The following is a 474391-nucleotide window of genomic DNA, read 5'->3' on the forward strand; positions in this document are numbered from 1 at the left end:
AAAGATGTGGCACCTTTTGTTGAACTGATACACTGCGTTCCATTTCACCCCATATGCCGCTCTCATGGTATATTAATTTATAGCCCATTTGCTGGCTCTATAGCATGGCCTATCAGTGGAGATGACTTGGATTCAGTGGGACATCTGTGAATTGCCACGCACAGGTTATTGAACTTTGAACAGCAGCCATTCGTTTGCCTTGATTCAGAGGCACTGCTTGATATCAAGAAGGATCGCCTGCTGTGCGGCGCTCAAGCACAGTTTCCCCTCTTGTTTCGACTCTGTCGTTCCTTGTTTTTCCCGCAACATCTGCCTTTACTGTTAATATACTCGCACTAACTGGATAAAGGTGAAGTAGACCACAGACTGGAATGGCTATTTTAGTGCTGCGGGTAATTTCTTTTCCTCAAAGTAAGTTTGTTCTTTGAACTAGTTACAGAAGTTAAATTCACATGGAAAATACCTCGAGCGGATCCCGGTTCTTTAACAAATGTTAATATGCTTCAGCGAGATGATGATGATGTCATTTGTCATTTCTGACCATTAGCAGAGGCCCCACTCCAGGCCAGAAATTATATTAAGAAAATTCAGGTCTGAACGTCTTGTGCATTAATAGAAACATTTGTACTGAAATGCGAATCAGTCATTGAATTTTAAAGTATAGGGTGGACGAATATTTCAGTTGGAGCCTTGAATTACAGACAGATGACAAATTAAAGGAAAAAAAAACACTGGGTCACTAGCTCAGCCGCAGTGATTCCTCAAGTCTTTTGAACTATCTGTAGCTCTTCTTAAGGGACGTTTAGTTATTTTAGTGTTTTCACAAAGAAAATCACAAACACTGTTGGTCCAGAATCCCCCTGTAAGCCAGTCACCCATCTGACTGGTAACCTCTCCATCCTGCCCTGTAGATGTGTACATGACCATCATGGAAGTGTGTCCCCTCCAATCTAGGAAGAAATTCTTAAAAGTAATCATGAAAAACACAAACTTGGATTGAATTTCAGATCCTCCTCCTTCCAAAGAGACAGGTGGGCCCAGATCACTTTAGGGAAATACTCCTGCAATTTGTAAGTCAAACCTGTTGTAATCTTGTAGAATTACACAAAAAAGATTAATTTTAAACATGTAAAACTCACATAACAAATATCATATCAAATAAAATAAACACTATGCAATCAAACATAGTAGGAGGAAGTATTGATAAAGTGATATGCAAGAATTACATAGCCTACCCAAGACTGCAGTGGACAAACTAGTGGAAATCAGCGCACCCTAAGCCTGTCACTATATCAGGTTATCATAGTCAGCAAATTTAAAGAAAATCAAAAATAATCATATCTGTATCATTTTTTGTCAAATTGATTAAAAACCAAATACAGATACACAGAAGATATGAGACAATCCATACCCATAACTATACAAAACCACACAAAAAGAATAATTTACAAATTTATCACATGGGTATTATTGATACAATATCAATATTGATTGATATTGATACAATCTTTCATATTCAGCGTAACACTTACTGCTTATCCTCACACCCATACCGCAGCCCTATAAAACACAGCTTTCATTTCGAATGTATTAACCTCTATGAACGTCGTATAGCTGTAATAAAGATCTGTAACAAGCTAATACAGAATGTAATGCAAATGTGAAATTGTCAGGTGGTGGAATAAGATAATTTTCCCCAACATAATGGAGAACTAAAAAAAAGGGGAATTGCATGTTAAGGGATTGCTGAAAAGAGTTTCATTAGATGTAATAACATTATTCAAAAGTAGAAAGTGGCAGTTCACCTCTGTCTGTCAATGGTCCACACCCATTTATTCTTCACATCATAGCAGGCTGGCATCCTGCCACTGAGAAACTCATTAGCATTCAGTCGTACACCGGAGATGGGAGAGAGGGAGACGAGGTTCCCCATTTCTTTGCACCAGAGCAGAAAAGAAAGACAGGACACACATGCACACATTAAAAAAAACAAAAAAAACAAACAGATGCCAGTGTGGAGCATCTTGGGTGCTATCTGAGGAAGATCTCTCCACACAAAGGGACATTCATTGGTCTGCCAAGTATCTGTGGAGTGCAGGAACAGACCCTAGAGTCTAGCGACAGATGATGATCTTATCGAGGGTGGGGTGGTGGTTGGGTGGGGGTGGTTGTGGATAAAGGTTGTGGTGAGGTTTTGGTTGGGGATTCGGGGGGGGGGGGGGGGGGGGGCTCTCGAGCCACATCACGAGCTCATGTTTTGCCAAGTGTGTGGCATTTGAGAATTGGATGATGAGGAAAACACTGAAGAGAGAGAACACAGGCGCTGGGTTTGTTAAATCTCCTAATAGCCCATTATGAGCTTTCCTCTTAGTTCAGACTCGCAGTTTGACGGGTTAAACAGTGTGACTTCTGTATTTGTTCTAAATTTATTTGTAATGAGTATAGGTAATAGAGTTGGGATTTGGGGGCTCGTAAGAAATTGAATTATCACTGTGACATAAAGAGTTTATGCAACCGTAATTACAAAAGTTGTCAGCAGCTAGTAGTTGATGACAGAACACATCTATCAATATAACTTATTTATTGATTTAGTTTAGTTTATTTTCTTTTTTTTTTGCCTTGCAACATCCACAAACCTGTAAATGCCCATAGAGACACAGACAGCCCATGAAGGGGACTCATTATTCATCCATGGGTGTTTTTGTGGAGATCTTCCACTAGTATCTGCAACAGATGTGACAAGCCATCTGTGAGCCAAGGTCCTCAGGCAACATTTGGTGTGAGATGCACACAACTGGCACCTAAACATGGTGGACCACAAACCGCACAAATTGAATCGTACCCTCTTTACCCCCTCCTCTTTCTCACACCTAACGCTACCCGTTACCCCCTTTTTTTTCTTCTTTTTACTCCAATCACCCCCCCATCCATCCACCCAGAGAAGAGAAAGAGAAAGGAATCAGAGTTGTTGGCTGGGGATGGCTTGAGCTGTGTGTCAAGCGGGGCTAAACAGGAACTTGCATCCAAGCGGTTAAAGGCCGTGGGTCTTATCTGAGGACAAACAGAATGCATCAAGCGGTGGCTGTTGCTCTCAGTGATGACGACCAGCTGTGCACCAATGTTTAATTATTTCTCTGTAATGAGCTTACCCACCTTCCACTGCAGCACCAGGAGGACAGCATGCAACAGCAGGAACAAGGGAGGAGGAGGGGGGGGGCAGAGGATACAGAGGGAGGGTGAGAATGAGATAATGTAGTCCCGATTATCTTGTTTTTATACGGTCAATTTCATAAGTATAAGTAAATGTCCAGGGCATCTGTTTCAAACGTATAACAGAGGTTTGGTCTGGGGAGTGATTTTTTTTTTTTTATCAGAGGTGACGTTTAGCTTTTTAATGCCACAGCTGCGACTGTTCTTGATGAATATATGATCGCCAAGGCATGATTTTCTAGTAGGCAGTAACACGAGCCCGATGTTTCAGTCATGTTTATGCATGCAAAGCTTCACATAAGCACACATTTCCATAGAGCCCTAACGATGGAGCACAATAGCCGGCCACTGATACATGGTTGATATTTACAGAGTAGAACAGGGCTGAATAGGTCATTATACCACATACACATCGTAAAGTTCACTGATCATTTCAACCCATTCATCGTGAACCAAATGCCCCGAATACCTTTTAGCCTCATGTGTTAACAAACAGGTTATGAGACACAGTGTTAACAACACATGTAGAGTTCTGTTTGTATATTAATAACACGCATTATAATCACTCGTCCGGACACACTGGGGTATATTTACCAGGTTTGCTTCATGCTGATGGCCTGACGCTGACCCGAATTTGCACTTCCCAAAGGTCACCTCAGTCTTATTTAAAGAAGTTCTGAAACATGACTCACGCCTGATAAGAACATTATTTGAACTTCTCGTGTCCATGGAGACTATAAAGCGAGACCAAATGTTGCTACAGATGTTTGAATCCAGCAGCACTTCTCAGAATTTTTAAGGCAACTAGTTAAGAGCTGCATACTTTCTCTTTGCAACACACACACACTCAGAGAAACATCCTCCTCTGTAAACTATGTCACAGCCTGCCATGAGTTTTATCATAACTGTTTGATTAATCACCACGTCAAAAAGAGTACACTGAATCTAAGAGATAAGATAGCTGGGTAGTTGGGGGGATGAGTGCTGGTAGTACTAACAGTGCTATCCGTTTCCACTGTTAATTAACTGAAGATCTGCACAGCACTAACAAGGGTCCTGCCTTCCCGGAACAACAGGAATAGGGCTGCCACTCGCTGCTCTCACCAGCCAGTAAGCCTGCACTGTCTCACAGAGATTATCTCTACACAAGACACCTTTCAAGGAGGGTTAGCACACCATGTGTCTGAGGAACACCATCAGATGGATGCTCGCTTGATTTGCTTATCCACTTTGAAGCTGCTTGGATTTTAACCTCCACTTTTTTTTTGGTTTTTTTTTGAGGGAGTAAAAGGATTGCACATGTAGGTTTAAACCAAAATAAGAATGAATGAACATAGCTGTGACTTGATGTAGAACTTGTGCGCCATATAGAGCATTATGGCTGACTGCTTTGGCGTCTGGTGTGTTTTTTCAGGAGAGCTGGACGCATTCCTTAAAGATGGTGAGCGTCGTATCCACAGCCGGCAGCAGCTTCCTTTGGGGACAACATGGGGACCCTTTGAGGGGAAGATTGAAATGAGCACTGACAACTCTACACTGGTAAGTTCTCGTTTGGCCAACTACTGTAAAACGTTAAACATTTAGCTGTAAAGCATCCTTAAAATATGAGCAGAACTCACTAAAATGATAGTACAGTCTATATTTTAAAATAAAAGTATGATTTAAGAAGTGAAATGAAGATAAAGTGTCAAATAAATTTTAATTAAATGGGATCAGGCTCACTGTTCCAGAGTCCTAAAAAAACAGTGAGTCAGCTCTGCTCTCTATTCAAAATGTCAGTGTCTCAACACTTCAGGGATCTTTGTGTGCTTTTGTTTAGAAGGGAAAAGGAACATTTCAATCATCAAAAAGTGATGCAACGAAGGCATTCTGGTGAAATATAAACAAAACAGTCGTTGAAAGCGATAAAAACAAGACTGAGCTTCAGTACCACATTAAAGCTGGGCCAGTTGTCATCTGACAATCAAGATTTTTAGCTACCTACTAGATTTTGCTGTACATTATAAAATAAGTTAAGGTCCAAGATTGAAGAGAGCATTTATTTAGTCAGGACGCAAAGTCAAGCTTAGCTGAAGTGGAGGCAGATTAGGTGATCTGCAAGCCGCTTTGCAACCACAGACAGTATAAAAGCTGGATGTAGCCGCCCATTGGTTTCTCTCTTTTTGAAGCTTTGATTTATGATTGACATGTCATTAGCCAACGAGTGAGCAGTGGCTTTTTCTCCTTTTTGGAACATGGTTTATCCAAGATTTGCAGAATAGATGTAATTTTACCAAGAATGAGTGACTACAACCAACTATTTTCATGCTGACTTAAATAATAATTGTATTTCATATCCAGATTTGGCTAAACAAAACTGTATGATATATTTTATAGGCTTACTGAGCCATTTAAAATGATGCATACTTCACAATGCATTGTTGTTATTTTTGTAAAAATCCATTGAGGGCTCTATAGTGAACTAAAGCGACCAACCCCTAACCCAAATGCTACTTGTTTGCAGTAAAAGCCTGTTTTCTTATTGTTGAGTCATGTCATGATTAAACTTAGGTCACTAAATTTAGTCAAACTTTGCCCTTAGCAGCCATGGGGACTTGATCACTAGAAAGTTTTACAGCTAAGCCCGTATTAATGGCATCTCCCCTGACATTCGAACCTACCGAGGTGACTCTTTTGGGATCCAAATGGCCCCCAACATAAGCCTTTGAAGTGCATCTGTTTTACCCCTTTAATCTGCATATTTTATGACAAAACATTTTAATTGGTGGATTTGGAGCTCAGTCCAGGCTTCAGTTGAGTGAAGTCACAGCCCATTATGTTTGATGTTACTCTGCGCACAGCAGCTTTATATCTCTTGTTTCGGAGATCCCAGCAGAGACTCGTGTTGACCTGCTGCTCTGGTGGAGGGACAAGCCCTCCGTGGGTTTGATATTCCATTCTGCATTTGGATTAATTAAGAAATTCCTATTAAAGTCAAAACCAGCCTTACATTCATCTTGTTTAAAAGGAGAAAAAAAACACAAGAATAAGTCCAGGAGGATTTCAGACTCAGAGGCCATGCCATCCATTCTCCCAGATTCCTTAAACGCATAACTTTATTAAATCATTTTCGGAACACTTTTGACTGCTTTCTAAGCTCCCCTCATGGTTTTGAAGTCATCAGTGGCTTTAAATAACTCAGGCCGTTTTATAGCCATGAAATATGGCTTCTCTCAGGGTAAAGCCAGTTATCCTTGGGCGGAAAAGTGATTTGACAGAGTAACACCTCAAGTTGCCTTCCAAAGTAACACACTCCATATATTTCTCGATGAGCTGCTGCATGAATTTCACTGAAAGGCATCCAAAATCAACCTTCAACTGTCCCTCAAATGACCCGCCTCCAGACTCATCGAGTGACGCCATATAAAGCATCTTCTTGAATTGTTTGCTAGTTGAGCTTTTCCAGCAGATAAAAACTTTACACATTCATCAGACTCGCTGCTGAACAAGATGCATAAACTGATTGTTGCTCTTGGCTAGAATGAGAAGTTCTTAACGAACTACCCTCTGAGGAATTCATCACTGCTGTACAGACGCTCCCTAGGTTGTTGTTTTTTTTTTAAGCGAGCAGGTGCTGGTCATCACCTGTAATAGGCTGTGGAGGGGTTACAGAATATGCCAAACCTCTATCGCAATTAAAAGCAGAGGAAGAAGCTCTTGCACGTTGCCTTTAAGGATCTCATGTGTGTCTATTCTCATGGGAGCCCTTTCAATGCTTTCGCTACTTGCCCTCCTCCTCTGCTAAGTTTCATCTCTCAAATGGGGTACTGGCTGTTAGCAGCTTCTCACTATCTCTCATTAAAGGCTAGGTCAACCCAGCTGGCATGTTTTGTTTTACCAAGCCTCCTTTTAGGGTTCAGTGTAACTTTTTACTTTAGTTTTTCCTTTTTTTCTCTTTTTTCTTGGTGCAGAATGAGCCAGAAACTCAAAAATTGTAGTATTTTGCACTTCACAAGGGATTGGTCTCATTTACAGTACCCTAAGTTTATTTCTTTACTTCCAATTCAAGCTTCTACTTATCGAGCCGCTGCATTGTTAAACGAGCAGCCTTTGGAAACGTCCCTGCATGCAGGGCTGCATTTATCTCAGTTATTTCAGTAGGAGGCACGAGAGCTGTGCAAATCTTAAAACATCTAGACAGGATCAAATCTCTGATGCCTCACCTGGAGCGAGAAAAGTTGAAATAACAAATGTAAGTGTGAGGGGAGGGAGAAGAGAAAGGGGAGGGAGGGGGTAAAAGAGGCTGGCTAGTTTTGATGCATGTCAGGGTGGCCAGTGCTGCAACGCAGGGTCAGAAGGTGGTAGAATGCGTTTGAGGTAGAAATAAAGCCTTATTGCTTCGTGGATCTCTACCGCAGCTAGAAGCCGCACTCAGTCATTCTCATGAAGTGTGACCTCCATACACTATTAAATCTCCTTTTACTCTCTTAGATTTTTCTGAAACCATAGAGGTGAATGAATTACCCGAAGGCAGTCAGGTATGTGGCAGGAGTGACATCTCTCTGATGCTTGAAACACATGACCTGCTAGTGAGATATTGATAGAGCCGCTCTAAAATCAAACATATTTTATTCCATCGTCCACACGCGTCACTTAAGGTATGACTTTTTAGAGGTCAAGCTATTTTTGTCGAGCCGCAGCGTACGGTGGGCTCGTAGGTCCGTTTCTCAATCCTTGGCACGACGCCCAGAGCGGGACTAAAGTGCAATGACTCCTTAAAGTGGCTTACAGTAAATAATGAAAATGCAGTGAATATAAGATGTGTTTGCATTAATCTGAACAGAAAGATGAGCACTTTGGGCACATGAAGAGCCATTTAAGTGGGGCGTGGGGGGGTGTAATGGTCCCTCGTGGACGCACATGGGAACTGGCGCTGGAGCTGGCCGAGCTGCCTGTGCCTATGGCGTGGGAGTCTATGTGCGTTTGGCGGCTCGTGCACGACAGGCCTCAATAGCTGAGCAGAGTGATGGATGATGCTGAGGAAGAACAGCGAGTGGAGCATTTCATGCAGTTGTCCAGGCACGCCAGGAAAGAGAGGTAGAAAGAAAGAATGAAAGGGGGAAGCGAGAGAGAGAAAGAGAGCGAGTCAGAGGGAGAAATAGCAGGAAAAAACAGAAGGGAAAAAGCGTGACAGGAAATCTGGGCATCTGCAGGACAGAGATAGGGTCACATCTCGACCGTTTATCAAAGAGGAAAGCAGATTTCACAGCTGATGGGTCGGCCGTGGCAGGTTTGTAGACCCCAGGGGCTCAGCTTGGCATGAGGGACTGGAGTTGTAGTTATTGCTGTTGCAGACCTGTTAACACAATCACACTGCACTATGTTAAACACTGTTAAATGTTCTCTTGTATCACTCTTAGATCACTTGCAGGCTGTATAAAGTTGAACCCAAATATAGAACCAGTTATTATTTTATTTGATATATTTTTTTAAATGTCATATGGTTTTATTATGATGGTTAAACTGCACTGCAAGACAGATGATAGTCTGGCCTGTAAACTAAGCATCAGACAGGGCACTCTGCAAAGTAGAGGTGGACGGATTGATCCAAATATCGATAGTACCGATACCAATGTTGGTATTGATATTGGATCGATGCGCGATACGATCAATACTTTGTGTCTCTCCACTAAGTTCAGTATGCAGCTCACTGAATTGTGTTAAATGCATTATGTATTTGGAATAAAAAATATAAAGATATACCTCAAAAATCAGGTATGAAGAATGTCTGAATTGCATCTATTTCATTTCCATTTCAGAATGCATGAAAAGCTGAAAGGTGTGTTTTGTGAACATTGTGGAAATTCACAGTGATTGAGTGGTGATTGAAATGTGTTCAATATTTGCAAATTGATGATGATTCATCTTATAAATCATGACACGCCGCTCTCCTCTACAAGCTGTCTTTTAGGTTAAAAGTATCCGTATTGGTATTGGTCTCGGAAATACTGGCCCTGTATTTGCTTGGTATCAGATCGATACCAAAATTTGCACCATTGCAAAACAAGTGAAGGCAGAAGCGCAAGGGGTCAAACTGAGTAATGGACAAAAAGTAAAACAGGAGAAATAATCTAAAAAAGAATAAAGCACCCGAGAGTTGGCTCAGAGCTCCTGTTGTTAGCTGCTTTGCCCGCTCTGTTCCTCTTCCTCCTCCTCTCCTCCTCTCTCCTCTCTCTCTGACTGATGAAGCTGCCAGAGCGTCGTCTCATCCCTCACTTCTCTCACTGATCAATCAGACCATTAGACTCCAATTACAGCCGCAGCCCTGGTGCAGGTGAGCGACGAGCACATTCAGCCGCCTGCCGACAATGCCTCCACCCGGCTTTCTCACACTCTCCAAATTAACGCAAATTAATAGTGACACTCAGACATAAATGTCTGCAATCGGGGGGCTAAATTAACAGTCTGGGTCGAAGCTATTGAGTAGCAGGTGTCTTTAAAAGCGGTAATTACCTATGCTGGACAGAACCGGGAGGAGAAGGTGGCCCACGGTTTGCCTGGAGTAAGAGGCCTGGCCCCGGTGAGCCTGGCTTCCATTGTAGGTGTTAATAATTGATTGGGAGGCAGGCTATTAATGAGCAGCAGATTTAGAGCTCTGTTGTAAATGTGTGTTGATGAGGGTGTTGCCTCTTGTACAATGCCATACCAATGCTAATTACTGGGGCTTAGTCAAGGTGCAACTGTAATGAGTCTGGATTCAATAGAATTCTGCTCTTTATGTGTTTTGAGGGCCTTTTAGTACAAATTACACAGTAATTAAAATGCATAAGACTCGCCTAATTAAAGTTTAAGATCTGTCGGGGAGTTGTGTTTTTTTTTTCTTTTTAATCTTGCTTTCTATCTTAATATTGTCGTATGCTGTGAGCTTAGGTTTATGATACAAACATATCTGCTACTGTAATCTCTGTTTCATACAAGGTCCTTAATACAAAGAGAACGATTTCAAAGACTGCAGGCAACAAGGACATTATAAAAGTCAATAAGCGCTACAGGCTAATTAAGCACAACAAGAATAGAGCCCGATGTTATAACATTACCCTTGAAACATACATCATTGGAATCATTCTGATACAGTGTTTCGTATGTATATCTACAACATCTGAGCCTCGGTGGAATTGTTCTTTTTAACCTCTAGATTAAAAGCACCTCAAGGAAACAGCTAGCATTGGAGAACTATTAAGTGCGAGCAAGACAACTTCTATTACTCTTTCTTTTGCCTTATTCTGTCATTTAGAGCTGTTAGAGGCACAAAATGAAGTCTTAATTAATTCTTTTATGTCCGCTGGTGTCAAGTCTCACACTGAATCCGGGTCAAAAATCATATTTCAGTTTTAAAAAGATTGTATGAGAACATAGCGTTGAATGCCTGTGCGCTTACACATGGCGCCATGTTTGAGTACACTTGAGTGTGTGTGTGTGTGTGTGCGTTTAGGTCATAGCGTTTGCGCGTTTGTGAATGTGCTGGTGTGTGGGAGGGCGCGTGCATGCGCCGGAGACTGCGCGCCACTTTTGGCTGTGAACAGAGAGCTTTAGCTTGTAACTACAGAAGAGCAAAAATGTCAAGATACTGTCCTAATTTTCACCTGGGACAGAGAGAGGCAGAGGCTGTCAACCGATGGAGTGTGATTATTGTGTAATTTAGTACAAGGGTAGGAATATGTGGCTGTGCAACCAAACAAAAAAAAAAAAGAAGAAGCAAAAAAAAAATGCTCCTGAAATTATTCAGCCCATCACTCAAGCCATTTATCTCACCCCTTTTGCCCACCCTCTCCCTCCAATATGTTTATTGTTAGCTACCCCTAAACTTTAACAAGTGGTGGTGGATTTTTCTGTTTCAGAAATTATATTTTTCTTCTTGTCATTGCTTCATTAATCAAGAGGAGGCATTCTGAAAAATGTTTTGTTTTGGAGGCTGCAATCTATTTTGTGTGTGTGTGTGTGTTGTAGTTAATCTGCGCCCGTGGCAGGTTTCCCCTCCGAAACGCAGTGCTAAGCAGCGGTATCGCAGGCCTATTGTTGTAGCCTCTGTCATAGCAAGGAGAGCCTGATGCAGGCCTGGGCTCGCCTGATAAGGAAAAGAGGATTCAACATGGCTGGAAAGGAGAATCAGTGGGACTTGAGAGTGGAGTACGGATGGGGCAGATGCGCTCGCACACACACGCATGCAGACGCACACACACACACACACACACACACACACACACACACATACGTGCAAAGTCCCACAAACATACAGAATGATGCACGCGTGTTCTGCACACATACAGTCACACATGAGCCGACACACGTACACAAACACACACATACAAATCATCACCATCATCACACTGGCACATGCCCAGGCAATTATTTACAGTAACATCCAATTACATATGCAAGAAGGCACCCCAGGATAGGACCTCTCTGTAGCTTAGCTGCTAAATCACATACACACATTCACACGCAGCCTCAGATATGCATGCACACAAACAAACAAACTATTAAAAAAAAAAATAAGAAAAAGAATCAGAAGTCATTTATGTTTGCATTTAAAGGTGGCCGGCACTTTCTATCTGAAAGTCACACTGTCTTGGATATGGTTTGTGAAACGGCCGACATTATCGGGACTAACAGGATTTGAATTTCTGTGTTGGACACACAAATAATTTTGGCACGGAGAATGTGGCTTCATCTAATGAAATAATGGGCCCAAATTTTAGGCGGAGAACCAATTTGTGATTGCATGCATCAATTATTTCTTGGGTTTAAACCAATATCAGGGCTGGGGTCTCTTCAGATGGGTAGAATGGTAATTATCTGGCCTGTTTTCCCTTGCTCAATGTCATCCATATATTTATCGATGGCATTATCAATGGTTTTCATGTTCTTACATGAAAAGGACCAAACATCCAAGCTCGTTCCATTGAAGTAGCTTTTTAAATCGGGGCTTTTTAACACAGATCAACATGACATTGATGTCTGCTTGTGAGTCAAATGCAGAATGCAGAATTGGTTGCAGGCAGTGGCAGAAAAAACACACAACCATTGTTTTTTGGTGTGGGTTTTTTTTCCCTATTATTTATATGTTTCCAAGGCTCTACTTTCAAACTTTCTTTGTGCTTTGCTGGAACTCATTGCCGCCCACAGCTCCATGCATTAGCCGTGAAGCACTCAGTCAGTCACCTAGTCAGAGCTATTATGGCCACAGCTGAGCTCCTCTGTTTGCGAGATAATACATGGTTGACTTGATCTACAAGTGAACCTGACATTTTGCTGTCTTTACATCACAACACAACTACCCAAACTGATATGGCAGGTCCCCTGATAAGCAGAGCAGGACTCAGTGATTTGCTTTGTGCTCGCTTTAATGGCTGCATGGCTCCCTCAAACATGCCAAGGATACTGCGACTTCCTCAAAACACAGATCCATTTGCAGCATAATTTATTCCACTTTTGGTGGAGGTGCATTTCGACAAATATAGCACATCTGGTTTTGAAATGGTAAAAAGTCTTTCTTTCTTTTTTTTATGTCTGAATAGATTATTGCTTTGTTGGAGTTACCGCAGAAGCTGCTGGAATATGTTTTTCTCATATTCTTTAACTTCAATATCAGCTACCACCTCAGTTTGCAAATTAGGAGTGCCTTTATGTTACTACCACTGTTCCAGAGGGAAAAGTCATACTTTTTATTACACCACACAGTGGAGGCATCTGTTTTTAATAGTCTTACAAGTGGTATTACAGTACAGAAGTATTATTAGCATGTAATCTAATTTAGAAAATTAAGAAAAAAGGTTTCATTGGAAGAAATGCAGTTATATATGCTAGCAAAAACCTACTGTGTGGGCAGTTTTTGCCAGGCCCAGTGTGCTTTGCTTATGAATTAAAACACAGGCAAGTGTGTTGATTGATCATTGTATTCTTTTTAATCTTCATTATATCACTGTAAAAAGTCAGGTGGCAAAAAAGGCGGAACGACATACAAATGGCTAATAAACACATAGTTTTAGGGTTACTATTTGTGGAACACTCATTTACACATTAAAAGTGACCCCAAAGTGCAATAACAGTGTACATAACACGCACATAATGTTGCTATTTGTTTTGAGATCAGTCTCTACACATAATACTCATCGTTCAAAAAAGCATTATTGATTTTGATAGTTCTGGTACCATTGACAGTTTTTACAGTTTTATCCAAGTTTTATACAGATCGATTGATTGGATCTAAGAGGGAACAGACATACATTGGCGCGATAAAGTGTTTAGGCAAAGACAACACAATTAAACACAAAATGCAGTTTCTAAATGAAGGTGTTTATTATTAAGCGGGGGAAAAATCCAAGCCTACATGGCCCCGTGTGAAAAAGTGATTTCACACCCCTGTACAGGCATACGCTACGCAGTCTTAATCTTTCAAATTCAGGTCTTCTACCAGAGGCCTGGGAGCTTGAGGGTCCTGCACAGTATATTTGCTGGTCCTAGAACTGCGCTCTTCTGGGCAGAGATCTCAGATGTCGCTCCTGGGATGTGCTGGAGCCACTTGCCCAGTTTCGGGGGTCACTGCCCTGAGTGCTTCGATTACCTTGGGGTTAAAGTTTAAACTGTTTCAAGCTCATTATAATTGTTATTTGCAAAGTAGAAAACCAGGGGCACATTTTGCACACACACAAAGGTAGAAACAATCTCTGCTGTCCATGCTGATAAAACTTATTTTACAACGCAGGAAAAGTGCAGGATTTCCTTCTGAAAGGCACTTTTTACTGTTTACTGTTCTGCTAGTAACAATATGTAATGTTAAGTGATTCATCACTCAGAAGACCATGTGCTAATATTGACTGAGTGATATTATTTAAGAAGGATGTTGCATGATGAACTGAAGTGGTGCTTTATTTCAAGCAAAGGACTAAGATACCGTCTCCTCTGTCTCGTGCTGCAGCAGCATGGTGGCTGTCACATTAATAAATGTTTCTTTGAAACTATTAACCTGTAGATGTATATGTGTGGGTTCAAGAACATCCATGTTTTGGGACTTTAATTCCCGACAGATCATTGCACAAAACAAATTCCTCATTCTGTCCTGTCCTTTCTTGGCATTTGGTTTAAAGTTAAAACACAGCAGAAATTGATTTAGACTGTTCTCCAGGTCTCACGCTTAAAAACATTACATTCTACGTAACTTCATCCTCGCAGACAATCCAGATGTGATTGCTCTTCTATAACTGCATACTACAGCTGTAATGCATAGACAGGTAGCTGTCATCCTCGAAGAGCCTGCTCAGTCACCGTTCTGTGCAGCAGAGCAGGCATCAGTGATACTCAAAGGACCAGTGAAGCTCCAGGTCCTGGGGGGGCACTTTTCACACCCGCAGGGCTCAGGGGTGAGCTGGGTATCCATGTCCTTCCTCGCAGCTCTCTGGGTGTTTGCTGTCTTCCAGTGGCCCATCAGGGAGGCACTGTCTGGATATCAAACTGTCACACTGTGGAGTTGTAGTATCTGCATGCTTGTGGTGTCTGTATGTCGTAACCACACACAAACAGCTTGATATGAACATTAACATTCATGAACAACTGTTCCATTTGGGATAGCATAAGTCATTCACTATCATTTACACACTTATCTCGAGAGTTTTCTGAATTTGAACGACTGCTTGTAGCAGATTTAGGGAGATGATTCTTTACCTGAGATGTACCCTGCTTTAAAGCAAGTACCCAGCAAGTAAACAAGACTGATTTCCAGTCTTTACAGAATAGTCGGCCAGGCATCGACAGTGAAGCTCACAAGTCCCTGGCTTCACACATATCGCCTTGTTTTACAGTGCGCAATATGTCTTCCCAAATGAATGATTATCCAACACTTCAATACACAACAGACCTCCATTGCAGCAAAGGCGCAAGACAAAGAACAAGAAGGAAGGAGGAAAAAGAAAGAATCATGGAACAAAGTTGAGTGGTGCCAGCTGCTTTGCCATCTGTCACTGTCATGGCTGTAACTTGTGATATGTTGAAACAACTTTCCTGTGAAGTGCTGGAGATAATCCTCGATTGTTTCCATTTGCAAGCCCCCGATAGTCCTCTTGGTATTCCAGTACTAAGTGAGTTCAAATTGAGGTTTGATGGCAGTTGCTGATGGCTGGCCAGTCCCTCCAACAGTTGTAGAAATTATATCCTTGTTGTCCCTTTTTAAGGAGGTTTTAGTTTGAGCTCCTTGTTAGAAGGCAAGGATAACGAGACCCTGAAATCATACATTATTCAAAACAAACTGCTTCCTTTCTCTTCTCTTTCCTCTTGGTCAAATTGGCAGGGGAAGTGGAGGAAACACAGCGGCTCAGCTGCTTCACCTCCTTTAGAGAAAGGACGGACACCCTACAGGGAGGCAAACCCCTGCTGGTAGACCTTGATAAGTCCTCGCCGTCCCCTGTCCTGGCCTTAGCCCTCTGATCTTCAGCCTGGTTGGCTCGGGGCCTACCAAAGACGAAGCCCTGTCAAAATGACTGGGCGGATGAGTAACCAAGCAGAAAAATCCAACTCTTCTGACAAAAAAATGAAAAGAAGAGGAAAAAAAAACCCAACAATGAAAGGTTAGATAGGAAAACTGATAGGTAGTAGAGGAAATAAAGGTCTGGCTAGTGTCCATTCTCTCCCTGTTGGTCCAGCAGCTCCTCATTAGATGGACGCGTATGAGGCTGTCAAAGCAGAAATATTATACCGCGGGGTCGTCAGCAAACTAATTGGGTAACAAAGACCATTTCCAGCTTGAGAAACCCCTCTTTTAACAGTCCGTGTGCTGAGACTCTGATAAGAGAGTTCACGTCTAATGCATTTAGTGAAGGGCAAGTTCATCATCTTTATCTTATGTACTCAACTTGGTGTAAATATTGTTGTTTTTTTACTCGTTTCTCTCGAGTGCATGTAAGGATCAAACGATTGAACACTGCGGCAGCGTGCAGGTGATCAGGTTGTATGCAAATCTCAGATACCTTTGTTCTTTGTGTTCACTGTTAGAACAAAGTTAGTGAGGCTTGTGTTTCTTCACTTGATTCTTAATCTCCGCTCATTTTTTATGTATTGCATTTTCCCTTCTGCTTATTATAGTTATTATTTGGTACACTTGGATATAGAGAAACCTCACTTTACCAATCAGGAGGCGATTCGGCCGCACAGAATGAAAGAGACTTCTGAAATATAAAATCACATACAGTAGATGCTAAGCTAATGCATCATGAAATTTATAACTCCACCAGAGAAGAGAGGGGAGTTCAAAAGAATATTAAAATCCAGTACCTAAAGGGGGGCACGAGGGTTTATCTAAAGTCAGGGGCTTCGTTCAAGCCTACTATTTTATTGTTTGTCTTTATTTGCTGCCTCTGACTGATCCTAGTCTTCCATGTGTGGTTATGAGAGCAGGGATTTGTTGTGACCCCATTGACAGATTGACTCCCGAGTTCCCCTTTTCTTCCTCTTTGAAGAAATCCCCCCATCCGCATGTTTATTCCCAACAGAGAAAGAGGTGGATCTGTCCAGAGAATATGCCACCTGCCACCTTGACCCCCAGGGGCCTTGGTAATATCCATACAGGTGAACATTACTGGCTCCAGGTTCTCTATTATGTTCCCTCACACAGCTTCTTGCTGCTCGGGGAGTCAGACCTAACTCACATGCAAAAGATCAAACAAGTCCTTGCCAATTGAATTCAAATGGGAAATTTTTGAGTAATTCAAACAGTGAGTAGTGAAGCGACAGGGCTGTTCTGTCCCCTGACCAAAGCCAAACACAAGGAGTACACGTGTGTGTGTGTGTGTGAGCCCTACCTCCAAGACATGATTAAGTCCCAGAGCACATGCATTACAAATTCCACTTTTCCTTGTTTACATCTTCAAATATTTCTCGAGACATATGCATAATACAGAGTTACGGCAGCACACGCGCATTTACTCGTGAAGTTGAATTACACGTTCGCCACTACAAAGAAAGTTGGAGACATTGTAGTTTTGATGCTGAAGGGCTGGGGAAGTGAAGACGTTTTATATACAGTATGTGATGAGGGCGGGCGACATGCTGATGTTAAAGGAAAGTGGGGTAGGAAAGGAAAGGAAAGGAAAGGAAAGGAAAGGAAAGGAAAGGAAAGGAAAGGAAAGGAAAGGAAGCCAGTGACATGAAAGAAAAGAAAAGTAATGAAAGAAATGAAGGATGAGAAGGGAGGGCTGGAGAAAGGGGGTTGCTTGTCTTCAGGGCAGGTACAGCTTACACTAAACTGTTTGGCTTTAGAGTTGAAGCACCTCAACATGCCTGAAGGTCTTGAAGAATAGAGAATTGATGTGTCCCCTCTACCCCACCCACCCACCCTTCTGAATCTCTATTCTTCACTCCTATCCCCTCTGATTGAGCAAGAAGCAGATTCGTTTAAAAATAAACAGAATAGGGTGTAGATGTGCTATTTGTAATTTAGCATTGCTTCCCAATCAACATCCAGAGCAGCCAGTCATCAGTCTCTTCATATTGTGGCTTAATAAAAGCAACTGAACATACAGTAATCATGCAATGCCACCCATAGTCAGTATAAATACAGACCCCATGTGCATTTCAATGGAGCGAAGTAAGTAATAGCTAATGCAGCACATGAACTTTGATGCTTACAGTCCAGTCAGCAGGATAAAAGGTGATTTAAATGAGAAAATATTTATTTCCCATAGCGGCGCCATGATAGCGGCCAGCCAAATAAAGGCACATGCGCACAGTGATGGGTGTCCCTTTAAAGATTCCGGGAACAGCAGTGACTCTCTCAGTTTAATCGATTTTAAAATGAAAAGTCAATTTAACAAAGTTGAAAAGAGAAAGATGGGCGAAGGGAAGAAAAAAGCATTCTCTTGCACTCAAGCAGTAAACTAACTGCCGCACAGAGCAGGCAGAGATTTCAGCTGAATTATCTCCCACCTCACATTTGCTCTTAGGCAAGCAGTTTAAAAGCCAGGCGATTGAGCCAGTGATCCAATTTGAAATGCAGAAATGATTAGAGCAGCTTGCCTCATTTCATATCGAAATTCTCTGATTTATGACAGGGCACCAGCCAAGATCTATCTCTAAGGGGAATTAGTGTGCAATTCCTGCATATTTCTGTTATTTAGCCTCCCAATAGAAGATGCTATAGCCTGAGAGGGAGGGGTGGGGGGGTGGGGGGGGATGAAAGCTGTATGTAGGTATCTTTTCATTTCAGCAGATGTAACCATAGCCATTTAGAAGAGGGGGAGAATGACACAAAAGCAGACTTGAGAAATGGAGGTATTTCCCACTTTATTGTGGATGTCGACAGAGAATCTTATTTCAGGGCGCAATGAAAAAAAATGCAGCTCCTAACTAAGCATGTACACAGCTTTTTTGCCAGCATGGATAGCGGCGGGCGAACACAGGCTGTGAGGTTAGCTCCGGACGTTTTTTTTTGTTGTTTTTTTTTAATTCAAACAAAAAAAAAAAGACCCTTGCAACCCATCCATCCTTGAGGCTAAGAAATATTAATACGCAGAGCGATAACGAGGGCTAGAGGAAAATCTCCCTTAATGAAATTTCCAGTTGACCACATGCAATTTGTTTCATCGCAGTGAACAACTAATTGCAATGGACGTTATCAAGGTGTGAGTGTGCTGTCTGCTGTAAACTGACTGGTAAAACAGGTACAAATCCTTTATCCTCACTCCCATGTTAGAAACAGAGAACATATAAACTCGACATAACCCATACGTAAGCTTGTATCTTTATATATATATTTATATATTTAGGCTGCAAATATAGTACCGCAAAGGGCACTTTTAAAATTATTTGGGCACGCGTTGCCAGGTCAACAGTGGTCAGATGTAATGTGGGGATGAGAAAATGCCGTCATCAGTTATTCAGGAGCAAAAGAGGGAAAAAAAGATGGAAATAAAAAACAATTGTTGAAACAAGGCTTTTACTGTGAAAAAGAGGGCAAGGTTCAAAAATACTCAGAGTGATTTGACTGGAATATTTCCACTAGTGTTTTCATTTGGAAATGGCACTACTTTGGCACCGAGTGGGCGTTGAAAGATGAATGCATAAAGCCGGTATATGTCTTGAGATATTCAGACGGAGCGGTTTTGATCTCTCAGTTGTCTAAATCCTGCAGCTGTGGGATCAAGACGGATACAGTGCCAGTCGGTGACCTTGGTGGAGGGAGGGAGGTGGTGGTGGTGGAGGGGGTGGGCGTGCGAGTGCGATGAGGAAAATAATCATTCCCACCGCGGTTTGTATCGATTTCACCTGCCCTGACCATGAAACGGGTTAAGAGTAGCCAGTGGTGGTGAAATGGTCAGCGGCGATATCATTAGCTTGTTGTTTACACAGGGAAGCAGGGAGTTAGGAGAAGGCTGAGTGTCACAAGACACTTTCTTCTTCACCTCCTTCAGCTGATCAGAGGATCATGGTATCAAGGAGGGATTAGTAGCGACTTGGGATTTGTGTGATTGGTTAATTTATTGCGGTGATGGCAGGTCTTTCATCTATGGCAACATTTAATCAGCGCAGCCACAGAGGCTATTACAGGTTAGCTCCTTTCTGGAGTCAGTCCGGCTGTGCCATCAGCTCTATCACAATTCCCCTGAAATTTCCAAATTATCTGGAACAGGCTTTAGCTTCTCAGTAATAAAAATTAGAACAGATTCCCGATAGAAGCTTTTGCTCACACAGGGCCAATTATAAATAGTACAGCCCTGCCTTGGAAGAAGGAAAAAGGGGAAGGAGGGGAGGAAAAAAAATCCAAGTCTGAGAGATGTGCGCGGAACTTATCGTTCAGCCCCTGCGCCGCTCTGATCCAAATCCGTGTGGCTGAAAATTTATATTAGATTTTATCACAGGGGCCTAAGTCTAGAAAAATCAATGAAGGTTATCTTTTATGTTGCAGCAACTTGTGGAAATATTGATTTTCATTTTATAGCGAATTTGGAGCATCAGTTTGTAATCACTTCCTCGCTGACTACACTGTTTTGGTCACTGTATCTCTTACACGAGGAACGGTAACAGAGCTCAGAGGAAGGAAGAAAAAAAATAAAAATACCGGGAGAGTATTGAAACCACTGGAGTGAAAGCAGACGGTGGATAAACCATAACACACTACACAGAGAGGAAGGCCGGGGAGGGGGGGGTGGGTTACAGGCTCTGACAGGGATGATAGTCAGTAAACTGATATTGTATCTGTATAAACACAACACATCGAACGTTAACCTGTTAATAATATTTAGTCTTAATTTTTAATAAATACGTGTAGTCCAGGCATGAAAAATACCCAAAAATAACAAAAATGCTTTAGAGGAATTGGGGAAAAAGTAAGATCAGCAACTTTTCTTTCTTTTTTTACTAGCCAACAGGGGTCAGCATATTTTCCAGTTCCCCCTCAGTGTGCTGTTTTGGGCAGGAAAAAGCCTCCCTACGTCACATCCCCCCTTTTTTCTCTTTTTTTATGGCTGGCATCTCTGTGAGGAGTTTGTTTCTGTACAGCCAGTCCATCTCTGAGTCCCTAGCTCGAGGGAAAATCGCAATTTTCTGCCTGTCAATCTGCGTGTTTTTTTCCCTCTTCTGGCCTCGGCCACTTAGGCCAACTGATCCAGTTGTACCAATGTTTTCATTTGCATTTGCAGAGACGCTCCTCGCTGCGGTGACACCGCTGTGTCTTAATCCTAAATTTGTTGTGCGTGCGGTCGTTCTTGTGCGCTTCTTTGTCTTTGCGGGGGCTGCTACACGCAGGCTGCTTACAAAGCGCATATTGTCACTATAGATGCTTTATGTAAATCTGAACTGAGACTGGCTGTCAGGGGCTTGTTGCTGCTCACTTTGCAAGAAAAGGGGGAACCAAAGCGAATAGTTGACAGTGACAATTAAATCAAAGCTAATGCATCGCAAGTTTCTATTACAGCGGGAACCAGAGGAACAATTGCGACTACTGCCACAAGTCTTAACAAATTGTGATGGTATTTCTAACGTAACATGGGAAGATGTGTCGTTAATATGGCCGCTTTGTCTCTGCTGGCTACATTAAGAGCAGCTGGAATATCATGAATTCCCAGAGGTGCAGGAGGATGGCAGAGAGGCCTCTCGCTGCTGAATAAGAGATGGCTCCAGTCTGGAGATCTGAGAAAGGGTTAATCTGATTTCCATTTCAGATAGTCGTCCTAGCAACAATCGGCCTGGTCTGCTCTGCTCCTTTGACAGGGGTGTGAGATTTTCAGGTTAGCCAGATAGAAGACTTTATTGTGAGGCTAATTTGAAATGTGAAATTGCGGACGACTTAAATTACAGAGGTCCTCTCTCTCGCTCCCTCTCTCTCTGTCTCTCTCTCTCATCTGCTGCCAGGACGGGATAAAGAGATGCCAGGAGAAGGAATAAGAATATCAACAGACACAATTTGCTGTCTGTGTTTGATCAGTTTTGCCGGTGTAGTTTGCCAATGTGTGAAGCTATATATATATAAAGAGAGAGGGACTATTTCGAAATCTGTCTCTATTGAGTGTCTGCGTTTGTCTTCGTCATTTTGCAGACAAGATCCAAACAGATTCCTATCAGCTCTCTCTGAGATGTATTTGCCATTTGTAAATAATGCTCTGTCTCTCTAAAAAAACATAAAAAATAAATAAATAGAAATCCATGTCCTCCAGCCTCTGACTAGATGAGTTCATGGAAAGAGAAATGGGCGGGTGGACGAGTAGGAGGAGGAGGAGGGGGCATGCAGACACACTGCCGGAGCACAGTGCTCATCTCTTGTGCATATCTGTGCCAATTCAGACCTTTAACATGCTCAAGTGACATTTGCATTTATCCTTGAAGGTTGCTGCCTCTTGCGGGGGAGAAATAAGTGAAAAGTGCGCGAGAGGGCTGGTATTTTGCTTTTGCATTAGGCAGATGGACAGTGTCCTGTCACCGGCCGCCTCAGATGGGGAAAAAGAAATGAAGTGTCGAGATTGCAGCCCAACCTATTTTCTCTTAGCTAAACTGTTTTCTGTAGGCTCCTAATGAAGGGGAGGCCCCGGGGTTCAAAAGAAATGGCCTTAAAATAGTGACATTCTGCCTTTGAGTAATAGGCTACTGTACCCAGCTGCCTGAGATGTTGCAACAGCCCCTCCACCACCTCCATACACACACAACATATGCACGACACCACCAACGCATCGCTTTACAAGAAGCAAAAGAAAAGGAGAACCAGCATAAAATAAAACAGACTAGAAAATCATGTGAGGATGAACAGCGCAGGCGAATGTGGTGACAGCGCAGCATGTGAATCTATTATAGAAGGTGTAGCTCTCTATCTCACTCTGTTTTATTTATTTATTTCTGATTCTTTCAGCGGAATGAAACCCCACGTTTGACCTCTGACCAAGAAGAAAAATGACCTTACACATTTGGAATAATTTCCCGGTATATTATAAAAACTCTGACCTCAATCGGCCTTTGAAATGGATACTGATTCTTTAAATTCTTCCCTGCTTGTTTCAAGAAATAGTGAGATCCTGGTGATAGCGAGGCACAATGCGCCCAAAGTTCACCGCCGAACACTTGCTTCCTTCTCTCTGAAAGTCACCGTCCTTATTTTTCCTTTCTTCCTTTCATTTTTTTTATGATTCCCAGACACGTGAGATGTTTTATTTAATCTAGTGGATCTGATTCTGGATCTCCGGGTTGAATCCTGGATGAAACAGATACGGTGCGGGCTCTTGCACCCATTTGCCATCACACCAAGCACTGCATTTGTCTGTTGGCCAACTCGCACACACACATACACTCATAAAAACTGCCCTGATTTCACATTTTCTCAGCAGTGTAGGAAAAAAAAGAGAAAAAAAAGGATTGTGCTGGACTTGAGTTGCACGCTGTATAGTTTCTGAAATTGCCTCTTTATGGTCATTCAGTGCAGCGGAAGAGCGTAACTCAGAGGTTATTAATGTTTCTTTAATCACCAAAATAAGCAAATGATTAGTGTTTGTTATCTGTCCTCGACCAGAAGACGAAGAGCACGGTCCCGGTGGTGTTGAGCGCCGGCCCCAGGTGGCTGCTGGATGTGACTTGGCAGGGAGCGGAAGACAACAAAAACAACTGTGTGGTGTACAGCAAAGGTAAGCAAGCCGCGCCGGCATCCTGTTATCTCTCTGCAGCGCAGCACACCACGCCACAATCCTCCATCCACTCCTCCTCTGCCTGTCTCTCTCCCTCTGTCATTCTTTTACTTTTTCCTCCTCTCGTTCCTTCTCTTCTTCTTCTCAAAGTCACAAACAAGCACAAATAATTGCATCTACACAGCCCACGAGGACACACAGAAAGGCGCGCTCTCGCTCCATATCTGTTTTCCTCATCCAAAGAGTCGTTTATATCTCTAAAACTCTGATTGGGAACTGAGAAACATCACTTGACACACAAAGTTAATGGTCTTTAGATTTCACAAGGTAATTAATGCCCCCCCCCCCTTTCCTCCCCACAGTCTTTTATACTAAGTGAATCCCTATCTCGGGGTAGATAGCGAGGAAAAGCACGAGTGGAGATGTGTTTGCCACTTTGCTTCATTTGTTCTTCTCGGCTAATTTGGCGAAGCTTTAGTCGTACATCTTTTAATAAATCAGCTGCATTCATACAACTTCCCAATGAGAAGTGGATTTCTGTAAACATGTGTTGAGGAAAAGAAAAAGGAAAAGCACCACTATCTGTCAGAAAATCCATGTTAGTTATACAAAAGTAATCCAAAGCATGCAACCCCCCCCCCCCCCCCCCCCCCCCCCCCCCCCCACCAAAAACCCACGGCCCACTGTCACGACGATAAACTCCTCAATCCCCTGCATTGTGTCCAGCAGGGCCTCATTAAAGGAGCCCCGCAAACTGATCTGTGGAGAGCTGGGTTTGTTGCAGATTGCATGAGAAGATACTGTACACAGCACTGACACTAAAGTGTGGAGCTTCACTCCTCATGAAAGCGCATGGCTTCTGCAGCTATAATTGGGTCTTGACGGGTGTTAACCAAAGAGACACGGCGAAATAAATACGTAAATAAAGATGTGTTTGGGCTTCTGAAGGGGTGGGTAGGGGGGGCCTCTATTTATCACTTTTCAAAAATGATTACCCCGTGACAATACCCCCAAAGCTGAAATGGAGCTTCTTCTCCTTCAAAGTGAATAAGTGGCAGGAGTGGGATTTGCAACCCGGATTTTCGGTCTCCCAATTCTCATCTACTAATCACTAGACTGCACTGGGGAGTTATCCTCTTAACCGGCTACTTAACTTTGTGCTCTTTATCACCAAATCATTAAAGTTTTGATAAGCTGTTAAAGAAGATTATGCACTTCTTTAAAATCTTCTAATCTTTTTGCTCACAGAGTGACTATATGAAACAAAAAGAAGGGCAATAACAGGATTTCTCACTTCTTCTTTTTTTTTTCTTGAGAATTTCCTCTGCCACTCTTCATACATGTATCCTGGCGATAGCATCACACACGGCATCATCACCACCTCAGCTGGGAGCGCCTTTGTTTGTCGCTTCCAACTTGACCTTATTAAATTAAAACACAATAACATCTCCAGACGACCCCTTGTGCGAGTCGCTCTTGTGCTCTGCTTGTATAAGTTCATTACTCTAAATCCTCCACAAGCATCAGCACATGCTTGCCACTGATAATAAGCGATAATAGGGGGAATGTTGAATACAAAGAATTAATTCAATTCTCAGAGTTAAATATCTCTTGTCACCTCAGAGAATCAGTAAGTCGATTACTCGGCTCAAAACAAATTTCGTCACCTCTTGTGGAGGAACGCGATCAACGTGTTGGACTTGGAAACAAACTTTTAGTGCACTTCAAAGATTCAAACCTAAATCCAGCCTGCGCTATTCCACACTTGACTCGAACTGGTCTGCAGCAACTTTACCAAAAGTGAGTTGCATAAATTGGGTCGGGTGTCCGTTTCTCTCGCTTTTTCTCTTCCAAAGAAAGAAAAAAAATTGTTCCACATTTTTGCTCCTGGCAACTTTTTTTTTCTCCACCTGGACTTGGGAGGAAGTTGAGAAAGTGATGAAGCGTTTGATGCCGCGCGGCCGTTTGACTCTTACGTCCAGACTGTGACTCGATTTATGCTGCTCATTCTTCTTCATCGCTTTCCTTTAAATATTCCAATCTGCACGCGTGCGCACCCTCTGGAGGTGACATTGAAATGGAGTGCCGGCGTGCCGGAATGTCAAATCTTTGTCAAATTTAATATTGAATTTGGTCTTTTTTTCCTTTCTTTTTTTTCGCCTGTCGTTTCTTTTTTGAAGCCGTGCTGGAATTGTGTTTATCGCATTGACGCGGACCGACTAAAGGGAAAAAAAGGCTTCCAGGAGTCCGGCAAGAACTTTCTTCCCACCTTGAAAAGCTGAGGCCCAGATTGTTTATATCTTCACCCCTGTGCTGTGTTTCCCGTCTGTTGGCTGTTTCGTTGCTCCCTGAGATGCGTTATTTATGGAAAACAGTGAATATCTCAATACACAGCATGCTTGCAGAATATGCTTTGGCTCACGTTTCAGTGGTCTCGGCTTTCTTTATGGCTGCATGCAAAGATAGTAGCAGTTCACTTTGGATGCTTGCCAGTGTGAATCTATGGGGGAGTATCTCTAAGTAAGGGATGGTGATTGGTTTGAGTGGCTGTAGCTTAGTGCTGGACGCTCTGTCCTATGATTTCTGCATTGCTTTTTTTATTTTATTTTTTTTCGTACAAATGCTCATCCTCTATCCCCGAAACTTGTCAGGAAGTGTGTGTGGGGGGGCGTGGGGGATATGTGCAGAGCGAGGGAGGACTGGATTCAGCAAAAATGATTCCTCTGAGAGTTGTAGCCCTGCAATGTGTTATGTATAATACATGCACTGGAGTGTGTAACAAGCAGCAGGATGGCATAGTCAGGTCCCCCCCACAGGGTGCCCCTGGTCATCAGCACCAAGAAACACTTACCTTATAATGTCACATATTCGACCCAGTTTTTGAGATGCTGCAATTCCTGTTGCTATAGCAAAATGATGTTTTCCCTGTCCTCTGTTTGCACGTCTGTATCACTTAATCGAGACGAGCAGAAAAGCATGAATATTTAAAAAATGCGGGGAAAAAAACAAGTGGAAGACCATGAGTAATATTTGAGTCATTTAAAATGTCTCCAATTAAGATTCGCATTCGTTTCATGAATATAAATTCTTCTTCGAATTCCCCTTCCTCAAAATGAGAGAACAGCACGAGCCCTGAAGTGGAAGCGGGAAAAAGTGCAATATCTGTTTTTCCCAGGCTGTCAGCATGGCCCTGTTTGTTTTACATTAAACTCCCAGGAAGAGCCTTAGCAGCCAGCCATTACTAAAACTCTCAATTCCTACTACTGCGCTAACTCATTATCGAGAAATCCACCTGGAACTCCCACAATGCTCTCCTCCACACTCCGACAGTTTCTTTGAACCGCCGAAGTTATAGAAACAGGCAGCAAGTCTGCAGAGTAATTATATGTTACAGTAACGCCGGAGAATGAGGAGACGGAGCGAATGACAGACAGGAGGGAGGGAGGGGAGACAGGGGAGAATTTTCTGTACAGATAAACAACAGATTGATAAACAATGCAGCTGGAAAGTGGGAGAGATTTAACAGAGAAAACAAATTCAGACACATTGTGATTTCTTTTCATCGTCCAACGTCTCTCGGCTGAAGGTGTTAGCGATGGGGTTCAGATGTCGCAAACCTGCCTGATTGTGGATTTCAGCAGCTGCTCAGAGAGCCAGCGTGACCACCGATGTGCTTATGCTGTCAAACAGCTTTCTTAATGATAAGGTGTTGTGCTGTATTTCCTCACTTTAGTCACCTCTCGGAACTTTTTGACCTCTCTGCCCTGAGGTTAAGGAAGTCATGAATACATTCAATTTTTTATTTTTATTTTTAAAGTGTAGTTTTTCCACAAATGTTGCCCAAACAGGAATAAATGCTCCTCTTGTAGGGGGACTTTTTGATCACATTTAACCCTTGCAGCAGCAGATAGGTATACTTCAGTGCCCATGCTTATGGTAAATAATTCAGGCATATTTTAATCATACTATGTTCCCATTATGTGAGGCCTTTCCTCTGCTGCAGGGCATCCAAGTTCAATCAGACACAGTCACATCTGAACTTACAAATAACAATAAATCAATTTGAATAAAAACATGACATTTTTTAGGAGTGAGATGCCACGCACGATGATTCGGTTCATCCTTGCTTTGAACCTCAATTGCGCTTATACCTGATATCTACGGTAAGCCAGGTGAAAGTATACACAGTCAACGTGACCACATTACGTGGCATTATTCAGAGGTCACCGAAACTTTTGGAATGTAAGCCTCTTAAGCCAGACCACATTCAGATACAGCATGTCCAATAAGTCTCCAGAGCAACTTGGCCACATTGTTCGTGTCGAAATTGACCAGTGTAACTAGGCCGTTTTACATAAGCTCGGACGGTGCGGAATTAGCTAAATCTCTGCGTCTTTGTGTCATTTCAGATTCTCTAAGTCCTCACAATCAGATCCTTTTTTATGCCTTCATTTGCTCTTTCCACTGATCCAGAGCAGCAGACCGCTGAGGCAATATGGTGAACTTGCGTGACCTGACAGAACAGATGTAGTATCTATCAGACTCTCTAAAAAAAAATAAAGAAAGAAAAATGCAAAGACATTTTGAGTTTTTCCCCCCTGTGAAATGAAGGCGTCAAACTTGCAGCGTTTCGCGCACTGCACCCTGGCAGCGTGCGCCATGAAACGGTGAGAGGAGAGGACTCTTACAGTTCAAAATTTAATTGTTCATTTCGACCCTCCTATTTCAAAATGACTGCGGCGAATAGAAGGTGCGAGGGTTATTATCTGTTATCTAGGAACATAGCGAAATAGTGTGACTGAATAATAACTAAACAACTGACACAATGTAAAAATTCCATTATCAGTGTATTAAAACAAAATTGTACCCTAAAGGAGTCCCCACCACAGCTCCGAGCAGCCGACTAATTATGTTTAATTAAAAGACAACAGAGATCAACAGAATCGTTTTCATTAGGAAATTATTAATGATTCCACTGCAGCAATAATTGATTGCACTGAGCCACGCGATAACTCGGTACGGTCAGGCTGGAGTGAGCCGTGTGGAGAGGAGCTGCTGGTTTTAGGCACGCGGCAGCTCCTGAGTGGCGTCTACACTGTGGTTTTTTTTTCCTTCTTCTTTTAGGAGAAGTTATGTAGCGGGTTTTACGAACAGGATAGGAAGAGGAGAGGAGGAGTGGAAAATTCAAATCATACACCAATCTGAGAGGACTTAACATCCCACACCTGCTTTTAGGAGGCATTCATGCACATGTCAGCGCACATGACTGAGACAGGAACGCATACTCTTTATTATTTTCTCTTGTCTCATTTTTTACAAACATAGTCAGGAGACATATTCAAGAGGGCGTTTTTTCTGTGATTTTTTTCTTCTGTCTCAGTCGTAAGCATATAAAGTACACGCACACACGGCCACTTCCCACCGCTGCTCCATTCAGAGCCACGTGAAAGACGTCAGCTCCAGACGCTTCCTCCGACAGCCTTTTATGTGCATTGTTCTCCCACCGAGCAGGCAGTTTTGCCCATGCTAGACAGTATAGCACAAGCACCAGACAACACACTCTGCTACAGCATGCACATTCGCTACAAACACACAGACACACACACACACAAAGGCAGACCAAACGCCATTACCGAAAATTCACATAATGGCTGCTGACACATATATGTCCATCTGCATTCAGTGCAGACTAAGCCTTGAGACAAAAACAACAATGCAAGGGGGGAAATGTAAAAGAAGTGATGGGCACTGATGAGGGACAAGATTGTTCTAGTCATATCTCGCTGTTTAACATTTTGTCACTGTAGTCGCTGCACATTTTGTGTTTGTGTATGTGTGCTTGTGATTTCTTGTTTTGTGTGTGTGTGCGCACGCGTGCGCCTGCCTGAGAGTTTAGCCAGTCGTCCTTGTATCAATGCCACGGAGGGTGTCAGGCTAATGAGCGTGGGCTGTCCTTAGAGCAGGAGGGTTTGGGTTGTGCCATTCACTCTGCATATTTAAATGCCTTGTAGAGCTTAAGTAGGCCCACTTTTCCATGTCAGGGCAGCGTTCAATCCTGCTGCGACCATTAATTATGATACCATTGTGCTCCAGTGTGGCTAATAAGAGTGATGTATTGCACCCTCGTGGCATTATAATCATCTGAGTGAAGTACCTGGACTACACCGAGCTCGCTTTAAGCACCGTGCTTTTAAAAAAAAGGGAAAAAAATAGTAAGTAGAGAGAAAGCCTCTTCTTCCCTCCTCTCAGTCTCATCTGCTGGCTATATTAGCTAGTGGTGCTACACGAGAGCGCGTCACAGATTTAATTTCTGTATAATTATATAATCAATGAACAGAAATGCTTTGGTATTGATCACATAGGAAGGATTGTGTCCCTGGGATGGAAGGCACACACACACACACACACACACACACACACAATCGTTTGTGCTCCAAGTAATGCAAGTATGAGCGTCAAAAGAACACATGAGTCATTATTTAGGATTTTGCTCCCCCCTCGTCATTCCTCTTCCTATCAGGCCAAGTACGTTCCTTGAGTTATCTGCGGTGCTTTCGCAGATGTCTTTGCACACAGAGCTAGTTAAGTGGATATTAAGGAAGCTGCTTCTTAGTATTTGCAGCATGTCTCCTCAGTATTGGATGTGTTCAATACAGATGGGGAAAAAAAGATCACATTTTATTACATTAATCACCGCAAGCTAATGTGATTATATGTACTTTATATTTCCCTGCTTAACGTCCCTCCCTTAACGGCATAATCAATGACCGTTTTTATATTCATTGAAAAATTCTGCAGATATGAAAATAAGCCTCTGTGAGGGTTTTTCTTTTTCTTTTTTTTAATCTACTGCGGGATCTTGAGTCAGTAATTAAAGAGTCTATTCTGTGTGTCTTCTAAAAGCCCTTAGCCTGCTTTTAGGCCTGGGCATGATCCAGCCCGCCGCCTCCATCTCTGCTGTGGTAAGTAGGTGTGAAAAGCATTGTCAGTGTGCTTCAGGATAAAGCCCTGCTGTTGGATGCCATTGGTCAGAGTCAAACCCCCCCCCCCCCCCCCCCACCTTAAACACACATACACACACAAGATCCAGGAGCAGGATGAGAGGTGGCGTGTGTGTGTGTGTGTGTGTGTGTGTGCAGGGATAATCAGAGACAAAAGCTGAGAGCTGGAGTGAGGGGCCTTTCTGCTCCTCCACACAGTTTCTTCTCTTTTTTTGGAGATGGGCAGAGAGGGTTGTTTCATCAGACTTAAGGGGGGTCACATTGTATGTGTGTGTGTGAGAGAGAGAGAGAAAGTGAGATGGAGGGACAGAGATAGAGGAATCACTTGGGTGGAAGGGTGTTCAGATCGTCAGTCAGCGTGATGGAAAGCCACCTGGTTAAAGTCTGTGTGAGGGTTGACACAGGACCGCAGCGAGTGGAACTAAACAAGTGAAAATGAGTCAGGGTGAAACTCTGAAGTGCCAAGGGAGCGAGGAGATGATCATGCTATGAACAAAAAAAGCACACGGAGAAGGAAAGAGGGACATGACGGGGAAAGAAAAGTTATTATTGAGAAAGAAAAGGAAGTGTGCAACGTTGACTGTGTTACAGTGATACAGTCGGCGTATAAAACAGCGTTAGAAATAACAATTCAGTCAAGCCATAAGGCCCGGTGCTGCAGGAGCCATTTTTCCTTTGATAATCTATACTCCCCTGCAAATCAATTTTTAGCTTGGGCAAAACATAATCAGATTTCCTCTGAAGAAATAGCATGAGACATTACAAAATTGTTTTATGGGGTCGCCACTGTGTTCATGCAGGAGAGCTCGGTGATAACCTTTGTACATACCTTTGCAGCTAATCCATTTTATTGATTGCACATCCACCTGGCTGAGAAAAAAAAGGCAAAACATGGTCCCATAGTCTTTAGAGCAGCGTATCAGTGGGATATCACAGTATTTTTTTTCTTGTTGCAGCAACACAGAGGAATACAACTGCAAGGCTCCTGCAGTATTAGCCTCTTATCTGTGGGTTATTTTATCAAGCGATCAAGTGTCTGAGCTAAAAGTTTAATGCCATGGGTGAGGACATAGGGATGTGTAAGGTGGGTTCGACATTGACATCAACAGTCTATCAATGCCATACTTGATCATATTGTCAGCGTTTTATTTTTATTTGGCAATCAAAGTTGTGTTTGGTCATCGAGTACAGTTCACATGGAGAGTTTCTGAGGTCAGAGAAGAATTGAGATTGTCTTTACCAACAGAGACTGAACTCCTGTGGCACAAATCGTTCCCTTTCCAACCCTTAATCATGCAGTTTTAGCTGTCAGACTTTAACCAGATAACAAGTTTCTCTTGCTCTATAACATCATGTCCAGTGCATACATGCTGAAAAAAAATCCCCTTTCTAGTAGCGTTAGTGCAAATTTAGAGATATTGAGCTGATATTAAATCTGCTGAGTGTCTCAAGCAAGCGCTGTTTCTTCAGTATTTTTCTCTTTAGTAAAAGTGGACGCCAGTGAAGTTACAGTCTCTGGTTAAGGATAGTCAGGGTTAGGTGAGGGTAGGGTTAAGGTTACCTCAAAAGGCAAATATTAATTGAATGCTAGCGATGGGCATAAACTCTGATCTTCTTCATGAAACCACCCACACATGACACTATGATTTGCCACTCACTTTGTATAGGCCGTAATCCAGAATCGTCCAAGATGAAAATAATTCCCAGCTTCTGATTTGGCGCTAGGTCCTTCAAAAGTCATTTAGCATCGTTCTCTATTTCTTTTTTCTTACAATTATAGTTCCAATTTTTACATTTTTAAGGCTGTTGTACTTGTTGTTTCTTCAGCGTGACAGCGATACTGGCCACTTATGAGCAAATCCCTACCTCCTCCAGGCTGCTTTAGTACCTGAGCTCTACTGACCTCTGCCTGTCGGCGCCGTGTGACAGAGATGGGTGCCCCTGTTCACCGTGTATGTGTGTAAAAGCGAGAAAGAGTGGACAGAGAGGCGAGCGGGGAGACAGCCGTGCTGTAGGTACAGTAGTGTAGAGGACTAGACATCAGTGTCATCCAGGTCAGACAGGGCCATCCATTCTCTAAGCCCCAGGGAAGAGAGAGAGGGAGAAAGAGAAGGAAGAAATGCAGAGAGAGTGAAAGAGAGAGGTGTGTGTGAGTGTCAGTGTGTGTGTGTGTGCGCGTGTGAGGAAAAAGAGAGATTGTTGGGGGGGTGGGGGGGGGTGCTGATGCACTGTTTCTCTTAACTCTGTCAAAGCCACTCCATTGTGCTCCCCCATGCAGTGAGTGGAAACCAATCTGTCATCGCTCCACTAGCCAGCATACTAGAAGAGGGCTAGACTGCTGGAAACACAAGTCTATTCAATGTGAAATGTAACTGGAATCTGAGTCCTTGGATAGCTGGATTGAGGAGAAAAAAATGAGCGATGTAAGATTTTTTTTTTTTTTTTTTGAACCCCCGCTCTCCCACACACTGTGAAATGGAAGACGTGAGTACAGTATTTGGGTCTGTGCGAGATAGGTTTCAGTCTCGTATCTCTCCCTTTTTCACGGAGGGGTGATTGACATGTTTTGTTGATGGAACTCTATCCAAACCATGTGCGGTTTGCATAGGCATGAAAGGCTCAGTTAAAACTCTCCTCGTGCAATATCACCCCGCAGAGCTGGCCTCCTTTGTTTAAAGATTTAATTTTTCTTTTTTTCTCTTTTTTTTCTGCCATTGACAATGTTTAGACAGTCACAGTCACAGAGGGGGTGACTGAGCAGTATGAGAGAAAGTCTTCAAGTGGAGCTGTGAAGATGACTTCCTCGCACCTGTCACCTACAGAAACTCGCCATCAACACGACCACCTCTCTCCCGATGCCCTGAGCCCGCTAAGCCTGCATACTGTTGAATAGCGGCCGCTAATGCTGTGTTCCAATGCCATTTGGAGTCACTGCTTCCTGTCTCCTTGCAGGAATCCCCCTTGCGCCATTTTCCCTGTAATCTCCCCACTCCTCTCTGTTATGGGGTGGCTCGCCCGCTGCTCCCGCCACTATTTCGCAGCCCCTCTTCTTCATACAGCCAGCACCTCCACCATTTTAATCCCTTTGACCCAAACCTTGTGTGTTTCCCTGTATCAACAGCTCCTGGAGATTACATCCTGCCTGCCTCCTCACCACTGTGTGCTTCAGTCACCGGGGCTGTAGCTGGCTAGTGCATGCTAGGGTCTTAGTCAGACACTGGTGGGTGTGATAGCCACTGTGGCTAGTTAGCTTGGTCAGGGTCGTAGCCAGAGCACAAGCAACAGAGGCTTAGAGAATTAGGGGGTAGCTTCTGGCTTCAGAAGAAAGTTTGTTTCAGATCTTGAGCAGTTTGAGTAAATGAATGAGAACATTGTTTTGTTAATTCTTTTAGTTACTTCTCCAGAGTGTCCTCGAGCAAGGCGAAATATAACTTCTTCAGCTGCTTGGAATAAATTGGAAGTGACCTGCAGCAACCCCATCACCAGACATGAATAGTGATAATGTGTGATTCTCCCACACCACAGAACACATGCAGAGACATCTGGATTTACTTATTTTATTTATTTATTTTCACAGTAATTAAGTGTTAATGATTGCATTACATTTGATATGAAAAAATGTTAATCTATTTTTTGCTTTTTAACAAGCACAAGAAACCTACTGATGATAAACCCTTAACGAGGGTTTTTTTTTTTAATCAGTCTGAAACGCAGTGGTACTCAAACTTTTTTTGGGGGGCCTCCCCCGCTTCAAAAGCAGATATTACCAATAAAAAAGGATACTAGTTGAATTTTTGTGAAATAGACCCAAGCATTAGCAAACTATTTGTTTATTCCTCACTAAAAAGTCATATTGATTCAACATAGTTCCAACCAGATTGGTGGCATACTTGAGACCCCTTTAGTGTTTGAGAACAACTGCTATAAACAGGGTTGTTCACAAGATTTCTGCTTTCGTGTTGACTTGCGTGTTTATCATATAAAAATGCAAACCTAAAAAAGATGATAACCAGCACATACATAATGGAAGGCGTTGTTAATAATTATTGTCCCAAGGATGATGCCGATCTCACATTTGAAGATTTATAGGTAAAGAAATGCCTTAACGTTTCGTTCGTTTGCCAACACCTGCCAGGGAATAATTCAAATAAAACGAACATCATGTGGCTTTAAATAGTTGTTGGAACAAACATGCACAAATGCATGTTACGGCAGAATGTGCCCTCTTCTAATTTAGGGCAAAATTTAACAGGGAAATGAGGGTTCAGGAGGCTAAAGGAGTTATATCTCAACACAGCCTGTTGAGATCCTGCCCCCGATTCTTCTGCATAGCTCATCAGAAAAGTGAAGCAGCTGTCAGGAGAGTTGGAGCCAGTTCTGTCGTTACAGTACGTGACGAGTAGCCAGTGCCCACCGTGGGCCCCTCCTCTTTCATGTAGTGTTTCTGGTAATGGGTTGGGGCTTTATTGATGTGAACTTATGTGATCATTGCACAAAGAGCTACCATTCCTGTCTCTCTCTCCCTCCTGCTCAGTTTTCCTGTGGGTCGCATTAAATCAAGCCTCCGACCTAGACTCCAGTTAAATTAAACCCTATCAGCATGTTGCCCTCTCATATCGGAGAACAGGCCTTTATATAGACGGCCTGTAAATGGTGATTAGTGAGTGTTTTGATTAAAATTCAACCACACGTGTGATACTCTGGTGGAGCCGGTCGCCTCCTTCTCTCCCTCCCACCTTCTTTGCGTGTGCGTAAACATACGTTAAAACCCGTACGCGTGCACAAAAATCCGCTTCACCCGCCTCCCTCCCCGTCTCTGCCAGGCCCTTTCTCATGGCTCAGCAGAGTGCAAGGCTGATTTAAGGGCCCTTACAAATGGGAAGGTTGCAAGTGAAGACAAAAAACAGAGACGAATCACATCACAGCAGCCTCAAGGTTTCTACTAAAGCTATTCAACTGGAGGGGGAGCGGGCAGAACAGTGAAAAATATACACACACTCCATCCTGTCAGAACGCTTTTGGCTTATCTTGAGTGACTGTCAAGGCTGGGAATATCAGGGAATGGACAGAAATATATAAAATTAATAAGCCGCTGGATGTTGTCGGGAGTTATGATGCTTCATAAATCCTAGTTTGATCATGGCGGACAAGGCTTAAACCCACAGCTTCCTAATGCGCACAGCAGTGTTTTGGGACTGGATTTTATTCTGTTTCTGAGATAGAAGCCCTTAGCTGGCAAAAGTAAGATTTATCATCTCCCAATCCCCCCCCCCCCCCTTTCTTTCATGAGTGACAAATATTAAAAAGAAGGCCTGAGGGAAGTTGGCAGCCATTACCACCTTTAATAGAAGGGCACAGGCGTAGCAAGGTGAAACTGGGGCCAAAGGCAGAGAAATGCTATTCAAAGAAAAGCGAGAGGAGCAGGAGAAGAGGGAGAAATTGCTACTAACTTATCAGTTGTACTTCCTTTGTCGGGTCAGAGGTCTTGGAGCTTTTGTTTGTTTGTTTGTTTCTTATACTGAAAGGATGGATGCTATCTCTCCCGCCATCCAAGCGGGTCCGCTCTGTCGAACGCTGCAGGTAATATTTCATGTCACGAATTAAGCAAGCCTGCCCACCGACTCCTTTCTACAGTTACATGGCTGCTGCATCCATCATCGTCCCCTCTTCCTCTTCAGCGTTGGCAGCTGCTGGATTTACTCAAGTGCTGTACTAACATACAGATTTAAGGTACTCGCGCTTATATTCCAATCCAATATTTCTGTTTCATTCCAGTAATCATTCAAGCAATGGTTTTGATTTGTTGTCGATACGGCAAACATTTGAAAATATTACATTTTTGGAAGTTTTGCTACATTTTTTACTTTAGAAAGGAATCCAAATTGATATGTTCTTGAAATGCCTAAAACATCTAACGATGTGTGTTTCTGCTTGGGTTGTGAAACTTTGGAAGGCAGCTACCATAACTGGTTTCCCACCAGAGGAACCAGGTTTCAATTAAAAACAAGTCTCCAAGTGTTATTGGTTGGATTGCAGGGTTGTCAAGTATTGCTGTCAAGTATTATCTAAGCTGGCTTCTCCCCAACGCTGTTAAATACCCGGGAGTTCATTTCAAATTCTACCTTGTTGTACAGCACCAGCAAAAATCAAGATTCACAGGCGCTGAACTGACGATGAAGTTCAAGTATTGTTATGTATTTTTTGCACGGGCTGAGTTTGAAAAGATCCACGGTTTGATTCCAGGAGGAGATACAAAATCCTTTTGAGGTTGTGTCAGGAAGGGCATCTGCCAAATCAAAACATGTGGAGCTACCTGCTGTCCCGTGGTGACCCCTTGCGAATAAGGGAGCAACCCAAAGTAGCTTTTGCAGCGCAGCAGTGGTACTTTTAGTCAGATAAAAGATCTGAATACTACTTTGACCACTGGTTGGCTGGTTTTTGTCTGATCAACCTTCCTCTCTAGGGGGCTTCAGCTGTGTAAATACAGGAGCGGAGGGAGAGACTAATTAGACCGGCATGTCTAATCTCTGGGGCTTTACCTGTCAATAAACATGTTGTCAGTGAAGATGAAGCCTCTTTAAATGAAAGGCTTGGCAGTTTTGATATGTAAAACACATGTCACATCGTCTCAGTCGCTAACATCACGAAGAGACGAGTTGTCAACAGAAGTAAAATGACAACAAAAACATCTTTGCTGGACCAAGTCGGAATAATGACACTTTAAATTAAGACTTGTTGTTCTTCGCCCCCCTCTCTTGTTCTATTTGGGAGAGGTCATGCTTTTTGAACACAAGCTGTAGTAAGTAAATTTATTCCACTTATTTCTTGTAACTGCACGAAAAAGTAATGAGGTGCTGGAGATAAATATATGAAGACAATAAGGCATGCAGTCCTTTTCCTGTAGCTGCTTTTTGAGTCAATTAGCACTTTTCAGAGGCTCTGAAGAATATCACTGCCTTATGTAGCTTCTCAATATGCAGCATCTGACTTTTATCCAATTACATTATGTGAGGTCTGTGGGCACGCCGGGCACAGTGCACATAATGGAGGATGCCATCTTTGGTGTGATATTCTCTAACACTTTTCCACCGCATATGCCTATGGCTCTCACCATGAATTATTCAAAGGCTTCACAGAAGAGAGTGAGCAACTCGGCTCCATAGTAAACAGATTTTCTGCTCGCCATCCTCACAAATCTGAAGTGTAGGACATTGTAAGTACCAAATAATTACACGGTGGCCCCTTTTCCCTTCCTGTCTGAGTTAACCTGGCCTCAGAAATGCATTTTGGACTGAATAATATTTTGTCACTGGTGTAGCTTGGAGTTAATTGAAGTTTTGTCGCTCAAGACCTGCGAGTGCAGATTCACAAAACTGATGCATGAAAATGCAAGATCTGTGGACGTCCCCACTCGTGTAATTCCATGGAAAATGCTTCTTTATTTCAGTCTTTCTTATCCCATTTTTCATCTCATCAGACACATTTGGTTGAGGAGAAGGCACCAAAATGTTTCCAGGATATTTGTCCACCCTGCTCTGTCCCTGTTGATTTATTAAACCATAATAGATAACGGCTCCAGAGTTTGACTCTGGCTATGTATAATCACTTTAGTTCCTTGCCGGCTATTGTGCTCTGAAATAGAAAATATGAATATTACATGGGTTTTAAATCCCTACAAAACTTCCTTTTTTTTTCCAGAACAAGAAAATTGACATATCCATTGCATTACTGCAGCGCCCATCTTTGGCTAATGGAGATTTCACATTATAGTGCTCACATTATAGCACCATGAAATATGCTAAGCATTTAGGAGAAATGAACTTTTTAAATAGTTCATCACTGGGAATAAAAAAAAGGGGGTGGGTTCTATGAGATCCTCCCCAACCCCCAACCCCTCTCTTTTCTCTGCTTTGGGGATTTGCCCTGACCTTGAACTGCTCGTATCGTCCAGTGCAGATCTGTGGCGGTGACACATGTCATGTGTTGGAGAGGATTGAGGAGGAAGCGGAGGAGACAAGGGAGCGTGATCTTGGTCTGTAGCCCAGTCGAAGTCAGAGTCCGCCTTTGTGTCAAAGGACGGGCATGTTTGGCCCAAAACACAGACTGCACCTCATCCACTAATCTCAGCACGAAAACACCTTTTGGGTTGCTGACGAGTGGGGGAGGGGTGAAGACGAGCACTCGCGCATGTTGCGACGTTGAAGAACAGCGCGATGGGTTCAAAGCCGCCCTTAAATTCTTGGGCTGCAGGGAGGGACGTCTACATGGGGGAAGAACAAGAGAACGAGTGAAGTGGAATCTGTCTCCAGATTCCCCTCTTGTAAAGCCGACCTGGCTGAAGCAAAGCCAAGCTCCTTCTCGTTCTGCCTTGTAGGAAACCACGTCGCTCCCATGCTACACTCAGTAGGAGGACACAAACTGTAAAAGAATAGATGCTATTCATAAAGGAACACCATCTCAGGTATCCGCCTCCCCCTGTGTTTCAATCTCTGGTTTGCAGTCATGTAGTTGAAAGCGCATATAATCACACGTGAGTGAAGTTAACTCGCATATCGACCTGCGATGTTTCTTTCTGTCAGTGCGACGCTCGGCTGAACACTCCCTTTTCACCCAGGCAGATCGCACGAAGGTGGCGGAATAATTTGTTATTGAATTGCAGCGTCTCTGAAATCCAGATCAAAAATCTACACCAAAGATTAACATCTGTATTTAGGAAAGATGGCTAACGTCACACGGCTGACAACCGTCATTACACCCTGCTTACTTGTGAGCGCAGCTACCTTTAATCATCAAAAGGCTGCAGTTTGCCTTTTGTCGGGAGTTAAATTGGCAGACTCAGACCTCGTTTGTATGCAGCGTCTCAAGCAGAGGCTGCGACTTTCAGGGTGTCTGCAAATAAATAAATCATAAAGTTTGTTTTTCACTCAAGTCAAAAGAGACCTTCTCTTTGTCTTTGTGCTTTTGGCGCCTTTTCCACCGACATGAGGCTAAAACCCCGAAGACTAGAGCGTTTAGGAAAGCTCCTAAATAGCGGCTCTGAAGCTAGGTTTGAGCTTTGTCATCACGCTTGAAGAATTTCCTTTTAATGTACTGTAATGTGAAATTCAGTGGGGACAAGTTTAATTGAGTTTTACACAAACCAGTTGGGAGTAGCGCTGGAAGGTAGGTGATGTTGAGGTTTTTAATCTCTGGCTCCGGAGAGGCTTGTTGACGGAGTGGTTCTTTCTCTTTGTGGAGAAAAAAAGAGGAAGCCTAAGAAATGATACATCCATGGATAAAACCAATTGGCAACCCTCAAAGGGACGGGGGGTGATAAGGCAAATCCAGCACTTGTAGAGAAATAAAAGAATCCAACTGTTCATTAAAACGGGAAACAAAACAGGCGATTGAGAAGGAAGGCAGACTGCTCAGTGGAGGAGTGAGTGAAACAGACAAACAGTGCCAGAGATATCAGAGGAAAGGATTGGAAAATAATCAAGGATTTGTGAAGAGAATTAATAAGAAAGATAGGCACAAATAAGCATTTTTCTGACTCTCTGCAAAATTAGGAGGGATGGACTACAATTATCAAACAGGGGAAATGGCATAAGCTACATAGACACCTAATTATAAAGGATAACCTAGATATGAAGGTTGCTGTCTTTTTATTTTACACACTTTGACTGTGAGGCAGTAGGGTCCTTTGTGTTCAGTAAACCAGATATTCGCTGGATAGAAAATATTGAGACACTATTCAGTATAGAAGTATTCTCTTATTCTATGCCAACAGTCTCCATCCTGTAACTAGTATATAATCCATTGAGAAAAGGGGGGATTTTAACCTCGCATAAAAAGCTTTTTCTACCACTGGAACTGTATTTAAACACAGATGCTTTGGAGCTGAAAGATAAAGCCAACAAGCAATCAAATAAGAAGAATAAATATTGTTACTGTTGCTATTCTTATTTTTTATTTTCGCACACGATTCAGGAAGTGTTACAACACTGGCGTGTGCAGTCAGTGGGTCTAAAAGTCACTGAGGGACCTTTTATGAGAATTTTTTATTATACAAATTAAATCAGCCAAAACTTTATAGTGGTCTGGCCTCTCGACTGAAAACCGCAGAATGAAACCATTACTGACACAGAATTTAATATTCAACATCTTTTGAAATATCTCTGGCTGCTTCAGACTCCTTTAGACACAGGTCTCTTTTCAAACAATGTGCCAGGTATTTCTTTGAAAAGCAGGCGGACATCTGTGTGATGTTGCCGCTGGACTGTTTATTTCTGACAGTAATTCACCTCCTTGAGGTTAGTCGACTCTATCACCTGACCCAGCTCTCTGTAATGAGGTTTGGAGTCAGGGACTTAAGGTGATACACACAAAGGGCTAATGAAAGCCTGAAGAGGAGAGGTTGAAGGAAAGGCGAGGCGGGAGGTGAGCAGGGGTGAAGGAAATTGGCAGTGAAATAATCAGCACTTGTATGATCGGCCACTGAAACATTCCATTGGTGTTTTGTGTGAAAGAGAGCCATTCATCAACATATCAATAAAAATATGAAGCAGATTATTATTGTGTTTGCTTACCATGGGCCCCCATCGTAAATAATGGGTCTGCCGCTGCTGCCTGTATTAATTATAATTAGAATGCTGATAATGTGTGTGCTCTTTTATTACGGGAGCTGAATCAATTTACAGTCTTATTCAGTCCCACAAGGTCACACAAAGTTGCCAGGGCGAGAGATGGCTCCTTGTAAAAGCCATTCTGCAATCAGGGCCAGGAGAAGCAGGAGAGAGAGCGACCCAGACTGGGCAGATAAACGTCTTCGTGGCTTCACCTAGCAGCTAACTTGAACTTTTTTTACTCGTGGGATGGAGCGTGTGGGAAAAACAAAACTCTTTCATCACATTCACCAGTGCCTAATAAAGCTGAGTTTTCTTTCAGAAGCTGCGTTATTTAGTTTTTGATTACTCAAAAGTAGAAAAACACCTAAACCAGCTGAATAAGCCATGTAAAATTGCAAATGGCTAACCTGTTAGCACTGGTAGCACATAGTGGAAACACAGAAATTAAATGGAATAAAAACATGTATTCCTTTTTGGCTCTGTCCTTTCATTGCATGGCTCTTATGTTAGCTAGTCACAAAGCATTTTGGCATGCATTTTAGTTTTGGGGTCTTGTACTGAACAAGGATTTTAATCAGGCTAAATGCTCATGCCTCAATTTTTTATTATTCTGACCAACAGAGTTGATGACAGATGTTAAAAGAGTGAGCTAAAAGAAAATTAAAAATAAGTTTTAATCACTATGAGTGACCTTTTTTACACTCATCTTTGAACAACATTTAAATTTTGAATCACACATCTGTAAGCTCATCCGGTCTTTCTTCCTTGATTTAAGAAATATTGCAAAAATCAAAGCTTTTGCTGTCATTTAATTATTTGGAGCTTTTAGTTCATTCATTTTCTCCTCCCTTGATTATAGTAATTAATTTTATACTTGTGTCTCTTAGTCCTCCTTAGGCTGTTGTTTAGTCAGTGTACTACTGAGCAGTGAGACTGACAAAAACTAGCCGGCACTCACATATCACACCTATTCTTGCTTCCCTTCACTTGCTCCAGTGAAATTCAGAATCCTCCTTAATAATGCTATTATTAACATATAAAGCTCTACATGGACAGCCCCCTGCTTATAAATCAGTACGACTGAGACCTTATCGCTGCAGCCGACTTCTCAGATAATCTGATCACGGTCTCCCAATTGTTCCTTTTTCTTTAAAACTAGAGGTGATCGTGCTTTTGAGGCTGTCGCTTTGGATCAGATTGATTGTTTTAAATGACTGACTATCTTTTTTTACAGTCTATCTTTTCTTTAATCTTTCCCCCATTATTTGGCCCATAGTTTACATCTATATTTGCGTGTATTGAAGTGAGTATGTTGGAATGATTATCTGACCATGTGGATAATTATGTGTCTGTGTGTTTGAAGTCTGTATTCATACTGTGAAGCACCTTTCTATCACTGGTGTTTTGAAAAGTGTCATACTGTCATGAAAATTATGATTCTTATGCTGTGATATGTTTTATAGTTAATGTAAAATAGCGATAACTGGATTTCTGTGTTTTGCTGTTATGCTACAGTACCAGTGTTACTGTTACTTATTTCTCCGCCTATTGTTACTTTCATTAACCCCAAGCAGTTCTGTTGCATCTTGGCAAAGTGTAAAACCACACGAGAGATTACAAAAAACTGCTTTTCACCAGGGTGGTTCTTGTTGGGTTTGGTTTGCATTTGTTGACAGTTCACAGGAGAAAATGTGGTTGTTTTTTTTGGGGGGGGGGGGGGGGGGGGGGGGGGGGGGGGGGGGGGGGGGGGGGGGGGGGGGCAAATGTTGAATCTCAACTTAGTCTAAATTCATAAGGCATCCCGCTGGCCTGTTCCTCTGTTTCCCTCTTCCTCACGAGTTTGACTGTCAGATGGCCCAACAACAGTGGATCTCACCAGCCTATCAGCCAGCTCCTACCTTTATAGCTCACTGCGTGGCTTTAAAGGCTGGATTTAGCATGGGCTTGGCAAGGTTCAAACCAACAAACCATGCCACAGATTTGGAAAAAAAAAATCTACATATCTGTTCGCCCCATTTTCCCATTTGAAATACATTGCGTTCAAGTTGCCACACACTAAATTTGTCCCCTCCCCACTACGAGCCTAAGACCACAGTGGTTTGTTCCTAATGTGTCTTCTCTGTGAGTCACCTGTTAGAACAAATAAGCCCATAATCTTTACAACAAACATGATCATCCTAATTAATGTTATGCATACACGGGGATTTGACCAATTAGAGATGCATATTTCTCTCTATATAATGATGTTTTTCAAAATAGCTACATTGATTTGTTTCTATTAAAAACATCCCATATTCATATATATATATATATATAGAGAGAGAGAGAGAGAGAGTGCAACATTTGCATTTTATGAATACTCTGCTATCGGTGAGCAAATATTTTTACATATTTCATTTGCTTGTGCCTCCTTTTGCACATTAATAATTGGGTGTGTATTTCCTTTCTGGGGTAAGTTGTTATTTTTTTTGCCTGTGAATGTTAAAATGACCCTGTGTTCCCCCGTGAATGCGTGCATCTGTCATGAAATTATACATTCCATCAGCCCTCATTGAACTGGGCATTGACTCTGTGCCGCAGACTCGGGCTCTGGCAGTGAATCTTGATTATGGATTCTGTGATATTGTAAATGACTTGAGATTCCTCTGAATGTTTCGGATTAATCGGTTTGTGCAGATGTGGCTCCCCTTTTCTTTTTTTCTTTTTTTTTTGGTGGGCGCCATCTTGAACAGTTGCTCATTTCCATTCCGCCATCACATTCTGCATACAAAGCAGATTTGCAGATAGGTAATCCTTGTAAGGTTTTTAAAAGACAGGTTATTAGAGGATTGAGGGCTGAGTGTGTCTGTCTCCCTGTGTGTGTGTGTCTGCCAGGAGAAAAATTATGTACATTTTTTAAGTTGGTGACAATGAGCTGTGTCTCAAGGCAGGAGACATAGTAACTGTCTCCTTTCACTTCTCACCTAACAACATCCCACCCCCTTAAAAATGAGCACACACCAGGTACCCCCCGTGCACACAATCCCCACCTGCTCCCCCTTTTCCCTCTCCACAACCACCACCCAGAATTCTTTGAAATGCCTGGGGCTAAAAAGCTGGTTACTCTCCCCTGGCTTGCAGCTCACAGCTCCAGATTATTTCTGAATGCCAGAGCTGGTTTGCCCCCATCATCCTGCAAACCTGACACCCCCCCCCCCTCACCGAGCCCGACACTGTCTTCAGCGTGGCTCTACCTGTCACCTGTCAGACTCACCCCACCTTTAAGTGGGCAGTTATTTTCCATTGGTTTTAGATGTCTTTCATATCATGGCTCATTAAAGCGCAGCGCAGTAGGCAGCATATTTACATAGGCTACCGGGGAGGTTTTAATTTGCGTCGGTACAGAGCATGACCGGAACTGAAGAGTGCAGCTCCAAAATGACTTTTTCACACAACGCCTCCCGCACCCCCCGATCCGATGCCACCCTCCCCTCCGTCGTCCATTTCCCATATGAAAACATGTAGTCGAGCGTAATTGCTTGAGCAGGGCACAAAGACAGTGACAGAGCCGTCACCGAGGGGACCGGGGTTTCTCCCAAGCGACAGACCGGGAGGCCAATCAAAGCTGGCAATGAGCAGCCTGTGGTTGTGATCATTCTCCTGAATATATACCATTAGTCTCTTTGGAAAGTCCCAACTGTTTCAGCCACTGTGCAACTTCCTAGTGTTTACTCACTTTGTCTGGCTACTATTGTCATGAGTCAGTCCAGAATCTGACTGTCCTGCCATCTGCAGCTCCACATTCAGCCCAGTAACGACTGTGTTTATGTTTATTTAGTTAATTAGAGGATATTTTTCACATTCAAATTGCTGCTTGGTTGGGTATTGAGCTTTACAGGCTTTATTCGTGCTTTTATTTTTTTAAGTTGTGGGGGCAGTGTGATTCTACTTCTCCACATGGTGTCAAAATAAAGAAAATACATATAAATAACGAAACAGGCTGTGTTTTTTTCATGACAGATAGAAGGGAGGCCTCTGTGCTAAATTATTTACATGACAAGATAGTCAGGCTGCCAACTTTTACAATTCTATCTCAGAATGTGTATAGCAGAGGAATAACGTAATTTCCCTGAGACAAGATTTCCGGCAGAGATTCCCCCTTTTCCCAGTTCACAGCAGAGACTCCCATATCAGTTGGAGATACTATTATCAGCCTGCGGTTCAAGATTCTTTTCAAAAAGACAAGGAGGGATAGAGGCTGAGGCTAATATTGTCATAAGATGCTCTGTGTCACTCCCAAAATACATGGAGCACTGGGAGATTCGGTAGTTGCAGAGTCCGCTCCTCAAACATTTGCTCTCCTCCCACATCTCTCAAAGGAGTCGGCAGTACGCGAGCTCCTGCAGATGCACTCCAAATAGCAGGCTGTTCATCATGCATTGTCATAGAGCAGGCTCATTCCCCAGCTACCCCTCCCTCAACAATCCCCTTGCCCATGTAACCCCCCCCCTCCCCCCCCCAATCTCGTCCGCCGATGCTCCTGCTGGCCCTACATCCCATTGCAGCGCTCCGATATCAATCAACAGCAATGAGGCTGGCTCCAGCTTCCTCACCGTCCCAAACAGCGCCGCCTCGCCCCCTGCCCAGGCGCCACACCCAAGCAAAAGATGGCCGGGATGCCATCCGGGACGGACGGATGGGTGGAAGAATGGACCGACAGACAGGCGAGCAGACACACACGCGGCCATGTGATTTCAGTGTAATTTTGGAAAGCATATTGTCTAATTTTGCCATCTGTCCGGGAGGGAGCGATGGCAGCGTGGAGCTCATTTGCCGTCTGCTTGCTTTATTGCGGCTATACAGAACAAGTTTTTGGAGCAGGATGCAGGCCTGGGTGTGCAGCCCACTGGAGCTGAGAGGCGTGTCGATGCAGGCACCAGGTTCCCACCACTCCATCATGGGCTACTGTGTGTCTGACATCCAGAGAGACATGCGGAACACCTCAGAATGAAAGCTCCAATTCAGTCGCTGCTGGAATGCATTAGAAATGTGACAGTAAGGAAATTTTCAAAAGCAATCTGAGAGCAAACTCTTGAGCGTTTGCTGTCCTCAAGTTTCTAAGGACAAGTTGGAAAAATGTTTCACACTCTATGACAGTTTTAGAGCTGTCGCTCATACCACCAGGCCGTTATGAATTTGGTCCAGTTTGCGAATGGCGAACGGTCATATAGACACACACGAGCGCGCACACACATACATTGCTGTCACACATTGTGGATCACGTCTGGTTCAGCTGCTCCTTGGCTCTGACATTAATACAGAGCAGATTGGTGGAGATCTGCAGCCCTTGTTGTTTGATCTTTCCTCCTCTTGCCACATTTCCTGGCACTGCCCCCCTGCCACACCGCGTGGCGCAGGCAGGACTGGCATGGCCTCAACGTGCCTGCCAGGTTTGTTCTCTGTCTTCTTCCCCTTCCAACTTATTCCCTTATGCCCGCTCCATGGATTCAGTTCTGCAAATTACAAGAGCTCCCCTACCCCCAGCGACAGCCTGGATTCAAGAGACCTTCAATCTACCAGTTTGTCTTCTTCAGAAAGGAGCGATGCTACCTCGGCCTGCGATGTGTCGCTCAGTTTGCTTTTTTCCATGATAATTGTCCTCTGCAGTAAATTAGGTTATCTTCCTCATTCTCCTTTCCAAGTTTGGCTGAAAGAGTCTCCTCTGAAAATTTCATTTTGGCACAAATTACGTATGCTACCGAATATTAGAAGTATTAAGCTGTAAGGCCATGACTAAACATAAGATACAGGCCAAGCTACACCTCAGAACAAAAGACACTCTTTAGCCAGCGGTAGCCTCAACTTGAACAAACACTGTATTCTCTTATCAAGACCCCATCCCCTTTCATTCCCTGTTTATTTAAGACTGTCATTTGGCCTTTAATGCCTTGAGTCTCAATAGAGAAATTGTTTAAAATGTCACAATCGAATGTATAAATTAAAAGCAAATACACCTTGGAGGTAAAGGCAGCATCAGCATTATACTGCCTGTATAATCTGAACTATTTGTTCAAAGGAATTACGTCTGTGAGCCCCACACTCTGTGTCCCTTTCCCTGGCGTTCCTCCTGAGGTAATAATCAGGATGGGCAAGAAAAAAACAGAAAGCACACAAGCTAATTTGGTAATAACGTTGCCACGCAATGTCGGCACCCAATTTGCACGGTCTATCTGCCATTTTACAACAATCTGCCTTCCCTTTTATGAATCGGCATCAGATCTCAGCCCTATCTGCACCCCCCCCCCCCCCCTCTTTCTACGTTAACCACTTCATTTGTGACTAATGGCACACGCGCGATCGTTATCGTTCTAATTTATTCCAAGTTTAAGATGAAGGGCCGGATAAGGTGCAAGAGACAATAAGTTGAAAAAGCCAGTGTGATGCCTCAGTTAATGAGGCACATCGTCTTTTTTTATGTGTGTGTGCGCACCGCTGGGGTCAAAAGCACAACGCAGGCTGATTGAGAGTGAAGGGAAGAAAACTGAGATGGCAATTCAGAAAAGAGAGAGTAGGGAGGGAGGCGAACCGTCCTCTTCGCTGAAAATCATCTTTTGAAGGAGATATAAGATCATCAGAGCCTTGTAATGGAAGCGGAGTGGGTACCTGGAGATGAAGATTGGCTAAAGTTTATGAGATACTGATTTTAAATGGATATACTCTAACTGCACCTTTAAATGGGCACATCCAGAGTGAGCTGTTAGCATAAAATAGATCTCTAAGGTTTGCCAAATGGAGAGTTTTCATACTTTTTATTCGTAAGGGGAAAAAAATATTACCTTTGTTGCACAAAGGTGAACCTCATAATAACGCCTCTAAATTAATCACTTGATTAATTATATCAGTGTGTCTCAAAGAAAAATTCACATAATATACAGTAAAATCTACAGTAGTTTGCTGTTAATTATTTACAGTAATCACCTATAATCACATATGCATAAATAAGAAGGCAACATAAATAAAATAGGTTAAAATGTATCAGATCACTGATGTTGTCCATCATTTTAAGAGCTTGCAATGCAATACTGCTGTAACTGCAACATCTAAAGCTGGCATGTCAAACTCATTTTACCCATTAATCTTAAGAGGGGCCGGACCAGTCTGTCTGTGCGAAGAAGTTTAACTCCACATTTAATCCCTGAAATGTCTTAATATAAGAAAAAGAAGTGCGATTTCAACAGAATATATCAGTTTTTTTGTGTGATAAAGAAAGTAAATCAAAGAAATGTGTCAGCGTCACTCTTTGAATTTAACTTGTATGAAACAAATGCCTAAAATTACAGAGAAAGTTCTGGTAGCTCATTGTGCAGACTGTAGATACAAAACTATGAATTAACAAAAAAAATTTGTTAATTCACAGATTTTTTTTTTTTTTTTACTGTGGAACTGCTGTAAAAAAACAGTTTCTATAGTATACATTTAATTGTCTATTAAAAGTTAAAAAAAAAAAAAAGTATGCCCTCCTTCACACTCACCACCCAGTGGGCCAGAGGGAGTCTTTGCCAGGCTGACTTTGGTCTCTGGGCCTTATGTTTCTCACCCCTGATCTAAAGTGCGATGATTTCATGGTCATTTTATGCACCATTGTGTTTGCTTAATATTAAAAAGGTTTGTCCCAGCTCCTTCCTCGTGACCGGCAGGTAATACGTACAATGCACACAGTGACTTCTTCATTCATGTGTATACAGGGGTTCGGTTCTGAATGAAAGCCTTTATACAACCACCATTAGAGAGCTTTTCTAAAAATCACGTTTCCATGCATGTGTTTGGCGTCTCCTGCTATCATTGTTTGAATTGATTCCCTGTGTGTTAAGGGCATCATATTTGAAGCGATTCATTTTAAATGATAACAGCCCAAAGACATGCAGCTAATGATGAATGCATTGGTTTGGCAACTTTTCCATCTCTATGTACAGGAGAGAGAAAAGCTCTGTTCTGGAACGTAGTGGCTCCCTGACGTGAGAAACACAGAATCAGTCTGTCTCTCAGGCCTCCTGGGCAACATATGGAGCCCTCCAAGTTAGTGTTCAACTTCCCAACGGCTGTTGTGGAAAGTGTGGCTCTAACTGCGGCCCTCAGAGAGCTAATTAGAAACCCTTGTGCATAAACCTTGCTTGGAAGTTGCTGTGGGCTGCACCAGCCCCAACCAAGGCAGGATCTGTGCTGCCTGTGAGATAATAAACAAAATTTGCATATAATGTCAACGTTTGGCATCCTTCAGCGATGGCCGAGGCCGCTCTCATGGCAAGCTTATAAAACATATCGATTAAAAAAAAAAAAAAGTTCAGGCAAAACGTCTGATTATTTCCAGTGTTTTGTATGTCAGAGAGATGTTTGGATTCATTCGAGCATTTTTCTATTAGAATTCTAGGTGCTTAAACCCTCACTAATTATCTCTCCCACCCTCCAGTGGTTTAAACTTGTGATTTGTAACAGATAAAAAGCCCCACATAAGGGATCCCCACAAATACATATTTAGCTGCAGAGTAATTAAGCTGTATTAGACTTCATTCATACCTGCCAGAGTGTAATACTGCACTGTTACACAGTGACGCTTTCAATTAATGAAAACGTCTAAACCAGCACACATGTGGGATCACTATGCCGGGTCTAGCTCCACTGTATTTGTCATGCGCTGTAAGCCAACACAATTACACAGACCTAACATAGTAATTGCTATGTAGCAGCTCTTACAATGGTAGAAATGGAATTACCTCAACAGAAAGTGCTAGCAGGTCTAATGGGAAATGGAGGACGAGAGGGGGGGGGGGGGGGCAACCTTTTACTGAACTGTAAATCATGCCTCACTTTTAAGAGGCGGGAAAATAAATAATGTCTGAAAGTGCAATGATTTCAGTGATTTAGGGGAGCTTTTGAGAAGCGTATTACTAGAGCTGACAGCTTGTGGGAGATAGACAGGTTGTGTTAAGAGGAAAGGATAAGAGGCTATGACATTATGTCTGCAGGGTTAAGGTGTCAGAGTCAAAGCGTGAACCACTATTACTGGATCAATACTTCTCAGTTTTGCACTTATCTCTGGCCCAGTGGTTAGCTGCAGCAGCTTTTCTGGATATACACAGGGACTAAAATGCCACTACTGAGCGACCTGCTTCATTTTTGTAACGCTGCAGAGGAGCATTGTAACAAAACAAAAAAAAGTTAAACATCTGAGCTTTTTTCACAGGGCGTGTTCAATTCTCCACTGAAGAAAAATAAAACGGGTCTGAGGGCCATTATTCCTCTTGACACTCACCAGAACTGTAGCGCATTTTATTAAAATGCTCTTTTAATTCTGGACGGATGTCACAAAATACAGGTTCGGCTTTTTATATTGCCATGCAGCGGGGTTTTCTCAAGTCCCCTGCTGAAATGTGTCCTCAAGGAGAGCGATGTCCACCCTTTTTATGCTTTTAGGTATAAAAACAAAACCAAAAAATGCACTAATGTCATGTCCGCTCTTGCACAGGAAAAAGAACCGCTGTCGCAGTCAAGAAACAAGAAAAAGCGTGCACTTTCAAGTCTTTCATTAAACTTCTGAAGCCTCCGAGTTAATCCGTGCTGTACATAGAACAAAAACTCAGCATTCAACAATTTAAAAAGCTAAGAAAGAGAGTGGGGGGAGAGAGACACAGGAAAAGAGAGAGAGAGAGAGAGAGAAATGAGGAGGTGGGGGGGGGGGGGGGGGGGGGGGGGGGGGGGGGGGGGGGGGGGGGGGGGGGGGGGGGGGGGGGGGGGGGGGGGGGGGGGGGTGGGGGGGGGGGGGGGGGGGGGGGGGGGGGGGGGGGGGGGGGGGGGTGGGGGGGGGGGGGGGGGGGGGGGGGGGGGGGGTGGGGGGGGGGGGGGGGGGGGGGGGGGGGGGGGGGGGGGGGGGGGGGGGGGGGGGGGGGGGGGGGGGAGGGGGGGGGGGGACTGGCCTGATCGCTACATATTCATATTCCTATGCAGGCGTTATCACTTAAAAGGCTTTCTAATTACAACAACAAGACAAAAACTCCTTGGATTCCTTCCAGACCCGCTAAATGATAAAATAAGCTTGCACTCTCTCTCCTTCTTAATCTCTGCAAAGCACCTTGGAGCCTCATCTCCCAAATACAGGCGAATGAATGTGAAAATGCCATTTAGAGATGCAGGTGTGACATTTGATAAGAAACTTCTGGATTAAATATTTCTGCTAATGAGGAACCCAGCTACCCCATCAGGGCAGACTATTGGTGGGATTGTGTGCACGCTGATAACATTCCGCACGCAAAACATCCAAATTCATTATTAATAAACAGCCTCAGTCTCTCTATCACACGGAAAGTCTGCATCCTTCAGTGGAGAGACGGGGATGTTGCGTCTCATTAGGAGAGGCTGAGGAAAAGAAGGGGAGGTACGGGAGGTGTATGTGGCGGGGTAGGGGTATCGACTGTTTTCATATTTAGCTGTTTGGGGCCTTTTTGGGGGGGAGGAGGCGGGTGGTAAGAGACAATTTCAAAGGGTATGTTAATGGTGCATTGAATGTTGGAACAAAGAGTTGAAAGTTTCAGGGGATCTGGCAGTGAACGTAATACTCTGGCTTAGCTAATAGGAAAAGAAGGGATAGCAGCTAAGCCATTGGTGCAGTAGACTGGGAAGTCCCTGGCCCCAACTTGACATTTATAACGATTTGGAGAAGATTAAAGGCGTATTACTGCTGTAGTCCATAATGTGGCTCTGTAATGAGGTGTGAGTGCATTACCGTCCTGCTTCAAACCTTTGAAGGGAAGACACAGGAGAGCGGTTTCAAAGAACACGGATACTTGACTGTATTGTGGCCATCGCCAGCGAAAGACTCTGAGGCTGGGAGCCGGAGTGAGGAGGGACTCCAGAGGCCTGCCAGTGGAAGCTGAGGCTGCCACCGTTGAAGCCTTGTCAGTCTAAACCAGCTTAGTTCAGCCAGCCAGCAAAGTGTCTCAGACTGACAGGCAGCACTTTGTTATTCGGACCAGTACTGGAGTCCATGTCTGCTGCCTGGAAATATTTTATATTCAAATAGAAATTAGAAATGGAATGTGTTATTTCAGGCACAGAATATGGCAGCTTTTTTTAAGGTGCACACAAACTCATAGAGGGAAGAATAAAAACAGCTTTAGTAATTCTGCCAGCACTCTGTTTTGACAATTATTATTTTTGGCCCAGTGGCTTTTTTTTCCTTTTTTTTTACAGTACATAGCAAAAAAGGGATGCCAGTGCCAACTCTAAAACCAGCCGCACACAAAAAAAATGAATATTCGAAAAGGTAGTTTTTTAAAAAAACGCTCGCGTTATCTGCAAAAAATAAAACACAGGTAATTCGGCGTCAGCGTGTGCAAATGAAGGTTGCAGGTGTCGTCCGTCCATTTAAACGCTCTTTATGATGTTAATTAGTTGTTAGCGTAATTTTCCAGCCTCCGCCATCAACCGTGAGAAGTTCAGAGACCTGCTGTTTAAACTGAGAGTCAATGCCATGGCACCGTTTCAAGAGCTCCCGAACAGGACGCCCAGTGATAACGAACAGGTGATGGGGCCTGATGCCTATGGCAGCAGGATATTGCAAAGACAATTGAATTTGTCGGGAGAAATGAATCTTCTGGACAGCGTATCACATGTTAAAACAACACACATTGCATGCAATTTGCTTATGCAGGAGGGTGATAAAGTGTGCTTATTTAAAAGATAAACAAAGGTGGGGAGGTGTGGGGGGGGGGGGGGGTCTTGTGCAGTAAATTGTGCATGTGTGGTTTACTCCCTATGAGTAACGCCAGAGGTTTATAGTCCCAGACACGGGCAGCCGTGCTTTATGGCACCTCTGTTTGTGTGATAGGAGTATTTATGATATTGGAATTTATGTTGCGCTGTGTTCACACTGTCTTGAGTGCTGCTGGTGGTCTGTATTTAAATGCACTTAAGGAGATTTGGTGTTTGTCTTCGCGTTTGACTGAAAGCCTTCGGATGATATCACTCTTAAGCGAGAGGTCAGATTCATTATCCTCGCCGTGCTTCTCGCAGACACCCCGGCCCTTCCAAGGTTAAATTCAAAACATTCCGAGCTTTTCGCGAGAAGTGTGAAAGCCGTCCGAATGGAGAGAGGAGTTTCATCTCCTCGGCCCCTTGCTAAGGCTAATCTTAACCCCACCCCACCCAACCCCCCGCAATAACATTTCCACTCCGCTTCCTCCAACTCCAGACATATTTGCTCTCCCTTGCTGCTCGTGTCCCCGTTAAGATTTAAACAGCAAACATAAAATGCGTAAGATAACCTGCGAGAGGCGGGGAAGGGGGGGTTTTGGAGAGACTTGACTCCGAACATTATTTTAAAGACCAGATCTGAGAGCTCCGGCGCAGCAGTCGGGAGCGATTATCTGCTGTGATCCCTCTCCGATGCACCAGTCATTCATCTGCCGATCCTCCAACCACCACCACCCCCCGCGCGCACACACACGTACAAACGCAGCCCTACGCAAAGGCAGACCCCTAATCATGTCGACACCGTGTGTCAGTGCCATGGATGAGCAAGGCCTAGAGATGAGTACGGCTCTGTAAACACGGGCAGGCAGCAGGGAGCTTCCCTGAACCACCCGCCCACCCCCCACGCCGCTTGGAATAAGCAAAAGAGAAGATTTAGGGATTTTGCGGGGCCCAACTTTGTAGCATCAGCTCAGGGTGTTTTTCCGGGGTGCTGCCGCTGGGATATTGTTCTTAGCTTATAAAGTGCCGCCCGCCCATTATAAGCCCGTGTTTTTTGTCAGTAGTATTACAATCTTCTTTCTCTATTGCCTTGGATTTGACTCTTTGGTATCTACTGCGTCCCACATATTGTCTACATATTCTGTCGTTGACCTTTGCTGTTGACCTCTCACATTCAGATAAACCAGCAGGATCTTTACGAGGAAGTCTCGTCAAACTGCTGACACAGTTTCTTTCTTAAAGTGACCTCTGTATTCACAGACCCCCCCACCCCCACTGCTGTCAATTATGAACTATCATGATAGAGTAGTAAATCTACTGCGCATCAACTGTGTGTATTCCATAAACAGACTAATACAATTGGCTGTATCAAATGGGATGTATATTAACAACAGTCGACCGTGCTCTCTCTCCCCCTGTCAGGATTCTATTATGGAGCATGCTCCCGCCCCTTGTTTTGATACAGCGGTAATTTAAAGACCGATCTTAATTGACTTATTTTTTCCGCATGTCTGTCGGAGCTTGTGCATGCACTGCAATAAGAGTCTTGTTTCTTTATTGGGCCACACACAATGTACTGAGTTCAATTTTACCATTCATAATGAATGCAGCCTCGCCATTCAAATGCAGCCATAAGCACACAGCAGATAAGAATTTAATTAAATGTAGATTAAAACCAAACAGGAAAACACACTGGCTGATAATTTTTTATCACGTCCCCTGGTCATATTTTTTTTCTACCCCCCCCCACCCCCCCCCCCCCCACCCCTTCATACTTTCGACTTGTTCTTCCTTGGGCTACGTCTTTTTTCAGCTTGCCAAAAAAAGTGGCGAAACCACCTCGCACATCTCACCGTGGCGCCGTGAGATTGTGTAAAAAATGCAAAACGAGGGGCGGTCACACGATTAATCAGAATCCTCGTGTCTGGGGGAGGAATGGAGGCTGGCGGAGGATTGAGTTGAGGTGGGGGTTGGCTGGAGGGGGTTGAGTGCACAGGGGTGCAAGGAAGGAATTAGTTGCTTCATCCCGAATTTGCATCCTATTCCAAAAGGACAATCCCAGCACTGTAGGCAAGGGGAAACATATCTCGCTCTCTGCAGGAAACAATTAAATATTTCCTACAATGCTGAATAAATGTCACCTTCAGTATCAATTGTCCATACTTGCTAAACATGTTGTTACAGTGAGTGCCTCGAAAGCATGCCCGAAAAGAGAGGAGCCACAATATTTTATTAATTTAATTTTTTTTAGATGTGGACCACAGCCTCAGCTAACTGTGCACCTCCAGGCACTAATAGTGTGTTGAACTCCACCGGGGATACCAGCGAGCAAGAGACAACTCCAGTCCTTGTCAGGGATTTCCCTCTGTTGGAGCCTTCCACCGGGGGTGCTTGGTTACATGCTAAACACACAGTGTTTGAACATTTGCACCCTGCTCGTCGTCCGTTTTAATTCCGATGAAAACTGACAGCCCTGGTGTTAATGACAAAGTAAACAGAGTTAGTTTCTGTTTTGCTTTTTTTCCTCCTCGGGAAATAAATGCATTAATTTCTCACCATCTGGCGCACTTATCACATAGCATGTTTCAGCTTTTCCAACACTTTCAGACAGCTGTTGGGTTACCTGAGTGATTCCGCTCACAGTACGGCGGCTTCTTTTAATCGGAGGTGATGGTGTCATCACCTGCGTGCACGTGTTCTGTTCTCTTCTATTTCTTTTGCTCTCCTAATGCTGCTGTTGCATTAGCAGAGAGGTTAGAAACGTGGCGCTGGTAAGCGTGGCAGTGGACTTTAGTGTCCGTGCCATCCCCTGCCACCTCCACAGCGGCCGACACCGCCGTGCCGCTGCCTGCCCGGCTGCGCCTGTGCCTGCCTGCCCACCGCGCCGGTGCTGCATCTCAGTTCCACTCTATTACCCTCACGCAGGCGATTGGCCTTTTCTGTGGGGAAAAGAGCAATTTCCTGTCGCAGTCTGTTTGATCAAGTGCTAAACCCTTGTGATCAATAGAGAGACAGATGTCGGCTCCAGATGGCCGCGTGGTGATACCTGGGGCAGAGAGGGGGCTTGCCAGGACGACAGAATGGCAATGAGCAAGGGCAGCGGCTGTGCTCCCGATGCACTAGCCACCGAGACACAATGTGACAAACGCAATTAGGCCTTTTAGCCGCAGATTATTTATTTCTCTCGCAAAAACCGTCAGAAAATTTAATTAGCACATACTTTAAGCAATATGTAGAATTACCGGGGTGCAGAGATGGAGGCATGCTGGATGCTGCACGAGTGACTGGTGTGCGTGTCAGAGCGTGTGCGCGCGTGCATCTCTTGTCCTGTGAATACCAAATGAGCGTGCTTGTAAATAAGGCTGGCTTGCAAATAAAACAAGCACATTTTTAAGGCAGAAATCGGTAGGTGTTCGTAAAGGAAGGAAAAAAACAAAACACATAACTCTATAAATTCCGTTCCTCGTGACCAGATCAATAAATGTTGAATTCCAAAAAGGATGACAGGTGCATCTTTCTGGCTCTCTGTCCTTCTGGAGAGGAAAAAAATAACTGCCAGCACCAGAAGGCCAAAATAGACCTTTCCAAATAGGAGAGACAGAGGAGGAGAGAGGCTCCCATTTTTTAAACGCAAGCATTTGCATTAGGGCTGGCATCCACCATACACCCACAAATACACACACACAATCACGCGCGCACACACATACACCCACACAAATGCAGACTGGCCAGGCAGCCCATGTGGCGTAGGGCCGGAGCCATGTTGGAGGAACCACTGAGGCGCATGGCGATGGCGCGTTGCTCTCCCAGGAAAACCAAACGCGTCGCCGTTGGCCCCGCGCCGTTCACCTGCTCCCGCCGAGGCATGATGGGTAGGGGGACACGGGCCACGGGGCCGCAGCTGGAGGGAAGGGAGGGGTAGAGTCTGCCGCGGTGTCCTGTCACAAGGGGTCTTCTGGTCCCATTAGCAGGGCTTGGTCAGGACGGGCCCCCAACCAGCCTGCCGCCGCAGCGGGGGCCGCAGTAAACACATGTCGACTGGCCACAACCAGGACACAGGCAGCACTACCCGCAGAGAAGGAGAGCTAATAGAGTGCTCAATGGGACAAACCTGTCCAAATAAAGAATAAAGCAGAGCGGAGAGAGGAGCCAGTCAGAGCTTTTCCTTTAATAGTCTACTCCACTTTACTGCGGACGAGGAGAAAGCTGACTGTGTGTGTGTGTGTGGCAGCTAATGAGGGAGAGAGCGAGCTTTGTACTGCAGGAATGTGGCTGTGTATTGTTTCAGACTGACAGCACAGAGATCCGGAAGCTTAAAACGTCCTCAGTAGAAATTTCGTGCTCGTGGGAGAAGGTTTAATTTGTTTGGAAAAACAGAAACGCATCCAAATGTTTTTGTGCATCTTTCTTTTTAAAATAAAAAACAACAAAAAAGGAGAGAGCGAACAGCAAAGCGGTTGACGTGCGGGTAATTCCTCCTATAATTTAATACATTTCATTAGAAAATAAATAAATCTGAAATTGAAATAGTCAGGCTCCGTCATAGCACCCTAATGGAGCAAAAATAGCTGTTAATTCACATTTCTATTTTCTTCTCCCTCAAAAATGATTACAACACCATTACCAGGCAAACATCCCCCTGCCAGCCAGTATCGTTCTCACTGTGCTTAACAAAAAAAAAGGAAAAAACTACACAAATCTCCGGAGACCAGCCACGGAAATGTCTTTTAATTTCAAAGTGAAACATTTAATTCTTGCTCTGTGAACATTTGCTGAATCACATCGTTGCATCATTTTTTATATATTTTTTTTCAAAGACTTGATAAACGTGTGTGTTGAAAAGACGTTGTTCGAGGGTGCTCCTTCTTCTTCAGCTTTTATGTCTTTTGTTGCCTGTGAATGTATACAGTAGAGAGCGCGTGTGTGAGGCTCCCCTGGGAGGACTTTTTAATTTGTGGATTCTGACCCTCGTGCCATTCGCTCAAGGCCATCCATGAGCTCTCGGTACCGGCTATATCTGAAAAAAAAAAAAACACTTGATACTAAAATTAGTCCAGACACTGTAGTAGTGCAGAACGAGACGAAAAATCTTGAGGAAGAGAGAGAGACAGACAGAAAGGTGTGTGTGTGTTTGGGGGTGGGGGGTCAGGCTCAAGTCAGGGCTCTGTAAACACATATTTACTGAACAACATTTATTATTACCCTGGAAAAAAGGACACTGTCTTCCTGCCAGACTTCTGAATTCTAATATATATTTTAATATAAAACATGTTGAAAAGTGACTAAACCACTCATGCAATTACAGAAATGTGGCAACAACACACACACGCACACATTTAAATAAAGAAAAGAGTGAGAAACATGAAACATAGCCCTGCGCACACCTAATATCCAGTCACAGATCGAATAGAAATGAGGTCGGGCAGATTCCTTTTGAGCCAAACGCCTTTTTTTCTTCGTGAGAGTAAAATCTTTAGCACCTACCTGCAAGGATGTATAGGCAGACTGGCATCTGTGCTTGCCCTGCCATGTCTGAGGCATCTCTGCATCATCGTGGCAAAAAAAAAAATCATCCAAGGACTGCAAGCTTGAGCAGGAGAAGAGTGCCTCCTAGTGGCAGAGAGCAAGCATGAACAGGATTGGAGGAAGCAGAGAGTGAAAGGGAGGGAGAGTCAATCTGTGTCAGAGCCTCGTGAAATAATAGTAGAGTCAGCTAATTCTAGTTTAGTGTACCGTCAATAATAGTAAGCTTGTTTGACCCCGCGAATGATGTTCCAGCTCGGGTCCAAGCTCAGCGCTTTCCTTTCTTGCCGCCGGCTCGCTCTGGCTCGGGGGACTGTGACGGCTGGTTTGACAGCCGTGAGTCATCCTAATGTGCTCGACTCTGGTGATCCAGAAACAGTCCAAATATTTACCAGTATTCACGAGGAGGATGTGTTTAGCGTTTGTCACGGCACCATCGGGTCCGCTCGTCAGGTGCAGATACAGATATTATTCATCCACGATTAGTATTTCCACCGGATCCGTTGGGTTGGCGGGTAGGGAGGAAGTTGTTTATTGTGTCAGGTTGTAATTCACTCCTTCTCTGATTGGAGCTTTGTGAAAGCTAAAAAGAAGAAGAAGAAGCGGGTGACTAACGGTGCACAGCTACTTGATATTCGTAGGTGCAAGCAGCTTGTTCCCATTTGACCAGGAGGAGTCGGAGCTGATTTAAAGACAAGAAGAGTAGAGGTCTTTAATTACAACCCTCTCTGTGGCTTCAGGCACCACTGGCCTCACTTCACAATTAAGACCAGCAGTTAGCGCAGAGCCAACAGACGGAGACGAGCACTTTAAGAAGCCAAGGGAAAAAAAGAAAAAAGAAGTCTCCACAACATCATTCTTGACAAAAGAGCATCTTTTTTCTTGTCTTTTTTTGCTATCTAGAATTAGATATTTTAACCTTTTGCTCTTTTCTACAACATAATGGGATCAGCAAGCACTTCGGCACAAGTATACCTCACAGATCTCCCTCTCAAGCTCGGCCATTTCTTCACCTGCAGAGTGTTTCTTTCTAACACATGACCCCACGATGCATTCAGATAATGCCGACGGGCCGGCGTTAGTGTTCCCAGAAGCACCGTTCAACCCCTCCCATAACGCACGGGCTGGTGTGCAGCGGGACTGTACTCCAGTGCCGTAATGGCCTCTGCAACGGTAATGTGTTTGGACAGATGGGAGAGGCAAGTGCTGATGTGCTTAACTACGCATTTTACAGCTAAACTATTAAAGAGTTGTGCTGTTTACACACCAACATTTGAATACCTGTCTTCAGGCCAGTTTAATTATCCGGGCCCTTCTGTTATTTCTGCTGCTTTGTTGTCTCTCAGCTTTTCGCACGAGGCATGAGAGATTTGTTTGCAGCTTCATTAAGATATGGCGGTGGTGGTGGTGGTGGTGGTAGCGGTTTGCAGGGTGCACAGAAAAAAAAAAGAAAAATAAAGGGGGGGGAAGAAAAATATTTGAAAAAATTCCTGCTCAAGTATCTCATATTGTCTTCTACCAACACCACCCCCCCGAAAACACACACCCACCCATCCACACAGATACTGTACACATCCGTTTTTCTTATAAAGTCATTTAAAGTGGGAAAATTAAAAAATGCCCCTGTGATGCGTGCACTTTGAAATCTCTCAGGGCTTTAGGCAAAGGGGAGGGGACAGACGCCCCCAGTGCCTGCGATTCATCCTGAGACGTTTGATTAGTTTATGAGTGCTTATAGAGGGGTGGGGGGGAGAGAAGGGTTTGCATTATAATTTTTGTTTCATGAATTCCTTCATATGTTCATCTTCAGCTGCGCGTTCAAATAAACCATTAATCAAACAGAGGAGAAGAGAAGGGAGAGGGCATTTAGCCAGCAGAGCCACAGTCTCGGGGCCTCAGTGAGCTGGTGGATATGGTATTGAGAGACTGTAGGAAGCAGTGGTTTTTAATTATCTGGACTACGTACAGGATGCCGTTTTTGATTGTTTTAATGAGGCAGCTGGCCTATTGTCTCCCCTTAATTCCTCCATTGTTTTTAGAATATGTCATAGTTCTTTATTCTTTTATCAGGTGCTCTGCAGGAGGATTTAGACAATAGCCTTCATTCCAACTGCATTGGCCACTGCACAAAGGCAGCTCACACTGCAGACAGCAGGCAAACAAGTGCAAATCACAAGCTGCACTTTTCCCAGCCTTTTCCCCCAGTTTCACAACTTAACGCTTTTGGTCTTTCACTCTTAACTCTTGACCCTCACTCCCACCGCCCCTCAAACACATACCCCCACCCCTGCTTTCCTTTCCTTTCTTTCATTCCCATTGCACCATGGGCATAGGTGGCCCGCCCCGTGTTTCTGTGATTTAAATCACCTGTCACGGAAAAGGGCCATCAGAGGCAAACAGGCATGACGGATTTTTCGAGAGCGCTCCTTCATGGGGTATTTGTTTTTTGTCTGTTGCCCACCTGACGCCTCCACGCAGTCGCTTTTCAGAGCCTTGTATCTCCATATGCGCATGAAACGGACATGTTTCTGCACACTAGTTCTGTGAATGCACACGTCTCTGCGCGCCTGCACCGTGGGCACGCACACGCATGCATGTTTGTTTATGTGAGGATGCTATGGCTGCACACTTAATCATATCAATTTCAGTTTTGTGACACAAAGCTACGCAACGGATGCATGTCAAGTCTGAATGTAGATGCGTAACGTGTAGAGCCGTAATAATCAAACATCGGAGGGGAAGCAGCTGCTCGTTTCCAGTTCTCATTCTGATGACAATATAAGTGTAGTTTAAAGCATAATCCTGCAGCCTGAGCTCATGTACCTTACTAGCCTGTCTTGGTTGAGTGAGTGAGTGGAACGAGCAGAGTGCTGCCTCTGTGTTTTGTGCGGCTCACTAAAACTGGGACATGCAGTCCTAAAAAACTCACTCCCAGCATTCTCACACACAACAGATGGATCTGTAGCATTCTTGGCTGAAGGGATGCAATCTGAGCGCATATTCCTCCATGAAAATGCAGTTTTTTAAAAAAAAGGCGAAAGATTTCCATCAGACTCCACATAATCTGCTTCATTTTCAGCTGAGGGAGCATACAGCATCTTTGATTTGGATTGATCTTCCCCACCCCACCCAAGAAAACACTGATTTGTATCTGAGCGCCGAGGCCTTGTTGGTAATTCCCTTTGTAAGCTCGTTTTTGAACTAAGGGATCCTCGCGGAGGAGAGAAACTTTTTTTTGTGGCTATGGCTGCGATATATTCCACCGCCATTGTCAGTGGCAGTTTGTATCTACCTTGATGGTAACTTGGGCAGACAGTGGAGAGGAGTTTTGTTATTTTAATTAGGAGATAAAATTCAAAGGGCCTCTCCAGGCAGTGTGTGGTATGACAGAATCAAAACGATGAAGTGGAGCGGCCTGAAGTGTGTGTCTCGTCACAGCAGATTGGACGACAGATAGGCACTGCTCTTTAAAGTGGCGCAGGGATGCACGCGCCCATGCACGCACACACTCAAGGGGAAGGGGAAGTGTGCACACAAATGGGACTTTGAGAGATAGCATATTTTAATACCATTTCAGTCCTTTGACACATTTGTGCTGGTCTAATTTCCAGTGCTTCACCAGCAGATAGGAGAGGGCTAGAGAGGTTTTAATCAGGACAGTGATGCGAAATCTTAAATATTCAATTTCCTGTTGAAATAACGGGGCACCTCATTCTGCAGACTTAACAGCGATTTGGACGTAACGCGTGCCGTGGCGGCGTAAAGACTTGGCGGCTCCGTCTCTGTGGCCGTGCCTCTAATAAACAGACAGAAAAGTGGATCGCTCCTTCTTGCACCTTCGCCGTGTCTGCAGGGCGGTTTTAAACCTGGTGATTCACAGGTTTTGTGTAAACATGAGTAATCAGTGTTGCACATGTGCCGGGGCTTTCTATAGCAGTGTCCCCCTGCCTTCACACCTCTCCTCAGGACTCTCTTTATTCCGCATCAGCCGGGGCTCAAATCACATGTCTCCCGTCGCCGCCTCCCCCCCTTCTCAGCCTGACACTCCGTCGGTATGTTTGCACATCTTTGAAAGCTAACAGCACGCTTTAATTAATTGTCCAGCTTTCCTCAGAAACAATGTCCTAATTCTGCCATTTAGCGGCGGCGTATCATAGTTTGTTGTTATCTCCCCAGCCAGATTTCTGTAAATAGTCATATTAAAAACTTTAATCTCTTCAATGGAAAATGAAGTGCAGCTGAAAAGCCTGTCATGTGCTGAGATAAATATTATCTAAGCTAAAACCTTCACTCTCTCCCTCTGCCACCCTCCCTCCCTGCTTCCTCCTGCACACCGCCCCACCCCACCCTTTCTCCGACTTAATGAATATGTTCAGAAGATTTCAGAGGAATGCTTAATCCCAAAACACAACAATCTAATATTATGGAGGACCTGTCTCAGTGTTCTAGCTGACTACAGCACTCTAGACTACAGTTTAGCCCAGCTGAGGTGCACTTTGCTTCTGGATATGAGTGCCAGTAGCCTTGAAAGAAATTTGAGTGGCAGTAAAAAAAAAAAAGATGAAAGATATTCACCAAAATTATTGGGAAAATAAAAGTACGCGAGATTTGTGCCCTCATGCCAAAAGTGTGACGTAAAGGGTGACGTAAACAGTCACCCTTGCTGAAAAATGACATTTAAAAAAAGCGAGTGTCTTTCAGGAGAGTGCGAAAAATCTACACATCTCAGTGTTTTCATTGATACAGCAGAAAGAAAGAAAAACTGTCGCACTAAAAACTGCTGCCAGCTTGCTGACAGTTATCAAGAGTAATATTGGCGCTGATTTTAGAAAACACATGTTCCTGCTAAGAATTTTCCGTTCTGGTTTATTTTTTTTTGTCATTTTGATGACCTGACCCTTTGTATTTCTGACGATTTGTTATTTAAGAATACTATCAAGACTTCAGGATGATTCATTCAAGCTCCGCAGTTACGCAACACCCATTCAAGTGTTTGACTTGTGCGCGAGCCATTACCATTTCTCCTTCTGCGTAATGCTCTGACATTTAAGACCAGAATTAGTCGCGCGCGCACGAAACGGCGCTCTCTCCTCCCTCGCAGCAGGCGTTTAAACGTCTCCTCTATCTCCTGTTTTGTCCAGGTGGCCAACTGTGGTGCACTACCACCAAGAACATGATGGAGGGCGAGGAGCTGGTGGCGTTTGCGGTGGACTTTGACTCCCGTCTGCAGCCGGTGAACCACATGTCTCTGAGTGAGGGCATGTACCCAGCCAGGCTGCTGGACAGCATCCAGCTCCTGCCGCAGCAGGCCGCCATGGCTTCCATCCTGCCCACTGCCATCGTCAACAGTGAGTGTCTGCACATGCACCGGCACCGGAGCTGGAACGAGATGTGCTTTTGTTTAGACATGCACAATCGCACTCCTGTTCTGTCTCTCTCTCTCACACACACACACACACACACACACACACACACACACACACACACACACACACACACACACACACACACACACACACACAAGTCCACAGTCTGCACTCAGTCACCTGCTTAACAAGGAGCGTCGTCTCCGCCCGGGCGTAGATTAACCCAGATGAGTCTCTGCGCTGGAGATAAGAGCCATCGACCTTCAAGTTTGGGGGGGTTCACATAAACACACTGAGGCTCGAACTAACGTGTTAATTGCAAAATACACGCCTCATGCAAATAGTGTGTTTGTTTACTTAGCGAGGGCTATCTGGGTTCAGCTTGACAGGGAGGCTTCTGTAAGCAGATGGTCCAGTGTTCTTGTTTGCCCTTGAGAAAGGGCACCAACCCACTAGTAGCAACACAGCGATATGCTGCAGCCGAGGATTTGGTGGAAAAGCCTTTAACGCAGGCTTTGAGAGGCAGGACTGTAGACGTATGAGAGGAGCTTGCGCAGGCCCTTTATCTTTAAATATAAAAGTGCTGTTTGTATCCTGATGTCACATCCCCTCTGTCCCTTTCTGTCTCCCCACCCCTCTCCAGAGGACATCTTCCCCTGCAAAGCATGTGGAATCTGGTTTAGGAGCGAGAGGAACCTGCAGGCTCATCTCATGTACTACTGCAGCGGGCGGCAGAGGGAGCCAGAGACGGTGGTGGAGGAGAATGACAGTGGCCCACACCAGACCCCCAGTATCTGTCCCTTTCCACAGTGCAATAAGAGCTTCTCCGGACCCAGGGCCCTAGAAATGCACTTGAGCACCTCGCACAGTGGTGAGTATTAAGGTCATGGGTCAGAGAGGCAACAGATATCTTTTTTTTTTAATGTATGGATCCCCCAAAAGCCAAAGTTCACTAAATATTAAATGAAAGCCTGCATTTATTCACATGGTCTTTAGGCTGGCTTGAAAAACCCCCCAACTGTCATATATTTTGAGGAATATACATATCATACTGTCAGCTGGTATAGTTGACAGTTTATCCTTGAGCCATAAAAAAAATAGAGTGGATGGGAATAAGCTTGGCATAATGCATGAGTGTTTGATGGTTTCTACAGTTAACTCTAAAGGAGAAGTGGGAGGCGAGATTCTGAGCATTTTTTTCCCTTTTATCTCCTTCACAGGTGTCAAAATGGAAGAGAGCCTCCCTCCTGGCACCAGCTTGAAATGCACAATCTGTAACTACACGGCAGATTCTCTTATTACATTCCAGCATCACATCATGTCTCACCTGTCACAGGCGGCCTTCAGATGCAATCACTGCCATATCAGCTTCCAGAGCCACAGGGAACTCTTACAGCATCAGGACTTACATGGGCACGGCAGCAAACTTCACAGGGAAGGTAACGGCACAGAGCACTCCCCCAGGGGGCCGGAGGAAAGCCTCCAGCAGCAGCAGCAGCAGCAGCAGGCCCGCACTGAGCTGGCCAACAGGAAGGACGCTCTGCTCGGAAGTCCCAAAGGGACCCTCAACAAGGAGACCAGCACAGACGGGGAAGCTGACAAGGCTGAGAAGAAGCCCATGCTGTCTGTTCAGAAGGGAGAGGCCCACCCAGGCAGCAAAGCCAGTTTTTCTTACACTAGGATCAAGTCTGAGCCCTCCAGCCCCCGACTGGCCTCCTCCCCTGTGCAGCATAACATGCCTACATTTCCCATGGGCCCCTTCTTGTCTCAGTTTGCGTTCTCCCAAGACATTTCAGTAGTCCCGCAGGCTTCTGAGATTCTGGCTAAAATGTCAGAGCTAGTTCACCGGAGGCTGCGCCACGGAGGGAACAGCTACCCCCCTGTCATCTACAGTCCTCTTATGCCCAAAGGGGCCACCTGTTTTGAATGCAATATCACCTTCAGCAACCTGGACAACTATTTGGTCCACAAAAAGCACTACTGTAACAGCCGCTGGCAGCACATGGCCAAGTCCCCCGACTTCTCTGCCCTCTCGGATAAGGTCCCCGAGGCGGTCAGCCCCAACAGCGGTCACAGTTCTGTTAGCATGTTGGCCAGCTGCCACCCGTCGGAGGCTGACAGCCACCTCATGCAGTCAGCTTGCCTGAACTCCAGCGTGTTGGACATGATCAACGCTGGGGCTAAAGGCCCCGATAAGGATCTAGCAGGACAAGTGAAGAAGGTCTCCACGCCAACTGGGGCTGAGGAGAGGCTGAATGACAAGCAGATGGAGGGCAAGAGCCCCAGCACAGGTTTGGTGGAAAGTGACAACGATCCGAACAAGACGACTTGCGACGCCTGTAATATCACGTTCAGTCGTCACGAGACCTACATGGTCCACAAGCAGTACTACTGCGCCACTCGTCATGATCCCCCCATGAAACGCATGCCCACCAACAAGGTGCCCTCCATGCAGAGAACCATGAGGAGCCGTAAGCGCAGGAAGATGTATGAGATGTGTCTCCCTGATCAGGACCACCAGAGGCCCCCTATGGGTCAGCCAGGTTTCCTTGGGGTTCCTTCCATGAACCCTTGCACATCCCAGGAAGCTGTAGAGAGCCTTTCAGACCGCTTCCATCCCCGCTGTGATATGTTCCCAGGTATGGTACCTAAACACCTGGAGGCCTCTCTGACTGTCACCAAACCCGTTCTGGCTCCCAAATGCAACATCGTGGAGCCACAGGAGCTGGACGCTCCCATTGACCTTAGCAAAAAATGCTCGCCGGTATCCGACAAGTCATGTAGCTCTCCCAAAAGACTTTTGGACTATCACGAATGCGCAGTGTGCAAGATAAGTTTTAACAAAGTGGAGAACTACCTGGCGCACAAACAGAACTTTTGCCCCGCAACGGCCGCCGCAACGGCCGCCGCCACTGCCGCACAGCAGCAGCAGCCACAACAGCAACAACAGCACAATGAGAGCGGCGGCCTGGAGACGACCATGTTCCCAGATGTGAAGAGTGAAAGCAGCGGTAACCCGGATGAAGTCTACGATAAGAACCCAGGCAAATGTGAGAAGAATGGCAACGGGAAGGTGATGGTGCAGAATGGAGGCATGTTTCCTCCACACCTGGGGCCCGTGCCAGGTCTCAAGTCTTTCGCTGAACCCCAGCTCATCCCATCAAAAGAGGACAGCAAGAATATGTTTCTGCCCCACTGCCTCTATCCTGGAGCAATAAAGAAGGTCAAAGGTCCTGAGCAAATATCGCCGTATTTTGGGATAAAACCAACTGACTACGGGGGGCCAGCGGTGCAGGGAGAGACCGGTGAACAGGAGCAAAGTGTTAATGGGGGAGGAGGTGCTGGAGGAGGAGAGACGGGAACAACCAGAGAGCAGGCCACACAGCCTGCTGCTAACGGCTGCCCTCACCCTGGCAAGGAACCCCTTCCCCTCCTGCCTAAAAACCGAGGCATGGTCATTGTCAACGGGGGGCACAAGTCCGAGGAGCGTTCAGGCACAGCACCGCCGCAGCAAGAGAACCAGCCCCAGCCAGACAGCCAGGCCCCCAATCCCTCACCGACGTGGGCCACCGAAAATCAGACCGACTCCAACGAGAACATGTCGCCTTCCTCCAAGTCCCCAAACGAGGAGGCGGCGCCCACAGCCAATAAGGGCGTGAACGGCTCCGGAAGCGGCAAGTACTGCCGTCTCTGTGACATCCAGTTCAACAACCTGTCAAACTTTATTACCCATAAGAAGTTTTACTGTTCGTCACATGCTGCCGAGCATGTAAAATAAGAGAAGACACGTTCTTCATCTTCCTCCTCGCTCCTTCCCCCGACACCTTCCCCCCCTTACTGACTTTTCCTCCTTTCTTTTTTTTTTTGGTACACTGTTGTGTCTGGAATAGTGCATCATGCAGTGCTAACCGCTGCTTGTGGACAATCAAGAGAAGCTTCTTCTTTCATCGTTTTAAGACTTACAAATGCAAAACCATTGGTTTAAAAAAAAAGAAAAGAAAAGAAAAAGAAAAAGAAAAATGGATCAAGAATAATATTGGTGCCACTTTCACATTAATTTATTTTACAATCAGTATTAATAGGAGTAGTGGTCTTAATTTAAATTCAAAATGAAATTTATATCAGAGTTGTTTGTAATGTTATTGTATAGTCATTCTTGTGTAGCACACATATTGTTTACACTGTAATGTAGGCTCAATGAAACAATAGACAATACAAAAATGAGATGCATTTTAGACACAAAAATAGCTACTGAGGCACTTGTGTATTCTTATTTGCTGTACCAGTTTCTGTATATGGCCAAAATGTCACTTGCAGTTTGCTACTAATGACTTGTTAGCCTTAAAAAGCCGCCGTTTTGGGGGGGTGGGTGGGGGTGATCACCAGGCACAACCCTGCATCTCACATTTTGGCATATACACATGGCTTTGCATACATATGTGGCTGTTTGTCCCTGTCTCTTTTCTTCAACTCAGATGTGGATGTTTTCATGAGGATGGCAGCATTCTTGTATAGTACTCGTATTTCTGTTTGATGATACACTTTGGTCTCCCTTTTTCAAATTTTGCTCTCAATGCAATACTTTGTAAATGAGGGAACATTACTGAAAGCAGTATTACGAAATGGGGACTGTGCATATAATTATTTGTAACCCCATTGGGAATTTAAAAACAAAAAGAGAAAAAAAAAAAAGCAAGTTGTACAAGAATTAAGTTTATTGCTGACGAACAAGATGGGTTGGGAGGTCAGTGGGGGATACTGATGTAAAATGATCATTCCAATGTCCTGATTATGGGAGAAAATGTTTCTTAAAACGTTGTTGCTATGCATGTATATGGATGGAATTAAATTCCAGATCTGTTGGAAATTTTTATTTTGATGTGGTGTCATAATTAAACTTAAATCCTCAGGATAAACCAGTGCTTTCTGGTGTTTCTTTCACATGAATCTATACCAGAAAATAAGATCACTGCAGTGTTATACAAACAAACAAACACTTATATATATATATATATATAAAGATTTATTTTTGAAAAAGATATGCAGTTTTTAAAAAAAGTCCAAAAAACAGGAGGTCAGCTATATGCGAGTAACAAAATGAAGTGACGCAGCAGCGCAAGAGGACTCCATGTATCTTCCCTTGTGGCTATAACATGGCAGAATATTAAGACAGAACCAAGTGAGATAAAAAAAAGGTATCCGGTTGAGCGGTGACGTGTGTGGCCTTTGCATTGATAAGGAATAATGTATTAATTTTTTTGGTACTGGCCAATCAGGTGAAGAGCCTGAAATAACAACTTGAAAGATAAGATGAATCTAAGACAGGAAATACTTCATCACATTGAATACCCTCCAGTTATCTTCAATTAAAAAGCTTCCAATGAAGCAGAGCTCTGCAAAAAAGTGTGTTCTGAAATTGACTGCTTGATGAACCTTAGCAGACGTGTAGACAATCGTTCCAGATTGCTGCAAAGAAATGTTTAAAAAAAAAAAAAAAAAAAAAAAAAGTAACTTGATTGTCTTATTACTCCATTCATGTCTGGGGTGTAGTTACATTTTGGACACGGGTCACTCGCTCTGCTGCTTGGCTTGTCGTTGGTTGACTAGCTTCCTCAGGTGCTGGCTGATGGCAGATGGCTTCTTGTAGATCATTCGCCGGTCTGCTCCTTTTATGTGAATGTGATTGGCCGACGGGTAGGATTCCTCCAGAAACCTCTTTTGAAGCTTCACTACCATCTGGTGCATGGGGAATATGATTTACCATGTTATTAGAGCATTGTTCAGTCACTGTACCAGACCTAATGATGCAGCATGAAGTTGTGCAGTTACAGTAAAGGTACTCACTCGGTTTAGGTGTTCTGGCATTTGCATGTCAAAGGAGTCCCCCGTGAGCACGCTCACTGATGTCCTGCTGGAGAGGGGCTTAAACTTTGTTATGTCCCTTTGAAAGAAAAAAAGAAAAAAAAACAGAATAATCATTTTGTTTAATATTTTTTAAGTTCACTTTGAATTCCACATGCAAATGTGCAAAACCATCCAGAAAAATATGGGGGGGGGAAAAAGCGTCTACATATCTTTGCCATACCTTACTTGAGCTGCACTTTCATTCAGAAAGTAATGCTCATCGACAGCAGCACTTTGGTGCGCAGGGTTACTTTGTAGGTATTTCTGTAGGAACAGAAAAAAAAACCCATGAAAGATCAATACAGGCTAACAAAAACAAAGAATTTCCACAGTTATCAGAAATGTACGGCAGCCCTGAGAGGTCAAATGGACTCTAACTTAAGAAAACACCAACAAATAGAAAAACGCTGCCAAAGCACATAAAACACACACACACACACAAACACAGTGGAAATGGGAAAAAAAACGGAGAAGGAATAAATCGAAGGATTGCACTGAGGCACGCTTAAAAGTTCAGAGAGGTCATCGATGTTGTGAGGGAGAAAAGGGCAATGCGAGTTTCCTAACATATTGTAGATACATCTTCGCTGTTTACTGTTAACTTTTCGGTTCTGCACTTTCATCACGTTATCGTCTCCCCAAAAACTTCAGTTGTGTTTTGTGAGCTTTTGCAGCATTTTTCTCTTTGCTGGTGTTTTCTTAAGTTGGAGCGTTTGACCTCTCAGGGCCACCGTACAAAAGAGAACACAAACAAAAAACACGGTCGCTGATGGTCACTATTTAACAAAAACTAAACTAACCATTCAGGTAGATGCGTGCAAACATCCACCGTATCCTTGTTAACCTCATCAAAACTGCACAGGTGAAACATTCTCTCCCCGTTTGAGACTGAAAGCATTTAGTTACTCCAGCCAAACACAGATCTGAACAGACCGTTGATTTCTTCTCAGGCACGCAATAAAAATGGGCAGCACAAGTATCTGATCAACTCTGACGTTGGCCAACTTGTGATGGCAAAGAAACTGGGTGATAACGTCTGCAATTGTCGCCATGTTGTTCCAGTTTACCTGCCAAAAGTTGCCCAAAGAAGGACAACCTGTGAAACTGGCAGCACGGTCTCAATCAACCAAGGCTCACTGATGTGCAGCAATGTGTGGCTTGTGTGGTTAAATACCACTGCTGAAAGCTCCTATAGAGGGTGCATCTATGAATCGGACAGAACTTAAATGAAGAAACGTGAGATTAACAGAAGACCTAGTTTGTTGTGATGAATCGCATTAAAAAAATGATTTATACATAAAAAGTTCTGTGCAAATTATTAGACACTAAAAGTAAATATCCTTTCGAGAACTCATGTCACTAATGTGCGAAAGTTAATGTTTGTAAAAATACTGTACACTTCATACAAAGTGCAAACTAAACCAAACTTCCTGCCTGTGTTTTGCCTTTCACATAATTTTTCACATCAGTTGCAGGACTCCCTCTTCTTCCTGTGTTCTTTCTGAATCAATGTTTGGGGTCTTTGTGGTGCTAGTTGATGAATATGATGGGATTGATTGGAGTTGCATGATGGAAAAAAAATTTCTAAAGTGTCTTTAGAATAACTTTTGCACAGTAAAAGTAAAAAAAAAAAAACTAACTGTGCAGGTACCCATACCCGCTAATGGGTAATTGAGCAATCCCAATTAAAGAATTAACAAGTCAATTTTGGGGTCATGTGAATAACCTTATTCCACAGTCACCTTTTTTTACCTGTATTCACACTCTAATCCCATATCAACTCATACAAACCTTTTATGTTTGTCTAAAAACCCAAGATCCCTGGACAAACAGCTCCATGCACAATGCAATGTCTTTCAGTGAGAACAAAAACGCCCCCAACTTCTTTCTTTCTGCCACAGAAAAATTATATTAGCAGAATAATTTGTAAAAGATGGGAAAAGTAGTGATAACGTTTTCTATAGTAAGCCGATCTGAATGCAGTGAAGGCAGTGTCCATCTCATTCAGCAGAGCAGCTCAGAGCAGGAACAAACTGATAACACTTCTGAAATCGGTCTCTTGTTCTCGGGCTGAAAAAAGTTCACCGCGCTTCAGAATTCACGGGAATTTGCAAAATTGAGCAGAACTCGCCTTTAACTTCATCCGTCACCTGCACGCAATGAAACCAGTGCTTTCATCACTGCGGCAAACAATTCGGGTCCAGTTCAATTAAGCAGCGGTTACATGTACATGCCCTTGAGAAATGGAATGCATGCTATATTGAGTCCGGTGTGTATGTGTGTGTGAGTCTCTGTGTGTACATTATAACCTTCACTAGCCTGTCTAAAAAACCTTTTTCTGTCCTTGGAGAATTCAAGCACAATGATGTCCTTATCTCCTTGGCAACAACCGTAACACTTGAAAAGCTGAAATAGGTCCCTCATCACTGCTGCCATCAAATCGTGGGTGGCTGGCAGCAGAGAACAAGGCGTCTTAACGAACTGTTCTCATTCATCCCCTAGCATACGTCACTGCATCGCACAGACAACTGCAGGAGACGAGTGAGCAGATGTGAGCAGATATTAGAAAAATGTCACTCAAAGTTCATTAAAGGGTTAAAAAAAAGGAAGCAGGAATTAACTTCTCTCTAATAGTCTGTCTCTAATGTCCCTGACATGACTGTCACGGCCTTTGTTTTTCTGCTAATACAGGCATCAGTGTGTAGAGAGCATTTCTCGGTGCTTTTAAAGATACTGGCTTGTTGTTGTTCATCATCGAAATCCATTACTACCCCCGAGCCTCTGATGTTTTTCAATAGGACGTGGAAATGACTACAGGACTTCATGACAGGCAGAAGTGCCACAGCTGTATGTGTGATTCACAGACAAATCTGAGTATGGACAAATGCAAAATAACCCCTCCTCTATAGGGGAAAAAAACTCATCTGCAATACACAGCAAAAGACGCTTGTAGCTTTTATTAACAGCCTCTTCCTCACACACAGTATGACCTGTCAAAAGGCCAGGTTTTACAATATAGCAGGCATCACGAGATGCAGGGCGTCACGCATCGTGTCAGCTCCAGGAGACGGGTTCAATTTTGGTTTATTTAAAATGTCTCGTGTCATATCATGCCCAACTCACAGTCTCTGACATTATGAAGACAAACGCTCCTGCTATCATCACCCACTCGCATCTCTGCTGAGGAGGAGACGCGATTGTTCTCGCATTAGCGCCATCCTGTGGCTGCACGGGAAAAGGTGAGAGGGAAAAGATTTGAATGCCTGAAAGATATCAATTCTTACTGCTGATTTTAATTCAGTTAAAAGAACACGCGCTATAGTTGAAAAAGGAGGGGGGGGGGGGCTGTATTCAGCCTACAAAGATGGCATGTTATGATAGTACCTCTGTACCCTGACCATTAGTTACATACTCCCAAATCCCTTTAAAGTCACACCGGACTCGCTGTGTCACAGTCACACAACATTAAAGCAACATTTCAGTGTTTTAATGTTGAGGACGTGCTTCACTGTAGACGCATGTATAGTGTGTCAGCCTGACCTGTCGCTGAATGACCTCTTCTGAGACATTCTCGCCTTTCACAGTCGGTTCAATGGCCCCCAGTATGAGCAGCATGCGGCTCAGCCCCGTGGCTGCTGAAAACTGCTTGGCTTGGAATGAAGGCACCACCTTACCATACCTGAAAAAAATGACAAGACATACAAGACCTTGAGCAGGAGAACAGCTACGCCTTTTTAAAGTTCTGTGGTAACAGCGTGACGGTAACCGTTATAGCAGTGTCATGTTTCTGTCCTCATGAACCCAGATTTAATATCCAATTAGGAATATTTAGCTCGCGTGTTTGCTAAATGCTACATGACATTAGTTAGCTAGCTTGTTGCAGTAATGTCAGTTCATCGCAGATTATCACATAAAGCAACCGCTTTCTCATGTTAGAAACAATGTTAACGAGATATGTACGATTTGAAATTCTGTGTTCTGTTTAAGTTGGCTTTTTTCTTTGTTCTGTGTTTTTTCTTCCGGGAAAAGGACAAAAGAGAAAAACGAAAAATGATTCAAAAGTTCTTACAGTTGCAGTTAAGGCACTCTGTCAACAAAACAAACTATAAGCTACATGCTCTGAACTATAACACAGGTAAGATGAGAAGAAAACTGAATCATGTTTGTGAATAAATGTAATTAACAATTTAAATCTGACGGAGCAATCTTTGCTTAAAAACCTGTTTAGCTCACAGATCGAACTGAAATGAGGACATTTTACATCCCTGATCATCTGATCACGACCCGTTTCATATTACAACAGTCACCCTTTAAATGAGCGGTCATCCTCAGAGACCTAATGTTCACAGCTGTAAATGACTGAGATGGTCTTAAACCGCAAAACAGCACGCTAAGGCTCTGAATGGTGCCATGATTGAGAAAGGCCACACGTAACAACTCCAGCGATGTCACACATACTATTTGCTTTTCCTCAAGTCTTTTTCAACCATAAATCTTAAAATTTGTCTTTGAAAACATTTGCCTGGGGAATGAGAAATACTGGGTTTTTTTTTCTTTTTTAGCAGGTGAGAGAAGTAGAGCTGCAGGATTTTGTAACTCAGGAGCCCCAATCGGTTTCGGCTCACTGGTGCTCTGAATTGACTGGTTTCAGCCTGCAGAGCCCAATCAATAGTGCCACTCGCCACTGCTGCCGCTATTGCCGTGCCCCGCACCCTGCCTCTGCCGTGCCCCGCACCCTGCCTCTACATAGAGCACGCACACTGCAGATCTGTACTAGGGCTGGGTATCGTCACTGATTTCTAGACTCGATTCAATTCCGATTCACAGGGTCCCGAATCGATTCGATCCACGATTCGATTTAATTCGATTCGATTCGATTCAATTCGATTTAATTGATTCGATTCACTTTGATTTGAATCTGGGAAATTTTGACAGTCAGAAATATTATAATTCAGATCAGTACATTTACATATTTTTGTATCTATAAAAAGGAAGCTGACACACCAAGACTTTATCAAAGGTGTGAGCATCACAGCAGAGGCCTTTGTGTCAAAGTAGCTGAGGATCAAACACAGAAAAACATGAAGGTGATTTTCCTGTTCTGGGATTTTATAAAAATTTTCTGCAGTAGATCAAAAACGAAAGAAAACCATTAATCAACACATGAACGTTACCTCTGAAGTTACAGCGGTTTTATTAGAGACAAGGCTGAGCGTTTTGCATTTTGCATAATTTTAAAAAGTTTAAATTTGTTCGGTATTGAACGGCAGAAATTAGGTTTTATTTTCGGAAGTATATAAAACGAGCGCTGTAAACAACGGTAGACTTGTGCGTAACAAGCAAGCGAATAATGCAGAAAACAGTACAGAGAGAGAGAGGGAGAGAGAGGGAGAGACAGAGAAAGAGAGAGCGCGCAAGAGAGCGAGCATGAGAGAGAGCTGTGCATCGTGGTCGAAGCAAAACAATAAAAGTCAGAACTGTCATGAATTCATGACGTTGTTTATGTGAAGCCTAGTTTGGATCTTCTTTTGCTGCTGGTTCGGTCAATATTGTTTGGAGAGACATAAAACTAACAGCTTTAGAATCAGCGCATAAAGGAGGTGAACACAAAGCGCGGACCGCCGACAGATCAGAATCAGCGCGCTGTCGGCTTTCAGCCCCGACTGTGAGAAAGGCAACATCTCACTGATTCTGATCCACGGTTGGGCTGTGTGTTTAAGTCTTTGTGCAGAATCCATGTTCCTGCTCTCATTTACTGTCTTAGCTGTTTGGTGGTTGTTGAAATTTTGTGAGATTTCACCAGAGATTCTGGCATTTCGGGCAAAATAAATTTATATAAAAAAATCGATTCAGGATTTTAATGAATCGATTTTACGTTATCCAAGCCAGAATTGATTTTAATCGATAAATCGATTATAAAAACCCACCCCTAATCTGTACCCCTGCACGGAGAGACACTCCTACCTGTTTCAGTCTGATCTGGATCAGATTTCAGCACTGTTATAGCCCTGTCTGTTCCAACATCTGAAACAACTGTGAACAGGTTCTATACATTTTCAGTCCCTGCGTTACACCCAACTAAGGAACGGTTAAACACTTAAGTATTGATCATTTTACAAATGGAATAATTGGTTTGGGGATTTAAAAAAAATAACAGAAATTGTTAATTTTTCAGCTGCAGAATATAAAATTATTAAAACAAAGAATAAAACAAACAAACAAAAGGGCAAATCCAGGTATTCAAGAATGTATGACTATCATATATTTCATGTGTTTTCTGGTTTCTGTGGGTCATCCTCAAAATAGGCTGGAGCAAAGTAGACCAATCACTGAAATAAAGGCATTCTTAGATTGGCAGAAAATGCATAAATCTCATTCATTAGGTCAAATGCGTGTGAATTTAGCTCCCTATGGCTACAAAAGAACTACAATTTGAATTTCATCTGAAGTTCTAATTTGGCCAGCACTTAATGTGTGGTTATATGCTTCCCAGCCACTGCAGGGTGACCAGTTGGATTCTTTGAGTCCTTTGGCTATTGCAATTTTGGCTTGTAAACCAGGATCAGATATGAAAAAAAAAAACAACAACAACAAGTCACTACAATACAGCAACAACTTGTAAATCACAAAATAGCAGGGCTGTAAAGTATAACCCTGCTTTACCTGTATAAAATTAACATCATCTTGTATTTAGTAAGAGTTTAAACTAGCAAGAGAGACCATAATCTGATCAGGAAAATGTCTACTGAGTATTATTATACAAATATTTAAGGAGAAGGGTCGTTTTATGCTGTAGTACACTGAAGGCTGAAGCAAGAAAATTACTGTAATCACATCCAATGAATTTGCTGTCTTCCTGCATCTGAAACAGTTGCTTCAAAGTTGAGGGTCTGTGACCACTCACGGTCCGATTCTGCACTTAGAAAGACTTTGGAGCATCAAGGTGATGAAGTCATCATTTCAGTTTGCATGTAAAGCAAGAAGGTTCTAATCCACCAGCTGGGTGGAGCCATTCTGTGTCTCCTTGTGTTTGCATGGGTTCTCTCCACGTGCTCTAGCTTCCTCCCACAGTCCAAAGACAAGCAGTTAGTGGCTTAATTGGTGGCCACAGGTGTGAATGTGAGTGTGAATGGTTGACTGTCTCTTTGTGTTAGCCCTGTGACAGACGGGTTACCTGCCCAGGGTGTACATTGCCTCTTGGCCTGTGACAGCTGGAAGTCGAACCCCTGACCTAAAGGTCCAAACATCGTGTAGTGTTACCCCCCTACATACACACACACTCTTACACAACCTAACAAAGCCACTAGAATGGCTTTAGACTCTTTTCATTTAATACATACCTCAGATAAATCAAAAATATCATCAGCTCTTTTCCACAAACTTACCAATACTTGAATTATAACAACAGCACAAGGCAGCATTGCTTCAAAGAAACTGCACTTCACAACATGTAGGTTTCCCTTCCATTATCCTGCTCACATCATATCACCAACACAAACATGCACCTTTCATGTGTAAACGAACCCATCTGACCTGTTGTTGATATGCGGTACCCAAAGAACTGTAGCTTGGCATATCGAGCTCTGCTCCAGCAAAGCACATCACCGCTGATTGGTCGGACAAAGCTGATAAATAACAGCAGAGAAAGCACGATCAGCTGCCAGCAGCAGCTGTGTAAAGATAACACATCTGCCATATTCATAGTGGAAGAAACGCGCCCTTCGGGTCAATAATGGATACAGACAGAGGGAGAAAAGAAACTACTGCTCTAATTCTCAGTCTTCAGTAGACAGAGAAAACTTTTCAAATCAGACCTCCGGAGAGTGACATTTTGACATTTTCATCTCCCTTTCCACAGTTTTCCCCTGAAGTCATTCTGGCACCACAATTTAGAACTGACTCTTCGACCTGGCTCTTAAGGGACTTCTCATTCTCTGCACATTTTCCACCTGTCACCCTTTTCTTGCCCCTTGGTTCCAAAAATAAAGGAGAAGGGGGGGTGAAAAAAAAATCTCCCTATCAGCCTTCCAATTCGAATCTGGTCAAATCATTGCTGGGTCTGGCATTGAACATTATTTCAAGGATTCTCCAGCCACCTGTCCTATTCCCTCCTCTTTTTTCCATTTTTAATTCTGCCCCCGAGTGAGGATTATGCGAAGCAAGGCATGCGTGTCAAAGGGAAATTTAGTGGGTAAAGACAGCCAAGATTGGCGGGATGAATTAAACAGATAACGGGAGGAGACGAAGTGGGGGAACCATGTAGAGCAAAACGCCTCACCGATGTTGGTCATTTCAGAGGGGCTCTTTTTTTTTTTTTTTTCCCTTCTCCCCACAGGAGCGAGGAGGCAATATCTAAATTAATAAAGTGATGAAATGAGTTTGTGCCGTGGACTTTCTGCTGTTTGACTTTCCCATCTGGATTAGTGCAGGCTGAATGGACGCTCTGTTACTTTTGTTACAACTGCGCAATTCACTGTCGGAATTTGGCCCAATAGTGATAAGGCTCCCCTCCTCCTCCTCATTACCATCTCATTTCATATGCAGGGCCTCTGTTACCTGAGAGCCTGCTCACACACAAAACACGAACTATTACACGAGCTTCTGCCAACTATTACAATGAGCACAGAACATTTAAACACGGACTATTACAGAGGGCTCAACTAACTATTACGCCGAAGGAAGATTTCTTAAGAAAAAAAAAAATGGTAGAGACCATTAGAAAAAGGCAGGCGTATAAATGTGGACGTGATGGGGCCTTTATCTCTGACTCTTTCCGTGTAGATTAATCAGCCCAGCCTGAATAAACTGTCCTTTTGTATATATTTTGTATGCATCCAAAAAATTTACTAAAACATGGAAATAATACAGAAAATCTAACATTTGATGAAAAACGAGCCAGTACAGGAAGTGCTATTCCTTCAAGGACAGAAAAAAAGTAAGACCTCAGCACAGTGACATTTTGCCACTTCTTACGTTGTATTTGCGACACATTAAAAAATAAGTAAGGTAACCTTTACATTTTAACCCGACCTTTATGAAACAGACATGCTCCTTGTGTTGTGCAGCACTACTCACATTTAAACTGTTTCCAACATACTTCAATACATAGAAATGAATCACACCTGGACATTTCTACCTTTAACATTCAACATTCGGGTTTTATGTTTGATTCTTATAATGTTTTATCATCTTTTACAGCAAACCTGGACAGTACTTACACCGCTTCACTACTTCAACCTTTTTCCATAATAGATTTACATAATTTTTCACTGGAAAATTCGACACACAATGCCCCATAATGAGAAAAAAGTTTGCTTGAAATGTATTAACAATTTAAAATAGAAATATGACATGCACATAAATGCCATGACAAAATTCTCTGGTCTGATTAAACACAAATTGAACACTTTGACCTGAATGACGAGCGTCATGTCATGTGGAAACCAGGCGCTGCTTATCATCTGGCCAACATCATCCTTACAGTAAAGTGTGATGGTGGCAGCATCATGGAGCTAGTCACGGTTGAGGGAAAGATGATGTACAAAGACAACCTTGATGATAACCTGCTCCAGAGTGCTCTGGATCTCAGACTGGGGCAAAGGTTCTAACAGGACACCAACCCGAAACATGCAGCCAACGTAACAAAGAAGTGACCTCTCTGTGAATGGACTGAATGTCCTTCAGTGGCCCAGCCAGAGCCCACACTTGAACCTGATTGAAGATCTCTGGAGAGATCTCAAAATGGTTGTGCACTGACACTCTCCCATCCAGGCTGATGAGAGAGTCTGCAAAGAAGAATGAGAGAAACTGCCAAAAAAAATTAAAAATAGGTGAGCAGAGCTCGTAGCATCATATTTAGAAAGACCTGAGGCTGTAATTGCTGCAACAAAGTACTGAACAAAGGTTATTGATACTAATGTACTGTTTTATATTTTGAAAACATTTGCAAGAACTTCAACCAAACCTTTCCAGTTTGTGTTACGAGGTCTCGTGTGCAGAATTTTAAAGTGAAAAGAAAATAAGATCCATGTTGGAATAAGGCTGTAACATGACTAAATGTTAAACAAGTGAAGTGCTGTGAATACTCTCTGGACATACTACACGTTAAAAGAGAGTACACTAGCTTTAGGAAAGTAGAAAATACAACATAAGGATCGGCAGACGTTCACTGACATAGTAAAGGAATTCCAGCTAGATTTTATGTTGCTAACCAATTTCATATTAAAGTCCCTTAACTCCACTTAAATGTGTGTTTTTCCAGAGACAGAGTGGGAGAGACAGCACTCAGCGAGCACTAATGTATGGGAGAGCTTTTTGAGCCCAAAGAGACAATTAACAACAGCGCAGGGAAAACTCTGAGCATGCAGGCAAACAGCAGAGATTCACGACACTTTCAACGATGTGCTGGCAGATATTTTTACTCATTATTGGAGAGGTTTTTTTTAATATTTTTAAATCTTGATTTTTTTCCCCCCCAAATCAGATTTGATTAGTGATTCTATACATGCAGCCTTGTTGTTATTGTTGTTTATTTCCAGTGCCATTAAGCTCTAAAATTCAAAACGTTCATTTAAATACTGGATTCAATAACTATACAAATAAGTGCCAGGGGCATTACCAAGATGGTTGCCAGGTTCTGTGACATCCTACTTTTCATTTTGAACGTTTCACCTTTTCTAATGAATAACATATAACAATAATAAAAACACTGTCTTCCATCAGTCCTCAATATCCATGATTTCCTTCCAGCTCTGGAAGCCAGTTCATCTCACTTGATTACCAACCCATCATTTGTACGAGACGCACTTTGAAACCTCGCAAGCAAAATATTTTCTTAAGTGTTAAGAATCCTTCCGAACAGGAAATAAGAGCATAATAACTTGGAATAATTGTCTAAATTAAGAGGAAAAGTTAAACACCGACATGTAATACTGAGCACAACCACAAGGTGCCAGTGTTGCACCACGGTCAGTTCCCTGCCTGCTCCTCCCTGCATCAATACTATAGGTTACACTGGGGTAAATACACAGGGGCCGGGACAGCCCTGTTTCATTAGTGCAGCATAACAGCAATAGTTACGCTTACAGTGGTTCTAATTACAATTAACTGGCATTCCTGACTCATCGGGGATTCAGTGAACAGCTGAGTCGGGGAAAGACAGCAGGAAGCTCTTGCCACAGTGGGAGCCATTTCAGAACCACAGTGTGATTCATAATGAATGACACACTTATGAAGCAATGGATGAGAACCCATGCTGTATATGTGAAGAAACTGTGTTGTGTAACTTGACTAGCCTTATTATCATGTCACAAAACATACCACAAGACATATTTCCTCATATTAAATATAGTCTCTACTCCCTTCCCTTGCTCCCACCATACAGCAGCCCGGGGCTGGGTGGTTGCTGCCAATCTCAGCAGAGGATCCCCGAGGAGGTTTTAGAGCAGGGCTGTTCTCCAGTGAGTTATTGAACGCAAACTGACGCTGAAAGCGAATGGGTTCTGAGGGGGCAAGTGGGTATGTCGTCACTGCTGCTGCTGTTTACCAACGAAGGATAAAAGAGACAGGGAGCAAGAGAGCTCAGAGATTACATAACGCCACTTAAAGTATTAAATTACTGCTGTAGCAATCTGAGTATAATTGGAAGGTTTAAATATCACAATAAGGGAAGGGACCATACAGAAGTAGGGGGGAGGAGAAAAAATTCTGTTACGCCTGTAAATTTATCCACTAACGAAGTGCAGGGTGGATGGATGGAAACACTTGGACTGAACCTGTCTGGCTTATAAATCACGCCAGCAGCAGCTGTGAGTGGCCGAAGGGTCGTCAATCAAAACGACAGTCATACGCTGCCCGTCATACAGAGCAGGCTCCAGGTGAGCCGCGAAACGTGTCTAACTGCTGCACAACGCGGCACGCTGTGTGGCCAGCAGTGTGTGATGTGCAAATATAGAGTACGTGCATGCATAAATGTTTGTGTTATCATGACTCGGAGTCTGTCTGTGTCCATGCTTTGTGGAGAATATTAATGAGCAGCGGGATGATGAACGGTGCACAAAGTGTCATTTTCACTTTGGGACTCCAAACTCACTCAGGGTTAGATCCAGGCCCGCTGCCACAGCTGTCAGGCCCACACTGAGACACTCTACAGAACAACCTCCTTCATCTTCCTCTTTACATGCATCATGTATTCTAATTTACAGCAACAGAATGCACTGAAAATATGCTGGATTTATACAGCACGCGCACATAAACTTGTTGGGACGGTCTCAGATGGAATTCTTCTGTTATAAACATGATAATAGATTCAAACACCAAAAACTAAAAACACACCTAATAATTAGAAACACTTAAAAGACCTGAGATTGAGAGGAAAGGGATAAAGAGATGTTCAAGCAGTGCTCCTCTGAGGACTGAGTTACACTAAACACAGTAATAGTACATTAAAACGGAGCGTCTGTCAGTCAATCAGCATTCATTAAAAGGACCATCCCATTAGACAAGACCACTCCCCTCTGTCTCTGCTCTCTGAGCAAATATATTCCCAATGGCTTAAATTAGTTTTATATCACACGTGTGCACGCCTGGCTGCAGAAAGACAGGAGTGTGTAAAACCACAGCAAAACTCTTGCTTTAAATGCAGCATTGTTAGTGTAATTGTTTTGGTACTTAACACCAACCAATCTGTCTCATTCCAGCTGGAATCTCTGATCATTAAATGGCCATCTAGAGAGTCAGGGCAGTCTGACTGTCAACGCAGTTTTCATCCATCATTACAGAGTGAGAGAAAGAGAGGAAATGAGAAAAAACATGGACGAACGAGAGGACTGTAACCGAGTTTGTACATTCGGTCTTTCTCAAAGAAATGCTTGCTCAGCAAAAAAATATATGAGGAGTTAAAAAAGAGAAGAATCACCATTTAGATTATTTACAGATATAATACTTGATTCATGAAACAAAAGAACCAATTTCCTAGTCGAGTGTTTGGATTAAGCTGAAAAAACCTAAGCAAAAGGAATGACATGATTGATCGAATAACCTGAGATTGCTCAGAGGATTCAAGGGTGCGTGAACTACTAATCACCAGGCTAAAAATGGACGCCAATCAAGTTGAACTGAACAAAGTCCTAGACAGGGGAAAGTTAAGAGACTTAGATAAGAGCTCGAAGCATCATAGTGAATTCCTGTAGATCAAGGATCAGGAAGTCATCATGAAAAAAATGGGAACACACTACTGTTTATGAATGACTGAGAAAGAAAAGATTTGAACTTTTACCTGCCTTGTTGTGTTTTGTTGGATGTGTCTTGTGGTGTGTGTGAGCACACGAAGGACAAATTCTTATAAACCGTGTTGCTGAAACGGCAACAGGAAGTTTGAGCTTGAACTTGACGCTGGAGCAAAGGGCAGTTGTGCTGTAAGCAGCTACGATTGGCTCTTTGCAAGAGAAACCTTGGTGGTTCATCTTAATGTGATAATATTAAAATCAGGATGCCAGTGGAATTAAACTATAAGCTATTAGACATGATTAAAGGGAAAGTTAAAAAATTGCTCATCTGAATATTTGTCGCCTTCAAAATAAGCTGCAAGAATTAAGTGCTGTGCTATCTGAAAATGCTTAATGTATTATTTACCTATAAATACACCAGTAGTTGATATCGAGGTAGGATTGCAGGGATTTGGTATATACAGAGAGGATTGGAATAAATATAGAGAAGGCATATTGAAAAAATACTGACTCATTTGGAATTAGATGGCAGTAACGCATCTGAAAAAAATTAGGACGGCAGCAACAAATGGCTGGAAAAGTAAGTTGTACTAAAAGAAAACATCTCGCAACTAATTACTTTAATTGGCAACATGTCAGTCACATGACTGGGTACCAAAAGAACATCTTAGAGAGGTCAGTTTCATTAACTGCAAAAAAGCATATCTCTAAAATTGTGAAACAATTTCAGAACGGTTTTCTTTGAATATCGCTTCATTGACAGGATATAATATCATCAAAAGATTCAGAAAATCTGGAGAAATCTCAAGGCTGAAAAATGAATACTAAGTGCTCATGATCTTAATGGCCTGAGACAGCACTGTATTAAAAATGGACATGATTATGAAGATCACTACATGGGATCACATCACTGTCAGTAAACGTTCAGTATTCAGACCAATCAGTCATGTAATGCTGCTGTTATGGATTAAATAGAAAATAAAAGATTATCTGATTTTTTTCAGGCTAAAACAGGCTTTATATTCAAAGTCTAGATAAAGCAAGACCAAAGCCTCTGAAATGCATTTTATACTCATTTCTATTAACATGCTCACACAAACAGATACTGAGAGTTTGGTTTAAATTAAAGAAATAAGGCTCCTTTTTCAAGTGGAAAGATGAAAATGATTCTCTGCTCACACTGGTGAAACAAAAACGGACGGTGCCGAGTGACCCCGACCCGTGGAGGGCTTTTGTGCCGAATGCAATTTGTCCAGACGTACGCCGAAGCTTCTCCTAATCTCAATGATAGACCCTCTGCTTGATTTTTCATCAGGCGGTATTATCTATGCTCGCGAGCAAATGCGACACATGCTGCGATGTCTGCAGCCCAAAATCCCAAGTAAGAAAGCTGACCCTTTACAACAAGTGTGCAAAAGCAAACGCCTACACGCGCACGAACACACACGGCATTCTCAGGAGATGGTGCTGATTCATTTTGTAGGATGTAACAGAACTAATTTTGGGAGAGAGCCTCTGTTAATGAGCTGGTCTTTGATGTGTAAATCCTCCGGTCCCAGAGCAAAGCTGATACGGTCTCCCCACAATCCTGCTCAGGTGCAGTCCTGCTCCCTCCTGCATTACTTATCTTGTCCACCAAATAATATAAGACCTCATACAGCTAATAAATCTACATCGAAGACGGAGAAGACATGCAAGTTTGTGAAACAAACAAGGTAAAACAAGGAAAATGATGAAGTAACGCAAGAATGTCAGTGGTGTGGTGACGCTGGCGTGAGCGGACTGGTGCTGAACATGCTTTGGGTCTTTGTGCAGTTTCCCTCATTCCTACTTAGTCATCCATGGAAATCAAAGCACAGATGATGGAGCTGTTTTTTTAAACTGACTAAATGTAAGTCTTTGCAGAAGCAATATATAAATGAAATCAGCCATAGAGTAATTGGATCGTTGCTGCCGTGTCATGTACCCAGTGAAATGAATGCCTATTAATCAGAGGATAATTGAACACATACCCCTGATAAATGGTGCTGCTCCACTTTGAGTCCCGTACAAATTAGGCCATTTTCAGGGATCCATTTCTTATCTGCCTTCACTCATCCTTATACAGGCTGTGGCCTAATACTGGCAGACAGAGCTGTGGTTGCAACATTTCTAAATAACCTTCCTTTCACCACTGATTTTACCATCCTGTTATTTACATTCTTATGCCATATGCAGTCCTTTACGTCTGCATCTGTTCTAACTGATTTGCCTCTCTTTGCATCCTTTATTAATTATATCTGTACAAAGATATACGAGCAGAATTTTTACACAGGAAACAAAGATGTGATAAACATGTTTATTTGCCAATTTAAAACCTTTAATGGTAACTTGTGGTTCTCCAAAGCTCAGTATCAGGCTAGTTTATTTTATGCTAAACCAATGTAGTCCCTCAAAATTATAATTTTTGTACGATACAAATTAATTTTATTGGGGCATAAATCTAGAATTACTTTTGGATAACTGTGGAAAAATTACAAGCGAGTTGGATTTTTAATAAGGCCGGAATTTAATTAAGATTTAACTAATCAACTCTGGTGAAAAAAATAAATAAATAAAAAAATGTTATTTTTATAAAGCTCATTTATATTCAGTTATGTTAATGAAAGCATGTCTAAAGTAAAAAATTATGGTGGAAACAATTTATACCAAAGCAAATCTACCACAGTACTCGTATAAAATCATGGGCTTCTGTAATCAAGCTTCAGTGTACACCAATCATCCACATCTAAACCAGGTGAAGTGAATAACACTGATCACCTCACACAGCTCAACGCTCTGCTGGGAACTTTTTACACTCATAATTCAATTTTGGCAACTGTCAAATCTTTTCATTGCTCCATCAGACTTTTTCTGACTTTCAGTCCAGTTCTTTAGTAATGAGGCCTTTTTTTCCTTGTTTCACTTCCTTAAGAATGCAACCTAGGTCTCGAATGAAGTCGAGAGGAGACCGGGCCTTTGCAACCGTGGCACCCAGACTCTGGAATAACCTCCCTGTACATATTCGTACTGCCAAGTCTATCCAGTCTTTTAAATCACGTCTTAAAACGTATCTTTTTACTTTGGCCTTTGATTCTAACTAGTTGGCTGTTTTAGCTTATTGTGTTGTTACCTATTGTTTGTTGTCCTGTTTTATTGTTTGTTTTAATTGTCTCGTGTTTTTACTGACTGTGAAGCACTATGGTCAACACTGTTGTTTTAATATGTGCTATATAAGTAAATTTTGATTTGATGATTTGATTTGAAGAATAGCTTCCTGACAGCCACTGAGACCATTTCTGATGAAGCTTCAGTAAACAATAGAATGATCAACTGAAGATCCAGATGAATATCTCAAGGTCTGTGTCATGTCTTTTCTGGATTTTCTTCTATTTCTTAAGTACACAACTTTTAGGTTCTGCAGAAAGGTTTTCAGGCCTGACATTTCTTTTGTCCTCCACTTGTCCAGTTTCCTCATTATTTTAAGGACACACTGCACACCATGGCAAGATAAGCTGAGTTTTCAGCGAATAGTTCTTTGGGAATCACTGATTGCAAACAGACAATCTTAATGTTGTTCAAAAATGTTCGAAATGCAAAAAAATGATGCGTTTTACAACAAGCTGCTAGTATATAGGCTGTTGGGTTCTGTGTTGTCTATTACGTGGACACACCACGCTGGTTCATTCAATTATGCTTGAATGACCCATTGGTCCATCTGAAGTAGCTTAACAAACAAAAAAATATTTTTTAAATATATTTAATATTTGACTCTGACTGAAATGGTCGGATTTAAGGGTTGGACTGTGAGTGAGTGAAAAAGCAGCCAACGTCTAAAGAAAATCTCAGAGACCTTCAGAAAGTCTGAAGAACTATTGTTCAAGACCACGTAAAGAAAAAAAAGGCATATATATATATATATATATATATATATATATATATAGACATTTCAAATCATTTACCAATGAAACAACAGTGTTGGGACTAACGCGTTATTAAGTAATGCGTTACAGTAACTACGTTATTATGCACGGTAACTAGTTATTATGCCAAAATCAGGAACGCGTTAGTCGTTACTGGGATTTAGATAGGGTCGTTACTCGTTACTTCGTGTGGTGGCTATCGCGGAGCTTCCACAGATTCTGTAACATTAGCAAGTGGTGGAGGCAGCAGGTGGAGGAGGGAAAGGGGACGCAGAAGGAAAAAGAGACCCGAGGCGGCCGCCGGTCCAAGTGTGAACTGAACTTCAGGTAAGAAGTTATGACCTGCAGTCTATCTGGGTCAGATATAAACCAAGTTTAGGTGGAGTTTATTTTCGTTATTCTGACTTTTTCCGTACTGCGTACTAGTTAGCATGACGGAGTTTCTATAGAGCTGGGTGGGTGCTATGATGTTAACGATGTTAAACTTTATTTTGTTCATAAGTTATTAGAGTTGCCAACCGTCCCGTCTGGTATTCAGAGAAAATATTACGCGTTTCTTATTGAGGTGAAAAGGAACAGTTTGTCCCGTAATTCAGCTACAATGAAAAAGACACAAAGCTGGAGTTATTCTGTGTCTTTGCTGCACAGCTGCCTCTTCTTCTTTCATTCTCTCCCCTCTCTCTCCTGTTTCTACTTCAATCATGAAAACTGATCAATGATCAGCTGATCGGCTCTCTTGTTTGTTTATCGCCCACTTTGCGCCAGAAAGAGGAAACCAGCCAATGTCACGTTAAACAACAGCAGCACGTTTAAGCTTGATCAGCAGTTGTTAGAATTTATTTAATATTAATTTCTAGTATCAGCTGATGTTTGCTGGAGCCACAGCTGCAAAAAAGCTGCTGGTCATGATGTCGGTTTGGTTATCTGGTGAGAGGGAAACATGAAGATGAAACCAGGAGATGTCCTTACTGAATCATCAGAGCTGAACAGGTGATGGAGAAACAGGTTTACCTTTTAGGTGACATGAATGAGTTGAAGGGGAGTTATGAACTGTTTCTAAGAGACAGATAACACCAGGATCCTTTTTAGGTAGTTGACAGCTGGTAACTGTGCAGGAGCGGATCTAGCAAAGTTTTGCCAGGGGGGCCAGGTAGGGCATTAACAGGGAGAGGTGGGCACAAAGAAATACTTTTCTTTCTTATTCTCATTTAAAATGTCTAGCTTTTAAAAAATAATTATCTGAATCTTACAACAAACGATTGATAGATTGATGCATATATACCATCAAAACAGTGAACATCACTGTCACAACAGCGTTTGTTTTCATTCAAAGGCTTTATGATTTTTCCCTGTATGCAGCTCATTTGCAGTGTGGTGTTACCTACATCTTCCTATTTAGAAGGCAGAATTTCCGAGTTCTCAGTACAATCAAAGCACCACGACTGCAGTTTTTGTGTTGGATGTAACAGGTGCACATGACGCTGTGACGTAGGCTAGAATCATGGCAGCGGTCAATGATGGTCCAGGCGTGGGATTTCTCTCGTGGAAATATGCACATTATCTTTTCCTTTCTATTGGTAGGTGGCACAGTGCACTTGTGGCAAGTAAGCAAGCTAGAAGACTGGCAAAGTTATGGAAGCAACACATTAACAAGAGAATTCTGAGTAAAACCAAAGTTACTTTCCCTAGTAACTAGTTACTTTGAAAGTAACGAGTAACTTGAAGTAACTGAGTTACTTTTGATAGAAGTAACTAGTAATGTAACTAAGTTACTATTTTAAAGTAACTTACCCAACACTGTGAAACAATAATGTCTCTCAGGTTTTGAGCATGAAATTCTGTTTTGTACCTGGTGACAACAAATGCACTAAAACTGCACTCTAGAGATTTGTTTATCATGTAGCCATCCCAGCGTAATGTGGCAAAACTGTACATCTGATTAATTATAATCTCTTCAGCAGAGAAATACCTTTTAATGCCCACACTCCATGCTCCGTACTTGTAAACAAACACAGTTAGCACTGCATACCTGGTACCAACAGTCCTGCTCTGAACTCTTGCTTATCATTAATAACAACCAACCCCCCACTTAACACCTCGCGTATGATAATTAATGCATAATGAGATATATGCTGTGACACTGACTTGACATATATCTCGCTCGGAGGATTAAAGCAGAGCTATTCCACTGTCTGTCACTCAGTTCCGACCACCACCACAACCCCGGCTTCCCCCTCATCTGTTCCCTGCTCAAGTGAGTGCAATCAGCTAATGAGTTTCTTTGGCCTCCAATTAATCACGCTAATGAGCTCCACCCATTAAAAATAATCAACTGTTCTTGCCATAAATGCCAGTAAGGGAAGAGTTTGACTGGCTAGCACCTCTGCCTCCCTTCCCCTCATGCTAATCCTCTTTTTTCTTGATACAGTTCCCTTTTTTTCACCTCTTCCCTGCCTCTCGCTTTTTTATCTGCCTCCTCTCTGCCCCTCAGAGCTGTTATCATCCTTCTCACTCCCTTTTCCACGCTCTTCTTTTCTCAATCTTCTTTCCCACTCTACATCCCTTCCCAGTTTTTGCTTCTTCGACATGTTTCCATCTTCTCTCACTCTCCTTTGCATCTTTACTTTTTTTTCTTCTTCCAACTCAGTCCTCTGAAGCCTTCCACTACAAACTCACCAGTGCTCCTTCCACTTGTCCTCTTCAAAAATGTCCTCTGGGATGGGATCAATCAGCACCAGGTCTGACACTTGCCTGAGGACAACAAGAGGACACACACACACACACAGTCGGATGAAGAACGACTCATTGACTACTCTTGTCCATTTTACCCTCCTGGCCTGGGAAGTAATAAGCGTGAGATGGATGGCGCCGTCTCATTTGTCTTCCTGGAGATTTGTCCCCACAGACAGATGACCACACGCATACACCAGATCCCGAGGTAATATTTCCATTTGGAAAGGTGTCATCCACTCACCACTTCTTAATTTTCTCCCTTAACAGCAGCAACATTGTGCCTGATTGAATCCTAAATCTTTCATCCCTGGTACGGGCTACTTGTCACGTTAATCACCTCGTTGTCTCTGAAAAGGGTGAGTCATGTGAGATGATGGGAGCATATACTGGGATATATTTTAACATGTGAGGTCAAGAACTCCTAAATCTCTATCAACCAATTTTAAAATGAGCTTTCTTTAAATTTTGCTGGGGACATGAAGGACTCTTAAATAGTAACACACATTTTATTTTTGTCTTATCTTTAGCATAACATTCATTACCACCAGCGCTGTACTTTAAGTCAGTTACTCACACAGTAGGCTGGTAGTGTAGTATGTCTTAATCCACAGTATACAGTTGTCTCTAACATATAGCATGGACATACACATTATCTTATTCTTTTCCCTCTGTGGTGGCTTCACTTTTTTTAGACTAAGGCAAGTTTTTATTTTGTGTCCCAGGACAAAAAGCTACAGAAGGTGTGATTTAATCAGCCGCTAAAAGTCCCCAAAATAAGTCATTTAAATTTGGCCGATATCCCCCTCAAGGACATCTTCTGCCACGCGTCCAGGCACTTTCCAAAGGAGCTGCTCCCTAGAAGCCCCTTTCTAACCATTTTCACTTTGAGGCCTACCCTGCAATTTCACCACAGACCTTAAACGTGGGCTTAAAGCAAACATCCAGCTTCCTTTAGAACTGCAAATTTAATTTAAATGTGTTCGATATCTCCAAATGTCATGCAAAAAGTGATAATGGCTGATGATGAGAGCTGGTTTTCCACAACCCTGAAATTTTTAGGCATGCAGTCTTACTTAAAAGATTTGACTGTATATATTCCACTCTGAAATTGCTGTTAGAAGAGATTTTATCCTAAAATGATAGAGGCAATTTTGTGGATCAAACTAACAGCTGATGACAGAAAGCAGAGGCTTTTACAACATACCAATTTGTACCCTCCTCTCCCCTCACCCACCTCTGCTATCATCTACATTCATCATGGTCAATCATCTTCACAGATTGGGACCAAAACCATTCCAACCATCAGTAAACAACCATGGCAGAAAGTGTTTTACATCACATTTAAACTACTGATGCTAATGTTAAGAAAGTTACCTACACATGTCCATAATCAGGTTTCCTTTAAAGCTTTTTAAGAGCACAGTTCAATGAAATTCGTGTACCAATATACACAACTGACAGCTCTGGCTTTCTGAGGGTTTTAAAGTTTTTAGTTATCACGCTTCTTCCTCTAAAACAGCAGCTGTGGTGAAAGTGGCCTGGAGATGCACACGAAGATGATTTTGAACCGCAGACTGTTGAAATTTGCTATTAATGCTGCTTTCTTATGCTATGAAGCAAGTTCAACATAGCCAGGATTTCTTCATGTTAGCTGTGCACACTCATATAAAGGAGTGCTGCTGTCACTATAGCCTGTTCAATGCATTCAGGTCTACTCTCTCCCACTGATGGAGGAGATGTGGAAATCACTTCAGTTTGTGGCCAAATCAAAGTGAAATAAAGTCTGAATATTCCTTTCGACAAATAGCTTCCAAACAGACCGATCAATAGTCCAATGTGATTTTGGTTCCCAGATCAATTCATTTTGCAAAGTAAACTCTGTAGAAAATTAGTACCAAACACAATCAGGTAATTTCTTCTGCACCAATTGCATGACTGCATGTATAAAATGCATTCCTTCAGCAGAGAATTCATGTTGTACTTACAGATGATTTAATCCAAAAAACAACAAACTAAATCTAAAGTTTTTAAACAGACCATCCCGCTTCTCCATAATGTAATACCGGCATCACTGTGTTAATCTGACCAAACTGATGTAACTCTGAGAAAACACTGAGTGGTGTGGGCGGAGGATTAGATGCCAATCCTCAGCCAAAATCCTCAGTTTTGGTTCTGCAGTACTTACACATCATGAATGTGGGTGTAGAATCTGCTGTTGAGTGCGCCAAGCTCAGAGCCCACCATGATAAAGGGCCCGACTATCCCAGCAGCCCCCAGAAGCCGGTGCAGATCATCCACCATCCTGGAAGACAGCGACACTCGTGAGCTTCTCCACACAACCAGGATGCACCGCAAACTGGGCCACCATATCTGTTTAGCTAGGTGGCACTGCAGTAATGTCATTAATTTCTAATCTGCTTCCATTATTATTATATTAGGAGGCAAAAATAATCTAAATAAGAGAAAAGGCAAAAGGGTATCGGTTCTATCTTACAATAAAGAATGTAAACAGTTTTAAAAAACATCAGATCAGCAGTATCTTTAGTTTTCTGATGTCTAATTTTCCAGATCTGGCACCAAAATAAACAGCACTGCTGAAAAACCCAAATGACAGCATAACGGAGGGGGACTGCTGGCTCGCTTCCACTGCAAAACACCGCAGGAAAAACAATCACCAGCAAACTTAAATCATCAGGGGGAGCATCATCATTACATGAGGCGCAGCAACTCCTGTGCGAGAGCCATCTGCTCGTCCCGGGTTTGTTGTGCTAATAAATCAAACCCAAGGTGTCACACTGAAACGAAGAGATTTCACAAGACTCACAGGGTTAAGGTTAGGGAGTCATCACACCTCTTGAGATATTGAATCCCGGGAAATTGATTGCTTGCACCTCAAACAGGCAGCCGACCACTTCCCCCGGGCAGGACGCCAAACTAAACTAGACTGCTGACCGTCGGCAAATCACGGCTGCTCATTCCTTAGGCAGATTTAAGGCTCGACAAACGCATTACGATGTCAGAGAGAGGATGATTAGAGCCCAATCCTGTGGCTGCGTGACGCAGGGGAGGCCTGGAGTGTGTTCAGCAGGATGTGCACACATCAGTCTCTGGCTAGAACATTAATGAGAAGTCCCAAACAGCTACTTTATCAAAGTAATACTGATTCCCTGTGAATATTTACTCTGCTATGGCAAACGAGTGAAATCTGCGATGTTATTGTACTGGGGTCTTTGCTTTGTGTCACATCAAGGAAGCAAGGTGTTTCTTTTTGGAAACAAAGAGTTAAATGTTCTGGAGAGTGGTTGCATAAATTGTTGTCTAAAAAGGTCTCTTTTTCCAGCAGGTAAAACCATACCAAACAAACCAAATGCTTTATAAGGATTATTCTCCTTCACTGCAAGAGACCAAAAAAGGCCCGTTTTTGCTCAGTGGTTAAAAGTAATGCCTGACATCGCCTGTTGCCAAGAAACCTTTAAAGGGTTTTCTCTCAGTTTTTAATAGATAGAAAAGTAGAATATTCCCCATTTTCTGTCTTTCTGTTTTCTTTGATTTACTCAGTAGATAATCACGTGAAAAAGAAAGTATACACAGGACAACTGTGCAGTCCTCTGAAAAAGTAAACCCCATGATTCAATATCTTGTAGAGCACAGTCCCAAAGAAGTCGGATGAATGGTTATTATTACAGATGAAGAAGATTATTAAAATTTAAGTTCAAATTGAGATTCATAATAGAGAAGAAAGGTGATTTTCAGCATGGCATGGTTGTTGTTGATGACAGGTTTTTTCGTCATAAAATGTTGACTGAGGGAGGAAGCTGCAGTGCCCACACAGACATGAGAAGAGAACATGACAACGCCACACAGAAAAGCCCCGGGGAAGATTTAAAACCAGGACTGAGGCGACAGTGCTAACCGGTCCGCTGGTCAACAAAGTCAGCAGTGCCTGCTTATTCAAACCTAAAAAATAGACATAAATAAAAACATACCAAAGTGAAAGCAATCGCTCTCCTTTCATCTCAGACAGTGTTGTGTCATAACGCTCCTTGCCACAGTCTGCTATTGTTGCTGGAAGCACGCTTGCCTCGCTTGTCTCTCTCCCATAGCTCCCAGTAGCTGGAGCTTGTCAAGCTGAGTGGCCAGCAGCTTCTTCTGTTTGTTTACCCATTGTGGATAACACTCTTGTATAATGGGAAACTGATGGGAGGTTAGCGTGCTAGAAAAGCTGCCGCTGTCTCTGCTTTCATCATAACAGGTACGTTTTCTCCTACTGACCACCTCGTCCAACGCGTGTGATGTAGAGCAGAGTAGTGCGAAAAGGTTTTAAATAACTCCTTTAGCATTTTAGCAAGAAGAGAAGATATCAACTGTGGGTTTATAATAAAACGGGCATTCAAAATCCCATATCACTTTCCCTCGTGCGCCGCTGAGAAACAGTGACCTGACACCAATACAAACATTACATGAGGTCGCCATAGAAACTGAAAAGGTGCCATTAAACCAGGTATGTTCCACACAGATGCTGGCCTCCTAAAATCAATATTACAGAAAATTCATCTTTTAAAGTTATACAAATTGAGTTTACAAATACAACAACAGCCTATAAATGAGACAAGAGGCCCGCAAGGGAAAAACAGCAAACTCATTAATTTAGAAAGAAAATTACAACAATTTAAAAAAGACAAATCCTAACTGTGACACAGTTTTAAAGTGTAAAATTATTGCAAAGCAGCAGGCATTAACACACATTTTAAATGTCACAAATATAGACTGCATATACAAGGATCTTGCAGCTACGATGAGGTCACCCACTGATTTGTATACTAGTGTTTTAAAGGCTTAAATATGGCATTTTGGCTATTTTATCTTTTTTATTTATTTATTTATTATTAAACAGATTGCTGGCCCTAACTGAAAAACGTGGGGAAACAAGCCACTAGGTAAGCAATAAAGCAAGCCAAGCTTTATCATGTATTTTACTCTAAATGGGATAATAATCAACAAAATTAGCATCATGCTATATTAAATATGACTTGAGACTAGAGGTTGAGACCTCAAACTGATCAGGAAAATGTTTCGTGATGTAATAATTGAAGTGAGAGGTGGAGCACATTCTCATAAACTTCTATATTACCCGATGTGTTTCACAACCAGAGTTGTCTCTCCCATCGCCTACTACAAATAGTGCAGGTTTAGCGCATTTCCGTATTGCGTGTCTGTCTTCTACATGCCGTCTATAGTTACAACCGCTCAGAGTGACGGTCTCATAAAACAGCACGCTCACCGTCCAGTCGTTGACATGTCCCAAACCTTCTCTGTTCCCGTGGTTTCATTCTGCATCAGCCGCTTGCTGAAGCCCAGTCCCATTCTGTCGTATGTACACACCTGAGCAGCGTGACAAACAAGGACAGCAAGATTTTTTTTTTTCAGTCACAACAAGCTCACCTTACAGAACAGTCCAGACCTGCCTTATTGCATTTAATTGCTTTAAAAATGCATGATGGCTGAGTGGCCCTAAAAAGATCCAGATACAAGCGTAAACATTGCTCTGTATGTTTGTTTTTCTTGTTGTTGCTTATGCAGTCTTTTTTTCACTTTATGTGTCAGGCCCTTCCGCAACATGGCTATGACTTCATCTGGGTCACATTTCAGACAAACAACATGGGGCAGGCTGTCAGCCTGGTCTTTCTGCCGGCAGAAAGACCAGGCTGACAGAGGCTGGCAGAGATACTGCAAGGGCTGTCCCAGCACGACCCAAACAACAAAAACACAGCCACATTTGTAGTCGCAGATTCTAGGGGAAGTTCACTATGGTGGTCAGAGGGAAAGCCAGTGTGACTGCTGATTGACTGACTCTCAATGTACAGCATGTGGCAAAAATGACTAATCTAGATCTATTTAATTCAGATATTTAGAGATATTAAATTCAGTCATATTAATAAAATGCTATAACATTTCACAGTATCATTCAGAACAACACCCATTTAATTCTGTAATGTGAGTGAGTCAAACCCCCACCTTTGTCAGCGATGCAACATTCTCTTGAACGTGAAACCAAACATCTGAGGACATTCCAGTTGGTGCATCCAGTATAACTACAGGAAAACAGACTGATCAGGCGGAGCTTAGCTAAAAAACATAAGCGAGCCAGATACAGAACCATGTGCCAGAAAAAACTAATTGAAAACAAAATACAGGCAGCTTATTACCAACTGGTTTTCCTCGTCCTTTACACAAAAGATGCATCTTTTGACCCAAACCAACATCAACAATCTGGCCATCTGGATGTAAGACATGGGGAAAAAAAACAGAATCAAAGATTAGGCTTCGCTGAGTGCTTCTCATTCAGCTTTGAGAACTTCATAACTGTTTAAATTACGCAATTAATAAGTAATGACATTAGATTTTGCAGATAAACATAAAATTGATGTTGGCAACAACGACTTTAAGATAAGTGAACCTTTAGGCAAGAGCATCTGTGCTTCTCTCTGAAGGGAGGCGTAGTTGAGGAACGGAGGGACAAGGATGATCACAAGCAAACACTTCCCAATGTTGACGAGCACGGAGCTGTAAGACAAACTGCCTTTGACTTCAGCTTCAGCCCGTTTTTGATCCGGAACCTCATTTATGCAAAGAAGAAAAATGTAACGTTGACTGCACACTCACTTCTACATTTCGATTTATAATTAAACACTGAAATGTTTCAAAAGTGTGGAGTTTGGATTTTATTAACCTCAGTCGTAGAGTCAGGCCTAAAAGTGTTACTGCTTCGATCGTTTATTCATTCTTTTTATTTTCCTTTTTTTTTTTTTTTTTTGAGGATCGCTTGCCAATGATTCGTTTGAAAGTAAAATATTCATTAGATAACCCGTAAGTAAGCCGTAAACAAACAAAGAGCTGTAAATAGTGCAGTTTTGTTTAAGGGGTTTAGCTCCTCTTCTCTTTGGACAAAATAATGGAAAGCTGACAGAAACTGGTTCATGCTCCAAACCACTGTAAGAGCAAATAAATATAAATATCACCAGCAGACATCTACCTAACCGAAAACAAAGTGACACGTTAGCTTGTGGACTCAGTCAGCTAATACTCGCCAGCAGAACTGTCACCTGTAGCCACAAACAGCTATCGTTACGTTACCTTATTATTAGCAACGGCAGGTTCATTGCCTGATGACGGAGCTTCAGCTCTCCTACGCATTCTGAATGAATAAACTTATTACCAAATGTTGTAATATTCACACTGCATGCACAAATGTATTGAATGAATGAAATCAATACAGCAACAGCCTGACTTCCTGGACGACTTACAGCAGCCGACGAGGGACAAACCGTGCAATGCTCTAAAACGCTAAACTTCGTCTCTCTGCTCTCTTTGATGTGCACTGCGATTTGTCAATGTTTGCCTTGCAGTTATTTATGCAAACTCGGTAAACTTATCATTAATAAATTCTATATTATTGTTGTTGTTGTTGTTGTTGTTGTTGTTGTTGTTGTTGCAGTTTTTATTAATTCTTTCGGGGTGTATGGCTAAGTGTGTACTGTTTTATGTTGTTATCTGTAGAGACCAATGACAGAGACACTTAAAATCTCTCCTTTTCAACAGGATTGAATCAATACAACTACGGACCTGCGGGGGTCGCTGTTTCCCACAAACCCTCCCTGTATTGGCTCACACACTCCAGTTAAGACAGGAGAGTTAACATTAATAGGCCCATAATCACCATGTAATAAGACTTAAAAACAAAATCTTCATCTTGCAATGAAAAATGGCCCCAACGCAAACTGAAGGTCAATGACTGAACATATGGAAAACTTGGACTGTGTCTTGATATATCCCAAATAGATGAAGATAATTAGAAACTAGGGGCTTTGATTGCGATCCCCTCGCTGCTCTTAGAACAGCTAATCAAGCCCTCATTATGCATAATAACGCGCTGATGGTTTGCAGGACAGCTGCTTCCATGACAAGTGATTCATGCAAATAGACGCTTTTAATGCAGGCTCTACATGTGTGCCAGTTTGCATCATTCTGGGACTGTCACATCCATACTGATGATATTCAGTACTATAATGCACTATAGCACACACCGTGAACTGGGCCTGCAGTCTGGCTGTGCTCCATGTGAGTGATCGCCTTGCACAGACACCAGAGAGAAAAATAATAAAGCTTTATGGTTTCAGGAAAGGATTCAAGCGTTAGGCAGTCCGTGACATCACAGAATCGTCCACAGAGAGGGAACATTAAGTTCTGAGTGGTGAGTGTTTCCCTTTTATTCCCCACAAATAGAATACAGTCAGACACCCCACCCCCAACCCCCCACTCCCAAACCAGTTTTGTCATTAAACAGTACCTAGACAAAGGCAATCCTCAACAACAAACCCTGTTTAGATAGCAGGTGACTAGAGCCATGTAGGGAATTCATTGTGGTAATTAAAAAGTCTGGCTGGACTGAAATGATGAATGTCAGGTATTGACACACTGTCAGGCAGGCTGCGCGTGTGTTTGTGTGCTGATTTTGTTCCGGTGTAGCCGTGGCTGATTAAAGCTAATGACGCAGGGCCTTCTCAGCATCTTGATTCTGTTCCAGCCTCGCATAATTAGGAGTGAGAGAATAATGGTCTAATCACACAACTCTAGCTTCTCAACTACAGCTTTCCTCTGCAGCTTGTACAGCAGTCACCTGGCCCTTGGCTTCATCTGTGGTCCATCAAAACACCCGAGCCTGCATCCGCTGGGAAATCAAAGATAGCTCCTTCCATCGAAGATTTAGACTTAATAACCGGATTCATCCAGTAATATAAAAAAAATTCTGATGATGTATGATGGCCTTGACTGCCAGACTGACTAAAGGCCAGTATTTGTTGTTTGTTTCTTCGGATTACTGTTGGAGGGCTCAGGACTTTACACATGACCGATTGCTGACAAAGCTCAGATTTTAGAAGTGATTGAACTCTGACATCATCAGATATGACCCAGAAGTCTTTCAAATTTTGAGATGCATACTCTATCGTGTCTCTTTTTGTTGTAACATTCATGATTAAAATAAAAAAAAATGAAAAATCATCCAAGAATATCCTTCGAGATCCTAACATAACAAACTTTATTATTAAAATAATTTTTGCTGTCACTCTTATCCCTAACGTACATAATATTCATATAGTTGTTATGATCTATCCATCCATACAAACACTTCTGAACTGCTTTGGAGCCAACACCTGACATTGGGGTGAAAAGGTACAATTAGTACGAGCCAAATAAGCAAAATTTATGGCTTATTAAAACCTATTATAGTTTTTTTGGATTAACATGTAGTGTTTGTGTCCTTTAGCACAAACACAGTAAAAGAAGACTTTTGTGTACAATGTGTCCATTTTTTTGTACAATTTGTTATTCTAATTTAACATTGCTCACAAACTAAATCTGCCCTCGAGCTAAATATAACATCTTCATGCTCCCAGTGAGCACAGATGAAAGGCCAGTCCTTCACTGCCAGGTCACCTCAACACCATCTTTTGCATCTGTGGCATTTCTGGAGGCAAGGCCCATTTTTAAGGTGTTGCTGCTTTCCCCAACCCATCTCTGACATTCAGCACAGTCTCACACAATCCCTTTCATCTGTAGTTAGAGGGTACCTTTCCAGCAACACAAAATGTATAAGGTGGGACAGCCACGGAAAACAGAGAACAGACCATCTGAGTGCAAATAATAACCTATTATTTTGACATTTCTGGCATTTTTCTGCTCCCATTCCTGCTGCCCGCTTTCAGCATATGTTTTCAGGCAATACTATCTACTTTTGCTCTGTGCTACAGAGTTTCTACATGTATATGCAATGGAAGTGTAATTGAGATAGCATGGCAGGGGCACCAAAATCTATTTCCTGTTTGTCCTATCTGTTTTGTCACATAGCACAGGTTAACTGAATAAAGTTCCTCACTGGCTATTGGTATCACCAAAGGTCATCAACAAATTCTGAAGAGGCATACACATCAAACACTATGTTAGCTTTCCACTGTTAAAGGGACCTGACCGTATGGTGTGATGCTCCACTACAGCCAGAACCTCATACAGGAAACAGCTTGCTTGTATGTCATGTGAAATGGCAGCATTGCTCAGTACCTCTGTCTGTGAGTGTATGTACTGTGAAAAACAAAAAATGTGCTTTTTGTGGAGACGAAACATCAGAGGTTCTTTAGGGGGTGGGGGTAGTTATGGTTCCCTTTAGGTGTTCACTGTGACTGAGCAAAGTGTCTTTAGTAAGTGTTTCAGCTGATCACGTGTTCACAAGCCAAATCTCACTCTGCTAGCAGCTAGCAACTGTAGCTGTCCAATGTAATAGAGTATAAAGGCTAATAATCTTTCTCTCTGAAATATCCATCCATCCATCCATTGGCTTCCGCTTATCCTTTTCAGGGTCGCGGGGGGCGCTGGAGCCTATCCCAGCTGTCATAGGGTGAGAGGCAGGGTACACCCTGGACAGGTCGCCAGTCTGTCGCAGGGCCAACACACAGGGACAGACAACCATTCGCACTCACATTCATTCCCACATTCACAGCTAGTGACAATTTGGATTATCCAATTAACCTGTCCCCACAAGCTGCATGTCTTTGGACGGTGGGAGGAAGCCGGAGTACCCGGAGGGAACCCACGCAAACTCCACACAGAAAGACCTGATGGTGGAATTGAACTCAGGACCTTCTTGCTGTGCGGCAACAGTGCTAACCACCGTGCCACCGTGCTGCCTCTCTCTGAAATATGATAAGAAAAAAAGTAGCATAAAGTGAAAACACTTAAAGTAAATACTTTGCTGAAATATGTTAATGATAGCGTTTCACTTGTCAATGATTAGTACGCTGGTGTTAGCATTTACCTTAAGCAGCCTCAAGAGTTGAAAGCATGATTGAAAGTCTTTTAGACTTGTTGAATTAGGTAATGAGTGAAATGCAAATCCCTGTATAGCCAAGGAGAATACATTATACAGGATGGTACAACATAGTAAATGTTTCAGTAGTGCCAAGAAAAACTACTAATTTTTCAGGTTTCTCCAGCAAATAAAAACTAATTTGCTAAATGTAAATTGCAATGCAGCTTCACTACAAAATCAATACCAAAGTAGCAGCACTTGATATGATTTCAAAATATGATGTTGCATATTATTGCCTCTAGTAATGCTTATGTGAATGTGTATTCAGATACTTTCCACTTTTTATTAACTATATCAGTATATAATATATATAACTAGTATATATAACTATAGGTTCCACCCATGGAACATGAGATCATGTTGAATTTTTTTCTTAACTATTTTACATTTTATCTAAGATTGTATGCAATATCTCCTAGGCAATTTACTCAGACTTACACGGATGAGAAATTCATGTTTACTGCTACCCAGTAAGTCTCAAAGCAAATTAATTTGTGCGCCACCATTTACATTTTTATGATTGGTGTGAGAAAAGACACGCACACACAACCCTAAATGTTATTGCTGCAATAAAGTGCCTCTTTAACTAATTTCTGATTAATGGATTGTTGTTCCATGTGATGCCCATTGTGTAAGCTCATGTAATTTCTAATTTTTTAGTGCGTCCCTTTTGTGTTCTGTAAATGATCCAGAGTGAAAAGCAGCCTATACACAAGCCTTTCCTTCAACGAAACAAGCTGTTTCTCAGGAAATATACTGTCTCCTTTATTTATTTATGAGTGAGCTCTGGGGTGTTCAGGAGGGTAGGCATCACAGGCATCTGTCATCAGCGCTCAGTCTTCAAACTCCACGTGGTGCTCATCGATTTTAGGCTCTTACTGCTGAAGAGCCCTATCAATCAATACAGTAACAAGTCTTCATTTATACTTGAGAAATGCTGTTTCCAGCTCAGCGGGCATGAACTCCTGGTGTTGTCAATGTAGCCATAAATTTTCAATTCTGAATTTAAAATTTTGGCTTTGGGCCTTATCTCTCTAACATGGCTGTACCTCATCTGGTCATGGCACAATGAAACATAAGTGTGTGAAGGCTCATCTGCCTTCACACACACATGAACTTCAGTGACATCCCAATGTGTTTAATATGTCGGCCCACCCTTTGCAGCCATAACAGTTTCCAGTCTCCCGGGAAGGCTTTCCACAAGGTTTAGGAGTGTGTCAAATTGAATTTTTGACCATTGTGAGGCCAGACACTGATGTCGGATGAGAACGCCTGGCTCGTCTCTGCTGTAATTCATCCCAAAGGTATTCTTTTGGGGTTGAGGTCAGGACTCTGTGCAGGCCAATCAAGTTCTTCCACACCAAACTTGATCATCTATGTCTTTATGTACCTTGATTTGTGCCTGGTGTGCAATCATGTTGGAACAAGAGGGGCCAACCCCAAATTATTCCCACAAAGTTAGTAGTATGAAATTGTCCAGAAATGGTCCACGCACCTCACCATCTGCTGACTCTACTCTGTGATTTGTGGCTAAGTTGCTGTCGTTCCTCGTCGCTTCCACTTTGTTATAATACAGTTAACAGTTGACTGTCGAATACCTAGTAGCTAGGAAATCTCACGACTATACTTCTTTCACAAAGTTTGTAGAATTCAATGATTTAGATGCGTGACTGAATACTTTTGGCAATATAGTGTATAATAATTTTTTAAGTTGTTTACGTGGATTCCTTCCTGCACCATAGGGTTGCATCCCTGAAACCACTTTGTTGTCTACAATTGCTATATTGTATTTTGCCTCTTCTAATACAATCAATCAATCAAGCCTTTTATTTGTCACATGCAAAGTTTACGCCTGTAGTGAAATTTGTGTATCGAAGGAGCTCCTTTTGGTGTGCAGTACTTTTCTCTTGAGACTGATATTGTTTAAGCATTTAGGAATAAATTAGGTAAGTCATCACCTCTTGTGCATTCAATAATAACCTAATATATACACTACTATACACAGCAGTTAACTTTAACCTATCTGTGGACTGTAAAACAAATGTTATTTATTTTGATGAAATTTGTAAATGTACTTAATTGTTAGTCTGTTCACACAGCTAAAAATAATTAAGAACACTCTAAAACACTGCTCTGCCTATATTATAGAAGTTCTAGTACTTTCAAGCATTTCTTTCCACCCCTTTGTTTTTCCTTTTTTTGTACCCTTTGTCTCACTTTTTACCGTTCCACCAGTGTACCTCTTGCTTCAAGCTTATCTGACAGCTTTAGTTAATAGTTTCTTTACAAGTTAAGATATTGAAACACCTGCTCAGTTTATGCATGTTCATAAATTTCAACAAAAATTACTACTAGTGGTTATGCCACACTTTTTATGGTATACTGCCGTACCTTATGACATTTTGCTTTTTTATTTTTGCTCAAATACATAAAGTTTTATTTATATCTCTAATGTTTATTTTGTATTTAAAAGTAAATGTGATAAATTACTTCTTTTTTTGACAGCCTGTTAATATTATTATTAGTAGTAATATTAGTATGGATATCATGTGATCATTAGCTGGAGCCAGAACAAACCCTAATAGTTCCACAGTCTTAAACCCGTTTAAGCTTAGTGGGTCTGTTTTTGCTCACTAGAATCGTGTATTTTTTCCTTATCTGCAGCCACTGTGTCATTTTTATTCCTGCAGTGTATCTGAGAATGACAGCTCTCCTCCTTCCCCTCCCCTCTCCGCTTTCTCCGCTCTGCCGGGACGCCTGCCCGGTTTGGTTTGGTCCGCTCCTCCCCTCTCCTACGTCTCACCGATGGTAGTTTCTATTGGGAGAAGGTCAAATGACTCCGCATGTCTGCCTCTGTGTACATTCCTGCCGTGGCGCACGCCTGAAGAAGAAATACTTGTAACAGCATCGCGAGTGTGTTTGCGAGCATCCGAAAGGCGTCATCGCGCAATGTTCCTCTGAAAGTAAGTACCGATGCGCAGCGACATGTTTGTTCTCTGTCAAACGGATAGCCCGGCTTCTTCTTTCTTTTCTTTTTTCTTTTTCACGTGTGGTCGGATAAGTCGTTTCCTTATAAAGCTTTAATGTTTGCAAAGTGTAGTGTTTCTGTGCGGATGCTACAGCTCAGGAACCCGGATGGTTTAAAAATAGTTCCTTGGGGATGCTTGGAGTCTTGTGATGCTTTCAGCGGTGCAGGTGAAATTCAGGTGAAGGGAGGCTCTTATTCCCACTAAACAAATAACCTGAGCTGCTTGTTCTTCATGCGCCTCAGCAGTACTTACATTAAGATCCGTTTTACCTTTGGCGCTCCTGCTGCATTTTCGCTATCCTGAAGTACATTATAGGAGCTTAATGAACGAATACAGCTCTGAGCAGCAGTAATAAGCCACATTTAGTTCTAAATAATGCAGAGGTAAAGGGAAGGTTAACAGTAATCAAAAGAAAATGGGAATTCAGACTATTCATCAGCACAAAAGTGTATTTGAACCATGTTTACATTATTTACTCAACAGTACATGTTATCTGAGGTCTGTGCTAATGTGGGAGCATGGAAAGTTCACTCCTCAGCAACTAGAAAGCTCTTAGGAAGGTAGACTTAATGAAGTGAGTCATCTGAGTGTGGCCACAACTCCCCTCCCCTCCTCATCTTCCCCTGCAGAGTAGTATGTAGCTAACTAAGCCTATTACACCATTGCATAATGCAATAAGGTATTCCCATAAGGTGCAGAATGAGCTGCCTCTGGGAGTCAAGTGGTGGAAGCCTGTGTATTGTCCTTTTAATCACTTATTATACATGCTGGTAAAACATATAAGGGAGAAGGTAGTCACGAACACAGAGCTAACTAAAGGGAGCTGGATCACTGTCCACAGACACGGTGGCTTCACTGATGCGAAAGGTAGCTTGGTCAAGGCCAGCGAGACGTTCAAGGTCAAATCAGAGTGAAAACGGGGAGAAGAGTTGTCAAGTAAAGTGTCTGAATTTTGTGATGACTGCTCATCTTGTTTCACTTGCTCAGATGATCCTTCATGCTGCTCAGGCAAACTGTTTTCTAACAATGCTGCCATCAATCAATGTAAAAAAGAATGCCTTAAAAAGAGCTACAAAAAGCATTTTCTAAAGAATCATCTTTCAAAGGTTGGGAGAAGTTAAACAAGAATACCAGTGTATTTCCCGTACGCTAATGCAAAAATCTCTTAATTGCATGTTTTGTTAATATCCAGTAAAATATAAGAAAACACAGTTTGGTAATGTGGCATTTTGCTTAAAAAGTAACTTGGATTATGTAATTTTTCATTACTATGGACATTTATAAATAAAAAATAGTTTAGGCATAATTCAAACCTTATATATACTCGTAAACTACAACGCTATATTTAGACTGTGTGTTAACTTTCCTGTATATATAATATGCTCAAAGACAATGTTATTTGAAAAGCCATAATGTTTTTTTTTTTAATATACAGTTGTTTTTTTTCCATGTCATAGACTAAATAATGAATTGTTTAGAAAAAATATTTGTCAGTTGAGCATTGTGTTGTAGTAACTGAGTGTTTAGCTCTGCTACCAACATTTTAGAAATGTCAAGTCTAGGGCTTGGTACTGAGATCGGCCAACAATCAACAGTAAAAACAACTATCGGATTAGGTACTACTTTGCAACATTTTCAGTGCCAGCAGTGCTGTCTTTGCCTCATCCAGCTGACACACAGCTTCACACAGCACTGCTGCAGACAGGCAGACACACCGCCCTCCCTTTAGTGGCATCATGAACTGTAGTCTGTGTTCACAACCACTGAACAACATTTTATGAGGGTTTTCAAGGAGTCAGTAAAGCTCCCCTTTCAACAACATTGCAGTATTAAACAATTAACATACATATTAACCTGTTCAACTATTAGAATCTGCCATGTTCTTTACCATAGAACTGTTACTACAGTAGAAAAAATGGTAGTGACACACACACAGACACATGCGCACACACCTTCAGTCATGACTCTTATGATGAAATCATGCACGGTCCTGCTGGCTTTGATTAATCCTTCACCCTGCAAACATCAGTGAGTTCTTGCCGTTACCAATTGATTACTGCATCGAGATTCACGTTGATGAAACTGAACTGTATTCACTTAGTGGAAATGATTTCATACATGCTGTTTTAAAAAGAAACAAATTCAATTAGTTGGCTCCTAATAAAAATATATCCTTATCTGTATTTCAAGTGCATCAAACTGCGCTTTTATGCTTTCTGATCTTTTATTTATTTTTTTCTCCACGCTGATAAGCTGAAGCTGTGAGGGACGAGGCTTGATGTCTATCAAGATAGCCACGAAAAAATTCGGTATCTCTCGACTGTGTGAGGCTCAACAACAACTGCAGCCTCCTCTATCTCTTCTATCTCTGCACGCTCATCAATGCACACAGCTCTCAGGTAGACTGAGAACTTCTGCACTACCCTGAGAATACAGGCAAAAAGTAAATTGCTAACATGAGATCAGACAGTGTTTCTTGAAAGCACTCTTTGGGAAGACTTATTTAAAGTGCTGCTAGTAGACTTTTAAATAAGCCCTTATATGTAGCACAGACTGCTTTTACCCTGAGGGCATGCTGTGATGTAAAGGTCAAGGTGTAGGCGATAACCCCGTGAGGCTTCGTGCACATATAAGTGGTTCCACTGGGATTCTGTGGTTTCTAAGCACCGCAGTTCAATGTAAAGTTCATCATCATCATATAGACCCTTTTGCTGCCTACGTCATCAAAAGCATGCGTGTGCATTTTGGCAGCGGAGGTAAAGTGTCATCCCATTAATTCAGATAAGGATGACGAGACAACACAGTTGTAAAGCTTGATTTAAAAGTGTTATCATCATAAAAATGTTGGGTTGTTGCGTGTTTGGCTGTCAAAATCACTCCTCTACAAACAGCGGGTTGAAGTTGTACAGAATTACGACAGGATCCCAGCCGTTTCTAAGAAATCTGAGGCGTCTGTGGTAGCAAGCCATTAAATGTGTTGACGAAAGCTGGACTGAGGACGCAATCAGAAATGCTCATATTTGTAGCGCCAATTTACATCAGGTAAGTTATTTATCTACTCTGGTTACACTATAACTCCTGCTTTATATGAATAATAATATCTAAAGTAAGCTGCATTAGCAGGTTTGCTATTTGGCTATTAATCAGTGTAGTGTGACTGTCTGGATCAATGTTCTGGTAAGGATATATATATTTTAGAATCAACCAATTTGTTGTGAGCTTGTGCCTGCATATCCTAACTTTTCATATTTCTGTATTAAAGCTGAAGAGGATATCCCAGTCCCAAGGAGAGAATATGATGATCTAAACCTGAGATACACTCAGCTTCAGAATGACTGTGTGAACCTGCAGCAGGAGAAAAACCTCAGGCTGAAAATACAAAGCTTAGAGAGGAGCTGAAAAACTCTGCATCTTCCTATGCCACTATTAAATGCAAAATGGGGCAAATGCTTTCTTACCTCCTTTATCTTTGAATATAACAGACAAAATCACAGACAGTGCAGAAATAATTTGCCAAAATCTCAGTCTGCAGGATCATCTTATTGGTTTTTGCTAATGAAATTAACAGCGGGCTTAAATAACACTGATTTAGCCTACAGATTTAAGGTATTAAAACCCACCATATCACATGTATTGTTGCATTCACTATAATGTTGCCTTGCTGTTTCCTCCATGGTTTCACCCCAAAGAACAGATGGGACATTTAACTTGGTTTTGTTGTACTGCATTATATCCATAATTAATTTTGCTGTTTTTATCCGTTGTGGTCACATGGTGAAATTTAGTACGTGTGATCCGATGGGTGTGCCAGTGGTGTTATCTTGACGCATTCTAGTGTTTCAAATTGATGATGCTGCATTTAAGTTTGTGAAATGTTTCTTCACTTTTCACCTTTATTTCCTGTGGTGAGAGTTCCCTGAGTGAGTGTTAAATAAAGCAGTCAAGGGCTCCGGCAAGCCTGGTTGTTCCTCCATATCAGTGTCCAGTGACGTTGTTTCTGTGTCACTGTTCCCTAGACTTGTCAGCACTGCAGCATCTAGGTCCACAACTTTTATTTCCCGGATGTCATCATCGGTCAACTCTGATGACTGGTCAATAAGAATACATAATTATTATTATGCCGAGTATTTAAAGAAATATATAAAATATATTTTATGAAGCTTGATCATTTTTGTTCAAACCTCATGAAGCAGAGCATTAAAACATAAACGGTACACAACACTGAGTAGCCAATCTAAGGAATCCAAGTTACGAAATAAATAATGTGAAGGCAAAGCTCAAACAAAGAAAAAAAATACTGAAATGACCGAGTGTCTATAGGTCTTTATGTTTTTTTTTAAAAAAATCATAAAATAAATTGCCATTGGGGAAAGTCTTTATTCTTCAAGCTCGGGTCCTCTACCAGAGGCCTGGGAACTTGAGGGTCCTGCGCAGTATCTTAGCTGTTCCTAGGACTGCGCTCTTCTGGACAGACATCTCGGATGTTGTTTCTGGAATCTGCTGGAGCCACTCACCTAGCTTGGGGGTCGCTGCACTTAGTGCTCCGATTACCACTGGGACCACTGTTACCTTCACCCTCCACATCTTCCCGAGTTCTTCTCTCAGCTCTTGGCATTTCTTGAGCTTCTCATGTTCCTTCTTCCAGATGTTGCTGTCACTCGGTATAGCTACATCTATTGCTCTATCACTGTCTGTATCTGGAAGTCCCACAGGATCTTAGCTTGGTCATTCTCCACCACCCTAGGGGGCGTCTCCCATTTTGACCTCGGGACTTCCAGGCCTTGTCGGCTTGTTCCTGTACACTATGCCGACCACTTGGTTATGCCGTTCCATGTATGCCCTGCCTGCTAGCATCTTGCACCCTGCTGTTATGTGCTGGATTGTCTCAGAGGCATCTTTACACAGTCTGCACCTGAGGTCTTTCCTGGTGTGATAGACCCCAGAACTATTGCTCTTGTGCTGAGAGCTTGTTCCTGAGCTGCCACAAGGAAGTCAGTTGCCGGTCATCAAAGTTAATCTGTTTAGATAGTTTGCATGATCTTTTGTGGATAATCCCTTTGTCTAGATTGACAGACTCTTACATCTCCTTTCCCAAAATGTGTGCACATCCTTACCTGTGTTATTACTGTTTACAAATTGTTAAAGGATCTATGGCGTTTATGAGGATACATGCAGCTGCATACAGCCATATAAGCCACTTAACCAAAAATAATTTAGTTTGACAGGCATAATATAGTATCTTTTGCAGCGACAGCAACAAGTATAACAATGAGTGACAAGACAGTGATCCCATACTGCTAATGTCCAAAAAGCGTGCCTGGATAGAAAAACACACAGTGGAAAACGATGTGTCATGGATTGGTCTCTCAGATTCAGGACCTCAGCATTATTGAAGGAGTACATGATCACCTTGATACCATATGGAAGAAAGAAGAGTTTTGAATGTCCTTCAAGAAGCCTGGACAATTATTCCTATTTGAGGTATACCAAAATACACAAGAAGTGGACTGAAAACCAGTGGCAACAGATCTACTACAGTGAGTGTCTACAGCCATCTGTAAACACAGTGGAGGCTTTGTTAAGGAACAAAAATCATTCAAGAAGCCTGTAGAACAATTCATGTAGACTACTTCATGAAGAAATTACAGAAGGCTGTCTAAAAAAGTTCAGGCTGTGTTGAAGAAACAGGTGGCCATACCAAGTATTGACTTTCAAGCCCAAAACTCTGTTTTTGCCTTATTTACTGTATTTCTGTGCATATTTCAATAAATAGCTGCACTTATTTCCCATTTTCCCAGCAAAATATAAAGAATTAAGAAGTAGCTAAAGACTTCTGCTCAGTACTTTGCAGTGTTCTTTACTTTATTAAGCTTTTCCTTATTCTCTGACAGAGCATGCAATCTAACAATGCAAATATGGCGGTGGACGTACAATAACAGCATCATAGATTATAATAGGCCCCTTTTGTAACTCAAACAAGCAGAACGTTAGCTATGAAGCACTAATTATGATGCATGATTATTTATTCAATTTTTTGTGTGTTATCTGTTTTTTGGAAAGTATTGGATTGGTTGTCACAGGAATAAAGCAGGTTTATTTAATATGGGCAGGATTAAATGACCAATGATGTTGCATCAATGTGGGTAGAACCAGTTCTGATCATTGCAAGTGAATGTCTTTCTTAACCCTTCAAAATCAGCCAGTTCATATTTTAGTGCATATAACATCAGTTATCACAGTCACCCCCCCCCCCCCCCCCCCCCAGATTTATCTTCGTCCCATCAACTTTAAAAGGCTTAAGAACATTAATTGCTTTGTGTTCCATTGCTAACAATGTTCATGGATAATTCCTACTTACCCCTTTAACCCTCTGGAGTCAGTGAACCAATGTGCTGAGTCTTTACTCCAACTTCATCTTGTGTTGAAAGTGCAAACTTCAAACTAGATACCAGTTTTTAATCCTTACGATTCAGTTCTTTAGATTTTATTGACAGTTTGATGTGCATAAGTCCTACAAAACAAAAATAGATTGAAGCCAACAAAATAACCAAGCTTATGTTTTCTATGTTACATCTCACTGTAAATAACACAGAAGTTTTTTCTATATTTTATGACATGGCATCATACATACAAAAACAAAAATGTTCTGAATCACGTTAGTTTTATATTAGTGTTATATTTTTGAACATGTCAATAGGTGTTTGATATTCAGGTATTTGTTTTAATGAGATGTTGCAAAGCACCAGGGTTAAATAATATTTTACACGTGCTTCCCGGGTCTATGGTGATCTGCTGTTTGCTTGAAATATTAAAGAATCTATCATTAATACAGTTGACCTTTATGGACAGTTTTCCTTTGTCAAAGACCACAGGAGCACACACTTATTCATGATGAAACAACAAATCTGACTGGTTGCTTTGAAGATCTGAACAAATACAATTATCCTAACTAAGATCACCCAATCCTGGATCACCAAGTGATTCTTGGATCAGAAGTTTTATGACAGACATATTAGCTAAATGTGGATATATTTAACAAGGAATTACATTTTTGCCTGCTTACTTTTTTTGGCTGCTTTTTTACATTTATTTTGCAAGCGCTCACATTGTATACTGTGTTTTCAGTTTTTTGGGTGTACCGTACCAGCAGTCTGCATTGGAAGAATAGGGAAGTGTGGTTTTGGAGAGCATAAACAGAGGGATACAGACAGGGTAAGGAAGGAGATGGTCCTGAGTCCACAACGAGACAATTAGATAATGACAATGTAGTGACACAGATGATTTGTTGCCCTGTGTTGTAATGTGATTCCAGGAGTCTAGCTGAAAATTCATTTTAAGCTTTCACAAAATACATTCTTCCATTATGGAGCTTGGTGGGTTTAAATAATTTAAAACATTGTTTTTCAAAACAAACAGGAATCTCCTGAACAGGACGGCGCTTTCATGGCACTTTGATGCTTTATATGCACTTTGCTAGAAATAACTTCTCTTTACATCTAGACGTGGTTTATGTTATCTGTAATGATTTTACTGTGTATCTAAAAGAAAACTGTGATTAGTCAGCCACACTGCAGGCCATAAAGTGGCCCCCCTCTAGTCCTCCCTCATTTTGGTATAAATACCCCGAAGGCTGATTTGTTTTTCTTACCACTCTCTGTGCGATTCTTATGTCTGGCTCACTATCTAATGATGATAATCTTAAAATAAAAAACATAAGAAGAAAAAACATCAAACAAAAAAACAAAACAAAAAAAAGACAGGTGAACATTTGGGAGGGCATGAAGAGGAAGCAAAGGGTGTAGCGTACACAAGGGGGGTGTTTGGTTGGGTTCCATAATAGCGTTACGTACATACAGTAAACAGCTCCATGGGACTGGTTGGAGGATTAAAGAGGATTTTCCACGCTAAGCTACAGGAACTCAGCCCTGTGACCCCCCTCATGTTTCCTCCTCCCTTTAGAAGAGCAGCAAACCAGCCTCCTCTCTCCTTTCAGGCTGCTTGGCCCGTGTTGCATCCACCCTGTGACCCACATTGGCGATTATATGGATAGGATAAAGAAGAGGGTGGCACCACCCTTTAGGATATTTTATAGTGCGTTTCCATTAAAGTGATTTGACAGCTATGAATCTTTGCTCTGTCATTTTTTTTTACCCAGTTTGACATTTTCTGATAAATCTGCAAATCTTACTTTAATGACAACGCTGATGACAGTAATAGCTGTCCAGGTAAATTAAGGGCACGTTCTGAGCGCCTTTCCCGTACCCGTGAATGGAGTGATAATGTGACAGCCAGATGACATACATCACCAAACGGGCCCCACATAACTGGATGGGAGGAAGACAATGTTGTCAGCAAACTAAAATCTGATTAAGTTGAGTGAACATTGCCTTTGGTTCCACTTTGGGACACTGCTGGAAAACTAATTGAATCAAAGCAAAGGGGATGGGGGTCACTTTTGACTGACACTCTATGGGCATTTGTCTCCGTCAGCCTAACATCATGCAGGGAAGTGACTCAGCAGGGAGCCGTCCCCGACCCAAATGCATGCACGCCCTTAACTCGAACTGACAGTGTTCTAGGCTCCTGTACATACCTTGCCACAAGCAAGACTGCTGGAAAGCTGAGGTTTTCTCTTTTTATTTATACTTTTTATTTTAATTGTCGTCATCATGTGAAGCCCCTCCCCCCACCCACACACAAAAAGTGGAACTAGATCAACCCAGGAAAGCAGAGGTTCATTTTGTGTAAATGACGAACTCAGAAGAGATTCTGAGTTGTTTTCTCAGGGGCCTGTGGAGTGCCTAAATTCAAGGATGTTATGACGAACGTCCTTGACTTGAGGAATGACTTTGCTGCTTGGTTCGAATGACAATATTTGTTACTATTTCTGTAAATGAAACTTTTCAGTGACCATTTAAGTCTTTATGAGAGGTAAAAATGGTTAGGTTGATTCAAGCATATGATTGGGGGGCTACAACCAACCAATGAGGCCAACTATATTACAGTCTTGACCAATTTGTCAGTTCCAATTTGCTGCAAAGATTTTGTCTTTTTTCTGTTTCTTTGCAGCTCCTGTGCAAGTTTTTTCTTTTTAGCAGAATATAATGCCAAAACAAATAAAATGAAGAAAGACTATTTGGTGAAGAGCTCCAACACTGTTTGCAGTACTTGCCACTTAGCCGACTATGATTCAACTGAGCAAACTAGTACGAGGTCAAGCAGTGTTTTCACAGTAAATTGCAAAGTAGTTTGTGAAATTTACTGGTCAAAAGTAAATGAACCATAACCCTATCAGCTTCTTGATATAACTCAACCGTATATTTTATCTCTCTATATATGTGGGCATGTGTATATTAGCCCCACACGAGTATGGCCAAAATGATTCTCTCGATTATTGTCGTGATTATTTATTGATTTAAGTGACATAAATGTAATGTAAATATAACACTGCTTTCACATCCTTTCGATCCATTTATTGTACTTCAGTGATGCATGTGAGAGATGTGAGATTCCTCTCTGTTTTCTCTGTGATATTTTGTATACACTGCAGGTTTTGCCACATTGGAAAAATAATTTTATATCATGTATTTTGCTCAGTAAGTTGACCATTTCCCTTTTTATCTCACATCTTTTGACATCTTTGGCCGAAAGGAATGCAACTCTAATTGTGATCATTGGGCTGGATGGATATGTGGACGCATTGAGCTGATGTTCGATGATTGATGTAGCAGCCATTATTCTTCTTGGCCTTCATGCTTGAATTGTGCTGCAATGTGATGTTTCCAGGTGGTTGTATAAGTTAGTTGTGTTGCTTTGGATATGATTTGCTCTTGGTTAACATCATCATCATCATCAAATCTCAAGTATTTCTAAATAGTGCATGATGATGTGAGGACGGATGAAGGACAGTTATTGGATCAGGCAGTGCAGAGGATTAATACGGAGGAAGTGAGAGCACTGTGAAGAGGGTGGAAAGGAGGTTGGTTCAGATGACATACTTATGGAGGTAAGGAGATATATAGGAGGAAGGGCAGTGGAATTTATGATCTGTAGTGAGAGTAGATAGCAGGTGGAAGAGAGCTTGGAAAGGTGAAGGTATGCCCTGGAGAGAAGAGGAGTGAAAGTAAGTAGAAGCAAGACTAAATACATTTTTTTGTGAATGAGAGGGAGACTGATGGGAAGGTAACTATGCAAGGAGCAAAGGTAGTGAAGGTAAAATGAGTTTAAAATACCGGGGATCAACTATCAAAAGTAATGGATGGTGCACAAGAGATGAATGGAAGATGGTGGAGTGGCCGAAGAAAAGTGCCAAGAGGGGAAGGTTTACAAGATGGTAGTGAGACCTGGTGTGATGTATGGTTTGGAGACAGTAGCACTGACAAGAAGACGGAAGGCCAAGCTGGAGGTGTAGATCTGAAGATGTGAAGACTTTCATTGGGAGTGACCAGAATGACCAAGATTAGAAATGAGTACCTTCAGAGGGGCAGCTCAGGTTGAGTGTTTTGGAGATGAAGTTAGGGTGACATGATTTGGATATGTGCTGGAGGAGGAATGGTAGATATACTGGACAAAAGATGTTGAGGATAGAGCTGAGGCAGGAGGAAAAGAGGAAGACCAAAGACGAGGTTCGCGGATGTAGTGAAGGGGGACATGCAGAAGGAGAGCTGTGCCAGACATTTGAATGTTGCTGTACATCTGTCTTTATCGTGGTGTTACTGGTCCGGGAAACTTCAAGCTATGTGGTGCAGGGAACATTTGTGATTGGTGCATGATCAGGGGGTGATTTAGGGAGAGCTTGATTTGCTTTTGCTTTGAGTTGTATTGGTGGAGCACACACTTTCGGTATTGCTCGAGTCAAGTCAAAATCTTAATCAAGATTAAAATTTGATTACTTGTGCAGCTCAAGTGTGTATATAGAAAAAAAAATATGATCAATATATCAGTATTTGGGGTTTTTACTCAATATTACTCACTCAAAAATCTCAATATTGGCAATATCTGCTATTTTAAATGAACAACTTTTACTGTGCCCCGCCTCTGAAATCTCGCTTCATGCGTAACACAGTTCTGATACTGGTATGAATCTAATCTGCTGTCCTTTGGCTATGAAACAAATTTCCCAAATTATCACTTTTTCCTTCTCTGAGTCTTCTTCTTCTGGCATAGCATACATGTACTAGCCAAATAAGCTTTTGCTTTTGAGCCCAGTGGCAATTCAGAACTATCTTACTGTAATAAAACGTTAGTTTGCTCCTCCATGCAGTTTTTGTGACATCTCATGACAGACAAAAGTCTAACAAAAAAAAAAAAAGAGCTTGCCCAGTGTGAACTTGTGTGTGAGAGAAGCAGTAATTTAGGAAACCTGCTATATTTCCCTGTAGCTGAATTTTCATAAGCATAGTTTAGCTTACAGCCAGAGCATTGAAATACGTATCTGTTATAATTCAGGCTACAATGAGACTCCCAGTGCTGTATTATAGGGTAGAATAAGTTAAATTAAACTAAAGAGCTCAAACGTATTAGCTGCAGGGAGCTTTTAAACATGTCAAAGCTATTAGCTTAATAATTATTTCTCTATAATATTTTCATCTTTTCAGTGTAAATCAATATGATTAATTAAGTGAAAGGCACTCAGAATGCGATACAATCAGTTGTCACTTTTAGCATCAATAATGGAGCGCTATTACATGAACATGAAACATAATGACTCCATTATCCCTCACGGCTGGCGAGTGGCTGGAAAAATTCTCGTGGAGATGTTTGGTTTGAAGGGGAAAAGCTCTCATGCAGGCAGATCCGGTGTAGCTCCAGCAATGACGCAGTCCTCAAACGTATGCCTGTGTTCCTCCAGGAGATGCAGATAAGACGCTATCGAGAAGATAACAGCCGTGCATTGCTACCATTAACCCAACACAAATATGAAAGTCAGAAATGACAGAGAGGGTGTTTATTCCTTGCCCAGTAATTGACTGAGCATTTCCATAATAGGATTGTGTTTCCTGCCAGGCTAATGTGACCCCTATTAGTTCAGGAAACGTACTGCAATCAGGCTCTGCGTGCGCTGCCAGACAGCCAAGAAAATGAACTGGGGAAAAAGGAGAAATGAGGGACCAGAGGGTGAGAGAGATTTAAACAATGGAGAGATGGAGACAATGGGACAGCCAGAGGGACCAGAGAGGGGAGCAGAAGGGAAGATGAGTCATATCACTGCACCAAATCGGGCCTTGATTGAAATGCCACTGCAGCTACTGTACTTAGATTTTAATTTTGGTTGGCCTAAATTGGATTTTAACTCACCATATCATTAAGCTTACATTAGACATGCTGTTCATACACTTATGCCTTGTGTTTAAGTCAAATGTCCAAATCAGGAGTTGAAAAAGGACCAAAAACAAAATGAGCACATTATCTCCGATATGAATGGAGCAGAAGTGTTTGTTTCTGAGGTACTAGAAAAAGAACAGGGACGTGCAGTGCTTAAAATACCCGCTGTATTTATGTGGCAAGTGCTTGAGTTGTTTTCTTTCCTCTGTGCATCTTTGTGGCTGTTACTGATTTAGCTGCATGCTGGCCCAGCTAATCCTGCCCCCGATCGATCCTCTACTACTCTTGCTCGCACTCTGGATTTTATCCAGGAACCATGTTGGCTCGTGTCTTTATCTTTTCATCTCATCAGTCATTCGCAGAGCGAGTGTCATGGAGAGTTTGCATTAACAATAGAATGGATTTGATACAGTGAGGCTGTGGCCTTGCTGGGAACCATTTGGCATGATGGCTGTCTAAACAATGTGCTGAAAAACGTGCTTAGCTCATCTTTGTTTTCTGTAAAGCGGCTGTGTCAGCCCCCAAGCTTAAAGCTTCCTGTGTTATGTCGAACACATCGCCACCGTGTCATTGATGGTTTACGGTCGGCGGCTTTCAGCAGAAGTGGAAGCGGAAGTGACAGTCAAGGTAAGCGACTAATGTTGTAACTGACGTCAGACGCCGGAGATTTTGGCGGAAAATTAAAGCAAATGGTAGTTTAGATTTGAACAAATTTCTTTAAGCTTCAGTATTACCAAATACACTTTTCAATTGTCTCATAACTAACAATATTTGCCTAAATTATCTCCAACACCCTGGAGAACAACGGGGAGAGTTTAGACGCTCTCCAAGATTATATTGATCAGTGCTTTCAGGATCTCGTGATGAAGAAGGCCCAGAGTGCAGCTTCCCCGGCCAAATCTGAGACGCCGTCGTCGAAAAGACAACGCCCGGCAGATTCCCCCGGCACAACATCGCCAGCTGGCAAAGATATTGCCGACATACTGGAGTCAATCGACAAGCGATTGTCTAGTTTCGACGCAAGGCTGTCCCTGGTGGAGATTCTTCACCGGGAATTTAAATGCTTGCGAGAATCCCTGGAGTTCAGCCAGCAGCAAGTGGAAACGCTCGCTGCTGAAAATGCCACGCTAAGGGAGTCGGTGAAATCTCTCACAGAAAATGTTACCCAGCTCAATAGAGAAAATAAAAAAATAAAAGAAACGGTTATTGATCTACAAGCTCGTAGCATGCGTGATAATCTAGTATTTTCTGGTATTCCAGAAGCCGCTGGAGAGGACGCGGAGACCACGGTAAAAAGCTTCATCAAAACCCACCTGAAGCTGCCGGAGGACACGGTGAAGAACATCGTCTTCGATAGGGTGCATCGCCTCGGCCCCATTCGGGCTACGGCCGGGAGACCACGTCCTATCGTGGCCAAATTCGGCCACTTCAAACAAAAGCAACATGTGAAAAGCCGCGGCAGGGAATTAAAAGGAACGGACTTCAGCGTGAACGATCAGTTCCCCAAAGAGATCCTGGAACGACGCAGGGTCCTTTTCCCAATCCGACGCGGCTTCATCCAGAAGGGCTCCCGCGCTGTCATCGCTGTGGACCGGCTGTACGTGGACGGACAGCTCCACCGCGACCCCAACATCACTCCGTGGCTGTATTAACTTCAGACCAGATAAGAATCCGCTACACCCTTTCCCTATCCACTCACACTAACTTGGATTAACATTTGTTTAACTTACCGGTATCAAATCGCATCTTAAGTGTGATTTCATAGCAGTAGTAACACCGTCACTCTCCGTCAGTGATTTAATTGGAATGTTTACGTTTTCTTTTCTCTCTTCTCGTTTTTTTTTTTTTTTTTTTTTTTTTTTTTCTCTCTTTTCCCCCTCTTGTTTTTATGCTGCTCACCCTCGTCCTTGGTTTCTTTCTTTATTTCTTTCACTGCTTCGATCACCTGCTTCCACACTCATCCACAAACAACATCATTTATTTCGACACTTACTCACTGCACGATCACGCACAGTCATGCGCTCAACGGCAGCACATTTACATCAGTCAGACAGCGCACACAGACCTATGGGATACACACACTTAAGCCAAGCATACTCATATTAGTAAATATGCAAACACATAGTCAGACTCGGGGAGCATCTCGCCACACATTTTTTCTCTCTCTCCCTCTCCTTATTTATGAACAAGTGAGGTATTCTCTCCACCTGTCTAAGCGACACACACAGAGTACACCCCTAGTTATGCACAGACATCTATGGGTGCACTAAGATTCGTTACATGGAATGTAAATGGAGCTGGCTCCAGAGAAAAGAGGTTAAAAATATTTAACCAACTCAAAAAACTACAGGCAGATGTTGTCCTTTTACAAGAGACCCACAGACCTCTTAGAGGTTCGAATGAACTTAAAACACCTGAGTTTCCTAATGTGTTCTCAGCCTGTTATAATTCTAGACAAAGGGGAGTAGCAATTTTAATTCATAAAAAAATTAATTTCACAGTACTCGATACAGTTATAGATCCAGAGGGCAGATTCTTAATCATTAAACTATCTATACTTGATAAAAAGCTATGTATTGTAAGTGTATATGGTCCAAATGTTGATGATCCCTCATTCTTTCACGGTTTTTTCAGTGCACTCTCTGAACACTTAGATGGCACACTTGTGCTTGGAGGCGACCTCAACCTTGGACTGAATGAAGAAATGGATAGGCTCAATACAGCAGGAACTCAGCGTAATTGGCAGTCCACAAATATAATCAAACAGTATATGAGCGACTTTGGTCTTTGCGATGCATGGCGCTCCCTTCACCCCACCAGTAAGGAATATACTTTTTTTTCACATGTTTATCACTCCTACTCTCGTCTAGATTATTTTTTGGTCAGCAGCTCACTGCTGAGTGACGTTTCAGACACTGAGATTCACCCTATAGTTGTCAGCGATCATGCTCCTGTATCTTTAACACTAATGCACAAGAATAATACTATGCCAAGTAAAAACTGGAGATTTAATACATCACTGCTTAAAGATGAAGACTTTATTAAATATTTTAAAAAAGAGTGGACTTCATATTTAGACTTTAATGACACTCCCGGAACATCAGCTTCTGTTTTATGGGAAGCAGGGAAAGCTGTGATGAGAGGTAAAATAATTTCTTTCTTATCACATAAAAAGAAAAAAGAAAACAAAAATATTCAGGAATTAGAAAAAAACATCAAATCACTAGAAGAAGCCTACACGTCCCACCAAGATCAGGAAACATTGAACAAAATACGCAAAACAAAACTAGAATTAAATGAGATAATTGATAGAAAAACAAAATTCTTAGTACAAAGACTACGCTTACAAAATTATGAACATAGTAATAAATCCGGTAAATTTCTAGCAAACCAGTTAAAAATAAATAAAGAAAAAACAACTATATGTGCTGTTCAAGATTCATCTGGGAACACAATATATGAACCGAAACAAATAAACAACATTTTCAGGGATTTCTATAAAACGTTGTATTCACCACAAATAAACCCATCTAAAAAGGAAATTGATCAATTTTTAGACAACATAACTCTCCCAAAATTATTAGACTCTCAAGCAATGGCACTGGATTCGCCACTGACATCAGGTGAACTCCAGGAAGCCCTGATAAATATGTCCAATAATAAGGCTCCAGGTCCAGACGGCTTTCCTGCAGAATTCTACAAAGAATTCTGGACGATTCTAGCACCAGTTTTTTACAGAACGTTGTTAGAAATCAAAGAAAAGGGCAGACTTCCATCAAATATGAATTCTGCAAACATTAATCTCCTGCTAAAACCAGGCAAAGACCCTGTATATCCCTCAAGCTATCGTCCAATATCCCTTATTAATGTAGACCTCAAAATAATCTGCAAAGCTCTCTCGAAGAGACTAGAGAAAATAACCCCCCTCTTAATTCATCCTGACCAAACTGGTTTCATAAAAGGTAGGCACTCATCAACAAATACACGTAGATTACTTAATTTGATAGACTACTCATACAGTAAAAACCTTGAAACTACAATATTTTCCTTAGATGCAGAAAAAAGCGTTTGACAGAGTTAACTGGAAATTTCTATTTGCAACTTTACACAAATTTGGTTTTGGATCTTCTTTCATCAACTGGTTAAAAATATTATATAATTCCCCAACAGCTTGTGTCAGAACAAATGACCAGACATCCTCCAGCTTATGTCTCCTGAGGGGCACCAGGCAGGGATGCCCACTCTCCCCTTCACTGTTTGCAATTTTTATCGAACCACTAGCAGCAGCAATTAGACAGAATTCAGCAATTAAGGGCATAAAATGCAAGAACGTAGAACATAAAATCAGCCTTTATGCTGATGATGTGTTACTCTTTCTCCAAAATTCACAAACCAATATCTCTGGGGTGATTGAATTGATAAACTCTTTTGCAAGAATATCAGATTACTCAATTAACTGGTCAAAATCTACAGTCCTTCCTATTAATTGCTGCTTCCATTATTCCTCTTCTACTCCACTGCAATCGGGAAATATAAAATATTTAGGTATTAATGTTTCTCCCAAGCTTGCAGATCTAACTAAATTAAACCATACCCCACTTTTAAAGAAAGTAGAAGGTGATCTGGCTAGATGGAAATGTCTACCCATATCACTCATGGGAAGGGTTGCTGCTATAAAAATGATGGTATTACCAAAAATAAATTATTTATTCTCAATGATCCCAACTAAACCGCCGCAAGATTGGTTCAGATCTCTAGATTCATATATGTCCAAATTCCTTTGGAAAAATAAGCCCCCACGTATAAGCTTAAAAACACTACAAAAAACCAAGGATAAAGGAGGATTAGAACTACCGAACTTTCAGCACTACTTCTTAGCCAACAGGCTTCAGTTTATCTCAGGATGGCTAAAACATACCCTCTTAGATGAACCTTGGCTAGATGTAGAACAAGCACTTTGCAATAATCTAGAGATTTCAGATCTACCATTTATCAGCTCAAACATCCAACGACATGAATGCTTCAAAAGCATCAACATCAGCTCTTCTCTGACAGCATGGTGGGAGTTTCTAAAATTGACGGAGTCTTCATTAATCCCATGCAAACGTACACCTATCTGGAACAACCCTGACATATTACAAAACAATAATATGATAAACTTTTCAGATTGGAATGGTAAAGGAATCAAATATGTAGAACATATACTAGAAGGAACAGAATTTATTTCATTTGACAGACTAGTTACACAATATGGGATCAACAAGAAAAGATTTTTAGAATATCAACAAATTAAATCCATAATAAAAAAGAAATTTAAACTGGGTCAAGTTGAACTACAAACACCACCAAGTGTGGTTCAATTTTTTACTCTTAAAACCCCCAAATTACTATCCAAAATGTACAGAATGCTTTCTAAAACAGATGAATCAATATCACTTCCTATTGCAAAATGGGAAGCGGATTTATCAGTTAACTTAGACCAAAACTTCTGGTCTCAGATTTGCTTAAAAACCTTTCATCTAATCAGAAATCCCAGTCTTCAATTAATTCAATACAAAATACTACATAGAGTGCACTATACAGGTCATCGGATGTTCAAGATGGGCTTTGCATCTACCAACAACTGCTCACACTGCCAAACCAATTCACCGGACAATTATATCCACGCTCTTTGGTTCTGTCCACCAGTTCAGAAGTTTTGGCGCGAGATATGTGAAGACTTATCAAAGTGTCTGAAATGTAACATTCCAACTTCCCCCTTAGTGTGTTTGTTGGGCAGCTTAGATAATGTCACTTCAGAAAAGAATATAGCCCATATGGTTTTCACTGCCCTATGCATAGCCAAGAAAACAGTCCTCATGAACTGGAAAAATAAAAACAATCTTAATTCTAACCAATATAGAAATTATCTATTAGATTACATTAGTCTTGATACAGCCTCTGCCACCACATCAGATCAATTGCTCTGGACTCCTTTGATCACCTCCATCACCTAGTGGGGGTGGGGGGTCATATTTTGGTCTCGCCTTCACTGTTGTGATTGGTGTGGGGGTAGGGTCGGGCTTAGGGCGTCAGGCGGTTCCCCGGGAGCATCTTCCTTGGGGGGCTCAACCCGGGGTAGCGGTCATGGCCAATTAGGGGCTCTGTTGGCTCTTAGGTGACGGCTTCCTCGTGGCTACGTGCAGCGGGGCTAGGGGAGGGTCTGTGCTGACGGACGGGGGTTACTGACCTGGTAGCCTGGCTGCCCCTGGGTGGGTCCGGGACGGGCGTGAGGTTCTGGGGGCGCTCCGGCTCTGGCCTGGGGCCCTGGCCGGGCCTCGGGGGCCTGGGTCCTGGTTGGTGTGTTGCCGGGGTTGTGGGCCGGTGGGTATATGGGGGCCCGCCACTGGCGCAGGGTGCCGCCGGTGCGCCGAGCCACCTGGGGGGCTCTTCAACTGGTGGGGGGGGGGGGGTTGTCACATCTTGCAGGAGCTTTCCTCTCTCAGGAACTCTCTCTGCAAGAGGGGGAGATACAGGAGAGGTGGAGGAAGATCTCAGCCTGGGTGTCTATTGTCTTATGTAGTCTGGAAGATGAGTGGATGATGGGGTGGGTGTAGTTTTCTCTGTTGTGGGGTTGGGTGGACTGCCCCGGGCTCTGTGGGGCCGGGCGGCGCCGCTGCACTGGTCCCCGGTTCGGATGGGCCTGGGCCCCCCTTCCCTGGCGGGTCGCGGAGTATGGGGGTGCCTACTGGGGTCAGCGGGGGAGCTGGCCCCAGGGAGGGGTCACTTGCCCCTCCCTTCCTTCCCTCCCCATCTCCAGCTGCCTCCCTCTTCCCGCTCCACCACAACCACCCACACATGCAGGGCCTTGGAGTAGGGGTGTGTCACCAGGGTGCAGAGGAGGTAACCCCCCCCCCCCCCCCCCCCTCTGTCCCCTTCTGGCTGCCTCTGCCTCAATTTTATCCCGCAACTTAGACATTCACATTACTCACACTCTCATTACACATACATATAGGATCTTGGGGGTGGGCACGCTACACGGAATCCCAATTACCATCAGGGTGTACACCTCACCCCCGGCGTCGTTGCCCACCTCTCAATTTTAAATACACGTAGACATTGAGGGCTAGCAGGAGGGACTATGCGCTTACCTGCTGCTCTCTGGCAGGTAGCTCCATGCCCTCCTGGGTTTTAAATGCACCTTAGAACACACATACATCAACACTACAATGAGCGGGTGGAGGGAGGTTAGGAGTCTTCTCTCACCCTCGTTCTCTGCTTCCTGCTGGAGCAGGGGGGCTAGGAGGAGGAGTTGGCCGTCCGACTGGGATCCGGAATGTGGGGCCTCCCTGCTGCTGCGGAGTCGGGGCGGTCTGCTTCTCCCCACCGCAGGGAAAAGGGTAACACAACCTGGGTCTGGGTGCAGTTCCCCCCTCCAGGGGCAAGGGTACCTAGACCCGGTTCGTAGAGTACGCTTGGGGAGTGTGATTGTGTGTACAGCGTCTCTTTATGTCTGTCTCCACGTTGGTTGAGTGTGGAGTAAGTGCATATGAGAGCATGAGGGTGGGAATGGATGTTTGTATCTGTGTGTGCCTGTATGTCTGTGTCTATATGTCAGGTTGGGTATCAGATGCCACCTCTCTGAGGACAGCTCAGGCCCTCCAAGGTTTGGAGGCCTATCTCCCCCCACCACTTCCCCTGCCGGGGGCGGACTCCCTCAGACATCGGTGCGTTGGTGGTTCTTTGTGTCCGGGGGTGGGCGTCCGGCCTGGGGCTCGGTCACTCAGGCACAGCTGGCTGCCGGCGGAGCTCACGGGCACGTCACTGCAGCCCCCCCTGGCTTCTGCTCCGTGGCTGCTGGGTGACCCCTCATCTGGGACTCTCCTCAGCTCTTTCTGGGACAGTGGCGCGGCTGCCCCTCTGTTGGTCTTCCTTGGTCTCTTGTGTTCTGGGGGCCTCTGGATGTCTGGAGTTTTGATCTCCTCCATACCTGCTTCATGCCCTGGAGGACGGGGCAGTGGCCCCCCACACCCTCTAGCAGATCATTACATGAGGGAACCTTTTAAGAAAACAAGCGCGTCCATGCTCACAGGTGTACACACGGGTGATCACACACACAAACTACACCCTTTTTGGCTCCTACCTCAATGCACACTGTGCTGTCGATCTTACGTGCTGCACAATAATGTTTAATATTTAGTAGTTACTGTCATATTCCCATATATCATTGTGATGTGGTTTATTGTATTACTCTCGTTTTCTTCTGCTTGTTTTCTTTTTTCTTTCTCAACAGGTGATCCAGGTGATCGATATATGTATTTATTTTTTTATTTATTTATTTATTTTCTTCTGCTTATTCTGTTGGTTTTTGTTTTTTGCCCTTCTCCCCCGTCCCTCTTCTCAACTGTCTTTCTTTCCCTCTTTCTTTCTCCCTTTTCTTTCCCCCAGTCAAATCTGTCCCGTATTCAGCAAGTGAAAATAAAATAAAGAATAAAAGGTGAATCAAATGGACCATTACGGCAAAGCTGGGATGGTCAATTTGGTAAAGAAAAACCGTTGGGCATCTTTCTTCGCCTTTAGACAATAATTCTGATGGCAAAAGAGCCAAACGGGACAGGCAAAAAAAAAAAAAAAAAAAAAAAAAAAAAAAAAAAAAAGAACACATCGCCACCGTGTCATTGATGGTTTACGGTCGGCGGCTTTCAGCAGAAGTGCAGGTCTGAGCAGTAGGGATACCTGCTCTCCTGCTGTCAGTCCGAGGGATTCGCCTCAATCCATTACATGCTTGGATGCTGATAGTGTTTGTCAGGATGCTCTGCATGGCCAGACAATTAAGCTGAAACACAAGGCTGACTTAATGAAGCTCGGCAGGAAAACATTTTCAAACACAGTTCTGGCCATAGAGATAGAAGGAGATGAGGTCCACTCATGCCAGGAGAAACCACATGGCTCCATTCTTGCATTGTTGTGGTGTCTGTTCATGCACTGGTGGCAGTGCAGAAAGAAAATATCCACAGTAATAATCTTTAGTGAATTTAGCTTAATGTGGCTACAGGTTCTTATGGTGGCATTATCAACTTGAAGAAAAGCTAACCTAAGAGCATATATGTTCGTAACGATAGACTAAATATTATAATTAGCTAACGTGAGTAAAAGGTCTACGCCATGATCATCACTTACAGTGTATTAGCTGAACATCTCTGTCTTCCTTGTTGACTCATATTAGCCTATTAGGAAAGACAGTGTCAATGGTTTTGCTGTCTCATTCAATTTTGTGGCTTATGGCTTCACATTGGTATTATGTATCATGTTACTTATCAGTTTTCTTCTCTCATGCCTAAACTGACTTTTCTTCCCATTAAAGGGAGTTTTTCCTTTACACTATTGCCAAGTGTTTGCTAACAAGGGTTCCTCTGATTATTGGGGTTTTCTCTGTATTATTGTAGGGCCGATACCTTACAACAGCGGTCCCCAACCCCGGGGCCTCGGACTGGTACCGGTCCGTGAGTTGTTTGGTACCGGGCCGCGAGAGTTGAGGCTCAGGTGTGAAGTGTATAGTTTTCAGGGTTTTTATCGGTTTTCAGCGTTATTTTGTTATCGTTTTTATCGTTTACTCGGTTTTCCTTGGACTTTTCACGTGTGTTATGAATAAATGTCCTTTTTTTTCGGTACCGGTACTAGTTTTATTTTGTTGTATTTATCCGCGACACCTTAAAGGCCGATCCATGAAAATATTGTCAGGCATAAACCGGTCCGTGGCGCAAAAGAGGTTGGAGACTGCTGCCTTACAATATCACGTGCCTTGAAGTGATTGTTATTGTGATCTGACACTATAAAAATTGGAATTGAATTGAATGACGTCAAAGTGGCTACCTCCATCGTTTATGTACTGTTTATGGGTGTGTCTGTACTTAATATTTCACAGGTCTTTACAAAAGAAAATTATAATTTCTATTATTATTAGTTTGCCTAATAAACTATTTTAAACTTACGTCTCATTTCGATGACTGGTGATTTCCTTACATACATACCCCAAGACTAAGTAATGTTTATCTGCATTTCTTAATAAATCAACAGCACATATTAAATTAATTTATTACAGTTGTCTTTAAAGCTGTACTGAAACTGATTTGAAATTTGATGCTGTTGACTGATACAAAATCAAATCTGCTAATGATAACAGTAAGTCTTTGCATGGTTCAGTAAAAAGAACTCCTCCTAGCGTACATTTGGTACTCTTACTGCTGGGACATAATTGTTAGCTCCCCTGGTGAAGAACAATTGTTGCCAGCCACCAGTTTGTGCCGGCCTTAGCTTGTGACAACAACAGGGTCTACATCATCAGCAATGTGCACATCACTAAAGAAAGCTTGTGGTCTGTACAGGCTTTAGAAAATGTAAATACAAATAAAGAGCTTCATTTAAATATTCAATATGTTAAGATAAGATAAGATAACTCTTTATTGTCATTGCACAGTCATACATAGTACAATAGTACAATGAAAGTGGAAAACTGTCCTACGTCGGCACTACATATAACACGACACGATATGACACATCACAACGCAACACAAACAACACAACACAGTATAATAACTTAGTAATAAAAAAAGAAGAATAAGTGTATTTGTATTGCACACTGTTATTATTGCACATTAATTATTATTGCACCTTGTTATAAATATAAATATTATTATTGTTATTGTTGTTTTAAACATTGTTACCTCCCCCCTAAAAAAGTCCAGGGAGGTAGCCAATCAGGTCAGCTATTTGCATTGATCAGGGCTATTGCCCTGTTGTAAAAGCTGTCCTTGAGTCTATTTGTCCAGGACCTTGGAGGTCTGTGTCTATGTGCACTCCCAGAAACTTGAAACTGGAGACCCTTTCCATGCACTCCCCATTGATGCTGACAGGCTGCAGCTCGGACTTCCTCCTTCTGAAGTCAACTACCAGTTCTTTTGTCTTGGTGGTATTAAGGTCCAGGTTGTTATCTACACACCAATCTGACAGCCTCTGAACTTCAGCTCTGTACGCCGTCTCATCTCCCCCAGAGATGAGCCCCATCACGGTGGTATCATCTGCAAACTTGATGACTGTGTTGTCTGGGTGGGAACTAACACAGTAATGTTCACAGCTCACAAAAAAGAAATGCTGGGTCCATTTTAATTCATCCTTATCTGAATTTCATACTGGCATCCTTTTTCTTTTCTTGTTATATAATATGTTGCTTTAAATAAAAGGACACTTATTAGTCTGGCTTTGAAGCTGGCCACACACTAACATTTTCAGTTTTTGTCTTTTTACTGTCGACCCTTGAAAGCTCGGCGGAGGGCAGCGCAGGGTTTGGTGAGGTGCTCTGTAATCATTTTAAGGCCCTGCGACACTGTGACGAATGCGAGGATGAGTCACATTTTAACAGCAACGGGAAAGGCAATTGTGGGACTCTTTGAAATTATCTGCCTGTATTCCCTGGGCTCTGAATTTTTCTCTCAAATTAGATAAACAGTTCGCTTTAATGAAATGAAATATTTTAAAATAATTGCCTTTCACTGTGCATGTACCTGCAACCCTTTGTGGTAAGGTTTTTTTTTTTTTTTCTTCAAAATCTCATTAGTGTCCACCTGCTGTGTTTATGGTATGAAATGTTTTGGAAGTACAGCTGGTAGAAAAAACACTGATGCATTGTCGTAGCATTAGTCACCACACAGTTTTGGCTTGAGCTATCTCAACCTTTTTACTCGTACCAATGTGAGACTGACATTTTGTCAGTTTAAAAGCATGCAGTCCAAAGTCGGGTTCTTTAAAATAAACTATATGAAAGAAAGGAAGGGGGGAAAAAAAGACACTAGCTTTTTATTAGAAACTTTCTCTTTGTGTCTCCACAGCTGGGTAGGTGTGTCTGCCTCTGTTTGATTGGCAGCAGCAAGCAGCCTGAGTCCCAGCAGGGGAACAGAAGACGAAGTAAACAAAGTTGTTCTGCGAGTCATTGGTAGACGATGGGATTGAAGAGTAAGGACCACACCAGCATCTAAACAGGCTGAAGTGACATTTTCTGGTGTGTTTATATGCTGTTCAGTGAGCTGTAGCTGACAGACTAATTGGCTAGTTTGCCTGCAAACTGACATTAGCCGTGCTGTTTTCCCCAGCAGATTTTCTTTTCTTTTTGGTGGCTTATTCAGGAGGCCGTGGGCAGGACGAAATGTGTTCACGTTTACAAGTGAGCGTGTAATTTTAATATTCGGCTCTAATTGCAAACTCGTTTTCTCCTATTGCAGCGACACCGCGCAGAATGAGTAACAAAGTTAAATGTCCTAGTTTTCAAGTCCCAGTAGGTTGTCAAAGGATGATTTCAGCTTTTTTCACACTGGCATATTTCCCATTAACCTACACTATACTGCCAAAAGTATTCACTTACCCATACAAATCCTTGAATCCAGGTTTTCCAATCAGTTCCAAGGTCACAGGTGTCTAAAATCAAGGACCTAGGCATGCAGACTGTTTCTATAAACATGTGAAAGAATGTTTCAATGTTGTTCTCAGGAGCTCAGTGACTTCCAGCATGATACTGTGATAGGATGCCACCTGTGCAACAAGTCCAGTTGTGAAATTTCCTCACTACTAAATATTCCACTGCCAGTTGTTAGTGGTATTATAACAAAGTGAAAGTGACTGGGAACAACGGCGTAAAGAGCTTCTTGGAATACGTTTTCACGGCTTAGCAGTTGCATTCAAGGCTGTTATAGCTGTAAAGGCTGGGCCGACATCACATTAAACCCAATACAGGAAAAGTGGGGTAACTCAGAGTTACTCTTTTCTTGTAACTCTGCTTTCACTGGGTAGCTTCAGCTGTGGCAAGTTGCCATCTTACATAGACCTCAGCCTAACCCAAATTTGTTTATGTGCTTTAGGCAGTGTGTAGGTTTCGTGTGTATCCCTATTATAGCCAACACGGTTCCATTACCTGACATAATGTTCTCAGCATCATTTGCTGTTGTACTGGACGTGCCCTTCACTTGCTCCAGTGGTCTAAACAATGGTTGTTGCTTGTTGCTGCTCAGAAAAAAATCACAGGTTTAATAGTGTAGTAGAAATCCGAACAAGATGAAACAGGAAGCAAAGCAGTCGTGGAGATTTTTCCAAAGCTTTGTCAAATATGTCTCATCTTTTTCAACTTAGCAGTGAACTCTGTCCATACTGTAATTCGTACCTTTATGTATCACATCATGGAGAACTTGCAGCGTGCACCATATTACAAGTGGGATGTGCACAACCAGTAAAAACGACACTCAAGCGCTTTTTTCAGTAGCTGTGACGCTGTCATGTTTGGGACATGCAAAAAGTGATAACTCCGTTTATACTGTGGTTCCAGCAGCAGGTTGGGGAACTGAGTTCAGCAGGCTTTAACATATCCACTTGGAATCTTTGGGATGGTTACAGATCCTTAGCCTTTTTCATTTGAAGCTCTTGAGCCACCTTCTGATGCTGTGGAAGCCCGGTGACAGAATTTACCCTTATCTGAATTATTGTCTGTTTTGTTTGGCTTCTAACAGTGACACTAGTCTAATCCTTCATTTTCTTAATTGCATTATAGAAGTTTACATCGTTTGAAAATATTACACTGTCAGAGCAATTAACAGGACGCTGTCTCAAATAATGTTGTTGCAAGCTCGGTCTGCCAGACATGATAATAATCATTTTTACTCGTGGCTTCGTGCCCATGCTTACAGCGTCTACGAATCCTGGAAGGAACAAAGTTGGCTGCGGCGCAGCCTTAGATTAGTCACAGACCCAGGTACTTCCACTGTCTCCATGTCACCTGAATGAATTATCAGATGTTTCCAGTGTCACACTACTTTGTTAACCTTTCTGCCTGTTCGCTCAACACCCCGCTGCTCTTCGCCAACGTGTACGAGGGAGGAAACACCCTTCAGCTGTTATAAATGAATCGATGTGCATGTTCGCACATGCCCGCGTGTCTGAGTGATGGAGGGGCGAGAGAGGCCAGATAGGGTGGCCCCTTTAATCGCTTCCCTGCTCCTCCCTCCTTTTTTTGCTCATCTCCACTCGTCTCATTACAGACTGCAGAGGGTGAGAACTGAGGCCTGTATAGACCTTGGCATTAATTATTGAACCCTATCTTCATTTACATCCTCCACAGTTTCTGATAACCTTTACATAAAAGAGCAGAGGCTAACCTGTCAGATATTACCAGTGTGGTGGGTAGTAATAGAACGGTATATGAGAGACACAGAGAAACTCAGTTTGGAGATGCAATTACAAAATCTCTTACTTAATCACATGTAAAATGTTTGTCTATATAATCACACACACGCCCACATTTACTGTATATATGTGTATGTCAAGAAAGATATACAGAGATAGATAATTATACCCCCCTCCCCTTTTTAATTATACTTTAGTTGTTCCTTGTTGTTCCAGTTGAGCTTCAGTGCAAATTAATGCCGTTCTGCTTTAAATGGGTTTTGTTGTGGCGGGGTAAGGCAAATAATTATTAAAGCTGCCATTTGACTCCATGCATTGTCTTTGTCATGTTGGCCCAGTTCTGCTCTGCTTGTTCCCTCCTGCCATGCCCAGTCAATTTGAATTGCTCAGTCGGAGGCCAGCTGATGGAGGCCGCTGAGGTCAGCGTGGCCAAGGCTTTCAGACAACTTGGTGGGGGGGCTCGACTGTGATGCTGAAAATCTCATCGTTATCTCCTTCTCTTCCCTGCCTCTGTCTTTTTGCTTTGTACTCATGTGTGTGTTTGTGTGCTTCCTGCAGGTTTCAAAGGACAGCATCAAACCCTGACCTCCCAAAGCCTCTGAGCAGGAGAAAGAAGACTCTGCCAAGATGTTCAGCACCAAAAGGTCGGCACAATGTCACTTTTGATCAATTCTTATTTGGTCATAAAAAACCACACACACGCACACAGACACATGCACACACACAGGGAAATCTCGGCATTTTAAAATGGTTTCTGCTGATAGTGGCTGACATTTCTGTTCCGCTATGATCCACACATGACTTTGACGTGAAGAAAGGTAATGGTTGATTTCAGGTCAAAAATCACCAAAAAAAAATTTTTTTTTTCTGTTGCAGTCTCTCATCTTGGATACATCTGAGCTCATATTCATATAGTTTGTATTTCCACTTAACAAATCTATGCTAATAGTGTAAACAGCTTCAGCGGGAAATTTAGAAAGCCCAGTTTACAGTAGCCCTCGGTTGTGTGTACATTTTGTATTTTTAATGTGGCGTGTGGTAGTGTACGGTCTGCATAAATCATTTATCGCTCTGGCTTTTTCTTGATGTTGAATGGGAGGTAGAAGTGGTCACCTTGCTAAGCTATTATGTAAAATGGTTTAGGTGTCATGAAGCGGAATGCTTTTGGTTCTTTCTCTTAATGTTTCAATCCCGTGTGTTACGCCTCACAGCTCCGGTTTGGTTTACGTTTCTCTCGTGTTGGGTTGATTACTCACAGCAGCTCATTCAGTCTCCCTCTGAAAATGCTAATTAATTCCCTTTGAATAATTAATCCCAGGATTTCTAATAGTGCATTTTCAATCGATAAGGTTATAATGTGCAGGCTTGTTTTCAGAGCTTGCAGCTCAATAACCAAGGGAGGTCTTGTGGAGAAATAGCTGCCCCCATGAATGTATTTTTTCAACAGGAAGTGTATCAGTGTACGGCGAAATATCCATGTGGAAAGCCTTTTTCTAGAACAAAAGTCTAAGAATTTAATGAGTGAGATGTTTTAAACACAGGACTATTTCATATCTGTCAAAGGATGTGGGGTCCTTTTGTTCCTAACACATTACACACTCCATATCAGTATAGATATCCAGCAGGATTTTTTTTTTATCCCATTAAGCTCTGATTTGTTTACAGTTTCCCTCCAAGTGTTCCTTTAATTTTTTTTGAGCAGTGTATATAACAAGAGTCTTTTTTATCCCATCCATAGTAAAAAAAATATATCACGTAAAATTAAATAAACTGATACTGAATAAAAATAATCTGAAAAGAAAAAAAGGAAAACTGTTTAATAAATTTTTATCTAAGAGTGCTTCAGTTCAGAGAGGTTCATAAAGGTTTAGTTCAGCAGTTCCCAACCACCGGGCCGTTTGGTACCGGCTCTCGAGAGTTGAGGCTCGGGTGTGAAATTTATGGTTTTCAAGGTTTTTATCGTTAACTCAGTTCCCTGGGTCTTTTCCCATTTTTTGATACCGCTACTGGTTTGATTTTGTTGTATTTCCGCGACACCTTAAAGGCCGGTCCGCGAAAATATTGTCGGGCATAAACCGGTCAGTGGCGCAAAAAAGGTTGGGGACCGCTGGTTTAGTTCAATAAACTGGTCAGGATTGATCAGCTATAACAGCTCTGAAAAAGGTTTTCATCTGAGAACTTTTTGACTTGCATACTACACACAGACCCACTGGTCCCATATGGAAATTAATACTAGTGGCAACAAACCCTGTGATTAGAGATTTGGTCATCGTTTTCTTCTGAAGTCTCGACAAAAGTTGCCAGTGGCCTGGTAAAATATTGATCACTGCAACATTTTGATTGTCACACTTTGAAATGTAAATTACCAACATTTTTTTTGGACAATGTGTCAGCACGAACGAATGTATTTACAGTGTGAACTTTTTGTTGAGAAGTAAGAAGGCTGTTAGGGATAGGATAAAGTGTTGGGCGCTGTCACGTCCACGTGTCTCCTTACACTGTGTCTGATCATCACGCTGTCATTGAGAGGATGATTAAACCAAACCGGCCCTCCGTCTTTTGGGAGCTGTGTCAGCACAGTAGATGACACGGATATGCTCGGAATAGCTGTAAAAAAAAAAGATGCCATCTTTAAATTCAAACACTAGAAAATCTCATTCACTTTTTTGCTGAATACGAAACAAAGCATTTTTCCTCGGCTAAACTGCTGAACAAGATGTAAAGTGGCTCCTGTGTGCCTGTCAGAGATCCCTAAACGCTTTTGTGGCTTTACTCGTGTGTGTTTTAATAATGGTTTTCTCCTTTTTTTTTTTCTTTCACTGAGTCATTTCCAACAGCTGTAATTAAAAAGTTGGCATGCCTGTAAAATGCTTTTATTAAACTCTAATCGCATAGTCATGTTAAAATAGCCGATTACCTTCGATTTTGATGGAGTTAAGAGTGTGCACCAGAGGCAGAGCTGTAAATCCTGAGCACTTGTGATGGTGTCCTTGCTCAGTGCTCCCTTCTCTGTTTCATTGTTGTAGATAAGCTGAGAGTGCAAAATCTCCACAGCTTGATTGTTTGTGTTTACATATGCTCATTAAAATGCAACTGGAGCGCCGTTAATCTGAGTCTTTCATTCTGGATGGGAACGTTTATGAAGCGACGCACCACAGTTATGAATTTGGGTTACTTATTTAAAATCTGCCATGGTACACATGCTTCATGGAGCTCCATAAAGAGAAGAGCTGCACCTCGTTTGACTTTTCATTACATTTTCTTGGTGGAGACGCATGGATATGGCACTCAAACCTCATTTCCTTTTTGGGCAAACTGAACTGGCAGCGAAATCTGTAGCTGTTAGGAACATGTAGCTTACAACAACAACAAAAAAAATCTTAATCAAAGTATTGTTGTCCGTGTGTCATTCAGCATATTTCTGTATCTAAGTTTAATGAATCCAGCTAGCTAGTTAACTTATATGGAAATTGCCTTATCGGTTTCCTGCTTGCAGCTTTGATCCACTGATTGCTGATTGGTTTATCATCAATATCTGGGACACCACATCTGTGTGGATATCTGAACAAATCAGAGAGATGCATGGCTAGAGCTTGCATTACGTCTAACAAACAGCCAGTCTGCTTCCTGATTTAGTTCAGCAGGGCAAGTGAGGGATCGCCAAACTGAAACAAATCCAGTTGGATTTGTTTCAGTTTACACACATCCAAAGAATGTGTATATAAGTCAGCTGTACATCACTTTGCCAATTGGTAGTTGACTGATTGTCCAATTGGTGCTTAAAAGCAGTGTCAGTAAATATGTTTTATGGGCGGAAGGCACAATGGCCATGTACTAGTAGTGTATTTGTAATTGTTTAACGCAAACAGAAGCGTCCTTTGCCGGGTTTTGTCCGGTTTGAAACAAAATAATGCAATTCTGTATTATTAATCCGCAGCATCCCTCACATGATTACTTTCGTCGGAAATGGTGTGTGCAGCCTCGGGGCATAGCTGCATGCACTGCGCATACAATATATTGGCATTCATCAGTTGTTGTACAGACTATGGCCAGTTGGAAAGTTTTGCATATCAATGAATCCTGTTTAAAAAAAGAAAAAGAAAAAAAAGTGAATACACATCAGTTTTCTGTTATGATCATTTCAGAGCTTCAGAATAAGTACAACCTTTTTTGTAGCAACCTTTGCACAGAAGTCTTACGTTTCGTACTTTGTCTATTTTTGTCTTTTCTCCAAGCAAAAAAGGTTTCATGCATGACTCCTGCCTGCAGTTAGTAGAACCAGTGTAGGTGGAAAAGGGCTTTTGCTACCATGTTTCTGGCTTTTTTTGAATTATTTATTTTAAGCTGCCTCATCTTTGTAACTTTTCACATCTAAATGTCATCAGTAGGGATGCACACACTCGAAAGGTAACAATAAAATTAGGCTTCTGCTCTCACACTTGCCTGCATATTAATAACAAACATTTATTTATGTGAATCATGTGAATCTGTTTGCAGTACATTCTCTTAAAAACAGCAGAGCCTTAACTTGATCCCAGGATTTCCAGTCGGAGTCACTTAGTATTATTATCCCGGGCTGTGGAGGTGTTGACTGTCACAAAGTCCGCCCTTGGTTGTCAGTCATGTCAGGTCATCATTTCAAGCTGCCTTCCAGTTTTTTTGTTTTGCTTTTTTTTTTCAGAAACTGCCGGGATGGGAACAGGAAGTAAGTGTCAGTGCTGGCGGTAGCTCACACAGAGATCTCGGAGAGACAACATGACACAACCGGACCTCTAATTGCTTTCAGTGGGAGCTGCAATGAAATTACCCCAGTATGAGTTGGACTGGTTAAAGGCAAAATGGCTAACCTGAAGAGATATTTGCCAAATCTGTCCACACATTTCCCAGAAGTTAAAGAATGAATACAGCGCTGTGGTTTGGTCGGGAAGTGTGCCAAATATACTGTGTGGGACGTCACGTTACGGTGACACATTGTGGAAAGATGCTTGCCTGGGTGGCACTGTCACTCGGTGACTCATGACAAACAATTCCAAACAATAAAGAAAGTAAACACCTTTATTATTACCTGCCACACCACACACTCTCTCATTGTATGCACAGTTTGCCCTTGACAAACTTTTGTACAGTGATGACAGGACTGAACCTCTATCCTCATTCAAGTATATATATAAAGCATGCCTCATTCATGCCTCGTCATGTTAGTTAAGCTTGTAATGACTTGCTGGCAATGATATACTTAACCAGATGTCTCAGCTGACATTGACCCCCTGATGAATCTTGACCTTTATAAGGAGAAATTGTCGGCTGACTGTAGGTAGCTCCGAACTTTTGATCGACATAAAAGGAGCTTGCACTCGATTACTTAAGTATGCAGGGGAAGAGAATGGCGAGGGAAGTAGAGCGCATGCAGGGATGTGTTAACCCCCCATAAAGGCCTGCTGATCCAATCATGATTTACAGGCTGCCATCCTGATGCTGCACACTGACTCTCCTTGGACTGACCTTGAAAAATGTTGCAACAGTGTGTCTGTGAGTCACTCATTCAGAGGCATCATCCATGTTTTGCTTTGAGGACTCGGTAATGTAATTTACATCAGGTTGGACTGTACGTGATTGATTGACTTGAATACTAAGTGAGTTTGTGTATTTAATTATACTGTAACCTGGCCAGTGGAAAATAGTGTTTTATAAATGGCTTGAAGCTGTCCATTATAATCAAATCACAGGACGCCACAGTGGCTCCAGTCAGCATTTTAACTTTCTTTGTACAGCTGTGCAGTAAGCAAAACATTGTTTCTACTTTGTTCTATAGTCTTTTGCTTTTTAACACAAATTTTAATTTGTTAATCTTATCTTAGTAGTTGTAATCATGATTCTTTCGTAAACAGTTTATTTTGCGACACCACGAAATAAACGATATATGTTTTTATATCGTCATCCGATATATATCGTTATATCAAACAGCCCTAGCATGAAATACCGTTCATTCCACATCCGCTTAAAACCTTTCTTTTTGATAAAGCTTATAGTTAAGGCTGGATCAGGTGACATTGAACCCACTTCGTTATGCTGCAATAGGCCAAGGCCGCATGAGTGCTTCCTTTTTCACTCACTATGTGTTTATACACCACTCTGCATTTAACCATCAGTTATTATTCACCTCTGGCTCCACAGTGTATCTTTGTCCTGTCTGAGCCTGATTCTGCTGGAGGTTTCTTTCTTCCCACTGTCGGCATGTGCTTGCTTATAGCAGGTCGTCTATATATATTATGTGCTATATAACTAAAATTGAATAGCAGTTGATTGGAATAGATGTACAACACTGCTTCCCTTTGCAATGAGAGATTATTGCCAAAGCTACATCCAGAATTACTCCTTATATCTACAGTGTAGCACACTATAGTTACTGTCTACCACACTTTTTTTTGCCTGTGAAATGGAAATTTATGTTCCTCCAAAGAGCCTTTAAAAATTTCTCTCACAAAGTGAAAAAGTCAAACCCATTAATTTGCCTTTGGTAACTAAATGTCACTTTTTGTAGATGTGGAAAATTACAGTCTTGCGACAGTGCACCTGTCAGCGATGGTGATTAGTGTTAGAGAGAAGCAGAGAGTGATCAATCATGTGACCACTGTAGTTTATAGCGCACAACTGATTTCCTGAGCACAGCATTACACTGTGTCATGGTGATAGATACATTTAGCTGGTGATATGAGATTCACTCGCAAACAAAGTTTAATTACTACAGTGGGCATAACGAGGTTTTTTTTTTTCAGTATTGTGACCCATATAACCAGGTATATAGTCACAATGCAACACACAGATTCTGTGATGTAAATAAAGATTCTTCGCTGGTGCAGCTGTGTTGGCGGTTAATGGCAAAAAATTTCATCTGTTGAGGAATCAAATCAAAGGTAGCTGTCAGGTTTTTGATGTCAGCCTCTAATTGATAAAAGACAAGCGTTTCTCTCCAGACTTGCCATTTAGCTCTGATGTCGAGCCATCAAACAGGGCGTAATCCATCTTAGAAAATGCTCAGACAGATGTAAAGCTCAGAAGATCAGAATGCAGTGCAGAAGTGTTGCCTTCAGTCAATAAACCTCAAACTTGGTATGAACTCTCACGGTAATGAAGTGCACTCTAGTGACACTAAAAACACTGCATCTGCTATGCAAGTCTGTGAGAACACTGTGGATACAATCAGCGTTTTGTCTGGAGACGCCCCAGTTAGCCTTTACCTGCACTGCTTAGTCGGAGAGTGCCGATGGCAGCAGCATTTTGATCAGGGAGCTCCCGATGCAGCAGATCGTGGACATAGGAAGTGACAGCATCAGTAATAGAGACTGAGGACTACTAAACTCTGCAGCAAAGTGATGAGGAGTTGGATTTCTGCTGACACAGGGAAGAGGGTTGGATCAAATGTCAAGGAACGCATTAATTCTCCTGTTTTTTGTTTTTCCCCCGTGGGCCTGCACAAAGTAAGACTGCATGAATATGAAGGAAAAAGGTCTTGTCTGTGTGTGTGGGTGTGTGTGTGTGTGTGTTAGTGTGCCACTGAATGTGCCCCACAAACTATCTACATGTTCTCAGATATGCTAAATGTCACAGACAGCGCGTCTGTACATTATCAGGAGTTAAACTGTATTATCATCTTTTCATTAACTGATGATATTAAATGTCCCTCAGTGTTATCTTCCACATCGCCTTGTCTGCACAACTCACTTTCTCTGTATAATGAGAGCTTTGTTCAGCCCAACTTCTCTTATTGACTGAAGCCAGCGCTCGATTTAACCATCGATTTTACATGCAATTTGAAGAGAGTTTGTTGCATTCTGTCTGCAGACGAATTTGGTCAAGTGATGGTCGATAATCAGTGGCCAGAGATCAAGTCACATCCCTTCTTACGTGCCGAGCATTACGGCCGCCGGACTGGATCACAGTCTGTCAGGCTTGACGACAACATGGCGCTTTCTGTCGTGCTTGAAGGTTAGAGCTTACTGAGCGTCGTGTGCTGCACCACACAGCTGCCATGACGAGGGCAGATGTACATTGTGGTTGTCTAAAACACATGGCCTTGGTCCCTTTTGGAGTGCACTCTATTAGTCTGAAAACTGATTGTGTCCTCCTGCTTTAGACACTATTAGGCTTAGATTGGTGTTCTTTGAGTTCAAATAGCTAAAGTGGCTGTGGCCTTTTCTAGACTATTATTTGGAGGAATGGTGACCTTATTAAAGAGTACAGCTAAGCATAATTTGGTTTTTAATCAGATGTGTGCTTTAGTGTTGTGTGGAGAAAGGCTGTAAAGTTGTTGTAGTACATGTGCATGCAGAAAAAAAACAAAAACAAAACAAGACAAAATATGATTTATTCGGCAGCTCAATTGCAGTTACTCAAACATCAACCTTAAAGTTGATGTAAATCATTTTTGAGAGGAATTAAATTGAAGCAAATAATGTTGTCCCCATAAATATACATTTAATATTGTGTAATTATGTCTACCAACAAATTTATGTATGCTAATGAACTTAATGAATTAAAAATACATGTGAGCGGTTTCCAGTTTGTCATCTTGCTCCACCATCTTTAATGCAGTGGCTGAGATGAACATCGCTGTTCCACCTAATTGAATTTTATGTATATGGTCCTATACATAGCACACCAAAAGTGCAGGAAAATAGAACTTAGAGACGTTTGTTTGCCAAGGAGGCAAATTTAATTTGTGTCTGCAACTTTTAACTCAAGATAAGAAGGATCATACCTATGTTTCATCATCTGCAAAGGGGTCCCCTTCACCGAGGAAGGGAAAACACAAAGACGACAATGCAATTAATGCTTTAACTCTTACTCCTCACCTCAAGCTGTATCTCCTTAACTGAAGCCAAGGTTCCAATACACAAAAATGTGCATAAATTCTGATATTGTCTAGAAATGCCAACTTCCTGTCTCTGGACAGCTGGTTGAACCACAACAACAGCTGGTCATAAGCTAACATTATGCCAATTTTAGGCTCGCGTGTCCTAAAGATCACATTTCCCTCTGATAACCAGTGTGATTACGTTAAGAGGTTTTTCTAAGTGTCCGAGTCCAGAAATGTTACATGGATTTCAAAGAAAGTTCCAGTAATTCTGCCTAACAGTGGCTAACAGCTGCTAACAGCAGCAAAAACAGCAGTGCTTCCATACAGAAAAGTTCAGGATATTCTCAACTACTCACCTCTGTCTTGCTGTCATTGAACCGTTTCACTGACTCATGGATTTGTATCATACTGGTTCCATAAAGTTTTACAGAGTAAACAGATCTGGTCACATATTGACAGCTGAGGTAAACAGTACTGACAGCCCACCCTCACTACAGATGAATGACAGCCAAAGTAGTCTGTCATACAGCAGCCACTGTAACTACGATTAAGAGAGGTAATCGTAGTTACAGTGGTAATCAAGTAAAACAGATTTTACTTGCTTGCGTCTAGTGGTGAGATTTTACACACTGTACCTTTAATTTCCACCCACCATAAATTACGACCAAATTTAGATAAAGCAGAGATATTGCTTTTAAAAAAATTCATACTACATAAGCCACCATGTGACTATGGCTACCACCGACTAAAAGACCACCCTTCTGGCAACACAACTAATGGTTAGGCTCGTTATGCGACTAAGCATAACATGCTCATAGAGCTGGAGTTGTATCAAGTCACTTGAGTTGTTTTTGTAGCTGATATCTGTACCTAATGTTACCAAAGAACATTTCAAACACCCTTTTAAGATAATGTACTTATAAGTAGGGCAGGGCGATATGGCCAAAAATATTTATCACGATATATATTTGAAAATTTGCGATAACGATATAACTGACGATATAATTGATGCGAGACAAAATACAACTCCACAACAAAACCCCCTTCCATTTATTTTCACTTAAACACAAAGCTGTTTATGTGCATTAAAGCTATATAAAAAAAACAGTGCAAATGCAAATTCCTTGCTGAAGGTTTAACCAAAAGGCATTTCCAGTAGAAAAGGGCTGACATATCCTGAGCATAACCATGTATAATATCCACTGAAGTTAAAAAGAGGTGCTTTGCAACATTAAACTGCAGTGTGCCAAAAAAAAAAGTCAAATACGTATTTTTCGGACCATAGGGTGCACGGGATTATAACACACATTAAGCGAAACAAAGCAGTCAGATAAATCAAACTTTATTCAACTCATTCTTCTTGCTTCCTCCACTTCTGTACCATTGATTCATTAATGCTGTATTCTATCACAGCTGCTCTAGTCCCATGTTGTTGCAGTATATTAATGACTAACCTCGTATTGTAGATGGATTATCTCAGTTGTTCTCCTGACTGAAGTTGGGTCCGTTTACAGCATCCTGCCATGCGATTGCATTTGTCTCTAACCATCAGGAACCTTCACGTTAACTTTTATCGAGTGGAAAAGTGTTAGCGTTCATCCTCCAGCTTCACTGTTTATGTTATGCTAACATAGCTGTGTCGCTAGCGATCACGTAGCACATCATTGGCTTTTTTCTTGTTTTCAGTAGATTGTTGACTTGATTGTTTTCTAACAAAAAACAACTGTGAAACTTAAGTTAGACTTGTGTTTGTAAATGAACCACCCCGTGTTGTGTAGCTTTCTGAATTTTATACTTATTGGGCTACATGTTTATTTATTATACAGGCTATACAGTACATAACATCAAAACTCACATGTTTTATGTAACTAAAGTGTGTAATTAAGTGGGCTACAGACAATAATTAAGTTATAGACTATATTTATATGAAAAACGTGTATGCTTACTGCATTTGAATCATTTTAACCATATGTAACCACCTGCATGTGTGTTTGGGGGGGAAAAAAGGCTTTGATTTTGCCACCCCATTTGATTTCTTTGCCACCCTCATGCCACTCCAAGAAAATTTCCCTAGATCCGCCCCTGGTTGGAAGTGATAACAGAGCTGTACGTTTAAATTTTTTCAGAAATCTCTCAGTCAGAACATGCTATATCATGCTTAGGTAACTAGCGAAACTAGCGAGCTAACTTCCTGCTAACTTCTAACTCCGTTGAATGTAATAAATTCTGTTTTCATAGATGCCTGGATGTTAAACTTCATAGTTGCACCCGGTAAAGCAGCAATGCTGATCGTTTTATTAAAGATGAAAGAATTTAGATAGTTTTTAACTCTCAGTGATGCTGCAGTGTTTGTTTGACTTTGACCTGACATGGACGGAGTTTAGGATTTACAGATTTACCAGCACCAAATACGGCAAGAACTACTGCCCGCATGCATGTTCTACAAAAAAAATGTGCTTTGTTGTGTATCTGATGGACAAACACCAGTTTACAGTAACAAACAGTTACTGCGACATATTAGTGTGAGTAATTGTCTCAGCCTGGCCATGCCTTTATAAACTGTGGCTGCATGAGGAACCCATGAAGGAAGCTCTTGGTGCATGTGCATTAGAGAGAATGTAAGACCTGCTGGTTGAACTGGCGTACTTCCTGTTTTCTTTACACACATGAGCAGAATCATAAAGAAAAGTCATAACGCAGCTTTAGACGCTCCAAATGCTACTGAACTCGTAAAAGGGTCACTGAATCACAGAGGGATGCCTTTTCCATTACATTTAGTCATCTGAGCCTTTGTCAATATGAAGATATTAAGTGCAGCTTTTAACGTTAATTATAGTTTTTAAGTCTGAAAATGTGGAAAGTGCATTCCATTGAGCCCAGAAATGTCAAGTCCAAACCCCTGAGATATTAGACAAGTCGCTGCTCTCTTTGGTGCCTTTTTGTCTCACTGTCAGCTGTGTAAACCGGGCTAACGTGTCAGAGATTCAGGGCTTTTATTGATGTTTTTTCAGGATGAATTCAGTCTATACATCACTGGAGGCTAGCGGTGCATCTATTCATAACATGTCTGTTACCCAGCGTTCTCGGGCAATAATCAACATGAGTGTTAGAGAAATGAGAAATTAGATGTAGCACCATCCAAAACGATTGTCCTGACTTCATAAAGCTTCACATCAACACTCAGAAACATCCTAAAGGTCATTGTTTTTAGGATCTGACGTGTTTTGTTGTGTTTTTTCTCTCTCGGAGGCACACAGTGTGGTATTTGTTCCATTCTCCTCCTCCACCTCGCCTCAGTTTTCCACCCCAACACTTGTCAGTCATTTTGATGTACTGTCTGCTGTCTACCTCTAGCTCGGGGCTATTAATCGACAAAAAAAGAAAACAGAGATGTTCAGTGTATTTTTTGTTGTTGTTTTTAACATGTGCACTCAGTCACGTGTTCCTCCTTGCTGCTTTATCTTGTTGTTGTTGTGACCTTTCTGTGCTTGACAGCTGGAACAACAGCAAACACGCATATAGACACGTGACTTATGATATAAAACACGACTTGATATTTAAATACGGGAGTCGGTGCATTTTTTAGCTTTGTGAGAAGGAAGAAAGAAACTGCTTCATCCACAGGACTCCTAATCAGTCAAAATGTATTGCTTCACATATCAGATCAATGTACGGAGGTCGAATGTCACCTAGTGAAATTGGTGAAAGTGAGCCTCCGGGCCATGGGCACCAGCTAATGAAATTTTGATGCAGCTTTATTTAGAACTATTTTAGAGGATTACATTCCAGGCTCCATTTCCAACTTCAAAGATGAGCTTTCACCACCGCTGGGGGTAGCGAGCCTAACGTCACCGCTACTTGCGATAGGAAAGTTCCACACAGTTTTGTGCTCGAGTCCCCCACCCATCTTCTGTCATTCAGAAGGCTTTCAAGTGATCGCTTCTAATCTGACTCATTTTAGTTTTCACTCATTTCCCGCTTTGCTTTGTTAATCCATGAAGTGGGATGCGCAGCGGACTTGTGTGTGGCTCTCTCGATTAGATTAGATTAGATTAGTGCTTTCATCACTCAGGGCCAGATGAGCGATAGACAGACAGAGACAGAGAGGGATGGAGTGACTGGAGTGGTGTTGGGTTTTAAAGAACTGCCAGCTATGCCACAGAATAAACACTTCACTATGTACAATGTGTATATTTGATGCTGATGATTCTGCTAATATGCAGTAATGTCCCAGAACTAATGTAACTGGTTGTATTTTTTGGTTGTCTTAGTGTGCTGGGTGTGTATAGATAGAAGCTCTGTTAACTCAAGTCTGCCACATCTGATCTTTCTGTTGGTTTACAAGTCACCCCAGGTGGCACATTTTCTGGAAGAGGAAGGCAGGGCATTGATATAAATAAATATGATAGCAATCATTTGGAGACCACACGGTCACCAACTTGTTTTCTTCAAATGAGAAGTGGAGTTATCAGCTAATGCTAGCTAGCTTGATTAACAAGGTGTATTAATGATACCTGCAAATTGGAGCTTTTTCCTTCCTTCAACTGGTCCCTTTTGGGGTCACCACAGCCAATCATCTGCCTCCACCTCACCCTATTCCTTACAGCATTCTCTGCCACACCCACCCTCTGCATGTCCTCCATCATTACATCCATGAACTTTCTCTTCGATCTTCCTTTTTTCTTTCTGCCTGGCAGCTTCTTTTTCAGCAACCTGTGTCATAACGTACGGGACTGTTGTTAACATCTTGGTGTAGAAATCCCAGCACACCTCCGGGGACAGCTAAAGGGGGACCGACACAATATTACGCAGATGGTCATAATGTTATGTCGGATCAGTGTATGTTGTAGTGCAGTGTAAGTAAACTACACCAACAATGGCTTTTGTAGTACCGTTACACTAAAGTTGAAGTAACAAGATAAAAACTATACAGAGTACTTAATATTTTCTCATTTTAAACAAGTCATGGGAAAGCACCTGCCATATAGTCTCTCTTAGTTGAATATACTTGAACACAAGTCTCATTTACTTGTTAAAATCAAGCAAACTTAAAAAAAAAAAAAAGGTGCTTAGATGCTGTATTAGTTTGGGCCCAGTGTTGTGTCCTTTTGCTTATAATTGTAATACTTGATAAAAAAAAAAACTCATGGTGGCTGAAAGTGCTGAGGAGGAGCGATATCTCTGCTACAGCGATACTTTAAAATGAGTGACGGCAGCGAACGTCATACACCTTCCTTACTTCTCTTGACGATTTCTTCCTTTTCCCCCCTTCTTTTTCTCTTTACCTCCTTGGTGGATGGATAGCTTGCAGCTTAGCTGGGTGCAGCAACTGGCGCCCGAGGAGATTGCTGACCTGGGGTGAATGCCTAAGAAGAGTCAAATTAAGGTTTTATTCCATTACTCACATGGAAACACCAGCAGCGACAGCAGTTCTCAATGTCATCCAGAGGGTAAATGCTACTTAATTGGGGTGGGGGGGACAAAAATGTGCACAGCCACATCCCTGTGCAGCACAGCCGTACAAATTTACATATGGAGGGGTTGGTTTTTTTTCCGTTACTATTAGAATTTTTTGTGATGTGTGCAGCAGCTCTCTATTATGTCATGCAGACAGGCCGGGCCAGCGGTAGCCAGCGAGCAGTAGAGAGAGCACCTCTGGGTGGTTGGATGTGTTTTGTTGAGCACGGTAATTCAGTCTCCCTCGGCTTCAAAGAGACAATGCTTCTGTAACCGTGCAGCCTTTTTCTGTCTAGGCTTTTATCCTTGTGGCCCATATTACTCCATATCTTATATAAGGACAGATTATAGGAAATAAATAAATAACTAAGACAAAACACTCGTCCAGACAAAAGGGCTTCAAACAGCCAGCAGTTTGGAGCCAGATATGCAGCTTGTACGCCTATCTTCCTCTGAAGTTGCATCTAACTCAATTTGCTGACTGCTGTGACATTTTTGTGACCATGGAAAAGTGCAGCGGCTGAATTTATTGTCGCCGGGCCTCTGCTTTTTATTTTATTTTATTTTATTTTGATGAATGCGCATCGAGCGCATCCTTTTCCGGCAGCAGGCATTAAAACTTGAATGATCTCATTTATTTTTTTTCCGCTCTCTGAAGCTGACAGACCAAAAATGGCATCTGCACTGAGGACGGCATCGAGGACCCAAAGCTGTTAAAACAGAGGGCTTTGCTTTATGACTGTAGAATGGAGCAAGGTGTGTCGTAAATGTAGGGATCATTTGCTCGTAAAAATAGCATAACCGTCGCATGTACATAAGTGGAAATTTCACACGAGAACAGATGTTATTCATCCAAACTAGAACATTTTCATATATGGCATGGCAATAAAACAGTCCATTATGTTATGTTAAGCTGATCTTCATAACAGAGGACTTCATTTAGAGGCCACTCATACTCATGCACTGTGTCCCCTTTGCAGTCATCCACTCGTAGAGCAAAATGTGTGAGTCACACACAACAAGCTTACCAACTTTAGGTACTGTAGAGCACTAACATGACTGCATGACACTGACCTCCATCATCTTCATCGAGACTTGATTGTGTAATATCTTTATACTTTCCACAACAACATACATATATGAGCATAGGAACCAAAAATTGGCCTTACCTAATGGTCACATGTCTGATCACCACTTTGATGAGATAGGATATGCAGCCTGTGTGGTTGCTGGCAGACTTTCATACGAGCTTGAATTTACAGGTCTCTGCAATGTGTGAGGAGCAGGTTTAGTGGTCTCAGAGCGCTCTAACTAAACGCTATGAGCTTTAGTTGACTGGGAGGTAACCCCAGTGTGACATTAACTACAATTTATGGCTTATAACAGATGGCACAGTAAATTCTTCCATGTCGCTATTCAAGCATATATCAGAAAAAGATTAAAACACTACAATATCTCTAGTGTCGAGCGGCATGGCTCTTCAACCTGCACATGCAAAGCAAGCAAATGGATCACTTGAATATGACTGAATTAAAATTATCATAACGCGTCCACGTTGTTTTCGTTGAAGCCTTATGTGCCGCTTTACATGACTGCATTTGTGAAAGAAGTCATGATCACACAGAAAGCTGTCAGTGGCATCACAAAGAGATTTACAGGTGGAATCCTTTTGACTTAAAAAAGCACTCCAGCCTCCCACCTCTGCACCCAGTTATGACTAGAAAAGAAAAGTTTGACATGCATTAGAAAAGGTGTGGACAAATCATAGCTTTTAGACATGTTCAGGGAACGCGTGGGTATTGTGACAAAGGGAAGAAGGTCCCAGTTGTGCTCATTTTACAAAGGGTTCACAGGAAGGTAGAAACGACACGCTCATCAGTGTCCTACACGGCTCCAGCTCCTTGCTCTACTTACTCCACTGTCTAGTCTGGGGTTTTTTTCTTCCTCTTTCAGGCTTGAAGTAGTGCAGCTGAAGTATCCTGGAAGGAAGGCAGGGAGGACTGAATGAGTTTTCCTAGTTTGCCAAATTTGTCCCTAAATATTGTCAGCCGGTGATCAGCTGATCGCCAGCTGCTCGCCAGCTGATCACGGGGCCGGGTTTAAAAGAGAGACGCCACCCACCTGTTCGCCGCTCAGACATCGTTCTCCTCATGTCAGAAGCTCCAGCTCTTTGCCGACGTCAGTGTCCTTCCGATTCAGCAACCGTGAGTGTTTTTCCTCTCGATTCTTTTTCTGTAACGCCAGTCCGAAGCCCCGCTTCGTGCACTGGCCGTTACTAGATTAACTGCGTGTCTGTTCCTACCCATCGCTAGCCTTCCCCGCGTTTGGGTCTAACCAGCACGCCACACGGGCACGCCGAATTACCGTGCGTAGTCCGCCCGTTCGTGACAGGATGTCTGAGCCCCGAATAGACCCAGCGGAATTCGAACGGCTGAAAGCCGAAGTGATATATCTTCGCGGTGTGGTAGATCGGATGAGCACGAAAATGGAGTCCCTCACTGAGAACCTCCTCCAGCTTTCCACTTCCGTCACCAAGCTGCAACGTCAGCCAGCGCCGGTGAGCGCGGAGCCCCGGATCGGACTGCCAGATAAGTGGAATGGAGTTGATGGCCGGCCTGATGGGTTGCTTGCCACTTTAGACATGATGTTTGAATGTCAGCCCACTAAATATGCCACCGCCCGTGCAAAAGTGGCAATGCTAACTTCTCTCTTGTCTGGTCAGGCTCAGGAATGGGCCGCGGCCCTCTACAACAATAAATCTGCAGCTTGCAATGATTATGCCCTGTTCGTGGAAGAATTAAAAAAGACATTTGTCCCCCCGAGCAGTGAAGTGGAAGTGGAGTCACAGCTGCTTCATCTACGCCAAGGCAGTCGACCTGTCTGTCACTTCGCTTCCCAGTTCCGTACCCTGGCCGCTAAGCTGAAGTGGGGTGACGCCTCTCTACGCTCCATTTTTCTGGAGGGACTGGCTGGTTACATCCGAGACGAGATGACCGGCCGTGAGGCCCCCAAAACTCTGGATGAGGCCGTGGACCTCGCCCTGAAGATCGACCAACGAGTGATGTCGCGGCCTCGCCACACCCCCCGGGCCTTCAACCCCTTCCAGCCTCAGAGGGCCACGTCTTCGCAGTCTCCTCCCCCCTCTGAAGGAGCTGCTGCTAGCTCACGCAGCGCATCCAGCGAGGAGCCCATGCAGCTGGGTGGACTCCCTAAGGGAGAGAGAGAGAGACGCTGGCGAGAGGGCCTCTGCGCCTACTGTGGATCAGCTCGACACCGCCGTCCCCAGTGCCCGCTACGTCCGGGAAACGACGACGCCAGGTAGGCTGCAGGGGAGTCCCACCTGGCCCTTCACACACCTCTGGCCCCTCTCGTTTTCTGTTACCAGTGACATTCCACCTGAAACACCGCCAGTTCTCCTCCGAAGCCCTCCTGGACACCGGAGCCGCTGAGAACTTCATCGACCAAACTCTTGCCTCCCGACTACGCATTCCGTTAACTCCTGTCGATCGATTTCTCCCGGTGACCTCAGTCGATGGACGACCCCTCCAACCCTACCCGATCCAGTTCCAGACCCAGCCGGTTCACATGTCTATTGGGGATCATCAGGAGGAGATCCGGTTCCTTGTAGTCTCGGCCACTACCTCTCCTCTCATCCTTGGATACCCCTGGTTCCGTCAACACGACCCCCACATCTCCTGGTCTTCCTGCCAGGTCCTGGATTGGGGTCCCCAGTGTCCGCGCCGCTGCCTTCTCTCTCGGACCAAAAAGGACCCGGAGTCAGAAGAGGCCTCACCCCCGGAGCCCACTGATCTGGATAAGATCCCTCCGGCTTACCATGACCTGTCTGAGGTCTTCAGTAAGAAGCGAGCCTCTACTCTACCGCCTCATCGCTCCTACGACATGACCCTTGAGCTCCTCCCGGGAGCGGTCCCTCCTCGTGGTCGCCTGTTCTCTCTGTCTCCCGCAGAGAATAAGGCCATGGAGGAGTACGTTGCTGAGGCTCTCCAACAAGGATTTATTCGCCCTTCTACTTCTCCTGCTGCTGCTGGATTCTTCTTCGTCAAGAAGAAAGATGGCGAGCTCCGCCCCTGTATAGACTATCGGGGCTTGAATAAAGTCACCGTCAAGAACCGCCATCCCCTTCCTCTGCTATCCACCGCCCTCGATTCCCTCTCCCAGGCCTGCGTCTTCACCAAACTGGACCTACGCAGCGCCTACAATTTGGTGCGCATCAGGGAAGGGGATGAATGGAAGACGGCCTTCATCACCCCTCACGGGCACTGGGAGTACCTGGTGATGCCCTTCGGCCTCTGCAATAGCCCTGCTGTCTTCCAACATCTAATCAACGACGTCTTGCGGGATATGCTAGGCCGATGGGTGTTTGCCTATCTGGACGACATCTTGATCTACTCCCGCACCGAAGTGGACCATGTTCGCCATGTGAGGGCCGTGCTGAGCAGGCTGCTCGAGTACCAGCTGTTCTGCAAACTGGAGAAGTGTGCTTTCCATCAGCGGTCCACCTCCTTCCTAGGCTTCACCATCTCCTCTGATGGCCTGACCATGGACCCGCAAAAACTCCAAGCCGTGACCCAGTGGCCTCAGCCCTCCAGCCTTAAGCAGCTACAGAGCTTCCTGGGCTTTGCCAATTTCTATCGGCGTTTTATTCGGAATTTCAGCACCGTTGTCGCCCCACTGACATCCCTCACCAAACCAGCTAACCTGCCTAAGCCCTTCTGCCTCCCCCCAGGCGCAGAACGGGCATTCCGCGACCTCATCCACCGGTTCACCACGGCCCCCGTCCTGCTCCACCCTGATCCTGCCAGAGATTTTGTGGTGGAGGTGGACGCCTCCGATGTCGGCGCTGGCGCCGTCCTCTCTCAACATGGTCCGGATGGAAAACTACACCCATGCTGCTATTTCTCGAGGAAGTTTTCGCCCACGCAGCAACGGTACGGAGTCGGGGACCGAGAACTCCTGGCCATCAAGTGGGCCTTAGAAGAGTGGCGGCATTGGCTCCTGGGGACGAAAGACCCTTTTCTGATCTGGACTGATCACCAGAACCTAATCCACATTCGGTCTGCCAAGCAGCTCAACCCAAGGCAGGCCCGTTGGGCCCTGTTCTTTGAGCCTTACAACTTCCACCTCGCCTACCGCCCTGGTTCCAAGAACGCCAAGGCAGACGCTCTCTCCAGACAGTTCGCCCAGGATGGCCTCACGTCAGACCCCGGACCTATCCTACCATCTCAGTGCTTCGCCGCCCCCCTTCGGTGGCCCCTGGAGGACTCTATCCGGGATGCCCTGACTGCCGAACCGCCTCCGCCTGACACCCCTGCTGGGAGGCTCTATGTACCTTCCCGCTGCCGTCAGGAGGCCTTGCTCTGGGCTCACTCCTCCCCGCTCTCTGGTCACCCGGGGCCGGACAGGACCCTGCAACTCCTCCGTCGCGCCTTCTGGTGGTCCTCCATGGCCCGGGACGTCCGTGAATTCGTTTCTGCCTGTGACACCTGTGCTCGGGCCAAGTCCTCCACTCAGCCTCCCACAGGCGACCTTCACCCTCTCCCTGTGCCGAGACGTCCCTGGTCCCATGTCGGCCTTGACTTTGTTACCGGCCTCCCATCCGTGGGCGGTCTTGACACCATCCTCACCTTTGTGGACCGGTTTTCGAAGGCAGTGCACCTGGTCGCCCTGGCTGGCCTCCCTTCTGCCAAACGGACGGCCGAGCTCTTCCTGGACCATGTCGTCCGGCTTCACGGGTTCCCCAAGGACATCGTCTCCGACCGGGGGCCCCAGTTCACCGCGAGGTTCTGGAAAGCCTTTTGCCGCCTGATTGGGGCCTCTCCCAGCCTCTCGTCCGGCTATCACCCGCAGACCAATGGGCAGGTTGAACGGACCAACCAACAGTTGGGGCGCTTCTTGAGGTGCTTCGTCTCCGCCCAACCGTCGCTTTGGCCTCGTTACCTGCTGTGGGCTGAGCTGTCACATAACCTTCACGTCTCTTCTGCCACCGGTCTCTCGCCCTTTGAAACCTGTTATGGTTTCCATCCTCCTATCTTCGGCCATCAGGAGGTGGAGGTCGACGTTCCTGCTGCTGAACAGATGGTCCGCCGCTGTCGTCAGGCCTGGATCAAGGCGCGGGCGGCCATCACCCGAGCCAACGCTCTGTACGCCAGACAGCATCGTCGCCGCCATCGCCCGGGTCTTCCCTTTCAGCCTGGGGATCGCGTCTGGCTCTCCACGAAGCACCTGCGGCTCCACACCGAGTCCAGGAAGCTCACTCCCAGGTTCGTTGGTCCATACGAGATCGCTGCCCGGCTCAACCCCGTGACTTACCGTCTCCGGCTTCCGCCCGCCATGAAGGTCCATCCGGTGTTCCACGTCTCGCAGCTTAAGCGGCGCGTTACTTCCTCGCTGGCGCCCCCCTCCCCGGCCCCGCCCCCGCCCAGGTTCGTCGATGGGGGCCCTGTCTACGCTGTCCGGCGGATCTTGGATTCCCGTCCCCGGGGTCGGGGGGTCCAGTATCTGGTGGACTGGGCTGGCTACGGTCCTGAGGAGCGCTCCTGGGTGCCGTCCCGCTTCATCTTGGATCCCTCCCTCATCTCGGATTTCCGTCGCCGCCGTCCTGGCCCGTCGGGTGCCGGTCGTCGGGGGGGGGGTCCTGTCAGCCGGTGATCAGCTGATCGCCAGCTGCTCGCCAGCTGATCACGGGGCCGGGTTTAAAAGAGAGACGCCACCCACCTGTTCGCCGCTCAGACATCGTTCTCCTCATGTCAGAAGCTCCAGCTCTTTGCCGACGTCAGTGTCCTTCCGATTCAGCAACCGTGAGTGTTTTTCCTCTCGATTCTTTTTCTGTAACGCCAGTCCGAAGCCCCGCTTCGTGCACTGGCCGTTACTAGATTAACTGCGTGTCTGTTCCTACCCATCGCTAGCCTTCCCCGCGTTTGGGTCTAACCAGCACGCCACACGGGCACGCCGAATTACCGTGCGTAGTCCGCCCGTTCGTGACAAATATTCACAATTCACACTCACAAATCTGTAGCCAAACGTTCTTTAGTTTGTCGTATATATATCAAACATGTTTGGGCACACTCAGGAATAAAATTTGCGCTAATGCTATAGTCACAGTGCGGAAAGTGGTTGGACGTGGTTGCATGACCAAAATTAAATGATAAATTAGATGATGTTTGCAATGTACTTGTGAACTTGCTGCCTTTGATATGGTTTCTTCAAAGAAGTGGAGCAGGTCGACAACTACTCAGAATCCGTTGGGTGCGATTGCAACCGAAAATTGCAAATCTGTTGCAAACTACATACACAATTATGTGTATTAACTCTAATTAAATTAACTCTAACTACTCACATTCACAGAACCGCGGAGATTTGAAACAGAAATTCAAAAAACCTTCCCCAAATAGTGAGATAGACCAGCTACATCTCGTGTCCTCTATCGCAAAGAGAGACAGCAGACACATCTGTGCAAACTGACACAGACTCAATATTATAAATTCTGTCTGAGAGTGTTGTTGTCACTCTCACTCAGACCATGACTGATTGGAGGTAGGTTACTTTGCACCAGGTGACTGGTGCTTGTGATTGAAAGTGACAAAACGTCAACCTCTGGATGACCAGAAGTTGGTTGAACTATTTGCTGCTGGTCTCTGACAGCAAAAACCCCCCCAAACAAACAAAAACACACACAAAAAGGTCACTGGGTGACTACAGATTTTTCCTAGAAGCATTCAAGTTACCGTCCTGTTTTTACTATAGTGTGACTGAGCCATAAATAAAGACATAGCTAGTAGCTTTTTATTTTAGCTTACCTAATCTTTATTAAGGTAAGGTGTTTAGCTTAACACAAAGATTTAGAGAAACATCAGCCTCCTAGCCATTTGTGTTCAGTGCAGTTTAAATGTGGATTTAAGGATTTTTCTGCAGGGCCAGGCTAAGAAACTAAGCTAACTAGCAACTGTTGTTAAATTTATATAGGAAACACAATTAAGCCAGCAGTCATGAGAGTGATATCAGCCTTTGTCATATTCCCTGAAAGGTTAAATTGTAACTTAAAATGTTGTAACATTTCAAAACATAGACAATGTTTTTTTTTCATTAAATAGCCGACAGATACAAAGTAACTAGACTAACCCGAGACGAGCAGTAAAACGAGAGACAAGCAGTTGTTGCCAACTGTTGTAGGCGCTACCAAGAGAGTAAGGCCTGATGCTTTCCCCTGGTGTTTTGTGATGTATGCACTTTAGAAAAATTGCATGGTTATGAAATCCTTTTGCCCCCCAAACATGTGCATCTTCACTCACAGACATACATGCCCACATATATATGCATCGAGATATCGCCTAGTTTCACATTCCACTGGTGCATCTCTAAATGATTTCTGACAAATCTAGCCAGTGGTACAGAGGCATCTTAAAATAAACTGCCCTTTTTCCTCCATCTCCTCCTGACTGCTGCTGAATTCCAATCACATCTCCCTCCCCTTTTTTTTCCTGAGCTCTGTTGCCTGAGGTTGGGCCTGTGACTCATCATAAAGGAAGGAGAGAATTAGATAATGTGGTGGCACACCGAAGACAATGCACACAGCACGCATGGAAAGGAATACTATATGAGAGCAAAGGAATAAGGTCAAGTTCAATCACTGAATGCACATGAGGTGAGCCTGCTGTGAGCACAACCGTATTAAGGAGGGAATAATAGTAGTTGTGTACAAAGACGGCCAGAGTGCAGGTAGGCTTATTCAGTTAGTCAGAAATTAATTAGCTGTTGCATTTTAATATGTGATTTCCTTTTCACCTCCTATAAAGGTTAATAATCCAAGTGTCAAGTAAATAAATTATAGCTATAATTTATTAATATTGTAATAAATTATGAATTCCTTTGCTCGTAATTGCAAGCTAATGATTGTTTGCATGACACAATTAAAAATAAAGTGCAAGGGAAAATATAGGGAAACGTAGGGAGCATCCTCATTGCATCCTAGTCTTTATAAAGACATATCGTTCTCCCAATAGATCATAATGCAAGATGAGCTCATTTCCTATTTCCTCCAGTAATGCTACACTGTCTCTTCCTGCATCTCCTTCATTATTTGATTGCTGTAAATTGCACAAATTAAATCAGTCAAGGTGGAAAATACTGGATCCATCTCATTTGATTTTGATGGCATGCAGGGTGCAGTGCATATTATTCTGGAGTACACTGTAAATAAACATGGAATACCTTTAATAAGACATGTTACAAGAGAGGTAGGTCAGCATTTCCCAGCTGTCAAAGCAAATCTTCAGCTCGGCGAGCTCTGTTGCTGAAAAATAGAAGCTATTTGCAAGCAGCGCCACGACTGTATCGGAGCGACGAACGTTTGACATTCATCAAACATGAGCTGGATATAAATGAATTCCCAGCTCTGCTCAATGTAAACTTTCTGAACTGCACATTATAGTCCTGTGCATTCTTTTAAAGAGCTTCATACCTTTTTTTTTTTTTACCCAGTTCCAAAGATTTTAGCTTGACCTTACCCAGGAATATCTATGCATCTGATCCACAACCCAGCAACTGCAAACACTTAAATCTAATTCTAATCAAATGTAATTCACAGCCCGGACCTGTTAGCTATGAGCTGTCTGCAGTCTGATTGCAGCTGGTGATGTGTTTACAGTCTTACCGTGGTGATTAAGTGCTGGAACGGCTGTTCTCCTCCAGCCGCTGCTAAATTAAAATGGGGACGAGAGATGGGGCCTGTCATCACCAGCTTTAGCACCTCGCACGCAAGAGAGGGAATGTGCCACAGAGTCAGCAGAAACTCACCTGTTATGTTTACAGTAAATTAGTACCATTGCTTTGAAGTTGCTGAAATCAGGAAAATGCACATGATTTCCACAGTAAATTGCCAAACCACCTTCTCCCCATAGCAATTGTCCCATTATATCATATAACAATTACTACTGGAGGCCTGGCAGGTCTGTCAGGCTAACTTAGAGCTGCAATGACAACGGAAAGAAGTTGTCAACATTAAAAAAAACTGCGGCTTTGCCTTGTTTATTTACACTAATATATTAAGAACAGTTTAGATAAAGATGGCAAGCTAAATTATTTTCTCAAAGTTTTCCTCATGGATGAAAAACTACATATTCCAGCAGATTATACTGATTTTTACTGTGCTTGCCTTCTGAAATTGATGCTCTGCCAATCTGTTTTTGATGTGGTCCCTGAGTGGGCCCTGACAATGTTACTGAGAAATGCATGAATCCTATTTAAAGTACACGAAAAACAACGATTGGACACTTCCACAGAACCCAAGCTGTAATGATCTTTATTCAACTTGATGTACAGCAAGCAACTGTATCCACAGAGAGAGGAAAGCTGCCCTAGAATTTATGATGCTAAGAATTTGGAAAGGTCAGACCAGGCTGTCTGCTCATTTTACTAATCAGCGGTCCCAAACAGCGGTTAGTCTTGAGGAAGCAAAAATGACTCATGGCATTCAGTGTCCTCGTTTTCTTGCAGCTTTCACCATGACAGAAAATGTGTTAAGCAGATATCTTCATTCATTCCATTTATGTGTTTCTTGTTCCCTTGTTCACAGTGAAAACAGTATTGTTCACCATGTGATGAAATAAACTGAAATAAGATAGAAAGGATTCAACAAAAACAGCAGCTTCCGCTACAGACCAGTTTCCTAACGAATGTTTTGCACTCATTCTTTTTGCATCTCTTACACTTTAAGACACAAAAACAACTCAGAAACTTCAGCTCATTATTTGCCTCTATTTTTTGACCCCTGTGTGTGGCTGTGTTACTGATGTCACTTGAAAAGCTGTGTACGTGTAAAAATAAATTTTGGATATCTGAACATTGAACCCACACCTTTCTGAAACCGCTTTCGTCATCGCCTCCACTCTTCTGTGAAGACGAAATGTTGGTTTAGGGATTTGTTCCCACTTTGACTCTCGTTAGTGATGTCCTACACTAATGTGTGGTAATAGTACCTGGCTCACGTTGAATGATCCACTTTGTCCCAGAGGTGTTCATGGAGTTGGCACTATTTCCAATGCTTCATAGTGGTTCACTAATTCAGATAGGTGTGGCCTTACGCCCATTGTTGGCTGTTTAGGCCATCTCAGAAATATCAACCAGTCCGAGAAGTGTTAACAGGACTAAGAACAGGGGCACAACAACAATGAGATTTCCCAAATGGAAAAAATGCTGAACAGACATCTGATTTTCTCCAGCTTGAAGGTACTTGGAAAGCTGTTTCCTTACTATGAAGATGTTTTCGTTTTGAAGCCAGAAATGCTTCTTTTCCCATTAAAACAAAAATAAGAACCAAAGCTGTCTAAAAGGCTGTTTCCTGTGAGTGGAAATAAGAAGCTCCACCAATAACTGTCAGTAAAAAGTGTCCCAGAGCTGAAATGCACAAATACAGTGTGTGTCCACATAGTTCTTACCGTGTAGAGTGGACGCATTCATTAAGAGCATGTCACATAATAAAGGGGGAATCAAAGAATGCACTGCAGCTGTCTACAGTTGCAGTTATATAACTGAAAAGTGACCATACCACCCCACAACATAAATGGGTATATACACACACACACAGGCAATGTGTCACTGATGGTTGCTCTAACAAGCTGTGATAAATGATGTCTTCTCTGACCCCACAGAGAGGTGCGAGAACCAGAAGCTAAAAGCAGGGAAGTGAAAACCAACACGCCTTTTATGACCGCTGCTGGAGCATTGTTACCTTAAAGTTCATGTGTTATATAACAGCTTTGAAAGACTTTGACAGTTGTCCTCAGAGCGATGCCATCCAGAGGACACAGAGGTCCGCTTCTGTTTTTTAAGCTCACTAATAAAATAATTTGCACTAAGCAGCAGCGTTTCTACTGTATTAACTAGCAGGGCTAGCTTAAACTAGCTATCTAATTGGGTTTGCAGTGCTAGCTATTAGGATTGCTCTGTGAGATCCACCCTATCTGGCTCCCAGTGCATCCAACCAATGTGAAACACGCAACTATGGAGCTGTGAGTGCGACATCGCAGTTTTAGATCTTTCCAAGTTTATCCGATCGTCGTTCATCACTTCCCAACAGCTTTGCTTCTTTTCTAAAACTACTACCAGTTCTGTGAATCTGCCTGCTAGTACCTATGGTAGAAAATGGTCTCTATACAGATCACACCATGAAAGTGGCCTAAAGTTTGTCATCCAGAGGTTGTCTTCTGTTGCCATATGTGTGTGTAACGTGACTGGAGGAAATAATTGGCTTTAGAGGACCCACCTGTAAGGAAGAGCTCCTATTTTCAGCAAAAGAACCTATTCTGCTCCTCGTCATTTGATATGCTTACCTGACTTTATGTGTGAAGAGGTGTTTTCTTTTTTTTTTCTTCCTTATAGCTGTAATATTTCAGTGTTTTTTTAATAATAGATTCCTAATTAGCCTGCTTGAACTGGAAGTGGGGGCGTCTGTTGGTGCTGAAAACAAGGTAACATAGTATGTTTGTTTTTGATTGGCGCCGTTGGGAGTTTCTGTGTTAATGAGACACACGCATCTGCACGTTCCTACTTTGTTTGCAAGTGAGTGAAGGGAATAAGACTACTCAACATCTGCTGTAGAAAACTTCTGCAGCTGCTTCGCAACAAAACGTTTCCCTCGGAAGCCAGATTTTGATTTGGCTGCAGGAGGCATCCGCTGGATATAACCAGGTTTAGAATTTGGTGCTAATCTATGTTTTGACGTTTTTCCCTAATCAGTGTATTTGAACCCACCTCAGACATGCTCAGACAGGATGAACCCTAACTGATATGATATGGAAAATAATTTGGGTTTGCTTGTGAGTATGACCTATGGAGTTTCATTAGATCAAGTTATAGCTGCGGCTGTCAGGGCAGATAGCGCTGTTGTCCTTGGAGACAGCTTATAAACGCAGGTCCTGGTCTCACTGAATGATAGTAATGTGGTCCCTGCCATCTGTCTCAGGGTCAGTGTTGTTCACAGGAGATGGAAACATGCAAGAGCCAAGCAGTCATGACCCATACACATCACCCTTTTACACAGATACTATCAAATCTAATACTGTCAGAGCTTTGGCTTACGTAAACTCTTTGTCAAAGGATCAACACAGCATCAAGAGTTTTGGTGGTGAGAGGTTCTGGTGCTTTTAATCATTTGATGTGTTCTCTTTAATTGTATAAGTGGAAACTGTCTTTCAGATGACCTTTTTCAGATATTGAGGTGGTTGGACTGATCCAAATACCAATAGATGCCATACCAACGCTGGTATATGTATCGGATCAATCCTAGCACAATAGGATTGATAATTTGTTTCTATCCTCTAATTTCAGTATGTATCCCACTGAACTGTGTTAAATAAGTAACTGTTTTGGAAATGAAAACACAGTGCTCTCCCCTCCATAATGTGCCTCTATAGGTTGAAAGTATCGATATCAACAATACTGGCTCCTAAACATGGAACATTTTACCTTGCATTTCCTTTTTAATAGGATTTCCATTGCACAAAGCTAAATAGATTGAAAATTCCATATAGAGGAGTAGTCCAGTAGCTACGCGTAAACAGGCCACAGTCGGTGAACCTTAACTGTGAACCTTCATCTTACAAGCACTCAGTAAAACAGTGCTGAAACCATATAGAAGAGTAATTTGGACCACGCTGAAGAATAATGCTGTGAGTCACTCTAAAGATTTAAATTTCATATTAGAAACTTTTAGTGATAGAAAGAAAGCAATGCCAAAAATAGTCACAAGTTGTGTAATAGTCTGTTTCATAGTTAGACACTGTTTACACAACCAAACCACCTTCGTCATCTAGTACTGTAATTACAGTATGTGGCTGTGAGGTGAGTCACATCAGATTACGTTTCAGCTGATAAATGAAAACATTGTATTGTTGCCAGTGCACTGATTAATCAGAGGAGGAAATAAAGCAAGCATTCTGTCTTTTTACAAGTTGGGAAGAGTTCAGGTCGTCCATTCAGTCATAGCCGTTTGTGAGAAAACAGCACATTAAGCTCTATCTGAATAAATGGATATAGAGCAGGTAGTTTGATATATGGCAGATAGACTCTGCCACGCTCTATATTTCAAAGATAATTAAAGCTAAAACTGATAGGAGACACAAAGGAAAATATAGGCAGTCTTCTCAGGAGTTTAGTCATGTTGGAAATTAATTTAGTGAGCCGGAGATTTCTTACCATCCATAAAAGGTGCAGAAAAAAGAGTGGCGCCTCCTTCGTCTGGCCCTCTTATCCTTGACATGTGTGACTTTCAAAACTAACACAGAGTCCAATGTTGTCATCCCACTTGCATAATATCCACTCGCAGGCTGAAAGCCCAAGGACACTGGACCACAGTTATCATGAAAGGTCATTTAGTGTAGAGGAGCCCAATGCACCCACTCTGCTGCATACATAATTCACAGGAATGAGCTCAGGGGTAAATATATTCTCTTTGTTTGCAGGCTAGCTGTTGTATAACTCATTCAAGACTTTTTTTTTAAATGCATGAAAATTATTATTATTTTTTTTTTACTGTTGTTATAAAAATCAGAATCAAATGAGCAAATAGGTAAACATTGGAGCCATACAGCCTTACTCACAGCGTGAAAGGCTTTTAAAGCTCTCAGTTTCCTCCTCGTGGTGTTCCCACTGACAAAGATTATATGACTGAACCCTGCCTTTGGATCATGTTTGATGACTCATATTTGAGGGAAACATATATTTAGCCATTAAATAACCACAGTAAGCATACTTGAAACAGTTCTAATGTTCTAGAAGTTGGAAACAATGTACTCAAAGTGGCGCGCCTAAGAAGTGAATAAATGCAATTATGCCTTGAAGAAACCGTCATTAAAATCAGAAGCCCGGTATATTGTATCAAGGCTGTGACGCTCATTAGGAAACAACGCAAATGCTAATTTAATGTGTCCGTGTGTTTCATATTGATTAGTCACAAATTATTCAGTGATTCTCGTTGCTAACGAAGACTCATCTCTTGGCTGTGTACCTGTGAGCAGTCACCCGGAGTGAGCGTGCAAACGCAGAATGACACCAAGGGTTCCTCGCAGCTTCGACTTGAGGTGTGAGTGAGAGGAAAGCCGAACATAACACGAGCGACAGTGGGGAAATGTCTCGAGAAGACAAGAGTGTTCGACCCCTGAGGTTTTTATGTCCACATTCTATTGGGTGTCTAATTTAAATGTCAGAAGATTTGAGTTTTTCTCCCGGTTAGCTGAGGGACACACACACAACACTTTCTGATATTTGTGCGTGATGAACAAAGCTGTGTTGTCACTGAGCGTCTTCATTCCAGGCTGTCAAACAGCTGCATTGCACAGTGACATTGCATCATTTGTCCTCACTATTTGTGTGTGTGCGTCGTTCTCACTCCTGCGACTCTCGCTTGAAAGGTGCCATTAGTCATGAGAGTGTTTGGGTGACTGGCTTTCACGGACCTTGTATTCACAGACAGGAAAATGGCTACATATTACACTTGGAAAGGATTAGTGCATCAGTGGCAGAGCTGTTGTGGCATTTTCTTGTTTGGATACTGCAATTCAGAGCAATTACTTGTCTTTGAACATGACAAAGTAATTTAAGGTTCCCATAGGCTGCGAATGTTGTTGCACTTCTTCTGGTCACCAGTAGAGGCCACTAACAGGAGGATAAATACTACAAATGTTGAGGGTTTTTGCAGTTGTTAGCTTCAGCTATTGTTTTCAGTTTGTGAACTATTAATCTGCTTTGCCATCATGATGTAAGCCCTTTCTAAAAATAAATCTGACAAGATGAATGTCTGATCTCATGATGAATTTTGATGCAGCCTAAAACTATTTATGTAATGCTCCCCTCTGCATCCACCTACCCCCCAGCCTTGCGCAGGACTCGGCCTTTCTGATTAAAAGCCTATTCTCCGCTGCTCCCTTGTCACAGGCTTTACTCAATACATCACAGAGAGAGAGACAGAGAGAGACGGGGATAAAGCTCTTTGCATTCCTATTTGCCAACACAGGATTTATTTTAGTGTTTACACTGGATGTTCTCTTAACAAATGCTGCCCACGATGTCATTAAAAAAAACCTGTTAATCAACAAGAGGCAGTAATTCACGTATCACATTTTAAACGTGTGCAACTAGCGCAGGTCACATAAAAAGTGAAAACAACGCAAAATTACAACTATAGTGTAAATGTATTGGTTTAGCAGTCACTTGCCACAGGGTTCGTTTTTGTGCACTTTTTCATGTGATGTAAAACATGTGGGACTCATGAACAGCAGGAGTCCCTCCAACGGGTCCGGTGGCCTAAGTTGACCCTGCTTGCTGGGTCTAAGCACTCTTTTAAAATAAAAGCTATATCCATGAAGTTTGCATTGTAATAGCTTAGTTTTAAGCTTACTTAGAAGTTTAAGAAGTTTATACAAAAAAAGCCTAAGATTTAACTTAATACTGTTTTAGCATTTCAGCCCAGCTTGATCATTCTTTGCCATCTGTGCTTGATGTTACAGTCCATATATCCATATGTCCATGTTACAGTCCATAAGGTCCATATGAAGTATTAACTGGAATTAACTGGGAATTTCTGGCATTTTTATACATAGTTCCACATGCTCAGAGGCTCATAAGAAACTTGAAAAACAAAACATTTTAAAGGATTTTTTTTCATAACTGAAGGAAAATCCTTTGCAGTCTAAATTGCCTGAAGTCTAAAACTCAGAGACATCAAGAAATGCTGTGCTTCCCCTCTTGAGATGCTCTGTCAGGCCCTGCCTGCATGTGTCTGCTGCTTGTTTGTGGGTCTCTTTGTCTTCAGGTTGGTCTTGAGACACTGAAAATACTTTTCTCTTCCCATTATTCTGGTGCATTCTGCGCCTAACAAAACACAGCTCTGCTGCAGTTGTGACTCTCAATTAGCATAATATCGGATTGATTACGCAACATCAATTGAGTGCAACGTTAAGTTGGTCAGTGTTGCTAATCTTGGAAATAAGTCTGTACCTGTATTACCCAGTATATCTGACATAAAGTTTGCGTATGTGGTTGTCTGATCATTGCTCTGGTTTAGTGATGACTCAACTATAGACCCAGTTTTCAGAAAGGGAGCTGACTTAGTGAAACAGCAGCAAAAGCCTGGTTTATCTTGAACATGTGCATCAGTCCTTCTTTCATTTTAAACTCACTGTTTGCAACCTGTACATGATGAACAAAGCATGGAGTGCAGAGGACAGCACCAAGAAAGTGTCATGCAGTTAGTCATGCTGAAATGTAGTGCTAGCATGCAGCTTAAAATAAATTACAAACAGAATCAAAACTGCTCTTAGGGTGCAGATGCTTTTTATTATATTAGAAGGTGGCAAAGGTACACAGATTCAACTTCTTTACTTTTTCTTTTCTAAAAAGTACACGCTCTGAAAAGTACTCTAAGTATAAAAGTAAAAACTTGCTGGAGAACTTTTCTACCAGCTAATTTTGTGCAAAATGAACTGAACCTCATTATTAAAATAATAATAAACATCATGTACAGATCCAAAAAATGTCCAGTCTATCAAATGCCACTGAGCAGTCCTTGCGTTTATATAGAACCTCTCTTCTTCCTCTCCTGTCTTTGTAATTTTTCTCCATCTCAGTGAAGTTAGCTACGACCACCAATTATGGACATCTGCACCAAATACTTAATTTCCCACCTCTGATTATATTTACCATGACATATAGCGTAGATTTTACAATACCGTCTGCCTCTAAAATGTGACACTGTTAAAACGCAAAGTACCTATGCTTCAACCATAAATCCAGCCATCTGTTCCTTTGATTAGTGCATGCTTGCATCACTTTTTGATTGTTTGTAATGTTTGCCTATTATGCACTAAGAGAGGCTGAAACATCCTGCAGCTTTCACATATAATCATAGATAGATGGATAAAATAGAGTGAAAATGTGGGGAGGAAAGCGATGGCATGAGTCAGTTTGTTCCAAGAGGAACTTTTGTTTTGGTATGAAGCCCTTTTTATCCACTATTTCGTGCACTTGGCATCTTATTTGTTACCAGTTATCAACTGTTTCATCAAACTAAGACATAAACAAACCACACTTGGAACTAAAAGAAATTCTTTCTGCTATTTTGTGGGGTAAGATTAGTCCGATATTATCCCCTTTTTCCATTATCTTTCTTTACAGCTCACTCTACTGAGGTATTCACAGGTAGGTGTGCAGATTAAGTATTATTCTGCTGTAGTCTGTCAGGAAGGCATTACAGATCTCAGCCATTCTTCACCCTCTGTTCAGAAACATCATCATGCACTGCCCAACTCAAATCGGTCTAGGATACAGATGGGCCGGGTGGACTTTCATTACCCAAAATATTTCAGGGGAAAAGCATTTCTTGCAAAGATGGAAACCAGCACTGGCCCCAGCGTATTCATTCTGTTCTCTGGCAGGACTTTCGCAGTGACAGACAGCCCTGTGGTTGAGTCAGCCATAAAAACTGCTGAGCCATGTGGCTCTTAACAACTCAGTGACAGCCCATATAAAGACAGTTGACGTGATTTGTAAGAAAGTGTGATTTTAATGTCTATATAAAACTTCACTGAGTGTCTCGAACTGATGGGAAAAGGGTTGATATATAACAATATTACAACAGTAAAATTCACATTTGAATTCAAGGTAGTCAAATAAAGCTTAGTGATCAGTTTTCACAAAAAAACATGGCTGGATGCAACTCCTGATGGGCCTGGGCCCCTACAACAACCCTTTGTTTAGCCACTAGGCTTCAGCTTTGCAAAGTCCAGTCACTGAATTTGAATGCTCAATTTATTTTGGTGTTGGTACCTTTTAAAGTTCGTGTTGTAGTTTTGGGGGTAAATTTGAGTGTTTCTTTAGCCTTTAAGCACTAATTAGCAGGTCTATACTTCTGTGCTGTGCACCTGTATGCTTTGTGGATGCAGCTTGCTAACCAGATGTGCTAGCCATAGCTAACAGCGCCTCCCTCTGGGTTCCAAAAATCAATTTTGTGGTGTCCAGGCCACTAACACAGAGGCTTTAAAATAAGAAATCCACAATTTAGTGGATTACAATGATGTTACAATGGCTCCTTCATCGTTTTATATACATTATATATGTATCCTGACCATACGTCTATGGTCAGGATAGATTATAATGTATAGAATCTGCAACTTGAGGGGTTTGGAGAGGCACACAACTAATACATGCTACTTTTAAAGATATAAGATGTTAAGTATTAAGTTAATTTGTTGTTGTTGTGGTAAATTTGTATTTTTTTCTACCTTTATACCAAATTAAGCTTTTTCCATCAGGATTTTTGCTGGCTCCACCTTTATACTTGTATTTAACAAACATAGCAGGTTTATTAGGTCATTAGATTTTCACAGAGGCCTAACACAATTTTTAATTTGTTAAATATGAAACATATTTTTGCAAAAATGATTCAGGGGGTCTTGCCAAAACGTTATGTTTAGTTTCTATGATAATAGTGAATGTGGAGCTGAAACGTTTCTTTCTTCAGTACATTTTGTGACTGGTGTGTCATACCGTTGTTTTTTTGAAAAGCTGTGGGTTTTAAGTCCCGGGACCATAACATGCTATGTGTGTTGTTTCTTGTTACAGTTATAATGTAACAGGACAGCGCGCTCAAGGCCAGCCTTCTGTTTGGCACCAATAGTTATAAATAGTGTCACAATAGGAGCGCCGATCTAGGATCACCAATCAGGTCACATTAATGTGATTTCTTTTTTTTTCTTTTTTTTTTTACACATCAGACGCAGTAACTAGTAAATGTTCCCTATTTGTTAGACAAGAATTTACTCTACACAGTACTTCTATAGGTAGAAAAATGATAATTCACAGTTATATAGTTTTAGTTCGTCTTCTGTGTTTTTAAGAGTTTTTTAAGTTAGTTTTATTTTATTTTATTTACATTATATTAGTACAGTGATACTTGTCTGTGGGAAGATAAAAGAAGCTTAGAATAGGTATTAGTAAGTGCAAAGACTCTGAATATCTCATCATCCACAGTACATAATATCACCAAAACATTCTGAGAATCTGGAGAAAGCTCGGAGGACGTGGCTAAAGGTCAATACTGGATGCCCGTGTTTTTCAGTCCCTCTGGCAGCACTGCGTTAAAAACAGGAGTGTTTCTGTCATGGAAATCAGTGCATGGGCTCAGGAACACTTCCACAAATCATTGTCTGTGAACACAGTTCGTGCCATCCACAAACACACATGTTAAAGCTCTATCACACAAAGAAGAAGCCATATATGAACACATATAATGCTGCCTTCATTTAAAACAGACTGAGGCAAAGGTAAAAACTGTTCTGTGGTTGGATTAAGTAAAATTGGGTCCTCCGGATTAAAGATGAGAGGGACCATCTTGTTTCTTTATTTGAAAGGCCTTCATCTCTGATGGTATGGGGGTACTTTAGTACCTGTGATACTGGCAACTTGCACATTGGGAAAGGGAGCATCACCACTGAAAGGCATATATATGTACACGTTTTAGAGCAGCATGTGCTACTTCATCCATTACAACAGCATGGCTTTAATAGATGAGTCCAGGTGCTGAACTGACCTGCCTGCAGTCCAAACTTTGACCAACTGAAAACATTTTGGAGCATCTTTAAACAGAAATATGTCCAGAAGAGGTGTTTCTTCAGAACATTATCTCAGAGTAATGACATACTTGAATATAAAATGTCATCACTTTGTCCTGTTAGAAATCCTTAGCATGTTTCTAGTGTATGAATTATTATTATTGGGTTTTTTGTTTTTTTTTTGAGGTTATAATGACCATGACTGCCAAATTCTAATGCGTTCACATCTGAGCACTAGTAAATTTGAAGACATCCCCTCAGAGCGTTTGAGAGATATTGCATTCATAAGAATGGGAAAGTGTATTTCCTGCTGCCATTGCTATCTCCTTCATTCACTGAAGCATAAAAACAGATAGCTTGGTTCGGACAATTGTCATGCATAAAAATATTTTCTGGGTGCTGGTAATTCAGCCCCCTTTATTCATTCTTATACAGACACACATTTACTAGAAAATCTATCTTGTGAGATTTTTCCAGTGGGGAAAAAAATCCTGCTTGCTTTTTTTCCCAATCTGTGCTACAGTTTTCTGTACAGTGAAGTAAGGCTGCATGTTGGGAGATAGGGGGCAGTAAAAGTAAGGGTGCCACACCAGTCTCTCCAGCATGATAATTGTGTGAGAAATGATACTGGGATTTGAGGAGAGAGCGGAGCGCCAGAGTGTCAGAGTAAAAAAAAAAACTCATAGATTTGGGTCAGCTGTGGCCCGGAGGAGGGGAGCTGTCACACAAGAACAGAGCTGTTAGTTGGCTCCATCTATCTAGGAGGCAGCATGTATGCTGCCATCAGGCATGCACAATACTGAGGAGATTACTGTGTGCATTGCCTCCAGGGCATCTCCATTACTTTTTGCATTTCATTTGCAGTGCACAGATGCATTTTAAGTTACATTGCTAGTGTCATTTCATTTGTCCCCAGTGGGTTTTTTTTTTTGTTATTATTATTAATTAATTAATTAATTATTTTTACTAAATGACAGTCTTGCTTACTATATTTTTACACTCACTGATGTCTTCTGTCTTCATTTCTCAGTGACCTCACTTATATTGCAGATGACATCCAGATACTTTCAGCTTTTACTGATTATGTCTTCTCTGAGTTGACATCATATAATAAAACAGGGTGCTAATTTGCTAAAGGGACAAGCGTGCACACACACACACACACACACACACACACACACACACACACACACACACACACACACATTGATGGCATACAATCTTATGCCCAGTCAGAGCAAACAAGCACAGAGACAGAGTGACTCATCACCAGATGGCTGAGTGTGAGTGTGGCACATCTCCGCCACCAGGAGCCCTTATGCTTTTACCACCTGGAACAGAACCAAGTGACGTGCCCCTGGAGTCTGGCCACGAGGGATATGCAGCGAGGACCAGGCAAAACAGGGCACATAACAATCCCCATGCCCCACAGTACCTCTAGCCAGCTTCCTCTTCCTCCTCTTCTTCTGCATTACTAGCCTTCTGTCTCTGTTTGTCTTGCTAGCCTTGACAGCTTCCCCATCCTTTTCCCCTTTGTCCTGTCAATCTCAATCTTTTCCTCTGTCATTGTAGCCCCTCCACCCACCCCCCACACACAAACATACACGCACACCTCCTTCCTCAGGTCTTAACTCGGGCTACAGTAACAGGCTCAAATTGGCTTGGCCAGCTCAGGCCTCTTCTTCCTCATTTCTGTCTGTGCATCCCTGCTTGTCGAGGTTATATTAAGTAAATAAATTAGCACAGTGCCCCACTCTGCTAATGAGGACAAGGTCACATGACAAGCAGACGCTTAAGTTAAGCAGTTTGAGGGATCGATTCCATTATCTCTTCCGCGCAAGAGTCAATGGAACTCATTGCAGAACGTGCTGGGTATGTACCAACTATTCTCACTAGATTCTCCTTTTTTATCCAAAGGCAATTTCTCTCTCTAATAGTGTCTAAAACAACAAAAACGTAGGTTTGCTCTAAACCGAGGTTTGTTTTGAAGGTAGAAAAAGAAATAATGAGAGAAAGCCACAATGGTAATCATTTATTTTGCTCTGCAAATGGATGCAATGTTGAGAAGGAAAAGTGGAGAAGCCACTTTGTTGTATTCAGACCTTTAATCAAGTAAGTCAAAGAAAGAAGAATGGTGGGGCTTTTTTCTTGTAAGCTTTTTAGTAATTTAATTGCAAATTTCTTAAGTACAAAGGTGAAAACTTAATTTTGCAAGAGTTACGGGTCCTTAAACTAGACCTTTTGCATGATTTGGGAATCAATTCTTCTTTGGCTCTCGGAGGAGGCGGACGCACTTTTTCTCCTCTCCCTTATCTTCCCTGCTTATGTCCTTGTCTAGTCTTGTGTTTTGTTTGTTTTTTTGTATTTTCCCTGGAACACTCTCTCACAGTCTGTTCTCTAAAACCTAAAAGAGGAATTATGGATTGGATCAACTGGTCCCTAAATGCAATTGACACCCCTTTCTCAACGAGAAGTTTGGGCTTGGGTGAGCCTGAGTGCTGAAGATATCTACCTATTCGGAACCATGGTAACAGGGTTCTGGCTGATCGGAGCTGGCTTGGCCCTGACTTATCGAAGAATTAAGAAAGTGGAACCGGCTGTTCAAACCCCCACAAGGCTGCCCGCTGGGATTGAAACGATGGGAGAGGCGTGAGTTTCTCAAAATGGGCTCATTGAGTCAGCAGGGATAAGATCTTGGAGAGGCTGCGGCTACTGTGAATACTTAGAATAAGATCTCTGACTGCAGACTGGATACATCTCGGAAGGGCTAGCTCGGAATAACATCTCTGGGCGCAAAATTGGATGACATCTCGGGGAGGCACACTGCCGTGAGTTCTCAGAAATTGGCTCCTTGAGCACAAGAAATGACAACATCACAGAACGCAAGTATGGCGAAGCTCGCGGGTCTCCAACAGGAGATTGAGAGACCAGTGTTGGACTGTAGAACTGCTTTGAAATGCATATGAGCTGTTCGCACTAAAGTAAAAAAAATAACATCACTTATGCGGATACCCTCTCGGCGCCAGCTGCAAGGCCGGAGCTGAACAAAACACCCTGATAACGACTGTGTTGAGTCTGTTCCTTCCCATTCCATGCAAGGCCACCTGGGTTGGCTGGAAGACTGTTTACTTAGCCTGGCAGGGCGAAGGACACTGTCTCAGCTGAACTATGGACACACATACATATACTGATACTGATAAGCACTCACTGACGCATCACCCTCCCTACCCCGGATCCAACCCCACCTCCAACGCTTACCTTCCCTCTGATGTGGACATCGGGTCAGTTGGAGGCGCAGTCGAAGATTGCAGCGGTCCCAGATCAGATGTACACACTGGAACTCTTTTCCATGTTGCTTGTCTGTGTTTATTGTGCTATGGTGTGTTGATATCTGTGCATTCCTGTATTCCTGTACACATTTCAATGTTTTTTTTCCTTGCTACCTAGCCTGACCTGTCTCCCCAATGTGATGTTTGTGTATTTTATGTACGGTCGGCAAGGTCTGTCATCTCGGTTGTGGGCAAAAGACCTGCAACTGACAAATAAAGGCTATCTCATCTCTCATCATCTCATTTTCAGTTGGTTTTGCCGGGTTGTCTGGAAAGAAGTGTGGTTTGTGTATTTGTTTGAATAGAAAGCTTCGATTTCATATCCATATTGCAGACTGGAGGTATTTTTTTTTTTCGAAATGGTCACAGTGTCTTTATAGGCCCTCCTGATTTTTTGACACCAGATGGTAGAGTCGTCATTAGGCTGTAGTGACAGGCTTTCTGAAGCCGTGTGTCACTTTACACTCCAGTTTTTCGCAGAGGCATCATCCATTTGCAAGTTCATTTCTCTGCTATTGTACGATCGCACAAAATCAGGGCCGTCTGGCTGAATAATTGTAAAGCTTCTGTGCAGCCTCGCCAGCAGATGAGAGCAATATAATGGACATATTGGAGTAAAGGCCTTTTTAATATCATAGTGGTTATAAAATTGAGAAACAGATGATTGTTGCAGGGGTTTTTTTTCCTCACAGTAGTTATAAAGGAAGAATCGGGTCCATACTTTCCACTGCAGTGAATTCTTTATTCAAAATTTTTTGATTAGACAGACTTTTTTTAAGCAAAAGGAAACTAAGGAAACTTAAAACTACCCCAGAGACTGATTTAAAAACCTATGCAGAGTTAAACTGAACAACAACTCGGGCCTGAATGTGTCAGAACATCACGTCCCAGTATGCTTTGAACAGAGAGTGAGTCTGGAACATCTATTCTTTCATAAAGGAAGCAAAGTGATACGGAAAGAGTGCGTAAACCACATACACAGCACATATATGAAATCAGACGTGAAACTAATCCTTAGAGAAACAGTAAAAACAAATTACTGTCAAAAAACATGAAGCAATAATTTTGACAGTATTTTTTTTTGAGTGTATACACAGTAACTGTAGCAAGTCCTTTATATGCATTGTATGTCTAATCAGGTTCGCATTTTGTAAGGATTTAAGCATAAAAGTGGCTCCTTTTGAATTTTTTATCCCAGTGAAATATAATGTTCCCTCTCTTTGTATTACTTTCTATTCATACACTATCAGTCATAGATAGTGTTTTATTTTTTATTTTTTTCTATGCAGGTATGGTATGCTTTTACTGCACCAGCAGTGTGTTTGGGATCATTGTCATGTTGAAAAATGAATCTGTTGCCAATCTGACAGATCAAAGTCAGATTCTACTTTTCTGTGTTTATAATTCCATAAATTTGGTCAAGACCTCCAACACCACTGGCTGAAAAGCAGTCCTGAACCGTGACAGCGCCTCCACTGTGCTTTACTCAGTAGGCGCTTCCCGACACTGTTACTGTTGTTAATCTCTCCTGAACTCTTCCATATACTGACAATGATTTGAACCAAAACATTTTTAACGTTGATTCATAACTCCATAAGACCTGTTTGGTCCAGTTTTTATGTCTTGATGAATGTCTTGATGGACACCTTTCGACTGAGACCATTTCTGATGAGGCTTCAGCAAACATTAGAGGGATGGTCCTGAATCAGGTCTCTCTTTCATTCAAAGGCTGAGGCTGCATCTGTGTGTAACTCTCCTTTAATATTCCACTTCAGAGAACAATTAACCAGGAGTGAGGAGGAAATGAAGAAGCATACTTCATATATCAGAAACATATTTATTCAGGAATCGCTTACCTCGAACATTTTTGATGCGCACAGCTGGCACCTCTTTGGATGTCTTTGAAAAGACACTTTTTACAAAAATGTAACTTTTAATTAATCAGACTGAGATTCATTGAGACAGATTTAAGAGGCAGGTACAATAGAGGAAAGATGTTCACCTTACCTTCACATGTAGCATTTGGAATAGTTAAAACAAGCCTGTGCCTAATTTGCCATTAGTCTTTTTCATGCTGCCACAGCAGTTCAGACTTACCAGGGTGTGAACTCTATAAGACCTGTTGCTCCCCTGTGGTATATGGCATCACACCTTGCATGTTGGAGCCACTGTGACTCAAACCTTCCTGTAAATCCCCTAAACCCTGCCCTACTGTTTCTGAGATGCTCTGAATGAATCATTGTTGCCTTTGCCAAAGTCACAGTTGAAGACTTGTTCACAAGCAGACTGATATATGCCAGACTCTGACATGTGACAAGACAATCCGTATTTATCTATAACCATATTTATCTGGAGCCATGTTTACATGGACATGAGCAACTAGATTAAAAGACGATTGGAATAAAAATGGTTCAAGCAAACACGTCAATCGAAAAATTCTAAATTTTGCTTGCAGTCGGATCATACCGAGCGTGCATGTAAACACTTCTACTGATGTTCAGGGTGAAATGATCCATCAACCCCCTTTACAGCAGTTAGTTGTAGATGTGGCAGGAGTGAAACAAAGCTGCTCTGTATCCAACACAAACTTTTACTTGAAGTCATAAATATAAGAGAAGGGAGAGACCTGTAATCTGTGGCGTGTTGCACAGTGATGACAAAAGGAGAAATCCAGCAGCATTTGTTAGATTAGAAATCAACTTCTTCCAGTATTTCCGGGAAGTTAGACGATTCTGCGCCTGTCAGAATGATTTCTGTTCAAATGCTCAATGCATGTAAACGTACGTCATGATCGCATCACTTGTGGACTTGGGTCCATGTAAACAGTGACGTTCTAATCCGAATTTTAATCAGATTGGAGAAATCTTGTGAGCGGTCCTAAAGGGTCACTGGTGTATAAATACCTGCCTTTCGACATGGCTAAAGACACGTGGTACAGCCTAGATGTTTGAAGTGCACTGAACCACACATACTGTGGAGCTGGCTTCTACTGTGGAGAAGCCAGCGGTCATGTTTCCCAGAAATGCATTGTGTAAATCCAAACCTAACTCAGGACAAATTCTCCATCTACCTTCAATCCAGTAAGTTAAAATCTGCACATACACACAGATACCTTGGTTAACACCGATCTTGGCAGAGCAAGTGAAATGATCACTCCAGGCCATGCTTCTAATCTTCACCACTGAAACTTTAATCCACTTTGGTCAGAAAAAGTGGATTTGTAAGCCGGGACCTGGTGGCCCACATAGGCTGTCTATACACAGCTCTGAGAGGAAAAGGGCACGTGGCCATCAGTGTTGTGGAAATTCTGCAGCAATCTGCTAATGCTAATCAAAACTGTAGACCTTTTCTTTTTCGTGCACTCACTTTCTTTGGACTGGAAAATATGAAATACAATGTACAAGTATAAATTATGCTTTTTAGCTGAGAGCAACATAAATTCGTATACTCTGGCAGGCTTTAAATGTATCGGATTTAGATTAAGATGCGGGAAACATGGTGTACACTGCCACATCCAAGAGAAAAACTGCAGAGTTCAACGCACTGTCCAGCAGGGTGAACATGGATTGTGAGAGGAACTGAGAAAGACTCGACTCCTGTGGTTGAATATATAGCTACATGCAGATGCACTCAACATTAGCCCACTCATTACTTCTGTGACATTTGACCGAAAGTTTGCTTCTGTTCCAGAAGAGTGTTGTTGATGAGGATGAGGCTTCACCTGATAGTATTTTTTGGGGTCATGTACCATGTAAATTAATAAACTTTATTTATTCAGATAGATTAACATTAGAGAACTTTATGTTGATATGCAGCATAAAAACAAGAAATCGTTCAGTGACTCAAACAAAGGATCAAGTAATAAAAATGACCAAAACAGATGAAGAAATACACACAGCAGAATCACCACCTGACACAACGAGCATGTATTTGGAGACATGCAAACTCTGCATGGAAAGTCTCCTGCCAGAGGCGACAGTGCTAACCACTGCACTACCGTACCACCCACATAGTATATGTTAAATATATATATCAGTATTTGTATGCAGTGGTGTTTGGATATATTGCTGCTTTTACAGATTGGAAGCTAAAAAATACAGACTTTCTCAGCTGAATTTTTGGATGCGGATTATTATACACTCAAAAAAATAATTCATTGGATGAACGTAATTTTATCTTGCCACTTATATTCCATCTAAACAAATCATGTTATATTAATCCATCTTGGTTGTGTTGTGTCAACATGATATATGTGTGTAGGGTTAACATAATATTAACATTAACATTCAATTCATTTGACTTTTGTTCAATCAACATGTTTGTACCACATTAGTCTAATTAGATTTATTTAAATTCATCTTATATTGTTTAAACACTTTGGCACATCAAAAGTCAGTCTTGTTACATGAACTAGTAAAATATTTGTTTGTTACACCAATGATAATCTTGTTGAATGAATGAAATGTAACTTATGTCTGTAGTACATGTTGTATTCATATTACATAATGTTCAACAAAAAAATTCAAGAGATTTACAGCAACTTCCAATCCACCCATCTTCTTATCTTTATCTGGGCTGCAGAAGTGATAGAGTAACAGGAGCAGGGTACAGACTGGACAGGTCGCTAGTCTATCATACAGAGACAAACACCCATTTGCACTTCAGTAAGAGTGGCTGGATCCACGCAACTAACCACTCTTACTAGATTGTATGATGTCATCTCAACAAGAACAAATTAAGTTGCTGAATTTCATGCAGATGCTACATGATTTAATTACGTTCACCATAGAAACATGGAATTATTTAGTTCAAATTACAAGTTTGGATCTTGTGCATGTAACAACCACCCAATTTAATTTTTTTGAGTGTACATGAATTAGCCAGAACTGAGTCACATGTTTTCTGTGTACGTGTACAAAGGAGTCACACCTTGAAAGTCATGCATGTTACAGCTGCATTGTTCTCTGTCAGCTGCGATTAACATTGACCTCTTGTGGAACAGCATGCTCCGTGTGTTTGTATTTGTGTGTGTGTGTTGGTGTGTAGTCAGCTCTGTGTCTGAAAACATTAAGCTGTGATAAATATCCAGCTGTTATGGTTATGTAAGCCACAAAAACTGAAGTTTTAAGCACTAAATGATAAAAATAATAAAAATCTTATGTGTTTGTACATCTGTTCCACACTCTACAAATGTTGTATACCTTTTTGGTTTGGCCTTTGTGCCTTGTAACCAGATCATCACCAGATCAGTGCTGCTGTAGCTCAAGCTTCAAGGTTCAGTGTGTTCCTCATACTTTGGTTGTCATTATTTTTATTGCTCCTTTCCTGTTAGCTCGAAGCGGTTTGGCCATTTCACTCTGATCTCTGACATCAGGAAGACATTTTCACTAAGAGAATTGCTCGCTGACCAGCACGTGTGGTACTAACAGCTATTCCACGTTCAGAGACGATTAAATCGCCTTTCTTCCCCATACTGGTGCTCGGTTTGAACTTTCGCAGGTCCTCTTGACCAGTCCTACTTGCCTAAATATATAAAGTTTCTGTTATTTGATTGGCTCGTTTTATATTTGTGTTAACGAGCAGTTTAACAGGTGCATCTAGTAAACTGAACAGTGAGTGTTTGTCATCTGAGAAGCGAGATGAAATGTCAGCGGTTGGAGGTCACATGCTACACCAGCATGTCCAGTCCTTTACGACAGGTGTGATGAATGTAAACCTGCGTGGTCTGCATAACTTGTTTGTTTTGGTCCACAGACCTAACTCAGGTAAAAATCTTGTGAAGTCCACAATACTTCATGTCCTCTGGGTATATATTTATTTTTTTTGTAATATACAAATAAACAGTAGTGGCTTCTCCATTTACAAGCTAGTGATGTAAATGAACTGAGTACATCAGAGGCTGAGATTTGTTTACCTTGTTCTTTCTGATAGAGCTTTGGTGTTAACTGGCACTTTCCCTCAGGGGCCTCACCGACTCTGAGCGAAACAAAACAGATGTGAACAGCAGAGTGGAAAAACATATTAGTAACTTATCATTAAGCTGGTGCACATCTGCAGTTCCATTTTTGGAAGGTGTCGAATTAAGCAACAAGCGCTCGCGTCAACAGCCATTAGGTCAAACACAAACAGACACCCTGTCTGTTTCTATACAGATCATGGAGCAGATGTCAATACAGCAGCGTCTAGCGTGTTGGACAGCGACTCGGGGAGGGTATGTGTTGTTTCTGGGGAGGTCTGCGCTTGTGTGACCTTTGTGGGAAGCTGAAGCCAAAGACGCACTTGTTTGTATAGGAAGTTTGCAGGAGATTTGCGCTGATGAATTAGTGGTGGCAGAGCAGTGGTGCAGAAGATGCTCTGGGGGTGGAGGAGTGAGGAAAAAAATTGAGAGAGCGGAGAAAAGTTGTTGCTCCATCGCATCGTGCTCGGCTCCCCGCATCTTAAAACACCCTGCTGGGGCAGAGTGGCGCTGCCTTGGCGATGATTGTGGCATGGGGTACGGGGGAGAGGGAAGGGAAGGAAACAGGGAGACTGGACGTGACAAGGACAAAGCAAAGACGGGCCGCAGGCTTACTCCTTTCTTTATGTTTGTGGGGGTTTTAAAAAGGCAGAAGTCATGCTGCAGATGCAGCATTTCACATTTACTTAGTCCTGCTGCGACCAGTGAATGAGAAAGACTCGAGTCACGGGGGACTCAGAGTTGTGCATCACCGTGCCTTTTGACAGTGTTTGCGGGGCAATAAGCTCTGAAATGGTGGCTCAGCAGCTAGAGGGCCCCTGTTGCACATACACATTTAAATGCAAACCTCCAACTGGTGACGTAATCCATAAACTGCATGGGTAACCTTGACCCATTCTCCAAAATAGACCTAATCCGTATTCTAATCCTGGTACTGTATGAGAAACAAGTAGTAGATGGATGAAATAACAAAATAACAAATACATTATCAAATGAAGTCTGATATTTATTTCAGTTTTGTTGTCGTGTTAGAAGACAAAGCAATGACCCAGATCCACTTGTGCTGCTGACTGTTTCATGATTCCTTCCACCTTGAGGGGAGGGTAATTATATTGTCCTCATCTCTATATCTCTTGACCCTGCTGTAGAATGTGCTGTATGTTTTCACTTTATTTACCTTTAAACGGTTTTATGACCACTGAACACAGTTTCACTGCTAATGAAGATTAACGAAGGTTGTGTAGTTCCAGACCGAGGGATAAGTTAAGGTTGTTCTGTCAACTGTGAATATTGAGCTGATGTTTGTTCATCTTTAATCACAGTTACTTGTACCTTTTCTCCTTATCCAGTTACTCTAAAATACCCTCTTTTCTTTTAATTAAAGGCTTTGTGTGACATTTACATTGTTTGTTTTTTTTAATGACACATTAAAAATGGATAAAAACACGCAGTAGTTATGGATACTCGGTTGATGGATCGGTGTTAGTGAGGGTAGTCGAGTAGATAATGAATCCCTACAGCTGAATTTTGTGAGGCACTAGGGATGATAAATCCTAGTTTTTAGGTGTTTCTGATGGAATTTAATAAGTGAGAACAGTTTTGAATTTTCCTTCGGTACATTCATCTGTGCTCCATTTCATTTTACTACCAAAGTGGTTGCGCATCTGTGCTCGTCGATATGTTCAGATGCATTTTTGTCGCCAGTACTTTGTTTTTGAAGAGTCTCATAAATGGATAGATGTCGCAGCGATGTTTGTTCGCAGTAAAGGTAAATTTCTGTTATTTTCACTCTGGCTTGAGATTTCAGTTAAGCGATGTGGAAAGCCGTTAGCGGACAAAGGAGAGAGAGCGGTTGCTTCAGCGAGACCTTTTTCTTTCTGCCATTCCATCAAATACTGTCATTTTGAGCAATCGTGCCTTTTTAAAATAGCAACGTTTTCATGTGAATGATTTGTCTGTCTTCTCAAGAGGCCTGTCCACCGTGGCGACAGTGGTCTTTGATGGAATGACGTCTTCAGTTTAAAGTTCACCCATCAATTGCAAACCTTTTGCCTTTTACCGACAGGAGAGACAGCAAGGTCGCTGGAGGATAGTGGGAGCAATTGTGGGAGCAATTTCATCATTTCTCAGAAGGAATAGATTAAAGGGTGTTTAACTGGATATACCTGTCAGTATTATCTACTCGCAAACTTCTTGAGCACCAGATGTAGTCTACAGCCTCGACGCTGCTGAATTCAAATAGTGGCTCTGTATAGGAGGTAGATTTATAGCTTTATAATCTTCCTGTATCTGCATATGTTTATTTTTCTCACTAGATAAATAATTTACCCAGAATGAGCACACTGTCTGCTCTTAACTGTATTAGCTGTGTTGCAAAATTTGCTTTCTCGCAGCATATTAACTTTATATTGAGTTTCACCAGTTTGCACTGCTAATTAATACCGAAGCAGCTGGGCAGTTCTTCGATGATACCTATAAATGAAGGAGGTATTTCATGGACGCCTTGCTGCATGAAGCTAACAGATGTCCCGTTTGAGCTGTGCTGGGAATGTCAAGTATAGCTGCCTGCGTGGCGCTAGTTGGCTGCTGTAGCAGTAAGGCAGGCTGTTCACTAAGTGATGCCTGATGGGAGAATTAAGCCTCTTCTCTCACTTGTCCTACCCTAGCACAATACTGTAAGTTACTATTGGTCACTCAGATTTAGTCATGTGCTCTAGTAATTTTATTTTTTTAGCAATCAAACATAAACATACATTTTTTTGGTTTAAATTCTTGATTATAGTAAATATAAAGTCCTCACATAAAACCAAGACTAATTGTTTTTACAATAGGTATTGTTGTTTATATGTACATGAACAGGATGTATTATATTGTAAGCTTTATTGCATGGGATTGTTGTAAAAATAGCACAGACATAGTGCATTGAAACACGCTATGTAAAGTGTTGCCCTGCCTGCTGATGGCAACCACTGCCACATACTGGACAGCTTGCAACATCCTAGCAAAAAGGTTCTCATTTGTTTTACCTTCTCCCCCCCCCCCCCCCCCCCCCCCCCCCCCCCCCAAGATGTATCTATTTCCGACAATCAATGTGACAGTGATGCTGACAAAGAGGAGCATAGACAGCCATTATTTTCTATTTCTTTTTGGGGGGATTTTTGTGAAGATCATCAGGATCCTGGTAGGGACAGTGCCCAGCAAACTATCATTGGTTGATGATTGAGATGTAGTCTGTACTGTGTCTAAAACCAAGTTGGTGGCAGTTATGACTCTAATAGTCTAAGTTAACAAACTTGTTAGACATTGTAAGAACAGTGCAGTCTTAAACCAGAATTAGAGGTATCTTAGTTTAGAAAGAATCAGGACAGTTGTTTGTCTTTTGTTATTTTCTAAGCTAAGCTAGTCAGTGTTTCCATAGTCTAGTGGTTTATGCATTTGTGAAAAGAGCCCCGGTTTCATCCCACTGGGAGACAAAAATACCTTTGGAGTTGTGCCAGAAAGGGTATATGATGTAAAATCTCCCAGATCAAACATGTGGTGCTACATGCTGTGGTGACCCATATTGAAAAAGGGTGTAGCAGAAAGTAGCCTTCTAGCTAAGCTAGCTTGGGGCACGCTTTTCTTTGTGTTTTCGTCCACATGTAAATGTAGTTTTAGATCATCGAGAACAAAGCTTTAGGAAAACACCTTCCCAGGTGAAGGTTTTTTAAAAACAAAACTCTGTTTTAGCTTTTACACGTAGACAAGGAACAGAGATTTTGTCTCACAATGTCAACGGTGTTCTTTTTTTTAAAATCTTGCCTTTATTTCTTTTTCTTTTTTTGACATAAGACTGTGCACCATGTTATTTTTTGGCTTTTGACTTGCCAATACTTCCAACGAGAATAAAAAACACTACTGTGGTGTAGATGCAGTTTGAATTTGTAATAGCAAGGACACTAGTGTGTTTTGCTAGCTTGCTAGCACGCACACAAAAATTTAATTATTATAAAATGAGCTGCAATATTTTTAACATTTGTTTTGTTTTGTTTTGTTTTGTTTTGTTTTTGCTTTGTGAAGTTAATCTTTTATCCTGATTAATTTCTAGGACATGTCTGAATAATTATTAGCCTATTTGTCCTTGTGTAACATTTACTACTATTAACTAACATTTGCTATTATTGCCACAGTAATGCCAGAAGTCCTTGGCACCACTCTAGGGAAAAAACAGTTGCATAAAGCCCTTCGTTTTACTGCAGATTGTAATGCAGTCATTAACAGTGTCTTTTCAGTGGTAAAGTCATTGTAGTATACCTCCATTGTGTTTAGGCTAGTTGCCATGTAGATTAGAGTGAGAAACCTATTTTTAGCACCACCTTACATGTGCTTTGATTGACTTTGAAATTTTAAACCTGATTTGCTGGTTCACCCACATTCAAGCTATCTGTTCACACAAATGTGAGGTTTATTGCTAAATTGCCTGGAAGAGCTTTTTTATGTTTGGATGAGATGTGACCACAATTTACTGCTGCAAAGATAAGTGATAACATTTTTCACACCAAATGAACTGTTTATCTGTCCTTGTGTAACTCCACATCGTGTTGAAGAAAACAAGAAGCGGGTCTGTTGGATGTGTGTGCTTTACTACCGATTAAAGGAGATTTCACATAAGACAGCAATTAAATGCAATCGTGGCAAATTAGATAATTAGGTGCAGAAGATTTATATAAATGTGAAGACTCTCATTACTGAAAGTTGTTTTACTTTGACTGGAAGGTATTTTTTGTACTTACATCTCACGTCAGAGCACCAGTTTATAGCTTCTGTGTAATAATGATTTGGTGTGAGAGTCTGATGTGATTGACAGCTGCACATAGACATCCTTGAGGCTCTGTCTTCATTTGCTATGTCCATCTCAACTGTCACTCTCCATTTAGGAGCTGTTCGTTCTCTGAGCGATACGGCACACACTCTTATCTTCTAGATTCGGTCTGATCTGACACTTCTTATCCTCCCTATATCTGCACTTATTGAAAGGTTAACCACTTGCCAAGCCGCTGATGTTTTCCTAACTTGTCGACCGGATTTGTCCTATCCAACAGTATTTTATGTCAAGTGTGCTGGTGGATTTGTGTGCACTTGTGAGTATGAGAGGCCCTTCCCATTTCCACTTATGTGAGTGTGCTCGGTGAATTTCAGCAGACCGCACAATGTGCCAAGCTCTGCCAATGGCGCCTGCTACAGAACGACATCAGGTTGACCAGCTTGAGCTGACCAGACTGCCAACTGTATAGAGGGCAGAAAGAGGGAGGATAATGACTGACAAGATGAGCGTGGGAAAAGATGAAAAGGAACAGTTGATTCAAGAAATAAAACTGTAGACTGGAAGGAGGAGATTTATCCTTCCAGGTATACACATTTGCAGTTCTTTGCAAGTCAGGCTTGACCAGAGTGACCTCAAACCAAAATATGCCTCCAGCTTCGGACTATCTAGGACATGTAACCTGATCAGCTGGTGCCAGTGACACCAGTGCTAACAGATGACGGTGCCTCCAGTCAGCGCTTGCCATTAAACAATGAACAGATGTGCAAGTGAGAAAATACAATGAAGTTGATTTTTCTTGCAACTCATAGAATTTAGCACAGATACACAGAGGAGACGATTGTACTGAGATACAAAAACAAGAATAAAAAATATAACCTTTATGTAGCCTGTCACTCCTCCAGGAGCATGGTTTATTAGAACTGCACCGTGAAGGACTGCCAATCTTTTCAATGTTACTGAACACAGAAGCCTGTGTTTTGTGTTGTGGTCACCAGTTTTAATTCAGAGAAATCATATTTCGTTCTGTATGCTGTTGCTATGGAGATGAAGGCAATCACAGGTGTGAACTGTAGGGAATTCAGAACACGTTGTCTTTACAGTTGCTATCAAAATGTGGCAGCACAGCTGCTGACGCCTGTCAGACCTGACAGAATTTTAATTTGAACCAATTTTAAAGCTTGTGTTTTCAGTTTTCTCAACACTGTAATCTTTAGTTGCTCAGTTAGTGGATGTTCAAATTCTGTGTCTGAAAATGTTAGCTTGTAACTTTGAACAGGGACAATTTTAATGCGGATCCAATCAGCTCAGCAAAGATGGATAGTTCTGGAAACTGTAGAAAGGAATAAACCTGTATAAACTGTATTTTCATAAGTTCCACAGCTTTTCCTGCTAAAGACAACCTCTGCCATGGCCATTTACGCCATACCTAAGTAAATAAGTAATAAATATTTCAATGACAGAAAAGTTCCTGTTCTTTCTCGATGTACTTTAGAAATGTTGTTTGAGGTTGTTTTTGTTTTTTACAGCATGTCCATAAAAAAGGACATTTTCTGTAAATTAAAGGGAACTTTTTGTTTTATAATGATAGCACAGTGTGGGCAATGAGCAACACAGTTTTTTTTCTGTCATTTTACGCATTTCTTTCTTTTCAGTTTAATACAAAGAGCCATGTTGACAAATGTTGTTCATTTACTCTAGCAGGATTTCTATATCATGTAGAAACACCAAGATGTACTGTTAAAATTGCACTTCTTTATCTTATATTACATATGTTGGAGATTGAATGTGTAGTTAAACATCTTTACACTGACAGGAGGGGAAATTTCCACCATGTAAAATGAGTTTGACATCCCGGTTCTATAAGCCCACAGTGGAACAAGCTCGTATTCGATCTTATGTATGTGCATCATGTTTGTCTGACATGTGAAAGAGAAGGCCAGCTTTGGGGGTCGCAAGCAAATGTACTTCTAGTGCCATTCCCAAGCTTGGCAGGGAAGTAACTGGGCGAAAATCAAATATGTGGATCCACTCACCCACTGTGGTGACCCCTTGGGGGGGAAAAGGGAGCAGCCAAAAGTACCTATAATATTCTCTCTAACTAAAGGTCTTCCTAAAACCCCGCTCAAACGCTTCACACAAGCATCTCAAATGCAATTAAGCAAGGATAAGCACTAATATTTGCTCATATGAAAACCCAAGTCCAAATAATTTTGGGCCAGCATGTGACGGTAGTGCCACAGAAGTGGGCATCCTCATGCTCACCATAGGAAAAGAAAGGCTTAGGCCTTTCAAGGCCACTTATACCAGTTATAACATGTAGCGCCCTTCATGCGTAGAGCTCGAATCTGTCCACAGTCAGACAGCAGGGCCGCTCGGTGTTGTTTCAAGGACATGGTGTTAATGAGACGGTCGGAGTCTAGCATATGTTTTTTGTTCTAATTAGAGCAGGCAGCCAATCAAAGGGTTGCGCTTCAACAAATGAGCATGGTTTCACAGCAGCCTCTGCTCTGTGTCAGATGGGATGTTTGTATCACCGGCAGCTTTGTTTATCTCTCTCTCAGACCCAAACAAAGGAGAAAAGAAAGAAGGAAAAAATATTTTGTCTTATTTTTTTTTACTTTTGAACTACTCCCCTCCCACTAGACCACCTTATATCACCAAACCCTCTGCCCACTCCGCTCCTGAAGCTTTTCTGATAGCAACCAGACTAATTAGTAACAACAAATAAGAGCAGATTCGACACTAAAGAGAAAATTCTGAACTGATGAATAAAACTAAAAGCTCTCCAGGCTTTTGCTAGCATTAGAAAAATTACACGTTGCAGTTTTTACTTTAAAGCTATTTAATGCTCAGTTAGGTGTAGCTAGGTAAAGATGTCCTGACTCCATGCATCAAACTTCTTGTGGACAATTAAAATCTAACAGTTGTGTTAAATCATTTAAATTAATAACAAGGACAGAAGAGTGTCATGTTCTTGTACCAAGAGTGACAACTTTTTCACATACAATAAAGCAGGAAGGAAAACAAGCTCATGTGACACCCTGAAAATAGCAGCTTAGTCCACACCCATGTGATCCGTTCAGCTACAAACGCCTGTAATCTAGAGCTTTCAGCAAAACTACAGCAGAGAAAAGCCAGGACTGTTTAACAACTTGAATCCCCTTTTGAAAGTCCAGCAGCCAGTCTGTTAAAATAAGAGGGGATGCTACACAGTGGTAAACATAGCTCTGTCCCACCTTTTTTTTCTCCTGAAATTCAAAATGACCTCACTTTTTTCTTTGCAGATTCTTAGAATGTCAGGTGGAAACTTTATTTTAGGTTTGGTTGACTTTTTATGGAATGACTTTTCGATGATAACTTGATCTAACAAGGACCGAGTTTGAATTTATTTTGGATTTTCTTTAATTGACAGGATAAAAATGAAACAAAGAGGCTCAAAGTTACAATACAATATATGTAAAAATACATATTCTCCATTAGTTTTTGGTAAAATATCAGTTAGCAAGTAGCATCTTTATCACGTGCTTTTGATAGCCATCAACAGCCTTCTGGTTTAATTCTGGTTGGATATTTGACAACTCTTTTTGGCAGAATTTGTGGAGTTCATTTAAATTGGGTTTCCTGGTACAGACCCAGCTTTTAAGCATAGCCCAAAATTCTACAATAGAGTTGAGGTCCGTTCCAGGTCCAACACTATCAGTTCAAATAGCTGTACGTAATTGCAAGTTATTTGGATGTGTCACCCCTTTGCCTAAATGTTGCAGATGACCCAAAATGTCACCCTCAGATGACAGGAAATTAGTTTGGATGTTAAGGAATGAGGCAGGAACCACCCCCGCCTCAGCTTGCCATGAACTGGAAACTGTTGAAACACCAGCATCACTGTAGACAGTATGCCAATTTTGCATCGCCTTACACCAGCGGTCCCCAACCTTTTTTGCGCCGCAGACTGGTTTAATGTTAGACAATATTTTCGCAGACTGGCCTTTAAGGTGTCGCAGATAAATACACCAAAATAAAATGATACGACCAAGACAAAAACTGTGGTATTTTGTAAATATAATAATAAACACGAATTCACTGTGTAATTGTGTAACTTTATTACCAGCGTCCTCCTGAAATGCGCCAACAATATTGAGAGTAACATCCTCCTCTCTGCCCCTTTAATGCTCTCTGATCGCTATGGTAACGTGTAAATATTTCTTTCAAAATAAGACACACAACTACAACACGGGAAAAGACCCAGGGAAACAGAGTTAACGATAAAAACCCTGAAAACGATACATTTCACACGCGAACCTCAACTCTCGCGGCCCGGTACCAAACAAGTCGGTCCGTGGCCCGGGGGTTGGGGACCTCTGCCTTACACCAACTTCAAGATTGACTTAAATTTGAGAGTTCTTGTTTTTTAAAGTCAGTAAACATGTATGCTGTAAAAATAATTCACCGTGTCTCTCTACTGACTTAAATCCTATTCAATCTAAAATTTACACTCAGTCTGAATGCATTTAAAAAGAGCTTATACAAAATTAGGTCTTTACTTGGAAAGTCTCATCCAATTTGATCTTTCAACTCTCAAAATGAGGTGTATTTTCTAAAATCTTACACAGCACGAGTGCATCTCTCTTACATTGTCTCCATTCCTGTTCAGTGTATTGTGGTCACCAAACTCAGGAACCCAACACATAGCATGCCACAAAGTTGCTATGGTTTAAAGAATGCCGAATAATGCAACAATTATGAGAAAACTGTGCACAAATATAGGTGATGGGATCCACAATAAGCAAAAAGCAATTAGGTTTGAAAAATTAGGTTCAGGCTCCTCCTAACCTTACACCAAGAAAGTAAACTAGTGAATTCAGCTAATAACTAAACAATAAAACTAAAGACAACAGCCCGAGTCAACGGTCTGGTGGAGGAGATCTCTCCACTTGGCCCCCCTCTGGCTTTAAATGCATGGAGGTGGGCCACCAAACAATCAGCACTAAGGAAGAGGACAGAGATAGAAAACACAGGCTAATCCAAAGAAATCAAAAATCATAGGAGGAACATTCTGCCTGTGCTACATCAAAACTATAGTAACAAACCAGCCAGTATAGTCATATTTTCCATTATTTGTAGCAGTTGGTGCTTCTGCTCCATGTTACTTTTTTGCACAAATGCATTATTGTTGCTCTGGGATATATTTGCACATTATTCTTTCAAACAAATTAGATGCTATGTGGGAAGCCAATAACGGTGATAATTAAAACGTTCCTTTTCATCTCCGCTGTCTGTCCTGCCCCTCCAGCTTCTCCCAGACGTAATGATCTAATATGATACTCCACACACTGCTGAAAAACTGCCAATAACTCAGAACACGTCTCTGATTTCTGCACCACCACAAGCCACAGTGGCATGACGTTGTATCCAGTACCGTCGCTGACCAATTGTGTTGCTGCCTGTCACCGGCGCTCAGCAAATGAGAGTGCAGGAGCGAGGCTGAGGCTAGCAACGAGGAGGAGGCGGCGGAGGAGGTGAAAGAGGAGGACAGTGGAAGACTGCAGTGGCAGCAGTAACGGTCCCTGGGCCCCACGGATACACACCGAGTCAAACACCGAAAGCTGTGTGTGATCGAGCGGCAGAGTCTGAAGGGTTGTGTTTGTCTCCAAGATGGGGATAAAGAGCACGTGTGCACTCTCTCTTTTTTCCCTGTATGTGTCTGTGTTTGCTGTCTGAGTGATACGGAGGTAGAAAAGAAAAGTATGAGAGAAAAACATGCCCCCGAGTCAGAGACAGACACATAATAAAGCAGCGATTTTTGCTTTTCCATCTTCCTCTTTTCCCTCCCTGCCTTGTGTCAGCTAAGATAATTCTTCTGTTAGTCAAGTGAAAGGCTGTGGCTGAGGGGCGTTTCTGTGGGATATTGATACATTTTAGAGAGTGAATAGCTGCATGCCCCCCAGCTGTGTGTTCACCAGCCGAACTGTTGATTTATGGACTGTTTTTGATCAGAATGGAGCTGTTCAACATTGCTGGCAGATGCAGCTGCTAAGTGATGGAAAAATCATTAGACACATCTCCAGGGATGGTTGGTTAGTGAAGCATTATGTATGCTAGTGTCTTTGTCCGGTATTATTTTAGAGTGTAATGCTGCGCAATCAGTTAAGGCTTGATTAAGGAGGGCAAACTGGTGTCTGGAGGATTTTTTTTTTAACCCACAGCCATGGGTGCTGAATTTTAAACTGAAAACACAGGTGCAGGTAGACTTTCTGTACTGTGCAGCTGGAGGCCTTTTCCTGTGGGGTTTGCTCGTTCTCCATTTGCCTGTGTGGGTTTTCTCCGGGTACTCCAGCTTCCTCCCACACTTTAAAGACATGTTGGTTAGGTTAATTGGCGATTCTAAATTGGTTGTAGTGTGAGTTGAGTGTGTGTGAGTTTTTGTCTGTCTGTAAGTTAGCTGTGTGAAAGACTGGCCACCTTGAATGAGATAAGGATAGATGGATGGATTAAGCAAAAGAAAAGTAAAAGTACTGATTCTGCCAAAACATTTATATATAACTAGAATATTTTTTCAAGTTGAGCAAAGGCTACCAATGTTTAAGCTTTTTTATAAAGCAGTTTAAAACAGGGTATGATACCAGAAGTTTCCCAGATAATACTAATATGAGTAGAGTTACATGATTCACAATACCCAATTTGGTAGCTCGGTTCAAAAAAAATCCCATGCACTGTAAACTCCTTCCTAACAAACTGAGATATTTGTGGCAGGCTTTTCATTTAAAATGTGAACATTTTGTAGATAGGACACAGAATAAAAAGTAGCTTTACTTACATTTTGTTAGCTTAAGGATTTATATCATATAAGAACTTTAACTTTTAGAACGTAGTTGATTTCACAGCAGCAATGGCAGCTGCCTTAAAAAAGTTGTAAAGTGTATTTCAAGATAACAGTGCAAAGTACTTCTATACCCGACTTTCACTGCCTTTATTATCAATGAGTCTGGGCAGAGCTATCACCGTCTGTGTAGTTTTTCTTGTGGTTGTGGGCGTTATCTCTATCTTGGTTTTTTTCTTATAGCACATCTCATTTCCTTATTATAGCGAAACACTTGAGAAAGAAAGTCACACACCGAGGCACTTTTTCTTTCTTCCATCCACCTGCTCATGCTGATGTTGGCCTGTTTTCCTTTGCCAGTGACAAACCGCAAAGCGAGACATAAGAAGGCCAAAAGAATGTCAGGGGTCTTAAAGAATTAAATAATGGGAGGGGGGAGGGGGGGGGACAAGGAATTGCTGAGCATCAGATGTGTCAGGAACAACGAATCATGTGTTGGAAAGCTCTTTAATGTCTTCCATAACTAATAAAAGAGATTGAATTGTAGCTTCACTTCTTGATTGCATTGTTCATGTCTGGCTGAAAAGTGGCATTTTATAGATGCTTCCCGGCTCCAGATGACAAATGCTCTGTAGCAAACACCGTCACAGCCGACCTGACACAGGATTTAATAATGTTGCTGACTTTTCTGTTGTTTAACTTTTTGCCTGCGTCACGGCTGGCCTTTAGCTTTTGTTCTCGCCGCTTAGTTACAGAGGGAGAGTTTAAAGCCTCATTGGTCAAAATCGTCACATGAACCTTTGACACGGAATTGGTGCTTTGGCATTTAGGAAGGGAAGATGAGCGTAATGTGGCGTAGAGCTCCATAGATCATTATGTGGAGGTGTCTAACCGCAGAGCAGAGGACGGCGGGGTCTGAGCCATATTTCATTTTGCTTCGAGATGTAAAAAAGAGGCTCATTTAACATGCATGGCCACAGGTTGTTGTTGCTCTTTCTCTCTCTCTTTCTTTCTGTGTGTGTCGAAGCACAGCATCGATGCCAACTGACTCGTTCTTGTTAGGCTTTAGCTAACCCTTCAGTTGTCAAGTTGTTTTTGTCACAACTGCTATCCATTTCAAATCAAACAATCTGATGTGAGTGCTGCATGGTATGAAGATGAGAGGATGTTGATAAAGAGATACTTAAGAAGTAGAAGATATTCCCTTGCCTGGCCGTATGTTAATGAAGTTGTTCATGTGATCAAAATAACTCAGTGCCTTATTAGTTTTTAGGATTCATCAGATGTCACACCTACTTGTGGTTTGGCCTGAAATGTTTCAATTAAAACTGCAACAAGTCCTCCAACCTGATTTCTAGTGCTTACCCTCTAAAAGCAAGACCCTTTTGTTGTTCCTCCATCGAGCCCGAGCTCCTCCCTGCACAGACGTTGTGGCTCTGTAACTACATGAGCTCAAGAGAGCAACGTCACAATGAAACATAATATGGGAAGAACATGAAAGCAGTCCTGTACGAGCAGGGCCCTAAAACAACGTGTATAATATATAGTTATAAAAAAGCATTAAAACCTCCACTACGCTAGCGGCCTTTGTGCTATTTGTCGCATTGCGTGGGTTTATCAAAGCTTTTCACTAAAAACAGCCTAGCGCAACCTGGAAAATGCTGTTCACTTAGTTGTGAAGGAAGGTGGAGAGATAATCCAATCTCCTTACCTTGAGTGCCTTTTAACAGCTTATTAAGGACACACTATAGTTAACCATTTGCAGTATTAGTATTACTATCAGTTCTGCTATAAATAAAAAAATATGAAACATTTTTTAACTCCTTTTTTGTTCATGACAGGGAACTGGAAGCAAAGCAAAGAGGAGCACTGGAAGGCACTGCAAACGCATCCCCCTTTTTTCAAGGTCTAATCCTTCTTAGTAGGGGAGCGATAAGCGTGTTTTGACTTAGCCCCAAATTTCCTGTTGTTTATGCTTCCTTTTGCCAAGTCACGTGGATCCCTGTGGAGTTGGATAATCTTACTGATGCCAGTTCGGCAGCGCTGCGAATGTACCACTGCCTCCTGGTCCAGGTCAGATCACGAAAGTGAGGAAGAAATCAAAATGCCCGTGCGTCTGTTTTCTTTCATTTTTTTTACCCTCCCTCTGTTCATCATCGAGTGAGCATTTGCTCGCAGATAGGAATCAGTCCGAGCCGCTGGCTTTGTCGACATGTGTCTCCCATTCCTCTGTGGTGCTCTATAGTTCCTCACTGGTGTGAGAGGAAAAGCCTCTTATACTTGCTGCAAGCTCCCACTAGGGCTTCTTTATGGGTTTCACAGTTGTGGTGTTATCAGTTGTGAAAGTTCCAAACATGAAGCAGCCATGTGGTTGGGAAACAGTAGCTACTGGTGACGCAAGGGTGTCCATTACATCATTAACTGCTACTCCATCTGGCAGGCTGGCTGTTGACCTTCGGCATGCTTCTTGTCTCGTTCTAACAGCACACACTTTCAGCCTGAGACAAAGCAAACCAGTCCACTACATCCACCACACATTAAATCTGGTGTTGTAAATTTGTTGTGTTGGGAGTGCTTTGAATCATCCACGACAGCCACACTCCAAATAGCTCAGAATGACTATGCAAGTGTGAACAGTTTAGCTTGTGCAGTCCCCTCTTGTTTGATTCAGATTTTTTTCTCTCTTCTGTGCTATAGATTTGAATGTGCATATTTTAGATAAGTTACCATTACTTTTGACTTAAAATCTGCGGTTTAAGTTCCATTCTTAGGCTGTATAAGGGATTACAGCCATTTGCTCCTCCGTTAGTCACAGTGGGAAACAGAAGCTGCTGAAGAGTGCAGCTGATGATGGTACACAGCATCTCACTTCTCAGGCTACTACCCACCTGGGTCCTGAACCTGTAAGCTGAGCTAGGATGCTCATTAGAAAAGACTCTGTGGACCTCAGATTAGCTCTCAGCACAACTTTATAATAAGGCTTTGGGGCCGAAATGAAAAGGACAAACGTGGCAAACTTTCTTTTTCCATATATATATATATATCGTTGAGAAATTCATGTGTGAATGCAACGCAGGTGATCCTTGCCAGACATTGTTACCTGACTACATAGCCTGTGGCAGTGGGAAATGTCAACAGTCTGAATGCAGTAGAAAATGCTGACACTATAGTAAAACTACTGCAGCAAGAAAACAAAATTAAACAAGCATTATTGGACACAAAGTAAAAAAAGAAAGAAAGAAAATCTTAAAAGCATAGAGATTAAGGTGGAATGTTTCAGACATGTCGGGGTTGTTAAATCTGATGTCAGGTTGCAGGGATGGTTGCCAGTTTAATTGCGCTACCACTGTAAAGCATTGCCATTGAGAGAGACACAGAGGTTTATATTGTATGGTTTGAGACTTGCAGTATGGAAACTGGTCCGGTCTATTCCAGGAATAACAAAAACTATATTAAAAAAAATCATAAAGAAGCTAGGCCTAAGTCACACAGGCCTAAGGACCAGTTAGCAACCATCTGGAAACCACTGGTTGTGCAGGAAAAATATTTACTCCGTGGAAGATTGTTAGTGATTGCTGGAGGTTGCAGCTGCGGTGAAATCGATTGCTCAAGTCCCATTCATGCAGGCCGAGAGACTGATTAGCAAATACCAATCACTAGGGAAAAGTGTATTCCACAACCACTCAGTGAATGGTTTTAAGAGGTTGTTGACATTTGCTAGCATGTAATTGGTCATAGGCTACGTTCACACTGCAGGCGGAAGCGCATCAAATCAGATTTTTTTGACCCTATGCGACCCATATCCGATCATGGTATGACAGTGTGAACGGCACAAATCCGATATTTTCAAATCCGATCTGGGTCACTTTTGTATGTGGTACTGAATCCGATACATATCCGATGTTTCAGAAAGCGACTGCTGTGTGAATGGTCATGTCGTATTAAATCCGTCTTTTACGTCACCGACACAAGACAGAAGCCAATTATCAGTGCCAGAGAAGCCCCCGAGAATGGCCATCCGGGAAACTGTTGGGAAGACAACGTTGGAGAAACGTGAACATTTTATTTGTACTGTATAATCGGCAGATTCTGACAGGAATCTGCAACTATCCTTTGAAGCACCGCTCCTCTCTAAAACAGCAATAAAGATCATTATTAGGTTATTTACATTATTATGTAAATAACAAAATAACTTAAAGCAAAAATAGGGAAAATAGGGAAAAATACTGTTTGCTCTGGGTCTAAACAGAGCGCGTTGTGTGTGAAGTCTTCTTTTGCGCATGCGGGCCGCTTTGAGCGTTCACACTAGAGCGCGTTTGCTGTCACATTTAATTTGTAGTGTGAACACGCAGACAAAAAAATCGAATTTGATCAAAAAATCAGAATTGAGCATTAGGACCTGCAGTGTGAACGTAGCCATAAAGAGTTGTAAACAGTGCTGCACTGAGGCCTTAAATAGAATATTATTTATACATTTTATGGTTATTATTATTATTATTATTATTATTATTTTAGTACATCATTATGCCTGTACAACTTCCATTTATCCTTCTTTCTTTTTAAAACCTGCATTACCCAAAAACATACCTTTGTCTTTGACAGTGCAGTCAGAGACTTGAGTGCTAAGCTAATAATGGCTAATGCTGAGTTGAAGTACATGTTATGATTTTTTCCCCACATTTTTCAGTATTCATCCTAATTAAAGGGTTTAACTTAACAGCACATATTTAAAGGGCAGTTGATGGGTACTCTCTAGTTCCTTAGCTATTTGCCTTGACTTGGCTTTACAACACAGACTTGAAACTGCTTAGACTGAAAAACAGTCAAACATGTGCAGTACGGGAACAGTTAATGTAATTAGCCCTGGCAAAGTACATTTTAAACTCTTTAAAGGGGACCTGTTGTGCTCGTTTCCAGTTCCATATTTTATTGTGTGGATTATTACACTAGGGTTGAATAAATGAAAGAACAAAATAATAATTCTTACTTATGCTGTACTCTGCCTTGATAAATCTCCTTGGTTCATTCAATGTCCAAAAAACAAGCCTTTGAGGTCCCTTCATTTTCTGTGGCAGCTTCCATTTGATTGCCTGCCTCTGGTAAAGAAAATATGAAAAAGAGGTCCCCTTTGAGACGTGCATATTTGTTTTGCCATGCTAGCTGGAGGTGACAGGTGATGGGTGTGCCTTTCCACATTAATATTTTGTCTTTACAAATGTTAATTTGTTTCTTTGTTGTGCTTTGTGTGTTTTACTGTCTCATTCTTCTTTTAAACTTACTGTTGATGATTTTTCTTTTAAAAAGACTTGAAAATGAAGAATAAGTTCATAAAAATATTGCCACTGAGTTGACTTTTGCCTCCATATTATAAAAAGAATGAAAATGTAAACACACACAAAGGCACGAATACGTTATTTTTCACATCTCTTTACCTCTTTGCTTCTGTTTCCATCTTGCTTTCTTAGACACATCGATTCTGTTCTTGAACTCTGACACACACGCGTTTTGATACCGTTTGGCCTTGTAGCTTAGTGAAACAGAGCTAGAAGAAGGGCTTCTGTTCTACTGACGAGACAGTAATTAGTACTAACTCCTAAGGGAAAGCAGATAGACTTCACATAGCTTGACACTCTCACTCTCTTTCTCCGTCTGTCTGTCTGTGTCTTTTCTCTCTCTAGTCCTGCCATTAACAGCAGCAGCATGTCTGTGTCCTCAAAACAAGTACAATCTAGCACATTCAGCTAACTTTGTGTCAGCCTTTGTCAGCTCTGTCAAAACCTCCACTGCATGCATTAATGGAAAGACAAGACAGAATGTGATGGAGAATATATGTACATGCAAATATAAAAGGTACAGAGATGGGGTCAATTTTTAGTTGCTATATTTGTAGAAATATACCGACTGTGTGTTTTCACTGAATTGACTGAAGGAAAACCTCTATATAATTTTTGCAGCTCAACCTGCTTCGTTTGGCACCTTCTCTTGACTGCTTCAGTTTGTTTGATTTTAAAAAGAGCACACAGTGAAGGACATTTCCATAGAGATTATGCATTTTCATTAGCGATTTAGACACTATGGTCATGTGTGTTGCTTTGGTCCATGTGGGGATGGGCACTTGGGTGAAATGGCCAGAAAGATTCTGTTCGCTTCAGCAGTTTTGCTGGAATGATTGAAAGTGCGAAGTGTGTGCGAGGGAGCGCAGCACTGGGAATCTTGTATTGCTGTTTCAGGACTTTTTCAGTGTATAGGAGAAAGTGTTTTAGGAGCCATTTTTTGATTGACAAAGTTTTTGCTGGAACACCCAAGAATTTAATTTTTATTATTTGTATTTTTTTTACTACCACTTTAGATGCATTTGTATGAGTGTGTCAGTGTGATTTATTCTGTGTGTTTACACGTGTGGCTTTGCGACCATATGTAAGTGGATAAACCTACTGCTGAGTGTTGTGGGATTACCTGTTCAGATTAGCCCAGTTAACTCATTTATAAATGTAAAACCCAAACCTGGGATCTCATCAGCCTTTTAATAGGCTTTGACTTGTTGTTGTTGTAGGCAGATTATATTTGACCTACCTCAGCCAGTGCATGCCTTTTGATGCCCTTTACATAAGCATTCAACTTTTGTAAGCTTTTTACTGGAAAAGAGAGTTTTACATGTACTTACGTGCACTGTAGCTTCTGTTTAATTGTTTAGCCATTTGAATTCAGTGTGGTAATGGAGGAAAAACTACTTTACAAAATGCAAATGCGCTACATGACTTGAATTGATGTGACAGACAACAGTGTAAATATGGAGGTGTCGAGTATAAAAAATAACCAGTCACATACATCCATTTATTCATGTAGGTGCCAGTGAGGATGGACACAGTAAGTGGTTCATCAAAAAGAACAACTTCAGGGTGATGATGAAGATTTGTGCCCAAGCAGGCCCAGTTAGTCAAAGCTATAAGTAAACTGGGATTACAGGCAGTGGTTTCTTACAGATTTGTTTTGCCCAGTTAAACAGATTCACTAAATTGATTTGGTGTTTAATTCTGCTGAATCATGATCCCAACCACAAGTCAAAAGCGAAAGCACATCTGAGTTTGTGAACCGTGGCTTCCAAGACACATGTGCTAGAGCTTTAAGCCCTCGTTACAGGGCTTTTAAGAACTAGTTAAATGTAAGATGTCATGTATGCCACCAGACTAAGCAGCTCTCTAAAAATTAATTATGAAATCTAAAGTTGATGATGGGCCAGTGAAATGGAGCTACATTAGAGCTGTTTAATGTTAAATCTTTGCAGCAGAATTCTGGGCCACTTGTGAATGGTCCAGGGGTGTTTTGGTTAAACAGATGCAAAAGGATTTAGTATATGAAAAAGGATGAAAAAGGATTTAGTATATTCTAGATGAAATAAAAGCATTTCCACCTCCGTAAATTCTTATACCCTCTACTTGATTTTTTTCTTTTGCAGCTTGTTACTCGCTGTTTCCTGAGCTCAGGACTCCCACTGTTCTCCTCCAATATCCCACCATTTAATCCCTTTTTACAGTAGAGACAGCTCTACACTGGGCAAGCAGAGCAATGCTAATAAATTCACCCTTAACAAGATTGCAATTAGCCTATTGATTCTTTCAACCAACTTCCTTGCTGCTGCAAAATTGCCTTGCACAATTACATTTCTGTGACACAGCGCAGTGACAGCTAACCGCCTTAGATTTAAATGTGCTTTGATCCCCTCGCCCTTGGAACGATGAAGGTCACTCATCTTTTCTCTGTCCACTCCCTGCCTTTTCATCCATACACCATGTGAATATAGCAATAACACGTTCCTCTCCTTGTTTGCCCTTCTGCAGACTGAAGAAGAAGTCTCAGTCGGTGGATATTGCCAGTCAAGGTTTCTCCCCGACACTGGTGCCCGCCTCGCCCCTCAACAAGGCTGCGCCATCTGTTGCCAAGACAACCACCGTCCTCGCGGTGCAGGAAAACAACACCACCAATTCCCAGCGCCGCAGCCCCCGGTGTGGCGAGCTGAAGAGAGGCTACACCATAGGTAAATGACACAGGGGCTGGGGCTGTGATCCTGTCTCTCTGTATGCCAGTGGAGAACATTTCGCCTGAATTTGATGTCCAGTTATTACTTGAGTCAGCATTAAAATGCACCGTCTGAGCTGCTGACATGCATTTCTCACTCAGCTTAGCTTCCCCTTGTCACCTCTTCAGATGCTCTCCCCATTACACAACTCCTGATTCATTTCCTTCACATAATTTTTAATCATGTGGCTCTGATGAGAGTTGTTCCTGTGATGAATTCTATTTCTGGTGGTGGTGCTGGTGGTGGCTCTGCCTGCTGTGGCTCTCTTTCTGTGTCAACCAGTGGGTTGGTACTAGTGCCCTTTAGGGAGCTGACTTTTTGGAGATAATGAAATGAGTGTGAGCTAAACTAATTTCCAAACTGATGAATGCGGTGCATCCTCTGTTCACTTCATTGATGAGATTTACTTCACAAGCTGCTTGGGTTGAGGTTAGAAGGTGGAAGTGTGATCTGCGAGGTATTTCTTGCTGTAGGCCTGTTCTACTTTTATTTCACGGTCCCTTTCACACTCCCTTATTCTGGCTTTATTTGATTTTTTCAAATGTGTGCTTTAAAGCAAGTCATACCAAATCCAAATACATTGTTATTGTTGCTTTTGGACTCGATCTTCAATGTAGCAAGCTGATGAAGTTATCTGTAGCTGTGGAATCAGATTTGAAGGAGCAGGGGAAAAAAGTGATGTAAAGCTTATAAATACCGCAATTAAAATGACACAATCCTTGGGTATGTAAATTTTAGTGATATGATGCTATTAAGGGCATGTATATGTGAGGGAAAAAAAGCATGGAAACAAGAGTAGGATTGATGGAAATTGAAGGCGATGTAGAGGAGAAATTAAAACCGAAAGACAAAGTGAGCGTTGACTTTTTAAATAGCTCCTTGCTTGGCACTTAAAATCACCTGGCAGAGCAGAGAGCACTGAGGACTCTGCCAGATTCTTATGTTTATTGATCAGCTCAGAATAATAATTGAAATGATGATATTTACTTATTTTACTCCCCCGACTTTGTTTACCTGAATGGATTAAATGGCTTTCATAAAATACACGAATAAGAAAACAGGAAGTAGCAATAAGATGGCTACTGCTACCTTTAACAGCAAGTAGCCTTCTGGACAACAACTATTATACAATACAACAGAGAATTTCTTCAGAATATCACTTTTTATATAATGGACTGTATGGTGTGGTCAGTATTATTAGCCCCCTGAAAAACTGAGCTTTTTATTGAGCCATAGCACAAACCACTGATGTGCAAAGATAACATACTGTAAAATTAAGATAAAACTGAGGATTATCTTCCAATTAGCATACAGTATAAAAACTTCAGCAAAGGTTCGAGCTGTCACTCTAGAAGACATCAAGGCAAAAACTAAAGAAATCAGTTTAGATTTGAGAAAACAAATTGTTGATACTCACAAAGCAGGAGATGGATATACAGAGTTATCACAGTGCTTCTAAGTGTCAAGAACTGGAGTGAGACATATCATCAAGAGAGCCACATAGTGCAGAACAAGCCTGGCAGAGGTAGGACGCCAAAGATTTCAAAAACTGATGAGAGATGTGTCTAAACAACTGCCAACACAAGAATGAATTACTTAGCCAAGTCGGGAATTATAGTCTCAAAGAAGACAATAAAATGCTGCACAGGAAGGGTCTCTGAGGTAGGAGACCAGGAAAACCTCAATTTCTGCAGAAGAGACACCTACCTCCTCCTCCTCCTTCGGGATTAATAAAGTATTCTGATTCTGATTCTGATTCTACAAGCCAGAGTGAAGTACGCAAAGGACAACCTGGAGAAAGATTATGCTTACTGGAACGCGTCCTCTGGACAGATGACACGAAACTAGATCTCTTTGGTCACAGAAACCAAGCAGTCAGCACCAAAATTGGGTCGTTGCTGTGAGCGACTTATGTTGTGTGCTTGACAACAACCAACAAAAAATATGTCGCTCCTGGACAGGAGCTACCTCTAGAAGACCAAAGTGAACATTACTGGCTGGCCTGCACAAAGCCCTGACTTGAATCCAAATGAAAATCTGTGGGGTGAATTGAAGACCAAGGTTCATGCCAGTAGACGCTTTAGAAATTCTCAAAAGTAGAATGTGCTGGGATTGCTCAGGAGGCAAGCGTGAGACTACATACAAAAAAGGATACACAGCTGAGGCTAATAATTCTGTTCTCATCTGTAGGAGTAGGGAGTAGTGAAGGAGTGAATGATTTGGGATAAGGTAAAAGGTCACTGTGACCTCACACAGTTTTGCACATTCATTAGCTGGTTGTCACAAACTTTCACAGAAACATTTATGCAGCTACAACATTTTATAGCCAAAACAGCAAAGATCAAATCTAGACAAACGTGGATGTAAATTGCACCAAGCAAAGGCATACAACTGTACGATGGCAATTCTAGTCTGATGCCCTTGCAGCTCTATTATTAGAGTTCTTGGTACATTTGAATTTCACTTCATGGCTGAGCATACAGTCTGATTAATCATGTAAATCAGTGCAGCAGCCGTGGCTGTTCTGCAGGGAGAGGACAGCTTTAGAGTTGAGTTGCTGCAGAACCGTGCCACTTTAGGGTCGCAGTGCACCACTGAGCAGGCACGATTTGGCTCAAGGTGTGCCGCTCTACTGGTGCCACACCAGTGAACTTTCTATAGTGATCACACATCGACGCCGCTGCTTTAAGCAGGGCATTGAGCGAAGAACGGACTGATCCATCAGCTCAGTCGGCAATAATCAATAGAGGAAATTGTGGGATAAAAGCTTGGCCACACAGGTGGACTGGCTGTTGACAGTTCGGCCCGCTCTTGTCATCCATTACCAATTCAATGGCAGCTGCTGGCTCTTTGTAAAAGCACAGGGTCGGAAGTCACAGTCATTCAACCATTAAATGAAATGCGACCGTGACTTATTGTGCTTTTACGGCTTTTAACTACAAAGTAACAAATTGTACAAGGTTCCAAAGCATGAGTCATAGCAGTTAATCATTTGCTCTGGCTAGCGTTGGCCTAGATAAACCACAATTAGATCAAGGCCCGACTTTTCACATGACTACAGAAATACTGCATCTGCCAGTCATTTACACGGCTGGATCACATAATGAGACATTGATGAGCGACTGTCCCATCTCTCTATTTCTTATCGCGATTGGATGTGGAGCCCTGTGGCATTTTTAAACCCAGGCCAGGCTTCTCCTGCAGGGATGATCATGCTAATTTATTCTAATGGGATAGCAATAATGTGGCAGGCCACTCGCTGCGCTTGTCTGCCAAGCTTCAGACAGACCCGTCATTAGAGGCACATAGCAGATTCACAACAGACGTTTTAATAACCCAGCCAATGAACCTCCTACCAAGGCGACGCCACCTCCGAGGGTAAGTGTTGATGGTGTTCTTCAATTAAAAGTGCTACAGTTACTGCTGCATCCTGTAACTCAGAACGAGAAGAGAGCGAGCAGCATCCAGACATGACGTTGATGAGGATCAGCCATTGCTCAGACTGCTCATTTCAGTACATGATTTGCTCAAGAAGAATTGATGGATAGCTGTATATTCTACATACATGCTGAAGGAGAAAAAAGGGTGTAACCAGAACAAAAAGAGAACAAAGAAGTAAAGAAATAAGAAGAAAAAAGGGAAAATGAGAGGGGAATACACAGAGAAAAGAGAGGCTGTGGAAGAGAGAAGTGGCAAAAGTAGGAAAGGAGTGTGAGGGGAAAAGAAGAGAAGTGAGGAAAAAGAAAGGGATGGGATGCAGAAAGCGGGTAGAGGCAAATGGGAGTAAAGGAAAGGAAAACACTGAAAGGGAGGAAGAAGTTAAAGGAGAGAAACTATGGGTAAACAATAGAAAAGAAAAATGAAAAGAAAGGCAATGAACAGGTTTTACAGGAGAATAAATAGGGAAGGAGAGAAGAGTGATGGAAGAGAAGGCTAAGGAAATTTGACACGAACAAAGAATGAATGGGGAAATGAAAAATGAAAGGAAAGAGAGAAGGTAGGAGAAAGCAAAGAAACGGCTAATGAAGGAAGGGGGAAGTGGAAGGGAGGAAAATATAAGATGTGAAAGGGGTAAGCTAAGCAAAGAGACGACTGAGGAGGAAATTTAAAGAAGGGAAAAGGGGGGAAAAGAAGGCAAAGGAAACAAGATAAAAGGAAGTGAAAGGAGGAGAAATGATTGGCGCTATAACGAAGGAAAGTAAAACTAAAGAGAGGGAACAAGTGGAAAGATTGGCAATAGAGAGGAAATGAAAGGAGGAAAAAAAGGAGAGGCAAAGGAAAGATTCTTGAGGGAACGACACTTGACACCAGCTCTCCCCAGAGTCCCGGCTTCTCCGTCTGACAGCCTCCTAGTCCTACTGCCACGTCTGACCTTTACATCATTATAGCCAGCCTCAAGCCTGCACTCCAGAGCTTGGCGGGAGAAAGCCAAACAGGAGATGAACCTTGTGTCCCCGCAACTGTAGACTCATTAAGGATGACTTACCGTGTTCCTGCCTACAACAAGCGCATGTGAAAACTGCTTCATCACACTGTGCTCTCATTGCCGTACAAGTGCTCTTCAATCTCTTTATTCTCCGGGGCTGACTCATGCGCTCCGTGCCTATATGGAAGCACATGTGGGTCTGACTCTGCCTATGTTTGTGTACCATCTCAAGTTAAATATGGAGACGGATTATGGCTATAAGGCATCTTTGTATGGACGCAAAGGCAGAGCCCTGCACAGCATGTCACCGCACCTAATGGCTTCTAAGAGGAGAGCTGGATCCTCCCATTCCTGTTATTTCTGCTCTTTCTACCATTTTATTCCCCAGTGTCTCCTCTGCTTTCCTGCCTTTTCCAACCACCCCCCATGTCTCACTCTCTCTGTCTTCACAGTCTCTACCTTGTTATGCTCTAATGTATTTCCTATGTTTCTGACCGGGGGGTACCGGCAGAAGGGTAATCTGTCTCAAAGACAGACGGACAGCTCCACAACAGATTGCTACAAACTGTGGCACCAACCGCCGCTGAAGTGCTGCAGAGGGGCATTTTATCACGTTACGATCTAGTCTGGCTTAATTTCTCAACTGAGACAGCTAAACTTGTGCTCATGCACATATAAGCACATATGAGCAGACCTTTGCCTACAATAGTTAAAACAGGACCTGTTCATAGAGGGTTTGGTATGCAACTTGATTATTGATGGGGAACAATCAGACTATCACAGCAGTCAGTCAGAACCTGTTTCTGAATTCCCATCAAGATCCATCATGAATAATTTCCTTTTAAACAAGGTAAACTGTGTGAAATTATTCGAATGCTGCTGTGCACACCTCGGTGAGCACTAGCGGCTTGCAGGCAGATGCAGAGGCCCGACTTTGCCGGCATAGCATTGTATCGAGGGGAGCTGACAGAGGAAATGCTAATAAACAAGGCGGGTGTGCACGTGGCGGCGTAACCTAACACCCCGAGAGCGGCGGACCCTGCCACCGCCACCTTCTGACTGATTATTCCCCTGTTAGTTATTCATTGGATTCTCACTGGAGGGTCGAAGAGGGGGAGGAGTTGGTGTAGCGGTCAGAATCCCATTAGCAGCTATTCACAAGATCGAAGGAAGTGTCGGGTTGAGCGTTGGAGCTGGTGTCCTGTTGCTCCTTTACTACTTGTGCTTGTGCTTGTGTGTAAAGCCATCGCTACAGCAGTTGTCCTTGAAAATAGTACAGTTTTTCCCCAGTCCCCAGCAGCAGCAGCATAGTCACAGCATGATGTAGCAGGAGCAGCTAATCACTACAGCGGCTGACAGTTACAGCCAGCGCCGCGAGTGCTATACTTGTGTCACTCTTGGTTTCTGTGTTTGATGTAATTGTCTCAGGTGGCACATCTCTTGTGTTTACACATCCGGACTGTAGCCAGGGGTGGCAATTACACACAAGGCTCTTTAAGACATCCCCTCTGCTCTTTTTCTAGTAAAATGGGACAAACTTGGATTTCTGAAACTAGAAAAGAGAGATAAAAGAGATGAAAGCAGTGTAGTGGAGCATTCAGTTTCATTTGCAAATTGAGTAATGGGGAACTCCCAAGATTGTGCAGTCCAAAATTCAAACTTGGAGTCTCAGACATGCAGTGGTAGAGAGGAAAGTTGCCAGTGAGGCAAAGAGTCGGTAGAGGTAGAGTGGTTGCCCCATGATCGGTGGTCGGGGGTTCGAATCCACTGAAAGGCTACCGTAAGGTACTGTCTCTACACACTGCTCCCCGGGCGCTGCATTTGGTGTATGGCGATTGCTTCACTGGGTGAATGGGTTAAATGCAAAGAAATAATTTCCCTACAGGGACTAACACATTATTATTATGTGGAATGTTGGAAAGCTTGACTGACAAGAACAATGACAGAGAACAATGGGAACAAGGGACTATATGTGTTACTGGTGGGTGATTAACTGATTAAAACTGCGTAAAAAGTCAGCCGTTTTCCTTTGTCTTTTTGTCTTTGCTCTTACCAGTTACAGCCACTGCTGAGTCCACGAGGAACTCAAAATTCCATAGTCCCCACTTGCCCCTGGGATGCATTGATACATGTTTTGTTGCTCCTATTATGCTCCATAGTAGTGAAACATCTGGATCTAAAGGGTTTTTTTTGACCAGTTCAATTTTCATTCCTGTTTTATTTATATAGTACAATCACAACAACAGTCCCCTGAAGTTGCTCTATATGTATGGGAAATACCCAACAATAATACAGATTAAAACCCCAACAATCAAATCAATGTGAGCAAGCACTTGGCAACAGTGGGAAAGAAAAACTCCCTTTTAACAGGAAGAAACCTCTGGCAGAGCCAGGCTCAGGGAGGGACAGCAATCTGCCACGGCCTGTTGGGGATGAGGGGGAGGGAGACAGGATGAAAAAAAGCATCCATTACAACCAGAGAAGATGCTAAGACTTGGTATCAGGGGTGATCCAGAAACATTTTTATGGATCATTAGCCACGAATGAAGGCAATAAGAGTCTTATCCTTCCCACAATGCAGTGTGCTGTGTTACAAACCTTTGCCTTCTGGTGTTGCTGCTCGCTGCCTTAATGACAGACATGAGAGTGCTTGAGAGTGAAAATGACTTTGAGAAAATCTGCAGAATTAGATTATCTGAGCTACTTATGATACCAAAAACTAATATTTCTCCTCTGTTTTTGTCATCAGGAAAGATCAGAGTAAATATATTTTCAGGACGCTGCTTCTTATCACCATGTAAAACCCAGCGTTTCTATGGTCACATCGTTTTCAACAGTCAAGAGGTGAACATCTCAAATGCAGGAGGATAATTTTTATTGCGTCAAATGATATGCCAGTATAGTTACTCCTTTTATTTACCTGCTTTAATATGTTCACCGCCAGGGGGTAGCGTGTTTCCAGAAAGTTTTTAGTGCAGTCAGAAGTAAGTTTGCAGTTTATAGTCCATTTTTCTAAATACCTGGACTTCTACATTAGCATCAGTGCTTTCTCTGCATCCAGCGATTTTTCTTCATCTTCACATGTTGTACTCAGATTGTCCCCTCTAAGCTTCCTCCTGGATCTCGGTACTTCCAGGAGTAGCTGGTCAGCTGACCTAAAAGACCGACAGGGTGTGTAGGGATGAAGAAGCCCTACACACCAGAAGAGAGGTAAAGCAGGGCAAGCTTGGGACAGTATTAAAAAGACAAACATAAGAATTTTAAAATAAACTCTAAAAGACACAGGCAGCCAGTGCAGTGAGGCCAGCACAGGGGTTATATGTTGTCTTGTACGAGTTCCTGTTAGCAGTCGTGCAGCAACATCTTGAAACAGCTGCAGATGTGAGATCAACGACTGACTGACTCCCACTGACTCCTGCGTTTCTTCCACTGGGTCTCACCTTTTTTTTTTAATCCACACAGCTTTTATATTTGTGAAAAAAAAAAGATAAAAAGTGAGCATAGTTAGTGAGTACAGTGTGGTTCATGTGTCAGACATGTAATTTTCACCCAAAAGGTGCAATTTTGAGTCCCTGCTTTCAAATAATTGCTAATGGCCACTTATTCCGTTTTAGGTGAGTAAGAGGTGACTTCAGACTCACTGTTTTTGACATGAATGTGTTCAGTGCAAATGGACATTAGGTGTGATGTAAACTTCAGCTGTTAGTCATATATCTGTCTGATATACATTTCTGTAAAGATTAGGTTGATATAACCTATCTATTAGTTTGCTGTAGAACTCCAGACGTAGTATTTGTGGTCTGGAAAGACAGTTTGGCAACATTTGTTCTATTAGAATTGCATTTCATAAAGATGAGTCAAACTTTAAACCAGACAAATGGAAATATCCTGCTTACTCACTGCTGAGCTGTTATTACAGACCATGTATGATGCAGACTATAAGGACAAAGGAGGACACTCTTCTGCTATGAAATCCACCTTAACTGTGAGTTGCCACTATGCTTTGCATCAGTATCGAACCTTTATGTTCTCCCCTGAGTGAATAAGAATGACAGAGGGATTGGATGAACGTTTGTCAGAGAGAATAACCGTTAAAATGAGAAGGGAGAGAGGGAGAGTAAGAGCCATCGGTCACGCTCTGGCAGCAGCACCCACAGCCATGCCAGGGTGCTTTTGCCAGCGGTGCTGCTTGTGTGCACTGAGATAAGCTCAAGCCTTCCTGCCTTGGCGGTATAGGCCGGTCACGTAGAACCAGAAGGCAGCTTAGCCCCACTGCAAATCCAGTGAAGTGTCTTACTTTCACTTCCTCCCACACAGCCTCGTTCTCTGCCTTTTTCAGGGTTTCAAGCTTTCTCTCTCTTCAGCATCTCCCAAGTCTTGTTTGACACTGCATGTTCACTATAGAGATCGGTGTTTATCCTTCCTAGGAACCACCGAGTTAGCAGAAACATGGAAGAGGTGGATAGATGTTAGTCATGCAGATGTTTGGTGTGGAACTACAGCTGGCATATTCAGAGTTTTCAGGTTTGAGACTGTTGGCTGGGTAAAAGAAGTCATTTAAATAAACAGGAGATGAATTCTTATTTTTTTTTAAGCCATGTTCAATTTGAAGATCGCTTAAAAGGCTAGCCATTTCACACCAAGTAGTGTAAAGCTAGATATACAGGTGAAGACAAAATTCTTAGCCCACCTATGAAACTGAAAGTTTCTCTCAAAGTTTTGTGCGCAGTCAGGGGTTAAAATGGGATTCAGCAGGTGGGGGAATCCTAAAATCAGTTGTAGTGGCTCAGCATGGTAGAGCTGGCTGTGATCAGCTGACCTGCGGCTCTTTGTGGATGTACACAACTGCAAACTACCCTGTTTATCCTGCACTAACCTGCAGAGTATTTTCATGCAACCTTTAAATAACACAGTTGGTCTACCTCAGTTTGTTTCACAATATGAAAAAGCATAATGTCACATGTACAGACCCAATATCTGATTTACAAACACGAGGACTTACATGTAAGCTTTACATATCCAGTTTATGGAATACCACTGAGAGAGTCCTTACCTTTAAATCGAACCTCTCTTCTTCCTCTCCTGTCCTGTCTTCCTTATTTTTCTCCATCTCTGAGTGAAGTTGGCTCTATGTCTTTTCTCCTCCTGTGAAATACAGCAATTGGACTTTAAGCTAGCAACACACTGTGTGACAAACTGCACACAAACAGTTTGTGTGTTTGCTGAGGTTTGTTAAGCTGATAGAAATGTTGCATTTGAAATTACCTGCCACATAAAAAGTATTGCTCCCTTTATGCTCACTCGTCTTGTTCTAGCTGAAGTATGCGACCGCAGCTTATGGACACTTTCAATCATTCCTGTGCTCTGCTATAAAGTAAAAACATCAGCCTATTTTAACATCTGACTTTGGCACACGGTTTTGCATCTTTCATATCTTTTTGTGCGACGCAAACAGGATTGCCTCTTATGCCTTAATGCTCAGGCTCGAATTGGTTCGATGTTTGATGGCCTGCAGTGAAACCTAAAGTAACAACCCCGTTTTGAAAATGTAAGAAGTAGAAAGTACCGATATTTATTTAAAAATGTCAGGACTTAATGTAAAAAGTTGTCAGACAATAAATACTCAAGTAAAGTCCAGATACCTGAAATTTCTATTTAAGTACAGTAACAAGGTATTTGTACTTAGTTATTTACCACCTCTGACAATAATAGAATTATTAAACAAACAAAAACAAAAATGACCAAGATCAGTATTATTAGCTTGAAAAAAACGGAAAATTTCTTAACCATAGCACAAACCACTGCTGTGCAATGATGTGCTTTAACTCTGTAACACTCAAAGCTTGTAAAATCAAGTTAAAACTTAGGATTTTCTTCCAATTTTACACCCAGTATTAAAACCTCAAGAGTTTGACCTGTCAGAAGCTACTAAAAACTAAGTTAGCTTAGAAATGAGAAAAAAGACTTGTGGATGCTTACAAAGTAGAAGGTGGATATATAATATATAAGTTGTCACAGCTTTTCCAAATGTCAAGAACTGGAGTGAGATGTATCATCAAAAAAATTCAAAGAGAGCCACACAGTACAGAACAAGCCTGGCAGAAGTAGGAAGCCTTCAAAGACTGTAAAGCAAACTAGTGAGAGATGTGTCTGAAGACCCCAGAACAACTGCCAAGATGTAAATACAAGTCAAGAGTCAATGAGTGTCGACAGTCGTGACTTGGCTAACTGTGAGCCTGCAGACTGAAGTATGCTAAGGACAACCTGGAGAAAGACTATCCATACTAGAATCGCGTCCTTTGGTCAGATGAGACAAAACTAGAACTTTGGCCAGAGAGAGCTAATGTTAGAAGAAAGAAGGGAGAGGCATACCACCCAAAGAACACCCTCCCAACAGTGAAACAAGGAGGTGGCAGTATCTTGCTGTGGGTATGCTTCAGTGCATCTGGAACTGAGAATTTCAATTTCAATTCCTTTCGGCCCCTGAAAGAAAACCTCAAGTAGTCAACAGCAAAACTGGATCCCTAAAACATGCGTTGCTCCTTGAGAAGAACTACCTCTAACTCTGACTTTAATACCACTGAAAATCTGTGGAATGAACTGAAGACTAAGAACAAGCCAGAAGACCGTCGAATCTGGAAGAGACTGAGAGATTTGCCAAAGAAGAATCGGCTGGGATTGCTCAGGAAACTACAATAAATGACTGCAGGCACAACTGACTATTAGCATCAGGTGGGGTAATAATTCTGTCCTCATCTGCATTGTCTTCAGAGATTGGTTATGTGCAGTGTAATCTAGGGATGCAACGATACCAATTTTTTCAAACCGATACGATACCGATACTTGGATCTGAGTACTTGCCGATACAGAGTACAAAAACCGATACTTCTACCACACACACACACACACACACACACACACACACACACACACACACACACACACAAATACAATGAATTGGAAAACAGGTTTTATTATATTCCCTGTTGATAATAAATAAAATCTTAATAAAAATGACCACAAAAAAATTTCAAGTGAAAAATAAGCTCTTCTGTTAAATTATTGCAGAGTCTCCACATTGTAATTTTACAAAATATCACTGAACTATTGGCACTGTCTCGAGCTTTCAGAATAATAAATAAACACTTCTGTTTGGAATAAAATAAATACAAATTAGGTTTGAGAATAAAATAAACTTTTAAATTATTGCAGAGTGTCCATATTGTAAACAAACAAAATAACGAAAGTATTTGGCATTGACGAACAAACTCTTCATCAGTCCACTGTGCCGTTAAACCGAGGACTGACATCGGGCACACACTGCTTGTCTTTACCTCTTCAGAAAGTTTTGGCACCATTATCTCCCTGATGTATGGGTGGTTGGGAATTTCATATCGCAGCTCGAGTATGCTGAGAAGACGGTGCAATCCTATGTTTTCCATGACCAGCATTGGCTGGTCATCCAGAGCGATAAAATGAGTCAGAGGCTCTGTTATTTTAACTGCCCGTGGATTTTCTCTTGACATTTTTCATCGCTTTTCCAAAACCTGAGTTAAAGTTCGCTGTTCCGGTCCACACTGCTCACATTTTGCTTAGCTTAGCTACAGCAGCCTCCAGTTTCTCTTTTTTATCTGGAGTCGCCAGTCTCACTCGCCTAACCCTGTGCCTGTTTAGCGCGGGATGTCCTCCTAATGGCCAATCTAAAAAACTACAACAGAAATGACAAGCCACCCTCTGATTAATGAAATAAGTTGGTATCGGTTAACTTTTACGAGTATGAGTACACACACATTTTACAGTATCGGCCCGATACCCGATACCAGTATCGGTATCGGTATCGGTGCATCCCTAGTGTAATCCAAAGGTTATAACAAGATTTAAAGAGATTTGCAACTTTATGTGATGCAGAGTTGACGATTGGTCGTGTTTTAACCCAGTTTTAAACTACAAACTCAAAAACTACAAACCTTGCTTAGTTAGCTTAACACACACACACACACACACACACACACACACACACACACACAGCAGTCTTTGCACACACACTAGGGGTTAAGGCAGTTTGGGTAATATTGCACAAGAACTTTGACAGTTAATCCTGTGAAAGCAGCTGTGCCTACAGGGTAGCACAGTCTACACTGCATGTTGATAAGAAAAGCCTCACAACAGCATGCCCAAAGGGCTGCATTTATACTGAGCAGCACCAGAAGCAGTCAAATCACACTGTTCTTGCAAACCTTAATTGGGATATCTGATACTCGTGGATGGGCTTGTTTTCTGTCTGTAAACAACAAAGCAGTGATTAGTTTTATTCAGGTACTGCTTGTGATAGCACCTGCAGTGTTTTTAGTTTGATGTAGACGTATCACGATGTGCGTCCATGCACTTTGAGGCCGTGCACAAGAAGTGTTTACATGCATGTAGATACCTGATTTGATATATCCGCACTGCAATATGAGAGAGGTGGACAGACACATGCACCTCAGACCCGCACAGACACCCAGGAGGCCTCAGGAACCATTTTCACAAAGGTTAATAGTATGCTTTAGTCATCCCCAGACAGCAATGGAGCCGCTTTGATGTTAACTTGGTTACAGGGAGGGAATGTCACCTCTGTTTTACCAGGTTTTGACTTTTTACTTGTGCTTATTATTCTTGGAGCGCTCTCCACGTTCTTATCCAGACCAGACTAGCTGCTCTGCGGAATTAATCACATCCCATTGGTGCCCTCTAAACTTCCTCTTTGTATCATGATTGCAAACAATAGGAGTTAAAAGGTGACCTGAATGCAAATGATATTTTCTGTATTGAAACGGTTGGTCGTATTGCAAAGCCAGACGAAGCGGCTCACAACCAAATTTATGCAGGCATTGAACATCTCTGGTTCCATCAATATTACACTAATTAGGCTGCATCCAGAGTGAATTAAGGTGAACATCCATTTAGCCAAACGCCATGTTTATAGTTACAGTTACACCTGTAGTTTAAAGAGGAGTTGCAGCTGCTGCTGCATGCAAATGCTATGAAACCTGTTTGCTGTGGACAGACTTGTGTATGCAGGACAGACATGCAACTAAGAGGATAAGAGGTTCACTTATCCTTAGACTGTCTCAATGTTACACGGATCACAATGATGTTAGCCCTGTCCCAAATGGCCTTTAATATATTTGTCTGACATTTGTCATTCCTGAATGTCCCCAGAGATGACGCATGCACTCCCTAAATCAGTTCTATGGACCTTTTGTGCCCTTAGTTTTTCATAAAGAAATGATATGAGATTAACTTCAAACAGACCTTCACATTCCCCTGTTTCAAGGACACTTAATGTAGATTTGTATCCACAGCATAGTATGCTGTCATATGTATGACTCAACACTGTGTGGATCTAAATCGCTGCACTGAATCACATCTTGGCCAGCAGCAAAAGCCACAGAGATTTGTAGCCACCAAGGCCGCTGTTAGGTTTGGTTTTTTTTTCCCCTTCTCCTTTTTTTCCCACTTTGACAGAAACAAAAACATTAATGTTTTCTTCTGGAGTGAAAGAAAGCAGTGCAAGGAAAAGAGGCTGAATTTACTGCAGCACCACTGTAAAAGATCTATGGGTCGGATTTATTGGCCTGCCGGTGTAATTACGTTGACCGGGGAGTCTCTCGGTGGCCCTCTTCTCGTTGGGCTCAATTTATAAATGCCACAGAGGCAGTAATCCCACTGTTTCCCCACTTAGTTTGGAAAGGGCTGTAGCCATCCTCTGGCTAGGATTGATTACATATAGCTCAAATGAAGAGTAAGCAGTTTTCCACTGTCGAACGCCAAGACCGGCCCCAGCTATTGATTCATTTTACAGCGGAGGGAAAATAAGATCTGCCACTTCGTATAACGGTTGATATTTGTTTCTCTTTGCTTGTGAATTTATGGGCTCCCGTTGTTTAAGAATGGCTCTATTTCCCCAGTATCTAATGTACATACTAAAAACAGAAGAAACCCTACTTATGCGACGGCAGGCGCTGTAAAGCATTATTACTCAGTGCCTTTAAGGAGTCGATAAATCTCACAGTTATGGATGATATTTATGGAAAAAGTAACCGAATTTACAGCAGCACTGGAATCGGATTGCTCGTACGAAACACTACAAGTTGTGTTAATTTGGATCCTTAATGATATACAACTGTTTGATCTGTGTCTTGCATTGTTCATTGCTAATCTTTTTCAGAGCTGAAAATGGTTATTATTATCATCATCAGTGATAATAATAATAATAATAATGATACAACTTTGCTGTCATCCCAATGTTTTGTTTTTAGACATTATTCATGCAATAAGCACTCAGCAGAATAATGTTCATTGTTACTGCCAGACTCCACCTTTCCTACACTGAAATCAGATGTTATGCTAACTTATTAGGGGATTTACGTGAAGTACAGTGGTAGTAAATCTGGTTGTATTCATTTTAAATTGGTATTGTTAAATTCTACTGCACAGTTTATGCTTTACTATCCAGTTTCACATATTGTCATAACTTTCCAATCAGCTCGAATGTCGTGTTTGATTGGAGGAATTCCAGGGTTACAGTGTTATTATGGCAAAAACATATCAAATGGATAATGAATATTTGCTAATGTTTGGTGAAGTACAAGACAAGAAGTTTTTTTTTTTTTTTCCATATTTTTATGGCTGTGTTACTTCAGAGTGAGCAATCACTTTAATTTTTGTAGCATCCATTGTACTTGTGGCTTTTATCCCATTAGTGGATATAATGACAAGAGATGGGAAAATTTGGCTGAGCAATCAACGGCTAGAATCACGACTCATCCACATCCACCTTGAGCTCTTCTTCCTGGCCTGATTAGAATGTGGAATACTTTATATTATAAATGCTTCTGGGGCCATGTTTGCCATGTACTGGTTTATTCAAGAGGAAGAATAGCTGGGGGACAGGATTTAGTCGGCCAGCACAGTGCGCTGCCTTTTCGCCACACGGGTCATTGCTCTGGACATTTGCTGGATGGCAGGGTTCTGGAAAACTGCCACAACGACGTGAAGCAGCAGAAGTTACATACATACAAGTTTGAGCTCTACAAGTATTGGTACAGCAGGGGAAAACACACAGCCATCAAAGGACAAAGCTGTTATGAAAATGGGCTTTAAAATTGCTCTTCATGGTTTTGATTCAGTTGAATTCCTATCAGTTATTTAGGAGAAGTGAGTTGTCTTTGGTTTCGCTACTGACTTATCTGAAATCTATTTTTGCCTTTGCAATTTATTTTGCTTTGTAATGCATTTTGTAACTACCCCAAAATATGATTGTATGATGAAGACAAAACAATAAAACCACAGTGGATGCTGAATGCCTCAGTGCTTAGGTGCAATATCGGTCTTTAGACATAAAGCAGTGTAAAATAAAATAAAGTAAAATTTACCCAGAGCTATGTGTTGCAAAGTTGTGATATTATATGTCCAAGCAAACAAATGGAGCATAGACACAGCTGGTCAGCTCAGGTCTCACATAAAGAAATGACCTTTTCTCACAGTGTTGCCCTACAGAGGTCCGACTCCAGCTCACGCATCTTTAGCCACGGTTCACCAACAGCATTCTTTATGTTGGTGTTTGTCACAGCTAGACTTTTACAAAAAAAAGTCAATGGTCTCTTCAAAAAAGGGAAATAGTTACCCATCTTGTTTAAAGGTTCCTCTCTTGGTGGTCACCGTGCTACTTTCTAAGGGATTTTTTTACTTTACAGCTGTAGCTGTTTACAGCCCCACGCACTACACATTTTGTAGGAAGCATGAAGTTTGTGCCACTGGGCTACATCCATTTATCAGAGAAATGTGCATCAAACAATATGCATCAAATTCTAGATCCACAGTCTGGTTGTTGTAAGCTAAAGTTGCTACCTTTGTCTTTATAAGGAGGGAAAAAACTAGCATAGCTTTGTTCAAAGAAATCAACCAACGTTTTCTAAAGCTAAGTAAAATGGTTAATTCTGCTCATTTAAGCAGGACATCAATTAAAAAGATCTTTAAGGAGAGTAATAACTTACCTTTTAAATGATCTCAGCAGTCTTTAGACTAAGCTAAGCTAACACATCCCAGCTTTAGCGCCATCTAGGTCAACCTTTTAGCTCTGAGCGAGAAATCGAATTAATTTATTTTCCAAAACGTTCCAAAACATTTTCAACTCAATTTATTTCTCATTTCATTTTTACCCCTGCAGTTTTTATTCTCACACTCAACCTCTTTGTGTCTCTTTAAAAGGCTATTCAACTTTACTCTTTAAATGAAAGAAAATCTCTGAATGAAAAAAAGACGTCTTGAAAAAGGCACAATCTTATCAAAGTCAGATTATCATCAGCTTTCCCCTTTTCAGTGAGAGACAGTAAGAAAAGCCTTTCAGACGATTTTTGATTCGTTCTGTAGGATATTTATTTTTAAAAGATTAACCGATTTATATCTACGTGAAATTAACATTCACTTAGCTACATCATAAGCTACACATATCGATAGACTGACACCATATTTAACTTAAATGTGTTTCATTAACCGAGCCGGAGTGATTCATTAACGAGTTCCTCCCTGCGCAGTTAATTACGTCGTCACTGGGTCCTAATTCACTCATGTAACTACTGTGGACTCATCCAAAAGGTTGCATCCATTTAACCACGCTAACATCTCGCACCTCGAGTGATGCAATATGCCCCCGGCTTGTAACTTCCCCAACAAATTATCCATGTACTGCATCTCCTGGGGGGCAGAGATTCATTATCCAATTTAGCGTACTCGTGGAACAAGTGATATCAGGTGATAGATGAAAAGAGCCTGGGATGACGACAGTTTTACAGCGGACGGAGAGAGCGCGCAGAGGCTCTTAGCATCTTTGTCGGATTTAAGATGTCCATTTGGCTCTTAATTCCCCCCACACCGCCCCCCATCCCACAGCACTTGGCTGTATCTCGTCACAGAGTCTAATGCCCGTCCAGGGTGAAGAGGTTTATGTAGAGGATTCTTTGTGCTTTTGTGCTTTTGTGCTTTGGCTGAAAGCTGAATGATTCATGTTAGGCTAATGATGAAATTTATGACTGTGTCTGCGTTTAAAAGAAAGCAATTAACTCCTGAAGAGTTCAGCTTGGATAATAAAGTGGACGCAGACATAACAGAGCATTTGTTTTGTTTATGTGCCTCGGTGTTGTAGCACCGCTTTTCTGCCTCCCTGTCAGGTTTATTGTGGACTCAACCTTCAGTGCAAGGCTGGGCTTTATTATTTTAATAAATTGCCTTGTATGAAGAGAGCAGTGGTGCATGTCTGATGCATGTCCCTTCCCTTCCTTCCTCGCCCCCTCCTTCTTTCTCATCCACTATCATCCTGCTTCTCCCTTTCGTCTTCCCTCGCTCTCTCTTCCTCTGCGCCTGTAATTAAGCATCTTCTGGTGGCTGTCAGGTAATTATAAACAGAATTTTGCCACGCAGTAAAATGAAAAGCATCCACACAGATGGAAGAGAGAGGCAAGCAGTTGGTGCTTTGCACCGAGCCAGCAGTCATCATTCGCCGGGGGCCCACCCAGCCTCTCGTGGCGGCTTCAGACAGGGCGAACGCCCACAGAGGATAGATGACCAAGAGTAGAGGGGGTGGAAGTGGCGGAGAAAGATAGCCCGCTCTGACGGCACCGCCCATCGATCACCACTAGCCACCTTGTAGAACTGTCCGAAGAGAGAAAAAAGGCAATAACAGGGGGGTGAATTGATGTGGCGGCAGGTCAGTGTCAGGCTGGGTGCTACAACAACAACCTTAGCCATCACCTTCTTGTTTCCTGTCTTTGCTAAAGGCATTAAGCTAAAACACAGAGGCTTATTTCAGCACTCTGACATCATGTATCAACCTGACTGTGGAGCCTTTATTCATCCAGTCTCATTTATTCCTGTATCTGTTTCTCTCTGTGTACATAAGACTCTTAGAGGCAACTAAAGATCCACTTTTTGGATGATATATTTGGATCCCGTGGTCACAAATCCGCATTATAGTGAGGAGAAACTGTTAGCTAAGGTCTTCTGAATGAGTTCAATATAAAACCAAATGTATAAAAGAGCACAACTGACTGTGACAAGCAGCTTATCTTCTAAAATAGAACACCTCTTTTAAAGGTTCAGTTTTCCCTCATGGCAGCAGTGTTGTAGTTTATGTGTTGTATCAAAGTTTAGCTCTAACCTTGAAGCATGACATTGACCTTGCCTTTTTGATATAAGCTGGCATGAGATTTGAGATTGGTTATCTCTACTCCAACTCGCAAGGCTGTAGCCCAGCGGAGAGCTTGATGATTTGCATTTTGATGGCCAGTTTAAAAAAAAAAAAAAAAAACTCCAAACACTGACTGAAAGTACTCATTGAACTACTTACATGTGATCCCTTCTCATTTCTGTCATTGTCTTTGCTAATAAGAAGGCACACATCTAATCTTTACACTAAGCTGGGCTATTGGTCTCTTGGCTTCAGCTCGACAAACTTGAATGTGGTGTCGATCCGCTCAGTTTGGTCAGAGAAGAATTTACATATTCTAATAAAAACATGTACAGACTCAGAGCTGAACAAGCTTCTTGGATGAAAGGTGTCACCCTGCACGACATGTGTTAAAGTTTCCTACGATAACCTAGATGACTGAGAACCTTTACGGACATGTACAGACACGGTGTTTACAGCTCTGTTACACTCTGCAGTGTCGCACTCCAGCATCCAAACCACACCCCAGCACCACAAACACAATCCTTCTATTTCTGCACTTAAAAACAGTGCTGCTGGACATTCATGGAAAGAACCTGATCAGTGGTCTGCTTGTGGCTTATTTAGCAAGTCACAAATACACAACAGTAATACAAGAGGATAAAGCAGCATTCGCTTAAGTGAGGTCCTGGCTTGTGTCCAGTCCTCAATGCATGAGCTTGAAGTGTGCTTTCTCTATGCTATCCACCCCACAATCATCATGTCTGGTTTCAAAACACCATGATGCCAATGCACAAAATCCTCAGCTCGGGACTTCAAAGCAGGTCTTCACAAATCAGTGAATGACGTCACTCAGGCTGTGTGCATCTCTCCTATGCAGTCTATGGTTAAATGCATGGTTACTCACTGCTGCTTGCATCCCACTGATAAGAGTTTCACACATGATTTAAATATCAATGCTAGATTATGACTCATGGGCCAAATAGCCTCACACAAATGTTTGTATAGTCCCATGTAAGCAGCAAGATGGAAGGTGCTCCGCAGCGTTCGTGCAAAATCAAGGCAAACATTTGAGTGACAGCAGTCAGACTTATATAATCACTGCTCTGAGTAATTAAAAGGCGCATTTCTCCAGATGATCCGGTGACTCAGCCTGGCATTGTTCTGGCTTTAACAGGCACCACACAACATTCGATTCATGTTTCCCTCTCATGAATATTTGGCTCCTGCTGTCAATGTGAAAAACATGTTCATCTGTTGTAGTACTGACAAGCTTTTGAGAGGCAAAGCTTTACTTCCCTAGTGAAACAGCCCGAGAGAAAGCGGCATTTTCTGACAAGAGCTGTTAAACACCTGTGATTGCTGCCATTGTCTGTATGCCTCCGCTTGATTCCTCCTGGCAGCAAACCGTCTTTATTGGTCGTCATCTTGTAAGAGCTGCGGGATAATAGACCATAACGCTCATGAAACACGGGACAATGTGTGCTGTACATTCTGTGCGTACACTCCAGCTCTGTTAGATGCTTCTAGAAATGCCACGTGAGATGCGTTCACTACAAGCAACCAGTGCCGTACACGGAAAGGCTCGTTTGTGTTTGCCAGCAGGTGCATTTGTGTCACTCTGCGCTGTGTTTTTCTAGTGATTTCCACTGCAAACGAAAAAAACAAAAGTCTGGAAGAAAGGGCAGACTGTGCGAGAAATGGGTGTACAGTAAGCGTGTGCACATGCTAACACAGGCTTTACAGTGCATGTACATGCTCAGCGTGTTGCTTCAGCTCAGACTGCTTATGCAACATTACTTGTGACTTCTGTTCATTGATAACAGGGAAAGTGGCAGCAGCTCCCCGGTGGCCTGCGTGTTTCTTCGTAATGAAAGCGTCCCTGTTCTCAGGATTAGGTGCCAACCAACATGGCTCTGAATGGGAAACTGCTGAGATTAACACCCAGATGATGACAAAGGCTCACGCACAGCACCCTCTCAGGGCCTTTGCTGACAGCAGCTGACATCAACTGGGTTTTTTTTTTTTAATCCAGGTACTTGAACAGCAAGATTTCTCCATTAAACAAAATGGTTCTCAAATGCTGCTCTGATCCAGATAGAAATTAATAAGAAAGGTTATGATATAGCTTTTGCGTGCCTTGTAAACACGCAACCAAATTAGAACGTGTCCCTTTAGGATATTGTAAATATACCCAATATAATGGTCTGTATGTCACACAGAAACGGGATAATTTGCAAAAATTCAGAAGGACATAACAGCGTAATAAATGTCAGTTAGCTAATTTGCTCCAGGGTCTCTTTAATCACCTCTAAAATACACAAAATACACACATCAAACATGCAGGCTTAAGGAGAACGTAACTCATATAATTTCCATGCAATGATGCTCATGTAGTCGGATGAGCACAGAGGGAATTCTTTCATTTTTCCCTCTTTGGTCACATTTACGGCTTAATTAGAGAGTGGAGGAGTTCTCTGAGAAAATAGGTCTTTAAAACTAGATTGGGTGTTATTGTTTGGCGTGCACGACTGCTCGGTATATCTCTAATCCTATGGGGTTACAGCGCAGAGAGGATGGCTCCCTCTGAGAATGTTATGGATGATTTGATGACCGCTCTGGGCAGCTGTACAGCAACACAGTACATCACGCAGCTACGAGGCCCTGCAGTGGGGTGGGGTTTGTTGGGGTGGCGCTGGGCCAGTGTAAACACATTGCTCAAGTGCCAAGTGTACCAGCAGGGCGCTACACAAGGTCAGAGAGGAAAGAAGTGGGACAGGTGCTCATAATTCCAAGTCAAGTATTCAAATATCTGCTGTCGAAGTTGTTTGTGTGCTATATTCTTTTCATTTTTGAAGTAAAAAAACACTAGTTTGAACAGTCCCCCTGCTTCAGGCTCACATATGTTTAGACTGGATCTGTCACAGAACACCTCTTCTCCCGCGTGACTGCAAGGCAGCTGAAACGCAGCGTGATAAGGTGCCAATCATTTGTAATAGCTGATTAAGTTGTTGATTAAAGAAAAGTTCGAGCATTCGGGCTTTCCGGCTTATACGCGTGTCTCTGATTTATTTTTCTTGTAAATTAAACATCCTAGGAACAGGAATTGGGGGTATTTAGGGGACATTTTCCAGCTTTATTACAGACTAAATGAGTAATTGGCCAGTCATTAAATCAAATGACATATTAATAGACAGTGAAAACAGGCATTTAGTTGCAGCCCTGCTTGTTTGAACAGAACCACAAAGGCAGATGATGTCAAAGATGATGAGAAAAAAGTCATTTTTTTCTCAAAATAAAAAAAAAGAAGTAAAATCTCACATATTCAAAACTGCATTCTTTCTGATGCACTATTGTAATACCCACGCTACTTAAGGCAACCAGCAGATGGAGCACTTTCAGTATTGAAAATGGCTCGCACTCTCAAACCTCACTGCTTCAATGCACTCAGATATAACAGATGCTTTAACCTCAGCTGGCCTTTCACACATACTGGGAATGAGACACGGGTGCTTTTCCTGTCTGATTATCCTCGCAAAGAAAAATTCTCCCCCCTCCCCATCTTTAACGTTTCTCATGTGAATGTGTTGCTGGATCATTACAGGGCCTGTCTTTACACTCTTTACTTACCAGAGCAGCTCTGCCCCCCTGGGATAAATAATGAATCACAGGCTCTCCAGCTCACAACCTGAGGCTGCTTCCCAATCATCACACCCTGTTCTGGTCTGCCGGCTTTTCACTTTTCCATGTTCATTTGCGCACAGCAAATGTCATCTCTGCCTATCCATCAGTGGACGAGCAGACGCGTATATGTCGCAGCTCTCAGAGTTCTCACTTTGGACCCTTGAGTCACTTACAGTATGGGCACGGAGTTGTACTTTGCCTCCGGATGTGAGAGTCTCAATTTATTAGAATGTTATTAAGGTGGGAGTCAGATGGATGTCAGTCTCCAGGGTGCCATAAAGCCCCACACTTGATGGCAATCAAATCTCCTAGTAACGATGTGGAAATCGGTGTGGGCTGTGCTGAGCTTCATTTTTTTTCCCTTTTTATATTTTTATTTGTAAAGATTTTTTTCAAGTTCAGGTTTCATGAATGACTTTTTAAAAGTCTGCGTTCAATCAGCACTGAATCTGTAACTTGTGATTCATTGCAAATGAACTTCAGCATTAAAAAAATATTTGCAAACCTAAAGAATGTGACCTGAAGTAACAAGATGTGAACCCTGCCTGTAAAGTAAAAGCTGCATTCAAATGCTTATCTGTGGATAAAATTGTATTTTAAGCTTTGTTTGACTGAAATCCCTAGCCATACACTCATCTATGAGCATGTAATATGTGGTTTATAACACAGTGTAGCTGTAAACACATTTAAATACTTATGTGTTTATCTTCTTGCATCTTATAGCTTACAAATCTATTAATCATTATTCTGGATAAAAAAAAAACCTTGAAGTGCTACACAGTTAGTAAGCAATAGGAACACAATACTACAACTAATTCAGACTTTACTAAAGCAAAGTAAAGCGGTTAGCTATGTTATTGAGGAGGCTACATCAAATATAGGAACTTCTGTGGAATGCAGTTAGTGTAAATGTAGGCCAATAGGGCAGTAGGCTGCACTGGAAGACGGCCTGTTGCGTTCGAGTCCACTAGGGGCAAAAACAGTGCGCACCCGTTGACGTGTTTCAAATAGTTCCTGTTTTGGAATGTGTGGAGTAGTTGAGGTTCGTTCACACTACGAGTTTGAGTGTAGCTGCTTTGTCAGCTTTGTTTTTTCTTTTTGCGCGATGAGAGCGGCTATTTAAACACTTTTGAAAACTCTTTTTGTTAGCTAAGCTAGCTAGGTTCTGCAGCCGTACAATAATGGACTACATATTTTCTATCACGGGCAGCGGCGCGAGAGTTGTCAGGGATGCAATCTCTCAGAGACTGTGGCCCGGACCCGTGCAGGACTCGGTCCACCTAGAGCAGCACAACGCTGGGACGATACATGACAGAAGTACCGTCTACTCGAGGACAGGTCAGTCTCACATCAGCTGTGCTCGCTGAGAGTTTTGCTGTGTACGCTCTCAACTTTACAGAGCGAAACAAGCCTGCAGCGCACGCCTCGGAGAGTGCTTTCAAACTTCCTTTGAAAGTCATCGAGTTTAACGTATACTGGTGGATTTTCTCCTTCTCTTACCCAACACTACACGTGTTAAGGTTTTGCAATAAAGAGGAACTCCGACATTTAGCTTCCGCAACGTTTAACTAGTAAAATCTGACGCGTTGCTATATATTTTCAACTTTTATTTTTCGAGTTTTGCCAGCCATTTCCGCAGCGATCTATCGCAGCTTTCACTGCAGTCAAAAGTTACGCGTATTAAATGAAACTGAGCGTTTCCACAAAGATTCAAACACGGATTGACACGTTGCGTAACGACTGCACTTTTTAAGTTCCCAACTGTCAAGCACTTGTTGCTCCCAGCACAGCCCCGTCAGCTGACCCAGTCACTTTTAATGGGCCCATTAAACTCGCAACATTGGTCGTGTTGTCCTTGGCAGGGCCTCAAAAACATTACACAAAACAGTACACTTTAACCCAGCTAATGTTGTGTGGTCAGCTGGGTTAAAGAGCCATACTGCAGATTTATAAAGAACAGTTTAAGGCAGTGAGTAAAAAAGTGTGACCCTTAAACATTTTTCCACTGATCTATAGCTCAAAGCTAAGATTAATTTCTTCTGTGCCAATCACTGTACATCAGATTTTTTGCAGTACTTTACATTGTGCAATATGCTAAAAGAAAGAAGAAAGAAAGAAAGAAAAGGGAAACCAAGCTTAAGCTTCATGAGCTTTCACTGTGCAATGCACACATGATTTATGAAAAAAAGAAAACCTCCCAGAGTGTCCAGTCACAGGGCTGTATGCTTCCAGTTGCATCCCTACAGCTGAGCTCATGTTAATTAATAAGGGATCGGCTAGGTTCATGTCCTCTGTGGTTGCATTCTGCCTGTCCACATTGTTATGAGGACGCAGTGCATGTAACAAGTGAAGCATTTCAAATATTTCAGATCAGCAGGCAGTGCATGCTTTAAAGTATCCAGCCAGTGAGTGAACAAGTATGTCCTCAAGGCGTTTCACATCGGGGGAGTATCTCCATGTTAATGAAGATTGGATTTTTTTTCCCCTTCTCCCCTCCTCTTTCTGCTTCGCATCTCACACTTAATTTGTGATGAGACCCATCAGTGCCTCCTCTGACTTTGAATCAAAAGCGCAGAAATGTAGTGCCATTGAAGTGAAAAGCAGAAACGGCTCGGAGCTCTTGTCCCTCCTTTCGCCCAGATATCACACGGAAGGCTGTGCGCTGTTACTTAGAATTAATTGGTCGCTGTGAAAACAAGGAAAGTTGCAGTGTGAGGGCACGCTTCGGTTTTAAATGTACAGGAGGTTTGACGCTCGTGCAGAGTCATCAGGCTCCAGAGCTCGGTGGTGGGCAGGTTAATTGTTCGATCTAATTAGGACAAAGATTAATCAGATGCATGCTCTGCTGCTCTTGAAACGCCACGGATGGCATTCGGGTTCATTAGTAGTCCCCGTGCCTCTCTCCCTGTCTCTCTTGACAGCAGGGGTTGTTTGGGAGAGCAGGCTGCTGCCGCCCCACAAAGACTGAGACTAACTTGACGTGGAGTCAGGTTGTGGAAGCGTGCAGACGATGTTAGAGACGGGTAACTCTACTGTAGAACTTCTACAGGAACTGTGGGTGGGCAGTGTGCTACATTACAGCTCAATAATGGCGCAGTTGGTGCACAACTGGGCCAGTTTACCCTAACCCCTGAGTAACAGACAGCAACCTCAGCTATCTGTGCTCCAGCTGCTGTGTGAGGAATGAAACAGCCCTCTGTGAACTCCTATTTCTGGAGCAGAGGCCTCTCTGTGTTAAGTTACACGCGGCTACTCATATTTCATATTTAGTTTAATGATCAAACCTGGTTTGCCAAAGAAAGTCAAAGGCCTTTCCACATTCTCAACCATAATAGCCAAGTCAAACAAGTCAAAGTCAGATCTGTGAATAAAGTCACACTTGAGTTGGCGGTGTTCCTGTACTTCCAGTTCCAGGTGCCAAGAGGGGTAATTTCCTCAGGTAGAGTCTGCAGAAATGCACGCTTACTGAAAGCATTCATAAAGGGCTCGAAATGTCAGATTGTCTAGGAGAGTCCTCATGCACTTTACGATGTGTCAGTGGGACAGCCCTGAGACCTTAGTGGGTATTTGTCTCTAAGAGCTGATCCAAAGAGGCTAGAATAAGCCTTGAACTGAGACAAGCGTTGTAAGCTGCTTCTGTATACAACCAGGGGCATGTGTGATTAGTTAATGACATGATAAAGCAATGCCACCCTATCTCATAAACACTAGAAAGTCTAATCAGTTAACCTAATTATTCATATTTTATTGATATACAGTACAGCAAACCGTCGCCATCAGGAGCATCTCTCTGTCTCTCTGTAACAAAGTTGTAAAGAAGCAAGCTGGTAAGTGAAGCTTAAGCTAAGATGACAGAGTCAGAGTAAACTTTCACATATTTACTCGGCTGGGGCAATGTGTAACCACTTTCTGCACAGGCATGTGGACTTTAACCTTTAAGGAACAAAGCAAACTTCTACACACCATGTTTAAATTTGTTTGTTGAATTGCGCTCAATGTTGACTGTGTTTTCTGACTGCCATCAATACTAGAAACCGTTTATATATAACATATCTTGCATTTTTGAAGAAAATACTATGGGATGGTATAGTATGTGTAATATTAGTGTCATCCCAGGTACTTTTTGTGGTGTATGCTTTGTACTTTTACTGCCTTTATATAACAAATTAAAACAGGTTCTTGCCAGTACACTGCGCTAGAGGGAATTTAAAAGTAAACTACTTTCAGAGTTCTCACGCTAGGAAGCTTTCACACGCCCTCCCACTTCACAGTGCAACAGCCTCAAAACCTTGAACTGTGTGTTGGAGCCTGAGATGACGAGGGAGGTCGGCGGAACTGGGAGGTTTTCCGTCATGAGGATCAAAGAATAAACAATCAGAAGTGTAGCTTTGGTTGCTACACTTGAATCTTCTCAAGACATGTCCCTTTCTGACATAATAAGATGCACTGAGATGAAAAAGACATGCAAAAGCATTGTAAACACAAAGAAGTGCCACACCTGCAGACGTTGGGTCACATGCTACAGCTCAGCATGCTGTTTCAGATCGAGTCCACCAGCGATCCTGTTCAGCTGTAATCGGCGGCATGTGACACTTTCTGGATGTTTTGAGAGTTTGCACTAAGATAATTATGGCTGAAGACTAATTTGGATCAGATCCCTGAAACTGAGAGCTTTTCTGCAATATATAGTTCCAGATTTCTATTTTAAATAAAGTCTCAATTTAATAGGTGCCTGTGAACCGATAAAACAAAAACTGATGCATCATGATGATGCATGTAAAAAGGCCACAATTTAGCCCATAAAATCATAGTTTGTTTATGTTCTTGCAAGCCCTTAAACTATAAGGTAGCTTCTGCTGCAGAGTGCATTGTTTGTTGGGAACTGGAACACGTACATACAGCACTACTGGTAATTCAAACTTGAGCTCGTCTCTGGCTCTGCTGTCACACCGAAGTGGCCACATAAACAGATTGTGCGCCCAGACTGTATATTAATAGCAGATGATTCATCTGTGCCACGGTCCAAGAGCAGGTTTGTCCTCACGACTTTGAACTCTTCAAAGCACCTCCAGGTTGTTTCACTCCCCCCTGGGGTTTTCACTTATTTGTCAGTGTTCACGTTCACCCTTAGGCTGACACCGACTCCACTGCAGTTATCAGGATGATTCAGAAAGTGCAATCTGCTCTCAGTGCTGTAATGACTGATTTTAATCACCTTCATTTCCAAAAACAGTCCTTGAGCAGTTTGTATTAGCAGGTCACTCGCCCTGCATGCTATTATGAGGCACTCCTGGGAATTTTGATGGCTCTGTCAGGGGAACCTTAGTGGCAGGAGTCCCCGAGGGATCGGCCGACCGTGGCACTGAACACCTGCTCTGCACTTGTGTCTAGGGTTTAAACTAATGACCTGTTTCCTGACCCTTAAAGAGTTCTTCGCCCATGCACGTTGCACTGCATTTCAGAGTGTAATGACCACTGTCTTTCACCAAAAGAATGACAGAATAATGTCAAATAAAAACCTGCAAAATGAGATCAGTTTACGAATAAATACATATCCAGATGAAAGGTAGAGACACTGGTGAGCACTGATGAGAGAGGAGAGCTGACTGGGCCAGATGATCTTTTTAACAATGTGCTGAAAGGCCTGAAAGGTTTGAAATGAGATGTCAGCGTGCTGAATAACATTATGTGCTGTATTCCTCGGATGGCGGTCTTGAGGTTTCAAGACAGCAGATGTTTGAAAGAGGCCAGATGAAGAGCACAAATGCAGAGTACACTGAGGCTTAAGGGGAGGTAATTACAACCTGTTCTGCGTGACTCAACTGCTTCTTCTGCATCTTCATCACTCCGGCTGAAAAGAGCACCCAGCCTGAGTAAACATGCAAGGAAGTAATTTCTCTACTTACTGAAAACATCACAAAAACAAAACCGGAGGCTGTTAAAGAGCAGTGATGAGCAGAGTGATGTCGGCTGGAGTTTTCATCTTTTCAAAGTCTCATTTCACTTTAGCATTTGCAGACTTTCTATGTGTAGTTTGTCTGAAGCTGCCGGGCTTTGTTTTTTGGTGCCTGTTCGTGGTTTCTCGCAGTCTTCCCAACACTTTCCCCATCTGTAATAAGCCAAGCAGTGGGGAGTCTGTGCAAAGAGCTGTTTGATCTACTGTACAGATGATGCTGTCATTCCCCCTGCTGGATAGTGGGGAACACCTGGTGATGTCACTCCTCATGGTGGAAAAAATAACTCACAGCAAAGTAATCTTTACCGAGCTTTAAATTGTATTTACTTTAGAGTGGCATTTATACATGCTGGTTAGTAAAGCATGTGTGTACCAGCCCCCAGATCAGGGTTCTACTTTAAATAATTGAGTAATCATGTTGCTGCTAATGCACACAGATAATTCCTTTTGAAGCTTCATTAAGATTGCTTGGCTTTTTCAAGAACCTGGTAAAACTGGTCTAAATGTAGTCTGACATGCTTGTTGTGAGAACAGTTAGTGCCTTTCTCTATTGTCCCAGTCAGCTGATCTTCCTCTGTCCTCTGGGCTCAGAGCAGAAGCAGGATTTTATTAATGCCCGCTGTACCTAAACTGTTAAAGTCAAGCATTAGGCTAAATTCTGTTTATGCAGATATTTGGTTTCGATCCAGATAGAACTGGAATACAGGGAAAAAGCTGGAGAGCTAAATAATACAGACCAGGCATTAAAGTTGAAATGTTTCACTCATTAATTAAAGAAAATAACTGCCAGATTAAAAGGGCTTTGAAACACATTGTTAGCTGCAGCTGTGCTGTTTTTTTACCAAACAGTCCAATGGAAATATTTGCCGTTTCAGTAAGTGCACTGATCAGTGTGCTCTTTATGGCTTCAATCACTATCTGTAAATGTTTAACAAAGCACTCTGACTGTTTGGTTTTTTACCCATGGTTTGAAATGATCACATACAGTTTGAGGAAAAGAGAAACTAAGGAAAAAAACCATAGCTATACTCCTTCTTTACCTCCTCTTCCATCGAGGGTTTCAACATTATAAAAGATAATCATTTGTGCATGAAATAGTTTGTGCTTTGTCTCATCCCTCCTGTGTGATAGTTAGTCATGCAGACAGATTTAAAGAGACGGTGTCTTAATTTTTCCCCAGTGATCTCAGCAGACTTGTCTGGTTTAATGGAAAGTGAGCTGCCTGTGTTGGTGGTGCTGTCTCTGTTACTGGTTGGCTATTACAGACTGTGGTTAAATAGGAGGAGCACTTTACATTACTCACTTAGCTGACTACCTTTATTTAACCGAGTGAGGATGTTAGATTATTAACTGAGATATAGCTAACATTACTTCAACCTAAAACTTCTCATCCAGGATTCAAACACTCCTGTGTCACACTTTATATTGTAAGCTAAAGAATGCAGAGAAACCCCAACAATCAGACGACCTCCTGTGAGCAAGCATCTGGCAGCAGTGGGAAGAAAAAACTCCCTTTCAACAGGAATAAACTTCCAGCAGAACCTGGCTCAGGGAGAGGCGGCCATCTGCAGCGACTGACTGGGAGTGAGACAAAACAAAAAGACACACTGTGGAAGAGAGCCAGAGATTAATAATAACTAATAATTAAATGCAAAGTGGTGTATAAACACACAGTGAGTGAAAAGAGGTGAGTGGAGAAGAAACGCTGTGCATCATAAGAAGCCCCCAGGACCCTGTGCCTATTGCAGTGTCTCACTGTACGCGTTAGCTAAAAGAAAAGCTTTAAGCATAATCTTAAAAGTAGAGAGGATGTCTGTCTCCTGAATCCAAACTGGAAGCTGGTTCCACAGAAGAGGGGCTTGAAAGCTGAAGGCTTTACCTCCCAATTTGCTTTTAAATACTCAGGAACCACCAAGCAAGCCCGCAGTCTGAGAGCAAAGTGCTCTATTGGAGTGATACGGTATTATAAGCACTTTAAAATAAGATGGGCCCAATTATTCAAGACCTCGAATGTGAGGGGAAGGATTTTAAATTTGATTCTGGATTTAACAGAGAGCCAATGAAGAGAAGCCAGTGTGCTCTCTCTTTCTTGTCCCTGTCATTACTCTCACTGCAGCATTTTGGATCAACTGATTTTTAAGGAGCTTTTAGGACAACTAGTGCCCATTTCAGTGGACGATACCATTAATTTTCTCAGTCAAAAACACTTCTATATAAATATTCCAATACCACAATACCAAATGCACAGTAAATATCCCTAAAAAACAAGCAGTCGACGTATGAAGTAATCTCTTTCAGAGAGGTATATGTTGGTAACCATTAGATTACAGGCAGTGATACTTTAAGCTGGGCATACACTGTGTGATCTTTTCAGTCGCGTTATTCAGCTCCTGCTCAAACTGTACGATTGACTCGCAGGGGTTAGAAGTTTGTAGGTCACGATGCAGGGTCTCACACTATATGGCCCGATGCTCTGATGCGACCTGAGTGCTCACACTGTGCCTCCATAAAATGAAGGTTATAACAGAAAATCTGTCGCTCACTCTCCCTCTCTGTCTTTCACTCACACAGACAAACCACCACCATCAACTTTGCTAAATTGCTACTGAAAAACATTGAGCAGGCAGCTGTGATTGAGCAGCAATGTAGATCCAACTATTTTCACGGTTGTTGTGGTCGTGATAATTTTGTGAGGCCACATCAAAAAGGCTGAGATGAGCTTGCCAAAGTTCTACAAGTTGTGCCTCCATCGCTTGTGTCCAGATCACACGCTGCACTGCTGTGCTTCTCCGTCTTTTCACTTTCATTTCTGTGTTTGCGCGTGCGCAGTGTGAGAGGCTGCGGTGACACCATCACGACAGCTGACGGGACTTCAAACAGGTTTGATTTTCTTACGACCAAACGATTGATGATCAGGAGATGGTCGTGAGGTGTTAATCGCTTCTCGTTACCCCACGTATACTACGCGATGCACGACACACGATGAAGGCGAAACTCAGACCGATCAACAAAACGGTCGCACGAAAATGAGCCAAAAATCACACAGTGTATGCCCAGCATTAGAGGAGCCATTCCCAAACCAGACTATTCCTGTTTAAATGTACTTATTGTAAATAATTGCTTGTGGTTCATGTGCAGGTTTGTAAATCCGAACCATAGTGAAATATTTTTTCCACTTTTGTTTTTATAATGAGAATAATTTGTTGCACTCTAGATACGTTCTTGTTTATGTTGAACACAAAATGAATAAATTGGGGAATAAGCTGGTTTCATGACTTCTTGTCCACCTATTAAAACTTTTAGAAAGAATTGTATAGGGTTGCTGGATGTATGATACTGTTATACAGCAGTCCAACACTGAGTGTGCAAGTGTTGCTGTAGTTTCCCTTACAACTCCTATTTTGTACTCTTTGCATTTGGCCTGATTTAAACCTAGAACAAGTCTGTTTGCTTTTAAGAACAAGTCCGTTTGCTTTTGGTTCAATAAGGAGATCTGATAATGCACAGTTTGTGTTTCTCATCGCTGAGCTCATCACTTCTCCTGCTATTGATCGGTGCTGTAACCTCTGAGGTTAGTGTTGCTGCTGTGGTGCAGGGTGCCAGGGCTCCAAAAGGTGACATAAACCAATAAAGACGTGCTTCTATACTGCAAAGTTAGACTACACAAGTGTATGTGCCAACCTCACTGTCTTTTCTGTCATTTGCTTCTCTGTTAAGGCAATCCAAGTGTCTCTTATACTAATAACTAAGTCTAAATACACTTTATAATAACTGCACTTTTTTTTAAAGATCATAACAGATAAGTGGCAGCATTGCCTTACACTAAAAGATAAGTTACAGAGTTGTTGTGCAAGCTATGCTGAGTGAACATTATGTATGTATATATGTGTCCTATCCATCGATCTGGCTGATGCACCCGGCACACACACACACACACACACACACACACACACACACACACACACACACACACACAGAAACCGTCCACCCCTAACTTTGACTTGGAAAGATATATTGCTCAAAGTGCAATAACCTTAGCAGCAACGGGTGGGGGGATCTGAGAGTGATTAGTGAGCTGAGAGGCTGAATGTATGTGACAGCAGGACCTCCTGGTTTCAGCTGCGTGAACTGTGGATCAAAGTGCTTTCACTACACGTTAGCAAGAAACTAACAGCTGCAGAATTGTTTGCCAATGCCTACTTGCAAATATGCTAGATGCCTGTGTTGGGCTTACCCCTCTACTTGTGAACAGTGGAATTTATCCTGTTAAAAGATGACTAGTTTGGTCTCTAAACACTCAAAAATGTTAATATTCGAAGGTTTTTGAGGTTAACATTAAGGCTGTTAATGTTTTCTATAAAAATCAGTTGTGTTGATAACCGTGCTGGAGGCATAGCTGTCTGGATGACAAGAGTAGTTGCTCCATAGCTTTGGTCTAGATCAGCCATTCCCAGAGTCCAACGTGCTGTGGCCCAGTTACAAACCAGAAAATCCCACGGGGATCACCCAATCCTAAATCATCACTGTGATCAAAGCACAAGAAAAAGTGAAGTATTTCTTAAATTGTATTAAAAATCACTTTGGGAATCACTGGTCTAGACTGAAATGTGCTATAAACCTGGTGGACTCCTAATAAACTTTGTGATGACCCTCATGGACCAGGAGGTGATGACTGCAGCTGAACTCAGACATTGGACCGTCAGGAAGAAGTCCTCACAGAAAAACATATGTTAGCAGCTTATTATTTGGCAGGTAAGACAGCACTGCCGTAATAACTAGCAATTAAGGTGTTTATTAAACATTTTTAATCAGGAAAGTGTTTACTGAGGTCATACTGTAGAGAAAAGGAGGCGAAGGCTTGTTTCTCTATAGACTGAGTTACAGCCAAACTTGTTTTTGGAAGCAGCCATCTTTTTTATATATATCTATATATATATCTATATATCTATCTATATATATCTATATATCTATATATATCTATATATCTATCTATCTATCTATATATATATATATATATATATATATATATATATATATATATCTTGTTTGTTAACAGAATTAGATCTTTTTTTTTTTTCAAATTCTACATTTAATGAATGTTTGTATACATTTAGGGTTAACTTTTAGTTTGAATACTTGTTGTTACTGAGGACACATTTCAGCCAGCGCCAAAAAAGCGCACCAAGGCCAGAGACCCAATTATAAAGCTCATTATGATCACAGTGAGTCAGTCATTTCGTTCTGAGCGATATCATTTTCCCACCAGTTGAATCTGCTGGTGTGTAATGCAGACGGTTTTGCCACTGAGTCCTTTCAATAACACCTTTTCTCTTTAAGTCTGCATCAGGTTCGTCACTATGGAAACAGTCATGTCCACGCTGTCAGAATATTAATTGAACCGAGTGTGTGTGGTTTAGCACTGACACACCTCGGTGTCTGGGTTATAGCGTGCAGAGTGTGGAAAGGGAGGAATTTAGGACCATATTACCGTACCAGCAGCTCAGCGGGGGTGTGATTAGTTGACACTGGGAGAGTGTTAATGAGAGGACAGGGCAGATCCGCTGCCTCCTGTTCTGGGGTGGACATAGCCACACATAAACACACCACACACACACAGAGAGACACAAAACTGCAGTTCAGCAAAGTTTCAAATAAAGGCTGAGTGGTGTATAGGCTGGCCCATGGAGGCTGGTGGTTTAATATACTTTGGAGCTGAGCGGTACAGAGAGCGCTGGCAAAAGGGTGTTGCCTGTCACACTGTTTTCTGTGTGTTTAAGTCAACAGTCTCACGGCACTCATCCACTGTATATTCATTACAGTGTAAAACCTGCAGCCTATCACTGTCACACAACAATAATAGCCTCCGCTATACACTACTGGTCGCACTTAGATTCTTCTCAGCGGTATTCATTGGAGACAGGGGGAGTGTTGATTACAAAAGATGAAATTTGCTATTGTTGTTGTGATTTTATGTTACCGCAACTTGCACGGTGAGAACAAATTATAGTTTAAATAAGTGTAATTACTTCCCCCCAGGTTGGAGACGTTTAAAGTATTAAAAAGTGTGCAGAAGAATTGCTTTGCTTTATCAAATATGATGTGGCCATCCAGGGGCCTTCTAACCCCCATCAGAACTACTTTAGCATGTGAATAATATCAGTTTGCATGTTGTGCTGTCAATAATGGTTCAGTGAGGACTTTGTGTGTCCGACCTTGTTTGTGATGGAGCCAAGAATGAATTGAGATGTTGCTCTCTCTCTCTCTCTTACTGTGTGGATGGAGCTTTCTGGGCTCTCTGCACAGGCCTCTCAGCTCTCTCAGTGGAACTACATCAATACTTTGCTCATAGTGGGACAATACACTTCAATGTACAGCTCTGTAGCTTCAATGTATAATAGATGACTTCCCGTTCCACATGAGACAGAGGCCCACAGCGCTTGCCACTGCGTTTCACCATTATTAAGTTGCCATGTCCAGCTAAAAGCTTGGTGCCAAGATAACAGCAGCGCCATCCACCTCTAAAATGGGATTTTGTCGGCATGTGTGATAATCAGCACTTTCTCGCCCCTGTTTTGTTTTAATGCATATTTCAGTAACTTGATGGACAGTTCAGAATCTCAGCGTGCCTGAATAAGAGTTTGTCATTGCATGATGGATTCATAAGTGATTTTGATGGATCATTTGCCCACTGTCAAATACCAGGTGCACTCATGGCAAAGTGCAACCTCCTCCCCTTCTCTACATCTGAACATATATCTGTATATATATGCGCTCACCTCTGCAGGGTGTTGATCTGTTTGAGCCTGCCGTGTCACCACTTGTTTAGTAACACAAGGCAGAAAATCAAAACGGCAAAGAAACACTGTTTTGTGTTGTGAAACAGGCCTGTAATCTTTTTAACCTGACCCTAACATTGGTTTTTGGATTTTGCTGTTGCTACTGAGCTGTTTGGACTTTGTATTTATAGGCTATGACAAGCTGTGCTAGAGGGCTGTCGATATCATTCATTCCCTTTAATACAAACAGATGTGTCAAACCTTATTTAATGCCTATTGAAGTCTCAGATTTCCCCAGCTCTGCCCACTGTTTCTATCAGAGTGAATGCAACAGCCACAGCATTGGATGCAGGTATAGTTTTGAGTTGTTGCAATGAAACTTCAGCAAATTGGACTAGCATGCCACATTGTTTTATTCGCTTTGATTTTCACGGTGTCTTTGAATTTAACTGTCAGCTCTGTAGGTTGATAATTTTTATTTCCATCAAACCATGTGGCAACCTTTCATTCCTAACACAGTACCCATTATACTCGATATCCAACCTCGTATCTAACCGAAACATTCTGTTTATTATAATCACTGCATTGTGATTTTAAATGTAACAATTGATTGAAATCCAAAACCAAAACAGTGATTTACAACAATACAATAGTGTAAAGAGACACCATTGGTAATTGGCTGTCAGTCATTTACTGTTATTTTTGATCAATTTTCTTTGTAAGGGTAGCTGTAGCTAGGGATATATATATCGTTTCTTTCATGGTGTCGCAAAATAAACTGTTTACGACAATATTTTTTCATAGTTTTGATGGTCTCTGTAGTGGCTATATTAATTTCTTAAAGTTCTCTCTTATATTTAAAATGACCACACTACGGACGGACAAGCGACTGTTTTTACACGTTGTCGTTAGCAACAATGACGGTAAACCCAGCGTGTGGCTCTGCTGTCTGCTTGTTTATTTTCCACATAAACCTTTCACAATAAAGCTCAAGATCCTGTTGAGATTTTTCAAAATAAACCAGACCAGTCAAAACAAATCGACGACCTTATTTCTAAACGAGGATCTACCTCTGTAGCATGGATATGGTTTGGTTATGAAAAGGCTGACACGGACCAGAAAACTGTACTGTGCAAATTATGCAGGGAACCGGTCCCCACCTCAGACTTAAACACAGCAAACCTCTTCTACCACCTACACAAGAGTCACGTGAAAGAGTGTGAAGAGAGTTTACAGATGAGAAGCAAAAAAAGGGCCGTCAGATGCTAAATATAAACCTTAGACTCAAATGTTAGAACAGGCTTCTCCCAGCAGCACGCCGTGTAATAAATACTGGCAAAAAAATGGCGGCCATTACAACTTATGTCTAAAAATGTATAGCTTCATGCATCAGTCAAAATGCTCGACTTCAGCCCAGCTAAAAACACTTAACGCAAGTTGAGTTGCCCAAGATTCACAGAATTTACAGAAAATGTAAAGTTTTAGTGATATATATTGTTGTCTGGATGATAAATGTCTTATATCGGGATATGAGATATTGGTCATATTGCACAGCCTTAGCTGTAGCATTAGCCAATGCCACACACTGTAGTATTTATAGCTGTCTTATTAGATGACCATTTTGAAATACATAAAACTAAACAAATACATGAGTGATAGTACAAAACACAAATGCAATAAAGCCACACAGTTATCTTTAATGCTGGTTACTAACATTAAACAACATTAAACAAGTCTTGATGACTGCCTTGATGGTGCAGTGTGTTACAAGCCAGTGTAAGCTAGTGTTTCCATGCTTCCTCCGTCACAAACTTTGTAATGAAAGTCTACACCTTTGTTAATCGGTCCTGTGCAGCACCTGTGTAGTGTGGTTGTATCGCAGAGCTCTGTCCTCCCTTACTGATTAGGAGGTTGTCTAAAAATAACATCTGGGGAGAGCAGTATATAGCCAGCAGGCAGGGAAAACAAGGGAGCAAGGGGAAATTAGCTGCTTGTGTATTCTACAGACCATGAGGGAATGTTAGTCAGAGAATTGTTGACTCTCCTATTCCCTGCCTGCTTCAGTTTGTCATGGCTCTGTACTAAAATGAAGGGGACCATATATTTAGCTGCCGTGATTCATGCTCAGCAGATTGCGCGGGTGCAGAGCGCCGTTTGTTTTTAGAGTCAAATACAGTAGCATTTGCATTTAGCTCGTCTCCAGAATCATTCAGATTGCCTTGCCAATGCATGGCTGCATTCGGGTTTGTTAAGCGCACAAGATTCTCAGCGATGTACTTCACAGGGAAACCTTTCATTCTTTCCCTTTTTTCTCCCTTGGTTATAACTCAGTCACCAAGATGACACATTCATGACCATTATAAAAACATATCTGTGTGTTTCACTACCTCTTACAAGGATGTCCTTGTAAGAGATATTAAGTGCTCAGCTGTGTATGTGTTGTGGACTAAAACCTTTGCAGTCTTTTAATATTATTTTTAATTGACTGCAATTAAGAAGAGACATGTAACTTCAAAAGATATAGGTTAAAATGTTCATCTATTTTCTTAATCTCTTATCCAATTACACTGTAATCCTATTTATCTCAAATACCTAAAGGAAGGTACACTACAATAACAACAAGTAAGGTTTTTAGAGGAAATAATTACAGTATAATCACTTCTTTAAATGTAAGTAATACATACATAATTTTAAGTAGTGTGCAATTTACTGGTAATTTTACAGAAAACTAACAATATTTTCCCTGTATTATTGTAAATATGCTGCACTTTTCAGGGAGCAGGCTGTATTATGGAGTGGATTAATCCTACCTTTTTACATCTTTATTTAATATTCATCACGTTGATGTGCATGATGGATTACTTAATAATCCTTATGCTTTACCAAAAAATAAAACATGTAAATCCTTCTCCCTTACCAACTTGCAAGAAAAAAATAAATACCATGAAAATTTGCAGGCCTATAATCTTACAATGATTGGGCCAAGCTGAGCTAAATTATTTTTTCTTTATCAATTACTGTTTAAACACAATTTTAAAAAGCAGTGTGCAGAAAAGAGTGTCTCCTTCCCTGCAAAATACCTAGACGTTAGGCAAGGTTAAGCCACCTCCTACACCCACACCCTGAAAAGTACAGTGTGCTTACGACGTAAGATAGGGAAACGTTGTTTGTTTTTGCGTATACTGCAGTAAGATTTGTGTCTCATTTCCCTGTAAAATACGAGTTACTTACAATTTCATTGTTTCTTCTTTTCTTTAAAATACAATGCAGTAGTTAAAATTACTTACATATTACTTTAATTATTTACAGATGCCTAAATTAATTAATAATATGGTTATTTCTTTATTTCCTGTAAAAGCCTGACTTGGTTACGCTTTTATTGTAGTGTACCATTTCATTAGTGAATTGTAATGACTTTATTAGTTGATGTTTCTTCTTAGTGATACTTGCTTTGCTGCGCCTTGCAGTGTTGTGTAGCCACGAGGCAGCGTCCACGATGTGGTCGCTTTTTTGTTTTTCTTGGGCTGAGTTGCTCAGAAAGGCGTAAGCTCTTGTGACCGTTTCCATTAGTGAGAGACGGCCTTTGTTTTTCCCGACACATGGCAGCTCCTTTCAGTGTCTGAACCGGTCTCGCAGCCTCTCTTGCACAGCTGACCCAGTGTTATTATAATTCAGCCAATTAATGAGCCAAGTAAAATGTTCCTTATGGGGAAACGACAGCAGTAAAGAAAGCTGACATTGTGGTAACAGTTGTTTTACTTGGTTGAACCACAAATTGGATAAAAGGTGACCTCGGTTTACATCCCCTCGAATGTTTTCTCAAACCGTGTCCGTGTTTGATCTATAATTGCGGCAATCGTTTCTTCACACCGTTCCATTATGGCCTCATGCACCCAGTGCTCCTACTTGTGCACATTATCCCACTATTCCAGTACATGTTGGGCAGTGCTTTACAGTTTTTGGTATTGACAGCAGAAACTTTATTTATTTATTTCTTTTTATTGAAGAGCAACATTCCAACACATCTCGAGATTCTGTTGGATCACATGGCATAAACTATGCTGTGATTTGTAGACTTGAGGAGATTCCTTGTATTGAAGCAGCGCTTATACTGAAACAGCAGATGCTGCCGGTTTCCTGCGGAGTGGAATGAAACCAGAGCCTTTGTTATTGAAGCTGCCCTGGCGCTGTGCTCTGCTGCGTGTCTGGAGTGTGAATAAAATGCCCATTTCTTGTGCCATGATCCAGGGTGAAGTTTAATTTTAGAGCAATCACCGGCTCCCCATGTGCGAACACCCCTGCAGCTGCTAATGTATGGCTGCTTTTTTCTTTCACCGCGTGTCTGTTTTGGTCCTCATTGCTAGTTCATGTTCTCCCACTCCTGGCATTTTCCAAAATTTGGAAGTCTGAGGCATCGTCACTGCTTTCTTGTGTTGTTAGCCCACTCAGCTTGGACCAGCTAACAAAGCAGATCAACACCTCTGCTGTCTACTTACTGAGTCGCATATTGGGTTTCAGTCTGCCATGCTGCCATGACCAGCAATTAAACAGCGACACAGTGGAGTATTCATTCATAACAGGGAGAGGTTGAAATCACAGTTATGACAGGTCGCTTCTAAAAAGCACCACAAACCCCATCATCCACAATCAGCAGCTCCAGATTGTGTTTTCCTACTGAAAGCAATCATCCGTCAAAGGTTTTCATTTAGATGGAAGATAATTGATTTGGCGCACGTTCGCAGTTTGGCAGGTCAGTATGTTTTTGATCAAAACAACTTGCTTTCCAAGAATTTCAAAGTGCTACACAGGTTGTCATGTGTTGCAATTTTGCAGGACAGAGTTGATTAAATCAAACCTCATAGTGTTTCAGAGAGAGTGGCTTTTATATTGAATGAATTGGTTTCATTGCAGATATCTTGGATGGACCTGTCTGAAAATTCCTCTAGTAATTTAAGTGTGATGTGTGAGCCAGCAGAGACATAGTCTACCACAGTGATTCCCAGCTTGAAGTCCTTTTAACTAATGAACTTATAATGAGGGGTGACATGATGGTCACTAGGGTAGGAATTGATAAAATGCTAAATTGTTCTATGCTTTTTGGGTGGTTTCCTTAGGAAAGGCTATATAGGCTTCAGGCCTTTAAATTCATTTATTGAATTTCATAAGAGCTGCTTATGGTCTTTAGTGATTCAACAGACCATTGGACCACTGACCCAAACCCAACATGAATGAATTTATTTGTCACAAGAAACATAAGTTACAGCAGCACGATGATCCATTCATTAGCAAGCTAATAATGAAAATACTGTGGAGCCGCCAGTGCTACACTTCGCCCTCCTAGTATGGTATTAATTCAAAGGTTCTAGGTTACCTAATTTGACCTTGACTTTGAGATCAAGGTCACTGACAACTAATCCAAGATTTTTAGTGTCATATTATGAATTATGAATCCTAGATGGCTTCTTTTTTGAGTTATCACATTCACAATCATGTCCACACTGTCCGCCCACACAGCAGGGTGATAACAATACCCCATCAGTCTTTCATTGCTGAGGGGTAATAATAATAGTGGTGTATAAGGACAAATGTAAATTTACAGCAGGTAATTCCACAGATATTGGTCTGAAAATGAAAACCAGTATTTTATTTTCCTACTTCGACAATAAAATACTCATGATGGTGCCGCAAAATTAATGTAACATTACCAGCAATCAGTGCACTTAGTGATAATAAAAAAAAGTTTGCAGAGCTTGTTTTAGAACAGTACTATTCTCTTCTTTATTATGCAAAGAATTCAGTGATAGTTCTCTCTACGCCTTGTATAGATTGCAGACAGGAACTGCTTATAGCTTATAGTTTCAATAGTAGACCTGCTATGATGTGCGGTTTGGAGACGGTTGTATGGAAAGACAGAGGGTGGGATGGACAGGATTAGAAGTGAGTATATATGAGGGATGGCTTTGGTTAGGCAACGTTAGCTGCCTGTCTGACATCTCTGATTATGACTGTATTGTATATTTTTTCAGAAACGTAAGCCACATCATCGTTGCTGTACACCTGAAGCAGCTCTGTTTCCCCCCTCCCCTCTCACTCACTGCCAGGCACTCCTAAGCCCCAGAAATAGCAACACTGGTGTATGACTCATGTTTTGAGCTATCTCAGATGCCTGATGATAAGGGAACGAATAACGATGCTGATTAGCCATGTGCGGCATCTACAAAACAAAGATTTACGAGAGAGGTGTCTGAGGGTATCGGGTCAACATATGTGCATCATAAATATTTTATATAAATCCAATAGCCTCCTCCAATTATCTCTTCTTTTGTCCCACACCCTACCCCTGAATAAATAAATGCTTGTATAGTATTCCTGAAGCTCAGTGGCCGACTTGCTCAAGTCAAAGAGCAAGGTTGGCCTCTTTTCAACATCATCTTCATTCCCAAGAGCATCCTTCTTTCATCTCCATCCTATCTTTTGTCTTTCATCTACTGATTTTCAGTATTCCATCCACCCTTCTTGCCTTTATCCTTCTGTCTTATCCCATCCCCACCCCGACCCTTCTCCAACTGTCTAACTCCACCTTCTCCTGTCCCTATTAACCCTTTGTCCCTTTATCTTCTGCACCACCCTAGCCTACCCATCTTTTCCCATATCATGCATTTTTCATGTTCTCTGACTAAAACCTCAGTAGCCGCAATTGCCCTCCTGTTATCCTCTGCCATCCACCATAAATTTGCTCTGCCTTCTACTTCCTTTACATACCTGCCAGGTCCTTCCAGGAAGAGTAGAGACGTTGTAAATGTCATTTTTAACCCCCACCCCCCAAACACTACACTTCTTCCTCTTTAGCTGTCACTGTTCCATGGAACATCCTTCCATTACCCAACCAACATGTAGCATCGAGCCCTTCCTTCCCCTCCATCCACACTCCAGTTCAGCCCCCCTTTTCCTTTTTTTTCCTTCTGTCTCCAGCTTAGCACGCCCCGCTTCCCATCTGAATCCACCTCCTTCTCCTCTTCTTGGGCTCGCAATCAGATCAGCGGTGCCCTGATGGAGGTCAGTCTGGTCTCCGTCTGCTGTGAGAGGCAACGGGGGGAGTTTTCAGCCCCTGCCATTGCGCTGCACGGCGGGCCAGGAGGAGAAGGGAGCGAGAAAGGGAGGGGAGGCAGATGAAGGAGAGGACAGTGCGATAGAGAGAGAGAAAGAGAGGAAAAGCAGGAGGGTAGCAGCAGAGCGAGAACAGGAGAGATAGAGAGAGCGAAAGTGGTCCGGGCGCTCACAGCTCACATTGCTGGCTGGCTGGCTCGCTCACTGTTGACGAATGAGCTGTCTACCCACGGGGCTGGGAAACGGCAGCTTGTGACAAGCTGGGGAGAGAGGAACATGAATGTAATGCGCACCTTGCCTCGTTTGCTTTCAGATACTGGCCAGAAGAAGACTCCAGAAAAGAAGGATGGGAGGCGCATGTCGTTCCAGAGACCCAAAGGGACCATCGAATATTCTGTGAGTAACACACAAGCAACTCTCCGCTCCTCCTGTATTAATGCCGTTGTGTGTTTTTGATGCCTTTCTGCTCTGCTCCTTTGCTGCTGCTGCTGCTGGTGCTGCTTCAGTGTGTGTCTCCTGCTGGTGGATTATGTAGCTCTGACTATCTCCAACAATATTCAAGCTATAGTGGTTGTGCTTGTGTATGGTGAAGGCACAGTGTCCGACCATGCTTCGTAGCTCATTAGTGAGGGCGATAAGCATTTTGTGTATTTTGCCAGCCTAGCACGTGTATCTCATATTCAAACTGTTTACATAAAGAGGGCAGTGTGTGTGTGTGTGTGTGTGTGTGTGTGTGTGTGTGTGTGTGTGTGTGTGTGTGTGTGTGTGTGTGTAGTATACATAGTGTGTGTAAACAGACGAGTGGGGTTACTGATAGAAATCTTATGGAAACAATATATTCTCTGTTAAAGACTCCCTATACAGTCTCAGCTCCATTTTGCACGTAGATGTATAGAAAGCAGAGCTCTGTTCTTTCCTCCAGCTGAACTGGACAGGCAGGCAGGAGCGCTGGCAGGATGTGCATTTGTTTTTCCACTTGTTCTGTCCGCCGCGAATCGGCGAGCATTCCACCACAGTGCTCGCTGTGCTCACGAATGACCTTCCGACTGCCTTGTCATTTCTATTGATTTAGCTGTTGTGTAGGAGAAAGGAGGGGGTAGGGGGGTTGGTGAGGTAATACGGGGAGAGGGAGAGAGGACTCTGGTTCCCTGGCATGAACTGAAAATGGAACTGTGTATGCTTTGCCTTGTTGTGTTCTTCAAATGACCCTCAAATCCAGCTGCAGTCAGACTGCCTTTCCTCGCCTTTTTCTCTGTGGAAGTGGGATTGCTGTGGATCCGTCTGCCTCTCTGCTGAGGACTGAGGAGGAGATGAAGAGAGGAAGGAAAGGGAAAAGGGAGCTAGGGAGGGACTCCTTACTGTCATTCCTCTACCCTAACCCCACTGTTATTGTTCCCATCAGTGCTGTAGGCTCCAGTGTGATTTCCCAGCACCAACACCGCCTCCACCTCTACCGGCTGGCCTAACCTGTCAGTCATCTGAGACCTGCTGATTGACAAGGGCCTTGTTTACCTCACCGGGGCTTGAACAGGCTTAACGGTTACGACAGGATATTTGTCAGAGCTAGGGCACTGTGTCATGGCCCCTTCATATAAACAGAGGGGCAACAAAGAGTCAGCAAGATGGACAGAAATGCTGACATTCAAGAAAAACAGGGAGATATTTGAAGGATTTATATCTTAATCAAATGCTGCCCACCCACTAAATTATTGCTAAAGTGATGGATGCAGTGAGCAGTCTTCCTCTATCACTGGGTCCTGTAGTTTCATAGCGAGCGGTAACCTACAGTGTTCTTGAGGACCAAATCTCGCCGACGCTGTGAGAGACACATGATTTCCAGTCCCAGTGATTGAGAAGCGGCTTTATCTTAAACCTATCTCCCATACTGAGGATGGGAGGAACGGCAATGTTTCCGTATTTCGCTGTCCATCAGATAAGTTTATAATCTATTGCACGGCACTGACAGGAAAAAGGAGTTTCCGTTTGTGCCACTTTATCAATATAGTTGCCCTCCCTCTTCCTCCTTCCTTCTTCTCCTTCTTCCTTCCTTTACGTCTCACACAGGCTTCTTTCTGCCCCCCTCTTTTTTTCTTTTTTTTTAGTTTTGAGAAATCACCTGTGCAGCTCCCATCTGCCTAGACACTGATAACACCAATTCATTCAGCCAAGTTCAGCTATTGGCTGACCTGCATCCAATTAAAAAAGTGTTTGAAGTCTCTGGAAACAACAGAGATGGATGAGGAGACAGAAAGATACAGACAGAGAGAGACAAAGAGTAGCACACAAGTGAGTCGCTATCGACAGGGTGGGGACTGTCTTTCCACAGACTGCCCGTGAGGACGGTCACTCAAAGTCAAATGAAACGAAGAACAGAAAAAGTGCTGGCCACAAGTGTTTTTCTCCAGACACACTAGCTTTATCACACCATGGAGATGGATGCTCCAGTTGGATTGCTATTTTGGATCTTGCCTGAGTTTCTCATAGACCCATTAGGTGTCCTGACTAGCTCCTGGCCCCTTTCATTGCATACTCGGGTTTTACATTTGCTCCCTTAACCATCATTTCTGTTTGATATGATAGCTTTGTAAAGTAAACTCTCGTTTATTCTGGGACCTAGAGGCATATGTAAAAAAAATTTGCACAATGCTTAGCCTCAGTTTATGCCTCTCGTGTTTTACTTACTATTAAGTAAAACATATATATACTATTGTATCATACTGTGCTCGCAGTAGGTTTGAAACTGAATATAATAATGTCTTTATTAATATATTGAAAGTAAAATGAAACTAAAATTAAAAACAGGTTGTGGTTTATGACCACAGTAATTTTCATGCACCACATCAGATTGTTTGATGTTTACATGGTTACAAGTTGGGGTCCACCCCTTTGGACCACTTCTAACAACTACCGACCTCACCATGATATACTTCCTTTGGTAAAGTTGATTTGTTTATGTGCTGTTTAATTATTGTACAATAATGGGTGGGTTTTCTAATAAATTGTTGGATTTTTGAGATCCGGTCACCAATCTGTACAGCAAACATTAGCCAACTGATAGCAGTCTTCCTTTACCACCACAACCAGCTGGAATACAGGTCCTGATACACACCTGTATGCTTTTTCCACATCTGACACATACAGTTTGGATATGGGAGGATATCGCTGTAGAAAAAATTACCTTTTCTTCAACAGAATCAAAAGGGGATATACATTGTTTATTTGTTTCTGACACGTGATCAGTTTACTATATGCAAAAACGTAAACAGTTGGACTTTGTGTTTAGAAGCAGCATTTTAAGCTGCTTAGCTCCATTTATACCTGATTTTGATTTTGGACATAAGCATCAAGAGGAAGTGAACAGATTCTGACAGCTTTAGCAATCAGCTAATTAGGCAGTGGTGCAAAAAAAAAAAATCTGCATACAAATTCATATCTGTTAAAACTGGTTGCTTAACTTGAACGTTGGTAAGGACGTGACAAGCATAACCTGGGCTCCACCTACAGTAACTATTGTCAGCTCCAGTAGATGGAACCAGGAAGCAGGAAACTGGTCTGCAAACTAAGGCAAATATACTGTATAAAACTCCCTTCCAGTTGTCTTCCTTAGACCTCTTCCAATATGTCAGGATATAACGGATTAATTTAGTCAAATCGTAACTAGTGTCCCAAACAGGAAGGCTTGCGTGTACAACAGGAATTGGAATCATTTTTTCATGTTGAGTCATGTTTAGGTCATTTTTTTGGCCTGAACATCCCTCTCCCTCTTTCAGTCTATTGAAGTGCTCTCAGCTGAACTGGCATAGCAGAGCTTTCATTATATTTTGTATAGTGACACTAGAGAGTGGTGAGGGGAAGGACTGTCTGGATACCAGATTTGTGGGGGGAAAAGGAAGTTGTCAGAATTGGTTATCTAGTTATTCTGGCAACAACACGAGCAGTCAGATAGATTTGAAACTGTTTCGGATCTAGATGATTAAAGAAAACAAACAATAAAACAAACTGAGATCTATTCAGGTATTAACCGTGGATTTACTTTTACAACATGATTTGCTGGGTAGTGCATTGAATCTTTAGGGCCTTGTGAATGGCATAGTCAGTTGGTGATTTGATGAGTCTGTTATTCAATTAATTTGGTCCCAATAAATGGATTGCAATTAGTTTATTTACAGTATGTCAGAATGGGCAGAGAATGAAGCCAAATTTTTGTGCATGGTGCCCGGAAGAGCAATATCAGTAATTTTAGTGTTGTCAAAATGATTGCTCAGCACGCTGACAACAATTGTGGTTTCCTGTGAAATATCTCAACTGTTGGATGGTCATTATACACCTAATTGTCCCTCAGGATGAGTTATAATAACATTGGCATTCTGTCATGTAGACCAGACTCGTGGTCTTAACTCTGGGAATGTTTTTAATTTGGCAGAAGAGAGCAAGCTCTTGGATGTAAAGTGTCGTTTAAACACAGGCAGCCATAAATGACTTTCCTTAGTAAAATGCTGTCTAAAAATACCTACAGAAAATCTTGTGTTTTACATACTTTGTAAGTCCTATATTCTGCTTAGAATAATCATAGTGTGATGCAGGCATGGCATGACTCAGATGTGAGGAAGGTGTAGGCTTGTAATGATGGAGACCGTGGTCACTCCGTATCAGCAGTCTGCAGGTTTAATGGGTCTCTGCTGGGCTCAGAGGAAGCACTGTGGGCATTGGAGAACTTCAGGGACATTAGATGAGTCATACACAGAGTCTCAGGTGTGTGTTTGTGCCATGCATGCCCACACAGAGACTTGCACACACACACACATTAGTGGTAATCTTAACTTCACAACCTCCTGACAATTAGTCACTTTGATTTCATTATTCACTGCTGGGTGAGAGAGGGGGAGCCCACTGTTTGAGCTCGTTCAACAACTTCCTGTCTGAGAGCAGCAGTCAATAGATGATGGAGAAATGATGAAACTGAAGGGGCATGTGGACGGGGGCTTTAAAGGGATGGAGGAGGGGATAGTGGGGAATAGATGTGGAGTAGATGGGGACCCATGGATAAGTAGTTGGATGGATAAAAGGGGGAGATTGATTCATGGCCTAGATCAAAGCATTGTTATTGAATGTGCTCAACCTACATGTTGGACTCTCTGATTTTTGATTAAAGTGAAATTGGACTCATTTCCAGCTCTGTATTTTTATTGTTGGACTCCACTACAGTACCAGTTCCTTATTTTTCATATGCTGGGTCTTATTGCAACTCTTGACTTAGAGTGAGGGTGGCCTTAGAGAACTTGAAGTCCACCCTCCCGCTAAACCAAATTTCTTTGCATTGGCTGACCCTCGCAAACAGAAGGTTTGAATAGCAGGTGGGCGGGGCTTCTGTTCACACAGCCAGAATTGTGTGCCTGAGATAACCATGTTGCCTCTCTTTAACATCTTACAGATTCAAGAGTATAAAACTGAAAAGTATCTGAATATTTGACAAGAGCATCCAACCTTATAGCATTAAATGGTAAACGGACTGGTGCTTATAAAGCACTGTCAACTTCACATCCTCCAACTAAATGTACTGGGCACTTGAAATGCTTTTATACTTAGAGCCACAATCACCCACTTTTTACCTTTCATGTACACATTCACAGATGCAATTTAGGGTTCAGTATCTTACCCGAGGTTGACGTACAGAATGAGGGAGCTAGGGATAAAACAAGTGACCTCCTGGGCGTAGTGCTTCAGTAAACGTATGACAGGAAAATAAGGAAAAGCATTATTGGTCCACTTTCAGTAAATGGGAAAGGTAGGGAGATTCGACACAGAACAAGAGTGTGTCATTGTTAAAATTACTCTTTTTATATAGAGTTGCAGTCCACTGCCTGCCTGCAACCAGCTCTTCCCATAAAACCAGTGGCTGGGTCACTACTTTCAGCAGGGTTGGCATTATTTTTATTTTTTTTAATTTTATGAGCTGTGAGGACATTTATGGTGGTCAAACTATAGGAGCCAGAGCCACAGGTCACCAGATGAAGCTCACACTGTACATGTCCTCATATAATCAGTCTTAAGAAAAGCTCAGCAGTGAGCGTTGTTGCCTCACAGCAAGAGGGTCCTGAGTTTGAACACAGTTTGCTTTTTCTCCTTGTATCTCCCAGTTTTCTCTGGGAGCTCTTGTAGCTCCTGCCACCAGAAAAACAGCCTTTGTTTTTACTTCCTGGTTAAATAAATGTTAAATTAAAGAAAAGTTGCACTTCAGTTATGACTGGTTATTTAAGAGGTTTTTTATTTGACTTATTTTATATTTAAGAGCACTTCTTCTTATGAGTGCCTTATTGATCAGTTGAACACCACAGATTTTTTCATTTTTGAATAAAAACAGAAATGAATAAGATATGAATATTTCTTTTATTTCTTCATGGGAGCTTTTACTTCTTCACAAGAATCACTGCTCCTTCTATAGGTCAGATTTTCGTGAAAGTTGCGCATAACGGTCACCTGATGGTCCTTCAGCTAAATTGCTCTCAAGGTCACATTTGTTCTACTATCGACAGCCTGAGAGTTATGATAGATTGTAACAAACTGTGTCACTGTTTTGTTTTCTGCTGTACTGAAAGCTGAAATGTAACCATAAGTAAAAAAAAATGTGGCACACACAAAACCAACTTCTGTCTGTTACATGTTTAAGTCTATGTGACCTTCATAAGTATTTGTATTTGTTTCAGGCCTACAGACATTCAAAACCTGTAATTTCACATTGATGAGTTAAACATGTTTTTTTATATTTTTGGATTTTTTTGTGTAATTAAAACACAGATATAAGATACCTCTAGGTTAATCAAAGTGTTTAGGTTGTTTTGTCCATAAAGAGCTCTCACAGCTTTACTGTCCCTACCACAGAAGAATTACTGATGGGCCCATTTGACCTCCTTTTAGACAATCCTGACTCAAGCACTCCCTCCACTTTGGTTGTTCTGTGTCATGGTGAGCGTCTCTCTGCTTGGCTGCCTCATGTGTGTCATATGTGTTGGTGAGTCAGTGAAAAGACCATCAAAGCCTGAAGCAGCGGGAAGAATCAACGAGACGGCAAACCTACTGTGGGTCACCCCAAAACGAACAGAATAATGTCACTTTCTCACATGTGACTTACTGTGGCTCCTTATTAAGGTCTGCAAACAATCAGCACACAGTACACATACCATTAGGGTAGTAACGACAAAGTCACCATGGCAACTGTCATGCTAAAGCTGAGCTTCATTCTTCATTATAAAATGAGGAGCAGCTCCTCCGATGTTGTATTGTGGGTGATTCAACCGTACGCCGGAGTTTTATTTTCAGTTTGATGGCGTCGCGGTCGATTCTTTTTTACCCTTGTTCTGCCACTTTAATTTCTTCTGTTCATTCAAAATTTAAAGAGCACAAACACACATCCTGCATACAAGTGTGCATCAACCAGCACCTGTGTATGCCTATAATTAAACAGCTTGTGCTTATAGCGCTGTGATTACATCTTATTTCCCTTGTTGACCTTTAGCAGTAGCACTTGTAGATTTGTTCTCATGTGCCGTACTTAACATTACATGCCAGCAGACTCCTTAACGGAGCCATTTGTCTTAGTCCAGCCGAGTAACTGCGCTTGTTGAATCGTTCTGTCCCGTTCGACGAGGTGACCATTCACTGATGTCACTTTCAAGATGGCTTTTGTGACCTTCCTCTACCCTTCTCCTCAAGGAGAGACTGTCACCGTAACAGTAGGAAGCTTAATTATTCATCTGCAGTTTGAGATGAATAATGGGTAATATTGATCCAGAGGATAAGAAGATGGGATCCACCTTTCTTAAGTGGCCATGAACCTGATGGCATTTGCTCTCTCTTTCTGTTTTCCTCCCTCTCTCATCCTGCTGTCAATGTGTCAGTAACAGGTCTATATCAGTGGGTCACATTTGACTGTCCTCTGTCGTATTCCACTTAATTGAGTTACAGATGGCTTCTCTTACAGTACGATCGATGGCTGAAGTCTCTGAGGCGAGGAGCTGTATGCATTTCATTTTACTGATGTATGATGCTAACTGTGCTGCTAATATTACTGGCTTCCAGGAATAAAGTGATTAATTAGGTGTAAAAGGCAAACTTGAATCATACTATTATAACATCACACTCAGCGCCAAGACCGTCCCACCATCTGGCTTTGTCGATGTTTACGTCAACATCAGATATTTATAATCGTATTGATTGGCAGCAATGTGATACAAGAGCCAATAGCTGTCATAGGTTTGGACAGGCTTTAAAATATCTATTTGTGGAGAAACAAACAGAGGTTTCTTCACTCTAAGCCAAAGATTTGACCGTATGCTGCAGAATTGTAAAGAAAAGCTTTGAAAAAAGGGAGCTTTATGAAGCTGTAGATGTCCTATAGGTTGGCTTTGTGCTGGGCAACAGGAACTATAAAGCTAAAAATAAACATTTCATGGAATAGACGGCAAATAGCACCAAGGGAGAATCAATGCTCTCCGCTTTGACTCTGCAGGAGCCCTGCTGATTATTAACTGTTCACCTTCCAAACTAAAACACAGAGAAGCTCTACTGATGTTGGCCAAATACCAAGGACACACCACACATGATGGAAGCACTAAATGGAGGGTTGTAAATATTTCTAGGATGATTGATGATCAGTTATAACATATCAGTAGTCATTTCTAATATCTGGGGCATACTGAAGTGACCGGATTATCCTTCTTTTTATGGCCACGTTATAAATACACGACCAGTGCATGTCTGTGGATGTCACTGTCTTGTCACAGAGACTTTTCCGCCTTCTTGATCCAGATCTCCTGTCCTCCTTGAGACAGCATATTCATCAAACTGATGTTCTGCTGTTGTTTGAATGAACAGTAAGACTCTCTGTACAGAGGCAATGAGATGACAAATCATGCGGATCCTCACTGGTGTCATAAGGAGTCCAAGAGCAGTTCCAGCTTTAATCCCAGAGCTGTGTGGAGGACTTTTAAGATGGGAGACCTACCTGTCACCACAGCCTCTCTTTGTCTTCCTTGTGGTTCCCCTTCAGTGAGTTCCCTTCTGTACTGAGAAGAGAAAAGCAAGGAGTTGCTTCATAGTGCTTACATTGAGGTTGCTTTACTAAAACTACCAACAAATGTTGGCTATGACAACACCTGCCTCTGGTGGTGTAACGGCAGATGCAGTTTAACTAAGGTTCCCAAAGTTCTGAGGGCAGCGAAATAACTTCTTTGTCATTTTAACAAGCAGCAGTGCTGCAGCAGTAGTAAGATATGTGTGGTTCGCATTAATTAGAGATAACTAATCTGAAGTTTAGGAATGAGCTCAAACCCCTAACAGTCTTCTCCAGTCCAGATTTGTAAATGCCTATTTGCTCCACAGATCCACTTCTTCTAGTTTCTGCACCACACCCTCCTTCCCCTTATTTTCTCTCTAACTCAGTCTGGCCAAGCTTGTTGATTCATCGATTTGCATTTGTGGTTGTTGCTAGTGAACAGTGACCTTAAGGATAACCTCCATAAACAAATGTTGCATGAATATATAAAATGTATGGGCAAGGGTATAGTATATAAGTATAAATAACACTTATATACTATAATAACTATAAATGAATTTGAAGGGTCGGTATTTTTGGTATTGAAAGGTTTCTATTTCTGGTAAAATTGGGCAATAGGATGTGAACAACAATCGTGTTTGAACTGCCTTTGTTTGTATGTAGGTAAGCAGTCCAAAAGAGGGTTGGATGCTAACTACTGCATCACTGTGCCACGCAGTGCACAGGACAACTTAATACGCTTTTTTACCCCATTTGACCGGTGGGTAGAAATGGAATTGTTAACCTGGATATCGACTGGCTCTGCTGGTAGCTAGCTGCTAGTAAATAATCTGTTACCCCAGAATGTTACCACATCCATCCTGTTCATAATACTGCAAATATGCAAGTATTTCAGTGGTTTCATCAGTGAGCCTCAATCAGTGATAGTGTGATAGTGACATAACATACATTTCTTAAAATGAAGGGGCCAGTTTGTCGTGTTTTTTGATCAGCAGTACAAACCCAACGATAACCACTAATCGTAATCACTGTGCTGTCCAGTCTTGCTAAAACTGAGCATCGAAGTCTTACATCAAATTTAGCATTTTTGCTTAAAAAATGATTGTAAAGTTATCAAGCTGTTACTCAGCGAATCATCAACCATGATCACATTGTTTTTAACCAGAATTTTGTTTTTAAGGCAGTTCTTGAAAGGCCTAGGAAGGTTGTTTACATGCAGTTTGAGACAGTTTCTATAAGTGGTACAGAAAATAGATTAAAACTGTGATCACATAAATGGTCGTGTTTCAGTAATTACCAGCTAAAAGCTGAAATTATACTTCTTTTCTGTGTTTGTAAGCATGAAAATATTCATATTTATTTAATGTTTATCTTCACGTTGTGCCTGCTTATCAGCTAATCACTTTGTCTTTGGTTGGTACCTTGTAGAAGTCCTGCTGTCTGTGAGTTCGATGCTGTTTGTTCCTGTATTTACTGCCTGTTTGCTGTACAGCTTTCGTTTATCTTAATCTCAATTTTGATTGAATTAAATCTGACGTGATGAGCAGGGACTGAAAATCTAAAGGTATCCAATAGCATTTTGAAATATGAAGGATACTTTTCTAATTTGATTTGTTTCTGAGAAAATGAACAAATCAACATTTAATAAAGCTGGATGATTGAATCAGCTCGGCAGACTGCTGTATCATTATGTATCTCCCTTTTTGACCCGTCAAGGGAGATGTTTTTGTGGAACAGGGCAGATCTGGATACACAGTTACATACAAAAATACACTTTTGGATACATATTTCACATGTATAACATATAATTGTCTGCATACTTCCTCACTGAAGCTGGTGAAAGATATTATTGTTTTGAATTTAGAATATTATGTTCAGAGTAGTGTATAAACACATGGAGAGTGAAAAGAGGTGAGCGAGGAAGAAAGACACAATGAAATTATGGGAAGCCAGCAGCCTAGGCCTTTTGCAGCAAAGCCTTGGGAGGGTTCAGGGTCACCTGAGCGAGTGCTAACAATAAGCTTTATAGAAGGCTAAAGGAGGGCTGCCGATACAGGTTTGCATCATCTGTGGTATATTTCCGCTTACAGTGAAACCTGTGACTGTCACCGAGCCAATCCATACTGCACAATGCATTGTGCAGTACTGTTTTGTTGGGTTCCACACATTGGTGATTCAGGAGGACTGCTTCCCAGCAGCGTGACTGACCTGGTTGAGCTGATTAGTTTGTTCCCTTCCAGGTAGGACAATAAAATCCCAAAGTCTGGGTTAGCACTCAGCATACACTCTCTCAACCCAGATTAGTGTAACCCTGGCTAATTCAGGCTCCACTCCAGCTCTCGTAAGGACAGGACAGACAATAACAGCGATTCAGTAGTTAATTTGTCAGTTTCTGAGATTTCTGACAATTTTTGCGCAGGTTTCGTTTTGACGCCTCTCCGGGGTATATTGTTGAGCTTCCAGATATGCTCTCTCACACTCTTTTAATTGCTCAGTAGCGGAGGATGTTCCCACCAGTAAGTGACCAGTATCACAAGGTACATCAGCTCCAAAAGCTAATGAGCTGTGCTATGGACCCCAAACAAGTGACCCAGCAGTGTTACTGTCACTATACGTCTATGATAATTAGCCTTTTGCTAGTCAGCTCTGCAGGATTTCTGCCATCGTTATCTACTTTTCTCAGATGACTTTATTGTCACTTACTCTAATAGGGTCTTTCCGGAGATAGTGGGAGTCCGATATATCAATGGCTTCTTCTTAAGTGGGTGATTCATTGCATCATCAATGAAGTGTCTTTACTGAAACATTTCAATATTTTTAACCAATTAAAAAAATCTGAGTAGTAGTAGTCAAGCATGGTGCTGACACTGATGAAAGTTGATTAGTGTTTGATCGACATGCAGCACAAAGAAAACATGTCCAGGATGTTTCTGGGCTCAAAACAGGACAGGGTAACTGAGAGTGAACATGATTTATGTACATGTCATTAGGTAAAGAATGTGTGTAACCTTAATTAGCAAAAGTCAAAGCATTTTCTGTGTTCTTTGAGCATTTGATAAGCAAAAGTAAAGGTGGGAAAATAAATCCTGATAATAAAAAAAACTTGTTAGGTGTATCCAACTAAAATTCGATGGATACAAACATGTTCTATATGATGTAAAACCCATGATGTCCCAGAGCCTTTTACCCAAGATTGCAGTCTGTTTATTATATTTCATGTTGTCCTGCACACTTAGACAAATTTATTTCCGTCAGCTGAGGAGCTGCACATGAGTGTATCATACTGATGTCCTATTGCAGTGCAGCAGAATATCCACTTTGCAGTATATTGTATCGCTTCATCTTGTGATATTATTATGCAATACAGTGGCACCTATTTGTGAATGTGCTAAAGAGGGCAGTGTTAGTGTTTCATGAAACAGTTTTTTTTAGTGGTTTCTAAGTTTGAGTATTTTCTGCTTGTGACGAGCTTCTTCAGATATAACGTGCAACTGCCTCACTCGCAGTGGTTCCGTGTTACTAATGTTCCAGCTTGTGACTGTCCTCTGTGTGTGTCTCTGCTTGCACATCTGTCTGTCTGTGGAGGAACATCTTCCTGAAAATAGTCTGTCATGTCAGGAATTTGAAGAAGCCTGTCATTCCTCTGTGCTTTTCTAGGAGTGTTTCCATAGATAAGAAGAAGAACAACCGAGTCGGTCCCATGACTGCTGCACTAAAACACACAGTGTCATTATCCTGTCCTAATTATGCACATTTCAGAGTCAGCCTTGCCTATCTGGTTTTTAAGGGTTCTCTCCCCCGAGTTCACTTTTTTCTTCCACATGCTCTTTCTGCCATGGTTGTCATCCTTATTTGGGAGCTAGAAACTCCCACTGGACATGTTAGATGCTTAACTAGTTCTGACTCTTGGTGCACATCTTTCTTGTGTGGATTTTAACTGGTAGAGACATGCAAACGCACCTGTGTCACACTGCAGCTGATGCTGCAGCTGAGCACAGAGTGCCGCCACAGCAGCACAACAACCTGCATGATGTTGAACATCAAATAACATGAAGCACTACAGCTTCTTCTGCTTGTTTTTTTTTCCTGCTTGATATGGTTTAGGATGATTTGTTTAGAAAATAAATAAAAGTTGTTCATATAAAGCAGCTCTTTGAGTCCAGCTCCTCAATTATGAGCACTGGCTGGTAATATTTGATTTACATTCAGTGTGAATATTGTTGAATTTTGAGCTATTGATAACACAAAATATTGTTTTTGGATAACGGCAGAACCATACTTTCTTATATAGCAATTGCACTTTTGACACATTTAGCTACCTTGCATCTGTAACAGCCCGAGTCTGCACAGTGCGCACCTGTGCGTCCGTCTGTGACAGTGTTGATGGGATATTAGTTTTGATATGTAACCAATCAGAGACAATAAAACAGTGAATACAGGCTAAAGTAAATCTTTTTTATTTTGGACCTACTTTTTTTAAAAAAAAAAACAACAACAAAACAAATCTGAGAAAAAATGCAGCCAAATAACATCTTGACTGCTGTTAACTGCCCCGCAAAATAATGTCAGTAATGCTTGTTCTTTCTTGGTGATATTCAGTCGCTGTTGAAAACTAACTCGGGTGCATAATAGCTGATGGCCCGATAGCCTGGAGCCACTAAAAAACAACTATGTTGGGCAAGTTCATTGGCCAGCCACCATCTCATTCAGCTCAGTGAGGGTGTAATGAATCGCAGTAAACTGTCATTAATGTTTTTTTTCCTAGTTCCATCCATCCATTCGCTTCCACTTATCCTTGTCAGGGTCACGGGGGGTGCTGGAGCCTATCCCAGCTGTGTTAGGGCAAGAGGCAGGGTACACTCTAGACAGGTCGCCAGTCTGTCACAGGGCTAACACACAGACAGGAGACAACCAATCGCACTCACATTCACTCCCACATTCACACCTATGAGCAATTTACTGTTTCCAATTAGCCTAACCCCACTGACTGCATGTCTTTGGACTGTGGGAGGAAGCCGGAGTATCACATTAAAAAAAAAAAATTTAAAGGCTTGTCAGTTTGTTTTGCACACCTGGTTTAAGAGGAAGCTAAAATGAAAGTTGTATGCAGAGGAGCTGCTTGTTAAGTTTGCCACCACCTTTAAATTTGGCAGATTTCTTGTAAAGTTTGCGTCAGGCTGACATTAACCACCCCGTCTCTCTCTCGAGTAGCAATTCCTGTGGCATGTAGCAGCACAGCAGTTTCGCTACTATATTTATTTTAAAGCTTTAGGTAGTAATTGTTTCTCTGATACAGATTTATGAATATATAAATCTATTAATAAATTATGCTATGTATCTTTGAAATTAAGCTAGCAGTTTTGAAGTAAGGAATTGACTTTCTTGTCGACTACTGACACAGTAATGCTGCAGTCACACTAAGGAAGACAGTGGTTGGAGACCGTGGCACTACCAACATTAATGCAACCATGTGCAATAAACTTCAAAAAGGTTGCTTTAAAGATGGGGGCCAGGTCTGCACCCACTCGCAGTCAGGGGGTATCTCCAGAGTGATTTTGGTAACCAAACGCCAGTAAGACTGCTGTATTTGTGTGATAATGCAACGATTAACTTTCTTACTTTTAGCTTAGTTGAGTAGTCTACATATTTTTTCCAGTATAGTGGACTAGGGACAAACACAGTCTTGAGCCTGTTTATCGTGTTAATTATGCTTTAGCTGTTTTATTTTTTAATTCTTGGGAGAAAAAAAAAGGCAGCATCTTTTAACAGTAGGTTACCACTCTTAACCTTGTGGGGACATTTGAATGAGCAGATCTTAGATGATAAGCTGTGATTAGTGTTTTCAGGAAGGGGTTTAGTGAACATTAGATTAGAAAACCTACCTTTGGCATCGAGTTTTCGAGTATCTATTAAGTTAAGTAATGGAGAAAATGGGAAAAAAGGTACAATAATTGTTTTTATTCATTGTTGTAGTCTTTGTCTGTGCTAACAAATAAAACTGCTTCTTGTTTTTAAATGAAGAAAACTTGCTACACGAGTGGTTCACAGGGTAACAGAAGACTGCTGCTGACATTCGTGTCAGTTCACATTTCTGCTTGCAACACTACATCCCATGGGAATTCTATTTTCTGGTCAACAGCTGACAGCTTTAATCTGCATAACATCCCAAATCTAACATGCAAAACACAAGCCACATTAAGCCCTTTAAAGAAATCATTTCACAGCTCTTCTCTTCAGATATTCTTTATCCGTCTGTCATCATGTATTGTGCTCCATGTATCAGTGTGTACGTATGTGAACGGGTGAATGAGATATGTATAAAAAGCAAGTAGTGCTGTATGAGAGCCCATTATGCCTTTCATGTCTGACGTGCACAGCTATAAAGAAATGCCCTGAGCCGGAGCAGCAGCGTGATTTTTCTGTCCTCTCTCTTGTTTTGTGGTCCAGGTGGAATCGCGGGACACGTTTGAACAGCATTGCGCTCAAGGTTTGACACCACACCCAACGAGCTGGTTCAGCTGAACAAGCTGTTCTCCAGAGCAGTGGTGCCTGGCCAGGTGTGACCCGCCGTGCACGCTTTCACTGATATATTCAGCTGCATCACTTCATCACTGTCCTACAGCAGCCTCACATCCATCCACAGCCACCCACTGACTGCCTGATCTCATAATGACTGTTTTTTGACAGTTCATAATGCATTCGCAGAGCTCTAAACATTTTCTGAATGTAGCTGGAAAAACTGGAGATTTTAGGGAGCATTACATGCTGCATGTGTTTTAGCCCTCTACTTTCTCAAAGCCCCTCCCTGACACACTAAACCACATCCCTATTCTCTGTATCCCTCCTTAATTGCCTGCTAATTACAGCATCACTTGTCCCATTAGGATGTAGTTCATTGCAAAAGACCTATTTTGTTTCTATAAAGGAATAATGATACGTCTCCCAGTGACGCTGTAGTTCCGACAACATGACACAAACTACCCATGTTATAGGCCTGCTAAACCACGCTGCCAGTTTCCACGTCTTTGATGTTTCCTTCCACAGCAATAGAGCCAAATTTGAAATCTGTTTTTTTTTAAACGGGGAAAGTGACAAACATCCAAAATGATATTTTGTCTCTGTATTTCCTGGCTTGAAAATCAAATCCGGTCGAATGGAGATGAGCCACATACGCCAATCCCGCTGGCATCCCACCCTTTCTCTGTCTCTGTCTCTCTGCTCTCGGCAAACAATGCAGAGTTGATCTGCGTCCAAACAGTAGGATGCTGACAGCGCTTACTGAACCTTCGCTGTCTCTCTGCTCTCGGCAAACAATGCAGAGTTGATCTGCGTCCAAACAGTAGGATGCTGACAGCGCTTACTGAACCTTCGTCTCTACGTCTACTGCTGAGACAGACGCTATACCACAGCAAAAGCAGCTCCATGGTTTTTACCCTGAAGCTTTATCTAGATATCAGCTCAAAATCCCCCCCTTGTTGAGACCAAACATCGGAAGAACCTTATATAGACTTACGACTAAATAAAAACCTTAGTGCAAAATGTCTAACACAAAAAACTAACCGTTTTTATTGCAGTGCATAGTGCAGATGTCACTGCAGAGGTAGCACTTCATTAGAAGAAAGTCTGCCTGATTGATTTTTCCTAAAAAAATAGTTTGCATGATGATAGAAATCTGCACCTAAATATGGAGCTAAAGCTAAGACACAATTCGCTTGCCTTAACATGACTGGCTGGCCTTAATCCAAAAGTTGCAAAATTTCCCTGTGAACACCTGCAAACGATACTATGTGTCCAACCTCACCAAGTAACTCCAGGTAGCATCTCATCACTAGTAGCTGCTTATTATTATTATCAGTCTCCTGTCTGTATTCTCTAATACGACATACACAAATTTAAATTAACTGGGCTGAATAGAATAAATACAATCTATCAGCATGGACTTCATTTACAATATGTATCTTTTAAACATGAAACTAAACACACATTACATCTGTCTCTGACTGCGAAACACTGACTTACCTTCATGACTGTCACTTTCCCTCCATGTATTAATTGTGTTATTATCATGAAACTGTTCACTTGATTTCATGTTATTTGCCATGTCACATTTGTTGAGCTGTGTGAGAGATTCTCTACCTGTTGTCTGTGTGTGAGTGCGTGCATGTAAATACAGACGTGGATTGTGTTTGCAGGTTCTGTACGTTCCTGACCCCGAGTACGTCTCCAGTGTCGGAAGCTCCCCTTCCCTCAGTCCCATCAGCCCCTTGTCTCCCACCTCCTCAGAAGCTGATTTAGAGAAGGTGACGGTATGTAGACCACACCTATGACGCACAATCTCACATGCTAGGAACATTTTCCTGTACGGGTAACTAGTCTTGTCACGTGTCACTCTGATCGCCTCCCAAAGTGAAGAGTTTACTCTTTCTGAGCTGCCAAACACAGTAAAACAGTGTTAGCCTCTGTGCCTCTGCTGCATATGTGTGGTATTTCATCATTCTAAGCACTGAAGTTGACAGGTGTTACATATTTCCGCATTAGCCTGTAATGCAAACTGAAAAAAAAAGCCTAAAATTCTCTTATATTTGGCTCTTAAACAGTCCTCATTATCTCAAAAAGTGTTTGTAGAGGGCTAGTAAGGGAATTATGTTGATGGGGTTTTTGCAAAACTATTAACTGCAGGAGTTTTTCAAAAGGAGATAGAGCTTTTGAATTGAAACCCCTGGAAAGCCAAATTTTAAATCTAGCGCCTGCACTTCCTGTGGTCACCACATATTGGGCTATATTGTAAAGGTCTTTTTTATTCTTACATCACACCAAATTTTTTGTCAGAATTTTAATTTAAAGATGACCAGTTTGCTTTTGCAGCTTTTTCATTGTATCTGAGAGTAAGTACACTGGAAGCGCTAGTTTTAGACCATAAGGTTCCACGTGTGCCCAGTGAGGAATATCATCTGTTGATAAATAAAACATAATGGACCTCAGCTGTGCTGCATAATGATACAACAGTAAGCTTGGACATTTCTGCCCCCTTACAATCACAAGGCAAGTATAACAGAGGCAAACAAATTTCTGTTTTTTAATTAATATATGAATCTCACAGCTAGTTGGGTTTTTTTGGAGGTGACAGAAGAATGTTTTGGCTAAAGATAACATTAGGAGCACATTCATCTTTAAAATAGTAATTCTACCAGTTACTGAACAGGCTGAATCATTCATCCATCAACTGAGTCACTGATTTCTTCTATCACAGGTGCATAATTAGCCATCACAACATGTTCCTGAAAGTATGTCAGCTGTAGTTTTATTACTAATGGGGAGTCTGAGATGATTTGAGTTTTTGAGATGGTATGCAATCCTGCTGGAAGCAATTGTCAGAAGATGGGTACACTGTGGTCATAAAGGGATGGACAAAGTCTGAGACAATACAGCAACTGCTAAATGATGCTTAGTCGGACCTAAGGGGCCCAGGGTGTGTCAAGAAAATATCCCAAACTCTATTACTCTATTACACCTCCCTTATCAGCTGGACCGGTTGTTACAAGGTAGGAAGGCGGGTCTATGCTTTTGTTTTGTTTAAGCAAAGTTTCTGGCCCCTACCATTCAAATGACTCATCAGACCAGGAAACATTTTTCCAACTGTTTTAATCCATAATTTTGTTAGTTCTCTCAGCTCTTTTGTACAGCTTGGTTGTAACAAGTGGGTATTTCTGTTGCCTTCCTATCACCTCGAAGTAGTCTGGCCATTATCTACGGTATCAACAAGACATTTTCACCAAGTGCGCTAGTCTAGATCAGCAGTCTCTGAAATACCAACACCCACATCACGTTCAGAGTCATTTGAATCACTTTTCTTACTCATTCTGATGCTCAGTTTGAACCTCAGCAGGTTGTCTTGACCATGTCTGCATGCCTAAATGCTTTGAGTTGGTGCCATGTGATTGGCTGATTAGTATCAAAGTGGCCTGTGTGTGTATATTCAGATTCCTTTCAAGAACATCAGAATGGTGCGTGTGTGCCGTATGAATATGGTTCTATTTCTATTCATGTTTGACCACCATCTTTTTTTAAGCGTGAGGCAAAAATGTGAAATGGGCCAAGCATTTACACAGGAAAGTGTATGCATGAAAGAGGCTATTAGAAAAATGGTCTCTGAGCTGGTAATTAGTATCCAAGCTGACAGCACTTTTGGTTTGCTTCTCTACTGTAATTGCGTCGCACGGGGATCAAGATACGTGACATTAATGTGGCTAACTAAGCTAGTTACTAGAGCAAAAAATATCTCTGCAATACCCCTTTAATTCCAGCAGTAGGGATTATTTCTAACATAAAACCATATCTGCATGCTATCGTCTCTCTTGCTACTTCCTTCTTGTTCCTCATCTTCACTAGCTGAGCATAAAGCATGTAGAAAAGCTGGAGGTGGGTTTACGTCTGATGTGACTTCAGGTCTGGTCCAGTCAGCCGTACACATGCTGGCCTCGTAGCTCTCAAGGCCAGCAGTGTGAGCCATCTCCCTCGGGTACTGTGTCTGCAGCATCTGAATGAGCCAATCGTTAAGCACCACTGAATGCTCAGCGGTCCCTTAAGAAATATTACTGTTTGCCGGTCTCCATGGAAACGTCGGTCTTGTTTTGCCGTTTTTGTAAGAGCGTGGATACTGCAGGTCTCTGTCACCAACGCGTTCACTGGCACTCCACTTGAGTTTTGATGCCCTCCCACCACAAACGCTCTCCCTTTGGTCTGCTCTTTTCTCCTGTTGTCCGTTAATTTCTCCATAGTTGCCAAAAGAACACCACCACCCCCCTACCAACCATTTACCACTTATCTATTTAGGTCATTGCCAGTGAGAACGGGAGCGTATTCTGCGGTTCTCGATGGGGGAAGGATCAGAGACATGGGCTGTGACTGCAGAGAAATTAAGCCTTTAAAAGTGATGGCGTGATATTTAGAGTAACTAATGAACGGAGCAGCTCGCTCTCTCCCAGACAAGTGCTACGCAGCAATTACTCCAGGCAGAGGAAGTGTGCTTGGAAGGCAGAAGGGAGGAAACGTTACCTCACTCAAAGTGTCAACTCAGTGCGTGTGTTTGTCTGTCTGTGAGCAAAAGTACGTGTCTGTATCTGTCAGCTCTGTATCTGCTTGTCTGGATCCTCCAATGCCTTCCACTTCCTCTGTGTGTGTGTGTGTGTATATGTTACTGTGTGTCTGTGGGTGGGTTAGTTGGTAGTTATATAGAAGGATGTGGCATCCAGGTGCCGTTTGGAAGGAAGGACCTTAATAACCCCCCACCCCTCCCTCCGCTTCTAAATCCCCAGCATCTTTTAATTACGAGCCTATTTTGGTGCTCGGCACGCTTGTCTCAATGAGGATATTATCTAAATTAATGGTTGTGGGAGGTTTATAGCAATGGCAGTGCGAGCAGCAAATAGCTGGTATAACCCTGATGAAGATGAGTGCCCTGAAGAGAAACTACTTTCCGATTTTTCTCTTCGAGATCATGATATGAAAAGGAGTCAGATATGGCACGAGATGTTTAAAAAGCCAATTAGATGTTCAAAATAGCCTCAAAATATTAAGGCCCTGTTAAAGTTCTTTGCCTGCAGAGTGTTATGCATTCATATTGAAGTTATGTATATTTTGGGAATGCTGAGTTTACATAAGCCCTCAAAATCATCACACGCAGCAATAAGCCAGAACATGTAGATGTTGGGAAAAGATCTACATGTATGTAGATCTTTTCCCAATAAGCTGTTGGTGCTTAACGTGATATCAAACTAGCTTCTGCGTGCTAAGTCTCAAACTCTATGAGGCTTTTGAGCTTCACCGGTGCTGTCTGACATCGTGGCTGTGACGTTATCATCTTTAAGGTTGTTAAAATTGCTAGGTGGAACCCCAACACGTTGTTAGTTTAAGTTAGCTGGTGGTGTGCTGTTTAATGATGGTGCTCGTCTGTGCTCTAAATTCCCCCACAGAGGGTGAGGTAAAAGTACAGTACTCGGATATCTAGACTGCTTAGTGTTCCTAGTTTTGTCCTGTCTGATACTGAAGCGAATACTCTTCATTTTCCATTATAGGAAAGCAGAGGAGAAAAGAGTGGCTATTTATGGCAGGTGTCACATCAAAAGTCTATAGAGTATCTGCAGCAAAATGTGAATCAGTCATACGCTTTAATGGACTTGTTTAACAACAGCGCCCATGCTTCAGTGAGCGAGCTAAAAGTTTTTACCATGCAGTTAGATTGTTTAGTGTTTCTCTGACGGAGCTAAAGGCCAGATCAGTCAGCACTGAAGAGTCTTCATGCTCTTGGTTTGCCTGCTGGCCTGCTGGTACTGGCAAGAGAAAGTAACACATCTTGCAGGCATGGATCGTTGGCTGGCTGTCTGACTGGGTGTGTTCGTGTGCATGCATGTGTATGCGAGCTTGCATGTGTGCACGGTTAGCTGGCTGACTTTCTGACTGGCGGTCTTACTGTCGATGGATTATTTGGCAGCCAACGGTTCATTGGCATAGTTGCTCTCTGGTCATCTGTGTGGGCAGGCGTGCTTTCTTTATCCTTTCCAGACCTTCCTCGTGCTCATACTGACACACGCACACACTTATTCACCCTGGTGGTGGAGCTACTACTGTGACCTTCTCTGTGTCTTCCTCTTTTGGCAACAGTTTTACCTCCCGCCTTCCTTCCTTCCTCTCTTGTACTTGGATGTGATCTAAAATTAGTCTTTCAATCTCTGAAAACCCAGCACCGTCTACACCTGCTGTATTTTAGCACCAATCTTAAGATTAACTTTTTAAAAAAAGGATCTTATGCTGGTAGATTCATTATATCAGCTCAGCAAGGACTGTAGTACTAGATAGTACAAACAACAGTACACATTGTACTTGAGGATTTCTGGTTTCAGGCAACTATTGTGTGCTCTCTCTTGTAGAGCCCACCCATGCCCACACGGTGGAGCTGTGGAATGATTTTCTTTTGCTTGCACCATGTGTCACTGTCAAGGTCATAGCCGTGTGGCACCTGCAGGCTTCCTTCCTCTGCATGTGGATGAGTGTTCATCAATACAGCCTCTGTCTTTATTGTCTCACAGTGGCCTGTGTTGAGACCATTTCTATGACAGCCACAGCCTCTTGTTGTTGTTTTTTCTATTTGTGGGCGAAAAGAGAAATACTGGTTTGAGACTAAAATGTTATTGATTTGTGAACCCACCACACCTGTCATCTAACACAGCTACATTCATCTCCTGTCCCCAGCATCGCTGTCACCTTCCTGCAGAGGAGATTTACCACCCTCCGTCCACCTCCCTGAAACCCTCAGATGAGCTCTTGGTGGCAACATCAGGCCTTCTTTAGCAACACTTTCTCCTTTTCTTTCCTGTATATTCAGTTCAACACTCCTCCCTGTTCTGCCTTTCCGCTCCCCTCAGATGTTACTCACAGTCTAAGAATCTGGTCACTTCAGGACATCAGCACACCAAATACAGTCAAATAAAGTCTGTTTGTCTTCTTAATAGGCTTCCTCGCTGAGGTTGTCTGAGTTCTCCCTTTTTCTCCCTTGCTGTCTGTTGCCTTGCCGTACTGTTCTGGTAAAAAGCCGACGGTTAATATGGGCTGCAATAAGGAGGCAGGTGAGGTTAGTGTCCCCTCACCTGCTAAAAAATATTGGATGCCTTAGAGGCCAGTGAAAAATATATTCTGGTCGTATATTAGAGAATAAAAAGCAGAAAAGCAATACTGACTCACAGTTATGTGAGGTAAAAGTGTACTGATCTGTCAGCTGCACTTCTTAGCAAGTTCAATCAGCTTCTATGTCAGTTGTTTATTTGAAATGAGTAACCTGAAAATGCAACTTGAACTTGCCTAAAAGAAAAAAGTGATGGATCGTTTTAAAATATATATCCACATATTAAACTGTAACATCTGAACATTTACTAGGAACAGAATAGTAGTCTGTTTAAATGAAATGATACCCATATTTAGCCTGAAGTAGTGCTTGAAAGTGCTTGAAACAGCCATATATCTGTAAACAGTTGAAATAGTTAGCTATAAATATGAGGCAAATTGTTTAAAAGCTAAATTGAATTGATAAATGGATACAATTGTTTGCTAATTTTCTCAGCACAACATTTCATTTATATTGAGATCTGAATTTTGACTGGACGATTTCAACACCTTAATACTTTCAGTGTCTCTGTGTCCTGGTGTGCTTGGTATCCTGTTGCATGATCTAATTTTTGCCAATCGTTATTTGTCAGACAGATGGCCTCATATTTGACTCTAAAATTTGGTATACAGAGAAGTTAATGGTCATTTCACTGACTGCAAGGTGCCCAGGTCCTGTGGATGCAAAACGCCCAAGTCTTCACCCCTCCTGGTGTGAGCTGTTTGCACTGATATGCTGTGTTTGGTTTATGCCAAATGTTGTGCTGTGCATTTGGACCAAGCACCAACAAAGCATCAACTTTGTCCTTAAATCTTGTGGATTGTTCAGATCTAACTTTGTAAGTCGTGCTGCCATGTTCTTTTTGTAAAGAAAAGAAACGTTCTCGAAACCCTGCGTTACTTATTCAGTCATTTTCTAATTGTACTGTCATGAGTTTTAACATTTAACGCTAACTGAGGCTTGTAGAGTCTGACATGTAGCTCACATGTAGCTCCCTGCACGGTCTGACAATGAGGTGAATTTCACTGGGAACACTCCTGCAAAGATCGGCAGCTGTCTTGAATTTTTTTCCACTTGTGAAAATCTTTTTTTCCTGTAGAATGATGAACTTTAAATTTCTTTGGAAATGGGCATTGCTCTCTTGCTCTCTTTCCACTTTGGTATTGTGTTAGCACATACCTAAATGCTCCTGACCAGCAAACTGCTAAAACATCTGCTTTTATAGAGGTGTATGCGCTTCCTGATGATCAGTTAAGTAGATTTAATAAGCAGCACCCGGATGGTATCCTCTTTATTTCCTGTGTAAGTGTTTATTTATTTTTTAATACACTGTTTTTTCCCCAATAACTGCAAATAATATTATATGAATAGTTGTCGGGTAGAATTTCACTGTAAAGACAGTATCTTTGGTGGTTACAATTATGTCATGTCGTGCATTTTACAAATTAAGAGGTGCTATCACAAGTTTTGTTTATAAGGAAGCAGACAGCTGGAGGTGGGGTGCTGGAGCGAGAAGGCGGAAGAAGCAGCCAGTAGCAGCATGCTGCAGGAAGGAATGAGCAGTGCAGGTAGTCGAGGAGGAACCACAGGGAAGAAAGGAGAAGTTGGCAGTTTGGTTAGATGTGATCAAACACGATTGGATGCTTGGATCACATGATCGTTTCCCGATGTTTAATCACTGTACAGACTTGTAGGAAAGGAGAGAAAAAAAGTCCTGCTTACTTTTAAGGACACATCCTCTCATCAGCAACAGCAAGCAACTATTTACTGTTTTATTTATTATGATATTTCTATGTATTTATTGGCTTGCTTGTTGTTCACCTCAAATGAGTAAACATTTCTCAAATTAGCACAAAAGCTTAATTATCTGTCCTCATATTGCCTGGTGAGCAACTGGTCTCAGCTGACGGACAGCAAGCATGCCTTCTCATTCCTCAGTCTCATGTGGACTGTGTGGGATGTGCGATGGGTGTTAATTTTGTTACCGACACATAACACCCCTTTTTGAGACGTGCCAGAGTAATGACGGCCTATGCGAGACTGTTTGTTTTACGCATTTCTGTGCAGGAGGACATGTTTTGACATCTGCATCTGCTCATTTTAGCCCAGGTGTGTACCACATGTACACTCAGGTGTGTTCCAGTCGGTCTATTTTAAATGCCTCCTACTCTTTTCATATTTAACCTTGAAACAGGAAGGCCAGATTGAATGAGTCACTAGGAAGTGACTTGCCTGGAAAGTGGAGCGATGAAGTGCAGTTGTGTAGGTGTAGGTGTGTTGAGTTGAAGTGGATGACAAGCTGGTTAAATTCCCACACGTTTCCTTCATTTCAACAGCTGCGCTTCAGATCTTAAATTCCACAACAGAAGCTCCCGCAGATCGGAGAATCCGATTTATTTGCTGTTTTGATGTCGTTTTTTTTATTTTCAGCTCCGACCTCTACTGTTTATGTCTCTTTTAAAAATTTTCAGTCCCTCTAATCCTCTCCTCTTTCAGAGATGCTTGTTTTGGCTGTAACAGATTGGCCGGCCCCTTCAGCCGTCCCCTGGCTGCCAGTGTCTGGGCTGCTTGTGTTGGTGTGGGTCAGTAGCTGCAGGCTGTTTGTCGACTGCACTGGGAGACGGAGAGGGAGAGGTGTGGGGGTGGATGTCAGGAGGACAGCAGACAGTTGTTCCAGGCCCGGGTTCTCTCTTCTTCTAAGCTCTTCACTTCGCTGCTACTGTAGCTCTTCATCGCTCTTCACTTCGCCACCGGCTCTAAACGCCCTCCCCTCGTGGTCAAAATCCGCCCTTGATGATAACGCCCACACACTCCTCTTACGTCCAGCTCTTCTTTTTTTGTTCGTCCTCACTCCAATCGCGCCCATCATTGCCTTCAGCTTTCTTTACCTCCTCGCCTTTTTATTTCTCTACAGCAGCTACTGTATCCACTGCTTCTGCTGCTGTTTTCTGCCCAACTCAGACAGTCCTTCCTGCAGACAATAATATGAGGTTAATCAGACTAACAGTTGTCCCTGTGGACTCACGCCGGTTACTCTCTCCCCATGGCTCGGTCATTGCATGGCAACAGGCAGCTGGTAGACTCACCAATCCCACCTCACCTCGCGTTTCCGGCCGAACACACACGCCATCTGTGGTGGTTTGCATTAACCATGGTGTAAATAAAGAACACTAATAAAATTGCCTTAGAATGTATATGTCGTTGTACTACATAAAGGACCAATGTAGCTGAGACATAACTGAAATTCCTTCTTGGTTGCGTGCCATCTGGCAGGCTCCAGAATAATGTGCGGTTATGAGGAAAATATATTTACTTAATTACGTCCGCACGTCTGCAAATGCTTCATTAATGCATTGCTCCGCGTGTCTGCTGGTTAGCATTAAAGCCCTGTCTTTACCTTTATACATTTTATGCCTTTTTATTACAGTTGGGGCAGGATGCAGGAGGCGGGTATATGTTGAAATACATGCTTGATGTCTTGTTTTTCGGAAACTTCAGTTTACTTTCCACTCCACAGACAACCACTTTCTACTTCTCATGCACGGTACACATGCTCAGCCAAACTCGTAGACTCTTTTACACATGAACTGCCTCGGCTTAATTGCACGAGTAAAGAAGCTGCTGTGGAGAAGGTGATGGGTATTGGAATCATTTATGGATTACTAAACAAGACTACTGTGCACAGCCTGCACACAGCCCTGGACTAAACTTCTGTATTGGCTGACATTTAGCTTTTTACATTTTACTTTAATGAAATGAATGAATCAAAGGATGCTGAGATACATAGAATCACTCTGAATGGACACAAAACTACTTATGAGAGATAAAGATATACAAAAGTACTGCACACAGGAATGAGAAAGATGACAGAGCGCTCAAAGATCACTGCAAACGGGCACAAAGAGACAGCCTAGAAATGCTAAATTGTCAAGAAGCTCAAAACACAGCTGCTCCTTTACTTTACTTCTAGTAAAGGTGAAAGGCCTACTGTCTGATAATCAGTTCATGACTGTACAATATTAAGAGCTGAATGCTGATTTTATTACATGTGAAGGGTATTTTTAAGTTTTTGCCATCCATTTATAAATAAAATAAGAGCCTCTCTTTGCTCTCTTTAAAACTGCGCCCACTGTGCAAAAGTAACCATCACTCTTAACTCAAGGGCATGTTAGTCTTTAATAAAATTACACTAACTAAACATCGGGTTGTGTGTAATTAAAACTCTAGTCTCGTATTGACTTTTTTTAAATAATTACCCCGTGTGACGTGAAGGCACACAGGAGGTGCATTCATTTGACTCATCGCTGGGTTTCTTTTAACCTGATTGTCCCGCTGTGCAGAAAATATCTGTTTATATATAGATAATACATTTAGGGACTCAAACACATTAGTTTGATGAAACAAAGCACAGATTAGTTACACCATGTATTTCCAAGTGAAGCGAGCTATGCCTGTTCTTCATTTATGGTCTCCTTGGTTGAAATCTATTTAGAGATTTGGACAACATAATTACAGTCCTGATGAAAGAGACTGAATTCATGTAGACCAGTCCAAGCTTTATATAAAAGATTGGCGAAGCCACCATGATGTCAACTACAAATATCTGGATTTTTAAGCCTCAGCGTTGTCATTTTGGCCCTCACCAGGTTTTGGTTTGTTTGTTTTTTTAGGCTGGAGTCAAAGGTGACCGTATATGGACAAGAGAGGGGAGCGTTAAGTTATTCACTAACTTGTGCCACACAGGGGCATGCATATCTGCTATTTAGTGCTTAGTAACTCATAAAAACCACCAATTTCGTAGTCTGTACCACACAGCAGATCATTTTACTAATATTCTTCAAAAGCCAGCAAAGAGTCAAGAGGTCCAGTTAAGCGGATTAGCTGAGGTGAAGGCTAGCAGACAGCAGTCAGCTACAGCACCTTGTATTGGCACATCTACCAATTGAAGAGGCCACACCCCTATTTTTAAGTCTTAGCACATTTTAAACAGATACAACTCTGCTTATAAAGTGGAAAACAATCAATAGAGGACAACACTTTTTTTGCTAGGCTGTAGACATGGTATTATTGTGTAAACTTGGGTATTTTCACATAAGCGTCTATAGAGATTGACTAGCTTTTGTAGCCAGCATCAAGTGGACACTCCAGGCTTTATTTTTCAGCCCCAGGTCTTTGCGCTAAGTCCGAAGAGTTCTGCTTTAAGGTCACATTATAATCAGAGAAGCAGTCTAACGCATGCTATTTCCTCTCTGTGCCACCACCCATCTTTCCTCTAGGACTCTGATGGCCCTCCCAAACCAGAAGCCATTCACCCTCCAGTGTTTTCAGCCCTGCGCCAGTCCAGAGTGGTGTCATCCACGTCCGAGGAGGAAGAAGCCCTCACAGAGAAGTTCCTCAAGATCAACTGCAAGTACATCACTGATGGCAAGGTGAGCTATGAATATAAAGAGCAGCGCATCCATTTAAAAGTGTTCACAACTTCACAATTGCTGACAGCAAAAGTATAAGTAGGAAGCGAGAGGTCTGAAGTGGGTGTGCTGGTGAGAAGTTAAATTTGCAAGCTGCCAGATGCAGGAGGTCAGTACTTCAGAAAAAAAAAAAGCAGAAAATGTCAAAAGTATCAGACGAGTTTAAAGAAAAATTATGTTCAGTGAAGCTGTTGTTAATCACCGCCATTGTATAGTTACTCAGTGCAGGGGTCAAGTGGGTTTTTTTAAGAGTTCAAGCCAACAATTGAGAATTATACAAGAACTAAGCAAAGAAAATATCAAATCCTTCACTTGAACATACCAGAATCAAATAAATGCGCAATTCTGTCTGTGAGTCATTGTGTCCATTTTAATATTCTTCTGCTCTTCTAGTTGCTTTTGCTGTGCCCTTCTTAATAACCTCAGCAACATCAGAGTCATTACACCAAAATGTGTTTGCGTTTACTTACATTTTCCCTGGTTGTTTCCATTATGATTATTATTGTTATTGTTATTATTTCCAACATAAAAAAACAGATGAATTGTAATAAAAGCACATAAAAAAGTATAGAAAATACTGATGATGTGGGCACATGTGTGGGCAGATATGAATAACCCTGTGGAGCAGCACATTAGGCCAAGTGTCTCTCCTGCTCACTGTAGTTTAATTCAGCTGATAATGGCTAATGTTGCTCAGAAGGTCTATAAGCAGGGAGTTTGCGGCTCCTTGAAGGGCTATAAACTGTGTTCTCTAAATTCAAGCTCTTAAAAGGTCTCCAGTACGGCTAAATAGTGTGTTTATGTCTTCTTTGTCTTCTGGGGCCGGGATTACGAAGCAAGTTCCACATACCCAGAATATCTTTTCATTATCTGTGCTCACTTACCCCTAACATCAGCAATCAGGCTAAACAGCCACATGCAAGGTTGTTATCAAGAGAGAAAACTGCAACATTAGAAAAATATAAAGAGGTTAAACACACGACACAGGCTAAATGCTTAAGAGACATTTGAGTGGAAAAGTGCAAGCCACTATTTAAGGCTATTTAAAGCTAGGAAGAAAAACTGACAACACTGAAGATCTGACTATGATTACAACTGACTATTCTGTCAATTATTGTGTTTTTATACTGTGTAAGACAGCCTTTCGGTATTCACCTGCAGCTCTGGTGGTTTTAAAATGTGTAAAAAAAAAAGTGCAGTCAACATGATCAAAGTTTAGCTGTTCTCTTTTAGGTTTATATCACTGTATGAAGGCTTATAGGGCAAAAACGCTTTAACATTGCATCAGGGAAAAGCACAAAACTTGTTGACAGTCTCTAGAAACTATAGAGGGGTCTTCCAGGTCAGGTGATGATTGGTCAGTAGGTGGTATCTTTGTAAAACGTAATTGGGTATGCAGGTATGCAGCACCGTGGCTCATCTAGAAGTAACGTTACTAAAGCCCAAATCCTGCCTCACACTCCAGGCCCCTGCTCTAAATGTGATGGAGGCAAATTTAATTAGTGTTTGCAGTTCTTCTGACTAAATTGAGCTGTGACATTAGTGTGAATAAAAACAACTGAACAGAAGGGAAGAAAATTTTCACCTTTAAGAACACCCACACCCCCTGGTCAGTAGTATGAAATACACACAGCCTGTCACACACACACAGATCCATTGTATCGAACTGCAGCTGATTCACTCCCAGGTACCAAATGAAAGCACTGAAGTGGTCAGCGCTGGCAGTCAATAATTCTACTTGATTTAGGACATTTGTGGTCTAAAATGGATTCGGCCTCTGGTTGTTTGTATTGCAGAGTGCTTTTTGATTATCTTTCATGCTGGATAACATGCTAAGTGCTTCCTTTGATGTATTAAAAAAAAGGGTGTGATGGATATCCTCACCCACCCCTCTTTTTTCCCTTTATTTTCTGTGTTGCTTTCAGGGCGCAGTTAGTGGGGTGTTGCTGGTGACGCCCAACAACATCATGTTCGACCCTCACCGCATGGACCCCCTGGTACAGGCCCACGGGTGCGAGGAGTACGGCATCATGTGTCCTCTGGAGGAGGTGCAGTCTGCCGCCATCTGCAAGGAGATCACTGACCCCAAGATCAGAGAGACCGTCCCTGAGTAAGAGAAAACAAAGACGTACAGTATGCGCAGGCTGTGCTGTACTAGAAGCTGACTTGTGGACTACAGATGTCATTATTTAAAGCATATGCAGCCATAAATGCCTCTAACTCTGATTTCCTCCTACATAAATCCCTGTTCATTTACTCTGAGTTAATATCTTCCACGCGTCCGTCTCTTACATTCACCCTGACAGAAATGCAGCAGCCCCGCTGTAATCAATGTTTTTTCCTCTGCTGCACCCATAGTCAGATTGCATCAGCAGCCAACCGACAGTTTAATTCCTTTCCCCTACACGCCAAAATAAAAAGGAAACGGCAATTACAGCGGGGTTAATGAAGTGTGCCTTTGCCCTCCTACATTGTGATTGCTCACCTCTCAATGCAGGGAGGAAGCAGCCACTTCAAACGATTCACTTGTGTTTCCTCCCACAGATTAATCTGTTTTGGGTTTTTTTCTTTACTTTGGTTGTTTAGTGTTGCTGAAGTTAAGTGATAAATATTTTGCAGCGTTATGAGCCCTGTTGAGCTATTCTCCCACCCTGAACACCACGCTTCTTCTGGTGGTAGCAGGGTCCGGGCAGAGCTGTATTTAGTTGGTTGATTGTTGCCTGTGGAGCAGTTATAATGCTGGCAAATGGCTGGTTTTTCTGCCAGACCCAGCTGTTTCTCAGCTGTGGCCTGTCGCCTCTGTCTCCTCTCCCTCTGCCCCTCTCTACTACACAGCTGAGCAACAAGTGCCTGCAGGATGGGTTTCTGCACACTGTGCTGGTTTCGCTGCACACAAGTGTTTCTTGTTTGTGCTTGACCTCTCCAAAAAGGAGACATAGAACATTTTTTTTATTTGGACCAATTTATTTATTCAGGATATGGCTAATGATTAACCACGGGTCTCTTTGAGAATTTTCATGACACAAATATGGTGAACAAAATCAGTTTAATGATGGGAGATCGTATCATAATTTACTATCCAGTTGAGTTAAATCTCATTCATTAGTACATTACAACCTATAACTACAAGAGCAGTTATAGGAAACCTGTTGCTGAATTTACTAATATGGTGTGTGAATATTAGATTTCAGTCAGATTTTATTTGGGAAACACATCAAATTATAGATTCACTTTAAGTAATCGTTGATCAAGAAGTGGCTAAAGGACACAAACTTTAGAAACACTGACCAAAAAGGATGCAGCAGAAGTTGACATTCCTTAGCCTGGGTCTCCAAAACCTTTTGGTTAACCCTTACACTTGAAATGCCACCCGTCTTTCAAACTTAATGGCCCCAGTCTGTCAAACAGGATTTGTGTAAAGATTTGATCCCTCTGTGGAATGCATGCTGAACTTTGTGATGTTCTGCTTAATGTTTCTAGTGACCTGGAGCCCCTGCCCGCAGAGAGACATCCGTCACAGCAGAAGGAACCAGACCAGCGCCTGAAGGAGCCCGGGACCAATGACAGCGGCAGCACAGCCCCACGCAGCACAGAGGGCTCGTTCTCCGAAGACGTCTTCACCGAGACAGAGCTGTCCCCCATTCGGGAGGAGGAGCAGGCATCCAGTGAGGATCTGCGCTTAGATAAATCGTCTGGCGCTTCCACAGAGTCTGTGCAAACCATCACCCAGGTGGAGGCTGCCAGCTCCCAGACTGCAGGCAGTGCCCGTGGCTCGGCCAGCCAGCCTGAAGAACCTACTGTGGCGAAAGCAGAGGACAATCCACCAGAAACTGCCACAGAGAACGATAACCAGTCCCCAATGGGATCCAAGCAACACAGCGTAGAGAAGCCACCAAGCACACCCACTACCACCAATAACACCACCACCAGCAGCACCACTAGCCAGGCCCAGGGTCCCAGCAGCAGCAACTCTCGCCCAGGGTCCCAAAGCTCAGCCACCACTGGTGCCACAGAAACCACCTCTGTCTCAGCCAGTCCACAGGTGGATGCCAACCAGGGTGCAGATGCCTCCCAAACAGACACTATGCAACAAGGCAAGGAGGAGAAGGAGGATGCAGAGCAGACGCAAAGGGACGGTGTGCAGAACTCTGCAGAGGGTAAACACACATGCTGACTTACAGTTAGGAAACGAATCATTTCTACCTGAGGCTGCAGCTGCAAGACATTTCAGACCATGAATCTGGCCTCATGTTGTCTTTTAGCTGCACCTCTGCATCCACGTTTTTTGAACACTATCAAAGTGAGTTTCTCTGCTCTATACCTGCCTCTGAATCGCTTCTCTTGTGTTAGTTCCTGATAACCTTTCCGTTTCTGCTCTGCCTCGCTGCTAGTAATTGGAATATAAAGACGAAGGGAAATGGCATCGTCTGCTGGTATCAGCTTGGCGGAGCTTTCCAGGCTTTATGGGGCTTTATTCAGCTCTTTGATCTTTGGCTTTGGTGGTCCGGGCCACTCCTCCTTGGCGATAAGCTAAAGCCTATCAAACGGCACAATGCCACAAACACACCTGCCCCCTCCCCCCCCTCAAAGGGGAAACACAGTGACGATTAAACCCCAACATCAAAACACCTTCTGAGATGGCATTCACAGAGGTGTTATTCATTTTCACCTCCTTCTCTAGTTTTTCTTTCACATTCATTTAGACAAGCTTCACAAGGAGGAATCAATATGATTGTGTTCAGTGGCATGATAAAAGCATAATACAACAGGTTACTAATGTTCTGACAATGTCAAACATCAAAAATACCTTTTGGTAACTTATAAAAAGCATCTGTCAAAAAGAAAAAAAACAAAAGCTTTAATGATACTTGCAATTTTATACATTTTCTTAAGTTTAGGTTTTCATTTTTTGTAAGTAGCTAGTGCCATAACTGAGCTAAAATTCCAGGGCCATTGTTCCCTACATTCAAGTCTCCCCACACCAAACAAAATATCTCTTTCTGTGGCCACAAATGCCAGAGAAATAATAAAGTGCAACACAAAACAGCCTTGAAGAAGTGAAATACGTAACATTCCTACCCACTTAGTTTTTCCAATGCTGCATGACCTTCCAGGCAGCCGCTGCTTTCCATTTGTTTCATTATGGTATCCTCGCCTTCAAAAGCAAACAAAATGTTGCTTTTATTTAACGTTATTGTCTAGAGTGTGGGCAGCTCAACAGGAGCCACTGTAATGCAACAACTCACAACTACACATTGTTTTTAAAGCATCTGCGCTGGCTTATGATTTCTCTTTCGAGTTCAATTTTGAGACAGCTTGCAAATGTAGTGCTCAACTTTCTGTAACTTTATAAAGGAAGCTGTGGGTTCACTGTGATGGATTACCTGGCTGTAGCAATATGTCAGTCGGGAACTACATTAAGCGCTCAAGAGATCCTCGGAAAAAATCATCTGTGATTTGGAAAATGGATTGTAAAATGTAGACAATTATCAGTTGAAAAACTGCAGCAGCAGTCTCGTTATCCGACAGTGGCCTCGAGTCTGTCTCTATCACTGACTCACATGTGTCCACATAACCCACTCTGGCTGAATACGTACTTGTGATTCCGAGCAGATTTCTCTCCCCGAGAGGAAGGCGGACGAGACAGTGGGAGAAAGATTTACCATTTTCTCCCTGGCAATTATTGTCGCACAGAGAGCTGAGCAGCAGAAGCAGTTCTAATTCCCGGGCATCTCAGCAGGGCTGCCCTTTTATTCTGTGTGCATTAGCACAGCCCACACAAGTGACGGCAGCGGCTACCAAAACAAGCAGATTCAAATCAAATTAATGCATTTGAAAAATGTAACTTTTTTTTCTGTCATCATTTCCCAGTTACATACTGTCCGATCGGGAGCGCGTGCCATATGACTGCCGCGGTGATATTACACTGGCCCTTTTCATTGGGCTAGCAGAGCTGTGGCCTCATAATAGGCCAATGATAATGCACCATGGGCAGAAACCCAGTGCCACTATCAATTATAGTGTGCCACTCTATTTATTTCTGTCATCTGCTATGTTTCTGCCACAAAATCACTAATGCCAGCTGAAGTAACCAGTAAATAAAAGACAGAAAACTAGGTCACATAAATAAGGCCATTAATAAGAAGAGTGTCCGACTTTGTTAGGCAGCTGTATTTTGTTGTAAGATGTCATTGGATACAGAATATTTAACTAAGCCTAACTGGCCTGACTCTAACTCTTGCTAACACATTTCTTTTCAGCTTGATCCATTTAAAACTCAAGTAAAGAATGAGAGCTAGGGTAGAATAAACAGTCATTTAGCCACGCTAAGATATTTATGCTGTGACCATGTGATCAATCCCTTGTCCAGGTACAGGGTCGGCTGAGAGGCGGAAGCATCGTTCTCACAAGTTCTTGTGTCTGCGAGTGGGGAAGCCTATGAAGAAGACATTTGTTTCCAATGCCAGCGCCTCCATGCAGCAGTACGCCCAGCTGGGCAAGAAGCATGAGTACTGGTTCGCTGTGCCGCAGGAAAGGTCAGTATCTCTGCTACACGTCCTTCTACTGCTTAGCACAGTGTGTTTGAGTGCAAGTTTATGAGGTTTATAGTAATCAAAATAACAGGCTTTAAAACTGTACAGCTGATACTGAAGTATCTGAGATAGAAACAATGTAAAGTGAGCCTGTATGATCCTTTTATATCCCTAACAAACCACAATAGCTCAGCCACCTAACCTCCACTGCCTTTAATATTTGAAACCAATCAAACATGCTTTCAGTGTCAGATCCAACTCCCACTGTGGCTTGTGCCCGTTTCCCTTTGCCGCCTGTGCTAGACAGCAAGATGATTTATTATTTATTCACTCTGCAGGGAAACGCAGGGGCACACACGCGACTGATTGTCTTATTTCTTTCCAAAAGCCCATGATTTGTGTTCTCAGAATACCCACGAATGTGTTCATGAACTTTTCCTGACCTGAAATCTGTAATGTTTCACGTCAGCTGAAAATAGCCTCGGCTTGTTGATGAGTTTTTCCAAGATCAGTGTGGATGTACAGTTCCTGCCAAGTCAGCAGTAGTCGTAATTACATTAGAGCGGTTCACACTGAAAGGCGACATATCACAAGAAACTGTGTGCTTCCAGTCCAGTTCCTTGTAATCCGTTTATTTGGCGTGTTAATCCCAATTGAACTAATAGTTTAATTTAATAAGTCAATTTTCTTTAATATGTAAAAAAAAGGGTCATTTTTTGACAGACTTGACTGCAGAGTCGCTGGTTTGTGGATACTTTAGGACTCCTTTTAAAAGTAAGGAGACAAAAATACTGCACAGAGCTACTTCTGCTCTTAGTATTTTTCTATAGTTTTACTGCAGCATCGTGGCACTCATCCAGGCTGCTAATCACATTTGAGTCAGATAAACAGGCCTGTCTCTTTTATTTAGTCATGGTACCATAATCATGGCCTCATCATGCAATGTGTTGAGTGTCTTGAGTGCAGAAACTTCCCTGCCATCATTGTTCGTTCTGAACTTGTAAAATCTTGCCCGTTAAAGCCCTGTTTTGTTTTGTTTTTTTAATGCTTAGCTACACTATTCCCCACCTGATAGCAACAAGTTTGCTGTGATGCTCGTTACTTTCATGATTAATTGCCCAGGGATATGGCAGATTCAAAGCTAGTATTAAAATACATGCCACTTACTAATTTTTGAAACCAGGCTAAGATGTAGCTGTGTTCTTCATTAACAACAATAGCTGCCAACTGTGCTTTTCATTATACACTGCTAGTCTCTTTGTAGTTTGACCCAGATGGGCTGCGACCTGGATGATGTGTCTTTAAGTGTCCTTGCATAGCTGTTGGTAGAAAAGGAGGGTACTGAATGAACCATACACAACTGAATAGAGCCCAACAGCATGTCTCTGTCACGGCTCTTTCTCTATACCAACCCGAGCAGTGCACAACACAGGCTGTGTCCTGTTTTTGTTTGCAACTTCTTCATGTGTTATTTCATATTTTCAGTTGTTTGCATGGTTGACATCAAGTGATTTCCTCTTCTGTCTCCAACATGAGAGGGGAGGGGGCACAATGGTTGCCACATTGTTGAGAGACTGACCACTGATGTCTCTACTTAAAGCTGCTCTGTCTTTGTAGAGTGGACGAGTGTAACTGCATGTAAAGTGAAAGATGAAAAACTTTGCAACTTCTGCAGGTTCTCTTATCTTTTTGATTTGTTTTGCTTTCCTTTATTTTGGCACGTGTAACTTTAGTTAGCTAAGAATCCAGTTGTCTTCTCCAAGAGACGGTGGGCACTTAAAAAAAAAAAAAGGACTTCTGATAAGTTCTGAAGTCCTGAACTTAGCACGGTTCCCATAATATGAAAATAAGTAGCTGTTAGCAAACACATTTGCCAAATAGGATAATAATACGTGAATGTTGTGTTGACTGTCTCTTGCAGGTCAGACCACCTGTATGTATTCTTCATGCAGTGGAGCCCAGACATGTACGGTGAAGGGGTTGGAGGGATTGGACAGGAGCCCGGCTTTAGGGTTGTCAAGAAGAATGAGGTGAAGGAAACAAATGAGCACGAGCCCATCACCGATCTCAACGTCAAGGAGTGGGAGGTAAGGTCAACACAGCTAAAACAGTTTCTTCACTTTACTAAAAGTGCACATGTTGTGTTGTCATGAGTCAAGTGGACATGGATTAAGTGAGTTCTCCACTGTGCTTTAATCCATATCCTGTGAAGCAAACAATCGTATGTGTTAAAATTGCTCTTTATTGTTATATATGTTAAATTAAATGTTAAATAACATTAATTTGCTTTCATTATGCAATGCATAGTGTAAACGTAATGTGTGCTACCATTTGAGATGTGTACTTGTTGAGCCTCAGTTTTGTATTCTGCTTCTATATTTTGCACCTCTGGGTACCACTGCACATTTCTTGGTTTAACCGTAAATTTTTTTGTGTCTGTTTTCTATCACGTGTAAATTCTTCAAGACGTGTGAACACTTGCTTTGCTTGGAATTGCGCTTCTCTGAACTTCCAACCAAAGTGTTTTGCATGTTTGTGTAATTGTTGATTCTTCTCAGTCGCTGTATTGTAGCTTCACCACATGTTGTGTGACTGTCACTCCTGTTCGTCAGCCTTTAACAATGTCTTTTGCTGAATGGCAAAAACACCATTATGAGTTGCTCTTGCTGTTTGAGTTGTTAAAAGTCCCCCCAATCAAAAAAAAAAAAAGTGGCACAGATGTTAGTCCTTCCTTCTTTGCAAAACTTGCTATTCATAGTGTCTTTAGTCTAGATTTACAGAAGTGATAGTAGAAAGTGCAGAGGAGAGGGCTGTTAGCCTCTGTAGGGTGAATGAGATTTGGTCAAATGAGACTTCAGACAGCCCTGTGGATAATGAAAGGATGAATTCATTGTGTGAAGAATTTGATACATGGGGGTACATTTAACTTTGAATGTAAATAAATGATGTAGGAAACAAAGTGGACTGATTTGTTTCTCCCTGGGCTTCTGGCAAACAGAGGCTACACGATCCATTACAGAATCAGTAAATAGGAACCTGAGCCATGAGTTTAAAGCAATGTCTTTTTCACAGCTCGTTGTTATGGATATTGAACTAGTAGTTTTGTGTTTGTTTTTAATGCAAGACTGACAAAACAGACTTTTAAAGAAGCTTTACATTTAATTGTATTTGTTTTAGTTAAATATATATATTTTAAACTTTATAATATATGTAATAAACTTTAATGTTTTCTTTTTGTTATCACTCAGAAATCTTTAAAATATACAAGTGTATACCTCCTGAAATATTGCTGTACTGTGTCTTTAAATTTTGTCAGTTAGGGGATGGCATCATCGTTTTTTTATCCAATAGGAAACCGGGTCTCCTCCCAACCCGTGTTGTTATTGGATGTTAGCAGTGTCACACAACTCACACGGAGTACAGACCCCTTTGGGGGGGAAAAAGTGTTTCTATTTTAGTCAAGCGGGCTGTCAGGCTCAATACCAACTCGGGGCTACACTGGGAGAACTTAAAGGATCACTAATATGACTTTCCAGCTTTAACCTCGCCCAGTTCGACAGGAAATGTTTTCTAGGAGGGTGAAGGAGCAAGAGAAACAGCTGACCCCTAAGTACACCTGTGTATGTCGCTTACTTCATGTTTTCTATCTACACCAGTGTATATCCTGCTTTCTGTTATTGTTGTTATTATTATTAGCATGCCGCTAAGTCGCTAGCAAGGCTAACTAGCCTGCTAGCCCTTTAGCTTGACCCGGTGCAGTTTAGTGACTGGTGTTTAACAAAGTGGCTACTATGTGACCACTGTTTGGCAGTCAGGACAGAGCTCATATCCGTTGTCTGTCTCTTTTGGCCAGCGAGGATGTGCGCTGCTCTGTACGGGGTGTGAAAGTTTCCAGACCCAGGTGACACATGGAGGATCCAGCTCTGTAGTCATACCCCTGTTTATTTAAAGTTACGCTTTTTGACTTTTTTCCTTCAGTTTCATAAACCGTACTTCTGCCTTTCATTTAGCCCCTTGTTTTATCACACTGGTAAAATTCAATCACTGACCTGTCTTTTTTTAATTATTGTTTCCTCTGACATTGATCGCTCCAGGTCATCATTTCAGTCACCATCTGAGTCTGCCGCAGCCCCTCCAAGCTAACGTGCTACTAGCTTGCCCGTTTTCAGGTTCAGTCTTACCAAAGTGCCCTTAGCTGCAGGTGAAGGTTAGCAGAGATGCATTTTTGATGAGGGCTGTCTTTTACCACTCCTGCTGCATTATTGAGACTTGTATAAAGGTAGCCTCTTACTAAAAATTTATTTACACTTGTAGCAACAAGGTGACTAGAAGATTATCTAAGCTGTGTGAAAAATTAATGAAAAGAGGCTCTCACAGTGTTCATGATTGTAAGAGAGATCTCTGAGAGTGTTTAGATGACTGTTTGTCTGTGATCTCACACACGAGTCTCTTCCCTCTGCTGAGACACAGTGGATTATTGGAGGCTGCAGCTGTCTGTGGGGTGGAACTTTGTTGGAATGAAGCCATGCTTAGTAGGTCACTGTGTTGTGTTGGTCTGTCTGAGTTGTAGTTTGGTGGATTGTGATTTCCAGCAAACCATGTTGCAGCAGTCAGACCACAGCTGTTTCTGTTGTTATCGCTGTATGTTCACACATCCAAAATCTAGTGTAACTTCTAAGGAGCCCTCTCACTCCTGCTCTGTCTCCGTCTCTCTCTTGCTCGTGCTTTCCTTTCCAGTGTAGCGATGTTTGGTTCAAGTTAATATTTTATATAACCAAATCAATCTAGTAGGAAAATTTTATTGATTACGTTACACAAACATGCAAAACGACTGAGTGCTCTGAAAGACTCCAACCCCTTCTCTTTTACCCAAAGTAAACATTTTGTTAAGTTTGTTTATTCAAAGCTCAAACACGAACCTTCTTGGAATAGAGGAGTGTACATTGAGCACACACTGACTTCCAAAACTCAACTTTTTTTCTCTCCATGGTCGGCATTAGAAGTGGCAGAGTTTTATGTTCCACCTGTTCCTGTTTTTGTACTACCAGGTAGTGTCTTTGACGGAGTACCACCGTCGGATCGATGCGCTAAACAGCGAAGATCTGCGCTCGCTCTGCAAACGACTCCAGGTGCCCTGACCAAACCCCGTCTGCCCCCTCTTTCTCCACTCTTCCCAAATCTGCAGCACCAACACGGTCTACGTTAGACTCCCCACTGAAGCTTTACTTGCTGCTGCTGCTATTCCTGTTCCTGATGCCCCTGTTGCTTTAAATAAACATAAGTGTAGTACTTTCAGCTCACAGATTCTCTTCAAAGCTTGTTAGATGCCAAACATTGGCAATAACTTGTTGAGCAGTCGACTGAAAATAGTTTTTATCATTCCATTACAGACAGGTTGTTCGTAGCGATGAGGTTTTCACGTCACAGCAGCCTTATCTTCATGCGTCAGGCTTCTTTTTAGACTCGGTGAACATTTTTAGTCTTCATTCCACTAGATCAGTCTGGTAGATCAGTGTCGCTAGCTCTATATGGATATGTAGATTGTATACAGGAAACACACAGATGGGGTTTTATTGTAGAACTTTTTTCGAAAATGCAAATTGCTTGTACTACTCAAATGAGCTGAATGTAAAGAGCGCGGCCTGCCTTAGGACTGATCGAGAGACATCGAAGGACTGCAGAACAAAGAGATGGCGTATTGGAAAGAGGGTTGAAGTAAGACTCCCCTGACAGGATGAATGATGTTCTCTGAGGACAATGCAGGCAGGCCTCATTTGAATGAGGACCGAAACATGATAGCATCCCAGTCATCAGTGGTGAAGTGCTCCACAATCAGCCTCTGTTATTGAGAAAGATAAATAACCCAAACAGTCGGCTGGTCAGAGAAAATGTCAAACATAGGAGTGCAAATTATTCATTGGGTCGATTTCCTATTCACTTAGCATTCTCTTCTCCCAGACAATGTCTCTGCAATGCTTCTCCCACTTGTGCCAAACTGATCCTAGTCATCTGGCATCAGAGAGTGGCAGGAAGATATTCAGCTGTCATCATCACATTGTTGGATTATCAGTGTGTTGCTAGCAAACACTGCATTTGTAATTTTGGCAGGACAACAGCTACATTGAAAAGCTCCCAAATGGAGGAAAAATGTACATTTTGTTAGCGAGATTGAGCTATGGTTAAAAAGCTATTTTTCCCCATCTTTCCTCTATCACCCACCCTGTTTAGCTGAACTTGTTATGCTTTGTGGAGTTGGTTATCTAGTTCTGGGTTGTTGTCTTTTTTTTTTTTTTTTAATACTTTCCTGTCCAATTTTTTTGTAGCCTCAGCAGATCACAGATTACAGTCTGTTGGAAGTTAGTAGACAGCCTGACTAGTAAAGCCGGTCATGTCATTGCCCTTTTATGAAAAGTAGCAACTGGAAGACTGTAGCTATTTTGAACGCATCCAGTATCAGAGCTCTTTGGAAGTGCAGCTCGTCTTGTCAGTGCATCTCTAACAAGTATTTGTGCTTGTAGATTACCACCAAGGAAGAGGTGAACTCTAAACATGGCACGGTCAAAACTGAGCTGGAGCCCGACACCTTCAAACCCAACCTCAGAGAACCCAGCGAACTCCTGGAGGCCGACCAGATAGAGAAAGTAAGTGCTGCTGCAGAAAATCTCATCTCATGCAACTTGACGGTATTCCAAACTTAATATTTTTCCAACAACAATCCAAAACTAAGAGCACATGCCTGTTCCTCTTTTGTTATCCGGGTTGCCTGTTTCTTTGTTATAATGAACATTGACGCTGTATTTTATTCCATGTTAGTGTTACGTGCGCAATTGTTACTGTAAATACACAGGCGTGTCAACTGATGAAAATAATCCCACTGTCTAGTGTATGATGAAAATGAAAGTGAATATAATATAATAGATAGATAGATAGATAGATGTATTTTTTAAAAAATAGATTCCCTGTTTTCATTATAACCCAGTAGGCTTGGCAGTAAGCTTTTTTGTTTTTACAGATACAAAATGAATATTTAGAAATTTCTTATGATTTGATAATGTTTAGCATTAAATGTGGGGTTTTTTCTTTTTTTTTTTTCTTTTTTTTCTTGTTTTTTTTCCTGTGTGTTGTGTCAGGCTGGAAATCTGACATGTAAAAAACTGATGATTTGTTTTACTTTCAAAATGTCGTAGCACCCAAACAAATTAAGTCATCAGTTCATAGAGCTGCCTTGCAGTCTTGATTTCCAACTGTGTGTTTGGGGAAAAGGATTCATTCACTGCTTGAATAAGTTTAGTAGCATTTCTTAGGTGGGTAGGTGGATACACTGAGCAGAAGCAACAACACCGACAAACAAATCGCCTGATTTTTGTCAAGTGCTTGTTTTCACTGACCAACATTTGTATGATAGCCCTGTTACAATGTTTATGATGTCATCACAGAGAGTACTGCTGTCCATTCAAAGCTTTGTCAGTTAGTGGAAAACTAAACACTAACATGAAAGCTTTAAAATATACCTTTGGGTGTCAGCTACTGCTGCTTTGGCTTCTTTTGTAGATTAGCTTTCCTTCCACCCTGGACATTAGTAACATAAACTTGCAATTGTTGTTTCTCTAAATATCATATAGAGATGAGAATCTAAAAAATAATTGTTGGATCCACAGTAGATGATATTTTCTTAACTCTAGCTAAAATGCTAAAGCTAAAATTTAACCAGTAAAAATGAGCAGGTGACCAGCTGGTGACTGGCTTTAATATATATTGTCAGTACAGGTCCAGACTCCTAGTGCAGGTGATAAGAAGTTTAACATAAAAGTTATTGTGAGGATTTAGCAGTGAAATCTCATTAGTTTTGACTGGTTATAATCTGGCCATTCCTCAGGTTAATGTTACTTTCCTTCCATGAAAAACACTGATTTAATAAATGTTATCAGTATCATAGTATTGATTAAGCTGTAAAGTACGTGTGTAAAGTTTCATGGCAGTCTAACTTACAAATTGTGATCTCAGGACAACAGCTACTTGAAAATCAGGACGCCTTACATTAGGTGCTGAAACATGAACTGGATAGTTTGCTCATTTAAAGCAGGAATCAACATGTTCTCTTTTATTTATTGTGTTCCGGATGATTTCAGATAGATTTGGTTTGTTAATCCTGCCAACGCAAAGAGTTAGAAATAAGCGGTGACAAAGATGAAAGAGAAATGCATGAAACAGACATCCAAGTCACCAACCTTTCATGTTGTTGTTAGGTGTACTGTGTGCCTCGCAGGTACTGCAAGTTAACACACACCCAGAGCTCCAAATTAGTCCCACTTGGCTTATTAACCAATAGAGTGCCAATATGCAAGCTTTCTTTAATCACCCTGCGGACAGAGCTTGGGGCTCAGGCCTGGCTCAAAGCAGTGCAGAGGTGAGCTGAGTCAGGCCTCGCCTAATCGTGGCTTCATTCCCAGCCTGCTGATTATATGACTGCTGCAGCTCCACCACTGGAGCAAGTGCTGACCCACAAGAAAAATGCCAAAGGGGACCGATGAATTGTTTGAGCGTGAACAGAACATTTAAAGGTCCTTGTTCTGTATAGCAGTAAAAAGTTGTCACTTTAATTCCATGTTTTAGTCAGTGTCTGTTTTATCTGTCCATTAAAATGAGACATAAGTTGTACCGCTCCTCCGGCGCCTTGTCGGCATTATCTCCCCATACACCACAGCCGCCGTTAATCCTCGAGTCAGTCAGCAGCAGGGCAGCGTGCTCTCTCAGGGTCTGCTGGGCCTCTCTTTCTCTTGAGACTGCTCTCACTGTTTTCAGCCCTGTTACTCCTCCTTAAACGCCAGAGAGTGTTAAAAGGTCACCGCAGATGTAATTGAGCGTTGGTGGCTGTGGCCTTTCTGTGTTTCATTTTCTTTCTTTCATTTTTTTCCCTTCCTTTTTTCAACTCTGTATTTTTAAATTTATTTTCTCCGCACACAGCTTGCCAGGAATCTCCCTCCGCGGACCATCGGGTACCCATGGACGCTGGTCTTTGGCACCGCAAAGCACGGCATGAGCATTAAGACGCTGTACAGATCCATGCAGGCCCAGGACACCCCGGTGCTCCTGGTCATTAAAGACAGCGACGGCCAGGTACGCGCCCAAATTTAAGAAGCTAACCACAGTGGCACATTGTTATGGTACTGATCACCTTTTTTTGTTGTTTTTGTTTTTTTGTTTTTTTTAATAACTTCAGGTGTTTGGTGCGCTGGCATCCGAGCCCTTTAAGGTCAGCGATGGCTTTTATGGCACTGGAGAGACCTTCCTCTTCACCTTTAATCCAGAGTTTGAGGTATAACATTTTGTCACTGTTAGATTTTGTAACTTTTTTCCACTTCTGAATGAATATGTTTCTCCAATAATGGAGGAGTGAGGAGAACTAATGTTTGCATTTGCTCATAGCGACACACCCTGCAGTTCTCCCCACCTCTGCAGAGCTTTCAGCAGCTTGTTTTAGCTCTCCGGCCACCAGCTTTACCGCTTTGGTTCTCTGTAACTTCACTCCCAGTTTTAGCAGGCAGCTGTTTTTGGTGCAAAAGCCCTGTTAAAACCCAGTGTACACTCGCTGTTCAGCACCAGTCAGTCAGCAGATTGGCACAGTTAGCAAGTAGTTGGTGAACAGAAAGAAGCATTTAGCAGCTAAGGAGCCAAATATTTCCCTCATGAGTTGGCAAAGACCTAGAAGGAGAATGGTTGTGTTATATATGGGAAGTGGCTGTAAAAACCACTCCGAAGGACCGCTCAGGCATGTTTGCCTGCTGTGTATATAGGAGACTTAACACAGTGGGTATTTAACCTTTATATGCTTTTGTGTTGTGTTTAAAGCTTTGAGAGACAAATTATTTCATACATCAGCAGCAGATGCAGAATTAAATATGATGTATGTGATTTATGGTATATGCTAATGATGCCTGTGAACATCAAACATGCACACTGTCAATGACTATATCCTCTTTTATATGTGACATCTGCTGTATTCTTTTAAAATGTTTCAGAGACGCTTTCTTTGCAGCGGTCTTAAAGTATATTTTAGTTTGCATTTTCTCTTTTTCTCTTATATCATCACTGAATATGTCTTGCAGTATCTTCTAATATGTGCTCTGTTGTATCATGGGCAGGTGTACAAGTGGACCGGTGACAACATGTTCTTTATCAAAGGGGATATGGACTCCTTAGCTTTTGGTGGAGGAAGGTGAGCCAGAAATCTACAGACCACTAGTGCAACATATTTGTCATAATTAAATATGACAGCATGTCAAATTTAAATTCAGATTGACATAAAGTAGACACAAGCCTGCTATGATGTCCAGAAGTGTGGACTGCATTAGAAGAATGGTGTTATTAAGATATTTGCACTTTTGCGGAGCTCATAAGATCACATGCAGATATAAAACATCCTTTTGTTTTGATTAAAATAATTGATGTCATGGTGACGATCAGTAATATAAGTTGTATTTGTATATGTATGTGCCATTTGTTAGCTATTACACTGAGTAGTTGGTACTTTGCCCAGTACACTTACACCTGCAAGTTAAAAGCATTAATTGAGATAAAATGCAGGCTTTTTACTGCTGATCCTGAAATAGCTTGAAGTTGTCTAATGTATTTTCTTCTTTCTTCTGTAGTGGGGAGTTTGGCCTGTGGCTGGACGGAGACCTTTACCATGGCAGGAGCCACTCCTGTAAAACATTTGGGAACCCTATGCTCTCAAAAAAAGAGGATTTTTATGTACAGGACATAGAGATTTGGGCTTTTGAATAACCAAACAGTGCAACACAGGGGGGGAAAAACAAGTCCTGGAACGGGGCAAAAAAAAAAGTGAGTAGGAGTCCTGTAGAACAATGGCAACGTCCCAAACCTAACTGCACATCACCAGGGCTCCCCAGGCTGGAAGCCAGCTATTGGATGCTTGTTGTGCGTTACTACTGCAGTTATTACAGAGCTTTTTCTTTTCTTTCTTTTTCTTTTTTGTTTTTTCTTTGTGAAAAATGACCTTTGTGTGTATCTTGTTACAGCCTTGTGCAGCATCTTTGCAGAGTAGGGGGAAGTGAATAAAGTGTCGCTAATATGAGGCTGTATGTGAGGAATGACGGGAGGGAATCGGGGCGGGGATGACTGAAGATGACCGTCGGAGCTCCTCTCCATTCAGAGGTGGTGAAGATGATGGTGGATAAGGTTTGGGACTGCTGCAAGAAGAGAGAGGTGCCCCACATTGTGCATTAGACCTTTACGGAACCTCAAGGAGTCCCCCACCTGCCTGCACCCTATCAGACCCCCGAAAATCTCCTTGGTTCGGTAGGACGTTACTCACTGTGCTGTCAGTTTTGACGGAGGGAGACAAAGTTAGGAGAAATGCAACCTGAACACATTCCATTCCTCTTGGCGATGGTGGACTGTCAACAGTACAAGTGGTGATTTGTGGTAAACACGCGCATACAAAACACATCAGCAGCAGGATACGATGACACTCGACTCAGAGAAGGGAGAATATTTGCTGTGTGTGTGTAGTTTTTTGGGGCGGGGTAGTGTTTTCACAGTACAGTACAGTTTTTGGTTGTCCTCTGAGGCTAAACTTATAGAGTATCGTGTATTGTAGTCCTCCTGTTGTTCACTGTCATAGCACACCATCTGAAAGCACATAGCTATAATCAGATCACCCATCGTCGTAATGTTCTGTTCAGTGGGTGTACGTGTGAGTCCAGCTAACACCAGCTCCTCTCGCAGGATGCTGGCTGTACTGTTTGTAGACAGTAACGTGTTGCAATAGATTTGTGGAATATGCAAAATAACTGTCCTGTGACCTCAAATAACCCGCAGGTCGTGGCAATTTCGTCGCCGCCTGTCGCTCTTTCAAGAGAGAAGACTTGTAAAGCTTTTACGTCTTGATACACACTTGCTTTTTCTGGGTATCGTTTGAAGAGCCTGAGACGTGTTTAACTGTTTTACATGCATATATGACAATTATATATTGGTATATATGATTATATATGTTTATATAATCATATATATATTTTGCTGTTGAGTGTGACAGTGATTATATTTGTGCTGATATTTCAGCTGTTACTATATAATGTATATTACCCTGTAAATTAATGTTAAAATAGTAGATTTGTTCCTAATATATATATATAGATAGATATCTATAAATACATACTGCTATAAATATATATATATATAAAATAAAGTGTGGATTGATGGGTTGCTTCTAGCACTTTAATCTGGTGTAAAAGCGTTAAGGCCAGGTTCTTAGGTTTTCTTAGCAGTAGTTGTACAGTACCTTTTTGTTTTTTTTATTACTATTAAATAGATCATTAAGATGTTAACTGTTAATAGAAAGCTTGCTGCTACCTACATCAACAGGGGTAACCCCTTTTACTGTGTCTAAAAGGAAAAATGACACAATGGAAGAAGGAAGAAGGGTTGAATGTGGTTAAATGTGTTAGCAGGCTTCGGTTTTGCTCCTCACGTTTGGCCGCCAGGTGAGTCCCAGTAGGTACAGGTAGGTATGCAGACAGATGATGGCGGGTGAAGGAACATGTGTACATTACATGACCCTCCCCTTGCTGTGACGCTTTCTCCCGCCCCCCCCCCCCCCCCCCCTTTCTGGTCTTCCACGCCAGTATTCGTGTCCTCGTGGAAAGTCACAAAGAATAATATGGATAATTCTTCCAATTCTTTCACCAGACTATGATGTACCAGTGATGTATAAATACCAATAAAGCTGAAGTAATTGTTCTAACCTTGTTTTCTGTTTTAATTTTTTGTCTTTTGTGTGGTTAAGGCTGCACTGATTGATAAGGATAAGGTTGCAGGTGTTTGCTGTCTGGAGTGTGCCACTGTGGTAATTACACTCATGCAGTTTCAGATTATTAGTTGCTACGTGTTGAATGCAAAATCATAAACTTTGTCTTGTCATGATCGTGTTTCAGTGTTACCTGGTGCAGCTACTCGGGGGAGAAATACAATTTTAAAGCTAAATTATGCAACTAGACTGACCAATTCAGTCAGTCCAATATTCATTTCTGTGTTTTTGAGTTTTTAATTTTACATATCAAGTATTTTTAAATCACAGGGGACTCCCCTCTGATCTGGTTTAATAAACAAAACTTGGTTTGGTCTCCCTACAGTTGTATATTTATACATAGTTTATATATAAAATAAAATGTGACACCATTTTAATTTTGAAAACCTCATCATATTCTAATGGATATTAAATGCTGTGCCGCTACACATGACGATGGATCCTGCAGCTGTGAGTGAGCCCCACCTACTGATCACAGTTAATAGTGTCCATTTGTGTCCTTGGTATAGTCACTCTTTTTGTTCTTAGACATCTTAGTATTAAAAAAATGACAGACAAACAAATTAAGATGCAGTAAATTGATACACTGACAAAATTGTGTCCTGATTTATTTCAACAAAACAGGCAAACACACGGGTAAACAGCAGTGCTGAATCTTCTCGAGTTCCTTGTCTGTCAGCTCAGAGGAAACAAATACCTGAGCTTCATGCTTCATACTTGTTCCTGATGTTTCAGGTCCCACACAATCCAAATGTCCCCCGAGGCATTTATTTGTGCTTTGTCAGGTCTTTATGGACACCCAGCATGAGTAAGACAGTTTGGGGATCATTATTGGGTTCTGAAATTATAATCTTCTGGCAAATAGCTGCACAGCCAGAGTAAAGAAACAAATGTCTTACAAAACGTCCCGCATTACAACAATAAGGTTAAAGCAACAGTCTTGTTTAAAGGGGAAACAGTAGAAGACAAAGTTTGACAGTCTTTAGACTTTTTCCTCTGTGAAAACAGGCACAACACTAGATTCACTTAAAGTGCAATTTACAGGCAATTTCCACAACATCCTCTGTAGGACACTGTCATCATCAGTGCAGTAGATCTCAAGTGAAGCAGAATGATTCTCACGTTAAATACTGTCCAAATTACCCAAACACCGCATCATCAAAAAAAGAGGCAATGTATTTTCATCAAATTCAGGTTTGGCAGAAATAACTGTCACTAATGTAGTCCCCGGTCCTCTTGGGAGACAGGGCAGACTGTGGGTGAGCACAAAACGAAGCTACCGCAGAGCTGAAAAAGGCATTATGTAGAACCATCTTCAGTAAGGCAGAAGAATATTGTAGAAAATCATCAAGAGAACAATTCTGGCTAAAAGTGCCATTTTCAGCAGGAAGTCAATTTTTTTTCTTCCAATTGAGCCCATTAAGTGTTCCCACAGTTTATTGCTAGTACACCAGGTACTTGACTTCAGAGTAGATGAGAGGAAACATGACTGTGCAAGCTCGGTACAGGATGGCTGTGCTCTTAAATAAAGCTCGGGGTTTGGTGCTCCAGGATTCAGACTTGAAGTTGAAGTAGATTGCATACAGCGCCACAGCAAAGAAGTGTCCAATAAGGGTCAGGGGTTTGGGCGACAACCTGTCCAAAAAAAAAGAAAAAAGTCAGACTTACAACCCCCTAAATCGTATATCTAAAAGTGCTTTTAGATTTTGAAAATTATCAAAGACAAACAAAATTGAAGCAGTGAGGAAAAAGCCAGCATGGCTCTCTGAACACAGATTCCTCTAAAGCTCACTGATAAATGTGTAGTATATGTAAACACTTGCTGGGTGTTACATGAGAAACTAACTACCTCCCAGCAGCAGTTGAAAGAGATGCAGTGTGAGCTTTGGAGGATCTGACAAAATCTGAGCAGAAACAAGCTTTTATGCTAGGCTAAGCTAACAGTGTACCTGTTGTAATGTCACAAGTCTCACTATTCCTATATTGAATAGGGATAATGAAGGCAACCAGGTAAACTTCCACAAATGTCAAACTCTTCTGTTCAGTTTGGTTTGCTGTGGAGGAAAGCATTTAGCACTTACACTGAGAGGAGTCCAATAGGCCCAGCAACGCACTCTCCACCGAGCTTAAAGTACTGGAAGCAGGCCTTTCTCAGCTCATGAAGAGAATCTGAATAACAGAAAAACATGGATGAGAATCCAAAGTAAAATTAATGCAGATTTTGGATTTAGTACTAAAAGCCAACATTTATTATCTTCCATCAGTGCTTTTCATGTGCCATTAGACGGAGGCAGGCAGACACTCACTGTCAGTGGCTGCAAACAACTCATACAGCGCCTGGGCCAACACATTCACCACAAAAGAATGTGATGACTTGCGTTCCCAGTGGAATTTTTTCTTTGCCTGTTGAGAAGAGGAGGAAAAAAAAAAAGTGTGATATTGCACACATTGGGCTGCAGCTTCTTACCAACAGCAGAGGAAATAAAAGGACACAGAAAATCTGACAGCATAAATATAGCTGCGGCTTGCAGTCACACAAAATGTGACTTAGAAAAAACAAATCAATGAATGTGCTTTCTGTTATTTTTACACTATACACTACATGGTTTTGTTTTGTTTTTAATAATTCTTTGAATTTGGGGAAAGGTGTTCTAGTTACAGCAAGCAAATGTGTGCTCACCTGCAGCACGGCCCTGTCGTCATATAGATCGGTAATGCTCTTCAGCAGACTCCTCCAGATGCGAACGTCATTAAGAGCAACACTCATCCCTCCTCCCGTCAGAGGGTGCCTCATGTTGTAAGCGTCACCCAGGAGGAGCACGCCTGCGAACAACAGACAGCTGTTTGTCTCGAATCTTATCTCCAGATGGTCTTTTTCATTTTCGGCACTTTAGCAAACATCTCAGCTGGAAGCAAAGCACATCTTTAAGAGTTATACTTGTCTCTCTTTGACGCATTGCAAGAACATGGTTTCTCCAAGTTAAGCCTTTCTTACCCCGGATTCTACTTGTTTCCTAAAAGGTCAATAAAATCCTTATTTACCTCAAATACAAATGAACTGTTAATTAGTCCAAAGAGCTCTTTTCTTTTGTTTCTTTCACCTTACATGGAAACATACATAATCACGGAAACATACATAATCACAAAATCACAAACAGACCTCGGCCCACCTCCAGCAGAAATCATTCAGTCAATAAGACTTCAGTACCTGGCTTGTTGACAGGGGAGGGCGGTAGGAAGCTGGCAGGCATGGACCTGAGTCGATCGTTCTGTAGCGCCATCATGAAAGGCTCCTTTAGATGCTCTGAAGGAAGGAGAGAAAGGGAGAATGCAGGAGGTCGGTCAGTGAGCCAGCTCTGTGGATGAAAGCCCAAAGGTGCACGCTGCGCACATGCACAGGGGAAAAAAAGAAAAAGCTTTTTTTTGGTTTCTGAATGTACATTTATCAATTCATCAGTGATCCTGACTCCAGCATTCCAGCTGGACCTGTGTCAAGGTTACTGGGGTGGCTGCTTTAATACTGTGGCTTTGATATTTCAGCTGAATAGCAGAGCACACCGTGAATGTCAGTTCTGTCGACTGCAGCTTCCCGGGAGGTGCGCACCTTCTCCTCACCAGCAGCACTCTGAATGGTTTCCTGCTTCTGGCACCACGGTCTGACTGTTCTGATCTTCACATAACCTTCATTTGTCACTCAGCAGAGTGTTTTTTTTCCCTCTTCTCTCTCTGCTTATCAGGGATTGTCACACAAAAACACAACCCTTCAAGAATAAATAAATTCTTTATCATTCACCTGGCAGCTGTGGGTAGATTTTCTCAGCCATGTACTCTGGCAGGTTACGAGGCATCTCCCCCCTGATATCCACGAGAACTCTGGTTTGAGAGGAGGAGATCTGGTAGATGAGCACTGGGCTGGGATTGGCCAGGACCAGCTCAGCGTGGTTTGCCTTGAACTGCGGACAGTCCTGCAGAGAAAAGCGGTGGATTCAATATTATTATTGTTTATCATATATTATTATTATTATACTACATATTAATGCTAACTAACTAGGTATTTCTCTTTACTATACAGTCTTTAAAAATATAACATATTTTGTGGTGAACTTGAAAGAAAGGCAGGTATGAAATGTAAAAGTTTTGAAGTAATAAGGCTTTGCATTGATTTTCAACCAATAAATCATTGGGCTGACCTTGAAGACCTTGGGAGGATGTATGTCAGATTTTCATGGATTGCCAACATGACCCCATCCTACACCCCTAAAAGTTTTGGTTATGAGTTTTACAGTTCTGGGACGTTGTTTTCAGTTTTCTGTGGGAGCTCTAATGGAAAGGCAGTCACAACAGTTTCTTACAGCTGGTTGCAGACTGCTTTTCATCTTCTTCTAGTTTCGTGCACCTTTATGTGATTTGTAATTCTTGTTTTAAAATTGAAAAATATACTCTTGGAAAAAAATGAATAGGATTCATCAGTAACAGAACACAGTTCAGCGGGTCACTCTTTCAGCCTGAGCTCCATGTACCTTCATCAGGCATCCAACAAAGTGAGAGGAGATGCGAGCCTTCCCGGACACCAAGCTCTTTCTGAATTTGGAGAAGCAGCCGTCGGCCACCACTGTCAAAGCAGCGTGGACCTCCTGCGGGACACACAGTCGTCACACACCCTCTGATGTAGATACGGTATTTCTTTCAGTGAGGCGAGAGGGAAACACAAGGCGGTGTCTAACAGTTTTGCTGGTACCACTGAGCTCCCTCTTCTCACCTTGATGTCTCCAGTTTCTTTATCCTTGTACTGGACTCCAGTTACACAGCTGTCCTCTTCCTGCAAACTGGTCACGGTGCCTTCTATGAATGTGACACTAGGGGGCGCAATCAGACAGTTAGAAACGTCTGGACTATCTGTCCACAGAGCAGAGAGATTATAGAAAAGTAAAGACTGACTCCTTAAGCGCAATGTGTCTCTGATTTAGCTGAATGTTAAATCTCTCTAACTGAAAGTCTGTCATTGTGTATAAAGACACAGTGAGTAAACCAAGATTCTTATTACTCAGAGCAATCATGTAGGACAGAAGAGCAGGTTCTATATTCTTCTGTTCATATCAGCCACTTGGCACCTACAATCTTTCTTATTCGTGACTCTGCTTACTTTGGCTCGGCCATGGCGGCTCTCCTCAGGCCCATGATGAATCGGCCGTGATGAAAAGCTCGGCCACAGTGGATGTTTTTCTCCTGCTCTGGGTAGGGGATCTCCACCTCAGCGCCACTGTCTATGTCGTGGATCACGTAGCCGTGCACCAGATGAGCATCCAGACCCTCCACTGAACCTGAAGCCGAACACAGAAACAGTTAACTATTACACATCGCATATTCACTATTTATTTAGTCCACAGATGAGTCGGCGCAAAGGTTAAAACTGGCTACAGTGGGTTAAATAACACAGGATCAGGTTGAAATGACTGGTGCGCACTGAAAGTCCAAAGTTACTGACAGGATACATTTGATGTCCAGAGTGACATCGAGATCTAGAAGTATTGCTCCAAGTATAATTTCACAAAGCTTTGAGGGAGCTGCTGGATTATATTTATTAATAAAAGTTCATATCATGTATGCATGCTCTACACTAGTGGAAGGCGTTTAGAACACAGAGGGGAAAGCAGCGGCTTTTTCTAAATATCTGCTGCAGCTTTAAGTTTCTAACAGTATCATTTACAGCAAGATGGAGCCCCAAACACAACGTTAGACGGACCCCAAGCAAAAAGTAACCAGCCAACATCACGCTGAATGCTGAAAAAACGACTAAATGGAGATCAAAGGGGAAATATGAAAAGTTTTTTTCCTTTATCTTCTTCTGTCTTTTAACAGTTTTATTATTCTCTAAAAGGTGGGAGGATCGAGCCAAATATCGCTAGTATCAGCGCTAGTATTGGTGTTGGCACCATGTTATGCTTTGGTTTTTTTTGGTTTTTTTAACCTCCTAGGACCCTGCGTCCACATATGAGGACATCACATTTTGGGTTATTAAGACCAAAATACTCAATTTTGGTCTACAAGGGCCTGATATCCACTTACAAGGACATTATACTACTGTTCTATCGAAGTTTTAAACAAATATCCTCATATGTGGCTCTCATTTTTCTTAGAAACAAAAATTAAGTTAAAAAAAAATCTGGTAATTCTTTGTTTTTACATTTATCAGGTCCCAATCAGCCCAAATATCAAAGAGAAATTAAAAATGCATGCCATGGAAGAGTTCGGGTCTTAGGAGGTTATGAAATGAAACATTTTATGATAACGTGAAACTTTATCTTCACTTAACCTTACCTTAAATTTACTGCATAATTCTGATAGGTGTGTGGAAATACGCGATATCACCTTTCACTGAGGCCCGCTCAGGGAACACAGCAAAGCAAAAATATATGACGGGCATGATGAATATTTTAAAGCCACAAAGAAAGAAATAATAATCGGCTTTTGACCTCATTGCTTTTGAAAAATAGTTTCCGAGGCGCAAATGCTTAAACTGTCATACAGGTGAGTGCTTGTGAAGTAACCGACCTTCCAGTCCGAGCTCTCTGAGTGCTTTATATCCTCCAGGCTGCAGCAGCTCCCCCACTATCCTGTCCGGCTCCTTCAGGTCCCTCTCCACCACCGTAACACTCCTGCCATCCCGGGCCAGGACGGCCGCCATCGCCGAGCCCAAAACCCCTGCCCCAACTATCACCACATCCGGGTCCCGATCCCCAGGTGAGCCAGATGCTGAGGCACCGAGTGAGGCAGAGGAGCCCGTTTCCACTCCGTTCCTTGTTCTCCGGCCCTAAGAACAATCACACTTTCAATGTAGGTGTAAAACAGTCATATAAGCTCTGACCGGACACACCTCAAAACTTCCAGGCTTTGCCTTTTTGTAAAGGCACGTACGAGTTTGCCATTCTGAAGGTTCTGGGCTACCTGTGCAACCCCACTATCATTCCGCCAGCAGTGACAAGGACACTAGCAACAAACAAGTCTAGAGAGGAAGAAGAGAAGTGGTTTGGGCCACCACCTGTAAACTCTTCTCATTTGGATGGGGTGGGGGTTGGATTATTCCCTATCCGGCACCTGCTGATCTTCTTCATGAGTACCAAAGCAAGTTTAACCGACTTTGTGTTAAATCTCTGTGATTATTTTTTTTACTCTCTATAAAACATAAGTTGACCCGAATAGAAAATGAATCTAGTTTTCTGACTGTTAAAACCCCGTGTGTCCCTTTGTTCCCATAATTAAACCTGGAGGAGTCCAGCTGAGGTGTCTTACCTTTTTGCAGCTCTTCTCTGTTTTCTCGCTCCTCGGCGTTGCAGTCTGGGGGATTAAGTGGTTGATAACAGGTAACAAAGACAGGCTGCTCAGGAAGAAATTAAGCACCCGAGAGACTCGGAGCTTCTGGCCGTGAAAACAGGCGATATACGAGAGCAGCAGGCCGGCTGTGAAGAATAAGGCTGCAACCATCGCAAGGTCTCTCTGAGCAAAACTCAACACCATGTTGGACTTCTTATAAAGGTACGTAAAGCTTGCTATTCCCAGGAAAGTCCACATCTTTTTTCTTTTTTTTTTTGATTTACAAAAAAGTAAATTAAGGCTAAAGTGCAAAAGCAGGAGGAAGAAAAAATGTTTTAGGCTGACAAATAGGTTCAAATAATAATTGTTGTATTGTATATTTGTTTAGGTTCCTCTGGAGTAAATTAGTGAGCCCGGAGCCAGCAGGTATCTTTGTAAGTCATGGTCACCGGGTCACGGACAGCCGGAGTGATGCTGCTGAATATTTTATGACAATGACAAACACGGACCACTTTCGATTGGCTGCTTTCACATTCCGCTGCTCCCATTGCTCAGCCCTCCAATCAGGACAGACGTGATGGTGAGCAGAGCTCACGCTACGAGCTGATTGGTTGATCACGCCGGCACCGGGCCTCTTCTGGCCTGCTGATTGGACGGCGGTCCAGTAGGATGGTAGTATGATTTGATGTCAGTGGAAAAGGTGCGCTTTCTTTCTTTTCTACAGTTCAGAGGCTGAGTGGGAGCAAATAGTGTTCATGTGAGACAGGAGTCCTGCTCCGCGTCACTCATAACCGCTGCCCACGCGCTCTGACTCGAGCAGAAAAGAAAAGCCGCCAGTACGGAGTAAATCACAAATATAATTAGCCTGGACTAAAACACACCATAGTGAGACTTTTAACGTCGACTGTCTTCACGTCAAAGTGGCACTTCACAGTCCAGGTTAAAACCTGAATCACACGCCCTGTTATCCGGGAAATCAATCGATCAATCAAATCGACGATATCACACAGCTGGAGAAGCTGTGATAATGAGTCGTGTTTGTTTGGGTAGGATTAAAAAGCTGCTTCAGTCTGTAAGAGTTCAAATTATATAGAAAAAATTACAAAGTGTGATGTTCTAATACATTTAAACAACAGTCTGAGTTAAAATGCCTTCATCTCACATGTAAACACCTAAGTCAGCCCGCATATGTTAGATTAGATCTTTCTTTATTAAAGTCTGTTTTCATGCAGAAATGCGCAGTATTTTATAATTCCAGCCTCTAAATCATTTTCTGCATTTCTCCCTAGAAGTGTGTTTTTAAACACTGCTAATTAAAAATGTCCTTGTAACTGTCTGAAGGTGTTACTTGGGACTAATAATAGTGTCTATTTCACTCATTTTTTCTTAAATATTTCAAACTAATCAAGAAACTAACTACTAGATCAGTCCATAAACTATACCAACACATAACAGGTAAGAGGTATTTATGCTGTTAGCTTCAGCTCTGGCAGGCCTTTGTTTTTATAGACTTATGAATACTTTTATTGTGTGATTTTAGTATTTCTATGTGATTAAAGGCTTTGAATATTACTTCCACTAGTGTTGAATCTAGAAAATGACTAAATTGTTAGTCAATGATTAATATATCTGAGCAATGTAAATTCACCAGATACACACTGGGCTATAGAAACCATGAAATAACAGTGTATGACAATAATAACGCATGCCAGCAACTCCTCAAACACATATTGACAACATTTTTATTGAATTTAAGTGTCACTTTAAAAGTTTGCGTGACTACAAATGCATGACAGGACTAAATAAAGTACAGTGTTGAAAATGAGTGGGCTTTCCTACAAGTAAGGCATCACCTGACGGCCAATGCTGCATACGCAGAGAGGTGTTTTGATTATATGTAGTGGTTAAAGACGGACTCATACTTTTCTTGCTTCCCTGATGTTACTTCTGGCTCACCGTTCTGCTTGATGAAATCCTGAAATAACAAAAAGACACATCATGTAGAGTTGGTACAAATATAAACTCCAGTTTAAATATAAGCTCAACCTGAGTCTTACCTCCATCTCCTCTAAGGTGGCAGTACCATTCTCCACCTTCTGTCCGAGGCCGTGACTAAAGCTTGAGTACCGCTCCTGTTTAACATTACACATAACTTGCATTTTCCTATTAATATTATTAACGTATACTTTACACTCAAGTAGCTGCACACATACCTGCATCATACTAGCAATAACCCCATCCTCAATGATGTGAACGGCATTCCTGAGTCCTCTTGCAAAGGCGTCCATGACTCCGATGTGACTAATGAACAGGTCCTCGAGGTCAGTGGACTCTCTGTGCGCCTTTGCAACAAAGTTCAAGCCTCCTGGATGCAGGCCGCCTTGTTCAACGATCACCTGGACAAACAGAGGAACGAGGAAGTTAGATTATCTCTCATCTAATGTTATTAACAGTGAAACCATTGATCTAAAAATTCATCCTTTTTCATCCAATTCATCCAAGCCAAGCTTTGTTTTAATCTAATCTAGCATCATTCTAACAGATGCTAGATTAATGATTGATTCATCTAAACTAGCCATAGTAACTCGTAAAGTGCAGTTTTAGAATTTTTATTGTTTTGAGCTCACATAGATTTAGACATAAAGAGTAAATGTAATATTGTGGGGACCCAGCAATGCATAGCTAATGTTAAATATTGGCTTGTTGTCCAGTGCTAATGTATTATATGAAAAAGGTTCACTGTCAGTAATGCACATACCAAGCTTCAACACAGACTGCACTAGGTAATCTCTGGTACTGGAAGCTTTCTGGTCATTTTCTAATAATACACTATTGTAAGTGACCAGAGTTCTGTTGACCAACCACCTTTGAGTAGGCTTTGGTTTCACGCTAAACGGTCAATATGGATCGCAATCATCAGATACACTTGTAGCCAGGCAACACTGGAAGAGATAAAAAACACACTGGCCACTGCTCCAAGTAGCCAAATCAACAACCAACCTAATAAGCTCTCAAATTACTGTCTTCTTCTGTCCAGTCTGCAACAACTGAGAATTTCATTTTATCAGAGGCAGGCAGACCAATTTTTTTGATGAGCATTACTGTATGCCATCTCCCAAGCACAAATCAGATTATAAAGCTAGTAACTACCTAGCTAACAATAAACATGCCACAGCACTTAGCTGATAAAGACTTTTTCTACACTTTCCTAATGAGGAAGGAAGAAAACTGCCTGCCTGACAGAAATTTCCAGTCAGCAGCTAGCTAGTGAACAGAGGACTCAGCTAATAGTAATACTTTTTTTTTACTGGAACCCAACCAACCTACACTACCTCTAAAGGAAGAGTGATCACTGGATTTATATTTGTTGTACATGCAAGGCATCAAGAAAGTGTAACCACCTATTTAATCATTCCAACTGCTGCAGTTTACCAAATCTTGTAAATGTCACCTAAAATATAGCAAACTTAACTTATATTGACTAACATCAATTTAAATTAACCGTTATATATTTAGTTAGCTTACTTTCATGATCAAGGTGGTGTTCCTGATGTCCAGGGGGCACTGATCTGTGTCCCACCCCAGGTAAGGATAGCCTGTGTTGGAGTCAATCGATCCCAGCATCCCAAAACTGTGCACCAGCAAGCAAGAATGATTAAAAAACAAAACAAACAAAAAGCATGAACATGCTACAAAGTTAGACTTCTGTTACTTCACAAGAGAGTGACTCACGCAGATGCCATGACGATATCGTGTCCTCCTAGAGTGGTGTGGTTGGGCTCAATTTTTAACTTAAAGTCACTGTCCAAACCAAAATGCTTTAGGAATCCTATAAGACTCATAGCATCTACAGAAAACAACAGACATAAGATGCAACACTGAAGAAGTGTATTGGCTTAGGTTACTTTATGATGAGCTTTAGAAGCCTCACCGTAATCATACTGGTGTTTGCTGGGCTCCTTTTGTTGGGGTGCAATTAGAAACTGACAACTCAACCCAATCTTCTCTTTGTAGTCTGCAGACAAACACGCAGACATGAAACAGAACAGACACAGCTGACAAACTCAAAGCCTGTCTGCTGTTCACGTGCACACTTACTGACAGCCATTTTGAAGAAGATGGCCATGTGATTGAGTTCAACAGCAACATCAGTGTTATGGATGGAGTGGAAACCTCTTCCTCCCCAAAAAACTAAAAAGCCAAAAATGTTCAGATTAAAGCGCCACTTACACAGAAGAGTCATAACATTACAAGATCGTAACCATCAAATCCATCATACCAAAGTTTTCTGCACCCAGCTTCTTGGCGATTTCCAGACTTTTTTTCACCTGAGTACCAGCATAGGCCAGCACATGGCAGTCAGGGTTAGTGGCTGCACCATTCATGTACCTGTAGTATGATGTTTATAGACAGAAATCTGCATAACTGACTGAACCATTCATAACTTTCTGTGCTCCTGAAACTCAGGTTTAACAAAAAAAGAAAAAAGTGAGGTTTAAGGTATGACTACAGTGTTAACCTTAAGTGAGTAAAGAGGTTACAGGTGATCCACAGCAACTTCACTCCAGTCTGGTTCTGTAGCTTGAGAGCCAGGTCTGTTATTTCATCCAGATTGCGGTTGGACTCCTCCAGCGTGGAGCCCTCAGGGGCAATGTCTCTGTCGGAGGCACAGGGCTAAGCACTCAATTTCAGAGCACCAGAATAATACAGTATACAGATACTATTACCACTGAGTGAAAATACCCTCTTATCTCCCAGACGGTACAATTATACATAAAATTGTCGCAGAAAACATGTAGAAATAAACGCATATGAGGTGATTATACTGTAGATAATGAGGGAATGTGGATAAAAATGTTCGTAATCCTCATATAGTTAATGCAATACTTTTGTTAAAACCCTTCAATTAAAACTGAAAGTCTGCACTTTAGTCACATCTGGGCCTTTTGATTTTAAAATCATGATGGTAGTGTGCAGAAGCAGGTCTACAAAAATGCTACCCCTCAGCCTCATCGTAGATGCACCTACAGTATAAATTAGATAATGTTAGGTCATTTTGAGAAAACCTGACCTCTGACCTTGAATTCAAGGCCACCGAGACTGAAACTCTTCTGATTGTTAGTATATGCACCTTTGGAATGAATGTGAAAATCCTATCTCACCTCATTCTCAAATTATCGCATTCCCAAACTCAGATGTCCACGCCATATAAGAGCTGAGTTTGTGTCTGTCCATAATTATGACATGGATGAAGTTCCAACCATATTTTGAGCCTAATCAAAGCATCCTGGTAGTTCTAAGTATATCTGAAGAAAACTACAGCCCAGACTGCACTGGCTATTTTCATGAATTCAATGTATAACTATATGCACCCCATAAACATTGTACATTATGTTCTTCTACATTCCTCCAGAACTTTGTCAGGTCAGGGTGAAATCAAGATAACTTCAGCTTTCTTACCTGTCATGGAAAGTGTAATATTTTACCTGTGAAAACAAACAGACGTCAATGAGGAATTATACTGTGATCTGATCAGCTCTGAGATATTAAAAGCCTCACTCCAAGCTTGGTGAAAAACTCAAAGGCTGCATAGAGTCGCTTCCTGGCTGATTTCATAGGAGACCCTTTATTCCAGAGTCGGTGGTGGGTTGGAACTCCAAAAGGACCGGCACCTACCAAACAGAAAACAAGGCAATATTATAAAGGAGATGTGTTGATCTGAGAAAAGTAAAACTGTTTATGTGTGCACGAGTCAAAGCCTGCAGGGCACATTTGTAACCATCGACCCTCAGACTGTTTAATGACAAGCACGAATGTTGGCTCAATTGCAACATTACCTGGTCCACAGAAAGAGTGCCAGTAGCAGACTGAAAACCTCAACCAGTCCTCCATCGTCCTCCCCATCAGCACCTGCACACAGGAACACCGAGCTCCACACAGCCTCACACAACTCTAACTGTGCAGTCAAAACAATGACACAAACAGAGTTAAGTCAGCATGTGATTGTATTAAGCTCTTGAGTGGCCCCGGAGCAAAAATGTACAGCTGACATTATGATTTTTTCCAATATCAAACTAAGACGACTAAAAACATCTGCATAGATAAAGCGGTTTAGGTTGTACTGTACAGTTAATTGGATTTTGAAACAGTGTGTCCTGGAGCATGCCGTTATTAATGTCCCACTTTAATAACAAACAAGAAATAATTACATCAAATTCCAATTATTTGCCCACTTTGGTTTTCTACCCCTGAGTCTGCTTGACATATCTGTGTGTGTGTGAGTGTGTGTGTGTGTCTCTCACCTACCTCTTCTGCATTGTAGTGTTTATAACACATGACATCACCAGGTCCAGCGTCAGGTTTATACTGGATCTTGGGAATTCCTGTGCAACATGTTTTTTAATATTTGTTTTAAAACATCCCAAGGAGTGACAGCACTTTCAATATCAACTTTGGAAAGACCAGCCTGAGGATAAAAAGGCTCACAGATTTAGTTACTGCCATCAAATCACATGTAAAACACATTTTACAGACTTGTTTTTACGTGATTCCATTTTATCTTTTATCTTCCTGTTATCATATTTCATTTACCTTTCTTATTGCCTGCATCTAACCTTTCATTGATTTATTTACATTTTTAATTGTTTTTTTCTTTTTTAATTATCTGTGTGCAGGCTTTGTCTATTTGTTTAAATTGTTCCCTGTGAGTATTCCTTTTGTCTGTTTGCCAAAGTACTTTGTGATCTCTGTTTTTGTAGTTCATTATTATTATTATTCATCTTGGGAAGATGGGAAGAAATACATTTTTAAACAAGTTATTTAACTCAGAGTGAAGATCATATAAGAGTGGTAAAAGACCACAGACTGCAGCAGGACACTAAGCTTTAAGGTCTATGAACCCTTGTGGCCTCCCTCCCACACACTTTACCGTTTCAAAAATTTCTGTTTACCTGCAAAGAACTTCTCCTGCGCTGCCATTTTTCGATCCGCACTACGAGCCCTGCCAGCAGGCGCTAATTTCTTTTGTCTTCCTCCCTCGTTGGTTCCACTACACGGCCTCTGAACATGTACACGTTTTCAAGATTCAGCAAAGGTTCGTCCAATACCAAAATTACCTTAACTATTATCAGTGCATATTAACTGAAGTCAGTGATATATAATTACATCCGCATGTGGCGACCCGTATTGTCTTTGAATTTGAATCTACATGTTTTGCTTGTTCACAGTCACACTGCAAAATGGGCGCACTGTTTATTTGGACATCAATTTATTTTTCATTCACTGGTCAAGGTTTGATCTAGCTTTAACAAGTCAAAAAACTTCATAATGGTCACAAAGTGATGCAACTATTGGATATAGAGTGCATTTTAAGTGGCACTTGTACATCTGTACAAAATAAGACATTTTGAGACTGCATGCTGACAAATGTCAGGGTTACTTGAACAATTATATACCTTTATAATTATAACAAATTTTAGTCACATAGACTTATAATGTCATCTATGAACTTTTACCTATATAAAGTATACAGTACTATAGTGGAAAAGGGGCGTAATATTTACCTTAATACACTGCAACGGCTGCACAGCAGCCAGTGGTTTCCCATCTTTTTGACACTGGTCACATTCCAGAATCTTTAAGGTAAAATATTTATAAAGTATGAGTTTTTATTCTTATGTAATAAAATTACTTAATTGCGTTTTCTCTAAAAATCAATCAATCTAGCGACAGTACTTGATATGCATGTCTTAAAATCTCTGCCAGGTCTACAGGTTATTAATGTAATATAATTACTTAAACATATTTATTTATATTTTGCTAATGTACAGTTTGTCTTTTAGTTGCTATAAACAAAATTGCTTATTTTAAACACTATTTAACTACGATACAAACAGTTAATACATACCCAATTTTTAATGTCAACCGTCATACTAAACCAGTAAAATCCGGAACACACTGCTGCTAGCGTTTTCTGTGTGCCAGTGTGTCCTTTAATTGGACATGAATGAAACTCATGAAAGATCCTCCTGGCATCGTCCTTAGTTTTTACTACTCTTCTGGTTCCAAAAAAGAGTTCTCCATCTACAGAAAAAAATATTTACAATGTATTTAACCAAATATATGATTTGTTAATATTAACAAAAAATTACTGACCATTCAGTTTGAATTTTGAGGCATATCTTCTGAGGTTTTGCCTCTGAGCCTTGTCATATTCTGAAGGGTAGGACCCAGCAGAAAGGAGCGAGTATATCTCTTCCCATTTCTTCTCCATATCTACAAACGTAAACAGACATTTTCTTTTGTGCTTCAATATGTGCAGCAAACAAAGCATACAATTTAACCTATTAAATAACCACATTACCTAAGTAGACTTAACAGAATATAACGGTCTTATCACTCAGCAAGAATGCACTGCAAACTTTCTAACTTTCTAGATAACATAATATGTGTACAAGCTTAAATCATGACTTGAAACTAGACTTAACCGAAGCTGCAAATTCGATAATTTTGTGGAAAACGCAGACAACATTGTTCACTTTAAAATTAACAAACATTCACAATGGCTTAAAAAAATCAAGTATCCACGGCAATAAAGTATCAATACTTACCTATTTTCCAAATATCAAAAGTAGCATGAAATTACAGGCGGACGCTATCCCTGAAAATTCCGGTTTTGTGTTGTGCGCATGCGCAGCTCATGCGCAGAAGCAATGGATAGGATGGTTTGTCAGGTAGGATGGATTATCGGAACACAACAGCATCATCTCTGCACATGAAGGTTTGCTCATTTTAAGTGGCAGTTGTAAATTTTATAACCTGTAAAGAGAATTAATGAAACAAATTCATTCATTTTTCTTTCTGCTATATCCGCCCGCCCCTTTTTTACATTAACAACTACAGAAACCACTTGTTCTTTTTGATGGCTAAAACGAAATGGTGCTTTACCGCCATCAACTGGCAGGGAGTGGGAATAACAAACAAGAAGCGTTCATATTCTCTTAAATTGGAAACATTACAACATCTGCATTTCCCAGAGGGGTAGAATTGCAAGGTATCCATCGTCCATCTTTTTAGCACTGCTACTTGAAGCCCACTAGGCCAATAGTAATATAATAATAGACAATAAAAATATAATCCAAGCAACACAGTGCTTCCAAATCTTTTTTTTCTTTTCTTACACGTTCATTGCTCATATATAAAGAATGAGTGAGTGTGTAGCCATCAGTTCAGTCAGTGTTGAAAGTGCAGAGAAAACATAAATATCGTAGAGAACTAACAGGAGAGTGAGAAGATCCTGTGAAACTTGTGAAATCATTGGTGGACTAAACATATGACATGACAGGTCGCCCTCACTGCTGCTGAAAGTGGCACACTTTTGCCCAACGGCATGCCATTTAATGGCAGCAGCAGGAAGAATGCCAGAGTGCACAGAAAAAAAATGTATCTGAAAAGCAGTTTCTTCAAAAAAACAACAACAAAAAACCCCAAACAATCTGCATCAGAGACAAAAACTGGCTAAGAAAACAACCAGGTTACAGAAATAAGTTTAATGTTCATTTCTGTCATAGGGATGTGGACTCAGTCACTGGATTAAAGTCCCATTCAGTCAAATATTAGTTTTTTATCACCATGGTAGCTTTACTCATCCCTATTTCCTACAGAAATAATGACAGTCAGGTAGATATTTATAGACATTCAACACCTGGTTTTGGTTTTTTGTTGTTTTTTGTATGCAGGGCATGCACACTTTTGACTTCATTCTCATTGACTGAATACATATAGACCTAGTCTTAATCACATAAAGTCAGTCTATGTTACTTTAAACAATTAAAGTAACAGTATTCAGTTCAGACATATTTAATTGCCCATATTTAACTAAGTATATAGGCTGCTGCTAGCCATTTACCTTATAACACACAGTGACGCTGAATTCAACCAAAATAGGAAACTAATAAAGTACATCAGCTCCTTGGCTGCCAACAAGTGATGTATCACCTGACTTGTGGCTAAAATGAGCTAAAAAGCTATCAAAAAAGCTAAAATAAGCTAATATTCTCTAGTGATTAGCTTATGTTCTTGGTGCTGTTGAGAGAACAAAGGTGGATAAGCAAACGCTTTTTAAGTCACATAAATAACCTTGCATTATCAGAGCAATTTTTACATTTGCTTGCCAATGTTTCAGGTAAAATGTGTTTTAAATCAGCACCACAGATATGTATCATGAAGTTACCTCTTTGTCTTCTTTCAGGGACAGCTACAAAAGTTTTATACATTAATGACGAGCAGCGCTGCTGAAGCATGCAACACCTTTGTGTGCCTGCACTGTAACATCTAGAACTGGATATTTAAACCTGTTTTTGTTGTAACCTATACTGTCGTCAGTAGACAAGTTTGTATAGACAAGTTTACAGTAGTTTTATTCCTACTATTACTGCAGTTATTTTAGGGGTGCTTTAGCACTTGCCAATATTATGATTGAAAATCCCCAAACTAATAATAGCAGATGAGTGTGTTTACTTGCAGGTTGAGGAAACTACATCATCCTGCAGAAGGTAGCCTCATCGAATTCATCAGGATTGTTGATGCTGATCAGTCAACATCTCTTCAGGTGAGGAGGAAGATGCTGAGGTTGAGGACGGAAAAGTCCAGATCGAAGCTGAACCTGAGGGTATCCTTTCACTCCTTGATGACAATTTTGAGTAAGAAATTTTGAGTAATGGAAAGAGATGCGGACAATGAAGTCATAAATAATGATGTCTGGCTCAGTGAGGACTCTGGATATTACTCACTAAATGAGGATGAGAGATCTGATTTTGGTCTTCTCTCATACAGCAGTTAGCATGAGACATTTTTTGGCAGGGTTATGAGATTGCTGTGACCATCTTGTCTATGCTCTACATGTACTTGTTCTACTTGCAACATGTAACATGTAAAGGATAATGGGCAACATGTTCTACACCAAGAACTTTCAGTCACTCAGAGGTTAGAAGAGGCTGCTCCCTCAACCTCAGGCATCAGCACCACCACAAAGAGGAACAGGGAAGAGAGCTGTCCTGAGCAGGTAAATAGGTGTGGAAAAATATAAAGAGATGATGAACAACCCGAGAAGTCTCTAACCATTGTCTTCAGGGCTCAGCTCTTCAGCCAGGAGAAATGTGGACAGGGACTACTAGGAGTCAGCATTCTCCACATGAGGCATCAGCTTCCATAGGAATGGAAATGGAAAGTCATAGCGAGTCAGCTCCTTTAACTTTACGCTTAAACTCCACTTTTAGTCCTCACAGAAGACTCTGCAAGATGTCTTTTGGGCGCTCATTGTGGGACAATGACAAGAACTCCTGTTGGTACCTGACAACGCTGTTTACTACAGGATACAGAAGCTATGACACCTTTGTCTGTGAAGGTATAGTATAAATTTGGTAGCCTTAGCTTCTGGCAGGGCTAGTATAAATTTGGTAGCATGTATGGTAAAGGTATGGCAGAGCTAATAAAGCACTTGTTAGCGACTTGCACCTGGGGTTTTCTGTACATATCTGAGAGTTGGATTGTTTAAAACTGATGCAGAAAATGTTACTGACTGTAAGGGAAAAGTGAAGTATATTAGAAGAATCCTGATGGATTCTCATTTGTTTTATTTTTTGCAGTGATGCTTGACGGTTGCAGCAGACAGAAATACAAGTGCTTTTTTGTATAGTTTATTAACTTACTCTTTGTATTTAAGGAGTGGGCAGCCACCAATCTAACGCCCGGTGTGTGTAGGGACAGTACCTTGCTCAGGTACCTCAGGGTAGCCATTCAGTAGATTTGAACCCCCGACCTTCCGATCATGGGACAAATTGGGGCGATCGTGGCTCAAGAGTTGGGAGTTCGCCTTGTAATCAGAAGGTTGCTGGTTCGAGCCCCCACAGTCTCGGTCGTTGTGTCCTTGGGCAAGATACGTCACCCGTTGCCTACTGGTCGTGGTCACAGGGCCTGGTGGCACCAGTGTCCGGCAGCCTCGCCTCGGTCAGTGCGCCATCACCAGTGTGTGAATGGGTGGATGACTGGTTGTGTAAAGCGCTTTGGGGTCCTGATCACACAAAGAAATGGTAAATGGCCTGCATTTGTATAGCGCTTTTCTAGTCCTTAAGGACTAGACATTCAGTCATTCACCCATTCACACACTGGTGATGGCAGCTACATTGTAGCCACAGCTGCCCTGGGGCGCACTGACAGAGGCGAGGCTGCCGGACACAGGCGCCACCGGGCCCTCTGACCACCACCAGTGGCCAAACATGGGGTTAGTATCTTGCCCAAGGATATTTGGCATGCAGCCAGGAGGCAGATTCTGATTAGTGGCTGACCTGCTCTGCCACCTGAGCTACAGCCACCCCATGAAAGCAGCAGTGATGAAGAATGAGTCTCAGTTTACAGCAGTTGTGACGACCGGATGGGAAGAATGGATGCTCAAGCAACAAACTGGATAACGGTGGCTGTCTTGTAGGAAGCTAGGCAATCTGCTCTCAAACCCTATAAGGTATCAAAAGTGAGATAAAATGTGGATGAGCTCATTATGTTTTCATATAATGTGAAAAAAAGTATAATTGATCAGTATGTATGTATGTATCAGTATGAGTCTTTGTTTTGCAAATGTCACAGTGCTAACAGGTCTCTTTTAATTTATTACACAACATACTCCTACCTTCAGGTCGTCCCTCTTGCAAATTGAGCTCATTATTTTCAGAATAATTATTATCTTTTTACAAGCCTGCAAGAAAACCTGTAACATGAATGTTGTGTTTTCTGTAGCGCTGAACTTTGTAGAAGCGGTAACTAAATAAACACAAAGTGCTTTGCCTCAATTAAATTGAGGCAAAGCACTTTGTGTTTATTTATAGCTTGCATGTGCACAAATAAGTACTGGAATAACAAGCAGCTTCTTTTCCTGTTTAATTAATTTTCAAGATTAATTAAGAGAAATGAACTCTGCAACACAATACCATGACGTTTTGTGCAGCATAACAGTTTATGAAGTAGCAATGTCGTTGCAAGTTGTCAGTGCGTTGGTATAATCTGTTGTTATATTCACAAGAATGTTGTCTTGTGTGAAAAATTACACTACCTAGTGGACACTAGAGGAATAAAAAATAATCGGCAGAGAAGCAATGCAATGGTCACATGTGTCTGTGTGCTGCAGTCAGCAATAAAGTTATGCTGCCAGCACGGTCTGCTTCTTATAAACACCAGAAACACTACATCTGTTTTCCCTTACTGTGCGCTCAACTTGTCAATCAGACAAAAAATAGAAAAACAAAAAAGCATCTCTGCTTTGTACAAAGCCATCCATTTATCAAGTCTGCAGAGTATCCTAAAACTTGTTTTTATACTTGCAAGAAAATCTGTCTACTAAAGAGAAAAATCAGGTTTTCATGTTAAACAATAAATTTTATTCTCAGGGTCCACTGTTTGCCTCTGAGTGACTAACATATTTCCTTTATTTAAGCAGTCTAATCTTTTTAAATGATTATTTGCCTTCTTTCTGCTCGGTTTCTCTGACACCACATCAAATGGATCCAACTCTGTCTTGACATCATTAGACTTTTGTCTGTCCTCCGTAGCACTTCTTTCTCAGCCTTTGCTTTAATCTTGTGAAAAAAATGTCCTTCCCCTCGCTATTGTTTCCCCATCAGTTTATGCCTAATAATCCAAAACATCAAGTGACTCCTCTCTGTGGGTTCGCCTCTGACCACAGACCCCCCAATCATATGACATTAACAGCAAACTGTCTTTCTACATCTCGTGTTGGTCTTGTGACGTGGAAATGTTCTGCCTGAAATGCCCACTTAGCTTCTCAGACTGAACTGAGTGCAGTTTCTTGTTCACACACAGGGTGTCACTGAAATCCCTTTGAAGGTAAACTGTTTAGCCTCTGCTACATTTACCTCGGTCTTTGGGTCGACCCTGAACTGCACGCACATTTTTACGCCGCTAAACTCACTTTATTACTCCCTGTGCTGTTTTCTAATTCTAGTTGGGTCTTTGTAGCAAATTCTCCTGTCTAAAGTTAGAGTGGGGTGACCTGTGATCTTCACACTCACCTTCATTTTGAGTGCCATGAATGTTGGAGTGGTTTTGTCCACTCCAACATTTGTGACTCCTTCTTCCAAGTCAGTCGCTGTTTCTCCTAGCTTTGCTTTTGTGGGGAACTTAATTTACAACTTTTATCCATTTCCTCTTGCTTTTACATTTATATGAAATATATACTATGTTTCTAACTGCACGAGTCATGTGGTCTTTTAACTCCTGACTTAGACTGGTCAGGCTCACTGCATGACATTGCTTTTGGTGTGTGACGCTACAATTGTACAAAGTTGAAATCACAGATATTCTTACTTATGTTCAATCAAAAGTCCGCTTTGTGATATGAATTCTGACCCCACCATCTGAATGTCTCACGAGAAATTGAGACTCGTGAGACCAGGCAATGTTTTTTTCAATCTTCTATTGTCCAGTTTTAGTGAGCCGCTGTAGCCCATCGAGGTTCAATGTGTTGTCTATTCAGAGATGCTCTCTTCAGCATACCTTGGATGTAAGAAGTAGTTATTTGTGCTACTGTTAAGAGAATAGTAGTTTGGCTAAACCCTGGAAACGGTTTCTCAGGAAAATCCCAGCAGTTGCTCAGTTTGAATTTAGCAAGTTGTCTTGATAATGGCTACATGACTACATGGATTAAGTTGCTGCCATGTGTCTGGTTGATCAGGCATCTGCATTTGTTGTTGCAACCAAAGGAAGCAGAAGAGCATCTCTAGATACACAGCATGTTTAGCAGCTGAAGAGCAGAGCCACATAATGTTATTTACAAGATATCAACGATGTAAAAAGACCAGATAATGGGTCAAAGTTCATATGGTACACACTTATACCATTAAACTGGCAAGCGAATAACTTAAACCATCTTACAGTGCAGTGTTCTGCTAGGAAACCTTGGGTTGTTTGGGCTAGAAATGATAAACGTCAAAGTCACAGTCCAATGCATGTTCAGTTCATTGTGTTTATTTTCCATTTACAATGGCGCTTTTATAAAATATTTGATGCCGGAACATCAAAACAAATGTAGAAATGACACCATACACACATTCCCCATGAATACATATTAACACACTTTAGAAAAGTACACACTGTCCTCTTTAGAGCCTTTGGTCTGGAACATACGCCAGGTGGAAACAACAAGCATCTGCAGAAGAAGAGTTCTCTCTGTGCACCATTGAAGCCTTATCGTGTTTCGTATGAGTAAAGATTATACAGTGCACACATGGTTCCAGTTGCCTTTTCCTAACACCTTAGAATGTTTTGCATCACTGAGGCGTTTATAACCGTGCGGGATCCTGATGGTTGTCCATTTCCATAACGCTAAAATTATTTGCATAAGACAGAATGAAAGGCAAAGCAAATCGAACCAAGCACCAGGCACTGTAGAGCGAGGCACTTGAGCGCCCAACACTTCTGGTTTGGCTTCATGACATTTGGCACATGAGGGTGGCTTTGCACTTTAAACTGCATGTATGTGTTTGTGTAGGTGTGTTGGTGAGAAAAAGAGAGCCCTGTCGAGGGAGATTCACACCTATTGCTGTCTCCTAATTATCTTGTTGTGCCTCTGAAAACTGGCTAGGCAAATGACTTACATTCATTCTCCTCATATTTACACACCCATCATATAAAGTACGCGCTCTCGTGATTCAAGAGTGATATTTGAGCAGCCCTCTCACTGAGGCATAATGTAAAAGTCCAGAAAACCCGCTCACTTAGAGGGCTTTCAAAAAAAAAAAAAAAAAAAGGTAATCCATTAGTTCATGAGTGTTTTTTATTCCCATCATGCAGCGCTTAAACTTTCCTTGGCAATCATGAGGTTAGCAGAGTGATCCTGTGCGGGCAGATGAAAGCAGGGAGCTGCTATGATGTGGAGGTGTCTGACTGGCTGAGGTCCTTCTTGCTCTTCTTCTTCTTCTTCTTCTTGTCCCCTTTGCAGGGCTTGCAAACACAGCACAGGATGCAGGGCGAGGCCAGCAGGAGGAGAGGTGACGTCACCAGCACAATGATACTGACTCCCACCAGGATCCCCACCACCTGAGCAGAGACACAGCAATAAATACTGTAATTACTCTTCTTATTAGCACTGGGTCAAATGACTGTGTCAAAGGACTTGGTCATAATGGCATCAGAGATCCATCATCTGACTGTCCCTACAGAAGTCGTTCAGTTCCCTGTTTTGGTTTTATCGTTTGTAACTTTACTGTCTTCATTTTCTGTTTAGATTCAGTTCTGGTGCAAACCTTCTTTACATCACCTACCCAGCAATAAACATTCTGAAAACATTAACAGGTAGCTGGTAAACACATCTGAACTTTTGGGAACTATGGAGACTTAAAAAAAAAATGAAATTAATGAAAGTGAACTTACATTTACCAGCAAGACAGAACCAGGACTTCAACTGTCAAGAAAAGTGACTAAAGAACGCAGTCGCTTTTTGAATACTAGGGCTTGCTGTGTGGTTTATGAGTGTATTTTGCTAACTAAGCTTGCTAACTTTGCCCGATAACGTAACACTCGTACCTCTTTTCACATTAAGTTCACTTTTGACCCCATAAAACCAACCTGGTGGCAGCTAAAATGCAACGCTGAAGTTTCTCAAGTGTGAAGCCTAAAAGAAGTGAATGATGTTGTTTCAACAAAGTTCCTCTTTTATATACAGTCTCTAGTTTTAAATTACTGTAACTGTTAAAACCTGACAGACTTTATTTATGTTAAATTGTTAAATCATTTATTCAGTAAACTTGATACACATACCATTATATGAATAATCCCTGTATGTGTAAACAAATAAGGCACACATATATATGTACATATCTTTGTGGACTTCCTGGTTTTCTGTTTCCCTTTGACAACACTCCCATGCACAAGCTGAAGTCCGTGGAGACATGTTTTGGAGTGAAAAGGCATGGCCTCCACTTAATCAGATACAGCACATCTGAGATGATCAGGAATGCCAAACTGTGACTCAATCTTTATCGGTCAATCTCAGCAGCTTACCTCAATAATTCTTTGGATGACTGTATGCTGCCGTAGCAGGGCAGACAGTAATAGCTGTGGTAGTGGATGTGACATGTTAAATAACCACAGATACATGTCATATACCGATGTCAACATTGTTTTGGATATGTAGTTACACTAAGGGTCGGCAAAAAACATCGCAGGTTAAATCTAACAGACTCAAGTACTTAAATGCAGTGGTGGAAAAATAATTTAAGGTGAACATACTTAGAGGACCTGTTAGGCAAGGGTGTAACCAGCTCTATAATGAGTTGTTTTGCACGAAACAACTTCGCTGCTGTACTTCGGCTCTTCACATACTTAGCAACCTGTACACACCGAGACGTAATCTGGAGGCCCCAAGCAAACTTATCATGTGATAATGGCATTAGAGGAGGAGAAAGCAGATGGAAAGTAGGTCTGGTGGGCAAGTAATCTTTTTGTTGCATAGTTGGTGTCATTATGGGCCAGGAATTTGAGATTAGCTTAGGGATTTGCTGAGTTTAAAGGACTTCTTCAATGAACTGTTGGAAAACAAGAAGTCATAAACAGCAAGCTATGTGAGGCTTTAATGTTCTTAAAGTGATATATAGTAATAAACCAAGCAGCTGATAAACTGAGAGACAGTAATTATATCCCATGTCTCATAGTGATTGAGAGCTGGGTTGAAGTCCAAAATCCAGGTTATGTGCTGGTATGATTTGACTCAAATCCAGTCCATGTATACAACAACCAGGTGGTTCTGTGGTCTAATCCATTCAGACAATAACAACATCACAAAATGTCACGCACTGCTGCCTTACAACTGGGCTTACCTGCGTTCTGTTCCACATAACCGAAGCCCTGGAGTGTCCCAGCTTGTTTCTGCATGGCCCCTTATCATAATGTCTCAGAAAGATATCACCCTGCATTTAAACACAACATACACATGCATGCAAAGACAGGTGACTATGCAGTAAAGGAAATATTCCATTTGAATTTGGAAAAAAAGTAAGAAAAAAAGAAAGATGCATCACAGCTATTGTTTAGTTAGCAGGGGAGACTTACATCCAGATTCTGCAGACAGTACCAGCAGAAGGTGTGTTTGCAGCTTTTACACAGCATCTGTGCACAGCCTTGGTTTCTCTCGATGTAGATACCACACATAGGACACTGCTTGATGGGCATGTCAGAGTCACTGTCTGAGCGTGTCCTGTGAATTGGAACAAAGGCACACACGAGGAATGCCGTTAATGCCGCGAGGGCCTCCAGGCAGTGCGTGCAATCTTTATTTAGAGGCAAAGGTGAAGTGTTGTTATTCAATGTAAAGTGGAAAGCAGAGTCTTGAAGTTATGGTTAAGAATTTACAAATACATATTTCTCAAGGCCGTTTCTTTAAACGCGCTAAAGATAACATCTCTCTCATTCTAGATGTCATGCAGCCCTCAAAAAACCCTGTTTTTGATTAATACGAGATAGCAGAAGCTATCGCAGCTCATGTGATGTCAGAAAACAATACTGCAAAAAAACCAAACAACAAATCTGCTCAAAAAAGACAAAGTCAGCAGGAGACAGAGAGCAGTTCCTTGTTTTAAAAGAGGAAATTGAGCATTGTTTTGGGAAATAAAACTATAAGATATAAGATAAAATGCAAATGCAAACACTACTGAAAGCCTCTGCAGGCTGAAAACCCCCCCAGATATTATGCTGCCACGTTCAACTCAAAATTGGATTTTAACTCATCTTTCTCATCCCCAGCGCAGGGATCATCACTTCACTGCTGTACAGTGAGGTAATTGGATCGGTGCCCATCCTCCTCCTCCTCTGTTTGGCACAGAGACAATGGAATTCCGATATAACTCAGTGACTCCCCAGTGACATCAGTCAGTCTGGCAGAGTCACAGCTCAGCGCAGCGCAGTAATGTCCCTGCTCAACTGGGACGCTTCTGAGGCACACTAAGTTATTAATCCTGAAATAATGTTTTTATAGAGCAAAGGGTTTCTACAGAGAGATGAGGAGCTACCCATCACTTATGTGATTCATTCAGTGTGCTGTGAACATCCTACACCGGTGAAAGACTGGGATTTTCCTCATGGTGTAAAACACCACAATTGAAAATAAATGTAATCCACGCAATGCCAGAGAAAAATTCATCTGCCTCTGTCATTTCATCACATGCATGGCAACTGATTTGTGCAATCATGCATTGCTCACCAGTTTGGTTACAGCAAGTCTATCTCAGGGTCCTGACCTAATACCCTCCTCCAGCTTTTAGCCCAGTATCATTTCCAAAGTGTAGCTCTGTGGCTGCAAGCGGTGGGCAGTGGACCAAGAGGCTGGCTTTACTGACCTGCTTTGATGAGAAGGCGTCATCATGGCCTGCCGCTCGGGGCAAGCGTGGCCATCCTGCCAGGGCCCTCTGCAGCCGGAGCAGAAGACGGTGTGACAGGTCGGGCAGGGCACAGCGGCGGGGTGGCCTTCGGTGCTCTGCTCCACATTACACACAGCCTGACATTCAAGCACCGGGCACCAGGCTTTACTGGGGTCAAGCTTCACGCCTGTGGAGAGGAAAAGAATGGATGAGGCACATAGTCAAGATTTTGTAATTGAACTCTTTCTGTCAGTATCGCTATCATTAAAGCCACATGCCAGGAAGTAGAGTTAAAAAAAAGATAATCTAAAGCTCCAGTGGTTAGAACATTTTTGGAGTGGCTCAGATCAAAGATCAAAGATCACAGCTAGAGGACGATCGTTATTATTCACTGTAAACTTTTTTAAAGGAGCAGAAGCACTAATTAAATAAAACAAACTGTGACAAACTCACAGAGAAAAAACGTATTATTTTAAAATACCTGTGGCGGCCAATGGTACCAGCCTCCTAGAATATACACCTGTGGTATCAAAGTTCAAAATAAAATATAACATCCCATCACTCTTTTAAGGCTGAGGGGTAAAAAGCCAACGAGAGTGAGTCATCATGAATAAACAGATTTTTCCACTGTTATCAAATTGTTTTGGGCAAGATTATTTACCTTTTCCCACCATTATCAAGTATTATTTTTTGTGACGATCAGCTACTTTTACCTTTATTGGATGTTTTCACCACCATTATGAAGCAGTTATTAAGTAATCGTTGCTAATTATCAAGTAATTTTTATCATTACAAAATATTTTTCCATCATCGTCAAGCAACATGAAACAAACGTTTTCACCTTTAACATATAATTCTATCTAACAAAGGCATGCATTTGATTGGTTATTTCTGAAGATCAACAGTTTTCCTACAGGCTTTTGAGGAGTTGTGAAGAATGGGATTTTCCCTTTCTGAAGAAAATGAGCGTGACGTGTTGCAGACAAAACAAAAAGCAATCGTTGTGAGCTGACTCAAGCCCTTTACACTCCCAGCACACGCTTTCACTATGAATCATAACAAAAGGAACAACTGTAGTAAGACCGACTGCACTTTGCACTTTTTGGTTCTTCCAATAACACGAGTTTTATGATTTATGGACGGAGTAAACAATAACTGCTATTGGATTTGCAGTGTATTATTGCTGTGCAAATAGAAAATGTCAATATAGCTGCACAGCAAACTACCCCTTTGTTTGCAGCTTATAAATGTTAACAGCGTTTCCCACAGAGGTGCTGTTTGCCTTCACAAACATTTACCTAAACCAGTAGTACACAGTTTATCTCCACTGAGAATCTCTTTTCTTCAGATTAACAGATTATTAACATGGGTGTCTTATAGTATTTCTTATAGTAGTAATCCCTTTATTGTTTTATAGCTAGAATTTAAGTAACTTCTAGGCTAAAACTGTACCAGAATTAAACAGGACACAAAAAAATGGCTGCAGGCCTCACAATATGCCAGGCATGTTAAAATAAATACTGGCTGGGACTGTTTGTGTGACCTGCTTGTCATCAGACAATAGCATATAAACACAACAGTGCTTACCTCTCTCAAACTTGAGACGCAGATACAGCTCCACCTGACCTGCTGCTGCCAAAGCAGCTATCTGCAATCACACAGAGGTACTTCAGTTGTTTTACTGACTCAGATTTTATGATGCAGATTTCAGAGATGTGGAAAAAACAGCACTTTGGATACCATTAAATTTTCTAAACCAAAATCTTTCATGGTGCTCTAGATAAAAATGATGTTGTTTAGCATCATAGTTGACAATCTGACACTTCAAGTCATCTGCAATTTGCAGCATTATTTTCTAAAACTCATAAGCTGTTAAAAATGACACACTATGCAGTATTTTCCAGAAAAACACTACTAAAGGATGGACTTCCTAGCACAAGTCTTAATAAAGTTGTATTCTGATTAGCAGAAGATTAAGGAAGGGGCACTTTTCATGTGGTTTTGAGTCAGCATTTTCAGCCTCCCCACTGAAACGTTTACTATGTATTGTTTTAATGTTTCCATCTGACATCATTTCATTTATAGCTATTCACCCCTAAAACCAAAACTAGTTTCTTCAGAACTGTGATTAAGGGTGGATGTGCAGTATTTACACAATTTACACACTTTAAAAAGACAAGAATGAAAGTCCAGCTTCCTATTTCTTGAGAAGTATGGAAATGGCCTTTATGTCTGAAACCAAACCGGTTGAACCACCAACCTGGGACATTCGAGGAATGTGCAACAACAAAAACGCAGATCACTGATCATGTTTGCATTTTATCTCCTCTCATCATTTTTTCTGCTAGGTGCATTGTTAAACAGGCCGTACCTCTGAGTCCAGCAGCACTCCAGTCTTTCGGCACGCCATGTCGGGGCAGGTGATTGGTGCCCCCCCACCCTCCATTATGGCTAGCTTAACATACTGCTGCAAACACTGGAGAGGGAAGAAGGACAATAGGGCATTAGACTGAATGTTTAATCAGACAGGGAGAACTGTCATATGCTCGCCAGCAGCATTTTATCTGAAACAAGCGCAAGAGCTCAGAGAGCCACAATGTTACTCAGGACGAAATGAAAGGAAGCTGTTGGGTTAAACCGGGCAGCTGAAATGTCACAAAAAGAGAGCTTCCTCACGAGTGCTCACAAAGTCAAAAGTCATGTGTTGCCCAAGCCATGACATTGGGTAAGGCAGGAGAAACTGTGGAAGCACTGTTCAAAAAAGCAGTGCTGTTTTCAAAAATTAAAGTTAAAAAATTCTTTAAAGAAGAAAAACTTTTGCATGAGCACAAACCTGTGCTTGCTTTGTGAATACAGCCCTCACACAGCATGAAGCACTGGTCACACAAACAGAGCTGGAACAACACCAGCAACACGGTGTGCTCTTTAAGCAGACAGAAGGAGATGGTTCACATTTTTATACTAAAGATAAGTACGTGTTTCGGTATCAATTTCCCTCGCTGTGTCGTACCCTGCACATGTACGTGAGGTTTATCTGTGCGACCTTGTGCGTGCCGCTCTGACAAATGCAGCGAGCTTGGAAAGAGATTAACACCTGCCACTATCTGGCTCCGTTTTGATATGCAGGCAGGCACGCTTGAGACCAGAACAGTGCAGCAGCGGACCTTTGCACTCCTGTTATAAATATTACAGCTCTGTTATCTAAAGATAGCACTTCTCATCATCTCACATGAAGGAGTGAAACTGAAACTCAGGATAAGTTTGTGAGTTTAAAAACAACAAATATAGAACGAAGCGATAAAGCACATGAGAAAAGAAATTCCACGGACAATTCAAAGACGGTAAATGTGAAAAACAGACAGCCCTGTGTTGAAATCAGCATAATTTTCCTGGAATGGAAGTGTGATAGATTTGCCTATAAAAGGATTAATTATAAGGTCATAAAGGAGGAAGTGGTGTTGTAATAATAAAAAAAAGAAAAAAAAAACTCATTCCAAGTAATTTAAACATTTGCCTAAATTGCCCAAATTGTAAAAAGCTGGTTTTGGATCACTGTCCTGAAATTTTCAGCACCTGCAGGAAATGATTAAATGCATGAGAAATGAAATAAATATATTTATATAGCTTGACACATGCACTCTGAGTCACTGACTCAAATGAAGACCTGGACACGATGAGCAGCACCTCCTGAAAAAACCTGAATGCATCATCTGTACCTACCGCTGTGCAGTAGATGCACTTGCAGCTCTGCAGTCCTGTGGTGCCTGTCGATGGCTGCTCGCTGAGGCACAGTTTGCAGAACACCTGCAGGTTGGCGGCAGCCTCGGGCGTCTCCGGCGCTGATTCCCGGGCTTCCCGGCTCACGGTGGGACTCCCGCTGGCCATGACGAGGCGAGGGCGGCCAGCAGGAAGAGAAGACACGAGGATGGACGAATCAAGCCTCTCTTAGCCTTTCTGCTGGGAACGGAGAGCAGCCATGGCCTCCATGTTCCTAAAAAGCAGAAACAGCACTAATCTATTTGTCTATTCAGTATGGGTGTAACTCTTTGCTTTGCCTTCCCTGTCAGATAACACTGCACCCTCTTTCTAAAAACCGCCATCCCTTCTGCCTGCAGCAATGCCCTGTGATTGTTTTGTTAAATGAGTGACGATTACTCACAGCTTAAAGCTGCGTGATGTACGAAGCAAATTTGAGTTATGTGTTATTGCTACAGTAATATGAAAACAGCCTCATTATCCTTTGTTGTGTCTCCATATATTCTTGCTATTTTCAAGTCCAGAGTCAAGGCGTGTGTTTACTAAGCCCGCAGTTATTGAGCAGCGCTTCATTTATCCTGACAGGAAGAACTGGCTGCTGACTGTCACATCCACTTTACAGAAACACGGCAAAGTCTTGTGTAATTATAGGTTGGAATTTTGTGAACATAATGCCTCAAGAGACTAAATTACATCAGGGGAAAGGTGGTTTTGAACACTCTGAACTGTAGTTAAGTTTAAAAAGTATTAAAAGCAATTAGCCGAGACAGAATGGTGATGCTTCACGTTGTCTTTGCTTCAGTATTTAGTTGAAGCTGAACCTCTGAATCGGGCTTTGTGGGAGCAGCATGGTGACCTTGTTTTTGCGTTTATGGTGACAGCCTCTCTAGCGCCCACTGCCACAAATGGGAGAGAGCATTCTCTGAGCTAACAAAGAGAGAACGACAAAAAAACCCCAATACAAAACAAAACAAAACTAGGAAATATGTATTTATTCTCTGAAATGCCTTTCAGTGTGTGTATTATCACATCATTATTATTAGTCTAAATGACATGTGACATTCCCAGTGATTTCAGTCTGGACCAAATTAGTGAACTGGCTAACCAGCCAATACCAACATATTACCATCTACAAAGCCACAATGCAAACCTTCTTTGCTTATGAAAAAAAATAAAAATAATTATGGACTACTTATTTTAGGACAGCAAGACAAAGGTCTAGTCTGAAAAAACTCTAGTCTGAACTTAAAGGAAACTCAAGTCACCCTCCAAAAAATCCCTTTTGGTTCAGTCCTGTTCCAAAAAGCATGAGAAATAATAACCCCATAATCTGGGATTTGAGATTAATCGCGTGGACAACAGTGGTTGGACAGAGAACAGGGTCACACAGGAAACTGTGGCGTTAAAAAACACACTGTGCAGCCTGAGCGGCTGCTGAAATCACACATGATCTTGTACATGATGTTCTCTGCTTCAGCAGCCTATTAATGTTGGCTGGAAACTTTGGAGCCATTCAATCAATATAGCAAACTCCGCCACTGGTGTCCTCCTTTGTAGTGTGTTAATGATCGTTCCCTGGTAACACACACGATAGCTGGGCATGCTGAGCTCTGTGCACGTTGCTATTTTTGCACAGTCATAGTCTGCTCTCCTGCACTACTTTCAGGCAGACGTGCTGAGCCGGCTGCAGTCATCGTCCCATAATGCCGTCAGCCTGTCCTGTCCTGCCTGAGCATAACCACCCCTGTGGTTTCGCATGGGAAATTACAGCTTTCGTGCCTACTAGCCTTGCTTCATGGAAACTCCAGCATTATTAACAAAGTGAAGCCTTCATCCCGAAGCAACTTCAAAGTTTAGAACTTAAGATTACCTGGGTAACGTTCAGTCAACATATCACACATGCGGAAGGCTTCACATCTTAGAAAATTTGATAAATCACATTTGTGTTGGCGTCTGCCTTTCAGATCGTGGATAAAAAGTAATTGTGATGTTTTCAGTGCTGCACACACAGCGAGTGTAAGGTGGAACAAATGATTACTTTGCACCTAAATTTAAATAATGCAAAGTCCTAACAACCGGAATCTTTAATCCAAAGCCTTCCCTTTTAGAACTGTCCTTCAAAAAAAAAAACACACACAAAAAAAACCCTTCTGATTGTAATCCAAAAGCTCACATTCAACCTCGAACCTCCACTGTTGCAGCACTTCCTTAATTAGAATGCTTTTGTGTGCAATTGCTTTCTTTTTCCGTGTGGAAGCTGGCCATTCAGCAATTAAAACCCCTCACGGATCAAGGTCTAAATGGCATTCCAGACATTGAGGGCAGGGTGAAGTGGGGTGAGGTGGTGGGGATCAAAGCATCATTGTTGACCGGGGAGGCAGAAACGGAAAAACCAGATCTGCCTGGTAAAAAGCTGCTGCTGCTTTCACACAGACTGTCACTGTGCTGTGGAAGGAGACAGCAGAGAGTGTGCACTGGGGTAGCAGAATTTATATGGCATCATTTGTACGTTTCCAATCACACCATTTGTGTGTCTTTTGGGTTTTTTTTGTTTGTGTTTGTGTGTGTGTGGGTGTGTGTGTGTGGGGTGCATAGAATAAAATGGCACATAAAGTTGAAACATAGCAGAAGGAAATGACAGTGTGGGAAAATGTAAGCCTTGATGGTAATGCACACCAGATAATCACAAGTGTGCTCAGTACAGATATGATTTAAAGGCTGCCTTTGTGCATGCATATTCCCAGACTGCTGATATCTGGTCTTTCTGCACTGCGATCAACCACAAACACACACGTGAAATCTGAGACATCTGCAGCTGTGTCAAGGTTGTACACCAGCACAGGTCACAGAGCGCTTTTTTCATACGCTTTTTTATGATACCACCTTAATGAACAGCTTTGAGGGTGGACAGTACAGGTACAAATGGTGCGGAACCTACCTTCCCTGTGGACCACTGGGCGTAGAAGCAGTCTGAGTCCAGATCCACAGCCGCAGTGCTCTTGTTACTGTGGCACAGACACATGTGTTATAACACAGTCTGGTGCTGTAATAACCTGCTGTCAACGCCTAATGCCACTGCGGCCGCCTCGATACCGCCTCCTCCAAGTGCGTTGCGGGATTAAAGAAAATCTAAATCATGTTTAACCCTCCTGCTCTCTCCTGTCCTGCTCTCTGCTTGTGTCTGAGTTTCGGTTCTCCTGCCTCTCGTCCCCATCCAGGAAGCTCTTTGCTCTCCACTTATCTGGACTCTCGACTGCGCCTGCTGGCTGCTTCAATAAACTCATGCTGCTTTCAAGTACTGTCGGAAATGTTCCCGCAGGAACAAAAAGAAGGCTTGACATAAACGATATTCCTGCAGCATACATTTTTGATGGCACGGTTGTTGTCTGTAGTAGAAATAACTATGCCAAGTTCATGTTATTAATTCAACCTCAGGCTATCAGAATTTACAATCTTAAAATGTGGGCATTACTTAAGTAAAGGGGCTATTTGCATTTTGGGACATTTTTCGGAGCTACTTGTGCACGAGCTAGCTGAGCCATAGCTTGTGACTTTACGAAGCAAATTCTAGCTAAAAAAAAAGAAAGACAAAGGAAAACAAATGCAGTTTTAATGATTACTCTTAGAATAAATATTCAGCATATCTACAAACCCTTGCCTCTTCGAGCCCCCCAGACAGAAAAACACTTAGTTCACAGTGCAGCAATTTCCTTTAGGGTTCTGGTACACCTAGCAACCACAGCCTCATAAAACAAATCAGAATGGCCTCTGTTGCCTTGGTGTTGTGGTGCAAACAGTGGTACAAAAAGGAAAAACAGATTATGGTGCTCAATACATACAAAATCCACCTGTATGCAGATGCTTTTTAATCAGAACAATATGTTTAATGATAACATATAATTATTGTTGTTATCCATATGTAATGGTTATTTTTTAATTTATCGTTCAGAAAATTTCACTTTGGTGTGGAGTTCTGTTTCTGGAAATGAGCAAATTTGTGAAATCTACAATATCATAAATAAACAGGTCTACCTCAACATCTTGGTGCGACATGGAAACCCTTCTGTATGGGAATTGATTGGGTCGTACACCAACGAGACAATGACACCAAGTATACTTCAACGGAATCTGGAGTACTGGAACTGATGGATTGGGCACGTCAAAGTCTGGACTTAAATCCTATTGAACAGATTTGGAATTTAGTGGTCTCAAAGATGGATCGCAAAAAACGTTTCATCCAAAAGAAGGAAGCAAAGAAACTTGTGAAAAGTACATAAAATAATGGCAGCAAGAATGCGAGCTGCTGTCAAGGCTAAAGGAGGCCATACAAAATATTATATTCTTTGATTACTATGTGTGAATAAGGACTGTAGTTATTTCAGTTTGTTATTTGCTTAATAAGTAACAATATCATTTTTGGTTATAAACGCATTTTTGTTTGCATTTTCTTGTCTTTATGACATTATTATTAGGCCTGTTAGTTTGTTAAGATTGTTACTCCAACTGCTCAGTGCCCTGAGGTACTGGTCCCGATAGATTGCAGCCTCCTGATGGACTGCAGCCCCCTGCAGTAATCTTCCTTGCCCGTCTGTGTCCTGGATGTATACAACTGTGCAGAATGATGTAAGAAAGATATCATCTTACTTGTAATGCAATAACCAATTTTAGAGTTTTGTGGTCAAGTTTATGATGAGGCATGCACAAAAGCTAAACAAGGGGTTTGTGGTCATTGTTAGGTTACATGACGGGTAGCAGGCATCGATTTATATTTAAGGCAATGATGATTAGATTTCCTTTTATAGTAGCTTTATACTCTCACGGGGTTAGAAATCAGACATATGCCTTGTGAAACATCTGCTCTAACCCGCCCAGCTTCGACAGGTAAATGCTACTTATATAATAATCGGGCATGGGGGCTAGAATAAGCTTTAATACATTACAAGAAAACATTTTAAAAGTTGATTCGTGATTTTACACTAATTTCTGGGTCTTTGTTGCTGTGTGCCATATTAGCTTACGGTAGATGCCCACAGTTTGCCTCGCTACATTCAACAATAGGACTGGCCTGAAACTGAAACAGTAAGCGTGTGCGGAGATGCCCCATTACCTCATGAGAATGGCTGGTTATTGTTTATCTTGTTAAAACTCTTTATCTGCTTTATATACATCTATACCTATACTTATTTCATGTAATGCCATAATTTAGAAGAACAAATGGAGCCTATGATATCTGACTTTATTGGGCGTAAAGATTTCACTCACACATTGAAAAGATTTCTTTGTTAGGCTACCCTGCTAGCAGCCTCAGCAGGCTAACCACAAACCAAAACCTACTTGCACGAAGTTGCATCATTTCATGCTATCGGCCTCAATGCTACAGTGCAAAATGTAAGTAATTTAGATTTGATTGTGTCTTTTTTGTTAATAAATCATTAGGACATGTTTTGGATTTCAAGGGGAAAATAAAAAGTCCGAGGTTTAGTGAAGGTCGCATCTGCGTGAAAATAAAGAAGGACATCTTTAACTTGGTGTTTAGCAGCATCTCTAATGTTACTGTCTCATCACAATCACATAAAAAACTAAAGTATAACAGAATAATGTCCACAACAATACAAACATTACAGAGAAACCCCTCTAACCTGAAGTTAACTGCATGGAAACCCCGAGTTAAAGTACGCATGCGCAGGGGCTTTTCCCAAAGTACGGTTTATCAGTCGGCGTGAGTACGAGCGCGTCTCACAAGGACAGTATCACAAACAGGCGAAAGATGGATAGCACTGACCCTCTGCCACTGTCTCCTTTTATTAACAACAGCTTTGCAAAGACGAAAGAAGGAAGCTTATTAAATCAGGTGAGATTATTTAGAGCTTTCTGCTTCAATAACGGGCGGGATGTCATGTCTGAAATCTGACTATGCCTCTCTTCTGTTAGTTATCATGTCCTATTGTAGAATACCATGTATTTCATTTCACTATTTTTAATGTGGGGAAAATACTTTTAAAGTAGTTTTGCTTCAGTTTAAAACTTCTTTGAGATGTAGCACGGTTTCCGTGTTTTGTTTGTGAAGAAAGAAAATTCTCATCGACTTGTTGTAGGGAAGAAGTCACGTGACCTAGATATAATACACAGGTGGTCTGTCCGGTTGGGATGTGGTTTGGAGACGAAAAAAACGCCCACTCAGTTGCCTCTGCAGAAAAACACGTTTTCATTTTAAAAGACGTGATGTCATCCATACTCATATATTTTTAATGTATTTTTTTTGTGCCCCCTCCCTCCAGGTGATGCCATCTAAAACCTCCACCGTGGCCACCATGATCCAAGTGGTGCAAAGAGTGGTGCAGAACAGCTGCATAAGGGCCTGTCAGCTGCTCTGCCTGCCTTTTGACCCTGTGATGTGCGAAAAAGTCACATGTTGCTCAGGTAAAAAAAAACAAAACCGAACAAAAATGACCTTATTGGAGGTAGATTTTACATTTATTCTTTACATAACTATAATTGCACGAATACATCTGTTTATTTGTGTTTTGTCGTTATAATCATGATGAACTTTCAGTTTGCCTATGTAAGCTGGAAAGATAATGTGTCATTAGTAAAAAAGTAACCTTCCCTCTCTTATTCCCTTTACAGCTGAAACTCATCAGCCCAAGGAGAATAAAAACATTCAAGGTAACATTTAACTTTATATGTTTAATAAAACGTTGGCTTCCTTAAATATTTTTTGGTAAAATCTTTTGCTTCCCCTTTTCCCCCATCTTTATATTTTCCATTACATATTTTTCACGAGCCTGGAGGCGTGCTGCATTGCGGTTCATTACACATATTAATTGTATGCGTGATGGAAGATTTTTAACTCCAACCAGCTTTCGCCGTACATTCAGGAACTTAAAACTGTGACATCACTATGGATCAACAACTTCTCATTTTCTCTTCCCTTTTCTTCTGCTTTCCCCCTCACACAGCAATGGCCCTTCAGAGTCCGCCGTCAACAATACTGATCGTCAACATCAGCAACTCCACGTTGATTGACTGCGTCATTGGAAACGGCACCCGTCCGGTGGTCGAGTGTCAGCCTCTCATGCAGGAAACTGAACGCCACATGAAAGGTGTGTAACAGCAAAGCCTGGCCAGCTGAACATCTCTTTAAAATACGCTATGCCGACTGCACTCATGTGAAGTGCAAGCTTTTAATTTAAGTTGTGTTACAGGTCAGATGAGGTTTAGCTGCTACGGCGGGAAACAGGAGTCAGCACAGGATGCTGCTTTGCCACCACTTCTTCCATCAGAAGAGCATCCAAGTATCAGCATCCACAGCTCCCACGTCAGCTACACCATCATTGGAGACAACAACAGCATGCATGTTGATATGAGCCAGCCGTCCAACTAAAACGGAAGATTCACAAGTGTGCCACATGTACACACACATGCAGACTCAAGAAACACTGTAGCCACAATTATAACTTCAGCTTAGTATCAGGCCAAACATTTTCAGTCTGGAGGTGAGAGATAACAATGTCTCTACTAATCAAAAACTATGCCAGATAAGCAGTTCATTATTATAAAACACAAAAAAAGAGCTGTTTTGTGGACATTTTGATTGAATCGTGGCTCAAGAGTTGGGAGTTCGCCTTGTAATCGGAAGGTTGCCGGTTCGAGCCCCAGCTTGGACAGTCTCGGTCGTTGTGTCCTTGGGCAAGACACTTCACTCGTTGCCTACTGGTGGTGGTCAGAGGGCCCGGTGTCGCCAGTGTCCGGCAGCCTCGCCTCTGTCAAAATGTAGCTTGCCATCACCAGTGTGTGACTGGGTGGATGACTGGTTGTGTAAAGCGCCTTGGGGTCCTTAGGGACTAGTAAAGCGCTATACAAATACATTTACCAAATGTTATGTTATGTCTGTCACGCCATGATACGGGCTTGGGTTAAAATGTATGGCCTATGGTCATTAACAGTAGACTATTTAGTAGTATTTATTGCCAGAGGTAATTTTGATTTCTTGTGTCTCTATATTTGATATTGCTTAATATAAAATAACTGTGACTTTGATATGTACATAAAACTGAGTAAGAGGACTATGAATGAATGAGTTTTAACTGTTGTAACGGTAACTGCTATTATATTTATAATAAAGACTTCACATACTGCATTAGTGTTTGTTTTTATTCATATCATCATGTCAATGACATTCAGCAGCACTATCAAAAAGTCATTTCTTCTTTTTCTTTCTTTCCTTCTTGTTCCCTTTCTTGCCTTTCTTAGCTTTTTTAAAACCGCAGAGTCCTCGGCGTACGATGCAGCCTCTCCACCAGGCCTGCAGCTGCACAGAAACAGGGATTCAGTTCAGTTGTATTTATACAGCGGCAAATCAAAACAACAGTCACCTCAAGGTGCTTTATATCGTAAGGTAGACCATACAATAATACATACAGCAAAAACCAACAGTCATATGACCCACTATGAGCAAGCACTTTGGCAACAGTGGAAAGGGAAACCTCCCTTTTAACAGGAAGAAACCTCCAGCAGAACCAGACTCAGAGAGGGGCAGCCGTCTGCCGTGGTTGGGAATGAAAATCCCACAGTCCATGTTCATTCTGCCTGCTGAATACCCTCGTATTCCTTAGCGTTGTTCTTGAATACGAGAACAACCGAACTTAAAGAGCATGAACTGTGCTGGCGAGGCCTGTGCGCCAGTTGGATACTGTTACCTTGGTGGCAGCTCTGATCCGTGCCTGCTGTTGGTGCAGTTTCTCTTGCTCCTCCCTGTCCTCCATCACCATCTGCTCCATCTCCTTGAACTGAAATCAGGAAGTAATTGACATTCACTTAATAACGAACTAATTAGCATCTGCATCTGTTCAGCACCGTGAGCCGCCGACCTTCATTTTCATGTCCTCCAGCCTGTCTAAGTTCAGGTCCTTTTTGAAGCACATGTTGTGGAGCTGCTTGCTCTTCTCCTGCACCATCTGCTCTGTGTGCTTCTGCAGCTCATGCAGCAGCTGCTGCAGCTCCTGATCAGCAACAGTGCAAAGTTAGGTTCATCATATTATCAGCAATCAAATTAATGAGATAAACAGTCTTCTGGAGAATGATAAACACAAAAAGATCAGCTACTTGATAAAAATGAGCCCAAACCACAGAAACTATGAATCCATACAAGCGACAAACCAGGAAAGAACTTTTTAGTTTCAGAGAAACTGAAAGGATTTGAGAAAAACACACACACACACACACACACACACACACACACACACACACACACACACACACACACACACACACACACACACACACACACACACACAAAACTGAGCACAGTGTTGGTTTAGTTAAATCTCCTGTTGGCTTATGAATCCAATCACATGGCAAATTCATGTTATTCAAGCTGCTTTAGCCTCGACACAGTTCATGCACATCTCAAAGCTGCTTTGCAACCCACCTCCGCTGCCATGTCTCTCTGTGATAGTATTTCTGACTTTATCTATAACAAATGTCATATTTGTTGTCATCGATGCCTACCCTGTTCTGTGCTAGCGACTTCCTTGTGCTCTCCATGGATACAGATAAAATACCAGGGAAAAAATTACAGCAGATGGAAATCTTCTTTTAAATATCGAGTGATCTCAAGTGAACTGCTCCGAAGCTAATTTAATTATGTAGCACCAAATCCCAACACAGTTGCCTGAAGGTGCTTTATATAGTATGGTAAAGACCCCACAATAATACAGAGAAAACCCCAGCAACTACATGACTGCCCATGAGCACGCACTTGGCAAAAGTGGGAAGAAAAAACTCCTTTTTGAAGTACAGCTAAACTAATCACAGCCTCTAAGCCACACAGCTGCACAATGCTGCCTATAGTATTACTTCACCAACCTCATGCTGCCTCAGCAGGAATTTCTGAGACTCCTTGTGAACTCTCACCTCCTCCTTCAACTGTTTCTTCAGCAGCTGAGACAGGATGAGCCAATAAAGGTGATTATTTAGTCATTAAACATTTGACTTCTAAATCTAAAATGTAGAGCCGAGCGTCTTATATTTGGACCTACCTCCAGCTGCCCTTCCAGCAGTGCCTCAGCCTGACTGGTCTCACTCTGGATCTTCCTGAGCTGCAGCCCAGTGTCGTTCTCCTTAGTGTTCTCTTTATTTCTCATCTTTAACAAATCATCTTTCTTGTTTGCTTCATGGCGTATGACCTGCAGATACAGGCCCGGATGGAGACCAAGTAGTGGAATTACTGAACTCTTATTTTTTCGACCCTTACAGCTATTCATGAAGACAGTTGTTCCCTATGGGTCAGTTTCTTACCTGCAGTTTGAGAGTTTTCTGTTGGAGCTCCTCTTGTTGTTTCAGAAGAGTCTGTCTTCTCTTGCCCACTTGTTTCATTTCCTCCCTGAAAGGAGAGTGACTTACATTATAGATGCTGATTATTTCTCCATGTGTTTTTTCTCCTTGTCCTCTATTTGGAACACCCCCTTCTTTTTTACCACCAAGGTCAGGATTACTGGCAAATCATTCAAAGAAGAACCTTTTCATGTTCGTATCCCTTCTCCTCTGCTCGACTTCCTCCACATCCTGCAGCAGAGAGCTAAAACACTGTTTCTCCTCCAGCTCCAAATGTAGCTTGGACATCAGCTGTGAGATGTATTCACTGCAGTGAGATGAATTATTGAGAATAAAACTTTATACTTGATAATGGCTTTGTTTATTTGTTTGTTTTCAGTGTGTCCTGTGCTTCTTACCAATCCCTTGTCAACTTCCTGAGCTTGGCTTTCTCCTGCACAACACACACACACACACACACACACACACACACACACACACACACACACACACACACACACACACACACACGTAATGTAATAACGCCCAAAATACAGTTTTTCACAACACTGCTAGATCAAAGCAGCAGGCAGCTGTTGACAGATGTTCCCGTGGTAATACTGTGAAGTCACCTGTGCAGGTCTTTCCCTGCGTATCCGCATTGTGAGAATATGTCCCAGTATTTCCAGCTGGTGTGAACAGTCCTCCAATACTGCTACCAGTCTCAGACTCTGAATCCTGGATAAACACATCCTGTAGAAAATGAAGGCAGTGATGAACAGATAGATTCAAAGTTACACTCTTAAAGATGGGTTATTTTTAGCACGGCGCTGTCTAAGAGCTTGCTTGCGGAAATAAACCACAAGCTCTTTGAACCTCGGAGACATTGGCACTGGTGTGTGAAGGCTAAACGTTAGGCTCGGCGCTAGCTAACATTTCCGCTTCACGACAAAGAACATGGCAGGGGTACCAGGCAAAAACTGTGGCTTACTTCTCTCTTTCTCGCTTTGTGAATACCAGTAACCATTTCTAACACGAAACCAGAGCCGGAGATAAAGTTGAGGCTTTATGTTACTATGGTAACAAGGCCACTCCCCCCCTTGTAACTTTATTGACAGAGTAAAACATTTACAGACCTATTTAACACTCCGTTTGTTTACATTTATTTATTAATATAGAAATAAATGTAACTTCAAATGATGTATTCATTTATAAATAAAATCTAAAGGAACAACTTGTTTTTCACCCGGTCAATCAGGCATTATAAAAGACTATAACACAAAATTATACAAAATTTCCTTCTTCTGATTGTCTATTTACAACACCATTACTACTACTATTATTATTATTACTATTATTATTATTGTTGTTGTTGTTCTGTTTTATGATTTGGTGTTTTATAGTTAAAAAGAAATTTAATTATTTTCATTAGTAACCCTCATGGGTATCAAATTATGATCCAGGACTGAATAAAGACTTCCTACCATCTCTAGAAGGCACTTGGAGACACTTGAAAAAACAAGACATTATGTTTTTGGATACTTTAAAATAAAAGATGAATAAATAAATGATAAGGATAAATAAATGATGAGGCTGTGGTCAGCTATTGCATTACAGTTTATTGTTTATACTTGTCATTTGTTGCACTCTCTGCAGGGAGTTACAGCTTGAAGGTAATACAGACTGAAGGTACAAGCTACACTGTAGTACATGCATGATGCTGTCTGTCACACTGAGAGGTTTCTTCTGAAGACTTCGCAGCCCTCCTGTTCTCCACAGATGGACAATTTCCCTCTCAGCTCTACAGCAGTCTCATTGTCAGCACTGTCATCTTTGAGGCAACACACCTGAAGTTAGAACAAACCCTTTGAAACGATGTATGTACAGTAACAGCAGAGGACTGTTCAACAGATGAGAGCGATAACAAAAGGCATCTTTTAAGGCAAAATATGAAAAGACATGGAATGTGATGAAGTGTAAAATAAACATCCAGGCTGTGAGGAAGTTATATCTCTCTGCCAGTGAGACTGTGAATGACAAAAAATAAATCATAAAGGCATTGTATTAACATTAACTCTGAGTGACTGAAAGCTGGGCAGCGTGCTGTTATTTTATGTATTATGATTCATCTTTGCAAACATACAGAAACAAATCATTAACGTGATTCATGGGAAAGCAAGAGCGTTGCATCAGTTTAAGGTATGTTTTGAAAAGATGCTGTAATGCACATATTTCAGGTAAAATACTTAAAGGCAAATCTGAACCATCTGGGTCATAGTAATGTCTGAAATTATTATTATTATTATTTTTGTTACAGTCCTAAAATTGTGTTTTTCCTCAATCAGCCTCTGAGTAGGAGTGAGGGGATTGCAGGTGAACTCAACATTTGTTAGATGTTTTGATTCCCTTTAATCAAAAATACTTTGCTTGTGCTTTTGCTTCTGCCTAGAAACAGGTGATGTCATTCATATGCTTCCATTTCCAAGTCGGGATTTAATGATAGTTGGAGATTTTTGCCTATAGAAGCTCGTCAGGGTGCAAGGATAACTTCACAACTGATCAAAACTGGTTCATCACAAAAGTAAACTCGGATAGATTTTGGTGAGATCATAATTTTAGACTGATTGGAGAATTAATTAATGTTATAACTTGTCTTTTGAAAAAGTTCAAATCAGCTTTATTTATACCACACAAATTAACAGAAAAAAAGCACCTTAGAGATATCTGTGCATACCAAGTGGTGTGCAGTTTAAAAGATTTTAAAAGGCATTTACCAAATAATGGTAGGGACTAGAAATCTCAATAACATAGCCACAGCTGTGTTTTGACCTTTTTTCCCCCTAAAGCACCTTTGATAAGATATTTCTGAGAAAGGCAAAACTAAATAACTTATCCCTGATCTAAACCGCCTGCACAGATCTGATTAAGTACATTTATAATTTTTATTAGCATTAAACACTGATAAATGATTTTCTTTGTTTTTCAGAGGGCATTTTGGGCTTATTTTAATCTCTATATTTTTGTTAAAATCCTTGTTTATCATATACTGGGCCTTGATGGAGCCAGATCAACTTTATTCTGATTGGCTGCCCCTCACAAACACAACGTTTGCATGAGCTTTTGACTCCGAGAGATTATTTAGACATAGGCTGGTATCAGTATTTGAAGCGTGGCAATGTTTAATATATTACAACAATATTTAGATGGCAAAAGAAAAAGCATGGCAGGAGTGTTTTAAAGAACTTTGATCATTGTCTAATTACACATGAATATTTCATTTTAACAGAGACTGGAGCGATTGAGGTGGTCTTCCTCCATTAGCAAGACCACTGCATAAATCAATAACTTCATCAGGTGACATATTTATTTAAGGAGTTATTATTTGGCACTATAGTCAACATAAAAGCAGGTGATATTTCTCTTTGTGTAGCAACCTTTGGAGGAAAATAAAACGGGTGATTTATGTTGAATTCCTCAAGGAAGCATGGTTTCAAGAGCGCTGTCAATAGCAGAGAGGAGTGAGAGTCTCCCTGAGCATCATCAGCAAAAGTCTGAACTGAAAACAGAGGGTGACATTTTATCGAGTAATTATTTACTGTACATACATGTAAAAAACTAAATTATAGCCCATACAAAATGTACAGTTTGATCTTCTTTTTGATGACCGTCACTCTTAGTTTACAATACGATCGCTTTTCTGTTTTGTGCTTTTTATGTGAACGCGAGTTTAGGTGGAACAGACCGTGGCACCATCATGGAGGAAGGAAGTCAGTCCCCTTTGCACTTTGTCTCTGTTGAGTGAAATGCCTGTGTCCACACATTAAAGGTATTTCTGATATATTAATGATATTATTTAAAAAAAACACAAAAAAAGACTGGCAGATCTACAGTATTGTCTAGAGAAGCTGATCACGATCGGGACACAGCAGCCAGAAACCTCACTATCCACCACTAAGGTTCTTACAGCCATTCAGGCAGCTTTCTCCGACTCACGTCCACTAATACAGTAAGATCATATCCAGTGTTGTGCCATTGGAGCTGGAAGCAGCCAGAAGGAGAGATACAGAGTTTCAGATTTCATTGATTGTTCGTTCAGAGGGATGGTACTCCTCCCTTCCTTTAGGGGAGGACATGTAGAATGACTGTGTCTTGCGTTTTAAGCGAGCCCTCTTGGTGGCCAGTGACAGACTGTGTTTGCTGGAGGCGATTATGTCACAGATGAACTTCTTGCAGTCCACACAAACCTCCATGGTAGCCCAGTCCTCCGTCAGCTCTGGGGGAAGCTCCAGTTCTTCGTGAGACTTTAAAGAGCCGTGCTTCGAAAACCTACGGAGACAGAAACAGCAGAGGAGCTCAGCTTGAACGGAAGCAAAACACAACATTGTTTTGATATATTAACAATGTGAATTAGCTTTGGTTTCAAATGATCTAAAATTTGCATTCATAGCTAACCTAATCCATGGGTTATCAATTAAATGTGTTTAAAAACAAAAAACACATGAAACAACTCATCCTGAAAAGTTTAGTCATGCATGATAATACAGGTAAATTAAATCCAAACTTCATGATTTTCTTGCTGCTTTTGTGATAAGGACGCTGAATGATTTGGTAAATTTTGACAATCAGCCAAGCAGTTGCTGATGTGGTAGTTGCAATTTTATCCACTAGATGTCAGCAACACCCAACAAATCTTCTGACTGAAGAGGACACGCTGTACCAAGCAGTAGTAGCTACAATGAATAAGGCCTTTACTTTGCATTGTGTGTTTATGTTTTCAGTATTGCAGTTTGTGATGACGAACACGAGATGTATGATCTCCTCCTTTTGATTGTTGCACTGCTATTTCTAGTTTGAATAGTGTTGTTCATAGCTCTTACTTAGACATAGTCTTCTGGATGCTGTGGCGCTGTGGGTTACTGGAGGACTTGTCAGTTTTAGCAGCTGCTGCTGTTGTCGCTGCCCCAGGAGCTTTTCTGGGACCTTTAGATGCTCCTTTTGCAGGTTCTTTCAAAGCGGGGGATGCAGCAGCCCCTCCTGGTTTAGATGGACCTGGGGCTCCAGCCACTGACAGTCCTTGTCCTACAGAAGCCATGGCACTTATTCTCTCCCTTGGGAGAGTGTTGGTGGAGCCAATGGAGTAGATGGGCAAGCTGGAATAAGGTTTGGATGGCAGCCGCATCTGTCAGAGATGGAAGGCATGTATGAAAGAGATAAAACTTCCTCACAATGCGTATGGAAGCACAGTAATGATGCAAAACAAGAGAGAAGAGTGTCGTCAGTTTGAATTTGGTTGATTGGGAAGTAATTAGCCAAAGATCAGTGACCACCATTTGCCACATTAGGAAATATGTTACACTATTTACTTATTTATTTTAAAGAGGTCCACTTTATTGTCACCAGCACAAAGATAAAGGAAGATGTGATACTGCAGAAGAGGACTTATTTATCCCACGTGCCTTACCTTTTTGCAGCACTGTGCGCACACAGGCCTGCAAAGAGACGATTGACAGAAATTACAGGAGAAGGAATAAACGAAAGCAGCCATAGATCCTTAAATAATTATAAACAGAAGAGTATTAATGAAAAAGATGAAGATAATCATCTGAAATTGTTTACTTTTTGCAGAACTGGCAGGTGTAGGACCAGGTGAAGAAGGAAAACCTTTTGGCTCGACAACAGAAGCAAAGCTGCAACAGAAATATAGAGATCGCAGTAAATATAAAGAAGGTATTTGGAACCAAAAAAACATTTTTCTCAGGATAAAAGTTATACTGTTTCCCTAACCCACTTATGGTGTTATAATTTAACTGTGCTCATTTAGAAAGAGTAAGTAACCCCTGCTTATTAAAGAGAGATTACTTCTTTATAATAGAATTAACCTAGGCAATAAAAAAAATGCATTACCTTCCCCTTCTTCATGGCATTGTAGATGTCTTTGTACTGCTGGAACTTCTCCAGCTCTGCCTTCACCAGCACCTGTCTGATGTGCATCACCTCCTCCACCGTCAGAGACAGACACTCCACAGGAAAACAAAACTCCTCCTGCAGCAACAACAAGAATTATACGCACAGCAGTGAGTGGACCCAGCAGACTCAAAACACAGGACTCAGTGTTTTTCATTCAGCACACACATGCACAACTCTCCTGCACCTTTAAGAGCACTGAGAGTGGGTCCGGGCTACAATTGGGTCATAAAAATATCCTCATTGTTCAGTGAAAGAAAAGGCAGCTCAGAGGAGAATCATGATGTGGGAAAAACAGTGAACACTTTTTTCCTGCAGCAGTGCCGAGAAATAGTGTTCACAAAGCGTGCACTGATTGTCTTCAAGAACTGGCTAAAAAAAGAGAATTTCTTTTTATATTTGTTATCCAGCTGGAAGCAGCCATCAGAACATGATACACTGTGGTCATAAGGGATGGACATGGTCAGCAACAATACTCAGGCAGGCTGTGGCATTAAAACAATGCTCAGTTGGTCCTAAGGGGCGAAATGTGTGCCAAGAAAATATCCCCCAAACCATTACACCACTTAGGCTTAAGTATTTATACAGACATTGTGACCCTAGCATCTGAATGTGGCAGCAGAAACAGAAACTCATCAGACCATGCGCCGTTTTTCCAACCTGTTCTTCTATTGTGCAATCTTGGTGAGCCAGTGTGAACTGGGCCCTCAGTTTCCTGTTCTTAGCCCATAGGAGGAGCACCTAATGTGGTGTTGACCATGTCTACGTGGAACTCAAGGAACAAAGAGAGCAATATTAAATAAGGGAACATCCTAGATGACTGTGGTTTTATTGTAAGGGGAGGCTGTATATGTTTGTAGCCACAAGGTGTGTTTGTCTGCTACTCAGGGCATCCTCAGGGCCTTTGTAACAGTCGTACATTATGAATCCTTGATTGACTGCTGAAGTACAAGTTAACACACCGTGGTTCTTCCCATTACTCTCTGTTACCAGAAACGAGGAGGAGAGGAAACTTCAAATTCACTTTTTAGTGTTCAGAAACATGAAAAAAAGAGATCTTTGATCCTATGTTCGTCTTTCCTGTTACTTCCTGTAAACGCTCTGACAGTTCTTTGTTAGTTCTATGTTGCTATACGCTTGAGCCACTGTGTTAGATATCCAAAGCAATGTCCTCAGCCTGCTCTAGGTGAATGATATCTAGTGAAGAATTAGGAGGATGAGCAGCTACGATTATTATGACGGGACAGACTGATGGGAGACGGGCAAACCTCGGCCGAGTCTCTTCGAAGGATGTAAACCTTCCTGCACAGAGCAAAAAGTGTCTTCACCAACCCCAACACAAACACCTCGATAGGGTTGGAGCTCCACAAAGGGCACAGAGTGGAGGGAGAAGGGTGGAGAAGGAAGGGAATCCAGGAGTGATGCGAGATTTCGATTCCAACCTGAGCAAGAGAAGGTGGAGGTGTGTGTGCGTGTGGGAGGGAGGAAGAACAGAAAGCCTGCAATTTAACAGAGATACAGGGACTCAATGGTTCTGGTAAAAGAAGGAGGAGGGAAGAAATCCTGAGAAAGGGGCAAACAGAAGAGAGATGACAGCATGTGTGTTTAGTTTCAATCCTTCCTCATTTCCCTACAGATCTTGATGCTCTACATACTTATCTCGTTCTCCCTCTGCTTCTTTTGATTATTAAGTTATTTGACCACACTGGACACTGACAGCCAGTGGAACAAGTCAAAACAGCAATCGAAGGAATATCCTTTGAAACTAATGCATTAGGAGATTTGATTTTTTTGATTTCAATCTGGTCCAGTTCTGACTCTCTTCCAAAGTGTGTCTTTTGTCTTGTCTTTCTCCCCTAACCCCCCAATCAGTTGTGACAGTTGGCTGCCCCTGTAGTGTATTTAACTTATAACATAAAGCGCCTTGAGATGACTGTTGTTGTTATTTGGCGCTATATAAATAAAACTGAATTGAATTGAACTGAATCCTATTTCCAAATGTTTATTTTTAAATGATACACGAAGCTCTGACTCACCAGGGACTTGGAGCTCTGCTTGGAGGGCGGCTGAAACGGTCGGACATTAGTGGGTGTTTCCTTCTCAATAGAGTGTCTTCTCTGGGGGGTCTTACGCCTCTCTGGTTGAGGTGTAGAGGAGATGGGCAGGAACATGGGTGGAGCTGGTGTTCATAGATAGAACGTAAGAGAGAGAGAGAGAAAAAAAGAGTAAGTTTAACTGCAAAGAAGCAATTGATTGGTTAATCTTTGGCTCAAGACCTACTGATTATAAATAATCTTTCAAAATGAAAAGACTTTGGGCAACATGACTGGCAAGGCTGCAAGATTAAAAGCCATCGATCACTGCCAGCAGATAGCTTAGTTAAGGAGGCAGGGGGCGTCGAAAGGCTTCCTGACTCACTTTTCTTCCCCAGCACAGATTCTGGGGAAGTGTCATCCATCAGAGATGTCGCCACGCTGGAGCTGCTCGCTGATTTGTGTCCAACAATCTCATCCTGAATGCACAGAATACACATGCACATCAGTCATCACTTTTTCTGCACAACGTAAATGCATCTAGGAAAAATAAAATTCAAATACACAGAAACGCACTTCAGAGTCAGAGCTGTCCAGTTCAGCGAGGCTGGGAGCCTTCAGGAGCCTCTTTCTCTGAGGAACTGACTGAGATCCAGAGGGTTCGACTCTGGGTGATCCAGATCCGTTGGTGAGAGACAGAGAGCTGGATGTCCTCCTGCCCATACGTGGGCTGAACTCATCTGCATAGAGCCACACAGGAGAGTGTCATTCAGGCACAGCAGTTGAAACGAAACCCAAAACACATCCTCTCTTGATTCTTTGCATCCAAACAGGTTATACTTTGCATCTTTCTTTTACTATCCCATTTGTTATATGGGTAAACAGAGCTTTCAAGTTGTATTGGGTTTCAGTGGGTGGTGAGGTGAAAGGATGCAATGAATGATGTTACAGAGGACTGAGTTTTGAGAGTTTCCGAAAGGTTAAAGAGGTTGATGAAGGTTAAGTTTTTCCTAAGGGGAAGCATAGGAGCAGGGCGGTGTTACACGCAGAGCATGGATGCCTTCTTCATGAAATATTTAAACTGTGGACTCCTAAAAAAAAAAAAGCTTCTCTCTCATATCAACCCCCAGGGAACGTTTTTAGGGAAAGCTAAGTCCTTGAAACCAAATTTCCCAATTTACTAAACAGACACTCTTTACTGGCTAAAGTCTACAAGTAGAAAAGACAACATTAAAATCAACCACCTACAATACCAAGCTGCCTGATTCTGACTAATTTCTGGGTAAAACAAAAAGACAACCTGATGAGAGGGTTTGGAGGCAGGGAGCATGGGAAAAGCAGACAAGCGAGTGCTGCAAGAGACAGATAAAGAACACAGCTGATAGGATTGGTGGGAACCCTGAAACTCTCCTTTCTCCCTTCAGCCTCTTGTTTGTGGGAAAAGCATCCACATGAGCTCATCGTCTCAACACGAGCTCTGTTCCTGCTGCCCAGTCTTTTTATGACCAAAGATTCCTAAGAACCTACATCACCAGTTTTTCTCTATTCAGCCATCATTCTAAACCCTTTCTTTGTTTCACCCAAGTCTCAGCATTCACATATTCAAAAAGAGGAGATATTAGTTTAAAGCTGGCGGGCAGGGGGGAGACAAAACAGACAAGACCATTAGGTTAAAATGCAAACATGGTCTTCCAAACCACAGCATTGCTCATACGTTACCTATTCCAGTACGGAATAAATCCTGCGGCATACTGCGAGTTTTGCCGAAACCTAAAAGGGAGACCTCCTTTAATAGGATGGCTACAAGTAAATTCACCACTCAGTACACCTGCAGTTTATATCCAAATAAAATGGAGTGACTGAAGTAGTAAACAGATTCGTGTTTGACAGAATAATTTGGGATACTTTGTGTATGTGTGCAGCTACAGGGAAATGGGTCTCTTGTCTGCATTACATCATGAAACGTATACTGCTCAATGTTAAAATACCGACCCTACAAAGGAGTCATTTTGATTCTAAAGTATTTAATGCAAAATCTGATATTAAATGTTTTTATTTTGTCTATAAAAGGATTTAAAATAGACATGGTTTTTAACATATTATCTGTCTTTGTGTGGGTTAGAAGAAGAAGTTTAGTATCACTCTCATGTTGCCTAGCCAATTCAAGATGGGTCAGCTTAGTTCAGCATAAAGACCACAGCTTTCAGTTCAGTTGAGGTTTCATTTGATTTTTTTATGTCTAATGTTTAAGCATCTTAGCCGTGCTTCAGATCAACGACATGACCAGGGTGTAGCCCAGCTCTCGCTCTATGGTAGATGGGATACGCTCCAGAGAAAGAGAACTCCAGTGATCGTCTGGTCCCCTACAAGCAGACACTCAGCGATAGAGGGGTAAAAGACCTTCCTTTTAACAGGAAGAGACCTCCAGCAGAACCAGGCTCGGGGAGGGGCAGCACATCTGCTGTGTAGTTTTGCAGTAAATAGAACAAACACTTGAATAATGATGATAAGCTCAGGTCAACATTGCATTGCATACCATGCAAGAGTTCTGATTTCAGAGTTTGGTTTGTTTGGGATCATTGTCATGCTGTCAGCCACTTTCTCGCTGGTATTGGATGGTGGATCAAAAATTAGCGGTGTTTTTCTTTGTTATTCCATCAGTTTTAACAAGATTTTAAAAACCACTGTCTGGAATGCAGCACAAAACCATGACAGAGCCTCCACCGTGTTTTACAGATGACTATGAACACTCGCGGTTTTACGTGCCTCCTCCTGAAAATGTCAGATTTTCAAGTTTCATTCATCAGACTTATTTCTACTGATTTTAAGTCCACTCCTTGTATAATTTGGCAAACCTACCTGCCATTTCTCCCAGTTTCCCTTCTTTAAGAATGGTTTCTTAACAGCTACCCTCTGTGTCAGATCTTTGCTGGATTTCCCCCCTGTTTCTTAAGGATGTGACCTTTCAGACACTGTTCATTTGCATTTTCAGGCTTACCTCTAATCTTAGTCTTTAAAGTCTTTAAAGTTATATTGCAAACACTTTTTATACTTGAATGATTCACAGATCCTTGTTAAGAGGCTTAAGAAAAACTTCAGAAAGTTTGAAGAACTACTGCTCAAGACCACTTAAAAGATACAAGAAAGTCTGGCTCTTTAAAAGCAAAATATAAAGAAACAAAGAGTGGCTCAAGACTTTTGCACAGTAGCATATAGTTTTTTTTTTACAAAGTTGTACCATTACAAGCTGATTATTGTGGTGACAGTATTGCTGTTAGGTCGCAAAATCACCACTTATATACTTTTCTACAAAATTGTAGTAACACTACAGTAACAACATGCAAACAGTGTATTACTATGATACTACTATTACTATGATATTAAAGCAAAAATTAGGGTAATGTTATACAATTTTGTTATTAAGTGTTTTTAGACCTAAATATGTATTTATGTATAATATAACGTTTGTCTTACATTTTTATTCTAGCGTTATGTAATTTGAAACATCACTCCCATTACGAATCGATTAATTTGACATTTTCCTTTCAATTTTTTGTAGGGGACCCCAGGGAGCCAATCAAATTACCCAAGTCACACCCTTGTTGCTAATCTAATCACCTGCTGACTCTAGCATTAAACAAAAGCACAGAGAGAGTGGCATCAACCTTCTCAACTAATGCACAACTAAAACAAAATACTTAATGTCACATTTCAATGACAATTTAATTAGAACCAAGCAGCACCGCCTGCTCACGTTGCCTTTAAAACAATAAGCTATCACAAAGGCCCAACGCTGCGCGCAGGGACATGATACCTCACTGAGACTTGTGATCGCAGCATTTAATCTCATGAAATCTATTTCCCCTTAGCCATACTCATTAATTTGTCAGCGGGAATGTAAAATCCCCACAAAGTACAGAGTTATCAATATGGTCACATCATATGGGAATGAGTGATTATACAGGGAAGGTTTTACACACAGGTCAACAGACAACACAAATGAGGGAGCTGTTTTGAGAGACACTGGCTTCAGTAGGAGAGAAAGTGGAGCACAGGTTTATTCTAAATTGGCCACCTGAGCACTGTTCCCTCATCGCAATCACAACACTAAATGTCCAAATTTGAACCCTGGGCATGTTCCACTGCTTGTAGCCTGTAGCTCGTTATCTTAGACTATATATTTTACTATGCTGTGCAAAGCATGAGGCTGCGCACCGGTCCACCTGCGCACTGGCTCGATTCTGCAAAGTCACTGCTGCACACGAAAGACTCTAGATTCTTGGAGACGTTGAGGTGTCACGTATGCTTTTGGCTGTTCCTTGCCAACCCTTGATTAGATAGCTGGCAGCTCACTTCTACTGAAGTTTCACATTATAGAGGAACCTTTAAGAGACTAAGTGCTTGGAAAAGGTGACACTTTTCCCAAGAAGCAACAGCAGGGATATTTTTCAGGAGGTACAGGAGTTTCCTTTAACATGAAGACTGACTAGAATAAACTGTTTTCTCAAGGCTGCAATCATTTTAACAACCAACAGTATTTTTTTTAAAAAAAGAAGAAGATGTTGTTTGTATAGAAAGCAGTGATGTAATTTTACCATCCTTCCTTCAGAACGCTACATGCAAAAAAAACAAAACAGCGAAATTGTGAATAAAATTCTTCTCGTTTTTAGCACCTCTAAACACTTTAAATATCTCAGTCTGGCTGTGAGGCAATGTAATCTCTTCCAATCGAAGACATATATTATACAAAGTAAAGATTCCTTTTATGACAAATGAAAGGCAGTGAGTTTTGAACATAAGCTCGTTTTTTGTTGGTCTGTAGGATAAAGTCACATCAAATACTTTTCAAGATTTCTTTCAAATGATCTGTTCATATATTTTCTATTATTTTTTTTAATTTTCTTTTGTTTTGCACACTGAAATCTAAGGCAAAGTTTGAACATGAAGACCTTTTTTTTTTTTTTTAATATTTGAGAAATATAACAACATAACATTCTGACATTGTCACTAATTGTCTTTTGCAATGTGAAATGAATCAGTGTGTGCTAAAATATGAGACTTTACAGGACAGATTGTTTGTTTTCCTTGTATTTTAACTAGCCAATACTCAGACAGGTTCAGGTTTTTATCTTTAAAGGTTTTCGAGATTTTCATGTTCAAGCTTTGCCTCAGATTTCAACGTGCAAAAAAATGGTCTGAACGTTCATTTGATTTCCCTGGTTTTAAGGTTAATGTTGCTTATACTAGCATACATAATAGCATGTAAAACACACCATGCACCGCTTTACAAGTTTAAAGCATGGCCTGTGGATGTAGTTCAGCATGCCTGACCAGTGTCCCACGGGTCCATGTTTCACCTCCAAAAGAGGCAATCACCAAACGATGAAGCACAACATGAAATGTGTGTACAATATGCAGATTGATGCACTAAAAGTGTGTATCTGTGTCTGTGTGTTTGTTCGTGCTGACAGAACAGATGAGCAGCCACAACAAAGCGGGGAACAGAAAGTGATGAAAAGCCAGGTAAGCAGCGAGGGAGACTTTACCTGACGCGTCAAAACTGAAAGACATGCTAAGTGGCCGAATTACTGCAACGAGAAACGCCATGGACAGTTATTGTTTGTGATAGAGGCACATCAAGTCAAGACTTACTACTGTATATACAAGAAGTTGGTATTTAGTGAGAAAAGAATTGAAATGGCATGCTTATTGTCTTATTTCAGATCCCAAAGGTTTCATTGCTTTCATGACGAGCGATAAGAGGATTTTTGAATAAGTCAGCCAATGGGGAGACACTGCAGACAACACAGTACTGGGTTCAGTGTGTTAATAGAAGTTGCAGACACTTAGCATTATTGCGGCATACGACTTATACTCTGTTGCAAACAATATAAGCCAAAAAACAATAATAGGCATTAGTTGCAACACAAATATGAACGGTTAGGCAGCAGCAGTTACAATAGCACAGAGCATAGGCACAAAGTAGGAACATATAAAAGAACAGAAACAGTAATGAAGCTAGTGCACACTTCTTATGTGATTCTGAGGTGCAGGCATCAGATCCATACTTCAGCTTAAAACGTCTTAAAATTTTAGAGCGAAGTATGGTTGCATGTGTATGGGAGTGTGCACGTGAGTGTGCACCAACAGGACTAAAAAATACCAAGAGCAGGGACAATGAAGCGGGACGCCTCCTTACCCAGCCTTCCTCTGCGGACCTCGTCAGGAGAGACCGGGCGAAGTTTCCGTTCTGCTTTGATCTCCTCCAGGATCCGCTCGTGCAGCGTGGGAGGAGGCTGAGTCTGTGGCTTCAGCTTCCGAGCTGACACCTAAGTAGTGTGGGATGATGATGGGTGGCACGGAGTGAAAAAGGGAGCATACCAACACTGACACAAATGTACAGGGTTGTAGCCCGCAGGCCTGCTTCTCTTCGCCTCTTCGGGTCTACTTTGAATGATTGTTCACCTGATTGCTGAGAGATGAGAGCACTGCTGAAAAAGCAGCCTGCTAATCCTGCTGCAAGATTGATATCAGCACAGAATCCATTATTTCTCAGAATTCAGGCTGCAGTGAGACGTTAACACCCGTGTGCTTTACAGAGTCTGGATTTACAGTCGATCACATGTAGTGGAAATAGTCAAGTCTAATCATCGGGATGATTTTGGCTTTAGCAACAGCAAATCAACCTATAAACCATCTCCTGACATGAGAGTCACAGTGTTTCCCACAAATAACACCAGGTTAGAAGCAGGAAATGTCTTTGTTAAAAATCCTTATTTGTGTTTACTAATTTGCAAATGTGTAGAGGGATTATTGGTTTAATCTCAGTTTTAATGTTTAAATCAATCAGATTTGTCAGTACTCACAGGATTGAGAGGGGGCCTGGACCTGATGAACTCCAGGATGACTTCATGAGCACTTTTCTTTAATCTTGGTGGGATGTCTCCATTGACCTGAAGCAAAGGAACAATTGGTCTGCTTATATTAGCTCAGACAAACGCTGCTTCTTTTAGGAGGTCATTTACTAGATGGAGAACATGATGGATAGAAAAATTAAATAATCCAAACTCAAATAATAAAAAACACAATATCAAAAAAGTATATATGGACATTTTTAAATTTTCTGTTGCAAGACAACCAAACCCAAGACCACACACATAAGGCTGTGATTGATGATTATTTTTAATTATCATCAAGGCTGTCAAATTTTCCAGCGTCGTTCTCAGAGCCCAAGAAGTTAAATCATGCTTGGGTCATCTGACAGTCAAAGAACTAGTAATATTCAATAATGGTTCTAATATAAAAGCAATAATAATGAATATTGCCAAATGGAAGAGTAAAGTCATGCATATGGCTACGTTTACACCAAAGCAACCCGTCATCTGGTACCGTTTTCTGGAGCATTTCATGAAATGATTTGAACTGTGGTGGTGTGTTTTCTAGATGTGGACTTACACAACAATTTCAGGTATCACACTGAAGCCTAAGACTAAAAACAAAACTCAATAGTACACTAAAAAAGTGATTCTTTGCCCTCATAAACATGAAGCCATAATGTTTGAGTAAAATGCAGCTGAAATATATAAAATCAAAGGTTTATTTATTTAAATCATTAAGGAAAATATGTTTGGTATAAAAAGAATCTAAAACAATCAAGTGAAATTTCCATTGACTAGATGCCATTAAGTGTAACATAGCATGTAACATTTTCTGAGTGTATGCAGTCATCATTTCATCACATTAGTGAAAGGCACAGTTATACTGTATCCAATAATAATCAATGCAACCTTATGATTTTCATGACGCAAGCTTTTTCCTGCTGGATCAAAACAACAGTGCAGCACTGAGTGCAGCATTTGAGTAATATTTTCAAAGCTGCAACACATGTTTTGACACTGACCATGACTTTACGCAGTTTGTAGCGTTTGGACCTGATGTCATCCATGAGCATCTCATAGGGAGTGAGCTGGTACTCAATAGGCAGAGGGTTGTACTGACGCTCCTGCACCTTCTTCAGCTTGACTCCTTCACGCAGGTCCCTCATCACTTGAACCCAGAATCGAGCCTGAGAGGAGAAGAAGTAGTGAAAGAGGAACCCAGTGTAGAAAAGAGAGGCTAGCCTCTGCTTGCACACAGAACAGGGAAACAGGGCGCCATCATCATGTGCAGTGGCCATCTCAATCTCAGCATGGTTCCTGAGAAATTCTTTGATTACTGTGTGTTTACCGTGATATATGAATTCATGGAGATATCTTCACGTGAACATTTGAGGCTACAGTCAAAGGTTGAACATTGCATACCCAGTCAGCATTCTGTAACTCGTTCAGGTCTCGGCCAGGCTCCTCTGATGACTCCTCCTCCATCTTACGGAGGTTCTGGTGAAAAAGAAAGAGATCAAATATAAAAAGTGCTGGTTTGGTAAATAACAAGACATGGACTTCATCCAGTTCCTATAAGTAAGCTGTTAAGTGGCTTCACTGAAATAGCTTTGAATTCACAGCTACACAAATCTTTATTTCTCTCATGCTGCCTGTTATCCAGCTCCTGATGTTAGTCTCTGGCTTCAAACACTCACTATTAGTTCCAGACTTTTAAAGATCCCCCTCTGTAAAATCATAGTTTTCTTACTGGAAAGTTTTGCAGAAACTCAAGCTGTAAGAACTGTAAGCTCAATGCATATCTTTATTAGTATTATTATTGGAAAAAATAATAATTTAAGACATTATAATTTAATAATTTCAGACATTATGACAAGAAGTATGAAGTATGGAAGCAAGTCCCCTTTAATGTTCCCCTTTAACTTTTATATTAACAGGATGAGACCATAACAAGCTTGTAAAAAGCAGTAGACAGACTGAAAATGTGTTTCCTCTGGTTAATCTTTGCAGTGAGGCTGTCCTGATCATGTCACCGGAGGGGAAAGTTTGGTAAGACAATCATGGGAGTTTGCCCAGCTGACTGCCGAGTTAAAACCTCAGGTCACAGGGGAAATTAGAATTCACCATCATCCTACGGGGGCACAGCTGTGTTGACTGACTTATAACATCACTCGCAAAAGGCTTTTTGGTGCATCACAAGTCAATATGTCTACAGTGCATACAGTACTCCAGTCAAAAGATAACAAGATGGTCCCTGATGCTTTATGACAGCCCATCAAAATAAAGCACTGATAATCTAGCCAGTGAAGAGCATAACAACAGCTTAGTTCAACCGCTGTAAAACACCATTATCTCATTTGGATGGACAGCAAAACTCCAGATCAGATCAAAGCAACATATTTTCCATTCCACTTGAGCAGCTTCTTCCACGTGTTCTGCATTAATTAAATCATGAAAAGTAATCCACAATGTGAATGAAACCTTTTTGCTGCTAAAGGGGCCACAAAATAAAATATTCAGGGCATTTGCCAACTGCATGTAAAACCTTAGTAATTCTGCCTTCTGTTAATATTATTCATTAATTTTCTCTCTATTCTCAGCTGACAAGAAGCACGTAACCCTGAGCAAATAGGAGCACAAGTTGTCTGTGAATCACCACTAATTCAGCTGCTGTTCAGCTGCAGGAGGCATCTCTGTGGAAAGATAAAGGGGCTTTATTTGGCAGCGATGTCTGGTAGCAGTGGTTGGATGAAGATGGACTTTTTGAAATGTGTTTAACAAAGAACACCAAAACACACAAACAGGACAATGGGTTTGAAAGGAATTTAGAGACATTTGGTTCTTTACAGAATAATTACTGAGAGTCTACAGTTAGGTAGCAGGTATACGAGTCTGTACACGGACTAAACGCTGATTGATGTGTTTAGATTAAATAGGGATGAATCTATATGTCATTAGGGGAAATGGCAGATGCCGCTCATTTTATGCTGCTGCTTCTTATATCAGCTTAATATTAATTCTTAGGGCCTAATTTCTTTAACATGCAAAAGTAGATAAAATAGCATAATTTTTACTTAATCACAGTTAATTTCACCATCAAGCACAAACAAAATAAGACATGCTTTTGTTTTGGTGCTAGAAAATTTGAGCAATAAACAGTAAAGTGCATACTGCAAATGTATCCATCATTTTTGCCTTAAGAAAGAAAATTCTGAAAAAACATTTGCAACAGGTTCAGCACAAAAATCTGTGAGTTCCCAGCTTTTACATGCAAACTTGTCACTGTGCTCTCTTTGTAAGTACTGAGAGTATTTTTTTTTAATGCAACACATTATTAAATCTGCCCCTTATTGACTTCTTCTGTTGCATTTGCTGAATAGTCTAGATTGTATTCCTGCACAGTTGGCTATCCTATTCTATTTTTCTTGCCTCAAAGAAAGGACACTAGTAAGGAATGTCTTAGCAAAAAACAGTATAATGGCTATTAGACAGGAGTGTACCTTGAAGTGGCTTGCCGATTTTCACTTGCTAGTGCCTCTCACACATATATGGGGTTTGAAAATATAACTGCTACTGGAATTGTTAATCATACTTATGGTAAATAACTGTTAATAAAATCTGTTTACCGTGTTAACTTTTTAAATTTATTTGTGGTGACGTTTTGATGTTTAGCATGTTATGTTTACCATCTTGCTTTAGCACTTTAGCATGCTAAGGTCTTTTGACATTGCATGAGAAGAATGGCATAGGTGGTCACAATGACAATGCTAAGGTGATGTTTACCAGGTATAATATTCATAGTGTTAACTATTTTAAATATGTGTTAGCATTACTAAACTTGTTAATTAGCACAAAACAAAAAGTAGAGCTGAGGCTGATGGAAAGGTCATTCGTTAGCATTAGCATTATAGGTTCCACACATGAGTGCTGTTTCTATTATAGTATAAATGGTACAACATTTTATGTGGTACAAGAACCATTGCAAAACTATACAATGGACTCTAGTTCGTTTGGCACTTAAAAAAAACTGAGTACAAATGACAAACACAGCGATGGTAACGACTTCAGTTTACAATTACTGCAACCCCCAACTTTCCTCAAATGTAAGTTTCTGTCTTAGCCTGTTCCACTCTGCAATAAAACTCTCCTTTCCTAAGAGTTGCGTAACTGACCTAATCCTCCCCTGTATTCATTCAGATGCATTACACGCAGTGAAAGGGCAGCAGCAGTAGTGCATAGCAGGAAGGAACCCTGAGGTGAGACGTACAAACACATACACACAGCTCCTTAAGGAAACTGTTCCAACCCACAGCTGAGCTCCAAAATGCTCCCAAGGAAAACAAAGTCCACAATGACTCCTGCCTGTGATCTTAATGGCTGGGTAGAAAAATAAAATAAAAACAGAGCAACGAGACATGACTTGAAATAAAAAAATGAGTCACTAAGACATCTTTGGTAAAAGAATCACGTTGTCAACTGGCATTACATTTGCTCTCAAAGACTTTTCTTTAGAAAGATTTAGAAAGATCTGCATTGTGTCTGTGCAAACCTGCTAATCACCGATCTCTAGGGAACATTATTAGAAATCACCTGCCAGGATCCCTGCCTACAACAGGCATTACACCAACAAAATGCTGTGGAGAGAATTAATCCTCGGTGGTATGAGAACAACTTGTTAAAATATTATGGTGCAAACCTTCCAGCCACTACAATAGGACTGTTTTCATGATCATGCCAGGCTGAAGGCTAGCTATGAGAACCTGAACTCAGCGCTCTTGGAAGACTGAGAGTCAGCATGTCTGCAGATTTAGTCATCTATGTCTGACATGCACGACAAACATGTCACTATTTTTTTCATGGTGGCTCACTTCAACCTGTCAGCTGGGAGGGTGTCAGTACATGGCATGTCACCCGCACACAGCACCCTTGCCTTACCAGTTTATATCAGAATTGCTACTGCAAGTGTTTTACTCTTAATCATCACCGTCACCATAAATGTGTTGCTATTTTGTAACCTCATAGCTTGTTCTTGTATAAGGAAATCAGTAGTTTTATTTCTGTTCCCATTCCTCTATTCTATGTATTCATGTATATTAGAATTAATGAGCGGCCAATAAAATGAAGACAATAAAATCTTCATTTTTAAAGCTGTGAGTCAGAATCATTTGTGGTTATATCACAGTGTGAGTAATGTAGGTTGAGCACGCATGTATATTCATTCATTCGCTCTTTCCCCAGCCATTTCCACAGATGCCTTTCTGCATCAGCTGACTGCCTTCTGCGCTGTCACACAGTAAACAGGGCTTTCACACACATACTGTCTTCATGTCTTTGTGAGTCACATTCATGTGTATTGTAAGCTACAGTCCAGCCTAGTGATGGTGATATAACTAAAAACCATTCAGGTGGTTTATAAGAATCTTTGGTACTTAAGATAAGATTTATGGTCGTTACATAAAAATTGTCTTCTCTGTCAATAGTTAGTTAGTTGTTCTCAGGGCTAGCCAAGAGGTCAGCTGAATAATTAGCTGTGAGTCATAACGTTATTATCCATCATTAAAATTTTAAGTTATGCAGATTTTCCTCCGTTTTGTCTTTTATTGCCTTTCTGACTTTTGGCTGATGGAAATTCTTGTTTAATTTGGACACAGCACAATTTGTCATGACATCAGTCATCTTAGGCAGACAGCTAGCTTCCGAGCATGAAGAAATCTGTGAGCCAGTCCATCATCAAATTAGGCTGTAACAGATCCAGCTAAGTCAATTATGAAGGTATCCTTGCAAGATATTTGAGAACTCTTTGATTAAGTAATACTACACTAAGTATTTTTGGCTGCAATTAATGTAAACATAGCTTTTTACTATAATACTGTAAATCCTATGTGTGTTAGCAATATCAAAACATATACTGATCAAGCATAACATTATGAGCGCTGACAGGTGAAGTAAATAATGCTGATCATCTCTTCCTCACAGACCACTGAGTCAGAACATCTCCAAAACTGCAGCTCTTTGTGGGGTGTTCCCAGTCTGCAGTGGTCAGCATCTACCAAAAGTGGTCCAAGCGGTGAACCAGCAACAGGGTCATTGGCGGCAGTGTGATTCACGTGGGGAGACAGGGCTTGCCAATGTGTTCTGATCCAACAGAGTTACTGTAGCTCAAATTGCCAAAAAATGTCATCCATTCTGATAGAAAGGTGTCAGAATACACAGTTCATCACAGTTGGTTGTGTATGAGGCTGCATAGCTGCAGAACAGCCAGGGTGCCCATGCTGACCCCTGTACACCAGCAAAAGCATCAACAATGGGCGCGAGAGCATCAGAACTGGACCACGGAGCAATCAAAGAAGGTGGTTTGGCTAGATGAATCACGTTTTCTTTTGCATCACATGGCTGTCCGGGTGCATGGCTGTGGCTAACCTGGGGAACACCTGGCACCAATGGGAAGAAAGGAAGCCGGCAGAGGAAGTGTGATGCTTACAATACAATACTCCCTTATGGCTGTGGCCTCTCTCAGCAGGATAATGTGCCCTAACACAAAGCAGTAATGGTTCAGAAATGGTTTGAGGAACACAACCACACGTTTGAGATGTTGAGATATTTGAAATCTTGGCCTCCAAATTCCAAAATCTCAATCCAATTGAGCATGTGTGGGATGTGCTGGACAAACAAGTCCCACCTTGCAACTTGCAGGAGTTAAAGAATCTGTTGCTAACATCTTGGTGCAGATACCACAGCAAAACTCGATGGGTCAGGGCTGTTTTGACAGCAAAAGGACTCACACAATATTAGGCAGATAGCCATAATGTTATGCCTGATCTGTTTTATCATAGGACCCTACCTCTTTGGCACTCTTGATCTTCTCCAAGAAAGTGCGCAGCTCTCTGGTTTCTGTGTACAGGGCTCGGCACACTGCCTGGTAATGACTGGGTGCATCTGACACACTAGGTAGATGAGCTGTGCACAGCTAAAACAGAGGAAGCAAAAGGATTTTCAGTTCACACTTCACACAGCTGCACTGAAAGAAAATCAAAAACAACAATCAACAATACATTTACGGTGACACACAATTCATTTCTAAATTTCACGCTCTTACATTCACTTCATTAAGTTTCAAGATTTTCTTTGTGATTTGTTTGTTTATATGAAAGCCTGATCAGGTTTTCAGGTCATTTATGACTTTATTAATTTATTGATTTTGTGCTAAGACAATAACAAGCTATTATTTTGCAAAGCATTGTATTAGATCAGATAATTTAAAGTATAGCAATCTAACAAAAGCTGGCATGACAATGACAATAATTAATCTGACTATTTTGATTGCTGGTTTTATGGCTACAACAACAGCACGCGTTTAGGCTTTAAATGAAGTATAGATAGTCGTATCAAGCTAGCACTTAGCTAATGGATCTCAGTGGCATTATATAAAAGCAAAATACCAACCAAAAGACACTTGTAAACAGCTGTTATTGACTGATGAACACAATTCACAAGACAGCTCTGCCTGAGGTCAGCCACACTGCTGCTCCACAAACACACCCACAGCGATGACAAAATATGCCCTTGTTTCTCTCAGAGGAACAGAAGGTACCTTTGGCCAACGCTCTGCATGCTCTTGGCATCCGTTTGTCCAGACTGCAAAGATTTCACTAAACATGGAAAACACCAGACAACTTTCTCATTTTAGAAACTTTAACCTGCCAATAAGTGTGGGAGTAACAGAAAATAATGGGTTCAGTTAAGTGCACATAAAATTCATTTTTTAAATACAAAATCAAAACAGTTCCATTGAGTGGATAAATATGGCTCTAATCTAAAATAGTGTCATCGGGGGTTAGTACAGTAGGACAAAAGGTAAACCAAGGAGCACGGGGGGTGAATGGTCTCAGGGGGAAAAAGCAACAATTCAAACTGACAGCTAGAAAGCCACAGGCCAGACTGCCACACCGCTCCCATGCATCTCCTTGGAGAGCAGTGTTGGTGTGCATGTGTGCACTTGTGTGTGTGACTGGGTACATAGTTATTACGTAAACAGTGCACAGGCATGCGAGGACTGACACAGTGACTCTGCTCCATTGGACAACAGAGATGCATGCCTCCCAGCAAAGATGAGCCTGGCAGCCCGAGTGCACTGTGGTCCTGAGCTCTGCTTTCACTGCTGAGTTTAATATGTTGAATATTTAATAGTTTAATTTTTCCACACAGACTTTTTCCTAAACACTTGCCCTCTTTGTTTGCATTTGTTCCTGGAATACCTTGGTAGATGATGTTTTCCTCAAGAACTGGAGAACCGTTTTAGCTTCACACATAGTAGAGAAAATGTTTTATAAATGTGTATAGTTCCAAACACTTACACCACTCATGTCTGTTTGGAGAGATTACTATTTTATTTCACTTTCCTTAGATTTGGAATTATGGATTTTCACTTGCAAACGAGTGATTACCTGCTCTAAGTAGGAATTACATCGCCTACGTCTTCCATTACTGGAATCATTAAATTATGTTTTCTCCCAGCTGTTGCAGGAATCCTTGATCAAAAAAATATTTTATATGTGACTGACAGTGATGGGAATAACAGCGTTACTTTTTCAGTAACGAGTAATCTAACTAATTACTATTCCTATCGTTACAACGCCGTTACAGTCACTAACAAGAAAATGCGGTCCATTACTATTTTTCAACAAACAGACGGTTGAAGCTGTGTTCAGCTTACCACATCTTATATCAGTTGCACGGAAGTAGCTGACTACTAAGTAATCTGGACGCTACCGCACTCCCGCGGCGGTAATCACGATCACTGTCTAGCACAACACCTGGAGCTAAGGGGGCAAAAAAAGTGCTGCTGTTTGACTGAGGAAGAATAAAGTAGTCGTGGTAAGACAATCACATGACCACTTAAAGACAAAACAACAAGGTGATATATACCAGTTTTTAAATTGTGTTGATAGGCCACGTAAAACCAGAGTTATGATAAACAATATATACGCCACGTTTTTTCCTCAATAGTTTCGTCACGTTTACTGTCTAAGGACAGCGCTAGCAAGCACTCTCTGCTTATGAGCAAAAACAAACAAAAAAACAAAAAAAACAAACAAACAGCGGAGCTGAGTAGCCAAACATTTTTTGCCTTCCAAATCACTCCAGGTACTTTACTGTACATTTATACTGCCATATTTGGAATACTGTGTGGAAATCTGGAGAAATACATACAAAACTTCACTTCAACCATTATGTAAAATTCAGAAAAAAGCAATCAGGATCATTACTAAAGCAGGATGTAGAGATCACACTAACATTATTTTCTTGAAGTTTATGGATCTTGTAAAATATAAAACTGCAAAAATTATGTACAAAGCCAGACATAATATGTTACCAGGAAATGTACAGAGGATGTTTTTTGACAGAGAGGGGGGCTATGAATTGAGGGGAAAATTAAATCTGAGGACTCTTAAAGCACGGGCAAAGGTTAAAACCTTTTGTATTACCAATTTTGGGGTAAAACTGTAGAACAGTTTTCCTGTGGTCCTACAGCAATGTTCAAGCATTAGTCAGTTCATAAAGATGTTTCGAAAACTGCTTTTGGAAGAATATGAAACTGATAAAGTTGATCACCCATTGTATTTGTAACTATGCTAAATTGTATCTATCACTGTAGCTAATACATGTCCTTCATTCCTTGTTTATTGTGTGGTGATGATGGGAATTAGGGGTAACAACAAATAGTGGGATTCAATAGAATGTTGAGCACGGGGTAGTGACTAATAAGTATGTTATACTTCTTCCTACTTCATTTCAGACTTAATTGTAATTTCATGTCATTTAGACTCTATTTTATTTTATGTATTTTCTTTTTTTTGTTTTGTCTGAGCACATACGTGTGTGTATTTACATATATATTCATATTTGTACATGTAAATGCAAGTATGTGTACTTGTATATGTCGTTTTTTACTGTATATGTGTGAAATAAAGATACAATAACAATAACAGCTGATTGGTGGACCCTCAGGCTCTTACCCAGCACTAACTACTGCACCTCCATTCTGCCCTATAGGATTAATGTTTTCATGGGTGACCACTTTGTCCACTATTTGAAAAGGCTGTTTTACCTCATGTCTTTTACAGTATCAGCCCACTTTAAGACAGCTTTCTCTTAACTGGCCAACGTCTATACATAGTGCTTGTGTGCCTGTGTTTCTTAGCCGTTTGGTGCCTTGCAGAGATGACCTTTTAGGAGTAGATATCTGCTCAGAGAAACTGTTAGTATATCAGTATGCAGAGCATACTGCCTCGGCTTTTGAGGGGATTACTTTTACATACTTAACACTTATTAACTAAAATTACTTTATCTCTTGGCAGTATCCTTTTTAACCACCAGCCATCAGTGGCTGAACATACATATTAGCGTCCACCAGCTGCTTACATTGAAAATATCTCTGTAGCCACGAATGCCAGAGACGTTATCAGAGTCCTCCACCTCGTCCTCTTCCTCTGTGGCCTCGTAGCCTTCGTCAAGGCATGCTTCCCTCTCAGCCTCAGCCATGTTAGTCATGAGATCAATGAGCTGCTCTAGAGGAGGACTAAGCTCCCTTTCCTCATTCTCCTTCAGCCCGTAGTCCAGAGCCTTGTAAATCATGATCCCCAGAGACTCGAGCACCTGCAAGACAAAAACAACTAGTTTATATGCTATTACTAACTCATGTCTATATGTTTATTAGAATCATCTGTTTTCATTAATAAATAAAATGTAACATTTGTACATCTAACATGCCTTGATCATTTAAAATAAAATTCATCTATAAATATGTTGTATCTGATAATAAAGATGTGCTCATAATAAAAATGATACTCTTTATTATACATTTACTCTTTATAACTGTTAACCATTTGTCACATAATAAAAACAAATATAGATTTGTCCCTTTGTTATTTAATATGATCCCCTCTAGTGTATCAGGCCTGAGCAGAACACGTGCAATGTGTTGACTGCACGGCTATTTGCAGAGGCAGCTTCCTCTGTCACCACACAAACACTCCCTCATAAAGATCATATGCACAATCAATATCATATGCATACAGTCATGTCCCAGTCTGGTCCCATGTAAAGAAAAAGACACAGTAAAGGCTTTATTTAGGGTGTGGCTACTTTTTCAGCCCCTCCCATTTTAACCTGCAGTATCCTCATGTTTGTCAGGCAGATGATATATAATCAGTCACTAAGACTGTAACTAGCTGCTTGCTTGCCTCTTACCATGTACCAACAGCCATCCCTATTGGCTGAAAATGACTGTAAAATACTCCATGTCAGCGAGAACAATAAATTGTCTTTTTTCTGTCATAATGAGTCACACCTTTTATGTACAATAATTGTATATTAGTGTAAAATTAATGATTCGAGCAGTTTCAGCTGGTCATTTACATGAACGTTTCTGTGAATGAGAGAGCAATAACCTTTATGCAGCTGTATGCAAACCAATCAAAACACTTTTAAGACACTATACTACTTTCTGTGGCTTCATCACATGTTTGGGTTGTAAACACAAGCAATAAACACACATTTATATTGAACAAATTTAGCAAGAATCAGCCTGTTGTGACCTTACCTCATTCAACAATAATACACACTTGACAAAAAGGATAAACATTAGAGTAACTATGCCAAAAAATTCTTACTAGGTGGATAGCTTTTGTCAAACCAACAGCGGCAACAGCAGCGAAAGCTTAAAAAATTACAGAAAATTACTTTAAAAAATCATATATTATTTTCTTTTTCACAGGCTGATGCATGTAGGTCAGGAGATGGTGCGCTTGAGTTTTCCTGGAATTGGGGAGTCATGGTGGATAAAGCAGACATTGCCAAAGCCAAGATAAAAGAGTGAGAAATCACAGAGAGGATTATTCTGCAGCCCTGAGCACTTAGACAAGACTGAGAGGGGCAAAACACTGGGAGAAAAGACAGTAAGAAAGACATGGGACGAAATCAGAGGAAATAAGGGGAGGTCAAATATCAGGAGACAGGAAAAGAGGAAAAAAACAGATAAAAAAAAACAGGAAATGATATGTTGAGAGGTCAAAGGGGGCAGTAGAAAGGTCAGGCACAAGGAACAAGTGTGTGTGTGTGTAGGCATGAAGATCAAGGGCAAATCAATGATTGCTCATGGAAGGAGGAGTCATATGAGACATCCCCCCATCAGTGGGTAATGGCTGAGTTTTCTCAGGGGGAAATGAATGCGACCTCTTTGTCTGAGCTCCACCTGGGCCCACACCCACTGACAGATGAGACATATTCAACCCAGGATGAACACACCCCACACCCCAATTTAACCAATTATCAATGCATAGTCACCCCACAGTATGTTTTACTCAATAATGTTTTAACAGTACGTGTTCAGTTTGTGGATTTTTAGGCTCCTGTTTCTTATCTCCTCCTCCTTCATTATAAAAAGCCACACCTTAAAGTATTCAGTCAAGGTCTGAAACAGCATTTGATCTGCAAAATGAGATTAAATGGAACAAGACGGACTACAGCGGATTCAATCACATTTTTTTCTTCACAGCAAAGAGTATTGAGGGACTCACATTGAGATATATTATTCTCCATTTTGCTGGAGTGGGTGTTTAGTTTAAACCAGCATCAGGACCAGAATGGTGCTCATTTAAAGAACAAAAGGCTCATCTTTATAAGCTGTAAGAAAACCAGGCAATGAAGTTTGGTTACAGAGAATTATAACAAATAATCTAAATAATCCTTGGCATAAAATTGGCATTACAAAGCAAACAGATATTCCGGTATTTTACAATCCTAGCATCTCTTTTCCTTGAATTGCAACTTGAAAAACAAAACTTTCAAAATGAGCTCATCATTTAAGGTAAAGGAGACTAACACATTCTTGACAAATAATAAACTGCAAATTGCGACTAATGGACAAACCTGAGCTGTCCCTGTGACTGTGAGGCTAAAGCAAACATGTCTCCATTCTACTTTAAAGTCTCCCTGAATGGTTCCCAGGCTTTCGGGCGACCAAGCGGAATGATGAGATGGAAAGGAGGAAGCAGGGGGAGTAATACTACAGCTTTGTATAAACTTGACCTCAGATACAAGCACCAAACATCTAGCAGGATATGATGCGAGCACAGAACCTTATATTTACATGAATCATGAAACATTTAGCCTCTGTCCTAATTAAGTACATTATTGATGTATGTCTGTAAATATGACCAGGTTTCTGCTGCCACGTGTTCACTGTTTTAACATAAAGTTTCCTGCGGTCTGGAGTCCAGTATATCACAGCTTAACTTGTTAAAGTTGCTTACATTTCTATGATCTGTGTCTCTGTTAGAAATATGACTCATTTTTGTTAATATACATCTCCTATCTGGAGATAAAATAAAGTTAACTAACAGTCCACTTAGCCAATTAATATTTTCAGCACCATATATTAATAGACACAATTCAATCCATTTTATTAATATGTAGCAAATTTAGTTAGACGTGTATGTGTGAATAACCAGTTCAGGTAAAAACAAACTCAAGACAACAGTGTCTGACTGAGGAAGGCTAGGAAGGACCACAGATGGAGAGGAGGCTGGCGGTAACAATGCCTATGAATGTGGCAATGAATACCAGCTGTAAGAGACAGTGACTCACACTAGCTTGAGATATTTGGCTTTGGGTGGCCAAACACCAGTTCCAGCTTTACAAATTGAACAACGGCTGAAATGTGTGAGCTCTGCTCTCTAATATGCAAAAGCACTTATCAAAGGGCCATAGTCTAATTACCTAGTAAAGCCTTTCAAATTTGGAGGATTGTAGGAACAATGTGGGGATTTTAAATACTTATATGTCTTAATTACAGGGAGCAGAGAAATTAGGTCATGTCTGTGGCAGTAAACAGGAAACAAGAACTGGAAATCCTTTTTTTTTTTTTGACAACGACAGGTGGAATTTAGGATCAGTGACAGTCCACCTGGTGTCATTTTATTTTACAAAGCCATTGTGGGTTTGCCTGGTATGGTGTTCTTAGGGCAAGGGTTTCAAACATAGGGCCCACATATGAGTGCGAAATAGCAACAACATTTCAAAAAAAGACCTAAACCATTCAATAATAAATAACTGCAAATAAAGACAACAGTCTCCTTTTGGTTATAATCGTCATGACTGAAATCAAGTATAGCATTAGTTCCAGGCCAGGAAGTCACGGTCACACCAGCTGATCTCAGGGCTAGCTCACATTAGCTACAGCCTCAGCTGAGGCTTCTACCCATCCTACTGGCATATCTCCTATATATCCACTGTTTCATTTTCTAATCGAACATTTCTCTTATTAATCACTCCCTCATAAAGTTATGCTATGCACAATGTGCACCAACTTCTACTTCACAAGTGAAGACTGTCTATTTAAGTTGGGGAAAAGAGAGTGTCTTTATTTTGAGTCTTTTTTTTAGGAGTTTACCTTTATTATTGGCTACTGAATTATTACAATTGCTGAACAGCACAAAATGCAAAGATAACAGGTGCTTTGTGCTGTAGTGTCCTGTTTTCCTCCTAAGTTAGGGAACTGTGTCACTTAAAAAGCCTTAAGATAGCACATCAAATGTTAAAGCTTACATGTTTTACTCGTTCTTTGGAAAAAATATACTTATCATGATTGTGATGCCAACAACGCCTTTCTTAATGGCTACATTTTGAGCAACTTGCTAACATCAACATGCCAGTGACGTGCTAGTGATATAGAGTCGGGGCTGAGTGGAATATCCTTTCTGTTGTCAGAAAGAAAAATATATGTCTAATCTATTTTATTAATATTAGTTTTAAAAGGTCAGAGGGAAACCAAATAGTAATACTTCATTATACAAGGGAAATCAACATGCCAGACCATGGCAACCTTTTCAATAGTCATCGAGTATTTCAGTTTTAATATGAGTGGTTCACTGAATGATGTTACATCCCTCTATTTCTTTTCAGACCACTTGCGGGTCTTCCAAGACCAGTGTTGGGTCACCTTACATTTTTCAGTAACAGACTAATGTAACTACTGTACTACATTCATTCTTCAGTTATTTGCACACTTAGCAAATAGATTTTAAAAAAGCTAGCTAAGCACCCAAAATGATGTTATTAAGCTGAGTAAGACACTTAAGCAGCAGCCATCACTGAAATTCAGCAGGTAACAAAAGCAGTGGCAGTGGCAATCACTTCAGTCTCCTTGGGCTTGTTTTCACCTTTATCTACGTATTACAGAAATTTAAAAGCAAAAGATCATATATGTGTCCTCATTAGGATAAGGATTTGTGTTGGCATGTGGAACTGAAGTCTAATTTTATATTGTTAACTAACAATTTGTTTCAGGTAATTTAAACACAAAAGTAACGTGATGCAAAGTGTAACAAATTGCTTTCTCCAGTGAGTAATTAAGTAACAAACTGGATTACTTCAAAAAAGTAACACAAAATATATAATGTGTAAAAGACATAGAGATGGCTGAAATCAGATAGAACAGTCATTTTTACATCTAAACTAAAACTGTTAGTTTCTGCTGCTGTGGTACTGTTTTGGCAGTGCCACAGCAGCATGTCTGCCACACCTTCAAAGTCTGACAACAGAAATCTGAACTTTTTTTTGCTTCTGATACTGACCAACATAATAATAATAATATATGTCAGTGCAGTTCTCTACATCGAACCTATTTTAAAACAAGTGAATTCAGTGAAATTCACATGATTACAAAAAAGCTGAGGAATAAGAAACAGTGCAGATGACTATACGTCATATGTCAAAGCATAGGCTTTTTTCTCTTAGGCATAAATTTTTTTCCAGTTTCCTGGCCACGCTGCTCTTGGCTCTGACTATCATATGACTGGGAACAATTACCTTGGTTTTCTTGGAGATGTAGAACCCAGTGAGTTCACATATAGAACAGAGAAAACCTTTGAACCACACAACATTCTTTCCCCCGTAGTAGTTTGCCTCTACTTTTATACTGTCTGTTTCTCTTCTTTCATGGCAGCACAAGCCTTAATGGGAGAGTAAATGCAAATGAACATTAAACTCGCAGAGAAAAGACACATAACATCTGACTGAAATTTCTGTTTACATTAAACACTGGATGTGATGTTAAACTCTAATCCCTTTCATGGCGTTAAAGCTCAGGACTTGAAAGAGCACAAGGTATGCACGGTTAAACTTTGGCAGAGGGGAATGTGATGAAGCATAATCCACAAATGCCTGAGGTTACACAGAGTCACAGGACTAGGATGCTCTACTGAGGGGTCAACAACAGCCTTTTTGCTAAAGCAGGCACACATAATCATCATATTTATGTCGAAATATCTGCAACTCCAAAACAAAAAATGATCCATTTTCAGTGAACTCATCTATTCTGATTATCAGGCAAACAGCGTGAGGCTGCCTTATGCCGTGTTGGTGAATCCAGTTCACTGGCTATGAAGAGAAGCAAATCATCTGACATTCACAGCCAGATCATTTGCAAGAGTTCCTGCTGTTTGAAGCCATGTGCAGATAATGCCCATCACACATATGCTCTCGTTCAGCTAGCTCTGGGCTAATTCTACACTGCATGCTATAGCAGAACGCCTTCAGTCCTGCCAAGCATCAAGCAGCTCCACCAACTTGCAGTAGCTTTCTGATCCATTCTGCCACACACTGCATTGTGAGAACTCATTTGTGGTGCAAAGCTGCTTAGCGGGGATTTGTCTATACAGTTTCCCATTCACTGCTTCTACAGCGGACTGCATGTGTATGTGCTTGGGTTATTTGCTGACAGTCCATCTGTTATTGCAGCTCTATTACACGGCAATCCAAGTCCTCAATGCCTTGAAAACTACTGCGCGCTATCTCTAATAAACTGGGAAGAAAAAGTGTGGTAACTGCAGTGACAAAACAGTTCCTAAAAATAAATAGCAGAGACGCCAACCCCTCTGTACTGTAAGACATTTCCAGAAGCTATTATCACGATCATTAAGAGCAGCTGATAATAGTGCAGTGAGAGTGCACACTGTCAGTTTTACAAAGACATTTAATTAAGGGTGAACATTCTCCCAGAGTGCTCATCAAAGGAGGAGGCCTTGCTGGGTGACATTTTAACTAGTCAATCAGAGTAGCCAGATGGGAACTCTGCAGCTGAAAGAGGAAATAGGTTGGTAGAATAGACAGACATACAGTAGATATAGACTTTATTAATCCCATATTAAATTTATTACAGCAGCACAAGGGTCAGAAAGGAAAAGAGAATTAGTGATATATTAGAAAATAATAAAATAAAAAAGTAAGTAAGAAAAATAAAGTAATAAAAAAACCCAAACTGCTAAAAATGCAGAATCAATAAAATACTATATAATAGTAATTTTTACTGTGTACAAATTCTACTTCATATAGTATGATACACTAGAAGACATGTCACAGAGATATTTTTTTTACATGTACATTAAGTGCAGTGGGAATGATATATATACATGCATTTGTTTGTAGGTATTTATCATGTGTGCATATTTTACAGTCAAACTGCTGTTGGCATGAACTGTAAAAGTAACCAAAACAGAATAACTGCTACAGCCGCTCTGTGTTTCAAACGGTCAGTTTACATATCAGCTTTGGAAGACTCATCACGGTAAGTCTTGCTCAGCCTGTGAAAACAGTTCTGTAAAATGTCCTGTCGATCTACAGGAGATTTTCAGTTCCTGAGAAAATAACCCCTGGCTTTGGATTAATGGCTGCAGATTTAGAACAAAAAACTGTACACAGACCCCAGAGTCTGGAAAATTACAGGAGTTTGTGAGGCAGCAGTGAGGCTACACAAGCTTTACCTATAGCGACTAAAAATCAAGCTATTTTAGCTTTTGTTTCTTTATTTCATTGTAATAAACCTAGATTTATGTAATGGTACATTTGTCGAGTAATCCCTTAATACTACTTAATACTACAGTTTCCTTTTGCTTGAAGGTTAATTTAGAGGAATGTTCAGTTTTTCCTCCACATGAGAGCTGATGATAACTGTTCGCTTGGTTCATAATTCATTACTTTGCCTCTTAATACCAGCGATCAAGGCTCATTATCCATCTGTACTGTGATGTCATGTCCAGCACATCTTTTCAACAACTGACAGAAAGTAAGAACAGAAAGTAAGGACCTATACGATTAAGAGTTCATCCTGATACCTCGAGCTGAGGTCTCATCATCAGCTACAAGGACACTTGGAGAGAACATCACTGGCCAAAATCAACACCCTAGTTTATGTTTTCACCACCTGGCTACTATTTTTTCAGTGTTACCTGTGGTTTGCACCCTAAGGTAGACCAATAATGATCTGATTTCTCTCCCTAGGACAGAGCACTGCTCTTCTATCTACTTTAGTCTTTAGTTGTCCTTCAGGGCTTATGGCGTTACTGGGCCTCACAAGTTTATATATATATTTTTAACAATGAACAAGATGATTTGACCACTCTTAATAATTCTGCAGTCACATACCTAGAAGCAGAGATATTAAATGCAAATGAAACACAGAAGTTTTCTCCTTAATTTCTCATAAACTAACAACAAACCATGAAACTCTCCCTGCTTGTGAGAAGTGGATAAACTCAGAATCTTAGTTTCGTCCTTTTTCTATCAGGACCGGCTCATCATAGCATGATGTCGATTCCATTTTTTTCGCAGTGCGTTTTTTTCCGCATGAATTCTTCTCAAAATTTAAATAGTTTTGTAAATCTGAAATTACTTCAAGGTATTAAAAAGCACATCTCATTCCTGTATCAAAAAATGCCCAGCTGTCAGTGGTTGTCATGACATCAGGACACTAACCACAATTTCGCTGCTGAACATGCAAAAAATGTGTCAATACCAGACTGGAGACAGTCTGGTATTTGTTTTATTGGACTGTTCAGGTCTTTGTAAAGCCTAAAGTGAAACCAATTCCTTACTGAGAAAATGAAAGCACATTTTGAACTTGTTTCATTTGTTAAAGGTATTAGTTTTAGAGGCAGGGGAGCCAGAGCAGTGGCACTGCAAATATCAGGATTAACACACACCCAGGGCTTACGACAGTTTCAACCATAGCACTATCTGACACTTGAAATAATCCTACAGGGTGTCCGCACTGTAATCTGAATGATATCCCTGTTGTTGTGACTGACTGTTAGCTTACTGTAAGTAGCTAATGAAACCATTCACAAAGAGTAAATATTTAAAAAGATAATCATGTCATTATTGTGGACAAGAAGCCATTATTTGTACGTACAGCCACATATTTCTCTTCATAAGTAACTCGCTAATTGAATGATTGGTTGTGTTCCAGAAAATCTGCATTTGCTCAAGTCTCAGACTTAATCAACTGCAAACAATATTCACAAACTAACTCCACCCAAAGTAATCACTTTGTGTGAGTATGCTCATTTAAAACACGTTTGAAATTAAATTTTTTCTTCATTTATTTTCACTCAGCAAGTGGATTCCACAACATATATAAATACCAAATAAAAAAATAGATACCAAATTCTATTCACCTGCTACTCTATAAACAAGTAAATACATCCACATACAAAACATGTGCAAGTGTGTGATGATGAAATAAAATAACAACAGCAGTATTAGAGTGCAGTTACTCACCTCTGTTGTTGTGCAAGGGCTGTATTTACCTGCAGATTAAAAAAGAAAGCACTGTTATCATGAGCAGCAAAGAAGCATGAGGTACTCAAACTTTGATGCATAAATGAAAGGTAGCATATTATTCAGCTACAAATCCCAGTTCAGCTACAAAAGTTCTTTTTGTAGGAATAAAACAGCACTGACAGGACTTCCAACCAACTACGAAAACTGATTTTCATCTTTAATATCAAGGATGAGAAATTCTCAGAGAACATAATATTACTTCTCCCACCAGTAATATTACTGGTGGGAGAGGCCATCATCCATCCATCCATCCATCCATCTTCTTCTGCTTTATCCGGGGCCGGGTCGCGGGGGCAACAGCCTAAGCAGAGAAGCCCAGACCTCCCTCTCCCCAGCCCCCTCCTCCAGCTTATCTGGGGGAACACCAGGGCGTTCCCGGGGCCTCCTCCCGGTGGGACATGCCCGAAACACCTCACCCAGGAGGCATCCTTGTCAGATGCCCGAACCACCTCAGCTGGCTCCTTTCGATGTGGAGGAGCAGCGGCTCTACTCTGAGCTCTTCCCGGATGGCAGAACTTCTCACCCTATCTCTAAGGGAGAGGCCATCCACCCTTTCCGCTCATTTCCGCTGCTTGTATCCGCGATCTCGTTCTTTCGGTCACTACCCACAGCTCGTGACCATAGGTGAGGGTAAATTGAGAGCTTTGCTTTTACACTCAGCTCCCTCTTCACCACGACGGACCCGTGCAGCGTCGCAGCACTGCGGCCGCACCAATCCGTCTGTCGATCTCCGGCTCCCTTCTCCCATCACTCGCAAACAAGACCCCGAGATACTTGAACTCCTCCACTTGGGGCAGGAACTCATCCCCGACCCGGAGTGGGCACTCCACCCTTTTCCGGCTGAGAACCATGGCCTCAAATTCGAAGGTGCTGATCCTCATTCCCGCTACTTCACACTCGGCTGCGAACCATTCCAGTGCGAGTTGGAGGCCTTCACCCGATGAAGCCAACAGAACCACATCATCCGCAAAAAGCAGATGAGATTCTGAGGCCACCGAAGTGAAAGCCAAGCCCACTTGGCTGCGCCTAGAAATCCTGTCCATAAAAATTATGAACAGAATCGGTGACAAAGGGCAGCCCTGGCGGAGCCCATCACCCACCGGGAACGAGTCCAACTTATTGCCGGGAATGTGAACCAAGCTCTTGCAATGGTTGTATAGGGATCGAATGGCCCGTAGCAACGGGCCAGACACCCCATACTCCCGTAGCACCTCCCACAGGACACACCGAGGGACACGGTCGAATGCCTTCTCCAAGTCCAAGAGCTTCATTCAGTGCTTCTCAAAGTGTGTCCATCAAAGGTAACATGTGAATGGGACATCGAAAGACCTTAGAAAGAAGTGCTTATATGCATGGGTGAATGAGACATGTTGCCTAAAGTGATTGAGCAGAAAAGCGATATATAATAACCAGTCCATTTACAAAAAAATGATTTCAAGCTAAATTCAGTGCAGTATCATCAGCAACCTCCTTTTTCTTTTCCCCCCACATAAATCAAACTCATTTACCTTAATTTCACTCCCTGTTTTAAAAACAATTTTACCTTTATTTGACTGGACAGTGATGATTTTTAGAGAGGAAAGTGGGGCGACTGTGAGGAAAGACACATCACAAAGGGTACAGGGTCAGGATTGGTCCCAGGGTGCTGGCCTTCCGGTGTATGGTCACCTGCTCAACCAGGTGAGCAAAAATGGCACCATCAACAAGAGACCCAGAGAACTGCTGCTCAGTGGATATTTCTCTTTTTCAGACAATTTGCTGTAAACACCAAAGATGTTTGCGGAGGAAAGTTCTTGTAGATCAGCAGTTTTCTGAAATACTCAGACCAGCCCATCTGCCATCAACAATCATGTCACTATCACTGTCACTATCAATCTTCCACATTCTGATGCTTAGTTTGAACTTCAGCAGGCTGTCTTGACCATATCTACATGTCTAAATACTTTAGATTGCTGACCAGTGATTAACTGATTAGATACGTGCATTACAGTTTTCTCCATCCCTGTGATGGACTGGCAAACTGTCCACTCGGTAACCCGCTTCTTATCACGCATCAGGTGAGATGAGACGTTAGTCTGCCTGACAATAATATTAATTCATCTGTCTTACTCTTATTTGTTGTATAGATTTGGGTCATTATAATCACCAGTGTTATTGTTTCAGAAGTCATATTTTACAGTAGATTAAAGTATCATCACAGGATTTTTAATATGTAGCACTTGGGACTTATATGCAGTTCCTCTGTGGTCAAGCACCTCCTATTTATCAGTGATAACAAGTTTGATTTCTCAATAAACTGATTTTGGCCCTCTTTGTTCTTGCCATCATTATGCAAGCTGGAATCAATTTCGACAAAATCTCTAAGCTGTAACTTATTTATCACTTTGAGTATCATGACCAGTGATGACAAAATTCTCCAGTCGAGAACCCGCGTTGCATGAATGCGCTCCCTTCAAAAGGAAGAATGTAGCATTTCTCCAGGCTACATCAGCAGAGCTTTTACATCATGAGTAAACAGCCTGCAAACAGATGACCCTCTAAACAAACCCCTGTTTTGTATTGTAATACGCAGGAATGCAACATCATGGCACCACTGACATCAGCACACAACTTTAACTCGCATCAGTAGATTTGAATGCCGTGCTGCTGAGGTGAAGATGTGTTAACTGCATCTAAAATGAGCAGACGATCAAATGTGCCTTCAAGATGAGTCAGTCAAGGAGCGTACTGGCATGAAATTCCATCTATTTCTAACAGGCATGAGCAAAAACATTTACACTCATTCTGATTTAATAAAAAGTGTCAGGTGGCCTGGTTAAATTACATAGCAGACACGATGTGGGTTTAAACGACAACAGAGTCTAAAACAAACTGTGTTAGGATTTAACTTGAAGCCATGTTAGCAGATGATAGCTTCAAAAGTCCTTAACCTTTAAAACCTTTACCACACATTTATCTCATTATTTACATGAATGGCTTTGATTATTAAGCTTGTGCATTAGGAAGACAAAAGCACAGCACTTAGTCCAACAGTTTAGCTCTATTAATCAATAAACATGCAAACACATTCCCAAAATTACAGAATATAATGGATAACTGAATGAAAAGACCAACTATGACTCCAAACAGTAGAAGTTGAGTAGAAGTAGAATGCTGAATACTGTATAGCCTACATTAACCATTTAAAACTGTTTAACAACTGTTACATAATAATATTTATGCTATTGCACTCGATAAGTTCAAAATCCGTTCATATGAAAGCATTTGGTGTGTTATGTATGTAGGTGGGGCCAATAACGCAGTCTGGGGATCATCTGAAGAGCCATAGGGGTATATATTTAAAAAAATAACCCTCTACTTTTCTCTGACGAACTTAAAAAACAGTACAAGAACAAACAAATGCAAAAAACATATTGATATGCAGCTGCTATTTGCAGCATGATGTCACAGTACACAGGCAACAGAGGAATAAAGGCTAGCATGACTCCCCTCTCCAGTGGTTTCATCCATGTTCCTAAAAATAACCCATTCATTCTATAACCATATAGACATACAGGCCAAAACCAGCATGAGCATCACAGCTGAGCCTCTCAGATTTGCTCAAAGACAAAACAGGATGTGAAATGTATTGAATCAAAGGCCCTAACACTGACTCAGCAGGGTTGTGTAACAGTGCGTGTACGTCGGAGCTGAGTTGAGAGCACTTCCCTCAGGCCCTCAGGTAGTCAATTACAAAGACAGAGATGGATAGGCATTAAGTCAGTCTGCTCTGCACTCTTTGGACAAATGTAAATATAGACGAACATGAACACGCCAGCTCTTAGTCTAACAACATCAGGTGCTTAGTTTAAGCAAATGTTCACAGACGCACCCACAGAATAAGGCAACACAAATATCACATAGCATGCAGTGTCACCTGTTTTGTTTTGGTTGGATTCCAGGCTTATCCCTCAATTTAAAAGCTCGACCGTGCTAGAAAAAATATCCACAAACACTAATTCTGCCTCAAGTTACACATGACCTACCATAAAGTACAATAACATCAGGATTACAACACTATAGACACACTTTAAAGGCCTGTAGGGGTAGCTTGAGAATATTACAGCGGTTTTTCAGTTGGCACACTGCTACTACTCTCTCCCTGACTCTGTTATATTTCCAGCATGGCACTAAAAACACTGCTATAACTCCAACTAGCTCTTTTTGTTTTATTGCCTCTCATTAATTGCAGCCAATGAATGAGGCTCCCACAGGTAGAAGTAACAGCTAAATATAACCAAGACCTAAATGAAAAAAAAAAACAAGGGTGATGCATCACTAATTGCCCCTGTTCTGTCCAGGCACAAGCAGGGCAACAGTCCACGCCTTGATCTGATCAGTGCCCGTATTTCGGCTCGTAATCACATGCTTTAATCAGATGAAGCGGAATGAACAGCCTGATCTGATACGAGGTGACAAAACAGGCTGACGGGCTCTTCATAAAAAAATAAATAAAAGAGATGAAACCACATGATGCCCACACACGTGTGTTTGGTGAAGAGGAAACAGTGAAAATGAGCGGAGACACATGAAGCCATGTGAGGGAGAGAGCGGCGGGGGTTTGTGATGGTATTTCTTTGTGTAGATGAGATCAGGTCATGGAGCCTTAAGTACTGGTTGTTTTGGTGCTGCATGATGCAGATTATGGACTAATCCTGACATGCAAACTGAGCACCTGGTCAGGAAAACACACACACACACACACACACACACACACACGCACACACACACACACACACACACACACACACTTATGAATCTTTCACGCGTGAGCTCAAAAACATGTGCGGAGCTATTTACAGGATATTTTTGCATCGCACCTCTATAATAGTCTCACTGGGGCCCTTTCTTTTAGGTCTAATGTTAACATTATACGACAACGTGTTGGAACAACACGCGTATATTATTTAAAAGACCAGTGATGGTTTGGCCTAGATCTGAGTAGCTCTAGGCACAATCACACGTATATAATATTTTACCTTCACAGCCCTGGTGGTCCACCCTCACAGACCCGTCCTTCTGTATCCTAACACCCTCCGGTCCGGATATCCTCCTCGGTGTAGCCGCTGATGATGCTCCGGTGGCGGCAGCGCCCCGGTGCTCCTTCGCCAGCGTTCTGCAGCACTGGTAGCACACCGCCCATGCCTGTTCCTCGTTGATGGGCTGGTTATAAAGCCTCAGTATCTCCTCCAGAGACAGATCATCCGCTCCCGCTTCTTCCGGCGAGTTCATCGTGTTGTGATGCTGCTCCTCATCACGGCGAATCGCTGCAGCAGCATCCTTCAGCCCTCTGTTGTCCCCGCCGCATCGTCGTCCATCCATCCTTTCATTATCTCAGTGCAGGAGGCCCGATGGCGAGAACAGGTCCAGGCTCATGAGCGAGTACTGACCCGGAGGCATCGATGCTTCCCTCTTGCCTCCCCAGGTAACAGCAGCAGCAGCAGCAGCAGCAGCCAGTCAATCAGCACAGCACTGGATCTGGATCTTTCCCCGCCCGCCTGATGTTCAGGCTTTGCTACCAGCAGTCATAAGATACGGTGTGTTTATGCGATTAAGCCCCGCTTGGTGTGTGTGGGTTTGTCTCACATCGCAATTCAGCAAGCTAGGCTCAGTCATTTGTCACATGATCTCTCTCTCTCTCTCTCTCTCTCTCTCTCTCTCTCTCTCTCTCTCTCTCTCTCTCTCTCTCGCTTTCCTTTTCTCTCAAAGTCCTGAGTGTGCACTGGCATCAAGTTAAAGAACAGTGGCCCCTGTAACGCAGTAAGTTGTTTGGTAATTTGAGTAGGTCTGCAATATAAACTAATGTCTGCTCTCCGTTATTACCTGTTCACACGTGTTCACATGTGTCCCTGTAGAATCTGAGGTCTAATAGTCCTTTCTGAAGTTGGTCTCTGTGACTGATGTAAACATAAAATGTACCTACTCTGCTCGTTTACTGCTGCTTCTTCTTTCTTAATATCCTTTTTGGAGTAGACTCCCAGTTCATAACTTTCTTCTGCTTGGCCTGAACAGAACGTTTGAACGAATATCTGCCATTTCCCCCAGCTATTTATACATCTAACAGTGTATAAATAGCAGTGCTTTTATACACCATTTATACAACAGTTTAAAAGGGGAAAACTGAAATGCAGAAATGCAGGTGGAGAGTGAGTCTGTCATGGGCACTAGGTTTTATGCCTAAGTTTTGAATTGTTGCTGATTGTTTGGTGTTTATGGTGTTTTGTTTTCTAGTTTCTAGTTTTGTGATATCCTTTCTCCCCTGTATTTTCCCACTTTTAAGGTTTTGTTGTTTCTTTCAATGCCATTTCCTCATGTTATGTTTACTTTTTTATCCAAGTTACCTGTTTAATTATTGCCATTCATTTCCTGTTTTAGTTTGCTAGTTAGTTGTCTCCTGTGTTTGGTATTTACTTTGTCACCTGCTATTTGAATTGTGTGCACCAGTGTCTAATTCCCATCCTTCTTCGGTGTGTGTGTGTGTGTGTGTGTGTGTAAGCCCACTCAGTCCTTTAACAGTGCTTCTCTTTATCCTTTTAGTGTGTCTAGCATGGCTTAGTTCCTGTTATTTCTACTTCTAACCAAAAAGGTGGATAATGTCAGCAGTTAAGGAACATTTTGACATGCTATCACCTACTAATAACATAAATCATTCTCAGAGAGGATGGTTAGATGTGTGTGTGTGTGTGTGTCTGTTTGTGTATTTATATTAAACATACACATATGGGTATTCTACAAGTGATACATCATTACATATCCACTGGAGTCCACATGTATTATCAGAGCAGGGCTGCTGTAAATCGAATGAGCAGCAGGTGTCAGTACTGTGCTGTTGAACCGGGCTTCATGTGATCTGCCTTTTGGTGAAGCAATTGGCTGGAAAGATTCAACACCTTCATTCAAACATAAGTCTTTGTTTCCCTTTCGAAGTGTATCCACTGCTCTTATTTTAGTTGGATTAGCAGTCTATGATTATCGTCTTATAGTTATTTGTCTAAAAGGCCCTACTTTTAGCTGCTGTGTATCATCTCAGGGTTTTTTTTTACTTGTCTGATTAGTCCTCTCATTAGAATCGAACAGGCACTTGCACTTCTAGGTTGCGCTAGACTGTTTACTGCTTCCTTCACTATGGCCTACTTCATGCAGGGGCAGTTTTTGATATGGGCAACATGGGTTGTTGATCAGGGTGGCATCATGGTGGGCATTAGCAAAAAAAGTTGCTCGCACCCATGCTGCCCTAACATCAAGCCAGCGCATTTTGGGGATTGCATAGGAACCGATCGGTTTTTTAATAAGAGCTCCCTCCATTTGCGAGGAGCTCTTGCCGTGCTGGGAGGAGAGGGGCGAAGCGGCCAGGGATTCTCTGGCTGGCCGAAGTGGCATCTAAAAACCAGCTCGCAAAATAAAAGGAAATAAAAACAAAGCATCAAACACAAAAATAACAGACATTATGATATAGACTTATAATTGGCACCGATGTGTTTTCTAAATTCTATCACACACATACGCCTTCTCAGTGGCGGTCCTAGCCTGTTTGGTGCCCTGGGCGAACACTCCGTCTGGCGCCCCCCCCCCCCCCCCCCACACACACACACAAAACATATTAAGGATTGTACATTAACATAAAACTGTTGTACACACACATATGAAGAGAGAGAGAATATGCATAGTATGCAAACAGCTACCAAACAGCCATCATAATTCGTCATACTATGAAAACGGGACAAATCAACAATTAACAATGACTAATTAATATTAAAATCTGTAACATAATGTATTGTTTGGAGTTTAGTCTGTTACTGTTACTATTTTTACCATTTCTTCTTGGAACAACTGTAACCCACATAATTTCCTTAGGGATTAATAAAGTATTCTGATTCTGATTGTTTCAGGATGACCTGCCATTATCCAATCACACATCTGCTAACCTGCATCTTTTGCTCGTTTCTCCTCCTCTTCTTTTCTCTTTTTTCTAAACTGAGCACCTGATGGCTTTGAACTTTTCTTGTCCATCTTACATTGGTTTTAATTTTGCACTCCAGTATGAACACCCATCCCTCAACCCGAGGATCAGCACAACATGATCTAATAGACCAACACCTTAGTTCACAGATTCACTTTGTCTAGGGTTTATTTCTGAGATTTCACACAACCCAGGATTCAAATCATGAATATATAATGGGCTTAGATTTACAATATTATGAATGAAATGTGCTCTATTTGGAAGCAGTCGGCCCCCTCCCCTTTTGACGGGTTGTGTGTGAAACTTTAAATCATCAAACTGTAAATTTTAAATTGTTATTGATCCCTTTACCCCGAGTCCTAAAGTGTATATTTATTTTCTTACTCTTCTTATATTTATTGTTTGTTTACTTGCACTGCTGTAACTGGAGCCTCGTTGTCTCGTCTCTATATATACTGGACTGTATATAGCGGAGATGACAATAAAGTTTACTTTGACTTCAGCAGCGAGCAGGCGCACCGAGGGCTCTCATGCTCACTTTTCGTGTACAGAATTTCGAAAAAAACATCGGTGCAAATTATACGTCTGTATTATAATGTCTGGTGTTTTCGTGTTTGTTGGTTTGTTTTTATTTTGTTTTACTTTGCGAGTTGGTTATTAGACGCTGCTCCAGCCGGTCAGAAAATCCCCCGCCGCCCCGCCCTCTCCTCCCTGTGCTGCAGGCGCACCTAGCAAACGAAGGGCGCCCTTACTCCCAGCAAATGGGCGATAGAAGACCGATATTCCCAATATGCGCTGGCTGACGTCGGGGCAGCATGAGTACGAGCATTTTTTTTTTTGCCGATGCCGGTGATGGCGCCCCCCACCGAGATGCCGCCCCGGGCAACCGCCCGTGTCGCCCGTATCTAAAACCGCTACTGCGCCTTCTTGCTGCTGCTGTGCTTAAGTCTCACACACAACCTGTCGAAAGGGGAGGGGGCGGGCTGCTTCCAAATAGAGCACATTTCATTCATAATATTGGAATGGAAGATGGACAAAAAAGGTCAAAGCCAGCAGGTCCTCAGTTTAGAAAAAAGAAAAGAAGAGGAGGAAAAAAGATAGAGTTAAGCAGATGTGTCATTGGATAATGGCACTTATTATGCATCCTGAAACAAGAGAACATTCATTAGTAGGGATAGTGATAAAACTTCTGTTTACCTTTAGCCACTTGGCTATGATAGTAAAACAGTAGACTGACAGTAGACACTGAGATGTGGCTTATTGAATCTTTTGGACTGTGTTCAGCATAATATTAATAGCCATTAATTGGAAGAGGTGTGTTGTTGATTTGTCTCCTATATTCTCAAATTATAATTGTAATGTCTGTTAGCTGTTTGCATATGATTAAATATTGTTATTATTATCCAATGTTTGGTGTGTTCAGTTAATACTACTGATACACATATCAAAATATATTTATAACACAACACAAGAACAGTGATTATATGAGCAAGAATGATCACTACTGTCATTATTTATTGACATTCCTGGGGTTAAAAAAAGTTGAAAGACAGAAAGAAACTATTAGAGAGACTGTTTAGCATAGTAACATCATGATAATTATATAATATTCACATATAATAATAACGAATAGAGTGAACTGTAGGAATGCCAAATATTTAATATAAAATGTAAATGTTTACATAATATTGGTAAGAACTCAGTGGTGAGCTCATAATAAGTTATTAACAAATGGTAAATGGCCTGTATTTATATAGCGCTTTACTAGTCCCTAAGGACCCCAAAGCGCTTTACATATCCAGTCATCCACACATTCACACACTGGTGATGGCAAGCTACATTGTAGCCACAGCCACCCTGGGGCGCACTGACAGAGGCGAGGCTGCCGGACACTGGCGCCACTGGGCCCTCTGACCACCACCAGTAGGCAACGGGTGAAGTGTCTTGCCCAAGGACACAATGACCGAGACTGACCAAGCCGGGGCTCGAACCGGCAACCTTCCGATTACAAGGCGAACTCACAACTCACAACTTGAGCCACGATCGCCCATAACACAGTGATTATTAATAACTAGAAATCAATGGTAGACTTTGTGAGTTAGTTAAAGTAAAATAATCCATCCATCTTCATCCACTTTTCCAGGGCTGGATAAGTAGTACAGAATACAGTAACCAAAAAGGTGAAAAATGTTATACAGAATACAGCACAGAAATAATACATCACAGCACCATTTCTACCATTAGCTGTTTCCGTCATTTTATGAGGGGGGTTTATTTGAACAAAATTACTCTGGAGTAATATTTACAGCTAGTAAAAAAGTCCCAAAGAATATTTCTGTTCAAGGTTTTAACATATTTATGTACCTCATACACAGTAAAAAATGGAGTGTCAATATTTCAGAGTAAACCTATTTTAACCTAGATAGAGTATTTACAACTCTATGAGGAGTAAACCAGCTCTAACATCAGAGTTAAAAGTCAGTGTAAAGTTTGTTAGTCACGCAGTGAAGACTTAACTCCACACAGTGTTTATTATTACCAGTCCGCAGGCTGTGCGGCCTCAGACCTCTAATGCGCATGGAATTTTCTCAGAAGAGGAAGAGCTGCCACAGTCAGGTAAGTGAAATTAACATTTTACCATACAGTTTTACCATACTGGTAACATTGTTTAAAAGGTATTTTTAAACTAAATAGCTCTTTATAGTTTCACTGATGTCGAGTGAGGACATGTTAGCAGCATTTACCCATAGGTTTAATGACATTCCAGTAGCTACATGCTAGCAGTTGCTAAAAGTTCAGATGTTTGTTATCTTCTCACTGCATTAATATGAACCTAAAACATTTTAACTATGTATTTCTTCTAGATGCTATCTAAATAATATCATTGTCACATGTCAAATCGCACAGTTTGAACAACTAAATTACCGTTTATCAGTAAGCTAATAATCGCTAATTAGCTTACATAAACGAAAGTATTTTCAGAAAAAGTGGGTAACATTACCATAAAGTTAACTTTACTGGTTTATATTATTTTAAGCAAATGCCAAAGGCATACACTACTTTAGAGTTTTGCTCATTATTTAGTAAGAAATATATATTTTGTGTAAATTAACTGATAGCAAATCAAAAATGTAAGCTATAAAGAAACATTTTTAACATTGTATTATTTTTAATTGTGATGTTTAATGCCAATTATTGAATTTATACATTAGGGCATCTCCCCCTAAAAGCGTAAGAGTGATGTATGCGCAGGGCATTGTTGCTCTGTCTCCATATCTGGAAGACCCATATTCACAACATGGATATGTAAGTAAAGGGAACTTTTCAACATTAAATACATAATTGCCTTCAGAAATGTTGATAACATAGTCCTTCTTCGTTTATTTAATTACATAGAAACATTACTACGATCCAGAGAGCGGTTCAGGATACATTGCATGGCGGTTGAAGACCATTCAAAGAAAAGCTGTGGAGGAAAGTAGCGTCTCAGTTTGCAAATCTCCCAAAAGTAAGTTCACTTATCATTTAAATGATACTGATGTAATTTGTAGGCAGGATTCAATCAAACACCTCTCTATGTTCTGTATTTTTGCATTACAGATAGAACAAGATTTCCAACTACTGTTTTGTGAGGTCACTGCGAGCAAATTCTTGGAGAGGTGGCCCATCAATCTCAAAGCAAAGGTTGTAAAGGAAAGTCCTGGACTTGTCCCCACCTCAGAGCTCTTGGAGTTAATGTGCAATGCTGAGTCAGGTACTGAAGTTGAAAATGGTATGATTGTGACTGTTTTTATTTGCCATTGTTGGTTATATAGGTAATGCTGTCAATTCAATGTATTTTTGGAATAATTCTTTGTTTATTCGTCTGTAGGCTGGGACAGTGACTTGTCTACTATCTTGCTGCTGCTACATCTGCTACCACCATCTGCACAAGGGCGAAAGAGACCAGGAAAGATGTCTGCATCTCAGGCTGTCAATAACCTCATCAAATTTCCAAAGGTATGTTGTTTAAAAGATACTTTCCACCACCTCTATTTTCATGGACAGTGAGTTGAGCTAATCTACTGTCAGACAATAGTCACTTAATAGTGTTGTTTAATGTGTTGTTGTAGGCTGGAACCAGTGTACAGCAGCATCTAGACAACATCACCCGAAGCAGTCAGCCCTACCTTCTTACTCAGGGATCCACAAGAAGCAGCATTCATACCTTCATTGTGATTGAGAAGTATGCACTTCCATGTAAAGCGAGAGGTTCAGTAGGAGCCCTTGATGAACTCTTTAGGGCCCATTATGTCTTTGGTACATCATACAGTTCATCCATGACCAACTTTTCTTACTTTTCTGCAAACAACTACGACATTGGGGAAATGTGATATTGCTTTCTCTAGTGAGCATCATAGAACTATGAATTGTAAGGGTTTGTTATGTTAATTAAATGACACTGAAATGAGAAACATAATAAATGCTGTTACTTTGAACCTGTATATTTGTTATTTCCATAATGTAGGATAAATCACAGTTATTTAGTAATATAGCATCATAAGATGAATATGAAAAAAATCACACTACAGAGAAATAAAAATGATATATTATTACACATCAGTGTTATTATTAAACTAAATTTGGAGTAAAAATAGCTCTATAAAGTGTAATCAAATTACTCTGAACAGTGTGAATAACCCTCAGTGTTAAATATTTTTACACATTTTGTTGTTAATTTTGACACTAAATTGAGTACAATTAACACTGAAAAGTTAACACTGGCCATAGAGTAAATTTAACTCTAATTTTGAGTGGGACCAAATGTTATCTGAAGCAGAGTTAAAATCAACTCTGTTAGTGTAAAATTGACACTTGGTTTTTTACTTTGTATACAGCTTTATACCTCAGTAACCAAATCTGACTTCTCTCTGCTCTGCCTGGTGTTCACTGACTTCATGTCACTGGAAGAGCGTGTCTCCTCTTCTTGGAAGGCACTCTCCAGCACATTCAGGATAGATTTTCGTATTTCAGCCTTAAAATCTTGTCTCAAGAAGACATACAGCAGTGGATTCAAGCAGCAGTGAAGAACAACCAAATTCTCAGCGACATACAACACAATTCGAAAGGCATAGTGAAATGTTTCATTTGGTGGAATAAATACCACCAGCTGAATTAGATCAATGATGTGATAGGGCCCCCAGCACAGAAAAAAAGTGACGATAATGGAAGCAATAACTTTAAAAGGGTGACTTGATTGGCTGGCCAGGCTGTGGTTTGTCCTGAGACGATGGATGATGACACCATAACAAGAGACAATGACAGTGAAGGGGACTGCAAATCCTAAAAGGAAGTGGGTGATTGAAATGGTATGAAAGACAGATGGTGTTGCATATTTAAAATCCTCAACACTGCTGAAGCAGTAAGTTGTGTTTTTAGACACTTCCTCTGTGTGCATGAAAAAAAAAAAAAATTGAATGTTGACAATCAAAGCCACCACCCAAACACACAGACTAACATAGAATGCGTTGCGTACATTTCGGTGGTTCTGAGCCCAGACAGGCCACACCACAGACGCACATCTGTCCACACTGATCACCACCAGAATGTAGACACTGGCAAACACGTTCAGAGAGCTTGTAGTGGTGTCCAGCTTGCACATGAAATTACCGAAAGGCCAGTGAAACCGCAAAGCCAGGAATGTTACACTAAAGGGCAGAAACGCTGCAAAGATGAAGTCAGCCACAGCAAGGTGGAGGTACCAAACTGTGTTAACAGTTTTCTTCATCCTGAACCTGGTCACCCAGATAACCACTCCATTCCCTTGCACACAGAGGAGAGAGACCAGGGAGAAAACAGCGACAGATATGATGTTGAAAGACTGACGCAAGTTATCCAAAGACTCATCTACATCAGGTGCGGCACTTGTATTGGTTGGACTGAAATTTTCTGGGGTCATTGCAGTCATTGCTTTGAGACCTGCAGCAACAGAACAAAAACAAAACAAGTGAACAAGTGTGTTTTAAATTTCTGCTTGAGCTAACAGCTGAAGTTATGACACAACTGAAGACTGTCCATATCAGACCTTAGAGTTAAATCAACATGAACAGTAATGAATTCACTTACAGATTTAAACGTTAAGGCAGATTAAGGTCTAGATTTCAGGTGAGCCGAGAAGTAATTGAAGAAATTTAGAGCAGTCATGAAAAAAAAGGTATACCAACCAATTTATTATTAGCAATTTGTTATAAGATTGTAGATCTCAAACTAAATTATAATTATGATACAGGGCTTACAAAAAAGTAATGGGGATGACAGGGACATGCTTGTTTTTAACACAGTAACTCAAGAAGTTACTCAAGTTATCAATAAAAGGTGCAGGAAAATAATCAGTGGTGTAAATAAACAAAAAATCCACAGATGATGGATTTTCATGAAGTAGCATGACACAAATGAATCCCCATCTGTTCTTGTAATGAATTGTAATGATCTTTGTGTTTGGTTTGAATACACCTTAAACAGTACACCTGCATTTTTTCAACTATTAGGCAGAAAAACATACACACTGTCACTCTCTGAGAGTTTGTAGACAAGTTATAACTATGAAAGAAATGCAGTACTTTATTAGTACTCAATTCTATGTCACTGTAAGATAGTCTGACTTGAGTGATAAGGAAAGTGGTATGAGCAATATATTTACAGCGACCTCCATCATATGTGAAACTTGCTAAAACCCCTCATAATTAACTCAATTAACAAAAATCAAACGCACATGGATTTAGTGACACAGCTTACCTTTCCTTCCTCCTCTGAATCAAGCAGAGACTGACTATATATCAGGCTATCAATTTCCCTTCAAGTAGCCACTACCACTAGCTTGAGCTGAGAAATCTAAAACTAAAACTAAATGGCTCTATTTAAGAAAAAATATTCAACAAATCCCTTTGTATCATGAAACAAACAAAAGGAAGCATTCCTATGGTAATAGAAACCCCTCCTCTTGGTTCAACCTGCTCATGTCAGATATGACATCATCAGTACTTTAAAAATCAGGAAATGCTGCTCAGACCTTTCTGGTAGCTCATTACCCACACTGCCCAGTTGTTGTTTTTTTTTAACTGTATTCAAACAAGTCAATACATATAAATGGCTTCAAGTGCTCATTCAGGCCTTTTAGAAGCATTTAGACACCCAGACACTGACCCATGGTTCTATGCTACATGCACACATTCCTGCATCTTCACTTTTTCCAGATGTGCTTGCATTTAAAAAATTCCCTTCTCTCTGTGTACCTGGCCTGTACCACTACAATTGTCTTTGGAATGTCTGCCTTCCTGCCTTTCTTCACAAAATGGTATGAGTCTGTTCTGTCTTTGTATGTGAATGGTTGCATGATTTGCTTATCAAAATAAATACCTGTCCCTGTCTGCATGGTTTCAGCAGTCCCACATACAAACAGGCCATTAATAATTGACATGAAATAATCTCATGGGCTGGATGTTGTCTTGTTTCTTTATGTTGTTTTGGGTTCTCAAGAATGACACCATTACTTGAAGAGAAGGTATTTTATACCTTAATACCTTGGTCATTTTGGACCTTTGCATTGTATGCGCTCAGTTCACATAAAATATATAAACAGACAGACATTTTTGATGTTACAACCCAAACAGTTTTTTTTAACAGAAGCTGAACTATTTTAACACAAACATTCGCCTATATTTATTTCACTCGCCATGATTTTGCATAAATTCTCCTCATTAGGTAGATATAGTATGTAACTAAAACCACTTTCTAAATTTGGTTTAAATGCACCATAACAGATAATATCTGGAGTTTTACAGCAAGTACATACCGCACTGCCACTGTCTGAGGCTTTTTAGACAAGTTGTATTTATGATAGAAAAAAAACAGTGAAGTCCTCACATCAGTGCTCTCAAGCAGTTTAGCTAATTTACCTAATATTAGTTAATTAGCTTATTTTACAAGATTAGTCTTTTCCTGAATAGAAAATAACCATGGATTTTACGGTTGTGCAAAATAACAAGATTACATACCTTTGGTGAGGTGCTCCTGTTTGGCTGTTGATGAATACAGAAAAATGACTGATCAAACTGACTGGTTAATATAACACAGACTAATCAGGGGAAGATCTACTGTGGTGGCATGTGTCGTCATAAAATAATCTTTCGCCACCACTGGTGCCACCTTAATTTTTGCATATGATAATGTTGTTTATTAAAATAAGAGAGCATTAACACTTTGAGCCTAGCTATAATAAACATTGAATATAAATTCTAAAGCTAAATATATTGCATAATACCCTCCCCCCACCCAATTTAAAAATGGTTCAGACCATTGCTTCCAACTGCTTTATTTGTTTTTAGTAGCAACTAATACCTATAACTGTGCCAGAGGACAATTTAAATCGACACCATGGGCAATTCAGATTGTCTTGACTTCTTCGTTATATAGCTTGTATTTAGATAGCTTATACCTCATAATTGGCATTTTGTTGTTTTGTTTTTCCATTTGAAATGTTAATATTCTTGTTTTGATTGTAGCTTTTGATTCCTGTGTGTCTATTTTATGGTTATTCTAGTGTTGTATTTTAATTTTTATGATATTTCTTGCTTTGGTTTACGTCAGGTGTTATTATTCGCAGCAATAGTCACCTAAGTGTTCCTGTTTGTGCCTCTTTTTGTTTAATTTCTGTATCAACATCTTGACATCTTAGTGTTGTTTACAGTATCTCTGACGTCCTGGGTTTGTCTCTTTTTTTTCTGTTTTCATTTTTATTTTTTTTAATGTCAGTGTCAATGTTTTCACCTTTTGTTTGTTGTGCTTGTTCTCCACAGACAACTCTTACTGTATTTATAGTCGAGTCTATACTGTGTCGAGATGTCTGTTTTGTGCCAGTCTGTGTTCCTTGCATGTAAAGCCCTTGTTTTTTTAGATCAATCTTCCAGCTTTCGTGCTTACTCTTTATATTTCCGTTACTACACCTTTTGGGACTAATTTTGTGCTCTTTGTATCAGCCAATAAAGATTTGCTTTTAGTATATTCTTTTCATTGTCTGCATTTGGTTCCTCAGCTTCAGTTATGACAGAAACAGTTTTGTGAAACCCCACAACGTCTTGCTACACATAACGCAACAGCATGCAACAAATCAAACACTGTCTAGCTTACTGTGCTCTATTCATGATGGCCTTTTAGTTTTGCTTTGACTCTGTGAAAGAAGACTTTCAGATTTCAATCAACCTATTTTTTTTAGTGCTAATTAGGGCTAACTAACAGTATAATTTGTCTTGATGTGTGATCCTGACTGTGGTTGTTGATCAGTGGTCATTACAAATTGCATATTATTCATCATGAAACTGACCTCAGCCCACTGTTCACCAGTGGTGCTAGTTTCAGTCATAATGCAAACTAAACAGCTTGCAGCTTTATACTGCCACTTTCACATCATATTTAATGTTCACTCGATTTCTTTACTGATATAGACTTCAGTGACATAAACAGCACAAAATTGTATGTCACAGAGATAGGTTATGGAAAAGGGAGGCAAACCCTCAACTCTCTGCCCTCTTATACTTCCTCTATACTTCCTTGCAGCTCTGTTATTAGACAGACCAACAGCCTTCATTTTTGCAGCACCCATCTTATCAAGCACATGAGATCATATCTAAAGCTGCGGGCCGTTTGAGCTGGTCTGGTATCATGTGGTTTGCTGCACTGCAACTCTGCATAGTACTTTGAATGATGGCATTAGTGTTTTGATATTTACTGATGTAGATATATAATGTTTTTTTCTGCTGGTGGTATTCTCAACTTTTTTTTTTGAAAGAACACGAATGTAATGCTATGGAAAAGTATATAACATGATTCCTATAAGCTTGTGTTACATCACATAAGTATTATTATCATTGCTATTTAGGGCGATCATGGCTCAAGAGTTGGCAGTTTGCCTTGTGATCAGAAGGTTGCCGGTTCGAGCCCCGGCTCGGACACTCTCGGTATTGTGTCTGTGGTCAAGACTCTTCATCTACCGCCTACTGGTGATGGCCAGAGGGGCCGATGGTGCAATATGGCAGCCTCGCCTCTGTCCCAGGGCATGCAATCCATTATTATTTAAACCAACTGTTAACTGTATATTTCTGTACATTTACGTATTATGATTCATATTGCCACATTCATTGACCTTGTTTATAGGTAATTTCATTGTTTGATCACGTTAAAATATTCCTAATTTAATGTCTAAAAGCACTTGGAAAAGGCAGAATCCCATGTAAAATCTATCTGAAACTCTATTTTCATTACTGAAAATAACTGTATTTTCTTGAGAAAGTTATTTTCTGTTATTTTACGGTAGTATTTTGGCACCCCAGCTGCTGGAATATTACCGGTTTTTTAAGATGTTTTTTTCTTCCTATTTATAGATAATTTCATTGTTTAATCACATTAACATGTTCCTAATTTAATGTTTAAAATCACTTGAAAAGGCAAGATCCCATGTAAAATTATCGCAACAAACTGTATTGTCATTACAGTAAATAACCGTATTTTTATGAGGAAGTTATTTTTTGTTATTTTACGGTAGTATTTTGGCGCCCCAGCTGCCGGAATAGTACCGTGTTTTTAAGATGTTTTTTTTAAGTGTAATGTAAACACCAATAATCACGTTAGTAGGCTACATAAGATATTATAGCCACATACTTCTATTATGGACCTTACTACTATGCTGATGGCCTTTGCTTGCAGCCTTAACCATATTTGGTAATAAAAAAATGCAATCATCTTTTCATCACTTATGATGTTAAATAAAGTAAAATGAGGCAAATAAACATGATAAAAATCACCAACTCAAACTAAAACTTAGCTAAGCCTAGCCAAAACTTAGCTTGGCCTCGCCAATCTTAGCTTAGTTTAGCGATAACTTAGCATAGATAAAATGTGTAAGCAGAAGATGTCCAGAGTAGGGATGGGTACCGTTATCCATAACAGTAGTAACCAGACCGAAAAGCAGCGCACATCTCAGTGCTTTATTTCTGTGCTTTCTTTCGGTGCTTTTTTCCCCCTGAGATGTCATACACTTTGGATTCTAGCCAATCATTTTACCTTTCCAAGGATAGTAGGCGGGCCCAGGTATGTACGTTCTTTTAGAGCAGAGCTACAGATTAAAAATGCCCAAGGCGAAGCGGTCAAAAGTCTGGCTGTACTTCACAGCAAAAGATGCAAACTCAGCAGCCTGCAACAAGGGCTTTAAGGTGATACTGTGGAAAGGAGGTAACATCTCGAATCTGATGAAACACCTGGCGACGCATAGCGTTTTTTTAAAAGCCGAGAAATGCACTGTATTTGATAGCTTGCTGCAAGACCGAGCACATCTACTGCGGGTGTGGTGCCTGTTATCGGACCCGGAGTCAGCAACATCCCCCAAGAACCCGAAGAAAGCACCTTGAGGCGACTTTTGTTGTGATTTGGCGCTATATAAATAAAATTGAATTGAATTGAAGAGGAGAGTCCTGGCCCCTAGCCCTGCCAGTGTAGCAGAAATGATGACGGATGGTAGCAGGTACAGCTGTTCTTCTCTGGGTGAGCAGCTTAATGTTGTTCGTGTGTAATTTACGGTGAGTAGGCTAACTTGTGAAATGGTCAATTGTTCTATCTGCATTTTTTGTCCTTCTCAGCTGTCATCCTCTCTGTCCAATTTTGAACTTCCCACAATAACTCAGCTATCTTCCATAATTACTAACTTAAAGTCATCATCATGTAAACTTGATCCACTGCCGACAAATCTTGTCAAACTCTCATTCCCGTCTCTTGCCCCACTGATTGCTAATATCGTACACTCCTCTCTTATATCTGGTTCTGTTCCTTCTTCCCTTAAAACTGTAATAATAACTCCAATACTGAAAAAAATGGTTCAGATCCCTCCAATCTAAATAATTTCAGGCCAATTTCAAATCTCCCTTCCCTAGCAAAAATTCTTGAAAAGATAGTGGCTGCACAGGTTCATCATCATCTCATTGGAAATAACTTGTACGAACAGTCCGGCTTCCGTTCATGTCACAGTACAGAAACAGCCCTAGTAAAAATCACCAATGATCTTTTGCTTGCAGCTGATTCTGGACTTATATCCATCCTCATTCTCCTTGACCTTACAGCAGCTTTTGATACTATCTCCCACCGCATCCTCCTTCACAGATTAGCATCTATTGGCATCAATGGTACAGTACTCGCCTGGTTTACTTCTTATCTCTCTGGCCGCTCACAGTTTGTTCAATTACTCCCTCACAGATCAGTATCTACTCCAGTTAATTCCGGTGTACCCCAAGGCTCTGTCCTGGGTCCTTTACTTTTTATCATCTATCTCCTACCCCTAGGTAATATTTTTAGGATGCATAACATCCAGTTTCACTGCTACGCAGATGACACCCAGCTCTACCTATCCTCCAAACCCACAGCTACTCTCCCACCCACATCCATTTCTGACTGTTTAAGTGAAATCAAGGTCTGGTTTTCTCACAACTTTCTTAAACTTAATGGCAATAAAACAGAATTCATTTTAATAGGCACCAGATCAAAACTGACTACAGTTCCAACCAGTCTTTCGTTATCCATTGATAACTCTGTTGTCACACCCTCCCCTCAGGTTAAGAGTCTTGGTGTCATCCTTGATAGCACTCTGTCCTTCACAGCACATATAAATAATATCACTCGGTCTTCCTACTTTCATCTCCGTAATGTTAACCGTCTTCGTCCCCCACTCACACCACACAGTACCGCCATACTTGTCAATGCTCTTGTCACATCTCGTCTGGATTACTGTAATTCTCTTCTCTATGGTTTACCTCATAAATCCCTCCATAAACTTCAGTTAGTTCAAAATACAGCTGCTTGTATTATTTCCAGAACTAGATCCACTGAACATATAACACCTGTTCTTAAACAGCTCCATTGGCTCCCAATTCACCTCCGTGTCAATTTCAAGATCCTGCTTCTCACTTTCAAAGCGCTTCATAACCTTGCTCCTCCATATCTATCCAATCTTCTCCATACATACTCGCCCCTTCGTACACTCCGCTCTTCTTCAGCTTCCCTTCTGTCAGTTCCACCTGCTCGCCTGACTACCATTGGACTCAGAGCCTTTAGTTGTTCTGCCCCGAGACTTTGGAATGCACTTCCACTTGCTCTCCGGACCACACACTGTCTCACCACTTTTAAATCACTACTCAAAATCCATCTGTTTAGAATTGCATACACCTGATCTGTCTTAGGCCATTTTTACCTTGCTCAGTTTTTATATTTGCTTTTATACTTTTATGACTGTTTATGTCTAAATTTTATCTACCATGTTTGCTATATATACATTTTCTTATGTTTTTTATGGTATGTTTACGTGTTACTGTAAGGTGACCTTGAGGGTTTGAAAGGCGCCTATAAATAAAATTTATTATTATTATTATTATTATTAACCACGTTATTAAATTAATCCATGTAAGGTGAACTAGCAAACACTGTCGTAGTTACATATGGCTGTCTTCTTGTTTTTTGGCAGATACTCCCTTCACCCTGGCAAAAAAGGCTAAACTCTCAAAGAAAAAGTGGAAAACAGCTAAACATGAGAGGTTTTTGGACAAAGTTTGTGTTTTTTCCATTGTTTAAGCACTACTTTCAGCCAAGAGTGATACCATATATGCCCTATAGCTGCAGAAAAGGCTAACATTGTTATCTTTTTACAAAAAAAAACAGGCTAAACATGGAGGGTTTTTGCACAAAGTTTGTGTTCTCCATTCTTTAAGCACCGTTGAGCACCGGTTTGAGCACTGGTTCGAGTACCATTTAAGCACCGGCACCGTTTCAAAAGTACCGGTTTGGCACCGGTATCGGATAAAACCTGGATACTAGTCCAGAGTGATAAAACTGACAAGCTATCCTTCTTAAACAAAAATATCCTTTAACTCACCAATCTTATGCACATACTCTTAAATAAACTAACATAAACTAACCCCAAGCATAAATTCTGTTGATTCACACTGCCTCCCTGAAGACCTTTTCACATCCCAATCCGGTCATTAAGTTGGACGTCACTAGCCGTGTCTGGGCCTAAACTCCGCTGCAGGTCCATATATCAAATGATCACTATGGCATTACTGAGAGTTGAAAAACTGTCTAAAGTCTTTCATCTTTAATAAAATGATCAGCGTTCTGCTCTACCAGGTGTAACAATTGAGTTTAAACATCCAGGCATCCATGAAAATGGAATTTATGACATTTAACGGAGTTAGAAGTTAGCAGGAAGTTAGCTCGCTAGCTTCTATCTAAATACAATATAGCATGTCCTGACTGCGGGGTTTTGGAAACAAATTAAAACGTACAGCTCTGTTATCACTTCCAACATAAATGAAGACAGAAAACTAAACAGCAGTGACGTTTGTAGGGTTACTGAAGTTTGCTAGCTGGTATATAATGATGTGCTACGTGACCGCTAGCGACACAGCTATGTTAGCATAATATAAACAAGCTAACTTTTTTTCCACTGATAAAAGTTAACGTGAGTGTTCTCGGTGGTCAGGAACAAATGTAATCACATGGCAGGATGCTGTAAAAGGACCAAACTTCAGCCAGGAGAACAATTGAGATAATCCATCCACAATACGAGGTTAGTCATTCATATACTGCTGCATGGGCTGGGCTGTAGTTATATCCTAAGGTTTTAAAAACTGAGCTTAAATAAATGATTAGCAGTAATAAAAGCCGAGGGAGGTCAACAGTGATCACTGACTGTTTTAGGAGCTTTTTGAGATTAAATAGAAGAAAACATTAAATATGTTAACAACACAAAAGCCATATTAAACGCAGACTACTTTAGGCCCGGAAGTAGGATTCGTCACATCATCACTTAATGACCGGATAGAACTTTATTCACAAAACAACTGCACCCTCTAGTGGCGAGGCTAAAAACTGCATCACAGTCCTGCCTTCAGAACAAATCCTAAAAGACAGTCCTGTCTGTCACATACACCCATGTAAATACATGGATACATGTGACAGACAGGAGACATGGAATGAACACGAATTTATTATCAACACCAATATAAAATTATGCACAAAAGAAATTACTAATGTTAAAAAAAACCCTGTGGTTTTATTTATATATATTTATATATAAATATATACCATGTCCCCTAGAGACAAAGCATGTACAAACTCCAAAACACGTACAAATTCCAAAGCACGTACAAAGCTACCTAGATCACTTAAATTACATAATTGAAAGCATATGTGTATTGTCTGTGTATTTATACACAAACTAAACAGCAGTGACCTTTGTAGGGTCACTGATGTTGGGCTAGCTGGTTTATAATAATGTGCTAGGTGATCGCTAGTGACATAGCTATTGCAGTTTGTGTATCTATACACAAACACACATATAAATATTCAAATAATTAAAAAAAAAAAGTTCATTTACCTGTTACTACCACACACCAAATCCTGTCGTTGGTACTTCCTGGCTTGTGTAGCCACTAGGTAACAAAAGTTCAACACTGCCCCTAGCATCCTGGAGCACTTTCGTTGTGTTTTGTAGTTTGTTTGTATGTGCTTTGTCTCTAGGGTCCACTGTAAATATACTTTTATGTATTTACTCACATAAAGATGTAATAATAAATTATAAAATATACAAAACCAACTATTTACATTTCAACTTTTAACAATTTAAATTTTCAGCTTTTTCCTTTTAAACAAATTTAAAGTGAAACAACACAAACACTGCAAACCACAACACAATAAAATATAAATCAAAATTTCCCATGTCATGAGACATGTCACATCCATTTGGTCTCATACAGCTTCATTTGTAGTGGAATCAGCAAATGTTTACTGGACAAAATAAATGTAATTTATCCAATCTGTGTTTTGTCAGTTTCTGACACATATTCAAAGAATGGAAGCCATGATCTGAATCCTGCTGCAATTTGATTGTGTTCTTTAAACTTATCAGTGACTTGTCGAGGAACACCTATGACATGGCATACAAACACATGGCATACAAGTGCTCCATTGAGTTGGAGCTTGGCACAATCTTGTTAGAGGAGGGTGCTCTTTCACCTCTCACTCTTTCGTTCCAGTGGAGCCGTAGGTTGAAAGGGCAGAGCACGTTGTACACTTTTGTTGTCTTCTTCAGCATCAATGTGGAAATCTTTTCACCCTTTGGGTTATTACTGTGTTTGTGGAATCTTCTTGCAATGGCTGGCATGAACCCAAGTGGCTCAACCTTCGACCTAAACTGCTGTCTGGGTAGTCAGCTGTACCTGGAATGGTCCCTGCTTCAAGCTGGTCTGATCAGCACCCCAGTCTCCCAGTCTGGGAATTCCCCACCTTGGGAGGATTTCAGCATTCACCATGTTATACTCACACATAAGGCCAAGTGTTGGAATTTAATAATCTTTAATACGAATATACCTCATTGTTACGTATCTCACAACTACTTAATATTTAGCGTCACACACTTGTTTATACTTTATTTCACACGGTTAAGTATTGTAAAGTTTTTTTCACAACTTGGCTGATAAATAAATATAATAATATTTATTCACCTAGATAATCCCATATTATTTATTTTTAAAAGTGATTATTATTATCCAATGTTTGATGATTTGTTCAGTTAATACTACTGATACACATATCAGAGTTTATTTGTAAAACAACACAGGAACAGTGATTACAAGAATGATCACAGTTGTCATTATTTATTGACGTCCCTGGGTTAAAAAGCTTTTAAAGAGCAAAAGAAGAAGAAGAAGAATCTGTGAGAGTGTTTAGCATCATAATATCATGATAATTATATAATGATCTTCCATTATAATAATGAATACACTGAACTGTAGGAATGTCAAATATTTAAAATAAAATTTTAAATATAAAATTTTTGCATGATATTGGTAAGAAGAAGTCATCTTACAATAAGACATCAACATTACACACTGTTTATTAATACATGGAAATAAATGGCAGGCTGAGTGAATGAATTATCCTTACAGTATGTTTTAACTGCCCAATCCATGCTTATCTAAGATGGCATCTGTGGGAGCTGTCATGTCCTGTCAACTAAATTTACCTGGTATTGTTTGTGTTTCACAAAGTGAACTGGACACAAAAGTAATACTGATTTTGATTTTGCTGACTGGTTCTTCTTCTAGGAAGTAACATTGTTATAATCACATACTACTACTACTACTACTACTATTAATAATAATGGCACAAAGATAATGTAGAGGCAGGAAAAGCAATACAGTGAAGAAATAAACCATCACAGCACCATTTAAACAGTTAGTTGTTTCAATTAGATTTGTTTTATAAGCACATTGTTGAGGAGTACTTGGTGAGGGCTAGTTCTTTTAGGTTCAGCAGCTAACAAGATGGTGTATCGGTCAGGATACAGGAAGGAGGACAACAGGCTTCCACTTTGCTGGATTATCACCGCCAGCTGTTTTATTGCCACCTAGATGCTCAGTGTTGCCAGCAGTTTCCAGTCATGAACTTAACACTCGGAGCATCACCGTGAAGGATGGCAACCAGGAACACAGCTTACGAGGTAAACAGAACTAACACGGAAAACAATCTCCCCTTCCCGAGTAGCATCGCGTTACACCTACGTCATTTCCTACGACTCCACCCCACACAATATTGCAGAACATAGACATAAATCCCAGAGCCTTTTATACAGCCGCCCCCAAATGTGGTTACACATTTGCTCCCCAAAAAAAGGCTCCCTAATCAGTTCCAGGAGGCGACTTGCTATTCTTCTCAGTATCGCTGTCTTCCGATGGCACGGCAGGTAAAACTACCAACCGAGCAACTGGTCTGGTGTAAACACGTCCATTAACGTTCACATCAGCAGATCTGACAAGTCCATCATCACTACGATGAATCTTGATCACATGGCCTATTGGCCACAAGGCTCGAGGCAGCTGCGGATCTGCAACCATAACAACTGCCTTTTCCAGAAGTTCAGGAGGAGTTTGACTGCCACTTCTGCCTCGCCTGTAAGCCAGGCAGGTATTCCTTGATGAATCTTGCCCAGAACTGATCAGCAAGAATCTGTGAATGCCTCCAATGTCGCCGACTGAGGTTCTCTGTCTCTGAGTAGACCACCTGGGGTAGTGATCCATCAGGCCGCCCCATGAGGAGACTATTGGGTGTCACAGGGTCCACATCGGCTACGTTAGTGGAAACGTAGCCTAAGGGCTTTGCGTTAAGGATCAATTCTACCTCCAGCAGAACTGTACGGAGTACCTCCTCGTGAAAAGGTTGGGAACCCACACAGGTGCGTAGAGCTGTCTTCACTGAACGGATTTCCCTCTCCCATACACCTCCAAAATGTGGGGCTGCCGGGGGGTTGAACTGGAATCTGATCATCTGACGGGCGAGCTTCCCCTGCAATGTCTCTGACATGTTGGCAAAGGCTTCTCTGAGTTCTCGTTCTCCCCCTTTGAAATTGGTCCCACAGTCAGACCATAACTCTGCCGGTGTCCCTCTTCTGGCTATGAATCGCCTCAGGGCCATTAGGAACGCATCCGCGTCTAAGCTACTTAGGAGATCCAGATGTACCGCCCTCGTCGTCATACACTTGAAAATGATTCCCCAGCGTTTCTCGTGACGTCTTCCTACCTTCACAAACATAGGCCCAAAACAGTCAACACCGGTTGAGTAAAAGGCTGGTTTGTACAGTCTAAGCCGAGCAGCAGGAAGGTCAGCCATCTTGGGAACAGAGGGTTTTGCCCTCCAACGCTGACACTCAGGACAGGTTCGCTGGTGCTTGCGAATTGCCTCTCTTCCACGCAGTATCCAGTAAGACCTCCGCAGCTCCGCGAAGACCCGTTCGGGGCCTGGATGATGCAGATCAACATCATATTTCTGGATAAGCAGACGTGTGAAAGGGTGTGAAGGATCCAGGACAATCGGATGCAATATAGGTCCGCCAAGACCTTCTAGGCGTCGCAACCGACCCCCTACTCTGATGAGTCCCGCTGAGGTATCCAGTTCAGGTGCCAGGGTAAGCAAGCGGCTTCTGGATGAGACAGGTTTCCTTTCTGAAAGCAATCTGCACTCCTCGGGAAATGACTCCTGTTGAGCCTGCCGAAGGATGGCCTGTTCAGCATTCTGATAGTCCTCGGCACTAGATGGCGCAGTCGAGAGTCCCTGACCACAAAGCTCTTTGACAGTAACATCCAAGAGCTCCTGCCAAGTCTTGCACGCCATTCCATCCTGACAGGTAGGTGTGAAGGTGATAGAGGTTCCACAGAAGACTGTCTTCCGGAGCTCAAGGTCGTCATTACTGGGCTCGGAGCTCGGGTTCTCTGGCCATGTGTCAGTACTGTTGAGCAGAAAGGGGGGTCCATTCGACCACCGATTAGGCACTTTGAGCTCGGCCAGGGCCTTCCCTCTCGTCAGGTCATCCGCTGGATTACTCTCTGAGTCTATGTAGCGCCAGGTACAGTGTTCCGTCAACTCCTGTATCTCAGCTACCCTGGCTCCTACAAAAACCTTGTAGCGGCAGGACTGTGAGCTCAACCAGGTAAGAACAGTGGTCGAATCAGACCACAGGACTGTTCTTTCAATCGCTGAGGTGAGTTCCCTTTTCAGGGTACTGGCCAGCTGCGCTGCCAGCAAAGCTCCGCAGAGCTCGAGGCAGGGAATAGAGAGACCTCGTTTGGGGGCTACCTGGGAGCGAGCTAGGATGAAGGTGAGGTGAACTTGCCCATCCTGTTCTACAGTCCTCATATAGGACACCACTCCATAAGCTTTCTCAGAAGCATCCCCAAAAATGTGCACCTCACGGATGGCCCCCTTTGAGTTAGCACTGGCAGGAACATAGGCACGTGGGAAGGTAAGGTGAGGTAAAAACTGAAGCTCCACCTCCCAGTCAGACCAAGCTTGCAGGAGGGTGGAGGGGAGATTCGAGTCGTCCCAACCATGCTTCTTATCCCATAGCTGCCTGAGGAGGAGCTTGGCCCAAGTGGTGAAGGGTAACAGATAGCCCAAAGGGTCGTACTGTGAGGCTAGGACTCTATAGATGTTTCTGAGGGTTGGCATCTCATAGGACACGGGCCTGTGCTTATAACCCAAGGAGGTCGGTATTCCAGTCCCCAGCTGAGCCCGAGCGTGTCTCTAGCGGGTTGGATTGTCCTCGGCTAGCCACAGATCCAGACTCTGTGATCTAGCTTCTGGAGGCAAATGGCTCAGGACACTTGGATCATTACAAGCCCACTGACGTAGCTCGAAGCCAGCTGATTTCAGCAACCCTCTTAGCCGATCCACCAGATCTCTAGCTTCTTCTGGTGAGCCAACACTCTGTAGGCAGTTTGTCTACGTAAAAAACACCTCTCGATGGAGAATCTCAGGCTGTCGTCCAGGCTGTGTGTGCTCCATCACATGACGCTGCAGGGCAGATGTGGCGCAGCAGGGGCTTGAAGTTGTCCCAAATGGCAGGACCTGCACTCGAAGATTTTAGGAGGTTCATTCACCTTTAAGTCTCGCCAAGGAACTTCAACAGAGGCCGGTCTTCAGGGAGGAGCAGTACCTGATGAACATCCCTTTGATGTCTCCACTCACAGCTATGGGTGTTCACCGAAACCTGACCAGCACCCCCAGCAGGGAAGCTCCAAGAGTAGGGCCAGGCAACAGGAACTGGTTCAGGGACTGTCCAAGGTATTTATGGGAACAGTTAAACACCAGGCGATTCTTTCCGTTATGACTGACAAGATGATGCGGTATGTACCAGTTCTCCTTGGGCGAAGTCTCATGCGTAACTTCCTTCACGGCTCCTGATTGGATCAGCTTCTGCATTTCTGCCCTGTAGGAATCAGCCCGACTGAGATCCTTTAGCAGGCGCCTTTCTGTGCTTCGAAGCATGGGCATGACTGATTCCTTTGGTGCATTCAGTGGTGGCATCTGTGGGTGACGGAGTAGAGGTGTAGCATACCTGAAGACTCCATCGACCATCCTGCGAGTTGTTCTTGCCTCAAGCAGGGCCACAGCCTGCTGATCCTGTTTCGACCGAGTGACCTCTTTCTCGGATCGGTAAGGCACCACGTCCACCTGCCAGAGCCGCTCCACATGCTTGAGCAACTCGTCTGATTGGGCGGATGTATACAGGGATAGGACAGGCTGGGTCTGCCGCCCCATGAAAAGACTTGGCCCTTGAAGGGTCCAGCCAAGCCGGGTGTGGACTGCTGCTGGGCCTCCAGGTGGGCCGAGGCGGACTGGTTCTATGGGGGTGATCAGGTGTGGCTGGTCTGAACCAATGAGGAGCAGAGGCTTGGCTTCGTTCAGGGCAGGGACCGGGATCCCATGCAGGTATTTGTACTTCCTTCTCAGCTGGTCGATAGGATAGGTATGGTGAGCTAAGTTGAGACGATCAGCTGTAAACGCTCCATCAATCTTGTAGTAGGATCCAGGATTGGTAACAGCAGAGACGCTGAAGGATACGGTATGTCCATGAAGCATCTGAATATCTTGGTGGACGGTTTGTAATGGCAGGTCCTCCGGGATGCCTGCCAGACCAAGAGTCTTTGCAGCAGCAGGGAGCAGCATGGTCCTCTCTGAACCGTCATCAAGTATAGCAAAGGTGTCTAGAGTCCGCTCTCCATGGCTCAAAAGCACAGGTACAATCTTCAGCATGACACGATTGCCAGCCCCATGGCGATCAAGGTAGAGTGAGCCCGAAGCTGAACTGGTTAGGCAGCTTTCCTCCTTTGCAGCCATGTCAGCGTTGTTTCCTTCTGTCCTGGCATTTACCTCGTGAAGAGCCAGCAGATGTTTACCCTGGCAGCGGCTGCAGGGTTTCTTTAGCGTGCACTGAGCAGCTAAATGAGTTCGGGCACAGCGCCAGCATCGTTTGTTGACCTGTATCCAGTCCTTTATTTCCTCTTTGGAGAGCTTGGCTACATCATCACATTGGCTAAAATAGTGTTCTGTGCTCTCACAGTAGGCACAGTAGGCTTTGCTCTTGACCTTCCCTCTAGCTCGACTCTCCTTCACTGGTGGAAACGTGTGTTCTGATGGCCCCTTTAGGTTATGTAGGACTGTCACGGTTTGTCGGCCTGGACGGGCCTCGGCCTTTACACTGGTCCTTTCTCTACTGCTTCTTACACCTGCTTGGCCGTCAAATCCTTGACACCAGGACTCCTGACGAAGCCATGCAGATAGGTCGTACAGAGTGTAGGTGCTCCCGGGCTGCTTAAACTGGTGTCGACGAAAATCAGCCCTCTGTTCAGCAGGAAGCTTACTTATTAGTCGGGCAACGTGGGACCCACAGTTCAACTCCACTTCTCCTTCCAGTCCTAATGTTTGTAACAGCCCAACTAGTGACTGCACCTGAAGGGAGAACCTTTGGAAGGCTACTGTGTCACCTCGCCTTATTTCAGGACCATCCAGGACACTTGCTATCTTTCTCAAGGCGAGCTGATGAGGTTGTCCAAATTTGTCGTGGAGGGCTGCCATGGTGTCAGTATAAGGCTTGGGTGAGTTCAGGTAAGCATCGGCGATAAGTCGAGCTTCATCTAGTTTGAGGTGGTCCACAAGTATCTGATACTTGAAGAGCTCAGTAGCATTAGGAGGGAGTAGGTTCTCTAAAGCCATGCGGAGCCTAGCAAACTCAGAGGGATCAGAATGAATGAACCTTGGAATGGTTGGTTTGGGCCCCCTGTACACTAGCTCAGCCGAAAGAGGAGCAGATGGGTTATTGCAGTGCCCACTGGTTACTCCAGTGACAAGAGAGGGGGAACTGGCTGGAACAGGCTTGGTTGGGAGATAACCTGTCTTACTTGGTGCCCAGCAGGGGGGTGGCACAGAGGGTTGTGGAGGCGCATGAAACGTGTTTCCATCTTTAACCACAGGGTCCTGATATGGGGTGCAGCGATGACTTGGCAGCGAAGGCTCACCAGCGAAATATGCTGTGCGGGGTAGAGGGTGGTACTGTACACCATTATCGGAGTATTGTTCATCAACCTTCATTTGGGAGAATCCTGTGTGCAACTCTTCCACCGGTTCAGGCCATGGTGGTGGGTCGGGCCACACCTCCTCATCCTCCTCCTGTGGCATTGTCTCAGGGGTTGTGTATATCTCTCCTGAACTGCGCTTGGGGGGATGATTGGTGCTATGCTGTGAGGCAGTCAGCTGAGCCATATCCTTCCTCAGCAGGTGAGCCACTTCAATCAGCTCTCTGAGGTCACTCTTTGCTTCCTTCAGTTCTCTGAGGCCCTCCTGTAAAACTTGCTGTGATTGGAGTAGCTGCTCTCTTTCGGCCTGCAAGGCTCTGAATTCTGTATGAAATGTGTGTATTGAAGACCCTGGCCAATTGGAAGGTGCAAATTCAGGTGAGTGGCTTCTATTAAGGTCCACATCCTGTTCACTTCTTCCCAGTGGAGGGGGTGTGTTGTAATAGGCCCCATCCCTGTCGCTGTAGAGGGGTGGCGTATGACTATACTGAGGCTGAACTCTCCCGCTTCTTGTGTGAGGCTGTGGGGTATCCCACTGCAGCATTTCCCTAAAGGGGTGGCCTGTATAGTTAACATCAAAGTCCTCAAACCGGCTTGGTCGACGTGTATGGCGTTTAGGCCTTACATCAGGACATGTCGCTCCATCTGGCTCCATCTTGATAACTGTATCCGGCTCGAAGGACCAATGTTGAGGAGTACTTGGTGAGGGCTAGTTCTTTTAGGTTCAGCAGCTAACAAGATGGTGTATCGGTCAGGATACAGGAAGGAGGACAACAGGCTTCCACTTTGCTGGATTATCACCGCCAGCTGTTTTATTGCCACCTAGATGCTCAGTGTTGCCAGCAGTTTCCAGTCATGAACTTAACACTCGGAGCATCACTGAAGCATCATTGAAGGATGGCAACCAGGAACACAGCTTACGAGGTAAACAGAACTAACACGGAAAACAATCTCCCCTTCCCGAGTAGCATCGCGTTACACCTACGTCATTTCCTACGACTCCACCCCACACAATATTGCAGAACATAGACATAAATCCCAGAGCCTTTTATACACACATAATTTTATAAAAGCTTATAAAAATTTGATCTGCAGTTATATTTACAGCTGGTAAAAAGTCGCCCAAATTTTTCAGTCAAAGGTTTTAACATGTTTATTAATCTCATATACAGCTTTATACCTCAGTAATCAAATCTGACTTCTCTCTGCTCTGCCTGGTGTTCACTGACTTCATGTCACTGGGAGAGCGTGTCTCCTCTTCCTTGAAGGCTCTCCAGCACATTCAGGATGGATTTTCGGACTTCAGCTTTAAAATCTTGTCTCAAGAAGACATACAGCAGTGGATTCAGGCAGCAGTGAAGAACCATCAAATTCGAGGCGACATTTGACACAATTAGAAAGGCATAGCGAAAAAAAAAAAAAAAAAAAAGGCATAGCGAAATGTTGCATTTGGTGCCTTAAATTTCACCAGCTGAATAAGATCAATAGGGAGCCAAGCACAGAAAAAAGGCAACAATAATGGAAGTAATGGAATAACTTGGAATAACTTTAAAGGGGCGACTTGATTGGCTGGCCAGGCTGTGGTTTCTCCTGAGACGATGGATGATGACAGCATAACAAGAGACAATGACAGTTAAGGGGACTGCAAATCCGAGAAGGAAGTGGGTGATAACAATGGTCTGAATCACAGTTGGTGTTGCTTTTTCAAAAAAAACAAAAAACGATGTTGGAGCAGTAAGTTGTGTTTTCAGTTTCTTTCTTTGTGTCCATGTAAAAATAATGTTGAATGTTGACAATCAAAGCCACCACCCAAACACACAGACTCACATAGGTTGCACTGCGTACATTTCGGTGGTTCTGAGCCCAGACAGGCCACACCACAGACACACATCTGTCTACACTGATCACCACCATAATGTAGACACTGGCATACAAGTTTAGAATGATTAGAGTGCCGCACAGCTTGCACATGAAATTACCAAAAGGTCAGTGAAACCGCAAAGCCAGGGATGTTGCTCTAAGGGCTAGAAACGCTGCAAAGATGAAGTCAGCCACAGCAATGTGGAGGTACCAAACTGTTTCAACAGTTTTCTTCATCCTGAACCCGGTCACCCAGATAACCACTCCATTCCCAAGCACACCGAGGACAGAGACCAGGGAGAAAACAACAACAGCCACGGTGGTAAGAGACCAAAACAAGTCAACCCAAGAATCGTTTAGATCAGGTGCAGCAGTTGTATTGATTAGACTGAAATTGATTCTGGCCATCTCCATTATTGTTTATCAAGAAACCTGTAATATCAAGAAAACAAAAAGAAAAGAAAAGAGACATCAGGGTATGTGTGAATGTATGTAAAGTAATCTTTAACTTTCCTAATCTTTTAGATTTCTGCTTGAGTAGAGCTGAAGTTATGACACAACTGAAGACTGTCCATATTGGACCTGAGAGTTGAAACAACATGATCAGTAATGAATTCATTTACAGATTTAGCTATTAAGGCAGATTAAGGTCTAGATTTCACAAGTGATAAGCCAAGAAGGAAATGAAGAAATTTTAAAGTGAATTTAAGAGATGAACTAATCAATTTAAGCAATTTTTAAAATAAGATATTGTATCTCAAGATGAATAAGTTTTACAGCAAAGTAATGGGTATAACAGGGACATGCTTGTTGTTAACACAGTAACTCATGAAGTTACTGAAGTTATCAATAAAAGGTGCAGGAAAATAAGGAGGTGTTTTTGTCTGACCTTTGATTTGTGTAACAATTAGACACAAGGATGAAAAAAGAACAAAATTTGGTGACAAAAGGTTTCATAAAACCTTTTAAATAATTTTAAATGAAGTAATCTTAAAAAGCAGCACTTATTGTGAAGCAAAATATTTAAGCTCATTCAAACTATGCTATTTTAATCTATTCAATGAGTGGTGCATATATGTAAAAATAAATCCATAGATGATGATTTTCATGAACCAGCAGCCTTTTTCAGAAGTTGAAATATTTTGCCACAAAGGCAGATTCCCCTCTGTTCATGTTGCCCAGTGCAATTTCACATCAGTTGTAATTAAAGACTTTATGTAATGAGGAGAACTTTAATGACCTTCGTGTTTGGTTTGAATACACCTTAATACAGCAAAGCGTTTTTTACAACAATTAGAAACAGACAGAAAAACATATGCATGATCACTGTCTGAGAAACAAGTTGTAATATGACAGAAAACAATTACTTCAAGAGTCCTCATCAAAGCAGTGCTCTCTCTTAAATACAACAGCTTAGCTTGTTTGCTTAATTTTAATAAATGATCTTATTGTATTATGTAAATACCCGGGTCAGTCTATTCCTGCATAGCAAATATGTGATGATTTTACAAACTTACAAAAGGAAAATATCAAAGATCATTTACCTTCAGGAAAGCTCTCTTGTTGGTTGTTGATGAATGCAAAGCAGAAAAATGCCAGGTTAATATATGTGAGGTAAGACGTCACTGCCCACAAAGAAAGAAATTGAGAGAGAGAGAGAGAGAGAGCGAGAGCGAGAGAGCAAAAGATGTCTAAAATCTAAAATATAGTGTGCTACCAGTATAGCTCTGTTATCAGCATCCTGTTTTGCAAGCTTGGTCAGCTTTTGTATTTACTCTGAAAGTTGCCATTTTGCCCTTACTTTTACTTTTACAGTGTTCAAAAAATTAAAGGGAGACTTTGAAAACATTTGGGGTAAAATGGGGTAAATTTTAACCCCAAATGTTACATTTGGGGTTAAAATTTACCCCATATAAATTTTTAGTTTTTCATTAACAGGAACGCAGTGGAAAGAAACTATATCATTCGAATTGGAAGGAACTACTTCCTCTTACGCCTTTCATAGTCATGTGCGAAATACGGCTGTATAAATGTGTCGCAGCCTGGCGTGCGCACTCACAACAATGGCTGAGCGTAAACAGAGTCATGTGTGGATGTATTTTACCTCCACAAACAGTCAAGACGCGGTTTGCGATACATGTGGCAAGACAGTGAGGTGTTGTGGCAACAGCACTAACCTCGTCAAACACCTCAGAGTAAATCATATCACAGAATATGACGAGCTTATGTTGGGACAAACTGAAGAGGAGAGGGACAGGTGCTGCCAGGGCGAGACAGACGTCTCTCGCGGAGTCCTTTAGTGCTGCAGGCAGGCAACATGCTCAAATAGTGCACAACTTCAGGTTTTTTAGTTCTGTATGATAATTCTGCATTATTAAGCAATTAGAACAAGTAGTCTGATGTCCTGTAATCATTATGAAGCTATATTATTATATTCTCATTACAATTTCATAATACAATTATATATTGTATTATGAAATACAATAAAACATTACGTTTTTGTACAGAGTATCGGTATCATCGATACCACCCTGAATTTTAGTTGGTATCGGATCGGAAAGTAAATCAGTGGTATCGCACATCACTAGTCTCGTTCCAGTGGAATCCTTCAGCGTAGTCAGTGTTTGATCTCCTGAAGAAATGTTTCGCCACCACTCCAGTCCTGTCCCAGCCTGATATTAACTACTAATTTATCATCGAAGTGGATGCCTCAGACTCTGATACAAGAGCAGTCCTCTCTCAGTAACGGGAAACTGCATCCATGTGCTAATTTCTCCTAGTTGTCTCCTTGATTGCAGTGGGTATGCCGATCGCAACAGAACCCCTGCACCAACTTACACCAAAGGCCAGAAGGTTTGGTTCTCTACTCAGTAATTGGGAGTACACTCTCCCAGTTTGACCATGTGAAATAGAGTCTATGGCCAACCCGGTTTTGTAGATCTGAAGCTGCTTCTCAATATGCAAACTCATAATGCGTTCCATGTATCTCAACTATAACCTGTCCACTCCCCATTCTGGTGAAATCACTGTAAAGTGCACTAAACTGTGATTCAGTTCCACACTGATCACTAGAATGTAGACCATGACAAATGTGTTCATATAGACCATATTTATGGTGTATCACACTCAGGGGTAGAGATGATGCAAAGAAAAAGTCAGCTACAGCAAGGTTGAGATACTGAAATGTATTGACTGTTTTCTTCATCTTGATCGTGGTCACTCAGATATCCACTCGATTCCAGAGCACGCCAAGGCAAGAGACCAGGGAGAAAACAACAATACGCATGTTGGTGAGAGACTGAAACAACTCAGCATACACAGAGCCATTTGGATCAGGTGCAGCAGTTATATTGATTTGACTGAAAGAGTTAATTGTCATATCCATCATAGTCTTGAGACCAGTGAAGATGATATAAAGAAACAATATAAATGGATGTAAATCTTTAATATTTCTACTGTAATGCTTGCAGAGTAGAGATTTTCTATATGAGCACAGATTTAGGCACTGATAGTTGTCTAGGCCTTCATACTGTGGAGCTAAGAAAGAAGCAAAGAAGAGTAGAAATTATCATAAATTAATGACATAAAATAACAAAATTCAGAAAACCAGAATTTTTCACTCTTGAGATGAAATATAACAATACAGGAGTGTGCTACGAAGTGATTTACATGTGTGGGACATGTGGGGACAGTGTTAAAACAGTGACGTATGATATTACTGAAGTCATCTTTGAGTGGAGTAAGAAAATAAAAACAAATACACTTTCTCTTTGTTTGTCCTCCGGCACAGCATGTTGGTGTAATTTCACAACATGTAGACACAATTAAAAAGTATGAAACAAGTTGATGACCAAAAATTTAGAAAGCCTATTTTGTAAACATTTTAAATATTTTATAAGCACTCATATACCATAATATACAACCTTGATGAGTGTCACTGATGTCTGCAGTTAGATGCTGCCAAAACAATAAGAAAATATTTGCATATATTCCTGGTTTTGATACAGCTCTTTTTATCGCTATTCTGCATAGTTCTTTTTATTGCCATTGTTTTTGTGTTTTTTTCAAAGGTACCTTTAGCCCTTTTCAAAAACTGATTGTCATTAACTTTCTATGACAAAATTCTAATAACCAATAAAGTATCCTTTATCAGTCTTTATGTAAATTGGTTTATGTATTTCATATGGATATTGTCATCCTTTGATTTTTTATGTTGTTATGTTTTTATTCCTTTGCGAAAATCTTTTCACTCTTTTTTAAAAAAGGAGCATGTGATCACCCTCAACAACTCATATGCACTCAAAGTTTTCAAAAACTGTGAGAAATTCTCAGCTGCTCTAAAGAGACAGAGACAGAAAAACGATTGTTGAGTTGTCCTTAATGTACCATGCAACTTGTTATAGCGAAAAATTTCCGCATCCTGTTTTGCCATCTTGCTTGAAATTTCTTGTTAACTCTTACAGTCATCAATGTTCTTCTTGTGCTTGGTCAGTGTTAAGTTTTGAAAGAAGTTTGGGACCATGAGATATACACCGTGTGGCATTGCTTTTTGACAATAACACAGCCTAACAATACCTAATTTCTTCAATTTTCTTTAAAGTAAATTTAACTTAAAACTTAAATATCTCGCCACTCCATTATATAGTCCATATGTACAGGGAATAACACCCCTTGGTCATGGTGCATGGATACTTCTTTAAGATAATCCTGCCTGCCCGGCCATGCCCCACAGCTTACCTATAAAACAGCTGTGCGGCGATGGTTTGATCAGAACCGGACATCGCTCAGCAGGAAGGGATGCAGAAGCTCTGATGGAGTCCAGGGACATGCCCAGAAATGCTGTGATTTGAGACAGTTACAGTTTACACTTCTTGGGATTCAGGCGCAGCCCTAGAGGCTGAACATGGGATACCAGCAGCGCTACATGGTTGCGGCACTGCTTTTCTGACGTGGTGCAGACCAGCTAGTCATCCAGGTAATTCAGGACCCTGAGGTCCTGCCGCCTCATAGGAGCAAGGATGGCGTGAACATCTGGGGTGCAAGAGAGAGGGGAGGACTCAAAACTGTAAGAAACTGTTACTGCCCCTGCCAGATCTGGATCTGGAAGCATTCGTCCTTCAGGTTAATGGCACCTGTCCCTAGGGGGGCTGCTAGTTCTTGCTGCAGTATGAGGGTCTGCTGGGGCTTGCTAACTCAGGTGAAGGTTGGGATGGTTGTGATGGGGGGGTCTGCGGAAAATCTGGGTCATGGTAATAACCACCTAAGGGTCTGCCCCCAGAGCCGACCAGGCCACCCTGCATTCCACAGCAGACAGGAGAGGGAGCTGGGTGGCCTAGCCTATGGAAATGTCGGAAGGTGAGCCTTGGCCACGCGTCCTCCACCTTTGCCCTGCATGTGGGTGCTGCATCTGCAAAAGATATCCAACTGAGGCCTGAGATTCCCACGGCCTGGGAGCAGGTTAAGTCACGGAAGCCCTGGGCCTAATTACACTCAGAGAATGCCTAAGCAGGCTCTCAACATGTCCTGACCATCACAGTGACTACTTGAACTTCCTGCAGAAGTTCAAGTAGTCACTGGGCTACTTGAACTTCCCAGTGACTTTTTGGGCCAAAATTGCCCAAAAAGTCATTTGGGCAATTTGGGCCAAAATTGCCCCTGGGCCAAAATTGCTGTAGGTTCAACTGGCAGCCTCATTAGGCAGTCCTGATTGTGCTGCCAGAGCTGGGATTGAGACAGTCTGAGGTGGCCGTGTACCACCCAGAAAGAAGCCAAGGAGCTACTTGTGGAAAAGGCCTGCTCCTTCATGAGCAAAGCTAGGTGACTGGAAGCAGCCAGGAACTCACCTGTGTTGGCAGGGTCCCCAGATCATACCTGCATCTGAATGGCCAGTTGTTGACCGGGCGACCAGACGGGCCAGGGGCGGATTCACTGGGGGAAGCAAGCCCCAAGCAATTTGCTCTCGGCTAGGCATGCAAGGAAATCTCCTGCAGGCACGGGACCACTGGTGCAAGGCTGCAGGGGAGTCAAACTGCCTGCACACAAGGCCCATGGGCCCGGACACTCTGCCATTGCCTGTAAGCCATCCACCTTCCCTACCTTAGCCTTAGGTAGTGGTTCCCAAACTGTATTTGCTATGCCCCCCTGTGTTTTACAAGAAAAATGTTCACGTTAATTTCTTCAAGTTAAACTTAAAATGATCTGAAGACAATTATATATATAAAACAACAACAACAGGGAAATGGGGAATAAACTAACCACACACAAGCCAATGTGAAATCCAGTTCCATTTCTTTTCATTTTGTTATTGACTCAGGAGATAACGAGCTGGCAATGAAACTGATTGTTGATCCACAAGACAGAGAGCGAGAGAGATCACGCAGTCCTACAGAGCAATAAAAAAAGAAAAAGAAAAAGATATATTTGTTACCCTTGATCGCTTAATATAATTTTATGTAATATAGCTCCCTCTACTGGTTGTATGTGTTCTGTTACAACGTGTCTTGTGAGATTGCTTGCTTTTAATAAGAAATTGAGAAAATACTAAAGTCATTCTCTTAATTTAGTCAGTAGATAATGAACTAACATTGCAAGGCAGAAAAATGATCCTTCAAGTGCACTTAACCCCCCCCCCCCCCCCAAAACCCCCCCCCAAAAAAACCCCATCAAATTTCTCAATGTTTCTGTCTTCCAAAATAAAAATGCTTAATAAAGGAATAAAACTATTTTCTTGTATTTAACTGGAAATAAAATATCCCAAGACTGCTGATAACTTTATACAACATATGCAACTGTTCACAGAAGGGAACATTTGATGCTGTTTTTCCAAATTCTTCAACAGAGAAAATATGTTCTGAAACTATGGGGTTCTCTCTTTTAAATAATTGTATGCCCCATCTGTTTCTGACCTCTTGCCTGTGACCTTCAAATCTGTCAAAGTCGAGGCCAGAATAGACAAAATCACATGGAGGCACAGGTTAGCATGATTAACACAACTTTATTGTACAAAGCACTAAACTGCAAGGAAAATTAGAACGTGAACTGTGAACTGAGAATTACTACATTTGTAAAGGTGATGTAAAGCAATAACAAAACACAATTACATTACCAGGACAACTAGAACATCAACTATGAACAAAGATTTATTAAGTCTGTGACTTTAATGTGAAGCTATGATTAGAATCAAACATAATTGGATTGAACATTAGCAAACTTAAATTAACTACAGAGGCTTAAGCTCAGGAGCATGAAGGAAAGCCACAGGCTTCAGGGAATGCAACCGGGATTCTCAACACACTGCAAAGAGAGTAGAGTGCATTTAGTGGCTGAGTCCATACGATCCAGAGGAGTTATTATCAAAGCAGGTTTGCCTTACAGTTTGCAGTTGGAGAACTGGCGACAAGGGAGGTAGGAGGTCCGGTTGAGGTGGCTGGGTTCCAAGAGCAGAGAATCTGTTGAATGCAATGAGGGCGGCCGGAGGGCAGGTTAGTTGAGCAGACCAGAGCTGAGGAGAACAGAGCTGCCAAGCCTAAGGCCAGCGACAGGAGAAAAGGTGAGTATTGTCTGGGATGTAGCGTGGAAATCGGCTGAGCAGCTGCAGAGAAAAACACGAGGTAAGTTTCTTTCTATGACAATCTCTCTTTAAGCAAAAGCTGTCACGGCCAGCACTGTTAGCAGAACACTTGGCAAAGAGTAGTGCTAATCTTAAATGCTGGGAGCTCAATTGCCCACAGGTGTGGAGACATGCCAGAGTTCACTTGCCAGCAAGTAAAGATTTGTTGATACTGTTAATAAAGTTTACGATGTATGAGAGGCACAGAAAGATTCAAACATAAACATTTGTGTGTCGATCCTAACAGTGCAGTAAAGAGGAAGTCTGACTTTTGATTTAGACACAAACATGAAAAGAGAACACCAAAGGTTTTGAAATACTGGGCAGCATGGTGGTCAACACTGTTACCTCACAGCAAGAAAATGCTGTGTTCTAATCCACCATGTGACCGGGGCCTTGCTGTGTATAGTTTGCATGCTCTCCACATGACTGCATGGTGCCATACATTACATTACTTAATATAGCCTAGCTTGTATTATTCAGAGTATTCCTTTGTGTTCTTAGTGTTAATATCTCATCTTTGTATATAGATTCACCCCGTCCCCCTGAGCCTGTACATGAGTTTGCCTGACTAGTATGGGGTGTGCGAGAAGGTGAGCAGATTATTTCAAATATCACACGCTTTGGTTACCAGTGCACATGAATGGTCCAAAAAAAGAAGAAGAAAGACTTCACTGAGTGAAAAAGGATAAAGATACAAGCTGGTGATGATGCAGTGTAGCTGGTCTCAGGTGATGAAGAAACAGCCTGATCACCTTCTCTACAAACACAAGATGAGTTTAAAAACTAAATTTTAGTTTTTCAAGGTATGTATGCTACTTTATATTTAAAGTGCTCATATTTCAACTCAATAATAATAATAATAATATCAGCACAAAGTTAATGCAGAGCTGTGAGCCAAAGAGGCAAGAAAAACAACACAGCACAGAAATAATACATCACAGTACCATTTGTACCATTAGCTGTTTCCATAATTTTATGAGCGGGGTTTATTTGAAATTTTGTTTATTTGAACAAAATTAAACAAAATTTCATTCATTAAAGGTTTATAAAGATTTATAAAGATTTACTCGGGAGTCATGTTTACAGCTAGTAAAAAGTCTCAGATAAATTTTCTATTAAAGGTTTAACATGTTTATGTACCTCATATACAGCTTTATACCTCAGTAATCAAATCTGACTTCTCTCTGCTCTGCCTGGTGTTCACTGACTTCATGTCACTGGGAGAGCGTGTCTCCTCTTCCTGGAAGGCTCTCCAGCACATTCAGGATGGATTTTTGTATTTCAGCCTTAAAATCTTGTCTCAAGAAGACATACAGCAGTGGATTCAAGCAGCAGTGAAGAATGACCAAATTTTTGGCAACAAAGATCCCAATTGAATGGCATAGTGAATTTTTTCATTTAGTGGAATAAATACTATCAGCTGAATGATAGGGAGTCCAGCCCAGAAAAAAGGGCAACAATAATGGAAACAATAACATTGTATAACTGCTTTTAGTTCTATAAAAAAGTAACCTGAATGGACTGCTGTGATTCATAGATTCATACAGTCATGTATCAGATTAATGCTATGGCTAGTAAAAAAGCCCCAAAGCATTTTGAAATATTTTTGAAACATTTTTAATCATTTTTAAGATAGTTGTCACAATTGTCTGCCATTTACAGTGTAATTATTTGGTTTCTTATACCTCAGTATTCAAATCTGAGCTATTTTTGTTTTGACTGGTGACCACTGACCCTGTGTAAGTGCGAGTGCGTGTCTCCTCTTCCTGGAAGACAGTCTCCAAAACATTTCGGATGGATTTGCGGACTCTGTCCTTAAAATCATGGCCCATGAACACATACAGCAGTGGATTGAAGCAGCTGTTGAGAAAGGCCAGACTGGTGGCCAGAGGCATCCCGACACCTGTGACAAGGTCTAATGTGTTGCTCTGAGTAGCAGACGTGAATTTCACTAGTTCAATTACACCAATTATGTAAAAGGGAGCCCAACACAGGAAAAAAGTGACAATAACAGCAGTGACAATTTTAAACGTGCGTGTTAATTGGCTGGCCATGGTGCGGTTTCTCCTCAGATGATGGATTAGGACAGCATAACAGGAGACAATGACAGTGAAGGGAACTGCAAATCCCAGGAAGAGACGAGTGATAGTCATGGCTAGATGACGAAACTGAATCACAGATAGTGCTGTATAGTTATCAGAAAGAGCATAGTTGCTGAAACAGAGGATTTGGTTTTCAGAAATTTTCTCAGTGTCCCTGAAGATGAAATATGGAGCACTGAGAATCAAAGCCACCACCCAAACACACAGACTCACATAGGATGCTTTGCGTACATTTCGGTGGTTCTGAGCCCAGATGGGCCACACCACAGACACACATCTGTCCACACTGATCACCACCAGAATGTAGACACTGGCAAACATGTTCAGTGAGCTGATGGTGGTGTTCAGCTTGCACATGAACTTGCCAAAAGGCCAGTGGAAATCCAAAGCTACGTAAGTCACACTGAGGGGAAGAAATGCAGTGAAGAGGAAGTCAGCTACAGCAAGGTTGAGGTACCAAACTGTGTTAACAGTTTTCTTCATCTTGAACCCGGTCACCCAGATAACCACTCCATTCCCGAGCACACCGAGGACAAAGGCCACCGAATAAAGGATTAGAGACATTGTGTTGAGAGACTGTTTCAGCCCATCATACTTGTCAACATACACAGAGTCATTTTTATCAGGTGCAGCAGTTGTATTAATTTGATTGAAAGAGTTGTTGGTCATCTCCATCAATGTCTTCAGATCTGCATAGAAAAAAACGTGAATTTATGTAAAAGTCATTTTTGATATTGATAATAATTCTGTCTTCACATATTGCACAGAAATATAAATAAATTACTCTTAAATTAATGTTTAATTTATAGTTAGTTATGAATCTTAGACAATAAATGCTCAAAATGAACAGCAAATATAATGCATTTAGCAGTGAAGGTCATCACTTGTAGTTGAGAGCACTGTTTTCAGCTCAAATTAGATTATAATCCATCCATTCAGTGTTAATGGCTACTTCAGTTCATGATTGCACTACTGTGGCAGCAACATTCACAATGTGATATGAAAATTCTTAACTGGCTGCTGAGCATAATGTATTCATGTACTAGTCACAGTTATCAGGAAACTGAAGAGTGTCCAAATCAGCAATGATGTTACAACACTAAAAGAGTATGTCACCGTAATTTCCCAACAATTGAACGCAAACATGAAAAATAAATATCTGACCAAGAACTTCAGAAAAACTTAAATTATTCTTAAAATTTGCAGTCCTCAAAAAAAAAGTATAAATTTTTATTTGTTGGAACTGATTGCAACTGAATTAGAAGAAAAACAATGCAGACTTGTGGAATGCAAAGGAACAACAAATGCTATATTGAGAAGCGTCACAGAAAGAGCAATTAAACTTCAAAAATATCTGTACTCATGTTTTATTGATGACATGAAAGCCTTCAGCACTATCAGCCATAAAAATCTAATAGTTATTATTAGTTCTGACCAATGGCAAAAAAGACCTGTTATGAAGAACATGCACTTGGAACAAACTGTGGCAATCAGAAGTGACAAAGAAATTTTCACTTCTGGTTTCGAAATTTGTCAGACTCAGAAGTGGTGTGGGGCAAATTTGTGTGTTGTCAGCTGATCTGTTTCCTCTATACAGAGATTATATCTTGCGAGATTAAAGGGGTGCCAGGCATTGTGGTTGATGGGCACCTCATTAATAACCTGAGATGTGCAGATGACACTGTAATCAATTCAACATCTACAGAAAACAAATAGTTATTGTATATAAGAAGAGAGAAGAAGTGGGACGGACATTAAGTCCCACATTCATTTTCTTGAATCTCAAGTAAACTTAGACAATGATCATTTCCAAAAAGAAAGACAACGTAGTGCAACATCATACTAAAGAATTCCACACAACAAGGCAATACGTTTAAATATTTAGGTATTACTGTGAGCAGTGACGATTGTTACATAAAATCAAGATTTGGATTGCAAAAGGAAAGAAAGCTACCTATGTAGATGTCTACATCACACCTATCTTCATGTATGGAAGCAAAGAAAGACTGACTAATGAAGAGGTTTTAAAACGCGCACACACCAAAAGATCATTAAATAAAACATCAGAGAGAGACAAGCAAGACTCTCTGGACAAGTACTGAGAAAAAGACAATTGGAATTAAATCTGGAAAAGATTAAAGGGACCAAAGACAAGGCAGAAGGCGAGAAACCGTCACTGGCAGAATACAAGACCGAAGGAAGAAAACACCAAATGAGTTGCTGGACTGTGTGAGAGAGAGGGCATCTAGTCTAATCGCTAATGCCATCCAATAAGACACTTAAGAAGAAGAAGAAAATATGGCTCTTCTGTCAGGTGTGGGTGGATGTGCAGTAGAAGAATATCAGAACAAGCTGTGACACATTAATACAACCTAGACTAAACAATGTGTATTTGCTTTTCAAAATTAATCTTAATATGCTCAATTAAAAAAAGATCATTTAAATTATAGGTGATATTTTTCAGCTTTGTTGGCCACTTGTTGACTGACCCATGATAAGTAGTTTCTCAGTTTACTAAATAAAATAACTATTAAAGGGTTTTTGACAATCCAATCACAGGTTTACCTAATCGTCCATTTGATGTACTAAAAGTTGGGCAATAACATCCATCATAATGGTCATGATGGCTGTGTTGGGTTGGGTGAGAATGTGGACTTTAATACTGACTGTGCAGTGGTTGAGCAACACTATGTCAGTGGAATTGGAAAAAAAAAAAAATTACAGCTTGTTTTTCTTCAGTGAAAAAGACCTTTACTTAACCTCTAGGTCTGACAGATGATAACAAACTTCTGCAAACTTCAACACATTTTGATGAATAAAGAGGTCAAAGAAGTTATAACTATGCAAAGAACCTTACTGGCAATTACTTTAAAAGTCACTACCCTCATGAAAGTAATGCTGTCTCTTAAGTTCAGTGGTTTAACTTAATTTTAAGAAATTAGCCTATTTGGTTATTTAACACTACACTTCCAGTGAATAAATATCCCAGCAGTCAGTGTTTCTACGTTATGCAATAGTGTAAAAAAACATGAATTTCCTTCTTTTTAATTTTTTTAAATATATATGTATAAATATATATTCCATCCATTCATGCATATAGATATTCAGGGAACTGAATTTTTGGGGGCGGAATCTTGAAAATGTATTAATCATGAGTGACTTAGTAATTAAAAACTGGGAAAGTCTTAAGTGTCAGAGGTTTATCTATTAAAAAGTAAATACGTGATGATTTTACAATCGTACAACAGCAAAGTAACAAAGACGGCATACCTTTAGTAAAGCTCTCTTGTTGGTTGTTGAAGAATCTCATCTACTGCAGATGAATGCCTCATCAAACTCTGGCAGGTTATTATAACTGAGACTAATTTGCGGGTATTCTTTCACCATTCATAACAAGGCAGATCCACCGGAAGTTTGCAAAAGTTTGCAGACAAATGAAAGAGAAAGAAAAAATGAGAGACAGCACTGTTGCATTGTCTTCAGCATGGCCTTAGTATCACTATCTTATTTTGCCATTTTCCTCCAGTTTCTTTCTTAACTCTCTAAGGCAGTGGTTCTCAAACTTTTCACAATGAGTATCACCTCATGACATATATGGCTCTTGAAGTACTCTTATGACCAACATTAAAGTACACCACATACAGTTCACACGAGACAATTTTATTTCTTATGTAAATGTTATTTATTTTAACTGTCATAAACAGGATGTGACAAGTGATAATAATAACAACTGTACTTCATTAAAACATTCACAGCAGGTGGCATATCCAGTCTTTAAGTGATGACGTATGAACCCTGCTTCCGGGTCAAAACTACTCTGCATTTATTAAGGCTGTTGTGTTTTTAACATGTTTTATTGCTTTGTATCTTGTTCTATTTAATCTGAACAAGCCCCTAAAAAAAGTCAGTGACCACTGTCAGCCTCTCTCGGTTTTTATCATCACTATTCATTTTAAAGCTCAGTTTTTAAAACCTTCCGATGCAACTACAGCCCAGCCCTCGCAGCAGTATTTTAATTACTAACCTCATATTGTGGATGGCTTATCTCAGTGGTTCTCCTGACTAAAGCTTGGTCCGTTTACATCATTGCAGAATAATTATTACCTCTATAAAGTCACCACCTATAAAAACTCTTTAAATGTTATAAAGCATAAAGGAAAGACTTACCAGATCTCTGGGAAAGTACAACTGAATTGGGCAGAGAAAAAACAAGGTGTTTAATGAATCCTCTGGTGTGGAAGTACAGAAAAGTTTTCAAAGGAAGAAGTTGTTAGGTTGGCTCAGGTTTACTGATTTGGAGATAAAGTTAAGGAGGTGAGGCTGAGATGGTTTTAACACGTGCAGAGGAGGTGGAGGTGGATAATTCACTGCGGCAACCCCTAAAGGGACCAGCCAAAAGAAGAAAATCGAGCATTGAGCAACAGAAATCAGAATGAAAACTGTTTTTCCCTGTCTATCAACATCCTGTTTTGCAGTCTTGTTTAACTCTACTTCTTACTCTAAAAGTCAACTCTCCACTTCTTGTATTTTTTCATGTCATGGAATAATTCCATGACATTGCAAGGAAGTGTAAAACTACTTGTGGAAACACCTTATGTGTTGTGATCAGAATGTAAACCATAGACCTACAATATGAGTGGAAAAGCAGTTAAGCTAAAAATATGTTATTAATCGAAATGTTATTCACAAAAACAACTAAAAACACAAAGTATTCATAAATAAGTTTAAATTATATGGTAATATAAAATATATACCAAAGCTGCTGAGTTTGTTATGATTTTGTGATTCATTATTTTGGATTCAATAGATTTTCAAGTTTTATTTCTTTATTTGTTTTTTGTGTTACTTTTGTATTGTCTAAAGCATTGGAGTTTGTTATTTCAAGTTCCTGGTTCTTGTTTTATTATGTTAGTTCCCTTTCATGTACAGTCATTTCCTGACCTTGTCTTGTCATCATCATATCTTGTTATTGTCTATCTAGTCTCTGTATTTTGTTATACATTGTTTCCTTGGTCATAATCCTGTATTTGCCTGGGCTTTCTGTGTTCTGTCTGGTTTCTCTGTCCTTTCGTCTAGTCCCTGTATCAAGTTCAAATGTCTCAATCTAGGTCTCAGAGTGTGTTGTTTCCTGTTTTATTTTGATAGACTCCTGTCTCATGTGTATGATGTTCAGTTTTGCTTCTCCTATCTCATCAGTCAGATTCTTTTTAGCTGTGTTCCCCAGGTGTGTCCTCTGTGCCTTATCCCTTTTCCGGTGTATATTTTGTCTGTCTTCCAGTGTTCTTTGTTGTGTTCTCTCTCATGGTGTGTGAGTTTTCATCCGTCCGTCTGTCCATTCCTCAGTCTGTACGGTAGTTTGGTTAGTTGGGGGTCTCTCATTGCCCCTGTCACACCTGTCTTCCCCCTGCTTTAGGGATGGGAATCATTAGGCTGCCTATCAATCCTGCTTATCGGTTTTCACCATGATGTGTGTCGGAGGAGGAAAATAGTGGTGCATTTTACAGCATGGATATGGACATAACTTTTATTTTTATTGCACAAAAGGATGAAAGCACGATGGTAATGTGGAGACTGCTCCAGGACAGAAACTACTCCATCATAATGCTACCACAACTTTGGCTCTTCGCAAACACCTGCACAGACACCATTGTAATGCTAAGCTAGCCAAGTACCCAGTCTGATGTTAAAGCTGAGCAAATTCTGACCCCTGCCCAACACTGTGATGAAGTGAGCTATCATTTTTGGTGAAAATGCTGCTGAACTTCAACAGATAACAAACTGATGAGCAGTCAGGCCACAGCCTCGGTTTCTATCGTTTCAATCGTCACAGTGATTCTACTTATCTTTCTACAGTAGAATCACTGTGACGATTGCTTTGAAGTCTCTTTGTGCTGATTTTCATCTTTGCTTTGTGCTGTCGGCTTTGTGTTCATACCTAAATACTAAGAGAAGGATCACCTGTGTCCTCACTAGAATAGGGATTTGTGTTGGTGTGTGGGGCTGTAGCTTGTAGGTGTATTAATTGGTAATTATGAGACAGTATATTTTAGATTATTTTACAGAGTAATATGAGTAACGTAACGAGTATTATAACCAATGTCTTTCTCCTTACTTTCAAGAAAAGTGTCCTGTGTAATAACTTTTGTATTTTACTTAAGTTGTTTACTTTTGAGTAATGACCAAACACTGATTACAACAAAGAGGGGAAATACCTCCAACATGCATAATCATTTGACCACGAAGTATATAATTAATTTGCATGTAATGTAATGTCTTTAATATGCTACTAAGAGATAGTAGTGACTCTCAAAGTGGAGCCAGTGGGAATAGATAACGAAATGACTCTAAGTGATAGAAATAATGGAATCAGAATAATTAAATTCTTATCAATTCTCATCCCTACCTTTCAGCATTGAAAGATTGAAAAATTGTCATCTGTTACCTATGGAATTGGTAATAGATTTCCTAGTTCCATAGGTATTAATGTGCCTCTTTTCTCTTTAGTCTGAAAATGCATCTATATTTTCCAGAAAGAATTGAAAGTTCTTTTTGGAACAGTTACATGACAAAAGTTGAGGGTTAGTTAGATATCTAACTACCAGTCAGAAGTTTGGACACCTTGTCATTTAATGTTTTTTTCTTTATCTTCATGACTATTTACATTGCAGATTCTCACTGAATATATGAAAACTATGAATGAATAGATATGGAATTATGCAGCAAATAAAAAAGTGAAATAGTCAAAATATGTTTTATTATTTGAGATTCTTCAAAATAGCCACACTTTGATTTGATTACTGCTTCACTCTTGGCATTCTCTTGATGAGCTTCATGAGATCACCTGAAATGGTTTTCCAACAGTCTTGAAGGAGTTCCCAGAGATGCTGAGCACTTGTTGGCTGTCTTGCCTTCACTCTGCGGTCCAACTCATCCCAAATCATCTCGGTTGGGTTTAGGTCAGGTGACTGTGGAGGCCAAGCCATCTAATGCGGCATTCCACCACTCTCCTTCTTGGCTAAAGAGCCCTTACACACCCTTAACGTGTGTAAATGGTAGCCATTCTGGTTCAGTGTGCCTTCAATTTGGAGTAAATCCCCAATAGTGTCACCAGCAAAGCACCATCACACCTCCTCCTACATGCTTCATGGTGGGAACCATGCATGTAAAGATCATTTGTTCACCTGTTCTGCGTCGAACAAACACAGTGGGTGGAACTAAAGATCTCAAATTTGGACTCATCAGACCAAAGCACAGATTTCTACTGGTCTAATATCCATTCCTCATTCCTTCTGCTTCTTCCTTTTCCTTAGTGGTGGTTTCTTAGCAGCAGACCATAAAGGGCTGATTTTTAAAAAAAAAAAACCCAACTATTTTTAGCAATTTTCCAGACTGACTGACCTTGAGTTCTCAAACTAACGATGAACTGTTGTTTCTCTTCACTTAGCTATTTGGTTCTTGCCTTAATATTAACTCTAACAGTTGTCTAATAGGACTATCAGCTGTGTACCAACCTGACTTCTGCACAACACAACTGATGGAGCTCATCATGAAGCTCATTGAGAGTAGACCAAGAGTTCACAACGCTGTCAACAAAGCAAAGGGTGGCTGCTTTGAGTAATCTAAAATATAAGACATATTTATCAATTTATTTATCATTTTTTTCTTTGCTAAACAATTTCATATATCTTGCTTCATATATTTAATGTCTTCAGTGTGTATCTACAATGTAGAAAGTGAAAATAATGAATTACATGAGAAGGTTTGTTCAAACTAATGACTGGTAGTGTATATATGAAACAATCCAAGAAATATAAAGTCAAACACAAGCAGGCAGTATTCAGTATGACATGAAAACTAACCCAAACCCAATATGACAGGGAAAGTAAAACTACAAAAAAGACACAACAATCAGAGTAGAACAGAAACTCACTGACAAACATTTAGAGAAGACTCTGGTACAATACAATTGTATTAGTACCTACTCAGATTGACTTGACATGGTTCACCATGGTTTTCAGGTTTTTCCATTAGGCCATAGAACCTGATACCAGGTACATTTTTAGAACCAGCTCGGCTTGGGTTCCAAGCGATCCAACCAGGTACTAAATTGTGACGTTGTCAGACTGCATGCCACCGATTGGCTGGCTAGTAGTTTTCACTCGATGAGTCATGAGAGCATTTCGTTCACAAAAATCAAAACTTTTTTTAAAGCCCATTTTTAAGTCTATTCATAGTCTTCGTAATTTCTGAGATCATTCCACAATTTATTGATATAGCCTTTTTTTTCTTTGCCCATCTTTACTTCTTCTGCCTATTTAAGGTAATCTTGTCTCAGTCTTGTTACTGACTTGTTGCCAGTTAACCCAATTAGTTGCAAAATGTTTCCTCAAGCGGTTTCTTTTTAGAATGACTTACTTTTCCAGCCTTTCGTTGCCCCTGTCCCAACTTTTCTGTTGCTGCCCTTAAATAAAAAAACAACAACAACCAATTTTTGTCATGAATAGTAAAATGTCGCAATATAAACCTTTGACATACTTTCTGTCTTCCATTGTGAATAACATATGGCTTTATGAGACGTGCAGGTTGTTATGTTTTTTTTTTGCAGGTTTGAGGTTGCAGGTCTAGATTCCAGTTAAGAATGTGATGAAGAAGCAAACAGCTGTGATGATGGCGAATTTATGAGATAAACTAAACAATCTGAATCTGCAAAGTTATCATAAATTAATATCTCTAGAAAATTAAAACCGCCGCCCAAGCATACAGATCACTAATAATTATAGCTCACTAATGATTATTTACTTCCTTGACCGCAAGTAAAGACATGTTGATTCATAGAGTTCATGGGATTTTACAATTCATGAGAGGGGACGGAAAAATTAGAATATAAACAAGCATGCTGATCCACACAGGTGTACACACGGGTGTTCACAGATACAAACTACGCCTTTCTTGGCTGCTACCTCAAAGCACATTGTGTGCTGTCAATCTTGCGTACTGCACAATAACATGCAATATTTAGTATCTACTGTTATCTACTGTTAACTAGTTTATTGTGATGGTGTTGTATTTATTATGTTTCTTTTTTATTTGTTTTCTCTTCTGTTTTTTCTTATCTCCATACAGGTGATCCAGGTGTTTTGTTTGTTTTTCTTTTTTTTATTCCCCCCCTTTCTCACATGTCTTCTCTCCCTCTCATTCTTTCATTCTTTCTCCCTCTCCTATCACCTAGTCATGTCTGTCCCGTCTGTAACAACCGAAAATCAAATCAAATAAATGCATAATTATAATAAAGGTCAATCAAATGGACCAATGTGGCAAGGCCATGATGATCCAATTGGTAAAGTAAATCCGCTTGGCATCTTTCTTAGCCTTCAGACAACAATTCTGATGGCTAAAGATCCAAAAGGGATAGGCAAAAAAAAGAAAATAATAATAATATAAACACTTGTGTGCCGATCCTAATAGTGGTAACATATCTCACAGATGTCACTGTGACTTTCAATTTGGAAATAAACATGAAAAAGGAACACCAAAGGTTTCAGGAAATAACAGTTTTGAAACATGGGGTAGCATGATGGTTAACACTGTTGCCTCACAGCAAGAGAGTCCTGTTTTCAGATCGACTGTGTGACCGAGGCCCTTTCTGTGTGGAGTTGAACCATGAGAAGTTGGTATTCATAAAACTATTATAAACAAAAATAAAACAATGCAGTTGTTTGTTTTCATTTTTAAAAATGTGTTTTTAATAAAAATGGAAGTGTAACTGCCTGTCCTTTGACTTGAATGTGTACTCAAAGTGGCATTTGTTATGTTTATCATAATAACTGTCGCTGCCTGGAGTTGGGTGAGAAGTTCAGTCCAATAATCACCGTGTAGCTGCTGAGCAAATGTACTTTATTGAATGTAAAACTAAATTATGATTTCCATCAAATAAGAATTAAATAAAGAAACAAAATGCCCATTTCTTATCCACTAGGTCTTACAGAGTTCAACCAAAACCAAAACCATATCATGAACTACCACAGTTACTCAATACATGTGGCTTCTTGCTCCATGTTGTTTTGCATGTCTGTATTTATGTGTGTGTGTTTAGCCTGTATGAATTCCTTTCTCATAGTCACATGGATATGTAACTTTTTTTCCCCACTTGTTTACTTTACGAAGAACTTTGAACTCTCAGATTTTGATTAATCCCCTATTCAACAAGTTTCCAGTCCAATTTATGTGCAAACTAGATAATAGGTGTTTTGTTATATATGTTTGAAATTACTATTGTAAGTAAGTTATATATTTTCTTGCCTTATCTATTTACACATGAGACACTATTAGAAAACACATTCAGGGAAGTTTCTTTTTAACATTATTACGAACGTACACTGCAATTAAAGCTGATAAACTCCTTATTAGAAAGTATTTAACTCCTTGGTGTGAAGGGGGGTGTTGAAGGTAGACTGGTACACCCTGACACTAACACAGAGCATAACCAAGGAGCGGCTGCCTTAGGAATGTGTGGGGGTTATGGGAGGATGGTGTTCCTGTATTTGTGATACCGCAGCAAGGTACAGACACTTTAAGGTTGACCCCACCCTAGAGGAAAACATGTAGAGATAAAACCTAGCCATAACAACTGCAGAACTAGGGTGGACTTTTCTCATACAGAACAAGACCCCTGACTGGAGGACAGGTACGATTGCCATGCGGAAAGGCCACAAGGAGGACTAACCAGGGAGGGTTAAAGTTTAAACCATGGCCTCTCTCCACTGATAGCCAATCACAAGTATTTTCTGTTTTGAATATATTATTTTAGTTACGAAATGTACAGGACTTCTGGGTGTGCACACTGCTTGACACTGAGAAGTCCACAGTCCTGGGGTATCGAAAAACATGGCAAATTTGTTTATTTCACAGCTAGTTGCTAGTCAATACAATATGCTGCCAGATCCCAGAATACACGTGTATGTTACAGTCATAACTTTTCTTTAACAGTCTCAGCATTTTTCCTTCCTTGTTTTTATGGGTATTTCTCCAAAACATGCATTAATCATAATTGTTGATCCTCTGGTATATTTAATAATAATAATAATAATAATAATAATAATAATAATAATAATAATAATAATAATAATAATAATAATAATAATAATAATAATAATAAATCATTCTTGAGAATTCTGCATTGCTAGCAAAGCAATGGATCATTATTTCACAGGGGAGTATTATCAAGATGTGACAATAGCAAAAGTGGCCAGTAGGTGTCACTGTCAAGCTTGGTTTCAGATTGTTTTGAAACTTTTGCACAACGGCTTTGAATGTGTCATTTGTTTTCACAAAGCCTTGCTTTGCTCATTACTGGCAAACACTGACGTTGCTCCAAGAACAGGTGCATGATCCCTTACAGATAAGTGGGGAGCAGTGTTGGTCAAGTTACTTGAAAAAAGTAATCAGTAACTAATTACTGATTACTTCCCCCCAAAAGTAATCCCGTTACTTTACTGATTACTTATTTCCATAAGTAATTAGTTACTTAGTTACTTTTTAAAAACTTGATTTACAACCTGAATAGGTAATAAAGCAATAGATCTTTCAGCCCAATTCTACTTACTGCCTAATCCATCATATAAAATGTAATCAAATGGAAAAGTCTCTTTTTAAAATTTGTTTTATTAGTTTTAATCTTTTAACTTTATGCATCAAGCAAAAATTAAATTATATGCAACCTTCTCTGACTGGAAGAAATTTGTTTAACATTTAAACCTATTTTCTGCACATTCCAGCACATCAAATAATTTTTTTGTGTGTTTACACTCAGTCTTTTAAATAAATGCAAGTAAAACACAGCAGAAAATAAATAAAATCAAAGACTAGCGGTTATGTTGCTCTATTTTCACCTGTATAGCAGGAGTGGGGTAGGCGTAGGTTTGCCATGGTGTAGGTGTGTCGTAGCGGTCAGTGGAAGAATTCGCGAGTGTGTCTGTGAATTTCCCATTACGTGGTAGCGTACTCGGTGCTTGCTCGGAAGTTAAGGGGTTTTTTCTCTGTAAAAAGACGTTTTCTTCCCACGCAGTGAACAGCGGACGCTAATGTTTTTGTCACTTTTTATGGAATCAAACCCAAAGTAAGGTCAGTACTTCCACGCTTTAAACGCTGCATGGTCATATTCTCTCCCGCACTTGATATATTATCCATTCTTGATTTGCACACAGCTGTTGCCACGAACGTCGCACTCGCTTACGTCATTGTCATGAGACACTCACAAAAGAATCACGGTTTTAGTAACGCAGTAATGCAGCGTGCTTATGGAAAGTAACGGCAATCTAATTACCTTTTTTGCAATAGTAATCCCTTACTTTACTTGTTACTTGAAAAAAGTAATCGGAATGCGTTACTGTAATGGGCAGTAACGCGTTAATCTCTGGTGGGGACCAAGGACAGGAATCCAGGACACACACACACACACACACACACACACACACATATGCAGTGACATGTAAAACAATAACATACAGTAAATGCAATGACAATGATCTCAAACACAATGACATTGCAGTGAAAGCATACCTGTGTTTTTTGATGCAAATATATGGTCACAAATATAATTTGTTTTACCAGTTAGTTGGTGAAGAGGTCTTCCTTACTTTAGTATTAAAAATAATTTTACATGGGTTTATGGAAATGTAATTGTTCAGCTTTGCCACAAGGGGGAACTAAAGCTGGGTATGGTAGGCTGCTGACCTACCATTCCCTGACAACAGATGAGAAAGAGCCTGCAGACAGAATTATCTAATCCAAATGCAATTCTAAAGATTGAAAACCTTTGTATGTGTATCTTAAGATATATAGAAAAGGATTCAAAGCAAACTGATCAGAGTGTTACTACTCGGAAACTTTTTTGTAAAGGACTCTGTGAGATAACGCAGTTATTTTGTATATTTATAGACAGAAAACAAAGTAACCACGTGGATTAACAGTGTGATTTGATGTTGTGGTTTTTGTTATGAGAAAATTGTGGAGAAAAAGATAAAAGAATGTGTACATGAGCATAAAGGATAAATACGGAAATTCTGTTTAACAAAATGAAATAAAGGAAGCAGAACTCACATCTCCCGAATCCACCTTTTGTATATAAATCAGAGCCACCTGAAGGCTTGCTACAGTTTTCCTCTTTAGACTGCTGCCCTTTAACACTGAAGCATTTATATAAAACAGCTCCCTCTGCTGGTATATGTAATGTGTTTTCTGTGATTTTTATGATTTCTCATCAAATGAGTTGTAGAAATGGCTGTTACGTTCCCCTAAAAGGGTCCAGGCGATTAGGGAAAGTAACAAAAAGTGTCCGGGTAAAAGGAGACAGAGAGGCAAAATGATTAAATTAAAGAGTTTTATTAAAGTTTCTATAATAACTGAACTAAAAGAGATGAACAAGCCACTATCACCAATTTAAGAAACAAAACAAAACTCAAGCGTCGGTCAGTAAACTGAAAAGTAAGTCAGAAAAGGGTTAGTAACCAAACACACTCCTCTCCACCAAGCAGGAGCAAACAATCACAAGATTCAGCTCACTAGCTGCAACCACCAAACACTCACACAGCTCACTAGGTAAAACCCCTCACATGGCACTCTGGCACCAGACCTCACTCACCTTTCTCTGCCCTTAAATACCTTTAATTGCTGATGTGAGTCAGCTGTACAAAAGAAAAAGGTGGCACCTAAGGCAGGAGAGATGGTAGGACATGCTCACATAGGCAACTTCAGGAGGAGGCCTATTGAAATTCCTCTTGAAAAATTTATATTAGGAATAGGATTTTGTTTAGTTGACTCATGTAGTGATTAAGATGTGAGCTGTAGCTCTGTATATATATCTATATCCATCTATGGGCAAAAGTAGTTTATTAATGTGTGACAAACAATACTACCAATGAAGCACCACTCTCATGTTTCGCAGGTGGGACGCAGATAGACTCAAAGGCAGGCTGACATAGACCGAATAAAAGAGTCCAGGGAAACAAAGTCCATTCTGTGAAACAGCAAAGTAACCAGCAAGTTCCCAATAAAGGAGTAAAGGGGGGGGGGGGGGGGGGGGGGGGACAAGGAAGACCGCTGGAAAGAAAATGCAGTTATATGCCAACAGTAAGGGGATAATCGGTGGGGGGGGGGGGGGCTGAACTGATTACCAGAAGGCACAAAGACTATCAAAATGAAACAGGAAGAAGACAAGGAACACAGAGACAACACAGAGTTCTGAAATTAGGAAGGTGGAAGGTGAAAATAGGAGAGACAGGATAAACTTACAATTAATGAACAAACTTTGGACTAGAGATGGACCTATCCAATATTACGTATCGGTATCGGTCCGATACTGACTTAAATTACTGGATCGGACATCGGAGAGAAATAAAAAAATTAATCCGATCCATTAAATATCACAAAAGCACCTCAGAAAACTTGTGACATGGCGTAACTCAGCTCATAACCTTAGCACGTCGGAGCTGTATGAGTCACGACAGAGCGGCTGTGGCGTGAGAGACCTGTCGGTGGTGTGGTTGAGCATTTGAAGCCTTGCTACCAAACCGGCATTTCATCTCCGAGGAAGTTATCCCATGAGAGAAGTAGTGATGGGTCGGTCGCAAACGAAATGGCTCTTAGAGCCGGTTCTTTGACGTGAACGACACGAGCCGGATCCTTATCACGAGCCGTGTTTTGTTTTTTTTCTTTCTCTCACCCTCTCTCTCCCACTTTTTTTCCACTTCACTCAGCATGCGAGCCTTGTGCTTTACGCTGGGAAGAGGGGGGAGGGGCGGTAGTTACACAGTAGCACAGGAACAGAGCAGGAGGGAGAGAAAGAGAGCCAGGAACAACAAGGTATAGTAATCATCCACTGTACTCAAGCGCTTGAATTCAACCTAAAAGCCTGCTGTCATACAGAACCAAGTACCCTCCGCGGAAACTATAGCTAATGTCACAACTGGATCTGATGAGACAGCTATGATTTCTGGACTCGAAGTAAATAATCCTGAATCAATTTATACAACATCAGTTTGTTTGTTTTGCTTTCATAACAAATAGTTTGAGCCTTTAAAAAAAAGAAAAGAAAGTATCATCAAGAGAAAGACAATAAGCTGCCTAGTTTGTTCGAAATACACCGCAGTATAATATTATATCACATTTTTTTATCTCTAGTTTTTCGTGTCCAGTTATTTACAAATGAATACTGTGTAATGCTTGTGTAAGTGAAAACCTGTCCGTCTACCTTGATCAGATTTTTACTGCACTACAAACTTCTAGTATGATTAAAAAGAACAAAGAAAACACAATGAATATAAACAGAATATAATGCTTTTCACTTAAAAGTAAATACTGCCCAGAGAGTGAACTACTGTGGTGGAGTGCTTCTGGTTTACGATATAATTTACACGTGAGCCTTGAATTCCAGTTTATGAAATGGCTCTTGGTGATCATGCAAATACCTCTCTGCCCTGTCCTCACTTTCTTATATCTTTGTTCCATGAAGTTGGGACATGTTAATGATATTTTTTCCTGTAAAATTCAGTAACTCTTCCTTTTGCTAACAGTTCCAATGTGTGTCAAAGTGTACAGGTCCTTCTCAAAAAATTATGATTTTGTGATAAAGTTCATTATTTTCTGTAATGTACTGATAAACATTAGACTTTCATACATTTTAGATTCATTACACACAACTAAAGTAGTTCAAGCCTTTCATTGTTTTAATATTGATGATTTTAGCATACAGCTCATGAAAACCCAAAATTCTTATCTCAAAAATTAAGCATATCATGAAAAGGTTCTCTAAACAAGCTATTAACCTAATCATCTGAATCAACGAATTAACTCTAAACACCTGCAATCATAGAATGATTACAATATTGAAAAAAACAAATGCCTGAATCCTAAATTGTGGATATCCTATTGTTGTGATCTAAAATGTAACACTAAATGTGATTAAAACACTAAAAATCTGGACTCCTGGGCTCAACGACTGCAAGAATCACCAGCCCGAGGAAAACACAAAATACACATGACCCTGTGACAAAGACAATTCATTCTTGAATGAAGACATTGATCTGACTTTTTAAAATTTTGCCAATTGTGTTTATTATTAATTTGGGAAATAGAAAGGGGTGTGTGTGTGTGTGTGTGTGTGTGTGTGTGGGGGGGGGGTGTAAAGAAGAAGGGAAAGGAAAGGGATAGAAAGAAGGAAAGAGATAGAGGAGAGAAAACCCCAACAATCCCCTCTGAGCAAGCACTAGGTGCGACAGTGGATAGGAAAAACTCCCTATAAAGGAAGAAACCTATGACAGAACCAGGCTCTAGAGGGGGCAGTCAACTGTCAGGACTGGTTGGGGGGTGAGGGTGAAAAGAGAGAGAGAGAGAGGGGGGGGGGGATGGGACAGGTGTTAGGAGGTAAAGAGAGACAGGGGAGGGAGAGGTGTCAGGAGAGAAAGGGGAAGAGAAAGGGAGAGGAGAGGTGAAAATTAAGATGGGACAGAGGTGGAGGAAGACAGGGTGACATCAGCAGTAGAAAAAGTAGAAAAAGAAGAAAAAGCAGGAGTGTTCTTCCTCCAGAAGAAGCGGAATCTTTTTTTCTTCTTTTCCATCAGCTTTTCCACGAGCACTTTTTTCTCTAGGATGAGGGTTCTCAGCTGATCGATTGTCTCTGCATTCTCCTTCTCAAGTCTCTTGCATGTTTTCTCCACTTCTTCTAATTTGGCTTGTTTGTCTTCAAGCCTTTCTTTCATTTCTTTAGATGTTGCCTCCTGCGTTAGCTTTGCCTCGTGCAGCTCTGTATAAGTCTGTTGTAATTTGTTGTGCGTGTCTTCCAACTGCTGACTGCTCCTCTCGATTTCTTGAAGTGTACACTGCAGATCTTCGTTTGTTTTCTCCAGTTGTTGCTTTAGCACCTGCATCTCAGTGTTTTTGCACTTCAAGTTGTCTGAAAGTTCCTCGAGTTCTGTGTTTTTTCTCAGCATGTCATTGAGCTTACTCTGCATCTCTGAGCATTGGTTTTGCAGCTTTTCCTTTTCCTCTTCCAGTTCAGTTGTTTTGTAGTTCAGTTTGTTATAAAGTTCTTGCAGGTTTTGGTTTTTCCTCTCAAAGTCCTGGACAATTTCTTTGTCTTCTTTCTGCTTTATTTCCTGTTGTTCTTGGTCTTGAAGCAGCTCTTGATATTTGTGCAGTGTTTCATCAAGCTTTACCTGTAGCACTCGGTGTTGTTCCTGCACACCTTGCATGTCTCTCTGGTTAATGTCCAGTTTTTCTTTCTCTTCAAGGATTTCTTTATTCTTTTGCAGAGCTTCATCAAGCATTACTTGCAAGCCTTCGTTGTGTTTCTCGATGTTCTGAAGCTTGCAATCCAGATGTTTCTGTTTCATGTCTTGCTGTTCTTTCTCTTGAAGGAAATCTTTATTTCTCTGCAGTGCTTTATCAAGCTTTATTTTCAGCGCTGTGTATTTTTCCTGCACGTCTTCAAGCTTGCAGTCCATCTGTTTCTGTTTAATTTCTTGTTGCTTTTGTTCTTGAAGCAACTCCTTATTTTTGTTCAGTGTTTTATCAAGCTTTACCTGAAGCGCTTTGCATTTTTCCTCCATGCCTTGGAGTTTGCGCTGCTTCATGTCCTGTTGTTCTTTTTCATGGAGGAGCTCTTTAATTTTTTGCAGAGCTTCATTAAGCTTGATTTGCAAGCCTTTGTTGTGTTTCTCCATGTCCTGAAGCTTGAAATCCATTTCCTTCTGTTTTATCTCCTGTAGCCTTTTTTCTTGAAGAAAGTCTTCATTTGTGTGCGGTCTTTCATCAGGCTTTGCCTGCAGCGCTCTGTATTTCTCCTCCATGTCTTGGAGTTGGCACTGCAAGTCTCTCTGGTTAATGTCCAGTTTTTCTTTCTCTTCAAGGATTTCTTTATTCTTTTGCAGAGCTTCATCAAGCATTACTTGCAAGCCTTCGTTGTGTTTCTCGATGTTCTGAAGCTTGCAATCCAGATGTTTCTGTTTCATGTCTTGCTGTTCTTTCTCTTGAAGGAAATCTTTATTTCGCTGCAGTGCTTTATCAAGCTTTATTTTCAGCTCTGTGTATTTTTCCTGCACGTCTTCAAGCTTGCAGTCCATTTGTTTCTGTTTAATTTCTTGTTGCTTTTGTTCTTGAAGCAACTCCTTATTTTTGTTCAGTGTTTTATCAAGCTTTACCTGAAGCGCTTTGTATTTTTCCTCCATGCCTTGGAGTTTGCACTGCTTCATATCCTGTTGATCTTTTTCTTGGAGCAGCTCTTTATTTTTTTGCAGAGCTTCATTAAGCTTGATTTGCAAGCCTTTGTTGTGTTTCTCCATGTCTTGAAGCTTGAAATCCATTTCCTTCTGTTTTATCTCCTGTAGCCTTTTTTCTTGAAGAAAGTCTTCCTTTGTGTGCGGTCTTTCATCAAGCTTTACCTGCAGCGCTCTGTATTTCTCCTCCATGTCTTGGAGTTGGCACTGCAAGTCTCTCTGGTTTATTTTCAGGTGTTCGTTCTCTTCAAGGATTTCTTTATTTTTTTTTCTCTGAGACATGTTTGAATCTGTAAACTGTCACTCTCAACAAGATCCAAATGTTTTAAAAGATTTCTCTGGCGAATGTTTGAACGCTACGAACATAAATGCTGCGAATAACAGACTAAAAGTGGTTGTGTCTCACCCCTGTTTAAGGATTTTTTAGAATCAAAGGATCAAAGGATCAAAGGACAAAGTGGTCATAAGATTCTAAACGTGTCATAGTTGCCAACAGATAGTGGCAGTTTTTTTGCATTTGAAAGTAAACACTGGGCTGATTTCAACACCATTACAAGAAGTGTTGTTAATCATTCTTTTTAAATCATAATCAGGTTACCACAAATTGTTTTTTAATTTAGTAGAACTCAAAATGTTTGTCAGTGGGTAAACAATTCATAATGCACCTTCAGGAACATCAAGTTATTCTTAGTACTGCATACTTGCAATGAATAAGTTGTCCTAACAGTCATCTTAAGTAAACTTTACTCAACTTTTTGGAGGTAATGAGTTTGCATAGTTTTTTTGAGTTCTGGGAACTAATTAGATTTTACAGTGCAGTAGTTTGAACATTTATAATAACATTTCTGCACACTGGAACAAACCTGTCTCCTTTTCTAGAACTGTTGCTAACACTTATGAGATGAAAATGAATCCTCCATCGCGAAGATAGAGAGTGACAAATGTTACTTTTCTTTTTTTGTTTATATCTAAACTTTAAAAACAAAAAAAGAAACTGTTGAAATTACCTGGACTGCCTCAGCCCAGGTGATGTAACATTAGCAGACAGAGGGTTTGATGTTGCAGAATCTTTGGAGCTGTACCATACTGAACTGAAGAGCCCAGCTTTCACCAAAAGGAGGAACTAACTGGTGTTATGTGTCAAATTAACTGACATGTTAGCTGGTGGAGTACCCACTGCATTATATATATATATATATATATATATATATATATATATATATATATATATATATATATATATATATATCATCTCTTTTTTATAATAAATAATCAAAAACTTTATTTAAACTAAGATTTTAAAAATATGTGCAGTGATCGATGTGTTCTCAGGCATGTGCTTCAATCCACACACAAATACAAAACGACCTGACCACACGTACAACTGTTTCACAAACTCTATAAAGCATTCACACTCCAATGGATGCATCAGAAAGCAACTTGGGATTACGATCTTGTCCAAGGATATTTGGCCTGCAGACTGGAGCAGCCAGGGATCAAACCAGAAAACTTTCTGATCAAAAGCTGACTTGTGCTAAATCCTGAACGGAAGCCACCCCATTTTAGCCAGCCAAGATTAAATGGCACATTCTTTAATTACAGAGTTAGGGATTGTTACATGGAACTCAAAAGAAATGTTGAACCCATCTCATGTCCTGTGTCTTCTAAAGCTGTCTGTACTTTTACAGACAAAAGTTCATCAGCAAACCGTTTGCAGGCCTCTAATTATCAGGCTGTACTCAAGCGCTTGAATTCAACCTAAAAGCTGTGCTGTCATACAGAACCAAGTACCCTCCGCGGAAACTATAGCTAATGTCACAACTGGATCTGATGAGACAGCTATGATTTCTGGACTCGAAGTAAATAATCCTGAATCAATTTATACAACATCAGTTTGTTTGTTTTGCTTTCATAACAAATAGTTTGAGCCTTTAAAAAAAAAGAAAAGAAAGTATCATCAAGAGAAAGACAATAAGCTGCCTAGTTTGTTTGAAATACACCGCAGTATAATATTATATCACATTTTTTTATCTCTAGTTTTTCGTGTCCAGTTATTTACAAATGAATACTGTGTAATGCTTGTGTAAGTGAAAACCTGTCCGTCTACCTTGATCAGATTTTTACTGCACTACAAACTTCTAGTATGATTAAAAAGAACAAAGAAAACACAATGAATATAAACAGAATATAATGCTTTTCACTTAAAAGTAAATACTGCCCAGAGAGTGAACTACTGTGGTGGAGTGCTTCTGGTTTACGATATAATTTACACGTGAGCCTTGAATTCCAGTTTATGAAATGGCTCTTGGTGATCATGCAAATACCTCTCTGCCCTGTCCTCACTTTCTTATATCTTTGTTCCATGAAGTTGGGACATGTTAATGATATTTTTTCCTGTAAAATTCAGTAACTCTTCCTTTTGCTAACAGTTCCAATGTGTGTCAAAGTGTACAGGTCCTTCTCAAAAAATTATGATTTTGTGATAAAGTTCATTATTTTCTGTAATGTACTGATAAACATTAGACTTTCATACATTTTAGATTCATTACACACAACTAAAGTAGTTCAAGCCTTTCATTGTTTTTATATTGATGATTTTGGCATACAGCTCATGAAAACCCACCCTCTCTTTCCGCTTCACTCCGCATGCGAGCCTTGTGCTTTGCGCTAGGAAGAGTGAGGAGGTGCGGTAGTTACACTTGCAGTAGCACAGGAACAGAGCAGGAGGGAAAGAGAGAGAAAGAGAGCCAGGGGCAACAGCATCACATTAGAAAGGTATAGTAATCATCCACAACTATTTTCAGTTGCGGATGATAAAGGATTCAGAAAGTTTATTCATGCAGGCCCATATGACAGAGAATATGCATCTTCTTTTTGTTTTCATATTTTAATTTATATTTAATTGTGTTGTGGTTTGCAGTGTTTTGTGTTGTTTCACTTTAAATTTGTTTGAAAAGAAAAAGCTGAAAATTTAAATAGTTAAAAGTTGAAATGTGAATAGTTGATTTTTGTATTATATGATTTATTCATTACATGTGGAGTGAACAAAAGACAACAGAAGTGCTCCAGGATGCTAGGGGCAGTGTTGAACTTTTTGGAGTTTGTACGTGTTTTGTCTCTAGGGGCCACCACATATATTTATATATATAAACATATATAAATAAAATCACTTTTTTTTTTACATTAGTAATTCCTTTTGTGCATAATTTTATATTATTGTTAAAAATAAATAAATTAAAGCAACAAAACAACCTGAAGAGCCGGTTCGGAGCCAAAAGAGCTGGATCTTTTTAGTGAGCTGAGCCGAAAGAGCCGGTTCTCTAAAAAGAGCCGGAAATCCCATCACTAGGGAGAAGTAAAGCAAGTGTTTAGGTTCATCTCTGAATGTTTCTAAAGCATTCTCACGTTAAGCTTAACAACCGATATATGGAGCGACTGCCTCTTCTCTCCCCCTCCCTCTCCTGCTGCTACTTCAATCATGAAACTGATCAATGATCAGCTGATCGGGTTTTCTGTCGCGACTCCCGTCTCTTGTTTGTTTTTGATCAACTTTGCGCCAGAACGAGGAAACCAGCTACTAAACAACAGCAGCATGTTTAAGCTTGACAAGCTGTTGTTAGAATTTATTGACAGCTGGTAACTGTGCAGGGGCGGGTCTAGCAAAGTTTTTCCAGGGGGGCAGGTAGGGCATTAACAGGGAAGGAGGGGGGGGGTTCACCATGAAAAATGAAGTGGAGATTGTCAGGGACTGAGACAATCTCATTTAAAATATCTAGCTTTTAATAAATAATTATCTGAATCTTTCACCCAAAGTTTTAATCTCTTGTAAAATGTATAGAAGTCCATTACTGTATATAGTAACTATTAAGTCTAATATACTCTAGTAAGCTATAGTACCAGACTTTAGGACAGTACTATCTTTGCAGTCTGCAGTTCTGTTGAAGAAAGATGTTGAATCTATTTAATTATTGTGGAAAAATAATTGATTTATGTGAATTTTCTTTTACATGTGCATTAAATTAAAGTTGATTACGTCGATTAACGCATCACAAAGCGGAGGGTGGGGGGTGGTTCCCTATTTTTTTTGGTGTCAATCCTATTAGTTAGGTTGCTTAATATTTCTGCTAAGTACTGTTTAAAATACCAGAATAGGGAGGATCGTGTAGGTTACGTTTATTAGATTGATCAGTATTGCTTAACTATAAAATAGTTTTTGCATACAGACATAACAGAATAGCTTTGGTGTTTTTTTTTTTTACTTGAGTATGAACTTATACAAAATGCAGTAAGATATTTTATTGATTAAAAAATACACTATATCGGATTCATATAGGTATCGGCAGATATCCAAATTTATAATATTGGTATTGGTATCGGACACAAAAAAGTGGTATCGTGCCATCTCTACTTTGGACACAGAGAAAACTAGGTTCTAAAATAAGTAAAACTAAGAAAACATAAACACAAAACTGAGACAACCAGAAAGAAAACAATCCATTTCCACAATTTGTAAATAAAAGTACAAAACCCAAAATAAATAAACACAAAAATTATTGCGAAAATAAAAACTTGGGCAAAAGATACAGGGACTGAGACAATTGCAGGTAGTATAGATGGATATATTAAGTTGCTCCTGTTTGTCACTTTTTATGTGTTTCTCACTTGTTTTTGGTACATATGGAGAATACTGTGCATAATAGGCATTGCATTATTTTGTTTTTTGATTAAGAATGTTAAGAAGGTACACTAAAATATTTTAGCATTCCAAGGTGTTTCAAATGCCCCCTTACACTTGCTGTACAATATCACAGTAATAATATATAATATAGTTAAAAAAGAGAATGCTTTTGATCAACATTCCTAAAATTAATATTATTAAATCATAAGAGATTAACTCTATAATTTGAGAGGATCCGATCCATGCATTTAAAGAAAAGGTTATTTGTTAGACACAGTTAAAGTCACTATGTACAGTACAATGTATTTATCTCTTTAATCGCATTACAACTGTGTGTCAGACTCTGACTTGTTATTGTTCTGAGTGGTTGCATTTGTATAGATATAAGAGCGAGGAACTTCTTCCTGGAAGGCAGTCTCCAAGATGTTGTGGATAGATTTGTGGACTTGATTCTTAAAATCCTGGCCCATGAACACATACAGCAGTGGATTCAGGCAGCTGTTGAGACAAGCCAAACAGATGGCGAGAGGGATCCCGATAGCCAGGACAAACTCTAATGTTCCACTTGTAGTAGCAGATCTGTGTTTCTCAAGTTGAATTAGATCCATAATGTGAATGGGAGCCCAGCACAGAAAGAAAGTAATGATTATGGCAGTGATGATCTTAAAAGTGTGACTTGATTTCCTTGCCAGAGTGCAGCTTCTTCTCAGACGATGGATTATGACGGCATTACAGCAGATGATGACAGAGAAGGGGATTGCAAATCCCACGAGAAAGCGGGTGACTAATAGCAGCTGAATGAAAGATGATGGTTTTAAGTCATCATGAGGAGCAAACTTGTTGAAGCAGATGATTTTGGCTTTAGTGTCATTCATTTCCTTTGTTTCCATAAAGAAAAACCATTGAATGCTGAATATCAGATTCACCAACCAAATACACAGACTCACATAGGATGCCTTGCGTACATTTCGGTGGTTGTGAGCCCAGACCGGCCACACCACAGAAACACATCTGTCCACACTGATCACCACCAGAATGGAGACACTAACAGATAAGTTTAGAAGGAGTAAACTGGTGTTTAACTTGCACATGACTTGGCCAAAAGGCCAATGAGACTGTAACAGGTATGTAACTGTAATGGGAAGAAATGCACAAAAGAAGAAGTTGGCCACAGCAAGGTTGAGAAACCAAACTGCATTAACAGTTTTCTTCATCTTGAACCCGGTCACCCAGATAACCACTCCATTCCCGAGCACACCGAGGACAAAGACCACAGAGAGAAAAATGGCACACATAATGTTGAGAGAATGTCTCAACTCAGCATACTGGTAAACAGGTGCAGTGGTTGTGTTGAACTGATGAAAAGATCTAGTGGTCATCTCCATCACTGCCTTGGGACCTGTAGTGGTATCACAAAAAAAAAAAAAGAAAAGATAAATGCATTACATAAAATTCATCTTTCATTTTTTGTTTCTTTTACAACTAATTGCATTATGAATATTTAGTCATTTTTTCAATTGGTACTTAATGTCTAGTTAGTTGTAAATAAATCTTAAACACTAACTACTTCAATTAAACACTGACTGCATTTAGCAGTGAAGGGTCACTTGTAAGTCAGATCCCACATAGCAGACAGGTCTGGCCCAGATCTGGTCTCAAGCCGGCACTGCTGGCTGACTTCTGGCATGGTAAGTGGTATGTCATCCATATATGGGCCAGGCCTGGGGTAGATGGCACTGTTTATGTGATGGCATGGCACATCTGGCCCAATTGTGGTTTGGTTTATGTGATTGATTGATTGATTGGTAATTTATTTCAACATGTGAACAATATAAAGGTACATTTAGAAAAGAAAATAAGAGAGAAAAAAAATACTATACAAAATACATACAAAAAAACCCGTTCTGATTATGTGGCCCAGGCTCATAGAAAACAGGTCTTCCCTGGGTCCGGCATCAAGCTGGCACTTCTGACCGACTGGCGTCATGGCAGGGTGTACGTCAACCAGATGTTGGCCAGGCAATAATGTCACTATTTATGTTCCTATTTTCCTATTTTATTTAGAAGACCCAAATGCCATGTTGCAATACAATACTATTATGGTAGCAAACGTATCAAATGCAGGTTTGAAAGGTTTGTGAGTGTACACTTTATCCAAAACCTAGTGAGGGTTTACTCGTGTCTACCACTGGGTTGCTGTAGCTCAGGAGGTAGAGCAGGTCACCTACTTATCGGAATATGCCGTATATTCTGCACCACATCACTGTGCGTTCATCATTTGTTTGAAGCCAGCTCACCTCCTGCAACCACTTTTCCGAGAATACGCACTTCTTTTGCAGTTCGGACTCCTTCTGACATTTCTTTGGAGGTGGAGGAACACCAACGTAATTGCTTAAAGGAGCTTGCTTGTTCAACAGCCGAGTTCTTGGAGGTGCAGTCATTAGTGTAGAGGGAGAACACTAGTGGTGAGAGGACACATCCTTGAGGGGCACCAATACTGAGGGACCGAGTTTCAGAGGTGATCTCCCCCAGCCTCACTTGTTGATTTCTATCTGTCAGGAAGCTGGTGATCCACTGACAGGTAGCTGGTGACACGCTGAGCTGGGAGAGTTTGGAGGAGAGAAGTTCAGGCACGATGGTGTTAAAAGCCGAACTAAAGTCCACAAACAGGACCCTGGCATAAGTTCCCGGGCGGTCGAGGTGTTGCAGGATGTAATACAGCCCCATGTTCACTGCATCATCCACTGACCTGTTTGCCCGGTAGGCAAACTGCAGAGGGTCCAGCTGGTGGCCTGTAATGTCCTTCAGATTGGCTAACACCAGTCGTTTGAAGGATTTCATGACCACAGACATCAAGGCGTCAGGTCTATAGTCATTCAGTCCTGTGATGGTGGGTTTCTTGGGAACAGGGATGATGGTGGAGCATTTGAAGCAGGAGGGAACTTCACACAGCTCCAGGGATCTGTTGAAGATGCGAGTAAAGATGGGAGCCAGCTGTTCAGCACAGGTTTTGAGGCAGGAGGGTGAGACACCGTCTGGTCCGGGGGCTTTCCTGGGCTTCTGTTTCTGAAATAGTCGGCTCACATCCTCTGTGTGTATTCTGAGTTTCAGGGAGGAGGAAAGGGGGGTGAGAGGTGTGATGGAGGTCGTTGAGTCTAGATTGGAGAGGGTGGTGGTGGTCATTGAGTCTGGATTGGGGAGGGTGAGGGTGAAGGGGGGAGAGGTGGGAGGTGTGTTGGGGGTCAATGTCTGATGCAATGTCTCTGGGGAGGGCAATAGCCACATTACTTTGTGTGGTGGCTATCGCGGAGCTTCCACAGTTTCAGTAACATTAGCAAGTGGTGGAGGCCAGTAGGTGGATGAGGGAAAGGGGAGGCAGCAGGAACAGGGACCCGAGGCGGCCGCCGGTCCGAGTGTCAGGTGAACTGAACTTCAGGTAAGAAGTTATGACCTGCAGTCTATCTGGGTCAGATATAAACCAAGTTTAGGTGGAGTTTATTTTCGTTGTGCTGACTTTTTCGTACTGCGTACTAGCTTGCATGACTGGGTTTCTATAGCTGGGTGGGTGCTATGATGTTCCTAAAAGTGAACTTTATTTTGTTCATAAGGTTAATTATTAGAGTTGCCAACCATCCCGTAAAAAACGGAATCAATCCGTATTCAGAGAAAACATTACGCGTTTCGTATTGAGGTGAAAAGGAACACAGTTTGTCCCGGACTTCAGCTACAATGAAAAACAGACAAAGCTGGAGTTATTCTGTGTCTTTGCTGCACAGCTGCCTCTTATTCTCTTATTCTCTCCCCCTCCCTCTCCCGTTTCTACTTCAATCATGAAACTGATCAATGATCAGCTGATCGGCTTTTGTCTCGTTTGTTTATCGCCCACTTTGCACCAGAAAGAAGAAACCAGCGGAGGTCGCGTTAAACAACAACAGCATGTTTAAGCTTGATCAGCTGTTTTTAGAATTTATTTAATATTACTTTCTAGTATCAGCTGATGTTTGCTGGAGCCACAGCTGTAAAAGCTGCTGGTCATGAGATCGGTTTGGATATCTGGTGAGAGGGAAACGTGAAGATGAAACCAGGAGATGTCCTTACTGAATCATCAGAGCTGAACAGGTGATGGAGAAACAGGTTTACCTTTTGGGTGACATTAATGAGTTGAAGGGAAGTTATAAACTGTTTCTAAGAGACAAATAACACCAGGATCCTTTTCTAAGCAGCTGACAGCTGGTAACTGTGCAGGGGCGGGTCTAGCAAAGTGTTGCCGGGGGGGCAGGTAGGGCATTAACAGGGAGAGGGGGGCACAAAGAAGTACTTTTCTTTCTTATTCTCATTTAAAATATCTAGCTTTTAATAAATAATTCTTTTATTGAATTCTTTAATCTGAATCTGACAATAAACGATTGATAGATTGATACATATATACCATCAGAACAGTGTACATCACTGTCACAACAGCATTTGTTTTCATTCAAAGGCTTTATGATTTTTCCTATAATGGTGGGCCGGTCCGTCAAAACGCCTGGGCCGATTTTTTGTCCCAGTCCAGTCCTGTATGCAGCTCATCTGCAGTCTGGTGTTACCTACATCTTCCTATTCAGAAGGCAGAATTTCCAAGTTCTGAGTACAATCGAAAGCACCACGACTGCAGTTTTTGTGTTGGATGTAAAAAGCGCACATGACGCTGTGACGTAGGCTAGAATCATGTCTGCGATCAACGATGGTCCAGGGGTGGGATTTCTCTCGTGGAAATATGCAAATTATCTTTTCCTTTCTATTGGTAGGTGGCACAGTGCACTTGTGGCAAATAAGCAAGCTAGAAGACTGGCAAAGTTATGGAAGCAACACATTAACAAGAGAATTCTGAGTAAAACCAAAGTTACTTTCCCTAGTAACTAGTTATTTTGAAAGTAACGAGTAACTTGAAGTAACTGAGTTACTTTTGATAGAAGTAACTAGTAATGTAACTAAGTTACTAATTTAAATTAACTTACCCAACACTGTATATCATATTTGTATATTTGCTGATTATATGTTATATCAAGGAAGACTGATTTTTAAACGATTACATGCCATTAAAGGAGGTAGTGTTGTTTTTGTGTGACATGTATACACACTGGTATAACATATTTAATGGTGTCACTATGTTGAGTTGAGTATTATGACCAAAAAGCTCAAGTTGTGTTTGACCTATATAGACAGGTTAACTGTTGTCTACATTTATATCATATGTTACACTACTTATGCATGAACACCTGCTGATGCACAGCTGTTGTTTTGCAGACTGATAATTCATATAAAGAGGTAGTTTAGATAGTTTTATGTTTGGTTTTAATAGGTTCATGTTTCTAAAAAGAGGACATTTATTATTATTATTATTATTATTATTATTATTATTATTATTATTATTAATATTATTATTATTAATAATATTATTATTATCATCATCATCATCATCATCATCATTATCATCATCATCATCATCATTATTAACATATACGAAGTAAAACATTGAGACCATCAAAATTAAGGGACATGACTGGAATAAAAACTGAATAAAAACTGAAAATGACTAATGACGCTATCAGTCTGTGAGAGGTGTCGGAAAAGGAGGTCATGGACATTTTGTATTTCTTTGTCTGCCATGATGTATCACTCATGAAGCAGCATCTATAACTTTGTCAGTTTTGTTGCTTTGTGTTGACTGACAACCATGAGAAGTCAGCACTCAGTTAGCTAAAAGAATTAAGAATCACAGGGTGACTTTTTAAATAAAGATTAATTCGTGTCACCCTCTGTACTTTAATGCGAATATGTGCAAAATATGGCATTTGTAGGCAGTTACATATGTCATATTTTTAACAGTGTTGTTGGGTGAGAAGAGGAGGTTTCTGACAGATTCAGAAGAAGCTGAGCAATTTGATTTCAATAAGTCAAAAACCTTGTTGCCTATCCATTATGTCTGACAGAGTGAAACCAAAATAAAAAGAGGATAATGAAGAAACTCTGGCACTCAATAGATGTATGTCACTGCTTGGACCATATTATAGAAGTTGGTGTGTGTATGTGTTCATTTATATTTGCATGCAGGTTGGTTTATCTAAATTACTATACTGCTGGTCACATATATTTCATTTGTGAAGACTTCAAACTCTTTGACTCAGAGGGTTTTAAATTCGATATGCAGTAAATAGCTGTTTTTATACAAAAAATAGTAATTTGCTAATTTCACCAAATTTTACATTATTACAATACACTGGTCCTTAACAATCATAGTTACACACAAGAAGGCTTATTTCACCAACCTGACCACTGAGTCTACCGCTCATGTCACTAAATGTAACAATTAGTGGGTCATTTGCTTTGATAAGTGTTGTTAATTTAGTCATTCTCTTGTATTTAATCTATTTAAATGTGTTTGTTTCCTCTTTTAATGAGAATTACATTGGAATTATGTTAAAACTCACCATCTTCACAAAAGCGGTGCTCTTTCTTAAAGAAAACAGTGTGGCTTATATACTTAACCTTAACAAATTAGTTGAGTTCATTATTGCCAATTTTACAGCAGCAAAATAGTCAATTTTATTTACCTTTAGTAAAGCTCTGTTGTTGGTTGTTGATGAATCCACTCCAGAAGAGTCACTGATCAAACTGTGACACATTAATATAAAGGAGGTATGTTCAACCCATTCTGAGAAAAAAACCTGCTGAATTTGGCTTTCAGAAAAAGTCTGAAACCAAAATGAGATCATCTGTATAAAGCCGTATGGGCTTTCTGTCAGCATCCTGTTTTGTAATCTAAATGAAGTCTCTTTATTAGCCGTGAAAGATGGCTGTAGTGAAACAAGTTTGAAAAAACACCTTGTGTGTCTTCAAAAAGTAACATGTGACTAAAACATCAACAGCATCAAGGTTGGATTCTTGTGGAAACATAACGTGAGGATTGAAGCTAAACTGATCTTTAAAAAAATATTTATTGAAAGAAACCTTTGCAAACAGATCAAAACCAGATTTGGACAAATGAGAAGGATTTCCCGTAATAATGTCAGTTTGCTTTTCTTTTTAATGCAACATTTCTAAAATACTCTATGATCTCACAGGATGACGTTCATCCTACACACTCTGCTTCACTAGAAGTGGTTTTCACAACCACACATTATATTTAAGCCTGTGAGTTCTGAGCCATCATTGTTGAGGAAACTAACCCTACGCGAAGTTTTGCTTTTTCTAAATTGTTGCGTTGTCAGCAAAGAATGTAACGATTCCTACTAACATGCATCAAAAATGACATTTTCTCCAAAACATAAAGGTTATGGTTAGGGTTTAGGGTCATCGCCGATGCTGACTTATATATCTTTATATTTTTAAAGCAAAACATAACAAGGCCTCATCTGCTGGTTAGGGGTAAAGTAATATAATTTGTCTTCTGCAGTCTAAATGATAAATATGATCATATTTTTAGTCAGTCAACAGACAAACAAGTCGCTCTGTAACTGTAACACTCAAGTGTTTTGTGCACTCATGTTTGGATTATGATGGGAGGTGTAGGTTTATGAGTTGGGAAGCAGTTAAGCAAAAATATTTTATTGATGGCAATGATAGATTGGATTGTCCTTTAAGACAACCCCCACTATGGTTTTTCTAAGAGGGGAGAGGAAGAACCTGATGAAGGAATTCAGGCTGTAGAAGCTGAGAGGAGGAATGAGGAGGGACAGGAAGTTAAGGAGGATTCTCAGATAGGAGGGAGTGGAGACAACAGGAGGGAAAGAAGGGAAAAAGGTGGAGAGGAGGAGGCGGAAAAGGCAAGAGAGGAGTAGTACTGATCAAATGGTTTACTCTAGGAAGAGAGCTGAGAGGGTAAAAAACAGATGCAGTCTCGTGAATTTTCTCAGCCAGGAGGTCATAGGGAAAAGTTGGTGGAGCAACAGGTGCCCTCTAAGTGTCCTTTACGGAAAAAGGTCATTGTTAATGAAAGAGGGGGGTGTCAGACAGGGGAGTAGGAAGAAAGGGAGGAGGTGAGGATGACAGGCTGTGAGGAAGAGGAGCTGTCAGACTTAGATGTGTCAGGGCTAGAGACCAACTGTGAGGACAAAATAATTTCTTGAAGAACATGAAAAATAAGAAAATGTTTCTCTGTTTTCATTTTTTCCTAGAAAAATGATTATTATTATTTTGGTTTGGAGTACAACACTACAGCTGTAAAAGAACTATATAAAGAAAGATCTCTAATAGTAAGAGGAAGTTTTCAGGGAATGAATCTCATGTTTGTTAATGTTCACCTAATATAGGTGGGGTGAGAGCAGCCTTATTCAGTCAGATTAGTACTAAGTTAGAGTTTGTTGATTCAGATAAACCTTTGGTGGTGTAGGGGGGAACTAAAAGTGTACTGTGAATCCCAGTCAGGATCGAAGGGGGGGGGGGGGGGGGGGGGTGAGCCACATACAGTTTCTGCAAAACTTTTGGGTAATATGCTGAGAGTCTGAGGCCTTATTGACACATTTAGGTCTATGTACCCATATAAAACAAGTTTGACATAATAATCATGTATACTTTATTGATTCCTCTTTGCATTTAACCCATTCACTCAGTGAAGCAGTGGGCAGCCATTGGACACCCGGGGAGCACTTTGTAGGGACGGTACCTTGCTCAGGGGTACCTCAGGGTAGCTGTTCATGGGAATGGAATCCCTGACCTTCCGATCATGGTGCAGGCTTGGGGAAGGAGACATGACAAGAGCCAGGCTGGATCATTTTTATATATCTTTCTGTTCATGCTAATAAAGGCTGAAATTTTTCCCTTGGGTTTTTCAGACCATCATATTGTTTTGTTTGATTTTATGTTCTGTCAACAAGAGTCCATAGGTCTGCACATTGAATTTTCAAAGTGAGGCTTTTGTAAAATCTCTTTTTTTGTCTAGGTTCAGAGACTGGCAGGTACAGAAACAGAAAAGGGAGGCCTTTGTATCTTTCTGGGCTTGGTGGGATGTGGGGAAGGTACAGAATAGGCTATTTTGCCAGTAATACTCGGCTCTGTCCTCTGCGGAGCTGAAGAGGGTATGAGCTGATTTAGAAAAAAGTATTAGTGGCTTGGAAGTATAAATTATGGGGGAAGGGGTTGGGGCTCTTGCAATGACAAACTACAGCAGGTGTTGACGCTCCACAACAGTCTGGGAGTTCACCTGCTGGAAGAAGCAAAAGGGGCATGCACCAGAGCTAGAACCAATATGTTCAAAGGAATAGATACATCCTTTTTCTTTGTCCTTGAAAAGAGAGTGGCTGAGAGGAAGACCATGCACTGCCTAAATCTTGCCAGTGGGAGAATATGTGCGAGGATCGGGTACAGTTTTACTTTGAATTACTTAAAGCAGAACAATGACAGTGACTTTCTCCTGTCAGAGATTCCTCAAATCTCTGACTCTGACAAGACTTTCCTGGATGGGCCTGTGCTTCCTGATGAACTGTTAAAAACTTGGCACGATGGCCATGGCGCGAGCTCCCGGGATAGAGTTTTTGAGACATTATTGTAGGTCTTTTCAGGACTGCTGTCTTTTATCTGTGAATTATTTAGTATATAATCATTTCCATTCTCTGGTAAAAATTATATTAATAATTTTTGCATCCTGTTTGTGGTGATTTATTAATGGTAAATTATCACCCATGTTAGATGTCTTACAGATGGAAGGAATTGATACACATGGAGTGTGAGACTTTTATTTATAAATGTACATTACAAAAATATTTTTGTTTTGTGCACAAAAAATGTTCTCATAATATAAATCATGATTTGCAAGAAAAGCCATAACTGTCATTATCATCATGTACTGAAGTCACCGAGGCTGAATAAAACTGACAGAAAGAGCTTATTCATGTGTTTGTTTAGACAAAGAAGAAAAGTATAAAACTTTTAAAAAATAATTGTACAAAGCAACTGCTACATCAAGCATAACAAAATCAGTTATCATATATACACTGTTCAAAAAAGTCAAAAGAACACATAATAATTTGAGTATAGCATCAAGTCAATTAAACGTCTGGGATATTTATCGGGTCATTTAAGTAACAGGAGGGGTTAATAATTTTCAGCTGCTTTTGTATTTCTGAAATTAACAACAGGTAGACTGTAATGTGCAATAATGGGATAAACCCCAAGACAGGAATGATTTTACATGTCGAGGCCTCATTGTTTCAGACTGTTTGTTCACTAGTTTTGCATTTTGCTAGGGCCAGTGTCACTATTAGTATTGATCCCAAAGGAAACTGGGTTAAGGTTGCAGGCAACCATCTCCATCTTACGCTTCCGACTGTACATACAAACATCACATGGGGAAGGCAGGTCGGAGAGGTAGAACAATGGAAATACACAATATGAGGAAAGACGAGGAGAAAAAAGAACTCCACCAAGACTGAGCTCCTAATGGGAGATTAATCTGGGAGAACAGAAAAAAAACACCTCAACACACAGGATATGAATCATCACATCCCACAACATAGAAGACATGCATTGGAGGCGTTTGAAGGTGGAGGGTGGGGGCTGGGGGGTCTGTGTCAGTGTACATGCGTATGTGTGTGTGTGTCCCATGTTCAACTGAGAGAAGGTGTTCCTTCACCCAATTAAGTCAAATTCAACAGTTCTTCCGTCGATGCAGGTGGATGGGGTTCGAGTCAAAACACAGTCCCGTTATCAGGGAGAAGAATTTATTGTTCTGGAGCCGCATGAGTGAAGAAAATGGTTGTTTGGGTTAGTACGAACAACTGCCTTCCAGTTTCGCAGTTTGTCTAATGTCCATCACTGGTCACCAAGTCTATCAATTCCTGTTGAAGAGCCATGAGCTTCTCCGAGATCGTATCCATATTGCGTTCAATAAACACAGTCTGAGTAATCATTGTCAAAATGACGGCCAGCCTTGTGGGGCTTTAAACAGCTGTAGCCACTTCCTTTGTTCTTTGATAAGCCAGGTCTGAGCCAGGTCCGATCATCCAGAACTCTGTTATCATGGTTCCGAATAGGTAGATGTCATTCAATGTCCTCCATCGACAGTGTCACAAGGCACATAAAGCAACTGACCATTGAGTATCTGGCAGCAAACGTCTGCAGGACAATCTGCAGGATAGGCTTCTCAATAGGGTTTTAAATTTCGTTAAGGGACCAGTTGATCAAATCCATAATTCTTTGGGTTTCAGAGAACATGACTGACAGACTCTTAAAGGGGTAGAGTTACACTAGACAAAGACATGAGAAGCCAAGCATGGAAAGATAGGGGAGAGGGAGAGGAGAAAATGCAGAAAGAGGAATCTGCTCCTTTGTACATAAGGGAGCAGAATTCGCACTGCCAAAGCTCTACATTATTAATATTAAAATGTATAGACTTTCTAGATTTGTCCACTAGGGCCAAGAAACATAAAAATACATTATGTTCATGATAAGTGATTTTTCAAGTTCTTTAGGTTCATGAAAAAGACGTGATGTATCTGCAGTTCTACAAATATGTTATTTTGTGAAGCTCTTTTTTTGTGAATGAATTCACTGCAGGTTAATAAAACACAGTTTATGGATGATATGTCATCCCTTATGAAGAACTAGATCTACAGGAAGTCTGCACAGCATTTAAAATTAGAATCTTTCTATTTCTTTTCAGTCACGCAGTATGGGGCTCTTATCAGCATCTTGATAAACTACAGGTGGGCCATTTATATGGATACACCGTAATAGCATGGGAATAGTTGGTGATATTAAAGTCCTGGTTGTGGCACATTAGTATATGTGAGGGGGCAAACTCCTCAAGATGGGTGGTGACCATGGTGGCCATTTAGAAGTCGGCCATCTTGGATACAACTTTTGTTTTTTCAATAGGAAGAGGGCCATGTGACACATCAAACTTATTGGTAATGTCACAAGAACAACAATGGTGTGCTTGGTTTCAATGTAACTTTATTTTTTCGTGAGTTATTTACAAGTTTATCTTTGTTCACAGCCATTGACACGTCAAAGAGGTTAACACGTGAGGAGCAGATCGAAATTGTGTTGATATCTGGTGAACACAGTAACCGGGTCATTGCAGCAGATTTCAATGCAAGACAGTGAAAAAGTGGAAAAGTACATATGTATTATATTCTTTACATAGACATAGAAGCTTTTACAAAGAGTTCATTTTGTTAAAATTTTAGAAAAATATTATACAAAGCAGATGAGCGTAAGAATATAATAATGATGACATATAGTGAAAAAGGAATTTTACAATTCCTTTGAATTTCAAAAACAAGCAGCCTGAATGCACAGCTGTGAATCAAAGAAACCAACAGCAAGTCTGCATAGCACAACTGCATCAGTCACATATCTGAATCATACTTAAGGTAGTAAAAAGCCCATAAGCAATTTTACAGCTTAATTATTTTGTTTCTTATACCTCAGTATTCAAATCTGAACTCTCTTGGTTCTGACTGGTGTCCACTGACTTTGTGTAAGTGTAATTGCGTGTCTCCTCTTCCTGGAAGGCACTCTCCAACACAATCAGGATGGATTTGCGGACTTTATCTTTAAAATCTTGGCCCATGAACACATACAGCAGTGGATTCAAGCAGCTGTTGAGAAAGGCCAGGCTGGTGGCTATTGGTAACCCAAATATGGTGATATCATCTAATATCTCACTTGAATATTCTGGCATGTAATTTGCCATCTCAATTAGACCCATGATGTGAAAGGGAGCCCAGCACAGAAAGAAAGTGATGATAATGGCAGCGATGATCTTAAAGGGGCGACTTGACTGATTGGCCAGTGTGCGGTTTCTTCTGAGACGATGGATTATAACAGCATAACAGGAGACAATGACAGTAAAGGGCACAACAAATCCCAGTAGGAAGCGCGTGAAAATCATGGCCTGATGACGAAACAACTGAGTCTCATCGTATGTGTCTTCATCATCAGAAAGAGCAAAGTTGTTGAAGCAGTTGATGATATCCTTATTATGGTACGATGGCCCGATGTCCCTGAAGATGAAGTATGGAGCACTGAGAATCAAAGCCACCACCCAAACACACAGACTCACATACGATGCTCTGCGTACATTTCGGTGGTTCTGAGCCCAGACAGGCCACACCACAGACACAGATCTGTCCACACTGATCACCACCAGAATGTAGACACTGGCAAACATGTTCAGAAAGCTGATGGTGGTGTTCAGCTTGCACATGAAGTTGCCAAAAGGCCAGTGGAAATCCAAAGCTGTGTAAGTCACACTCAGGGGCAAAAATGCAGTGAAGAGGAAGTCAGCTACAGCAAGGTTGAGGAACCAAACTGTGTTAACAGTTTTCTTTATCTTGAACCCGGTCATCCAGATAACCACTCCATTCCCGAGCACACCGAGGACAAAAGCCAGGGAGTACACAACGATAGACATGGTGTTCAGAGAATGTCTCAACTCAGCATACTGGTAAACAGGTGCAGTGGTTGTGTTGAATTGATGAAAAGATCTAGTGGTCATCTCCATCACTGCCTTGGGACCTGCAATGGTATCACAAATATATATATATATATATATATATATATATATAAATGCATTATGTAAAATTCATCTTTCATCTTTTTCTTTCTGTTATAACTAATTGCATTGAATGATACTCAGTTATTTTTTAAATTGCTACTTAGTTGTGTGACTATGTCTAGTTAGTTGTAAACAAATCTTAAACAATAACTGCTTCAATTAAACACTGACTGCATTTAGCAGTGAAGGGTCACTTGGAAGTCAGATAGCTCAGGTATAATCAAGGCTATGAAAGCAGCACATATGAAATGAATTGTAGTTGGCTGTTGTGGTATAGATTATTTCTTGATAGAAGAGCATGAGCAGTGACTAATTCATTTACAGATTTAGAAAATGAATTAGTTCTAGACTTCAGTAGTAATGAGTTAAGTAGAAAGAAGAATTAAACAGTGAAGATAATACATTTACGAGACTATATAAAAAACAACAGCAAAGTTATGACAAAGATAATTTTTAATATATAAAATGAAAACTACTGTACACTCCACACAGAATGTCATTTTTTTTGTCTTGGTTGAAAAATTATATATTATTTCATGTACATTGTGTGCATAATAAATGTATTTATATATCATATGTGTATATTCACTGATTATATGTTATATCAAGGAAGATTTTCTGATTTTTAAATGACTACTTGGCATAGTGGCAAGGCAAGTTTATTTATATAGCACAATTCAACAACAAGGTGATTCAAAGTGCTTTACAGACACATTAAAAAACAAAAACAAATAAAAAGCATGATTTAAAATGGGGGGGAGAAAAAAAAGGAAAAGTAGATAAAATCAGCAGTTAAAATGTAAGTTTTGAAGTTTAAGCTTACAAGTAAAACAGTGTGGATTTGGTGCTTTATTCAAATGCACAGGCAGCCAGTGTAAAGACCTCTGAGCTGAGCTGATGTGGTCCACTTTTTTGGTCTTAGTGAGGACTCGAGCAGCAGTTCCGAATGAGCTGTAGTTGTCTGACTGATTTTTTAGGTAGACCTGTAAAGATGCTGTTACAGTAATCAAGCCTACTAAAGATGGCAGGTAGTGTTTTTTTTATGACATATATACACTGGGATAGCATATTCAATGGTGTCACTATGTTAAGTATTTGACTAATAAGCTCAAGTTGTGTTTGACCTATATACACAGATTAACTGTTGTCTACATTTATATCATATGTTAACTCTTGATGCACAGCTGTTGTTTTGCAGACTAATAATTCACATAAAGAGGTAGTTTAGATAGTTTTATGTTTGGTTTTGATAGGTTCATGACTTATACTTCTAAAAAGAGGACAATTTGTTGTTACTTTATTATTCCTATTAACATATACGAAATAAAACATTCGGTCAATCAAAACTAAGGGACATTGCCAGGATACAACTATAACTGAAAGTCACTAATGACGCTATCAGTCTGTGAGAGGTGTAGGAAAAGGAGGTCATGGACATTTTGTATTTCTTTGTCTGCCATGATGTATCACTCATGAAGCGGCATCTATAACTTTGTCAGTTTTGTTGCTTTGTGTTGACTGACAACCATGAGAAGTCAGCACTCAGTTAGCTAAAAAAATTAAGAATCACAGGGTGACTTTTTAAATAAAGATTAATTAGTGTCACCCTCTGTACTTTAACGTGAATATGTGCAAAATATGGCATTTGTAGGCGGTTACATACGTCATATTTTTAACAGTATTGTTGGGTGAGAAGAGGAGGTTTCTGACAGATTCAGAATAAGCTGAGCAACTTAATTTCAATAAGTCAAAAACCTTGTTGCCTATCCATTATGTCTGACAGAGTGAAACCAATTTTTTTTTATTATTGACAATTTTACAGCAGCAAAATAGTAAATATTATATACCTTTAGTAAAGCTGGTTGTTGATGAATCCACTCCAGAAGAGTCACTGATCAAACTGTGACACATTGATTATATATAAACCCATTCTGAGAAAAAAAAAACCTGCTAAATTTGGCTTTCAGAAAAAGTCTGAAACCAAAATGAGATCATCTGTATTTTCCAGTGGCTACTGTATGGGTTTTCTGTCAGCATCTTGTTTTGTAATCTAAATGAAGTCTCTTTATTACCCGTGAAAGACGGCTGTAGTGAAACAAGTTTGAAAAAACACCTTGTGTGTCTTCAAAAAGTAACATGTGACTAAAACATCAACAGCATCAAGGTTGGATTCTTGTGGAAACATAACGTGAGGATTGAAGCTAAACTTAAAAAAAAAAAATTATTGAAAGAAACCTTTGCAAACAGATCAAAACCAGATTTGGACAAATGAGAAGGATTTTCCGTAATAATGTCAGTTTGCTTTTCTTTTTAATGCAACATTTCTAAAATACTCTATGATCTCACAGGATGACGTTCATCCTACACACTCTGCTTCACTAGAAGTGGTTTTCACAACCACACATTATATTTAAACCTGTGAGTTCTGAGCCATCATTGTTGAGGAATCTAACCCTACGCGAAGTTTTACTTTTTCTAAATTGTTGCGTTGTCAGCAAAGAATGTAACGATTCCTACTAACATGCATCAAAAATGACATTTTCTCCAAAACATAAAGGTAATGGTTAGGGTTTAGGGTCATTGCCGATGCTGACTCATATATCTTTATATCTCTAAAGCAAAACATAATGTGGTGGCGCGAATCAGGGACACACACAGACTCACACAGGATGCTTTGTGTACATTTCGGTGGTTCTGAGCCACATCACAAACACACATCTGTCCATACTGATCACCACCAGAACGTAGACACTGGCAAACATGTTCAGAAAGCTGATGGTGGTGTTCAGCTCAAACATGAAGTTGCCAAAAGGCCAGAGGAAACCTGAAGCTACGTAAGTCACACTCAGGGGAAGAAATGATACAAAGACGAAGTCAGCCACAGCAAGGTTGAGGAACCAAACTGTGTTAACAGTTTTCTTCATCTTGAACCGGATCACCCAGATAACCACTCCATTCCTGAGCACACCACAGATAAAGGACGGGGAATAGAGTATGAGAGACATTGTGTTGTGTATCAGCCCAATATCCTTGCCAATATCAGGTGCAGTTGTACCGATTAGATCAAAGGAGTCGTTGGTCGTCTCCATCACTGTCTTAAGAATGACATAAAGAAACAACAAAATTAAATCATTTTGTAATGTCTGTTTTTCAAAGCTCTTCTTTCAGATGTGCATGCACACTATCAGTAAAAAGTTTGGACACACCTTCTCATTTAAACGTTTTTCTTTATTTTTCGTACTTTCTACATTGTAGATACATAGTGGGGACATCAATTACATGATGTAAGATATATGGAATTATGTAGCAAAGACAAAATGGATAAATAACTTTAAATATGTCGTATTTTTTAGATTCCTGAAAGTAGCCACCCTTTGCTTTGTTGACAGCGCTGCACTCTGATTGGGGCCATTGTCTTAAGGTCATTGCCTTGTTGAAAAATAAATGATAGTCCAACTAAATGCAAACCAGATGTCATTGCAGAATGCTGTGGTAGCCATGCTGGTTCAGTGTACCTTCAATTTTGAATAAATCCCTAAGATGAGCGGGTGAATTTTAAGACTGAAGTTGTTGAACAAGCTTATTTGACTGAAAAGAAACAAGATCCCTTTTTTAATCCACTAGGACAAAGAGTATTATCGAAACTAAAATTGTATAATGAAATACTAAAATAATCAAATTAAATAATCAATAATAAAAAGATTTTTTGACAGAAAAGCACTGAGATTTAAGACATGCAGAATGTAAGCTGATCGATTCACACAAGGCAAGCAAGAAAATCGTTTGACTTGAGCTATGGTGTCAGCTCTGAGTTTTACCATGTGAGAAAGTGGAAATAATGTAAAGAATAGACAAGCAGGCATACAGCAAGACAGGTGAATAGAATTTATCTTTATTGAACTTAACCCTAAGCTTGATTTTGGTGTTTTGTTTTTGACGTTGCAGATAGATGGACGAAATCAGTCACAGTCTTAAAAACAAAACATACATTGACCAAACGGTTTATAGAAGCTACAAATATGCCAGGAACCTTACTGTGAATTACTTTAAGTCACTATCCTATCAATTGGGCCAACCTACTTAATTGTAATAATGCCAGTGACAACATATTCCAGAAATCAATGGCCAGGCCTGAGGCTTGGGATGGGGATGCCATGAGCAGCTGCACTGTGGATTTTGAGCTGATGTGTCCCCAGCTTCTCACAGGCAGACTGCAAAATGTGCGCAGCGACAAAGACTGTTGAGCAGATAGTCCAGTTCATATGCACTCTTGAAAAAAGTTCCTTTTTCAAAGTTTTGCACAATAAAATACCAACGTCACTAAAATAAAAAAGAACCATATATAATGCAAATGTTCTTTGAAACCTATTTAACACACTGTACTCCTTTTAAATGGAATTTAAAAAGTTTTCTAAATATTATTAGCGTTATTAATTACATTTTAACATATATTACGGAACTCACTTTAACCACCAAAGAATTAAGAGAAGTTGTAATTCTGACAGCTATAATTTAAAATATGTTACAAAGTCATTGTCCTTACAAAAGCAACACTTTCTGTGAAACACAGTGGTTTAACTTATATAATCTTAATAAATAAGCCTATGTTATTATTTCGATCAGAGTTATGTCAGCATGATTTCACAATTCTCCAAGATCAAAACAGGAAATTATCAAAGAAAGATTACATAACTTTAGTAAAGCTCTGTTGTTGGTGTGGATGAAGCCACTTTTGAAGAATCCTGGAACAAAGTATGAAAGGTTAATATAAGTCAAGCTAAACTGCATAAAAACAAAAAACAAAAGGAAAGGTGAAATAAGAGAGCAAAATAAGAGTCAATGTACCCATCACAAGCTAAAATTAAAAAATAAATAAATAAATAAATAAAAAAGCAGAATTTTACTGCAAGCAGAAGAGAGGGGACCAGTGTGGGGCTGCTAACATCCTGTTTTGCAATCTTGCTCGTATAACTTTGACAGTTAGCTGTCTCGCTTTGGTTTTTGACCAGTGTAAAGTTACAAAATCAATTTGAGGAAACCCACAACCAATAAGACATAATAGCATAGAGTAGAACATACTATTTAGCTTGTTCCATCTGTTCCTGATGTTTCTGCTATGAAGAGCATCCACATCAGATTTTAACTGACCAAAGATATTTCTCTGCCATCTAAAGCTTACTTGTGAGCTTTATTTTGATGTCCCTGAACTAAATTCACATCAGTTTAGATTTTACTAAATCATTAGTAAATTTAAATAAGTTTGTCTGCCTAGTGCAATGTAAAGACTAGATGATATACATGTAGCTTAAAACTGCTGGGTTAGTTTTAACCTTATTTTTAATCTTCATTCAACTTTAATGTCATAGTATTTAGTGGATGAAGAAAATGAATGCATGGATGGACAGTTTCCTATGTCAGACCAAAGCTAAACTCTTAGCAGTTTCCTCCTGTCCAAAGTGAAAGACCCAGGATGTTATGGCATGCCATCTCCAATACCAGAGAACCTCGGGGCCAAGGGCGTAGATTTGGCATGGACGGAAGGGACGTGTTCCCACCAATATCCAGCAATTATTGAATTGTCCCCACCAATAATTTGATCTCTTCGAGTAAAGAAAAACAAACCTGATAGAAAGAAGAAAAAAAAAAAGATCTGTCAACGTCTCATTCACCCAGTGGTGCAGAAAGAGTTAAATTACGTCCTCTACTGCAGTCTTACGTCATGTGACAAATATGGCCAATGTGATTGGCTGTGCCTTTCAGGGAGCTCTGTTTAGTTTTAGCAGCGGCAAGCCTGATCTGCGAGGAAGAGAGGAGGACGGCAGCAAAAAGGAAGAACCTGGATATAAGAAAGTATTTTTCAAAGAAACCTGTAAGTCACTTAAAGTCAAGTTCACTCATAAAATGTGTCCGCCATAATAACATTACAGGCTATGCTAGGCTTTGGCCCACATCAGTCTAAAATTGTATGTAACCATGAATAACGTGTTTTGGAAACTAACTGCACAACATGCAGCACTATTAGTTATCTCAGTCTCCCAGAGTAGCATTTCTAATTTTGATTGTAGCTGTCAGAGAAAACGGCAGCCTCGAGCAAGCCAGGATATTAGTTTACAGAGGTTGTTAAAATTATATGTCTAACATTAAAATGGTGACACAATAATTTCATCCTAATGGTACTGACATATTCATAGGGTTCATTTTTGAGACAATATATCATGAGGTAGTCATGATTTTGCAAATATTCCACCTTGTAGTGCAGTTTGCACAAATTGTTTTAAAAATGCACTCAGCCTACAAACATTACTGATGAGTCAAGATCTGCACAAACTGACAGAAACACTGAAGCAGCTACACATTTTATTCTTATTGTCATGTATGTCCTATTAGTCAGGTGACAGAAGAACCAACACAGAGCTCAGAGAGCAATGGTGATGCAAGATCACAGGTGAAATTGGATGATGACTTGTTGGTTCATGACTGTATTTGAATCACATGTGTGACTGCATGTATGTAGAATGTTTCACTGTTATACATCAGGTGACAGAGGCAGCTCTGCCACGTTGTAGCTCAGACAGAGGTGAAGAGGCGAGGTCACAGGAGACTGACTGATGATTTGGTGCTATAGATTAACTAGTATTTATTATCATGACAATTGTTAGGCTGCTGATGTAAATATATTCATTAGTGTATATTTGACAAAGAATCTGAATTGACATGTCTCACTTTTTATATGGCACGAATCAATGTGGTATTTTATCAGGTGGCAATATGTCCTAGTGCAGTCAGAGGGGAAGAGCCAGGGCCAAAGGTGAGGCAAAGCAAGCACATAATAATAATTTTAATCTGAGGATAAAACGCATGTGCTGAGGCTGAAAGAAGCTTCAGTGCTCTCAGAAGACTAAAAACATGGCTAAAGTCAACAATGACTCAAATGAGATTAAACAATGCTGCTGTATGCCATGTCCACCAGGAGAGACTGGACAGTATAGATGTAAAACAAATATGCCAGCAGTTTATCTCAGTTAATGAGAGAAGAAGGCATGTGTTTGGCTCCTTCACATAGTGGACATTGAGTTGTTGTGTGGGGCACCAGTAGTCCATGTCTGTTTCTGTAACAGTAGTTCATGTTTAGAAGAAAAAAAATCCCAGCTCACTGACTTGATCGGGGCAATTGTGCCTAAAATGTTGCATAATTTTGCTGAGAGATCTTTTACTTTGTGGTAATCTTAGATGAGTAGTTTTATGGACAAAAACCAGCAGGTCATTCAGTGTTCCCTTAGTGCTATAAGAGATGTTGGTGTACTGTAACTGAACTAATGTTGTTAAGTCCGTAAAGTCATATTCTTTTATTGTCATGACTGTGTTTGAAGCTATTTTTATTTTTGTATGATACCTGATTTATATGAAATATGGCTGAAGTAAACTAAACTCTAAAATACTTAGTCAGTCATTTGTTTAATAGTAATTTAACATTATATGATTCACATATAAAACTATGAATTGTAATTTTAAATGGTTTAAAAGCATGTAGAATAGCATATGTAGGCAAGTATATTTTTCCTTTTTTTTTATCAAGAAGCAAAGACAAAAAGGTAAAAAAAATAAGAAACAGGGCAGGGTTCGATGGTTGAATCATCTGTCCCCACCAATGCCAAAACCAAATCTACGCCCTTGCTCGGGGTTGTGTCCTGAGTCAGTTTCTCTTTTCCCTCCACACTAATGACTTGATCAGCCCTTCAACAATTACAGAATAGCTGACGTAGATGAAATGACCATAGTTGCACTGTTTAATCCGTTTAATGACAATAACTTAGTTGCAGCCTAAACACACCTGAAGGTAATAGTTAGCTAAATGGAAAACCAGCATTTCAATAAGGAGAGATCTAGAAAGAATGAACATGGTTTATTGATTGACAGAAATTAGAGGTGTTTGGCGGTTAGGCTCCGATAGCCCCTCTTGATGGACTGGAACCTCAGCTGTGAAAGGGATTAGAGCAGGGCGCCGAAGAAAGAAAGAAAGCTCGGCAGTTCTGGCCTGCACGTTAGGAGTAATGCATAGCACTGAGAGGCATAGCAAGCATAAGCACCGAGAAGAGTGAGAAACTGGGAAGGTCTGAATGGATCTCGAACAAGACTAAAGGCGAGTCTGCTGGCTTGAGTAACAGACTGTCTGGAGCATCAGCATGAATGTTGGGCCTGGTGGCCACCTTCCAGTGCTATTCGATCAGAAGATGTCAAGGCCAGGAGAGAAGTACAGCTTGGGTTAAGGCACAGCACTGCAGATGGCCAAGGGAGCAGAGAGCTGTGGAGGCTGAAAGATGCAGAAAGGAAATAAGAGCTTCAATGGTGTGGGGCCGCTGATGGCTGACAGAACAGAATACCTGCAGAAGGCTGAAATTGCAAGTGCAAGAGCCCAGCTTAGACTCGGGGCTGTTGATGGCATAGAGATAGATAAGAAATCATGCACAGGCTTAAAATGTAACCCCGCAGGTCCAAATGACTCCACAAAACCTCGCTCATAAACATTGGAGCTAACAGGCAGTGAGTTATCCCTCTCCAGGGAAAGTTATTCCAAAGAGAATCTGCACAAACAAAGACAACGGGTAAGTATTATTTCAAGTACAAGGTGAACAAGCAAGCATGTGAAGGAGCCAGGCTTCACTAACTGCATGTAGTACAATGATTCAGCAAACACTGAAGATCAGTGCTTCTTAACAAGGACATCAGAGAGAGAAACACAATCACAACACATGCAGTGGCATGGACAAGTACAAATGTGTTGAATTGATTCTAACATTTACACTCCTAATGCCTGGAAATGTTAAATTAGCCAAAAGAGTGGTCATACAAGACAGATCTCATTGTAACATGCCTTTCTATAATATACATCACCAAATTAGTCTGAAATTCTTTTTGAGTAAAAAAAAAAACTGTTCTAGATAGCATACTTCTTTTGCCAAACGGCGGCACTTCTTGCTCTTTTTCCTGTCATTCACTGAAGACTCACAGCTTGCAGCAGATGAATTGGAGGAACTGGAATTTGATGGGAAATGAACACACACTTATCACATTACTTTTCCATTTCTGGTGTTTTCTTTTTCCTCCAGCTGTCTTTACTGTTGGTGAAGCTGAGTCATTGAGATGAGAATTCAGGGAGTGTTTGTTATCTTAAAATAAATTATTTAAAAAGCAAAAATGTATTTAATATGAAGGCAATATGATCAGAGAGTACAAGCATGTTGAGGGACTGGCTGTGTTAGTTCAGTGAGAGAGTTATTTGTAAAGAAAACAATTTTCACTAGCAGTCAAAACCAATGTTTCCACTTATGTCTACATTTTTATTTTATTAAATATGAACAAAATTATAGCAGAAGTGCTGCCATGAGAGAGAGTACCATTTTGTTTATTTGGTAGTTCAATGAAAGGCTTCAGTTGTCATAGGCTGGGTAAGTGGCTGCTTTTTTCCTTGTTTTCACTCGCAGCCCCACCTTTTGGGCAAGGCTCTCATCAACGCAGCTGGTAGGCTCACCTGACGGCAATCCAGGGATTACCAGCCAGCAGTATTTAAGGCCAGCGGCTTCATTTGCTCTCCACTGGTTTGTCTGCTAACCATGTTACTACAGGTCCCTCTTGTTCATGCATTCTATGCTTTTTGTGTCTCATCTTGATTCTTTCCGTGTAACATAAACCAAGCAGCCAGGAACACACAGGTAGAAATGTAAACTTCAAAAAATGGGTTTTATTATATCCCAAAAAGGACAAGATGGTTATACAAATTCAAAATGACAAAAATAAACTTTTTTTAAGAACCAAGTGGGCCCATAAAAGAGGTTAACTTAACAAAACTACTCAAAGGTTACTTAACAAAACATAACTCAACAAACTGACCTGCCCAAATGAGAAACAGCTCCAGTTATATAGCAAATGAATAAACCATTATATACACCAAAGGTGAAAACTAGAGAGATAACAGCTAACCATCATTCAAGAAGAACCCATTCCCCGTACATGATCACAATAGATGGTCCAGTCCATTTGATTGGCTTCTGCATTTAAACCAGCTCCACCCTCAGCCTCCTCTTTCAGCCAAACCAGGAAGGACTGCTGCGCAGGCCAGGTAACTCAGAAAGAACAGAAATATAATTAATATAACATATACCCATATAAAATACAGACACCTGCAGCTCTCTGCCTGCCTATAAAAAGACCTACAACTATGTGACCTGTTTTCCCCCCTCCTGTGAATATTTTAGGCATTTGAGTTCTGTCCTGCACATATATTTCCCTGTGAGACATCTTGTAAATAAAATCTATGTTTTGCGTCTCAGTCTGTTCATGTCTGCTTCTGTCTCTTTGGATCCACGTTCTCATAGTGGCCCCCAGGCCAGCCGTGACATCAGTGAAGAGTAAGAAAAAAAATTGCATTCATGTTTGCAGTTTTGTCTTGTTATACAATATTTGAAATAAAAAACAAACAAACAAAACACTACATGTTTGGAAATATTTGTGGGTGTTTTCTTGTTTGTTTTTTTTTGTACTACTTCCACTACTTACGCCTTACAATAGTAAGCACTTTGAGGAGACTGTTGTTGTTATTTGGCACAATATAAATAAAATTGAATCGAGTTAATGAACAGGGAACCACTTCTTTTGGCCAGAGGAGGACTGCATGCTGGGAACTCAAGAAGGGATTACTTTAGAATTCAGGTAAGTAAGGAACACAAGAAGCAACTAAGCTGGACCTGGTCACTACTCTAAAAGGCAGATAATCTATCAAATAATCTAGAGGAGACTGGATGGTAGAGCTGGTCCATTTGTACTGCTGAGGATGATGAGACCCAGGTGATCTAGCCAGGGAGTGAAAAGGCCCAAACTCGACCCAAAAGGGGTGGAGAGCACCTTCCCAACCCATCCTGGCTCATAGGATGAGAAAAAACACACTTCATTGTTGGGTCATTGCTAATTGCTAAGGACTTAGGAAAAAGGTGGATAGGGGTAAAGACCCCTACAGAGAAACCCCAACAATCAGACAGCCCTCTATGAACAAGCACTTGGGTAACAGTGGGAAGGAAAAACTCCCTTTGAACAGTAAGGAACCTCTGGCAGAATGAAGCTTAGGGAAGTTGACATGACCAGTTGGGGGTGAGGGACCGCTGCCGTGCTGTTTTCAGAGAGAAACACCTACGTGAAACCTGAGCTCACACTGGATTTTCTAGCCATTAATCTGCACTCCTGTTACTGGCTGTGTGTTTCTATAAATATCATATAAAGTTAATAGATTTTAAAAAAAATATATTTTACTGCTGGGATCCTGTGTAATTCCTTTCCTCCTGTTGTTAAGGATTTGACCTTAAAGATTTCAATGACAGCAATAAAATTCACTCCAACCATCACTTATCCTAGCTGTCCTGTACTCATTTTAAAAATTAACCCTAAATACTGCAGTACAACAAAGGACTTTACTAATGAACACTGATCATAATCTTTAGCTGATATAGCATTCTCCGTTCGTTATCAAAGGAAGCAATTCAACAAGAAGCAGATTTTATTCCAGTAGTGTGGTGAATTTAACAAACTGCATTTGTTAAATTTATAAAAGCTATAAATATATCAGGAGGTTATGGCGTGGAATGGAAAATACAGCTGCAATAAACATTTATATGCTCTGCTCAACTTTGTTTCTCATCTCAATTGTTTGCATGAATAGTTGCTGGCTACTTCTTTACTTAGTATTTGGAAAATTGGAACAGCTCTTATAATGGCTGCCACACAGATACTTCCAGCTCTAAGTTAGGAACCTTCCTCAGCAAAATGGATAATTGGAAAGCACCAACAGACCAGTGGGAGAAGGGTGCACAATAGTACAGGTCACCTTAACATTGACAAATGTTCTGTCAATACTTTACTGCTGCCACTGCTGTTATACAGTATATTTTTAAGCAACTTTGAAAGCCATGTTGGATATTGTATTGTTACGAGATGCAGAAGTATACCAATATATATGTGACCAATGGAGTTAGAACCTTTCATATTTATAGAAAGAAAGAAAGAAAAATCTCACTGTACCTCTTCTTACTTGAGGCACATTGAGTGTCTCCGGGGAAATAATATATTAATAATAATAACAATAACAGATTGCAAAAGGTTGATGATTCAGAATGATTTGGCTTCACTGAAACATAAAATTACATAAGTTTGAAGTAAGAACAAAACTGTCAACAATTATGTGTGTGTATATACTCTTGATTTACAGCTTAGGTGAAGTTTAGAAGTTGCAATTCTGGGCTGATTTTTACTTGACAGGACTGAGGTCTGTTATTTGTGGAATGTTTAGCATATAAACAGCTCCCTCTGCTGGTCAGTACTATTAGTGCGTGTTATGTTATTGGATAATTAGAAATTATTATCTGGTGTATTATCTCGATTTTTCATCAGTTTCGATCCTTTATCAGTTCTTTCATCAATTCCAATAAATTGTCATTTAACCAAGGAATGCATTTCTAATTCAAACGTTATAGAAAAAATATCAGTAGTATTCCAAAAAATTGGGCTGTATTCATCCAAATCAACTCCTAGTAACAAATTAAAGTAATTTTCTAAATGGCATTTTGGAAGCATTCTTACTCCATTTGGGGGATTCCAGATAATTCTTCTAATTTTCAGTATCAGGTTATGATCCGACAATCCAGCAATCAGGTTTACTTTAAATTCTCTCAGGTCTGTTACTAAACACAAATCCAAAGTGTGTACTTGCCAAAGTAATAATTCCTCTAGGTCCTTTAATTGCTTACATCAGATGAAATTGATCAGTTATTTGTTTAATCTTTCTTTCTAGCTATACTGTCTCTCCAGTTTATATTCAATTCATATATTATAATGTTTTTCTTAGAATTATATTATTTTTTAACATAGTTTCAATTCAATTCTATTGAATTCATTTTTTAATATAGCACCAGATCACAACAACAGTCACCTTTAGTTGTGATCTCGAGCAATCAGCAATCAGCCAGCTCAGTTACTTTTGAGCAAAGATTTGGCAACAGTAATTTGCATGGCTGCATGGCTTAAGCCCCCTTTCTATGGGGGTGGCTGATTAAATACTTTTTTGCCCCACTGTAGGTTCATGTGGTCTTATAATGATGGAGCCATGGGAGTTTCTTTTCCAGTAACTTTTAATAATAATAAAAATAGAAATACGCCAAATAACTTCAAACATAAATGATTATACTGAATGCTGGATAAACTCAACATCAAGAACAAGAAAAACGTCTTAAATGTGTGGTGATGATTAAGATGGGGCACAGAACAAAATCAAAAACGATAATAATTACAGTTTCAATTAAACAAAATACTAACGTAAGCAAGTCAATTTGTCTCCTTTTCACAATATAGTTTTTGGTAAACATTTAGAAGTTAATTCGGAATTTCATAGGGCATACATGGTGGATGGACACATTGCGTCTAACTAAAACCTAATGAGACATGACATTTTACTTCATTTTATGACAGTCAATACAAACGTGATTATTAGTTCTCAAGAAAACCAACAACTGGAACGTAATGGAACGGAACGTCTAATAAAACGTGGCTTCCTCTTATCAGGTTAAGAGATTGTGTGAATGACTTTTTGGAAAGTCTGTAATAGGAACTCCTGTGGTTTATGCAGGTATTCCATAAACCACAGACTAAAAATCAATAAGCTTCACCATTAGCTAGGTTTGTTACAGATTGGAGACGGCAGTTTTTAGGGACATCAGACATAAAGAAAAGGTGACATGGGACAGTTGAAGACAAATGACTGTTTCTTTACTGTGACTGTGTGTTTCCTGTTAAATTTGTGCTATATAATCATAATTTCAATTGCTCCAACAAAAGAATTGACCAAAAATTGTCAGGTCTGCACTGGCAGACCGCATAGAAAGGAGAGAGTGGACCCAACTGCAGACTAAGGAGACTGAGTAGAACAAAAAACAAGCCTTTTATTTTTGGCTGCATAAAATACAAACTCAAAGAAAAGGGAGACAAAGAATAAACTAACAAAACCAAAACTGGGAAACAACTAAACACTAAGTACATGGAACATGAAGGGGAGACACAAAGGGAAACTTACACTATAAATATAACATAAGCAGAAAACAAGAGAACCAAAACAATGAATGACACCAAATCAAAGAATATTAATAAAACCCCAAAACACAGACATTGACAAATATGAGGCAACAAAATTATCAATCATTATCACATCCACTAAAAAAATAACTGTATGTAACATGATGACACCTTTTCCATTCCTCTAAAATATGCTAAAGTTAATAAGTACTTCAAGTTACTGACATATACTTTTTACTTTCCTTTAAAAATTTGAATTGATGCTTTGTTATTATAGTGCAAGTACTGGTAATCAAAGTTTTTAGACAATTTAAGTTACAAATTAAATTAAGAGTAAAGGGGTCTGGGTTTTATGGTGCTTCACTTCCTTCTTAGAGATGAGCACAGCGACCCCTTGGACTAACCCATCCTCTTTTATCAGGTTCTGCTGCATGAAAGTGGTTTCCGTGGTCATTTTATTGAATACTGCTGATCTCAAGAAGTGCAGAAAAGACAATGACTCCAAGACCACCTATGGCTTGGATGGCTCCGAATGATGTAATTCCTTAATGGTACCTAAATATCTTGGTATATCAGCTTGGCAGCTTTTAACCCAGTGTCAGGTAATCTCAGTATCTGGCCTTTATAGTGTCTTGTTCCAATACTTTGGATGCGTATATATTTGTAAGTACTTCTTGTGGTAATGGGCACATTGCTGAGTGTACATGGGAGCCATATGCTGGTGGTGATGTCTCTTTCAAACATAACTGCCATGCCACAAGAACCTTGGCTACAATGTAAAAACATGAACTCTGAGATGAAGGAAACGCATGACATCTAAAGAAAGAGGACTAAACTCTAAGCCAGCACCATGGTAACTAGGACACTAAATATTTATCTTTAGACAAAAAAAATTCCTTGAATTCCTCAGACTGTATTAGTCTCATTGTACCCAACAGCACAGCCAGTGTTAATCTTGGAGCCCAGAAACTTTGATTCAACCTCCCTGTCCTATATAACAGTAAATATTTTATAATAAATGTAAATATAAGAAGAGATTCATGTGAGGAGAGGAACTGAAGACATGACATTTGATTTAAGTTATATATAAGAATATGCCTATATAAAACTAAAGACTAAATAATTATACAAAGCTGCTGTTTTGTTAAACATAACATCATACCATTTATCTTATACGGTACATTAATAGGAGATAAGCTGTTATGCTAAATAATTACTATAAAATCAAATTATTCACATGGTGTCGTTTTAAATGTACATATGTAGCCGCTTAGACTGGTGGACCTAAATCTTCACCACCACGTCTGTATACATACAAGCGAAAAGGGGGAGTGAGCGGGTCAGCGCTCAGGGCACAGAAACTAAGCTAGCTTTGAACACACATAATTTATTTACATAAGAAAACACAGCCAGAATCACAAATACAAGTTACACCCCCGTTTACAATAAAAAGAGTATTCTCAATGCGCTAAAAACCCTGCCGGCAGAAATAGCTATACACTATTAAAACAAAGCTAAAAAATTTTTTTCCATATGCTAAAATTACCCTCCCACAGTCCCATAATCCCACAGTCCAGCCACACATGGGCGAATGGTCCTTATCTGAAATAGGAGAGGAATTTCTTTTCCGGGATGGAAACCACGCAGGCCAGAAGAACAAGGAGGGGGCTCCTGTCGCAGACCTGTCTCCTCCTGACAGCGCGTCGCCGCACAGTCCCGCCCCACTCCACACCTGAACACGGCCTCCCTCGTCTCGCCGTCAGATGCAGGCAGAGGGGCATCCCTGCCCCGTTGTGAATTGCGGCCATCGCCACCCGCTGTTGCTGTTTTTGCCGTTGGGACTGGATCGCCGAACGACTCGCGGCACCCCACAGTCAGGCAGCAGTTCCTTCAAGACACGTGCGAGCTTACACGCGTTCCTTTTTCTTCTGCTCACCTTTCGTGCGTCGCTCCTGTTGTCTCTGCGCTCACTATCCCCTTAACAGGTCAATCTGGCGGCTGATAGGTCACCTTGGGGAACGCCCCCACCTCACAGGTGCCTACAATTGTCTGTTTAGTCCACAGTGGATTAAAGGAATATGGTACAACAACATTAACACACATAATATAAATATGAGGATAAAACCTGCAATATAAATATGAATAAACAAACGTGCAATATAAATATCACAATAAAATCATGCAAATAAAAACACTATGTACCAATACACCGATTGATAAAACATAAAAACACAAATTTCCACTGTGTGACACATACAGACCAAAAAGGTTATACTCACTGATAGTGTTTAAAGTGTCACTTTCTACTTAACCAAATCATACTTGTTAAAGGTTAAAAGAACCAGTAAAATGAACAGGAAACAGAAACATATGTAATACTTATTTTGAAATTACTGACTCGCTCTTTTTTTCCAGGAAGTGGCATTTTACAATCACTTTCAGCTCTGTAATGGTACAAACTTAATGCAAACTTAATGTATGACTTAAGAAACAAACGACATTAGCCATTTCCATTAAATTAACATTATAAGAGCAGTGAAATGGGTATAAATATTTATTAAACCTTTTCATATATTTCAAACAACACAGGTCTAGAAAGATTTTCTCTGAAGTAATATTGTTTCCTTATGGTTCTTTGTGTCATTAACAGCCTTACACATCAGTTTTCAAAGCTGAAATGTGTTTGTGCTAACTGACTTAGTATAACTCTGAGAGCGTTTCTCCTCTTCCTGGAAGGCAGTCTCCATTGCAGCTAGAATGGATTTGCAGACTTCTTTCTTAAAATCTTTGCCTACAAACACATACAGCAGTGGATTCAGGCAGCTGTTGAGAAAGGCCAAATTGGTGGCCAAAGGGATCCCAATGACACCACTTGAAGTATCCATTTCTTTCGCCAGCACAATTAGATCCATAATATAAATGGGAGACCAGCACAGAAAAAATGTGATGATAATGGCAACAATGATCTTAAAGGGGCGACCTGATTTCCTTGCCAGTGTGTGGTTTCTTCTAAGATGATGGATTATTACAGCGTTACAAGAGACAATGATAGAGAATGGGACTGCAAAAAGCACAAGGAAGCGGGCGATGATAATCGGTGGATAACGAAATTGTCGCAGTATATTGGGAGATTCTGCATTATAGTCATCAGAAATAGCGTAGCTGTTTAAGCAGAGAGTTTTGTTTTCATTCTCACACGCTTGCTCTGTGTCCATGATGATGGAATATGGAAAGCCAATCATCAAAGCCACCCCCCAAACACCCAGAGTCACAAACAAGGCCTTACGTACATTTCGGTTGTTCTGAGCCCAGACAGGCCACACCACAGACACACATCTGTCTGCACTAATCACCACCAGAATGTAGACACTGGCAAACATGTTCAGAATAAGTACCATGGTGTTGAGCTTGCACATGAAGTTGCCAAAAGGCCAGTGGAAGTCTAAAGCAAGGTTTATTACATTGAGGGGTAGAAATGCTACAAAGATGAAGTCGGCCACAGCAAGGTTGAGGTACCAAACTGTGTTTACTGTTTTCTTCATCTTTAGCCCAGTCACCCAGATAACCAGTCCATTCCCGAGCACACCAAGGAGAAATATCAGGAAGTGAAAAATGATAGACACAGTGATGAGAGACTTTCGAATCTCAGGAGTAGTTGTACTGATGTGAATGCAAGAGTTGCTGGTTGAGTTACTGTTGGTCATCTCCATCATTTTCTTGAGACCTGCGGTATTAACATAAAGAAAGAACAGTATTAATGTATGTCAAAGTCAGTTTTAGTTTTTATACTCAATTTAATTACTCTTACATCACAACTAGATGTCAAATGGAAATTACAAAGAAAATGAATCCTGTTGATATGAGCACTTAAAACATATTTTGCTAAAACAACACAAATAATGTTGTGTTTAGATTGAGGTACTAAAGTGGATGTAGATTACAATACTGATGAGCCCAAAAGAACCTCAAGAAGAGCAGCGATGATTTCAATTCAGTTGATGTAAACAATTAAAATCAGTAAAAGTTATCTAATGTACTCTCTCATCTGTTGGCTCTCTCTGCAGTACAGTATCACTTCCTGATACAACGCCTAGTGGTGCTATTCTGTAGTTTATCTGTGTAAGCCATTTGATGAAAACCTTTTAGATAATGCCTTATTTTATGCTGTCAACTTCATGTGCTTTATTCATTCATGTAAATATTGAAAATGACAGCTTCAGCCTGGCATTTAATCTATTATTAGACCCAATTGGCTTCTCTCAAAATGTAAAAGAACTCACCCACCGCTTTAACATCACTCTGGATCCTTTTCTGACATATGACATAGAAACTTAACATTTAACTGTAACTGTAACTTCTTTAAACCCTCCTTTTGTCAGATCGTTTCCTAGTAACATTTAAATTTACGATAATGGATTACAGTTCATAAGGGAATACATTTCATCAAATAGATGTCTTTCTGGGGGTCAGGTGCAGTGTGTGCTCGACAGTGGCCAGAGGTGTACACCCTGGTGGACTGAACCCCAGCTACCAAGACTAACAATTGGGACATGGAGTGTCAACTCTCTGGTGGGGAAGGAGCCTTAATCCCACTGAGTTGGTGTGCGAAGTTGAGAGGTACCGGCTCTATAGTCAAGCCCACTTCAACGCACGGCATGGGCTCTGGAACCAGTCTCCTAGAGAGGGGCTGGACTTTGTCTCAGTCTGGAGTTGCCCTTAATGAGAGGCGACAGACTGGGGTGGTTATCCTCGTATCTGCTCGGCTTGCTACCATACATTGGGGTTTTTCCAAGTGGAAGAGAGGGTTTGTACCCTGCACCTTCAGGTCTGGGAATGGATCCTGATTGTTGTCTGCGCTTATAGCCCAAATGACCCGGCCTTCTTGGAGTCCCATGACGGGGTGCGATTGGGAGGAACGGATTGCAAGAATTTAACTCGTGTGGTGTTCTGTTACTGGACTTCTGTGCAAACCACAGGTTACCTATAACAAACACCATGTTCGAACATAAGGGTGTCAATAAGTGCACATGGCACCAGGACACTCTAGGCCACAGGTCGATGATTGACTTTGTAATCGTGTCATCAGATTTGCAGCCGTATGTTCTGGACACTCAGGTGTGGAGGTGCTGAGCTGTCAACAGATAACCACCTGGTGGTGAGTTAAATCAAGTGGCTGGGGAGGATGCTGGAAAGACCTGGTATCCCTGAAAATAGAGTGAGAATGCATTGGGAATGGCTGACAGAGACCCCGGTCTGTGAGCTTTCAACTCCCACTTCTGACAGAGCTGTAAGAGCATTACGGAGGAGACTGGGGACATTGAGTCTGAATGGACAATTTTCAAATACACCTTTTCAAACACAAACAAAAGTAAATCATAACACATATGATGATGAACTTATGACAAGGTTAACTGGAAATCAATTCATTTCTTTTATATATTCCTCATAATTAAACAATAAGACCAAATACTCAGATGTCTTGTATTTATTATGAAGGTATAGTTTGAAATATAATACTTTTGATTTTGATTTTCCAAACACATTACGTTTTTGTACAAAGTATCAGTATCGGGTCAGTATCGCCGATAGCAGACTGAATTTTACTTCAGATTTTTTTAGATCATAAAGGAAATCGGTGGTATTGCACATCACTACCACAGATGCTGGAGTTTTTGCGCATCGTTAAATGCAGTTTGTCCGACACTGTCCGACAAATTAACTATGACAGCTTATAGGTGCAGACGTCCCGGGCTTGAGCTCCAAACGGAGCATTTATGTAGGGCCCAGTCTCTGACATTTTAATATTCATTTTACAGTGAAACAGCTTTGAACCCCCCCCCCCCCCCCCCAAAAAAAAAAACAAAAAAAACAAAAAAAAAACAGTGTTGGGAGTGGAAACCCGAAAGAATTTAAAAAGTCAATGAAATTCACTCTGTGTGCGCACACTGCCGAGAAAAAAATGGAGAGGTGCTTTCATTTTGTTCTAATCGCTGCATGGAAATATGACTAAAAGCACGACTCTAAACCCTCTGGTCACTCTAAAAAAGAAAATTGGCGGTCTGTGAAGCAACCACAACTTTGTATGTGTCGTGTATCGGGATTCTTCCTGTCCCTCTGATGCTCCAAATTCAATTATATTCTGTCCTGTTTCAGAGAAATACCTGTATTATTAATAGAGATGGCACGATACCACTTTTTTATGTCCGATACCGATACCGATATCATACATTTGGATATCTGCCGATACCGATATGAATCCAATATAGTGTGTTTTTTAATCAATAAAACGTTTTTTTAATATCTTGCTGCATTTTGTATAAGTTTATACTCAAGTTTAAATAAATAACAACACTAAAGCTATTCTGTTATACCTGTATGTAAAAAATACACTATAAATTATTTTTCAAGAATAATTAAATAGATTCAACATCTTTCTTCAACAGAATTGCAGAATTCACAGATGGTACCTTCCCAAAGGAAAAAGTACTATAGCTTACTAGGGTATATTAGACTTAACAGTTACTATATACAGTAATGGACTTCTATATATTCTATATTAAAAGCTCGACATTTTAAATGAGAATAAGAAAAAAAAGTATGTCTTTGTGCCCCCTTTTCCTTGTTCATGCCCTATTGCCCCCCCTGGCTAAACTTTGCTAGATCCGCCCCTGCACAGTTACCAGCCTTCAGCTATGTGGAAAACGATCCTGGTGTAGAAAGTAATATTAAATAAATTCTAACAACAGCTTATCAAGGTTAATAGTGCTGCTGTTGTTCAGCCGCTGGTTTCCTCTTTCTGGTGAGAAGTGGGCCAAAAACAAAGAAGAGAGACAGACTCACGACAGAAAAGCCGATCAGCTGATCATTAAGCAGTTTCATGATTGAAGTAGCAACAGGAGAGAGAGAGAGAGTCGCTCCATATATAGGTTGTTAAGCTTAACGTGGGAATGCTTTACAAACATTCAGAGAAGAACTTACACACTTGCTTTACTTCTCTCTGGGGGAGATGAAATGCTGGTTTGACAGCCCTCTATCACGTGATGCATACTGCTGCAACGTGCTATGGTTACGAGCCTAGTTACGCCGTGTAGCAAGTTTTGTGAGGTGCTTTTTTGATATTTAATGGATCGGATTACATTTTTTATGTCTCGCCGATATCCGATCCAGTAATTTGGGTCAGTATCGGACCGATACCGATAGTAATATCGGATCGGTCCATCTCTAATTATTAAGTTTCATAAATATGTAGGGTCTTATCTAAAATACAGGGTGAGGAAGGTCTACGGATAAGAGCCAAAGATAAGACTGTGCGCTCACAGCTTTGAGCCATCCACGCACGTCAATTACGCACTACTTCTTAAAGCATAAAACATAAATGAACACTCATAACAGCAACTATCACAAACGCAAGAGACACAAAATAAGTTTTGCTTCTTCAGAATTAATTCTAACACAATTTGCAGTAAATTGCTTCTGTAATCAGGCAAGTTGCGTTTGTGTGATATGCCCTTCTTTCAAAGCTCAATAGCTTTTTTTAACTTAAGTGATTGAAATTTATTTACCTCAGCAGCCCGAGATACCTGATGTCTTCATCTTCCGTCTGTTAATTAACTATTCAGTGCTCCGTCTTGATGATCAGAAGCCCGCACTGCTGAGCATTATAAAGCCATTCACTTCTTACATTACCACTGACCACTTTTGCTGGGAATCTAACTTCCTCCGGGGCAGTGTATGTTCAAGTTAAATGATGAATAGCTATGAAATCACCGCCCACTAGCTAATCAGTTCTCCAGAAAATAGCGCATCTATGGAAAATTCCTCTGACGTCCGTGCGCTGATGGGGTCTAAAGTTTTTCTGTTTCCCTCGTGAAAACTGCTATAGTTTCTTACATGGTTCACTGCTACAGACATTTGTTATTGTTTTGGTGCACGTCTCATCTAAATCTCACAACTCATTAAGACAAGTTGTAATTTTTCAGTCAGTGCCAGAGGTGCACAAAGAATAAGCGTTCTTTACCTTAAGTAGAAGTACAGATTTTACATATACTGCATACATTTCTTCCAGCTTTTATGTGCAAAGTAACTGAACCTGTTTACTATATTAATATGATAAAAAATACATAGTACATGAGAATGCAAAGTTTTTTTCCACACCTAAACAGAAAAATGAGTATAATCAAGGGTTAAAGTGAGATTTCTCAGGAGAAGATTTGGTGAAGGAAGATCAGTTGTAGTGGCTCGATGTAGCGAAAAAATACTATAATCAAAATATTTCTTTTGTGCGTTCTAATAGATTTTCTTTGTGTGTAGGTTGTGATCAGCTGACCTGCTGCTGTTGCTGTGAGATTTAGTGCTCTTTGTGGATTTACGCTACTGAATTCAGCAAGATGTTATTCAATATTTCCTAATCTACCCAGGCTTATTCCAATAGCTAGACGGACAGCATACTGTTTATACTACACAGTATGTAGATTAAATTAAATTAATTAATCTACGCATCATCAGTTTAATCACTGCTACACATGATGTAACATAAAACTAAACATGAATACAGCAGCCCAACACACTGCTTTGCTTTAAATTCACATTGTAATCCACACAAACCTGTTTATTTTGCTCAGAATTGCCACAACTGCTGAGTAGTTTCATGAAAACTTTGAAGAGCACGCAGTATACACCTCAATTTGTATTGCAAGGCGTTTCACAATATGAAAGAAAAACATAACACCATATACAGATCTAATATGATTTTAAAATGAGGACTTGGGTAAACCTTAAGTTTCCACTTTATCACATGTCACTGAGGAGTTCTTATCTTTCAATATAACCTCTTTTTTCCTGTCTTTCTTACATCTTTCTCCATTTTTGGGTGAAGTTATCTTGCACTTTTCTCTCCCTGGGAAATGCAGCAGCTGGATCTTTGACTTGCACTATATGACAAATGGCATAACAGTTGTTTGCTTGCTGATATTGTTAAGCTGATAAAATGTTGCATTTGAAAGTACAGGACACTTAAAAACATTGCTCATAATGTGAGTTGGGTACAGTCTGACCAGCTTCAGTGGCACAATGATATGATCTTTGCACAAATGCTGTCTTCTTTATTAAGTTTTTTCTTAAGCTGTGTGAAGTAATTTCAGCTGGTTGGCAGGTTGTTTACTGCCTTCTCTGCATAAATGTTTTTGTCTTCCATTAAACCTTTGTCACTATTCTTGGCTTACTGGTGTGTGACAGTGTGTCTGCTGTTATCAGGGGAGTGTAAAATAAAGTAACTGTTAGTGGTATGTAATTCCACAATTTTTGGTTTCAATCTGATTACAAGTAAGTAAAAATGATAGTGGTGTGTTATGATTTATGAGATATATAAGTAACTTGCCAAGCTTGAACACATTTTAATAACCTCAAAATCACTGTGGTTTTTACTTTCCAAAATAAGTAGTGAACCCAATAAAATATATAATATATGATTTCCGAATATCATGATTATTTTTTAGGGCTCTATCAGTGGTATTCACTTATAGTGTTTTGCTCACAGGAGTTGCCCACAGCATTTGTTTGCGGTGAATTGCTTCAGACAGCTCACTGAACTGTCTGCTTGCAAAGTTGCCTGGCTATAGCAGCTGTGTGTGGGCCTTTGCCCAGGATTGTCCTGGGGGCTCAGGCTGCCACAAGAAGTGTGGTCTGTCATTCCCTCTATGGCGGCTTTTTGTTTTTTGTGGCGGCCTTATCTCAAACAGGCTTTATTATTTCTGCCCTAATCAGAGACATAAAGGTAATTTGGTTTGATGGTTGTGGGCAGCTTTTTCCTGTTTTCGTGTCTCATGCTAAAGAACAATTTAAATCCAGTTTCTGTATGGTGTTCATGCTATCTTCATAAATGAGACCCTTCCTCTGGTTTTTGTGCTCTGCTTTCTTGTTTTCCTTGTGATGTAATTAAACAACCACCTGTTTGACTGTGGGCAGCACTGTCCTTCATCTTTTATACTACATAAATAAGCAGTTTCAGTTTCAGTGTATTTGAAATTGAATTGATAAAGACAGTTTCAGCGATATAATCATATACAGCTGCAAAAAAGTATCACTTAACCTACGTTGTGGCCATAAAATATAGAAGTTACAATCCCCATCATTTTGAAAAGAAAGTCCATGTGGTCTGTTTGCCCACACCCCCACAAATGTGGCATAAATAGAAAGCCCAGGATGACCCATTGACAGTACAGCATTACTCATATAGATTGCATAAATGCTGCTTGATAGTTTCAGACGTATGTCCCTGAGATAAGACAAAAATTTATTGCTGGGTCTTAGGAGGATAAACATATTTTTAGTGGCCAACACGGATGGGATTGTTTACAATGCATGTACAAAAACACTAAGTCATGAAGATACTTTAAAAACAGGTATTTTTAATTTTTTTTTCATCAACAATTTTTATTTATTTCATTTTAAACTTCAATAACAGAACTTAAGGATAACTACATAAATAAATAGTTTAAAAAACAAACAAACAAAAACAACAAAACAAAAACAAAAACAAAACAAAACAAAAAACAAAACACAACAACAAAAAAAACCCCCAAAACAAAACCCAAAACAAAAACCAAAACAAAGGGAAGTTATCCTATTCTTTCTTCGCACACCAATCCCCACACCACCACTCTGTCATTACTCCTCTGTTCTTCAAGTTACAGAAAGCCAGCTTGTAAAGGGGGACCAAATACAATCATATTGATGCAATTTGTCTAATAAACCATGAGTCACTTTTTCGTAAGACGCCAACTTAGCCATTGTCTTTAGCCACTCTTCATAGGGAGGGGGGTTCTTTTTCCGCCAATGTCTTAGCAGGACCCGTTTGGCCGTAGTAAGAGCCAGAATAATCCATCTTTTTGTATAACTGGAAAAATCTCCATCAGAACGTTCTGTGGTTATACCAAGTATGGACAGTTTTGGTGAGATGCCAAATCTCCTTTTTAAAACACTGAAAATTACCTCCATTATATTTTCCCACCAATTCGGCAAGTGCCGAACAGCTCCATAAGATATGTAAAATCGAAGCATTTTGACCATCACATCTCCAACATTCGTCCGTAGAGGCCAGGTTCCATTTATACAATTGTTGCGGTGTTCGATGCCAGCTATGGATTATCTTAAGTTGAATAAATCTACTGCCTGTTTCTTTATACATAGTATTAACATTTTGAAAACATGAAGGGTCCTTGAGCAGTGTGGTGTCATATGCCGTGGGAGTGTCTGGTCGGGTGTGGTCCAGGTTCCTGTTGCCCATTCCCTGGGGTTGAGTTGGCCAGCTAATAACCTGCTTCCAATTTCTGGGCCTCCATCTGGAGGGTTTTTAAGCCAGCGCTGCCTGCCACTCCTCGCCAGTTCGTCCTGCTACCACTAGTGGTAAACTTGGCCTCCACTGTGTTTGGCATCCGTCTGCCTGGATCTTGGATTAATGTGTTCTCTGTCTCCAGTGTTCTCCAGATACATCACCCGTCGTGGTCATCAGCAGCGCTGGTTCTGTTTTCACCCCATTCTCCAGTCTGCCTAGAACCCTAGGACTACATACTCACCATCTCCTCAGCCTGCCCTCCTGCCCATGCTTTAATGATGGATCTCTCTCCCCTGAACACCCTGGAACCTGGACCAGCTTCCCCGCATTCTCAGCTATCCCTGGGACGCTCCCACGGCAACCCCTCCTCTGCCTAATAGCTGGTGTTTCCAAGTAAGAACAAGACTCTCCACTAGAACCTCAGCCCTTTAATTGTTTCCCAGATCAGTAAAACCTCCCAGATCTGCTGTGTTTGCAGAAGTTCCCGCCCGTGTTCTCCTAGTGTTCCATGTCCGTTTCTCCATCCTCCGGTCTCCCTCAGTTCCTGCGTATAGTTTCTGTTAGACCCAGCCTTGTTTAAGTACTTTTTCCCTTCAATAAAATCAATCAATCAATCAATCAATCAATCAAGGCTTTATTCGCCACGTGCAGGTTGCCCTGCAGTGAAATAGGACCCCCTCCCCTCCCCCCCGACCTTACACACACAACACAGACATCACATGGGGATACAGGTCAGAGATCGGTAGCGTTACAGAAAAAAAAACACTGAAATATACACTACAATGGGAAAGTACAAGAGGAAAAAAAGAGACCTCTACTCATGCTGGGCTCCTGGGAGGACAGCATGAGAACAGGAAACAAAAAACTCCTCTGCACAAAAAAGCACATAAATGTCCACAGCACAACATTATGGAGCACGTGACAAGCCACAGGGTCGGGTGGGGGGTGAGGAGTAATCCAAAGCAAACACAGCAGCCATCCTGCCCAGCGCTACCATTCCAGCGCGGGCTCAGACCCGCCGTGTTCCCAGGAGGGAACAAGCATTGAAGGCGTTTGGAAAGGGAGGGGGGATGAGTGTGTGCATATCAGTGTATATGTATGTGTGTGCGTGTACATAGATCGAGCAATTGAGTCTGCTCTTGAGCCCACAGCATTCTTATTTGTGACACGTGGACTCAATTATTATTATGTGTTTTCGCTGCATTGTGCTGCTGTGTGTGTCCACGTTTGTATGTATAGGCAGGTATGTGTGTGTGCAGTGGTATTCTGACAGGCACCTTCAGGCCTGGTGGGTGTGGCCCTGCTAGGGGGGCTGGCCACACCTGAAGACCATGCCAAGCTCATTGGGGGAGCTATTTAAGAGCATGAGGAAGCTCCTAAGGGCAGGGGATTGTTGAGTTAGACTCCATGTTAGTGGTTCTAGTGTTAAGTGTATGCCTGCTGGAGTTTGGTGTCCTGACAGCTGCGTCTGTTGTTTTTCGTCAGGAGGAGAGCGGACCACAGGACTGCAGCATGCACAGGGTGTGCGGAGACACGGGAGCAGAGAGCAAGGAGTACAGACACTTGGGAGAAGGCACGACACAGGAGTTGAGGGAGCGCACTGGAGATTTATTGTGTGTTAAATTTACTTCACTGTAAATAAAAGCACTATTCCAGGATTTCGGTCCCTTCTCCAAATGGCAAACCATGACAGGTATTTTCTAGAAAGCCAATCAGAAAGTTAAGCAATGGATTAGGCTGGACAGCCTATCCAGCTGATGAGGCTTAAAGGACATATGCAGCTGATTGTTATCGGCATAGAAATGATAAGAAATGTCACTAAAAGATCGAATAATACCGGCTAAAGGAAGCATATAGAAAGAAAAATAATTATGGACCCAAAACTGAACCCTACAGAACCCCACAGGTTAGGGAGGCAGTGTTAGAGGTGAATTTGTTAGTCCTAACAGAGAAGGTCCTATCTGATAAGTAGGAAGAAAACCAGTTCAAGGCACAGCCAGATATACCAGCCAAAACCTCAAGCCTGTTAAGTAGAATTTTGTGGTCAATGGTATCAAAGGCTACACTGAGATCAAGCAAAATGATCACAGAACAATTCCCTGCAGCAGCCATTAAAATATTAAAAGATCTCAGTTGAAAAAAAGGGAAAGACCATCTCTGAATCGAGGAGGGGGGCCTAAGGGTACATCTTTCGCCATCTTACAATGCTGTGATTGCAGCAATTCCCCAACTCTCTGTGAATGGTACTCATGGCCATTGATCAGTGGTCTTTGATCAGTGGGTTTTGGTCAGTGGTTGTTGATCAATGGTCATGATAATTTGCATAATTATGATTAAGGAACTGACCTCACAGCCCATTATTCCTTCAGTGGGCTGGTTTCAGTCATTATGCAAATGTACTGTTTTATAAGATTGGGGAAACCTGCAGTCAGCTGAGACTGAAGAAGTCACTTGGATGAGTGACGAAACGTTTCTCCCAGAAAACGCTACGTCCAGATGAACAGAATCAACTTTTGGAGATACTGATCATTTGGTTTTGCCGTTAGTGCTGCAGAAATTGTCTTACAAATCTGCATTTGTTATTAGTCTGCATTTGACTTATGGACTCAACACTTGTTAGTTTCAAAACTGAAACTACAGACAGTAAACACATTTTTTTATGCATGTGCTGAAAGAAATTTTTGTTTTCTTTCACTGTCATTTCTGCAGATGTGTTATCATCTCTACACAATTCCTGAGGGCTAGCAGAGGAAACTTTCTAAATGAATCACTAAATGATTGGGTTTGTTTGTTTGTTTGTTTGTTTTATTATTTAAGATCCCTGTGATGTGGCATGTTCTCTCCAGTTTCATTAATCCCATTCACCATGGAGGCTGCACTTCTTTCTGTGTGAGCTTATTATCAGACATGTAAACTATTTCTCACAACAGCAGTACAACACAGTTTTGAATTGTATTCAGACAGGACTGAGGAGAAAGAAAATGAAAAAAACATATATAAAAAGACAAAAGAACATAGGATCTGTGTACCCTGCCCAGGATAGGATTACTGGAAAGCACGGGCATTAGCCCAAGGGTCCTGCCCTTCTGTAGGCACACCACCTGCAGGAGGCGCTGCAGGGTTTGTTTACTGCATACATATGTTATGTCATTTTAAGACAGATCTTTACGGTGGCCCCTAGAGACAAAGCACGTACAAACTCCAAAACACTTGCAAACTCCAAAACACATGCAAACTCCAAAACACATGCAAACTCCAAATCACTTGCAAACTCCAAAACACTTGCAAACTCCAAAACACTTGCAAACTCCAAAACACTTGCAAACTCCAAAACACTTGCAAACTCCAAAACACTTGCAAACTCCAAAACACATGCAAACTCCAAAACACTTGCAAACTCCAAAGCACATGCAAACTCCAAAACACTTGCAAACTCCAAAACACATGCAAACTCCAAAACACATGCAAACTCCAAAACACTTGCAAACTCCAAAACACATGCAAACTCCAAAAAAAAACTTGCAAACTCCAAAACACTTGCAAACTCCAAAACACATGCAAACTCCAAAACACATGCAAACTCCAAAACACTTGCAAACTCCAAAACACATGCAAACTCCAAAACACATGCAAACTCCAAAACACTTGCAAACTCCAAAGCACATGCAAATTCCAAAACACAACGGAAGTGCTCCAGGACGCTAGGGGCAGTGTTGAGCTTTTGTTACCTATTAACTACACAAGCCAGGCTGTACCAATGACCGGATTTGGGGTCTGCAGCCTTAAAGGCCTCATTTTAAGGCCGATTACGTCACAGCGACACGACGAAGGCTGTCCCAATTCAAAGGCTGCTCGAAATGCGGCCCTCAAATGCGTCCTTAATTTCCCTGAATTTTAAGGATGGGTCGCTGTAGCCTTCATGGCCCAACATATCCCAGATTTCATAGTGCGGCTGTGGTGTGGATAATTTTGCCGAAAAAAACGGCGGAAGCGGAGCCGCCGAAGAGTAAACTTTCAGAAGTAAGTACTGAATATTATGTCACTTATTTATGCGCAAATGTTTTTTATAATGAAGAACATTAAAACATTACTGTTGGCCACATGTCGGGAAAGTTATGTGACATTAGCGATGTTTGTACTAACTTGGTTTTAAAGCCTTTACTCCAAAATATACGCCGTTCAATAGTTGACTTTAATCTTACAGAGAATGTGATGATTTTATGGATAATTAAAGTCAGTCATATATCCACAAACACAACAGGCTGAAAGTCAGTGATGCTGCTCGGTTTGCAGTCCTGAATATCACGGAACAAGCAGGTTTCACTGCACTGTTAATGTTAGCTATGTTATATTGCTGCCTCTGTTCGGTGGTGTCGAGCCAAATGGAGTTTAACGTGTGTTTGAACGAGCTGACGGTTCACTCGTTAAGCTGAAAGAAAGATGCTTTAATCACAGGAGTCACACATGTGTCCACTGTACCATCTGGGAACTCTTCTTGTTTCGTAATAACACAGTCCTCCTTCTTTTGTGCTGTTTTGTAGCAGTGTATACACCTGAGACTGTCACCTGTCTGTCTGTCCTGCACTCTCTCTCTTTTTCTTTCTCTCTGATTGTGTAATAAAAGTATGAACATGTATTTATAAGTTACACTTGTGTTTGAATCCTGCAGCTTATCACACATTTGATTTCCATGTGTGGCAACTGCAAGTGTCCAGAGTGAGGACAGACTGAGGGACCCACTGCTGCACATCATCTGTGAGGCTTTGCACCCCTGATGATCCACCAGGACTCAGCAGTGTGTGAGGAAGAGGAGGAGGAAGAGCCAGCAGCAGCTGACAGATGGAGAGAATAGACAGACTGTTCCCTGTTCGTGAAGGACTGCTAGGAAAGTTTAACATAACTAATTGTCTGTCCTGAATCAGTCTTATTAGGTAATGTTCAAATAATTTTTATCATTCCAGTGTTTGCAGTGTGGGAGAAAGTACTCAGGGCCTTCAAGTTAAACACTATGAAAGGCAGCAACAAGTTTAATATTCAGAAACCTAAAGTATGTATCAGCAGCAGAATGGACCTAAAAATAAATGTTTGTTTCAGTTCTATGAAGCTTTGAGTATTTTGGATTAGTAGCAGTGCTGTGTTTGTTGCATCATATTGCTGTAACTGTTTATATGCTTTATATATTCTGAGGTAAGTTGATCTATAGTGTTACATCATATTCTATAATGATGCTATGTGTTTGTAGACTTTCTGCCCAGTTTGACCCATTTAGCAGAAGTCAGCCTGTTTAAGGCTCTGATATCTATTCTGTATGACTTAAAGCAGTTATGACATGGTCTGATTTTCTCACCCAATAAAGGAATATTCAATATATCAGTCTACTCTTCATTTTATCAGAAACAGTTATCACAGCTCATATAATTTCTTTTTACACACGTATGTAAGCAATGAGCCAAATTTAGTAATGCCAACATACTGAAGGAACAACATTTCTCTCTTATATATGATACACCTATATATGCACTGTCAAAGATACTTGTCTTTGAGTGAAGATTTAAGGTGATAAGACCTATAAATAACTGCAACTTGAATCTGTACTGAGGCTCAGTATTTGACACAGAGTTCATGTTTACTGCTGTAATAGCTAATAATGATTAATATAATAACTATAATATTGGCCATATTATATTTACATTACCAAAGTGATATGACTTTAGTCTCATGAACAACATTAGCTAATTGTTATTTACTAACTAATCTTAAATGACTGTTCAGTACAGAAATGAAGCCCAAAAATCATGTTTTACTGTCCTGTGGTCTCAACCTCAGATACTTATCAAATCACACAAAGCTCTTGTAGAAACAAACAAACAAATGAACAAAATATGTTTTCCTTCATTTCTGTCAAACAAAGTTGTATGACACGTTTCCAGCGGTTAGTATCATGGTTGCTAGGCAACCTGGGAAGCGCGACAGAGACTAGACCGTCCCATACAGACAATCTTGCCGTTTATTTTGCAAATCGAGCTCAACACTGCCCCTAGCGCCCTGGAGCACTTCCGTTGTGTTTTGGAATTTGCATGTGCTTTGGGGTTTGCATGTGTTTTGGAGTTTCAATGTGTTTTGGAGTTTGCAAGTGTTTTGGAGTTTGCATGCGTTTTGGAGTTTGCAAGTGTTTTGGAGTTTGCAAGTGTTTTGGAGTTTACAAGTGTTTTGGAGTTTGCATGCGTTTTGGAGTTTGCAAGTGTTTTGGAGTTTGCATGCGTTTTGGAGTTTGCAAGTGTTTTGGAGTTTGCAAGTGTTTTGGAGTTTGCATGTGTTTTGGAGTTTGCAAGTGTTTTGGAGTTTGCAAGTGTTTTGGAGTTTGTACGTGCTTTGTCTCTAGGGGCCACCGTAAGATCTGGCCAAGACAGCAGCAAATATATATAGTAAATATAGCATCACAGCTCTATAACCTCTTAAGACAATTAAGGGGGGGGAAAGAAGCGTGTTGCATCAAAATATCTTCAATATATACACATAATTCCAAGGTCAAAATGGGAGATGCCCCCTAAGGTGGTCCAGAATGACCGAACTTAGATCCCGTGGGACTTCCAGATACAGACGGACAAAAATGTTGATAGCTAACCAACCATTTATAGGCTGTGTCCAAATTCAGGGGAAGGATGCTCCGATCATTCGACGGCCGGGTAGGATGGAAGTGAGCCGCTGTGAAATTGGACAGCCTTCTAGCCTTTGTTCGAGTCCGTCCTTACTTCTGTTTTTTCCGCTCACTAACGCCACAGCGCGAAAACTTTAAAATGGACTGATAAATATCGCTCCGTTTTTTTGTACATTTTTAATCCTTGAGGAGCTAGAAAAACTTTATTGTTGTCGCCGGCATGTTTTGTACCTTAGGCTCATCAGAGACAATCATATCCAGGTAAAATAATTTTCTTTAATCTACACGCATATAGGAATTACTTAGCTAGTTTCATGGATAATCTCAGTGACTGAACTATTGCCGGTCATTCGTACACATTTACTGTATATATATATAAAATATATATACATAAAATATATAAACTAAATCTCTTTGAAACCTATAGAATCTAGTGTTTTAGTTTCTTTTTTCTTTTTTTTTTTTACATAGCACTTTATCAAACTGTTGTCTGCTACAGAGTTACAAGTATTATATTAGTAGTAATATAGCATCCACCATCTCCTGCTTGCATATTTCTGAAAACATCTTACTGGTGTGGCAGCCGTCGATTGAGCCAGCCCTGCAAACACTGTGGTTGGACGATGCAGTGGACAGTGGGAGGAAGCATCCTAAAGTTCTCTTTGCAGACAACCCTGTGTGATTCTCCACTCTATTTTATTCAGTCCCCAAAAATCTATGCAAGGCTGAAGTGTCTTATCCTTCTTTTCAACAAAAAAGAACTCCGCACCCAAGGGCGACGTGGAGGGTCCAGTTATACCAGTCGCCAATGAATCAGTGATGTAATGTTCCATGGATTCTCGTTCAGGCTTGGAAATGTTGTAAAGCCGACTAGTGGGCAAGGGGACGCCAGGGATCAGATCAATCCCACAGTCGTACGGCTGGAGTGCGGGAGAAAGGAGGCCGTCTCTTTGCTGAATACCTGGGCCAAATCATGATACTCTGGCGGAACTGCCGACAAATCAGGGGGGGCAACGGGCTCCGCAGCGCTGGTGACAGCCGAACTCGGAGTGGTGGAGCACAAACACTGTTCATGGCAATGAATGCTCCACCTGGTAATGCTCCCCCTAGCCCGGTCAATCTGTGGGTTAATAATAATAATATTGGATTGCATTTATATAGCGCTTTTTGAGACCCTCAAAGCACTTTACAATTCCACTATTCATTGAATGTGTTGCTGAAGCCAAGGAAGCCAAGGATAGCCTAGCACCAAGGGTGTATCAGGGATAAGGCTGATCTGCTCTGAGCGGTTGCCGGAGAGAGTAGCGTAATTTTCTGAGTGCGGTGAGTAACAGTAGAGGGGCTGCCATCAAGAGCGGAAACTTGGAGAGTTTCAAAGAGGGAGACACTGGGTAGACTCAATTCGAGGGCTAGCAATTCATTCAAAAAACTCTGCTCTGTCCCAGAATTAGCATGCTACACTGGTGAGTGAGGGACCAAAAAATCACCTTGGCCGGAAAACTAAGGTGGGGGGTAGTGTTAGCAGTGGCACCCATCAGTATTCTCACCACTACCCGCTTCGGCCACGTATCGGCAAAGTGTCCCCTATTCCCACACACAAAACACTCACCCATGCGCAGTCTTCTTCTCCAATTATAGCGACACTAAACCAAGCTCGTCCCAGTTGCATCGGCTGCTCCTCCTCCGCTGGTTCCTCATCTTCTTCTCTCCACTCAATCAGGGCGCTAGCACCCTCTGCCGGCTGCCGCCCTTCTCCTGATCATTTCCCAAACTCTCTCATATGGTCATCTAGCTGAATACACATAATGATCAAAGCGTTCAAAGTCTTGGGCAGCTCTTTTGTTGCCAACAGACGTTTATTGTCCTCATTCAGACAGTTCAGCAAGGCTCCCCGGAGCGCATTCTCCACCGTCCAGTCTCCTCGGCCAGGATCCAGAAATCCATGGAGAAATCTGCCACACTCTTATGCCCCTGCTTCAGGGTAAACAAATGATTAGCCGCGCTGTCTGGGTTTAATCCCCTGTCAAAAACACAACGGAACCTGCTCAGAAAATCTTGATAAGAGATGTTATGTTGACCATTCAATCCAGCTTGTGAATCAAAACCCTCTGCTCTTAGCCAGTTCTCCATCAAATGTCTTTGGGACTGGCAACATGTGTTCTCGCCTAGGTAGTGGTGGCGAGGGAGGTAACGGGCAGGCAGTGGCCGTATTTAGTGATGGATTAGACGGTGGAGCCTTAGCAGAAGTACCATGTACAGTGAGTAACATACCTTGAAGGTCCAATACCACCTGTTGTAACGCTGTCTGTTCCTTAACAAAATGTCTCATCATCTTTTCATGGCATTCCAAACCTACACCCTGAACTAAGAGTTCACGCTGGATGGGGTTTGAGTACACTGGGTCCATGGCTGGCTGGAGTATTCTGTCACGGTTGGAGAAAGAGAGGACCCAGGCGCGAAGCTCTGAATGCCAGGCAGTGTGTTTATTTACAGTGAAAAAGGTTAGCAATAGTTCAATGTGCAAAAAGTGGTCAGTTGTGTCCTCCTTCCCATGCTCAAACAGTGCATGTTGATGAAATCTCCGTTCCTCCTCCAGGTGTCCTCCTATGCTTGTGATTCTCCTCCGTCCCTGTTCCTAGTCACACACAGAACAGCGAACAGTTAATCACTCATTGGGCAGGCAACACTTTACAACACGAACGGTCCGCGAATACTGCCAGGCTTAGTGCAATACTCCAGCGCTGTCTGTCGCTCAGCCACACCATTAAATAGTCCTGCCTAAGATAATTTGGCTGTATACTTTTTGGACCAGCAGACCTGCCATAGTTCTTCTCCAATGAAAAAGGCCTTTTAGCTAAACTTCCTGTCTTTTTCATTTTTTCTTGTTGAGCCTGAAAGAGCACTAGCCTGTAAGTTGTTGCTATCTGTTGTGTTAAGCTTTCCCACTATAGTTTTGTGTAACTGTTTAGAGTTTTTTGTGAGAAACTTTGACGTGTGGGATAAACGGCCACGATGTACATGATAGTGCATGGCTTAGTGTTTAGTACTGTAAAGGCAAGTCAATTATAGCAGAAATGCAATATTTAGTTTTTCATGTCTGTATTACAGTTTTACAGTGCTTACAGTAACCATCTAAAATGTACCTGCTGACTCCTGGATGTTTATTGTGGACCTGTTATGCTATCTGCCAGTCTAGAAACCAGCTTTACACCCTAGTCAGGGCAGAATAACCCTTAATTCCCTAATTACATCCTTAGGTAAAAGAATGTACATGAAGAGAGATAAATGGAAAATTCAGTTTAAAAAAATAAAATGAGCAATAGTTTGTAGGCAGAGCATAACTCACATCTCCTGGCTTTACTTTTTCTGCATAAAACTGTAAAAGTTTATTCATCTCGTTAATCGCCTTACAACTCTTTGCACCCACTTCTGAGCATTGGGTTGGAAGGTATAGGAGGACCATGTCTCTTCCTGTATGGAAAATGTTTTGTCTGTTTTTTTTTTAATTCTCGTGGGAAACTGAACAGCTGGCAGTTGTTAAACAGAGCATCAACATTTTCTCTATGTTTTTAATCGTTGTGTCTTTGGTGGAAATGCATTGGAAACTTGTCACTTTTCTGTCTTCTGGATCAGACTCTATTCCTTTCTTCAAAAGGAATTCCTCCTGCTTTTTATGCTATGCTCTGGTCATTTCACCTCGAGGTAAATGTGTTTCTCATAGAAATAAATGGGGACGAAGTAGCAGGTGGATATTATGCAGACTGCAGGACCTTAATGATTTTGAATAATCAAGATGAAGTATTCTTGCTGCTTTTTACCTAATCTGACAGCAATAATGTGTGTGCGCTTATTTTGCCCACAGGCTAAGAACATTTCATCTTATAAACACTATAAATCTTGTTTCATTTGTTTACTTACTCTTGATAATATTTGGTTTTGGAAATCTGCCAAAAGTACTTATGCTTCAGAAATGACAAATGATTTCACCCTTGCCTGTGTAATTGTAATTGTAAGAGAGGGCAAATGTCAGAGGACACTGACTGTTGCAACTTTGTCATGTGCTGCTGTGTTTTGTATTATTGACATGTGTTCTGTTATTGGCTATTTGATAATCATCTTCTTGTGTTAGATGTATTACATATGGGATCAATTAATACACATTTGACACTTCATTTGTAAATGCAGAATAACAAAAAAGATGGTTGTTTTGTGCACTCATGTAGTGATTATGAAATTTACATTATATGTGCATAGGCAGTTAAGTCATAAAATACTCTGGCCATACTAATTTAATGATGGTAAGCAAAAAAATTAAAAGAAATGGGAGTGAGACAAAAAACATTTTTTGAGCATGCACTTTATTGAAAACAACACTTGAACTGAAACAGGCTTTTCAAAAGTTTAGGACCACACCCTCAAAAAAACCCTGTAAACCCCCCAAAGCAGA

At 41.2% G+C, this 474391-nt stretch overlaps 18 protein-coding genes, 2 long non-coding RNA genes and 1 pseudogene across 34 annotated transcripts in view; 7 read left to right on the forward strand and 14 right to left on the reverse strand.

Annotated features, from left to right (window-relative positions):
* Positions 1–69071, forward strand: part of zfpm2a (zinc finger protein, FOG family member 2a) — a 121044-nt gene extending 51973 nt beyond the window's left edge. The window contains exons 4-8 of one of the 2 annotated variants that reach the window (XM_085176647.1): positions 4625–4749; positions 23231–23339; positions 63336–63542; positions 64204–64431; positions 64781–69071. In XM_085176647.1, the coding sequence (XP_085032773.1) occupies positions 4625–4749; positions 23231–23339; positions 63336–63542; positions 64204–64431; positions 64781–67338 (3227 nt within the window). In that variant the 3' untranslated portion in view covers positions 67339–69071. Of the gene's footprint in view, positions 1–4624; positions 4750–23227; positions 23340–63335; positions 63543–64203; positions 64432–64780 lie in introns of both variants that reach the window. The other variant, XM_085176646.1, reaches the window with a different exon arrangement.
* LOC146508026 (uncharacterized) lies at positions 69065–96682 on the reverse strand. Its single transcript, XM_085176648.1, has 11 exons — positions 96499–96682; positions 95822–95981; positions 95571–95642; positions 95380–95456; positions 94646–94746; positions 91550–91666; positions 89308–89382; positions 73005–73143; positions 69646–69728; positions 69405–69501; positions 69065–69296 (listed from the first exon to the last, which is right to left on the reverse strand). Exons 1-11 carry the CDS (start codon positions 96556–96558, stop codon positions 69129–69131), a joined length of 1149 nt encoding a protein of 382 aa, XP_085032774.1. The 5' UTR covers positions 96559–96682; the 3' UTR covers positions 69065–69128.
* Positions 96683–102738: 6056 nt separating this feature from the next.
* On the forward strand, positions 102739–139804 carry LOC146508027 (uncharacterized). The gene is made up of 2 exons (XR_014877012.1): positions 102739–103248; positions 130399–139804. It is a non-coding gene; the product is annotated as an uncharacterized LOC146508027 (long non-coding RNA).
* Positions 139805–151163: 11359 nt separating this feature from the next.
* Positions 151164–253251, forward strand: LOC146508028 (oxidation resistance protein 1-like). Of its 2 annotated transcripts, XM_085178528.1 has the most exons (5): positions 151164–166647; positions 193520–193716; positions 236227–236309; positions 251413–251522; positions 253158–253251. In XM_085178528.1, the coding sequence occupies exons 1-4, from the start codon at positions 166622–166624 to the stop codon at positions 251485–251487; spliced, it is 381 nt and encodes a 126-aa protein (XP_085034654.1). In that variant the 5' UTR covers positions 151164–166621; the 3' UTR covers positions 251488–251522; positions 253158–253251. The 2 variants fall into 2 exon arrangements, with proteins under 2 accessions (XP_085034654.1, XP_085034655.1); XM_085178529.1 differs by lacking the exons at positions 151164–166647; positions 193520–193716 and adding an exon at positions 198939–217412.
* Positions 236316–245438, forward strand: LOC146508029 (uncharacterized). Its single transcript, XR_014877013.1, has 2 exons — positions 236316–236658; positions 236689–245438. It is a non-coding gene; the product is annotated as an uncharacterized LOC146508029 (long non-coding RNA).
* oxr1a (oxidation resistance 1a) lies at positions 253164–283386 on the forward strand. Of its 2 annotated transcripts, XM_085178523.1 has the most exons (12): positions 253164–253271; positions 263899–264051; positions 266016–266200; positions 267571–268247; positions 270461–270626; positions 272545–272710; positions 275672–275752; positions 277142–277264; positions 279588–279740; positions 279844–279939; positions 280766–280839; positions 281273–283386. In XM_085178523.1, exons 3-12 carry the CDS (start codon positions 266058–266060, stop codon positions 281406–281408), a joined length of 1815 nt encoding a protein of 604 aa, XP_085034649.1. In that variant the 5' UTR covers positions 253164–253271; positions 263899–264051; positions 266016–266057; the 3' UTR covers positions 281409–283386. The 2 variants fall into 2 exon arrangements, with proteins under 2 accessions (XP_085034649.1, XP_085034650.1); XM_085178524.1 differs by lacking the exon at positions 275672–275752.
* sqlea (squalene epoxidase a) lies at positions 283237–291689 on the reverse strand. The gene is made up of 11 exons (XM_085178527.1): positions 290740–291689; positions 290002–290260; positions 288593–288770; positions 288209–288305; positions 287970–288083; positions 287243–287414; positions 286658–286753; positions 286130–286272; positions 285756–285852; positions 285531–285618; positions 283237–285084 (listed from the first exon to the last, which is right to left on the reverse strand). Exons 1-11 carry the CDS (start codon positions 291016–291018, stop codon positions 284892–284894), a joined length of 1716 nt encoding a protein of 571 aa, XP_085034653.1. The 5' UTR covers positions 291019–291689; the 3' UTR covers positions 283237–284891.
* A 118-nt stretch (positions 291690–291807) lies between these two features.
* LOC146508032 (uncharacterized) lies at positions 291808–299468 on the reverse strand. Of its 2 annotated transcripts, XM_085178525.1 has the most exons (18): positions 299370–299468; positions 298915–299034; positions 298667–298842; positions 298323–298394; positions 297711–297819; positions 297067–297143; positions 296598–296670; positions 296320–296432; positions 296221–296246; positions 295280–295417; positions 295040–295149; positions 294859–294951; positions 294692–294775; positions 294493–294607; positions 294286–294391; positions 292974–293156; positions 292818–292892; positions 291808–292735 (listed from the first exon to the last, which is right to left on the reverse strand). In XM_085178525.1, the coding sequence occupies exons 2-18, from the start codon at positions 299030–299032 to the stop codon at positions 292652–292654; spliced, it is 1752 nt and encodes a 583-aa protein (XP_085034651.1). In that variant the 5' UTR covers positions 299033–299034; positions 299370–299468; the 3' UTR covers positions 291808–292651. The 2 variants fall into 2 exon arrangements, with proteins under 2 accessions (XP_085034651.1, XP_085034652.1); XM_085178526.1 differs by lacking the exons at positions 297711–297819; positions 298667–298842; positions 298915–299034; positions 299370–299468.
* A 6303-nt stretch (positions 299469–305771) lies between these two features.
* On the reverse strand, positions 305772–317198 carry rnf144b (ring finger protein 144B). 2 transcript variants are annotated; one of them, XM_085177389.1, is made up of 8 exons: positions 316873–317197; positions 313899–314169; positions 312550–312654; positions 311766–311826; positions 310158–310365; positions 308875–309019; positions 308643–308732; positions 305772–306864 (listed from the first exon to the last, which is right to left on the reverse strand). In XM_085177389.1, the coding sequence occupies exons 2-8, from the start codon at positions 314061–314063 to the stop codon at positions 306691–306693; spliced, it is 948 nt and encodes a 315-aa protein (XP_085033515.1). In that variant the 5' UTR covers positions 314064–314169; positions 316873–317197; the 3' UTR covers positions 305772–306690. The 2 variants fall into 2 exon arrangements, with proteins under 2 accessions (XP_085033515.1, XP_085033516.1); XM_085177390.1 differs by having other exon boundaries at positions 313899–317198.
* Positions 317199–318575: 1377 nt separating this feature from the next.
* On the forward strand, positions 318576–321949 carry LOC146508034 (uncharacterized). Its single transcript, XM_085177394.1, has 5 exons — positions 318576–319785; positions 320213–320354; positions 320562–320600; positions 320894–321037; positions 321140–321949. The coding sequence occupies exons 1-5, from the start codon at positions 319702–319704 to the stop codon at positions 321316–321318; spliced, it is 588 nt and encodes a 195-aa protein (XP_085033520.1). The 5' UTR covers positions 318576–319701; the 3' UTR covers positions 321319–321949.
* A 168-nt stretch (positions 321950–322117) lies between these two features.
* Positions 322118–325407, reverse strand: drc9 (dynein regulatory complex subunit 9). Of its 2 annotated transcripts, none has more exons than XM_085177392.1 (10): positions 325240–325407; positions 324881–325001; positions 324668–324702; positions 324454–324560; positions 324234–324318; positions 323975–324121; positions 323802–323876; positions 322805–322936; positions 322634–322723; positions 322118–322245 (listed from the first exon to the last, which is right to left on the reverse strand). In XM_085177392.1, the coding sequence occupies exons 1-10, from the start codon at positions 325273–325275 to the stop codon at positions 322135–322137; spliced, it is 939 nt and encodes a 312-aa protein (XP_085033518.1). In that variant the 5' UTR covers positions 325276–325407; the 3' UTR covers positions 322118–322134. The 2 variants fall into 2 exon arrangements, with proteins under 2 accessions (XP_085033518.1, XP_085033517.1); XM_085177391.1 differs by having other exon boundaries at positions 324454–324576; positions 325240–325358.
* A 440-nt stretch (positions 325408–325847) lies between these two features.
* LOC146508036 (protein spire homolog 1-like) lies at positions 325848–364465 on the reverse strand. 8 transcript variants are annotated; one of them, XM_085177380.1, is made up of 19 exons: positions 363822–364465; positions 358741–358769; positions 349546–349779; positions 345965–346090; positions 340546–340620; positions 340146–340310; positions 339112–339198; positions 338445–338574; positions 337792–337833; positions 333965–334015; positions 332822–332985; positions 332631–332724; positions 332249–332391; positions 331481–331654; positions 330153–330290; positions 329865–329935; positions 329710–329737; positions 329126–329427; positions 325848–328574 (listed from the first exon to the last, which is right to left on the reverse strand). In XM_085177380.1, exons 1-19 carry the CDS (start codon positions 364162–364164, stop codon positions 328319–328321), a joined length of 2652 nt encoding a protein of 883 aa, XP_085033506.1. In that variant the 5' UTR covers positions 364165–364465; the 3' UTR covers positions 325848–328318. The 8 variants fall into 8 exon arrangements, with proteins under 8 accessions (XP_085033506.1, XP_085033507.1, XP_085033508.1 ...); XM_085177381.1 differs by lacking the exon at positions 337792–337833 and having other exon boundaries at positions 363822–364464; XM_085177382.1 differs by lacking the exon at positions 333965–334015 and having other exon boundaries at positions 363822–364464.
* Positions 364466–369796: 5331 nt separating this feature from the next.
* On the forward strand, positions 369797–371263 carry LOC146508037 (uncharacterized). Of its 2 annotated transcripts, XR_014876832.1 has the most exons (5): positions 369807–370108; positions 370199–370310; positions 370403–370556; positions 370674–370801; positions 370915–371263. XR_014876832.1 is itself a non-coding variant. In XM_085177117.1 (4 exons), exons 1-4 carry the CDS (start codon positions 370043–370045, stop codon positions 371173–371175), a joined length of 813 nt encoding a protein of 270 aa, XP_085033243.1. In that variant the 5' UTR covers positions 369797–370042; the 3' UTR covers positions 371176–371263. The 2 variants fall into 2 exon arrangements, 1 of the variants encoding a protein (XP_085033243.1); XM_085177117.1 differs by having other exon boundaries at positions 369797–370108; positions 370199–370556.
* A 158-nt stretch (positions 371264–371421) lies between these two features.
* LOC146508038 (chemerin-like receptor 1) lies at positions 371422–372740 on the reverse strand. Its single transcript, XM_085176139.1, has one exon. It carries the CDS (start codon positions 372738–372740, stop codon positions 371682–371684), a length of 1059 nt encoding a protein of 352 aa, XP_085032265.1. The 3' UTR covers positions 371422–371681.
* An 18154-nt stretch (positions 372741–390894) lies between these two features.
* On the reverse strand, positions 390895–395032 carry LOC146508039 (N-formyl peptide receptor 3-like; annotated as a pseudogene).
* A 5087-nt stretch (positions 395033–400119) lies between these two features.
* LOC146508040 (chemerin-like receptor 1) lies at positions 400120–405878 on the reverse strand. Its single transcript, XM_085176188.1, has 2 exons — positions 404629–405878; positions 400120–402047 (listed from the first exon to the last, which is right to left on the reverse strand). The coding sequence occupies exons 1-2, from the start codon at positions 404666–404668 to the stop codon at positions 400936–400938; spliced, it is 1152 nt and encodes a 383-aa protein (XP_085032314.1). The 5' UTR covers positions 404669–405878; the 3' UTR covers positions 400120–400935.
* A 10000-nt stretch (positions 405879–415878) lies between these two features.
* On the reverse strand, positions 415879–420726 carry LOC146508041 (uncharacterized). Its single transcript, XM_085178605.1, has one exon. The coding sequence runs from the start codon at positions 419907–419909 to the stop codon at positions 417849–417851; it is 2061 nt and encodes a 686-aa protein (XP_085034731.1). The 5' UTR covers positions 419910–420726; the 3' UTR covers positions 415879–417848.
* A 2650-nt stretch (positions 420727–423376) lies between these two features.
* On the reverse strand, positions 423377–425804 carry LOC146508042 (chemerin-like receptor 1). The gene has a single exon (XM_085176350.1). The coding sequence runs from the start codon at positions 425688–425690 to the stop codon at positions 424629–424631; it is 1062 nt and encodes a 353-aa protein (XP_085032476.1). The 5' UTR covers positions 425691–425804; the 3' UTR covers positions 423377–424628.
* A 10901-nt stretch (positions 425805–436705) lies between these two features.
* Positions 436706–437791, reverse strand: LOC146508043 (chemerin-like receptor 1). The gene has a single exon (XM_085177597.1). It carries the CDS (start codon positions 437789–437791, stop codon positions 436706–436708), a length of 1086 nt encoding a protein of 361 aa, XP_085033723.1.
* Positions 437792–440505: 2714 nt separating this feature from the next.
* Positions 440506–440934, reverse strand: LOC146508044 (chemerin-like receptor 2). The gene has a single exon (XM_085178117.1). It carries the CDS (start codon positions 440932–440934, stop codon positions 440506–440508), a length of 429 nt encoding a protein of 142 aa, XP_085034243.1.
* Positions 440935–454315: 13381 nt separating this feature from the next.
* Positions 454316–455694, reverse strand: LOC146508045 (chemerin-like receptor 1). The gene has a single exon (XM_085177599.1). It carries the CDS (start codon positions 455665–455667, stop codon positions 454621–454623), a length of 1047 nt encoding a protein of 348 aa, XP_085033725.1. The 5' UTR covers positions 455668–455694; the 3' UTR covers positions 454316–454620.
* Between the last annotated feature and the right edge of the window lie 18697 nt (positions 455695–474391).

This window comes from Neolamprologus multifasciatus, chromosome 11 (genome assembly GCF_963576455.1).
Source record: "Neolamprologus multifasciatus chromosome 11, fNeoMul1.2, whole genome shotgun sequence".
In the NCBI taxonomy this organism is placed as follows: Eukaryota; Metazoa; Chordata; class Actinopteri; order Cichliformes; family Cichlidae; genus Neolamprologus; species Neolamprologus multifasciatus.

Coding starts and splice junctions, on each gene's coding strand:
- LOC146508026 (XM_085176648.1), bottom strand. CDS start 96,558: ATGCGTAGGAGAGCTGAAGCTCCGTCATCAGGCAATGAACCTGCCGTT. Junction 91,667..94,645: donor GACATGTCAACGACTGGACG/GTGAGCGTGCTG, acceptor GCTGTCTTCCAG/GATGGTGGATGATCTGCACC. Junction 69,502..69,645: donor GAAAGTGCAGCTCAAGTAAG/GTATGGCAAAGA, acceptor TTTCTTTCAAAG/GGACATAACAAAGTTTAAGC.
- LOC146508028 (XM_085178528.1), top strand. CDS start 166,622: ATGGAACTCATTGCAGAACGTGCTGG. Junction 166,648..193,519: donor CTCATTGCAGAACGTGCTGG/GTATGTACCAAC, acceptor GCCCTTCTGCAG/ACTGAAGAAGAAGTCTCAGT. Junction 193,717..236,226: donor GAAGAGAGGCTACACCATAG/GTAAATGACACA, acceptor GTTTGCTTTCAG/ATACTGGCCAGAAGAAGACT.
- oxr1a (XM_085178523.1), top strand. CDS start 266,058: ATGTTCGACCCTCACCGCATGGACCCCCTGGTACAGGCCCACGGGTGC. Junction 266,201..267,570: donor ATCAGAGAGACCGTCCCTGA/GTAAGAGAAAAC, acceptor TAATGTTTCTAG/TGACCTGGAGCCCCTGCCCG. Junction 279,741..279,843: donor TTAAAGACAGCGACGGCCAG/GTACGCGCCCAA, acceptor TAATAACTTCAG/GTGTTTGGTGCGCTGGCATC.
- sqlea (XM_085178527.1), bottom strand. CDS start 291,018: ATGTGGACTTTCCTGGGAATAGCAAGCTTTACGTACCTTTATAAGAAG. Junction 288,306..288,592: donor GCCGCCATGGCCGAGCCAAA/GTAAGCAGAGTC, acceptor TGCGCCCCCTAG/TGTCACATTCATAGAAGGCA. Junction 286,754..287,242: donor AATCTACCCACAGCTGCCAG/GTGAATGATAAA, acceptor TCCTTCCTTCAG/AGCATCTAAAGGAGCCTTTC.
- LOC146508032 (XM_085178525.1), bottom strand. CDS start 299,032: ATGGAGAAGAAATGGGAAGAGATATACTCGCTCCTTTCTGCTGGGTCC. Junction 296,247..296,319: donor AGTTTTTCACCAAGCTTGGA/GTGAGGCTTTTA, acceptor TTGTTTTCACAG/GTAAAATATTACACTTTCCA. Junction 292,736..292,817: donor CCACCTTAGAGGAGATGGAG/GTAAGACTCAGG, acceptor TTGTTATTTCAG/GATTTCATCAAGCAGAACGG.
- rnf144b (XM_085177390.1), bottom strand. CDS start 314,063: ATGGCCAGCGGGAGTCCCACCGTGAGCCGGGAAGCCCGGGAATCAGCG. Junction 312,655..313,898: donor AGTGCATCTACTGCACAGCG/GTAGGTACAGAT, acceptor TTCCCTCTCCAG/TGTTTGCAGCAGTATGTTAA. Junction 309,020..310,157: donor ACGCCTTCTCATCAAAGCAG/GTCAGTAAAGCC, acceptor TCCAATTCACAG/GACACGCTCAGACAGTGACT.
- LOC146508034 (XM_085177394.1), top strand. CDS start 319,702: ATGGATAGCACTGACCCTCTGCCACTGTCTCCTTTTATTAACAACAGC. Junction 319,786..320,212: donor AAGGAAGCTTATTAAATCAG/GTGAGATTATTT, acceptor CCCTCCCTCCAG/GTGATGCCATCTAAAACCTC. Junction 320,601..320,893: donor GGAGAATAAAAACATTCAAG/GTAACATTTAAC, acceptor CCCCTCACACAG/CAATGGCCCTTCAGAGTCCG.
- drc9 (XM_085177392.1), bottom strand. CDS start 325,275: ATGGTTACTGGTATTCACAAAGCGAGAAAGAGAGAA. Junction 324,561..324,667: donor AGGAAGTTGACAAGGGATTG/GTAAGAAGCACA, acceptor TACATCTCACAG/CTGATGTCCAAGCTACATTT. Junction 324,122..324,233: donor AGAAAACTCTCAAACTGCAG/GTAAGAAACTGA, acceptor CTGTATCTGCAG/GTCATACGCCATGAAGCAAA.
- LOC146508036 (XM_085177380.1), bottom strand. CDS start 364,164: ATGGATGGACGACGATGCGGCGGGGACAACAGAGGGCTGAAGGATGCT. Junction 339,199..340,145: donor ACAAACTGCGTAAAGTCATG/GTCAGTGTCAAA, acceptor CCTTTGCTTCAG/GTCAATGGAGACATCCCACC. Junction 334,016..337,791: donor TTTCAGTTTTGACGCGTCAG/GTAAAGTCTCCC, acceptor TCTCCCTTTTAG/GTTTCGGCAAAACTCGCAGT.
- LOC146508037 (XM_085177117.1), top strand. CDS start 370,043: ATGTATGCGCAGGGCATTGTTGCTCTGTCTCCATATCTGGAAGACCCA. Junction 370,109..370,198: donor CATATTCACAACATGGATAT/GTAAGTAAAGGG, acceptor TTAATTACATAG/AAACATTACTACGATCCAGA. Junction 370,557..370,673: donor AATGTGCAATGCTGAGTCAG/GTACTGAAGTTG, acceptor ATTCGTCTGTAG/GCTGGGACAGTGACTTGTCT.
- LOC146508038 (XM_085176139.1), bottom strand. CDS start 372,740: ATGACCCCAGAAAATTTCAGTCCAACCAATACAAGTGCCGCACCTGAT.
- LOC146508040 (XM_085176188.1), bottom strand. CDS start 404,668: ATGAGATTCTTCAACAACCAACAAGAGAGCTTTACTAAAG. Junction 402,048..404,628: donor ACAAGAGAGCTTTACTAAAG/GTATGCCGTCTT, acceptor TTTTCTATGCAG/ATCTGAAGACATTGATGGAG.
- LOC146508041 (XM_085178605.1), bottom strand. CDS start 419,909: ATGTCTCAGAGAAAAAAAAATAAAGAAATCCTTGAAGAGAACGAACAC.
- LOC146508042 (XM_085176350.1), bottom strand. CDS start 425,690: ATGGAGATGACCACTAGATCTTTTCATCAGTTCAACACAACCACTGCA.
- LOC146508043 (XM_085177597.1), bottom strand. CDS start 437,791: ATGGAGATGACCACTAGATCTTTTCATCAATTCAACACAACCACTGCA.
- LOC146508044 (XM_085178117.1), bottom strand. CDS start 440,934: ATGGAGACGACCAACGACTCCTTTGATCTAATCGGTACAACTGCACCT.
- LOC146508045 (XM_085177599.1), bottom strand. CDS start 455,667: ATGATGGAGATGACCAACAGTAACTCAACCAGCAACTCTTGCATTCAC.